The 431,972-nt window shown below is 41.6% G+C and overlaps 1 protein-coding gene and 1 non-coding gene across 5 annotated transcripts; both read right to left on the bottom strand.

The window, feature by feature from the left end:
- Window positions 1-7,021: 7,021 nt before the first annotated feature.
- Window positions 7,022-381,715, bottom strand: AOPEP (aminopeptidase O (putative)). Of its 4 annotated transcripts, none has more exons than XM_060014998.1 (17): window positions 381,628-381,715; window positions 325,418-326,330; window positions 312,852-313,018; window positions 294,747-294,900; window positions 278,336-278,581; window positions 158,380-158,569; window positions 153,826-153,932; window positions 131,454-131,556; window positions 130,694-130,801; window positions 120,580-120,623; window positions 113,252-113,312; window positions 90,763-90,825; window positions 90,285-90,359; window positions 38,363-38,479; window positions 12,345-12,431; window positions 10,329-10,473; window positions 7,022-7,219 (listed from the first exon to the last, which is right to left on the bottom strand). In XM_060014998.1, exons 2-16 carry the CDS (start codon window positions 326,191-326,193, stop codon window positions 10,333-10,335), a joined length of 2,439 nt encoding a protein of 812 aa, XP_059870981.1. In that variant the 5' UTR covers window positions 326,194-326,330; window positions 381,628-381,715; the 3' UTR covers window positions 7,022-7,219; window positions 10,329-10,332. The 4 variants fall into 4 exon arrangements, with proteins under 4 accessions (XP_059870981.1, XP_059870983.1, XP_059870982.1 ...); XM_060014999.1 differs by lacking the exon at window positions 7,022-7,219 and adding an exon at window positions 7,226-7,924; XM_060015000.1 differs by lacking the exon at window positions 38,363-38,479.
- On the bottom strand, window positions 354,664-354,736 carry TRNAR-UCU (transfer RNA arginine (anticodon UCU)). The gene has a single exon. It is a non-coding gene; the product is annotated as a tRNA-Arg (tRNA).
- Window positions 381,716-431,972: the final 50,257 nt, after the last annotated feature.

The raw sequence follows: 431,972 nt of genomic DNA, 5'->3' as shown, positions 1-431,972 counted from the left end.
GGCCTGAGGCAGAATCCAAGAATCCTGTTTTCAGCCCTCAGGCCAGAAAGGGAACCCTTTCTATGCAAGATGCAAACCCAGACCCCACAGCAGGCGTGGATAGAACTGTCCATCGACAGGTGAGTGGATAAGCAAAATGTGGCATATCCATACGATGGAATATTAGTCACCCTTAAAAAAGAATGAAGTTCTGACACACGCTACAACAGGGATGAACCTTGAGAATATTTTGCTACGTGAAATAAGTCAGACAAAAAAAGACACCATTGTATGATTTCGCTCATATGAGGTACCTAGAACCATCAAATTTGGAGAGACAGAACATAGGACGGTGGACATTTCTACCTTTTGGCTATTGTGAATAATACTGCTATGAACATCGGTGGACCAATACCTCTTTGAGTCTCTGCTTTCAGTTATTTTGGGGATACATGTGGAAGTAGAATTGCTGGATCATATGGTAATTCTGTTACCGTACAGGTGCCATGGGCTGCAGGAGAGAATTCCATTCTCTTCCAGGTTATTGTTTAACAGGTGAGAGTCTCACTTTGGGGTGATAAAAAAGTTCTGGAGATGGACGGACGGTGGTGATGGCCGCACAGCAATGTGAATGTGCCTAATGCCCTGAGCTGTGCACTTGGAAATGGTTAAAATGGTAAATTTTATGCGTTACCACGGTAGAGCATTGAATAAAAAAATTTAAACTATGTATCCTTTTATCTAGTAACAAAAAGCCAGTTCTTCAGAGCTGCCTTCCCCCACTTCAGGTTGCGTGGGCCCACCATGAGCAAGTCTAGACATTATCCCACAGACACACTGGTGCCCGGGCACATGCGAAATGCCCAGGGCTTTATCGCAGTGCAGCGCCACATCGCTGCCCACTGGAAACCACTCACAGGTTCATCAGTAGAGGGCTCGTTGAATAAAGTAAACCAGCCATCAAAGGGTAACACATACCTTTATAGCTGATGCCAGGCCCTGTTATCAGAGTTTTGCATAAATTAATTCATTTAATTCTCACAACCACCTAACGAAGTTGTCCATGGTTTATAGATGAGGAAACCAAAGCCCAGAGAGGTTACACACAGGTGACAGCTAGCAGGGCTGGGATCTGAACAAAAGGACCTAAGGAGACTGTGACCACTGCCTCTTGAGCTGTGTGATGTCCAGACAATGGAGCCACTGAAAGAACGGTGTACACCCTGCCGCGCGTGTGCTGCGGCACCGCCTCAGTCTCTGCCGCCACGCTCCTCACAGCGGTGGCCTTGGAGGAGGGGCAGGACGAGGTGGGGCAGCGCGCGCTTTCTGTTGATATACTGTTTATATCTGTGATGTGTGCAAAAAGAATTTATAATCATCAGTGTGTGAAGGAAGATTTGTATTTGTCTGTTCCAAGAGAGACTCATTGTTAAATGACGCTGCAGAGAAAAGGAGGCCTCCATCCCCACCTGTAACTCAGAAAGGAGACCCCTGCGCTGGCGCCCCTGCTCTGCCACCAGCACGGTGGCATCTTTACAGCCGATTTATAGGACTTATGTTCTAGTATTGGACAGAGAGTTTTCTAGAAAAAGAGGAGGTACCCCGACCTAGAGGGAGGGTGGCCTGAGGACCGGGGCTTTGGTCCCCCCAGTTGGGGCAGTCTGTGGGCCATGACCCAACTCCCCTGATGTCAATCTGTCCATCTGCCCAGCTTCTGCCATCACTAATAATCACTCTCTTGCTCTACAAAACGCCTTCTCCACCCCCAGCTGCGCTGAAGCCACGATTTCTGCAGTTCTCTCTCCCTCAACGTTATCATTTAATTTATTAAAGCAGATAAAATCATAAAGCTACAATTCCTTTCCCTTACGTCTTTTCTTTACAACCCAACATAAGGGCACCATTGTACCTGTACTGTCTCATCGGCAAACTCTAAAATTGGCTCCTATCTAATCGCTGATTTATCCCCATAATTCACATTGTCTTGAGCCTCCCTCCTTAGACGTAACTGATGTCAAAGTCCTGGGAGACTTAAATCTTGCAGTCAGAACGTGAAAACCGGAGGCATCACTCCTGCCTTTCTAATCTTACCAAGAACGTCCTCACCAGTCTTAGGACACACGTTTCTGCTTCCAAGGCCTGTCCTGCCAGACCTCATGTGACAAGGACAGCCTATTAGAGCGGAAATGAACTTTCCGAACTTGGGACTCCAGGCAGTGTAGTTAGGGCCCAAACGGCATGCAGTTTCAGCACCTCCTCCACCCCACAGGTAAGAACACCTTCTGGGCCAGGTTTTCAGTGGTGGAACCATCCCCAAAGGCCGGAGCTGGAGGAAATTACAGGCAGAAAGAGCACGAAGAAGGCTTAAGAAAACAGAATCCGCAACGTGTGCCCAGTCCCCTCTGCTTCCCAGACAAAGCCACAGAGGAGCTGTTTGGGAAGCAGGCGCAAGGCTCCCCGGCGGGGCAGAGCTCTGCCCCCCAAGGTGGGCATCCTGCGAGGGAGGCCCAGCCGGCCCCCCTCAGCCACCCGGGCGGTGCTGAGCAGCCAGAAAAGGCTGGGGGCCTAGGCGGGTGACACAGGAGGCCGCGGACAGGTCTCTGGAGCAGTTCGTCCCATTTCGGTCCTTGGGGCTGAGAAGCCAAATCCCTGAACTCGTTTCATCTCAAACGACACTTGGCAGGGCCGATTGGTTTTATGGGAGCTGTGTCTGGACCAGGGAAAACGTGTGGTCAGAGAGGCCTTTACCTGCATTTCTGCACTCACTCGCATTCCCAGACACGCACACGCAGACCAGCGCGGGGTTCTGGTACCGTCACCAGCCCCCTTTCTCAGGCCCAGCCCCCAAGAGCGGGCTCCTCTGGCTGGCCTTCCCACCAGCGCTGGGTCTGCCTCTGCTCTGATGCTCCGATGCCAGGGTGCCCGGATGCCCACCCACCATCCAGGCAGGAGGCTCTCTCAGCAGACTGTGCTAGTCCTGGGAACCACTGGGAACGTTTGTAGTTTTATGGTAACTTCCTTCCGCCCCCAGGCTTGGCTGACAGCCTCCTCCCTCTTTTTTTCTCACACCCTCTCTAGTCATCAGACTGGAACAGAAATACCTCATTAGCCAATCAATCTCCCAGACAGCACCAAAGGATGGGAAAAGATCTATAAAACCTTGCCCGTGAATGGCCCCAACCAGCTTCTCCTCCCTTCCACCTTGTAAACCCCCAGGGCCCAGCCAGGGAGGGCGAGGGGGACAGTGGCCTAGGGGGTTAAGAGCTCTCCTCACTGAGCTTGGCCTCTGGGCACCGCCCTGGGAGGTCCAGGCAGCCCTTTAAACGCCCAGGTCCCTTGGGCTTTAGACCCCCAGTGCTCCAGCCCTCCTTGGACAGAGGCAGCTCCGGGAGGTCTAGGCCTGGGCTCACCACTGTCCTGGCACCTTGTATAGAGTCTTTGCCGTGGCTGGGCCCTGCACAGAGGGCTCCCCACCCTCTCTCTGCACCCTGAGGTGGTCCAGTCCAAGGTGCCCTGGGGAAGGGATGCTGTAAAGAATCATCTAGCAAAGCCCTGTCACCTGCTGGCACTTGTAACCTGGTGGCCAAGTGCCGGGGGAGCATCTCCCTCGCTGACTTCTCAGGAATGGGGTGTGGCCGGCCTGCCGCCCCAGGGAGGCCACAGGCTTGGGACACCCGGAGTTCTGTTTGGCAGGAGATGGTGGGACACTGTGCTTACTTGCAGGGCAGGTCGGCCGTGCACAAGTTCTGGGCAGACTCCTTCTCCCACGCCTCACCCTCCCATCCAGCCGGCTCCATCCACAGAAATGAGGAGGTGGCTGGCCAAGAGCAATCACGCTCTGAAACAACCAGCCCTTGATGAGTCACTCAGCTTCTGCTTTCCAGCTGCCTTTGGTGAGGCCGGCTGTGGCCGAGGCAACCCTTTGCGAGCAGACCGCCCCGCACGGCAGCCTAGCCGCCTCCACGGCACTGCTTGGGGCTTTGCTGAGTGTCCGTGCGGTCAGGCCAGTTGCAGGAAACCCAGAATGCACTGGAAGTACCTGCCTGAAACCTTTTAGAGGTCTTCATTTGAAAGCGATGGGTTAACGTTAGGGATGAGGTTTGCTATTTCTGGTTGCTGCCACTGGGGCACTGGGTTCTGCCTAACACGACATCTCTGTACCTCGCTTGGGATGGAGACTGTAATTTCGATGTTTTGACGTGAAATTCCAATAAAGCTAAGTGCCTGAAACCCTTTAATCCTAAAATAGAGGCCAAGAGAGAGACCTGAACCCCTTCTCTTGACTTCTTTCCCATCTCCTCCCCAACCTCGGGTTCCGACAGCCAGGCACGTGGGGACGGGTAGGAGAGCATCTCCATTTGTGGAGTCCTTTGTTCTCCGGGGAGAGGACAGTCGCTTGACAATTAACCCCTTAACTCGCTCAGGGAACAAGATCTCCTCTTCTCACCCGGGTTTCACAAGCCCGCGAACCAGGCCGAGTTACCCCACCAACAGCTCTGGACCGACCATGGCGCTGAAAGAGCAAGCCGTCCTCTCCCACGACTGGCCCCTGCCGGCCACAAATGCCGCCGGCGGTCTGGAGCCCGACGGACGCAACGGCAGAAGGGGCACGGGCTGGGGCTTCCTCGCTTCCACCAGACCAGGGCACCGACGGAAGCTCACGCTGGGCGCCTCCTGTGCTCTGGCCCCCCCTCCGGATGGAGGCATCACCTGGTTAGTGACCAGACCGGCTCCTGTCGGCTCATCTCCTCTACTCTGCCTGGAGGGCAGAGCTCATGCCGTCCCGTCCGCTCACCCTGGGAACGTGACAGGGGGAACACTGAGGCTGGAAAGGTATACTTCCTGGGGCAGCAAAGATCAGAAGTTGTGCCCCTGAGAAAGTGAGTGCCAGACTTCCCCGCGGGGACATAACTGTTCCAGATTCAAGTTGACGTGCTCCCTGGGCCCCAGCCAGGCCCCCTCACAGCAAACTGGGTGAGGAGCGCAGGTGTCTCAAGTCTCTTCTGGCTGAAGGACAAGGCCAGGAATCCCTGAGGAGTTTATTACCGAAGAGACAGTCTACACCCTGAAAGGGACTCGGGGGAGGAGAATCCCGAGCCAGGTGGACACACTGAAATCCCGCCTGTCGCTTAGTATATGACCTTGGGGATAGCACTGTGCAGGCCTGACCCACAGGGGGAACTTGGGGAGGGCAGGCTCCCGCACCCTTGCCTCTCCGAGACAGCCAGCCTCTGTCCCCGGGGCTCCTGGCCCCTCGGCAAACACTCCCGCCTGGACTGAGGCATCCCTCAGGAGGTGCCCGCGTCGTGCTGATAAAGCAGCCTAAGTTCCATGACGTGCCCTGGGGAACCTGCCCATCACCCACATGAAACTTTTTTCAAAACAAATGAATCGTGTAAGAATGCAGAGTGCTAGCTTTACACACCTGTCTTCTGACTGACTGGTGGCCACTCTGGAACCCGGCAGCGCCTGCCAGGCCCTGGCCTCAGGCTCCTCCGCAGCACGCCCTCCACAGCCCTAGCGGGAGGTACGGAGGGCCAGCTCGGAGAACCCGCCCCAGGAGTCCCGGAGCCTGAACGGAGCAGGTGCGGGGTGAAGCTGGAGGGAGGCCGCTCGCCCCTCCCTCACCACAGGCACAGCCCCTCCCGCAAGAGCGCCAGCCTACAGGCGGGAAGGCAAGCTACCCACAGCCGGCGAGGCGGCGCTCGGGTCCCGACGGCCCCTCCAGGACCGGCCGCCTGCGGGCCGGACCCGAGCTCGGAGCCAGCGCGGGACCCCCGGCCACAGGGCTACGGGACCAGCCGTCTTAGCGCGAAGCCACTCATGCGGCCACTCACCCTGGCCTCAGCGGTTTCTAAAGATGACAAAGCGTGGCTTTAATTTTTCGGAAAAACAAGACCAAAGCAAACTACCAGGCTGGTTGGTCACCCGCAGCCCCTGTGGTGCACAGAGCAGCAGGCTGTGCCCGGGCTTCCTGCTCCGCCGCACAAAGGACCAGACTCACGCCGACCAGAGGGAGAAAGAGTCATTTATTCGAAGTCTTCACAGAGAACAGCGTCCTGACATTTCTTCATATTTAAAAACCGAATTTTTATTCTTCCACCAACATGGTGAACAAAGCACATACAACCATAGGCAGAGCACACGTAACGGCAAAGAACCAACCCGTAGGAACCCTTCCGGAATGACGGTCACTGTTAAGTAACTCCGAAGGTCAGGAGCTCCTAACGAAGGGCTGTGTGGAGCCGCACGTCCCCCCACCGGCGGGTCCGCGGCCCCGTGAGCACAGCCCCTGCAGGCGGGTCAGTTCCCCCCCGCTCCGCTCAGCCTCTTGCCATCACGTGACCGCACCAACCACTATGGCTTCTGGAGCGTTTTAAAGCCATCCTTCCCTTTGGACAGTCCTGAGAAGCTTATTTTTATTTTATTTTTTTAACTTCAAACATTTGTGGGAAACGAGGCAACATCACCACAGACCCCACGGTGCCCGATGGTACCTCCATCAGGAGCAGGGGGCCCACTGTCCTCCCAGGAACAGCAGCACCACCTTGAAAACTACAGAGAAAACCAGTAAGGTGAGAGAAGAATGACACCAGAAGGAGGAGACTACCCTCTTCTTCCACGTTTTTTTTTTTTTCCTTTTCAAAAACAGTATTCAATTAGGAAGCAAACAGGAAGAAAAAAAAAAAACGAATCCATTACATTTTATTATTAATACATCTTCGAGTGTTATCCTGTACTTCTACCAAAAGGTACTAAAATTTTGGAAAATCTAAATACAGGACCTATCAATCAAAGTAATCCCGCAGAGGTGGTCCCAGTACGCAGAAACCCTGACCTTCTGGAAGCACAGAAACAAACATCCACATGCTGAGGGACGGATGGAGGAGGTTCAGCAGGTCTTCCGACGGGCCTCAGGTATCTTCCATCTTTGTGTGAAAACTGCATTGAACTCACAGGGGAGACTCAATTCAGATTCAGGATCTTGAGGTGGCACAGCCAGGGTGGGCACAGAGGCATCACACAGCCCCGTGGAGACCGTTTACAAGGATGTGCCTTTGACACGGGCTCCACCGTGAGGGCCACGGCCTCTGGGAAGGTCGCCCCAGTGTGCACACTGCTGCCGGCTGATGGCTTTAGCAGCCCCATAATCCTTCCTTTGATGTCCAGGGTCAATGTGATCCTGGTCCCACCAGGGCTACGAGTAGATGCATGAAAAAGAATCTCGCTGTGATCTTTCCTGCAAAGGAAACAGCAATAAAATTTACTGCCCAGTCACAACGGAGGAATTCTTGTAAACAAGTACCTTTGTGTGTGCCTTTGCTCTCGGCTCTGGAGAGAGGGCCGTGAGCGGAGGACAGGAGGAGGCCAGGGCACATCTCACAGCCCCGAGAGGGGCTTTACAGCTGCGCCATGTGCCACTCGCTTTGCTCACACAGGGCTGTGAAAGCCGGCGGCTATAACTTGGGCTCCGTTCACAGGACAGATACTAGAAAGGCAGCCTGTTTCAGTCCCGCACTCACTCCGACTGCTTTCGGGCCGTCCTACACCGTGACAGAGGTATGCACTGCCTGCGTGGCAGGCGTGGCGCCAATGGGTGGAAGTTCGTTCCTGTCATGTCAGCAGAGCTCTAGCAACACCCACACACAGGGCACATACGCAGGGGCCTCCGCCGCCGGTCAGCTCTGCTGCGGACGCTCGGGCCTGTCTTCGTGCGGCTGCAGCCCCAGCTCCCGAGCCGCCGGGCACTCACGACAGGAAGGCTTTGCTCTAGGGCTCGACTCCTGTTCCTGCTGAACTGAGCCAGTGTGTAAAATGAGAACTGATATCAGCTCAGTAGGCACCGGAGGGCGGGTCCAATTGACAGCCCGGAGAAGCAGTGCCTCAGCTGGGAGCTCGCTCAGCCTCGTCCCGCGGGCGGCTGCAGGAGACACAGAAACCTGGACTGCAAATACAAGAGAGAGTTCACCGTGCTCGGAAATCACAACAGGGAGTCTCCTTTGAAAGTACCCAGCTCTACTCACACGCCATCGACTGCTGACGTGGGCTTACTCGACTTTCGTGGTTCACCGGGTTTTATTTAGATTTTTAAAAGAATAATTTTGCAGCTTTCCATACATTTGAACTTTCAGACACCGGTGTCTAATTAGCGGATTTATATTTCCGTAGACTTTTGGTATGTTCCTTGCATTCGTAACAAGACAAAGTGCATCCTCGCTGGGGCCAGGCAGGCTCTCGTCCTCCAGAATCGTGCTCGGTCCCCGAGCTGACCGCTCAGCAGCGGCCTCTGCCCCAGCAGGTCCAACTTAACTGTCCCCATCTCACCTTCTCTTCAGGTGCAGAACTTAGCCACTGTGAACAAAGCGGAAACCAGTCACTGTTCACCAATCAGCTAAGCTCTGCACCTCGTCAGAGAGGTCGTCGGCTGGGCATAATGAAAGGGCTGGAGAGCATCTTCCACGGCTGTTGGCTTCTTCTGTTTCCAGAGAGGAGCTATGAGATGTATCTGTTCCCCGAACTGCAGAGAGAGAGTAACTACGGCTTCTGGAGGAGCAGTCAGGGTCGTGGTTGCGTGGTAATCCCTGGCAATGTGATTTTAATCTTAAGTCACAAATCAGCATGCCAGGAACCCAAGCAGCCAGAGCACTTGGGGGCAGCGCCGCAGGGCTGCCCACACCGCACGCACCAGCTTCCTCGGGCACCAGGTGACAGCACCACCTCCAGGCCTGCTACACTACCAAATGGGTTTTATTTCTGTTCACTATTCATTTACTGGGCGTCCTAGGGGTACAATGTTTTAAAATCAAAGGACTCACAGATGACCATCCACATGCCAGTGCAGCTTTGGAAGATGAAATGAAAAATGCACTGACCAGCTGTTCTGGGGTAGCAGGGGGAAAGGGTGTGCACATGACCCTGTGTTCATCCAGAAGGGCAGGGACAGAGGGGCGGTGAGAAAAGAGCAGGCTTGTGACCGGGACTACTCCTTTGCCTGCTTGGGGCAAAAACATCACAATGAAGAACTGCCAAAGCTGTGTAGCCCGCGGTGGTTTCTCCACAATTTGGAACCCAGGGAACATCAAAGGCATAGCCTGCACCACTGCAGTTTCACACACTTCAAGAAACACAAACTCTCCGTGAAATTAAAAATCTGAAGAGAAATACGATTTATCCTGATTACTATATGAGGCTGGCAACACCTAACTGTGTAACTGTTCTGTGTTTTAAACTGGCCCGTCGTTGAACAGGCTCTGAAGCTGCCCCAGGGGAGCTCTGGGGAAGCCTGCACATAGCTGCTCTGCTACGAGATATACAATCGTGGCCATTATTCCCACCACTTCCTCTCCTGGCCAACATGGCTCCTTGACTCTTCTGGAAGAACAGAACCAGACTTTAGAAAACCTTTCCTCTCTTTAGTATTAGAGTTCTTTCAGATAAATAAGACAGTAAAACATATTAGACAGAAATGGTTTTTTATAAGAGCAAAACATTAGAAGCAAACTAAATATCCCACAATAGGTTAAGAATATCAACATAAAATCTTAAATATCCATTAAAATTATAGAGAAGCTATATGACATGAAAAATGCTTGAAATTTGATGCTGCTTTTAAAAAACACAAAATTAGACATACCCTATAATATCATGTAAAACCTTAAAGCAAACCAGAGAGTCAGAGAAATGACGTTAGACCAAAAAAACCCACTTATAATCCCACAGTTCTACTTACAAACCTTTATGTACCATTGCTAAATCACTTTTAGAATGCAGAAATCCACAGTTAAAAACTGCTAAAACGTGAACGTAACAGGTCAGTGCCAAGCACATTTAAGAGAGGAAGCAGTTTAAATATTTAGGACTCCCACTCGAGGTAACCTGCCCGCCTGCCAGCAGACACGCAATGTGGAGAAATTCAGGACACCGGGGAGGAAGGACCTGCCAGCCTCGCCCACCAGGCGGGGACAGCCCGAGGGACCGCGAGTTCTCACATGGCTGCTCACAGCTCAAGGTGTGGGGAACCCACCACACACCCCCGCGCCGGCCTTCCCCTTGAAGACGCGGCTCACGGTTACACGAGGCTCTCCAGCGCACCTTCTAACCAGCTCAGGATGTTCTCCTGCGAACTCCCTCCCCACAAATAACAAAACCGGAAGTGGCCGAAACGGCGCCGAGGAAGAATGTTCCGCCGGGGTGGGCGGCACGGGCTTTCCAGTGGCCGCTCGGCCAGACGAGGTGCCCCCGCACCCTAAGGGAAGCGGCCCTCAGCTCACCACCCGGCTTACTGGCTCACTCAGCTCTTAAGAGGAATCTCAGAGCCGAGCAACGAGAAAGGAAAGAGAGAGAATCACCTCTTTAATATAACATCTCGGCCACCACCTCTGCTGAGGATCTGTCCATCTGCTCCTTGCTCAGCTCGAAGCACCTGCGGGCGAGACGCTGCTGCCGGGCATCCTCACTCACCATCAGCTCCCCGTAGAGGTAGATGCCCATGGCCTGCGGAAGGCACAGAGGCCAGAGAGCTGAAGAAAAGGCAATCGTGTGTCCCCACGCGCTCGAGTGCACAGTCTGTGCTTGTTCCGCACGGACTTGCTGGTCTGGAAGTTAACAAAGACCCTAGAAAAGACAGACGGCTGAACAGCTGTACTTCAGGAACCTGCAGTTTTCAATCCCCTTCTCTTTCTTGTTCTTCTCGCTGCAACCCCCAAGGAATTCTCGGCTATCAGTTCCGTCAACAGACCCTGGTGGTTGAACTGACGACACTGCGAGCATTTCTCTAGTGATGGCTGACGAGGACAGGGAGGTTCCCATGGTGACTGACCCCCGTGGAAACCCCCGCAGCTGAAAGGAGCACCCGAGGCGCCGTGTGTATGTCACACAGACACAGGCCATCTTCCTAGGAAAGTGTGTGCCTAGCACAGCTGGGGAACGAAGACCACCCCGTCACATGGCGCCATGGGTGGGGAGAGCCATCGGGCCGCCCTGGAAGATGCCTGCTGCTCCAGCCCAGCCTGCCAGCTCCCTTCAACGGGCCCCACAACCGCGGCAAACACTGGCTCTTCTGTTTCGAGAACAATGACTCACATCTGCATTTTTCCTACAGTTTTAAAAACAGCCAGTTATGTTCTGGAAAACCAAAAGATCCACTTGGTTCCGCCTTCTCTCTTGTTCTAAGCTTAGTTATGCTACAGATTACGTTCTCCTGGAGCAAATTAAAAGAAGGATCTCAAATACAGCGCAAAAATGAAAACTCGGTGGTTAGGGGTTCAAAAATTCTTTCCTGAAAAAGCCGATGGTAATCCTTATTTGGCAAAGATCATGGTTCCAAATATACTGCAGTTGATTTTGGTTTTCAGAACAGGCCTTAAGTTGCTCTTACATTTTGTCCTTATGCTCCCCTCTCTGTTTCCAAACACCTCTCGCTTCACTGTGCAAATGTGACATTTCTTCTGGTACAAAGTCGTGTATTTTTCTTTGCGGGAATAACGAGCCCTCACTTGCTGGCTGCCCCCTGTACTCAGGCCCTCTCAAAAGTCCCTTTGTTGCCCCTACCCCAGCTCTCCACCCCAACCGAAACATGGCTCCATGCTGTCAGCCCACAGCGCCCGGCAGAACGCTCACTCAGAGGCACGCACTGGTCACGCCAACAGGAACGAGCTGCAGCCAACTTCCCGCAGCCGACAGAAGCCACGGCACATGCACCACCACGGACAGCCACGCCGGGGGACACGGTGTGGCGGGGTGCTGACCCCCATAGACTGCGGCCCAGCAGAGGCGGCAAGGAAAACGTCTTCCAACGGGTTCGTGCACGCACGTGCTTCCTGTGGGCTCCTTGCAAGGTGATCGCTTTCCCTGGTGAACAGTGAGGAAAGTTCTCACGGGAAGGAATCTCAGCACAGGGTTCCACTTGGTGTGGCACGTGCAGATACAGACCAGACTGTCCCAGCCAGCTGGGGCTCTCCCAGTCTACTCTTCATACATACTTTAAGCGAGGGCCACTGAAGGCACAGGTACACACCATGGCATCACTAAGCCACAACCTTGACCTAATGAATCTGAGGTTCAAAGATGAAGAAAGCTCACGAGGTCTGCCCATGCTTCATTTGGTAACGGCAGTGGGCCACAGTTACGTCAAACCAAGGGAGCTTCTAAGGGACATGATTCAATGGGATACAAAGACAGAGGAAAAAAATCAGCTCAGAAGTTTGGTAGGTAAGCACCTAACAACTCTTTAAAATCCTTGAAAAATGTTTAAATATTTGTTATTTAAATAGAGATGTCAACAACTTGGGTGCCCGTGTTACGTCTACTGCATAGTAAGGGAACAGCATGTGAAGAATCCCCATCTGCTGAAAACTGAAACTTACCTGATCCTCCTGAAGGAACCTCTCCACGTGTCTGTACGCTTCTGTGTATTTGTGCTTAACAACAAGTTCACACCATCGATGGCGAACCTTAAGAAAGGAGAAGATCCAGTAAGCAAAAAACTGGTAGGTTTCCTTGGCCTAACAAGTTTAATGATGGAGAGCCTTTCCTGTTAGAAAAAGTTAGTCTCTGAAGTATATTAACGTTGTTGACGCTTTTAAATTTCATTTTAATTTCATCTCTTTTACAAAGGAAGGAACCATGAGGTTCCTTCATGAGGAGGGCCTGCCAGTCAACTTTAGGGGAAGACGATGCATGTTTCACTTAGGTATTTTGATGTTTTTAAAGACAATTTTGCAAGATAATAGATAAATGCAAAACGTTAACTGGGAAATTAAACACACATCCCCAGGCAGCCAGGCTGGTGCTCTGCCCTGCAGGATGCTGTCAACGAAGGTTTCCTTTATAAACCACAACTACTTAATTTCCTGCAATAACCGATTTGGTTCAGTGCTGGTGATTGCAACAATAAACACAGTAAAGGGAGGAAGACACTGCTCTCCACATTCCTGAGAGGCAAAGCGCACCCTCTGAGGAGCTCAGGGTGCCTGCCGGAGGGGAAGGAAGGGGAGCAGCCCACCCTGACGCAGGCAGATCCTGCCACACGCCCACGAGTGTGTGCTGCAGGCCTGCACGACCTACTGAAAACAGACAAGCTAAATGTGGGTGCCCTTTAGTAAAGATACGTGACACAAGGTTTACAAGCAGGAATTTGCCAGGAAACCCTCCCCCAAACCCTACAGACAACAGGGGAGCTGGATCCCAGCACTGGCTGCGTCTGCGGTTAAGAGGCAGTCTCGCACCACCCCCCATCTCCAGGCACTTCAGACACATTCTTTACGTGGAGATGCTACCTACATTTGGTTTAAGAATTCAGTCCTGGGCCGTCTTCTACTGCATTAAAGCCGTCGCAATTAAATCCGGTGAGCAGTCCACCATTTTATATTCCATTATTGGTTCAACACTAGCCATACATGGAAGTGATTATGTGCATTTGAAAAATAAAAAAGCCTCCTTCCATCACTCTTTGTTTTTACTGCCTTTGAAAGAGGGAGACCCTTTCTAGTAATCCATTTGTGGCAATAGTAGAATGTAAGCAATTTCAACATTCTGGCCGGGGCCCCTGTAAATTATACCATTACCCACTGATGGCCGGATCGCTTCTTTAATCCACCATAAATGCATTTACACACAAACAATTAGGAATGAAGAAAAAATCTTTTGGGAAGAATCCTTCCCCTAAGCTACAGTGCACTCTGAGACACGAGGGGGTTCTGGTGGTGGGCCCTTTGCTTACAGGCAGCCAGGCCCTTTGAACTTCTAAGAAAAGGATGCCAACACACTTTTTACATTCATGAAGGAATTTCAGAGGCACATGGAAATGAGCTAATAGCCTTGGATCATCACAGCAAAAGGGAAGCAGGTTGGGCTGGACAGGTCTTGGAAATCTTTCTACCTTCAACAAAATGTTCTCTTCCCTATATAGCCAATAGAAATTAACACCATAAAAGGGAAAGGGTAGCCCTTAAAATATCTGGAGCAGAAGAACAATTGAACAGAGCTCAGATACTGCACCAACCAGAGAAGAAGCTACCAGAACAACCAAATCCCCGCTCTCATGCTTTGGTTTGAGTACCAAAGGCTGAGCACTGGACAGAACCCAAATGGGGCCCTTGGATGCCTCCATTTCTCGTTTCTGTCCCAACTCACAGAAACCACCAGTCCCATCCGTGCACCAGTGGATGTGCTGTGTCTTTTTGTTTGCGAGCTCTGTGAAAGGAGAAGGCCCCGGCAAGTCAGTGTGGCCCGGTGGGATGTCCGCCATGCGGCCTGAGAGTCAGGGGACTGGGGCCACCTGCTCTCACTTCTCACCACTGCACAGGGGGACAGCTGTACCAGCTTTTAGGAGAGCCAAGTATAAGAGAACTCTTGTCAGCCTGACAGTGATCTAACGACTTAGATTTTGCAACCTGATCACACCAAGCCTTTGACAAGGACAGTTGTTTATCGCTCCAAAACTTGGGGACACTATATTTTTTTAGACCTGATTTTGAGAATGGAGGTATTACTGGCCTCCCATTGTTCTTCTCCCTGTGCTCTCCTTCATCTTATTTACACATACAGAAATAACAAAGCATAAATTGGGGTCTGTTTCCTAGGAGGATAAGGTCCACAGAGGGGCAAAAGGCAGGGTCGGTCCCACTACAACGATTGGAAGAAGATCCAGGAGCTGAGCTGCGTGAAAGAGGCTCTTTCACAACCAATATGAAGTCAGCATTTCTACTTCTCTTACTGTTAAAAATAGTTAGTTGTCACAATTAATAAGATCTAGTCTTCTGACCCCTGAAGGCTAACATGGCATCCAGGAAATACAGACCAACCCCTCTCTCTACCCCACAAAGAGCAGAAAAAACAACAAGCCTTTTCATTAAAAAAGAATTAAACATAATTCAAAGTTTCAATGACAGGATGTTTAAAAGACATCACAGAGATGCTGTGTGAGGCCGAAGGCCCAACAGATACCTCTTGCTTGTGTCCAGGGTTTTTACTTCTCTTCGCATTTCTTTGAGAAACAAAGAAAATTTTTATCTTTTATCCTCTGAACTGTCCAGGACCCACAATTCGCAAGGCCAGTTGTCACACCTGGAACGGGGCTCTTCCTGAAAAGCTAGCAGCAAAGTGACATGTGTCACAATTTCTCCCGGCAATATTTCCACGGTGGGCACTGACGGAATACCTCCTTTCTCCAGATCACTGAGAAACTTAAAAAAAAAAAATTCCTGACAGAGGTCACCACACTTGTATCTGGCTCCTTCCTCTGTTAATAATGGAGGAAAGTGAAGTTCCCGGTGCTGGGGAGCACCAGAGAATTCAGAAGCAGAGGCAGGTCTCTAAGAAGAAGGCTGTCTGTTCCGCAGATCTGCTCTTCTTTATTTTCTAATTAATTAATTAGTTAATGGTGGTAGTGGTCACCTTGTCTTTTAACTTCCTCAGTGAGGTGAAAAGTAAACAAACACCACCACATAAATACATCTGTGGGAACAGCTGGGCCCGGAAGGCCTTCCACAAGCGTCTATGGCCTCTTGACTCCGTTCGTTTAGCGTCAGCATTTCACGGGTGTATACATTACGCTACCACCAATCAATACTTACACTTTGAATATTCACATTATTCTGCAATGTCTCAAGAGAGAGAAAAAAATTTAATGACTTTTTCAATGGTGACTCAGGTTCATAAAGTCATTCCAAACTCACGCTAGGAATCACCTGAAAGCCTCGAGCCAGCAAACCTCAGCTCTGAATTCCAGCAATGCGGTCACGCCACCGACAGGTAAGGGGCAAGGGCGAGGGAAGGGGGAGCGGGCAGAAAAAGAATAAGAAATCTCGAGAAAATCAGAAAAGGGACGTTTCAGGAGTGGGAAGAGGCGGAGCTGCCCGTGGCGGCGAACAGCAGGGTCGGAGGACCTGGAGCACAGCACCCTCGTTCCAGCCGCCCCAGAGCGTGTGGTGTCGCAGGGCACTGGAAGCCTTGCCTCTGGAGCACGGGCCCATCTTTTCCTCACTGAGTCTTCAGTGCAGACAGCAGATGGTCTGGCCCACCTCCTGCCAGGACAGGAGCACATCCACCACCCACAGCACGCTGAAGGTTCCGTAACACAAGCAAAGCATTTAGCAGTCCCTGGCACAGGAATGAGGGGGGATGATGATGATGGAGAAAGGGAACGTGGGTCCCCGACTCTTGCCACAATGAAGATGTGCACACACAGGTGTGCACCCATTATACTCTGGTCCAACAAGAATTAGTTGGACTAATTCGAACACTTTTCAAAGTGTTCTGCTTAAGGGACATTGAACAGAAAAATGATATGGGTGGTTCCCTCAGTGCGCGGGTAGGTTTTAAATTGGCAGTGCTAATTTACACCTTTGGAAATGAATTCCAGAAGTTTCCAGGTTTCCAAAGCCTCCATGAACAGAGGGTGAGGAGCACACAAATATCAATGCTCTCCCAGGAGTGCCCACTAATGCAATGGTTCTTTGGGGCTGGGTGCACATGGGAGGGTCTCAGAACTGGGGGCAGGAAGGAGGAAGGGTAAGTCTGCAGAAGCCCATTCATGTCAGACCCACGTTTGGTGATAGGACATTCAAACCCTCCTATAATTCATGTAACTGTAACTGCTCCAGGATGGGGGACCCCCGACCCACAGCAGGGACTCCACCGGGAGGATGGAGTGCATCCGTGGTAGCAGGCCCGAGCCACCTGGGAGACCTGAGCAGACCTGTGTCCTGGGTATACAAGACATTTCACATGATATGTATACATGTGTATGTGCACACACACACACACATCGAAACAAAAGTTTCTTTTTTAATACTTTCCTTCACTATATGCAACTGCTGATAGTTATTGTTCTTCTTTCTTTATGCTGGCTGGCAACCTACTAAAGTGATTTCATGACCCACTGGGTCCTGATCCAGAGCTGTCTCCCCAGGGCGGGGGCTAGGAGAGCCTCTGCCCCTGGGCTGCTGTGGGAACTGCCCCAGGTCGCTGCAGCAAGCGTTAGGATTGTGACTCCCACACAGTAAGTGCTTGTCTTCTTAGCAGGTGTAGCATGTTTCTGGCTTTCATTTCCACTTCAAAAGTTCTATTTCTTGAATTTATAAAAACTTGATAGTATCAACTCCAAGGAAAAGTTTGTTAACTGGTGAAAACCGAAGGAGCAAGGTGCCTGTCAGGTGGGTGTCCAGGAGGGAAGGCACTGGCAGGGAGTGGGAAGTGGGAGGGAGAGGATGGGACAACACAGCCCAGGAAGAAGAGCCGGCCCGCCCTGCGCCTAGCCTCAGGACTCTGAGACACCAGCGCCAGCGGGAACCCGCAGAGGAAGCAGGGCCTCCTTCAGGGAGGGGCCTCCTCGAGGCCTGGGCCAGCCGGTACTTACCACCCACCCTCGGGGAAGTATACCCAGGGGCCAGGCGCCTGGGAATTTTCCAAGCCCGTCTGTAAAGACAGGCTTGCCCCAGCGTCAGCTCCAGGCACATGGCACTTCTACCATTTCAAGAACGTTATCACTACCCAAGAGGCCCAGGTGAACTGAACGACTTCTGGCCGGCCGCTCTGACTTCCAGCAGTGCTGGAAAAGTGGGACCTGCCTTGTAGGGTCAAACCACAGCTCAGATTCAGGGACAAGTCCCACGATCCTCTGGGCACCTCTGTGATATAACCACACGTACCTCTCATTTATTAATTGTTCCCTCCTGGAAAAGGAAAGAAAAACTGCTAAAAGACCAGCCCCCCAATCTCTTCAATCTGAGAATTTTAATGCATCCAGAACCAACTCCTATTAAACTCTAGAACAAGGGGTTGCCAATTTTTTTCTGTCAAGGGCTATACACAGTGAGCATTTATGGCTTCTCACCCCATTTGCCCTTGTATCACAAGAGCAGCCCTAGATAGCGTGGCTATCTTCAGATAAAACTTTATTTACCACAAAAAGGGCAGTGGGCTGGACCAGCCAGCTCTAGTCTGCTGACCCTTGATCTGCAAAGGAAGCCCACGCCTTAGGCTGCCCGAGTGATGTGCTAACCCCCCAAATCCACCAGCACGACGCCAGAGAACACAGAGCTGGGAGGCCCTCCCCAGCTGGCTCCGGCGAGCTTCTGCCCGTTCTGTCAGGAAATCTCGGGTGTTCTTGAATGTGGGGACTTTGCTTTCCTCCGTGGACTGCACTCCTCTGTGCCGAAAAACCTGCTCTGGCATTCGTTCGGAAACAGAGCACCTCTTGGCCTACAGCCCAGCATGAATGCAAGGCGCCACTTGTGGGTAGGGGACCCAACACTGAGGAAACACGAACTTTAAGAAGAATAATCCCCTCCACCAGGTCACTCCCAATCTCCCTCGCTGACCAGACGCTTCCTCTGCAAATCACTATACACCCCAGACCCTGCGTTCATTAACACTTTACAATTCTCAGTGCTCTTTTTATACCTTTTATCTCGTTTCTTTTTTTTTTTTTTTTGGTCTTCAATTTTAGTGTGTTCTCCGTGAAGCTACTTCAAAGAAATAATTCTTACATGAGAACGCTCCCCCACAAGCTGCTTATTATCTTATGGACTAATTTTCCAAAGGAGTCTTCAGACTTTCCTTAAACATAATTCTTCTTTTAATAAAAATGTAATCTGTAATTCCAGTACATATAAGGACACATTAGGGAGAAAAACATACGTGGGTTATTCAAGCAGTTTAAATCAGTCTGGGAGAACACATCTTAAACACTAAACTCCCTTGGTTGGGGGGTGTGCGGGGCTGGGTTCCTTCGAGGTGGAGTCTGCAAAGCAGGGTCTCACAGAAGCCTCACTGTGCCTGAGGAGTAAGTGGAGTCACAGAGGCTGAGCAGACGCGCTGCAGGGTTAGACAGAACCAGCTCAGCGTTAACAGCCTGGCCCACACCCCAAGCTTGGTTCTGCTAGCCACTGTGCCGTCAACAAAGCACACTACACAGTCAAGGTCGGACTCAGAAAATCAGCTGGGTTGCTTCTGTCACTGCAAGCCTGGAGCACACTCACTGCCACGCCTGAAAAAGCACCTGTGGCTCCTGCACACAGCTGCTTCCCTTGCTTTATTTTTGAATAGTAAAAGTTATAAACGGATAGCTTTACATATAAACAACATGGATATATTATTTTGTGTTTTTCCTTATTCTCCATTTGCTGCCGTTGGATTTACTAGCTTAGTGTGGCCCATATACTTTAACGTGGTAACAACTGCAGGGCATCCCCTTATTAATACACTACAGTTCCATTAGTCCTTCAATCCTCTGACGATGCCAGAAAAGTCCATTTCAATCAACTATGAACTGTGTCCCAGAAAGTCCCAAAGAGTGTTAATGGCCTTTAGCTTTTTACCAGGAAGGCTATGAGGGGTCAAGTCAACAGAGGTCAAGGACATCTGCTGTGACACTAGATGGCACTGCTGTGGCCCCACCTCATCCAGCACACCCTAGGTTAGTGGAATGACCTGATATTGATATGTCCACATCCCTGAACTCACCTCTTGGGCCCAGAATTCCTCAGCTCCACCCGCTTCCCCATGGGTCACTCTCTCAGAGCTGTGTCTTACATCCTCTCCAGCCCAATGTTCTTTGAAACTGCTGTCTCCTTGTTCAGTAGTTTATGTCTTTACTAACAATAAAGTCCAAACTCAGTGAGAGCGTGGGCCTGGGAGCCTTCAGGCTACCTCCAGGCCCTGTCTCAATGCCTGGCACATAAGTAGCTGCTTAATAAATGTTTCTGAATAAACGTACCATTTAAAAAAACTCAGAATGCTTTTCAGCTACTTTGAAATTATAATGCACAGTTGGAAGCTGTAAAATGCTTTGAAGAATGCCATCCATCCCATTTATGACAGGAAGCACTCCTCTTTTTAAGTCCTTTTGATTTCAGAATTTACTGTTGAAGGGGAAAAAAAATCTGTCCAGGGAACACGATCTGGGAAGCCCATTAAACCTCATTTTGAGTTCCATTTTATAATCTGTAAACAGAAAGACCAAGGCTCATGGCTTTTGTGAGTTAATAAGTCTAACGCTGCAATAAACAAACCTCCTTTTTAATTTGCGTCCTTAAATTAGACTTAACGTTGCTTTAAAGTGGGTTTACTGCTGGTGAGGGAAGCCTGCCTGGCAGCCTGGGCGTGGGGAGGCCTTCCTAGAGCAGCTCCAGAACAGACAGCCTTTCCAGCAGGTATTTCGTTTAGGGGCATCTGTAACGGTCCAGGATGTCTCATCTACTCATTCTCATGAGAAAAGATGAGAGCACAGTTGAGTGTACAGCCGTCACATAAAGATTTCCAACACTTCTCTTCTCCTTCTCTCTCTCACCTTACAGCTCCTTACTCTCAAAGGGCTGAGATCTTAACACTGTTTTAACCAAAGGGAACGAAAAGTTGCTCTGTGTACTGCCACAAAGCCAGGCTAGTAAACCCCCTTCGCCCTGAAGTTAAGACAACAAACGAGGCAGCGGAGGCTCTCAGCTCTTTTGCAAGGGCTCTTGCTAACCTTGCTTGAGTCAGACCCTAAAACTCTCCGCTCTATGTTAACTGGTCATAGCCGGTAATAACGGGTTTTACCAGTTATAACTAGAGCTGTGGCAACGTGCAAAACATGGATCGTCCAAACCTGCTATCGGGATCATCACACCAAGCGTGCACATGGAGTGACGGTGAGGATCAAAGGTGATGACAAACATCAAGTTTCATACGTTCTCTCAGGCAAATCCCAACCTTTCTTCCTTCTCCTATGTATATACTATTTCAATTAATGACAGTAATGCTATGCAAGGCAGCTGGCTCCAGAAAGTAGAACTCAGTAGCCCATGTTGAGTCCACCCTGAAATACAGCACAGTGAGCCTTCCCTCCCTATCAGAACGGCACACTAAATGGTAAAACATTCCAATATGGAATTCCACCTCCTCTCCTCATTTCATTAACATACGACACGTGGCCTTTGCTAAAAAAAGGACTTTTACTGTTGGCAGAAAACTGACCATGGGTTACTTCCTCTGAGAAGCTCTGAAGGGGCACTCGTGCTTTCTCTCCATTTCCTCAGGGGCAGACGTGACTGACTCCGGAGGGCCTCACCAAGTCTGCCAGAAAGGTTCGCTCCCTCCTGAAGGGGTTTCCCTATAGCTTTAGTTATCCAATCACCTTATCCTGTCATATACTAGTCACTCTATTCCAGAATACCTGGAGATCCAGGAAACGTCATTCTCCAAAAAAATAAGTACTGGGTATTAAGGATGAAGTGGTGAAAAAAACAGACAAGATCCTGCCCTCTTTGAGCTTATAGTTCAGTAGAAAGTCTAAGAAAAATCCAGTGAACAGGCAGAAGCAGACTCATGTTTGTGACAAACGCCCTGACAGGAGATAACAGGGTGCAATGAGGGCAATGGGAGTGACCCAGGGATGCAGTCAGGAGACTCCCTGAGAAAGGGCCACTCAAACTAAGAGACAAAGGAAGAAAAGACACCAACTGCTGAACGGGGCAGCCTAAGCTCAGTCGATTTCCAGCCTTACCACGTGTTCCATGAAAAAATTCAACCCTGCCTTTCCCGTTTCTTCTTAGTGGCTATTTCTTCCAATACCTTCCTTACAGAAGCTAGAGAAATGAACTTTAAAAATTAAACCCGAAGACTTAAATGTAAGAGCTAAAACTATAAAACTCTTGGAAGAAAACACAGACATAAATCTTCTAGACATTGGATTAGGCACTGGTTTCCTAGATCTGACACCAAAAGCACAAGCAAAATAAGAAAATACAGGTGAATCGGATGGCTTCAAAATTAAAACGTCTGTGCTTCAAAGGACACTTTCAAGAACGTGAAAAGACAACCTAAGAAAATGAGAGAATATTTTTGCAAATCATATACCTGATAAGGATCTTGTATCTAAAATATACAAACTATTATAATTCAATAATAAAAAGAAAAACCTGTTTAAAAATGAGCAAAAGATCTGACTAGGTATTTTTCCAAAGATGTATAAGTGGCCAATAAACAGATGGAAAGATGCTGACCATAATTAGTTAATAGGGAAATGAAAATCAAAACCACAACGAGAGGGGCCCCGTGGGGCGTCGACGCCTGGAAGAGGATGCTCTAGAGGCAGGGGTCCCTGTGGGAAGTTGCCACCCCCCTAGGGCACTGCTCCACGCCTCAGCCACCTCCTACCCTGGCTTTCTTTCACCGCCACCCACTGTACTTTGTGTCTTGTCACTCCCGAGTCATCTTACCTCCAGTTTTCCAGAAAATAATTCGGATTTTCCTGTTAACTCCTGTGCATTTCCAGTACTGCCGACAGAAGTAAACGCATGGATGAACAGGCTGAACAAAAATTCTGGAGGTTGGGAAGTTATGATCAAGGCTAAGACCCAGCTCCACCCAATGGCCAGCAAGCTCCAGTGCTGGATGCCCCATGCCAAAGAACTAGCAGGACAGGAACACAACCCCATCCGTTAGCAGAGAGGCTGCCCCAAATCATACTAAGTCCACAGACACCCCACAACACACCACCGGATGCAGCCCTGCCCACCAGAAAGACGAGATCCAGCCCCACCCTCCAGAACACAGGCACCAGTCCACTCCACCAGGAAGCCTATACAAACCACTGAAACAACCTTAACCACTGAGGGCAGACACCAAAAGCAACGGGAACTACGAACCTGCACCCTGCAAAAAGGAGACCCCAAACATGGTTAAGTTAAGCAAAATGAGAAGACAGAGAAATGTGCAGCAGATGAAGGAGCAAGGTAAAAACCCACCAGACCAAACAAATGAAAAGGAAATAGGGAGTCTACCTGAAAAAGAACTGAGTAATGATAGTAAAGATGATGCAAAACCTTGGAAGTAGAATGCAGGAAATACAAGAAACGTTTAACAAGGACCTAGAAAAACTAAAGAGCAATCAATGATGAACAACACAATAAATGAAATTTAAAATTCTCTAGAAGGAATCAATAGCAGAATAACTGAGGCAGAAGAACGGATAAGTGACCTGGAAGATAAAATAGTGGAAATAACTACCACAGAGTAGAATAAAGAAAAAAGAATGAAAAGAACTGAGGACAGTCTCAGAGACCTCCGGGACAACACTAAACGCACCAACTTTCGAATTATAGGGGGGCCCATTAGAAGAGAAAAAGAAAGAGTCTGAGAAAATATTTGACGATATTATAGTTGAAAACTTCCCTAACATGGGAAAGGAAACAGTCAATCAAGTCCAGGAAGCTCAGAGAGTCCCGTGCAGGATAAATCCAAGGAGAAACACGCCAAGAGTCATGTTAATCAAACTATCAAAACTTAAATACAAAGAAAACATATTAAAAGCAGCAAGGGAAAAGCAACAAATAACATACAAAGGAATCCCCATAAGGTTAACAGCTGATCTTTCAGCAGAAACTCTGCAAGCCAGAAGGCAGTGGCAGGACATATTTAAAGTGATGGAAGGGAAAAACCTACAACCAAGATTACTCTACCCAGCAAGGATCTCATTCAGATTCGATGGAGAAATTAAAACCTTTACAGACAAGCAAAAGTTAAGAGAATTCAGCACCACCAAACCAGCTTTACAACAAATGCTAAAGGAACTTCTCTAGGCAGGAAACACAAGAGATGGAAAAGAGCTGCAAAAACAAACCCAAAACAATTAAGAAAATGGTAATACAAACATACATATCAATAATTACCTTAAATGTAAATGGATTAGCATTTGGTCTTATCTTCAACCAAAAGACACAGACTGGCTGAATGGATACAAAAACAAGACCCATATATATGCTGTCTACAAGAGACCCACTTCAGACCTAGGGGCACATACAGACTGAAAGTGAGGGCATGGAAAAAGATATTCCATGCAAATGGAAATCAAAAGAAAGCTGGAGGAGCAATTCTCATATCAGACAAAATAGACTTTAAAATAAAGACTGTTACAAGAGACAAAGAAGGACACTACATAACGATCAAAGGATCAAACCAAGAAGAGGAGATAACACTTGTAAATATTTATGCACCCAACAAAGAAGAATCACAATACATAAGGCAGATGCTAACAGGCATAAAAGGGGAAACTGACAGAGTAACACATTCATAGTAGGGGACTTTAACACCCCACTTTCACCAATGCACAGATCATCCAAAATGAAAATAAATAAGGAAACACAAGCTTTAAATGACACATTAGATAAGATGGACTTAACTGATATTTATAGGACACTCCATCCAAAAACAACAGAATACACTTTCTTCTCAAGTGCTCATGGAACACTCTCCAGGATAGATCATATCTTGGGTCACAAATCAAGCCTTGGTAAATTTAAGAAAACTGAAATCATATCAAGTATCTTTTCTGACCACAACGCTATGAAACTAGATATCAAGTACAGGAAAAAAACTGTAAAAAACACAGAAGCATGGAGGCTAAACAATATGCTCCTAAATAACCAAGAGATCACTGAAGAAATCAAAGAGGAAATCAAAAAATACCTAGGAACAAATGACAATGAAAACACGATGGCCCAAAACCTATGGGATGCAGCAAAAGCAGTTCTAAGAGGGAAGTTTATAGCAATACAATCCTACCTCAAGAAACAAGAAAAATCTCAAATAGACAACCTTACCTTACACCTAAAGCAATTAGAGAAAGAAGAACAAAACCACCCCCCCGAAGTTAGCAGAAGGAAAGAAATCATAAAGATCAGATCAGAAATGAAGGAAACAATAGCAAAGATCAATGAAACTAAAAGCTGGTTCTTTGAGAAGATAAACAAAACTGATAAACCATTAGCCAGACTCATCAAGAAAAAAAGGGAGAAGACTCAAATCAACAGAATTAGAAATGAAAAAGGAGAAGCAACAACTGACACTGCAGAAATACAAAGGATCATGAGATTACTACAAGCAACTCTATGCCAATAAAATGGACAACCTGGAAGAAATGGACACATTCTTAGAAAAGCACAAGCTTCCTAGACTGAACCAGGAAGAAACAGAAAATGTAAACAGACCAATCACAAGCACTGAAATTGAAACTGTGATTAAAAATCTTCCAACAAACAAAAGCCCAGGACCAGATGGCTTCACAGGCACATTCTATCACACATTTAGAGAAGAGCTAACACCTATCCTTCTCAAACTCTTCCAAAATATAGCACGGTGAGGAACACTCCCAAACTCATTCTACGAGGCCACCATCAACCTGATACCAAAACCAGACGAAGATGTCACACAAAAAAGTAAGCTATAGGCCAATATCACTGATGAACATAGATGCAAAAATCCTCAACAAAATACTAGGAAACAGAATCCAACAGCACATTAAAAGGCTCATACACCATGATCAAGTGTGGTTTATCCCAGGAATGCAAGGAATCTTCAATATATGCAAATCAATCAATGTGATAAATGGTATTAACAGACTGAAGGAGAAAAACCATATGATCATCTCAACAGATGCAGAAAAGGTTTTCGACAAATATCCACACCCATTTATGATAAAAACCCTCCAGAAAGTAGGCAGAGAGGGAACCTGCCGCAACATAATAAAGGCCATATGTGACAAACCCACAGCCCACATCGTCCTCAATGGTGAGAAACTGAAACCATTTCCTCTAAGATCAGGAACAAGACAAGGGTGCCCACTCTCACCACTATTATTCAACATACTTTTGGAAGTTTTAGCCACAGAACTCACAGAAGAAAAAGAAATAAAAGGAATCCAAATCGGAAAAGGAGAAGTAAAACTGTCACTGTTTGCAGATGACATGATACTATACATAGAGAATCCTAAAGATGCTACCAGAAAACTAGTAGAGCTAATCAATGAATTTGGTAAAGTAGCAGGATACAAAATTAATGCACAGTAATCTCTGGTATTCCTATACACTAATGATGAAAAATCTGAAAGAGAAATTAAGGAAACACTCCCATTTACCATGGCAACAAAAAGAACAGAATACCCAGGAATAAACCTACCTAAGGAGACAAAAGATCTGTATGCAGAAAACTATAAAACACTGATGAAAGAAATTAACGATGATACAAACAGATGGAGAGATATACCACATTCTTAGATTGGAAGAATCAACACTGTGAAAATGACTATACTACCCAAAGCAATCTATGGATTCAATGCAATCCCTATGAAACTACCAATGGTATTTTTCACAGACCAAAAAATTTCACAATTTGTATGGAAACACAAAAGACCCTGAATAGCCTAAGCGATCCTGAAAAAAGAAAAGCGGAGCTGGAGGAATCAGGCTCCCAGGCTTCAGACTACATTACAAAGCTACAGTAATCAAGACAGTATGGTACTGGCACAAAAACAGAAATATAAATCAATGGAACAGGACAGAAAGCCCAGAGATAAACCCACACACATATGGTCACCTTATCTTTGATAAAGGAGGCAAGAATATACAATGGAGAAAAGACAGCCTCTTCAATAAGTGGTGCTGGGAAAACTGGACAGCTACATGTAAAAGAATGAAATTAGAACACTCCCTAACACCATACACAAAAATAAACTCAAAGTGGATTAAAGACCTAAATGTAAGGCCAGACACTATAAACTCTTAGAGGAAAACATAGGCAGAACACTCTATGACGTAAATCACGGCAAGATCCTTTCTGACCCACCTCCTAGAGAAATGGAAATAAAAATAAACAAATGTGACCTAATGAAACTTCAAAGCTTTTGCACAGCAAAGGAAACCATAAGCAAGATGAAAAGACAACCCTCAGAATGGGAGAAAATATCTGCAAATGAAGCAACTGACAAAGGATTAATCTCCAAAATAGACAAGCAGCTCACACAGCTCAATATCAAAAAAACAAACCACCCAATCCAAAAATGGGCAGAAGACCTAAATAGACATTTCTCCCAAGAAGAAATACAGATTGCCAACAAACACATGAAAGGATGCTCAACATCACTAATCATTAGAGAAATGCAAATCAAAACTACAAAGAGGTTTCACCTCACACCGGTCAGAATGGCCATCATCAAAAAATCTACAAACAATAAATGCCGGAGAGGGTGTGGAGAAAAGGGAACACTCCTGCACTGTTGGTGGTGGGAATGTAAATTGATACAGCCACTATGGAGAACAGTATGGAGGTTCCTTAAAAAACTAAAAACAGGACTACCATATGACCCAGCAATCCCACTACTGGGCATATACCCGGAGAAAACCATGATTCAAGGAGTCATGTACCACAGTGTTCACTGCAGCACTATTTGCCATAGCCAGGACATGGAAGCAACCTAAGTGTCCATCGACAGATGAATGGATAAAGAAGATGTGGCACATATATACAATGGAATATTTCTCAGCCATAAAAAGAAAGGAAGTTGAGTTATTTGTAGTGTGGTGGATGGACCTAGATAGTCTGTTATACTCAGTGAAGTCAGTTAGAAAGAGGAAAACAAATACCATATCCTAATACATATATATGGAATCTTAAAAAAAAAAAAGGTTCTCATGAACCTCGGGGCAGGACAGGAATAAAGACGCAGACGTGGAGAATGGACTTGAGGACGTGGGGAGGGGGAAGGGTAAGCTGGGACGAAGTGAGAGAGTGGCATGGACATATATACACTAGCAAATGTAAAATAGATAGCTAGTGGGAAGCAGCTGCATAGCAGAGGGAGATCAGCTCGGTGCTTTGTGACCACCTAGAGCGGTGGGATAGGGAGGGTGGGAGGGAGGGAGACGCAAGAGGGAGGGGATATGGGGATACATGTATACATATAGCTGATTCACTTTGTTATACAGCAGAAACTAACAGAACATTGTAAAGCAATTATACTCCAATAAAGGTGTTTAAGGGCTTCCCTGGTGGCACAGTGGTTGAGAGTCCGCCTGCCGATGCAGGGGACGCGGGTTCGTGCCCCCGGTCCGGGAGGATCCCACATGCTGCGGAGCGGCTGGGCCCGTGAGCCATGGCCGCTGAGCCTGCACGTCCGGAGCCTGTGCTCCACAACGGGAGAGGCCACAGCAGTGAGAGGCCCGCGTACCGCCAAAAAAAAAAAAAAAAAAAAAAGATGTTTAAAAACAAAAAACCACAATGAGATAGGTCTTCACACCCAGTAGGATGGCTAAAATGAAAGCCAGACAATAACAAATATTGACAAGGATGAAGAAACACTGGAACCCTCACACACTGCTGGTAAAGATGTAAAATGGTGCTCTGAAAAACAGCCTGGCAGTTCCTTAAAAAGTTAAATAAACTAACCATATAAGCCAGCAATTCTACTCCTTAGGTATAAGTCCGAAAAGAAGTGATAATTTACATCCACACAAAACACTGCACCCAAATGTTCACAGCAGCGTTACACATACAGCCACAAAATCCAAATGTCTATCAACTGATGAACAGTTAAACAAATGGGGTTTACTCATACCATCACAAGTATTTGGAAATAAAAAGCAAAGAAGTATTGATACGTGCAAAACATGGATGATTCCTGAAGACAGTATGCTACGTGAAAAGAAGCCATTCACAAAAGGTGTATGTGATCCCATTTACATGAAAGCCCAGAGTAAGCAAATCTGTAGACACAGGAAGAGTAGTCTGGTTGCCAGGGACTGGAGTGGGGGGAGATGGGAATGACAACTAAAGGGTACAGGGTTTCTTTGCGATCGGATGACGAACACATTCTATAATTGACTGTGGTGATGGTTACACAGCTCTGTGAATACATACTAAAAACTACTGTTGTGCACTTCGAAATGGGTGAATTACATGGTATATGAATTATTTCTCAAAAAAAGTTGGTATTAAAAACAAGCCTAGAGTCCAGCTGGGGAAGGCTGTTTCAGGAAATGGTACTACTCTACGCAGTCAATTCCTGAGAAGACCACCTGCTGTCCTGACAGTAGAGCCAGGCGGACAAGCCTGCTCTGGGCTGCTGCTGGCTGGCTGGCTGCTCTCCCCAGTGCCTGTAGATTTCCACGCTCGGCGTGGTCATCTGCTCCTACCCACAGATCAGTTGGTCTATGGAACACAATTCCATGTGGTTCAAAGCTGCAGCAACATGTAGACTAAGTAGCTTTAAAAATCATTTTTAGGGCTTCCCTGGTGGCACAGTGGTTGAGAGTCCGCCTGCCGATGCAGGGGACAGGGGTTCGTGCCCCGGTCTGGGAAGATCCCACATGCCGCGGAGCGGCTGGGCCCGTGAGCCATGGCCGCTGAGCCTGTGCGTCCGGAGCTTGTGCTCCGCAACAGGAGAGGCCACAACAGTGAGAGGCCCGCATACCATTAAAATAATAATAATAATAATAATAATAATAATTAATAGTAATAATATTAAAAAAATCATTTTTAGTGCCACCCCATAAAGTCTGCTGATCTTTAAATTTCGTGCCCTGACAAACACAAAATACCATCATTTGCACATAAACAGGGGTCCTTTCATTTTTTAAAACAATTTGAATTCAATACAATTGTTTTCTCTTTGCTATCTGGTACCAGCACAAACATTCGCCCCTAAGAGGCATTAAGCTGCCAGGGAATCCTGTAGGATCTATGGAGCACCGCCTCCTCCCTAAAGGGCAGGTTCAGGGACCATACTTAGGCCGCTGACGCTGTGGGAGCCTCCCACAGACTACAGGAAGAGCTCATTTTATCTACAGCCTGAAGGTTCCACAGCTTGAAGGCCAGAGAGAGCGAACTCTCAAATCCTGGTGTACCATGGAACTAGAGAGCAAAGGAGGGTGCACCGGAAAGGCACCAGAGGGAAGAAGAGCAATCTGGAAAGGTATTTTGGCAAAAGTGAGTCCTCTATTTTAGGGCACTGAAGGCAAACTTTACATGGGAATGAGACTCTATAATTGTGAAAGAAAATGGCAGTGGCTCACTGACAACTGTGTGCTTTTTTTGGGTGTGGATTTCAGTACAGAAATCTAATACAAAAATATATAAACTACTGATGGAGGTATAAAGAACCTAGAAACACCAATAAAACCCCACATGTTGATTTTACTCACAACAGCATTAAAGACAAAAGGAACAGGAGATGTAGCTGGGTTTGGGGCACTATTGAAAGAAGAGTGTCAGGGCAATGTTATTTATTAACCCAGAAAATGTGTACATCTCCACATCTTTCTGAGAAAATCTGTACAGACTTGGCGGCGGGGGGGACCATACACAGATGGCAAGAGGTGATAATGCCCCTTAAATCTCCAAATATCTATACAGTAGGACGTGCTGCTAAGTACATGGAAGAAAGAATGGCAAAGAATAAGCAACCAGGGACTTTTCTAACCTGTAGCTAAAAGCCCGCCGTTAAATGCTCTTTTCCTCTTTAATTTAACAGATAAATTCTAACTGCTTTGACTGATTATAATTGTTTACTTAAAAGGTCTTTTCAGAAAAATTAGGCAGATTATGCCACCAGTGGTTCATTTTTTCTTTAAACAAACATCTGATCAGCCACAATGTCCTGTAACAATTCAAGGTGAATAAAACGCAGGCCCTGGCCTCAGGAACAAGAGAAGAAAACTCATCTAAAAACAAAGTCCTTTGTCATTTTAGATCAGTTTTCAAAAATCATTGTATCACTGCATAAAGCAATGGAGACTTTTTTGGTCTCCAAAGGTTTCCACAGAAAAATTCTAGGGGCACTGAACTGAATAACAGAGAAAGAAAACGCCAAGAAGAAATATCTAGAGATATCTTCCTGACTTTGAAGAAATGTTCTAAAGCAGTAAGTGTTTCATAAACCAAATACAACAAAGAAAAAAAATACACAAATATAACCAAAGAATTATATAAGAGCTTTTTATCCCACATTATAAAACGCACATGCTTTAAAATCCCAATATGTCTAAGCAACCAAAGAAAATCACCCCAACCCTTTTATCAATCCATACCCTGCCCAGCTTTCCAAACTCTACAAATTACAACGCTGTATCAAAATGACAGCTGCGTCCCTCACCAGGACTGTTTTAGCTTTTTAAAAAATGGATATTAAGTCACACTACTTATAGGTCACATCCTCAAGTTCAGATCCATCAATGTTTGACCCTCTGATTTGCAACCTGAGCTTGACCATGTCAAGGAGCCAAGGAGCCAGACCCCTTGTCCCTGGGAAGAAACGGTGACAAACCTGCCCAATGTTGGATATGGCAGGTGTCAAACTGCCTTTCTGGAAGCTCCCATTCCATCGGGCTCCTTGTATTTTACCCTGGAAAACCACTTTGCTAATTGCACCACACCGTTCCAACCCTCCACAACGGTCTCCTTTTTTTTTTTTTTTTTTGTCTGCATTGGGTCCTTGTTGCTGCACAAGGACTTTCTCTAGTTGAGGCAAGCGGGGGCTGCTCTTTGTTGCAGTGCACGGGCTTCTCATTGCGGTGACTTCTCCTGTTGTGGAGCATGGGCTCTAGGCACGCAGGCTTCAGTAGTTGTGGCACGCGGGCTTCAGTAGTTGCGGCTCGCGGGCTCTAGAGCGCAAGCTCAGTAGTTGTGGCGCACAGGCTTAGCTGCTTCCCGGACCAGGGCTCGAACCTGTGTCCCCTGCACTGGCAGGCGTATTCTTAACCACTGTGCCACCAGGCCCCAACAGTCTCCTTTTTATGTTCAATCTGAAAACCTGCCTCCTGGCGCACTGTTCCACAATGGTGCCTCCTGACACTGCTGGGCAGTGACCTGGGGAAGCCTGGGGATATGCATTCCCCCAAGACAGACTCCAAAAGGGAAGGAGGGGAGGAAGAGGCGCCCACCAAGGGGGCTGGGGCCGGCGCTCTGGCACTGCTCCTACGCTTGGGCCCTGGCGACCCTGCACAGCTCTGCAGTCCTGCAGGGGCTGTGGCGCCAGCCCGGCAGGCTGCCCTCACACACAGCCGTGATGACAGGACCTGACGTCAGCAAGGCTGGTTTCTGCCTTTGTGCTACTTAGATTCTGCATCGAGGTGTATCAAAGGGGAAGGAGGCACCAAGTTCAGCACACCGCGGTTTACTAAATATAAACTGTTGAGCACCCTGAAGTGGCAACAGAGCCCACTGAGATTACATCTAACCTCTCCTCTAAACTCTTCCTGTGAGGAGCACAAAATAGAAATGTTTTCTTTATTTTGTAGCCAGAATACTACAGAAAAGCAGCCAGGGGAGAAAAGGGGAGTGCTGAGCCCCTGAACGGACGGCAGGGAACAGACCCTGAACACTGTGCAGAAGACGACGGTCATCATGACCAGAAGGAGTTTTAGCATAAAGGGAATGGGCAGAATCACAGCTACAGATCAGTCTTACATTTTAAACATATGATAACCTGACTAAACCTTTATTCTCTGCCCTTTCAGTATGCCTCTCCAGAGGTCGGTTGATAATGGAATGTTCTCAGTTCACAGAAACTATGCTTTTGGCTCAAATGAAATTTCAGAAATGAGCATCGGAGCTGTCAGACTTTTGTGGGCCTGCAATCGTGCCTTCCACTTGTGGACTTCAAATAAATGCTGTGGTATTTTCTTTTCAAATAAACAATGAGTTCTCTTACTGACCAGTATTAAAATCTACCCCCTCCCTGCATAGGTAAAACCCACCAAGGGAGGTGGCCAGTTTACACGGTTTTCAAGGGCTCTTCCACCTGCGCCAGAGGAAAGGCAGTGGTGAGGGAAAGGCCTGCAACGTTGGATGTTCTTCCATTTGCAATCAACCTTGAAAGTGTCCTTTTCAGAGCAGAATGCAGACAGATACTGGCATGGCTTTCTCTGGGCACTAGTGGTAAAACAGATTTGTCCTCACTCACTCACCTGTTTCCTTAGATTTACTTGCTACTACTACTTTATTTTGCAATTCCTTCTTTTTCTTCCATGTGAAACATTTTGTTTTCACCTGACCCAGGGTTACATTCTTCGGAGCGCTGAGAGAATACAGCCGGCTCAGGGTGGCCCCTAAATGTAGTTAACCATGTTCTAGCTATTCCACTCTGTATTGTAACCATCAGGCACTTCATTAGATGAGATGAAAAAATTGCCTTTTGTGGTCAGTTGCTGCTTTAGAGCAGTGGTTCTTAACCAAGATGACTTTATCCCCCAGAAGATATTTGGCAATGTCTGGAGACACTTCTGACTGCCCAAACGGGTGGGGTGGGGAAGGGAGAGAACTGCTATTGGCATCGCAGGGAAAAAAACCGGGGGTGTGATACATCACCCAAGGCACAGGACACCCCACAGCGGAGAATTATCCACTCCAAAATATCTGTAATGCTAAGGTAGAGAAACCTCGGTTTAGAGCAAACCACCCTGGACCCGACCCCACCGAAAAAGCTGCCAAGACCCCAGATTAAGAATTCTGTGACCAGGTGCTCAGGGGCTCCTAACAGCTGGTAGCTTGTACTTCTTGTCTCTCTTTCTCATTGCCAGTCCTGACAGATTAAAGAGACAATACAAAGGTTGTCTGAGCTAAATAAAATTTGACCGTTTCACACCAAACGAGAGAATGTGAATCTTATATGACAAGAAATTATGCTAAAACTTCTCCTCATGGTGTTAACAATCCCATGAAGAGGGGGTTTATGGCTCCATTTTAATCTTGAGGAGACAGAGGCTCAGGGACCTTGGCCACAAGTCTGAAGGCAGGAAGCTGGTGAGGACTGTGAGATCGTCCTGTTCCACGTTTTCCAAACTGTGGGCTGCGACTCGTTAGTGGGTCACAAAATCAATTTGCTGCATCACAATGCACATTTTTAACGCAAATAAAATAGGAAATAATAGCGAATATAAGAGTACAAACAGTTTCGTAAAGACGTTTCTGCCAGTCGGCCGTGGTCAAAAAGGCTGATAGCCAGCAGTCTAGTCCCGGTACTGCTGTGCAGACGAAGAAAAAGGGGCCCGGGAGGGTGGGCAACTTGTAAGCGGCCACCAGCCATTTGGGGACCTGGGACCAAGTCCAGCTTTTTGCTAAGTTGATGCCTCTGCCAGTACCAGGTGCACGGCCTGGGTGTCTAGATGGGATGGAGACCTGGAAGAGCAGTACCCCTGAACAAAGACTGGGACGTGGAGCCAGGGCAAGATGGAGACACTGTGCCCACCCCTTCCCACCCCAACCTAACCCAGGAGGCCTCTTCCTTTCAACCAACAGCACTTTCCCAAATACAGTGAGGGGGAGACCTGGCTGGTAGTGGCCTCACCCAGAAAACTAAATTTCTGGCTCACCCTACCAAATGAAACATCAGAGCAGAGCATGGTACCGTGGGGACCATTTTGACTAACATCCACCACTCCCATCTGAGCCAGATGAGACAGGGAGTGGGCTGCTTCCACATTTTCTGAAATTCACCTGAGGGGTGCCCCAATTTTGAAGTGTTCAACTGTAGTCTGTAGATAGAAATAGCTGCTTCGAGGTCAGTCATGGGGCTTTTGGGGAAAAAGGTCACAGAGCCAAGTGGAGTGGAGCCTCTCTTCATTAACACAGGAAAGCTGTTTTTGAGGCTTAGGAGACCTGATAAAGCGGGCTGGGAATTCATTATTTTAAAAAAGGATCTCAGAAAATACCTCTTGTTTGAAGAATCAGTTGTTTAACATGTTTTAAAACCTTTTGGGTCTTTCTTGGAACCAATATGCTCGGAAACTGTAGACAATGTATTCCTATGAACTAAGTTTCCCTTTCAGTTCATTTTCTGACCTGGTTAAAGCAGCCCAGCAACATGGCCAGAGGCTTCTTTGATTCAGGAGGTAAAAGATGGTAACTACTCCTGTAGTCAGTGTTACTTTCCAGGCTAAGGAATACAAACGTTCCTCCTCCGAAGCCCCACTTCTCACATGGTGGCGACACGAGTGGCCAGGCAAGGCATAAAATGGCCTAAGATGACATGCATTACTGTACCTAGCTTACTACATCTGTCCTCATGCACTTTTCCTTTAAGATTCTGAACACAAGGTGTCCCTCCGTGCAGGGCAGACTTGTGTATTCACACCACATGTGATGCAGGCACCCGGAGGACAAGGGGCGCCTAACATGGAACAGCGTTCCCCTGACACGCAAACAGCTGGCAAAGAACACCATCCACCTGGTCGCCATGCTCGGAAATCCTGACCAACAGATCGGACATTCTGTGAATACAACCGGAAACACAGAAGCAACACAACTAATACAAATATTGAGCTACACGAAGAGCATCATTAAAATAAACTTCCCAGTGAGACAGCACCAGCCCACCCACAGACACAGAAGGAAGGAGGGAAGGGACAAGTGGGCACGACAGCAAAGAAGCTAAAGCAACTACTGAACAGAGGGAGCTGATTCATGGTAGCACAGGCTTCTTACACAGTTGAGACTTCTGGTACATCAAGAACACGCTGCTCTGCCAACGAGAGAGCTCTGCAGTGCGCTGGGCAATTAGGAGCTTAAACGAGCTACGGAAATAGCAGGCTCACCTTCTCAAAAAGTGACTTCACATCTGTGCTTGCTTTCAGGAGAAATGCTAGTCCAAGGAAGACTAGGGGGAGCCTTTCTTTACCTCCTGGAAATATGAGGAAGTAGCCCCCCGCCCCACCACTGTCCTGAGCACTCCCTGCTGCTGTGCTAGAGACCACCCCCCCCGCCCCCCGTCCTGGGACTGAAGTCCTTCTGCACAGACACCTAACCCAACACCATGGTCCCAGGGCCTGTGACAGCACCCTGAACAGAGAGTATCAGCAGAGTCACGCACATTGCTCCTTGTCAGGAAAATACCTCTAGAGCCATTTCCCACAGGGACGCTCCACATCCAAGCTGCCCCTCTCCAGCACCTTCAGCCATGTTTTAAATGACTGCTATTTATTACACGTTACACGTTTAAAAGCCCTGATAATAACTGAAAGGGACTATCCTTGTATGTTTGGTCAAGGAGAAGCACCAAGAGTAAAGTCAGAATCTTCATTTTCCCAGCAAATAACAATTCTTTCTCCCATGAAATGTTCTGTCACTTAAAATAAAGGCAGATGGTTAGTCAACGAAATTCCTGCTAATCAGTGTCACAATAAATCACACTTAACTAATAAAGTTTCTAGAACATACCCTGGTTGGCCAAAATCCTGTTGCTTTTCTGGTTCTGAGTGACCTTTCAAGGAAACCTCACAGTGAGATAAGCTGTCAATGTAACTGACTATGTGCCAAGGCCTAGGAGGGCCTGGGAAGGGGGCAAGGCAGTGGCACGTTAGGCCTCAGGGCCTTAAGGCCCTGATCTGGGCCCTACCCACCCCTGACCTCAACCCTGCAGGCCCCATAGCAGGGGTCAACAAACTCAGAAGGGGGCAGGCCAAACCAGCCCACAGCTAGAAGTGGTGTGGACGTTTTAGAGGAAGGAACAACAACAAAAAGAATTATCTTGAGATGTGATAATTATATGAAATTCAAGTTTCAGGGTCCATAAACAGCTTTACTGAAACACAGGCACGTCTGTTCGTTTACATACTGCCTATGGCAGCTACAACAGCAAAGTTGAATAGTTAGTTGTGACAGAAACCGTATGGCCTGAAATACTAAAATCTGCTCCTTTACAGAAAAGCCTGCTGACCCGTATCCTAGAACATGCCATGCTCACACCTTTGCACTTGCTGTCACCTCTGTATGGAAATCACTCCTGGCCCCTTGGCTTTGTATGGCCAACTCCTTCTTGCCCTTAGGTCCTGGCTCAAATGTCACTTTCTCTTGTGGCCTTTCCTGAACTCTACCTAGAGACACCTAGCTCACTTTCACCTGCAATCTCCTTTGTAGCTCTTAGCTGAAACTATCCTGCTCATTTCCTTATGAGCTGTCGTTCTAGAAGAATCCAAACTTCCTGAGGGTGACCCTTGCCACTGCTGTATCCCTAGTGACTGGCAGAGTATTTGTGAACTGCATGGACGCTGACCACGCTAGTTACTTAAACCAGTCAAGCCTCCCTCAGGCCCCAGTCTCTCATAACCAAAGAGCCAAGCCTGAAGAGACTGCTCTGGCTTTGGGCATCATGATGCAGTCTGAGATGCAAAGAAGCAGCCAAAATAAAACCTGTTATATTTCCCGAAGGTTTAAGAAGTTACGTATAACAACTAAGTTGAGCTGTAAGTTAAGAACACAGTGTGCTTTATGTTTATGCCAACAGGAAAGGGGTGGGGGGACCAGGGTCTACCACCTCCCAGCTTCTGGCAAAAAGTGGAGGAGTGACAGGTGCCCAGCACCTGCTTTGATCCTCCCGCCTTCGTCGGCCCACTGCCTGTCACTGGGGCCTGGCATTTCAGTGGTATTCAGCTCTGATTAAAGCATAACCTCATGCCTATAAATAGAGACCTCTATAAAACACTAATTAAAAATAACAAGCTGGCATTTGGAAACTCCTATAAACAAAAATATAAGAGCTGAAATAAACAGCAACAGTTGCACGTTTGATCTATGCTGAGATGGGTAAAAAGCTACATATGTCTTCTCTGGAGTTTTTCAATTAACTCCTGAATTTACATAAGGGTTTTAACATGTATAACAGTGCCCATCTTACCTTTTAATCTAATAATGAGCTGGCTTTTCTCCATTTACTCCATTTTAAGAATTGTGAAGTTAATTTTTAATAATATTTTATTTAACCCAACATGTCCAAACTATCATTTTGAGAAGACATTACTGAGACATTTTGCTTCCTCTTTTTATACTATGTCTCCAGTATCTGCTACGCATAGTTCACACTTACAGCACACCTCAATTCAGAACAGCCACATGTGCCTAATGGCTGCCTTACTGGACTGTACAGTTTTTAAACGTTCATTTATTCTCAACTGAACACATATCAAACCTACTTGCCTTTAAGGAGTTTTATATAAGAGAGACCGTGTGCTTTTTTACTTTAGATGACTAAATAATTTATTATTTTATATATTTAGAAAACTCTGGAACTCATCCTAGGGTTCACATTGCATTCTTCACAATAAGCTAAAAGATATTAAGGACCCCATCATATTGCTTTCCCACAAGCATCCAAGTTTGCTTTTCAAACCATGGCTGTTAGATTTAGTTTTCATTTCCTTGACACATGGCTCCTTTCCTGTCCTAACTGAATACAACTAAGAAGCTCTGGCACATCTCAGCCCAGTTTTCTTAATGTGCAACAGGACGGCACCACCATCATGCACAAGATGACCCACCCAAGTTTATAATTCAAAAACATTCCACCCGCCTGCTCATTCCTTTAGGAGACTTATGTCCATCTTAATGATTTAAGAAGAAAGAGGGAAAAACTTAGGACCTCAAAATACCCTGGTAATGACCAGGATCAGAGGTCCCCTGCTGGAGCAAGCGCAACCAGGGAAGCAGTTTACTCTTTGCTCGAAGTGCTGCTTTTCACTCGTAAGACACAGCATGGGATGCTGCTTACAGAGAGTTCCAACAGCTGGGGACGCAATGGGATCATACTTCACCAACAGTGAGGACCCACAGTGTAAATCCTGAGGGTGTTCCTGGTTACCTCTGCATCCTGCTCCGAGAGGTGGTACGTCCTCTCGAGTCTTTGCAGAGTTCGGGGATTCAGAGTCCTCTGCTCCAAGAGATGCTCCAGAAGCAAGACCAGCTGGTCTGGAAGAAGCTGAGGACAAAACCAAACAGCCTGTGAAAATGCCATTCAGCTTACAAGAAATTAAACCCAAACGTTTAGACCAAAGACAGCAAATCCAGGGTAACCCTGGGGACTCCCAGCAGCTGCTGAAACATTGGAAGACTGTAGACTTTACTATGGTAAAACCTCAAGGTTTACCTTGTATCCCCAAAGACACTGCATTCTGGGGTCTGATTAAGCCCTATTCTCCATGGCTTCTCATGTCAGTTCTATATTTAAGAGCAGATCAAAAACTGAGTCTACCTTGTTTATTTTTTTAGGTTGTACACCATGAATTTTTTTTTAAGGTGTACAACATGATGACTTAAATGTATACATACACTGTGAATGATAAAAACTGTGCTTATCTTAGGGCTTCCCTGGTGGCACAGCGGTTGAGAGTCCGCCTGCCGATGCAGGGGACACGGGTTCGTGCCCCGGTCCGGGAAGATCCCACATGCCGCGGAGTAGCTGGGCCTGTGAGCCATGGCCGCTGAGCCTGCGCGTCCGGAGCCTGTGCTCCACAACGGGAGAGGCCACAACAGTGAGAGGCCCACGTACCGCAAAAAACAAACAAACAAACAAACAAAAACCTGTGCTTATCTTAATAAAACATTATCATGGTTTTATTAGATCTTTTTCTCTACAGCATGCATATGCCAAAAAAGGTCATTTAGCCTAGACAAATACTCAAGAAACCGTCTGATCTTAGGTAAACACATGGAAGTTTAACAGAAATAAGCAACTTTCAAATTTCCTTCTTTAGCGTGTGACTTGCAAATGTACACCAAGAAATAAAAAGCATGTCATGAAACTAGAACCATGTTTCACAATCCCTGTATTACAAAATCTGTAAGTTTATTATCCCATTAAAAAGAAGGTTGTATGTATGATCACACACACACACACACACACACACACACACACACACACGCCCAACCACACAAGGTCACTCAGATCCCTGAGTTTTCATACAGGATAAGTAAAAATGGTATTACCAATTAAGGGCAAAGAGAGCAAGACGTTTTTATATGGTTCAAAAATAACATAAACTAATCTGTGAACGAACAATACTTGTGAAATCCAAGAACTTAAAATATCTGTCTTATTCACTCTTGTACCACAGTGCCTATATCAGCCTCTAGCACAGAGCAGCACACAAACGGTTAACAGAAGAAAAAAATTCAATTTAAGACACATCTTGTAGGAACCAAAATGTATTTATTCTAAAATGAAGGTTTTAAAATAACTACTATGAATTCCACTGTTCTCGACATTTAGCTTTTCTCCATTCCTGATTATGCCCAGGCAATCCTGTCAACTAACTCAAATTTACAGTTCTGGAAGTCAATACTAGAGCAACAGGATATTCACAAGAACACCTGGATTTTAATCCCCATTTTGTTACTCTAAAAGAAATTTCAAAAATTATTGGCTTCTCCCCTACCTCTCTTTACCTTTCAGCCCCCAAGTGTGCACTGCACCTCTGCCTCCCTCTCCATTCACACACACACTCTTCCAAAATGCACTTGCAGGAAAACCCAGCAGAGACGGCATGCATGAAATGTACTACATGATTCCACAAAGAAAGCATTTCTTATCTTTCCTCACCTCACCTTTCTAAGGTCTAATTAAACCGCCACTTCCCTCTAGACAGACAGACACAAATGCACACCACTTGATTCTTGGTTATTTTCATTTCATAACATCACTCCATCCACCACAGTCATGCTGTGGCTCCTCTCTCAGGCTGAGAGGAGAAACAAGGTGCTTCAGCAAAACCAGAGGGTTACGATTCAGCACTGACCTGTGAGGTTATATATGAGAACACTTAATTTCCTTCCATTAGAACTACTGTGTCTGTAAGATGCTTTAAAGATATCAAATTACTATATACTAGTACAAAAATGCCATTTTTCCATTTTCTACAGTTTTAGACACATGAGGCTACTCGTATGATATTAAAACAAACTTGCTGTTTTATAAAACAGACCAAATTCAGAACCACCAGCTTCTGGGGAGCATGCATACCCTTGTATACCACGGGCACCATGAGCACTTGGCAGGCAGGCACTCATGGCCGCCGGCGGAGGGAGGAGTCTTACCCAGCCTCTGGCACTCCCGACCCGGCAGCAGAGCTGACACTTTGTTCTCAGCCTTTCTTGTGGCCCCTCTTATTGTAGTTCCATCTTCTCAGCTCGGCCCAGCTGGGCCTGGCACCCAGGCTCCCTCTGCCCTCCTTCCCATCCATCTCACCCTGCAGCCTCCCTCTCTGGATCTTCCTTCCCTATGTTCCAAGAGGGGCCCCTTCTCTGGTGGAGGCTAAGCCTTCAGCCCCAGCCATGAGTGTGCCCCTCATTCCCCCCTAAGGCCACTCTCCCTGACTGCCCTCCTGCATTTGAACCCTTCTCATGGAGTCTACCCTTTCTCCCCAAAATGGTCTCTCCCCACCTGCCCCACTACATCCCTTTCCAAAGTGTGCTCCAGGTGGCTCCCACCCTGCGGCGGGCCTAGGTGCCCGTCCAGCAGCAGCCCATCTGTCTGTACAGGGGCAGGGGAGGGGAGGGTCCCAGATTGGGTCAGAATGGCTAGCCAGTCCTGCATCCCCACGCGCACGCTCAAAACCGGTCAGCAGTGCTTCTACAGGCAGCCAATCCAGGGCAGCAACAGCTACTCAAGAAGACCGCTTCTGGGGAAGGGCCCAGCCTGATACAGCACAGAACACCCATGGGCTGCGGGTGGCGGCCTCATTCGCTAACTAAGTGCAGCAGGAACAAGCCCGGCCAACTTTCAGAACTGCAGAAAAGGGAAGAGTAGAAAGAAAAGCATCTCCCTATTACGTGCCTGCGCTTACAAAGAGGCCTATTGTTAGAACCCAAGCTTAGGATTTGGTTTAAGCTAGAGAGACCCAGAGAGGAAAGAAACCCTGAGTAAGACAACTAGCTTGGTCCTCAACTTACCCCAGCTGGGTTTGACCAACAAACTCCTGTTTAATATCAGAGAATTACTAACATGGGAACCTATCAAAATATCTGGATTCACACTTTTGTATCTCTCGCAGTTTTCTTCTAAGCAAAAAGTTCATACACACCTGCACAGAGAAACAGAACCAGAAGGATCACTGACAGCTTTCGTCTTCTCATTTTATGCAATGGAAAAATATCTAAAGCCAAGCCCCCTGACTTAAGATGGGCAGCCGAGATGGAAGGGAGGGAGTCAAGCCTTTGCGGTTCTTTGTTCAGTTTAATTTACTTTAATTGGAGAAAGGCAAAGAACAAGCATGCACACACCCCACCAGCTCTCCCTCCTCCTTCACTAAGGTGCCTGCTTGCTCAGAGGTGGGCAGGGGCACCAAGGACCAACACAGAGGCTGAGAACATTCCTCCATGATGCTGAGAGGTCTTCAGAACGGACTTGTGTAAGTGACTCTCCTTAGTAAAACCACCTGTAGCCATCTGGCTTTCAACTGTCATTCCTCCAATTCGGAGGGGGGAAGGGGAGGCTTGTATTTCAAATCGGTGATCAAATGCTATTTTAGTACATAGGCAAAATTCAGTCTCTCTCACTCACAAATGAGTACGTGAACATTACATAATTTTTACATGAGATTACAGACCCTGAAAAGAGAATACTGAAGCAAAAATGTGGCAAGCAGCTTGCTTTAGTACAGCATATTTCTCTTTGTAAAATAAACACTCCCTATAAAGCCACCCTATAATGAAAAAGAAGTACTAAGTAATAAACCAAAATGTTCGCAAAGTAACTGAGAGAGATCATACACCAGCAAACCTGTTCAGACGCAGTGCTGGGTGCCACCCGCCCTGGCAGCAAGCACAGGGGTGTTAGGAAATGCCGTGTGGGTCACTCCACTCCCACCCATGTAGAAATCAAATTAAATTTCACATGACTTCTAGGCCCACTGTGTTTAATACAGCAGTGTGGGGCGGTGGGGTGGAGACAGACACGGCTTTAGTCACAGCATGGAGTGATTAAGAAAAATAAAGCACATGCTTCAGAGCATTATCTCCTGAGAAAGCAGCTCGTTCAAACATTAGAAAAAGAAACTGCCTTTACTGCTGAGGGTCTAGGAGTGCTCACACCCACAGTTCAACAGCGAGAGGAAGAGCAAGTTCTTTCCTTTGCACAAACTAGGAACTCACGATGAGGTTATTATTTTTTCCGTATTGAAACCAGCTCGGTATTTTTTAAATGCATCTGCCTCAGAAACTTAGACAAAATAAGAGTGGGGTGCCAAAGTCATGTGGGCACTTGAAATAGAGGACTTCACAACACTGGAACACTTACTCGAACGCAAACAATAAAACACCAAAGGAGGTCAATACATTGAGATTTGTTAAGAATTCTGGAAGTCTGTGTTCTTGCTCTAAACATGGAGGATTCCATGGCTGCTAATTACCCAGAAACGCACAAAGAGAAAAAAAGTCTACCTCATAATTTTTCCCAGTCAGCCTAAGGGTTGAGGCAAGTTGCACAAGTTTGAACAGTTCTAAAGAGTTCTTACACAGGCTCTTGGAAAGAAAATATGGATTTTCCAAACGCACCCTCCTAGTCTACAAGCAGCACAAAGAAAACGAACCTTGACTCTTCCAGAAGCCTAGAAACCTCTTTCTACTGTCACGGGGGCATCACTCACTCCTGGCTCCCTGAAGACCAACCACACAACCGAGGTCCTCCACCATTTCTTCTATAAACAGGACTCCGAAAGGGCCAGCTAGGCTCCTAGATCAGAAAGTGCCCCATACGCATCTCACTACTGACCTTCCACAGGCAGGACCAACACAGGGAACCCGGGGCCCGCGAACATCCACGTCCACTGCCCGTGCCCCTCCAAAAGCAAAGGAGGGCACCTCCCCTCACAGCCCAGCTGGCGCGCTGCAGCCACACACGAAGGAAGTCTCAGACTCCCAGACGGGGAATGAGCCTAGGACTAATGCAGCCACCGACGGACAGTGGCGTGAGTTCTATTATTACCTCACTATCACTCTGGGATCTGCGCCTAAATGAAGCATGCTTCCTCCCTGATGCCATTTCCTTTTATCCTGGCTGGAGACTAAATGCAGATCAATGGGGGCAAAATACATATGATGTCACTTCAATTTATAGCAATGGCCTCCCTCTCTTTCGGTCTGCCTGAAATACACAGAAAGATCAATTCTTCCCAAAAATGGTTAAAAAATGCTTAGGGAGCATTCTTCTTCCAGAAAAGCATTCTCTGCTATATTTGTCTATGTTACTACGGCAGGAACTGTTTACACTGAACAAAAACAGAAAAAATGGGGGAGGGAGGAAAAAAATCTCAAATTCTCCTGTACGCTGGCTGAGATTCAACACAAGCAGGGTCCAAACCAGAATTGGGGAGGCTGACCTTTGAAAGTCACATGTATTCTGGCATAGAGGCACAAAAGAGACAGCAGTTCTCCTTTGCCCCTTGGATTAAAAAGGTAATCCCACAGATATAAAAGGTCTTTTTAATAACATTTCCCCCAAAGTCTAACAAATTCCTTTCTACTCTTCCCAGAAAACACATCCACCACACTACCCACCCTCAGGTGCCCTGAAGAGTATCAGAACTCTGGTGAAGTTGACCTTGCCTACTCCAAACACTGGCCAGGACCATGGTTCTCACTTCATTGTTTGTATAGGATCTTTCATCTGGCACTTTCTTAATGATAAACATTTTTAAGTGACAAAAATGAACTATTTGATAATATATACATAGGAGAGTGTCTGGCCAAGAGCTGTTGTCAACAAGGATATCATGATATAATTAAAATGGTTTGAGTCTAAAACAGTAACTTATATAGAAGAAAAACACAATTGTTCTGAACTGCTTCTAGAAACAAAACTTACAGAAGAAAAACCATCCTTTCCATGTTGAAGAAAAACAATACATTTTAAAGAACTGACGAATTTAAGAATTAAAGTCTCTGGTTCACATTATTTGGGGGACATAAATTTGATTTGCCAACCAATGAAAGTCACTAAATAAAATTAAAAGTGAAAATAATTTTCTTCAAAAATAAGGAAATCATTGAATAGATGTATTTATCCAGCATAATCAGTATTTCTGATTATCAAACATCTTTAGGGAGTATGCCTATGGACAAATTTTAGGAAAATTCAAGCAGAAGAAAATATTTATATAATTCAGTTCACATAGAAAAAAAGCATATTTACTATACTTTGGGGAAAACAATTCTAACAGCTACAGTTGAAAAAGACTACCGAACTTTTGAGCCATAGTTTGGTTGTGGTGCTTCCAAAAGTGACACCACAGTGACCAAAACAGACACCATCATTAGCAAAGAGTACCTGAAATAATTCATTGGCATAAATCATTCTCATATCTCACTCATGTCAGATTATAAGGGTCAAATTTTCATGTGCTAACACTTCCCTAACTTTTGTAAAAAACATTACCCAAACTATATGCAATTTGATACAAAGCGTATTATTTAAACTACATTAAATGCAGTCCTCCTGTCAACTCTTATAATCACGTGTACACTTATGGTTTATATTATAACACAGTTTGAAAATAAATCTTTGTACACACTCAAATTGAAAATTCCCAAGTATTTTATAAGAGATTCTTGGTATCTTTGCGTCTGCCTTCCCTATTCAGGAACTTGCCAGACCAATAACCAAAGGGGCCAAAGGGAGACCATTCCTGATCTGAATTTTATGCTTCTCAAGAAAAACATCGCGCATGAAGAAGAAACTATAAATTCCTAAGTGATTCAGTCCATTCACCCTGCCATAATAACACTTATGCTCCAGGCAGGGCTTGTTTAAGGCTTTCTAAAGAATTTGGAACACTTGAAAGGCTCAGAGAATACGTCTAATTTTTCTCGTATTCACAGGTTTTTGGTTTGTTTTTACTTTTAATAGAAATCTGCTTCTTTTCCTTTCTTTAGAACTAATGCTCTTATCTAAGTTAATATTGTATTTAATAATTGATTTATTTATCTTAAGAGTATACATTTTATGAATCTGAGTTCCTAAGTTGTAAAGTGATATTTTCTAATTCAAAATTCTGGTTGCATACCAACTGATTTATGAACCTCCAAAAGTCCACCATATGAATATACCTTTACCGTGAAAACTGTCAGTCAAAATCTGTGTGTCAAAATCGTGGCTATGGTATATAACCATCACACAACAGAATATCACACAGCTATTAAAAAGAATGAGATGTTAACTGTTTCTGTAATATGCTGAGATGGAGAGAAATATTATTAAGTGGGGGGAAAAGTTAAGAACAGAACATAGACTATGGCTGAATTTGCGTGAAAAATTTTCTAAAGATACACAAAAAGGAATTAAGCAACTCTTCACATCAACTTTTCTCTGAGTAACCTACATGAGCAGCTAGCTGCCTGGCCTTTTTCTCTTTCCTGCCTCCAGATCAAGCTGAACTATTTTTCTTAAAACATGTTAAAAATTTCCCAATAATTTACTTAAAGAAGAGAAGATCCACTTTATGAAGAAATTTAATACTGCAATCTAAGCACTGAAATGCATAAATGATTAAAGCACATGCTCTAACAAAATACTGAGCTAGCAACCTGGAAACCAGGGGCTTCTATAAAGCAGTTAGAAGCAGATCCCCTAGCAGGAGTGTGCACCAAGAAATCTATCAGAGCCTCTCTATTCTTAGTCATAACAACAGTATTTCAAAGCAACATAGGTCTCAAAAGTTCTGATGTCAATACTTCTCTGCGTAGAGATGAATACCATTAAATATAAGACATAAGTTCTGTGCGAGCAATGCGCGAATACTGAAAGAATTTTAGAGCAGCTCCCTCACTGTGATCTGTTGAAAGTCAGCCTTCGGCATAAGGGTTTATAAGAAATAAAGAATAAAAAAAAAGAAACATTGAAAGAATTTAAAATTTTCCAAAGGCTTTGCAAATATACATGAAGCACTGCATCAGTCACGTGCTCAGATTTTTATGCTGTCATTTATAATATAAATGAACCATCAAATATTTTCAGAGTTTTTTCCAAGGGAAAAACCAGTAACTGTAATTTCATTCAAACCAGAATTTTTTCCTATCTTTCTTCAACTTCTGCTATTACTCCCAATATATCAAAATCAGATCATCTGCGAGGGATTATTTGTTACAAATTTAACACTCCTAGAAAATAACTGCATCAACGTTAGATTCTTCTGGGCAACATTCAGTTGAGTTTATTTTCTATAGCTAGCCCTATGTTCCTGGCAAAAAGTGATAATATGCACAAAATTAAGGTGTTCATATGCACAAATACAAAATTCTTAGGAATATTCAGTATGAAAACAGTTTTCCTCTATAAATTACAGGTGATTAGCAAATGGGGGGGGTGGAACCTAAGCATTTACCGAAATTAAGCTCCTTAAAATTTTACAGACAAAAATAGGATCCTCCTCTTTTAAGTTTAAACAAGAATAACTAAGTTCAAATAAAACCATATTTCAACTTCTATAAAAAGAATGTACCTTTTTAAGGCAACTCCCTAAGGGATGGAACCCTATCATTTCATGTGCCACCTACCTCATGCCAGATACTCAAATGTTTATCAAATTTAAATAAAGGACTTAATGTCCAATCCGGTAAGATGGAGTAATACAGAAAAATGACTGCAAGAACAGCTGTCAAGCAACCATTCAGTGATTTAAATAAAACTATACTGAAAGAAAATTTATATAGCGACACATGAAAATTCAAGCCAGAAGTGATTCTCACTTCTAAACGAAAACGAATCCAAAAATACACAACTTAAATATATCAATTTTAAAAGTTTTGTAAACCTTCTGTATAATAGATTCTTACTCTAAAAGCGAATGGTAAAATAACGGAAATGCCTCCTCAATTATAATCGACTGTAATCAACAAAATGATGGTTCTGCGATGTTTTTAAAGAACTAATCTAATGAATAAGCTAGACTGTAGTGTTTGTAACCATCCATTTTGCGCTAAATGCAATGACTCAATAGTATGTCTTACAAAGACCTGTCCCTTTGCTTTCCACAGCCTCCTTGTTAAAACCTGTTATTAGATTAATTTTTAAAAATTATCAAAACTAACATCTATAAAAAAGTAAGCCACAAAAGCATTTTAGAGATAATGACACTAACAAGAGTTGCAAGGTGAGAAAAAGACAAGAAACAGAAGGAAGGAGAAACGAAGTCACACGCTGGCGCTTGGCTCAGACAAACGACTTGGGAATGGACACACACATATACTCAACAAATTTTTAAGGAGAGAGCGTAATTTACAAGCAAATTTCACTCTTGGGTATTTATTCTGGTGTAAAATACTAACATTCCATTACTCCTAGTTCCTGTCCTTTCTTCTTCATAGGTTCATAGTCAAAACAACATAAATACCTTTTTGATTAGATTTTAATTTCTACTGTTCTTCTTACATTTTCTACCAAACCCAAACTACGCATAAATATTAGCCACACGTCCACAATTTGTTGTGGTTTCTGTCATAAAGTAGACAAAGAAACATATCCTTAGGGATATGTATAGTCAACCACAACTAAAGAAAAATTGGGGGGGGGGGGGTGAGGTGGAAGAGGGTAGGAGTCCAACTACAAGAATTACTGCTGGAAGAATAAAGGAATAAAGTTGTTTTTACTTAATAAAAATGTGTTGAGAGTATCGCACAATTTACTATCCAACGTCTCAGTTTCTTTCACAGAATGATTTAATGTATATAAAGCACAGGGGTCAGATTTCACTCAAATTCTGTACACTTCTGGATTCTAGTCCAGACATTTTATATCCCGGATTAACTCTGAAAAGTTTTATGAGGAATAGAGCAAAGAATTAACTTCTTAAGGGTCACTGAGAAACTTACGGAAATTCATATTATTGAAAAAAACATGGACTTAAGAGCTTCAGGAAAAAGAAAGGCAAAGAACAAGTTTCACATACTTTCAAGAAATGTTTCCTTCATGTTTAACTCTTCCTTTTCTCTCCTCCACCTCAATACCAGTGCAGCTGAAGGGAATAAAAGCTCTTAATGGGTCAGCATTTTGTATGGAAGAGAAATGGCTGTCTTACAGATGCACATCATGTGAGAAAGTGAAACAAACAGGTGAATGGGAAACAGAACAATAAACTACATGCACATGAATGGTGCCAGGTTTGTTTACCCCCAAGTTGCAGGCTACGTACCAAGGGCTGAAAAATTCATAAATTAATGTACTTTCCATCACGATAAGAACTATTCCCAACTAAACAAGAGACTGGAATAGTGTTATAAAAATGTTCTTTTAAAGCTAAACACACTCTTTACAGCTATCAGAATTCAGACATTAAAATCTTAAGTCTACTGTGAGCTTCAGCTTGGACTCATGGCCCGGAGCAGCTGGAAGCTGGTACAGGAGCAGGAAATCTGAAATTCGGCCTTGTTTGCTGCCATAGAAAAATCCTCTCATGTGAATTCAAATACTTCAAAGTCAATCAACAGAAGTAAGTCTTCAAAGATGAAAAATAGATACATACCTAAAATCCTAGTAGGTCTGAGACCTACCAAAACCTTTTCATAGGTGTTGGTTGACATAAAGCTGATTAAACCTAAGATACATTTTCTGGTAACAATCTAAAATCTCAAGTATTGCAAGTTATTCCTAATAGACTCCTAAAGAAATGTCATACAAATTGTGGTTAAGTTCTAGCATTTCTATTCTGTTTATATCTGCCTTCATGTATATATAATATGCTTATATAAGAAAAATTCGGTATTATCTTATCAGCGTAATACATTTTAATAGCACAGAACTTTTGGAAATTACAGGAAATGTTAAGACACTTCTCAGTTTTTGAATTGCTTATTCAATTTTAATGAAAAACAGTCAGTCTGCGAAAAACCAAACTTTCCCTCCCCTGAGTATCCAAGCTTATCTGTTTTATGAATTAACTTAGAATTCATGTTAAAAATAAAAAAGGGAGCAATCAGTTTTCTTTGTGTAGGTTTTAAGAAATTTTTCTTATATAATTAAAACTAAAAAAAGAGAAACTTTAAAAAATGTTTACTCTCCACATTTTTAACAGAATTTCTGCAACTGTGCTTTTATCGAAGTTACAACATACCAATTATAATCTACACATTCTATTCCGAAGTGAAGCTTGACTTGCTTATAACAAATCAACCTGAAGAACCAGTGATCACAGATTTCTGCCCCCCACCACCACCAAAAGGAAAAGTAGACACAAAGATTTTTAGATTTACTAAATGCAACCTCACAGGTTGAGAACCACTTTTCTGCTGACTTCACAATGTAGGGTGTCTCATCTCAGAACTTTACAAGTAATAGTTACCTTTGAGACAGAAATAAAACATGAACAGGCTGCTCCCTCCAGGGCAACGCTCACAAACTTTTCCTCAAAGTTTAAAACCTGGTCTACGTTTCCATCTAAGAATGTTTTCTAGGAATTGAGACCAAAGACCAGAACCCCTCTAAGTTAGCACACACCCCTTAACAAAGAGGAAAGAGAACAGTAAGTTAACCTGCAGAACATTTCTAAAGAAGGCTCTAGTCTGAAGCAGTAATTTGTTACTCTTCCTGCTGGATTTGTCCTTCAAGTAAGCTTTCTTGAGCACTTCAGAATGTATCTGTTTACCTGATGTGTCTTCCTGGAAGGCTTGGTAAATAAAATACACAAAAAATTACAATACCGACACCCATGCCCTTGAATGCACTCAAAGTTTAAAACGTTTACAAGTACAACGGCGTGAAAACAAAGGCAAGAGCCCGTCAGAAGCACCCCACAGTATTTTTGAAGGCAACGAGAACTCCCATTCACATCAAATGATACCACCATGGTAGTGGGAATGCAAACTCCACAGAATGGGCTGCTCGCTATAAGCAGATAAGGACAGGATTATGAAGCAGAACGAATACGAGTGAACCAAACTTGGCTTTCTTTCCTGCTAAAGCTCATTTGCTGGAAAGACTGAGGTTATTTAAAAGGAGGAAAATGAGAAGGGATTTGGTAGACGGAGAAGAAACCACCTTAATTCTCCTAACGAACACCAGCTGACGGCCCCGGGCCCCCGCAGCTGTCAGACGGGCCCGGCTGCGGCGGGTGGGCCCGACTTGGAAAGAAGAAAACGGCTTACTTACTGCGGCTCCCGTCGGGGCGCAGGCCAGAGCCTAGAGTCCTCCCGGCTCCTTCCCGGGCGCCGGCTGATATCTGCAGCGCCCGCCGCGCGCGCCGCCTCCTCCTCCCGGGCCAATCCCCGGAGAGGCCGCCGCCGCGCCTGCCCGCCCCGCCCCGCGCAGCCAGCCGGGCCGGGTTCCCACCGCGCGGCGCCCCTTCCCAGCCACACCCCTGGCCCCCACCCCGCCCCCGCCAGTCAGCTCCCACCCAGTAATTACTCTAATTAGAAGTTTTAGTCTCAGCAGTTAAACAATGTACGAACCAGTCCCAACACAGCCTGCAATTCAAATGGCTTTGAGAACAAAGGCAATCATAGCTGTAGCAATTTTTCCTCTAATTTATAGAATGTGAAGACTTTCTCTCGTTGCTCACTGTACTTAAAACAAATTTAACCTCTAGTGTACATGCCACTTCACTTTCCATTTGAATGGAAAAACACCGTTACAACAAAGAAAAAAAACACTGTTTTCAAAAAATGAATATTGAACTGATGAGTTTAGTCCCTCCTGCGGAACATTCACAAATGTTCCTGGATCACCTGGTAGAAACGTAAAAGATGTACAAAGATGCGGGAGGGCTGTTTTGTTTACAGATTATGTGAATAAAAGGGAAACAAACTACCCAGGGCATCTTTCTAGTAAACAATCTGCATAATTCTTAATTAGTACTGATGGAAGTGATCAGGCCTATTTTCCCCAGAAATTTATTAACCGTCCATTCACAGTTCTGAGTATTAATCTCTTCAGCCTAGTTTGAGATGTACAGGAGATATTTCAGGATGAGGAAAACTATACCCATAAAATATGTGCTTAGAAAAATAAAACCAAACACCAAAAACAAAAAAGCCTTTCTGTACTTTCTTTTCCAGTACTGGTTTGATCTTTAGAGCAATCTGCATCCATTTTAGAACTACTGAACAATTTAGAAATTAAGTTCATGTGAAAGATTTTTTAAAAATAGGCAATGAACTACTGGAGTAGAAATAATAATAAAACAACCACTACAAAAACGCTGCATGAAACAGGTTGTATGACTCATATGTCTTCCCCTTTCAATCTGTATATTTCAAAAACATTTTCATTTTTTTCAAAATTTCAGGTAACTATAGTTTTCAGTCCCACTCCATGCATTTACTAGATATGCTCTAAAATTTCTCCATTTTTAAATGAAGGAAATCTTAACTGCCACATTATGAAAAATTAATTTAGTACCTTATTTTACTACAAAATGCTATTTTTGTTTAGCAGTTAAATTTGGCTCTCTAAATATTAATATGACAGATATCTGAACACAATGTAACGTTTCACTGCAGTAACCACTTTGAAAGTTAATCTCTTTTAAGAAGAAAAGCAACTAATTTCAAGTTAAAACAAGTAGAAAATAAGAAACAAAACCAAATGCAAACACTTTTAAATGCTAATGTGTCTACCTCACCTAAAACTTTAATGTCCTGAAAGTAAGATGACATTCTTCAATGCTTAAACTAAGAAAACCAGGTGTCTGGGAAATAAAAACTTTAAAAGGACTCCCAAACACTTGTTCTGCAGGTGAAATAAACATGATGAGCAACTGAGGACATAGGTAGAAAGTGCCTGCAAGGAAAATGTAATATTCCCCCAAACTTATTTTTCCAAGATTCCCCAATGAGTCAAGATCAAAATCTTTAAATTAAATAGATTTAAAAGTTCTCTTCGCTAAGTTTATCTCGTGTGCAAGACAGGACACCACGCTTTAAATGTTAAGAACATTAATAAGGTTTATGCATATTTTCAAATGTATCAGAACATTTCAAATTTTTTAATGAATTTTTTCAGTTTGAAAAATGCATGATATCTACCTTCAGATAATTAACAAATATTCTTCAGTGAGAGACAAGAATACAAAAATTTTACAAAATATACCAAAATGTTCTTGTAAAAGTAAACATCTAACGGCCAAGCACCATGCTGCTATCAGCCTGACAAAATTATTTTAGAATTTACTATTAAACGCAAAAAGCTGTTGCTGATTAAGCTGTTGATCAAATCTGGAATTCTGCTTTAAACTGAAAGGTAAAGCAAGACTTAAGATAAAAACCACATACCACATACTGTCCGGAGAGTATCTCCACCTAAGATAGAGTTCTCATCATCACCACAGACTTCATTTCTCACTGACTCCAATACTATTTGTTCAAGCTCTTTCTATAATTACCATTTCCCATTTTGCAAGTCAAATCAGTAGCCCTATCCCATAAAATTATTATTGTTTTTGAAAGAAACCCTATCTCGGAAACGTTTTACCCTCTTTTTTCTAAGCAGAGCACAGTCGTTTGCTGGCCAACAGTGCTTGGAGCCACCTGTGCATCACCCAGCTCCCCCCGCCCTTCAAAGCGGGGGTGGGTGACTCCTTTGCAAAGCAAGTCCCCAAACTGCACTACCAACTCTGGCGGGCCCGCTGGGCAATGCTGTCCTAAATCGCTGCACATCGAGCTCCCCGCTCTCGACTAACTTCATCTAAGTTTAATTACGGGGGCTGACATCTGTCCCCGGAGCACGTTCGTCTCTCAAAGCAAAGAATGACCCAAATTAGAAGCACGAGGACAATGGAATTATGAATGGAAGAGACCAAAATTACAGTGCCCAGCTCTTAGTGGAGCTGCGGCTGTGGTGCAGCAATCGATCTGAGCAACTCTCTTGGTTCCACAGCCGAGGTCCTGGTGAACACGCGGGATCCCTCATTGCGGACAGAAACCCTTAGCTCTTCGCCAGAGGACCGAGCCACCAGCGTCCACCAGGAAGGCGCACTCGGTCTCCGCAGGGAGGATGGGGGGAGGGGCGGTTTAGGGGATCTCATGTGAATCCAGCCCAAAAGCCGGGCTCCAAAGCCGGGAGCACACCTAAACAACAAGGGTTTAGGTGTGCTAAACCTAAACCAAGCAAGCGGTTCTTCCTCCATGCCCTGGACCCTCACCCGACACCGACCGCGAGGCCCCAGCTAAAGTCTGCCGCCCACACCACTGCCCAGGGCGGCCTCATAGTCTGCGTGTCAGCCCACCGCGCGTGCGGAGGCACTGTCGGCGCGAGACGGAAGGGGGGTGGGGCAGGGACGCAAGGCCACCCACGGAGCGGCATCCTGGCCCTGGCCCTGCCCCCGCCCCCCACAAGCTGCGGCCCCCCTCCCCGCACCACGTACTGCGTGGTCCGATGCGGGCCCTGCCTGCTGCAGGGGAATGAAACTACCCCTAATTAAACACTAGCGTCCTTTCCTCCGAACACATAAATAGTAGGCACTAGGAGCACCTTTCCGCTGACGAGTCACCTACAACCCGGGTCTAATCCTGCCGGGCTACTCACCTAGTGACCTTGGGCACAAGCTTTGCGACTTTCCTTCTCTCATCCATTAAAAACTCGACCCAACTCTTGAGAGTTGTCAGGAAATCAGGAAACACTCTTGGCGCCCACTTTGCTCGCTCCTGGGCGTGAATTAACAATGGCCCACCCTCCTCCTCAAAGTTCCTTAAAAGACCAACTGTGCAGACAAGTAGCAGAGGGTGAGGAATACAACCGGTGACCCTACCAAAATAACCAGCAAATGTAAACCAGTTGCCCAAAAAACTCCTTTCTCATCCCTGATTTCCAGCGCCCCCCTTTAGTGAATCAGACCTGCCCTGCTGCAAAAACGTGGATTTATATTAAACCCATTTTGCCCACCACTGCCAAGCCGGGCGAGTTTCACTAAGGCACAGCTCTGACCCCGGCCTTCCCATCTTTCCGTCCTGACTAAAACAATGACATGTATGCCCCCATGTGTGTTGTTCAATATGCTCATTTCCAGTTTCAATCCCAATATGAACTGATATCCCCATGCCTGGACTTCTCTTGCTCTCCCTCTCTGTGAATCACTTTCCAAGGGCTACCTTTTTCAAGAACCCTTCCAGAAACAATTTTTGCTTTCTGGGTTTTGTTCTCTCATTCATTCCCACGTAGGCAGTTCTATTCCGCCATGTAACAGAATCATTAGAGTGCTACTGTGCATATGCTCAAATTTCTGAGCTCCTTGCAGGCCTGGGATGTCTTCTCTGAATCTCCCCACCTGCCAGGACCCACCACAGTCAATTTTGTATTAACGTAACCGTCTGTAGCAAGATCAAAGTTTCGATCTTGTGCCCATTAGCACTAATTTTTAGCAACTAAATGATGAAAATTTGTTAAAATAGGTTCAACCTTAGAAAAATTTTAAGATAATAACTTTTTTAAAAGCCTTACACTATTAATTTCACAGGCAAAGAAAGCCATTACAGGTAAATGTCATATCTATTTCAGGGACATTTTCTACTAGGAAGCTGTTGACAGCTTAACCACTGCAGCTCTGCTTTATGCAAATGCATGTGGCGCTTTTCTCCCAGGGAACTTAACAAATCTATTATCTCAGCTGACTTTGCCATGACCTTGAGGGGGGCAGGACTGGCAACACAGTACCCAAAACCTTAAATGACTGGGGAAAAGGAACCAGAAAAGTCTAGCCACTTAACACACAAGAACATGTACAAGAGCGGTTAAAACTACATAAAATTTTTACAGATGTGCACACCGAAAAGAATTTTATAGTGTTTAAAATAGAGTATCATTTTTATTGGAGGTTCTCCTATGCAGTTGTGTTAATAAAAACAAATTACAGCACAAAAATGTTCACAAGACAAAACATGACTAATTCTAAAGTTAATAAAACTATAATAGTTGGATCATTCTTTTGAATAGAGAAATGCCAATTTCCCCCAAACTAAAATTATAAATTATTTGGATGTCACACTTAAAATTCAGCAGTTGACATTGGATATAACAGTAAGACCCCACTTAAGCTAAAAATATGAATGACTTTTTCCACTGTTATAGCATATATGTGTGTGTAAATATACATATATCAATATATGTATTTTTCCTGATGGTAGCTATGAGAAACTGTAGTAAAAGAAGCTGTAAAAACCCACTTCTAATACCACACCCTGTATTTGTCTTCTATCCAACCCTCTGAACTCCCCAATTCACTTACCCTTTACATTATCAACATTCTCTGGTGTGGTGAGCAGGATAACAGCCACGTCCTAATCCCTGGAACCTACGACTATGCTCGGTTACATGGCAAAGGGGAATTAAGGTTGTCAATCAACTGACCTAAAGATGGGGAGATGATCCTGGATGATCCAGGAGGGCCCAATACAACCACAAGATCCTTGTAAGTGAGGAAGGAAGGCAGGAAAGAGAGAAACCAGAGAGGTAGCAGCATGAGAAGGACTCAGCCTAACCTTGCTGGTTTTGAAGATGGAGGAAGGGGTCATGCGCCAAGGAATGCAGGGACCTCTGAAAGGTGAAAAGGCAAGGACATGGATTTTCTCCTAGCACCTCCAGAAAGAAACAAAGGCCTGCTGACATCCTGACATTAGCCGAGTGAAGGTGATTTTGGACGTCTGACCTCCAGATACCATATGATAATAAATCTGTGTTGTTTGAAGTCACTGGATTTGTTACAGCAGAAATAGGACACTAATACATCTGGGTTCCAAGTTCCTCTCATAATCAACCTCACCGCTTCTTAATGTTTGGCTCAACATGTGAGGAAAATAAAAGCATTCTTTAAAATCTCTTAGCTAGGGCTTCCGTGGTGGCGCAGTGGTTAAGAATCCTCCTGCCAATGCTGGGGACATGGGTTCGAGCCCTGGTCCGGGAAGCTCCCACATGCCGTGGAGCAACTAAGCCCGTGTGCCACAACTACTGAGCCTGCACTCTAGAGCCTGTGAGCCACAACTACTGAACCCACGCACCACAACTACTGAAGCCCGCACGCCTAGAGCCCGTGCTCCGCAACCAGAGAAGCCACCGCACTGAGAAGCCCGTGCACCACAATGAAGAGTAGCCCCCGCTCACCGCAACCAGAGAAAGCCCCTGCACAGCAACGAAGACCCAATGCAGCCAATAAATAGATAAATAAATTTATTGTAAAAAAAAATCTCTTCACTACACCTGAACTCTAATCTTTTCCTTCTAAAAGGAGATTTCTTCGAGGTCCCTCTTCTCACCTCCCTCCAAGTACACACCTTTATGGGGGGATTTCAGGTTCATTTCTAGGGGTTGAAAAGTTTGCTGGGGTTGCTGGAGAGGTTTGAGAAGAAAGCTGGATAGGGGTCTAAAAGCCCTTTTGGGTCTGGTTCCTAACTGCCTGGCTGCTCTTATAGTGCCACAGAGGACTGGGCAGAGCACGTCAATGAAACAAAGGACAAACATGAAACAAAACGCCATAAGCAACCACGTCTTGATCAAATCTAAGAGCGATTCAAGTTAATAAGTAACATAACCCTACCACCTTTTTCATGGCTTTAATTATTACAGCCAGTAAAAAATATTCAGGCCATCCCTGTTTAGGGATGTTTTATTTACCCCTAAAGGCTAAAGTCTTCATTAAATGCAGAAGAGTTGTGTTCAATTCATCACATATGGTGAGATCACAGCCCAGTTTAATGTAATTTTTAAAGTGTCATTCCTCCTTCCCCCAAACACAGACCCACACACACATACACATGGACTCTGAACACACAGCACTGCAATTACAATCTGGCTATATCAGATCTTACATTATTACATAACTGGTTTAAAAGACAGTCTTATTTCTGAATAGTTTCCCTTATTTTCTATTTTTCCAGCATGAATCAATCCTTCCATGAGGCCATTTCCTACAATGTTCAGAGGGCATGTTACTGCTGTTAACAGGGTAGGGTCTTCCTTTGCCCCCAAGTGTTTCATTCACATAGGTTAAACCTGGCTAAGTCTGAATGGCACAGGACCTTTTGGTCTGAGAAGTTTGACAAAGTGTCTATGTAGTAAAAGGAACGGGTAAGAGGCTGGAACAACCCACATGTCCACAAGATCAACACCATTATCTTCTTTTTTCATTGTGTAGAGACTTTGCCAGGGAACTGCCTGATTATGTTTTACAGAGTTCACAGTTATATTTTCCAAAGGGAAACAAACAGCCATATCTTTCCAGATAAACTCTTCACTGAGGAATGAAGTACAATTCTTTACCATGTCTTACATTAGAAAAGCCATTTTTTCCGATCATTCCTCACTTAGATATGTTTTTTTATATCTTTGGCTCTCATTTGGCATTACTGTCCATGGAGCCGAAATGGCATGAGGAGATGGGATCACTCACAATTAAGTCCCTGAACCCCTGCAAGAGAAGGAGGCTGAGCTGCAGGGGGTTCTATTGTGCATGGCTTCCACCTCCATGAACATGCAAGCAGGAGAGGATGATATAGCCTGCAGCACCAACAGGCGGCTCCTGGAGCACGTGGTCAGAAATAAGTGAAGGAGAGGAGCGGGAAGAAGACACCTCCCTGCTCTCCCATTTAATCTCAGGGATGGAGACAGGATCTGGGGAAGAACTGGAAAACGTGCCGCTTCAGGCAATGGGTAGTAACCCAAGATGAAACACACCCGGGCCTGGGCCTCTGCCCTTTTTCCTTTGGAAAAAGGTGCTTATCATGTGGCTTTACAATGGTCTAAGGCTAAAGGCTAACTTGGCTTTGTATTTGATCGCCAATTTTATTAGCAGAATTGCACATCATGATATACAGCCCTCCTTGTTCTCTAGTTCTCGGAAAACCATTCCTGGTAGCTATATAATTCTAAAGGGGGAAAATAAAATGCAGAATAAAAAGGCTTGGGCATTAAATTTTACAAAGCACAGGAAAGTAATGGCTGTTTGATTTCGTACGTTCCTATCAATGTAGGTGCAAGCCTGTGGGAAGGGGCTTGGGGAAGCAGAACCCTCTGGTGAAGCTGTCTCCTCAAAGTCTCCTGACCCTGTGCTCCTCTCTCCCCTACTGAGGTCCTATGCTCTCCTCTTCTAGTTCCTCTTACATGCCCCTAATGCTATTCTTATTATATTCCCAGAATTAAATTAAACTAAAATAGCATCTCTAACATGCTTTAGTTCTGTGGGAAAAGGAAATTATCAATCATGCAATAACTATAAAAAATTAACATCCTGAAAACTGTTTTTACAAAATCTGAAGAATAAAAAAAAGTCAGCAATCTTATTTAGTCTGCCATCACAAATCATTGCTCTTGACGATAATGTCAGTGGCTATTGAAAAGATTTCTTAAAATCGGTAACATAAGAAATGAATGAACGACTGAATAAATAAAAAAGCATGATGCCCATAGCAGGGATAAACAAATTAGCAAACTCATAAGCTGTTTGTTTGTACAGCTTGCCCTAAAGCTTTTGAGAGAAGTATTTCTTAAGTAAAATGTTGTTGTTTTGCTGGTAAGATAGGACTTGCTTAAAACTGTGATCCTGTTTTTGGTGAAGCCATGAAACATTAGCATTGAGGATAACCATGTAAAAATACATGAATTTGTTCATTGTTTCTATGCATAGCACAGTATATTATTGACTTATTATTCACAAAAATATCATTCTTAAACCCTGACAATGTAATTTAGGTCACTTAATTTTTGTGCTATGAAAATAAAGAATAGCTTGTGATCACCTCCTTTGAATACAAGAATAAAGGTAAAGATGGCAGGGTGTCTGGCTTCCTCATTACATGAGAGTTTTAAGCCCAGAGGCACCCAATGACTTGTCTGCGGCACAAAGGTTAGAACCCTGGTGCCAGCTCATCCCCAGAGCCCTGAACACTGTTATTACTAGATGGAACAAATCCAATTTTTAAAATCTTATCTCATAGGTCTTATTTTTTATCCCCATAATATATATATTTTTTAATTTGGACCTGTCTCAACTGATCCACATTGTTCAAGATGCAGACTCCAAAAGCATATAAAGTGGCCTGGCTGATCCCCTCCTAACCCTTCCTGCCATCACATTACTCAATATTTAAAGGCATTGAACACATACCCACAGGTGTTCCATTTGACTTCTGTCCATCCACCGGACCACAATAACCGTTTTTTCAAACCTAGAGCTGGTCAGTTTTCCACGTGAATCTAAACAGTGCCTAGTTTAACAAGATCACTTAGACTGCCAAATTTACAGGCAACCATATTCAATCCACCTCGTTTATAAACTCAAACTCACCAAGGTTACCTTCAAGTCCAAATCTCCAATAGCAATATTAAGCCACCCTGATGGTGGGACCGCTCCTATCATCTCCCTTCTTGTGGCAGGGGAGTCACTGATGAGCGCCTGCCCACCCAGAACTTGGACACTTAAATATTTGAGTCCAAAGAGCTTCTATAGGAAAAAATGACTGGCGGAGACCAACAAAGCCAGTATTCATCTAGTACCCCTTCATGCACTGAGCGCTCTGCTGACAATAACAAGATCTACAACTTCTAAGAATTTTAATGCAGGACTAATTAAAAGTACAGGAAAAGAAATCTCTTCTCTTGCAGGGGACGCTGGAGGTAGAGTACCCATGATTTGCCTGTACTGTAAAAAGAGTCAGCATTTCACAACAAACGGAGTTATTTAAGCTGCTTTGTCTTCATTTTCTAGGTTTAACTACCAGAATCTTTAAATAGTCAGGTAGTTGCCTGGATTTGTTTGCTGTAGTTACTGAGGGCTGTGGCAAACAGAGGTTGTATCATTAAGCTTTCTATAATTTTATTTGTTTTTTTAATTTTGGGGGGAGGGGTATATGTTTATATTCAGATTTAAAAATTGTGCAAGTTACCTGGAAACCAAAGCACAGAAGCATTCACAGCCTGATGCATGCTAGATGGAAGCTGCTGGAAATAGTATGTTTCCCCAACTGCACTCCAGGGTGGGCTCATTCCTATCTAGCCTGTCATTCAAGCTTGATGGTATCTAGTTTTCCAGAGAGTCTGGTTTAGTTATACCATCACCATGGATAAAATGGGAGAGAAATCACTGTGGTTTTTTGTCCTGCTTGAACGCACTTTATTCTTCAAGAAACTTGTGTCCCTCCTCCTGTATCAGGACAGTGTGTGTAGCTTCAGATTTGGGAGATACAAGCCCAAGTGACATAGAACTTGCTTTGCATGCAGCGTGGATGGATAAATAGATGGAAGCTTTCTCACTCTCAAAGCATCTCCCACACTGAGAAACCTTCATCCAAGGAGTGCCATGTATTTCGTACAGGTCTGAGGTGCCAACATTCCCCACCATGTCATCACACTCACGGTCACATTTTGTAAATGGGGGCTCAGTCAGAAAGCCAGTCAGGATCACTGTATATCCGAAAGTGAAGCCAGATATTAACCCTTAGGAATTTCTTAGCTTGTCCTGCCAGGTACTAGGCTACACTATTTAAATAAATCACTTATAACGTTGCCATAGTTTTCAGGACTGATCACTTCCCTTCTCCAAGAGTGTCTAAAAGCACTCGGCTTTCAGCTGAAGAGGAATGAATAGAGCTTGTGAAGTTTCCTTTTTAGTTTAGCAAACTGGATAGCTAACTACTCCTAAAACGGTCTTTCCTCAGTCCTCCAGCAACCTCTTAGAAGAAACTGTGCCCAGAACAAAGGTTATGCTTTATTTACTCCACAAAATTAGGAGTGGAAAAGAAATGCGACTATACCAGGGGAAAACTGCAAGTTAAACTACTTGGTAAAACACCTGAATTCATCAAGCTCTGGTGCCCAAGACACTGCGTTTTTTTATATCATTATCTCAAACAATAAAACCCTACACACCCTTTATAATCAAATGAGGCAATACTCTGACAACGACTTTAGGTGCCAAGGACAAAGATATTTTTCATGGTTATTTGTACAGACTATGATTTTCTATCAGCGAGCTCTAATCAGCTTTCTGGTTAAAATAACAAAGAATGACTTCTGGTTAAAATAAACAAATAATTCTTAAAATGGTTAAAGGTTGTTAAAGAAAAATTTCCCCTCTTTAAGTCACAATAAAGGCTAAAAGGTGGACAAAAAATATGTTACTCCTGAAACTTCATAAAACAGTCACCTATAACTAAACTACCAACAACGTGCTCTGAGGTCTTTTCGGTAAAAAACTTCAGAAGCCTCTACGTGTTCTCCTACAGTTTTCATGCCCACTCTTAGGCTGAAGACACCTCATACTTCGGTGATGTTCAAACTAAAAAGAAGCGTATCTGCTTCGAATGAAAAGCCTAACATATGTCACCACTTTCTGCAAGTGGCACACTGAGAACGCCTATCTTGCCAAATCACAGTGAGCATCTGATCCCCTAACAGTTGAACGGGCAAGAGAAGACACTCGGGGCACTGACTGCTAGGACAAGCTTGTGGTCAGGCTGGAAGAACAAGATCACAGGGCTCCCAAACCCAGAGCCTCCACCAGGCTGACTTCAAGCCTAGCAACTCGAGGTCACATGTGGAACTCATGGCGACAGCTTTCTTCCATCTCAGTTATATCATGCCTGGTGACATTTGGAACAAAATACAATGTTTTCCCCACATTGCAAAAAAATTCCCTACCATTCTGACATCCTGCTGAAAGGAGTGCAATGCCAGATTTTTGTTTTTTAAGAGCAAGTAAATACATATTTTATTTTATGGCCAATATTTAAGATAATTAAGGAGTAAGGAAAGCTTTTTTAAAAAAAAGATTAAACACCTTTATAAGGGATGAAAGACCTTCCCCCACCTTCCATTATGATTCTTGTCATTTTAAGGGTTGCTACTCTAAGGAATTTACCTAAAATTTAGAATTTTCTTTCCATAGGCAAAGATTAAAAGAAAGTAGGACCAACTTCAAAAATAAAATCAAAAGATTTTATTTCCATATTTTCAAATAGCTAAATACTTTAAAGTGTCTTGAGAAATCAGTGGTAAGATCTTGAAAAAGCAAGCAAGGTCACTGGAAGATTGCAACTGGGCTCAACCTTAGGCTTAGAGAGATGTGCTCACACAGGATCATACATATGTACATCCTCATAAAGGAACCCTTAAACACAGCAGAAATTCTTAAAGACATCTCAATCACTAGACAGAAAACATCTAGGAAGATTTAAAACACAAATATTTGTATAACCCTTTGTATTCAAGAAAACTCAGTGCGACCAGTGTCACAGGAGCCTCTCCTTGAGGTCTACAATCAGAACTCTCATGCTCATTTTCTAGGTGAAGCATCTGAAAGCACAAGGTAGGAGGCACGTCTGGGAGAATGAATTAAGAGGGGGTGGGTGCCTGCTTTTACTGACAGACAAGCTATGTCACAAGCAATTGCTTTAAAAAATATTACCTGAATCTGGTGTCAAAGGAATTCCTATAAAAAATACCCGCAAATCACCAATACAAAGGAAATTCCTTAGAGTTTTACTACTGCTTAGATATTCAAGATATTCCAACTGGTCCTCAACTTGAGTCACACTGCTATCTCTGGTTAATGACTGTCCCTATGGGATGTCGAACAGGAGCAGATTTTTCAAATATGCCAACAATTAATGTCCAGTTTCAGGAGAAAATTGGTATGTGATTACTGTTAAAAATGTTTTCCTTCCAAGTTATTAAATGAAATGCTATGTTAGTATAGGATGTCTTCCCACTTCAATCCCAGGTTCATAATAACAAAACCAAATTGTATCAATCAATCCAATCCAGCCATTGGAGAGAATCACAGCAAGGCCTAGTTGTCAAGCTCCTCTTTCCAGAGGTCCATATTACAACACTGAAACAGTATCTGCTTTATCTGTGTGGCCCATGTCAAATCAAAGACAGTCAGCTGATCAGAACTGAAAGCATGATTGTTCCAACATTTCTCCATTAAAAACATGAGGATATTTACATCTTCCAAACAAGTGCCTTTAGCCCTTGGCTCATAAAAACTGATGAGCCAAAGGAAGGCTCACAGGCCCCCAGTGTGTGGCTTAAGGACAAAATTATTAATACCCACGTAGACTTTCAAGACTAGCTCACCTTTACTTTCAAACTGTTTCAACCTCGCTCCTCATGCCATTTCCACCCCATTTACAATTCCCAAGTTATGAGGAGCATGGTCTCAAATTCTCTCATCTCTATGATCTGTGTCAGAACTCAATTTGCATTTACCAGTTTTGTCCTTTGATACCCTGCTGCTATTCTATCAAATCTACCTATTGTAAGGAAGGAGAAAATGGAGGGAAAAGGTATGTTTTAGTGCATATCTAAATCTATTTTCCTTTGTCAAGGATCCCCTTTATGAAGACACCTGTCTAAGCTATTATCCAAAAGTATAGTTAAGAATAAAGTTAAAATAATTGCTGCTTACATCTTGGCTTTCAGCATGAAATGAGAATACTGATTATGGGGGCTTCTCTGGTGGTTCAGTGGTTGGGAGTCCACCTGCCGATGCAGGGGACGCGGGTTCGTGCCCCGGTCCGGGAAGATCTCACGTGCCGCAGAGCGGCTGGGCCCGTGAGCCACGGCCGCTGAGCCTGCACGTCCGGAGCCTGTGCTCCGCAACGGGAGAGGCCACAACAGTGAGAGGCCCGCGTACCACAAAAAAAAAAAAAAAAAAAAAAAAAAAAAGAATACTGATTATGTTTCACATATATCTGAAAAATATAGCTTTCAAATATGTACCCTGAGAACAAAGTAACACGAACGTCAGGACTCAAAACCAAACTTCTAATAGAGGACAAAGTGGGGACATGGCCTCAACATGTCATTCAGAAAGCAATTCTCTCATTTTTGATGGCTTCACTACCCTGATACAGCTGACAGCAAAACAGGGGCAGAGAACAGCACACAAAAATTTGAAGTCTCCATTTGGTTAAGCACATAATGTAATCTGATATTATAAATTTCTATTTACAGTACACTACATTTAATTGCTCACACATGGGATTCTGGGCATTTAACTTCTGGCTACACGATATTCCCATTTCTGAAATGTCACAAAATAAATACAAAAGAAACAGTATTGTGATTTGCTGCATCTTGCCAAAGACTCAATGTAAAGCTCATGTTTTTAAATGTCAAAAATTTCCCATGTGATATTTTTGGTGAAAGGCATATTAACTAGGTTAAATTTATTATTAGTTATAGTGTCATATAATTAACCTAATATTTCATTTTCAAGAAGGAGGGCACTTTAAGTTATGGAATTGTACCTTCAGTAAATCTTTTTTTTTTTTTTTTTTTCTGCGGTAAACGGGCCTCTCACAACAGTTGTGGCCTCTCCCGTTGCAGAGCACAGGCTCCAGACGCGCAGGCTCAGCGGCCATGGCTCACGGGCCCAGCCGCTCCGCGGCATGTGGGATCTTCCCGGACCGGGGCACGAACCCGCGTCCCCTGCATCGGCAGGTGGACTCTCAACCACTGCGCCACCAGGGAAGCCCCAGTAAATCTCTTTTAATATGAAGAATCACTGACCAGTGGGGAGAGGACCACACACACGTAAGCCCATCAATTCTCCTGGTTTATCATAGCACCTATGGAAGAAAGTCAAGCTAAGGGAACACGATGGGGTGGAAGGAGAGGAAAACTGGACGAAGAGGTTCTGCAGGAGGGAAGGAGCCACCATGTGAGCTGCTGCAGGAACAAAAGATGAGAATGGAGACACACACTGGGCACTTGGAGGGTATGAGCACCTGAACTGACAGGCGGGAGGAGAGACTAGCATTGGAAGAACAAAGGTATCAAAAGAAGAGGTGAAATGAGGACACACTAGGCTGGCACCTCAACCGTGCCAACCATTGGCCTCCATGACCCCAGCAGGAAAACACTGCCTCTGAGACTAACAGCACCCAGTCGTGGGGCTATTCTTAGCTATCTGTGTTGGCTGAAGGCAACCACGTCAGGTGTGCCTCCAGCTGCACTGTTTCCAATCTCATTGGAAGTTACATGGGTACCCTAAAAATAGCCATTCTAAAATGAACTCAAGTGTTCTAGCACTTGGCCCAATATTAGAAAACCCTTATCCCCATTACACACACAAGCACACACACACCCCCAGTCAGTAAAGACCTACGGGGAACCTATCAGGGCAGCACATCCTACAAAATCAGCAATAAGGCACGGAAGTGGGAATAACTACAAATCACCCTGCCCTAACTTTATTCAGTTGTGTATTTACTGACCCGCTTCAGTGAATGTGCATTTATTCCTAACTATCATTTACTAGTTATAAATAACTAGCCTCTGGTACGACTGAAATGTGCCAAAATGTGAAATGTGCCAAACCTGGGCCTCAAGAGTGACCTACAGAGCAGCGATATGCTGAGAGAACATCAGTTCTTCTGACTAGTCCCACTGGGCACCTAAGGTGAAGGTGAACATCGCCATCTTTCACTGGCCCTCCCAAACGACAGAGGAAAACATCTCTCAATTTCACCCTGCAGCTTGTGTCAATGGAAACACCTTTGAACAACAACTCATTTAAATGAGAACATACCTGAGAGGCACGTTTTAAAAACAGTGCTGCAGGGCCCGCCTCATCTCCCCAGAGGCCAAGTCCACTCTGGTCCTGAAGGGACAGGCCTTCTGAGGGCCACTCAAGGCCTAACAGACCGTCAGGCCCAGGATGGCTACCCTGCACCTGCAGAACACCTGGCCAGCCCCAGCACTGTGAGAGGGCCAGGGGGTGTACCTACAGCTCTAGGAGGGGTGACCTGACAGGAAAGCACACTACCAGCAGTTGGCCTCGGCCAGTCAGGGCCAATGGTGTTTTCCTGGACACACAGGACAAAGCATGTCTCCAGGCCTACTCAAGTCACACCAGAGGTTTCCAGCCACCTCACATTAGTTTGATATCCTGGGACATATGACTTCTGATCAGGCCCCTTTCCATGTTATGCTTAATACAACAAGATGAGAGAAACCACAAATTACAAAAAACTACAGGGGACTGAGCAACTTATTCATGCCCCCTATAAACACTGGAAAAAGATGTCTTTAGCAGAAACATGTAATCAAAAGAAGGGGTGGAGTCAGTGGAACATCAAAGCCCCTCAGCTGTGGCGCACAGTCGACAAACTGGAGAATCCTCCAGATATATGGGACAGGTTGAAAGACGGGGCAGACAGCGTTCACTTGTCTGAATTGAGATACATTTGGAAAAGCGAACCTAAGATGACACGATCCAGCGAGCGCTGAGGAAATGTATGTTCTAATTCTCCCACCCTCCAGCATTCCAGCTGAAAGAGGATGCACAGCTGAGCTTTAGCAGCTCTCTGGTGCCTTGTGGGAGTAAAACCCAAAAGTCCCTTTTGGTCTTCAGGAGCATGCAGTTCCAACCTCAAGCTCCACCTGTCGGCCACTGTCAGGGCATCAGCACAGAGCTGTGCTCCCGGTCTTTGATGGATGGTGAGGTTTCAATCAGGTACCAGTTCCTACAAAAAGCTGCTCTAAGGAACTTACTTCCTCCTCACATTAAAATGGAGACCTACCTGACATCACGTTCCGGTTCTCTGGGAACACGTGGCGCACGCCCAACACGTTCTGCTACTGGATGTTGTGAGGGAAGGCGGCCTACTTAAGTTTCATGACATTCTTTTTAAACTAAAAAGAGCAGATGCGTGAAGAACAAATACAGAGAGAAGCACCGACTCCATTTCACTTAAGTAAATACAGGTAAATGAAGAGAAATCTATTAATTGCCAAAATAATTAATTCTCTTCACCCACACAAATGTGCATTTGACATGCACTTTTATGTGCTAACACTACTGGGCTTGTGGGGTGCATGTGTGCCTGCACATCCCAGAGCTGAGCCAGGCACTGCAAACACCAGACCTTCCACTAGCCTGGGACCACACCTCGCCAGGAGGGGTTTTCACCAATGTAGAGAGCAAGATGGTCAGAAAAGCCAGCCAGGCTGGAAGGTAAAACAAAAATACCAAAGAAGTAGCAAAGCATCAGAGTAATAACCCCTTTCAGGATTCAATTATGTTACTTTGAAGTTAAGACTATTTGCATTTTAATAAAAGCCAGAAAGCAGGAGATGGTTGTGTGACTGCATATTCCTTAGAAATAAGTTGAGAGTATCGATTTCAGCATAACTCTTAAAGTAGAACAGAAAGAGCCTCACAGTTAATTGCTGAACAGAGGCTCATCTTCCATAATTTCCATATTGTGACTACAAGCTCAACACACAAGTCACAAGGTGAGCTGGTAGCATACCCTCAGATCTTGAAATGGATGTCAGTTTGATTCCCATTGAGAGAAGAAGAGGAAAAACAGCACAGCTGCTGCCACTTTTTACATCGACTGTCACAGAAAGTCAAAGGTAAAAGGAGTCATCCACAAGCCCTCATTTACCCAGTCCAACCATCCATTCATGAGACAGTGGTATCAGATTGCAGTCTGTATTTACAAAAGTTTACTCCAGTATACTGGGGATTGTTTTCAAACAGATTTGGTTAAGGTATACAAGTCCTGGGGAAAGCCAGGACTACAGCTGCAGTTAAATGCTGAATTCCAGTACATGTCAGTCAAGTTACCTTTTAGGAAAAGTACAGATCTTTCCAAAAAGGCAGAATTTCAAAATTGCTGAATTAAATAAACAGTAACCTGAATGAACCACCTTTGAAGTCGCAAAGTAGAAGTGACAAATAAAAACATGCTCTCGCTCTTTTTCAATAATTATTTTCACCAAAAGATTTAAATGACAAATACCAAAATATTCAGAGTAAGTAGCTCTCTGGATAACTGGATTACTGGTAGTTTTCAATTTTCTTCTTTCCACCTTCTTAGATTTCCTAGATTTTCTCTAATCGACAGTATCACTTTTATAATGAGAAAAAAATGTTAATTTCCTTGGCTCATGGTTTGTTTGAAACTGGAAGGCGGGGACTAAATATGCTGAACTGAAATAAAAAGACAGGAAAGGTGCCACAACAGAAAACAAAACTTAGTTACCCTGTGCAGAAACTGGAACATACCACGGCTGCAACAGTCAACTTGGCATTCGATCTAGATTTTAACAATTTGAGCAACATGAACTGGTGTCCCCAGGGAGCCTACCCAATCAGCCCAATTGGGCCTGCTGTAGCCTATGCTGCCCTGTGGTAGCACTCAGATTTAATCAAGGCACTCTCAAAGGTATATGCTAATAAGGCTTAGTGGAAACTCAAGTTTTTATGTTAACAGTGGCTTGGTTATCACAAATGAAACCAAATTAAAATTAATTCCAACCTCCTGCCCCTGAGTAAACCTTTCTCAGGAGTTTTCATGATATGGCTGAATTAACTTCTTTCCTCTTCACCGTGTCCCTGATAAGCTGCTGGAGAAGGTGCTTATAATCACTGTAACGTCCAAAATATCAATAACAAATACAAGAAGGAGGAGAACGTTATTAGAAAATCTACAAACTTTGATCAGTGCTAAAACAGTCAGTAAAATGCCACGTCTCTCAAACGTGGCATGACACGTGTTTGGCATGACACCAAGTGGCCTGGAGTGATGAACGGACGGCAGGTGTCCACAAGCTCAGGAGGGCATTGAGAGCCCAGGTGGGCGAAATGCAGCACGCAGGGAGAAGGGAGCTTACACCTGAGGGCTCCGACTAACTCTACGCTGCTAAGAAAACACAGGCTGTGGAAGGGGCTGCTCTGATATGTAACAGGGCATGGCTCCTTGTCAGGCGCACACACCGACCGACAAAAAGGCAAAGGCCAGGAAAGTTGAGACTGGTAAAGCGATTTAATGTCTACATCTATGCAACACCCCTAAGGAATTCAGTAATGTTATCATGAGGCCCAAGAGCTTAATTCTTCACTCTCATCTCTGCTCTATACCTCTCAACCACATCCCTTCTCAAAAGTACGTGGCTGGCCTCTTGACACTACTGTTTCCCTACTGAGAGGGCACATGGTGACAGGGATGATTCTGCATTGGTGAAGGCAGCCAAGTCCAGACGGTTGCATCCTAGGGAATGTTACAGAACCCATTAGAGAATCGGTTTACAGAAAATGAGCACAGATCAATGACATGTAGCCCTCCACCCAATTACCAGATGTTTTGCGCCATCTGCATCACCTGAGAGCTGCTACTGCCTCCTGTCACCTCTGTCGCATCCCTACTCACACACACACACACAACATTTCGGTAATATGAACCAAAAACCTACTGTATCTTGGAGCCCATGGCTCTCATGATAATACAAACAATGCCCCACTTTTAATACTATCTTGAAATGAAATTTTTTTAAATTAATTAATTAATTTTTGGCTGCATTGGGTCTTCGTTGCTGTGCGCGGGCTTTCTCTAGTTGCAGTGAGTGGGGGCTACTCTTCGTTGTGGTGCGCGGGCTTATTGCGGTGGCTTCTCTTGTTGCAGAGCTAGGCGCTCTAGGCATGCTGGCTTCAGCAGTTGTGGCACACAGGCTCAGTAGTTGTGGCGCACAGGTTTAGCTGCTCCGCAGCATGTGGGATCTTCCCGGACCAGGGCTTGAACCCATGTCCCCTGCATTGGCAGGTGGTTTCTTAACCACTGTGCCACCAGGGAAGTCCTTGAAATGAAATTCTTAAATACCGTAACTCACATAACACATATGATGCGGGGACCTTAATAGAATGCCTCATCTCTAACATAAAGGAAAATTAAAAGGAAAGTGGGTCAGAATGCATTAATACGGATTTCAGTATTATCAAGCCTGAATACCCTATAAGACATAATGAAGCAATGAGAGGCCTAGGGAATCCCCATAAACACACAGCTATTAACACAAACTGAAGTAGGTGTGAGGTATAGTTACTCATACACAAAAGCATTCCCACTGATGACAAGATTTTCCAAAATGGCAAACAACTCTCGGGAAAATTCAACAAAATACAATCTTCCCAGATTTATCTGGCACTCACATTCCTAGATAATTCAGTAAATATTAAAACTGTGCATATAAAAGAGCTTAAAGGTTAAACATTAGACACAGGTTTTTCACCTGTGTAACTCTCTAGCAGACACCTGAAGACTGTGTGGAAGACAGAATAATTCCTCGCCATGCTGGAAACTGCTGCGCATTGCAGGCATAATGTTCCTGGACTGAGGCTGAGGCCACTAAACGCCAGGAGCACCCCCAATCACTGCAACACCCACATCACCCCCATGGGGGTGATTCTGACCCGGGAGAACCACCTTTTCACCAAACTGCCCCCACAATGACAAAGTGCCTATGGAAGCCCGACTAATTCATGCAAATTGTATCCAGTTGAGGCTCTCTCTTCAGCTATCAATCAGATCATAAGAAAATCACCTCGGCCACTATTTCCCTCCCAGACTTCTGTCACTTGGTGCTTGAGTGCCTCTCATCCTTTCCTCTCGTTAGGTCACGTGCCCTCCCTGAAGGGTATCATCTTTAAGCTGGTCATTGCTAAAATCCACTTTGAACAATCACAAACTCAAAAGACAAATGGGCCTGTAACGAGTGTTCTGAGACTCACGCTTCGGCTCATACCCAAAGAGCGGTCATGAACCTCACCCATGATGAAATGTCTACTTTACCAGAATGCTCGGTCATGACTGAGTGTATGACTTACTTAGAAAAATAAGTTTATTTGATAAGCTCACGCCAAAATAAAACATATCTGCAAATCCTAGAATAAACAAAATAATGAGCTATTTTCACCACTTGGTCTTGAACGTGCACAGTAATCCCTGCCATGTCAAGTGATGTGATAAATTCTTCCTGTAAAACTTTTGTGAGATCTTTGGAAATAGCCCAGATTCATATAAACATCCCTAGTTGCATTTTTAATAAAGAACCCTTAAAAGCTACCTAATTCTGTAAGCTAGAAACTTTACCATTTAATTATTTAAAGCACCATAAAACATGGTTCTATAGATACATGTGTCTATACTAAAACAGTGTATATAATCAGAAACATAAACTTACAACCTTTGATTTGAAAAACAAGAGAAACTAAAAACAGAAAAGTGCAAACAATAAATCCCTTCTAAAAGTAAACCAATGTTTAGATAATTAACGGCATATTAATTATGATTAATTAACACACATACCTACACACACACCCCTCCATACTTTATATTAAGTTTATAAAATTAAATGGAAAGTTGTCAAACTATTGCAAGCATGCCTGGTGGCAGAACCAAGAGATTAGACAGAATACAGTACCAAGGACTATAATGTTAGTTAACATGTGTTAACGATGCTTGAAAAATTGCAAATACTTAAAATTGTTCCTAGTCAAAGGTTCCGAGTCAAAGGTTAAGATTATTCCTTAAATATGGCCTGTGATAGGGATGTGGAGAAACTGGAACCCTCATACATCACTGGTGGGAAGGTAATATGGTGTAGCCATTTTGGAAAACAATCTGGCAGGTTCTCAAAAAGTTAGACATAAATTTACTATATGACTTCTAGGTATCTACCCAAGAGAACTAAAAGCATATGTCCACACACACACAGAAAAAAAATACACCCCAAAACACAATTAAAAAAACTCCACACATGTCCATACAAAAACTTGTGTGAGTCTTTAAAGATAGCCCCAAACCAGAAACAACCCCAATGTCCACCAACTGTGAATAGACAGACAAAAATGTGGTACAACCGGGCTTCCCTGGTGGCGCAGTGGTTGAGAGTCCGCCTGCCGATGCAGGGGACATGGGTTCGTGCCCCGGTCCGGGAAGATCCCACATGCCGTGGAGCAGATGGGCCCATGAGCCATGGCCAGTAAGCCTGCGCATCTGGAGCCTGTGCTCCGCAACGGGAGAGGCCACAACAGTGAGAGGCCCGTGAACTGCCAAAAAAAAAAAAAAAATGTGGTACAACCACACAATGGAATACTGCTCAGGAATAGAAAGGAACAAACTACTGATACACACTACAATGTGGATGAACTTCAAAAACATTAAGCTAAGTGAAAGAAGGCAAACACGTAAAACCACATATTGAGTTATTCCACTGACATGAAATCCAGAAAAGGCAAACCTATAGTATAGAAAGAGGAAGTAGATTACTGGTTATCTAGGGACTGGGGAGGGGGTGAAACGGGGAGTGACTGCTAATTGTCACCAGGGATCTTTCTGGGATGACGGAAATGTTCTAAAACTGGATTCTGGGGATGACTGAACAACTTGGCAAATTTACTAAAAACCAGTGAATTGTACACTGACTTATATGGTATGTACACTACACCTTACACAAGCAGTTTAAAACATATATATACACACACAGAGCCTACAGCTGAAGCCCTGCACAGCTACAAAGTGTTAAATCTGTGTTTTGGTTGTCCCTCTTACTTTCTTGACTCCAGAGTGGAAAAGATGACATCAGGCTATTAACATTATGAGAATGCAGAATTTTGCTATTCAATTTCCTCTTAAAGATAATAAAGGAGGATGAGGGGAGGGAATCATGCAGGGGGAGCAAATAAATCTGCTCTTTCCTCATTATGGAGTTCAAACCGGGTCACGGCCCTATTAGCTGGTAACCACGAGTAGCTTACTTATTACTGTGCACTGCCGGCTGGGGCAGTGCTGGGGTCTGGGAACAGAGTCCACCACCCTGTGAACACAAGACCTTTGTAATGGGCAAAGCCAGGCCAGGCATTAGGCTACACACGATAATGGACACGCTAAACAATTAGGAAATGAGAAACTACAGAAATTCTTATGTTTAGTTCCCATATTGAAATCTAGCAAGAGGGAGGGTATATGGGGATATATGTATACATGTAGCTGATTCACTTTGTTATACAGGAGAAACTAACACAACATTGTAAAGCAATTAGACTCCAATAAAGATGTTAAAAAGAAAAAAAAAAATCTAATACAAGCCACTTACCTCCCAAACCTCAAACTGAGGTTTTATTTGTTAAAATCAGTATCAACTTAATAATTTTACATAATCAAAAACCTTAATCTGGTAAAACAGGCACACCATGTATGATACCCTAAGACAACCTACGTTGCCTCCCCTCTCCCATCTCTTAAAGAGCCAACTTGCCAAGCATGTATTAAATAAACTCACTGCTTTACTCAGTCGGGCCTTACAGCCCATGTGCTAGCTCTGCTTTGCAGACTCATGACGGGTCTCTTCGCAGCAGAACAAGGGACCGGACGGTACCATCACTGTAGACAAGGAGCGGGCTCTCTGGGGCCACGTCTGAGTGCTGTGAGCTGACAGTACTCACTGATGGAAGGCTGGAAGGGGCAGGGTGACAAGCATATGGAACAGCCCCTGCTGGAAAAAGGGTCATGAAAGAGCTAAGTGCAAGGATAAGCTAGTCAGAGTCTCTGTAGTTTTCTGACCATCCACAGCCAGGACACCAAGACTGCCCCTGCCACCTACTCACAGAAGTTCCCAGCTGGAAGCTGCAGCACATGTGCCATGTCCAGAAGACATGCATTTTAGGCCCATCTCATACGTCCCTGTACAAAAGTTTCTGAATAGGGGAAAAAAAAATAGTAAGTACATAAGTGATGAGAGGACCAATCTGATAGAAACGGCATGGAATTATTTTTAGTTGAAGTGGATAGGATCTCATGAAAATGAAATGTTGTGGAAAAGAGTATTCAGGCAGGAAAAAGGAAATACTATATTTATCCCCTTCTCTCCCACCACTCTTGAGCATTTCCTCTACTTTGAGAAGAAAGCAGTAAAACTGTTTTCCCTCTGCTCAGAGACACAGTGACTCAATGGCATGGGGAACCCCACACTTGGGCCCGGAGTACAGAAAAACACCACCTGACAGGGGTCACACATATTATACGGCTGCACTTGGGTGAGTGGCACCCCCCTGGCCTATGAAATCCTTCCAGTGGCTCTCACTGTTCTGCCTGGGAGAAAATGGGGAGAATGTTCCAGCGGCCTCCTCAGGGGCCCACACTGTCCCTGACTGCTTGTGAGCCTGCAGCTGAACTACTGCTCTCTGTCAACAGAGGTAAGAATATTCCAAGAATGCCAAGGACTAACAAAATGACCAGCACTGTTTGCTCATGATTCATTCCCCTCGTCCACATCCCACTTTCTCTCTCATTCCTTAACCTCTATTTAAAATAAACTTCACAGGGGAAAACTAGGGATCAGGTGAGTAAAAGCAGTTACCTGCATAATCTGATAGAGCTAGCTGGCTAATATAACATTTGACATGAAAATTATCCTGCATAAAAAAAGACTTCCCTTCTCATAAAAAATTCAAGCATGCTCATAATGTAGAGGGCATGTGGAACTTCAATCCTTAGCAACTAAAAAGCCAGTGTCAGTCTATAAGGTTTTGTCCAATGACCCTTTTAACTACTTGAAAATTATATCTAATTATCAAATAATGTTATGGCTTATCAATAAAGACTTCTTCCTGAAAAAATATTGATCCCGGATTTACATAAGCAAGGACATTCTGAGAAGCCTTTTTAAAATCACGCACAACCCATTACTCATAGTTGAGACAAACACTGGGCCCATTTCTTCTGTGTCTGGGTGGGTTTCTATTAGTAAGTCAGCATCTGGGGAAACTTACTAACTATTCCAAGCCAGTTCTACATAAGAATAATAGTTATTGTAAACTCAGACCTCTATAGTTACAGGGTGTGTGTATGGGGATATCTCAACACTTGTCTTTAAAAGCTTCCTGGAATTACATAGGGCTCAGGACACCAGCAAACACTGTATTTCGTGATAGCCAGACTTTTTGCAAATTGAGATCACTTTAACTAAGACCTGAACCCAAATCAATATAACTGCTCTGATGATTTCAACTACAATTCTCTTTGGAGGATCCCTGTGGAAACTTCCAACAGAATGTGAGGCAGTTTTTCCCTGAGGCAGAGTGGCCCCAAACAGCAGATTCATGTGTCAGCTTGGGAAACAGGTGCACCTCTAGGCATGGCTGGGACCTGCCAGAGAAGTAATGGGGCTGCCTCCCCGGTCTTAACTCTGGGGATACTTCAGCTGGCCCATAGACACCAGGCTGATGTTCCAACTCATGCCCTTAGGGCCATTCTTCCCGTGGCCAGATTTCTTGGTCTATCCTGTTGGTTCTCAGGGTTACTTCTGTTCTCATTAATATACCACGGATGACAAATGACTTTAAACCCTGATAACAGCATTGTAAAAGCCCATCACCACCAACAGTAATAACTACTGTTGGTGAGCAATGACGCAGTGGCAGCTCTTTGCTAAATGCGTTACAGTAATTATTTTACAGGTGAGGAAACTGAGGCTTACACAGGCTAGTTTATTCAAGATTAAAAAGCTAGCAAGGGGTGAATATGGGATTTCAACCCATCTGTCTGACTATGAATTCCATATCATGAAGGCCTCTGGGGGAAGGAAATGTACTTTACGATTTCAATTTACTTCTAAGAGCGCAGATGACCCACAAGGCATTAGCTGCGGCCATCTCCAAAGTTCTGTGGAGAGAGAAGTTAATGGAAACCACACATGTTCTGGGAAAGGAGAAAAAAAGTGTCTATCCACAACAGATTAACGTTTCTCTTGCCAAGAAAACTAGAGTCGGGAAACTGCCTGGGAAGTAAATGCTCTTGACAAATGAACTCTTTATACTGAGCTATTGTTAAAACTGAACTATTGTTGAAATAGTATTTTATTGTTCACTTATTTTAATTTTGAATTATTTCTGATATTACAATTTACTATAATGAGCTGTCTTTTTAAAAAAGGAAGGTTTTTGTTTTTGTTTTTTTTCTTTTTTTTTTGTGGTACACGGGCCTCTCACTGCTGTGGCCTCTCGCGTTGCAGAGCACAGGCTCCAGACGCGCAGGCTCAGCGGCCATGGCTCACGGGCCCAGCCGCTCCGCGGCATGTGGGATCTTCCCGGACCGGGGCACGAACCCGCGTCCCCTGCATCGGCAGGCAGACTCTCAACCACTGCGCCACCAGGGAAGCCCAAAAGGAAGTATTTTTAAATATGCTGTTAACAGTTTTTCACAGGAAAAAGTGCCACCAAGAATACAACAGATATACTTCTTTATTTTTAACCCTCATTTAAACGATGTGTCTCACCCTCCAAGATTATTGGACGATCACTTTAAAGACAAGTAATAAGAATACTGCAGGTCAAATATATTTATAATACATTCCCCTCCCCTTCTCTGTAACAGTGTATGATTGCAAAACAGGTCTGATACAAAAAAATTAAAAACCGAGCAACTATGAATACATGTTCAAGAACTACAACAATCACTTAGGGTTATTTTACTCTCTTCTCCTTGTCCTGTTCAAGAATTTGAACACCAGAGCAAGGAGTCTTGTAGCAACAAGTCAGATTTCCTCTTCTATTATCTTGAACTTCATCAGGATTATAGCACTTCCCAAAAACATCGAATGTGAAGTTAAGCAAAAGTAAACAAAAACGTATCTTTCACCTTCTGTTCTGGAGCCAGGTTTGCTCCACCTTCACTTTTTCCACTGAGCCTCTCCCTAGGAAGGCTCAGGATGACAATGACTTTGCATTATGCCCAGGGCAGTTCTAGGGAAGCATGAGTCAGAGGCAGACACAGACGCAAACAGCGCCAGTTCTGGAAATAGCGGCTGCAGCTTTCCTCCAAGATGGGAGATAGTGGTCACAGTCTCAGCCCAAAACCTCCCCGGCTCAGAGGTAAAAGGCCAATGAAATGGTTAAAGAATGCACACGCACCCAAGCTATACATGCACAGTGGTACATCAGTGATCCTTTGATGGAAGGTAGTTCAGCATCATTTAGATTCATCTTATGATAACCTGGTGCTCTACGATTAGGTAATGCTACTGCTGGCCATGCCAGTGACTTAATCTCTAATACAGACTCAAAGTATGCCAGGGTTGGCAATACGGGAGTATCATCCAGTGCCTTCTCTCCAGCAGCGTTCATTTTGATGGGAACGAAGGGAAGGGCGCCTTCGACAAGTCTGAAGCAGCTCAGTACCTACCTTTTCTTTTCACCTGCCCACCTGAGACACTATCTGCCCGCTGTATCGCAGAAAACACACAAGCAGTTTCTTCCGCAAACCATAATATTCCTATTCACTTTGTCCTGCCAATAGTACATAGAGATCTGGGGGACTAAACCTTTTATAACCCAAGTTCAGCATTTATTAATACTGTTTTGGGGGTAGAGTTGGTTTCATTTGGCCTATAAGCAAATAGCCAATTCAGAAAGATTACAGAAAAACTTCACTTCACTTTAAATTTGCAATACATCAAGGTATGAATATATTTAAACATGGAAAGCAGCCATGCATTTTAGAAAAAAATTATAATGTATATATTAAAAAATATCTGCACAGACTGAAGAAAAGGCATTTGTGAGAGTACCTTTACTGCATTCCAAAATAAAATGGCTTGTTATCTGGTCACACTATTGTTTGACTAAAAACAGCAAAAACATTTTCATGTCAAAGTTGTTTGGTCCGTGACAAATATCACAAAAACCTCAAATAACCTATGCCCTGTAAAGTTTACTAACTTAATATGAAAAGCAAAATTTCACACCAACCCTTGAAGACACCTGTCTCACCACGTAGTCTTACCCACTCTTTGGAAGGCCTGAGCCTTCAAGATCTGACCCAGTCCACACCTAACCAAGCCAGGATGGGAGAGTCCTCCATAAACCATGAAAAGGCCCTCACTCTGGACGAGTTTCTAGGCCACAAGGGGTGGCCTTGGAGGGGCAGCCTGAGTCTCCCAGACCTTGCTTCCTGCCACCCCCAGGTGTCTGTGCCCCAGAACACGACAAAGACCAGCTGCACACGTTTCTCCTGGCCCAGCATCCAAAGCTGCTCCCCACCTCCTACTTCGAGGAGCTGCCCTGGCAGACAGCTGAAAAGAGCACGGGGGGACAGAGCCGGGCCTGGTCCCAGGCCAGCACTGCGGACCCCCATGTTCTCACATGTAAAACAAGGGTTGGAGTCAGAGAAGCAATAAGGCCTTTCCCCCAGTCTAACAACTCCAGTCCTGTACAGCATTCCAAATAAAGCGCTGAAGTGAAGCATGAGTTGTTGAATTCTCCACGAGATGCTCTCCCCGCTGTTCACTCTTGTGGCCAAGCACACCCAAGTGTCAAGGACTTCAAGTAGCTTTCGTAACATTTTATTCACTAGCACACTCCTCCAGGTGCTTGATTTATCATTTTTCCAGGTATTTTAGACAGCTCCTAGCTGGCAATTTTATTTTAAGTTACCTGAACTTTTTAGTTCTTTCTAATGTTCTGTGCAGCTGCACTACATAACGATGATTATTTCCACAGATCCAAAAACTATGTTCTAAACTATGTTAGAAACTCAAGATGACCAAGAACTATTTTAGAGAATATAATCATTTCAAGACAACTACCTGTACTAGAATTCACTTTTTGTCAGGAAATAAACTGAATGCAACCCTGCCTAGTGAAAGGTAACAGAGGTAGTCTTCCCCTTAGACCAGAAATATACTGCAAAATGATAACAGAGGAGGAGGTATGCCCAATACTCAGTGCCATTCATTAGCGCATATTTGTATAAGCTCCACCAGCCTTTAAAGGAACTTCAAATCATAACAGTTTGGGGAAAAGAAATAAAAGCAATGACTTGAGTACAAAAAATGATTATAGACTGATTTTAAAATGGAGCTTTATTAGAATAGAAATCTTATCAACCTGAAGAGCACTTTGAGAGCTTCCTGTTTGGAACAACAACAATGACAATTTACTATACTGTAGTAGACAAACTGAAGAGAGATGCAAATGAAACTGTTAGAGTAGTGCGGAGAAATAGGACCCGTCTTCTTGAATAAAGTCAAACGATAGAGACAAAACATACAGACTTGTATGAGTACTACCGCTATATGTGCTGCCAACCAAAGAACAATTACAGGAAGAAATCAAGGCTGGTTTGCGGGGTGGGGGGGTTGTTTTTGTTTTTGGGGGTTTTTTGGTCTATAAATAAATTTAAGAATGTTTTCCTATCTCACTACTGTGGAGAAGGAAAAAAAAAAAAACGAATGGTGTCTATCCGCATGCTATTAGGTAGTCAGTCTTCCACCATCTTATTTGAAGAGGTGCTCCAAAATGTACTGAATGCTTCGTTAGTGCCAGCTGTTCTAGATAAGACACCTCACTTAACTCCCACAAGGCTCTGGCAAGACGAGTATCCAGCCTCTTTGACAGGATGACACATGGTGGTACAGTCATCAGGGGTCCACCTTGGGAGCCAGGCCCAAGCCACCCAAGGTCTGCAAGCCACCCAAGATCTGCATACTTCAGGAAAGGTCACCTCTCCAAGACATTAGCACCCCTCTGCAGAAAACAACTGGATTTCATCAGACAAAATTCCAGAGACAAGAATGGATCATTCTACAAAGATCAAAAGAAAGGCACACCTAACAAGGCTATGTGGACAAGGAGGACCAGAGTCACAGGGAGACAAGAGTCGGAACAAAAGTAGGTCACGGCGACTCCCACTGACACATGAGGACTCTAGGCTCAGTGACTCATTTGGGGATCTTGGGGGAGACATTCAGATTTTCCATTTACTGCACTACTGCCTTCTGATCTGCAAAATGGAGGACAAAAGTTTATTAGGATTACCTAGATACTTACAGATCCTCACAAGAAATAAAAGCCTTAAGTATAAAAAACATGGTTTAATACCCATGAGAATGGCTAATGTAAAGAAATCTGACAAAAAAAAAAAAAAAAAAGAAATCTGACAATACCGAGTGCTGATGAGGAGGCACAGAAACTGTAACCTTAAACATTGCTGGTGGCAATTTTTAGTAGTTTCTTAAAAATTAAACATACAACTACCAAAAGGCCAAGCCATGCCAGTCCTAGGTAACTACCCAAGAGGAATAGGTCTACACTGAAGATAGTTAAACCACTATGCTAACAGCCAGACACTGCAAAAAATCCAAACATCTATCAACCAATAATAGATAAACAAAATGTAGTCCATCCACACAACAGAATACTTCACAATAAAAAAGAACAGGGATTTCCCTGGCGATCCAGTGATAAAGACTCTGCGCCCCACTGCAGGGGGCACGCAGTTTGATCCCCGGTCGGGGTAAGATCCCACATGCCGTGGGGCAACTAAGCCCACATGCCACAACTACAGAGCCCTCGCACCGCAACGAAAGATCCTGCATGCTGCAACTAAGACCCAATACAGCCAACAAATAAATATTAAAAATAAATATGGTATTCCTTATTTAAAAAAATGCTTGTTTGATTTATAGAAAGATACATAAAATGATCAATGATTTGGTTATACACTTAATGCCATTTTTGTGGCCTACCTCACAAGTTCATTTGTTCTCATCACCAAAAAATAAAAGGGGTATATAACTGTTCTTTAAAATACTGTTAAAAAAAAAAAAAGAGGTCATCTGTGGTGTTGAAAACACGTGGAATACTTTTTGAATAAGAGAACACAACATCCAAAAATCACAAGAGGGGGCAACTCTGAAGAGCTCTGGAACTTGAAGTCACCACCCCTAACTCTGAAACATTCTCATTTCTCATTTTGCCTTGAAACCAAATATTTAGAGGGAAGGAAAAAACCCAAAACTGAAAGACGCAAATAAAAGGAAAAAAAATAGAGAAATAGAATGAAAAATTTACATCCTCAAGTTCAGAGGTAGCCTAAACTTGCTGCAGCACTTTGATTTCACGTTAGTGAGCCAAAGAGAAATACAGCTTACCCTTGAGCAATGTGAGTTTAAACTGCATGTGTCTACTTACACGTGGATGTTTTTCGTTAGTAAATACTACAGTACTACATGATCCGTAGTTGACTGAATCCAGGGATGTGGAGGAACCTCAGATATGGAGGACTCACTGTAAGCTAGTTATACCTGGATTAACCTCCAAGTTGTTCAAGGGTCAACTATACCAACTTCACAGTTTCAGTATGTTCTTATGAAGACAATCTGAATTTTGAGAACAGAAATTACGGCATCCTCAATTCTACAAAATAACAGAAGTTGAATGAACTGGAGCAAGTATTTGTCTCCTGCTATTAGCCTGGACAAGGCTTGTGGATAATGCAAATAGCCCAAAGTGATATGGCTTCCTTTCCTTATGAGATCCAAATTGCTCTGTATGCATACCTAATGTACCTCTGATACAGGTTTCATTCAATTCTGTTTTCTTTTGTTTCTAGTTTTTTACATCTCAACTGTAAACTCTCTGAGGACTGTTTTCCATTCATCTTTGTACTCCCTACTCCTTACTCATTTATGTTTTATGTGTTGTGGATATGCAATGAAGTTAGTAAATAAATACTTTAAGTAAATATAGAATTTAATAAGGAATGCATTACACAGAATCATAAACAGTATTACATTTCTAGCCTTGGGTTTCCAAATCATTCTGATTCATAAGTGTCAGAAGAATTTTTATGATGGGTTCCAGCCTTACTTGCAAAACATGGATGGATTTATTTTTTAAAATCATATATTCAATAAAGACACTAACACTATTTATATGTATGTCAATCAAACCCCTATCTGTGCTTACAAATCAGGTAAAAGCATTAAAATGGATTCAGTTAATTCAATTACTCCATTTCCCACCATAACTTCCAGCCTGCATGTGTAAAGGGCTGCTTTATCAAAACAAGGTCCAGGAATGGAAACTCTAGTCCAGGGTAGCCTCAGGTAAAATGCATCATATGCTCATATCCTTAGTTTGTGCTACATTGGTTTAGATTTATTTATCACATGCTAGCTTGTAGTAAATGATCTTTGATATGTTGTGTGTTTTATCTCCCATGGCCAGAAATGACATCTCCTGTTTCTTTGGCATTTTCCAGCAGCTTCTTACACAGGGCCTTATATACAACAAATCTAAGAAAATATGTTGACTGATTAGACTGATTTAGGTTTTCAGCTCTCCTCATTATCTGAAAAAATAGAGTCCTTTAACTTTTTTTCCTCTGCCTTGTTTTATGCACATATAAACTAAAATCACATAACCCCAGAGTTTTGTGTGGGAAACTAACATATGACAGGAAAGAGTATGAGAAGAATACAATGGAGGTGGAGTTTTCTAGATGAGATACTTTCAAAAAGCACCAGTGCTTTTAGGCCAGCAATTCTACCCAAGTGGATCAGGGTGAGTTTATTCACTGCCAGAATACAGACAGAAGACTTCAGGGTATCCACTTTAGATTTCTCACAAATATAAAGCCAACTCAAATCCGACTGACTATAGAATGAAGTACTGTAAATTTTAAAGTTCCTGACAACAAGGCATCTTAAAGGGTAACAAGAAAGTAAAATAAACGTAAAGCACTTTATATACGGCATCTCATTTGGTCTTCAAATCCACTCCCTGAGCAGGCAAAAACAGTTATCATTATTCTCATTTTACAGATGAAGAAAATAAAGCTCAAAAGCAAGTGACAATTGGGAAAACGGACCCACAATGAGTTATATTAAAGAAAAATTTGGGGAATTTACAGAAAAAAATCTGGGCATCCAGGAGAAAAAACCAGGTCACTGAGGAAAAGAAATGAGGCCACTGTCAAACTTTATGCAAGACAATGGAGGAACATATCTAGGATACTTAAAGAAAATATGAGCCAAGGATTTTATGTCTAGTTGAACTGACCCTCGTGTATAAAGAACAAAAACTTATAAACATACAAGAACTCAGGAACTACTGCTGCCCCAAGCTCTTCCTGAGAAACCCACTATAAAACTAGCTTCAAAAAACCAAACTGACTGAAGATCAATACAAGGGTAGGTGATGAGCATTAAATATAGATGGACTTGCAGAATTAAAACTAAGTGATTTTATAAAGGATACAGTATAATATGTAATGGTTACATCCTCTGACATTGGAGGTACAACTATCAAAAAGGGGAGAGGGGACGGGAAGATTATATGAAAAATACTATTAGTTTGTGTCATAGGTATTTACCTGGAAGCTAAAAGGTAACACCTCAAGTCACAGGATGGAAGACAGAGTGGGGTGGGGCGAGAAAAGGTTAGTATCTAATTTTACTATTGCTCACAGCAGGAAATCAATACACATGAGCAAAAAAAAGTGGACAAGAGGCAGAAATGTGTTATCATGTCAAAGTAACCATTAGAACAAAAATACAAGCCTTCCTAAATGCCAAAAAATGGACAAAAGAGAAAAAAATGTATCATAAAACTGTAAATATTAATTTTATAATTAATACAAATTGGCTTAACTGGCCTATTAAATGAAAGAATTTTCAGATGAAAGCAAAAGTCAAGCGACAAACTTAAGGAACATAATTAGGTGGCAGAGTTGGGATCAGTGTCAGTCTTCCTGGCTCTGAGCTCTCTTTGTAGAAGAGATGAAAAAGATGACCCACGACAGCCAGGAAAGCTCTACCAAATGTGCTTTAATGGAAACCTCCGTCATTAGAGAACAAAATAAAAACCTGGACATTAAATTTTTTTTAAATGCAAAAGCCAGGTATAACTTTATAGAAAGGTACCATTTGTGAGATTCACTCATCTAATTCATTCCACAAATATTTATTGAGGCTGTATGTGATCAGGTCCTTTTCTAAGTACTGGAAACACAAGGCTTGAGTGTCATTTTTCCTTTGTGCAGAGACCCAGAAATATAAATGAAATACATGTTGGCTAGACTTAAAGACACATGCTAGTGTCGGCCTCCTAAAATAGAAGATTAATGGAAACAATGACAGGCCCTAAACTACACTGACACCAGTAGGTGCTACTAAAATAATGCATCTTATTAGTGCCACATGATACCAGGCACAAAACAGCAGCTCATTAAAATGCCTGAGATGAGAATGATTGCCAAGTAAAGCATTCTGTCACAGGAATGTAACTAATGCTTCCTATAAAACTAAAAGTCACAAAAATTTCCTCTGCCCGCCTCCCTTTTCTAGCCAAACTCTTATGTTTTATATTAAAATGGCTTTCATCTCTCACGGCACATAAGAGTTGATGGCTGCTGGCATCAAATCTGCTAAAATCAACAATGGTGTAATTATCTGCACACTTTCAAGTGTTTCCAAAATACATGCTGGTTGAGATTTTCCTAACTTAGAAACGTATGCTTTATGTTGGTGGTCTAGGAATGTCAATAGCCTGGGTTAAAGAGAATTTTTAAGTCTTGCCCAAAGCATTCTTTTCTACAACAATTATTCGATTTGTTTATAACTCATCTACCTCCACAAAGCATCTGACATATCATATTGCTATTCTGTGAAACTACTTTAATGGTACAGTTACATGAGTTGATACATGTAAAGCACTGAGAAGAGTGTCTGACACATGATAAGTGTCAGCTATTATTACAGTAATAGTTCCATTCAAAGATTCTTTTTAAAATATGTGAATAAGTGCATGAGGGTAAGTGGATGACTTAAATTTTCCCCATCATGCCAGCTGAAAATGGGAAGAAATTTTAGTACACTCAAAATTCTCACTTTTCTTTAAAGAACTGCAGATTCTTAAGAAAAATCTACAAAATCGATGAAAATTTAATCCTATAAAATTATACAGATCAGACCTCCTTCCTGAGGCTACCAAAAATACATTTTATCAGCAATTCTTCCTTGGTCCAGCTAAGGGGAAAAAAAAAAAAACAACCAAGATCTTGTGAAACCAGATCTAACCTGAGACCTGGTACAGAAAATTTAATAAGTTATGTATTTGTTAGGGATTTACAAGGAAAAGAGGGAGACGCACAAAAAAGACTGAGTTCCAAATATTTCAGCAATAAAATAATGAATTGCATATTAACAGTGCTATAATTCCCCCTTTTGTTTGGTTTCTTTGTAATTATTTTTAATAAATTATTCTGCCTCCTCCTATCACTCAAGTAAGTCGTCATCCAAAGGCACAATCAGTACAACAGAGGACACAAAGCCACTCACTGATAGGGAAGGCGTAAGAGAGGGCGGCTGGTGCCTCAAGAGCTGTGACTCATTAGAATCCATAAAGCTTTTCTACGAGATCAAGTATCAATGAAGCTATTGTAAGAGGTTACAGCTATATAAATGTAGACTAGTTATGAATTCTCACATGGCAAGAGCATTTTCGAAAAGAGGAAAGGGCACCAGTGCCTGGGAAACCACTCAACACGAATGCTGCCTCAGTTACAGAAGAGTGGCTGCCCACACCTACCATTTTGCTAAATGCAGGTAGTGCCTATAAAGAGAAGGGACCCTTTGGTTCAGCACTCCCTAAATTCATCTTGTGCCGTTTTGCCAAGCTTTGAATCCTAAGAGCTGCAGAGTCAAGCCTAACACCGTTGCCGACTGCTGTTAGAGATCCAAGAAAAAAAACAGAAAATTTTTATTAGTCTTAAACACTGTTTTCCAGAAATCATAAACCAAATAGAAAACAGATCTTTGTCACAAAAGACAAATAGCAGTAAAGCACTTTATTAAATAGTTTAAAATTTGTACCTACCTTTATCATTTTGAATATTTCAATATCAGAATTGTAATAAAAACATTCTCCTAGAATGTGTAAAATTTTAAAAGGCGCAATAAATGTGGCAAAATGCATAAGCCAAGTTGGATTTAAAAAATCTTCTGTGAATTATTATCAAGGTTATCAATGATTTCAGTTCAGAATCAAGCGTGTGGAAAGAACAAATGAAAAAGCTGAGTGAAAATGGTCCAGAATTTAGGAAGGATACTGTCACAAAGAAAATAGTTCCAGTATTTTCTCTCTAAGACTCAGAAAATAGAATTTACCATTTAGATCCCACTAAAATGGCCGCTAAATGCTATGAATCCAGTTTCACAACCATCTTTCTAGATTTTCATGTTTCGCTCAATATTTCAAGGAAAACTTCACCAAATTTTAAACAATTTTATGCTTACGGGTATTATTTTTCAGGTTCTGGCAGAAAAGAATAATTAAGGTAACCTTAAAGGGTGCTTTTCTTGGAGACCATTTGCACCTAGCGTTTCTTATGACTAATCGTAACAGAGGCCAATCTTACCCTCAGCAAGACACTTGCTTGTAAACAGACACACATGAAGGAGCTCTTGTTAATAATAACAGCAAACCTTAGTATTGTTGAAGTTTCAATGTTTTGAAAGTATGCCAATGAGTACTTCTGACATCATATTACTTACTGATGACTAGAAATTAGTATTTTTAAAATTTGTTCTATTTTCAGATGTGCATAAAGTAGAAAAGGTACTTCTTTCAAATATGAAAACTGGAATTTTCTTCCTCTAAAAAAATCATAATGCCAGTCAGATATTTTCTTCAAATATATGACTTCATAAATTATTATATAATCCTTAGAATACTGATTAAAGAATTATCGAAAATGCTGTGTTATCAAGTATATATTTATAAGAACATTATATTAGTCCTTAATCTTTCAATATGATAGATAATTTGTATTTATCTTTGAACCAGTTAAAAATAAAAGCAGGAAAAAAAAAATGTGTGTTCTTCCAAAACCAGTAGTCATTTAGTAAAATCTATTAACATTATTTTTTAAAATATACATTATACAATCCACTGTGGCAATCGCCATTGTTTGACCCGCCCCTTGCAGAGCAGGCTGACCCATTCATCCTAGTTGTTCTTTGTATAGTTGTTCACATTCCCCTTGCCTTTCTGTTGCATAAATTATTCAAACTAAATAAAAGGAACTCGAAATAGTGAAAAAGGAAGAATATCAGAATGTAAGGAGAAAATACCTGAGGACCAGAAGCAAAAGAGAGGTGAGTTTTGTAACTAAAGTTGAAGAAAAAAAAACCAACAATGTAAAGGAATTCAGTTACACCAGTGGAAAAAGGGCTAAAACATAAAGTAAAATGGAAATAAGTGTCAGAGAAAATAGGAGAAAATGCAGACAAAAGAATGACGCATCTACAGAAAAGACAAGAAATGAAAATCCGTAAGACAGCACAGAGAGACAGTAGAGCTATCTGGTGGGTGGGTGGGAATGACACAACACAGCAGTAGGCCAGGAAAGGCCAGGAGAGCATCTTAAATCACTTTACCGGTGGTACCTCTCATTCACCCAGTTTACTTTATTTCATTATTCGTTATTTTAACCCACAGCTGAGCACAGTATAAGTTTGTTTTGCTTCTCCTTCTGAGTTCACTGAAAACCTCAACTAGTATTTCAAGTTACACCAGGTTATGCCTACCACTTAGCGCCTTCAAGATTTTAAGGGGGGGAAATAATCATTCCTGTAAGATTCCATTCTTTAACGTTTAACTCCTCACCAAACGCCCCTCTTCAGACTCTGGCCTTGCACCACTGCTTTCTGTTTTCCTTCCTCGAGCAGGTCAGTAAAAATCAGAGAAAAAATGTTATGACCCTTGCATAGTTAAATACAGACCAGTCATCCCACAAGTTCACCCATCAGGGATGAATTCTGCCTGAGGCCTGAAGGTGCAAATACAGACTTACGGGATGGAGGAAAGGGCAGCAGGAGGGAGAGAAAGGGGCAAAGACAAAGTAGGCAAATAAAAGCAATGGCTAGATTTTAAATGTACAACCAACCAGAAACGACTAAAACTCATATTCTTATTTTACAGTTACATCAAATGAATAAAAGCAGAAAACACCATAGTTTTATTCTAACGTTGCAGAGAAACAGTAAACGCATGAAAAAAGAAAAATTGACTTCTGCTATGGCAAACATTTAAAAAAACTTACTAAACTCAATAGTAAGTTAACTACCTACATTCCTACGAATAACAGGTTCAAATCCCAGCAAAAAGTTAACAAATGACCTATCTGAATACCCATAAGCACAGAATTTGATCTGCGTTTTGGAATAGACACTCGGGCAATCAGACGACACACCTCGGCTACCAGCTGCAGGGTAGCTTCTGTGCCTTTCAGAACTTGTTCTCATGCCCCTGGCAGCTGATCGCTCCCCCTTTCTAAACCCTGCCCTTGAAAATATTGCATGTGCTTTGCCTCAGTGAGCTCCAAACTCTCTCCCAGGTGCGGCAGAGGCAAAACAGTGGGCAAAGGGCTCAGCCGCTGTGCAGAACCAGAAGGAGAGACGGGAGACGCTGATAATTAATATTGTCTGATACAATTCTGAAATCTCCCACCTTCTTGCCCTGCCCACCTCCACCCTCAAAGCTAGTCAGCTTTAAGCTCCATTCCTGGAAAGGAAGCTCAGCATGATGGTCTCAACCCAGTTCATTTTCACGTCCTCCTCAAAACTGCTGCCCACAATTTCTAAGAAAAGTCAAAAGTGCGTCCTCCCCATAAGCTCCAACACAACAGCCTCTCTCAGGAGAAATGGCTCAATGAAGAACTCCAGTTTTCCTGGAAGGCAAAATCCTCAGTCCCTACCCTTCTCATTCTCAGAAGGCAGTGGTCAGGTCTTGGGTGTCACAGATAACGGTTACTTCAAATTCAGATTTTGGTAGTGATGGTAGCTGGTAATCCACAAAGATAAGGGCTTCCACTTCTTTTATGCATGATACATTGTGTGCTTGGGTAATCTTACTTTGGGTTTAAAAAAATAACAGCTAAAAACTATTTTTTAAAATACTAAATAAGCCGTAACTCTTTTTCCTTCTTTGGACATTTTATGATCTCATCTATCCATCACCTCACAAACATTTTTAAGAACACCTAGACCATGAAAGTTAAACAAACACGACCTACCATGGCATGTCAAGGTATGGTCAGAAAACTCAAGCCCATTCAAAATGACAACTTTTTCTATTACTGTTTAACTGAAGTGACATATGTGACTCTTGGTTTAAAGAGTCACACTCTTCACACACTGGATGACTCCTTACAAATGACTGTACTCCTAGGCCAGTTCTTTTTGTAATTCTCTCAGAAGCTGCCCTTGGTATCCTTAAATGCACTCTGAAACTTTGGTATCACCTTCATTACGATGTGCTCTGTGCACATTCTCGGACGCTGCAATGCCCATACTAAGGCAACACATCACAGAAGTTGGCAGCAATGCTATCAGCAAGAATTTGGCTTCAGAATCAGAAGTGATTCATCATACATTCTAGCAGCAGAAAAACAACACACTGCTATTTTAATCCCTTGGTGCTTTCAAGAATCAAAAAACAGTAAAATAATTAAAGCAACAAAAATCATATCTGCTGTAAGGTTTGTAAAAACGTTATTCACTTTTGAGAGTTTTCAATGAAATCACTCAGGAAACGACAGACTACTTACCTTATTTCGTATTACTTATTACAATGACAAATCAAGTTTTGACTTAACCCAATTTCAGGAGAAAACAGGTAGTCCAAACTTCTGCAAAGTAGCATACTGAAATTCTAAGTGTAGAAAAACAAACTTCTCATTTGCATTAGTAAATAAAATCTCTCCTAGTGTTTCAAAAGTAATACACTTCTTTCATTTTCTCTCTCCATTTTTCAGAGTACTCTAAAGTCTAAATGAATGAGTGTGCTACTGTCTCTGTCACGACCAAGCAGAGAAACCTGATACTGTGGGTGACTTATTCAGAACAACCCCCTTTTTTAGAGATAGTTATATGATAATATAATACCATAATAAATACTACTGGTCTAATGTAATAATGGAACTCGCTTATGTCCTAACGCTCTATTTAATAAACATGAAAGAAATCTCTATCCTGGGTCATTCTAACTTCCTGAGAACACAGTACGTTGATAAGTCACTAGAATTATCAACCAGCGTTTCTATAGAACTATCCAGGTATATCTAAGGTTTACTGCAAACTTTAAAAAAAAAAAAAAAGCTACTCTGTCGTTGCGACCAAGTATTCAGGGCCAGACGGGGAGACTGATCAAGAACTCCATCCAGTGCTCTCTTTCGGGGACCCCTACCTTTTCCAACACTTCTTCTGTCTCCTTTCGTTTCCGTTTTCGGGGTCTCCTGTTCACTCGGACCCATTTGGCGACCTGAAGTTCAAAAACCACAGGGCATTTTAAACACAGAACGACGGGTCCTGCGGGCCGCCCCTCAGCGTGAGAAACAAACGATCGACAGCCTCGCGACATAGCCTTCCTCGGCTTCACCTGGGGGAGCCACAGGCACCCTTCGGGGCTCGCGGGGCCGCCTCAGCGCAGGGGGCCCTCGGGTCTGCGGCGAGCCGAGGCCGCGACCTTCGCCCCGGCCGCTCCCTCCGTTATCGGCCCGATTTGCCGCCCCCGCGCCGGTGGGAGCCAGAGCCCCCGAACGAGGGCCATCTTACCCACCGCTGCCACGCGACGCAGCCGACCGGGGTCTCCGCGCCAGGGATGCAACGCGCGACCCACCGCCCGGGGAGGGAGGGAGCCCAAGGACCGCGCCGCCCGCACTCACCTCGGCGCTCACTTGCCGCACGAGCCCGCACTCCGCCCCGGCCAGGCGCTCCCTCTGCAGCGGCTGCGGGGGAAGGGGACAGAGTCAAGTTTTTCCCGAGAGCCGCCCCAGCCTCCCTCCCCCGCGCCCCACCAACTCGGCGCGCCAACCCCGTACCTCGCCCGCGGTAGGTGAAGGTGGGAGCCTGGCGCCGGAACCCGCGCCCAGGGCCGTCCGCCCCGCCGGCCCGCCGGAGAGCGGGGAACGCTCGAGGCCCGCAACACCTAAGGCACAGCGCGGGCGGCGGGCGAGCGCGGGGCCCGGGCGGCGGCGCGGGCGGCGGGCGGGCGCTGGGCGGGGGCGGGGCCTGCCTTAAAGGTATAGGCGGCCGCGCCGCCCTCCCCGCAGGTCGCCTCCGCCCCCACCCCCGCCGGCGCTCCGCCTGTGTTATTGTTCTCTTCGCAAACATCTTTCTTCCCCTCCCTGCGTCCTGCCCGCGCCCTCCCACGCGCGGGCCGATCCCCGGCGCGCGCACTTACCTTTCCAGCCCACAAGCCTGCGGGACCCCGGGTACCGCGAAAGGGCTTCTTGACCGCGGTGGGAGCAGAATTGCTGCCCGCCGGCAGGCGAAAAGGCTTAGCGGCAAAAGCTCCCTCAACCCCGCGGCCAGCCTGAACTCGCCCTTCGGGTCAGAAACCTAAGTGTCCAGATGGCCTTCGCGGAGGGAAAGGAACTTTCCTAATGGAGTTTTCTCTGGGAATGGATTAGACGCCATTGAGTTGATCTTTTTCAGTGGCCCCTCCGGATTCCGGGGCGGTGGCAGGTGACCTCCTGGGGGAGAAGCCGCGAGCGCGTGAAAGGCGAACCCGGGGCTCCGCCCGCGCGTCGCGGGAGCTAACGCGCTCTGGGTGAGCCCGGCCGGCGCCGCGCTTGCCCGGCCTGTGGACCCCTCCAAAGCGACTAGCAGAATTTAAGAAAGGGTCAATACGTCTTCATAAATAGGGGTAAACTTTCCACTCAGTTTATAAAAGTGTGAGATACCCTCAGTCTTTTCCGCCGACCCCCAAAAGGCTTTCTTTCCATCCTCATCAGAAGTGGGCTGAACCAGCCTGGGGGGTGAGTGCTTTGGGAGAAGAGTCGGGTCGCACTCGCGTTTGCTGATGTTGACCATTCCTTTAACTTTATCGCATTTCTTTAAAGAAAATCTGTCTTGCCCTCTCTTTATTGCTACTCCATCCTTCTTTCAAGATCAAAAGCTTTAGATCAAAGCCAAGATCAAACTCACTACTTTAAATAGAAGCAACTTTGCCATGGAGTATTTTACACAAAGGGGAGCTTCTTAATGGAGACATCAGAGTGGAAAACTTTATTTTATCCCTTCATCCCAGATTCATAACTGGACTAACTTAAAATTACATTGATGATGCACTTCTGTTTCCTAAAACAAACAACAGGACTGCTCAAACGGGAGATTCTTGACTTGGTGTTTGTGTTAACAGGAATTAAAAAAAAAAAAAAACCCTATGTAGAGTTAAATCAACATATTAACCGGTATTAGCTAAGTGCTATGAAATGCATGCTCGTTTGCTAAAGATTTTTTCTAGGTGTTATCGAATCTTTTTATATATAATGTACAACCATCGCATACAATTTTTTTACTGTAAACGAAATGCACAAAAATAGATAGTCTTTCAAGCCTCAAATGCACATCAATATAGGCAGGTTAAAATTACAAATGATGAAGTGGATTATGTAATTGCAGAGCTGCTTAATTTTAAATGGAAATAAAACTTTGAACTATTTAAGCTTCCCTGCTACTAATAACAGTTCCAGAATCAATAGAAATCTATCACTGACTGACATTTCCCTTTACCCACTAGAATTTTTTTTCTTGGGAATTCACCATGTCTAAGATTCCCTGATACAAACAGTTCAATATTGATGTACAGTGCCATGCCTAAATGTACCTCTCTTAAGTGTCCTCTTTGTTGATTTAGCAACAATTTAAAAACATGTCTTAGAAGAAACAAAAACCAAAGTAAATTCCAACAATCCAGCAGCAGGAAGAAAGATAACTATTGCAAATTAAACCTTACACAGACTTCTATGAAAATCTGCTGTTACAGCTGGGTAGTTAGTACTTGAAAGCTTTTTCCCCTTATAATTTTCATCTGGTTGTGGTCTCAAATACACACACACACACACACACACACACACACACACAAGATTGTTCCTCATTCTAAAAATCCCTTTGAGCCAGTGGAAAGATCTTAAGAACTGAGACCTGGGAACACCATCTCGGTGCCATTGACAGTCTCCTTTCTTGCTAGCACCCAGTTCACAGAGAATCTAACGGTTTCTGGCACAAGCTGAGCAAGAAAACATCCTACTGTTACTCTGCTCTTCTAGGACTCTGAGTGGGTAGCAAAAGCTGTGGTCCATTCTAAGTGCCTACTAACTTGTCTCCTTGTTTGTCCTCTTGCCCCCCAAACCCACCCCCTCAATCTTTCTTCTCCACAAAGAAACCAGAATGGTATTTACAAAGGTAGTTCAAATGGTATCACTTTGCTTTACTGAGAATGCATTTCCTTCTCTTTTTTGCCTGGCTGGCTCCTACTTATTCTCTAGTGCTGGGCTTAAACAACACTTCCCCAGAAAGGTCTTCCTCACTCCCCAATCCAAATTATGTCATCCCACTGTGTTTTCCTGTTTATTTCCTTGAAAGTAATTATCTTTTATAGATATTTAAATTTTTTATTTTTATTATTTTTAAAATAATTTTTAAAATAATTATTTATTTTTGGCTGCGTTGGGTCCATTGCTGCAAGCGGGCTTTCTCTAGTTGCAGGGAGCGGGGCCTACTCTTTGTTGTGGTGCGCGGGCTTCTCATTGCACTGGCCTCTCTCGTTGTGGAGCACTGGCTCTAGGGAGCGCGGGCTTCAGTAGTTGTGGCTCGTGGACTCTAGAGCACAGGCTCAGTAGTTGTGGCATGCGGGCTTAATTGCTTCGCGGCATGTGGGATCTTCCCGGACCAGGGCTCGAACCCGTGTCCCCTGCATTGGCAGACAGATTCTTAACCACTGCGCCACCAGGGAAGCCCTAAAATGTTTTATTTTTATTGAGACATTATTTTTTAGAAAAATTTGTGCAGATAGCACAGAATTCCCATGTGCCAACATAACCCACAGTTTCCTTTATTATTAATTTCTTGCATCAGTGCCAGGAATTTGTTACAATTAATGAACCAATATTTGATACATTATTAAGTAAAGTCCATAGTTTACATTCGGGTTCACTCTTGTGTTATACAGTTCTATTATAACTATTTTTTATTAATTTATCAAATATCTATTTCCCCAACTGGATTTTAAGGTCCAGGAAGAAAGAGATCCTGTCCCTTCTGTTCCTGATTTTTGTCCAGTCACTAAAAACACTGCCTGGCACATAGTAGATGCTCAATAAATGTGTTAAGTAAGTGAATGGAAGGATAGAGGAATAAATGACTGAATAAATGGCATATGAAATTTCATGGGGGAAAATCTTAAGAAGAAGATCTTTCTAATTAACTCCTGCTCTACTAAAATATCTTAATTTGTAAAGAGCACAGAATTATACATTTTTAAAAAGGAGACACCATGGGTTTTCAGTTACATTGCCAGGGTACTTCTAAAATGACCTTTTTTAAAAAATAAAATAGAAATGGGAAATAAAAGTTCCTAATTCCCTCATATATTATTCACTAAAATTGTATCCCAAAGTGGTGGTAGGAGCTGAATTTAATCTGGAATGAAATATTAACATATTTCATGACCCTGGAAAAGTATTAATTCTCTTTGAGCATGTTCAATATAACCTCAACACGTTTCTCCTTTTGTCCACCTAAATCTACCTTTCTTCATCAGGGGACCCCAGTGAAGGACCCCAGTGAAACTTGAAGAAGACGACTTTTTAAAAAATTGAATTCTGTAGCTGGGGATGAATACTCTAATAACTGTCTTTGAAAATGTGGTGAAAGCACTTTAAAGCTATCTTTTAAAAACAGATGTCTTCTATTTTAATTATATCTTTAAAAATGGCTTGTCTAGTAGAGATGCAAGTTTTTTTTAAAAAAAAATGTTTTAAGAAACTTTCTTGTCAAAGCAGTTTATAACAGCTGAAGACAATTTCAGAAGCTGAGGGAAATGCCATTGCTTTTAAAATAAAAGCATTACTTAACCTAGTGGCTGGAGATTACTTTTGGAGGGAAAATCCTTTTTCTGTTTTCTTTTTTTAGTCGAGAGGAAGTAACTCCTTGAAATGACTCCTTTCACTGGAAAATGACAGTGATACAAATTTCATATTGTTAATATGGATGTGTGCCTCTGCTTGGTGATGAGGTACAGTCCAGAGGAATGAGAAGCAGCAGCATGCCTTCCTAGGCAACCAGAAGGCTGAAAGGGCTAATGAGGGAAGCCCTTTAATTAGACTGAACAGCTTCAGATGGCAAATTATACTCCCTTATGCACAGCAGAGGGAAAACTATCCACTATAAGAAGTCAAAAGACTGTTTAATACCAAACAAGGTAGAAAGGTCCAGAAGCTTTTGCTGGCTTCAGAAGGGCTCTATAGCCAACATATATTCAGGGTAAATTAGAAGGTAAGAGTCTACACATGTCTGGAAATAAAATCAAGGTTAGTTCAGGTTGCAAATAATAACAAGCAAGGAGTAGGGGCAAAGTTAGCCAATGTTTATGTCTTTAAATTTTGCTCTTTCATTTTAAAATGTAACATTCCTTTATGATATCTTTATATTTGACTTATTTGACTTTAGAAAAATTATAATTTGTATTATTGCCCATTTTGTCTGTATGTTAGAATGAATGCCTGATTTCTTTCTGAAGAAGATTTTGGCCCTGCCAAATGAACTTCTCAGTGGAAGTCCTTATAAAGCATAGTTTTCAAAAAAGGAAATCCATCCCACACTTGCTTCGCAGTGACCTGGCTGACAGAATCTCTCCTCTTAGTAACCATAACCCTGAACTCACTGTTGCTCAAAAACTTTTACAGAGCTTGCCTGAGGTAGCGTGCTCAGTTCTTCCATTTCTTGATCCCCTCTGAAAATCTGATGAAGCATTTGCTATCAACTACTGGCTCCCCAGAGAAAAATACACCAAGGTGCACAGCCACCCAACACACCAATTGTCAGGAGGTTCACAGAGTTTGCGGATACCAAAACTCCTGCCCAGGAAAGTCTAAGATTTTCTTGGGTTAAGGCAGACCACCTCACAGCTGGTGCAGGATGCATCTTACTGGTGCTCCGGGACATTCCTTTTATCGCATTACATTCTGGGAAGAAGCCATCAACCTTTATTGAGGTGCATTATGAAAAACAACCCATAAAATCCATCACCGTGTTTACTGTAAGGATGGTTTTAGATGGTTGTTTATTATATTAAATAGTAATTTTCTGTGAGGACCCATAGGAAAAACTTCCCCGTAGTATCAACATCAGGAATAGCTGGACTTAGGCAACTGGTTTGTTTTACCTCATGAACACTGCAAATTGATCCTTTTTCCTTCTTCTAGAAAGCTCTGTGACCCTACATCAAGCCAAGTATAGGAACTTCAGGGGGTACATATTGTATGCTAATGTAATTCCTGGCCCCATCTTATTTTCCTAACGTTATTTTCACATTGCTTCAGTTTTCTTATTTTAATTTACTTTTATCATGCTATATTTTGCTTTCTAAGAGTTTGCTTAACTCTCTTTTGAACAAGGAGGAGTATAAATAAATAAAAATATTCTGGGTTTATTTTTTCTTTCTTTAAATTTCTTTTTCTCTTTTGGAGGGAGGAAGGGGGTCTGAAAAAAATTTTATGGTTCTAGTATTTCGCTCCATTAACACTTAGAAGTGAAGTATAGAAGGTAAGGACTTATGATTATACCCTATTTATAAAATTTGAGGAAAAGAACTGTTAAAAAAATAAAGCCCAAAAGAAATATAATACTATACAAACATCACAGAGGACTAATATAAAAATGTTAACCAACCAAGTATTTTATCACTTTTGATATCAAAACCAGAGGAACATATAGACGGGTTATTCACTTAACAAACACATTGAGTTTGCCTACTGCAAAACAGAGCACTAGACTTTGTGAACACAAAGATGAATAAGACACCATCCCTGTCCTCAGGAGACTAGTATGACCAGGCGGTAAGGCAGCATGGTATAAAGAGTGCGCAGACAGCCTGTCTGGGTTTGAATCCAGGCTCTGCCACATATTAGCTGTCTGACCTCTTTAAGCCTCTTTCTCATAGAGTTGTGAAGATCAAATGACACATGCGATGTGCTTACAAGAGAAGGCAGTTGTTACTTATCAAAAGTGTAGACTACCGGAACTAAGAAGCAACACAACGTCACTAGAAGCTGGAGGAAAGTGACCTGAAGACAAAAAAAAGTGCTGAAGTACTACATATATCAGAGACCGTGGAACCTCAGAACTGGTAGAAAGAACCAGAGTGGCCAGTTTTGTACAAGATTAAGTTTACAAAGCACTTCCACATATAGACTGTTCTGTTTGTTTCTCATACTGTCCCATCTTCAGGATGAAGAGACTGAGTCTCAGGGAAGTATAGTGCTTTTAATATCTCATACTGTGTGGCCCTTAGACCTCCTGGCTGGAAATGTAGTGTTCTTCCTACTCTAGCATGAGAGCTTAGGGAACATCTAGCCCGACTGTCTCGCTTTAAGATATTTGCTTATTATGTGGATCAGATCAACCATACATTAAAACACAGCCCGTAAAATATAATCCCATACCATAAAGGTCTATTGAAACAGACATTTTAGAAAACAGGTATAAGTATATCCTCCTCAATCCCCATATGACTGCAGTTCTTTACAGGCACTTAACATTCTTGGACACTATAATCTTAAAGAGTTTCACAGGTGAAATACAAAATTATGGAGGTATGGTTTTAGATCAGTTGTTGCCAACCCCTGACTGCTCATTAGAATCACCAGGAGGGTTTACAAATCCTAGTGCCCAGGAGGCACTCCAGACCACTTAGATTCACATCTTCGAAAGTGGGCCCCAGGCATCAGTCAGTTTACAAGTCCCCCCTTCCCCGACCAGGGATTCCAATGGGCAGCCTGTGTTGAGAACCACTGGTTTGGATCATTTTAATGATGACCCATCTCTAATAGGTTACTATGAAGAAATTCCAGGTGTCTGAGAGACATCTAAATTTCAAGGTCAATGCCACAGAGGACAGCCACCTATTGTGTTCTATTACAATAAGTCCCTTTGGGCAGATGGCAGACACAAAGCTGGACAGGATGGGCTGTCAGGCTGACCTAGGGTAGCATTTCCTATAGCTTACTCTTAGGGATAAACTTCAGGGCAAGATTCCTTAAGCGTGCCTGTGTGCACGCGCACACACACACACACACACAACACACACACACAAGAATTAAAAAGAAGTGGAAATGGAAGATCTCAACACTACCCAGAAGGAAGGCAAGAATGGATGGATATTTGACTGTCTAGAGTTTTTTCCAGGTTCCTGGTTAATATGATTCTGGATCCTGACTGAAAGAGCATAGATCCTCGTCTTCAGGGCCCCTGATTTTAGTGCTGACCTGGAATTCTGTATACATGAGGTGGTATTTCCCACTCCTCCCCCGTGAACAATGCTCTAATTATGTTGATGGCTGCCACACATTCCCTGGAAACAAGCATTTTGCATTTGGAAGATTGCTGGCTAGGATTAGGGGACAGTGGCTACCAATGGAAAAGGCCCTTTGCTGCGTGCAAAAGCTACTGTTTCACGCAGAAGGCAACCCGGGTAGCTTGAGTCTTGGGTACCGTGCTCTAACCAAATGGGCTTCCTTGTTCAGGAAAGACACACTACATCAATGCTACAGGGAAACTACTCTGGCAAAATGCCTTATATTATTTATTTATTATTAATTATTATTAATCCCAATCAGGGATTGAACCCGGGCTCCGGCAGTGAAAGTGCCAAGTCCTAACCAGTGGACCACCAGGGGATTCCCGTGATATTAGTCACTAATTTAAAACACAAACCTATATGTTAACATTTCACTAGCTTGAAAAGCAAATACTCACGTCTGGGTCCCTTTGGTTATTCCCTAAACTGGAATGGGTGTGGTATCTGTAAGTGTGTGCACATGGAGTGCCCGTGCTCCCTGGAGTCTGTGGCCCTCGGCATGTCTATTTTTCTTTTTCCAACATTTCTATCTTTAAAAATCTTGGCACTCAGACTCTGTTGCCTATCATCTGGTCTCCCAAAGGAACCCCATGAAGTCACAATTTGCAAAGTCACAAGAGGAATGGGCCTAAGTCATCCTACCTCTGTAGAGAAATAGGATCACACACGTACATACGTATACACACACAGTGTAGGAAGAACAAAATCCATCACAACTGGGGGGAGATGGCTGTCCCAAATGTAAATAATATACGAAAAAAGCTACTTTCCAGAATGTGTGTTCACCAAACATTTAGATCCATATAAGAGATGTTCCAGAAGAACAACGGGAAGGGCCAGAATTAATTGGCTGCTAATCTCTACTTTCTGTAGGATGTTTCCTCCAGCGGTGGATTAAATCAGTGTTTAATGCTACACAGGCCCAGCTGTGTCCATATTAGGAAATCCTGAGCTCACATCTCTCTCTCTCTCTCTCTCTCTCCCCATGAAAAGAGGAGGTATCCTCCCTCCCTTTGCTCTGCTTCCACCCCCTGCATGTGTAGGTGGGAGAGTAGGAGCCCGGGAATGTGAACTTGATCCACCATTGGTCAGCCAGGCAGTAAACTCTCATTGTTCTTTAGATACCAAACATAACTTCTTTCTAGTAGGGATAAACCCAGCCATTCTGCACACAACACAGCTTTTGTGCTCAGTAGCATGAGATGGAAAAGAACCACAAAGAACATTAGAGCTTCATTAGACTCATAAACATCTCTTAATATGCAGAATTTAAGAATCCACCCAGTTAATTCATATTCATACTAATATTAGGTACATTAGAATCTCAAACCTAACAATCTTCTGGTCACTTGATTGTTTTTATAATTATGGATTTCAATTTACAGTTTAAATACTGTGGTCTGTTTTAGCTTTGCCTTCTATTTGAGCACTTCCTATTTCACTACCTTGCTCTCAGGTTCAAGGGCACTGGAAATCATGCTAATGTACAACCAAATATGCTGTTGCTGTTTTCGGCGCTGGCTTGTGAATGTGGCTTAAGTACCTCTGTACAAAGCCATGTGTAATGGGAAATACACACCTGAGAGCTTAGACCTAGGCACCCTCCATTCTTGCCATCTAGAAGCTATGTAACCCTGAGCATGTCACACAACCCTTCGGAAACCTGCCTCGCAGAGCTGTGCTGAGGACGAAATGAGATGGTGCATAAAGGGAGAGGCACCAAGTAGACCAGTAAATGCTAATTCCCTTCCTCTTTCCCCTCAGAAGCAAACGCCGGTCTCGTATTATGAACCTAAGTAATCTTTGAAAGGTCTCAAAATAATCGAGTTGTGACGTCCTAATAAAAACCCACCACACAGACACGATGCCACTGGACAGAGCCTGCAGAGATATGACACGTCTGAGGCGCTGCAAACCACTGCCTGTCCCTTCCCAAAGGACTGGTGGACAAAATGGAGCACGTTGTCTTCCTCGTATGCCTGATTATAAAGGAGATCGTGCTGTTTCTGACCCCACCTCGCTCAAAACAATAAGCCCACTGTTGTTACAGAAAGACCGTAAAATGAAATTTGATATTTCTACGTTCTTCTCTGAAGATACCAGCACGATCTGGTGCTAGATGCAGAAACATCTAAAATCCTAATAGTAGCTACATGCATTTAAAACCAATATAATAATTAAGAACTTGGGCTTTCTAGTTAGACAGATTTGCTTTTCCTCATCTATAAAATGGGTATAATAATGATGTCAGTCTTAGAGAGCTGTGACTAGAAAAAGTATATAGCAATTACGTATAATGTACTGAGCACCGTACTCAATAAAATGCACCTACTCAGTAAAATGATAGCCCTTTTTTCATTCTGGATATTCTAACAGGCAAAATAGTATACCCCAGTGCACTGTGGGGAGGGGAGAAGGATTAAATAAAAAATACAATTCTGTAGGGAGTTACACTACCTCTATATTCTTGGATTTAACCATTTACAGTTTAATTCACTGTAAGTATTTATGCCAAACCCAGGCAGACATCCCTCAATTACAAAATCAATGACAGTGTTGAAGAAATACAAGTTGAGAAGCAGAGAACCAGTGAGAACTCAGGAGAAGCCAACTTTGTAATAAATACAACCGAGAAGAGTCTTAAAGAGAATGTGTCTTTGGTTGGCCGCACAAAATATGAAGTTTCAGCACGCATAGCTGAGGGAAAAGGGAGAGAGCACAGAGGGAAAAGGAGGTGGAGTGCTTGGAGCAAAGGCCAAAGGAGCCACTGGACCTGGGGGGTGACTTCTCCCCAGGGCAACAGGCCACAGGGATGAAGGGGGCTCTCTCCAGTCTAGTCGCATTGTCACTTGTGCCCCTAGAGTCTCAGTCCTCCATTCTGATGTATTGACTCTGGCCTAGCTCCCATGCATTTTCATGCCAATAAAGTTGCTGAAATTAAGAACCGAACTGTGACTCTTCGGGGCATAAATACTATCATATTGTAAAGTCTGGGCTGATAACAACCAGGATGCCCTTAACACTCTTAAGAAAAACCATCTGATCTATGATGCCCTCGATGTGGTTTGAAATTTCCCTCGGCCTACAAAGGAAAATATTTTTAGCATGTAGCACAGTTTGTAACAGACATATAAATGCACTGAAAATATAATTTTAGGAAAGCATCTGGGTTTAATCATTTCTTGTTATACCTCAACACCTAATAGGTTCTACTTTCTCAGTATAAGGAGCACTGCAACATTCTGCTACTAACTATGCAGCAATCACTGTAGCAATTTCTCATAAATATTTCATTATTGGCTCTGTTTTTATTTTTAAAGTGGCAAATACTCTGATTTAACTATAAAAGCAGCATAAAAAGGAAGTGCTCCTTCTGGAGCATTTGCCCCCAATGTTTTCCCCTCCTTCAAAAAGCAACCTAGAATTCACTGGACGATGTTTCCCAAGGTCATTTGGACAACAGACATATACCAGTACTTACTTTTATGTCTCAAAATGTATCCTAGCAATAGTTGCCACGGCCCAAGGTAAAACTCACCTGCAGTTTTTATTGATATGCAGGAATTTTAAGACATTAACAACCCTACCAAAATTTTTTTCATCTCCTGAGGGTCAAACAGGTTAATATCTGTGAATAATTGATTTTAATCAGTAGCAAGTGCCTATCCTTCAATGATCAACCAGCATAAATGCTCTGGCAGATTGATTATTACTTAAGATTTCTCCCAATAACCTTTCATATAGCAATTTTCCAGTGGAAGAGAAAAGAAAGGCATGAACAGGGTTTTTTTTTTTTTGATAGTGTACGTTTGTAAAACACCACTCAGGACAAAACATATGAAAACTCTCCCGATATCACTCCTAACTAAGGGCAAGTTTTCAGTCTGAGGGCAATTCAACAGATTCCTGGAGAGGAAAGGAAGACACTCAGAGGAAAAGTAAATTCCAACTTCCTCCTTTCAGAGGTAACCAGGAGCTGAGGCCTCAGCGAGGTACTGGGCACAGCATACGGTGACATGAGGCTCAAAGTGGCTGTGACTTTCACCTAGGCCTGTTCCCCTCATTCCCCAAAGAAGCAGTGAGGACTCAGAGAAGACGAGTGGCTCGCCCACAGGCACACAGCTTAGTGGTGCAGGGCTCTCTCCAAAGCTGCATCTAATGTATCAGTTATCTCCTTCCTCCAACATAGACGATTGCAGAACAAAACTTCACTACCGCATGCTTTGTGAAGACAGCACATTGCATATAACACGCTTGACTCTGCTCCTCCATCCAGCCTCCACTCTTGTTCACTAACCTCAGAATAATGCAGCTTTGCGTTTTATCCATCAGATTGTCTGAATCCCACTCAGAGTGTGATGGTAGCAATTATAACTAGACAGGATCAGAAGCAGAAAATACTGAGCTTGTAAAGGCCCAAAGCGGAGGATTGACCTGGAAGGATGGGGTCTTCTGCTGAATGAGCTGAACACGCTCGTTACCAAGCACCAATAAATCCTGGAGAACTGCCATTCGGAGATATGTGTGACACGAACGCTGCCCTGTTTTAAACACACATTTGGACAGTCTGACAATCATTGACTGTTACCCTGACCCCTGATACACTTGCTGGTTGGCTGCCACCGGGCTGTGCCACTGACACTCTCCTCCTCTGGGTCAGCAGAGGGGACAAACGAGGGCAAAAGCCAGGGACTCCAGTTGGCATTTGCTTTTGAAAGCAAATAAGCAGATACGGGAACCATCCCTTGAATGCTTTAGAAGGTACATAAAGACACTTTTTTGTTCAACCAATTGCTTTTTCTCACTTGTTGTTTTGGCCACCTGGTATTTATTATTTAATTTGGTTTCCAACTCAAGAGAGGAATAGTTGTATCTATCTTTCCAAAGACAATAGACCTAATCTCTACACACACTTGCATTCATTCACTCCAAAAAAGATACCAGCTCTTCAGTACAATAATGCCCCGTACTTTCTATTTTTTTTTTTTTTTTTTTTTTTTTGCGGTATGTGGGCCTCTCACTGTTGTGGCCTCTCCCGTTGCGGAGCACAGGCTCCGGACGCGCAGGCTCAGCGGCCATGGCTCAGGGGCCTAGCCAGTCCGCGGCATGTGGGATCCTCCCGGACTGGGGCACAAACCCGCGTCCCCTGCATCGGCAGGTGGACTCTCAACCACTGCGTCACCAGGGAAGCCCTGAATGCCCCATACTTTCTATGCAAAATATTTTGTCAGACATACAGGGCTACCATCTAGATATATATAAATGGAAGAGGGTCGTGTATACCTGTGACACATATGAAAAGCCCTGGAATGTGAGATTCACATTACTGTACACACAAAGCACATTTTTTTTTTTTGGCCCTGTAAAGAATAGAAATGAACATATTCAGGAAAAATAACAGTCATTAATTAAATTCAAAATCATCCCTGCTCAGGCTTTCTGCTGTATTCATTTATTATCTCTTTATATGTCTTGTAAAAACTAAGTCAAGAATGGGACCAAGCTAATTTGGATTAAAAGCAACTCTGCTAAAAATATAAAATGTCTTAGGTAGACTGAGGACTCAGGGTCCTAGAGCGAAGCCCTGGCTCTGCCATTAACTAGGGCTATGAGCTTGGGCACAGCTACCCCACGGATGAACAGAGTGGCTCTTCTCCAAGCCTTGCTCCTACCAAGGATTCTAAAGCAGACTGAAAGTCCTGCAACACCAGAAAAGCCTAAAATTTAACCATGAAGCAATAGAGGCCACACCCAAGAGATAGGCACCACGCAGATATTAAATGTATACCTATTTTATATGACATGATGGCTCTCCACAAAAGAGGAGAAAAGAGCCCCATGTTCTAAAAGCAGCCAAGTGTTCCTAATAGCTTTTGTTGTCAGCAGGTGCTCTGGCAGCAGAGATGGGCAGAAATCCCGTGAGCACTGTGAACGGCCACAGTAGGAGCTGATGCCCCCAGGCCTGGGATGCAGATCTGAACACCAGCATGTACAATGATGCCGCGCGATGTCAAAGAGTCAAGGAGGCCTGCGTGTGTGTGCACCCATGTACACAACTCACTGCACTGCTAGGTCTCAGGGCTTTCCCCCAGATGTGGGAAGAGCACGATGCAAATATAGAATAACGTGCCTTTGATGAAGAGTCTACCAGAGTACGTCTTCAGCCTAATAGAAGAGAGAATGGGGGCAGTTCTTAAAAGGCAGAACTGGATGTCTTTTCTATTGACAAAAGGTTTGTAATCCGAAGTTGATATCCTTGCCGTAGTTCTTTGAGTTTACCTTGTTCCTTCTTTCTAAAGATCTCTCTCTATGAAACAGATAAAGCAATGCTCAGGGAAATCCTGTTAAACAGAATCACTCTTTGCAAGAGCTACAGTGTCCTTATTTAAGTGAATCTTTCTGTGGGTGCACAATATGCATGAACCTGAAGAACAGGTAATGCCTGTGTGTTCAAACATGACCCACCAGTCACTGCACCTTGAGGACCATCACATGGGCTCCCTTGCACAATAAGCTGGCCAACTTGTGACCAAGAGGGGGCAGGGGGGATGGGGGTGGTACAGCCGAGTCTCCAGCCTCCAAGCATGTTGTCTTCTAATGGACTTGGCCTCCTGGCTGAACTTGGCAAATACAGAAGTCAACCTCTACGGTTCCCCATGGGTCTCAAACTCAGAGCAGAGGCCCCCTGAGTACACCTTGAACAATGGTTGGTTTGCAGATGCTCCCACAAACCATGGGCTCCTGGGCAGGGGCTGTGCCCTTTCAGCTTTGTTATGTCCACGGCCCAGCGCAAGGCTAGGCATATTGGTTGAATGAATAAACTAAACCACAAAGCCAAATATTTGGATTGCTCAGGAAGAACATAAACGTGAAGGCCTCTAAGAGTTTAGATTGTACTCGGCAAAGAAGGAGAACCCTTTTCACAGAATATATTTCAGAAGATGACATAATTATGGATTCTATCAGTTGGTCTCAGCCCTCCTTATGGCGATCCTCATTCAGAGGGTGTGGCCTGAGTCTGGGACCTGTAGTTTTTTTGGGTTTTTTTTGCGGTACGCAGGCCTCTCACTGTTGTGGCCTCTCCCGTTGCGGAGCACAGGCTCCGGACGCGCAGGCTCAGCGGCCACGGCTCACGGGCCCCGCCGCTCCGCGGCATGTGGGATCTTCCCGGACCGGGGCACTGAACCCCTGTCCCCTCCATCGGCAGGCGGACTCTCAACCACTGCGCCCCCAGGGAAGCCCCTAATGATGCTTTTTTAAAGTATCCATGTAAATGAATAGCTTCTAGACATAAAATTTCAAAAGTTGAAAACTAAGGAGCAAAAGTCTCTCTAACTGTGCCTCTCACTCCACGAGACTCCCTAGTACCTGCGTGGAGGGGAAAGACTTGGCCCTTCATCCAGGGAGTTTTCTTTCCAGCAAGGCTGCTGGCCCACCTGTCCAGGTATCTAACTGCCACTCAAGCACTAGCACTCTTTCTACGAGCCTTCGGTGCATTTTGTGAGAACTCTTCATCATCACACTCAGCCCTGTGCAGTCTGGCTGTGTCCTGCCTTACTAATCAATCCGCTTCGCAGATCCTGCTCTCCATGCAAAGTGGGCAACAATAAACTACTTCCTAAGAAGGAAAATGGAGAGGGAGAGATCGCTGTTCCAAATGATAGTCAAAATGCATTCAGCTGATGTATTTTATCACTATGAGTTGCATTCACCTGTCTATTTTGGGGGGTGGAATCGCCTTGGTTAGAGTGTGGCAGGGGCCGGGGCTGGGGCAAGTGAGCTGAGAGTGAGAGTAAGGCTCACTTAGGAGGGTGGGTCCTTTCCTCCGCTCCCCCCACCCCACCGGGGAAGTTGCCTCCATTCCCCTTGTCCTGAGGCACTACCCACAGAGCCTTAATCATGCTATGACAGGCTAGTTAGTCAACACCTCCCCTCACCCCCATCACTGAGATCTGACTCTGCCCCATGCTGCTCAAACATGCACACTTAGTTTCCACCACTAGACGCTGAACATGTCACTCCCCCTGCCTGAAATGACCTTCTCCCCTACCTGTCCTTCAAGACTGAACTTTAAATGGTACCTCAATCCTTTCTGCTTCCACAAATGCAAAATGACCTCTTTCTTCCCAACCCTAAAAGTGAGTTAGTTTTACACCGCTCACGGCTCTCTGCCTTAGGTCGGTTATTTGCGTATCTATTTTTCCCACTGAATTATTAAGCATCCTGAGGGTGAAGCCTGTGTTTCTCTCATCTTTGAGTCATGCACAGTCCCTGGTAAAGGATAGATATACGGGCAACATTCACAGAAAGAAGGGAAGGGGCAGGGAAGGAAGGCACCTGGCTGGGAGGTATGATTTCAGATCCTGGAAGAAGTGTCCCCTAGCAAATCCCATCCATCTGGTCTGGGATGCTTGACAGTTTTGTCGAAGCCTAAGATCTGACACAGTTACAAAGGAAATCTTCAAGGGAGAGGAGACACTTTTAATCCTTACTATTCACTTGGTGTCTAGTCGTAGATTACTGTGAATGAGATTCACATTCTTTCTGGAAATCAGGTTTTGAAAGGTAGAGGAAAGAAGGAAAGATACAGTGCTTTCTTTGGGGCACCAAAGGAAAATGTCTCCTGTTTCACAGTGTCTTACACTGTGAAGAGGTCAATACATTTGGACAGTGTCAAATGGGATGTCCCCCAATAATACACAACGCCTGGCACAGACCTTCGATTACCTACTTCTCCCTGGGAGAATGGACTCTTCCTTCCCACATTTGTCTCTCATTTCATCAGAGACTTTAAATTTTTGTGGACAGGATGCTAATGTCATTTGGGACCAAAAAAGTTATATCCAAAGCATATTCATTTATAAGGGAATAAAATACAGTATGGTTGACTTGAGTGATTTTTATAGGTCACTTTGAAAGGATTCACAAGAAATGTGGAACTAATCAGAGAAATATTGGGAATCAGCATTATTGTGGGCTAAACTTGTACCCTCCAAATTGACATGTTGAAGTCCTAGCCCCCAGTTCCACAGAATGTGACTGTGTTGGAGACAGGGCCCATAAAGAGGTGATTAAAGGAAAATGAGATCACATGGGTGGGGCCTCATCCAATCGGACCGGTGTCCTTATAAGAATAGGAGATTAAGACAGAGCTCTCTACACACACAGAAGAAAGACCGTGTGAGGACACAGCAAGAAGGTGGCCATCGGCAAGCCAAGGAGAAAGGTCTTGGGAGAAACCAAACCTGCCCGCACCTTGATCTTGGACTTCCATCCTCCAAAACTCTGAGACAATAAATGTCCGTTGTTTAAGCCACCTAGTTTGGTATTTTGTCATGGCAGCCTGAGCTAACTAATATGCGCACAAAGCCACAGATGCCAGAAATAAAGAAAATTAGGCTAAAAATGAAAGTATTTCAGTAAAATCTCTCCTCGTCTCTTGTGACTGCCAAGCAGTATATCACTCTGTGGAGCTTGTGGGAAGAGGGGCCGTCACTTCGATGAACGCTAAGTGACAGTGGTGACTCATCGACAATGCAGGCCCTGCCCCAAGTGAGGACAGAGAACGTATCTCCAAGGATCCCTGACAAGATGTTTAGTCACTTAGAAATTGTTAATCTAACCACTGAACAAGAATGACAGCAAAATTACTAGGAGCCCAAAACCCACACCACATTATGGCCACGGCTATTATTGATATAAAAGAACCAAGGATCTCATAACACATATAATTTGAAAAATATGATTTCTCTGGAATTTGCAAAATAACCAGTCTCAGTTTTCTTGAATGACCATTAAATGGAGAATTTTTATAGACACCACTAAGACTAAGCATCCTAATGGGCCTTTATGCTGATAATAGTACATAATCTGTGCTGAAAGAAGCCTACGAGTTACTCCTCTAACAAACCACCTGGCTTGCTCTGTGCCAAAAGCACATCACGGCCCCAACGACATGCAGCCTCTTGCGTCATGTCTTATCAAGTTTCCTCGATTTTGTGACTGCAGCATTTTTCCCTACAAGACTTCACTTTTGCATCATTTGCTTGTGTGGCCTTTGGCAACTTGCAGGTGTTTGTTTAGAAAGGAGAGGCATTTTCCAAGATGACACAATAACCTGATGTTCTAAATCCTGGGAGCTTAACTCCTGCCTATTTCTAGGACGCTTTATGTGATTGGCCATTACCCACCCTCTCTATCCCCATTGCTGCCACTGCTGCCCGTGACTTTGCCATTGAAGGCTGCTGAGCGCTTTCCCCAAAGAGGAGCCCAAGCCATAGAAGGGCTGTGAGGTTCACCGGCGTTATTGTGTTACTTGTTGGCACCTTGGGAAATGGGTCACTTGGGAGTTGACATTAAGAACTGAAGAGAGGCTGGTAATTCGTTCATACCCTTATGAACGCCTGCTGTGAAAGCAGCGTCCGACCCCTCACCCGTGCATTATGATCACCCATGCCATCAGAGCAGATTGAAGGGCGCCTACGGATTGGCCAGCTCCATCTTTATCCATACATGTGACCAAAATACAGATGATTTCAATGATATCTATTCGGTGAGGGATTTTAAGGCATTATGCACTCAGATTTTAACTCAACTAATAGCTTCAGAGCATCACTATTCAATACGAATATATGCCAGCCACATTTGTCATTTAAAATGTTCTAATTGCCACATATAAAATGTAAGCTGTAAGAGCTAAAATTCATTTTAATAATATATTTTCTTGGGTATGTATACATTGGGTTATAATGTATCCGAAGTATAATCATTTCAACATGTAGCCAATATTTTAAAAACTTTAATGATATATTTTACCTTCGCTTTTTTGTATAAGTCGTCTAAATCTGATGTGTTTTCATAGTCTGTCTCAATTGGATGCTAAATTTGATTCAGAAATGCTTGGTCTGAATTTAGATTTCATAGAATTGACAGTTGAAAAAGTGGATTCATTCACACACCCATGTTGTTCCAAACCATGACAGTATTATTAGATTTTCAATTTAAATTTAGATTATATTAAAATTAAACTTCAGCTCATAACTATTTGGAGACTGATAATTATGATTGGGCATATGCCTAGCAGTGGTGGAAAATAAAGTTTAAAAAGGTAGCTTGGGGCAGTTCTGCTGACAGCCTCAAACAGCAAGCCAAAGAGATTGTTCTAAATGGGGAAAAAGTTTCTGGTGAGGAGGGATGTAAGCTGTGTTTGGGGGAAGATTCACTTAGCATTGATGTAGATGATGGATGGAAAGGGTGACAGCTTGGTGGCTAAAAGAGCAACTAGCTACTGCGCAAGTCCAAGCAAAATATAATGAAAAAGTGGGGGAGGTGCTAGGAAAGGAAAGAAAATTATAAATTTACATAAGGATATCAGGTAATGTGGGCAGGAAATCAAAGAAAGGGAGGAGTCAGAGAGTTCTGTAACAACTAAAATAAAGAAGTAAAGAGGAAGGGCTGGAGGGAGAAAAGTTATTTCTAACGTATTTGCATAGAAATGTTTAAAAAAAAGATTGGAATATATGTACATATGGGCCGGTGCTGGGAGGAGATCTTTGGGCAAACATGAAAAGAAATAAAAATCTATTTATAGAACTGTCGAATTAGCAGAATGGGCAACTTTCTTAGAAATAATGTATACTATTCCAACAGTCGGGAGGGTCTGAGTAAATTAAATTATGGTACCACTTATTAGAAAGCTATGCAGCTGTTAAAAATCATTGCTCTTGAATTATATCAAGGGATATGGGAAATTGCTTAAGATATATTTTTAAATGAAAACCTTAAGTTTGGATGATAAGATTCCATTTTTTTTTTAAAGGATATACATTTACATAGTGTATAGCACAGAAAATGTGTGGAAGGACACATACCAGACGTAGATTATCTCTGCAGAGTAAGACTGAAAGGGGCAAGAGCTTTTATGTTTTATACTTCGGTAGTGCTTGAACTTGCTACAGAGAACATATCATTTTTATTTTTGAAAAGGGAGACCGGTAAAATGACTGAAAGGATTTCTATCAAAAAATTATCTCTGGGTCATTTTAATTTTCTTATTACAAACTTTTTATATTTCAATATGTAATACTTCTATAGTCAGAAAAAAGTCATAAAAGAAATAATCTATAATTCCAACGACACAATCAATTTTAAGTCTGTTTGCAAAGTCAAAGTTTATAGAGTTGGGTGTTTCTTTAAAGAGGTTTGGATCCAATTTCTTTTACTTCTTTGGGGCTCATGCTTACTTTTATAGCTGCTGAAGCTATTTCCACATTAAAAAAAAATGATTTCCATTCATGTGGGCAGAAAGGAAAATGGAGGCCAACCCCAAGGCAAGCCTTCCTGAGAGAAGACAAAAAGCCTCTGTAACCTGTAGAATGAAAACTTCACCAGTAGAACGTGACTCTTTTGTCGTGAATGACTTCAATTGCTGGTGAACAGAAATTTTCAATGAGAACAAAGAGCATCAGAACGATTTCAGTGCTCTGGTTGTCATTCCAGGCCAAACACACCAGTAACTTTATATTATAATGATGGGGACAAAGAACAAGGTGTTCCATTCACCGTGAGGCTCCTGCAACAAGAGGGCGCAGAGTCTTTCACTGAAGTGGAAACGAGAAGGAACTCTCAAGGAAAGCGAAAAGGGCTGCGAGCAGGTAAATCACCATCAACTGCATAAATAATGGCAGAAAATGGGTGAAGAGATGAAAAGATGCCGTCTGATCATTCACCAATGGAGAGATGTGCACTAAATCAGGGTCTTTTCTGTCTGACGCTGTTGTTTTTACCGAACAGTTAAGCACCCAAGGAAATACCAGTTGGGTCTTAAATACAATTTATAGCCGGGTTGGCCTCATTGCACCTGGCTGTGTTTTGACAGCAGGTTTCGTCAGTTTATAGCGGAGATGCTTGTCTATGCTATAAGCTGTCACTAATGCAACTAGACCTTTGGAAAAAACGTACCGCTCAGAGGCAAATCTCTCCCTTCCACGCACCCCTCCCCCTTTTAATGAAAAGCAAAAGCCTCCTGCTGGTGGCAAAGCCTCTTCTTCTTCAGGGGAAATTAGAGCCTCCTGGGAGCAAGCGGGTCAGCCCCAGTGCTGCAGCCCGAGTGGGGTGCGCCTGCTTCTGGGCACTCGATTAAGGACTCTTTCTTTTCTCTTCCCTCGGGGCTAACTGTTGAACACAGTGGCCTTGTTGTTCTGGGCCAGGAAATGTGGGATTCTGCTCTTTGAGCTCCCAACTCTTCCCAGCTTCCAGGCCCTGCTAAGAATGTCTGGAAGCCTTGCAACAGCCTGGCCTAGGAACACAAGGCAGACGGCTTCGCGGGATACCCAGCCCTCACCTCAGCCCCGTCGGAGACAAGAAGAGCAAGGCTTGGCTATTTAGGTTCAGACAAACCTTAACTTTGTTTCCCGGGAGTTTTGTACTCAGCTAGTGGCCTGGTTTGGAAGCCACTGACGTAGAAATCACAGGAGCTCATTATAATATACACGAGTTGAAAGCACTGCCTCCCAGGACCAGGTGCTGCCTTATTCCACCCATTTTGTTTTGCGTGTTTATTCTTCTTCACTGCCAGAAGGACTGGGCCAAAACACAAACAAGTTTTAACAGGTGACATGCATTCCCGAACCGAAGGCAATGCGTCCTTTTTAGGAATGAGCTCATGGTGGCTGGTGGCCGACATTTCCCCCCGTGTGGTAGGACAGGACAAAGATGTGAGTAGAGGGATGAAAAGGTAATGGAGAACAGCCCCTTCTGTTCCTTAATTTCATGGTTCACAGACCTTCATTGACATTCAGACACTCCCAAGGGGAAGCTCATATAACCGGTCATGAAACCAGAAACGAACAGGCTAACAGCGCTGCTTGCCTGGGCCCGGGGCAGAGTTTCTCACCACCTTGGGGGTCCACTCCCAGACGCTAGGGCCCACTATGATGGGTCTGCAGCTGCTCCGGGGGCCAGCCCAGGCTGGGAGAGTTGCAGGCCTACAGGGTCCTTTGACCAGCCGCATCCAGGACGCCACCCTTGGACTTCTCAGGGCCCAGGTTTCAGCTAGGGTCGGCCCTCGGGGCTGCCCTTCAGGCTCCGCGAAGCACAAGACCCGGGGAGCACGGAAGGGAGAGAAGGCTCCAGGCCGGGTGATCCCCTCGCAGCGAGGGAGGCCTGGGAACCGTCTCTCCCTCAGAGCTGCCCATGGGCTGAAAGGGAGGGAGAGAAGGAAAGCTGAAGGAGGGATGGGTCCCGGTCCCTAAGGCAGAGAAATGAATCTAAACTGCTCCCTCAGATGAGAAGAGCAGCCGGAGGTAGAGATGCACAGCCAGGGGAGGAAGTCGAGGGCAGCCGCACAGGGGTGACGACGGAGAAACTACGGGTACGCCCGGTCCGAGGGACGCGGCAGGCAAGCAAGCTCACGCGTATGTGGCTGCATCCAAATGGCAGAGCTCGAGGCCCGATGGCAGCATTGACCTGCTGCCGGGTGACGCCGCCCAAAGTGTACGCCACGCTTTGCAAGACCTCATTTAACACTCAGTTCAGGGTCAACCAGAACGTCCACCCACAGCACCACGCTCACTAGGGGCAGAGGCCTGAGGCACACATCACCGTGCAGGCCTAAGCGGGTGGGAGACCATCATTTTCCTGACTCAGGGATATTCCAACTCAGCAAGAGGATTACTTTTGTAAGTATATACAGATAAATCACTGTCATGATGGATACACCAAATATGAAAAGCAAAGTACACAAGCCTTACTGTCCTCCACAGACTCTCGGGAAGCAGTTATCTTAAGCACACCTGTGGTATTCCGGAACTCTCCAGCCAGTCTTGGAAGATGTTTTCAACAGACAACTCAAGCCTTTAAAAATAAAACAACAACAACAAAAAGTAAAGGACTGAAAAAGTTACAGAGCACTCATTACACAGAATGGTTCTAACTGTTCGGGCACATCACCGCATCAATCTTCCAGAGAAATCGGGAGAAAGCGCAATGCTGTCGCAGGTTAAAGTGAGGAGGGGGACCCGGTCACGTTCAGTACAGCTCCTCTCCAGTCAAAGAGAGTGCACACAATGAAATCTAAGAATCAAAGGCACACCACAATAGGTGCTTTTAATGTCTTGAGAGGAACTTCGTGGTTGGGAGTGGCATTCAAGGAGGATAGGGCATGTTCATGGGACACAGCAGGCGTGACTGCTTCCTGGAAAGAGGTGGAGTAAAGTGAAATCTGAACACTATAGCACTTAGCACACCAAAATGAAATTCCAACTTTATGGTGACCATGGGCTACAGCAAGCAAAAATGATACAAATCATTACTGGAGCCCTGAGAGGCTCACAGCCATGGAGCACACATGGCTTCTGCTGCTTGTTTTCAAGCAGGCCTTCTTTCTGCTTTATCTGAAATATTATGATTGCTTGTTACGTCTGATCCAAAGGAAGCTGAAATCTTTTGGTTTCATGCCCTGCTGATTTAAATACTCCTTAAATGTACTAAGTGTCCAATATTTTTAGGCTCAGCAGACTGTCTTCCTGAAGTTTAAGCCATTCCTCCCTGGCTTCTAGATAATTCTTGCTCATGCCTAGTCTCTCTGACCACAGAGGCCTTCCTGGAGCCTCTCCCAGGCTGTGTGTGTCATACCCACCATGCTTCCTGTCTTCTGTGGCACAGCGTCCGTCAACAGTTTGTGACTGCAATTGATTTGGTTACTTGACTTTTAACTCTCTCCTCACTGGCTCAAAGCTCTCTGAGACCAGGGTCCAAGTCTGTTTTACTCACTTCCCTAAACCCAGCACTTAAAACAGTTCTTGGCATAAGAGAGGATCCCCATAGATACTTTTTATTTGCATGAATGAAAACACATTTCATTGTTGACTCAATAAAGATTATTCCTTTTTAAGTTACTAATCACCTTTCCCAGTAGGATATTCCCAAGTTGTTACGCTCTGTATTTTTTTTAAATTTTATATACTATATTACATATATGTAATATTCCCTCCTCCCTCCCTTTGGAATTGTAAAGAAGTTGTGCAAAGATACAATGCTGTCTGCATTAGTTAAGGTGCTGAAGGCCAAGTACTCCCCTCACACCTGTGCTGGTTGGGCTTTGGGCTGGACCACAGTGAGAAGGGAGGGAGGGAAGGAGGGGGGTGGGCTTGGGGAATACGGGGCTGACTGATACTGTCCCTTCCTTTGCTTCTCCACTGAGAAGCAAGTCACCTGTGTGCCTCTGTCTTCCCTGCCCAGGGCAAAAGCAAAGATTGCCGAAGGAGGCAACTGTTGCTATTTCAAAACAGAGAAAATACGAAGAGGGAAAGAAACCAGTTTGGATTCATTTTCAAGATGATGCCCACCTGTGGGACGACCAGGCAGGGAAGAGGCCAGAAGTGAATAAGGGGAAGGTGACCACCTCCCTAGGCTGTCTGCCCAGTTCCCAGGTCAGCGGAATTACTGGCTGTGCCTCTATGAAAGGCCAGGTACCACCATCCCTGGGCTTTTCCCCACTATTTCTTGTCATCTAACATCACCACCCTCAGTGCAGATGGCCAAGTCCCCTCTGTAGGCTGTGAGAGTGTGGAAGTGTGTGAGTGTGCTCACGTGCGTGCATGCGTGTGTGCCCTCAGGTGTCTGTGTGTGAGTGTGTGTGCACATGCACGTGGGCCGGGGATGGGGGCGACGAGAAGAGAGGAGGCATCTCTCAGAGCACCTTAAATCAAGATCATGATTCTTTCTTGGTTTCTTGGGCTTGATTTATTTGCTTGGCCATGGAAAGAGGCACTGGAAATGCCCTCAACTGGCATGACTGATCTGCTAGGAGGAGGAAAGTGGGGCAGAAGGGCCACTTAGAGAAGTGTCCAAGGAGACCTGAGGTTGTTTTATTTTCTAGTGACATTGGTGAGGCTGGAAGGTAAGACAAATCTTGTAATTTCCACTGAAGACTATGCTCAGTGGAAGGCCTGTTCTTGTTTGGAACGAATGCAAACCTTCTGCACCTTTGCCTGGCACCCGGGTGGGAAGGGTTGCTGCCCCGGGGTTTGAGCGGCTGTGCAGGCCCTGCTGGCAGTCTAAGTTGTTTGCCCTGATTCAGAAGCAAGGGTCCATTTTCTTCCCTGTCCTTCCTTCACTGGTGCTTCTGTCTAAGCAGCTCATTCATCTACTTCCTTTCCAGCCAAAGAGAGACACTCCTGTGTCCAGGGCCCTGGGGCCAAAAGCTCCCGTCACCCATCCTTCAGGTGATACCCAAGAAGGCAGCAGCAAGTGTCCGACTCGGAACTGAGCTTCATTGTGCCGCGGATTCTAGGAAAACGGGCATTCTTAAACCTGCCACAACTTAAGACAGAGAATTTAGAAAGGATTTAGAAAAAAGCAGTAGTGATGATCAAAGGGCTAAGCACATTGGACCCACAGGGGAGGTCAAGGGAACTGGGATTAAATATCCTGAAGAAGAGAAGTCTGGGGAGTGACTTCAGAGCCATTTTCAAGCGATTTTTACAAAAGATGGTGAACAGCTGTTGTGCATGTCCACGGAGGAGTGAGTAAGAGGACAGGGACATAAATTTCCTTCAGGGAATTTTAGCTTAAAGACACTTCTTTAGCGGTGGCATGGCGGGGGGATGGCATGGAGGAGGGCGGGGGCTGGGGAGTTGAGTCCCGGCATGTTACTAACTGAGGTTCAAGTCTTCACCGGAGAAGACTGAGAACAGGCAAAAGCTTCTCTCTGCGGCAAACATTCGGTGGATGTCTATCAGGCGTGAGGTTCTGTACAAGACCAATATTATTATCCCCATCTTAGAGTTGAGCAAATAAAGGTCCAAGAGACTGAGGGCCTTATGCAGGGCCTCCTAGATGGTGCTTGAAGAGCTGGGATTCAAACTTGTGTTGCCTGGCTGCAAAGCCCTCGCTTTTCTTTCTGCGTTTAATTCAGGAAATTAATCCACAATACATTGGTTCACGATTTATCATGCAGATAAGCCTGCAGGAGGAGAAGGCCTGCGCTGGCTCTCACCAACGCTGACTTCTTGTTCACATCTCTCCTGCTGAAGGTAACCTGGCCGCTGCTGCGGTTGCCCTGCGTGTCCATCCCTCAATTACAGTTCCAAAGAGATAGGGAGACTCTTGGGAGGGGCAGAAGCATGAGGACAGGAGAGTTCATTGTTTAGCTGCATCCAGGAGCAAAAGACACTCTCCTGTGAATGAAGAGAACCTGTGTTTCCAGATCGCTTTCCCCTGGAAAGGTTCAATACATCTTATAACCATTATCACTTCATTCCTCATAATATCCTCGTGAAGTGGGTGTCAATGGTTGTGCGGCTTTTTAGCAGATGGAGAAACTGCAGTATAAGAAGACCAGTCAAAGTCAGCCCAGGCTAAAGAAAGGATCTCAGTTTCTAGACTCCCAGTATCAGCACAGACATCAAACTGCACTGATGCCTGTTTACAGATTCCTAACGTGGAATGAGATGTTAAACTATGAGAGGAAGATCAAAGCACTAACTCCATCTGCCAGAAACAATTTTTTAAGGTAGTATAAGTAGCCTTACCTCCCAAGGAAATTATGGGAGACTGTTTGAAAATGCTGAACTTTCAGGAAAGAAATGGGCTGTATGTTTTATGAAAAAATATGTACAGAATTTTGGCTGTTTTGATCATAATTACTGAGATGACAGTACAGGTGAATTTTTAGGTCTGAGCTTGGATATATAGCAGTGGTAAAGCTGAAAGCTGACTTTTTCAAATCAAGACACTCAGAGTCAGAGCCAAGGGTGAATTTTTCCCCTCTGAGATCATGTGGCTTAAATAATCACAACAGACAAGCAGAAGCATTTCCACTTCGCTGGGATCCAGAACTTACAGGAAATTACTCTTCTGCATGTCTGATCACTATGGAAATTGATTTTATACAGATAGCTAAAAGTACACAGACCCACGACTGCACGCCCTCCATCTCTGTACTAGTGAGCGGTACTTCTGCCTCATTACTGAGACCTCCTGGGTATCTGGAACAGCAAGTTGTTTTACCCTCTGGCAGGAGAGTTCCCTTGCTGTACGCCTACGTCCTGAAAGGCAGCTCTGAGTTTTAGGAGTGGGGTCTCCGGACCCTGTGAGCTCTAAATGTGGTCACGTGTAGTTAATGCTGCAAGGGAGAGAATATGCTGGCCACCCTGCACGACGCTGGCTAGAGAAATAATCTGTGTTTAAGGCTGCGAAAGTGACCAGTTGCTCCTCTCTTCGTAATATTACAGTACATAGAAACAGACCCGGGCGTGCGAGAAAGCAGTATTGCCTGTGGTGTATTGCTTCTTTGGTTGATCTCTGGGGTGGAGTGGCAAGGATGGGGAACTGACTATTAACCAGATCTGCTGCTTGTGCCTATCAACTTGTTGCTGATCAGGAGAAAGGTCTTTATCACTCTTGGCTCCGTCTTCGGCCTCTTGAGATTCTAAAGATCACATTCTATCTGCGCCTCTGAAGGAAAGCGCAAGGCCCGATAATGTTCCCAGGAACTGAGAGAAGATGGAAAGAATTGGGGAAGTACAGTTCTAGATGGATGAAGGCTTTAGGAGCTTCCATGCTCAGGGTCTGAGACAGAAAATGCTCTTGTTCTGGAATGCAACTTACGTTCTGTATGGGTTTTTAAATTTTAGTAATTTACGTTTATAAGTTCCCTCCCTATGTGGCGGGATGCAAATAGTGTATGCCTCAAAGCTTTACACGTGGTTACTTCTTTTCTTGATCAGAGCAAGTCATTTGTACTTGGGTAGATAATGAAAATTGCTGAGGTAACAGTTACAAACGAGTGCTCCCTAGCTTCGTGGGGGAGGAAAAGTACTGAATTAAAACAAACACGTGAATGCACACACACAAACAACAATAGCTGATGAGCAAAGAGAGAACCCGCAGCTGTTGGTACCGCTGGAATATCAGATGGGCAAGGCATGTTGGATATGGTGCTGTTCTACCAGGGCAGACAGGCACCCAGGATTTGTTTGAATCTCCTTCTAAGCACTTCTAGCTTTTTCTTTCCTTGGTCTCATCAGCATTTAAACTGAAACCTCACACTGAAGATGTCTAAAACATGACTTCTCATCTCCGCTCTTCCACTGCAAATACCCTCCCTTCCTTCCCTCTGCCCCATACTGACTCCTGAGACCAAACAACTACCAGCTGGATTTCCAGGGCTTCTACACTCAGCATGTAACTAAGTGGCCAAGAGAGAAAGGTCAGGTCACGCTGGACTCCTCTTTTCAGCTTTCACAACCAATCAACCAAGTCTTAACTGTGGCACCTCCGGAATATTCCTGAGACCTGTTCATACTCTCAAAGCCCACTGCCACCATCCCACCCACGGCTCCAGCTCTGGATCTCTTGAGTGAACTACTGTACCGGTCTCTAATTGGTCTCCTGACGTCTAGTTCTCCCCACCCCCATCTATCTTCCCTGCTGCCTCCCCCGAGTATCTTTCCAACCTGCTGACGGCACTTCCCTACCTAAAACCTTCAGTAGTACCTCTGGCCTGAAGGCTCGAGGCTAGGACTGCTGAACTGTATCTCCATGCACCCAGGACTCTGAAGCTCACCAGAGAACCTCCTACCCTGAGTCATGCCCTGTGTCACGTACATCTTCGTCTTCAGAAGTTGACCAGGAGCTCCCTGAGGGCTAGGCATAGAATTGATTCCTTTCTGTTACCTAGTGTCCAGCCTAAAGTCTGGTAAGGGAGGTGCTCAGTAGAGAATGCTAAAATTCATCGAAGCAAGAGAACAATGGAAACGCAGTATGACACAGACGTGCCAGCCCCAGGACCCTAACTGGCTGGTCTAAAGTGAAAGACTGTCCTGTTCGGAACAGCTCACGTGCTTAACAGATGTGCCTGAGGATCGGTTTGCAATGGAGCCAAAGGTTGGAAGCTCCAGGGGTAGGTGTGGGGCCTTTGGAGACCTGGATGAAATTGGTACAACATGCCGCACAGGCAAAAGGGTGAACAGTCTGCTTTAATAGCTGGATTCGATTCTGAGATTAGTTGGCAGGAAAGAAGATGTTTCAGTTTCAAAATATACTCTAGTATACTTGCTGAACTACATTCATTGTAGCAATGAAATCTCCTTAACGCTTCAGGAGAATTTTAAAAAGAAGCTTAAGCCTGCTAGCTAAAAAGTGATCCTAACTGGGCGAGGCGTCCTCTCAAGGGTGAAGGTTGGTGGTTGTGGCCACCATTCAATGGAGATGCTGCTCTTAACTTCCACAATCACAACAAACGTCTCTTTGTGGGTCCACAAAAGATATTCGCAATGATAAAATCCAGGTCCCCCAGAGCCAGAGGGCTTGGGGCCATCCAAATGAACTCCATAACCTTATTAGGAAGAGGATGAAAAGAAAGAAGACCTCCAAAACTAAAAATGCACTTTGTGGCTTCCACGAAAATTGCTGTATTTGTGTCCTGAGAAGTTCTTCTTAAAGAATGCATAGTCGTCATTCAGAAACAGACTTTCGTAACAGCCTAAGGAGGCAATATACAATTTCTATTCATTTTCTCTTTCCTTTTTCTCTATTAGTTCCTAAGGAAACTGCTCCATTCTATTAGAGGACCTGAAAAGTTATTTCAGGGCAAGTACAAAAGAAAAGAAAAATTCTCACAGGTAAACTGTTGTTCTTGACCTTAGGAATAATGGCTACATCTGATGTGATTTTTTACATGAAGAAAACCCATGTGTTTACTTAAAAAAAAGAAGGATGGTAAATCTGAAACATTTCAGACATTTCAAAACAAGCCACCCTAACTGTTAGAACTTTTCTGCCCTCCATTCTTTTCCACAGCAGCTGAGGCCACAGAGTGTCCTTGGCTTGCCTCCTCGACCACTTTCAGGACTCCTGACTCTGGGGCTCCCCTGCTGCGTGTGCTGGCTCCCAGAATCCACACTCCCAATATTTCTAGACCTAGTTGATCATCCCAGGACTCCTGCTGTCTGCGGAGGTCCCTCCTCTATTGAGAGACGAAGATTCAACTTTCTAGGTTGCAACTTGCCAAACAATGGCAGAGTCATTTTTAACATTAAAAATAAAACTGGGCTCCAATAAAGATGTTAAAATAAATAAATAAAACTGGGCCCTTAAATCCTAAATCGGTCCTCACCTTCTTTCTTCTGGGATGCTCTCCAACAGCATTTGAAGGAAATCCTGGAATAAGAAAAAGACAAATCATTAAAGATGCCATCAGTAAATAACCCTGCCCAGAGTCACGCCAGGGACTGAGCGTTCCCAGCTGCTGACAGCTCACCTGCTAGGGAAGGTAGGCCGATACTGAATTATTAGGCTATATACTCAATTTATTAATTTACCAGGGCTTCAATCCAATCAGTTACAACCACAAACAAATTGAAAAAGGTAACGTTTGTTATTTTGACCTAACCCAACAGTTTATTTCATTTCATGTTTCACTATTTTCAAAAGGCTGGCCAGAGCATAAAGCCCTATCCCTCTCTACTTAACCATGCTCTACTCTCTGTGAGCTCTCCCTGGATATCCTATTACACACTGAATAATCTCAACTCTGGGAGGCTAGTAACCAACAGCTTTTTTGCATTGCTGTATAGACAATAAAGACGAAAATCAAGGCAATTAATATCCCAGCGGAGGAACAAAGATGTCACAATTCCAGAAATCGTTCACGGACCCTTGCCTCCATCTGCAGCCTCTTCTGGTGCCACTGTGCAAGTCCTCAATTGTTTGACATTTAAGATGTTTCAAGAATAGATTTTTTTTTTTTTAATCTAAAGGCATGACTTACACACAAACCCATTTTATCCTTTATTATGGAAAATTTCAAACACATTCAAAAGTAGTAAAAAAGCATAATTACCTTCACGTACCCATTATCCCACAGCCAATCTGCCCCATCCACTTACCTACCTCCTGTATTATTTAGAAGTTAATCGCAAACATTACATAATTTCACCAGTCAATGTTTCAGTAAATATCTCTAAAAGATAAGGCGTCTTTTAAAACATAACCACAATACCAGAAGACCTAAAAACTATTCACACACGAATGTTCAAAATCACATTTGTATTTAATTTGCAACTTGTGTGTTGTGACCAATCTTTTTACCCCATCTAACTCTGGAATCTTGATTCGGTCTCAACTAGGTTTGTCAGATAAAATATAGGATGCTCAGCTAAATTGGGGGCATATTTACACTAAAAAGTTATTTGTTCTTTATCTGTTATGGGGGTTGTACATTTTTATTTGCTAAATGGGTAAGTCTAGTGTCAACCCTCCCTCATCTGAAGGTTTGATAAGATACATTTTGGATAAATACAGAACACGAAACAAACAAGAACAATGTTTAACTTTCTAGAGGCTTGATATTGAGCAATAAATAAGACCTATACATGAAGGTTTTCTTTCAATAAATTGAAAATAACCCTTCAAACTGGTCCTTTAAAGAGGGCACATGTGTAAGCCCAGATGACCAAATATGACACTGCTGAATGAGCATCCCTCCAGACTGAAACGCCCACCCCAATCAAGTCTGCAGATCCAGGGTCAGCACAGGGCTCTGATGAGATCCATTTAACTCAGAACGTGAGGTGCCAGCAGCAGTGCAGACCGTCGTATTACAAACAGATGGAATTACACAGGAATAGAAATCTGCAAACAATTTGTATGACAAGGGTGTTCTTTTACTATCATGGCGTTAAGCACAGCCGTCACTACATTGGTGAAGCCAGCCATCACTTCCTATGTGTTTATGGGTGGCTAGGTCCATCTCTTCCAGAGGCAAAAATCTTTCTATTAAGAGCAGTAGTGAAAGATTTATTTCTTGCAACTTCTGTTCTTCTAAGACTCTACTTGCCTATTGCTGCTTCACCCAAAATAGACAATACAAATACAACAAAACTAATATTAAAAACATGTAACAGTCCATGCACCCCAATGTTCATAGCAGCACTATTTACAATAGCCAAGATATGGAAGCGACCTAAGTGACCACCAACAGATGGATAAAGTATTACTCAGCCATAAAAAAGAATAAAATAATGCCATTTGCAGCAACATGGATGGACCTAGAGATTATCATACTAAGTGAAGTAAGTCATACAGAGACAAATACCATATGATATCACTTACATGTGGAATCTAAAAAAATAATACAAATGAAATTATTTACAAAACAGAAACAGACACAGAAAACAAACTTATGGTTACCAAAGGGGACGTGGGGGAGGGATAAATTAGGAGTGGGATTATCAGATACATACTACTACGTTACACACTACTATATATAAAATAGATAAACAACAAGGCTCTACTATATGGCACAGGGAACTATATTCAATATCTTGTAGTAATTTATGATGTTAAAGAATCTGAAAAAGAATATCTGAATCACTTTGCAGTACACACCAGAAACTAATACAACATTGTAAATAAACCATAGTTCAATTAAAAAACAAAACAAAACATGTATCAGTCAAAATGGAAGGGGACAACCCCAAATAGAATAATGCACCTGCAGTGGGTATATTGGGAAAAATAGCAAGGGAAACAAAAGCAATATTTAGAATGCAAAAAAGTATTTTTGACTGAGGTTCTTAGAGTCATTATTTTTATTATTTTAATAATTATTTTGTAAATAAAAGTTGAATTAGAAATTAATTTTTCATAATCTATTATTAGATTACTTTGCAGATATTTCATTGGCTTAATGACAGAATTCTTGCTTCTTAAAAATCCAAGTACTGTATTTATAATTTCTTATAATTTTACTTCATTATCTTCTTATAGTCCATATCAACTTATCCCACATTTGTCCAGTAATTTATGCCCAATTATGTGGGGGGAAAATTACATTAACTCAATGGCAAGGGGGAGAATTTAATTGCATGAGAAGCAGGAAATCCAGAGTTAACCTTAATTCTGCCCTTTTGCATTTTCCAATTACAATTGGATCTTTCTTTACAAAACTGCAGGGCGCAATGTTTCAGATTTTGTGTGAATACAAGAAAACTGCAGGAAGTCCCCAAGAAACCCTGCTTCATTTTTTAAGAAAGATAACTGTCCCACTTCTTAGCAGGTGGCCATCTGCCTCTTCCTGTCTCAGAGCTGAGACCTGCAGGACACACAGCAGCTAGCTGAAGGCTGCCAACCAATGCTGAGGATGATGGGTCTAAGGGATCACCCTAGGTCACAAAAAACCAATACCTCAAGCATCTCTAAGACACGATGCCTGTATTTCCACAGGCTATGGGAATGTTTGTCTACAGTGCTAGACATTCTCTGTCCTATGCTCCATCCAATGCAAGAAGACACTTGGTCTCATCCAGGCGGTCTTTGTATCATCAGTGGAATCAACTCAACTGGCCCTTTGTATTCCTTTCATAGACATAATCTTAACCACAAAACGCTAGTTCTCCTGGTTCTAGTCATAAATTGGCATATACTCCTGGAGTGGATTCATCATAGAAGCCTTTCCCCGTTCTCCACAACAGAATGTTATAAAAAGAAAGATGTCTCTTATGATTATTCCTTCCCTTACCACCTCTTTTCAATTTTCATCTGTCTTCACTCTTCCCTTCAGCATGTTGGCACTTTTATAAAAACAACTTACAAATATCAATTGGACAAGGAGGGTTTTCTTTCAAGGCTGATTCTAGGATCACTGACAGGATCTAAGACACTGACTTGATCTAGGATCACTGACAAAGTCAGCTAGCAACAAATACTAGGGGTCCCAGTTTCTCACCACCAGAGTATGCCTGAAAAAAATTAAAGCCAAAGACAAAACCAACAACAACAACAATCCTGCCGTTTTGACAGTGGGTCGGGGTGAAATTTTATCTGGATCCCTGACAATTATTACAAGCCCACACTCTGGTCGAAAAACACATTCCTTGGGAATTTTTTTTTCATTTTTTATTCTCCTAATAATCTATATACTAATCAGGTCAGTCCCAGACAGCTTATTTTGATTATCACCTAACAACACTAAATAAAGCATTACAATTAAAAAAAAACGACACCGATTTTGGCACATGACGAATTTGGTAATTATTTTTTAGTCCTGGTGAAAGTATTCAACAAAAAGCAGGCGCATGTGGAGTCTACTGGATAAACTGACACTGGCTTGATAATTACCCAGGATTAGGGATTTCTGTCAGACGTTTTATGAGTAATTACTATGGTCATAGGGAAGGGGGAGGTAGGAGAGGCAAAACAAACAATCAAAATGTTGAAATAAGGACAGTGTTGGCAGCATAAGAACTGAAAAGGAACGAAATGGTCAGGAATAAGTTATTGTTAAACTCAAGAGAGCAATTTTAGTTGGGAGGTAGAAAGATGATAATTCTGAAATACTGGGCAGATGGGGTATTCGGAAAGAAAAGGATTCAAAAGTAAATTGGAAAAAGAAGAAACTGAGGAACTTCTGAGTAAAGAAACTGAATCATGGTCTTCCTCATCAATAACTAACTAGCAATATAAACAAAAACACAATCTATTAAAAAAAGTTAGCCAAAACTTCACCAGCAGCGTCCAAACACAGAGAGAATACAGCTTGTGGCATAAACTTCAAAGAGACAACTAAAGAAGAAACATAAGATTCCAACACAGCCTCCAACCTTCCCTCTGTACCACCCCCTCCCTCAAGCTTAGCAGGAGTGGTACTGGTGAATTGCCCAAACCCCACAAATTCTCACAAATACCCACACATTTGGAAAGAAACAGGAATATCTTTATTTTTCCTCTCTTTTTGACTGTGAAGGGACTGAAAAATGTTTGCTCAAGTGAGATGAGCAAAACCTGGGAAATAAACAACCGAGGATGACACTCTCATGAACTGTATAGGTTCTAGGGCTCCGAGCTGAATTGGAAGAACAATATTAATTGAGAGAGTACCTGCAATGGAAAAAAGTGGCACCCAAATTAGGTGAAGAGAATCTTGGCTGGGGACCTTTAACAAAATTTCAAGAGTTAGTGGAGCCAAATTCTTACAACAAAGGCTGTATACAGCTCCAGAGGAGCTCTTCCCCTCCACCCTCTCCATGCATAATATCCAAACTTCAAACCGTAGCTCAGAGGGGAAGAAAAACACTCCTAAGAGAAGTTGCAAAAGAAATCAAGGATAACGTTCCAATACATATGAGAATAAACAGAAGGTCAGGACAGTGCAACTCATGCTGAGAATGAGCCAGAAAAAAAGTATGGCAACTATGCAAACTAATACAACAAAAACCCACCAAAAGAGAGAGACAGAAACAAGAAGCATAGCATAAAAGACAAAGAATCCAGTCTTGAAGAAAACATAATCCACGGCACAGAAGAAAATTCTCCACGAATGCTTTACACTAAAATATAAATTAAAAGAAAATAATAGGAACATAAATTCAGTAAAATGAAAGCTCAGACAAGATGACAAAACAACTAAATGAGAGGAAGAGATTTCAAAGCAAAGGGAATAAATTAGGAACCAAAATAATACCACTATACAAGCATTAATAAAACAGAAACATCAAGAAAAAGAACAGCTATTAAAGAAAAAAATTAATAATTTTATAATAATAACATTAATAAAAAATAATATTGCTTGAGATAGACATATACTATAAAGACAAAAGCGACTAGAAAATAACAAGTACGGAGGACAAAGATGACATAACATACAGATAACCAGTAACCTTGAAATTCAGAATCCCGCAAGGGAAAAAAAAAAATGAATGTGTTCAAACATACAATTAAGACAATTTTACTGAAAGAAGGAAGAATAGATTCTGAGTCTAAAAATGCACAGTGTTTTCCAGGAAAAAAAACTGATGCAGACTCACGGACACCAAGCCACTCTTGATTAAATTACTAAACATCAATGGTAAAGAATTCTTCTGTCATCTGAGTGGTAGAAAGAGAAAAAAATAGACTGACTTCGAACGTTTCAACAGCAGTATTTAATGCCAGAAGGCAGCTGAGCAATAGCCACAAAGTTCCGAGGAAATGAAAGCATGACCCAAGAATATTATACCCAGACAGTTTGTAATTCAAATATAAAGGCAACAGGCAAACATTCTCAAGCAACTTGAACATCAATTTGCCAACTAAATTTAGCCAAAGAAGAGTTGAACCAAAATAAAGCATTCATGAATACAGAAGCGTGGTAAAATGACTGTTAGTGAATACCGAAATCCTTTACGTACAGAGCTAGGACTATGCAATGTGAAAACTACATTGTAGTAACAGCACACACCATAAATGATATAAACCTCTTAACTATGTAAAAATATGAATTAAGAACAATCTAGAATTGGGGGAAAAGTAGTTGAAGTACATAACTACTGGTTTCCTCATCTTATACATAAGAGAAAAAACTGATGCTTTCTAAAAATAAGGTATATATCTAAAGAGAAAAAAAACTAACAATTTCAATCTCTTAAAGATTTTCTGTAATTGAAGAATCTTTTAGGAAGTGATCTCTCTTATATTTATCTGAAGTTCAAGAAAGTCTTTTATATTCATCTTAGTTTCTTTTTCATGTGTTAAATCCAAGTAAAATAAAATTTAAAACATTTCATTAAAAAGCACATATAATATAATCATATTTTTAGAAAATTATTTCTAAATATGTCTTTGTAACTATACATGTGTGTACAATCATACACAAACACACATACATATGTACTATATACCCATATACACATAGGTACATGTATACATATCATACATAATATATAGAAAGAAGAAAGAAACGGAGTGCAATTTCTAGAATGGTGTTCACCTAATATTAATTATAGGTAATTATGGATGGTGAGATTTTGAATGATATTTTATATTCTTCTTTGTACTTTTCTGTACTGCTTATTACATTTTTTTATAATGAGTAGGTGTCAGTCGGAAAAGCAATAATTTCCAAACTTACTATGGGACTGGCAGAAGGACGACTGGATATTCACATGCAAAAGAATGGAGCTGAACCATCTACCTCACACTATATACAAAAATTAACTCAAAATGGGTAAGAGACCTAAATATAAGAGGGAAAATACAAAGTCCTTAGAACAAAACATAGGAGTAACTTTTAATTAGGCAAGAAGATATTTGCAAATCATATATCTGATAAGGGACTTGAATCTAGAATATATAAAGTACTCTTATAACTCAATAAAAGACAACCCAAATAAAAAATCAGCAAAGGATCTCAATAGACGTTTCTTCAAAAAATATATACAAATGTCCAATAAGTCCATGAAAAAATCCTCAGCATAGTTACCAGAAAAATGCAAATTAACACCACAATGAGGGCTTCCCTGGTGGCGCAGTGGTTGAGAGTCCGCCTGTTGATGCAGGGGACACGGGTTCATGCCCCGGTCCAGAAAGATCCCACATGCTGCGGAGCGGCTGGGCCCGTGAGCCATGGCCGCTGAGCTTGCGCGTCCGGAGCCTGTGCTCCGCAACGGGAGAGGCCACAACAGTGAGAGGCCCGCGTACCGCAAAAAAAAGACAAAAAAAAAAAAAAAACCCACAGTGAGATACCACTCACACTCACTATGATGGCTATTATCAAAAAAACCAGAAAAAAAAAAAAAAAAAAACCAAAACAACAAGTGTTGGTGAGGATGTGGAGAAACTGGAACCCTTGTGCATTGCTGGTGAGAATGTAAAATGGTGCAGCCCGTGTGGAAAACAATATGGCAGTTGCTCAAAAAATTGAATACCACATAATCTAGCAATTCCACTTCTAGGTATATATTCAAAAGAATTGAAAGCAGGGACTCAAACAGATGTTTGTACACTAATGTTCACAGCAACATTACTCACAAGGGCCAAGAGGTGTAAATAACCCAAGTGCTCATTAATGGATGAATCGATAAACCAAATGTGGAATACGCATACAAAGAAATATTGATAGGAAGGAAGGAAGGGAATTCCCTGGTGGTCCAGTGGTTAGGACTCTGCACTTTCAGTGCTGAGGGTTCAATCCCTGGTCGGGGAACTAAGATCCCACAAGCTGTGTGGTGCAGCCAAAATAAATAAAAATAAAAAGGAAGGAAATTCTGATACATGCTATAACATGGATGAACCTTGAAGACATTTCGCTAAGTGAAACAAACCAGATACCAAAGGACAAATATTGTATTGTTCCATTTGCGGGAGGTACCTAGAGTAGTCAAACTCAGAGACAGAAAATAGAATGGTGGTTGCCAGGGGCTGAAGGGAGGAAAGAATGTGGAGTTATTGTTTAATGGATACAAGTTTCATCTGGGGAAGATTGAAATGTTCTGGAGATGCATGGTGGTGACAGTTGCACAACAATGTCAATGTATTGATACTTAAGGCACTAACTATACACTTAAAAATGGTTAAAATGGTCAATTTTCTTATGTGTATTTCATCACAATTTAAAAGGTTAAAAAGTAAAATTAAAAAAGAGAAATGAGGTACTGATACATGCTACAACATGAACCTTGAAGACATTATGCGAAGTGAAAGAAGCCAGTCCCCAAAGGCCGCGTATCATATGACTCCATTTATACGGAATGTCCAGCATAGGCAAATCCATAGAAAGTAGGTTAGTGGTTGCCTACGGCCGGTGGGAGGTGGAAATGGAGCAGTGACTGCTAATGGGTGTGGGGTTTCTTTGGGGGGTGATGAAAATGTTCTGGAATTAGAGAGCAGTCACGGCTGCACAACTTTGTGAATACACTAAAAACCACTGACTTGTACACTTTAAAAGGGTGAAATTTATGGTGTGTGAATTATATGTCAATAAAACTGTTATGAAAAAACAATAAAGCTATAATTCAGAAGAGTTTAACAAAAGTAAAATTGAACGATTTGGTGGAGGGAGCACTGAGTGTTCCATGGGAAGCGGGTATCAGAGCCTCGGAAGTCACAGTAAACCCAACACTCCTTCCGTGCGGCAGTATCTTGGCGAGAAGTGGTTTGGGCTATTCAGTCAACTGATCATATAAGACTCCTGAGCCAGTTTTCAAGCTGCCTTTCCAAATACAGGTTTAGGAATACCGCCCCTCCCCTCAACCAAAGAATAAGAAGAGGGTAGAGACACGGAACGGGTATCTAGTTTTGTCACACTCATGCTATTCCTTGCACATATGTTCGATTATACATGTACATCCTTTACATCTAACATTGTGCACAGTTTGACTTCAAAACTGTATATGAGCACAACTGTCAAAAATCAGAAATACACATCAGTCCAATCTGCGCTGGGACTGCATCCTTTATTCTCTATCAGCTACGAGCACTGTTTTCAGAGCCTCTCCCTCTTTGTTAACTTTCTTGTTATGTGCAGCTTGGCCTCACGCCCGTATAAACTGACAGAGTCTCTCTCCGACAGTTTTGTGGCCAGACTGTCTGAATATTTCAGTGTATCTTGTCTTTAATCTATTTGTATATCAAATATATATGGTGTATGTACTGTGTGCGAATCATATACTAAGTACTGGTGAAATAAAGTACTAGTACTTCGTACTGGTGTGGCCTTGTTGAGTTTATACACAGAATGGAGGAGAGGGAAAAGAAACAAATGGACCCGTAAAGGAAAATATAATTGTGAAGAACGGTGATGGCAAGGAAGGCAATGAAAAAGGCAAAGGTTAGAGAAGAACTGGGTGAATGTATATCTGCTCAGCTGGAGTGACTCTGAGATTGTGGCAATGACACTGAGACAAAGGACAAGCAGCCAACCTTGGAAAGCTCATTCCAGGTGGAGGGGAGAGCAGGATTGTTTCGTTTTTGTTTTCCAGGTCACTTAAGGTGCAACTACCCACATCACTGTGCACAGGACAGCTTTGGGTTACAGTCTGTCCTAAACTATGGGGAGATCATCCTCCCGGAAACAACACTTCCCTGTGTCCACTTCATTAACTTCCTATCTTTCCTATTGTATTAAAACAGCAATCTTTTCCCTGCTTTTTTTTTTTTTTTTTTTTTTTTTTTTTTTTTTTTTGGCGGTGCGCGGGCCTCTCACTGTTGCACTGTTGTGGCCTCTCCCGTTGCGGAGCACAGGCTCCGGACGCGCAGGCTCAGCGGCCATGACTCACGGGCCCAGCCGCTCCGCGGCACGTGGGATCTTCCCGGACCGGGGCACGAACCCGTGTCCCCTGCATCGGCAGGCGGACTCTCAACCACTGCGCCACCAGGGAAGCCCTCCCTACTTTTAAACATTCACATCATCTAGTCGCCACAAGCTACACCTCCTCCAATTGTATATCGTGGACTCACAAGGACTTATAAATTACCTGGGAAAGAATCAGCTGCCCATGAAATTTGTGCACAAACTTTCTTAAAAATGAAAAATAGGTGTCATCTCCAAGTCTTCTGGCAAGGAACCGGAGAAGGAAATAGCCCTAAAAGAAAGGAAGAAGAAAAAAAAGATACTTATCATGTGTTCGTCAGAAAAATGCTTACAAAGTCAACTCTAACCTACCCCGCAGCACCTTATGCTCATCTAGAAAGTTTGGCCTGACCTGTCCCAGGCAGCCCTTTATATTCTTACCAGTAAGGTCGAGTCTGGTACTTGAGGATCAACTACTCTGCTTTCAACTGATCTACTAATGGTATCACCATCTTGTTTATCCTTGGCTTACGTGAAGCCTGGAGGTCCATCATGGACCAAAAGGGAAGAGAGACCCAGCTCCTCTCTCCCTCAGCTATCAGGAAAGGCCTTTACAACTTAGAATACTTTTTAAAATCACTCCTATCTTCTAGGTGGAACCTGACAGCAATTTTAAGAGTCTGCTCTTCAAAGCTGACATGAAGCAGGGAGAAGGGAGGTACAGGGAAGGGAGCAGTTCGGCTTCCTTTGATTCGTGCCTCATTATTCGGGTATGAAATGCTTTAACTATTGGACAATCAGAATCTGCTCAGTCAAATGTCATTACAATGTTGATGATTTTTTTTGTTTTGCCCCAACCACGTTACTAACCTTCACTGTTTATATGTAAGATCTAAAAAGTGCTGCAGCATAATAACTGGCTTCTGCCACGCAGATATGCTTACCTTTAAATAATGAACCTGCATGAAGACCTTATCCGGATTGAGCCCGTGTTTGATGACAGAAGATCCTGAGTCACTCACATGGCCAGTTTTCTCTTTATTGGGTCTAAAATGATGCAGTAAAATTTTCTTTAAGTATAGCATATTCTTAACTAATTAGACCATAATATCGCCTTATTTCTTATTTTCAGAGTTGCCCAACAGCGTCTTAATTCTATTCAATAGTACCAGGTATAATTTAAGACGGTTTACATTATAAATGCGTATACTGAACAGGGAGGGATTTATATCTGGGTTGGCAACCTGAGGTTGGCTACTGGCAGTATTCTGCATCATCTTATCCAAGATTAAATCTTGCCAGACCCTCAAGGAATCTCAGCTCCAACATGAATTATTTAAGAAACTATACACTTTTCTTTTGGTGGGAATGTTGGACTGGGAAATGCAATGGAAAATGTAGCTTTACTTGGAAGAGTAAAGAACTTATATCTTTTCCAAAAAATTCTGAAAGCCCCAATGTTATCTACTTCTCTTGATTTGCATTTAGTAATTAAGGATCCTTTAAGAAATATTCATACTCTAAAGCCATTTTAGAGCCACAGAAACAGAACAAGAAAAGTCACAGAGGCCTATGTTTTTAGAACAGGTAGAGACATTAGTAATCACATACTTCAACCTCCTCATTTCACAAATGAGGGAAACAGGCACACAGAAATTAAGTCTGTACCCAAGGTCTCACAGCTTGTTTTGATTCATGGCGACATTAAGGATTGAAACCAATGATGTCTCCTTATTATCTATCAGTGGTTTCCATTATGCTCTATGGTTTTAAATATTTTCAAAAATTCCCTTAATAAAATATAATTGTGCTACAGTGACAATTCAACAACTAACTAAATTCAAAGTAAGTGACAAGGTATTTACAGCTTTTAGCTGTTCGAAAACCAGTCACTTATTGGACAAACATTGAAGAGCATGTGCTGGGGTGAGGGGAAGGACAGGGTTGACAGAAGGGCTGGCACATCAGAAAGGCAAGGGGTTATTTTTATTTTTATATATATATATATATATATATATATATATATATATTTAAAGATTTTTTTGATGTGGACCATCTTTAAAGTCTTTATTGAATTCGTTACAATATTGCTTCTGTTTTATGTTTTGGTTTTTTGGCCGCTTGGCATGTGGGGATCTTAGCTCCCCAACCAGGGATCGAACCCGTACCCGCTACACTGGAAGATGAAGTCTTAACCACTGGACCACCAGGGAAGTCCCCATTTTTATTTATATATTTATTTTTTGTTGCTGCTGTTTTTAAACTTATTTGAGGTATAGTTGATTTACAATGTTGTGTTAATTTCTGCTGTACAGAAAGTGATTCAGTTATACACATATATACATTCTTTTTCATATTCTTTTCCACTATGGTTTATTACAGTATATTGAATATAGCCCCCAATGCTATACAGTAGGACCTTGTTGTTTATCCATTCTATATATAATAGTTTGCATCTGCTAACCCCAAACTCCCAATCCATTTGTTCCCCACCCCCCTCCCCCTTGGCAACCACAAGTCTGTTCTCTACATCTGTGAGTCTGTTTCTGTTTCGTAGACAAGTTCACTTGTGTCATATTTTAGATTCTGCATATAAGTGATATCATATGGTATTTGTCTTTCTTTCTGACTTACTTCACTTAGTATGGTAATCTCTAGATCCATCCATGCTGCTGGAAATGGCATTATTTCATTCTTTTTTATGGCCGAGTAGTATTTCATTGTATGTATAGCGAGGGGTTATTTTTAAAAGGTAGTTAGTGTTACAAAGTACACAGCATTTGGAATCAGAGAGGCCTAGTGTTGACTCTCAATCCTACTCTTTACTACCTGTTACTTAGTAGCAGTTTACTTAAATTCTCTAATCCTCAATTTACTCACTTGCAAAAATGGGGATAACCTTACCTCTCTCCCCAGGTCACCCAGGGAATAACTGAATTAATATAGGCAAAGCCCTTAGCGAGGGCTGGGGATACAGAAATGACTCAATAAACTTAATAAAATTTTCTAAAGTTAGCAGTAAATATTGCTAAATTCAAGGTTGGTCATCTGATGTTAGAGGCAATAGATTTCAATGGTTCATCCCCCTAATCCTATATGCCTGCAGACACAAACGTGGAAGGGTGCTGGACCTGAACGGCAGTGCCTGAAGATGACCCAGCTTGCCAAATCAGTCCCTTTGCAGTGTGCTGTAGCTGCCAAGCAAAGAACCCCTGATTAAGTCCCTGCTGAATATTCTAGTACGTTATCTCAGCAGACACAGGCTCAGAACCAGCAGATACCTAAAGGAGAGACGATGACGACCAGCCACTAGAGCTAACTGCATAGTTTGAATTTTTCTAGTTGATCCCTGACTTACAGACGTGACCATACTTGCAGGAATAACTAGTTAGTCCCTTTCATCTTGATTTAAGGCTCCATTGAAAAGCATCAGCTTTAGTCCTGCTCTCAAGTTTGTCCTGGAGTTGAGTGTTTTTATAAAGAAAGCCATGCTGGTTTTGATAGGAAAGCCTGCCAGACACCTTGGGGGGAGGAAGACTTCTCAGTGTCAACCTGAATTCAAACCAGTTTTCCCAGCCCCAAGACAGACAGAGTTGCTGTGAGTTTCTTTTGCCCTTGAGCTCTGAATGGAGACTGTTAGAAGGGGAGGAACACAGAAGACCAACCTAAATCTCTGCTCCAAAGGCTGGCTTCCAGGCTCAAGTTTCAGATGACGACTTCAGTTGGTGCTTTTTTCCTCTGACTAAAAATGTCCTTCCAGAAAGTATCTCTCTCTTACTCTCCTCTTCCACCCTCTCCAAGCATTCAAGAAAATTCTTTTACGCTGACAGCATCCAAGGCAAATGTACAAGTCCCTAAGAGATTCCTTTTAAAGTAGACATGGTACGGGAGAGGGCAGTGCCCAGGCGAGCTTCGTGAGAAATCGAAGGGGGCGGTTTTTATGAGGAAAAGATACTCCACAAGTGGAAAAAGGGTGGCTTCCATTTCGGTGCTATTCTGGTTCTCGTGATACCACTTACTCCATGTCTGTGCAGGGAGACAAAGCGCAGAGAGAAAGCAGGAAACAAATGAACTACCACTACCTACGATAATAGATGACTCTCACAGGTGAATGAAAGAAGTCACACCCAAAAAGACTACATACAAATGTATGACTCCAGTTAAATGAAGCCAAAGAACACGCAAAACAGATCTAGGAGGATACAGATCAGAATAATGGTTACCTTTGGGAGAGAGTGTTAACAGAGTGGGGAAAAAAGAGGAAAGTTTCTGGGATGGTGGGATTAACTCTATGTTAATCTGAGTGGTGCTTTCGTGAGGATAAATAGTAGAAATCTACTGAGCCATCTAGAAATATCTGTGCACTATAGTGTATATATGTTTCCATTAAAAAGTTAAGAAAAAATAGATGCACATGAAACAGTACACATTTTGTGAGAATAAAATGGAATCAGTCTAGAAAAGGGGCTTTGCTGTTCATGTGCCATGAACACATGACTAGGGTTAACTAAGCTCTCTACACCTGAGGACCAATGAAATAAAAAACTTTTTAAGGACACTGTAAGAGGCAGGTAGAACTGTGGCAAATACAATTGGCTCAGTCTACTCCCATTCTCATCCACCTTCTTTCTTGCCACTTGTACAATTAAGTCTAAAAAGGTAAACACTCACTTTCCAGGTGTCCTTGAAGCTACAGAGAGTCAGAAGACATAGTCCAGGCCGATGAGACAAAAACAGATGTCTGCTGTAGTTGGGAGTGGGGTTCTGGGAAAGCTTTTGCTTTCTTTACAAAAGGGGAAATATGACTAGTACTATTCCTCTTTCCCCCAAACATGGTGGATGGAGCTGCAGCAGCCACTTTGCAATCATGAGGCAGCAAATCAACATGCTATGGAGACCCGGATGGAATGAAAGAAGATAAACAGTCTTTGATAGTCTTTGATTCAGTCTTTGATTCAGCTGCTGGCCAGCCCAAGACTGCCTGCCTTCACACTCACTGTATGAGAAAAGTAACCCCTATTTGTTTAAGTCAACGTTGCTTTACTATTCTATTAGTTGAAGCCAGATTCATTCCTAATGGATGGAGAATTGAACCAATACTAATAGCTACCATTCCTGTTATCTCCCTGTGCCAGGTACTCTGCCAAGCTTTTTATGTATCATGTCCTTCTACCTTCACAAGAACCTGTGGGGCAGGTACTGTGATGATGCCCATTTAAAAGTGGAGGAAAAGTGGAGACGACCACAAAGCTAGTTAGTGGCAGAAATGAGGCTAGAACCCGGGTCCGTGGAACACCAAAGTCCTTGCTGCATTCTGGGGCTTCCCCAAGATCCAGGCCCCCATCTCGGTTTTGCCAAAAACTAAGTGGAGAACCTCAGACAACATGTTTACTCCCCCTTACGCTCAACTTCCTCACCTGTAAGGAGTGTGATGAGGCTCAGATAACATAAAAGCACTTTGTAACGTAAAAGTGTTAAGTATCTCTTCAACATTTTACACCAGTGTTTATTTCCTTGGCTGGAATACATGGAATGTGAGAGATCAAGTTACCAAGGTCGTTTGGGCTTAAATGCCCTTGGTTTCTGTTGTACCTGGCACCAAATGTAACAACCGAGATTAGCGTGACCTTTCCCTGCCCACCTCCTTGCTTTTCCACTGCGCTCACAGAAGCAATATGGACATTTAAAAAGCTGTCAGATGGCAGTGATATTTGATCCACATGATTTGATTTGGAATCAAACCTGCTGAAGAAAGAACCGATTCTGCAGGGCTATCGCCAAGGGTGGGATCTGAGAAAAGGCCTCTGAAAGGTGCTCAGGCATGTCAGCCTGGGTCTGAACACCTACTGCTCTGCCACAGCCCAGACGGGCCGTCTGCCAGCATTCTCTGTCTTGTACTCCTTGGCAGTAAAAGTGAGAGCCACGAGACAGCTTCATCTATAAACTTGCCGCTGCAGTGCTTGAGCCGGGGATGAAGCATCCCAGAAATGAGACAGAAAGGGATTAATCAGCATTCTCACATCCCTGCTCTATCAGTGGCAGCTGCCCTGCAAGGTTTCAGGGTCCGGGAGCAGGGCCTCACTCACCCCGAAGTAACAGACGAAGTTAAATACTACCTTTGTGGAGACCCCTGGAGACCTCTGAGCTCCAAATGCACAAGTGAGATCTCCTGGGGAAGCAGCATAACATACTGGGTTAAGAATCTTGACTCTGCCACTTAAGTGCCACGTAATCTTGAGTGAGTCAGGCAACCCATAAAGGCCAGTTTTCATCTGTAAAAAGGGGACAATGATAGTGACCGTGGCACCTCATTAGGCTGTTGCAGTGTCTAAAAGTGCTTAGCCAGAGTGCCTGTTGGCATTTTGTAAGCACAATATAAATGATGCTAATCTCACATAATGAATACTGATTGGGGTCAGGGAGTACCAGCTAAGCCTTCCTCTGACAGGCAAAGATGTTAGAAAAACATCACCCTATAGTTACATGTGTACGATGTTATCGTTGGGGGAAGCAAGGGGAAGGGTACACAGGAACTCTATGATTTTAGCAACTACTTGCGAGTCTAAAATTATTCCAAAATAAAAAGCATTTTTTAAAAAGACTAGGCACATAAATGTGGCCGTACACCTTCTCTTTCCGAGACCCCCGATTTGGAGCATAAACCTTTCAGGGGCTGGTCTGTAAGCCTGCTCCTTGTGGCATCATCATCAGAAAACAAATACAAAGAAACAACAAATTTCAGGTGTTGCTTAAAATTCTAGAAAGCTAGGTATGGGTGTATTCCTGACACCCCCCGCCCCCCAGTCTATACCACTCTGTGAAAAGATTACTAAAATTTTGGGTGAAAAATGGAGGCAGAATGATTGAAAGTACAGGAATTTTATGTCCTCCATTTGTTTTCGCAACAATTTTTCCATCTATAAAATGTGTATAATGAACACCCGCCACTGCCTTGCCTTTGGACGGTGCTACCAAAGAGAACTGGACAAAAGGCTGTGCACACCTTTAACTGATAAAGCTGTATCGTGTCAAAGCTACTGGTGTTTGGCAAGTTTGATTATCTGTGTGCTTTTCACAATGGATTTAACAGCTACCCAGCATGAAGGTTTTTCCCATCGGGGACCATTATCCTATAGCAAACACAGCAAGATGTCACTCCAGTGCTGAAAAAGGCAATTGATAAAATGATTTAAGACAGAAAGAGACATCTCTCCAAGGAGCCACAGGAAAGTGAAGAAGGTATAATCTGTCCCCTGATGGTGAAAGGAGAAGTCAGCTGCTGACGGAGGGTGACATGAAAAGACCATAGTTAGAACTGCGGACAACACAAAAAACTCCTCAAATTTTGCTAAGCAGGGCCGGGAAACGAATGGTGAAACTTAGAAAAGCAGGAAGTAATGAGCATTAATAAAAAAACCAAAATAGTCCTCAGGTTTTGAACGGCCATAAATCAGAAATTCCTTTCTAAGAAATGAAATCTCCCAAAAAGAAAAAAACATGGAACACACTAATACAATAGTCTGAGCAGTATATCATCATATTCAACACACCAAGAGGTCATTTGCACATGTTTTCAAAGGAGACGAAGAAGAAAACAGAGAGCAAGGAGTGCCCCGGAGGTTTCTGATAAGGTGGGTTGTCAGAGGACATGCACGAAAGAGGAAAGGGGGGGGGGTGCTGGAGAAAGCTCACTACAAGAGCTGGGAAGCAGGAAAATCATTGCCAGGAAGGCAGAAATTCAGAACGAGCCGGTGCTAAGGGAGAGTGCCCAGGACAACAAAAAGGGCTTTTGAAGTGATGTTTGGAGCCTAAAGAAGACCAGGTGTTAAGAGGTGACAGAACGAAGAGAACTACTTGACTCCACTTTGCTTCAACTTTCCTGCCAAGGAGAATACTTTTCAAACTATACATGGTAGAACAAGCACTGTTATGTGGGAACTGACGTTTCATACTTGGGAACTGATCCTTGGTACCGGTGGAGAGGGCGCCTTCATCCTTTAAAGGAGCTCTGACTCCAGGCCCAGGTGAGGGACATGCCACAGCTTGGAAAACTTCCATCTGCAATATCACAGGCCTCTGGAGGCATCAAATCATGGAGACGATGGGAAGGGGGCTGATGGAGATAGACAAATGTCATTCTGATTGCAAAGGAAGAGGGAATAAGAGGAGGGGAGGCAGAATTTGTGATTAGGTATTGAACAGATAGTTTGTGAGCACTTAGAAAATGATGGACTGCAAGGAGGTCGCATGGGATCTTGAGGGCCACTTCCAGAAATTCACTGTGGGTATCAGGCATCCTGACTTCCGGCAGCTGGCAGAATGGATGTGGTGGTTAGCATATGGTGGCTGTTTCATGGCTTTCTGGAAGGTTCAGAAACAGAACCCCAAGGCTGTTGATTAATTACTTGCTATAACCAGGAGGGAGTCCTTAGGGCTGTGCCCAAGGAATGAAGACTTAACAGATTTGCAAATAAGTCGAGTCTGGAAGTCTAGCTGACAGCATCTACAGTCAAGAAGAGCAACCACAGGCTGGGATGAGGATCCAAAATTAATAAAAACAATAGTTAGTAAGGACAAAGGGGCTTTTAAAAGTTAGTATTTACCTATGAAAAAGATTTGGTGTATTCAATTGTCTGTAAACTCAACATGTAGCAAGAGGTGAATGATGTGGCTTCCAAAACAATAAACACAATAGTAGGGGGATCGACAGCAGCAATGAGATGTAACGGGAAGTCCTGCTGGGAACGGGGCAGACATCATGGAAGCTGGGCTCTGGAGCCAGACTTGCCTCCGCTTGCACCCTGGCTCTGCCACTCCCTAGCGGTAGAAAGGTGGTCAATTGCTATACGCATCTGTTTCCTCATCTATGAAATGCGGAGGAAGCTGGTACTATTATCTATCTCACAGGGCCATTTTGAGGATTAAATGAGATAAATGTACATCGAGTGCTTCGAATAATGTTTGGCGCATCGGAAGCACTCAATGAATGTAACTAAGGAGAAAAAAATGCATGGGAGTTGAAATGCTCAGACTGCCCTGGGAAGGTGTATGATACTAGGTTTAAAAATGAAATATGGTGTATATGTGAGCGCTTTCAACTAATCCTATTAATGCTTGTCCTTTCTTTTCTGGATTATCCAGATCAAGGGAAGCAATAATAGTGACACTCTTCACAGGTGTAACCTCAAACAGAGTGCTATATTCAGTTCAGGTGTCACATCTGGAGAAGGCCATTGTCAACAAAGAGAACAACAGGGAACCAAGCCCGAGAAGGGAACCGTTCTCCCAACCCTGTGACCTAGTGACTAGAAAAGGAAAGACAACGGTCTTCAGACATGTGGACTGTTTGTGTGAGAACAAGGCGAATCCTGGGCAACTCTGGAGGTAAGGGCTAAGAGGACAGGGCAGACTTCATAGGGAGGCAGCTTCCAGCCCAATCCAAGGAAGCCCATTCTGAGATAAGCCGTTCCCATGGGGAAGCTGCCGCTTGCTGAGGCAGTGAGATCTGGATGCTGGGAATACTCAGGAAGGAGCTAGGTGGCTGTCTGTCAGGGATACGGAAGGCTAGGCAAAGTCACTTTTAAGGCCCTTTCTGACCCTAATAGTCTATGATTGAATGAGATAAGAGAGCCCAGAGTATATTTAAGCTGCAGCATTTAGAAGTAAAACATCATTCATCCACTGCAGGGGAGTCAATAAGTTTGCCCTGCAGCCTTGGGTTTGCTAAATCCACCAAGGGTGATTTTCATTAAAAAAAAAAAAAAAAACCTAAATGAATTAGAGGAACCATAACTGAATTTTATTCAACCACATATATTCAGGGATAGACTTAGCTAAAGAGTATAGAATCCAAGCGATACAAGGCTCTCGTTATCTTTTTTACAGGGTTGCGTCTGAGAGGTGCCTATGCAATATACCTGAACTAGTATCCTCATAAGCCAGGTTAAAAAGCGCTAAGGTGATCAAAATGAACCACAGACTGTCAGTCTGCTCCAGACATTCAGAACACAGGAACATACAGAACCTGAAAGTTACAGGAAGCAAAAGGAGAAAGGGTAAAAATGGAAAACTTTTCTTGTGATGTGTCAAAAAAAACTCCATGACTTTATCTTGGAAAGAGGCGAATGAGACAAATGCTGACTTCATTTTACAAGGGGAGATTAGAAGCACGTTTTGAACACTAACAGCATGTGTGGTGCTGTGTGCTGAGATAATGGGGAGGATCGTCTCATCTTATGACTCAAAGAGGAGCAGATGGTCTGTGGGAGCTGGAGAAGGACTTTTCCCTCCTCGGTGGAGGATGGCACAGTGCTGGGGACTTAGAGGTGGCAGCGGGTGGAGGGCCTGCGTGAGTTTGAAGCCCAACACGCACCAGGATGTAAAACAGGACGAATAGTTGGAAGAGCAGCTCTGTTCTCAGTCTTGTGGGCAACTGTGTACTATATTTAGGTCTTACATTTAACATTCATACATTAACTCTTCAACACAGTATGGTTTGTAAAAGCAAAAAACTGGAAATTACCAACATGTCCAATGGTTAACAAATGGTTAGTCAGTCATGGAGTGTTCATACCCTGGAATATTCTGGAGCAGTTAAAAAAAAGGACCTGCATGCATCGATAACAGAACAATAGTCAGGATTACAGGGGGTGGAAAAAACTAACACACACACTGGTGCATATACACTTGTACTTGAGGGATGCTTTCTTGGAAGTGAATCATCTCTCTGAGGGGTTGTTATACCACAGACACTATGGAGACATCTTCCTGGCATGCAGCACTGGAAATGGCTCCTTAAGTCTCATCCAATGCCCTGAGGACAGCAGTTGCCTGCTGCCATACTTTCTTCTTCCATCTCTCCTTGGACAATTGCTGGTCAACCCCGCTACGGCTACAGTGATGTTATAAAACATCCAATGATTTCTATCAATCCCTCTCTTTTTCAAACAATTGAGATATAACTTACATATCATAAAATTCACCTTTTTAAACATGTAAACTTAGGTGGTTTTTAGTATATTCACAAGGTTGTGCAACCATCACCAGTACCTAATTCCAGAACATTTTCATCACCCCCAAAAGAAACCCTATAAGCAGTTACTTTCCATTTTCTCCTCCTCCCCCAGCCCCTGGTAACCATTAATCTACTTCTTTTCTCTGTAGATTTGCCTATTCTGGATGTTTCAGATAAATGGAATCATACAACACGTTGCCTTTTGTGTCTAGCTTCTTTCAGATAGCAAAGTGTTTCCAAGATTCATCCATTTTTGTAGCACATATCAGTAGTTCAATTCCTTCTTATGGCTGATTAATATTCCATTGTATGAATATAACACATTTTGTTTACCAATTCATCCCTTACTGGATGTGGGTTGTTTCCACTTTTTGGCTATTAAAGATAATGCTTCTGTGAACATTCATGTACATGTTTTTGTATGGACTTACGTTTCCAGGTCTCATATATACCTAGAAGTGGAATTGCTGGTTTGTACGGTAACTCTACGTTTAACCTTCTGAGGATCTGCTGGACTGCTTTCCAAAGGAGCTGCCTCATTTTACATTCCTGCCAACAGCGTATAAGGGTTCTAATTTCTCCAAATCCTCACTAACATTTGTTCTTATCTGTCTTTTTCATTATAGCTCTTCTAGTAGGTATGAAGTGGTATTTCAATGAGGCTTTGATTTGCATTTCTCTGATGGCTAATAATGTCAAGCATTTTATGTACTTATTGGCCATTTGTTTATCTTCTATGGAGAAATGTCTATTTAGATCCTTTAACCATTTTTAAATTGGGTTATTTGTCTTTTCATTGTTGAGTTGTAAGTGTTCTTTATATATCCTGGATACAAGTCCCTCAGATATATGATTTGCAAATATTTTCTCCCACTCTGTGTTGTCTTTTCACTTTCTTGATAGAGTCCTTTGAAGCACAAAAGTTTGAAATTTTGATAAAGTTCAATTTATTGATATTTTTCCCTTTGATTTTTGACCCTTTTTAGGTGTCATATCTAAGAAACTGTTACCTAAACCAAGTTCATGTAGACTTATAGCTATGGCTTTTTTCCTAATAGTTTTATAGTTTTAGCTCTTACATTTAGGTCTTTGATCTATGTTGAGTCAATTTTTGTATGTGGTATGAAGCAGAGGGTCTAACTTCATTCTTCTGCATGCGTATCCAGTTGTCCCATGAACATTTGTAGAAAAGAATATTCTTTCTCCCATTGAATAGTTCTGGCACCCTTGTCAAAAACCAACTGACCATAAATGAAAGGGTTTGTTTTTAGACTCTCAGTTTTATTCCATTGATCTATATGTCTGTCCTTATGCCAGTACCACGTTGTCCTGAGTACAGGAGCTTTGCAGTAAGTATTCAAACTGAGAAGTATGAGTACGCCACCTTTGTTCTTCTTCTTCAAGATTGTTTTGACTATTCTGGGTCCCTTGAATTTCCATGTGAATCTTAGGATCAGCTTGTCCATTTTTGCAAAAAAAACAAGGCCACTGAAATTGTAACAGGGATTATACTGGATCTGTAGATCAGTGTAGGGAGGATTGCATCTTAAGGACCCTAAGTCTTCCATTTTGTGAACACAAGATGCTCTTCCAATTATTTAGTTCTTCTTTAATTTCTTTCAACAGTGTTTCGTAGTTTCCAGTATACATTTTGCACTTCTTTTGTTAAATGTATTCCTAGGTATTTTATCAGTTTTGATGTTATTATAAATGAATTTATTTTTTAATCTCCTTTTCAGATTATTTATAGCTAGTGTATAGAAACACAACTGTCTTGATGAATAAAGAAGGTGTGGTACACACAATGGAACATTACTCAGCCATAACAAAGAATGAATTAATGCCATTTGCAGCAACATGGATGGACCTAGAGATTATCATACTAAGTGAAGTAAGTCAGATAAAGACAAACATCATATGATATTACTTATATGTGGAATCTTAAAAATAGTACAAATGAACTTATTTACAGAACAGAAGGAGACTCACAGACACAGAAAACAAACTTATGGTTACCAAAGGGGAAGTTGGGGAGAGGGATAGATTGGGAATTCAGGATTAGCAGATACACACTACCATATAAAAAATAGATAAACAAGAGGATTTATTGTACAGCACAGGGAACTATATTCAATATCTTGTAATTAACCAAAATGGCAGACAATAGAAAAAAAGAATATAGATGTATATATGTGTGTGTGTGTGTGTGTGTGTGTGTGTGTATAACTGAATCACTTTGCTGTACACCTGAAACTAACACCATATTCAATTAAAAAAAAGAAGCACAACTGTCTTTTGTATGTTGCTCTTGTATCTTGCAATCTTACTGAACTTGTTTATTAGTTTTAACAGTGTTTGGGGGAGGATGCCTTCCTTCGGATTTTCTATATATAAGATTATGTCATCTGCAAAAAGATAGTTTTACTTCTTCCTTTCCAACGTGGATGTCTTTTATTTCACTGTCTTGCCTAATTGCCTTGGCTAGACCCTCCAGTACAATGTTTAACAGAAATACAATTCCTCTTTTTTATCCCTTCTCTCCTCAACCACTGACTTGAAAGGGGGAGGAGTCCCTATAAAACTGGATTTTAATATGTAGCAAGAAGTTTTTCTTACTACATATTAAAGACGTTATGTATCTTTGAAGCAGGTTCAGTCAAATAGTTGCACAATTTTTGTCAGCTGTTCTTGGTCAAAACTATTGGCCAAAACACAGTAGTTTTGGGGAGCATGGGGGAGACCTACAGGGAGTAAGCAAATAATTTGTAGAACAGAGTCAATTTAGGATTACATGAGAAAGTACTCACTGGTTGAGACTTTTTCTGAATGGGAAACTAACACTCATTAGCCAAGAATGTAATATACATAGTGCTAGGATTGGCTGAGGGCATGAGATATCCTCCAAGGATGAGCAAAATAGGAGTGAACTATTATAGGTTGGTTTATGGAGATGAATTATTTTTTAAGAAAATATTTCACGGGCAAATACTGTTATAATGAATCAGTGCCCCACAGGGCAGCAATACAGAAAAACTATGCACATATACTTATAAAATTTATTTTCTGAAGGATTCACAAGAAAATGCTAGCAGTGATTACCTTAGGGTGAGGACTACGGTGGTGGGGATGGAATTTTATACTTTTCTAAACTGAAATTTCCCATGATATACTTGTATTTTTTAAAAAATGGCTAACTAAATAGTGATTATGAACAACTTTATTCCTTCTTTATGTTTTTCTATATTAAAAAAACTCTACCAAGTGTTATTGCAAAAAATGAAACACCATGTACAGTAAGTATGTTATTAGGGGCCTATAAAAGAGAATTCTACCCCTCCCTTAGAAATACCTGAGTGATGAGTAACCAGAGAATGGTCTAGAAAAATGAATAAGGAAGGGTTATTTGAGTTCAACTATTCAGGACATGTCTGTCATCTTTGCTGGGTAAAAGAAGTGAGAGCTGAGGGTGTCCCTCCAACAGGAAACAGGAACTGAGTGGGCAGCTCAAGGGGGTGGAGCTGGCCTTTGAGACAGGAAAGGACAGAGTCTGTTTCTGGCTGGCTGAGAGCCCTCAAGTTTTTCAGAAAATGCTGGCACAGGTACAGAAGCCTCCAGTCACAAAAGGGTAGAAACAGACTACACAGCCTAGCATGTGTGGTTCAAATTAAAAAAGCAAAACAAACAGCAAAAAAGAATGGACAGGGAGAATGGGGTGGAGGGGACCCCGAGCCTGAGTGATGGAGGGTAGAGGGCAGAAGTTCCAGGATACAGAGGTAGAGATTTAGGAAACTCACAGGCCAGTGCCAGCGGTCTGAGCTCAGGTTAGAACTCTTGAAGGCCATAGAGACAAGAACGTTTTTCTTCTCAGGGCGGTAGTCAGATTCTGTATAGGGGCCAGGGAAGTGGAGCCAGAGGGGACACCAGGGTGGCCCTTATGTAGAGATTAGACCAGAAGTAGGTTCCAGGAAGGTATGAGGATCCCATTAGTCTTAGAAGGATTGCCAAGTTAATTCTTCCCTCAAGCTATTCATCTGAGCATCTTTGTTTAACGTTCAGATTTTTTTGGGGGGGGGGGGATGGTTTGCTTTTAACCCTATCCTTTTCATTTGTAACCAGGCATTCTCTTGCACTTTTAAAAAAATATTCTCTTAACTTCTTAGCAAAATTAACTTTTTGAACATTCCAGCCAATTGTAAGTTTGTGAGGAGGAAAAGCAGGTGTTTCCAGGCTCTGGTTGTTAAAGAGAGACGAGCAGGATGCCTCTGTGGTTGCCATCCGGAGGGTGGCAGCAGTGAAAGAAGAGACAGAAACCAGAATGAACCAGGAGGCAGAGTGAGGCTGTCTGTGGGGGCTGTGTCCTGTGCCTCTGTCACTTGTTGGGCAAACTTTTATCAGGTGCCGGAGGGTCTAGATGACAGTATCTAACATGTGCTGAGTATTTACTATAGGTTGAACCACAGGAAATTGCCAATAATCGGTTATTTTAGATCCATCAGAATGGCAATTTCCTGTGATTCAACCTAACACATGTGTTCTAAATGATTTGCACGTACTCATGGCATCTATTCCTCACACTCACCTATAAAGTGGAAACTGTCGTGTTATTATTCCCATTCCATTCGAGGAGTCTAAAGCTCAGTATGGTCGTGTAACTCTCAGAGTCACATAGCAAGTAGTGGAGTCAGCACTGAACTCAAATCCAGGCAGTTTGTCTTCCAGGCTTGCTTAACCCTATACTACTTTCCCTGCGTTGAGAACTGAACACTGACAAGCCCTGGAGAGAGTTCAGTTCTGCATCCTCAGTTGATGTTTCTCTAAAATGAGGCAGAATAGACCAGGTCTTGGCCAAGAAGGCACTGGGACTGTTGCCCTTCACTCTGTTCAAAGTCATAACGAACTTCACAAAGCTCACATATTCAACCAGTTCCTTTATTGGGTCGATCCTTATCTGCGATCAGGGATAGCTTTACATCATATTATTAGAAGACTTCTTGAAGCTGTATTGACATTTCAATCAGTTTTGAATAACTCCAAAGTGACTCATTCAAAGCCTTATTAGGCCATCCAAGAAGAGGATTCCAAGTTCTTCTAATCTCAGGTCTGGGTTCCTGAAACAGCCATCTAATTCTATCTGACCTCTCCACTTTGTCTATCTGATCATGTGTTATCCCGAAGGCTGGGTAATCTTCCCAGAACTCCGTTTGCATTACATCATTCTTGGAACTGAAAATAGCTCCCCACCGCCTGGATGGTCACACGCAAACTCTTGAATTTGGCATCTAAGGAACTCCATTACTTAGCCTGGTCCACCTTCAGTCTCATAGGTTCTTAACGGCTCTCCTCTTCAGTAAACCCATTCTCACTTAATGGACATTTCCACAGTCGATTCACTGTTTATGCCTGCCAGGCTTTGCTCATTGAGTTCCTCTCTCTTCACTGCTTTACCAGCCTCAGTGAAATTCTTTCTCACCATCCCAGCTCAAGCCTCACATCTTTCCAATGGCCCTTTCTAACTAAGCTTACCAATATTCAACTCTCAGCTCTTTGAATTCTGAGGGTGCAGCCTAGAATTTGTCTATCTATTGTCTCGTGACCAATATTTCAACTCTCTGAATAATATACAAAGAAACTCAGGGACAGAGATCATGCTGTCTACAGCATTCACTTCTTCAATATTTATCAAGCACCCACTCAGTGCCAAGCACTGTGGTATACAGAAGCAAAGAAGACATAGTCCCTAGGTTCAGAAGGTTGACGGGTCAGAAGAGAGATGTATCAAGCTGGGCAATGTGAAAACGCTGTTTTTATAGGTTAAAAATAGTCAAATATTGGGAATTTAACACGGCTCATTCTAAATATAATTATAAAATAATGTAGTAAGGTCATGGGTGGAGATACAAGCAGAGCATTTAGTGGGTAGAGAGGAGGGTCACCAGCTTATCCTGTCAGGGTAGGACCTGAGACTTATGGAAGGCAGTTGTACCTGTGCTGAGTCAGAATCATCTGGAGTCATGCAACAAAGGAAGGATGTTCTAAATAGAGGCAATATGAAAAAAAGGCAAGGAGATAAGAAGGAACAGGCAGACAGTAGATGTTATGGGCTGAATTACATCTCTCCAAAATTTTTATGTTGAAGCCCTAATCCTCAGTACCTCAGGATGTGACTGCATTTGGAGATAAGGCCTGTAAGAAGGAGTTAAGCTAAAATGAAGCCATTAGGTTGGACCTTTATCCAATCTGGTTGGTGTCTTTATAAGGAGAGATTAGGACATACAAAGAGATGGCGGGAGTGCAGACACACAGAGAAAAGACCAAGTGAGGACCCAAAGAGAAGGCAGCCATCGGCAAGCCAAGGAGAAACACCTCAGAAGATACCTTGATCTTGGACCTCTAGCCTCTATAACTGCAAGAAAATTAATTTCTGCTGTTTAAGCCACATACCAGTCTGTAGAATTTTGTTATGGCAGCCCTGGCAAACTAATACGGTAGGGTTCTATGAACTATTCGGGGTGGCTAGAGAGTGAAGCAAAGAATGGTAAGAGAAGAGACCAGAAGAATGGGAGTGATGGTGTGCCGGGCTTCGCCTGCTGTGGAAGTTTTTCCTGGAGACAAGGGGAAACTTTTGAAGAGTTTTAAGCAAGGAGGTGGCGGAATCATAATGGGTTTTAAGTAGAGCTCCTCAGTGGCAGTGAGGAAGATGGATTTGATGGGGTTAGACTACAGGTAGAAAAAACAAGTCACAGGATATTAGATTGGTGCCAGCAAGCCATTAAGCTCTAAACAGAGAGAGACAGTGGTATTAGGGGTGGAGAAGCGTCGAATTGAGAAAGACTTATGAGGTAAGTTCATAGCGAAGGCTTAAACCCTCCCAGGGAGAGGGAGGAATTGGACAAGTTTCCCAGGTTTCTACCTTGGATGAGTGTGTGAACTTGTGCTACCAGGGATGAGTTCAGTGCTATTGGAGGTGAGCAGATGGGAGTGGGAGAGGGGATTACCACTGTGAGATGTAGGGCAACCAGGAAGAGATGATGTCAAATGGAAAAAGTTTCCCTAGACTTGTGACCCCAGTTCACGTCCAAAGTCATGAGAGCTTCATCCTCCCTTGGTGTACAGCTCCTCCTTCCCTTCTCCCTCGTGGGCAGAGGGTTCCAAAACTCACTTATATATGTAGCTCTATGATCTGCATCAAGGCACATTCATTTCTAGTTCTGTTTCTGGAACCAGAAAAGTGTCTTTAGCTGTACTGAGACCGACAAGTTGGCACTCAGGCATCTGAGAGGTCAGGGTAGATTTGCATGCTGATGTGCTTACAGAATCAAAGGGAGAATAGGCTGGTGGCCTCCACCTTCCCTGTGGGACAGGAGGCAAGAGAAGGAAGAGAGCGTGGGGAAGGTCTGGAATAAATACCGTAGGCAAGGAGAAGGGAGCTGCCCAAGGAGGAGTGAAGGGATTTATTTATGCCTGCAGGGCCAGTGGAGACTGAAGAAGAATTCTGGGGAGTGTTCAGGCCCAGCAGTGAAGCTCTGGGCTGGAGCTTTTCCATGAGGCAGGCTTGTGCGGCTGAGAATGGACACGTTCCCACATGTGGGTGGGAAAGATTGCTATGTTCTTCAAGGACTAGAAATAAAAATTTTGGAAAAAAACTTTAAAGGTGAAAACTTCATGAATACTAGAGAAGGTTTACACATAGGCTTTTAATGGAAAAAAGTCTCACCGGTTAAATGGAATACACAGTGCTTAGGCATCGTGCAAACTCACAGAACTTGTGGCATGCACATTTCATTTTGGCTGTAGATAGAGTTACATACTTGGGGGGGGGGGTTCCCTATTATTATTATTATGGGATGTCTTTGGAACCAGGGGGCTGAGGGATTCATGAGGAAGATGGGAAAAGAGTCTGCATTTCTCTAGAATTGTATCAACTGTGGAGGCAGCAGCTAGAAAGAGCCACGTCAGACTCCGGGCTTGTCAGCGCCTACTCAACGTGATATATTTTAACGTTTTTCTCAGCACGAGCTTGACTTTAACAATGAATCCAGAAAAAGGGGGAAGTGATAATAAATCACAAACTATAAAAACCAACAGATTTCTTCTGACCCCGCCACCGTAGCTCTTCCATCCCGCCGGCCTGTCATGATACACTAACTGAAAACACTTAGAGGGAAGATGCTGACGCAGCTATACCCTAGAGACCAAAGGCACGGGAGCCTTTCAGAAGCCCCCTGGCATCTTCCTTGTCAAGAGTCATGGCTGCTGCACTGGACAAGAGTGGGGGGATTGGGGGAACGAATAGGGGAGAGCGAAGTGGTGGCAGCCAGGCGGGGCAGAGTGGAAGAGCAGTCACATCAGGCTTTGAAGGGCAAACGGTTCTGCCCAGGCCTGGCGGAGGGAGAGGTGAGGGAAAGTCTGGAGAGAGCCACTGGGGTCTCATCTACGGGAAAGGCATTTTAATAATTAACAAATGGGAAAAGGCATGGAGCCAGTAATGTGACCCTAGCATTTTGAAACTATGCCTCGGGAGCCTGCAGCCACATTACAGGCTCCCCAGCCAGGGAAGGCTGAGAAACCTCGGAAAACACAAGGAACTGTTTTAACCAAATGAAACTTACAAGCAGGTCAATTTAAGACACATTTGATGAGAGCCATGATTCAACACTGGATGTATGGGAGGTACAAATGGAAAGCAGTCTTATAAATTACTGAAATTAGCAAGTCAGAGACAAACATCATTTTAATTTTTCTCTTCTCACTTTATCAATACCCCTCCAATAGCTATCATCAACACAATATTGAGTTTTCCTGTTTCCCTATATTGACTGAAATAATCAGACACACACTCTCATGTGTAAAAAGACAAAGATACTCTGCCCAAGGATACTTTTTCCAACCCGACCTTCATGTCCTTCCACAGTTCAAGATACCTGGAGTATTTTTTTTTTTAATGCAACTAAATGCTATATCAAGTTCTTTGGAGGCAGGGAGGTGGTGTAAGGAAAAGAGGATTGTTTCCATCCCCACTCTGCTCTTTATTGGCTGTATCATGTTGGACACCTTAACTGGTCTTTCGAAGCCATGAGTCACCTAAGTGAAGATGTTAAACAGCCAGCAGGAGAGGTGGGGAAGGACCAGCAGTGAGGTAGAAGGAAATCAAGGAGAGTGTGACACAGAAGCCAAGGGAAGAAAGTGTGTTTAGAAAGAGAGAGTGGTCAACCATGTTGCAAGTTGCTGCAAAGGTGGGTAGGAGAAGTTTCCATTGCCTCTGGCAACGTGAAACCAAGACTGCTAAATTGTTCTTGGTCCATCATCTGAAGACCACGGGGTATCTTAAAAGCAAGAAAGAAAAAAGATAGCATCTTTGACTACTGTATTGTTTTAAGAGACTTCTTTCCCAAGGTCTTATTTGTGTACTAAAACAAAAATCCGAGAACAAATTTTTACAACTCTGGTTCTTCCTTTCACTGTCAGCCATTTCTAGGTTCTCTGAGCCCATTTAAGGGAGAATTCTAAGGGATGGGAATAAACTAAACCTAGACTATATAATTTGGGGCAGGTTCAGAAACATTTCCTCTTCATTGTAAGTGCATCTGATAACAATATTTTCCATACTGATGGGCAACAAATCTTTCAAATGCACTCATTTCATGGTTAGCCTAAATTTAGGCAAACACAATTTCTGAATACTAAGAAAAAGAAAAACAAATGCCATAATAAGCCTTTTAGCACAAGGTTCTAAAAATAGCGTATTCCTTCTCCCGGCTCCACACACAAAGGAAAAGCTCTTGGACATCAGAAGCTCCACGAACCCCAGAGACAAGGCTCTCCACTCATGTGCACTGACTTCCCAGGGTCCATCTGACTGCTTATAAGTTGGGAACACGTTTCACCAACTGCTGTTAATTATAGTGTCCTTACCCGAACCGACGGTCTATGGTCATACAGAACTGGGGGCATCAAAGGGACTTAGAGACTTGGAGAGTGGGGAAACTGAGTCTTGAGAGCTGGCAGGATTGGCCCAGTTATACAGCTCACACATAAGCTTGTTCCTGCATCAGCCACCTTAAAACAAACCTCCCTGATCCTCATTTCCCTCCCCTCCCGGCACAACATCTCTCACAAAGTCCACACTCAATGTCTCTGCTTCCAGACCTCCCATTCACCCCTCTACCCACTTCAGTCGGGCTCCCTTCTCCACAGCTCATGAATTAATGCCTGCATGTCAAGGTCACCAACACCTTTCATGCAGTCCACCCGAAGGTCACTTCTCTCCCCGCCTTTTACACACCCCTCAGCAGCAGCCAGCATTTCCTTTCCTGACTCCCATGACTCCCGGCATCGGGGTTTTCTCCGCACTGATTTCCACAGCTCCTCCACGTGCCCCTCATCTTCCTCTCAATCTCTTCTCTCACTTTCCTCTCTAGCTGGTCATTTCAACGTGCTCAGAATTTTAAGTCTCCATAGGCTGAACGTTCCAGTCTCTCCAATGAGCTCCTAACTTGTAAACCTCACTGAGTTTTCAATATTGAATATCTATTTGGCATGTCAAACTTGACACATGCAAAACTGAAATCTTTATTCTTCCCTCCAAAGCCTGCCCCTCCCAAAGTCTTTACCGTCTCCCCGAATGGCATCACCACCTGTCTACTCAGCTGCTCTGGTCAAAAGCCTCGAAGTCATTCTGGACACTTTCAATTTTCTTTTCTCCACATTCAACAGACCAAAGATCTGCCAACACATGTCTTAAATAGGTCTGCTTCTTGTGTCCGCCCTGCCACAACCAGGACCTCGAACGTGGACTACTACAACCTTCTAACCCTTCTCCTGGCTTTCTGTCTGCTGCCTGCAAGCACAAGACAGATAAGGATCCTTCCGTGCTGAAGGCCCTGGGGCAGCTTCCATCGCGCTCAGGGTAAGCCTGGATGATCGAGCTCCTGCCCGCCACTCCCCACCCTTCTAACCACACTGCCTTCCTTTCTGCCCCTCGAGCACCAGCATGGCAAGCAAGCCCTTTCCCGCCTCAGGCCTTGATGCTCTTCAGAGAGGCATTCCCCAGCCTCTTTACTGTAAACCTCGGCGTTCCCTTCACAGAACTTCTCACCACCTGTAACTAGCTGTGCCTACAAGAGAGTCCCTGCTACGTGTAAGTTCCATGAGAGCAGGGACCCTGTCCACGTTGGCGGTGGGTGTAGCCATCCCACTGGCTGAGTGAACGGATGCTTGCACAGTGGCGCTGGGTGGGGAAGACAGGACTCCCGGCTCCGGCTTTCCTAAACAATGGATGAGTCAGCAGACGCCAGCGCTTAGCGTGCGAGAGAGGACTTCTCCGTGGGAAGAGCGGCCACACCCTGCGCTGCCGTGCCGCACAAAGGACTGGCGAGCCTCGCTGGGGTCAGGCTGGGCTCGGCATTCCCCTCAGACTTTGGCCTCAGTGGGCAGTCCTGCAGAGAGGGGTGTTTATTTAAAAACAAACAACAACAGGACGGGTCCAGGCAGGCTTCTACCCAGGCGGTAGACTGGCCTTCAGAGCTGCCATCTAAAATGAGGGGTGATTCCCGGATGGCTGCCTTCCCACCTGTCTGATGGCAGATTCCAAAGGCTTGGCTCCAGTCAAGAGGGGACAGGATGAAAGCATCTGTTGCCATAGCAATCACAGTGCTCCTGGGGCCGCGGCTCAAGCTTTCAGATCAACAACTATTTACGGAAGTGGAGAAAAAACAAGCAAACACAGAGGGACAAAAAAAATGGGAAAATGGCAAGAAGTAATCCTACCCGTGCTGCAAGAAACGCTCTGAAAATACAACACAGGAGCTGAGAGTAGAATCCTCCCACCAGCACAGGAGTGGCCTCCTGCCGGGACACATCAGGAACAAAAGGCCCCATTGACACAAACATCTGTTACTACTAAACACTTAGGAATCAATATTTTCTTAAAGGTTTTTTTTTTTCCTTTTGGCTTTAAAGAGGTACTGTCTGCCAGGCTACCAGACCCTAACCTTCTCCAAGTCCACAGCCACCACATAAAGTAACTATTAGAACTTCAAATGAAGAATTTGGTCCCGGAAATGGCCTTGTGCTAGTTTTTTCCTGAACAGAGACACCAGGAAAATGTCAGAAGGCAAATCCAAACCCACACCCTGAAAGACTTAAAACATAACAATCACATCCCTGGGAAGATGAGTAATCTAGCCCAATTTAATTTAAAAAGGAAACACAGCAGATTTAAGAGATGGCCTGGACGTGCCTTGCAGGAAAGGAGGAGCGTGATGGGGAGGACCGGAAGGTAACGGGATCACGTAGTGCTTTACCTCAACACCTGCATATCCTCCGGGGAGTTCCGCACCTCGTCCTGGAGGCGACGCCAGCGCAGGCAAGCCCTCAGCTCCCGCTGCTCCCGGGCCTCGTGGGGGGCCAGCTGCTTGGAGCACAGACACACAAACACAAATGCTCAGGACACAGTCACTGTCGTCTTCCCGCGGAGTCGGAGCCACCACTGGAGCAGCTGGCTTTGTTTCAGGGGGGATGGCACAGACAGTCCCCGCCGCACCTTGCGCTCCATCAGAAAGGGCCTCTTAGGTCCTCAAACAAAGAACCAGCCCTCACTCCTGCGCTGCCTGTTTGGGAGGTGCCTCCTGGCCCCGGAACCTCCCCCTGCCCCCTCACCTCCACCCCTGGCCTGGAAAGAGCAGACCTCCCTAGGGAGCCATTTCCACTCTGATCCCATCCAGCCTTTTCCTACTTTGTCTTCTTGCACAGGGTGGGAAAGGTCCCCTCCATTTACCTCCTACTTTTTCCAGCCCTCAGTTTTGTTAAGGGCTGTTTACAGTGCAGCCAGCTAATGCAACCCAGATGATTCTGTTTGCATATAACCAGGAAGAGTGCACTGCCTGGACTCACTCTTGGGGAGGGGAAGGCCATCACACCCTGCCCTACTGGTCAGAATTGGCTCCCGTCACTCGATGTGCTCACAAGGCCCCATGGCTGTAATCCCACAAGGGAGGGCAGCAGAGCATCCACTGTGGAGGGAACTGTCAGTGTCTACAGGAATTTCTGGGAATTAAAGGTCCCTAATAGTTCCCTCAACAGATATTTACTGATTCTCTGCTAGGCCCTGAGGACATAATGGACACAGCTCTGAATGTGAGGAGTCCAGGGAGACAGATAAGCACAGTAACCATCAGAATTCAGTGATGGCAGGGGTTAAGGAAGAACCCAGATGCCACCTGGCCAACCAGGGTGGTCAGAAGGCTTTCCTGAAGAGGTGTTCCCCAGGGAAAGCAGGAGCCAGCCAGGGGAGGAGGAATTTCAGGAAGATGGAAAGCATGTACAAAGCTCGTGGGGCCTGGCAGGAGTGTGAAATGTTTTAAAAATGGTGAGGGTTAGGGTCAGGCAGGGAGCAGGATGCCAGCCAGGGAGGGACAGAGGTGCCAAGTAGCTGGCAGAGGCCAGGTGATCAAGACACTGTGTGTGTCCTGTTGTCGTGGACTGAGTTGTGTTGTCCCCTTCCCCAACAAAAATCATGTGCTGAAGCCCTAATCACAGCTGTGACTGTTTTTGGAGATAGGGCCTTTAAGGAGGTAATTAAGGTTAAATGAGTTCAAAAGGATGGGGCCCTAATCTAATAGGGTTGGTGTCTTTATAGTAAGAGGAAGAGACACTAAAACTCTCTCTCCATGTGTGCGCTGAGGAAAGGCCATGTGAGGACACAGTGAGAAGATGGCCCTTCCCAAGCCAGGGAAGAGAGGCCTCACCAGAAACCAAGCCTGTCAGCACCTTGGTCTTGGATTTCCAACCTCCCAAACTGCGAGAAAAACAAGTGTCTGTTGTTTAAGTCTCCTGGTCTGTGGTACTTTGTTATGGCAGACCAAGCTGACTATGACAGCTGTGAAGGAGTTTAGACTTTCTCCAAGTTGATGACAAGTTATACGATTCAACTTGCCACTAACTCAATTCACCTCTCCCTACAGAAAGCCACTCTGAGAGGAATGTGGGTTTCTATCTCCTAGTTCAAAGATTTCTCACTCCCCTTTGCTGTACTTGCTAATGCTCGGTGCTGCACAATGCAGTCTCCTGGGCAGCAAAGCAACACGGCACCCTCACGCCCTGTTCAGTGATGAAATGACCTGCTGACTGGGAGTCCCGTGAGGTGGCCCACCCTTTCCTGCCCCAAGGAGCACTCCTCTCCTGCTTGGGAGCCTTGCTGTGAACACTTGTCAGGGACCATCAGCCGCTCAGTCTAACTCAACCTTCAAGGAAGGGGCCAGAGCAATGGATGTACTCTGGAAATGTTTCCCAACTTTGTGCTGGTTCTAGAATGGCCACTTCACTTCAGGGGTGTCCATGTTTTCACATATTGAAGACTTACTGCGTGTACCTTAAAGGACGATGAGGTGGATTGCCCCCTTCTCCAGGTTAAGGGAAAAGGAGGGGTAGAGAAACTTCAACTCCTACTTTCCCTTTGAGACCCACAAGAAGTCACCTCCTCCAAGAAGGCTTTCTGGATTTTCTCATACCCAGCCTCTTCCACCTGTGAACTCCCACAATATTTGGTGTTTACCTCTCTTTTGTAACTTATTTTCTTCTTCCTTCTACTGTGTGCTTTCCTTATCTTCAAAATTAGACTCTGACCTCTTTCAGAGCAGCGTTGTAGTCTTATCCTTTTATCCCTACAGATCTAGCACAGAATGGACACATGGAAGTTGTGCAGTTGTGAGATGCAGCCAGGCCAGCATCGTGCCTTTTTTGGTAGAGACAGATGTAAGGTAGGGCAGCTGGAGGGAGGACACAAGCAAAGAGATTCCAGGAGGTACAGGCAAGGGGAAGGATAAAGGGGGAGCGTTCTTTGGGGATTCAGGAGATAAAGGACAGAGAGATGATCAGCAGATGCCTGACATACACTCAGGATTATGAAGAATAGCATAAATCTGATTGTCTCAGGATGGAAGTACCTCAGGGAAGTGATGGTGAAAGAGGCACATTTACACTAAACCTATTTAATCCTGGCTGAATGCCTACTGTGTGCAACGTGGTGGCAAAATCAAAGAGGAAGAGAACAAGAAAGGAGAACTGGTATTTCTTGGACACCCTCCACGTGTCAGGCACTGTGTTAAGCTCATTCACACACTATCCCTTTCACTCTGCAAGGTTAAGCATTCCTATACCCATTTTATAAATGAGGAAACTGAGGCTCAGGGAGGCTACATAACCTACTGTAAACAGCAAAGCTGGGATTCCAAGTCCGGTCCGACTCCAAACCCAGCCCCTTTGCTCGAGAACCTTCCAGGTGGCCTCTCTCCACAGGATTCTGTGTGGAGGGGGACACAGCTATGCACACTGCTAGCTCTACAGCCAAGGTGTGAAAGGGGGAGGATGAGTAAGACACAGTGCCACTTTGAAAGGAGTCACAGTCTAGTCGTGACGATAGAAAGAAGAAGAAAAAAGTGAGAAAAAACAGGTGGAAATCCAAAGTTTCTACAAGAGTATTATTGAACTGTGAGTGAGATGAACAGTCTGGGCTATCAAGGGAAGGTGACCTTGAGCTGCTAGTGAAAGATAAATAGGATTTCAACAGGCAGAAGGAACTTGGACAAAATCATGCAGATATGCACAAACTTGGGAATTTCAGAAAAAGTCAAGTAGTCCAGTGTGTAGAGACGGTAGGGAACAGAAGTAGCCAAATATTAGAAGTTAGAAAATAAGCAGGAAGCCGGTTAGCTGCCATATCTTCCTTATTGCCGGTGGCTAATTCTTTAAAGTTGAGGTTGTAAAAAACAAAGCCCACAGATCCATAGAACAGACTGGTGGTTGCCAGAGACAGGGGTCAGAAAGTGGGAGAAGTGGGTGAAGGGGTCAAAACGTACAATCTTCCAGATTTAAAATAAACAAGTCTTGGGGATGTAATATACAGAAAGGTGACTATAGTTAATAACACAGTATTGCATTTTTGGAAGTGTTGAGAGTAGATCTTAAAGTTTTCATCACAAGAAAAAGAACTGTAACTATGTAAGGTGACTAATGTTAACTAGACTTGTTATAATTTCACAATGTATACAAACATAGAATTATTATGTTGGACACCCAAAACTAGTGAAAGGTTATAGGTCAATTTTACCTAAATTTAAAATTTTTTTTAAATAAAAATAAAGTTAAAAAAAAAAGTTGAGGTTGCAAACTGGGAGTGTGTTGACTAGGTTTGGCCTCAGTGTATGTTTGGTTTGCATAGTTTTTAAATGAGTAAATTTCACATAAAAATCCAGAGTCATAATTTCCTTTAAAAAACTAGAAGTCCAGGTTGTATTGAGCCCTCCTTTCAGCATGACAGCAATCGGTTAGAGCTGAGGAGAAGCTTCCGGTTTGCCACAGTCCTTACTATTCCCGAATCTATAACACCAACTGCTTCATTCTTTATTACTTGCCAGCAGACATCTGAGATCATGACTCTTGATTTAAAATTTCATCTCATTATTTAATAAAACAAAACACACCACAACCATCCCACAAAGGAGTGCTTGAGTATGCACAGTACCACCTTTTCTTCAAGTCTTTGCTCAGATGTCCCCTCATCAGAGAGCTTCTCTGACAAGCACCTTCTAAAACAGCACTAAACCCACCTCTCTCTATCCGGCTTCATTTTCTTGACAGTACTCATCACTACATGTTAAAGATGTAGTCGTGTATCTGTTCTCTCTCTCATCGCTAGACCATGAACGCTGTGAGGAGCAAGGACTCTCCTCCCATTTACAAAGCAAATAGAACAAGTGCCTAAGTGCATAATGAGCACTCAATACCTATCTGTTGAATAGGAAGACTCTGAGTTGAACTTGACTCTGGGTAGTGAAATGCTTAGTGCACTTGAAACCTACCTGCTGCGCCTTGGCCCAGAATACATCTTCCAAGTGAGTGGCGAACCCTTCACTGAGCCACTCTTCCGTCCAGTCACGGGCCCCGATAGCCAGGCCAAACCAGGCGTGAGCAATTTCATGGCAGAGACGGGTCCCACAGAACTGGCTCATTCCAGTCAAGGTGCTCTGAGAGAGGAAGACGAGGTGTGGGCTGTGGATCATGGGGGAGAAAACACACACAGTCTTATCAGGGCCTGTCCTCACAGCCGCCCCCAGGGCTGGCTTTCTCAGCCCTGCCAGCCTGTTATTATCGTGTGCATGCTAGATCACGACCAATGGGCTCGCAGCTTAGGTGCTTTTAGAAATAAATAAAGTGTCAGCTTAAGTTCCTGGCAGAGGTTCAGGTTGCCTTTTCTGCCAAGCAGTCGTCTCCGTCATCAAGCAGCTATTACCTGTAATAAGCAACCTGCACCGAGGTTTCACACTGAAGAAATTACAAGGCGATGGAAGCACTTACCCTGAAATCTGGACTGTAAAAGAAGAGCAGGTGTGAGAATGTGAAGCCCATGCCTTCGAGACAGTGATCAAAGAAGAGCCTTCAGCCAAACAATCCGAGCAGCTTACAAACAAAGTGAGAAGTCATGCAGAAGGACGGGGAAAGCCGAGAAGAATGGAACCAAACATTTCCTAGTTCAGACTGAGGGTGGTTACAGAGGCAGCAAACTCCTAGGTGCCATGGGTGGGTGAGGTTTCAAGAGACTCTGATAAAGGCTGAGTCTCTGTGAGGCCGAGGTTTTCAAAGGTATCTTCTATCTATAGATGCTTATACGTTCCCATGACATAAAACTAAGCAGAGAGAGAAAGAAGGGAATTAACTCACTCAGGTGTGCAAATGGTTCCAGGGCTGGCACCAGCCTGGGAGATTTATCTAATCTCATTTCCCACACCTTCTTTTAAAACCCCAAATACCATGATTAGAATTGCATTGATGGAATGGGAAGAAGGGAGGCTGAAGAGAGAAGAGGCAAAGGAAATACCTCCTGTGCTTCCACCTTCGGTATTTCTCATTTATACAGGACTCGTTTACCGTCTTATGAATGAAGAATTTGCTCTTTAAAAAAAAGCACTCTCGGGCTTCCCTGGTGGCGCAGTGGTTGAGAGTCCGCCTGCCGATGCGGGGGACCCGGGTTCGTGCCCCGGTCTGGGAAGATCCCACATGCCGCGGAGCGGCTGGGCCCGTGAGCCATGGCCGCTGGGGCTGCGCGTCCGGAGCCTGTGCTCCGCAACGGGAGAGGCCACAACAGTGAGAGGCCCGCGTACCGGGGGGAAAAAAAAAAAAAAAAAAAAAAAAAGCACTCTCCTCCATCGATGGAACAAAAGCAGTCGTGAAACCTTCCAAATTAAGAAGCTGTACACACTGGTTCGTTCCTTTAAAAGCCATGCATTTGCCATCGTGTGGGCTCTGCGCAAGCCAGGACGGCTTGCGGTTTTGTCCTCTGCCCCCACGGCGGCCAGTAGAGAAAACCCCACCTGTACTTGCCTTGCACAGCATCGCCCGTTCAGCTCAGAGAGCTCAACTGAAAGCGCGGGAGTCATGTGTGCCAAAATAGACAGCTTTCATGTGAAATAATAACAAGGCAGGCGCGCAAATGAGAAGGTGTCAGCCAGGATCCCGGCAGAGTCCACCAGAAACGCCAGGAATTAAAAGTGTAGTTGGGGCATTTAGGATACAAAGGTGCGATGCAGGACGCAAACAACAGAAGTTCAGAGCACTAACTCAGGAAAAAAAAAAAAAGGAAGGAAGGAAGGCAGACAGGAAGGAAAGGGAAAAGGGTGAGAGGGAGGGAAGGAGGGAGGGAGGAAACAGAGGCCCAGGAGCTAAACTTCCTCTTCTTGAGAAAGTGGCCCCACGGAGAAGACAAACTGCAAAACCTGGCATTTTCAAGTAAATAACCCTTTGCTCTGGCATGTGCAGCACTGCAAAGAAAAGCCACAGAAATGTACCAAGTAAATAACATTCCAGACATACTGCTGGCAGCACTTCACCCTTTTGGCTAAAGCAAAACAGAAGCAACTCCGGGCTTTGTAAACAGGCTCACAGACAGCCTGCGCTGGAAAGGTCTTCTGGCCAGAGACCCAGACGGTGCACACGCAGTTACAGAGACGGTACAGCTGAGCAGACCCCGCAGCCCAGGAAGTGTACACACGCTGATGACCGTGACATGGCAGCGAGACTGTTCACGAAGAAAAAGGCTGCCCTGTCCACGGCGACCTGCTCGCTGCTTTGTCCCAGCGTGGAAGCCGAGCCAGGCTCTTTTATGCAAATATCAAAGTCCGCAAGGGCCTGAAGGAAGGCACAAAACCAGCTGTGTGTGGGGGGGATGGCATTTAATTTTCCTGTCCTGTAGTTTTTCCCCTTCAACAGTCTTTGTTGTCTCCACCAGATCTCCTTCCCCACCTGTCAGTACTCTGGAGATACCACTCTGGCCTTGGCTGGGCTCAGGACAGACCCTGGCATTGCTGGAATGGTGCCTGAATTCCCACTTCCCATCCTCAATACTTTCTTCCTAGCCAGGGAGAAATGTATTTCCTCCTGTCTTCTGAGAAAGACCAAAGCTTAAACTTCCTCCTAGGTCGGAGGATGTGCGTTTCACTTGATATAAATGACCCTGTTATCAGTGGAAAACATGACCTTCTCCCTGAAAAGCAATTTTCCAGTTGAGAACCAGACCCCAAATCCTCCTGCAGCGGAGTTTGTCGTCTAAGGTTGGGTTTTACCTGTGGGTCATAGCTTCTATGAGCGAAATAGGTTCTTTCTTAAACTGAATTAAAAACACAGAGTAAGGTTTTGAGAACCTTTCTCAAGGGTTGTTAACAAAATTCTGGCATAAAAGGACCCATAGAATTTTTTTTTTCTAGGAGAATTTCTTCCTCTCCTTTTGAACCTAAGTGTCAGGATTTTTCATGTTAAGTAGAATTTTTAAACTGCTTTTTCCAACAATGAATGAAGAAAGGTATAATGCTCTTAAACTCACTTCAAGGAATAATATTAAATATTTCTCTACCAGCAGATAATCTCCTTCATGCCCACCTTCAAAACAAAATGAATGTTTAGAATTTTCTACTCCTACCTTACACTTGATTTATAAGTTTTACCCCTGGGTTCCTCACACTTTCTGAGTTCTCAGAATCTTATTCATGGTCCTAATCAGGCAGCGGGACACCAGCCTTCATTCTGACAGGCCCTATTTGAAAACAGGTTTTCTTTTTTCTTTTCCCTTTTTCCCCTGAAAGGGCCTGTGTCAACTGCCTCTACAAATGCCAAATTGTTGATTCATCATCGTTACAGAGGACGGAAGATAATCACTTCAATGACATCTTCATCCTAAAGAAGGTTTTTGGTTTGGGTTTTGATTTTTTTTTTTTTTTAAATCACAGAGTTGATCATTTTTCCCAAATAAGAGATGGGTGGGAAAGTAATATTTTCAACTCTCAAAAAGTACAAGCCCTCTTGTTTTGTATTCTCCATCATAAATTCTCTTTCACTGCAAGTGATCTAGGAGGCCAGCAGGGCAGAGCAGGGGGGTGGGCAGAGCGACAGCAGGACACGTGTTCTCCTTCTTTCCCAGGAGACCACCAGCAGCGGGGCTGCCTCCCGACAAAGGCCACGTGGTACTGTCTGTCTGCCGCCTTGCCCCTCAAGATTAAAAATATCATTTCTGGTCTGAAAACAGTTTCTCAAGATTGTTCCTAAAAGCTACCTCCCCAACCAGATTAGAAGGCTGTGTCAGTTCATTTAAAACATGCTTCTAGCAGAGGAGGAAGGAGTGCCTTCATTACACGGGAGCTGCTCCAATCCTTCGGGAGGAATTCAATTTGGAGCGGAAATGGGGAATTTCATCAGATCTTAAGCAGGGGCTGGAGTGTGATTTATTTCTCCTTTGTCCAGGGAGACGTGACCAGCGTGGCCCACCTTGCTGCTCAGGGAGAGGTACAGCACTGGGGGCTCCAGCCCTGCAGGCTGCAGGGGGACCAGGAGGACAGGAAATTGCTTTTGGTTAAGGACAAGAAGAGCTCCAGGCCACCCCTCCATTACACTGGAGTAGATCCCAACTCCCCTCAGGGGGAGCAGATTCACTTTTTGTACAGATTCTTGGAGGTTTGTCCAGGAAACAGACACATATTCTTCAAGCTTGAACTTCTTATGGGTTCAAAGTTTTTCACAGTCTCAACATGTGGAGCCCAATAGCCCATTAGAGAGAGGAAAGAAGAACAAAGAAAGAGGGGAACTCAGGCTCCTGTACTTTCAGACTTAAACTGGAGAGTTCTAAGGGCCTCATAATCATGTGAAAGCAACTTTTACTTGCATGACTTAATTACTTGCAAATTTAATTTGGATGACTGAAAGGCAGACTCATAGTACTCTGGGGCAATCTGAAAGGGAGGACAAATCGTAGTTAGCTGTCCCTTAGACTCAGGACGTGCTTTCCCTTCCTCAGGAAGGTGTGATGTGATTTGTGCCAGTACCTCACTCGGTGCATTTACAAACCAAACGCTCGGCTCCGGCCCCTTCACCCGTGCAATGAAATCCCTTAGCCCCGCTCCCCGATGCAGTCTAAGGTAGGGGACGTGTCTGTTGTCCCAAAGGCAAAGGGATGGCCCAGACGACCTGGAGGGCCTCTGCTCCCCTCTGGCTCTGAGACTGCTCAGCGGAGACTAGTAACCTTCCCTTTGCTCCATCAGGCATCCCGCGCTGTGGCCACATGTTGTAGTCTTAAACTGGTGCCTTAGGAGATATGGGGATATGGGCCTTTCGGTAGCCTGAGGGGGAAACCAGATCTAAAAACTGGAAGAAAACTTACTACGGCGGATCAACACAAGGATCTAGGTTTGAGAGAAAAAGCTAATGTTAGTTAGTGTATGTTTTCCTTTAAAAATTCTAAATAGCGGGACTTCCCTGGCGATCCAGTGGTTAGGACTCCGCGCTTCCAACTGCAGGGGGCCCAGGTCGGATCCCTGGTCAGGGAACTAAGATCCTGCAGACCATGCAGCGTGGCCAAAAAATAAAAATTCTAAATAGCAAAGAGGCAGTAAAACATCTACTCACTTATCTAAATGAATTTTGGCTAAAACTGCCAACATGACTATAGCAGAGAGTGACTGAGGGGAAGCCCCAGGGCCAGAGACTTCTACCAGAAACATATACTCCTTTGAAAGACTCAAATGCTTGAGTATCTGCTGTGTGCTAGGCACTATATTTTACATACATCATCTCAGGAGATAGATTTTATTATCAGCCCCATTTTACAGATGATGAAAGTGAAGCACAGAGAGGTAAAAGGACTAGCTCAAGGTCACACAGCTGGTAAATAATGGAGCTGGTATTTCCATTCACGCAATCTTGACCCTGAAGTCCTACTCTGACCCACTCTGCCCAGGGTCGCTGGGTTTAGACCTGTGGCTTCAGGGCTCCCATTCCTCTGTGCCAGCTCAAGCCGGTGGTACAATGTTCACTGTTCTCCCTGGTGTTCCATCTTCAGAGTCCACCCAAGGGGAGCGACCAGCCACACCCCAGGACCCAGCTAGAACTGACCGGAGGTTATCAGACCTTGTGATCAGCAAAGCTTTGGCCTCTTTCTGGTGAGATGGAAGGTAGGGAAGGAAGGGAGAGGGGGAAAGAGAGGGGAGCATCACTACTCCTCTGGTGAAGCCCCCCCAAGAGCCTAAATTCCTGAATGCAACACCATTCTTCCTAACCCTGTCCTATGCCAGGTCCCTTGTGGGCCACTGCACGGGGATGCTTAGACAAGCAGGTGCAAGGGTGCAAGGGTCAGTCCCTAGGGTACGATTTCAGGAGCCCAGGAAGGACAACATGCCAGACTGCCTACTGCCTCTCCCCAGCCTCTACCTCCCACCCCCTTTTGTTAAAGCCTAACTTTTCTTTTTCCTGAAGAGACATTATTTTTTATAGCACTTTTGGGTTCACAGCAAAACTGAGCAGAAAGTACAGAGACTTGCCATATGCCCTGCCGCCACACACACAGCCTCCTCCTCTATCAACCTCCCCCGTCAGAGTGGTGCATTTGTTATTGCAGATGACAAATCTGCACTGATGTATCATTACCCAGGGTCCGTAGCTTACATTAGGGCTCACTCTTGGTGTGGTACAGTCTGTAGATTTGGACAAACGTATAATGACATGTATCCACCAGTAGAGTATCATACAGAGTAGTTTCACTGCCCTAAAAATCCTCTGATTTTTTTTTTTTTTTTAAGAAGAGATGGTTCAAAGCGATCACAAACTCAAAGGACTACAGGAGCCAAGAAGATAACAAAATGAGGGAGGTGGATAACTCAGTGGAGAGAGTAGAAAAAAGATGAGAAAGTAGACAAAGAGGTGGGGGGAGTAGACAGGAGATGGGAAAGTAGATGATGAGATGAAGGAAGTAGATAAGATGGGGGAAGCTGGTAACAAAAGTTGGGAAGTAGGTAACAATAGAGGGAAGTGGGTAAGGAGATGGGGAAATAGGTAATGAGAGGTGGGGAGACAGATAAAATGAGGAAAGCACGTAACAAAAGGTAGGAAGTAGATGACAAGATGGAAGTAGAGAACAAGATGAGGGAAGTAGATAACGAGATCAGGGGAGTGATAACAATATAAGGAAATAGGTAACTACGGGAGGAAAGTAGGAAACAATAGGGGGAAGTAGATAACACATTTAAAAAACGTTTTGCCAAAGCAAACCAACCTATGGACAGGAGCTACAAGTTTATCATCTCAGGTCTGAAGCAGTTATCTTAGGAGGAGAAGCGCACGGCCTCATGGCACGTTGTGGTGTAACATCTGGATCCCACCAGGTTCCGCATGGCTGCTCACAGAAAAGAGGGAAAGGCCCCAAAGCTGAGCACGGATGACAGCTGGGAGGAGAGAGGGGGCTCCTCCTGAGGTATAAGGAGGGGGAAAGTGGTGCCGCTGGGGACACCGAAATATTTTTGCCAGCTTCATAATTTTGTTTAGTGCCGGTCTTGGCCTACTGCTAAGAGTAAAAATTAATAGCATGGCCATGACAAAACATGGAGACCACCTCTGACTCTAGACAACAGAGACCGCCTTTGGTGGACTGCTCAGCTGGCGATCAGCAGAGCCATAAGCAGAGCGGACACTTCACTTCTGTGTGCAGGCATCGTCCCTAGAGCTGGATTTCTAGATCTCAGTCCTGCGTGCTAAGTGAAGGCAGCCCCGGCAGTCGATGATTAGTAGTTGGCTACACCTAACTCAGGCTACCCTGCCTGAGGAAGGTGGCAGGGTTGGCATCTCACGGTTATGCTCACCTAAAAAGCTAAATGAAGTTTCAAGTGGATGTCTCGGGTTTTAAAGCTAAAGATTCAGAGACAAAAACCAGTATTGGACTGAATTTTCCAACTCTAGATTCAGACTCCTTTCTTTCGGAATCTTAAGGTACATGTTCAACCTAAGGAGTCTCTGGATGCTCCCGGGGAGAAGAAAGAATTAACTTTTTTTTTTTTTAAGTTACTGAACACTCTGGTGTTTGGGATACCAGGGGCACACCCATACCCAACTATATAAACAATATTTATTGGAGCTGAAGAGGTCTTCTGAATCATCTCTAAATGAGTTATGCACTGAGAGCTGTGCATTTTCTGCAGGATCTGGAGAACTCTTCTGGTAAGTAATTACCAATTAAAACGTGTTGGCAGCCTCCACTGGAGCACATGGATGACAAAATGTGATTCTCTCTGCTCCCTCACCCCCGCCCCCCCTCCTGGCCTCCCCAACCGGGGTGATGATGTTTGTTCCCATAAAGAGAGCTAATAAAATTAGCCTCTACCATGATACAGGGAAAATCTTTATTTAATAAAATAATGCATTTTGCTTCATTCCCAGAACAGCAATAATATGGTGCAACTGAGAACCATAATAGCTCATCCAGTTGGTTTTCGCTGTGTGTATAAGTCTGTCATTTGTGGCCATGTGGAAGCTTGGAAAGCTGCTTCATGAAGGGAGACGTTTGGGCAGCTTGCACCACCCGCAGTAAGAGCAGTGCGGTTATGGGTTTCCTTTGAAATACAGTGCAAGCACTCTCTGGGTCCACAAATCAAGTCTAAAGAAAGAAATGGTGGGGAATTCCCAAAGTGTACTCAGAACTTTAATTGGTGAGGGGGCCATCAGTTGCTTCCACAACCGAGAGCAAGCACCTGTGGCCCAGTCAGGCAATCTGGGCGTCTGAAAACTCAAGATGTAGTCAGAAATGTGTTTAAGTGTTGTGCTGGGGGCTGGCGGAGGCACACATGAAGCACAAAGGCTGCTCGTTACAGCCACAGGCCTGGATACCGCAGGGCACTGCAGGCTGAGAGGATGAGCCCTGAAAGCAGATGCTGGTGTGGAAGGACACACGCGTTTCCTCTGCCAGACAGCCACACCGTCAACTAGCTTTCAAAGCAGGAGGTTACTTTGGGTAGGAACGAGCACCAGAGCTACCTTAGGGCTTAGGGTGTCAGAATCAGCTCTATCACGAAATCAAAGTTGGATCTAGGATAAGAGAATTGAAGGAAGCTGAGTTCAAGTATTCCCTGACAGTTGCAATGATGGTGGTGGAGAAAAAGAAAAGGAAAAATAAAGTACTGATGACAGTAAACTCTTAGACGTCGCTTACCCTCTCTCAGGCACAGTTCTAAGGACTTTATGTTCACTAACTCATCCAATTCTAACAATAACGCTGTGAGGGAGATATTATTATCCCCGTTTTACACACAAGTAAACTAAGCCACAGAGAAGTTATACTGCTTGTCCAAGATCCCATAGTTGGTATGTGCCAAAGCTGATCACATACAGGCAGCCTGGCTCGCGCACATGTTTTGCTTGATCCACATCAGCGTGTTTCAGAATCACCTAAAGGTAGGTTGTTAGACAAATACTAGACACTCAGTTAAATCTGAATTTCATAGAAATAACTAAAAGTTTTTAGTGTGTGTCCCATGCAATATCGCCAAACCTGGCAACCCACCTGGAGGGCTTGTTAAAATAAATCATGGGGCCCACACCTCCCAAGAGTCTGATTCATGGGTCTGGGTGGAGCCTGAGATCTGCATTTTCTATGAAGTTTCCAGGTGATGCTGGTGTTACTGATCCAGGGACCTCACCCTGAGAGCCGCTGATCTACACTTTGACAGACGCGTTTTTAACTTAAAGACAAAGAAATCCATTGCCAAAATTTATAAATAGGAAGATTTCACCTAGAAATCCAGATTTTCTAATTTTATTTAAAATTTGAAAGATACTACACTAGGCTCACATTCCTATGTAGTAACTGCAGCTAAACAGCAGCTGACCCTTTCAGAGGGGGCTTGGGCTCCCCAGCTCCCCCTCACTCTCCCCTATCTCCCCACCACTGGCTGACTCCACTTGTCATTTTTAATCATATGTGATTATACGTGCTTCCCTCCACCCCTTTCCTATAGCAGGATTAAGAGAAAAGTGAAATATTTCTTCTATCTACATCTCCATCAAAAGTAGGCAGAGAAGACCAAGTATATCTTAAAGGATGCTGTGCCCATGCACTCATTTATATTTGCTGCCTGACTCCTTACAGACATGTGGATTTAACCTCTTGTTTAGTTTTTCTTTTGAAAAATTCTACTATAAAACTTGTTCATGGGGCTTCCCTGGTGGAGCAGTGGTTGAGAGTCTGCCTGCCGATGCAGGGGACACGGGTTCGTGCCCCGGTCCGGGAAGATCCCACATGCCGCGGAGCGGCTGGGCCCGTGAGCCATGGCCGCTGAGCCTGCGCGTCCGGAGCCTGTGCTCCGCAACGGGAGAGGCCACAACAGTGAGAGGCCCGCGTACCGCAAAAAAAAAAAAAAAAAAAAGCAAAACAACTTGTTCATGGCTATAAAATAGTTTAGCAACTCTTGCTTCATGGAGAGAGCAAAGATACAAACTTTAGCCTAGTTCAAGTCAGTTACTACCAATTCCATATCACTAAGGGTGGAATTTATTGGATTTTTTGTATTTTTAAAATCCAAACACAGTTTCAATTATTACTAGCCACTAATGGCTTATAATGAAGGCAGAGCTTGTTAGCTAAGCAGACAACTGGTATGTTTGTTTAAAGTGTAAATAAAGGGAAATTCATGAGTTAAATGAATGAATTCATCGATTGTTCTCCCTGGGCTGTAAAGGAGTATTCAGCTGCCATAATATATATCACCACCTTTTTGCTCGAGTTGTCTTTAGCTGGCCAGAGATCTTTCTTAGAGGTTGCTTACAAAGTCAATGTCTCTCTGAGTTTTTGAAAGTACTCGTCCACACCAGTAAGTGCCATTAAGGATAAGGGATCACCTGGCTCCTGGGGGTTCATAAATAACTGAGCTTTTAAGAACAATAGCCAGATTTCCGAATCTCAGTCTGTGACTCCACAAATAGACCAAAGCAGCACACTTGGGGAGATAAAGGGACAATATGCCTCATATTTTCCAGGGTGGTCCTAGAAAGTATGGGACAGATGGTCATTCTCAGAGGTCCTGAACTTAACAGCATTTCTCTTTAAAAGGTAATAAACCTCACCAGAAACAAAAATAAACAAATAAAGGGTTTTGCTCTCCAAAGTCTCCTAGCTCTAACTAACCTTTTCATTTAAAACTACGAGCACTGCACTTCTTCTCTCCAAATGCAATGCATCAGGTTTACTGGATATCTATAGTTAAATGCCATTCTCCTGGGATGGCTCCCCTGGAGGTGCTCACCATGGTGATAGTGTGTGTGTGTGTGTGTGTGTGTGTGTGTGTGTGTGTGTGTGTGTGTGTGTCTGGTGGGGGGATCAGAGGAATTTCTCTCCTTCTTAGTGCCCATGTCCCTATTTCTGGGTAGTTGCCTTATTTATAGCGAGCTGAAAGGCACCTCAATCCATTCGGAACGTATTCGGCTTCGAGTAACAGAAAAGACAACTAGCGTTGGCACGCACAAGGCGAGGTTTTTTCCTTTCCTGTAACAAGACCCCTGGAGGAGGGTAGTTGCTGGGGTTGGTTCAGTGACTCAGTGATGTGGTCAGAGCTCTAGGTCTTTCTAGCTTCCCACTCTGCCATCCTTACCATGTTCACTTTCATCCTCATGCTTGCCATCTCATGGTCACAAGTTGGCCACCACAGCTGCAGGCATCACTTTCATGTTCAACAGAGGGAAAAGGGGGGGGGGGGGCGGGGCTGCAGATGAGGGGAGCCGTGCCAGCAACATCTATCCCTTTCATCAGGAAAGCAAAACTTTTCCTAGAAAGCCCATATTATATTTCCACTCATTGGTAACCCAAGCTACAAGGCAGCGTGGGAAAGGGGATCTTTGGCTTTTTCTGATTCTATGGTAGAGGTAGACAGGAAGAAGGGAATTGCTTATGGGTTGCTGGGTTCATCAACCCACAGGGTCAGCTGCAGTACCCTAGTGTAGCCGTCTTTCTCATAAATATGAGAGAGTCATTCCTTGGGTCTTTTAGAATGCAAATACTTTAGGAAGGGATAATATACTAAAATAATCCACATTGAAGTGTTAGTAACATACTATCATATTACATTTTTCTAGACAGGAGGCATTCTGAACATGGGGACTGTGGGATGGGCAAGTCAGCATACTTCGAAGACACATTCTACCTACTTCCCAACTTAACCTGATGCTGGATGACGTTTGCACTTTTATTTTACCTTCTGATCCTCCACAAAGGCCAAAAACCTACTAAAGCTGAAGGCAGTATTATATATTATGGTGGTTTTTAAGAACTCAGGCTTCGGAGACAGAGCCCTGACTTTGACTTGTGGCTCTCCCATCTACCAGCTGCATCACTGTATCAGTTTTCTATGGCTGCTGTGACAAATAAGCACAAACGGAGGGGCTTAAAACAACACAGATTTATCATTTTACAGTTCTGTAGGTCAGAAGTCTGACATGGGTCTCACTGGGCAAAAATCTATGCTATTAGAAGTCAGGACACTGGTCCCTGTGTGTATCAGGTGGGAGGTGACTGGAAGGGGGCACAGGGGTCTTCTGTGGCGTTGGTCACATTCTGCTGGTTTTTTTAAAATATTGACTTATTTATTTTCCTTTTTTTTTGGCTGCATCGGGTCTTAGCTGCGGCACACGGGATCTTTGTTGAGGCACGCGGGATCTCTTCATTATGGCGTGCAGTCTGCTCAGGTTTCTCTCTAATTGCGGCACGCGGGCTTCTCTCTAGCTGTGGAGTGTGGGTTTTCTCTCCCTAGTTGTGGCGCGTGCGCTCCAGGGTGCGTGGGCTCTGTATTTGCAGCACGCGGGCTCTCTAGTTGAGGTGCACGGGCTCAGTAGTTGTGGCACGCAGGCTTAGTTGCCCCGCGGCACGTGGGATCTTAGCTTCTGACCAGGGATCAAACCCGCATCCCCTGCATTGGAAGGTGGGTTCTTTACTACTCGTCCACCAGAGAAGTCCCACATTCTGTTTCTTGATCAAGGTGCTAGTTACAGAGGTGTGCTCAGTTTGTGAACTTTCGATGAGCTGTACACTTAAGATGTACACTTTTCTGCATGTATTGTAATTCAATGAAAATTTAAAAGAAACACACAAACATAGAAACAAGTATCTTGGGAGGTCTCCCTCTGGAGAATCAAGGCAAAGATTAAGCCAGAGTCTTGTCAGTAGGGGCAGAAACGAGACCAGAGACTGGCTGCCTGCCCCTAGTCCGTCCAGGTGAATGTACTCCAGGCCAGTTCCCAACACTAATTGTACATATATTTTAAGTCTCTTGAGGAAAAGGTTTTTTTCTTTTCTTTAAATTTGCTTTTGCCATAGAGTCACATTTCTATTGCAAGTGAAAGGTATCTTGTATCCTTCAGACACACCTGTAAAAACAGAACTGATACTGTCATATATCCATGCCTGCTTCATTTTCTTCCAGACACAGTGGAAAATATGACACAATAATAAACCCCTTTTCTATCCTCACCAGCTGGAAAATTACGTTATGACTGAAATGACATCATTCAGCTACGACACTGAGCCAGCGGCTGCTCTGAGAAATCAGGGTGAGGCAGTGACAGCATGGATGTGAACGCCACTCAACAATGAATCCCACCCTTTCTACTAGCAAATGGCTTTTTTATTGCCATGGCATTTTGAAAATGAAACTGCAGCAGCTATATCCTCTGAGGCCATTGATCACCCAACATTCCTTATCTCTGAAACTAACCACATTGGCCAAAACAACCATGGGAGTAGAAAGAGAGCAATTTTAAATAACTAGTTCCAAAGGCGGGAGACCAGGGGCCAAGGTCAAGGCTCTTAGCTCCCAGGGGGTGACTTAGTGTTCCCTCTATCTCTATCAATTGTTGCTAAAGTGACCTCAAGTAGTAGTGGTAATAACTATATCTATACAATAATACTCTTTGATATAGAATATTAACGTTCTTCTGTAATATAATATTCTAGGCAAATATAACATCAGGACACAGCCTTGACCCTCCTTCATCTTTTCAACTTTTAGGATGAACCCTATGAAACTGCTGACATTTGACCATTTCAACCTCCCAAAATGAGCAGCTTCACGGGGCTCATCCTATAGACTGTCCCTCCCTCATCCAGGACACTTCACTGCAGAAACGGCAAGATCTAAGGAAATTCCCATACTTTTCAAGCAACAGAATTAGAAACACCACTGCATCCCACTGTGGAAAAGTACAGATGAGAGGTCCCTGGCGAATGACACTGTGCTGTCCTTAGAAAGAGCCGGACCCTAGTCACTGCCCCAGATCAGTGCCACCTCCGTCCTTTGCCTGCTCAGTGTGAAGCCAGGTGCCTTAGGGTAGAAGTAGATCTTCAAGTCAACAGCAGAAACGGGAGTGGTCAAAGCAGGGAGACTGGAACAGCAGTGGCCCCCAAGGCTTGGGGGAGGCTGAGTGGATGTGCAGCTGATGTGCCGCACGCTACAAGGCCACCCAAGACCCACGTCTGCACCTGCACACCGGGGTGAACGGGTTGGGCCATTACTGCAGCGAAGCTGGAATCCCAACTGGAGAATGTGATTTCAGTCGACCAGCCTGCCGCAGATGCCTGAGCCAACCCCAGTGGATTAGGTATCACACGGTCCCAGGGCCCAGTGGAGAAAGCACGCTGCTTCAAAGCCACTTCCCCCAAGGCGAACACGTGTGCCATGTTCGGTTCCAGCTGCCAGGAAGGGCTCCGGGAAAGAGAACAAGTTCATTTTGATGGAGGACTGGAGGTGAGGCGGAAAGGTGAGAGTATAGGGAGAACTATCAAAGGGAAGGAATTAGTCCATAGGGGGCTGGGGCTGGGGAGGGGAGTGGGAAGAAGAGCACATCTGGGGCAGGGACACGTGGATTCAAAGGCCGGTGCAGAATCCGGCTCATAGGTGGGATAGGGTCTGCAGCGGAGAGACAAGCTAACAGTGAAGTCGGCGAAGGTGTGAGACTGGCTCAGGAATGCCTGGACACTCAATCCAAAAGGCATCTTAGAGACCTACCCCTCCCCATCCTACATAGGAGAGAACAGAGATCCAGAGAGCCAGCTTGTTCACGCCACATGGTTGGAGCTGCCCGCGTGCCACAGTTAAGCCATATCAGACCTAAATCCGCCCGATGGTTTATTCAAAACTGTTTTACAAAATCTTGGTCATGGGCTTCCCTGGTGGTGCAGTGGTTGAGAGTCCGCCTGCCGATGCAGGGGACGCGGGTTCGTGCCCCGGTCCGGGAAGATCCTACGTGCCGCGGAGCGGCTGGGCCCGTGAGACATGGCCGCTGAGCCTGCGAATCCGGAGCCCGTGCTCCGCAACGGGAGAGGCCACAACGGTGAGAGGCCCGCGTACCGCAAAAAAAAAAAAAAAAAAAATCTTAGTCATAGCAGAACCAAAGGAGACCCCTTGCCTGAAACTGGTGACTCACTCAAGGCTAGAAGCTCACGACGACTGAAGGCAGAAACCTGTGCTTGCCGCCCTCTGTAGCCACCTTCACAAAAGGCTTCTGAGACGGGTATGACACCGAGTACCAGCAGCTGCGCACTAAGATGTTTACTCAGGCAAGACTTGGCCTTTTCCTCTGCTGACAAAGAGCTACCTTTAAGGAAAGTTTCAACAACCTCAGATACCACGTTGGTTTGTTGTTCACCAGTTTCACTTGGGAGGAGAATGACAACAGACAAGAGAAAAAAACATTTCACACTATCTTCTAAGTATAACAAGTGTCATATTTTTCACAGTTGTGTTATTATAATGGTTTACCTAATTGTTTTCAAATTTTCTTTCTTGTTCTTTCATTTTTTTTAAAGCTCTGAATATTCACCTTTGGGTTGAACACATTTGTGGAAAGAAAGCCTGGCCTAAAGAAAAACCAGACCATGCTGGGGCATCAATGCACGTAACCTTAACTACAGTGTTCGCTCCTGCAAAGACAATAATGTATGAAATAAAATATTAATAGCCATTACCTCAGTTCTTCTGAGAACAGACCTGAGTCACAGTTTTCACGTGGCATGATTTCCACACATGCACCTCGCCGTGAACACTGCTCACATTACCAGACGAGGGAAGCCTCAAAGTGGGCGAGACCAAGAGGAGCGTGTGTTTTTATTCCATAATGTCATGGGCAATGTTGCTTATTTTGGTGACCAAGTTCAATTCTCCTGAATTTCCCATCTATTACACATTATAAGACGAATCACCTAAACGTGTACTAGGAGGGTTGGCAAAATTATGTTTCACTCAGAAAGGAAAATATTGGAATAAGATTAACATCTCTATTATTCATCAGCAGCTAAATTAGCAATCACTCAGCTGAACTCTCTGACATTTGCAAGCATCAAGAGGGCAAAATATTTGTGTGAATGGATGTCTTTCCAACGCCTCGTATTTGTGCGTTGCAAATGGGCATAATTAGATTTTTAAACTCTGTGTGGATGCTATTAAGAATGCTAAAGACATTCAGCTCCCCAGGGGCTTATGTTATGGTAGGTCTGGTTTCCCCTTCTCTCCCTCTGCTTGTCCATTGTCTTCTTGATAAGCTTTGGGGTCTTAGTGGCCTAAAAACCAACTGTTTGACAGTTTTGTGTCTGATGATTATACAGCTGAGTTAAACAAAGAATGAAAGTCAAGTGCCCACCCTAGTACCCGGCACACAGTAAACATGCCACAAATGGTAGTGCCTCCCCCTTACACGCTCTCGTAGATTGCTAAGTGCTTTCAAGTCTGTGTTTATAAATGATTCTTCAAATCCCCCATGCGATAGTGTAAAGTGAACGTTCCGCTTTTATTGGCGGGAGGCCGGGAAGGGGAGGATGGCTAATTTACTCCTTGAGATGGGATCCTGACATAGTCCGAGGCTGGACGGCCGCAGCTTAGCGGTGGGGCTCCTGGGCTAAATTGCTTCTTTAGGTGGCCTGCCACACTGAGGTGTGTTTTTTAAATCTGTGCAATAAAATTTCGTGTGGTTGGAGAGGCGGCGGAAGGGAACCCACCCACAGGCAAATGACGTCAAAAAGCTAAAGGGAAACATTGGGCTTCTCTGTTCTCAAGAAGCTTCTGCTGTGTTAAGCAACCTCAGAAGGAAGCTGGCTTTCCATTAAAAAAACAGCCACTTTGGCAGTTGTCACAGACAGCCTGGGGTCTATACTTCCCCTCTTAGGAAAAGTGGGGAAAATAATTTTCATAAGTTGGAAAGGAAGAAACCTGGAGTTCAAAGAGTCTTAGAGCTGGACAGGCACTTGATGGCCATTTGATGTAACCTCTACGTCCAAACAAGGAAACTGAGGCTCAGAGCAGGTTGGAGACTGAGCCTCGGCCCTTGGATCTCCAGGGCAACCCACTCTCTATACCACACTGTCGTCACAGAGCCAACAGTCTGCACCTTTACCGCTGCTCGGGGGAGAAATTACCTTGCATTTCGTTTACAAAGGGGTTGCTTCAGCAGAAGTTCATGGGTGGCTGAAGAGAGAATCATCCTGTCCCACCGGCCCCCTGAGGCCAGAGCTTTTGCTTGGGAAGAAGCTCTGGAGAGGCTCTGCCTATGTATAAGGGGCACACATACAAGCAGACCCTTCCCTCTTATACCTCTGCCCCCAGAAAACAACCTGATATGTGGGGTTAAGCACACTTTGCAGGGGAGCCCGTACCCTGGAACCCTGGGGAGCCCCACTGCTCGGGGACTGGGGCCAACCACTGGATCTCTCAGTTCTTCAGATTTCTCCTCATAGGATGGACCCCGACGTGACTGCTAAGGGACAGCTGAGAAGCCGTGTGCACAAGTCACAAAGCAGGGTTGTCCACTTGTTCCACACATAGCTGTAGGTTCAGCTCTTCCGTGCGTCTTTGGGAGAACAATAAAGCCTGATATTAAAATACCATTAAGTCGCTTATCATTTATTTATTATTATTTATTATAATATTTATCATTTATTATATTATTTATTATTTTCCTTCATAAATTAACTCTCCTGTCGGTGACCTCCCGGAGAAAAATCCTTCAGTTAATAAAGTAAACAGTAATACCCTTATCATTTTAAAAGCCCTTCACTTCCGTATTTTCTTTCTCTTTTTAATTGAACCTCAACAGCTTTGTGATGGTTGTGGATTTTTTTCTCTTCAGGTGAGGAAATGGAGGCTCAGCATGTGGAAAAGACTGCCCTGGAACACCAAGCTTGAGCCTGGCAGAGCAGGAACTCAAGTCCAGGGCTTCTTTCTAACACCACTCTGAACACATGCTCAGTGGGACCAGCTTTGGTTCCTGGACCACAAAGTGATTTCATTCAAAGAACAGAAACTCTTGGTCCAAGACTAGGTTGGACAAACAGGACACAGAAGGCAGACAGTGATGCTGAACCATTCATTCATTCAGCAAATATTTACTGAAAGCCTACAGACTGCCAGGCCCTGTGCTCGGTGCTTGGGATACACTAACGAACAAAAGGGACAGGGATGGGGTCTCATGGAGATCACAGTCTAACCGTGGGGACGGGGGGGAATTCAATAAACGAGATTATTTCTTTATTGAGCCATTCACTTCTCTTCCTCTGTTAGCTCCTGTGTTTTCACCTAGAGACTTTGGGTCGTGTTTGGATAGCACCACCTTGGTTTGTGTTCTGCTCACTACTGGCCTCTGCAGCAGCCCTCCCTTTCCCCTCCCTGCGCAAGGCCCTGCTCTCCACTGCCCGCTGAAATGACAGGGGTGACGGATGGTTCCACACACTGTCTGACTGCTTCAGTCTTGAGTGTTGGCAGTTGTTAGTGATGGGTGTTATTATCTGATCATTGATAGATTTCATTCACTGTACCTTTCTATCATGGCTTTTACCGAAAGAGTGTGTGTGTGTATGTGTGTGTGTGTGTGTGTGTGAGTGTGCACGCACGTGTGTGTGTGTGTGTGTCACAGAGCATATTTTATGATAGGTTTTAACAGCACTGGGGCAAAAGTGTGAGGTGAGCAGCTTTCCAATATAACTCAATGATATGAACAGGGAAGGTATATTTGGATGGCAAGGCTGTTCCCCTAAATACAACTACAGAAAAGAAATGACAGAAGAACGTGCATTTTTACCATTTTGATTAAACTAGAATTTTAAATTTTTCTTTACTATATGTAACTCTTCATTTCTTGATCCACAGGCTGACTCCTCCGTGTTACCCCTCTGTTATCTGGGGATTCAGAACAGTTATTGAATGCAAGCCCTACACAATAACTGCTTTTATAATGTTTTTAAACTTTCTTTCTTAAACAATATGTAAATGGAGTAGAAAGGAACCAATATTTTAAGTTTCCTAAAAGACCACTGATTGCTCTTGAGTATGTTATTGAGATGAGTGAAACATATTCTTTAATCAGGAAAAAAGAGAGGAAGAAATCACATAAAAGCATAAGCAGCAGCTCAAAAATTATTTTCTTGGTTTATTTTATGTTGCAGCTACACAAGCCAAGCCATCCCTTTTTGTGCGTCCATCAATAAGATATCTGTTGTGCTTTTGTACAAAGAACAAAGATGCTTTTATCAATTCTCAAAAGTCTGTAGGACAAACCATTCATGCTGTCAAACCCCCTAAAACCCTTTCAGCAAATAATGAAATCCATCAGTGACAAATGTCAACATACTAATTTGTTAAATACAAAACAAAAGCAACATTCAGACAAGGCGCTTCATTTCATGTTATATCAGCACTCCAATTTGTACCAAGTTTATGGCAACCCACAGATCATGCAATATTAAACAGGACTGTATTATAATGAAAACTGGAACAATAAACTCCCCTTAGCTAGAATGCTAATAGTGCAGCTGAAATACATGCTATGATTCTGGAACGTTCAACTTCTCCCAAACTACTAGAAATTCTATGAAGATACCTATTTCTAATAGTGATGGTATAACCCAAATATACGGATTTCAGGTAGATGAGAAAAGAACCTTGAGAAATAAAATTTCTTCTTCCTAGAGAGGACCTTAAAACTCACTTAGTTCAGCAAGACCAATCAGAACAAAATGAAATTCTTAAAGGTATGAAAGAAATATATAATGAGAGGATCTTCCTGATTTTTGTTGTTGATCTTGATAAAAAGGATATTTTAACTGAGACTATCACATTCCACATTGTAGCAGACTTTTAAAAAAAAAACCCTACAGGAAACAAGAGGGTGTGTGACGCTGAAGCACAGGGCTCTGCTGGAGTGTGAGAGGGAGAGCCTCTGAATAATGTTTCACTGTGATTTAAAAAAAAAAAAAAAAAGCTTCAAATGGCACCGAGTGCCCTAGAGGACTCGCAGTACATTGTCAGGGACCTACTGGGTCTGGCACAGGCTTTGAGGCCAGACATACTTGAGTTCAAATCCTGACTCAAGTGCATGGCTCAAGTGTGACTTCAGACCAAGCTCTCCACCTCTCTGGGTCTCAGTTTCCTTTCTCTAAAATGAACATCACAACCACTTGGCAGGGAAGCTATCAGGATTTCCAGTGCCATGTAAAGTTTTTTTTTTTTGCAGTACGCGGGCCTCTCACTGTTGTGGCCTCTCCCATTGCGGAGCACAGGCTCCGGACGCGCAGGCTCAGTGGCCATGGCTCACGGGCCCAGCCGCTCCGCGGCATGTGGGATCTTCCTGGACTGGGGCATGAATCCGTGTCCCCTGCATAGGCAGGCGGACTCTCAACCACTGCGCCACCAGAGAAGCCCCTAGAACACTTTATAAAATAGGGAATTTAGCTCCTTATTTGTCATATGCTGTAAATGTTTCCCCTCTTCCATTTGTTTTATTTTTTTGGTATTGTTTATGGCATTTCTTCAATAAAGAAGTTTAAAATTTTGATGTGAACATGTTTCTTACTATTTCTCTTTATGGCTTCAGGTTTTACTGTCTGAGTATAGAAGGTTTCCCACATTTTAAGAGCATAAATAAATTTATCCATGTTTGTTTACTACTATGGTTTGATTTTTTAAACATTTAATGTTTGATCTGGATTTTTGTGAAAGAAATAACAGTATGCAGCTAAATTTCAAAATTGCTTATCAGTTATATCAATAACATTTATTGATCAATCCATCTTTTCCTCATTGATGTGAAATGCCACCTTTATCATATAAAAAGTCCTGAATGCATTTGAATCTGTTTCTGAGTTTTCTTCTATCACATTCCAAGTGCTTAGTTCCTTCCCAGCAAAAAATTATTCTAATATATCTTTGTAACATTTATAATGTTTGATAGAACTAGAACATTTTATTAATTTTGATTTTTTCCCATTTATACTCACGTTTATTTTTTATTTATTTATTTATTTGGTTGCACTGGGTCTTAGTTGTGGCAGGTAGGCTCCTCAGTTGCGGCATATGAACTCTTAGCTGCGGCATGCATGTGGAATCTAGTTCCCTGACCATGGATCGAACCCAGTTCCCCTGCATTGGGAGCACAGAGTCTTAACCACTGTGCCACCAGGGAAGTCTCATTCACATGTTTATTTTTTCAGATGACCTTTAGTATCTTTTTTCTTTTCTTTCTTTCTTTCTTTTTTACTTTTCTAAAATATGTATTTATATGTTTGTGATCTGGGAAATTTATTGAGGCCAGTCTATACAATATATTTTACCTTTTTTAAAATTCTTTTTTATTTAAATGATTTTAGAATAGTTTTAGATTTATGGAAAAGTTGTGAAGATAGTATACCCCCCCATCCAATTTCCCCTATTGTTAACATCTTACAATAGTATGATACATTTGTCAAAAATGTGTACCGTACTAGTAACATAATGAACCAATATTAATACATTATTAAATTCCACAGTTTATTCAGATTTCCTTAGTTTTGACCTATTACCCCTTTTCTGTCCCAGGATCCTATTCAGAACCACATTACATTCAGTCTTTATGTCTTACTCATGAAGACATGAAGTAAGCTCCCTGGGCTGCACAGCAGGAGGTGAGCGGCAGGCGAGCAAGCGAAGTTTCATCGGTATTTACAGTTGTTCCCCATCACTTGCATTACCGCCTGAGCTCCGCCTCCTATCAGATCAGCAGTGGCATTAGATTCTCATAGGAACGCAAACCCTACTGTGAACTGTGCATGCGAGGAATCTAGGTGTGCGCTCCTTATGAGAACCTAATGCCTGATGATCTGAGGTGGAGCTGAGGTGGTGATGCTAGCGCTGGCGAGTGGCTGCAAATACAGATTATCATTAGCAGAGAGGTTTGACCGCACAGAGAGCATAATTGCTAAGCATAAAATCAATTGCTTGCAGACTCGTATCAAAACCCAACAGTGGGGCTTCCCTGGTGGTGCAGTGGTTAAGAATCCGCCTGCCAATGCAGGGGACACGGGTTCGATCCCTGGCCTGGGAAGATCCCATATGCCGCAGAGCAACTAAGCCCGTGCGCCACAACTACTGACCCTGCGCTCTAGAGCCCGTGAACCATAACTACTGAGCCTGCATGCCACAACTACTGAACCTGTGTGCCTAGAGCCCATGTTCCTCAACAAGAGAAGCCACCGCAATGAGAAGCCCACGCACCACAAGAAAAATTAGCCCCTGCTCAACGCAACTAAAGAAAGCCCGCGTGCAGCAACGAAGACCTAATGCAGCCAAAAAGAAAGAAAGAAAGAAAGAAAGAACAAAACCAAAAACCCTATCAGTGAGTGGCACATGACAATTAAGCTGCATCTGGTGGCAGGCTTTAAGTCAGAATCCAACACTTATTTTAGTCTGCGCGTGGCTCGCCCATTATTTTATTTACCACTTCCGTCCATGCCTCTTTTCCGCACTGTGCACTTGTCTCAGTCACAGTTTTGTTAAGCCCACAAGCTAACCTGGCCAAAATGAGTAAAAATCAAATGTTGCTGGAGAGCTTCTTTGAAAGGGGGAAAGACCCAATGATGAGACAGCAGAAGACTCTAAGACTGCCAACGAAAAGAAAGCTGCATTTAAAAGAAAATACCAAGAGTCCTACTTCAATTACAGGTTCATTGCCACAGGTGATTCATATTCTCCAAGACTGCTTTGTATAATATGTGGCGACCAGCTATCCAATGAAGCCATGAAACCTTCAAAACTGCTTTGCCACATGGAGACCAAGCAACCTGCATTAAAAGACAAGCCTTTGGAGTTTTTCAAAATAAAAAAAACGTGAACACGAAGAACAGAAGCAATTCCCAAAGGCCACCACTTCATCAAATGTTTCTGCACTGAGAGCATGATTCTTAGTGGCTAACTGTATTGCTAAAGCTAAGAAGCCCTTTATTATTGGTGAAGAGTTGATCCTGCCTGCTGCTAAAGACATTTGTCGTGAACTTTTAGGAAAGGCTGCTGTTCACAAGGTGGCACGTGTTGCTCTTTCGGCTACCGCCATAACTAGATGAATTGATGAAACAGCAGAGGATACTGAGGTACAATTGTTAGAGAGGATTAATGAGTCGCCGTGGTAAGCAATCCACGTTGACAAGTCTACCGATGTTAACAACAAGGAAACAATGTTTGCTTTTTTGCGATATATTTTTCAGGAGGATGTGCATGAGGTTATATGTTATGTGCACATTTGCTGCCAACCAACACCACAGCTACAGAATTATTCAAGTCTTTGAATGATTACATATCAGGAAAACTGAATTGGTCATTTTCTGTCGGTATATGCACAGATGGAGTGGCCGCCATGACTGGACGGCTTTCTGGTTTCACTACTCAGGTCAAAGAGGTCGCTTCTGAATGTGAGTCTATGCACTGTGTCATCCATAGAGAAATGCCGGCTAGACGAAAAATGTCACCTGAACTTAACGTTTTGCAGGAGGTGATTAAAATGATCAACCACATTAAAGTACATTCCCTTAACTCACATCTGGTCAAGCAGCTCTGTGAGGAGAGGGATGCAGAGCACACACGTCTTCTCTTATACACAGGAGTGAGATGGCTTCTCTAAAGGTAGATCACTGGCCAGAGTTTCTGAGTTACGAGAGCCACTCCAGAGATTTCTTTTAGAAAAACAGTCACCACTGGCAGCACATTTCAGTGACACAGAATGGGTTGCAAAACTTGCTTACTTGTGTGACATATTCAACCTGCTCAATGGACTCAATCTGTCACTTCAGGGGAGAACGACAACTGTGTTCAAGTCGGCAGATAAAGTGGCTGCATTCAAAGCCAAACTGGAATTATGGGGGTGACAAGTGAACTTTGGGATTTTTGACATGTTTCAAACATTAGCAGAGATTTTGAAAGAGACTGAGCCGGGGCCTTCTTTCTCCCAGCTGGGGCATGATCACCTATCTCAGCTTTCATAAGAGTGTGGGCATTACTTTCCAACCACAAAACACTCCCAAACTGGGAAGGAATGGATCCGCGGCCCATCTGTGAATAAGCCAGGTGAATCGACTTTGTCCGTGCTAGAAGAGGATTAACTGCTTGAGAAGGCAAATGACGGTGGCCTTAAAAGTATGTTTGAGACAACTTCAAATCTCCATATGTTCTGAATTAAAGTCAAAGCGGAATATCCTGAGATGGCCACAGAAGCACTGAGAAGCCTGCTTCCATTTCCAACATCCTGTCTTTGTGAAGCCGGTTTTCTGCAGTGACAGCAACCGAAACAAGATTACGGAGTAGACTGGACATAAGCAACACACTTCGGTGTCACTGTCCCCCATCGCCCCCAGGTGGGACCATCTAGGTGCAAGAAAACAAGCTCAGGGCTCCCACTGATTCTGCATTATCGTGAGTTATATGATTATTTCATTATATATTACAATGTAATAATAATAGAAATAAAGTGCACAATAAATGTAATGCGCTTGAATCATCCCCAAAGCATTTCTCCCCCCACCCCCACTCCCAGCCCCGGTCCATGGAAAAACTGTCTTCTACAAAACTGGTCCCTGGTGCCAAAAAGGTTGGTGACCACTGTCTTAGCCTCCTCTTTGTTGTGACAGTTTCTCAAACATTCCCTCTTTTTGATGAACTCGAAGGTTTTGTGGACTGGTCAGGTATTTTAGAGAATGTCTTTCAGTTTGTGTTTGTGTTACGTTTTTCTCATAGTTAGACAAGGGTTACAGGTTTGGGGGAGGAAGACCATAACATAAAGGGCCATTCTCATCACATCACATCAAAGGACATGCGATGAACAAGACTATGCATTACTGTTGATGTTGGGGCTGAGGTGGTAGTAATGTTTGTCAGGTTTCTCCACTGTAAGGTTACTCTTTTTCTCCCTTTCCATACTGTACCCTTTAGAAGGAATTCACCATGCACAGCCCACACTTAAGGTGTGTGGCATTATGATCCATCTCCTTAAGTGAGGGAGTCTCTACATAGAGTATCTGGAATTCTGCACAGGAGATTTTTCTATTCTTGCCCATTTATTTATTTATACAATCATTTATTTATATCTGTATAAAGTCACAGGTATTTATTTTATACTTTGGGTTATAGTCTAACATTGCATTAGTTTATTGGTCAATTTGTTCCAGGTTTTGTCATTGGGAACTCTTTCAGTTGGGAACTCCTTCAGTTGCATCCTTTTGACATATCCACATCATTGTCAGGGGGTTTTGTTGTTTTTTAGAACTTAACTTTCTGGCATTACAGGGTACTATAGACTTATCTTGTATATTCCTGCCCTGGTCCTAGAATCAGCCATTTCCCCAAGGAATTCTGATTCGTTTTATTGGAAAATGTTAGAAACCAAGATCTTGATACCAGGTGCGATCTTTGCTGTTGCGGTTTCTTTGCTTCTAGGTCATTTGAGTGGACAGAACAATGAAACATATGTGCATATACAAACTCATGTTTATACACACATTTATACATATTTTTATATGCATCCAACTGTATCTATATTATTTAGTATCTTTTTTTTTTTTTGCGGTACGCGGGCCTCTCACTGCTGTGGCCTCTCCCGTCGCGGAGCACAGGCTCCGGACGCACAGGCTCAGCGGCCATGGCTCACGGGCCCAGCCGCTCTGCGGCATGTGGGATCTTCCCGGACCGGGGCACGAACCCATCTCCCCCGCATCGGCAGGCGGACTCTCAACCACTGCGCCACCAGGGAAGTCCCTATTTAGTATCATTTTTAAGTCCCCTTTCCCCCACCAATTCAACCCATTTCCTACTGATATTTTAATTGGCATCACGTTGAATTTACAGAGTATTTGAAGTTGTTTCTTTTTTGTAAGAGCTTACTGTAAAATAAGTGATAGATATATTTTTATAAGTCTATCATTTTCCTTCCCTTATGATCCTCAAGAAAGTGTAGGTTTTTCTTCATATGTTTCTAGACACATTTCTTAGGTTTATCCCGAGAAATGTTTTTTTGTGTGTGTTTTTCTAAACGAGAGTTCTTCTTCTACTATAATTTTTTATTGTTCATAAAATAGAAAATTAATGATTTTTAAAGAAATTTATTTTGCAGCCATCCATCTTGTTGAATTCTCCTATTGTTTGCGTTTTCTGTTCAATTGATTATCTTGGGTTTTCGATGTATCTTCTGCAACTAATGATAATTTCACTTCTTCCTTTTAATAATTATGTATTTTATTCTTTACCTTGTCTACTTGTACTGTCTAGAACAGAGATGGTCAAACTTTTTCTATAAAGGGCCAGACAGTAAATACTGTGGACTTTATCACATATGTCCTGTGTCACAACTACTCCATTCTGCAACTGTAGCATGAAAGCAGACATAGACAATATGAAAATAAATGGTCAATACTGTGTTCCATAAAACTTATTCACAAAAACAGGCAGTTGGTCCACAGGTGGTAGTTTACTGACCACTGGTCTAGAATCCAAATTAGGTTACATAATGATGGTGATGGTGGGTACCTTGTCTTGTTTTAATCTTCACTTTAAACAGAATGGTTTCTGTGTTTCACTATTAAGCATAATGCTGGCTTTCGATTACAAATATACACACACACATACACATAGTTTAAATAATGTTAAAGAAATATTAACCTTGTCCTATTTTCTCTAAAAGTGTTTATTAGGAATATTGTTGAATTTTGTTAACTGCTTTTTTTTTTTTGTACCTATCGAGCGTTGACTCTTTGTCCTCTATTAAGCTATGTTAATACATTTCTTAAGGTGAAGCCATTCTTATACTTTTGGTATAAAACTCACCAGGTTTTGTTTTATCATGTTTTTGATATGTTATATACTACTGAATTATTTTTAATAGTCTATGTACGATTTTTACATTGATATCACAAATAAGAGTAGTTTGTAGTATGTTATTATTCTAACTTGTCAGGTTATGGTATAAGTAGTTTGCTGGCTTCATAAATATAACTTGAAAACCTCACTTTCTATGAAAATATTTTTATGGTTAGGACTTGCCTGTTTATTGAAATGCTGGGCAAATTCACCTATATAACCCCCTGGGTCTGATGTTTTTCCAGGGAAAACTCTTTGATAACTTTCTCAATTTCTTCCATGGTTATTGTTTATTTGGTTGTTTAGGAATAGTTCTTCCGGTATCAATTTTTGGTGATTCATATGTTCTTAGAAAATCATTTATTTCACCCAGATTGTCAAAACTATTTGCTGAAAACCTTATGAAGTACTATTTACGATTCTTTTAATTTCCTCCACATCTGTTGTTGTTTGCCATTTTTCGTTTCTAATCTTCTGTATTAGCAAGTTCTTCCTTTTTCCCTCTTAATTAAGCTAGCCAATAGTTATTTCTGTTTTATTGGTTTTGGCAAAATATCAACTTTTGGATTATTAATTCTGGCTTTCTTTTTCATGTTTTCTAATTACTTCATGTTTGCTTTGATCTCTATTTCTTCTGTGTTCTTTAGGTTGATTTCATTGTTGTTTTCCAACCTCCTGAGAAACGATGTTGAGCTATGAATTTGTCATCAAAAACAATTTCAGTGTCACCCTATAGATTGAGCTATAGGGTGTTTTCATTTATGTTTTTCTCTAGATATGCTGCAGTTTAGGTCTAATTTCTTCTTTGATGCAAAGGCTAAGAGAGAAGAGTTTTTTGGGGGGAGGTATTGTTTCTCCTTTAATATTTCTTAACTTTATTATTTTATTGCATTGGGATCAGAGATAGTCTTATTTCTATTTTTGAGGAACTGAATGACATTTTTAGTAAGTCCTCAGACATGATTAATTTCTGTAAATGTTCCACGATCTATATCTATATATATATTTATAAATTTATTTTTGGCTGCGTTGGGTTTTTGTTGCGCACATGGGCTTCCTCTAGTTGCAGCAAGCAGGAGCTACTCTTTGTTACAGTGCGTGGGCTTTTCACTGCAGTGGCTTCCCTTGTTGCGGAGCACGGGCTCTTAGGCGTGTGGGCTTCAGTAATTGTGGCTCACGGACTCTAGAGCGCAGGCTCAGTAGTTGTGGCACATGGGCTTAGTTGCTCTGCGGCATGTGGGATCTTCCCAGACCAGTGCTCGAACCCGTGTCCCCTGCATTGTCAGGCAGATTCTTAACCACTGCGCCACCAGGGAAGCCCGTGATCTAATTTTTAAAAGCAATTACACACTTTACATGTTTCTTTCTAAGAACCATGTAAAGTTGTTTCTGCATTATTGTTTTCTTAAGAGCAAGAGACCTATGTTATTCGTGTTTGTATCTCTAATATCTGGTACTGTGCTTAGTACACAATTGTTGTTCAGTCAGTGGTTGATGAATGAATGAATGAACGAATGCTGCCTGTATTCAATGAGTTTATTTTTCTGAGGATAACTGGCTCTGGACAGTCTCTCCTCACAGCGGCACAAGACTGATGGACTACTAAGCCACTCATTTCATAGGGTCTATGATGAAATGGGTCAATGACAAAGTTAAAACAGGATTTTATATGTAGGTTGTTAAAATCCTGGTTTATATTCTGTGTTCTTAAATGTCTCCTCATCTGCTCATTTTATACTCATTTTAAGGCTGAAGACCTGACTCACCCATGAAATCAGGCTGAGTTCACTGACTTTCTCCTTTCTCTACTCTTGTAACCTTCACTCACTAGACTCATTTTAGCATGTGATCTAAAGGGCCTTGCACTGTAATCCTGCAAGGATAGATTGGGTAGATATTGCTTTGATCCTTACTTTTGAGATGAGAAAACTAAGGCTCAGAGAGGTTAAATACCCTGCCCATGGTAGCAGTGCTATTAGATAGTGGAGCTGAGGCCTAGAACCCAGGTCTCTCTCACACTAAAGATACTTGGTGAAAGTTTTCTTTCTTAGTTGAATTAAATTTAATTTACATACAACAGAATGAACAGATCTTAAGGGTTCTTGACAACTGAATACACACAAGTAACCACCACTGAAATCAAGAGATAGGACATTTCCATTACCCAGAAAGTTCCCTCATGCCTTATTCCAGTCAATCCCCATCCTCGCCCCAAAGAGAGCTACTTTTCCAGAACATACATTAATTTTGCCTATTCTTGAATTTCATAAAAATGGAGTCATATAGTATATATTCTTTTGTACCTGGCTTCTTTTGCTAAACACAATGTTTTTGACATCCATGTTGCTGTGTCATTGAGTAGTTTATTCCTTCTTATTGCTGGGTAGTATTTCATTATACTAATATATTACAATTAATTTATTCTCCTGTTAGTAGGCATTTGGGTTGCTTAAAGTTTGACAATATTAAGAATTAGGCTGCTATAAATATATTTTTAAAATAAATTTATTTATTTATTTATGGCTGTGTTGGGTCTTCGTTGCTGCACGTGGGCCTTCTCTAGTTGTGGCGAGCGGGGGCTACGTTTCATTGCAGTGTGTGGGCTTCTCATTGTGGTGGCTTCTCTTGTTGCGGAGCATGGGCTCTAGAGTGCAGGCTCAGTAGTTGTGGAGCACAGGCTTAGTTGCTCCACGGCATGTGGGATCTTCCTGGACCGGGGCTCAAACCCCCGTTCCCTGCATTGGCAGGCAGATTCTCAACCACTGTGCCAACAGGGAAGCCCTGTTATAAATATTTTTGTACAAGCCTTTTGGTGGATAACTTCTTTTGAATAAATTCTTCAGAGTGAGATTCCTAGGTCATACGGTGGGTGTATTTTTAACTTTATAAGAAACTATAAAAACGTTTTTCAAAGTGGCTATACCATTTTACAGTTACACCAGCAATAGATGAGCGTTCCAGATGTTGTATATACTTGTTAACATTTGGTAAAACAAAATAATATTTTATTTTAGCCAATCTTACCCATTAGAAATTCTTGTAGACATATAAGTGGTATCTCAGAGTGCTTTGAATATTTGCAATCTCCTGATGACTGATGATTTTGTATACTTTTTTATGTGCTATTGACCATCTGTAAATCATTTTAGATTGGGTTATTTGTCTTCTTTATATATTTGAAACGTAAGCCCTTTATAATGTGAATATTTTGTCCCGGTCTATGGCTAACCTATTCATTTTCAAAAATTTATAATAAAAATTTAAATTGTATTAATTTTTATCATTTATGGTTAGTGCTTTTTATGTACTAAGAAATCTATGTGTACTCCAAAGTCATAAAAGTATTTTATATTTTCTTCTAGAAGAGTTACAGGGAATTCCCTGGGGGTCCAGTGGTTAGGACTCTGAGATATCTCTGCCGGGGCCTGGGTTCAGTCTCTGGTCAGGGAACTGAGAAAGCACAAGCCACATGTGGTGCGACCACAAAAAAAAAAAAAAAATAGAAGAGTTATAGTTCTAGAGAGTTCTAACAGTCTTCTGTTACACACAGCAGAAGCAAGAAGAACTACAGTCCTGCATCCTGTGGAACAAAAACCACATTCACAGAAAGACAGACAAGATGAAAAGGCAGAGGGCTATGTACCAGATGAAGGAACAAGATAAAACCCCAGAAAAACAACTAAATGAAGTGGAGATAGGCAACTTTCCAGAAAAAGAATTCAGAATAATGACAGTGAAGATGATCCAGGACCTCGGAAAAAGAATGGAGGCAAAGATCAAGAAGATGCAAGAAATGTTTAACAAAGATCTAGAAGAATTAAAGAACAAACAAACAGAGATGAACAATACAATAACTGAAATGAAAAATACGCTAGAAGGAATCAATAGCAGAATAACTGAGGCAGAAGAACGGATAAGTGACCTGGAAGACAGAATGGTGGAATTCACTGCTGTGGAACAGAATAAAGAAAAAAGAATGAAAAGAAATGAATACAGCCTAAGAGACCTCTGGGACAACATTAAACGCAACAACATTCGCATTATAGGGGTCCCAGAAGGAGAAGAGAGAGAGAAAGGACCCAAGGAAATATTTGAAGAGATTATAGTTGAAAACTTCCCTAACATGGGAAAGGAAGTAGCCATCCAAGACCAAGAAGTGCAGAGAGTTCCAGGCAACATAAACCCAAGGAGAAACACACCGAGACACATAGAAATCAAATTGGCAAAAATTAAAGGCAGAGAAAAATTATTGAAAGCAGCAAGGGAAAAACGACAAAAAACATACAAGGGAATTCCCATAAGGTTAACAGCTGATTTCTCAGCAGAAACTCTACAAGCCAGAAGGGAGTAGCATGATATACTTAAAGTGATGAAAGGGAAGAACCTACAACCAAGATCACGCTACCCAGCAAGGATCTCATTCAGATTCGATGGAGAAATCAAAAGCTTTATAGACAAGCAAAAGCTAAGAGAATTCAGCACCACCAAACCAGCTCTACAACAAATGCAAAAGGAACTTCTCTAAGTGGCAAACACAAGAGAAGAAAAGAACCTACAAAACCAAACCCAAAACAATTAAGAAAATGGTAATAGGAACCTACATATCAATAATTACCTTAAACGTGAATGGATTACATGCTCCAACCAAAAGACACAGGCTTGCTGAATGGATACAAAAACAAAACCCATCTATATGCTGTCTACAAGAGACCCACTTCAAACCTAGGGACACATACAGACTGAAAGTGAGGGGATGGAAAAAGATAGTCCATGCAAATGGAAATCAAAAGAAAGCTGGAGGCAATGGTGGAGACTTCCGGGAAGATGGCGGAAGAGTAAGACGCGGAGATCACCTTCCTCTCCACAGATACACCAGAAATGCATCTACGCGTGGAACAACTCCTACAGAACACCTACTGAACGCTGGCAGAAGACCTCAGACCTCCCAAAAGGCAAGGAACCCCCCACGTACCTGGTTAGGGCAAAAGAAAAAACTAAACAGAGACAAAAGGATAGGGACGGGTCCTGCACCAGCGGGAGAGAGCTGTGAAGGAGGAAAAGTGTCCACACACTAGGAAGCCCCTTCGCGGGTGGAGACTTCGGGAGGCGGAGTGGGGGAGCTTGGGAGCCGCGGAGGAGAGCACAGCAACAGGGGTGCGGAGGGCAAAGCGGACAGATTCCAGCGCAGAGGATCGGGCCGACCGGCACTCACCAGCCGAGAGGCTTGTCTGCTCGCCCGCCGGGGCGGGCGGGACTGGGAGCTGAGGCTCCGGCTTTTGTCGGAGCACCGGGAGAGGACTGAGGTTGGCGGCGTGAACACAGCCTGCAGGGCGTTGGTGCGCCGCGGCTGGCCGGGAGAGAGTCCGGGGAGGGGTCTGGACCTGCCGAAGAGGCAAGAGACTTTTACGTCCCTCTTTGTTTCCTGGTGCACGAGGAGAGGGGATTAAGAACGCTGCTTGAGAGAGCTCCAGGGACGGGCGCGAGCCGCGGCTAAGAGTGCGGAGCCCAGAGACGGACATGGGACGCTAAGGCCGCTGCTGCCGCCGCCAGGAGGCCTGTGTGCGAACACAGGTCACTAGCCACACGCCCTTCCGGGGAGCCTGTGCAGCCCGCCACTGCCAGGGTCCCGGGATCCAGGGACGGCTCCCCGGGAGAGCGCATGGCGCGCCTCAGGCTGCAGCGTCACGCCGGCCTCTGCCGCTGCAGGCCCGCCCCGCACTCCGTGACCCTCCCTACCCCCCGGCCTGGGTGAGCCAGAGCCTCCGAATCAGCGGCTCCTTTAACCTCGTCCTGTCTGAGCAAAGAACAGACGCCCTCCAGCGACCTACACGCACAGGCGGGGCCAAATCCAAAGCTGAGCCCCTGGGAACTGTCAGAACAAAGAAGAGAAAGGGAAATCTCTCCCAGCAGCCTCAGAAGCAGTGGATTAAAGCTCCACAATCAACTTGATATACCCTGCATCTGTGGAATACCTGAATAGACAACGAATCATCCCAAATTAAGGAGCCCTGTGGATGAAAGGCTCTTGGTGCTGCAGCCAGGACTCAGTGCTGTGCCTCTGAGGTGGGAGAGCCAACTTCAGGACACTGGTCCACAAGAGGCCTCCCAGCTGCACATAATATCAAACAGCAAAAATCTCCGAGAGATCTCCATCTCAACGCCAGCACCCAGCTTCACTCAACGACCAGCAAGCTACAGTGCTGGACATCCTATGCCAAACAACTAGCAAGACAGGAACACAACCCCACCCATCAGCAGAGAGGCTGCCCAAAATCATAGTAAGTCTACAGACACCCCAAAACACACCACCAGACGTGGACCTGCCCACCAGAAAGACAAGATCCAGCCTCATACATCAGAACACAGGCACTAGTACCCTCCACCAGGAAGCCTACACAACCCACTGAACCAACCTTAGCCACTGGGGACAGACACAAAAAACAACAGGAACTACGAACCTTCAGCCTGCAAAAAAGGAGACCCCAAACACAGTAAGATAAGCAAAATGAAAAGACAGAAAAACACACAGCAGATGAAGGAGCAAGATAAAAACCCACCAGACCTAACAAATGAAGAGGAAATAGGCAGTCTACCTGAAAAAGAATTCAGAATAATGATAGTAAGGTTGATCCGAAATCTTGGAGATAGAATGGACAATAGAATGGACAAATTGCAAGAATCAGTTAACAAGGACCTAGAAGAACTAAAGATGAAGCAAGCAACGATGAACAACACAATAAATGAAATTAAAAGTACTCTAGATGGGATCAATAGCAGAATAACTGAGGCAGAAGAACGGATAAGTGACCTGGAAGATAAAATAGTGGAAATAACTACTGCAGAGCAGAATAAAGAAAAAAGAATGAAAAGGACTGAGGACAGTCTCAGAGACCTCTGGGACAACATTAAACGCACCAACATTCGAATTATAGAGGTTCCAGAAGAAGAAGAGAAAAAGAAAGGGACTGAGAAAATATTTGAAGAGATTATAGTTGAAAACTTCCCTAATATGGGAAAAGAAATCGTTAATCAAGTCCAGGAAGCACAGAGAGTCCCATACAGGATAAATCCAAGGAGAAATACGCCAAGACACATATTAATCAAATTGTCAAAAATTAAATACAAAGAAAACATATTAAAAGCAGCAAGGGAAAAACAACAAATAACACATAAGGGAATCCCCATAAGGTTAACAGCTGATCTTTCAGCAGAAACTCTGCAAGCCAGAAGGGAGTGGCAGGACATATTGAAAGTGTTGAAGGAGAAAAACCTGCAACCAAGATTACTCTACCCAGCAAGGATCTCATTCAGATTTGATGGAGAAATTAAAACCTTTACAGACAAGCAAAAGCTGAGAGAGTTCAGCACCACCAAACCAGCTTTACAACAACTGCTAAAGGAACTTCTCTAGGCAAGAAACACAAAAGAAGGAAAGGACCTACAATAACGAACCCAAAACAATTAAGAAAATGGGAATAGGAACACACATATCGATAATTACCTTAAATGTAAATGGACTAAATGCTCCCACCAAAAGACACAGATTGGCTGAATGGATACAAAAACAAGACCCATATATTTGCTGTCTACAAGAGACCCACTTCAGACCTAGAGACACATACAGACTGAAAGTAAGGGGATGGAAAAAGGTATTTCATGCAAATGGAAACCAAAAGAAAGCTGGAGTAGCAATTCTCATATCAGACAAAATAGACTTTAAAACAAAGACTATTAGAAGAGACAAAGAAGGACACTACATAATGATCAAGGGATCGATCCAAGAGGAAGATATAACAATTGTAAATATTTATGCACCCAACATAGGTGCACCTCAATACATAAGGCAAATACTGACAACCATAAAAGGGGAAATCGACAGTAACACATTCATAGTAGGGGACTTTAACACCCCACTTTCACCAATGGACAGATCATCCAAAATGAAAATAAATAAGGAAACACAAGCTTTAAATGATACATTAAACGAGATGGAGTTAATTGATATTTATAGGACATTCCATCCAAAAACAACAGAATATACATTTTTCTCAAGTGCTCATGGAACATTCTCCAGGATAGATCATATCTTGGGTCACAAATCAAGCCTTGGTAAATTTAAGAAAATTGAAATTGTATCAAGTATCTTTTCCGACCACAACGCCATGAGACTAGATATCAATTACAGGAAAAGATCTGTAAAAAATACAAACACATGGAGGCTAAACAATACACTACTTAATAATGAAGTGATCACTGAAGAAATCAAAGAGGAAATCAAAAAATACCTAGAAACAAATGACAATGGAGACACAACGACCCAAAACCTGTGGGATGCAGCAAAAGCAGTTCTAAGGGGGAAGTTTATAGCAATACAAGCCCACCTTAAGAAGCAGGAAACATCTCGAATAAACAACCTAACCTTGCACCTCAAGCAATTAGAGAAAGAAGAACAAGAAAACCCCAAAGCTAGCAGAAGGAAAGAAATCATAAGAATCAGATCAGAAATAAATGAAAAAGAAATGAAGGAAACAATAGCAAAGATCAATAAAACTAAAAGCTGGTTCTTTGAGAAGATAAACAAAATAGATAAACCACTAGCCAATCTCATTAAGAAAAAAAGGGAGAAGACTCAAATCAATAGAATTAGAAATGAAAAAGGAGAGGTAACAACTGACACTGCAGAAATAAAAGAGATCATGAGAGATTACTACAAGCAACTCTATGCCAATAAAATGGACAATCTGGAAGAAATGGACAAATTCTTAGAAATGCACAACCTGCCAAGACTGAATCAGGAAGAAATAGAAAATATGAACAGACCAATCACAAGCACTGAAATTGAAACTGTGATTAAAAATCTTCCAACAAAGAAAAGCCCAGGACCAGATGGCTTCACAGGCGAATTCTATCAAACATTTACAGAAGAGCTAACACCTATCCTTCTCAAACTCTTCCAAAATATAGCAGAGGGAGGAACACTCCCAAACTCCTTCTACGAGGCCACCATCACCTTGATACCAAAACCAGACAAGGATGTCACAAAGAAAGAAAACTACAGGCCAATATCACTGATGAACATAGATGCAAAAATCCTCAACAAAATACTAGCAAATAGAATCCAACAGCACATTAAAAGGATCATACACCATGATCAAGTGGGGTTTATTCCAGGAATGCAAGGATTCTTCAATATACGCAAATCTATCAATGTGATAAACCATATTAACAAACTGAAGGAGAAAAACCATATGATCATCTCAATAGATGCAGAGAAAGCTTTTGACAAAATTCAACACCCATTTATGATAAAAACCCTGCAGAAAGTAGGCATAGAGGGAACTTTCCTCAACATAATAAAGGCCATACATGACAAGCCCACAGCAAACATCATCCTCAATGGTGAAAAACTGAAAGCATTTCCACTAAGATCAGGAACAAGACAAGGTTGCCCACTCTCACCACTCTTATTCAACATAGTTTTGGAAGTTTTAGCCACAGCAATCAGAGAAGAAAAGGAAATAAAAGGAATCCAAATCGGAAAAGAAGAAGTAAAGCTGTCACTGTTTGCAGATGACATGATCCTATACATAGAGAACCCTAAAGATGCTACCAGAAAACTACTAGAGCTAATCAATGAATTTGGTAAAGTGGCAGGATACAAAATTAATGCACAGAAATCTCTGGCATTCCTATATACTAATGATGAAAAATCTGAAAGTGAAATCAAGAAAACACTCCCATTTACCATTGCAACAAAAAGAATAAAATATCTAGGAATAAACCTACCTAAGGAGACAAAAGATCTGTATGCAGAAAATTATAAGACACTGATGAAAGAAATTAAAGATGATACAAATAGATGGAGAGATATACCATGTTCTTGGATTGGAAGAATCAACATTGTGAAAATGACTCTACTACCCAAAGCAATCTATAGATTCAATGCAATCCCTATCAAACTACCACTGGCATTTTTCACAGAACTAGAACAAAAAATTTTGCAATTTGTATGGAAACACAAAAGACCCCGGATAGCCAAAGCAATCTTGAGAACGAAAGAAGGAACTGGAGGAATCAGGCTCCCAGACTTCAGACTATACTACAAAGCTACAGTTATCAAAACGGTATGGTACTGGCACAAAAACAGAAAGATAGATCAATGGAACAGGATAGAAAGCCCAGAGATAAACCCACGCACATATGGTCACCTTATCTTTGACAAAGGAGGCAGAAATGCACCGTGGAGAAAGGACAGCCTATTCAATAAGTGGTGCTGGGAAAACTGGACAGCTACATGTAAAAGTATGAAGTTAGATCACTCCCTAACACCATACACAAAAATAAGCTCAAAATGGATTAAAGACCTAAATGTAAGGCCAGAAACTATCAAACTCTTAGAGGAAAACATAGGCAGAACACTCTATGACATAAATCACAGCAAAATTCTTTCTGACCCACCTCCTAGAGTAATGGAAATAAAAACAAGAGTAAACAAATGGGACCTAATGAAACTTAAAAGCTTTTGCGCAGCAAAGGAAACCATAAAGAAGACCAAAAGACAACCCTCAGAATGGGAGAAAATATTTGCAAATGAAGCAACTGACAAAGGATTGATCTCCAAAATTTATAAGCAGCTCATGCAGCTTAATAACAAAAAAACAAACAACCCAATCCAAAAATGGGCAGAAGACCTAAATAGACATTTCTCCAAAGAAGATATACAGAGTGCCAACAAACACATGAAAGAATGCTCAACATCACTAATCATGAGAGAAATGCAAATCAAAACTACAATGAGATATCATCTCACACCAGTCAGAATGGCTATCATCAAAAAATCTAGAAACAATAAATGCTGGAGAGGGTGTGGAGAAAAGGGAACCCTCTTACACTGTTGGTGGAAATGTAAATTGATACAGCCACTGTGGAGAACAGTATGGAGGTTCCTTAAAAAGCTACAAATAGAACTACCATATGACCCAGCAATCCCACTACTGGGCATATACCCTGAGAAAACCATAATTCAAAAAGAGTCATGTACCAAAATGTTCATTGCAGCTCTATTTACAATAGCCCAGAGATGGAAACAACCTAAGTGTCCATCATCGGATGAATGGATAAAGAAGATGTGGCACATATATACAATGGAATATTACTCAGCCATAAAAAGAGACGAAATTGAGCTATTTGTAATGAGGTGGGTAGACCTAGAGTCTGTCATACAGAGTGAAGTAAGTCAGAAAGAGAGAGACAAATACCGTATGCTAACACATATATATGGAATTTAAAAAAAAAAAAATGTCATGAAAAACCTAGGGGTGAAACAGGAATAAAGACACAGACCTACTAGAGAATGGACTTGAGGCTATGGGGAGGGGGAAGTGTAAACGGTGACAAAGTGATAAAGAGGCATGGACATATATACACTACCAAACGTAAGGTAGATAGCTAGTGGGAAGCAGCCGCATAGCACAGGGAGATCAGCTCGGTGCTTTGTGACCGCCTGGAGGGGTGGGATAGGGAGGGTGGGAGGGAGGGAGACGCAAGCGGGAAGAGATATGGGAATATATGTATATATATAACTGATTCATTTTGTTGTGAAGCTGAAACTAACATACCATTGTAAAGCAATTATACTCCAATAAAGATGTTAAAAAAAAAAAAAAAGAAAGCTGGAGCAGAGTACTCATGTCAGATAAAATAGACTTTAAAATAAAGAATGTTACAAGAGACAAGGAAGAACTCTACATAATGATCAAGGGATCAATCCAAGAAGAAGATATAACAATTATAAATATATATACACCCAACATAGGAGCATCTCAATACATAAGGCAGCTGCTAACAGTTATAAAAGAGGAAATCAACAGTAACACAATAATAGTGGGGGACTTTAACACCTCACACCAATGGACAGATCATCCAAACAGAAAATTAATAAGGAAACATAAACTTTAAATGACACAACAGACCAGATAGATTTAATTGATATTTATAGGACATTCCATCCAAAATCAGCAGATTACACTTTCTTCTCAAGTGCGCATGGAACATTCTTCAGGATAGATCACAACTTGGGTCACAAATCAAGCCTCAGTAAATTTAAGAAAACTTTAATCATATCAAGCATCTTTTCTGACTACAATGCTATGAGATTAGAAATCAATTACAGGGAAAAAAACGTAAAAAACACAAACACATGGAGGCTAAACAATACGTTACTAAATAACCAAGAGATCACTGAATAAATCAAAGAGGGAATCAAAAAAATACCTAGAGACAAAGGACAATGAAAACACGACGATCCAAAACCTATGGGATGCAGCAAAAGCAGTTCTAAGAGGGAAGTTTATAGCTATACAAGCCTACCTCAAGAAACAAGAAAAATCTCAAATAAACAATCTAACTTTACACTTAAAGGAACTAGAGAAAGAAGAACAAACAAAACCCAAAGTTAGCAGAAGGAGAGAAATCATAAAGATCAGAGGGGCTTCCCTGGTGGCGCAGTGGTTCAGAGTTCACCTGACGATGCAGGGGATGCAGGTTCGTGCCCCGGTCTGGGAGGATCCCACATGCCGCGGAGCGGTTGGGCCCGTGAGCCATGGCCGCTGAGCCTGCACGTCTGGAGCCTGTGCTCCGCAACGGGAGAGGCCACAACAGTGAAAGGCCCGCGTACCGCAAAAAAAAAAAAAAAAAAAAAAAAATCAGAGCAGAAATAAATGAAATAGAAACAAATAAAATAATAGCAAAGATCAATAAAATGAAAAGCTGGTTCTTTGAGTACATAAACAAAATTGATAAACCCATTAGCCAGACTCATCAAGAAAAAGAGGGAGAGGACTCAAATCAGTAAAACTAGAAATGAAAAAGGAGAAGTTACAACAGACACCGCAGAAATACAAAGCATCCTAAGAGACTACTACAAGCAGCTCTATGCCAATAAAATGGACAACCTGGAAGAAATAGACAAATTCTTAGAAAGATATAACCATCCAAGACTGAACCAGGAAGAAATAGAAAATATGAACAGACCAATCACAAGTAATGAAATTGAAACTGTGATTAAAAATCCTCCAACAAACAAAAGTCCAGGACCAGATGGCTTCACAGGTGAATTCTTTCAAACATTTAGAGAAGAGCTAACACCCATCCTTCACAAACTCTTCCAAATTATTGTAGAGGAAGGAACACTCCCAAACTCATTCTATGAGGCCACCATCACCCTGATACCAAAACCAGACAAAGGTACCAGAAAAAAAGAAAATTACAGACCAATGTCACTGATGAATATAGATGCAAAAATCCTCAACAAAATACTAGCAAACGGAATCCAACAACACATTAAAAGGATCATACACCATGATAAAGTGGGATTTATCCCAGGGATGCAAAGATTCTTCAATATGCGCAAATCAATGTGATACACCATATTAACAAACTGAAGAATAAAAACCATATGATCATCTCAATAGATGCAGAAAAAGATTTTGACAAAATTCAACACCGATTTATGATAAAAACTCTCCAGAAAGTGGGCATCGAGGGAATCTACCTCAACATAATGAAGGCCATATATGACAAACCCACAGCAAACATCATTCTCAATGGTGAAAAACTGAAAGCATTTCCCCTAAGATCAGGAACAAGACAAGGATGTCCACTCTCACCACTATTATTCAACATAGTTTTGGAAGTCCTAGCCACGGCAATTGGAGGACAAAAAGAAATAAAAGGAAAACAAACTGGAAAAGAAGAAGTAAAACTGTCACTGTTTGCAGATGACATGATACTATACATAGAGAATCCTGAAGATGCTACCAGAAAACTACTGGAGTTAATCAATGAATTTGGTAAAGTTGCAGGATACAAAATTAATGCACAGAAATTTCTTGCATTCCTATACACTAATGATGAAAAATCTGAAAGAGAAATTAAGGAAACACTCCCATTTACCACTGCAACAAAAAGAATAAAATACCTAGGAATAAACCTACCTAGGGAGACAAAAGACCTGTATGCAGAAAACTATAAGACACTGATGAAAGAAATTAAAGATGATACCAACAGATGGAGAGATATACCATGTTCTTGGATTGGAAGAATCAATATTGTGAAAATGACTATACTACCCAAAGCAATGTACAGATTCAATGCAATCCCTATCAAATTACCAATGGCATTTTTTATGGAAGTAGAACAAAAAATCTTAAAATTTCTATGGAGACACAAAAGACCCCGAATAGCCAAAGCAGTCTTGAGGGAAAAAATCGGAGCTGGAGGAATCAGACTCCCTGACTTCAGACTATACTACAAAGCTACAGTAATCAAGACAATATGGTACTGGCACAAAAACAGAAATATAGATCAATGCAACAAGATAGAAAGTCCAGAGATAAACCCACACACCTATGTTCAACTAATCTATGACAAAGGAGGCAAGCATATACAAGAGAGAAAAGACAGCCTCTTCAATAAGTGGTGCTGGGAAAAGTGGACAACTATATGTAAAAGAATAAAATTAGAACACTCCCTAACACCATACACAAAAATAAACTCAAAATGGATTAAAGACCTAAATGTAAGACCGGACACTATAAAACTCTTACAGGAAAACATAGGAAGAACACTCTTTGACATAAATCACAGCAAGATCTTTTTTGATCCACCTCCTAGAGAAATGGAAATAAAAACAAAAATAAACAAATGGGACTTAATGAAACTTAAAAGCTTTTGCACAGCAAAGGAAACCATAAACAAGACGAAAAGACAATCCTCAGAATGGGAGAAAACATTTGCAAACGAATCAACAAAGGATTAATCTCCAAAATATATAAACAGCTCATGCAGCTCAGTATTAAAAAAACAAACAACCTAATCCAAAAATGGGAAGAAGACCGAAATAGACTTTTCTCTAAAGAAGACAGACAGATGGCTAAGAAGCACATGAAAAGCTGCTCAGCATCACTAATTATTAGAAAAATGCAAATCAAAACTACAATGAAGTATCACCTCACACCAGTCAGAATGGGCATCATCAGAAAATCTACAAACGACTAATGCTGGAGAGGGTGTGGAGAAAAGGGAAGCCTCTTGCACTGTTGGTGGGAATGTAAATTGATACAGCCACTATGGAGAACAGTTGGAGGTTCCTTAAAAAACTAAGAATTACCAAATGACCCAGCAATCCCACTGCTGGGCATATACCCAGACAAAACCATAATTCAAAAAGACACATGCACCCCAATGTTCATTGCAGCAGTATTTACAATAGCCAGGTCATGAAAGCAACCTAAATGCCCATCGACAGATGAATGGATAAAGAAGATGTGGTACATATATACAATGGAATATTACTCAGCCACAAAAAGGAACGAAATTGGGTCATTTGTAGAGACGTGGATGGATCCAGAGACTGTCATACAGAGTGAAGTAAGTCAGAAAGAGAAAAACAAATATCGTATATTAACGCATGTATGTGGAACCTAGAAAAATGGTACAGATGAACCAGTTTGCAGGGCAAAAATTGAGACACAGATGTAGAGAACAAACGTATAGACACCAAGGGGAGAAAGCTGCAGGGTGGGTGGTGGTGGTGGTGGTGTGATGAATTGTGTGATTGGGATTGACATGTATACACTGATGTGTATAAAACTGATGACTAATAAGAACCTGCTGTATAAAAAAATAAATAAAATAAAAAAAAGAAGAGTTACAGTTCTAGTTTTCGTATCTAGAGCTACAATTCATCTCAAATTAATTTTTCCTTATGGAGTAAGGTAGGGGCTGAGGTTCACTCGTGTTCATAGTGATATATAGTTTTTTCAGCCCCATCTCCCCCCACTGATTTCCCTTGACATCTTTGTGAAAAACCAGTTGACCATGTATGTATGGATCAATTTCTAGATACCCTATTCTGCTGTAGTGATCTTTTCTACCCTGTGTTCAGCTTCCATTATTTCTGAGGAAATGCCTGCCGACGTTTCTAATGTTGTTTCCCTGAATGTAATGTGTCTTTTTAATTTGGCTGCACTTTAGATTTTCTATTTATCTTTGATATTTAGCATTTGACATGACCTTCATAGGTGTCATTTTGTTTTAAGTTCGTTATTCTGCTTGGGGTTTGCTGATCATGTTAGATTTGTGGGTCAATTTCTCTGACAGATTTTGTAAAATTATTGGCCATTATCTCTTCAAATATTTTGTTTCTGCATTCTCTCTCATCTCCCTCTGGGACCACAACTACTTACGTGTCAGACCATTTGATAATATTCTATAGTTCCGAGATGCTCTGTTCAGTGTTCTCATTAGTTTTTCTCTTCATTTTATTTTATTTCAGAGAAATATGCTTCACTTTATTTCAGATAAATTCTATTGACTTGTCTTCAGGTTCATTGATCCTTTCTTCTCTGTGTCTAGTCTACTCTTTATCCCATTATATAAATGTGTCATTTAATATCTTTTTTCTTTTTTTTTTGACTTTCCATTTAGTTCTTTTTTAGCATTTCCTTTTTTCCTCCTGATATTCCCCATCTATTGTCTACCTTTTCTATTAGATCCTTTAACATATTTATCATAGTTATTTTAAAGTCCTTGTCTGCTAATTCCAACATCTGGGTTTTTGGTGGTCTGCTTCTAGTGACTAATTTTTTCCTTGATTTTGGGTCACATGTTCCTATTTCTTCACCTTTCTTTCTTTCATGTTTGTTTTTCTGCTTACTCAGCTGAGGGTAAAAAAAAAGACTAAAATAGATAATATTTACCCCAGGAAAAGGTATGCTCTTTCCTTTGTCAGGCTAAGTCAATATAACCTGTAGTCAAACAGTGGCTTGTTTTTGTTGCAGCTGTAGTTCAATCAGTTCACCACTGGCTTCAAAAAGTTTTGAGGTTTGGATCATTAATTTTCCTCCAGAAGAGCCAATTCCAGGAAGAGTCAGATACTGGAATTATCTCACAAGGTTTTTAAAGCAGCTGTAATCAAAAAATGCTTAAACAATCAATTAAACAGTATCTTTAAATAAATAAGAAAATAGAAAATTTGAGCAAAGAAAAAGATGTTATCAAAAAGAACCAAGTGGAAATTATAGAGTTGAAAAATACAATCATTAAAATAAAAACTCAGTGGATGAGCCTGATGAATAGAGTAGAGATAATGGAAAATAGAATCAGTGAACTTGAAGGCAGATCAATAAACTTAACTCAGTTTTAACAACAGCAAGAATATAGATTGGAAAAAATAAGCAGAGCTTCAGGGTTCTGTGGGAAAATAACAGAAGATCTGACGTTTATATCATTACAGTCTCAGAACAAGAGGAGGAAGAATGTGGAACTGAAAAAGTATTCAAAGAAATAATGACTGAGAACTCCCCAAATTTTGCAAAAGACATAAACCTACAGTTTCAAGAAGTTGAGCAAATCCCATATAGGAAAAACCCAAAGAAATCCACACCAAGACCCAGCACTGCTAAACTTCTGAAAATCAAAGAGAAGGAAAAAGTCTTGAAAACAATCAGAAAGAAGTGTCACATTATCCATAAAGGAACATCCATTCAAATGACAGTGGTTTTTTCATCTGAAAATATGGAGGCCAAAAGGAAGTGGCACAATATTTTTCAAGTATTGAAAGAGATATCAACTCTGAATGCTGTATATAGTGAAACTCTCTTTCAGAAGTAAAGAGAATATAAAGACGTTCTCAAGTGAAGGAAAATTAAGAGAATTTGTTGCTAGCAGATCTACTCTTAAAGGATGGCTAAAGGAAGCTCCTGCAACAAAAAGAAAATTATATCAGAAGAAGGTTGGGAGATTCATAAAGGAAATAAGAACAGAATGGGTAAAAATAGAAGTAAATGTAATGGACTATTCTTCACCTCACAGGTTTCTTTAATCATATTTTATGGTTGGAGCCAAAGTTATAATACCATGTGATGTGGTACTCAAAGTATGTAGATGAAATATTTAAGACAAAATATATCTTAAAAATGGGAAGGGTAAAGGGACCTAAATGTAAGGTTTCTGCACTGCAGTTGAAGGAATAAAATGTCAACAACAGTAGGCTGTGATAAGTGACATATGTAAATGGTATCACCTAGAGAAACCACTACGAAACCTAGAAAAAACAATATACTTAAAAACATTATAAATAATCAGAATGGAAGGAAAAAACAGAAGAATGACAAACACAGAAGAGCAAACATAAAACAAATAAAATGTCAGATTTAAGCCCTGTTATGTCAATACTTAACTGTAAATGGTCTAAATATGTCAATTAAAAGACAAAACCCAATTCAACTACAAAAGCAACTGTCTACAAAAACTCACTTCAAACATAACATTGGTAGGTTGAAAGTAAAAGAGTAGAAAAACGATATATCATGCAAACATGAATTTAAAGAGTAGGAGTGACTATATTAATATCAAATAAAGTAGACTTCAGAGCAAAGAAAAGTACGAGAGAAAGAGTATTAATTCTAAAAGAAGTTATAGCCATCCTAAATGTGTATGCACCAAACAACAGAGCTTAAAAATAAAAGTACATGCAGCAAAATCTGATAAAGCTGAAAGGAGAAATAGGCAAATCCGTAATTGCAGTTGGTTTCTTTAACACCCCACTTGCAGCAATTGATAGAACTACTAGACAGAAAATCAGCAAGGATCGAGAAGAACTGAACAAACACCATCAACCGACAAGATCTAATCTGATATTTATAGAACACTTTACCTAACAACAGCAGAATACATATTCTTTTCAAGCACCCGGGGAACATTTACCACAATGGATCCTAGGTCACAAAACAAATATTAACAAATTTAAAAGAACTGAAAATCATACATAATGGCACAAAACTAGAAAAATCTCCAAACACTTGGAAATTATACAACATCCTTCTGAACAGTCAAAAAAAAAGTCTCAAAGGATATTTTTTTTAAATATAAGAATGAAAATGCATATATCAAAGTTTGTGGGATACAGCTAAAACAGTGGCAGAGGTAAATTTGTAACACTCTTTATATTCAAAAAGAGGAAAGACCTCAAATCAATGATCTAAGTTCCTAACTCAAGAAACTAGAAAAAGAAGAGCAAAATAAACCCACTGCAAGGAGAAAGAAAAAAATAATAAAGATTATAAATCAATGAAACAGAAAACTGTCAAAACTCAACATTAAAAATCAAATAATCCAATTAGACAATGGGCAAAAGACATGCACAGACATTTCACTGAAGAGGATATACATATGGCAAATAAGCACATGAAACGATACCATTAAGCATTAGAGAAATGCAAATTAAAACCATAATGCAATATCACTACATACCTATCCAATTGGCTAAAATAAAAAAGTGATGACACTAAATGCTGGAGACAATATGGGAAAACTAGATCACTTATATATTGCTGGCAGGAATGTAAAATGGTAACCCTCACTGGGAAGTAGTTTGGCAGTTCCTTTTAAAACTAAAAATGGACTTACCATGTGATTCAGCAATTGTACTGCCTTATACATTTATCCAAAGAAATGAAAACTTATTTTCGGGACTTTCCTGGTGGTTCAGTGGTTAAGAATCCGCCTGCCAAAGCAGGGGTCATGGGTTTGAGCCCTGATCCAGGAAGATCCCAGCAGGGGACATGGGTTTGAGCCTTGATCCAGGAAGATCCCACACGCCGAGAAGCAACTAAGCCCGTGCACCGCAACTACTGAGCCTGCGTGCCACTACTACTGAAGCCTGCATGCCTAGAGTCCATGCTCTGCAACAAAGAGAAGCCACTGCAATGAGAAGCCAGTGCACTGCAACAAAGAGTAGCCCCTGCTCGCCGCAACTAGAGAAAGCCCACATGTCGCAACAAAGACCCAACGCAGCCAAAAAATAAATAAATTTATACTAAAAAAAAAAAGAGAAAACTTATTTTCACACAGAAATTTGACATGCATGTTCACAGAAGCTTTATTTGTAATAGCCAAGTAGTGGAAACTATTCAAGTGTCTGTCAGTGGTGACCGGTTAAACAAACATCCATACCATAGAATTCTACTCAGCCATAAAAATGAATAAACTATTGATACACACAACAACTTGGATGAACCTCAAGGAAATTATGCTGAGTGTAAACAGCTAATTTCAAAATGATACATATTGTATAATACAATTTATATAACTTTTGTGAAATAATTATAGAAAGAATATATTAGTGGTTGCCAGAGGTTAAGGATGGGGGAAGGGGTAGGTACAGCTGAAAAAGGACAGTATGAGGGAGCCTTGTGGTGATGGTATACTTAAGTATCTTGATTGTGGTGGTGGTTACATGTCATGTACCATGATACATACATGATAAAATTGCATAGAGCTATACACACACACACAGACACACACACACAGAAATGGATTCATGTATAGCTGGTGAAATCTGAATAAACTCTGTGGATTGTACCAATGTCAATTTCCTGGTTTTCACATCATGCTATAGTTATGCAAGATGTTAACACTCGGGAAGGCTGGGTAATAGGTACATGGGACCTCCCTGTACATTTCTTTGCAACTTCCTGGACTCTGTAATTATTTTGAAATAAACCCACACATACAACACGTGCATGGTCTCAATTTATTCTATGAGAGGTTAACATTATATGAGCACTATGGCCAAAAATGTTTAAAGTCTCATCTTATGGAGAAGGGAGTAAAATTCTAATTGGTTGACACGTCACCTGTTATGGATAGATTTTCTTGCTCTTTTTCATTTTTACTCCTTTCCTTGTCATTTAAGTTAGTTATATGCTACTGTAATTAACATAATGCTCTTTCTAAGATGTACTATTAGGAAGAAGATGAAAGTTTGGTGAACAGACATATTTTCAATAGTCAGTTAAAGCAAACAGTGGCCTTATAATTAGAAAACTTAACAGCGTGATGAATCTGTTCCCAATAAAACCCACTGCTCTCTGCCTACTGAGGGAAACTTCCAGTGTTTACACTGGATTTCTCGATGGGCTTATTTCACGTAAACATGCACAGCCTAGCTTCTCTCTGTACAGGCTGAAGTTCAAGAAAAGAGCCCAATTTGCCTTCATTACATCAGATACATTAACAGTGCCTTGTGCATAGGTCCATCTGAGTGTATTTGCCACGAGGGCAGGGAACACAGGACTGAACTATCTCACTGATTTGGTCATCCAACGTAACTTCCGGCAGAAACTTATGAAGATTCAATAGCAATAAGACTGACATGGTGCCAGCCCTCCAGACACTGGTGGGGTCAACCTAGTGGGGACCTCTTAATATGTTTAGTACGTTAGAGTTTACATCATTTCATTTGCTCTTTATAGAACTTATGAGGTAAGTAGTATAAGCCTCATCTTACAGGTAACAGAGGTAAAGCCTGGAAAGATCAAATGACTTGACCAAGATCATAAAATGCCAGGACTTCCAACTCAATCAAGTCTAGTGCTTGTTGCTCTGTATCACAGAATTTCATCTTGCATGGATATAACTTTCATGAACTAAGCCATACCCACTCATAATAAAAAAAAAAACTAATAATAATTTAAGTAGTACCATGAGACAACACTTGCATGTACATTTCATCATTGATTATACATTAGTCTATATTACATATTCATATTACATAATAGATTTATATAAACAAATCCACATACAGTATATTTTGTGGGTGCTTTAAGGGATTCTAAAGATAATTGCAGCTACTGGGATTTTAGACTCATGAACTTAATTTAAAATGTTACATAAACCCTTTACAAAACTGTCTCCACTGTCCCCTAATAATTCAACAGTGCTAAGAAACAAAGAGCAATCCTACTGTAGGAAATCAGTCTAAACCCCTTTCCTAAGAAAATCTTGCATGATACCATCTTCTTTTTACTTTTCTTAATTATAAAAGTAACATATTTTTTATAGAAAACTTGAAAAAAATTTTCTATTTTGGATTTTTTAAATTATCACGTTTGCTTTCTTAAATAGGTAATGTGAACTGGTAGGATAATCTACATCAAGAAAATTAGTAAATGTTTATAGACCACATGAATATAACAGAATTTTAACCTTTTCTGTATGGCTCAGTTACACAGGTATCTTTTCTAAAGCATTAAAATTGGATTTTTACAAATTTAGTTTGTGGACGTCTTCTCAGAAGTGTTTACACATTAAGCAAAGAGCATCTGGCCCTTGGCTATGTTTTATTTGTGTACTTTAAAAAGTGCCAAGGAAATTCCATGGCCCACCACCTGTCAGATGCACATGACTTCTCCCTCTCCTTTGGGGTAGCTTTTTCATCAGACAATAGAAAATTTAAATTGCTGTGACCCCTGTGTTCCATCCAGACCTCTCAATTTCCTCCAATGCTTTGTGGTTTTAATTTTCACTAACACTTTGGGATTTCAAGTGTACTAACCTCAGGTTGTACTGACACTGACCCTGGCTGCTGAGCCAATAGAGTGAATGTGGATTTTACAACGATGGGTCAGTTGTTTGTTACTGAATGGAGAATGTGTTTCAGAACTTCTGGCACTGTCCTGATTTTGCACAATGATACCCTGTTAAATAAAAGTAACTCTTTAAATATACAACCAGGCTTCCCTGGTGGCGCAGTGGTTAAGAATCCACCTGCCAATGCAGGCGACATGGGTTCGATCCCTGGCCTGGGAAGATCCCACATGCCGCGGAGCAACTAAGCCCGTGCACCACAACTACTGAGCCTGCGCTCTAGAGCCCACGAGCCACAACTACTGAGCCCACGTGCCACAACTACTGAATCCCGTGTGCCTAGCACCCGTGCTCCGCAACAAGACAAGCCACAGCAATGAGAAGCCTGCCCACTGCAACAAAGAGTAGCCTCTGCTCGCCGCAACTAGAGAAAGCCTGTGCACAGCAACGAAGACCCAACACAGCCAAAAATAAAAACAAATTTATAATAAATAAATAAATATACAACCAAATGAATTTAATATTTATGATTTTGTAAGACTTTTCATAGAAAAAGCTTGCACTAATCAGAAAAAAAAATTTTCAGGCCACATATAAAATGTTCAGTAAGCAAAAATATGATCACTGCACATGTATTTTACCCACATGATATCGTAAAAGAGAGAAACAGCTAGGAAATTCTCGATGGGTTTTAGGGCTGTGACAGAGACTTTTGCTCAGCAAAATCTACATTCTCCTCTTGTTCCTGGACTCCCAGTGTTAGGCTGTATTTTCCAGCTTCCTTTGCGGTTAGATGTGGCCATGTGACTGAGTTCTAGCCAGTGGAATGTGAGTAGGAGTAATGTTAGCCAGGACCAGGCCCAGCTCATAAAACCTTCCTATGTGTACTCCTCCATGTTTTTTCCCCTTCACCCATTTGAATGTCAGCAGGTAACTAAATACAAAGTATTTTTACATTTTTTAGTACAAAATCATCATCATCATCATCACAGCAGTTATTACTATAATATCCACTTTGTGCCAGTCCCTGATTTAAGAGCTATCCGTGCATTAACTCATTTCACCTTAACAATCCTGTGAGATAGGTACCATAGTAATATTGTTTTCACTTTTCAGACGAGGAAACTGAAGTGCAGGGATGTTAAGCAACTTCCCCAAGGTCACACAGCAAACAAGTGGCAAGGTTGGGTGAGCGTGCTGCAGTCCAGGTTCCAGTGTCTGTGCTAGACATTACTCTCTGCTAGACATTACTCTAATTCTCTACCGATTAGTAACATGTGTTTCATGTTTTGTGATAACTCTAAGTTAACCTAAATATGTGTTCAGTCAGAAAGTCCCTACTAGCTAACAGAATTTCATCTTCAGCTCTCCCAGCAGTTGAGTTGGTTTGGCACACCCAATTCCTTATAAATTCATTCTTTAGCTAGTAGAACAGCTATCTTGCCTTTGGATTTCAAAGCCTTACTTAGGCATCCTTAATTGTCTTTCGTTAACAATTTTACCTGCTAGTACTTGGAGGGAATTTGAGACAAAGGAAGACGTAAACAGCATTATTAAAAGGTATTTCATGGTTTCTTCCTCTCTCCATCTCTCTCTGTAACCAGAGGAGAAAGACTTCTCCCCAGGCTTATGGTTTGCTTGGTGCTGATGAAGACAGAGGGTCATAGGGAAGATTCAGTCAACTCTTTGCATTCCAAAGCAGTTGAGCATGAGTTAGGGATGCGTCTCGTGCAATTCCATGTGGGGGCATTCCATGAAGCGACTCCATCTTAGAGTGTAGTCCTGAGGAGTGAAGTAGCCAGAAGCCTGCCCTGAGTCCCAGCTTTTAGAAACTCTTTCCGGCATAGAGGCCCCACAGTACCATCATTCTGTGGGGTCTCCTCTCGCAGCCTCTCCATATCGTCTTTACTATGTCACACAGTATTTCTCTGATTTCTGTTTCAAACTTAACTCCTGTTTAACATTTTAAACTGATGTCTTCTGCTATCAACTGAAACTGTTTCAGAGAGATAGACAGATGAAAGAAACATATTTTTCTGATACTTAGAAGTATCTTACTCCTATAACTTTATTATTCTCATACATAAAGGTCCATACTCAGAAACAGTATTCTCACGCCATTCTTGAACTGGAGTAATTAAAAAACATGTGGGTGAAAAAATACGGCTCTTGAGTTGAAAAATATCCCCCAACCCCGCTCTCCACCTTAACAACTTGAAGAATATCTAGAAAGGCCACTGAATGGTACCTACCAAAGGAAATTAGCCTATTTATTGTCTAAAAATGGCTAAGTCTTGAGACTTTTAATCAACAAAATCTTAATGGATACTTCATAGAACTTCGAATTACTGGCAGCCTATTTTCCTATCCTTGGCCTGGGAAATATTTATAGATTAATTCTGCAGCCAAGAATCCATCTTTGGGACTTCCCTGGTGGCGCAGTGGTTAAGAATCAGTCTGCCAATGCAGGGGACATGGGTTCGAGCCCTGGTCCGGGAAGATCCCACATGCCATGGAGCAACTAAGCCTGTGTGCCACAACTACTGAGCCTGTGCTCTAGAGCCCATGAGCCACAACTACTGAGCCCACGTGCCTCAACTACTGAAGCATGCCTAGAGCCTGTGCTCTGTGACAAGAGAAGCCACCACAATGAGAAGCCTGTGTACCACAGCAAAGAGTAGCCCCCACTCACCACAACTAGAGAAAGCCCGTGCACAGCAATGAAGACCCAATGCAGCCAAAAATAAATAAATTTATTAAAAAAAAAAAAAGAATCCATCCTTAATCTTCCTTCCCTACACAGATAAAAGGCATCAATTCACCTTTGGAAGAAATATTATAAGTAACATAGTTGTCCTGTTGAAAAATACTGATTAAAATGTCAGTTCAGCAAAGCAAGTCTGCCTCTGTATCTTGGAATAATTTAGGACTCGGAGTCTACTGAGTACCTTTGTGGACACTTCAAAATATGTAGAGATTTCTGTCTCTGGTTTTTAAGTTGTAGCATGTGTTATTGGGAATTTGAAGACCTTTCCATGGCTCCTTCCTTCATCACACTGAGTTCCTAGTGGGTTGGGACCAAGCCATATTTCTTCTGGCCTTTAACAAAGAAAAAAAAAAAAAAGAAGAGGAAAAAAAGAAGAAGTAAAAAAGGAAAAAGAAAAAAGGAGAGTCCACATGTCTTTGGACCTTAGGACACAGTGAGTGCTTTGAAATCAAACAGAAGCAGAATTACTGCCCAATCTTCTAAGTGTGTTATGGATTGATGAGTCGACACTTGAAAAGTGCTTGAAAGTTCTTAGATGAAAGACCACAGATCTGTATAAAGTATTATCATTATAAAAGTAACTCAATTTTCCTGTGGTTATTCTTTTTTTAAAAAGGAATATTCATTTGGTTGCTGTTTTAATCAATTAAAAAAAAATTAAAACCACCAAAAGTAGGATATTCTTGTAAAAGAATGTGAAATAATCAGGACTTTTCTGGGATTAAAAGAAGGGAGTAGGTAGCTGAGCAATGCCTTTAAGAATGCTCAAGGTGCTGCCTGGATGGTAATATTGGAGAACTGTATTAATACAATTAAAATGTTTTTTATAATTGTATTTAATGACCTATAACAGGAAAATTTCTAATCACCATTTTTCACTTTTTTTCTATCTAGTTTTACAGGGAAACCACATTTCTCCAGGATCACAAAATAAAATATAAGCCTCATATTCTTTACATGCCCATTCCTTCTTCTTTTTTTTTTTTTTTTTTTTTTTTTTTTTGCGGTACGCAAGCCTCTCACTGTTGTGGCCTCTCCCATTGCGGAGCACAGGCTCTGGACGCGCAGGCTCAGCCGCCATGGTTCACGGGCCTAGCTGCTCCGCGGCATGTGGGATCTTCCCAGACCGGGTCACGATCCCGTGTCCCCTGCATCAGCAGGCGGACTCGCAACCACTGCGCCACCAGGGAAGCCCCATTCCTTCTCTTTTTGAAGAGAAGCTGTATTCTACATCCAGGCTGCACACAAGAAGGAATGTAGTCAATCAACTACTAATAGTTTATGTATCCTCCATTGAGAGTAGGACCTATAATCTCACTTCACCGAGCACAGTGGCTATAACTGTCACAGTGGCTGTGACCTGAATTATGTTGGGAATATATCATATACTGGACTTCCCTGGCAGTCCAGTGGTTAAGACTCCATGCTCCCAATGCAGGGGGCACGGGTTCGATCCCTGGTTGGGGAAGATCCCACATGCTGCGTGGCTCAGCCAAAAAAAAAGGAAAAAAGAAAGAGAAAAAATATATATATCATGTACTACCTAAATCTTTTTATAGCATGCTGATGAAACAGAGAATAATATATTACTGTTTCAAAGATGTTGTTTGAAAAAAATTATACTCAGCATTTTCTCATTTTTATTAAGTCAATAAATATGTATTAAATATGTGAGTATAATAAACAGAATAAAGAAAATGAAATTTTTTCTTTATGGTCCACAGATAACTGCTCAGCTTCTCCAGGTTGATAAATTCTTATGTACAAACCAGACACGGAAGGAGAGAAAAGTGAAATGCAGAGCAGAGATTTCTCCTCTTCTTTGTTCTTTCTTCCAACTTGGCCCAAGTCCGAACTTGTTTTCAGAGTTATCTCCTAACCACCCAGGCAACTGTAATTTATTAAGTTATATACTCTGGCTCCAAAGATGTCAAGTGTTTCCCAAGGTGATGAACTAAAGACCACACCTCACATATGTTAATTCCAAAAAACTCAAGAATCAGAACTTTAAAATTATATTCTTGGTCAAAAGGTATAACACTTTCTTTTATATTCTTTCAAATAAGAGAAATAAAAGTAGAGGTTTGGGGAAAGCATTCAAGTATTTCAGTAGGGAGTTTTCTCCTAAGTTTCCTTTGGACACCAAGCCAAAGCATTTTTGACAGATAATTGGACTAGAAATAGTGCCCTTGGAAACCATCAGCCAGCATTCCCACCCATTAATTAGGTGATTCATTTTCATCTTTTTTCCTCCCCATTTCACCCTCCACCCCCAGTTCCTTTTCCCACCCTTTCCTTGTTGGTTTTTCTTTGGATCATCTATACCTCTGCTCTCCTCCTCTATTTATTTGTGCTATAACTCACTGCCTCTGGATATATTTCCTGTTCTTATTGTCTCTCCTGGCCTCTGGGTACCTCTCTGACAGATCCTCCTGTCTTACTACTTTGTAAAAAACCTTAACCATGTTGCAAGTGAGAAACCTCTCTAGAAGCCTCTCTGGACTGCTCCAACTTCCAGTGATTTTTATTTCCCTTAAAGTTCTGCGGCACCAATGACTGGTACCACACAATTAGTACTTTATTGCTGTTTGTTCATCTTTCACGTCTTTTCTTTCCAATTGAGTAGGCAGCTACTCAAGGACGTGGAACATCACATCTAAGTCTTGAAAAACATACTGTATAAACTTAACAAATAGTTACTGATGGAGTAGGATGGTCGACATATCTCATGGAAGTAAGTTAGAGCCTCATTTGGGGATAACAGGATTTGAGGTAAATGAGTTTTAGATAGTTAAGCTCTTTTACTCAAGAATATAGGAGACACATGGGTTATAAGAAGCTAACTAATGGAATATAGAACTTTTGCCTCAAAGAGGCATTTCTATTGCTTCATCAGTTAGTGACCCAATATTATGTGGAAGTAAGGTTTCAGAATTCCTCCTAGAGGTTCTGAGTATACGAACTCATGAGCCGTGGGTCTGAGACCACTTCTGTCATAAATTAGCTTAGTAATCATGAGTAGGTCAACCTTTTTTGGCTTCAGTTTACTCCTCTGTCAAATGAGGGAGTTGAATAGATGCCCTTTAAAAACCAAATAAACAAAAACAAAACTAAAGAATGATTAGTACCCTCATTTAGACCTTATCAGGAAGTGTTATTGTTTATCCTGCCATAAATCTATTTTAAACACATGCCCTACTTAGAGGATCACTCATTCAAATATCCAGAGAAATGTCATCCAGATGAGACCCAGAGAAGAAAAGAAGAAAAATGAAATGGAAATTCTAGGTACTACTTTTATTGTCATCAGAACCATTTACTTCCTATAGATAGGTATCTTGTTGGACAATAGAAAACTAGTAGGAAAAATCTTCAACCTGTCATATTTCTTATTACTCTATGAGATACAAGACAAGGAAAAAAACCAACTGATCTTCAGTACCAGCAAATATCAGATAGGTGAAATACTTTTAAGTCCGGAATGATGAGGTTAATAAAAGGTTACAGAAATCCAAGTGTGCTGGAATGCCAATTTGACACTCCAATGTTAGTAAAACAGTGCATGCCAGAGCTACTTTCTTAAATCAAGCAATCTCTGTGGTAAAGGAAAATGGATCAAAATATCAAGGCAAGCATGCCATTGGCTTGAGGTATGCGTCAGATTTATTGTGGCCGAGAAGATTAAAATCAGCCAGCATTAAGGAGGGTGTGTATGTGCCGCATTCAGATGTCAGGAAGTCTGAAAATTACGCCATCAACCCAAAGAGTTTCCTGGGTTGATGATAAATAAAGGACACACTTAAAACAGAAAGGCTGAAAAGCAGCCGAGACCTGAAGATAAAGTGATCACTTGAGTCGTGGCATTACCTGTGCCTACGGTTAAGAGAGCAAACCTAAAGATAGCAAGATGAATCAAGGTCATATGAAAAGACTATAATGAGAGTGAGGAGAAAGGTTGCTGACACAGGCTCAAAAATATGGTGTCAGGGTGGGGCGCCAGAATGCACTCCAGGGTACAGACCTTTTCAGAGAATGGAATTGGGAGTTACGCCCATGTTTCAGAAGAGTAGGAGTGGAAGGTTGAGAGAAGGCTGGAGAGAAAGGAATGACCGACCTCGTGCATTGAGAAAAAACACTATTTAACTGCTGGAGGAGTGTACTCTGGCCTAGCCCGGGAGAGCAGAGAGAGGCGGGTGATGGTCCCACCACCCTTCAGAAGGCCAGCCAGCCACAGACAGACCTCAAATAGGGCAGTGATCCTTTGAGGCCAAAGGCGGATCTGTAAAATCCCAAATCATAGTGACTTTTTAGTTTTTTTGGCTCTTCCTTAGAAACCACATAACCACTAACATTCTACTTCTTTTCCCACTGAGCTGACCCACATCCAATTTATATATTCCCTATCCACAAAAGTCACAGCATACATCCAGTCATCACCCTGTGCCAGGCACCAGTGATGATTCCTGTCTATGGCAAAGCTGAGTTGCTGCTAAACTGTGGCATCAGCAAGCTTGGTTTGCTGGAGTGTGTAAAGAACCCTGCCTCTATGGCCACGTTGGGGTCCAATCCCAGCCCTTCCGTTACCAATTCTGGGACCTTGAGGGAACTGTTTTAATGTCTTTGAATTTTTCTCATCTACAAAATGATAAAACAAACATCTATTTTGCAGGGCTGCTGTGAGAACTGAATGGTATTTGAATATATGTAAAGCACTTGGCATGTGCTGAGCAGTATTCTAGAAATGGAAGCGATTATTATTAATTCTCTGTACTCTTCTCCTTTAAAAAAAATCATGTTTTGATCATTCCTTCCCCTTTTTCAAAAAAATCCATGGCTTTAATCCCCTCCCCTGCCCAAGCACCAAGTACCCTTACGTTGCCCCATCTTTCCTGTTAGAGAAATCAATTTGATCATGTCACTCATATCAAAGGGTGACTCTAAAAAGCAATGCATATAATGGGATTGGGCAATGATTATATAAAAGAATAATTTGTGGAGAGATATTCACAGCAGATAGGCTGTCCTCAAATGACTTTTCTATAGATGAGTAATCATTCATTCTGCTTCTGGGTAAGACAAGCCTTATCTGGCTTGGATTCTACATCTCTACCATGCTTCCTTTTATACTAATTCAATCTAATATGAAGGTAAACAGTGTAACCAAAAAAAACATTACCCACTTCATTCTACATGGCTATGCCACCGCACAGCAAATGATTGCCAAGAGACACTAGTAAACTTTTCCAACACATATTTTGCCCAGACAATGGCTGAATGGAAACCCAGTGAAACAGATAAGGGTTGATGACTCAAGTCTCCAAACAAGTTTTCAGTTAAATAAAGCTTCAAAGGCTAATCACCATATAAAACCCACCCTAGCTAGAAATAAGGCATTCAATAATAATCAACAACTCCCTACAAGATCAAAAACTTGGAACTTCGGAAACAGAAAATTAAACTGGACACCAAGGCTAGTGCCATAACAACATGGACAAATTTGAAAAACATACAGTTGAGAGTAAAAAACAAGCTGCTGGATGTGTACCAAATGATACTGTGCACAGTTAAGTTTTAAAAAACGACAAGCAGTACTAAATACATGTTTTAAGAGTACATACATATGAAGTAACAAAATAAAGATATGCAGGAGAATAAAAAATAATAGTAGTTGCTGGAGGGAGGGGCAGGAAGAGGAATGAAGTTGGGGAAGGTAACACAGGGAACCGCCACTGTATTTGTAATATTTTAGGTCTTATTTGGATGATGGGTACCCAGATAATATGTAATTCTCTAAATCTCTTTATTTTTCTGTGATATTTCATATAAAAAAATATTAAAAATAAGAACAGTTCTATGACACAAAATTGTTGACTTATGAGAGAGAAGTCTGTTCGATAATATTGGTAAGTTGTTAGTAATAATGAAATGGATCCTAGCAACCCTCATTTCCATTTCACTGGGTTGAGTGGGGAGAGATTAGGGGAGGGTTAGATAAGAGGGAGCTGAGCTAAAGGGGAGAAGGCCTGCCTTGAGACAACTCTTTGATAGGGGCTGAGCAAGGGCAATCTGGGTCAAGGTGGAAGCATCAGCCTCTGGCTCATTCCTGCTCTCAAGACCTTCCCAGCAGGCAAAACTAGATAAGGCAGGTGAAGCATGAAGCCCTATCCCTTTTAGGATCTTAGTCTACATAGGAGGTCAGCTATCTTAGTCTACATAGGAGGTACAGAGTACTCAGGGCCAGCTTCATGAGCATGTGACCTGTGTAGTCAGTCACACAAGTGTTCCTCGTGGTTGGTTTAATGTCACTGTCTTGAAATTCTTAGTAGTGTTGTCTTTGAACCCGTGTTGTGTAAGTGAAGACCGATGGAACAACGGAGTGTGTGCATAAACAGAGGAGCTACAAGCATTATGTGTGTCTGCCACTGTTCCTTCCCACCCTGTCCACATACAGCAGTCGCAGTGCCCGTGAACAAAGACTTCTGGTAGACCCACAACGTGTGGGAGGTTCAGTGAGACCCAAAGTGAGTACAAGGTAGCTGTGTTATGTCTAAGACTGAGTAAGTGGAATTGCTGACAGCCTGACAGGCTCTGCTTTCCATTTGAACCAGAATTTTCTTCAAATGCAGAAAGAAAGCAGTAGTGTTCTAAGAAACACTAACAACCAAAAAACCCTATCACATCATTTCTTATTCCTGCTACTTCTCCATATTAGCCAACCACGTATGTTGAAAAAAGGCATAAAGGAAAAGGAAAGATAGGGCAACCTATAGTTCATTTCCTTTTAGTTTTCCTTTACTCATCAGTAAGACAAAAGTAGAAAGTGCATGTATCAAGAAGTTAAATAAAAACAGTGAGTTAGTTTTGTGCAGGCTTTCCACTGTGCTGGTAAGAAAGAAAGAATACACGTGTGTACAATCTACGAAGAATTGTCTCATTTCAATGACTCTGCATATGAGTTAGATATTCTTACATTTGCATTTAAAATTGACTTTGATAATATAGAGATGTGTTGTAAAATTCATGCTAATAATTTAATCTTTAAATTTTTTCTTTACTTAAAATTAATAAATGATAAATAAAACATACCATAAGAAGTTGAGAGAGAGACTGAGGAAAAAAGGAAAAATCTCTCTATGTTACTACCTTTTTCCCTGCCTTTGAATAAAGGGCCCCACATTTCATTTTGCACAGAGCCCCACCAATTATGTAGCCAGTCCAGAGAACACTTAACTACCAAGTTCTCCCCCAAAGGAAGCATGCTTCTAACAGTCTGAAACGAGTGTTCATTTAATTGATAGTATCTGTATTTAGGTGTATCTCCTGAACAGCATTTTAGGAAGTGTAAGTTTCAAAGACACACTTTGAAGAAAAGAAAAATTATTAAGTCTGTGCTATTCTGAAGAGAAAGAGGAAATTTAATTGGAATATATACCTCCTAATGTTATGTGGCAATGTTAATCACATTCTCTTCTGAAACCACCTTTTCCCCAAATATCAGTAAGTAGATATGGTTATACATTTTGGTGAAGGTACCTTGAATACTCTTTTGAGAAAGAGAGAGAGGAAGAGAGAGACAGGTTGAGAGCACAGCATGTCTGTGTGTGTGTGTGTATGTGTGTGTGTGTATGTGTCTGCTCAGCAGTGCACACTCAACACAGGGGAGCACAGAATCCTAGCTCTGGGCTGTCAGTAACTCCCTGGGGCTCCTCCTCGAATTCCAGTTAGGAACTGGTTTTACCTTTATTTATCATACTTAAAACATTTCACAGAGGCTTCCCTGGTGGCGCAGTGGTTGAGAGTCCACCTGCCGATGTAGGGGACACGGGTTCGTGCCCCGGTCCGGGAAGATCCCACATGCCACGGAGCTGCTGGGCCCGTGAGCCATGGCCGCTGAGCCTGCGCGTCCGGAGCCTGTGCTCCGCAACGGGAAAGGCCACAACAGTGAGAGGCCTGCATACCGCAAAAAAACAAAAACAAAAACAAAAACATTTCACAAACATTACTCAAGTGGCTCAAAAGCTTAGGAGACACGTGATGTGTAACTATAACAACTGAAAAAAATCAATGTTTTGAAACAGGTTTTCTCCAAGGTCAGAAAGCTCGTCCTCAAGATCAAGGGACCCACAGGTATTCTTAGCCCCGGCTAACTGTCCTCCCCACACTGGTGAATTGGAGTACATCTGAGCTATCTGGATCTGGAAAGAAGAAGTAGTCATCTGCAGCCTCTAGACTGCTTTCCTGGGAAATGAGTGACCCAAGGCCTGTCTATCCTGGTTGTTATAATAATTAATGCTAATGGATCTTGGGAATGACTGATTTGGGTCCACTGTTTTACCCAGCAGTGGGCTCATTTATTTGAGCTTTGTAATTTTCCTTAATAAATAACCAACAAATCCTTAATTTGGTGGCCACTGTCTGTAGGCAAATCTCCAGAGTTTTCTGACTGTAGAACGTAAAACAGCCATGGGGCAAGGGCTGAGAAAACAGGAAGGATTTATATTATAAACATGTTACTGTCCAGGCTCTCATTTTCCTGGCTGGTCTGATGTTATAGCTTTATTTGATACTTTGACATGGTTGCAATGAAAGGCAAGTGACTTAAATTACCCAGCTACAGGGAAGTCAATGCACTGGTACATAAGAAGCAAGGTTCATTCATCAAGAGAATGTTCCTTGATGTTCTGAGTCAGAACAGATCCTCTCAGAGCTGGGAGGACTCTGGTAAGGATGATAAGGGGTGCTGACCTAGTGCCATTCCTTTCTTTGGGATGAGGTGGTGGGAAGGGGAGCATTCAGCCATCATGGTTAAAAGGCCAGGTGCCTTCCACGACTGGAAAAGAGTCAGACAGAACAGGAAATCAGACAGAAAAATAAACCCATTCTTCAGAATATGAGGTGAATGCCATTACTCTTTTAAGGTAGAGTCAAAGAATGTAGACCCAGAAAAGAAAGTAGGGAGGATGCCTTGGATAAAATATTTTCTTTTCCTTCGCCAGTCGTGTGGAACAGGCAGACTTATGTGTGGACTGCCGAGGTTGATGTTGAAGTGACCTCTGAAAGCAGACCCCCCAGTGAAACTGTTCTGTAAATCGAAATGACTAGACATTCCAGGCCACCGCAGCATGGGGCAGACTGTGCTGATGACAGTTCACCACCTGTAAGTAGCAAGTATTACTGAACAGAAATGGATGGATGCAAATATCCTGTCTGATTTTACAGTAGAGATAAAATTTTACACTGGATAAAGTTGTGTAAGTAATGGAGATCTAAACAGTTCAAAATTTTAGAGAAAGGCTTTATAAACTTGATAGGTTGTAATAGGAAGACTTTGCTGTTTCGAATCTGAATGGTAGGAACTAAATCTAATCAAAACAGCAGGCCGCAGACTGAAAAGTATATAATATAATATGGACTAATGTGTTATTGGCTCATGTTCACTACAATGAGATTAACTCCCATCAGCACCATAACTTTGCTGGTTAGATCTATGTCCAAAGGACATATGGCCAGAAATAAGGTTAATGCATTTCACATTAAAATTTTGACTTATTTAAGTTGCTTTTAAGAAATCTTCACATTGTATAAACCGATTGTGAAGCAACAAACCCTTCAAAAACCCCTTACATAAACAGTCTTAAAAAATCCGTTTCGAACAGTGGTTATATTGATTTTGCTTATATTTTTAATCAATCAATGAACTTTATTTGTAAAGCCAAATGTTTGGTTTTAAAAAGCCATATATTTGATGTGCTTCACACCAAAAATCTGCATATTCAAGTGAGCTGCTTTAAAAAACAATCCTAAAATTCTAAAAACTGATTGAAGTCATTCATCTCTTCGAAGGGCTTTTCTTAAAGTAAACAATTGGAAATATTCTTTTTGAAAAGTGGCTTCACTGATGCTTGTTCTATTTTTCATCAACCAATAAGCTTTATTTGTAAAATTCAAGACTTGGTTTACAAACGCCAGGAGGCCTGGGCAGAATCATCAGAGAGGAGCCCTGCATGTCCTTTGTGCATGAGAGGCAATAGGATTAAGGCTTGAAGAATCGAATAAAAACCCTGAGCTGGTTAAGATGGGTGTGTCACATTTCAGGGCTCCCATTTCATAACCGGCATGCCCCACTTTTCATAAAGTAAAACATGCTGGTGAGCTTATTTAAATGGTTCTTCAGGAATACGTCGATTCCAGAAACTTTAAAAGGAGACGAGTGTCCATTTCCTCGAGCCATGTGGCTTTTTGTGTACTCGGCCTGCCCGGTTTTTGGCTTGCTCCTGCTTCACAGTCAGCGATTCTCTGCTATGGCCCAGTTACATGGAGAAGAGAGGACAAATTTCTGTGCTAAGAGAATTTCTGTATAAGACCCAATACTTTCTAATTTTCACAATGATGCAATTTGCACTGGAATTAATCATCCGTAAATAAAGCAAATCTAAGGTAAAATGCCAAAGACCTGTTATCTTCCTCCAGATCATGTAATGGAACTGGGGGTCTGCTGCTTTCTGCTATTAAGGTGGTTATTATCAAGTATAATTTGTGGTTGGAAATGTTTGGCATTCCTGTCTAGCAGTAGCCCAGAGTGTTTAGAATAGATTTTTACATAGGAGTTCAAACATCTGTCCATTTTAGGTCAGATTTCTGTGAGAATTTAAGCATATAGTATCTAAACAAATGCAGCTGTCCCGGATTAAATGGGAATGGTTTCTTGCATTACGATGGCAACAAAGGGTCAAGTTTAAAATTAAGAATATAAGAATAAGCCTAAGAATGGTAAGCAAAAGGTATTCTCATTCTACAAAATGCCAGATAATGTTACCAATTAAAAGTTGGACTAGAAGGCTGTTTAAGTATTATCCTGGCAAAAGACTCATTAATTAGAAAATTTATAACACCAGTTTGCCTATGGATTAATATGCAGCATTACAATTTCATTATAGATTCCTTTCATTTGCAATTCCTCTATTACAGGAATCCAGTTTGAAGTGAAAAGTGCTTATTAAATGAAAGCTGTATATAAAACTGCAAAGAAATATAACATCGAATTTTGGAAAGGAAGTTGACAAAGAATTAAAACAAGCTGTGATAATCTTAACAAAGACACATAAAACCTGTTACTAGGAAGAGTTGTTTGGTCCAATTTCCTGTTTTTTCCTAAGTTCTGGTTTGTTTTCAACATGTCGTCAGCACACAGTTTATTGCTGTTGATTAACGTTTCTATGTGTAAAATCAAGAACTGTTCTCTGGGACTTCTTATTTAAAGATATTCTAAACAATATGGATTTTATCTTTCTTATCCAGATTGTGCTCTTCACCATAATTAAGAGATGACAGGCCATGGATCAAAATAGCTAAAAACTAATATGATAAACTAGAAAGTTACTCAAGCACGGGTTAATGAAAGGATCATAAAATGAAAATTTCATAAAATACCCCTTTATCCTGAAGCAATTTTACTACAAGATTCCAGGAATCAACTTGGACTGCTATAAAACACATCAAATCAAAGCCACACGAGTGTCACTGATGGCTCTTTGTTCTGTTCACTTAAAAACAAACAAACAAACAAAAACTCCTCTGTAAAGACATATCTGACTCTAACGGCAACATATTATAAAATTTTAAAAACTGAATCATACTGTTGTGTGTGAAATGTAGGGAAATAAAAATTCCTCCCCTGGGAAAAGAGTATAAAACATTAACATTTTTCTAAGTATTTTATAAATTATGCAGCTTTATTAAACACATACCATTAGAAATCTCTTCTATTACTGACAACACTTTTCTTAATGGTCTTTACATGTTTAAATAAATGGCTCCTGAAAAATGTGCATTTACATTATATAAATAAAACCTTAATTAATATAAATATACACCAGATATAAACTTTTTAGAAATGTAGGCTTAAAACTTTCCAGTCTAAATAAATCCTCTTATAAACGGTCCAGCAAAGCAATCTTTAATGCATTTTTCCCCCTAAAAAGCTCATAGATTTACAGGCACAATCCAAAAGAGAAACCAAAATAGCTTTGAAGGAGACTGAATGTTTCATTCATGTAATTAATAACTCTACGCATATTCAATAGATGGATAGTTTTTTAAACCAACTAAGGCGAGTGATTTTCTTTTCTTTTCAGTACTCACTCTTATCTCATATTATCTTGTACACTTATTTGTTCTTCTGTTTATTGTCGTCTCCCTCACTTGAATTGTAAGCTTTCTGAGAGTAAAGTCATCTGTCTTGTTCTCTGCTCTATCTCTAACACTTAGAATAGTGTCAGACACATAATAGATGCAAAGAGTGGCTCTCTGAAGAATTCATGAATGGTTTGATGAGATAAAGCTAAAAAGATGCAGTTATTTCAATGTACTTCACTTTATCCAATTGATCCTATGTGTTAGAGTCTCTAGCTGTTTTCCCTTTTCTTTTTTAGTATCCCTAAGTTTCCACTGAATACATGGCCCCCTGGAATAAAGACTACATCTTCCAGCCTCCCTTGCAGCTAGGTGTACTAGATGTGAACTAATAAGATGTAAACAAAAACATTTAACAACAGCTTTTTGGAAAGCTCCTCGAAAGACAGCCTGTGTGAGGGGCTCCTTTGCCCCTTCTTCTTCCTCCCTCTCTCCTTCCTGCTGCCTAGAATGTGCATGTAATGGCTGGAGCTCAAACAGCCATTATGGACTATCAGTTGACCTTGAAAATCTAGGAGTTGACCTTGAGAATGAAAATCATATGTTAGGATCATAGAGCAGCAAGAGAGAAGGCTGGGTTCCTGCCCTGTGGAGTCCCGCTCCACCGTGGACTCTACCTCTGCCTTTTTTTTTTTTTAACATGGAGAAAGAAATAAACTTCTGCCTTAATTAAGGCATTATTATTTTGAGCTTTCTCTCACATGCAGCCAAATCAAATAGTGATATGATTTTGAAAATAATTTGAAAAACAGGCACAGGTAGACTTTACATATGCCTTTTTGAAATCTATTGTTTGATAAACATACTGAGAACTCTTTTCAATGAGTAGGCAAGTACAGTCACACTCCAATATCTGTGGGCAATTGGTTCCAGGATGCTCACCAATTCCAAAATCCATGGATGTTCAAGTCCCTTATATAACATGGCGTAGTAAGGTTGGCCCTCCTCATCCACAGATAAGGATGGCCGACTGTATTTGTGGGCACATATTTTGTCTTCAGAATTAAGCCTGATACTATAAGAAAATATAAAGAAATTCAAGACCAGGTTTTTATCCTTAACAAGTTAGTGATTTAGCCGATGGAAAAGAACATTCATGGACTGCCAATACCTGCATCCCCAAGACACCCACCAAGAGGAAACAATGAGGAAACAGCACACAGCAGCAAAGAACAAAAAGTGAAACTGAAGTGAGATGGCAATTATGGAAGGAATTCGGAAACCAAAGGGGCAATGGGGACTGGGGTTCTTGTGGAAGGCTGCAGGGAGGAGCTGGCCCTTGAGGTGAGCCCTTCAGGAGGGGCAGAACCTGGAGAGTCATTGGAAACTAGCTGGGTGTCCCCAGGGTGGGGACCAACAGCAGGGAAACCACTGTTTCAGTAATGAGCACAGCATGTTCAAGGAGCCTGGAAGGAGGTCAACCAGATGTGTGGCCTCTAGAAACAGAGCCCTTCCTTTTCCCAGAATGTGGTCTCTCAGTCCTCGTAAAGGATGGCTTACCTCATCATTCACCCCATGTTTAGGAGATGAATCTCTGCTGCACATTCTCCCTGCCTTGCATATCACACACACCTGATGTTGCTTATGGCTCCCCCAGGGCCGACTACGTAGGCCCTCAGCCCAAGGCCCTTGCTTTTCTTTAGAGATCCTGCTCAGATCTCAGCCCAGTAGTGACTTCTAGAGCAATGTGCTTCCTACTCTGCAACAGGCACGTACGGAGTCTAGCTTGCACCCTCTGATGGGGCTTTTAAAATTAAACTGTTAGGTAGAGGTAGTGTGATCCGCCTCCTACGTTGCTGAAATAACAATAAAGCCGTAGACGGACCAGTCATTGCTTCCAAAGAAGAGGCCAGGGAATTCGATTACTCACAAGCTAACCACAATCACAGGATGAAGCAGCATCTTTCCCAATAAGTTTCCTTTCAGCTGCTCCTCATAAACAAAGTCGTTCAGTTTTGTTTTCTTTTTTTATTTTTTTTATTTTTTTTTTTATTATTTTTTTTGTGTGTGGTACGCGGGCCTCTCACTGCTGTGGCCTCTCCCTCTGCGGAGCACAGGCCCCAGACGCGCAGGCTTAGCGGCCATGGCTCACGGGCCCAGCCGCTCCGCGGCATGTGGGATCTTCCCGGACCGGGGCATGAACCCGTGTCCCCTGCATCGGCAGGCGGACTCTCAACCACTGCGCCACCAGGGAAGCCCTGTTTTGTTTTTTTTTAAATCAACCAACACCTTTGGGGAAAAGGGCACTGTCTAATCTAATGAAAGACTCGGGCAGAGCCTTCAATCACAGAACATGCTTCGGGAGAGTAAGCATTCCGAAACTGCGGAGCCCAGATGAGGTCAGTAAAATAGAAGGACCCCTATGGATCAAGGCCCAGCCAGGTTTATTAGTGACTAATAAAGCACTGACTGAGGAGAGGGCCCAAATCGTAACGAGTTGCAGAAAGTGTTTTTCTATCTGGAGGTTAGGAGGAGTGAATAATCTCTCTGGGGTCTCGACTAAGGCAAATGAAACCAAACCTGACCCCTTTTCCACACTTGGGCCTCAAATGGCTCGCAGGAGTCACTGCTGGCAGCCCAGTGGGGCAGGAAAGTGCGGAGCAGCTTTGACTGCTGGTCCGGCTCTGCCACCGTGGCGATTGTTGTTGACCTTGGTTTCTTTCTCTGTAAATGAAGGGAGTTGGCCTGGAGATGATCTACCCCTAACCCACTCTGGCTCCAGCCATGACTCTATGCTAACTACAGAGGAGTGCACAGGAAAGAAGGAAATATGATTTTTCACTCATCTTCTTTTCTGCCCATCACCATTTCTCCATATGCCCCAAATCACAATAATTTGCCAATGAACAGGCAGCCATCCTTGGCTGCAGTCTCCTCCTCCAAAGCTTAGTGAATTTCATGCTTATTCGGTGACAGCAGCAGCTGCTGCTCTCCTCAAACCACATCCTTCCCTTCGTCATGAGGCCTCCTCACTAGCCACAGTTTGCCTTGGCCAGACCTCCCTCTGCGTCAGCTTCCCCCAGAAACTGCCACCCATACGCAGAGTTCTAGTTCATCAGCCTCTCTGAAGGGGATCCAACTGGCCAGAGTAGCATTCCAGGTGGTCAGGACCAAAGAATTTCACGGCACTGCAGGCATATTAAAGCTGAAAGGGAGCAAAAAACGCATCTAATTCAACTCCGATTTATAGATGAGGGCACTGATGCCCAGAGAGTTTTATGTATCTAAAGTGGCCTAGTCAGAGCTAGAACCTAAGTCTATTGACTCAAAGGCCAGTTATGATTTTGAAATGACTGACTGAAATAGAAGCTATTATTTATGGTGTGCTCTGTGCCAGGCACTGTGCCAAGTGACATCTTAAAGGTTAACATATACAAAGTTGAACTCAGAGTCTTTCCTCCAAGTGTGCTCTTCCTGTCCTCCCACCTTCATCAGTGGTACCCTCACCCATCTCACTGCTTAAGCCAGGGACTTGGGAGTCATCCTTAACACCTCCCTCTCCTCACAACTCCCCCACATAAAACTTTCAAGTTCTGCCATTTCTGCAGAGCATATCTTGAATCTCTCCAATTTTCCCCACAATCACTATCTCCACCCTGGTCCAAGCCACCTTTGCCTCTTGCCTGGACTATGGCCAAACCTCTGCTCTCACATCCCACTGCCACCACTCCTGTCTCTGTCAGTCCCTTCTCTAACCAAAAGCCAGAGTAATTCTGTAAAAACACAAACCAGATCATGTCATGCCCATCCCTATTCCCACCCTGCCACTGCATTAAACCCATAATCTTCCCAATACACTTAGGATGAAGCTCAGATTTCTAGAAGGCCCTGCCTAGTCTGACCCCTTGTCTCACCCCAATCCTCCCACAGCTCCCTAAGTCCTACCAACACTTCTTTCAGGTCCTCCAGAGTTCCAAGTTCCTTCCAGCCACAGGCTGTCCCTCCCTGCATGAAATGCTCTTCTTTCTACTCCTAGCCATGCTCACTTCTCACCATCCTTCAGATCTCAGCTTAAACACTACTTCCTCAGATGGACCTTCCCTAAGACCTTGTCAGGAGCCACTCCTTCTGCATAGCATTGACCAGTTTGTGGTATTATATTTTTCAGAGTATTGGTTTAATTTCCATTTCCCGAACAAGACTATAAACCCCATGAGGACAGGGACCATATCTATTTGTTCATTATTGTAGCCACAGAATTTAGTGGCAGGCATATAGGAGGTCCTAAATAAATTAGTGTTGAATTAATATGTTTATGCTCTTAACACTTAGATTACGTCAGGAGAAAAAGAAGATACAGGAGATATGGAAGATATAGGAGCCATGATGTTTAGTGGATTCATTTGGAAAAAACGGAGCCTGTGATAGGCTGAAAAATGACCCCCCAAAAGATATCTACATCCTAATTCCTGATACCTGTGAATGTTACCTCATATAGCAATAAATAAATACATAAGGAAGAAAGGGAGGTCTTTTGAGAGGTGATTAAGTTAAGAATCTTGAGGTGGGGAGATTATCCTGGATTATCCACCCGTGCAGGCCCTAAATTCAATCACAAGTGTCCTAAAAGAGAGGCAGAGGGAGTTTGACACACAGAGGAAATGCGGATATGAGAAGAGAACAGAGAGGGATTTGAAGATGCTGGCCTTGAATACTGGAGTGATGCAGCCACAAGTCAAGAAGTGTTGGCCACCAACAGAAGAGGCAAGGAACAGATTCTCTCCTACAGCCTAGGGAGGGAGTGTGACTCTGCCAACACCTTGACTTCAGCCCAGTCACTCTGATTTCAGACTTCTGGCCTCCAGAACTGAGAGAGAAGCAACTTCTATCGTTTTAAACCAACAAGTTTGTGGTGATTTGTTATAGTAGCTATAGGAACCTAATACAGAGTCCATCACATTGCCCTGCTACAACACAGTGGTTTATACCTGGGGAAGTTCTACTCCTTCCCTATGTCCCCCATCTGCATTGCACTATTCAGCCACAGATAAACATAGCACCTCCATTCTCAGCACCATCTCTACTATACATTCCCAAAGACAAGAATGAGTAATGAGGAAAGAAAAAGAAAAGAAACGACTGACCACCAAGGGTAAAACTGCTTCAAAGCTCAGGACTTATGTCCAAACTAATGCAAACAATGTCTTAATATTGCCTCCAAAATGTTTTTGGACCCACAGAGATCTTCTGTTTTCACTTATACAATACAGTAAATTATTTATAATATATAAACAACTGCTTTCAAATAGCTAAAGAATCATATTCCATGAAACTAAAGGCCGTGTACTTTCCAATCCATCTTTCGGCCTACCTTTGAGTCATGGTTTCATATAGTAAAGGTCTGGATTTGGCAGAGTGATAACATACTCTGCTTTAAGACAATCTATAATTTTATAAGACAAGGTGCTGAGAAACATAGTTTTCAATGACTAATTTCAACATCATAAGTCAAATGCTATTTATGAGGTGAGACATACTGTGAAGAAATACATTTTAACATTCTCTCAATATTCCCACCCAGAGTACAGGGATGATAACCCTGTTGCCAGAGCAGCCATCTTGCTATTATTCCATTTAGAGCTTCCAGATGGGAAAAGGATATTAAGTCGTTGGAAATTAATCCTGCCAAAGGAAATCGGAAATTTTCAAAGCTGTTGTCAATATGGCTCTGCAGTTTAAGATGACATACATGAGGTGAATTCACAGTAGTTAAAATCTGGCTGAAGAAATGACTATCATAAGAGCCGTGTAAGAGAGCACAAAGAGAACTCTAGAGGATGAGGGGGAGAGAGAAAATATGGTTGAGGGAATTCGGTAACTCGAGGTTGCTGAGTTTTGACAGAGGCAAGGCAGGAAGGTGAGCATATTTCAATGCAAGAAAATCTCCTGAGCAAAGGTGCTTCTCAGACAGTCCAGGGCACAATTGGAAAGCAGTTAAAACTCTTAAAAAGTATTTCATTTATCATAATATTTAGAGAGTAGGAAAGACTTTTGGAGATCATAGCTCAACTGCCCCATTTTATAGATGAGAAACTGAAGCAGACATGGGTTAGGTCACCCTCCTAAGGACAAACAGCTGTCAAGTGGCCAAGCTGGGCTGCAAACTCAGGTCAGGTAGACCCTCCTCTAGCACTCTGTGTGCTCTGCCTCTCCACATTCCTTTCAGACGTTAGAGGTGTATCTACTGGCTTAAACAATGACAAATTACCTTTTATTTCTTAGAGGCAAACTAATTTTTAAGCACTGTCAATCTACTCTATAATGAGCTATTTCAAACTGATTGCTTTTTACCAATTCTTTTCAATAGGACATTTGAACAGATGTAGCACCCCCTGCTCCTCTTTTACCCTTTGCCTCCCCTTAATCTCCTTGGTGGTAGATATAGTTACTTGATCAAATAGTTTTTTTTCATTGAGATTGCACTGGTTTTACAGCTGAGTCATTACCAGCCACCCTGAAGACCGCAGCCTGTGGTGACACTGCACCTTTGCTGAGCGCAGGTGCCGGGTGAGTGCGTGTGTGCACACTGGTCCATGGCTACAGTGCCTAAGGCACACATACCAGATGTGATGCGTGCCTAGCCATCACACTCAGGGGCTCTAACCTCTCTGCTGCTGCACCCCCAGCCCAGAGCTGGTGCCCAGAGGTATTGGCCTCCCCAGTGACAGCTTGCTTCTTGGCTTTTAGATTCAACTTAGGATGTGAGTAACTCTAAGGCATGAACCCTGCGTATGTGTCCCTTTGCTGGGTTCTTATGCTAACGCTTCCTCAGTGGTGACTCATGCACATCTGAGGACGGGAGTACGCCTCTCCTTCATCATATATTCTTTGAGTCTCACCCCAGAATCCAAGAAGAGGACACCTGTGACTTTGTATAATGGAGTTTTTATAAGAATAATTTGCAAATATGTTTTGTCTATCTCTAGGCTATTATTTATCAAACCCAATGGGAATCTGACCCACATGCCAACCACCAGTTCTAGGCAAATTAAAAACAAGATTCCTCACAATGTTTAAAGGATAAACTAAGACACAGTATTAAAACATCATTATTTTAGGGCTTCCCTGGTGGCGCAGTGGTTGAGAGTCTGCCTGCCGATGCAGGGGACACGGGTTCGTGCCCCGGTCCGGGAAGATCCTACATGCCGCGGAGCAGCTGGGCCCGTGAGCCATGGCCGCTGAGCCTGCGCGTCCGGAGCCTGGCCTCCGCAACGGGAGAGGCCACAACAGTGAGAGGCCCGTGTACCGCAAAAAAAAAACAAAAAAAAAATTATTTTAAATAAGTTCATATCAGCAAAAGGGATGATATGGTTTATAGCATTTAGTTAATGTGTGTGACATGTCTATAATAACAAGTTATTTTGTTATTATACATATAATGAGAAATAGTTTGAGCTGTCTTCTAGGTAGCTTCTTTTCTTATTTTTTATTTCTGCTAAAATAGAATCCTTACATGTAAAGATTGTCAGAAAGGGCCACAAGTGTTTGATGGCTCTGTTGTATATATTTGGATGTTCACATTCAGCATAGTCCTAGAAATCATGGGATGATTTCTCACCAAGGACTTCTTTTGGTGCTGGTAAATATAAATTGATGAGCACATTAGATTCAAGAGCCAGAAGACTGGGCTGAATATTCCAAGAGGATTAAAGCAACAAACAGATGCTTACGCTACTTTTTGGTTGTATTTGGCAAGCATGTTGCAGCATTTGGATGTGGTTTTAAAACATAACCTATACTATACCATCAGTTCTTTCTCTGACTAATGACTGAACATCCATTCATTCAGCAAATATCTATTGAGCTACTGCAGACATTGCTAGGCACTAGGGATACAGTAAGAAACAAGACTGGGTCTCTGTCCTCACAGACCCACAAGATAACAGGATTTCTCATACTTAAACGTTAAATATCTTAATGTTCAGGTCCAAAATAGTATACCACTTGAAAAAGCTACCTAAATAATAGAAATGGCTTTTATAGATACTAATCAGAATCACAAAGATATGTTTTTAACTCATACTGCATTCTAAAATCTTCTCCTCCTCTATGCTATTTGCTGCCCATTTTCTTCATATTGCAAGAAATTGACACACTTTTCACTATTTCTTTCAACTACAATCAGGATGAAGAGGCACAGTACAGATCACCCACTGTTCTCTGAGAATAAAATAATGTTATTCACATTCTAGTGCAATTTATTTTATTCATGTAGCAATGTCCTTTCTCCTTCTTTACCTATCACTACTGATTCCAACTTAACTTTTTCATTCCCCTTCATGGCACACAATATAATCATTGACCAAAACAAAACAAAACATTCTTCTCTATGACAAGGGTTTTCACTGAACAGAAACTCATCAAGCAATTCTCTTTCTTGTAAGTACTGCACATAGGTCAAGAGTTGACTCATAATCTGCACATCACTGGTTTTGCCCAAATGTAAAGTAAAAGATCTGCTGGCATATACTATTATATGACACTAACTGCTTTTCCATACTTATATCATGGATATTATGCAGTATCCACTTGATAAAAGCGTTTTGCCAAATACCCTATTCTGCTTTCTCTGAGAAATACACTTGTCATTAACTCTGGAGACAATCTTAATGCGCTTCTCAACGTGGTGCAATTTGTGCCTGGTTTTCTCTATGTGGAGTATAGCACTGAGTAGTGTCTCAGTCATTTTGATGCCTCTGATTTCATTATAGAATTCAACAATCTCATTCTGAAAATCACTATTTTGGATATGTTCTGGAAAAACTTAATGGATTTACCTCTGTTGTGTTAAAAGTAACAGAGAAGCTTCAGTGACTTCATGGCACTCTTTGAGAAAAGGGGACTGTGAAATGTTGTTGAATGGACTACTGGCTCAATAAAATCTAACTTCAGATATTCATCAGTATCCTTTCTTCCTTTGCTGGCTGCTTATGTCGAATCATGCTACTCAAGTAGTCATTTGTCCCATCAGCTTGCAAATACACATTCTATCTTTGTACTGGTACCCTGCTCACTATTTACAGTTCTAACAGTATTATGAGTGCTAGTATTTACCTGACTCATTCCATTCTTTTGCCCTTCACCATTGAGGCTTTTTTTTAAATTGGTGTATAATAACTGTAAAAAAATGAAAATTTATGGGAACAGTAATGGCAGATAATGTAAAGCTATGTCCGCTAAGATGAACTTCACTTAGCTGAACAACAAATAGCCAAGACAAAGTGAATGACAGTCTTTCTAGCACATACACAATCTTTGAGTATAAAGATTATTAGGAATAGGATTACTGTGAAAACAATAATGTTAATGTTATTTCCAATCGATAAAAGTGCGTGAATATAATGACTTCATTGATCTCTTCTCTGAAACTGTCAAAGCACCTGTGGATCACCCGACCGGATGGGGTAGGGGGGAATCCATTTGGGCCACACTGAGAAATTGCTCTCAGCTTTCCAGCTTGACTTAGGTTTGTGTAACAATCAGTCATATAATTGTCATGGATTTCAGACTCCACTGTCCACTCAAACTGAACCTCAAGAAGAAGCGTTTATCTTCTCCCCTCATTCCTTACCCTATGTCCAATTTCCAGCCAGCCCTCCCGTCACCCCTGGTCTATGCAAGCTTCTCCTCAACATCACAAGTCAGGAAGCTTGGGATAATCTGTTTGATTTCTAATATAAAAGTAGGGTCAAATTCTACTGCTATTCTTATAAGGCAGTCGTTCTCAATCTCATTAGAATCACTTGGAGAGTTTTAACAAAATTAAAACGGACCATTGCCTAGACTCCACCACAGAGCAATTTAATCAGAATCTCTGGGTGGGGTTCAAGTACTTTATGTTTTTAGAAAGCTTCCCCAGTGATTCTAACAGGTAAGCAGGATGAGAATCATTGCCACAAGGTAGTACTGCCATAAGTTATCTCCCATAGTAGTCCCTCAATTATTATGCCCGATGACCCCACTCACCTGCTGAGGTCATTATCTCTCATCAGGGCTACTGTGACAAGCTCCCTGCTGGATTCTCTGGATCCAGTGGATCTACTGATGCTGGTGCCTTTTACATCTACTGTCAACACAGTTCTCAAAATAGCCTTCATCATCTTTCCCTCTGGCTATGTTATTCTCTCCCTCCAGGACAATGGTCTCAATTGACTGAACTCCGCAATCCACTAAGGCCTTTAAAATACCAACATCCAGGCTGCACCCCGCACTAAATAAATCATCACCTCTGGGGATGGGAACCAGGCATGAGTGTTGCTAAAAATCAGCCAAGATTGAGAATCAATACTCTGGGATTGCATTATCTTTCTATGAGTACCACATCTAGGTTCATCTAGGTACCACGATTGAGCTGGCTCTGGGCTTCCGGACAGCCATTCTCAGTAAAGAACTTTTTTCACTCAAGAGCTTACAGTCCACGGGCAGAGATGAACTTGAAAACCCAATCTTTAAATCACAGTGATGTAAGTGCCATAACAGAAATATTAAAAATATTTTATAGGACACAGGAGAGAGCAATTAACAACCTATGAGATCGGGGAAGGCTTCTCAGAAGAAATTATACTTGAATGGGATCTTGAGGGTCATCAGGCTCAAAGAGAATGGGGCGTCAGATGTTTTCTTAGAAACATACATTTACCCTTTCAAATATTTTTATTAAATATTTTTATTACTGACACACACTGATACATAATTTTTCTCTTATGTGTTTTTGATCAGTTAGTACAGTGTTTGCCAATCTTTTTTTTCATCAGTATATTTAGTTGTCACAACCATAGGTACATTTTCATCTTGTATTTTTTTGTGTTTACTTTGTTTATTTAATAGAAAATTTTTTTCTGATTTTTAGTAGGAAAAAAATTTTAAGCAGTTTTAGGTTCAGAGCAACACTGATCAGAAGGTACAGAGATTTCCCACATATGCCCTACCACCACACATGCATGGCCTCCCCATCAACAACCCCTGCGCCACAGTGATACATTTGTTACAATTGATGAACCTACCTAAACACATCATTATTTCCCAAGGTCCATAGTTTATATCAAAGTTCACTCATCCCACTTTGTCCAAACTCACAGAATGTTCAAATTCTCTCAAAGTTGTACATTTTGTGAGTTTAGACAAAGTATATCGACATGTATCTACCAATATAGTATCATACAGAGTAGTTTCACTGCCCTAAAGATCCTCTGTGCTCTGCCTATTCTGGGTATCGGCTACCTCTTTAGGCTGGTGGAAAGATGGCTGCCACATTGCTAGGCATCACATCCAGATGTGATAAGATCAGGGAAAGAAGAGAGGTGTCCTTCCTTATGTGTCTATTTCTCTCAGCGAAGAAATCATTCTCAGAAGCCCTTGGAAAGTTACTCCCTCAGCCAGAATCTTGTCAAATACCCTGGCTTAACCAGATTCTTGGCAAGGGGAAATGGGTCACCATGATCGATTTAGATGAACCAGGATTGACTCATGGAAATGTGGACAGGACTCACCTTCTTTGAGACACATAGGGAGAAGTAAACAACCAAACAAAATCAAGTCTCTTTCAGCAAGGAAGAAAGTGGCACTAGGTTTTCGACAGGCAACAACAGGTCAGTTCAGGTTTACATCATATTAGAAACAGGCTGTAGAGCATAGTGGTGAAGAGCATACACTCTGGAGTCGCAGGCAGTGGGCTCAAATTCCACTGTACCAATTACTAACTGGTTCTGTGGGCTTCAGTTTTCTTCTTTCTGAAAAAGGGATAATTAAATTTCCTAGCTCAGAGTGTTGCTGAGAGGATCTATAGTGCTTCAAATAGACTTGGGCCCATATTAGGGCTTAATAAATGTTACTGGCCATCTCCACAGTCTCAGTCATAGGCTATAATAGCTAACAAGCAGGGACTACATCCATAGGGGAGAAGGGAAACAGAAGCAATCAACATGGAATGCCCTAACTCTTCCACTACCAAATCTACCATCCTACCTGCACCCACCTCCACGTGTGCCTCTTCTTCTTTGACAGTGGGAGAATGTTTTGTGTGCCCATCAAAGACTCACTCTACTCTCATTCTAGTCCTCTCTGACTAGTACTGAGTACAGTGTCATGCTCAATTAGGCATTTAATAAGTTCATTTGGTTTTTTGCATATTAATAACTAAAAGGACCATTTCTTATTGCTAGCAAAAAGATGTTACTGACCAAAAGTAATTACAGTTTGAAATACTTCAAAAATATATTGCTCCCCGGAAAATATATTCAGAGAAATACAGTAATTATTATTATTTATAATGAACATTTATTGAGCCTTTATATACTATGTGCTGGAGCCTGCTATAAATGTCTTATATGCCTTATCTCATTTAATCCTAAAGCTAATCTATGGAGTCAGGTTTATCAGTAAAACATTCTTAAAGCTAACCTTAAACAAAACATAGGTTTATCTTTTTTTTTAAATAAATTTATTTATTTTATTTATTTATATTTGGCTGCGTTGGGTCTTCGTTGCTGTGCATGGGCTTTCTCTAGTTGTGGTGAGCGGGGGCTATTCTGTTGTGGTGAGCAGGCTTCTGGTTGCGGTGGTTTCTCTTGTTGCGGAGCACAGGCTCTAGAGTGCAGGCTCAGTAGTTGTGGCACAGGGGTTTAGTTGCTCCACGGCATGTGGGATCTTCCCGGGCCAGGGCTCGAACCCGTGTCCCCCACATTGGCAGGCGGATTCTTAACCACTGTGCCACCAGGGGAGCCCCGAAACATAGGTTTATCTTTAAAGAATAAATGTTTCCACAGTATAATGTCAAATGAAAATTTTAGCAGCCTAATTTCCAGTTCTAAGATATGTTTTCTCCCCTTCCTATGACCTCTACCCCTATTTTAACATTGCTAAAATCAGGATGCATCTTATATTCAGTGTTTATGCTTACTATAATAATGTGTGTGTGTCCCACTGTTATTTACTTGGTGAGGCATTCGCAAAAGGGAGGAAGCTCAGCAGTTCCAGCCATCAGGGAGTCAGGTTCCATGGTTTACTGATTAACCCTCATTAACCAAATATATGCTGCTTAGATGCTCTCTTCCACAAAGGGCCTTAAAATGGGAACTGAATGACTAATTGCAGTATTACATTTCCCCTGGAGCCAGTAGCCAAATAATTCCCACTTTAAATTGTAGAAATTATGTGAAGCAGTTAGGGCCTGAAAGTTAAAGACTAAGTGGTATGCCTCAATCCTGCAGGTGGTTCATAGTCAGGATTTACCGCTTTGCTTCAGTCCAGGGACCAAGTAAAGCACTAGAAATTCAAGGATACTATTTAAATTCTGGATCTATCATTAATTTGCTGGGTGCTACAGGCAGTTACAGAAACACTCTGGGCTCTCATTCTTCATCTGTTAAAGGATATCAACTGTCCCTACAGAATGTCTAAGGATATTAAGAGTAACTAATGAGATTGTTTTGGTTCCACCAGAACTCAGATATTCTCCCACTCATATCTGTTTCCTCTTTTACCACACACGAAGGCCCCAATCTCCCACCCCTTGAATGATTCAACCTATTAAGGAAATCAGCTGCTCGCCTGCAGCTAACATAGTTCTGCTTCATTACTTCTTGAATGAATTTTATTTTCTCTCAATCTTCTATAAGAATCTATTCGGTCTCGAAAAGGTAGGTGTTAACAAGAAATCAAAAGCATAAAGAACCAAAGAGAGATGTCACCTGGTCCATGGCAACAGCCTCTGACTGTGGCTTCTGTGGGAAACAGAAGCAATCAACATGGAATGCCCTAACTCTTCCACTACCAAGTCTACCATCCTACCTGCACCCACCTCCACACGTGCCTCTTCTTCTTTGACAGTGGGAGAATGTTTTGTGTGCCCATCAAAGACTCACTCTACTCTCATTCTAGACCCCCCATCCTTCGCACCACAATGATGCATACGGTTGCTGCCAACATCACCTGTCTTCTCATTCTCTCCTATCTCATCAGTGTCTTCCTCTTTACTCATATCATTCTCATCAATGTACAAACATGCTCTGATAAAGTCTGTCCTTAAAACATCCCCACTTGACATCATATCCTTAGCCAGCAACCTCCCTATTCCTCTGCTCCTTTAGAGTAGGACTCCTTCAAAGAGCTTCCTTACTAGATATCTCAACTTTCTTGCCCCCCCCCATTCTCTCCTTAACTCACTCCAATTAAGCTTTCTTTCCCACAATGCTGTCACCATTGTTCTCTATAAGGTCACCTCCACTGGACCAAATCCCATAGTCCATTCTCAGGCCATGTATATTTCACTTCCAGTGGCTGACACACTTGGCCACCACATCTCAGTCCCCATACCTCATCTTTTCTTTCTATCTCCTTCCATGATGTGCTTCTTGGTCCCATGACTTTAAATACCACCTGTATCCTAAAGAACCCCTCCAAATTCATATCTCCAACCATGAGCTTCCCTTTGAATTCCAGCTACATTTCCACTTAGACATTTCAAACACAACAAATTTAAAATCAATCCTGATCTTTCCCAACAACCTTATTCTTTCCCTGCCGTTTCCATCTCAATAAAATAGCACCAACATTTTGTTCAGGCCCTAAATCTTGAAGTTGTCCCCAATTCCTCTTTCTCTCACATCTTACATACAATCCACTCTAAAATGTCATCAATTCGATCTTCAAAATATCCCAAATTTGAACTTTTTTTTTTTTTTTTCTGTACGCGGGCCACTCACTGTTGTGGTCTCTCCCGTTGCGGAGCACAGGCTCCGGACGCGCAGGCTCAGCGGCCATGGCTCACGGGCCCAGCCGCTCCGCGGCATGTGGGATCTTCCCGGACCGGGGCACAAACCCGTGTCCCCTGCATCGGCAGGCGGACTCTCAACCACTGCGCCACCAGGGAAGCCCATGAACACTTCTTACCTCATTCACTGTTACCACCCTAGTCTAAGCTACCATTATCTCTCATATAGATTTCTCTGTTAGCTTTCTAATTTGTATACCTGCTCTGCTCTTACCTGCCCCTATCCCCCAACCCCAAATATCAGGCATGCATCCAGAATCACATTTTCAAGGTATAAATCAAATCATGTTACTCACTACACAAAACCTTCAGGTGGTTCCCCCATATCACTCAGAATAAAAGACCTAGAAGGCCCTACAAAACTGGATCATCCACAGCTTCTCCAACTCCACTCTCTGTCACTCTTTCCCTTGTTCATTCAACACCAGCTACCTGGCCTTCTTTCAAATTGCTAAGTATATTCCTACCTCAGGGGCTCTGTCTCCCTGGCCTTCTCCCTTGCTTCATTCAGATCTGTGCTCAAATACCACATCATCAGAAAGTTCCACCTGAACTCGCCATAAAAAAATAGCAAGTTTCCTCACTCTCAGTTCCCTTACCCTGCTTTATCCTACAGAGCACTTCCATTACCTGGCTACATATTACGTGTTCATTTGTTTGTTTATGTCTTCCTCAACAGAACTTAAGCTCCATGATGGAATGGACTTTGTCTGTTCTGAGTCCCTGGAATAGTACTTGGCACATAGTAAGTGTTCAATAAACATTTGTTAATTGACAGGTTGAGTAAATGATTAAATTCTTAGGCTTCTTCACTTTTTTCTGAAATGGACACATTTTTATTACCATGTAGACTGGCTCAGGTAACTTACTCCCTGGCCTAAAAGGCTTCACACCATCCCACCTGAACTCCACTCCCACAGAGAGCCCCTACCTGGCTTGCTCTGGCTTCACAGGCAGCCCTCAGAGAAGGTCCATCAGCCCCCTGAGACCATTAGTTCTTCCAGGGCACAGATTTTGGATTTATCTTTCACCCCCAGTGCTAGGGGTTTCTGGCACAAAGTAGCTATTGACTATGTGTTTTGGGATTTAAATAATATGCTAGATATGACTGAGCAACTCCATGGAGAAAAATAAATAGCCCAGATATAGTTAGATGAAGCAATAATTGTACCTAGGTTTACTCAAGAATTATTTTCATAGCATAGATCTTTTCCATAGCATAGGGCCCAACAATCAGATAGTAACAATCGAAAAAAAAAAAAATAACACCAAGACATATATAAAAAGACAGGAAGGTGTGTTGAAGGGAAACAAAAAGCCAAGTGCAAACAGTATAGCTCAGGCTATAAGAGAAAAATCTATGAGACAGTATAATCTTTTCCTTTCTGAAGAGTAATAGAGTGTTCAAGAGCCATAATCATTACAGTAATACCTGACAAGACAAAAAAGAGAGTCCTGGTCAAATTGAATGTTTTATCCGTAAGTTCCATTAAAGAAACTTGGTTCAAAGGTTCATGGGCATTCTATGCCCAGTACCCAACCTACCCAGTAGGCTAAAGGAGCAAGAATGATGATAATATAAACTAGACATTCATTCACTGGTTGAGCCTCTTCTAAATGCCAGAATGTGCCAGGCACTGAGAACATAAGTACGAATAAGACACAGTAGACCACGAGGTCCTTGAGAACTGAGGCTAAGAGAAGGAGGCATGGACACAGACCATCGTAACAGAGTACAAAAAGTGTAATAATAAAAACACATGGAATGTACAATGGGAAAGAAGAAGGCTAAAATGAACTCACTCTGGAGGATCAGAGATGGATCATCAAGGATGAAAGTCCTGAAATGGGTTTTCTAGGATGAGTAGAAGCTTGTCAGACAGCAAGGGAGGGGCGTGGGGAAACAGGGAGGGCAAGTTAGGCAAAGGAACAAGATGTGAAAAGGTGCAGAGGCACAAAAACCTCAAATTGTGAAGGAATCTGGACAGAGTTCTGTGTTGAGACATGGGCAGAGGCAGGCAGGGAAGGACCTCGTGTATGATGCCAAGGGGATAAGCAGCCAATTCGAGTTACTTTTCAGGCGGGTTGGATAACCAGGTTTGCATTTTAGAAGGATGATTCTGACAGCAGTGCAGAGAATGGATTTGAGGGGAGCAGGCCCAGAGGCACGAGTGCCCAAGAGAAGGCTTCCTCAAAAGCTCAAGTGAGATGATAGGGGCTCTAATCAGGAAGCACCTGCAGAAGGGAGAGAAGGTGGTCGATTTCATAGGTACTTTGGAGGAAAAACAGGTAGTGCTTGGTGACTGGTAGATGTAGCGAATGTGAGGTCAGCAAGAGTTCAGGCTAACTTGAAGGTTTGCGTCTTAAGTCACTGAATGGATGTCCCACTACCCAAGAATGAAGAGGGGAAGAGGGGAGGGAGGAAGATGAGAGCTGTTAAAGAGATGGCTGTGTCTGCCTGCTCAACTCTGCCCGGGCGCGGCAGCGGGGCCTCCATTACACTCAGCTTGTTCTCCAGAGCTTCCAGAGCTGGCCTGAGGAGAAAATAGGTGCGAGTGCCCCGGACTCCGGCCTCTCTGAAGAGATGTGGTGTCACAGGGCTGGGGACACTGCTTCCCTGGCATTGTGCCCTCACACTTGTTGCACCATACGAAGGCCACATTAAATAAAGCAGAGGTGACACGGTCAACCCCATCTGCTGACAGAAACTGAAAAACCACAGGACTTGGCATCCTATAGCCTTCAAACAATACCGTAAGTTTATTGGCACATGAATAAGCTTTTGGAGGGTGAGCATGGAATTTTTGGAGACTTCAACGTTTTCTTCTGTTTGTTCCTTCTTATGTATTATTACTTCCATGTAAGATAAACATTCCAGTTATAGTCTGAAAATATTTTTGAATTTTATTCAGTTTTGGTAAATAAAAATGGATTAATAAGTGTTTATTTTCTGAACTATCACTACCATAATCAATGTCAATAAGCTTTTATTAGTATCATTATAATACAGACTACAAGAAAAAATGAAAGTACCATAAAGTCCTTTGAGAAAAACTCTTGGTTCATGCAGGATAACCAAATGTTAACTAAAAGAATATAGGTCCAGCGGAGTTCTGGTTTCAAGTTGTATGGAATAAGCCCACTTCACCCTCTCTCTCCCAATGAATGCAAATCTGAAACATCGACAGAATGCATGGAACAACTATTGGAAGACTCTGAAAAATAAATTGTAGCAGGAGATTTGTACATGAAGACCAGAATTCAAAATACTATTGAACCAGTGGTGAAATCCCCATTTTTCCTACAGCATTCCCCAGAGGAAACTCAAAAGCAATCTGAAAACCAATGAAAAGCACCAAGGCAAGGACAGATAGCGCTCCAGGAGAAATCCTCTAATTCAAAGGGGGAATAGGATGGAGAGGAAGAACACTTAAAGCTCAGAGGGAGGGCAGGGGAGACACATGGAAAGAAATCCCCTACTTCCTCTTCTTTTTTCTTTCTTTCTCCCTTCCTCCCTCCCTTCCTTCCTCCCTTCCTCCCTCCCTCCCTTTTTCCCTTTCTCTCTTTCTTTCTTCCTCTTTCTTCCTCTCTTTCTTTCTTTCTTTTCTTTCTTTCTTTTCTTTCTTTTCTTTCTTTCTTTCTTCCTTTCTTCCTTCCTTCCTTTCTTTCTTTCTCTCTCTCTCTCTCTTTTTCTTTCTTTCTTTCTTTCTTTCTTTCCTCTCTCTCTCTCTCTCTTTCTTTTCTGCATGTGGGATCTTACTTCCCCAACCAGGGATAGAACACACGCCTCCTACAGGGAAGCATGGAGTCTTAACCATTGGACCGCCAGGGAAGTCCCATTCCTCTTCTTTTCTTTCCTCTCTTTGCTCACATCCTACCCCCAGGCAATCTTGAGTGGCTGTGGTGACTGGAAGTAGAGACTTTGGGGTGGAAAACACCTAAAACTGAGGGTGGGAACCTTCCTTTACTTTTGGAGAAGCTGTGATCCCAAGAGGCTGGGGAAAACACCTATTGCTTTTTTTTTTTCTTTTCTTTTCCTATGTCTATACTCTTGCTGCTTGGCCCTGAACAAGGGCAGAGTTGTGGGCAGTATGTGAAAGAGGAGGGTAACTAAAGCCCCAGCTTTTTGGCCAGAGCACCAAAAAAAAGAGGCCCAGGTAACCAGACAGTACTAAAGAGAATGCAGAGAGAGAGGGGCTCAGGACCCCACAACATTGTTTATAAATTCCTAAGCTTACTCTCAAGCTGTGCAAGTAGGGATCTGATCATAAAAGGCATACCAAAGACATTGAGAGCTGCACTAAGGGAAAGACCATCTCCCAGTGCCCACTGGGTGGTACACATGAGGGACAGGTCCAAACAGCACTGCACAGACTTTTACAACAGAGCAGACGTTGAAACCATAACCTTACAGAAGGCTGGTCAGAACCTCTTGTCTAAACCCAATTGTATCAACTACCTGCTCTTAAAAAAAGAAATCAACATAATCCATAGGTTTAAACAAGACCCAAAATTTCATAATATTCAAAATGTCCAAGATACAATCCAAAATTACTTTGCATATGAAGAATCAAGAAAATTTCAATTACGTGGGAAAAGACAGTCAATGTGGAGATGACAGAGATGTTGAAATTACCCAACAAATACTATAACATAGTAATTGTAAAAATGCTCAGCAAAGTGAGGCTGAACACACTTGAAATGAATAAAAAAAATAGAAAGTCTCAGCAAAGAAACAGAAGTCATATGTAGCATTACTTACTATAGCTAAATTATAGAAACAATCTAAGTGTCCATCAATGACTGAATGGATAAAGAAATGTGATACACACACACTCACACACACCACAATGGAATATTATTCAGCCATAAAAAAGAAGGAAATGCTGCCATTTGTGACAACATGGATGGACCTTGACATCATTATGCTAAGTCAGACACAGAAAGACAAAAATACAAACAACTTATGATCTCACTTATATATGGAATCTTAAAATAAAATCTCATAGATACAGAGAATAGATTGGAAGTTGCCAGAGGTGGGGGGTGAAGAAGGTCGAAAGGTACAAACTTCCAGTTATAAAAGAACTAAATCCTAGGATGTAAGGTTCAGCATGGTGACTATAGGTGATAATACTGTATAGTACATTTGAAAGCTGCTAAGAGAGATCTTAAAAATTCTCATCACAAGAAAAAATTATAACTATGTGCAGTGACGGATGTTAACTAGACTTATTGTGGTGATAATTTCACAATATATACAGATAACTAATCATTATGTTGTACACCTGAAACTAATACAATGTTACATGTCAATCATATCCCAATTTAAAAAAAGAAAGAAAGAAAAGATATAAAGCAGAGCCAAATGAAAATTTTAAAACTGAAAAATATAGTAACCAATATTTTAAAAAGCCACTTCATTGAATAGGCTCTATAGCAGATTAGAGGTGACAGAGAAAAGAGTCAGTAAACTTGAAGATATAGTGATAGAATACAAGCTGAATAACAGAGAGAAAAAAAAATTTTTTTAATGCTCAAAGCCTCAGGGACCTGCAGCCACTAAAAGGGCTAATATTTGTTTCATTAAAGTCCCATAGAGGAATATTACTTAGCCATGAAAAGAATGAAATATTTCCATTTGCGGCAACTTGGATGGATCTAAAGAATATTATGCTTAGTGAAATAAGTCAGACAGAGAAAAACAAATACTATATAATATCACTTATAGGTGGAATCTAAAAAATAATACAAATGAATCTATATACAAAACAGAAACAGACTCATAGACATAGAAAACATATGGAAAATTAGGAGTATGGAATTAACATATACAAACTACTATACATAAAATAGATAAGCAATAAGGATTTACTGTATAGCACAAGTAATTATATTCAGCATCTTGTAATAACCTATAATGGAATATAATCTGAAAGGAAGACCTTGATCACTATGCTGTACACCTGAAACTAACATAACATTATAAATCAATTGTACTTCAATTAAAAAAAAATCCAGAGAGAAGAGAAAAACTGCAGTATAGAAAAAAAATTTGAGGATATAACATCTGACAACTACACAAATTTGGCAAAAGACATAAACTTACAGATTTAAAAAGATGAGCGAAGCTTAAACAAAATAGAAATCAATTCCAAGACAAATCATAACCAAACTGCTGAAAACTAAGGACAAAGAAAAAAAATCTCGAAAGCAGCCAGAGAAATCACTTATAAGAGAACCTGTGTAATTCTCATCAGAAACTATGGAGGCCAGAAGAAAGTAACAACATTTTAAAAGTGTCAAAAGAAAAGAACTATCTACCCAGAATTCTATGTCAAAATATCCTTCAAGAATGAAGGTGAAATGACATTCTCAAATGAAGGTAAATTAAGATAATTTCTTGTCAGCATATCTGCTCTAAAACAATTGCTTAAGGAAGTTCTTCAAACACAAGAAAAATAAAACTAGAAAAGAAAAAAAAAACTTGGAACATTGGGAATGAAGGAAAGCAAGAGAAAGGGTAAATATCTGTGTACATATAATAGACTAATCTTCTCTCACTGAACTCTTTAAAATTGCTTAACAATTGAAAGTAAATATAATATTGTATGATGAGATTAAAAACCTTAAAAAAAGAATTAATATCACAAAAGATGTGGTCTCTGAAAATAGCAGAATTAACTGGAAATCAATAATAGAAAGATAGGGACTTCCCTGGAGGCCCAGTGGTTAAAACTTCGTGCTTCAAACAGGGGGTGCGGGTTTGATCTCTGGCTGGGGAACTAGAATCCCACGTGTCACATGGCATGGCCAAAAGAATAATAATAAAAATAATAGAAAGATAATAGGAGAATTTGTAGACAACTGGAAATCAAATAGCACACTTCTTAACAGCCCATTGGTCAAAGAGAAAATCTAAAAGGAAATTAGAAAATATTGACTTGAACAAAAATGAAAAAATATCAAGACGTGGAATACAGCTAAAACAGTACTAAAGGAAAATTTATGCTATTAAATGTTTAGGTAAAAAAGAAGAAAGGTCTCAAATCAATAAGCTGAGCTTCTACCTTAAGAAACTGGAAAAAAAAAAGAAGAGTAAAATAAATTCACAGCAAGCAGAGGCAGGAAATAATAAAAATAAGAGCAGAAACCTATTAAATTGTCAATAGAAAAAGCAAAAAACAACAGAGAAAACTCAAAGATGCCAAAAGTTGGTTTTACAGAAGATCAATAAAAGTGATAAATCTCTAGCCAGATGACAAAGAAACAAAGAAAAGAAGCAAATTACCAATATCAGGGATGAAATTATATCTACAGAGTCTGAAGACATTAAAAGGATAACAAGGGGATACTATAAACAACTCTATGTACACAAATTTGACAACTTAGATAAAAGAAAACAATTGCATGAAAACTACAAACTACCAAAACTCTGCCAAGATGAAACAGATAACCTTAATAGTACTACAACTTTAATGAAATTGAATTTGTAGTTAGAAACCTTCTGATAAGGAAATTCTCCAGGCCCAGATAGTTTCACTGGTGATTTCTACCAAACATTTAAAGAATAAACAACACCAATTCTATACAATCTCTTCCAGAAAAAGAAGAGGAGGTAATACTTGCCAACTCAGTTTATGAAGCCAGAATTACCCTGACATCAAAACTAATCAGAGAGTATAAAAAAAGAAAAATGTAGGTCAGTATCCCTCATGAACATAGATGCAAAAATCCTCAACAAAATATTAGAATATTGCATCCAGCAATATATAAAAAGAATAATACACCACAACCAAGTGTGGTTTATCTGGAAATGCAAAGCTGGGTCAATATTTGAAAATTAATCAATGTAATCCATCATATTGACAGTCTAAAGAAGAAAACCCACATAATTATACCAATCAATACAGAACAAGCATCTGACAAAGTTCAACATCCATTCATGTTAAAATCTCTCAGCAAACTAGGAATAAAAGAGAGTGTATTCAACCTGGAAAAGACATGTACAAAAAGCTACAGCTAACATCATATTTAATGGTGAAAGACTGAATGCTTTTTCCTTAAGGCAAGGATATGTACTTTTACCACTCCTTTTCAACATCATACTGGAAGTCCTAAGAGTGCAACAAGGCAAGAAAAAGAAATAAAAGTTATACAATTTAGAAAAGAGGAAATAAAACTATTCCATTTGTTGACTTCTAGAACTAAGAAATGAGAAGTAAGATCACAACATAGAAGGTCAACCCACAAAAATGAATCATATGGCTATATACTAGCTATGAAAATTGGAAATCAAAGAATACCAGTTATATAGTAACTTCAAAACAGTAAACACTTAGGTCTTGATCTAGTAAGACTGTATAGGGTCTTTATATTGTAAACTACAAAACACTGCTGAAAGAAATCAAAGACTTAAACAAATGGAGAGACATACTATGTTCATGAACTGGAAGACTCAAAGTAAAGACTCAGTAAATATCAACGCTTTCCATATTTACCTCTAGATTTAAGGAAAATCTAATCCAACTCCCAGCATAATATTTTTGTAGATATAGATAAATTAATTCTAAAATTTATATGACCTAGCCAAACAATTTTTTCAATGAGGAAAGCTGGAGGAATTACAATACTTAATTTTAAGAATTATTATAAATCTTCAGTAATCAAGACAGGTACACTATTGGAGAAGAGAGAAAACACAGAAATCAATGGAAAAGATTAGAAAGTCCAGAAATAAACCCACACAAAAATGGTCAGAAATTTTTTGCAAAGGCAATTCAATGGAGAAAGAGTAGTATTTCAACAAATGATGTTAAAACATCATTGGCCATACGAAGACAAAAAAATGAATGTTGACTTAAACTTCACACCTTATCAAAAAGTTATCTCAAATTAATCGTAGACCAAAATACAAAGCATAAAATTATAACATTTTTAAAAAATGTAGACAATCTCCAAGACATGGAAAGAATTCCTAGACATAACACCAAATACAAAATCTATAAAAGAAAAGACTGATAAATTGGACTCCATAAAAATGAAAATAGTTTGTTTTGTAAAAGATACTGTTAAGGGAATAAAAAGACAAACTACAGATTGGGAGAAAATATTTGCAAATCACATATCTGACAAAGGACTTGTATCCAAAATAAATAACAAACTTTCAAAACTCATTGTTAAGAAGACAAATAACCCAATTAATAATAGGCAAAATGGACTTCCCTGGTGGCACAGTGGTTAAGAGCCCGCCTGCCAATGCAGGGGACACAGGTTCGAGCTCTGGTCCAGGAAGATCCCATCATGCTGCGGAGCAACTAAGCCCGTGCGCCACAACTACTGAGCCTGCATGCCACAACTACTGAAGCCCACATGCCTAGAGCCCATGCTCCGCAACAAGAGAAGCCACAGCAATGAGAAGCCCGTGCACCGCCATGAAGAGTAGCCCCCGCTCGACACAACTAGAGAAAGGCCGCGTGCAGCAACAAAGACCCAACACAGCCAAAAATAAATACATAAAAATAAATAAAAATTAAATAAAATAATAATAGGCAAAATATCTGAACAGATACTACACCAAAGAAAATAAGCATATGAAAAAATGTTCAACATCATGAACTATAGGGAAATGCAATGAGAAACCGTTACATGCTAATAGAATGACTAAAATTTTAACAACTGACAATACCAAGTGTTGCCCAGTATGAACAGCAAGAGGTGTCTTGTTCATTGCTGATCAGAATGTAATAGTGAAAAACCACTTCGCAAAATAGGACGTTTTTTATAAAATTAAACATACACTTACCATATGACCCAGCAATCCTCTCTTAGGTATTTACCACAGAGAAATGAAAACTTATGCTCACACAAAAACCTGTACATGAATGTTTACAGGAGTTCTGTGCATGTCTTAAGTTACATGGAAATTACATTTTCCTTGAAAAGGGTGTGTGTGCCTCTGTGCCTTTGGGCACACGCACCAACACACACATGCACACACAAACTAGCAGGAAGAAAAGTGAACCAAATGCACGTAATCTCATCAAGGCTCTTTCTCCTATAAACATACACAGCTCCATGCCCCCACCCTGCACCACTGCATCTCTGACCTCAAGATCCCCTGCTCTGGGATTGACTGATTTTCTAGGGGAAAAGAGATAGACAAAGAATGGTAGAAGAATCCAGAAAAAGCCCGCTGAAACCTCAATCAGTTGATCAAAGGAGTCTCTGAACTCACTGCCTGGAAGAGACACTGGGAGTAGCCATAAATAAAGAATTGCCTTGGCCCTCTACTCTCTCCACTCATCTACTCTTTGGAATTTTCAGATACTATTTTGACTGAAGCAAAAAGGAAATAAGTTCAAGCAGTCACCTATAAACTCTGTGTTAAAGTCTTTCCTCTCACCTGCTTTAAAGAGAAAGAAATATAACAAAATTTTAGTAGAATCAGAAGTCTCAATACCTTTCCTAGAGAGGCCTTTCATCTCTAACTCAAGTCACTGGGAAATGTAGGAAACCAAGTTAGAGACGTGACAGCAAGTCAGACTTACTTTAAAGGAGAAAAAAGAGGCTTATTTGATGATAGAAAATTTTCCATACCCTCTTCCATCAGTCACCAGATTCTCCCCAGTGCCCTGGTGGTTTCTAGTAATGTAATGAAGGAAAACACTGGTCAACGTAAGGAAGGAACAGATCAAGGGTGATCACAGAGCACGCAACAGTTGAGCCAAAGCAAAACCCTGACTACAGCAACCCTTAGTAAAGAGTTAAAGTATATATTGTTGCGGAAGAAAATCACTGCTGTATGTCCTGTGGTGGCACTCCCCTAGCTGGATTCCTGTCCATCTAATCTATTCTGCTCACTCATTTACATATAATAAAATGCACTGGTTTAAAGGGTATATTTTGAGGAGTTTTAACAAATCTGTACACCCAAGTAACCAATAGTGAAGATATAGAATATCTTCACTATAGTGAAGATATAGAATATTTTCCATCTTGCCACTTAATGCCCCATCCCAGCTAATCTGATCTGCTGCCTATCACTAAAGATTTATCTTTTCTAGAGTTTCATATGAATGGAATTATACCATGCACTCTTTCATATCTGGCTTCTTTTAGCATAATGCTTTTGAGATTCAACTATGTTGCTGGGTGTGTCACTTCTTTTAATTGCACTTCACTTTATGGCGCTTTGCAGGTATTGTATTGTTTACAAATTGAAGGTTTGTAGCAAGCCTGCATTGTCAGATAATGGTTAGCATTTTGTAGCAATAAAGCATTTTTTAATTAAGGTATGTGGAGTGTTTTTTAGATATAATGATATTGCACAGTTAATAGAGTACAGTATAGTTTAAACATAACTTCTATATGTACTGGGAAACCAAAAACTTCATGTGACTTGCTTTATTGTGATATTTGTTTCTATTGCAGTGATCCAGAATGGAACCCGAACTATCTCCAAGGTTGCCTGTAATGTTGAGTAGGATTCCATTATATGGACAGTACGGATCTACCACAACTTGTTTACCCATTCTCCTAATGGTGGACATCTGGTTATTTCTGGTTTAAGTGGCAATGAACATTGGTATATAAATCTTTGTGTGGACATACACACAATTTTTATTTAGTTTTAATTTCTCTTGGGGAACTATCTAGAAATGGAATTGATAAGTCATTTGGTAAATGTATGTTTAACTTAAAAACGGCCAAACTGTTTTCCAAAGTGTTTGTACCATTTTGCATTCCCACCAGAAATGTATGAGTGGTTTAGTTGCTCCATGTCCTTGTCAACGCTTGCTACTATCAGTCAGTCTTTTCAATTTTATCCATTCTAATGTGCAGAGGTCAACTGAGGTGTCTTTGAGGTGCAGTTTGCATTTCTCTGATGGCCAGTGATATTGAGCACATTTTCAATTGTTTGTTAACAATTTATATATCTAATTCTCTGAAGTATCTGTTAAAAAATCTTTTTAAAATTAAAGTATAGTTGATTTATAATATTATATTAGTTTCAGATATAGAACATAGTGATTCTAAAAAAATCTTTCATCAATTATTTATTGAATTATCTTCCTATTATTGAATTGCAAGAGTTATTTATTTATTATGGATAAAAGTCCTTTGTCAGAAACATATATTGTGAATATTTTCTCCCAGTCTGTTGGCGTGCCTTTTCAGTTTCTTAACTATGTCTTCCAAATAGCAGAAATTTAAAATTCTGATGAGGTCCAATTGAACCTGCTCCCCCTGCAGTGGAAGCCCAGAGGCCTAACCACTGGACTGCCAGGGAAGTCCGCTTATGCTTTTTTATGGAAGTTTTATGTTACTTTTTACTTTAGGTTTATGATTCATTTTGAGTAAATTTTTGTGTATTGCATAAGGTAAGCATCAATATTCGTTTCTAATATGGCTATCTAGTTGTTCCAGAACTATTTGTTGAAAAGACTGTCCTTTTCCACCATGAACTAACCTGGCATCTCTGCTGAAAATGAACTGACCATATACGTATGGGTCGACTTTCATATTTCCTACCCTTTATTGTGCCTCTTCCTTTCTCAAGAATCTATAATGACTCCACACTGCCCATCATATCAAGTATAAATTTCCCATTCTGACATCAAAGTGTTTAAATCCAGCAACTTTCTGGTTCAGCTAGACCTACCTCAACCTCCACCACCATTTCCTGAATACTGTACACCATTCTCACTGCTGCCCTATCACCCCATTCATGCCATTTTTCTTCATCAGCCTGGGATGCTTTCCTACCATCCTCAAAACACTTCCTATCCTTTCGCATTCCTTGATAGTTGTATGCAACAAAGATCTCTTCTCTCACTGCCTATAGTTCTTACGATGCTTACAATACATGCAAATATCATACTCTTTCATCTTTAAATGTGATTCAATAGGTAGGCACTGGGTAAACAGAAGTGAAAATAAAGGATCATCACCCAGAAAGTCATAGACTAGTGAGGAAAGAATCAAGTAAACAGGCAAAAGTAATTCAATATACTCTCTTATACTGTTCACTACATCATGTTATAACTGTTTCATAATGTACATCTTGTATCCTTCAAATATTTCAGTATGTAGCTCTAAAAGGACTCTTTTTTAAACAAAACAATACCAATATTATACCTTAATACTGTAATAATTCCTTAATATTAACTATCCAGTCAGTTTTCAAATTTTCTCAATAGTCTCATAAATGTTCATTTACAGCTGGTTTGTCCAAACTGTTATCCAAATAAGGTCCATATATTGGAATTGGTTGGTATTTCTCTAAGTTTCTTTCAGGTTCCTCTCTCTCTCTCTCTCTCTCCTTGCAATTTATTTGTTGAATAAACCAGGCTGTCTGTCTTATGAGTTTAAGATTGCCTAGAATTTGCTCATTGTATTCTTGTAGTGTTATTTAATTTGTTACGCTGTCATCTGTATTTCCTGTAAATTGGTGATCAGATCCAGAGGCTGGATCAAATTCAGGCTGATTTTAGCTGGGAAAGAATATTTCAATGAAAGTGTGTTGTATATCACCGTGAGAAGACACAAATGACCATTGCCTAGATCCATTAAGTAGGTGTTGCAAATCGGTAATATCACATTCTACCATTACTGTTTTTAACTAAAATATTGAACAGTTTATTTTCTGCTTTTGCATAAATCAGGTGACAAACATTTTTTTTTTTTTTTTTTTTTTTGCAGTACGCGGGCCTCTCACTGTTGTGGCCTCTCCCGTTGCAGAGCACAGGCTTCGGACGTGCAGGCTCAGAGGCCATGGCTCACGGGCCCAGCCGCTCCACGGCATGTGGGATCTTCCCGGACCGGGGCACGAACCCGTGTCCCCTGCATCGGCAGGCGGACTCTCAACCACTGTGCCACCAGGGAAGCCCAACAAACATTTTTAAGTTTGCCAAATACTGTCATCTTTTGGCAATGTTAACATCACTGGCTTGATCTATTTTCTTTGTGTGTGTGTGTGTGTACTCTGTTCTTTATTATTTTGATTTATTATCATTATTATTTATAGTTTTTTTTAAAAACTTAGTTTTTTATTGAAGTATAATTGATTTACAATATTATATGAGTTTCAGGTGTACAGCATAGTGATTCAGTATCTTTACAGATTATACTCCATTAAAAGTTATTACAGGATAATGGCTATAATTCCCTGTGCTACAATATATCTTTGATGCTTTTCTGTTTTACGTATGGTAGCTTATATCTCTTAATCCCATACCACTAATGTGCCTCTCCCCCGTTCCCTCTCCCCACTGGTAACCACTAGTTTGTTTTCTATGAGTCTGTTTCTGTTTTGCTTTATAGATTCATTTGTATTATTTTTCAGATTCTACATATAGGTGATATGTACAGTATTTGTCTTTCTCTGTCTGACTTACTTCACTAAGCATAATATTCTCTAGGTCCATCCATGTTGGACCATGTCACATCTTCTTTAACCATTAATCTGTTGATGGACACTTGGGTTGTTTCAATATCTTGACTGTCGTAAATAATGCTTCTATGAATAGTACATGTATCTTTTCAAATTAGTGTTTTCACTCTTTCCAGATATATACCCAGGAGTAGAACTGCTGGATCATATGGTAGTTCTATTTTTAGTTTTTTGAGGAATCTCCATACTGTTTTCCACAGTGGCTGCACGAATTTACATTCCTACCAACAGTGTACAAGGATTCCCTTTTCTCCACAACCTCGCTAACATTTGTTTCTTGTAGACTTATTGATGATAGTCATTCTGACAGGTATGAAGCAATATCTCATTGTGATGATTAATGATGTTGAACTAATGATTTCTCTAATGATTAGTGATGTTGAACATCTTTTCATGCGCCTATTAGCCATCTGTATATATTCTTTGGGAAAATGTCTATTCAAGTCTTCTGCCCATTTTTTGACTGGGTTGTTTACTTTTTTTGATATTGAGTTGTATGAGCTATTTATATATTTTGGATATTAACCCCTTGTCAGTCATATCATTTGCAAGTATTTTCTCCCATTCTGTCAGTTGCCTTTTTGTTTTGTTGATGTAAACAATGAGATTAGAACATTTCCTCACACCATATACAAAAATAAACTCAAAATAGATTAAAGACCTAAATGTAAGACCTGAAACCATAAAACTCCTAGAAGAGAATATAGAACACTCTTTGACACAAATCGTAGCAATATTTTTTTTGGATCTGTCTCCTGAGGCAAAAAAAATAAAAGTAAAAATAAACAAATGGGACCTAATTAAACTTAAAAGCTTTTGCACAGCAAAGGAAACCATTACTTCTTAATTTATTAGCTGAAATTCTTCTGTAAAGAGAAACTCACTTTCTCAACAATTTGATTATGCTGTATGCAAGAAAGACAGGATAAATGCTTGATTCTTTTTCTTTATCTCTTTTTAAAATACTGAGTTAATTCTCTGGCATCCTTAAAAGGCAACCAATTATGTGAATTTATTTTTATTATTATGAACTTGTGGATTTAAACATGCTTGCTGTGTTTTAAACCACTGCAGTTTTTACCCTTTTGATGCTCAAGTCGTCCCAGTAGGAACCTCTTCAGTTTGGTTCCTGAGTCTTTTGGCAATGGCTCTAGTTGTCTTTGATAGTTTCTGTGCTTTGCGGTATGACAAGAAACTCCAGGCACAAGTTATAAATTTCCTGCCCTTAATTGGGAAATAATCGTTTCTATAAAGAGTCCTAGTTCCTTTTAGCAAGAAAAGGTACTTAACATCCACACACTATGTGCTAGGGATACTCACTGCTACTGTGTTAGACACTATTCCTCAGCCTTTCAGCTGACAAGAGCTGGGAAATATTTTTTCTCATGATGAGTTCATACAAACACTTCCAACTCAAATTCATGACTGTAAAGTTTTTACTTAACCTCATCAATTTTACATCTGGATCTTATTTCTCCCATGCCTTAAATCTCAGTTATTAAAGATACCAACATAATTATTCATTTGCTTTACCCTACAATAGACAACAATTTCAAAATAACAATACCATCACTACAAATCATGCTAGATAGACCAGAGTAATCTCACTAGGAGTATACAATCAAATTACTGCATTTTAAAGTCACTTGGAAGAGTTATTCTGCGCAGTTATGCTATCAACCCCAAAACATAGATATGTTCATTCGTTTCATTTTGCTTTTAATCTTTAGAGATTGCTTAAAAATAACTAGTTTTGTAATTATATACAATACTTACTTAGTTCCAAAGTCAAATCTACAAAGCAAGTATAGTCAGTAGAAATCTAGCTCCTATCCTTGTCCCTGCCACATTGTTCCCTTCCTTCTACCATAGGTAACCCCTTTTTTAAGATTACCATTTATATTTCCATTGTTTTTGTTAAATACAAATGGAAATGATATTTAACATACCATACACATTTTCTCCATCTTGTTCTTTCCACTTAAAATGTACCTAAAGATTACCGTATAGCTTTAAAGATAGTCCTCATTCCTTTATATAGCCATATCGTGCTCCACTGTGTGGATGTACCATAGTTCCTTTAAAAAGGCCCAAATTAATGGGCATGTGGGTTGTTTTTAGTCTTTTGCTTTGCCAATAAATAACCACATATATGAGTATTTTCATATTTTTGCCAGTGCATCTTTAGTATAATTTCCTAGAAATTGGAGTGTTGAATCAAAAGCCTATCTAATTTTGCTAGATATTGTAAATTCCCCTCTATGGAAGTTAAACCGGTTTGTATTTCTATCAGCAAATTAGACAGCCTGTTTCCCTGTGCTCCACCAACAGAGTATGTTGTCAAATTCTTGTATCTTTGCCAGTCTGATAGGTAAGAAATGACAACTCAGTGCAGTTTTAATTTGCATTTCTCCTATGATGAGCAAAGTTGGGCATCTTTTTATAGGTTTCAGATACTTGCATTTGTTTTCTGTGAACTCTTTGTTTATATCTCTAGCTCATTTTTCTATATGGCTGTGGGTTTTTTTTCTTATTCTGTTTTTAGAAGCTCATTATTTATTTGTGGCATAAACTCCAGATATTTTTTCTCAAGGAATCATTTGCTTTGCTTTTTTCTTTACATGCAAACATATTTTGTTTTCATGTCTAATTTATCAGTCTTTTGTTTTATTGGTTCTGGATTTTGAAACCAGGATTTTTTTCCACTTTCTGGTTAAAAAAGGAATTCATTCATGTTTTCTTCTAGGACTCAACATAACGTTTTTACTTATCATCACCTTTTCCCCTTCCGTTCCTTAGAAAATGTACAAAAGCAGTCTTATACTCAGTCAGTTCATATGTTGGAAGTAGTTCACTTACCATTTTAAAAGTCAAAACCTCGATGCGGCTCATGCCATCATTTTCCTAACACTGCTCTTTCACACACATGAACACTTAAGATTGTGCAGACAATGTAAAGGGATGCCTGTGAATGCGTCATTGTGTTTCCCTTTTACAGAGCTCCCCTGTGCCACCTGCAGTCATGAAGTCAGATAGTATCCAAACCACCAAATGCCCCAAAAGCCAAGGGAGAGCTAGCGCCAAGGCATTCTGTTCCTTCTCCATTCAGGGAATGAACAGCAAAGGAAATCTAGGTGCGAGAGGAGAACAGATTCTCCCTGGGGCCAGTGGCCAGGGCGAGTAAGGGGTATTCACACAGATGTTTTGTGGGTGTTTTTATGCAAGAGAGAACAATTTTGGTAGAAAGAGCAGCTGCGGCCAGCTGCTTAGGGAAATTCTGCCCAGTGCCCTGGCATCAATGGGTATGGCCTGTGTGGTGAAGTGCATCCAATTTAGGAATGGGGGGAATAGTTTCTTACTTCTCTTTCCAGAGATATATCATGTTTCCCATCTAAAATATTTCTTCGTCAATAGGCTTTTGGAAGAATGACTTCCACAACTGCAGTCTGGTATGTGGTTTGACAATGGCCTCACTTCTTTGGATCTCAAAATAAGGCCACAGAAAAGGCTGACTTTTTTCATGTTGAAAAATACAAATCAATGATATTCAGATATTTGATAATAATCTAAAAGGAAATAATATCCAGGCCTAGCTAGCTTTCAATATATAAAGCAGTGATTCTTACACTTGAGTTATGTAAGAGTTTTATATATATATATATGCATATGTAGATATATATAGAAACTCTTTATATATATCTACATATACATATATATGTGTGTGTGTATATAAAATCAGTCTGTTTGCTTTCTTAACAAGCAATCCAGGTAATTCTAATGCATGTTTCCTTGTATTATATTTAAAAAAAAAACTCTGCTCAAAAGTCTAGATAGATCCTCTAAAAGTCTACCTTACCTCCCAAATTTCTTGAATTGCTTTTTTTGTCCCCAGGTTCTGAAACCATTCTGATACCACTATTTTGTTGACAGTTCTATCCCTGGCATCCAATACAATGCCTGGCACACAATGTGTATGTCATACATATTTGCTGAATTAAGGAATGAAAACCTGGGACAAGTAGATATCCTCAAGCAAAAGGATGAAGTTCTCATACCATAAACAAAAATCAACTCAAAATAGATTAAAGACCTAAATGAAAGAGCTAAAACTATAAAATTCTTAGAAGAACACATAGGTATAAATCTTCATGACCTTGGATCAGGCAATGGATTCTTAGATATGACACCAGAAGCACAAGCAACCAAAGGAAAAAATAGATAAACTGGACTTTATTGAAAATAAAAACTTTTGTGCTTCGAAGGACACTATCAAGAAATTGAGAAGACAGGGACTTCCCTGGTGGTCCAATGGCTAAGACTCCACACTCCCAATGCAGGGGGCCAGGGTTTGATCCCTGGTTAGGTAACTAGATCCCACATGCCACAACTAAGAGTTCGCATGCCACAACTAAAGATCCCACATGCTGCAACTAAAGACCCCACATGCCACAACTAAAGATCCCACATGCTGCAACTAAAGACCCCACATGCCACAACTAAAGATCCTGCATGCCACAACTAAAAAAAAAGTTCCTGCATGACACAATGAAGATCCCACACGGGGCAATGAAGATGCTGTGTGCCACAGCTAAGACCTGGCACAGCCAAATAAATAAAATATTTAAAAGGAAAGAAAAGAAATTGAGAACACAACTCACAGAATAGGAAGAATAAACATCTATTATAGCATCTGCCACCATGCTTCCTATAGAAATATTTCCCTGTACCAACTCTAGAACTGCTGCTCTTCATCCCTCTTTTTCTTGCTATCTGTCTCTGGTCCTTTCTTTTTCCCTTCTCATCTTTTATCTTTTCTTTTTGTTCCTACTCTGTTTCTCCATCTTTTTCTTATTCTGTGCCTAGGGAATGCAATTTAAATTTTTATTTTTATAAATTGGATTCTGTTTTTTGTTTTGCTTTTTTCCCCCCAGTGTCACTAGGGAATTAGTTTGAGGGTTAAAGACCCTGGGTACCACAGGGCCTTCACTACACTGCCAGTCGCCTGCTTCTGTATACTTATCCAAGGCTCACGAACAGATACACACAAAGTAGGCCTTTGATCCTGAAAACCTAGGGATCCCACTGGGATGACGATAAATATTTATCTCTATTTGCTTTTTTCTGTTGGGGCCTGGTTTCTGGCTTGCTCAATGTCCTATTTGGCCAAAGACCAGCCAGGTCAGGAAAAGATCACACCACAGATCCAGTCCTGAAAACATGCGGGAAGAGCCTCCAAACAGTTCCCATATGAATTTTAAAAGGGTCATTTGAGTACACTATGAGTGTAAGGAAATATGTAGGAAGAAAAGACATTCTTTGCCCTCATGCTAAGTTAGAGAAGAAAACCAAATACAGAATGTTCTCTTATGAATTTCTTCTCATACCCTTCCCTAAGTAAAGACAACAGGCATTCTAGAATGCTCTATGAGGGCTGAAATAGTTCTCTGGTGGCTGCAATGCAGGAAGAAGTAAAGGGTTTGGGGTCACATAGACCATGGTTTTCAAATCCTAATTTTGCTACCTATGAGCCAAGCCTCACTTTCCTAAACCTGTAAAACCAAGAAAAGCCTACTTTACAGAGTTGTTGAAAGGATGTATAGATAATCATGTAGGTAACACACAGGGCATGGTTCCTGAGACACAGTAGCAATCCAATTTTGGTAGAATTACTAGATACGTCCCACTCTCTACTAATGGCTCTGGTTCCAGAGCTTCAGGTCACCATGTTCCTTGATCCTAAACTGGAAACCATAAAAGAAGATAGGCTGGGGCTTCCCTGGTGGCGCAGTGATTGAGAGTCTGCCTGCCGATGCAGGGGACATGGGTTTGTGCCCCGGTCCGGGAAGATCCCACATGCCACGGAGCGGCTAGGCCTGTGAGCCATGGCCGCTGAGCCTGCGCGTCCGGAGCCTGTGCTCCGCAACAGGAGAGGCCACAACAGTGAAAGGCCCGCGTACCGCAAAAAAAAAAAAAGAAGATAGGCTGTTCTCTGACTCTAAAATGGAGACCTGCCTCTGAAAAAGGGCATGTACCCATCTCACCCACAAACAAACCTCACTATTCAGTGGAAGGCAAGATCTACCAAAAGCCAGTTGTTAGCTCCACTGGGCATACTGTGTGTAGCAAAGGGACAACAAGCAGATTCCCTAAGCCAATGTATCTGCAAAGATGAAGAATGGCTTCTGGAGGCAGAAGTCTGTAGCCCCCAGTGCTGCCACCACCACCATCTCTACCCACCACCACTGTTACTTCCCCCATTGCCACTGCTGCTATTGCCATTGACTACTGCCATGGCCATCACCACCTCCACTAGTAACATTATCAGCACCATCACCATGACCGATACTACCTTTTCTTCTTCCCCCATCACAACCACCACTACCATCATTATCATCACCTTGCATCAGTCAAGGCCCCGGTTGCTAGAAAAAGAATGGTTAAAAGTAAACCTGCTTAGCATGATGACTTAAAGGTGGTTCTATTTAGAGAACTTTTGAATCACCTGGAAAAACTCTGCCACATCCATCTCTCAGCATGTACAAAAATGGCCACACCTAAAGCCACTTGCTACAACAAATACCTCTAAATTGAAAAGAGACTCCTGGAGAGGCACACTCCTTCCTCCCCTTCCCCACCCTTGTGGGGCGCAGAGCAAGGACTGAGAGAAGGCTCCCCAGGCCCCCAAGTGGGTCTCTAATCTGGCTTTGTACCTGGGCTATTCACTGTGTCCCAACATACAGAGCCCAGAAGGTTAGGGTTGAGTGGAATAAGTGAGTAGCCATGGACTCATAACCGGAAGGGCTGGCCATATTTCCATCTGCCAGGAAGAGGCTGGCCAGGAGTTCTGTAACAACGAACTTGGAGCTCACTGACAAAACAGCTTTGCCAGTAGTCCTATGGGAGGCTCATGTCTTGGGAGAACAAGAACGCCCTGCTTGTCACCGTAAGGAAAACTGAAACAATACCTTTTTAAAATATCTTTCACAGAGATTTTGCTGTTTTTTTCTTTGAAGACCTAAAAAATATGTAACAACTCTGTCCACATTTAAAAAATAGGTCACAAGTTTCTGCTTAAACAAAAAAAAAAAAGGAAGCTATTTTTATTTCCTTACATCCTTGTAACTTAACAGTAATAAACAGCTAAACTGAATTTTTAATTATCTTTTTAAAAAGACTTTTTTTAAAAAAATAAAGGTTATTCCTAGGCTGACACTGAATATGCCAGGTCTGTAGCGAGAAGCAAATTTTTATAGCTGGTTATAAAGCCCTGAATATGAGTTTATATTGGAAAAGCTGAAGCAATCTTAACTTCAACCATGCCGATGGGCGCCACTTTAATTACAGTCCCAGAATCAAATAAAATACAGTCTCTCTTCTATAGTAGCATCACAAAGAAGCCCATTAACCCTCCAATTACTAAATGAGGAAACAACATTCTCTAGAACCCAAGCCAAGGAAAGAAGAGCACTGCGTGTTCCAACTTAAAACCTTAAAACTGGGCTTCAAAGTTACAGTCTACATAAGAAGACTATCCCCTGCACATTAATGTTTACTTCACTTATTTAAAATAAGTGAGTGTCCTAGCCAAGGTTCACATAAGACTATTTGTTTAACAAATAAAGATGTGTGTTTCCTGGAGTGTTTCTCATTGGGATCTGAGATCCCATCTCCTAAGAAATCTGGGCTTGGATACCTCCCGCAGGATGGCTTTGACAATGTGGGTATCCCCTATTGAGGGGAGTACAGGGTCTGGTGTTCATAAGGAAGCACGCACATGGAAAAAACTATAGAACAAATGGTTTGTCTCCCACCAACGCATCCATCACGCTTTCAGCAGGAAAGAAAAGTGGAGAAGGTCAAACGGTGTCCAGTAGGATTTGTAAATTGAGCTATTCAGTAGGCAAGCGAACTTTAAAAATAGTGATTTGGGGGAGGCCAGTTTCCCTCATCTCCCCCATTCTCTCACTCCTCCCTCCCCGATCTGCCATGCTCCCCCTGCTGTCTTTGCAACAGCAGTTAAACAGCCCTGTTTTCAAAGCCATGCTAACATCTTGGGAAACACCAGGGCAAAATCAAAGATTCTTTGGCTGGGCGTGTAATATAAAACTTGAAGTTGTTCCTGTTAAATAAAAACAGCCATGTTAATTTCGGTGCCATTGAAAACACAGGAAAATGCTGTTGCCAAATGGAAAAGGGAAAAAAAAAAATAGCTTACCAAAAGGGAAGCAGTTGTATTTTCAAGACTTGAGGACGGTATTATAAAAACTGGAGAGCAAAATTGAAAGAGGAAAAAGAGATGTAAAAGAACGGTTGTTTTTTCTATTTAATTCTTTTCCTCCATCAAGGTAAAGGAATGCACCCATAATTCCCTGGAGGAGACGTGGAATTCAAGCCTCAGGGGTTTCATTCCCTCGTACTGTAAATAAGGAACCATTTTCTTGCTGGGTCTCGAGCTCCTGGTTCCACCCTTCTGCAAATGCACTCAATAACACTCCCGTGGTTTACAGATTAACTGAGCTACGCAGCAACCAGAAAAAATATTCTGTACTCAAGATCTTGTTTTGAGCTGAGTTTGACAATTGATTGGAAGAGCATAATCGTAGAGGTAGAAATTGTTTATTTTCTGTTTCCACCTGTAAGTTAGGAACTATTCCCAGCAGTGTTTCCAAGTGCCTCTGAGTCCTGAAATAGAGTAGACAGCAAGCTACACTTGTAATGATGAGTATAATTGCAAGGGATTCGCAGGAGACCATCCTTGGCTGATTTTAACATCTTTGGGAAAGAAACCAGAAAAGGGGAGATGGAAAGAAATGCCAAAGACCAGAGACTCTTGAGATCCTCTTTTGAGGGGCTTGAGGAGATTCTGGAACATTGATTTTGTTGTTGTTTGTTGTTATTCCTAAAAAAATGTGTTATGAGAGATACTTTTCACTTTAATTTTAATTTCAAGTATTACTGTAATGGTGATTCCTGTCTTACTCTCCCCTGTTGAAACTGATGTCCATACACTGGGGAAGTCACACCAGCTTTGGCAGAAAGTAAAATTGCTTTCATCACCACTGCTACTCCTATATGCCTTCTTTCCCTCACTTTATAAATAGTAACTGAATGTCATCTACATGCCCGGTACTGTGTAGTATGCTGGTTGTGACACAATTCAGCATCAGGTGAATATTTTTCATAGACAGTGTTTTTTCATTCCGAAGACATGACTTCCACAAACTGGCATCTCGGCAGCGCCCCGCATTCTCAGTAAGAGCAATGAGTATACAGTAGCCCTGGCCTTGAAACAAAATCCTAGTTGGATTTCCTAGTTCTGAAGTTATTGTGAAATTCTGGTGGATCCTCCAAATAGATAGTACTTAAAAATTCACTGCCACTGGACAGCCAACATTGTTGCTCACTCTACACCTCTTTCCATTCAGTCTGCTATGGAAACCAGGGGAGGGCCAGGGTAAGTGTGGGGAATGACATCAGGAAGGGCACTGGACACCCAAGACTCCCCAAGGGGAGCACCAGTTAAGAGACCTCATTAGATCCTCCAGGGAATCAAGCTTAGAGGAGTTAACAGCCTGTTGAAGGGCTGAATTAGAATGCAGAGAGAATCAAAGGACTTGGAAAAGTGGTTAAATAAAATGAATTTCCAGGAACGCATGCCCATCAGTCTGAAGTAAGGAATGACTGATCGTGTTGTTAATAAAGTAGTGAAAGGGAGCTATAATGATATCAATGGAAAGCAAGTCAGCTGCTCAGCGAAGTTGTTAGAGTTAAATATAAGATTCTGGGATTGGTGAATGAAATCATGGCACCAGGGAGAAGTGGTTTAGACTGCAGGCTCCACAGTCAGAGACTGGGGTTGAATTTCGGCTGTCACTTGGGTGATGGGAAAGACAGAGAACTACTCTTTTCTCAGTTTCTTCATCTACAAAATGCCAGTAATAACAGCCTCTACCCTGTAGAGGCTGTGAGGCTTAAACAGGATAACGCACGCAATGTCCTCAGCACAGTGCTGGGCCTAGAGTTAAGAGCTCCATAAATGGATCCCATTTTCACCGCGGAGACACCTTTGCAGCTTCCCGTGCCTGGTTTTGGACTTTTCAACTTCTGAGTAATGATGAGAACTAGAAAGTGATCCAGAAGAAAGCCACTGAAATGATTAAAGAAAAGGAAACTAGAAACCATAAAAAGGAACTCAAATCTGTTGGGACTATCTAGCCTAGAAAAGCAAAAGGCGGAAGGTTAAGTAGCAAAGCAAATAAGCAATAAAGCACCCCTTATTCAGAACGGGGTGACCAGCTGTTCTGCTGCTGGAGTTAGGCTATGAGGGAAGATATGCTATTGCAGCAAGAGGAGCAAGGGTTAGCTATAAGAAAGAACTTCCTCACAATTTTCTTTTTATGAAGTGTCATTTCCCTTGGCCTTAGAGACCAGACAAGCACAAGTCTATTTCCCATCAGATGAGGCATCCATTTCAAAATCTAAGAAAAATGAGCCTCCGGTTCCTGCTTTAGCTTCTAACAAGATCACCACATCCCTAAAGGGGTCCAGGGTCCTGCCAGGTGGCGGAGGTGACACAGATGACCAGCAGCTCCAATTACTGCGCTTTCTGAGCCTCTGAGCCCTTCTGTAACAATTCTTTGTCTGTTCCCCCTAAGTGATGACTGTCCTGCCAAGCCAGTGCGGGGATCGCTATATTCTGTGTGTGTGTCTATAGGAAATAACTACCAGGGAGGTCAATAGGCTGAATGCTTGTGGTGTGTGTTTACATATAGTGCAAAGGCCTATAGCTTATATTAATTTTGTATCCACTAAAGTGGTTGCCCTTTAGAGATTTAAAAAAAAAAAAAATTGCCATGCTGGTAAAACATTTTCCAAATTTGTTCTTTCGTGTCATGCCTTATTAAGGCTGAAATAAATCATGTCCATTGCTTTCCTCCCATTGATGTTACGGAAAAAAATTAGATTATTCTGGCCAACATGAAACCATAATGGAGTAGCAGGCTAGGCCCTGCCAACTATTTAAAATTGAGTTTTGAGTGATATGCTCTAGAATTATGTGGCATATGGATATTCAACTGAGCTTTAAAAAATGTTTCAGCAACACTGCCACAATTCAACCTATTCCTTGAAGAGCCTGGAAATTCGGACACATTTGGTTGTTTCCGTAACTCACTACTTTCCACTTCCCTTTCTGGCATTTCATTCTATGTTTTCTGTATTCAGATCATGCTTGGCCTTCTGCCTAAGTCTGAAGATTAAAACCATTAAAAATCTGTCTCCTCAACATCCTCCTATTTAAAAAAAAGATAGCATTAGCTTTCTCCTTCATTTTCTTCTCACTGTGGTTGAAGACTATTTTCCCTTTTCCTCCTTCAAATTTTCTGACTTGAAACCTACACAAAGGCATTATTTTATAAGACTGGTTGCTGGCCTTTTGGTGTGAGCTGAGTGCAGCCTCTTGCTGGCCTACCTCTGGAGTAAACGCTCTGCTCTTAGAAGCCCAGCTACAGGTCCCTACACCAGCTAGTACTGCTCATTCAACACCAGGGCGCAACCCAAATAAATATAACCGACAGCTCAAATTGTGTAAATAATATCCAGTTCTCTTTACCAGAAAAATAAATGGTACTTCTTAATGCTATTTAAAAATAGCAAATAGATGGGTTCATTTTTTTAAAAAAAAGGTTCTTTAAACTTCCAAAGTTACTGAGAATAGAATGAACACAATTTTACGGTTGATCAAATTAATGAAATCTGAAGAACAAGGTCATTACAAAACTAGTGAAAAGGGGATCATCATGGCTTCCACTTGGTTTATTAGATGAGGACTTGGGCCTATATAAGCAAGGGCTTCACAATGATACTTTAGGTTTATTAATCTTACTTCCATCCCTACTTTACTGCATGGAGGTTCCTCCAAGTCTTAGTGAGCCACACAAAAGTGCTGATATTCCATTGCGTTGGAAATTTCCCAGAACAGAAATTTCATGTGTTTCCACCTACAGTTATAGCACTGGTGGGGGAGAAATCAGATGCAGGCACATCCCTACTTCCCACAAGATGGCAGGTACATCAGCAGAATGACGGAATCTTTGTGCAATTTATCGACTCTAAAATGCACCAAGAGCTCCATGCAGCATTGTTTACAACAGTAAAATAGTCAAAGATCCCTAATCTGGCAAAATGAACTGAGAACATCCATAGAATAGAATACCATGCAGCTAGATAAAAACAGAATGAGAAAACTCTCTAAGGCCTAATAATAGAAAGAAATCCAGGATATAATGCGAAGCGATAAAAGCACAGTATAAGCAGGGTGTGTGCTCTGCCCTCTTTTGTATAAGAAAAAGGAGCAGGGATAATAATCTGTATAGTTTTATTGGCTATTTATTATTGCATCTGCATGAAGAGACTCCTTAAAAAAAGAAACAACCAGTCCAAAATGAAGTCACTCGTGCTTAAGCCCCACGTCAGCAAACCAAAACCTAATACCCAGCACAACTGCAGTTTCAGCCTCTCCCAGGAGCAGGATTTTCAACCAATCAGTCTGGAATTTCCTAATCAAAATCAGTGAGGTAATCTGCATGACAGATGCACCTTTCCTCCAAAGGAAGGTGACTTTGCCTGAAACAACCCTTTCTTTTGTTTTTGACTTCCTTGTTCACCCACTTTCTGCCTTTAAAAATCTTCCATTTTGTACAGCCTCCCAGAGCACATTTCTGCTTGCTGTCCGATTCATGAATCACTGAATAAACCCAATTTATTGGGATCTTCAAATTTACTCAGTTGAATTTTGTTTTTTAACTAGACACAGAAGGTTATACAAAAAGCTACTAAAAGTATATAAGGAATGAGAGGAATGGGGTAGATGGAAACAGAGGTGGGGAACAGAAGTAGAAAACAATTTTACTAAAGAACTTACTATTCAAATGCCTTTTAAGATTGATTCCTTTGCAAAAGCGCCTTGAGCCATTCTGGGCTACAGGATTATCTCAACCAACATAGGCAGTACTATTTACAAAATGCTGTGTGTGCTTCTGGGAGAGGGACCTTGCAAAGGCTGTAGAGTGGGACTGGTATTCAAAGGAGAGCAGTGAGAGTCACCCCACCCTGCTGCTGCTTGCCCCCTCCATCCTGGCCTTGTTTCTGACTCTGAGCCTCTCTCGCTCCATTTGGAAGCAGCAGATGTGGCAACACTGGGTTCTTTCGGAAGTTTCCATCATGTAGTCCTTTCAAGCACAGGTCAGATAATGCCTCTGATACCAAGAGCAGACCAGAGACAGATCAGAGACAGCTGCTTCAGGAGTGGACAGGGCTCAATCTCTGACCCAAAAGTGAGGGGAAAAGAGGTCACTGTCCAACTGGTGGACCCAAAGCCCCAGAGGAGCTGGGACAGTTCAGTCGAGTCCAGGTGGGATCCCAAATCCCAGGAAGATCAGGATTTCTTTTAATTTGTTATTAGATACGGAAAAGGAACTAAGAAATGCATTCGACCTAAACCAGAAATGCCCAGTGGTTTTATTCTGCTGCCCTCTTCAACTTTCTTTTGAGGGGAAGAAAAGTTAATATGTACGTTTAAACTACTAAAGTTCAAGCTACATCCCTAAAGGAAGACCTGAGAAGAATATAGGTGCTACTCTAAAATGCTCCCTCAGTGAATTAAGAAATTCCATTTGTACAATCTAAGTAATCTGGACTCAATAACTCTTTGAAACAAACCGTTCATGTCTTCATACTACCATGGTTACTTATCACACCTATTTTCTTCTTCTCACTGCAGCTATTGTTTCAGAGAATCTTGGACATTCTGGGTTGGTAGGGACCTTAAAGTTTGTGATTCACAGTCATAAGCAATGAATCATAGGTGTTTTCTGACCCAGAAAACTATCAAATTTCTCCAAGCCTACTGAAACAAAGGGACCCATGCCGAGGACGTTTTACACATGATCTTATCTAATGTGCCAAGAGTTCTGGAGGTGAGTAGTGCTTTCACAAACGTGTAACTGGGCTAGGTTTCACAGCACTCAACAGCACAGTTGCATTGCCACCTGGTCTTCTGACTGCAAAATCAGGACTCTCTTTCCACCGTCTCACATGGTGTCCCGAGGGTCGGACGGACGAGCACGGGCTCTGAAGAAGCGTGAAGTAACATCACAGCAGTTCTACAGGCTAACTGAGGAGAAATAAATGAAATGAGAAGACAGTAGGTGCACTTGGTTGCCTGGGGCTCACCCTTCCTTAGCTCACAAGCCAGGCGTGGGCCTGCAGGTTTCTACCGCTCAGCTCAGGCCCACAACCATCATAGGCTCCACTTGCCCTATGCCTCAGAGGCTGAGAGTCACAGAAGCCTAGGCCCTGATCCCAGCTGTCAGCACCTGCTGGGACTCATCACGCCACGAGATAAACTTCTCGGCTGAGCAGAAAGCAGGAGAATCATGGGAGGGGCTAGGCAGAGAGGCCTTACTCAGTAACAGGGATTCCAGATCTCAGACACACTGGGCAGAGCTGCCACAACAGGGCTGGTCTTGAGGGAAGCCGTGGTGGGGAGCCTGTGACAGCCGGGCCATGGAAGCAGGCTGAGAGCTTGTTTGGGAGGATCAAATGGGAGAATGTATATATATGTTATATATGGTGTGTGTGTGTGTGTGTGTGTGTGTGTGTGTGTGTGTGTGTGTGTATTCTCTCATTTGATCCTCACAAACATATATGTATATGGAGACACTCTACAACCTATAAAGCGTCAGGCGGTATCACCATTGAAGAATGAAGGCTGGAGGGGAAAGGATCCAGAGTTGCTCAAAGCCACTGACTTCCTTTTTTAATCCTAAAGACTAATGATGCTTTTGTTTGTACAGGCAAAAAAGAAGTAGCCCTTGTAAATTAGTCAGGGCCCTGGGTTGTAAATGTCAGAAACACAGCTCAACTAGCTTGGGCCGAAAAAAAGGGCAGGGGCACACAAGTGAATGCCATTTCTCACCCATATTTCTGCTTCTCTTACATTCTCTGAGACCAGGTCCCCCTGGTGATTGGAAACATAGTCCAGTTGCCCTCACACCACACACTTCGCAGCCTCCTCTACTCTTCATTCCAACCAGGAAATCCCAGGGAAGGACTTGTGCCGAAAGTTAAATAATAAGATCCCTACACAGAGGTGCCCCTAGGGCAGGGGTTATGAAGAGTAAGTGGCTTGCATCCCCTGGAGGGAGATAGTGTGATGTCCAGCCATGGCTTGGGAGGGTTCCTGAGAGCTGAGGGGGATGCGTTGACTAGCACTGATCTTACTCTCAGATCCTCAGTCAGATCTCAGGGAGGTGTCTAGAGGACCAGCAGAGACTCTCTCCTCCAGGCACCTCTGGGAGCCCACTGAATGCAAGAACACATGGTTGGTGGTGGCAACGTCAGAAAGGTAAATATCTAGATCTGGGCCTATTTCCCTTCAGATGTTGGAGGGAGTATTACAGAATAATAAGATGGACATTCATTTGTTCTTGAGAACAAGCACCCTCTCTCTCACCTCTACCTTTAGAAATATAGTACAGATTACCTTCAACAACTTTGGGCCTTACACATGGAAGTCAAAGAAGAGGGGTTCCTGGAATAAAGAGCCATCATCTGTATCCTCAAATAACTTGAAACTATCCAAGCATTTGTAGGCATGAGGCTGAATCCAAGGGGTTTCCTTCATCTGTCCATTCACTCTCCTCACCCCAGCTTCCGGACACCAGCTTGTATGGTCTCAGAAGGCAGGAGAAAAGCTCAAAGTTTAAAAGGACAAAATTCAAACAGAGATGACCCTGGACCACATAGGAAAGGTCAGAATTATTCCCGAAGAGGTCTGTTCCCCGAGACACCACTTAAGCTGAGGAAGTACCTCACCCCCCAACCCCGGGGATCTGGTTACCAGAACAGGCACAGGGGCCAGGGTGGAGGGTCTGGAGGCTGGCAGATTTTCTGGGTCCCATTTCCTGTGGTGGCCTGGGGACCGGGGCCTGAGCCCCCTACCAGGCATTGTGCCTTGCTGAGCTCTGGGGTCCATAATCTCCTGATTGCTTGCAGCTCTGCTAGGAGATATCAAAGACAGGAAGAAATGGTTTGAAGCCAAGCAGAGGGGGTGAAAGAGCAGGGAAGGCTGACTGGGGGTGGAGGGAGACTGGAGGGGGTAGCGGGGAGAGCCTAGGGGCGGGGAGGGTTAGGCCAAGGGAGAAGAGAAATCAGAATTAAATGAAAACAGCATTGTAGCTGGGCCCCTCTCAGTAAAGTCCTGCCATGCATGCATTAACCCTCCATCGATGAAAACAAAATCCAGGGGCCTGGTGCCTGCCTGCTGGGGCACATAAAGCGTAGGGGATATAATATCTTCCAGGTGGGTGTGCCCAGAAGCACACAAAGGTGCTTGACAGGTCGTTTAAAGCTGACTGTCAAGGTCAAAACAACACCACCTGCAGGTTAAACTGAAATGTCTTCATCCATCCCCCACCCGGGGTTGTCTGCTGTTGTTTGTTTTAAACCAAAGCACAGTTTGAGCAGCAGAGAAGCCTGACAACTGTTCAAACATATGTACGTGCAACTTATTGGCTTGCAAATGGAGATATCTGGAGGCTAAAAACAAGTGGGGCGGGGGGCAAGGGGGACTGACAAATTAGCTGCTAACTTTGAGGAGATGTGGGGAGGGGGTCTGAGTGGTAATTTGCCAGGCTGAAGGAAGAAGGTCTTTTTCCACGCAGCATACTCCTGATGTAGTATTTGGAAATGCTGTTTTGCATTGATGGTGCACAGAGCAGAGGGGGCTATTATGAAAGGAAGGGGCCCCTGACCTTGAGATCTGTTTATTTTGCAATTGAGTAGGGGTAAGAGAGGCCCCTTCTGAACCTCCTGCTTGCAGGCCTAACAGTTAAATGCCTACTGCTGCCCAGGTGCCCAAGTACAAGGAAATCGCAGGCTTGTGATGTAACTAGCCCTTACATCAAAAAGAAAATAGGGCTTCCCTGGTGGCGCAGTGGTTGAGAGTCCGCCTGCCGATGCAGGGGACGCGGGTTCGTGCCCCGGTCTGGGAGGATCCCGCATCCCGCATGCTGCATGACACAGAGCGGCTGAGCCCGTGAGCCATGGCCGCTGAGCCTGAGCGTCCAGAGCCTGTGCTCCACAACGGGAGAGGCCACAACAGTGAGAGGCCCGCGTACCGCAAGAAAAAAAAAAAAGAAAATATACCTGTGGTAAATCACTGAATGAAACTGAGTCACCCCCACTCGTGTTCAAAATAAAACTCAAACCTAATCAAATCAAAGAATGTTAAGGCTCTAAGACACTCTGCAGGCGATTCTAAATCAGCCTCTTACTTTTCCAGAGAAGAAAACTGGGCCAGGGAGGCCCAGTGACTTGCCAGGGATTCTGGCCAGTCACTGGGCCCAGCTCCTGGGGAACACATTCCTTATGAATAACAGACAAGCAGACAGCACACCAAGGAGCTTCCCCACCATCCTCTTTCCTCAGTCTAACATGCTCTCCTGAGAGAAGACGGCAGGGTGTAGAGTCTGTGAAAACTACCCAAGAGACACTTCCCTGTCCAGAGACGCCCTCACAGTCCCCACAAAATAACACCTGCAGCAGAATCACCTGGGCAGAAGTGTTAACATACCAGATGCCAAGACGGCACCTCAAACCCACTGAATCAGAGTCTCCGTGGTGGGACCCAGGTAGCTTCAGAGACCCTAGGGCACTAGCCAACCCAATGATGTGCAGGGAGAAATGTTAGAACTTCCTTTCATAATTGTTTTCTTCTTATGGAAACTTTTAAGTTTCCATTTTTGTGTGTATTTTATAATATACCTAATATATTAACACCGTACTAAATGTATACAACTAATAAATAAATATAAATATGTGGAAGGGGTGATTGTTCAAAAATTGATATATAGTCAGAAAAGTGTGGGACCTCCTGCACTAAATGGTGACCCCATCTTCTTCACGGCTGTAAAGCAAGGCCTTTGAGCAGTGCCTGACACACGGCAGGTCCGCAACTGCTACCGACAGCATGAAAGCTGGATTCCGCAGCCAGCTATGCAATGGGCTCCAAGATATTTCTTCCCCAAGAATCACTTCCTAAAGTGTGTTTTGAGGAGGTGGTTTTCTTGAGACCACAACGGCCCAGCAGCCACAACAAAGGATTAAAATTTTACAGGAAAAAAAGAAGGTACGAGCTGCTTTCTAGGATTCACACCCGCCTGTTTGTAAAAACAGAAAAGAGTTATAGAGGAAAATGAGCATGGTAAAGGGGGATCCCTGGGCACAAGATTTGGGGGAATCCTGCATATTATGGCCCTGTCTTTGAGAGGCACATATATGACAGGATATTCAATCAGGATAATAAGGATATTAAAGGCTTTCTTAGAAGCCCTCCAGTAAAGACTCCCTTTTAACTTTGTGGGTTAACTAATTAACTCACAGTTCCTTTCCCCACGTTATAAACATTCCACAAGACTAGTCTTCTTGGAACCTAGGTAGGAAATCCTGATTTAGGCTAAAGATTTCATATTTCCTTGGAGCCAGAGAATCATCAGCATTCAGCATACCTGTCCACTGATATGAGTCTACTGAACGAATCCTTGGCTTTGCCCATCCATCCTCTCCAACTGCCGAATTGCACATGTATGATAAAAGCTAGAAACTGCAGCGGACTCATTCTCAGAGTAGGTTCTCAGGGTCTCCTCTTAGGGGAGACTAACTCAAAAACTAGGATCCGCCGACCATAGTCCGCATCTCTCAGCAAGCGGGCCTCTAAGGAACAGGGGCCTGGTGGTGTGTCTCCAGGCTCACAAGAGCACTCCGACTTCCTTGGCCAACCTAAGTTTTGGCTGGGGAGCCCGAGTGTCATCCACACTCTCATGAAATGGAATTCCAAGATTTCCATTTTAATGGTGAAAAGGGGACGTGATCATTTTCAGCAAGCTGACTGGGAACATAAAGGGCAGATTTGGCATTCTTTGTTCTTCTCATTGTTCTTTCCAGAACAATGTCTAGACTCTCTGAGGAGGCACCTCGATAAACAGCATGGTTAGTTAACCAAGAAATATAATATTTCTATTTCAAGCTTCTTCACGCTCCACTCTGGGGTTAAATCAGAGTGGACCTTTTCAGTGTACCCACAGATCCCACAAGTTAATCAATTTTTTAAAAAGTAGCACACTTTTAAAGGAGTGTTTCCTCACATCTTTGGCCTTTTAAAGTTAATGCTTCTTTTTAAGAAAAGTAGCTGGGATACTCTTCCAATTACATTCTAGGGGTGGGTAAAGTGACAAGGCAATCTCTTACCCACTTTATGCAAACAGGCTTCTGGGGCTCAGACGGTGGTGGGTTCCAGATGCACAATGGCTATCATAAAACAGAGGCAATGTTCCCTTGAGCAGAGCTATTCATAGATTGTGCCTTGCTTGTTTCCGGAGTTGGTGTTTTCCCTAAAAGGAGTCTAGCCCTAAGAGAAATACATACACCGCTCCATGGCCACATGCACACACAACACAGTCCAGAAGCCAGGAGCATTCGCTCACTCTGTGAAGTGCTTCAAGGAGTGAGAATGCACAAGATTGGTAATATTCCAACTCAGACAACTTTGCACATTCAATTCCATGGTACTTTTTCACCCAAGGAATGTATGTTCTATTCAGTAATGGTGCTTCTGTAGAGAAATAACTGAGAGGAGAAAAAAATACAAGGCTTTTCTTTGCAATGGAAAGATGGAAAAGTAGGGCCAACTGGCCATCTCAGGCTCGAGGGCTGGAAAAGATTAGGGGCGTATGATGACATTAATAGAGAGAGAAGATTACAAATGTAGGTAGATGGATGATTGCTTCAGGAAGGCCTTTCAAAGGCCTGACAACTTCTCTTGAAGAATGGCCCCGGCAGTGTCCTCTGAAGGTAGGACTGTTCAGTCTATGTGTGTGGAGAACAGTTCAAAGAAGACAAAACACTTAAGCGTAATCTTTCAGAGGGGGAGGAATCGTAGTAAAATGGTGATAAAATGCTACTTCGGGATCTGACAAGCAGCACAGCTGTTTGATGGCAAGAAGAAGATTCTGGCTAAGCCAAAAGCTGTGAGTTCACTCTGCCTGCTGTTCCTCTATATAGAGAATCTGGCCCCAACATACTCATGTGATCCAGGAATTTGCCCGGTACCCAGATTCTATGGTTGCCTCAAAGCGAGCCCATAGTGAACACTGATCTTCAACTAGACTCCATGACACTATGATTCTACAGGGGGACCTTGAAGCAAATATATATACCCCAGAGAGGGTTACAGATAAGTCTTGCCTAAGTCTGAACCCCAGGCTCTGACAGCCGTCCCAGGATGAGGCCCTTTTACTTCTGTCTCTGACTTCCCAGCTCTAAGTGACCTGGGGACATCATATATTCTCCTGTACCTGCGCTGTAAAGAATGTAGCATACGCACACCTCTTCACTCCTGTCTCAATCACTACAGACTGATATTGTCAAAACTAACCAAATAATCACAGTCAAGGGCTTCCAGAGTCCCAGAAGAACATCGCCTTATGAATACCTGTTTCTATTTCAAGAGAGAAAAATGAAAGAACCAGAGCACGTTAGCGGGGGAAAGTCCTTCTCTATAAGATAGGAGGAAAATAAAGTCAGGTAATTTTCTTAAGAAGAAAAATAGAAAACAGAGTGGAGAAATAAACACAAAGAAAGCAACAAAGGGGAAGCATCTGAGGGGGTCTGAGGCCCCTCGTGTGGACCTGTGGACCTTGCTACTCACAACGTATCCTATGTGCTCATTGCTCCAGCAATGGCAGGGGTGCCAGTAAACAAAGGATTAAAATTTTACAGGAAAAAAAGAAGGGATGAGCTGCTTTCTATCATTCACACCCCCTGTTTGTAAAAACAGAAAAGAGTTATAGAGGAAAACAGGGAAAGAAGCGCTCCTTCAAAATACTTTTTAAAACAATCCATGCGGAAAGAAGAATTTATTAAAGTCTGGGAAACAAACAGCAACAATAACAAAGAACTTAAACCCACACATAGACCCCGAAATCCACAGCACATCAGAGAGAGCAGAGGAGCTGGCAACCTTGGTGAACCGAAAGGTACACTAATTTCTGGCTCAAAATCAGTTTCCCCAAGGAAAGAATCCCTATGGTTGCATCCTGCCTTGAAATCAAGGGGTCACAGCCCCTGACATTTACAAGAGGGTTGTCGAAATGTATAGCAGTTTTTGGTTTAGGGGAGCCAAAACTTCAAGTAGAAGCTAACAAAGAACAAGTAAAGAAAAATTCCCAAAACTGTGAAACCTTGCTACTTAAGATAATGACAAAAATTTACGACCGCTTCCTTCCCCAACAGAAAGGAGCACAATTAGAAGGCTGAAAACAACAGGCCCTTTGTACCAGCACGTTATGTTTTGCTTATTCTATTACACACTGGCTGGGAGATAAGAGTAAACGGGGCAATACCCTGTCTAACCCCAGGAGGAGGAGGTGGAAGGAGAGCTCGTTACATTCATTCTTGGGCATGTATGTGCACACCGCTTATTTGCAAATTGAGGCACTTAAGAAAATTGGGCATGCAACAGTCAGCAACTCTTACAAGCATTCAGAAGCCTTTTATTGCACAATCCAATCTTTTAAGAACAAGTCATGTGTAATTGGGAGCTTTATAGTTTTGCTCCACTGTGAAGTGCACTGAAGATGTTTCAGTAATTGATAATTATTTCTCTACGTTCTTTATCCATCAGTCCTATTTTTGCTCAGTCTTTAAAAACCTTAAAGATTAGGCTGAGCAAACATATAAATAATGCCTCCCTCCTTGTGACCTGTTGTGTTAAAAAAAAAAACTTGCAAGGAATCAACCAGCAGCCACTGGGGAGAGTTGCCAGTCTGGGTACCAAGTGCTCTGATGCCCCCTCAGTGGAGAACTCTGCTCCAGCACAGTAGATGCTAAGCCAAGTCAGGCTCCAGTCAGTCAGTCACAAGATGCTATGGCACCACTGGTCCCCAGAAAGCCGAGAAACGATTTGACCTCTCTGACTACTCTCTCCATATACACAGGACTGCGTGGAACCATCAATCTCTGCTCAACCTCTGCCCTTTCTTAGCGGCTCTCCCTCACTTTCCTCAAACGGGTGTACGGGTGGCTCAGGTGACCCAAGCCCTGCAGGACCATGGCATTTCCTGGTGCCCAAAATGAGTCTAAGGAAAGCCATTCTAAAAGCTCATTGCCCTCTAGTCATGCCGGCCTTCTTTCTGCCCCTCCAGCCATTACAACGGTTCCCTTGGGGCCTTTGGACTTGAACCTCCCTCAGCCTGAGTTGCTTTCCCACCAGATTACCACAAGACTGGCTCCTTCCTGTTCTTCAGTCTCACTGCAAAAGTCCCTCTTTAAGGAAGCCTTTGCCTCTTCACCCTAACGATGCTACTGGTCCCCAGTTACTCTGTCACTTAATGTGGCTATATTTTCTTCATAGCACACATCTCAGTTGTTTGTTTTCATGTATACTATTTTCTCCCCTGACTGGAATGTAAGTTCCGTAATGACAGAGATTTCATCAACCTTGTTCACCCTTGTAGACTCAGCATCTTAAATCCTACCTGGCACACAGTATGCGCTTAATAGAACTTTAAGAATGAATAAATGAATAAATAAACAAACAAATGAACTGACGAACGAGACAATCTGGTACAGAACCAGAGGGAAAAAGATCAAAGCAGAATTGGTCACCTATCATCAACCACACTGCTACCTTTTTTTTTTTTTGTCCCCAGTTTTCCAAGAAGGACTGGGGTGAAACTACACATGAATGGTAGAGGGGAGAAGCACAGCCATAGAGGACATGGCTTTTTTATTCAATGCTCTATACATAAAACCACTCTGAAATGATTTGCAGAAGATTCTTCCAATTCAAATAGAGGAGGAAAAAAAACAAGAACGTATTTCGATGTCAGCAAGGTAGTTCTGCCAACCTAATTACACCCCGTGACATGTAATTGTGAACCGCTGAAAGACAAATGGTGGAGCAAAGCACTTATTACAAATATACACAGAGGTAAGACTGAGGTGTTAATTTTGAGACAACTGTCATAAATCTGATTCCAGGATATTATTCCATTAACATTATTATTATTATAACAAAGAGTGTAAGGAGGATGACGAACTCCTTTCATGAATTTCGCAATACCTGGGAAATTAGGCTTACTAGTCAATGCCTGGCTGAGACATTTGAGAAAATAAGAGGACACAATGAAAATGACAGGATGCTAATTACACCAACAAGAAGAGAGTTGTTCTATACATTAGAGACTCATTTAAAATGCATTTTTATCTTTGTTTAGATAACATGTTACTCAATCCAAGAAATGTACACTCCACAGCTCCTCATATGGCAGATTCAGCCTTTATAGAAGGCAAACTTAACGTGAAACAAAAACAAAGCCCACATTTACAAAATGAGAAAAGGATGGGAATGCAACTGTGAATAGTGCCTTAGAGGCAAACTAGTCATTTTTCTTAAAATCAGAATAGAATGAAAGTATCTCTCCCCTGGAGGGGTTGATAAGTAACAGTTCCTAGTATATTAAAAGGCGACAAAAATCATGAAGTGCAGTATTGATAAATGTTCTACTTACTGCTATTTGGAGTGAAAAACACTCCAAATTCTAAACAGTTGTCGTTTTATTATTTACTTTGTTATAAATTGCTTTGTCATTATCATACATTCAAATTGTACAAATGTTTTTTTCTTGCTTTACTGAAATATCAGAATCAGGCTCAAAAACAGACTCAGAGCGGAGAGTTTTAAGGTTATTCATGTGAACTATGATATGTAATATGTAAAATACAGTGAAATCATTATGGATATTATCCCCAAAGTTTTTAAAACTTTTATTAACAATTCACCCATTTTAGTTCATGTGGGATTGCTTAATGTCATCTACTAAAAAAGAATACTAAGTTTATGTAAAATGTTATTCATTATGATTAAGACCTAGTCACTAAAGAAATCCAGAGGTATGGAATTTATGATCTTACATACATGTTTATAAAATGTGGACTCAGGAAAGAAGCATTTAATTTACCAAGGAATCCTTTGATCTCCAGTGCATTACAACTAATAGGACAATGGCAAATTTCAGAGTAGATGTCTTTTTTTTTTTAATAGATCTTTATTGGAGTATAACTGCTTCACAATACTGTGTTAGTTTCTGTTGTACACCAAAGTGAATCAGCCATATGCATACACATGTCCCCATATCCCCTCCCTCTTGAGCCTCCCTCCCACCCTCCCTATCCCACCCCTCTAGGTGGTTGCAGAGCACCGAGCTGATCTCCCTGTGCTATGCGGCTGCTTCCCACTAGCTAACTATTTTACATTCGGTAGTGTATATATGTCGACACTACTCTCACTTCGCCCCAGCTTTCCCCTCCCCAGCCCGTGTCCTCAAGTCCATTCTCTATGTCTATGACTTTATTCCTGCCCTGCCACTAGGTTCATCAGTACCATTTTTTTTTTTTTTTAAGATTCCATATATATGTGTTAGCATACTGTATTTGTTTTTCTCTTAGACGTCTTCTTGAGTGGCTCCTACTAGACTTGGGGTTTCTCTACTCCTCTTTAGGGTACAGAATTGACCTACAAGACTGTCATTTTTGTTTCAGTTTGCTTTATAGAGCCCCAAGCAAAGATCTGACCATAAATAAGGCAACAGGGCCCCAGGAGCCAGCTGAGTCATAAACCTCACTCAGTTGCATGTGGCTCAAGGTGTGGGGATCCCGAGAGAGTCAAGCCAAGCAAGTGGAATCAATTTAGGTCAGAGTTAGGAAAAACAGTGCCTCCGTACCCCCAACTGGCAGTGGAAGATACCACAATCCCCCCTCCACTGTTCAAATACAGGGAGAGGTAACTAAGCCCAGGAAAACATCTAGACCAGGGCAGACTATTTCTACAGTCTAAAAAGAAGGAAAAAAAATGGTATTTGACAACCAACCACAAATTTTTAAATGTACGGTTCTCCTGTTTTTACGCATAAAAGCAGTCTTGTTCCTGCTAAGTTATTATCACCATCACAGTTTTTGACATTTGTGCCCAGTACCATTTGGCCGTAGGGTACTTAGGCTTACTACGTTAAAAAAACAGATTTAGGCATGTTTAAATCAATTTAAATATCTCAAAAAGAAGCAAACACACAGCTTGGGCACACAAACTTAAAAAGAAAAGCTTTATAGATTGGCCTACAGGTCAACAAATTCTGGTTTTGGCAGACTGATACCAGAAAGGAGCTACAGAAAATAAATAAGTTTCTCTGTATGAAAAATACTATGCCTCTGGTTCCCTCAGGTCAGAACATGGAACTGTTAGCAAACATGCCCTGAAAAACTGCAACTCTCATAAAGTGCTAAAAACTCCCAAATAAACACGGTCCCTCAAAACGGTGTACAAATCAGACACATTTAACAAACGACCCTTCCTTTGCCAGTAATTCCACTCAAATTAAGTCCAGCAGTCTCTTCAAAGGGACCAAAGAAGACCCCTTGTTAAGACAAATTCTATATATAGACAGCCAAGACAATTACATGAGGCACATAACCAAATATATATAATGATCCTAGTTTTTACATTCCCATTATCTTCATGAATATAGGATACACGTCAGTCTAAATGACCTTCTCAGACCTCCTCAAGGATTAAAACTACCAGCCAGCTTTTAAAAAGTATACGTATATAGTAAAGATCAAAAGCAAATGTTCTGGTCAGTTCTTATCTACTCATGGGTTTCACTAAGAATGTGTGCAGCTTTCAGGGAAAACACCACGAATGACAGCTGTTCAAAAGCATAGAAATTAATTGGCAGCAGGAATTTCCTTGACTAATAGGGAAAAACTTAAAGTCACATGTTTTGATGAGCTTATTTTTCCCATCCTTAGTCGAGCATATTCACTGTTAATGATTAAGATTTTCGAACAGAAATAGAACCAAGAAAATCCTGAGTACATAACCAAGTAAAACACTGAGTGAAACGCAGTTACCTATTACTGAATGAACAACAGCATTAATGAATGAATTTTAGGCATAAATTACATATAGGAAAAGGTTCAACTTTCAGGTCTTGATTTTCCATAGGAACTAAACTGGGATGACAGTAAGAATAATACATTTATTATATTAAAAAATAGTAGCAAGACAAGTGACCCCCCCCAACCTTCCCTAGTGAGCCATCTGCTTTGAGCTGTTTTTCTAGCAGCTGTGATAGATTTACACTGATTCATCCACAGTCTCTCTGACACAGGGGCTCTCAAGTCGTTGCCCTTGTGACCAGTGGTGAGAATGCATGAGACAGCTGGTCGGGATTACGCGAGCAGCCTGTGCTCTAGAACCAAGCTGTGTTACTCTGTCCAGAGCTATGACCGTTGGGCTCGTTAGCATCATGCTCTCACCACCTGAGCTAACTAGCCCCTGATTAGCCACAATCCAACATACACCATTCTGGGGGCACAGTGTGTTCTCAATCCCAGCAACAATGTGAGTGTTCACTCTCAAGGCAACTGAATTGAGCCCATGACACCCAAAGGCTCATGCATGGTGGAGTATACACATGCCGTCCCTCAAGGCAGCAGTGAGATGGCCCTTCCAACCTAATCAAACAATTGCTCTGACAGAGCTCAGGGAAAGCAAGAAGTAGTCAAAAAACTTCCCCAGAGCCACAACAGAACAACGTACCTGGCCATCCCCAGACTCGGAAAGTTGGCAGGAACAATGAGTACATCCAGCCTGGAGAACGGGTGTGTTCCCAGGACAGAGTGTGCTGCTGAGAGGCAAGGAGGGATCAGCGGCAGAAGGGTCTCTTGGCAGGCACCCTTCAGGCACACTGGAGCGAATACCCGATGAGGAATTATCTCCTGGGTGGTGGCAGAAGCATTCTGGAAGCGGCAGGGGTATTCCATGTGACCACAAACACCAACATACCTGGGAACAACATGAAATAAGTAGATGCGTTTTATTGGTAAATCAGGTTTATTCCCCTTGCCATGGAGATGAGGAACTCTCACAGACACAGACAACTTCTGGGAGACAGTGGCTCTGATGGGCTTATAAGCAAAGCAGTTCATTTTGGTTCCTGGCTTGTCTGTTTCTGCACAGTGGTGAAAAATGACAGGTCAAAATACTTATCAATGTGCTGAATCGACTATTTTCAATCTAAGCTAAGTAAAAGTAGTAAAATCTTCTTTTAGAATAAATAGGGGGAACCTCCAAGATTCAAAATAACAAAACAACCCTCCCACCAAAATAAAAAGCAATTTCCTGCCCTCAGAAACGTGCCTTTCAGATCTGAGGGGAAGATGGCGGAAGAGTAAGACGCGGAGATCACCTTCCTCTCCACAGATACACCAGAAATACATCTACACGTGGAACAACTCCTGCAGAACACCTACTGAAGGCTGGCAGAAGACCTCAGACCTCCCAAAAGGCAAGAAACTCCCCACGTACCTGGGTAGGGCAAAAGAAAAAAAGAAAAAACAGAGACAAAAGAATAGGGACGGCACCTGCACCAGTGGGAGGGAGCTGTGAAGGAGGAAAAGTTTCCACACACTAGGAAGCCCCTTCGCGGGCGGAGACTGCGGGAGGCGGAGGGGGGAGCTTCGAAGCCGCGGAGGAGTGCACAGCAACGGGTGCGGAGGGCAAAGCGGGGAGATTCCCGCACAGAGGATCGGTGCCGACCGGCACTCACCAGCCCGAGAGGCTTGTCTGCTCACCCGCCGGGACGGGCGGGGCTGCGAGCTGAGGCTCTGAGGCTAGGGTTTCGGTTTCGGACGGAGCGCAGGGAGAGGACTGGGGTTGGCGGCTTGAACATAGCCTGAAGGGGTTAGTGCACCACAGCTAGCCGGGAGGGAGTCCGGGGAAAAGCCGGCACCTGCCGAAGAGGCAAGAGACTTTTTCTTCCCTCTTTGTTTCCTGGTGCGTGAGGAGAGGGGTTTAAGAACGCTGCTTAAAGGAACTCCAGAGATGGGCGCGAGCCGCGGCTAAAAGCGCGAACCCCAGTGACGGGCGCGAGCCGCGGCTGAAAGCGCGGACCCCAGAGACGGGCGCGAGCCGCGGCTGAAAGCGCGGACCCCAGAGACGGGCGCGAGCCGCGGCTGAAAGCGCGGACCCCAGAGACGGGCGCGAGCCGCGGCTGAGGGCGCGGACCCCAGAGACGGGCGCGAGCCGCGGCTGAGGGCGCGGACCCCAGAGACGGGCGCGAGCCGCGGCTGGGGGCGCGGACCCCAGAGACGGGCGCGAGCCGCGGCTGGAGGCGCGGACCCCAAGGCGGGCGGGAGACGTTGGGGCTGCTGCTGCCGCCACCAAGGGGCCTGTGCGCGAGCGCAGGTCGCTCTCCACTCCCCTCTTCCGCGGAGCCTGTGCAGCCCGCCACTGCCGGGTTCCCGGGATCCGGAGACGACTTCCCCGGGAGAGCGCACGGCGGGCCTCGGGCTGGTGCAGAGTCACGCCGGACTTTGCCGCCGCAGGCCCGCCCCGCATTCCGTGCCCCTCCCTCCCCGCCGCCGGCCTCCGTACGCCAGAACCCCCGAATCAGCGGCTCCTTTAACCCCGTCCTGTCTGAGCAAAAAACAGACGCCCTCCAGCGACCTACACGCAGAGGCAGGGCCAAATCCAAAGCTGAGCCCCTGGGAGCTGTGAGAACAAAGAAGAGAAAGGGAAATCTCTCCCAGCAGCCTCAGAAGCAGCGGATTAAAGCTCCACAATCAACTTGATGTACCCTGCATCTGTGGAATACATGAATAGACAGCCAATCATCCCAAATTAAGGAGGTGGACTTTGGGAGCAAGATCTATGATTTTTCTCCCTATTCCTCTTTTTGTGAATGTGTATGTGTATGCTTCTGTGTGAGATCTTGTCTGTATAGTCTTGCTTCCACCATTTGTCCTAGGTTCTATCCGTCCATGTTTTTTTCTTAAAATTTTTTTTCTTAATAATCAATTTTAATTTTAAGAACGTTATTATACTTTACCTTCGTCCTTTCTTTCTTTCTTTCTTTCTTTCCTTCCTTCCTTCCCTCCTTTAGACAACGAATCATCCCAAATTGAGGAGGTGGTCTCTGACAGCAAGATTTATGATTTTTCCCCCTTTACCTCTTTTTGTGAGGGTGTATGTGTACGCTTCTGTGTAAGACTTTGTCTGTATAGCTTTGCTTCCAACATTTGTCCTAAGGTTCTATCCGTCCCTTTTTTTTTTTTCTAATTAAGAATTTTTTAATTCAATAACTTTATTATACTCTATTTTATTTTTACTGTATCTTCTTTCTGTTTTCCCTTCTTTCCCTCCTTCCTTCCTTCCTCCCTCCCTCCTTTCGTTCCTTCTTGCCTTCTTTCCTTCCTTGCTTCTTTCTTTCTTCCTTCCTTTCTTCCTTCCTTCCCTCCTTTAGACAACGAATCATCCCAAATTGAGGAGGTGGTCTCTGACAGCAAGATTTATGATTTTTCCCCCTTTACCTCTTTTTGTGAGGGTGTATGTGTACGCTTCTGTGTAAGACTTTGTCTGTACAGCTTTGCTTCCAACATTTGTCCTAAGGTTCTATCCGTCCTTTTTTTTTTTCTAATTAAGAATTTTTTAATTCAATAACTTTATTATACTTTATTTTATTTTTACTGTATCTTCTTTCTTTTTGTTTTTCCTTCTTTCCCTCCTTCCTTCCTCCCTCCCTCCCTCCGTCCTTTCGTTCCTTCTTGCCTTCTTTCCTTCTTTGCTTCTTTCTTTCTTTCTTCCTTCCTTCCTTCCTTCCTTCCCTCCTTCCTTCCCTCCTTTCCTTCTTTCTTTCCTCATACGTCTACTAATTCCCTCTACTTTTTCTCCCTTTTATTCTGAGCCGTGTGGATGAAAGGCTCTTGGTGCTCCAGCCAGGAGGCAGGGCTCTCCCTCTGAGGTAGGAGAGCCAACTTCAAGACACTGGTTCACAAGAGACCTCCCAGCTCCAGATAATATCAAACGGTGAAAATCTCCCAGAGACCTCCATCTTAACACCAGCACCCAGCTTCACTCAACGACCAGCAAGCCACAGTGCTGGACAACCTGTGCCAAACAACTAGCAAAACAGGAACACAACCCCACCCATTAGCAGAGAGGCTGCCTAAAATCATAATAAGGCCACAGACACCCCAAAACACACCACCAGACGTGAACCTGCCCACTAGAGAGACAAGATCCAGCCTCTTCCACCACAACACAGGCACTAGTCCCCTCCACCAGGAAGCCTACACAACCCACTGAACCAACCTTAGCCACTGGAGACAGACATCAAAAACAGGAGGAACTACGAACCTGCAGCCTGCAAAAAGGAGACCCCAAACACAGTAAGATAAGCAAAATGAGAAAACAGAAAAACACACAGCAGATAAAGGAGCAAGATAAAAATGCACCAGACCTAACAAATGAAGAGGAAATAGGCAGTCTACCTGAAAGAGAATTCAGAATAATGATAGTAAGGTTGATCCGAAATCTTGGAGATAGAATGGACAATAGAATGGACAAAATGCAAGAATCAGTTAACAAGGACCTAGAAGAACTAAAGATGAAACAAGCAATGATGAACAACACAATAAATGAAATTAAAAATACTCTAGATGGGATCAATAGCAGAATAACTGAGGCAGAAGAACGGATAAGTGACCTGGAAGATAAAATAGTGGAAATAACTACTGCAGAGCAGAATAAAGAAAAAAGAATGAAAAGAACTGAGGACAGTCTCAGAGACCTCTGGGACAACATTAAACGCACCAACATTCGCATTATAGGGGTTCCAGAAGAAGAAGAGAAAAAGAAAGGGACTGAGAAAATATTTGAAGAGATTATAGTTGAAAACTTCCCTAATATGGGAAAGGAAATAGTTAATCAAGTCCAGGAAGCACAGAGAGTCCCATACAGGATAAATACAAGGAGAAATACGCCAAGACACATATTAATCAAACTGTCAAAAATTAAATACAAAGAAAGCATATTAAAAGCAGCAAGGGAAAAACAACAAATAACACATAAGGGAATCCCCATAAGGTTAACAGCTGATCTTTCAGCAGAAACCCTACAAGCCAGAAGGGAGTGGCAGGACATACTGAAAGTGACGAAGGAGAAAAACCTGCAACCAAGACTACTCTACCCAGCAAGGATCTCATTCAGATTTGATGGAGAAATTAAAACCTTTACAGACAAGCAAAAGCTGAGAGAGTTCAGCACCACCAAACCAGCTTTACAACAAACGCTAAAGGATCTTCTCTAGGCAAGAAACACAAGAGAAGGAAAAGACCTATAATAACGAACCCAAAACAATATAGAAAATGGGAATAGGAACATACATATCGATAATTACCTTAAATGTAAATGGACTAAATGCTCCCACCAAAAGACACAGATTAGCTGAATGGATACAAAAACAAGACCCTTACATATGCTGTCTACAAGAGACCCACTTCAGACCTAGAGACACATACAGACTAAAAGTAAGGGGATGGAAAAAGATATTCCATGCAAATGGAAACCAAAAGAAAGCTGGAGTAGCAATTCTCATATCAGACAAAATAGACTTTAAAATAAGGACTATTAAAAGAGACAAAGAAGGACACTACATAATGATCAAGGGATCGATCCAAGAAGAAGATATAACAATTGTAAATATTTATGCACCCAACATAGGAGCACCTCAATACATAAGGCAAATACTAACAGCCATAAAAGGGGAAATTGACAGTGACACATTCATAGTAGGGGACTTAAACACCCCACTTTCACCCATGGACAGATCATCCAAAATGAAAATAAATAAGGAAACACAAGCTTTAAATGATACATTAAACAAGATGGACTTAATTGATATTTATAGGACACTCCATCCAAAAACAACAGAATACACATTTTTCTCAAGTGCTCACGGAACATTCTCCAGGATAGATCATATCTTGGGTCACAAATCAAGCCTTGGCAAATTTAAGAAAATTGAAATTGTATCAAGTATCTTTTCTGACCACAACGCCATGAGACTAGATATCAATTACAGGAAAAGATCTGTAAAAAATACAAACACATGGAGGCTAAACAATACACTACTTAATAATGAAGTGATCACTGAAGAAATCAAAGAGGAAATCAAAAAATACCTAGAAACAAATGACAATGGAGACACAACGACCCAAAACCTGTGGGATGCAGCAAAAGCAGTTCTAAGGGGGAAGTTTATAGCAATACAAGCCCACCTTAAGAAGCAGGAAACATCTAGAATAAACAACCTAACCTTGCACCTCAAGCAATTAGAGAAAGAAGAACAAAAAAACCCCAAAGCTAGCAGAAGGAAAGAAATCATAAAAATCAGATCAGAAATAAATGAAAAAGAAACGAAGGAAACAATAGCAAAGATCAATGAAACTAAAAGCTGGTTCTTTGAGAAGATAAACAAAATAGATAAACCACTAGCCAGACTTATCAAGAAAAAAAGGGAGAAGACTCAAATCAATAGAATTAGAAATGAAAAAGGAGAGGTAACAACTGACACTGCAGAAATAAAAGAGATCATGAGAGATTACTACAAGCAACTCTATGCCAATAAAATGGACAATCTGGAAGAAATGGACAAATTCTTAGAAATGCACAACCTGCCAAGACTGAATCAGGAAGAAATAGAAAATATGAACAGACCAATCACAAGCACTGAAATTGAAACTGTGATTAAAAATCTTCCAACAAAGAAAAGCCCAGGACCAGATGGCTTCACAGGCGAATTCTATCAAACATTTACAGAAGAGCTAACACCTATCCTTCTCAAACTCTTCCAAAATATAGCAGAGGGAGGAACACTCCCAAACTCATTCTACGAGGCCACCATCACCTTGATACCAAAACCAGGCAAGGATGTCACAAAGAAAGAAAACTACAGACCAATATCACTGATGAACATAGATGCAAAAATCCTCAACAAAATACTAGCAAACAGAACCCAACAGCACATTAAAAGGATCATACACCATGATCAGGTGGGGTTTGTTCCAGGAATGCAAGGATTCTTCAATATACGCAAATCTATCAATGTGATAAACCATATTAACAAACTGGAGGAGAAAAACCATATGATCATCTCAATAGATGCAGAGAAAGCTTTTGACAAAATTCAACACCCATTTATGATAAAAACCCTGCAGAAAGTAGGCATAGAGGGAACTTTCCTCAACATAATAAAGGCCATATACGACAAGCCCACAGCAAACATCATCCTCAATGGTGAAAAACTGAAAGCATTTCCACTAAGATCAGGAACAAGACAAGGGTGCCCACTCTCACCACTCTTATTCAACATAGTTTTGGAAGTTTTAGCCACAGCAATCAGAGAAGAGAAGGAAATAAAAGGAATACAAATCGGAAAAGAAGAAGTAAAGCTGTCACTGTTTGCAGATGACATGATCCTATACATAGAGAATCCTAAAGATGCTACCAGAAAACTACTAGAGCTAATCAATGAATTTGGTAAAGTAGCAGGATACAAAATTAATGCACAGAAATCTCTGGCATTCCTATATACTAATGATGAAAAATCTGAAAGTGAAATCAAGAAAACACTCCCATTTACCATTGCAACAAAAAGAATAAAATATCTAGGAATAAACCTACCTAAGGAGACAAAAGACCTGTATGCAGAAAACTATAAGACACTGATGAAAGAAATTAAAGATGATACAAATAGATGGAGACATATACCATGTTCTTGGATTGGAAGAATCAACATTGTGAAAATGACTCTACTACCCAAAGCAATCTATAGATTCAATGCAATCCCTATCAAACTACCACTGGCATTTTTCACAGAACTAGAACAAAAAATCTCGCAATTTGTATGGAAACACAAAAGACCCCGAATAGCCAAAGCAATCTTGAGAACAAAAAAAGGAACTGGAGGAATCAGGCTCCCTGACTTCAGACTATACTACAAAGCTACAGTTATCAAGACAGTATGGTACTGGCACAAAAACAGACAGATAGATCAATGGAACAGGATAGAAAGCCCAGAGATAAACCCATGCACATATGGACACCTTATCTTTGATAAAGGTGGCAGGAATGTACAGTGGAAAAAGGACAGCCTCTTCAATAAATGGTGCTGGGAAAACTGGACAGGTACATGTAAAAGAATGAAATTAGAACACTCCCTAACACCATACACAAAAATAAGCTCAAAATGGATTAAAGACCTAAATATAAGGCCAGAAACTATCAAACTATTAGAGGAAAACATAGGCAGAACACTCTATGACATAAATCACAGCAAGATTCTTTCTGACCCACCCCCTAGAGTAATGGAAATAAAAACAAAAATAAACAAATGGGACCTAATGAAACTTCAAAGCTTTTGCACAGCAAAGGAAACCATAAACAAGACCAAAAGACAACCCTCAGAATGGGAGAAAATATTTGCAAATGAAGCAACTGACAAAGGATTAATCTCCAAAATTTACAAGCAGCTCATGCAGCTCAACAACAAAAAAACAAACAACCCAATCCAAAAATGGGCAGAAGACCTAAATAGACATTTCTCCAAAGAAGATATACAGACTGCCAACAAACACATGAAAGAATGCTCAACATCATTAATCATTAGAGAAATGCAAATCAAAACTACAATGAGATATCATCTCACACCAGTCAGAATGGCCATCATCAATAAATCTAGAAACAATAAATGCTGGAGAGGGTGTGGAGAAAAGGGAACCCTCTTGCACTGCTGGTGGGAATGTGAATTGGTTCAGCCACTATGGAGAACAGTATGGAGGTTCCTTAAAAAACTACAAATAGAACTACCATATGACCCAGCAATCCCACTACTGGGCATATACCCTGAGAAAACCGAAATTCAAAAAGAGTCATGTACCAAAATGTTCATCGCAGCTCTATTTACAATAGCCCGGAGATGGAAACAACCTAAGTGCCCATCATCGGATGAATGGATAAAGAAGATGTGGCACATATATACAATGGAATATTACTCAGCCATAAAAAGAAACGAAATTGAGCTATTTGTAATGAGGTGGATAGACCTAGAGTCTGTCATACACAGTGAAGTAAGTCAGAACGAAAAAGACAAATACAGTATGCTAACACATATATATGGAATTTAAGAAAAAAAAAAATGTCATGAAGAACCTAGGGGTAAGGCAGGAATAAAGACGCAGACCTCCTAGAGAACGGACTTGAGGTTATGGGGAGGGGGAAGGGTGAGCTGTGACGGGGCGAGAGAGAGTCATGGACATATACACACTAACAAACGTAGTAAGGTAGATAGCTAGAGGGAAGCAGCCGCATGGCACGGGGATATTGGCTCGGTGCTCTGTGACAGCCTGGAGGGGTGGGATAGGGAGGGTGGGAGGGAGGGAGACGCAAGAGGGAAGAGATATGGGAACATATGTATATGTATAACTGATTCACTTTGTTATAAAGCAGAAACTAACACACCATTGTAAAGTAATTATACCCCAATAAAGATGTTAAAAAAAAAAAAAAAAAAAAAAAAAGAAACGTGCCTTTCAAATGTCACTACGGGGAAAATCTTCTCCAATTCAGGGACAATTTGCAACTCAGAAAGGAAGGGACAGTGCCACCAAGTTAAAGATCTCACTCTGAAATGTTCTACAATAAAAGATACAGACTCGGGCTTCCCTGGTGGCGCAGTTGTTGAGAGTCCGCCTGCCGAGGCAGGGGACACGGGTTCAAGCCCCGGTCCGGGAAGATCCCACATGCCGCGGAGCGGCTGGGCCCGTAGCCATGGCCGCTGAGCCTGAGCGTCCAGAGCCTGTGCTCTGCAAAGGGAGAGGCCACAACAGGGAGAGGCCCGCATAAAAAAAAAAAAAAAAAAAAAAAAGATACAGACCCAGTGATGTATCATGCGAACCAAATGACAAAGCTTTTCAAAAGAATACAATCCATTTTACTGAAAAGTAACCTAGCTGTTCTTTACAAAGGCCATCAAAAGTTGTGCTGTTAAGGAATACAGAGGCACTTTGATACAGTATTTCCCCCAATCCACTTTCAATACAAATTTAACTGAATCAACCTTTTAAGGAAACAGACCAGAGCCCAGCCCATACCATCTGACCACTGCCAGTTATTCTGTCAAAGGTGGAGCTGAAAAAGAATTCCTAGAACCTGACTCAGAGGCCTCAAGAGAACTTATCTACCCAAAGAAACCAACATCAAAGGAAACTCTATTTTTCCACCGGTTAACACATCCTTTATTCAAACAGAATGGAAAGCCTCTCTAATTTAAATTTACAAATTATAATTCTAACCATAGGAGCTTATTAGATTCATACTGAATACTGAAAAACCTGAAAATTCTGGCACATCCCAATAAGGGCAGACTGCAACAATAATTCCTCTCCACGTTTCTGAAGTGCCTTTCACCCATCCAAGGCCAGCACTGCCCAAGGAGATCCACACAGCTATGGAGATAAGCCTTGCTCTCCACCAGCCTGGGACATAGAACACAGCTTCCAGCACTGATGACATTTCACAACAGTTTAGGGTGAGAGAAATGGGTGGAGACCCATAAAAACTTCTGCCAGGATAAAGTGACAGGAAGAATATCATTACTGACATTGAACGCTAGCCAAAGTCCCTGGATTGATAACCTTGCCTTACAGAGAGTGAGTATAGGTGCCTATTGGTAAACATCTAACTGAAAAGGCTGCAACTGTCCACCTAATGACAAGTACTGTGCTGGTGCATCAATTCAACCAAAGGTTAGAGAATAGTTTGGGGTAGCCAAAGGTACACCCAGAAAAGCCACTTCGCTCAAATGAAAAGGTGAGTTAAATTGTCTCTGGACAGGAATGGCATTAGCCAGGGTAATGAAGGTCATTCCGGTTGTGTGAATCAGCACCATTTTTCATAATCAAAGCCTGGGAGAACATGCAGGACTTTAAGGCAATCTAGCTATAATCAAGCTATGTGAGACCATTAAGGCTCCCAACAAAAAGGGAAATGGCATCTGGGAAGCCACACGTGTGTTCCTAATGTGGGGATCAGGAAACCTAGGCTTCAGAGTCTGTTCTCAGACTGGCTAGCTGTGACCTGAGGCAAGCAACTCAGTATCTGGGGCCTCTTTTTTCCTCATCTCTTAACATGGTCTCACAAAAGTGGCTGCTGCGGGGAGGGGAGGAATTGATTGGAAGGGGGTGTGAGGGAACTCACGGGGGTGATGGAAGGTTCTCTGTCTGGTTTAGGGTACATACAATCATCAAAAGCTCATCAAGCCAAACACTTAAGATCCATGCATTCTGTTGTATGTTAATTATGCTTTAATTAAAACCAAACAAACAGAAAACCTAAAATGGTTTCTAAGATTTCTTCTGGCTCTGTGATTCCATGACAACCCACCACAGAAGCCCCTCTTCATACAACAGCCATGTTCCTGAAGCAGTGAGGCAACACTGTACTTGCATAGAGTCAAGAATAGTCTTCCACAGAACCAGTATTAACTCAAAGGTGCTGTACCTTCCTTTCACACTAACCTTCAGTTATTAATCTCTGTGTATGTGCCCGCTCCAATATACTCTCAATACCAACAAATCAAGCATTTGTAAATACCTCTTCCTTGTGCCCAGACTTGTAACCAGAGTCAATATATTAACAGTACAGATTATTAATAATATTCGATTGTTAATTAATGATCTGTAATACTAACTATAATAAGAATAAACAATAACTCCTACCACAACTGCTACTGAACATTTACTGTGTGCCAAGCACTGTTCTGAACACTTTATGTACATTATCCCAATTAATCCACACAACATTCCTAAAGAGTAAGAACTATTCTTTTCATCACATTGTGAATCATCATAAGCTCCTCACTGCTGACCCTCCTTCTCTACATACTTCATGATGCTTCTTTTTTTTTTTTTTTTTTTTTTTGCGGTACGTGGGCCTCTCACTGCTGTGGCCTCTCCCGTTGCGGAGCATAGGCTCCGGACGCGCAGGCTCAGCGGCCATGGCTCACGGGCCCTGCAGCTCCGCGGCATGTGGGATCTTCCCGGACCGGGGCATGAACCCGCGTCCCGTGCATCGGCAGGCGGACTCTCAACCACTGCGCCACCAGGGAAGCCCCATGATGCTTCTTGAGTTAACTGGAACCCTGGATTTTTTTCGAAGCTGAGCTCAGCTGGTATGTGGTTCTCTGGCTTCCTGCTCCTCTTTTTTTTTTTTTTTTTTTTTTGCGGTACGCAGGCCTCTCACTCTTGTGGCCTCTCACTGTTGTGGCCTCTCCCGTTGCGGAGCACAGGCTCCGGACGCGCAGGCTCAGCGGCCATGGTTCACGGGCCCAGCCGCTCCGTGGCATGTGGGATCTTCCCGGACCGGGGCACAAACCCGTGTCCCCTGCATCGGCAGGCGGACTCTCAACCACTGCGCCACCAGGGAAGCCCTTCCTGCTCCTTTTTGTAGTTATTGCCCATTAATGGGCAAGAGTGGGAAGAACTGGTGAAATATATGTTAGGCTAGTAAATGATGGGAACCTGGTCACTGGTTCCCTCTCATACAATTTCTAGGCTGAAATTATTTTATAAGAGGTCCTTCCAAGGAGCAAGAGTGACCGTGTTTTACTCATAATCCCAAGATTGAAAACTGTCAGGAAGTTCTCCTTCAGCCATCCTCTTGTTTCAAGAAGGTTCTGAACTAGAACCACTTGACACAAACGTTTCCCTGTCATAGGTTCAAAAGGAATGGCTGGAAAAGTCTCCCTTGGGAATGCATAGCCTTTACTCAAAAACTCCTTCCTCGGTTCAACCTGACAATTTAGTAAATATTTCCAGCATCCTTGCTCTATTCAAGGCACCTCAGAGGATGCTGCTGTGTACACATGTATGAATAAATCTCCAACCCTATCTTTTTTTAAATTTTTTTTGCAGTACGCGGGCCTCTCACTGCTGTGCCCTCTCCCGTTGCGGAGCACAGGCTCCGGACGCGCAGGCTCAGTGGCCATGGCTCACGGGTCCAGCCGCTCCGCGGCATGTGGGATCCTCCCGGACCAGGGCACGAACCCGCGTCCCCTGCATCAGCAGGTGGACTCTCAACCACTGCGCCACCAGGGAAGCCCTCCAACCCTATCTTTGAGGAGCTTTTTCTCTTGGGAGAAAAAATTTTAAATTCTGAAAGGTACAGTGACACAGTTTACACAATTTATTAACATATTTCAGCAAGCGGATTAGATGTTTGCTTACCGTAAAAATCACGAGTGTTCAAAATCCCAGCACCAGCCCCCAATGAATTGTTGACAATGATGTCGATATATACAGTGATGTAGTAGTGTCTGGAAGCTGGATGCATTTTCTCAGGGCATTCAGTACATTGCAAAGCAAATTGAGATGGGTGCAGTAAGAGACGGAAAGCCGAAATACCTTGAGGGAGCAAGAGCTGGAGAGCTCAAACCAAGCCAGAAAGATATGGAAAGGCTTCTCTCATTGTGAAGGGTGTACTGGAAATTGGCATTTTTTCCTATGATTTATATATATGTATAATATGTTATATATATATTATTCCTTCTTTTCCAGACTCTCAAAGAGAGAGAAACAGCATTTATCCTCCAAGGTCCACAAGGGAATTTTTCATCGCCTTTACAACTCTAAAGAAGACCTCTTCCCCTACCAAGTCTTCCCTTCTTTAGAATGAACAACCTCAAAGACTTTTCTTCTTTGGGTTGCCTGCTTTCCATGCTTTCAATCATTTTTCCTGAGTCCTCTGAACTTCATCCAAGTTTCCGTGTCGTGCTTAAACTGTATGGCCCCCAAGTGAAGACAATGCTTTAACAAAGGCCTTTTGAGAGGTTAAACATAACACAAAGATTCCCCTGTGGCTGGAGAAGGTTATACTGCAGCCAAAGAAAGTTGATAAACTTTCAAAAGTTTACCTAAGTGCCTGTTAACTAATGTATTTGCTCACCCAGAATGGGCTAGAGCACGTGTGGAACTGGAGCTGGAAGAGAGAATGTTCTTCCGGTAATTTAGGCCACATGAACAGTGATCAAAAGTTCAGTGACCAATACTTTGGTCAAATTTCTGGGACCCAGATGAACACTTCAGTCAAACGCAAGCCTGTGGTATATAAGGCCCCTGCATACGTTACATTTACATGAATTGAACTGGCGGTCTTAGGAAGGTTTGAAGTAGAAAAGGGCAGCGGGGCGGGGGGGGTACTGGGGGGGGAGCCAAGGGGACCAGATGTGAACATAACCAAAAACACCACTGCGGTTGGCACTTCAGAGCACCTCTGTTGGCAAACTTAGCATGGAGCCAAAGATTTAATGGATAAAAACACAAAGCCACCCTTTGATGGCTAAAGACAGCACACATGAAGCACGCAGCCAGGGAAGGATTAAGCAAATGTAAGCTACTAATTTATCAGCAGTACATTTTTGATGAACGGAGGGAAAACTTAGTCATAGCATGTCAGACGTGGAAGGGCGTGCGGGAGGGACTCCATTCTGCAGGCCCTTGTTTCCATACAAGGACATGTTTCCCCGGAGTGGTACTCTTGACCTCTCTCCACAGCTGATCAGACTGGCTTGCCACTCTGGGCTTTCTCTTGTTTAATCCGCTTGCCCACAGAGGGATTACTTTTGGCTGTTGGGCAGTCTGTGTGCATCTGTGGAGGCTGGCAGAGGTCCAGCTGAGTGGGTCACTGGGTGGGTGGGTAAGTTTGTCTAATTTGGCAATGAAGTACTAGAAAGCCCACTGAAACTGTGCACCTGAACACTCCCTCCGCCCAGCTTCTGTCAACCAAAAAAACCCTTTATTTTGCTCTCCTTCTGTCTGTTTCTCAATTGGTTCTGACTCAGGAGGACAACACAGGAAACAGATTTACCCCTTCCCCTAAACCCCATTAGGAATTTCAGATACCATCTCTTCCCAGAATCCCCACTCAATCTGTCCATATCCTGCTCCCATCACAATTATGGGTGCAAGAAGAGTGAAAAGCCACTGCAGTTACTTCTGGGCAGCAAAGAGCACACACGAGAAATGGCTGCTGCCCACTCCCCGACCTCGTGTCTCTGGGAATATGGCTAGAAGGACAAAATAACAAATTTCTATCTTTGCTTTTGCCTCTCTTCCTAAGGCACACATTTTTCAATGCACACCTCCCCTAAGAGTCAATGAGTCCTGAGGGTGTAGATGAAGAGCACAGTGCTTCTTCACCACAAAGAATCTGAGAACCCCGAACAAAGTCTTTATTCTACAGAGAAGGGAAGTATGGCTTGCCCAGAGACATATCCAATCAGTAGAAATGGCACCTTCGGCCTCAAAGGCAATGCTCTCAACTTCTGCTTTCTATTCCAACATGACAGGTTCCAATCAACAACCGTGGCTCAGTCATGGTGCTGACTCTCCAGGTGGGAAGGTAGATCAGACTCCAGGTGAGGTGTGGATGTGACATAGAGTTTTTAAAAGTCCCCAGGCAAGATTCTGAATCACCTGTCTAGGGGGTCAAGCCCAGATGTGAATCTGGGCATTGTAACTCAGTAGGGTTATGAACATGAACAAGTTGCTGTCTGAAGCTTCAGTATCTTTATGTGAAAAATGGAGCTAATAAAGCCTATCTAACTTACAGGCATATCCTCAGAACTAACTGAGATGACATTTAGATCAAGACTTTCCCTGACTGCCACATCCAGTGGCTTCTGTATCAATTCAGGATGGGCTAGGATATGCTGCAGTAAGAAATAGCCCCACTTTTTCAGTGGCTTAACAGAAAAAAAGGTTATTTCTCACTCATACCAAGTGCACTGTGAATCCAAGGGACTCTCCAGGGCACCTGTCCTCCCCACTCAGAAGTCTAGGCTGTCTGCAACGGCAAAGTGAGGCCTACTCTGTGATCTCAGTAACAAGGGAAGAGAGGATCGGAGGGTTGCACGTGCAATTAAACGTTCCCATGTGAAAGCAGCATGTCACTTCTGTCCACAATTCTCTTCTTCCCTCAAGAGTGCATAAGTAAAATCCAATAAGCAGTCTAGGATCCTCTATATAGCTCAGGGCTGACAGTCCAAAATAGGCAAGTTACTGAGTAGCAAGTAGAAATTACTTCCCTTCCTCCAAAAAGTAAATGCGGGCAATAAGCCGTGCCTATGTTAAGAGAGGCCTCAATGGCTTTATCTCCTAAGGATACCAACCGCTGTTGTCACTGTGGTAAGAATGAAAGCAACGTAGCAAAATAAAACAAAAGGAATTTGCACTAAGGGCGTATCTTAGTTGGTTTTCAAGGATGAACTAAGCATCTGTATCATTACTCTCCACCAAAAGGTACTGACTTAGTGACTTTCTGTAAACAGGAAAAAAGATTAAACCGAGGTGGCTGTCAAAGTCCTAGGGATAAAGCATGATGCAACAGCGCACAGTGAGCACACTTCTGTGCCTCATATGTGCATTCTCCTCCCTAGTGTCTCTGAAAACTACAAATAGGTGAATGCCTTGGGAGGCTGCAAGTAAATATCCTAAGGCCTATACTAATTTAAAAAAAAATTTTTTTATTTTCTCTGATCGACCCTGAAAAAGAAGACATTGCTGTTGAAGTTAACAGAGCCCTGACCCGGCAGGATTCTTATAACCCAATGGCCGTCTGACAGCTTCCTCATGTCCTGTGCTCCTAAGGAGGCTGACTCCCCCCACGTTTGTAGGGCTGCCCCTACAAACGCACTGCTAATAGCAGTCTCGGAACCAGAACAGCAGAGTGGTCTACAAGGTAATCCATCAGACAAGCAACTTCTTTCTATTAAGTTGTGTTTTTGAACGAGTACTGAAAACCAAAGTTAAAAGGTGTAGAAGGAAAGTATTGAATCTGAAGATTCTGTTGACTTAATGAAACACATAAAAATATTTCACCTGACTACACAGAGGGTTTCATATATATTTCTTTTCTCTTTCTTTCTGCATAAACAATATGCCCACATGTCTGCCTCTCAACTCTCTTTCTCTCCCAGCAGGGCTTTTCCTGCTTTGATTAATCATATTTTGGTTTAATTTCTCAGCAGGAATGACTCACATTCCCAGTGCTTGGAATAAATGCATCATACTGCTCCCTCAAGTGTTTGTTTTTCATCAAGTTCCCAAGTACAAACCTGAAGTCAGCCTCGAAAGGTGAGAAGGATTTCTCTGTTGCCAGATCATCTGATGAGCAGATCTCTGGCTTCGTTTCTGTCCAGGATCCTACTGCAATTGTGAAGGTGGAGGCTGGCATTGGCATGGTTACGTAGTAATGCCAACTTGAGCATCCTATAAACAGAGAGAGGAACACATAATGAGGCCAATGTATGGTCCTAGACCTTACTCTGTAATTTTTCTCTTTAGTCAGTTGAAGAGCTTGTGTGCTAAGCTGGGATGAGCTAATTCTTGGAGATGGGTCATGTCAACTGTGGGGGCGTTATTCTAGGTCTCAGGGAAAGCAAAACAGGGATGATGGATTCAAGACAGCCAAGGAGATCTGGATCTCTTCCAGGGATCAGTTTGAAGCCCTTCAAGTGAGGCTATAAATGAAGGGTGGTCAGGGTGGCCACTAATAGCTGCAAATGTGTAAGGACAGAGGTTGTATGCTGCTACGGAGTCAAGGACATGGCTCATCTGTATTGCCTAGCACGGTACTTGGCGTAAAAAAGAAGATGCTGTGTTGAATGAATGAATGAGTGAGTGAATGAACAAATGAATGATTGCTTCTGTGCTGCCAAACTACTTTGTCTAAATTCAGTTCAAGTCAATCTAAAATGCATACAGTAAAAAACAATGAGACTAGGGAAGGAAAGTATCTGGATTTTAGTCCCAACCCTGAAACTACTTATCTATGGAAGTTCAGTCTTATCCCTCACCCTTTTTATCTGTTAATGTATTGGGGCGGTCCCAATTCCTCATTAAGCAGATGAAAAACAGGTCTACAGAGGTTCAGGGGAGCCAAGGACTCCCAGCTAGTTTGTAACAGGGCTGGAATTCATAGCTGGGGCTCCCTACCACAGCCAAAGGTATACCCTCCATGTAGTCCAAACCATAAAGAAGGTTTTTTAACCAAAGGAACAAATGACTAAACTTATAACACTATGCTTCCTTTCTTCTAAGATGGGAAAATGATTTTAATGTTACTGAAATAGATCTCAGTGTATCACGCAACCTGATTTAATATATTATTTTTTCTGAGCATCTGCTATAAATTAATGGTGTGTCTTCAGGGATTTGGTATCACCTCACATTATAGAACACAGTTCTCCACTCTTCATGTTCCCATGGGGGGAACTTCCACTAGAGTAACACCCCTAGCCTCTCTTTCCACCCCTTACTGACTCCCTTTGAGGAGCTATTCTTTTCTTTCTTGTTTTAAGTTTTTGAGGGTTAAACACTTATAGAGTGGCCTGTGCTCATCCAATTTGGTCAATGAGTGAATAAGATGTCAAATTCGGGGTAGAAATATTACCATGCCTATATTGACCAGCAGACCTCTAATGACATTTTTTAAAGTGCTTTACCAGTAAAAATCAGTAATAGGTTAGATTTTGCTCTCCATATGCTTGGATTTTTGTCTCTCAACTAATTCTGAACTTCGGAAGGTTAGTGGGGTCATTATTTATTACCCTCTGAAACTCTACCAACTTAGATCCAAAGAAATACATGACAGAACTTCTCTGATAAAAAACAAAATTTTAAAGAGGAAACAATGACAAAATAAACGTGATATCAAGTTTGAATAAATATGATATGATATCACGTTTGGAAGTTATTAGAGGAGATACTTGAAGAAGAAATGTAGAAGGGCATGCTGCTGGAAACCCATTACAGAGGCAGCCATTCTCTCAAACTTGCTTGTAAGTTTGATCCTGGTTCTAGAATCAGAATGGCCACTCTTGAGATCACTTCCTCCACAGCTGACTAAGAAGCTGAAGGGATGCTTCTCTTTAAAGAGACAACCAAATCCAGTGATGCTGGAGACAACCTGATGACGTGCGTAGCTTCTTCTGGGCTTGAAGGAAAACCACAGCTTTAAAGAAAATGGCTGCTGTGATCCCAAGCCAGTAAGAAGAAGGCAGAGACAATCCCAGCAGTCTTGATAAAAACCTGACATGGATCTGACGTGGCATGCTGTACTGCACCCACCTCCCTAATGTTTCTACTTTCTTATAACTACCTCACTCGCAGCCTGATGTCTCCCTGTAGCAGCTCCATGAAGAACTTCAATTTGGACTGAGCAACACAGTAAGAGCTGGCACAAGTTGGGTGGGGGGAGGTGGAGATAGAAGAAGAGAAAAGAACGTATGGGTAAAGAACTAAATGTTTTGAATATCCTAGGTTTAAAAGAGAAATTTTAAATAACAAGACTCTCTTGGTCAAAGGGCTGTGGTCTGGTCATTCTTTCTCTGAAACATATCTTGGAGTGTTTAACATGGGCCACTGAACCTTCCTTTTAAAACTTCAGACTCTTGGGGCTTCCCTGGTGGCGCAGTGGTTGAGAGTCCGCCTGCCGATGCGGGGGACACGGGTTCGTGCCCCGGTCCGGGAGGATCCCACGTGCCGCGGAGCGGCTAGGCCCGTGAGCCATGGCCGCTGGGCCGGCGCGTCCGGAGCCTGTGCTCCGCAACGGGAGAGGCCACAACAGTGAGAGGCCCGCGTACCGGGAAAAAAAAAAAAAAAAAAACTTCAGATTCTTGGGGGTTCAGTAAATAAACAGCAATAGTGAGGATTTCAGGAAAAAATGGAAGATTGAACACTTATCTGATAAGGAGTTAATATCCAAAATATATAAGGAACTCATACAACTCAATAGCAAGAAAACATACAATCCTAGTTAAAAAATGGGTAAAGGACCTAAATTGCTTTCTCCCAAAACCCAATTAAAGGACAGTAAAGGGATTGTTTTAAAGGCTTAAACCAAAAGGAACAAGGAGAAAGTATAGGAGACAATTACCGCAAAATATTGGAAGCCACAATGCAGGTGGGAAGAGTGGCGAATGACATGGCAGCCCTGAATCCTAAGTTAGCTGTGGGAAAGACAAGATTCACCTCATTTTATCCCCCAGATGCCCCCAAAAGGCTGGGAGTAGAAGAAGTACTAAACTAAGCAGGACAGGCTGGATGACTAAGAAGGGCAAAGATCCCTGGATGGCTTCCCCTACTCCCCACACCTGGACTATCTGCCCATCCCCCCCCCACACACACACACCAGCAAATAACTGGAGGTTTATTTTCTAGAGAAAAAAGAGAGGGCCTCTAGGGGGAGAATGGCATAGTTGAAGGCAAACTGAATGGGATTAGATGAACATATGCATATCAGATACTGAGACCATCAGCTATTTCCCCTTATTTGGTTCCCAAAATGCTGACAACCAGGTTTTTACCTCCAGGCAGGAAAATGAAAAAACCTGACCAACCCAAGAGAAGGATATTGACATTGGAGGTTCCCTATGGTCAGCCTATGATGAAACTTACAGATGACAAACCTTATGTGTTCACTCAGTGCTCCAATCAGCATTTTAGTCCCCTACCCTCAAACACCTACAGAGAAATCAAGGACCTTCAGGCATCTTTAGAAAGCCCCTAATGCAAAACTGAGAGACCCAAACAAAGAGAAACAAGCAACTTGGAGGACAGTGACCATGCAAGAAGAAGAAAACTTCAAAAAACACCAAACAGATACACACTGAAAGTTCAGAGAATTTATTGCAGTGCTGAAACAAAAACAGTATAAGATTTAAAAAGAGGACTTGAAAGGAAAGAGAATTAAGGATAGAAGGAAAGAAAAAAATTAAAAGGAGTAAGATGGGATATAAAGCTGAGGAAATCTCCCTACAAAGAAAAAAAAGACAAAAACATGAGGGAAAAATAGAAGAGCAGTTCAGAAGGTCCAGTATCCAAGTAACAGAAGCTCCAGAAAAAAGACAACGGAGGAAATAGAAGGGAGAAAATCGTCAGCTAAGAAATTAGAGAAAATTTCCCCAAAGTTAAGGGACCATGAGTTTTCAGATTGAAAGGGCACACAATACCCAGGACACTGGATACAAATCCAGCCACATCATGATGCATCATTATGAAATTTAGAAACCTGAGGATAAAGACAAGATCCTACAAGCTTCCAAAAAGAGAGAGAAAACAAAATTCACATACAATAAGGACATTTTCAGACACGTAATGTTTCAAAAACAATTCACCTCCCACACATTCTATTCTCTGGAAGCTACTAGAGTATGTAAAATAGGCTTCAGGGCTTCCCTGGTGGCGCAGTGGTTGGGAGTCCGCCTGCCGATGCAGGGGACACGGGTTCGTGCCCCGGTCTGGGAAGATCCCACATGCCGCGGAGTGGCTGGGCCCGTGAGCCGTGGCCGCTGAGCCTGCGCGTCCGGAGCCTGTGCTCCGCAACGGGAGAGGCCACAACAGTGAGAGGCACGCGTACCGCAAAAAAAAATAAAAAAATAAAAAAATAAAATGCTTCAAAAGGAGGTAGTAAACCAAGTAAGAGGAAGACAGATGATCCAACACAGGTTCAAAGGGAATCTGTAGAATAAAGTCTACTTCTGGGTATATACCTGAAGGAAATGAAATCACTTATCTCAAAGATAGACGCACCCCATGTTCATTGCAGAATTATTCATAATAGCCAAGACATGGAAACAACCTAAGCCCCAAATGACAGAGGAATGGATAGAGAAAATGTGATACACACATGCACTCACAGAGGAATATTATTCATTCATAAAAAAAGAAGAAAATCCTGCCATTTGCAACAACATGGATGTACCTTGACGGCATTATGCTAAGTGAAATAAATCAGACCGAAAAAGACAAATACTGTATGACCTCACTTACATGTGGAATCTAACAGAAAAAAAAAAAACAATCATAGAGAAAGTAGATTGGTGGCTGCCGAGGGTGGTAGGTAGAGGGCAGTTGGGGAGGAAATGGGTGAACGCGTTCAAAGAGTACTAACCTCCAGTTATGAGATGAATCAGTTCTGAGGATGTAATGTACAGCATGGTGACTACAGTTAACAATATTGTACATTTGAAAGTTGCTAAGAGAGTAGATCTTAAAGGTCCTCACCACACATGCACACACACACACACACACACACACATATATATATATATATAGAGAGAGAGAGAGAGAGAGAGAGAGAGAGATACATAGAGAGAGAGATTCTTATTGAGGTCATTTTGCAATATATACATATATCAAATCATCACATTGAACATCTTAAACTTACATGTTACATGTCAATTATATCTCAATAAAGCTTAGGGGGGAAAAAGAATGAAACACTATGCACAATAGGCTTTCTCCCTACGTTCTGCTTTGAACTTTTGAGCTGTTTTTTTGCTGCCCCTCTAGTTCTTGTACCATCCATCTAGCACAGGGACAAGATGAAACTTGTGGAAATAGCAGGAATTGAAACTACTTTCAAGAAAGAACACTGCTAATGGAATAAGAGGTACCTGTTAGATGCCTGCACATGGCCATGGAGAATCCACACAGAGTGCCCAATCACATCATGTCCCAGCACCTTTATCAGAATGTCTGTACCCTCAAGGTGATGTGGGGAGGGCACTGAAAGCCACAGAGCGGTGTGGCAGGGGACTGGAATGAGATTAGCAATTAAAAAAGTCAGAAACCTTAAAATGACCTAGAGTTTGGGAGTGAGATAGCAAAAGTGATAACAGAACCTGAGTCAAGTCCAGCAAAAGTATTTTAGAACTGCCGTGCTCTCTCCTCAGTCTTCTCAGGAAGTTAAATAATAGAAAGAAAAGGATTTGAGGGGGAAATGTATTGAAAACATCCCCCAAACCCATATTCTAAATGTTCAAAATGATTTTCTCCTATACAGCCCTCAAGACTTTTTATTTTTTTAGATTTCTCTACTTAGTGGAGCTCATATGGAAGAAACTGTTTCATACTTCAGGCTTTTGAAGTAAAAGAGTTTTCCAGGCTACCAAGCAAGTCAAAGAGGGGCAGATCATCACTAGGCTGGGCCACATAAGAACTGGCCAGGAACCCACTTCCCAAAGACCCTAGCTGGACTCTTCTCAGAAGCTTCTCAAAGGTCCAGTCCAGTGGGCTTCTTGCCTGACCCTGGGTAAATCTGGAGCCAGTGCTGGGACAACTGAATGCTTCCAGGGCTCTGGGGAGGCTCTTGCTAGTTGATTACTATGAGGACCTGTCTAGTATCCTCATTTGGTAGCAAAGTCTCTTTTCGGTTGTCTGTTCACGGATTATTCCACTGAGTCCAATCTTGCATGAAGAAAGCCCACTGCTACAGGGAGGTAGCTGCTCAGGAAACAGCTGACCTCACCTCAAACCAGACTGCAAAAAAATGCAAATAACAAGGTGGGAATACTGCCCCCAGAAAGCAGAGCGTGCATTCCAAAGACAAAGAGAAATAATTTCTGGATTATCTATTGTTTGGGATAAGTCGACCTTGCGAGGAGAATTGACAAGAGTTTATTTCTCTTGAATATATCCACTGACTGAGTTCCAGCTCTGGAATCTGATTGCAAGGGTTCAATTCCCTGATCCACGCTTACCAGTCTGGGCACACTGCTTAATCTCTCCATGCATCAGATTCCTCATCTATAACAAGGGAATAATCACAGTCTCTACCTCACAGCATTATGTGAGGATTAAGTTAGATAACATATATATTGATAGAAATCTCTAGGCATAGTAATTGGCACATAGTAAGTGGTGAAGAAATGTTAACTGCCGTCATCTTTACAGCTGCCTCCCCCTGTTGCTTGGGCTGACTTTCTGGAGGCAGAGACTAAGAATGTCGAAGGTATGGCTGCCACATGTGCACTGAAGCCTGTGGCCCGATGAGGCCCACATATGGGGTTTAAGGTTGAATGGCATTAAAACACTGTGCACACAAAGCGATCCATTTAAAGGAGAATGACAGCCCAAAGGGGGCATCCTGTATGACTTCATATAGAATGGGCCATTTGGAGACTATTTAAATGGTGTTTACTTTAAATGAGCCATCCTCGATGAAATAGACAGTGAATGCCTTCATTTTCCTTTTTGATTTAATCCACTTGCCCTAGACTCCCTTGCTACACCAGCTGCAAAGCAAAGAGAACATCCTGTGCTTGAATTAACCCAGAGTTTTTCCTCTGCACATGATTTCACGGCCAGGCCAGGCCAGGATTCATTAGCAAGATGCACGGGGAGAGGGGCGGTAGGAAGGGGCCCAGAGGAAGAGGCGCTCCCTAACCGTGCAGGCTTGAGCAGCCACCAGTTCGCCTCCCTTCTGGGCCTCCTCATAAAGGTCCTGAAAGCCTCTATGCCACCTCCTCTCATTGGAACGTGTTTAGGAGAGAAAATTCTTACACTTCAATAGTCTCACTAGTAAGACAGATATAACAAATATTGTTCTTATAATTGTGCTAGCAGCCGCTACAAGATCCAAATAGACATTTTCGTCTTCAAAACAGGACTGAAGGGCTTCCCTGGTGGCGCAGTGGTTGAGAGTCCGCCTGCCGATGCAGGGGACATGGGTTCATGCCCCGGTCCGGGAGGATCCCACATGCCACGGAGCGGCTGGGCCCGTGAGCCGTGGCCGCTGAGCCTGCACGTCCGGAGCCTGTGCTCCGCAACGGGAGAGGCCACAACAGTGAGAGGCCCACGTACCGCAAAAAAAAAACAAAAACAAAACAGGACTGAAATTTTCCTTAAAGATGACTGTGTGTTTTGCAAGTACGATAAGAATTTGAGATGGGTAATTTTTCAAATTGTAAGTTTTGAAAATCCTTATAACTAGAGAGTGTTAAAACAATTACCTTAATTATTTTCTTCATATACTGTTCTAAAAAACTGTCTTATGAATTGTCTTGAAGATTCTATCTTTCAGGGGAGGAAAAGTGGAGAGGAAAAAAGGAAGAACATGATGGAGTATTCCGTTCATGGGAAGAGAGAGAACTTTTTATTCTCAACCTGTGAAAAACTTTGCTAATTATTTGAGGAAATTGTTCCTACAAAAAGAAAAAAAAAATTAAGGAAAAAAAAATCAAGATACCGTAGTTATTTCTACACATCGATCATGCCTGCTAATAGTAAATTAAATACAAAATTCATGGAACGTCATCGTACTATTCTTAGGGGAGTCTTGGACATACTCACTCAACTCACTCTAAAGGCACAGCCACAACACACAACAACACTCTGCTTCCACAGAGGCAAAAGCAGATGACTTATCTTTGCAAAGTTAAGCATCTCACAAAATTTCTTGTTTTTAAAGAGTTATTGTTTCACTGAAAATTAAAACAGGCACTTAAATTCTCCCTAGTTAAAGCATCCACTTTATCTTTTAAACTCTTCCACCGTAGGTTAGACAAACAGCATGAAGCAAATGGAAACACCAAAATGATACGTGCTTTTATTTACATATATTTCTTTACTCAATTCTTCTGTAGTGCCTGCTTCTTTCCTACCTCAAGCTTGTTTCTTTCTCTAGCCACTATTCTTAATTTCAGAACTTCCTGCCCAAACTAGTCCATATGTCAAGCTATTTCATTATTTTGGAACATCTTTGTACTACAAACTTAAAATGCTTGATGGTATATATAAGAGCATGTATATATAGGGATATGAATTTATAAGTGTATATAGACACACTATATATAATGTTTTTATTATATATTTTTATATATTTATTATAATAAATATAATAGATACATAACAAGATAGGCAAAGCTCCCAGTTTGGGTTGCTCTTCCTCTTTTGGCTTCTTTCTCTAGTGCTTGGGGCTTTCAGCAAACCCCAGCTTTTTTGTTTCACTACTTTTTGGATGCTGAGTCTACACGTTCTGGTTTTATGAGCTAGTACCACCCTCGTGAATACCCATGGCATGTCTGCCTTTTGTTAGTCCTTTTCCGCTGTTGCTCAAGGGCAAGAACTGGCACCACAACAAAGGAGACGACAGTAAGACGCCCTGGGCTGGTATGCACCAGCACTGCCTGACCGGGGCCATGTGCCAGATCATGCCACCACTTCCCAGGCACTGATGCCACCTGGCAAGGCTTCAGGTTTCCTTTCCTGGCAACATGGTACTGCTTATGGCACAGGAGACCCAGGAGGGAATGGCCTTCAAGATAATTCTCGTGAACCAGGTAGAAGAGTGCCACCTACTGAACCCAGAACACAAGCACCTCCACAGGTTTTGAGGTTTTCCCTCGTGGCTGATGGAATACCTAAAGGAATACATTTCACCAGGCTTGTTATGCCAAGTCTCACCTGCACTCTGCCCTACGCTGTGGATAACCTAGTTCCCCTTAAACTTAAATACAAAGTGGATCAGCAAACTGGACACCAAATCATTCTGTGCCAGATGGTCACAAATGTGCTTTAGTACTTTACTCACTTGAGAAAATTCATGAATGTCAAGCCTAAAACAAAAATCCAGGGGCCTTCCCTGGTGGCTCAGTGGTTGAGAATCCACCTGCCAATGCAGGGGACACAGGTTCAAGCCCTGGTCCGGGAAGATCCCACATGCCATGGAGCAACTAAGCCCGTGCACCACAACTACTGAGCCTGTGCTCTAGAGCCCGTGAGTCACAACTACTGAGCCCGCATGCCGCAACTACTGAAGCCTGCACGCCTAGAGCCCGCACGTACTCCGCAATAAGAAGCCACCGCAATGAGAAGCCCGCGCACTGCAACGAAGAGTAGCCCCCGCTCGCCGCAACTAGAGAAAGCCCATACACAGCAGCGAAGACCCAACACAGCCAAAAAAAAAAATCCATAGCAACAAGAATGCGTATACACACGCCTGCCAGAATCATCACTACCCAAAAGAAAGCACGATGACTTCCCCGTTTGCCAAATATGGTAAGTGCAACTCTAGGAGGGCAAGCAAGAACTAGACAAAAAGCAAATCACAAACAAAAGAATGAACTGACAAAGATTTAGAAAGTGCAAGGCATTATGTGAGACCTTATGAGGGATGTAACAGAGCAGAACACAGTCTTCAATCAACAGTAGCTTTCTAAAGAGAAAAGATGCATTCACTCTGTACTCCTACCCCTTGAAACACATGTATGTATACTAGCCCAGTATAAAGTTTCCTCAGTTCAAGAAACAAGGAGCTCTCTCTACTTTGCATTCTCTCTTTGTGAAAACACTTAATCATAACCATTCCTAATGTCTTTTAATTTACCATTTCCTTATACGTAATTCCTGGTCTCATACTGTGGAAGCAGTCTAAATAGTAGTATTGCTCATTTTGAGCCATCAAGAGGAAAGAAAAGTTGGCTTTCAATTGCACACAGGAGGGTCCGAACCCTGAAATCTTGGCTTTTCCCTGGAATTTCCCACACGAAATCAAGAGAGAGAACGTCAGGGAGCTGGTCAGTTGGGCAGGCCAGAGAGTAGCATTTTGCTCAGGATGAGGTAATGTCTACAGTCTCCTACTTTTGCATAGAAAAATGAAATCAGATCCTAAGCAAAGGAACAAATAGTTTTTAACACCTTTCACTTGTTCATATGCTTTTTCTCCTATATTTGGAAGGAGCTTAAATTAGTCAGTCTTGTTCATTTACTTGAGGCTTCCCATGAAAAACATAAGTGGAATGTTTTAATTTTCTAGGAAGTAGACACTAAATTAGACTCTGTGAAAATAAAACAAAATTAAACAACAACCACAAAATTACCAAATTGGGGGAAATAAGCATGTACTACACCAATTTTTTCCTTTCAAAATATACTGAGACTGGAGAAAAGGCATAAACTCTAATCAGAAGCAAAACTAAAGGAATGACCCTGAAATCACTTTTGTTACTATCAGTAGTGATTTTAAATGCTTCTTCCATGAACCTATTACTTCTGTCTGATTACAGAGAACACATTTATTCAACAAATAGGTATTGAGCACCTGTTATATACAAAACACTGTACTGGACATTGGGTCTCTGTGCTTAAGAGTTTAGCTACATTTTGGCAGGGAATATAGGCTGACAATAACACACAGGCTAACATTTCGGTCTGCCCAAATGACATGATGCTGGGGAAGTTATATAATAAAGGAGCTAAATAAGTCGATCTAAATCTATGGCCTTGACTAAGCCTTATTGAGAAAAAGGATAGTGATTTCTCAGCTACTAAGATGCTTACGATGGTCATCACACTACCGTCTAAACCATTAGCCTTCTTCTTAAAAACAGGCAGGAGGGGTCTTCCCTGGTGGCGCAGTGGTTGAGAGTCCGCCTGCCGATGCAGGGGACGCGAGTTCGTGCCCTGGTCCGGGAGGATCCCACGTGCCGCGGAGCGGCTGGGCCCGTGAACCATGGCCGCTGAGCCTGCGCGTCCGGAGCCTGTGCTCCGCAACAGGAGAGGCCACGACAGTGAGAGGCCCGCGTAAAAAAAAAAAAAGTAGCCAGGAGGAATGATTTCCCTCATGTAGTGAGAACTCGGAGGTCCATCGTCTGATTTCCATCCCCTGCCCAAGGGTTGTTATCATTTCTGTCGCTATTATCTGCCTCATTACATTATGCTGCTCCCAGGTGCTTTTCTTCTTTCGGGAAATCAGCTGGTGCCTGGCAAATGTACTAATCAGGTTGACGTGTCACTGTGATGGAAACTGTGACTTGCGGGTTGGGTTTTGCTGCTCATGTTTTCAATGATAGCTCTTCGTTTTAAAGGGCACTGTGCACAACAGAGTGGAGGTCCTATGAGACCAATCTACCAGTCTAGAAAACATGACTTGGAAAGGAAGTAGTAGCATCTTGTATCCACATACCCTTTTTCTCTAAGGAGTGCAGACACATTTGGAGATATTACTCCATCCTCAGAACAGCCATTTTGGGCCTGGCAAAGAGCGTTGTTAATACTCTTGCCTGACTGTATTCTGATAAACCCCAGCTGTGGGCTGCAGGAGGCGTGCAGTATTAGCATAAAGTTCTTTCTGCTGGTGTAGCTCTCTCCTCTCTCAGTTTGAATTGGTAAAGTCTGCTCTATGGTATCATATAAAGTTGTATATAAGCAAATCCCAATTATTATCTACTTTATTATAACTATGCCCTGAATTGGAAATTCGGAGAAAAAAATCCACAGACACACTGTTGGAGGTATGAACATTTTCCATGCAAATGTTAAAGTCAATTCTTGTTTTAATTTTTGATGGTAATCTTCAAATAGATAGGTAAACAGACAGATGTTGAAAGGATCAGAAGACTTTTTTTCTGTAAAGGGTTAGTTAGTAAATATTTTAGCCTTTGTAGGCTATGCAGTCTTTGTTGCAACTGTTTAACTCTGCCATTGCAGCACCAAATCAGCCATAGACAATGGTTGTATTTCGATAAAACTTTATCTACAAAAACAGGCAGTAGACTGGATTTGGCCAAAGCGCTGGATTATCCAGATACAAATGAGTCCTGACAGACAATTTCAGAGTTCACATCTGCAGCAGTGTATATGATTGCACAGGGACATGTAGCACTGCTTTAATTATTGAGAGATTATGAGAAAAGAACATAAGAATGATGCTTTTGGTGAGTAAAGGCTAAATGACATCACGGCATGATTTGTAAGCAAAAGCTTTACAGCATATGGAAGAAAAGTGGTGGAGAATAAGATCATCATGTGGCTCAGGGTAGAACAGGCACAACGACCTCAAGAGAACCTTCATGGAGCTGTCAGCACCACATTCATATTGTAAGGGGCAGCTTCATTTCAGGAAAATAATAATCTTTTACAATAAACTGAAGTTGTCCATTTGAATTTCATTGATTTAATGGTTTGGTCTGCATTTAATTTAAACTTTTTTTGGTGTTTTAGATGTGTAAGAGTATAGGAATACAAAATTGTTTGGCAGGATTTATTTATATCTGGATAATCCAGCCCCCTGGCCAAATCCAGTCTACCGCCTGTTTTTGTAAATAAGCATACATTTATAGTTTTAAAGATATCATTCTAATACAAATAACTTCAGTCAACCCTGGTGAATCATGAGGGTTTTTTCCCTCTGACAAGAAAAGTAATGCTCAAGTTTGAGCAACACTGCCAAACACAAGCTTTGACATCTGAACTGCGGGACCAAACCATGAATGAGAAAGTATGTCGGCTTGGTGAGGTGGGGGTAGGGAGTGCCACATCGCATCTTGGGAAGCGTAGTTATCATCAGAAGTAAACCAGAAATGGAGGCTGGAGGAGTCCAGCTATCAGTGCCTGCTTGAGACTGCAGTGTTTCATTTACTCAATCAATTCAGCGTGTCAGGGAAACAAGCAGGGAGGGTAAAAAAGATGCTGTGTGGGTCCCAGAGAAGCTCACCAGACAATTCATGAGACACCAAAACCTGGATAGAGGAGCTGTGTGCCTCAGTAACCCTTCATCTGTTGAACAGAGAGGGGATTTCAGGCAGCACACAAGTGGACAGTGAATGGAGCTAAGGGAAATCCTCAGACTTTATCCTGTCTGTTGAAACACCAGAGAGGAAAGCCATGAGCATGACAGGAAAAAATACTGCAGGATAAAGGTAAAAGAAAACATTGTTCTAAGGACTCAGAGGAAGAACAAGCCTCGGAAATAAATTTACTACAGAAACCAAAACAAGTTTAGAAAAATGGCACTCCCATTATGATACAAGAAGATATAACTTCTGTGAAAAAATGGTAAAAAGCCATGAGAGGACAACAGGCTGAAACAGTGTAACAGATTGAGATCAAAAGACAACAAGGTAACAAAAAAGATAAGGAAGAATTGCAAGGGTTGTTACAATAACAATCTATAATGGAATTACTAAAGAATAAAATGTCTCCATGGAAACTCAGTGGTATAAAGTGTAAATAAAAAATGAAAAGGCAAGCCATACAGTCGGGGAGAATATATCTGTGACACATATCTGGCAAAAGGCTAGCATCTAGAGTATGTAAAGTATTCTTACAGTCTAACAAAAAAACAACCAAAAAAACCATATTAAATAAATGGCAAATGACTTGAAGAGACACTTTTCAAAGGCAGACATAAGAACGTACAATAAGGGCATGAAAGTTGCTCACCTTCATTAGTTATCAGAGAAATGCAAATTAAAACCACAAGATAGTATTTCACCCCAGTTGGAGGGCTAAAATTAAAAGGACTGACAACATCACATGTTTCCAAGGATGCAAAGCTACTGGACTCTCATACACTGCTGGTGGAATATAAAATGATTGAATCACTTTGTAAATAGTTTGCCAGATACAAAGTTAACTTCTCTGAGCCAGCAATTCCACTCTTAGGTATTTACCCAAGTGAAATTAAAACCTTTGTCCACAAAAAGGCTTACACATGAATGTTCACAGAATATTTTTTGTAATGCCCCCTGAAAATTCAAATGTCCATCAACAGATGAGTGGATAAACAAACTAGTTTACTCACATAATGGATTACTATTCATCAACTTTTTAAAAAAGAATAAACTATTGACATCCATAACAATATGGGTAAGTCTCATGCTGAGCAAAAGAAGCCAGACACAAAAGAGTACACACGAATGATGCCATTTACATGAATGTTTAGGAGAGGTAAAACTAATCTATAGATATGGAAATCAGATCAGTGGTTGACTGGAGTGGGGTTAGGGAAGACTCACTTAAGGAGGGATGGCAAAGGCACAAGGGAATTTCTAGGGTAATAGAAATGTTCTACATCTTCATAGGGGTGCTGATTAATTACTTAGATGCATTTTTTTGTCGAACACCATTGAACAAGATGAACTGTGTGCGTTTCATTATACATAAATTATACTGTAATTAAGTTGATTAAAAACCAAGGTACCCACAACCAGCTCCATTCTAGAAAGTTTTGAATTACATAAATAATTTTTTCAAATTCTATGAGCCTAGGCAGAATAATCAGGCTACTTTCAAAGAATTTTTTAAAATGATATCAGATTTCTCCTCTGAAATACTAAGTAAGATATGGTAATGAAAACATTTATAGTCGTTTAAGAGGGAAAAGAAGTAAGAATTTAATACCTAGCCAAGGATTGTTCATAAGTAAACACAACAAAAAGCTCACCTAAAAATGGGAGGACTAAGAAAATATACCACATACCCATCCTTCTAGGAAGAAAAAAAAAATAGTGAAGCCATTTCCCAGCTGACTAGGAGATGACACAGACTTAAGAGATCAAGAGTAAAGAAAGTCTAAATACTTATTGCAAATATAAAAATATAATTTGAAACCGGATGAAAATGTAAAACAACGATTATAATTCCTAGAAAATAAGATATAATACAAAAACAAAATATAGAGATAGTATGAGTCACAAATCCCAAACTGTATTTATTAAAACTGGAGAATGTGGGTGAGGGAAGTTGACAGAAGTAAATGCCCATTAAATTCCTTATTTGATATAGAATAAAGTCAAGAGCTATTGGTTAACTAAATTGTGAAACATCCATTTATGGAATACTCTATAGTCATAAAAATATTGAGGAAGCTCTTCATGGTCAGATACGAAATTATCTATAAGATAAACTTATTCTAAAGAGGGAAGCACAATACAAAAAAGTGTATAGCATGTTATGATTTGTGCAACAAAAGAGGAAAAAATATACTATACAAAGGAAACTGGTGACCTTGGTTGCCTTGGGGAAGGGTTACTGGGTAGCTGGGAATTAGGAGTAAAAAGGAGACATTGTAAATTTTTTTGTCCTTTGCTCATTTGTAAATGAACCATGTAAATATGGCTTATTTTTAGAAATGAAATTTTAAAATGTATGATTTGTTTTGTTTTGACTTTCAGAATCAAATAAACATTCATTGAAGACTTTATCACATGTGTAAATCTAGTTTTTTTATGAAGAAGGCATCACAAATCAGAAAAGATTCAATAAATGATCTTGGATAACTGGTTTCCTATTCGAAGACAAAAATGTTTAGTCCTCATTTCACAACCCTGACCAGAATAAACTACAAACAGATTAAAGAGTGAAATTACAAAAATAAATAAATAAATAAAAATTAAATAAAAATATTAGAACAAAACAGGTGAATCGTAGAGCAAAGAAAGACTTCCCAAGAGAAACCTAACATATTTTATTACATAAAATTTAAAATCTCCTATAGATTAGAAATATTATATAAAATTAAAAGGTATACTAAAAACTGAGAAAAATACTTTTCACAAATATAAGAGATTAATATCTTTATTATATATATATATATATATATATATATATTTTTTTTTTTTTTTTTTTTTTTTTTTTTTGCGGTATGTGGGCCTCTCACCGTTGTGGCCTCTCCCACCGCAGAGCACAGGCTCCGGACGCGCAGGCTCAACAGCCATGGCTCACGGGCCCAGCCGCTCCGCGGCATGTGGGATCTTCCCAGACCGGGGCACGAACCCGGGTACCCTGCATCGGCAGGCAGACTCTCAACCACTGCGCCACCAGGGAAGCCCTATTTTGTACATTTTTTATACAGGAGAATAGCTTACAGATTTATGTAACGTAAGTCTTATGTGACACGGGAGCCTCCACAGGAAATGAAGGCCCGAAGAAACAGACCTGCATACTTTTCTGCTGGGTTTGATGACGAGTGGACACTCAACTCAGGAACAGCCAGATGGAAGAGATGCACGGGGCAAGGTACGTGAGAAAGAGCACGGAACTTCCATGCCCTCTCCAGGTACACAATTCTCCCCACATCTCCACGTGTTCACTAACCTGGAAGTTCCAGTATCTTTATTTTTTAAAGATCCAATCAAATTAGAAGACAAAACAAACTTTTTGAAACCTCACTAACACCTCGATATAAAAATGAGCAAAGGAAATTAACAAACAGGAAATGAAAACGGTTAAGAAACATATAAGGATGTATGAAACCTCATTGATAATTGTAGTAATCCAAATTAAAGAGAGGCCTTCTCTTGCCTATCAGATGGCTGAAACTCCAAGGGAAAGAAGACCTTCATAAACTACTGATGGATATGTAAATTGGTACAACCTTTCTGAAAAACAACTTGAGATATGTACCCAGCCTTAAACAGGTTCAAAACTTTTGACTCAATAATTCTAATTTTATACAAACTGTCTCCCCAGGAATTTAATGCAACTTTATTTATAATAAGAAAAAACTTTGGAAACAATAAAAATGTCTAATAATGTGGAAATGTTAAGTAAAATCTGATACATTCATACAATAAAATATTATGCAGACATTAAAATTATCAACTTGGGGCTCTCCCGGTGGCACAGTGGTTGAGAGTCCAAGGAGAAACCATATTTTAAATAAAGAAATATTACAATTACAGAAATTTTACCTGGCATCAACATGCCCAGGATCTCAACTGAAAGTGTTAATTATTGCAATAAGCAAGAAATTCGCAGACAAAACCTTGATGATGCATTAGCACTTGCCTTCCATCTTTCTTATACACCTTTGGTTCAAAACTTCATGGCCAGGGCTTCCCTGGTGGCGCAGTGGTTAGGAATCCGCCTGTCAGTGCAGGGGACACGGGTTTGATCCCTGGTCCGGGAAGATCCCACATGCCGTGGAGCAACTAAGCCAGGGGGCCACAACTACTGAAGCATGCACTCTAGAGCCTGCTTGCCACCACTACTGAGCCCGTGCTCCACAGCTACTGAAGCCGTTGTGCCTAGAGCCCATGCTCTGCAACAAGAGAAGCCACCGCAATGAGAAGCCTGCACACTGCAACGAAGAGTGGTCCCTGCGCACTGCAACTAAAAGAAAGCCCACGCACAGCAACGAGGACCCAACACAGCCAAAAATAAAATTAATTAAAAAAAAAAAAAAAAACTTCATGGCCAAATAGTGTACAGAACAGATGCAATACTAGGATGACTCCAGCGGGCCAGCCCACAGGAGCACTGTCGCTCAGAATAATGAATAACCCTGTACAGGCTCCATGACCAAACCACAGATAACTCTACTATAATGGTGTTTCCATGGCACACTTGCCTGCCCAGAAAGTCTTCAACCAAGAGCACCCACTTATGGCCCACAAACCATCAGCTGAAAGCAGCTGCCTTAATAATCTAGGAATTGATAACTCTGGCATGAAGAACCCCACATGCCATGCCTAGGCTTCCAAGTGCCTCTCCCCATCCCGGGCTGTTTTCTCTGACAGGATGTTTTATAGTATGTTCAGTCCAACCCAGCTAATAAAGGAGCTCTTTTAAAGTGGAGAAAAACACTGTGTGTTGGGTTGCTGGGTCCAGCATGTGTGCAATACATAAAGAAGCACAGAACACATGTACAGTACCTTCCCGAAGCTGTGTTGGCTTGGCAGAATTTTCCCCACTCATTAAAACAACAAAAGATGCAGCTGCTCGAACCGTAGCCTGCCATGTTGACATGGCAACGGGTGGCTCCTGGCATGGAAAAAGGGCCCTGTTGTTTATGGGCGATCCCATAGTATAAACACATGGCCTGCAGAAGAAAGACAAAGAAACAAAGGGGGAGAATCTTTAAAATGAGTTGTCACTTTTCTCACCACCATGGTAGCGAAGGTTAAGTTGAGCTTTCAAAGAGAAAATATCTCAGACTTTGTAGCTGGCTGGTTTCAGAGCATCTTGAACTGAAACTACCAAGGGCTGTGTGAATAGCTGAGTGGTAATTTCTCCCAAATGAATTACTTAAACATGTAAAGAGAGTTTTTTGTTTGTTTGTGTGTTTGTTTTTTAAGGGGAAAAATATTTTTTTGGATAAAGTTTTAAATACTAGTCTGCCAAGTTAAAGTTTACATTAACCTTGCCCCTCCCTTTAGGCCCTTAGGCCTTCGAAAGAAAAAAGTTTGAGAGACATTCTTAAAAAATTGTGGAAAATATTCTGGAAAAGAAAATATGTTTAGCGATCACTGAGATATTAATACTTAGAACAAACAAGCCGGTGGTCTCAAATCCAGTGCTGGCGGACAGATACCCCCAATCTTGGAAACCACCACCTCAAAATGGAACCCTTGTGGGAATCCTTGTGTGGAGGCCAAGAACAGGGGTTGGCATATCAACAGGACTGCAGGTCACAACAACCAGGCTTGTGACGGGAAGGCCAAGTGCAGAGCTGTTACCAAAGCAAGTGTAGGAAACCAACGGCATCACATTAGGGCTCATTCTGCTACAGTTAAAAAACACAAACCCACACATACCAAGAACAATCCCTTCCATGATTAAGTCACAGACAGAAATGGAAAAAAAAATCTATGAGATCAAAGAAATCTATTCTTTTAACACCACAGAGGAGAAGGTACAGACTGACCCTCAGGAAGATGTCTTAGGAAAATGTTTCTACTTTTTGCTTTTCAGGAGTTATGGCAAATATGATATAGTTTTAATCAGCTTGATTTATAGAGTAAATAATAGAGCAGAGCACTACCTCTCTCGCATAAACTGGTTTTCCTTTTTAGTTAACATTGTTATGACCGAACATTTATTGTGTTCTTACAATAAGCAAGAACACACAGAATGATGGCCCCACTCCATCAGTCAGGGTCCAGGAAGGAAAAAGAAACCAGTCTAGGACTTAATAAACAGAGGTAATTTAATATAGGGAATTGGTCATACAAGTAATAGAAGTGCTGAGAAGCCAAACAGGGGAGAGTGAGGCAACTCAGAGATTAGCCACAGTGGTAAGGAGCTGTGACTCTGCAGGTTGGAGGAGCTACTGTTACTGGGTGTTGCAGGGTCATTTGACAGAAGCCAGAGTCACAGTGGGGAATGTCCAATGGGTGCTGGGACCAGGGAGACTCAGTCATTGATGGAGATGCCAAAAGAAGCAGAAAGAGGGGAGTAAATATCTTGTTTCTCGCCAACTCTCAAAACGTTCCATCAATGCCCCGCATTGGCCAAACCTGACAGGAAGCCAGAAGACGAGGCAGCCTGAGAAATGAGGTTCCTTGTCATTCAGAGATCATAATAAGAGCAGAAAATGGACCTTAGAGCAAACAGGCAGTCTACCTCCTAGAAGTGTCTATGCTGTGATAACTCATAGAATTGACATGAGGCAGAGAAAGAAGATTAGAAATTCAGAAGACTTTAGTCCTGGCTGGGTTACCAACTCATTAAATGGCTATGGAAAAGTCCCTTGACCTCTCTGAGTCATATGCAAAATGGGGATGGGGGGCAGGTATGTGACTTCTATTGTCTGTTCTGGTCCATAAACCTATGATTATGTCCCAGAAACATAGATACAAGAACAAAGGCAAATTTTCATGGAAGGCCCAGAATCCCCCATCGATTTCAGTGAGTGATGAGCTCCCACCCTGGTCCCCTTGGATCCCTGGTTAATTGACTTAGCCTTAGTTAACTGCCCAACTTCAGGTTGTTTGAGAACCTAATGACAAAGTTGCCTAAAGCCACCTCCTCCTAGGCGGGGCTGCTGGTTGTGGTTGCCTGGGGTCGGGGGGGGGGGGGGGGAATGCTTTAGCAGCTCAAGTTCTGAAAATTCCACCTGTTTTTTCCCAAAAGCCCCATCTTAGGGAAGGATCCCAAGAGGAAACGCATGGTCAGTGGAAAGGGAGTATATTGCCACTGGCCAGATGGCAGGTATAACTCCTCTTCCTCTGACCATGGCAGCCATTGAGAATCAAGGCTTTCTTTCTCACTGAAGCAGAATGGATCCCACAATTTTGCTCAGCTCATGAGCTTTAGGAATCCACTTCCAATCTAAGTAGACTTGTGGAGATAAACCTATTTGTGATGCTCACAGGAAGTGGGAGGCCCTTGCCTAGAGATCGCCTAAGACTTTCTCTGCCTTGTGCACAGGGGAAGCTGACCCCATATTATGGTCCTAAGTCCTAGGGTATTTAGGCCAAGTCTGAAAGTATCTGTGCTCTCTTGCCTTTGCACGCAGCACCTCATTTCCCTCGGGTGACTCTGGTGCTACAGGTCTTCCCTTCCCTGCACAGGGAGCAAATCCTCCCCCAAAAGACTGGCTTGCCCAGATGTTTGCTCTCCTTCTCCCGATAAGCTTGGGTTGGAGGTCATGCTGGTATATTATTATGCATTCCACCTGTGCCCTTAGGTATGTGGTCTCCAAGGCTTCCTCCATCAGCCTCCCTACCTCTTTCCAGAAGAAACAATCAGAGTTGAGATGAGGTCATATGTGAGAAACACTGCAGAGGAAGAATCAGAAGGACATAATGATTTGCTGCAGGAAAAGGAACAGAGGCCTCTCTGAGGTAACCAACTTTCAAGATGGACCCCAATGACCCCTGTCCCTGGTATTCACACCCCTGTGTAGCCCCCTCCCACATTGTATCAGGTTGGCCTGTGTGACCGATGGCTATGGCAGAAGTGATGTCACTTGTGAGATCAGATTATTTAAAAATCTGTGACTTTTGTTTTAGGGGTTTTCCTCTGTGTCTCCTCACTTCCTCGGGACAGGGCAGGGGGGGCCATGTCATGAGGACACTCAGGCAGTCTATGGAGGAGCCCACGTGGTAGGAACGAAGGCCTCTAGCCCACAGTCAGTGAGGATCTGAGGCCCGTCAACAACCTTGCACGTGAGTTTGGAAGAGGATCCTCCAGCTCCAGCCAAGCCTTGAGATGTCTGTGGCCCCGGCAGACAGCTGACTGCTACACTGTAAGAGATCCTGGGCCAGAACAACCCAGTTAAGCTGCTCCTGGATTTCTGACTCTCAGAAACTGTGTTTAAGTTTTGTTCTTTTAAGCTGTTTAGTTTTGAGGTAATTTGTTATGCAGCAATAGATAACAGAATTTTCTCAGGTTTCTGCCTCAGGGGAGAAGATGGATCATGAAGCTATTAAACAAGAGAAGAAACTAAGGGTACCAAGCAGGTCACAGGAAGGGACAAGGGAGAAGGAGAGTTCCTACCTGTTTAATTTGCATAGAAAGGGCTTTACACACCATATGGCAAAGGACACTTGTACGGACACAGAGACCTCAATTTCCTAACCCCAAACAGTATAGTGTCCAACAATGGGACTGAGTGTCTGAAATTAGATCTATCTCAGAAATTTAGAAATGATGATGTTATGAAGTAGTAAGTTACTGAGGCTGCAGGCAGATCTGAGTCTGGGAGGTGGGGAGGGAATCCTTCCATTGACTGGATTTAAAAAAGCATGTTATCACCATCATTTCCTCCCCAGTTCTCTATTATTTCCCCCTCTAAACAGCCTAGTTCTAGATATTTTGTTCTGGAGTTTTGTCCTGATCCCCTGTCATCCTCTTGAAGGCTCATTTTGCATTGGCGCCTGAAGTTTCCCACCAAGGGGATTAGATGCCTGGCCAGATCCCAGGAAGCTCTCACCTCCAATCCTCCCACTGTCCCCACAAGTCTCTTTCTCTCCCCTCTTTATATGGCTGGGGCATCCTTTCTGCCAAAGTCTATATGTTTTCTTTCTAGCTTTCCACTTGGTCTCTAGAGCTATAACTCTGAAAGTATAGATCCATTCATCTGTCTAAAAGCCACACCCATAAATATACCCTTGTCTGATATGACTGAATCACTTTCTTATTGGAATGTTTTCAGAAATAGGAAAACAATCCTAGGCAAAATTTCTTGAAAATGTAGATTCCCTTCATGTTCCCAGTCTACTCCCTTCTTGGCCTTTTCTTCTTTCTCAGCTGCAGCTTCACTCCTCCCTCCTCAACACACTCAAACAGAGTGCCAGTGACTTCATAACCGATGGCGTTTTCAGCTTTCACAATCTGATATTCTTATGCATGTCATACGTCATGGTGCAAATGTCTAAAACAATCTAAAGTTAAGTAACTACATTTTAACAGGGATGAAAGCTTTAATCCCTGGATAAAGGTCTAGTGGCGGAATTTTGGGCATCCGACAGAAAGTGGAGAACTGGTCGACATAAGGTCTTCACGGAGTTAAACCCTCCTGAAAATCATACTCTCTACGTGGTGACTCCTACCACACACACATTCCCCACCCCTCCCTCCCCCTGCCCCTGTGTCCCAAGAGGGGAGGAAAATCTATGTGCATTTATAAACATGCTCTGCAGTTATCTGGGTATGTAATCACTGAAAGAAATGCAGCTGTGTTTATTCAACATGCACAGCCTTACACCTCGGCCATGTTGCTAAAATGCTTATGGGATAGATGTTTAGGCGCCAGCCTGCAATTCTGATGTTTATAACTTCATTATTTCCCAACTGAACAATTTCTTCCAACATGAAAAGGAAAACTCTCTTTCACCAGGGCTCGTTCTACATGCCCTGGGATACCCACCCGCATGGAAGACCCCCCTGGAGAGCCCAGACTAACTGCACAGGAGTTGTGGGAATGGGAGGAGGCCACTGAAAATCAGAAAGAAAACAGGGTAAGATGGGGGTCACAGGCAGGCCCGTGGCTTGTTGCGTTGAAAGAACTTCTAAATTGAGGAAGAACCTGTCAGAGTTACAATTACTTCAGCTTCTTGTGTGTAGGCGGAATAGTCAAATGAGGATAAGAGACACTATGCTGCTATGGTCTGAATGTGTCCGTCCAAATTCATATGGGAAATCTTAATGCCCAAAGTGATGGTATTAGGAGGTGGGGTCTTTGGGAAGTGCTTAGGTCATAAGGGCACAACCCTCATGAATGAGATTAATGCCTTTATAAGAGGCCAGACCGAGCTTCCTAGCCCCTTCCACCATGTGAGGCCGCAGCCAGAAGTCGGCAGTCTGCAACACAAAAGAGGGCCTTAACCAGGACCTAACCATGCTGGCATCCTGATTTCCAACTTCTAGCCTCCGGAACTGTGAGAAATAATTTTCTCTTGTTTATAAACCATTCGCTCTGCAGTATTTTGTTGTAGCAGCCCAAATCGACTAAGACATCAACTAAACTAACATGTTTGCTTGTCTTTTTGGGAGGAGCCATCTTTAAAGCCATCTATAAAACTTGTAGGGAATAGATTCAAACCATATATTTTCTTTATTTTCAGTTTACTATATGCATGTCTTTTTGCGGTCGGAGTGAAAGGGGGTTATTTTTAGTTTAAAAAAATGTTTCAAGTTTCACCACTTTCCATAAAAATCACCCATTTTCAGAGACTTGATTATCACAGATCAACAACTGGGGAGAGGGCTGCTTCAACAGACTCGGGTAGGAGGTGATGAGCCCCCTGTTGCTGTGGGTGTGGCTTGATGGGATGTTTTCCCACACTGATCTGGTCACTGGAAGCCAGGGGACCACAGATGTGACAGCTCAGTGGGTCAGATTCTTTTATAAACTCCCCAGAGTTACAAAGTCTTCAGGCCTCCTCTAATTCCTTTCCGTCTGTACTCCTTCCTGCACCCGATCTTTTTTATGGCTCCATGTTCTCATTAAACCTAAGTTACAATTTCCATTGTAGGTAAGAAACCCTCTTGCTTTCTTGTTACACAAAAACCAAGAGCAGACTACTAAAACAGGAAGTGTCAACCACAACTCTCTCTCACCCCTATACACACACACACACACACACACATTCTCACACACACCCCTTCTTTATTATCATTCTTCTTCATGGCACAGTCACCAAAACTGTGACTCACCAATCATAATAAACATATATGGCAAGTTCAAGGAGAATGCTGCTTTGACTTGGATAGATTTTGTGTATGGTCAAAATGGACTGGACTGAAAGTGGCTTTGAGTCAGAAAGTCACCTCTCCTTTAACAGAGGTGTTTGGGGTGCAAAATAAGCAAGCTGTTTGTACAGGCAAAGATAGTACTTTTCATCTGGAAGTCCCTTGTGAGTGTAGGATTTCATGTATGGAAAACATTTGGAGGTCCTCTCACGGAATTTTCTCATTTTACACACGAGGAAATTAAGCTCCAGAGATGTAAAATGACTTATCTGAAGTCACATAGCTAGTTGGCAGCCCAGCTCTGAGTACTCAGTTCTCTTGGCTCTCACTTTTTAGATTCTTTTCAACACTCCAGGCTTTTGGTTATAGGTCATTTTGATTTGTTATCTTCTGTTGATGTTTGGTGATTCATGTTTTTTTTTTTTGTTGTTGTTTGGTTGGTCATTTTTGTTACTTGTTTAAATTAAGACAGTCCATCATTGCCTTTTCTCGCAAGACTCAACTGGGATTCTGAGAAATAGAGATCCATCTAGACAGTGCAGCAAGGGGATAAGGAGGCTGAAAAGGAACACTTCCAAACATTTTCATGTTTGGGATTATCAATTCCTCCTTTGCAGTTATACTATGATATTATAGAATTAATGGGTATTTCCCCTCCAGTTCTCATGAATTTTACATTGGTTTCTTGATGCAAGTAGGGGGGAAAAAAGGTATTAATTACAGAAATGTTCATTTTAGACCTGAAATCTCTTCTAAAATATCTTCTGCTCATTCTTTTAATTTTAAAACTTAATAGTAAGATACAAAACAATGAAACTATTTTCGTGTTTGTGTGTGTGTATGTGTGGTGGGGGGACATGTTTTAACATCTGGTTTCGATATCAAACTAAAAATACTCCAAAGGTCTACATCGTCCTTGGTCCAACAGCTGAACAATAAATATAATTTAAAAAAATCATTCCCTCCTTAGTATTTTGCCAACATCATTCTGGCTTTGTCTAAAACAAAGAAACATCATACTGATCTAGGAAATTTTAAATTTTAATATCACTTTAAGTTATAATGTATTTTCCTAGTCAGCTACCTTTAACAATGACCCAAATAATTATAGTTTTTAAAATAAATTTCCTATGTTTAACTGAATTTCCCCTCCATTCAACTCATATTCAGTGATGTCATCAGCTTAAGCAAGATCTCCTAGACCACTTGGCTGGTTCCACAACTATTATAATGATCCAAAGGGAAAAAGGAATGGGTTAACAGAAAAAAATGCTTTGGTTTTAAATAACATTTTATTCACTGGAATGGAAAAAAGGCAGGAAAATGCAGAAAGTACATAAACTTTGAATAAAGATTTCCATTTTTTTAAAGATTTTTTTTCTTAAGTATGTTGAGGCTCTAGAATCAAAAAGATATTAAGGCCTCTTCCTGTCTAGCTTAGCAAGTACACCATTACACATTCTTGACTGTTCCAGGTCTCACCAAAATATTTTCAAAGGGCACACATACTCACACACCACAAAAAAGAAAACATTTTTTCCAAGAAGCATGTATCATATTGTTAAGTATGTGGTTATTTCATCAGTCAGTTTTAAAGGTCACCTAAAATCCAGTATCTGAATGATGGAGGCAAGAAAGAGCACTTAGGTTCAAGAGAAGCCAGAACCCCACAATGGCTAAAACAAAGTAAGAAAATGTAGTTTTGTTTGTTTGTTTGTTTTGCGGTACGCGGGCCTCTCACTGTCGTGGCCTCTCCCGTTGCGGAGCACAGGCTCCGGACGCGCAGGCTCAGCGGCCATGGCTCACGGGCCCAGCCGCTCCGCGGCATGTGAGATCTTCCCAGACCGGGGCACGAACCCGCGTCCCCTGCATCAGCAGACGGACTCTCAACCACTGCGCCACCAGGGAAGCCCAGAAAATGTAAAAACAAAGTAAGAAAATGTAGTTTTTATATTTCCAGCTATTTCATTTTAGAACTAGAATAACAATGAGGAAGAAGAAATGATTAACAGTGATTGAAAGAAATACTCTTTTATAGCTGCAAGTACATTTTCAGTTCTTGTCCAGAGAACACTGCTACTTGGTAAAAATGGGATGAGAGCTCTTATGCAAGAGGAATTTCAGGATGGAAAGATGATGATTTTTTTTCAAATTTGAAGTTTATTCTTTAATGAGTTTTTTATTTTATCAGTTTTAGATTTATTTTTAAAAGTACAAAGATAAAACACAGTCCCCATATATCCCATACCCAGTTTGCCCTACAGCTTACATTAGTATATTTGTCACAGTTGACACATTATTATTAACTAAAGTCCAGACATTAACTAAACTACTCAGATTTCATTAGTTTTCCTCTAAAGTCCCTTTTCTATACCAGGTTACTACATTAATTTTAATCATCATCCTAGGCTTCTCTTGGCTGTGACAGTTTCTGAAGACTTTATTTATGTTGGCCTTCAGAGTTTTGAGGAGTACTGGTCAGGTATTTTGTTGAAAGTCTGATTTATCTCATGTTTTTCTCTTGGTTAGACTGGGGTTATGGGTTTGGGGGAAGAAGGTCACAAAGATGCCATTTGCATCACACCATACGAAGGGTGCATAGTATCAATGTGACTCATCACTGTTGATGTTAACTTTGACCTCCTTGCCGAGGTCACGTTTGTCAGATTTCTCCAATGGAAATTTACTTTTTCCCCCTTTCCACGCTGTCATCTTTGGAAGGAAGTCACTATGAATAGCTCACACTTAAGGAGTGAGGAGTTATGCTCTACCACGATAAGGGCAGAGTATCTATATAACTTGGACTTCTTTTGCACCATGGATTTGGCTATTCTCCTCCATTTGTTTATTTAAGTCAATCACTGTTTTATATTAGTATGGACTCATGGATATTTATTTTATACTTTGGGTTATCATCCAAAACTATTTTTTGTTTTGTTTTGTTACTTTTTTTTAACATCTTTATTGGAGTATAATTGCTTTACAATGGTGTATTACTTTCTGCTTTATTAAAACTATTTTATTTTGTTGCTCAGTTTGAGTCATTAGGACTTCTTTCAGATGGCTCCTTGGACTTTGACAGACACACGTAATTCCGGGTTCTTGTTGCTGCTATTTGAGCATTTCCTTATTTTCTGGCACTATAGATGCTCCAGCTTCATCTTGCATGTTGCCTGCCCCAGTCCCAGCCGTTTCTCCAAGAAGCCCTGGTTCCTTTACTGGAGAATGTATTAGAAGCCAAGATCCAGGCGCTAGGGTACACTCACTGCTTCTAAACCCACTCAGCTGACAAACAAGGAAATATATGTGTGTATGCTATCACTTGCAAACAACCATATCTATAATTATTTCTATATGCAACCATCTGTATCTATAGTATGCTAAACATGAGTTCATAGTGATGTCTCCAATTCTAATCCATTTCCACATGGATCATTCTAGCCTCCTCCCCTTGCTCATCTGTAATCTCCCACTTCAGCAGTGAGAAACCTGGCTCCCATCACTTGCACCCATTTACTAAATTGCTCAATTCCAGGATACATGTACAGTGGTACCAGTATTGTTAACCTGTACCCCCATGGGAAACAACTCTATCAACTACAGTACAGTATTTATGTACAGTTCCTTTTGCCTTTAGCCTTACAGATTCAACTCATTTCCAAAGTTACTTAGGTCAGTATCTTTTTCCTCTACTCCCTTCAGTGAGGTTGTTTCATACATTTTTAATATAGCTAGATTGTTCTGTCACATTTTACATTTCATCCTAGGATCCTCTGACCTCTTGTTTATTTACATATTATCAAACAAAATAACAAGTTTTATTCTCAACAAAGGGTAGGATAAGAGTGGGAAGGGGAGAAGCCACTGATGGAACTTGAAAGGAAAAGTACCAGTTTAGAGCTTTTCTTAAGTTTCTGTCTAGTATCTGCTTAAAAATAGAAGTTTATTGAAAGCTAATATAATTTGTTTTTTTAAATGTATTGAAATCTTTGCATACAATAAAGGACATGGTAAAAATCAAAAGTAAGAAACATAGCTCCCTTTCACAATTAACACATGGATTTTTGTAGGAGCTTTCAGTAACTTTATTCAATTTTCCTACTTGTAAAATGGGAATAAAAAGTTTCTCATCCAGACTAAGAATTTATAGTAGGCATATGGATAGTATTCTGCCATTCAAGGATAAAAATGTAACCACTACTTTAGTTTAATAAATGTAGACTCTATGCCTTGAAGGAAGTAAGCTCTACCCAGTTATATTTTTCACACAATTGTGAAATTTTACATTTTCACACAATTATATTCATAAAGCATTGTAACCCTGATGATTACTATTTGCTCATATCACTAAGCAATTATTTCTGTCTAGTAACCTGGGATCCTTGGGCATTTTAAGTCCTTACAGTATCCAAACAGTTACCAGTATATATCTAGATTTATTCTTAAGCATGTGGGAAAATTTATATAGAGAGATTTGGTGGTCATTCATGGAAGATTATCTTGACTATAATAAAATTCCCCAAAAAAAAAGAAAAGAAAAAGGAGAAAAAAAATCTTTGAGGATTAAAAAAATTTTTTATCCCTGTAAGACTGCATAAATGCCATTTATTTACTAACATATAATCACAAACTTCCAAAAATACACCTTAAACTCCTGCTGTGATCATGTGTTTTACTGAATTTTCAGAAAAGGAGACATCAAGAGTAAATTCAAGTCAACCTTTCAGGAGCAAAATGTGCCCACGGACCTTCTGAGTTTCTTTAAGGAAACCAGCATTTATCAATAACTCATTCCGACTCAACACTTTACATGCAGTGTAATTCACAAGTCTAATCTCTTTCTTTGTAGTAAGCACTGAGAAGAAAGCCATGTTTGAGGCCATTACTGAGAATTTCTTCTAAATACTGTCGATAGTTTCTTCTTCCCCGTTATTCTAATTCAAAAATGAAATATCTGAGAGTATAAAATCTAGAATTTCCCAGTTAAATATTCAGAGACAGTATATTGTCAAATCTTACTGAAAAGCCCATCTTCAATAATTTCAAAAAATTCTGAAGATACAGTAGGAACACCTATTTCTTTCCCTCACAGACTCCCAAGAATATCAAACAAGTTATTCTACAGATAAGTCACTATGCTTTTGTACTGATGTAAATTTGCACCACCCCTGCACTATCCCAAAGGCCACCTCAGACTCCAGCAGAAATGACAGGAAGCAAACTCATTCTGAGCAGGGAGGGAGACCAGAGCAGGAGGTAAGATTAGAGGCAAAGAACGGGATAATGAGAGCTCAAAGTCAAAGTGATGGCTTTCAAAATATGATCTAGAAGGTTTTTTGGGGGGTGAGTTGGGGGAGAGATGTAAGCAATTTACCGAGACCACTGCCTCCATTAAGGGAGTCCAACGCTATAAAAGAAGACGCTGAAAACAAGCTCACAGAGATGAACGCTCCTCCAACCAAGATCTGCTATAATTATTGTATTGCTTTGCAGTACATTAGCACAAAGAAATAGGTAGAATAATGAGGAATCAATAAAGTTTGATTTGAAAATTCTCAAATTCTAAAAACCCTGAACAACTGTTAGAGGACAGGCAAGAAGAAAAGAACAAATGACTGCCTAAATACCCACCCTCTGAACATCGATGCCTCATCAATTCCTTCTCCCCACACAAAAAATCAGCAGTCTCCTTGGTGTCAGATACCCAGAATCATGGCCAAAGAGGCAAGTGTGGACTCAGCAGGACTGACTGTCACCCTCAGAACCAAATCCTTCCAGTGTTTGAGGGTTCATATTACATAATAACTGACAAAGTCCAGGGAGGCATTGTTGCCAAGAGACAGGTACAGTAAGAAAGCCACAAAGCGGAGCTGGCTTTATTTGGAAGCACTTTGCCAGGCTTCACACCAACCCAACTTGGCAGCCATGTAATCCCTCAGGGGGAATATGAAGGAACTTTGAGAAAGTATTTGCTCAAAGATACATATCGTTTCCATCTACAGTACTGGAAGCTGCCAGCAGAGATCTCAACAGAGAGCTAGGCTCGGCATTTAACCATTAAACCTGATTTTCAGTCTCCTAACTCAGAAATACGGGGGCTTAATAAAGTAATCTTTTCATCCTGACTTAAGGGAAGTAATCCTATTAAGAGTTCAGCATGCCTGGGAATTTACCTGCTTCACTGTGGGTCGAAGGATTTAAGGTTAGATGGGTAATGCCACAATAAAGAGGAGTGTCTTTACACACCTCCCGGTGTGTAAGATTAATGGGCAGGGGACTGCAGAGTGCCCAGATAACCTACCTGCCACTCTGGTCTGAGGTCCACGTAACTGATCGCCCCTGGGGTTTGGTTGTGTACTGTATCCTTATGGCATGAGGAAAGTCAGTAGCTGTCTGAACCCCTGTCTTCCTGATCTGTAAGCTCCAAGTGTCAATGTCAAACAGGAGTTCCCCACAACCAGGAGCCTGGCTGCAGCGAGCATAATAGTCTAACTGCTCCCTCCAACGATCTGCAGGCAGAGCCACGAGTTCACATACAATCTGATTCCTGAGCTTGGGAGACCTTGTAAATTTTTCAATACCTGGCACAGCAGCAACATCCACCTCCTCAACCTTTAACACAGATAAATCACAGCAGTCCAACACTAGCAAAAAATCCTCACTCCCATGATTCCCTGCGTCACAGCAGTACTTTGAGCTAGAAATCCCAGAAGCCTGTTCCTGGTTGTCATGGTTACCATCTTTACCAGACGTATCTTTTTCACCTTTACCACAGATTACAAAATCATTATATCCCATTTTAGATGAGACGGTCCTTGTATTTGTTACAGGAATATGGCAGGGTTCAGGCGTCCTAAATTTGCAGGCTTTGTTTGACTCTGATGGGTAGGTTTCCTCGGTGGAACTACTCTGTTTCTTGAATTTATTTCCAGACTCGAAGAAAAGCACTATGGTGCCCTCAATGATTTGACTTTCGAAATCCACATCTAAATCCAGTACATAGTGCTTCACAAGTATGTGGCTGGTGTTGGCCATGAGAGGCAGGTCATCTCGGGAAGGATCCAGCTTTATGTCCATGGTATAGGTGTTGTTCGAGAACTTTGTTTAAATCTCAGAAGGGGCTTCCTGTCAGTCCCAATCTTCCAGAGTCATAAATGGCTGCTTACCAAAAAACACCCGATGTCACAAATTAGGGTTCCACAACTTTCAGTCCCCTGGTAAAGAAGAAAAACACAATCACATAAAATTCCAAACAAGACCCTTTGCTCCTGCAACTGCTGCTTCTGCAAGTTGACTACCTCCTTAAATAATTCCCCAATGTAGTAGAAGCTCAAGGCTAGAAGGCAGACTAATCTTTTTGACTGACATCAAAGAAAATTACATTATGGGTTTCTAAAAATATTTCAATTATCAATGGAATGAAAGGGGCCTCCACAAAACCAGAAGAATCATGTTCCTAACTAGAACAGTCCTTGTTCCAGAAAACAGCAATTGTTAGGCAAAAGTGTAACATCACTGTACCTCTTGTTTTAAAAGATATTAAATGTATCGTTTCTAATTTTGTGCACCAAAAGAAAAGGGATTGTTTCTCTACTGTGATTCTAAGTAACAAATGTGAATGAAGGCTAAATGGTCTCATATGTTTTATTCTTTGAGAGTAATCATTTAATACGTACAATGTAACTCCAGGGATTATTGTACTTTTCACATTAGGACTGCTCTCATATCAGCACTTCCAGTAAATTACAGGAAAATGAGCCAATTTACCAAGAGTGCATTCTAAGTATTCCTTTGAGATTGTTCATGGAGATTTTTCAAATTTATAGTTAAATACTCAAGGTATATCATTACATCTTAATAGCTGAAAGCCCATTAACATTCTGGATAATAGCCTTCTTGTGGCAAACGAAAAGGTCTTCTCATCTGAAAAAAAAAAAAAGGTATGCAAATGCCTATAAAAGGAAGGAGAGAAATTAAAACGTGGAAACAGATGTTGTAATAAAATGCCCAAGTTCTTCATAAAAGTTCTGATCAAAATGTAGTCCTATTTTATAACAGCAATCCAGCTAAAAGAAAAATTATTTGAAATTATTTCAGTCCCTGTTGTGTACCTAATTTCTTTCAGCATATTTTTTTTTAACCAAAAGTGGGGAAAAAAATGGCAGGGAAAAAGAAACAAAAACTCTGACAGAGTAGATTTATTTAAAATCACTTTTGTATTTCTAAATATCAAGAGGTATTCTTTTATCAACAGCAAAACATTACTTGCTTGACTTTTCAAGTAAAATTGAGCCCTCCATTTTTATTGTTTAACTCCTCCTCACTTCCCTTCTAACTTTTTCGGCCAATCTACTAGACTCTTATTTCCTTTCCTTCTAGAATCTCATTCCAACAATCAAAACTATTGAACTTTCATTTTCTACCTCTCTACAGGCTATTTCCTCATCAAAATCTCACCTATCCTTAAAAGAAGCTGGCTTCCTGCAGCCTTGTACAATCTGGTTTCAGGCTATTTTTTCCAGTCATGGAGACCACACTCCCTTTGAATCCTTGTCCTCTAGTCAAAGGGCCTGCTCAGCACACTGCTCCCTAAAGATGACCTGACATCTTGCCTCCATGCTTTTTGGAGGCAAGTAGTGTGCCACACCTGGAGTGCTCCTGGCTCCCACCTCCCATATCCACCTGCCAAATTCTCTTCTCCCTCCACACAGTTCAAGTCCAATTGCCTCCTGAAATCCTTCCCTGCTCCCTACTCTCCCTCCCCCATCCCCACCAAACTGTATGTGGTAATACACACTTTGACTTTAAGAATGATAGGAATTGAGAGAAATCAGGGATGTAAAAGAATAGTCTGAGATTACCTTAAGGAGAAGCTGGCACTCACTTTAATCCTAGAAAAGTCAATGGACAAAGGGAATAAGCCAGGGTATTTTCTTTTCTGCATGAGAACAATTGAACTTGTCACATAATGAATAATAAACTACAATAAAGCTACTGGCTATATCTATGTAATCAGAAACAATGGATGCTAAAACTTCATCCTGCTGGTGTTTGGAGCTGCTGTAATGCAGTATTTTGTTGACTGGGCTATTAAAATTTTTTTTAATTAAAAAAAAAACTGAATACACACACGAGGAAAAGCCTGAATCAATTAAGACAAGGCTTAACTTTGTGGCTGTCTAAACTATCAAATTTGAAAAAGAATACTTTAGTATTTCTAATAATATAGATAAAACCATTTATTGTCTAACCCTAATAGATTCCTTCATTTACTTGTGAAAGTTAATATCATTTCATAAAATATATTCTATAGAGTAGTTTTCATCACTTCTGTCCCTCGTGGCTGTCCCTAGGCTGCCTTAGAGCCCTGCCCATCCAAGACTGTTAATGTCACTTTGTTTGTCAACCTAACTGGAAATCCTTTTGTCCTCTTCAGTAAATTCTTTTTTTTTTTTAATTGAAGTCTAGTTGATGAACAATATTATATAAGCTACAGGTATACAATTAATTCAGTGATTCACAACTTTTAAAGGTTACACTCCATTTATAGTTATTATAAAATATTGGCTATATTCCCTGTGTTGTACAATATATCATTGTAGCTTATTTTATACATAATTGTTCATACCTCTTAATCCCCTACCCTTATGTTGCCCCTCCTCCTTCCCTCTCCCCACTGATAATCACTAATTTGTTCTCTATATCTGTGAGCCTGCTTCTTTTTTGTTATATTCACTCGTTTGTAGAATTTTTCAGATTCTACATATAAGTGATCTCATACAGTATTTGTCTTTCTCTGTCTGACTTATTTCACTTAGAATAATACCGTCGAAGTCCACCCACATTGTTACAAAAGGCAAGATTTTCATTCCTTTCTATGGCTGCATAGTATTCCATTGTATATGTATACCACATCTTCTTTATCTGTTCATGGACATTTACGTGGCTTCTGTATCTTGGTAAGTGTAAGTAATGCTGCTAAGAACACTGGGGTGCGTGAATCTTTTCCAATTAGCGTTGTTGTTGTTGTTGTTTGAATATATACCCAGGAGTGGAATTGCTGGGTCATATGGTAGTTTTATTTTCAGTTTTTTGAGAAACTTACATACTGTTTTCCACAGTGGCTGCAACAATTTACATTCCCACAACAGTGTACAAGGGTTTCCTTTTCTTCACATCCCCTCCAACATTTGTTATTTGTGTTCTTTTTGATGACAGCCATTCTGACAGGTGTGAGGTGATATCTCATTGTGGTTTTGATTTGCATTTCCCTGACGATGAGTGATGTTGAGCATCTTTTCATGTGCCTGTTGGCCATCTGCATTTCCTCTTTGGATAAATGTCTATTCAGGTCTTCTCTGCCCATTTTTTAATCAGGTTGTTTGTTTGGTTTTTTGTTGTTGTTGTTGTTTTGATTTTGGTTTTTTTTTTTTTTTTGATGTTGAACTGTATGAGCTGTTTATATATTTTGGATATTAACCCCTTATCAGTCACATCATTTGCAAATATTTTCTCCCATTTAGTAGGTTTAGTAGGTTATCTTTTGTTTTTGTTTTTTTTTCCTTTGCTGTACAGAAGCTTTTAAGTTTAATTAGATCCCATTTATTATTTGTGCTTTTATTTCCTTTGTTTAGGAGATAGAGCCAAAAGAACATTGCTGTGATTTATGTCAGAGTGTTCTGCCTGTGTTTTCCTCTGGGAGTTTTATGGTTTTGGGTCTTACATTTATGTCCTTAATCCATTTTGAGTTTATTTTTGTGTACACTGTTAGAGAACGTTCTGATTTCATTCTTTCACATGTAGCTGTCCAGTTTTCCCAGAACCACTTATTTAAGAAACTTTCTTTTCTCCCTTGTATATTCTTGCCTCTTTTGTTGTAGACTAGTGACTTTATTCCTGGGCATTCTATCCTGCTCCATTTGTCTATATTCTGTTTTTGTGCCAATACCATTCTGTTTTGATTACTGTAGCTTTGTAGTATAGTCTGATGTCAGAGAATGTGATTCCTCCAGCTCTACTCTTCTTTCTCAAGATTGTTTTGGCTATTTGGGGTCTTTTGTGTTTCCATACAAATTAAAATTTTTTTTGTTCTAGGTCTGTGAAAAATACCATTGGTATTTTGATAGGGATTGCATTGAATCTGTAGATTGCCTTGGATAGTATGGTCATTTTAACAATACTGATTCTTCCAATCCAAGAACATGGTATAGCTTTCCATCTGTTTGTGTCATCTTCAGTTTCTTTTGTCAGCGTCTTATAGTTTTCAGAGTACAGGTCTTCTGCCTCCTGTGGTAAGTTTATTCCTAGGTATTTTATTATTTTTGATGTTATGGTAAAGGGGATTGTTTCTTTAATTTCTATTTCTGATAGCTGTTGGTGTACAGAAATGCAACAGATTTCTGTATATTAATTTTATATCCTGCAACTTTACTGAATTCATTGATGAGTTGTAGTAGTTTTCTGGCATCTTTAGGATTTTCTACAAATAGTATCATGTCATCTGCAAATATCATGTCATCTGCAAATAGTGACAGTTTTACTTCTTCTTTTCCAATTTGGATTCTGTTTATATCTTTTTCTTCTCTGATTGCTGGGGCTAGGGCTTCCAGTAATATGATGAATAAAACAAGACAAGGGCATCCTTGTCTTGTTCCTGATCTCAGAGGAAATGCTTTCAGCTTTTCACTGTTGAGTATGATGTTAGCTGTGGGTAGGTCCTATATGGTCTTTATTATGTTGAGATATGTTCCCTCTATGCCCACTTTCTGGAAAGTTTTTATCATAAATGGATGTTGAATTTTGTCAAAAGCTTTTCTGCATCTATCAAGATGATCATCTGGTTTTTATTCTTCAATTTGTTAATGTGATGTATCACATTGATTGATTTGCAGATATAGAAAAATCCTTGCATCTCTGGGATAGATCCCACTTCATCACTGTGTATGATCCTTTTAGTGTATTGTTGGATTCAGTTTGCAAATATTTTGTTGAGGATTTCTGCATCTAGGTTCATCAGTGATATTGTTCTGTAATTTTCTTTTTTTGTGATATCTTTATCTGGTATTAGGGTAATGCTGGTCCCATAGAATGCATTTGGAAGTGTTCCTTCCTCCACAATATTTTGGAATATTTGGAGAAGGATAGGTGTTAACTCTTCTCTAAATGTTTGGTAGAATTCACCTGTGAAGCCATCTGGTCCTGGACTTTTGCTTGTTGGAATTTTTTAAATTACTGACTCAATTTAATTATTGGTAATTGGTCTGTTCATATTTTCTGTTTCTTCCAGTTCAATCTTGGGAGATTATACATTTCTAAGAATTTGTCCATTTCTTCTAGGTAGTCCAGTTTTCACAGTAGAGTTGTTCACAGTAGTCTCTCATGATCCTTCATATTTCTGTGGTGTTGGTTGTAACTTCTTTTGCATTTCTGGTTTTATTGATCTGGGCCCTCTTCCTTCTTTCTTGATGAGTCTAGCTAAAGGTTTATCAATTTTGTTTATCTTTTCAAAGAACCAGCTTTTACTTTCATTGATCTTTTCTATTGTTTTAGTTTCTATTTCCTTTATTTCTGCTCTCATCTTCATGATTTCTTTCCTTCTACTATCTTTGGGTTTTGTCTATTCTTCTTTCCCTAGTTCCTTTAGGTATAGGGTTAGGGGCTTTTTGGCTTTTTTTTTTTCCTATAAGTTATGATAATGTTTTATTTTATTTCTTTTTTCCCAGCTTCATTGTGATATAATTCACCTATATTTTATTTTTTTCCATTCTTTTTTTTATTGAAGTATAATTGATTTACAATGTTGTGTTAATTTCTGCCATACAGCAAAGTGATTCAGTTATACATACATACACATTTTTATATTCTTTTCTATTATGTTGTATCATAGGATATTGAATACAGTTCTCTTGAACTATATTGAATACAGTGTTACACAGTAAGATCTTGTTGTTTATCCGTTCTATATATAAGAGCTTTCATCTGCTATAGGGTTAGGTTGTTTATTTGAGATTTTTCTTGTTTCCTGAGGTAAGCCTGTTATCGCTATAAACTTCCCTTTTAGAACTGCTTTTGCTGCATCCCATAGGTTTTGGATAGTCATGTATTCATTCTCATTTGTCTCCAGGTACTTTCTGATTTCCTCTTTGATTTTTTCAGTGAGCCACTGGTTGTTTAGCAGCATATATATATAATTGCTTTAAGTTGTTGATCTGTTAATTTCAAATGCATTTTAACAACCCAACAGTTGTACTCTCCTCCCCTCATGATTACTATTTTTGATATCATATTTTACATCTAATTGTTTTGTGTCTCCCTTAACTGCTTATTGTGGATATAGATTATTTTACTACTTTTGTCTTCTGACCTTCCTACTAGCTTTGTGCATGGATGATTTCCTACCTTTATGTTTGCCTTTATTGATGAGCTTTTTCATTTTGTAATTTTACTTGTTTCTAGCTGTGGCCTTTTCTTTCTCACCTAGAGAAGTTCCTTTAACATTTGTTGTAAAGCTGGTTTGGTGGTGCTGAATCCTTTTAGATTCTGCTTGTCTGTAAATCTTTTGATCTCTCCATCAAATGTGAATGAGAGCCTTGCTGCACAGAGTATTCTTGGTTGTAGGTTTTTACCTTTCATCACTTTAAATATATCATGCCACTCTCTTCTGGCCTGCAGAGTTTCTGCTGAAAAGTCAGCTGATATCCTCATGGGAGTCCCCTTGTATGCTATTTGTTGCTTCTCCCTTGCTACTTTTAATATTCTCTTTATCTTTAATTTTTGTCATTTTAATGACTGTGTGTCTTGGTGTGTTCCCCTTTGGGTTAATCCTGTAGGGGACTCTCTGCACTTCCTGGACTTGGATGACTGTTTCCTTTCTCAGGGTAGGGAAGTCTCCAGCTATTATGTCTTCAAATATGTTCTCAGCCTCTTTCTCTCTCTTTTTTCCTTCTGATACCCCTATAATGCAAATATTAGTGCACTTGATGTTGTCCCAGAGGTCTCTTAAACTGTCTTCATTTCTATTTTTTTCTTTTTTCTTTTGTCTGTTCAATGTCAGTGGTTTCCTCTACTCTGTTTTCCATCTTGCTGATCCCTTCCTCTGTATCATTTAGCCTACTGTTGACTCCTTCTGGTATATTTTTCATTTCAGTTATTGTATTCTTCATCTCTGTTTGGTTGTTCTTTGTAACTCTTTGTTAAAAACTTCTAACTTCTTGCTCTGTGCATACATTCTTCTCCCAAGTTCTTTGATCATTTTTATGATCATTACCCTGAGCTCTTTCTCAGGTAGATTGTCTATCTCCACTTCACTTAGTTCTTCTTCTGGGGTTTTATCTTGTTCCTTCATCTGGAACATGCTCCTCTGATGCCTCATTTTGCCTGAGTTGCTATCTGTATTTTTATTTATCTGGTAGGTTAATTATGTTTCCTGACCCCAAAGAAGTGGCCTTCTGTAGGAGAAGTCCTATGTGTCCCAGCAGTGCACCCCCGTCTCATCATCCAAGCTATATGTTCTAGGGGTTTCCCCTATGAGGGCTGTGTGGGTCCTTCTGTTGCAGGAGGCTGACTCTGTGGGTGGTCTGGTAGTCTTGGTTGGCCCCTAATCCACTTGGTTGCCAAGCCCTGCCTTGTGCGGAGCCTTCTGGCTGCTGGTTGGCTGGGCCTGGTCATGAAGCAGCTGACTGCTGAACCCCAGGGGGCCTCTAGGCTAGTGCTGGCTCACTGGTGGGCAGACTCAGGGTCCAGTAGACCCCAGGGCTGTTGTCTACCCACTGGTGGGTGAAGCCAGGTTCTGGGGTTAGTGCTGGACTACTGGCTTACAGAGCTGGGTCCTGGAGTCTGGCTACAGGGCCCAGGGATCCCACAGCTTGTGTCAGATCACTGGTGGGGAGGGGCTGGTTCCTGACACAGTTGGGTACAGTATCCGGGATATCCCAGAGCTTGTGTTTGTCTGACAATGGGCAGGAACAGGGCCCAGCTGGCCCCAGGGCAGGATCTGGCCTGCTGTAGGCAGGCTGGGTACATAGGCTGTAGGATCATAGTTTTCTTATACCTGGTGACTGCCCCCTGGAGTGTGGACCTGGGTCCTGGCCCTCTGGTGGGCAGGATCATGCCTAGAAGCATGTCTAGAGGTGGCTGTGGGCTCAGGAAGTCTTTAGGCAGCCCATCTGCTGAGGGGTGGGGCTTGTTCCTACCCAGTTCATTTCTTGGCCTGAGGCATCCCTACACAGGTGCTAACGAACAGTTGGGTGCAGCCAGGTCTTAGAACTGAGCTAGAGGGAGGGTTCCACAAAGGCACCTACCAGCACCAGTGTCCACATAGTAGCAGCTCCCCAGAATGGCTGTCACCAGTGTCTATGTCCCTACGGTGAGCCACAGCTGACCCCCGCCTCACTGAGAGACTCTCCAAGACCACAGGTAGGTCTGGTCCAGGTTCCTATCAAATTACTACTTTTGTCCTGGGTCCCAGAGCATATGAGATTTTGTGTGTGTGCTTTAAGAATAAAGTCTCTGTTTCCCACTAGTCCTTTGGGACTCCCGAAATTAAGTCCCACTGGCCTTCAAAGCCAAATGCTCTGGTGGCTTGTCTTCCTGGTGCAGGACCCCCAAGCTGGGGAGCCCAACGTGGGGGTCAGAACACTCACTCCTGTGGAAGCACTATAATTATTCTCCAGTTTGTGGGTATGGGAGTTGATTATATTGTGAATCCGCCCCTCCTACCCATTTCATTGTGGGTCCTTCTTTATGTCTTTAGTTGTAGAAGATCTTTTCTGGTAGGTCCTGGTCTTGTTCACTGATGGCTGTTCTTAAAATTGTTGTGATTTTGGTGTGGTTGTGAGAGGAGGTGAGCTCAGGGTCCTTCTACTCTGCCATCTTGGTCCCCACCTCTAAACCTCTTTCAGTGGATTCTTGAGTATACTCCATATAGAGGCAATTATAAATCTTTTCTCCTTTTAACTTTCCAAGTCCATGCCTGATGACTCATTCTTAGCTGATTATTTGGCCTCCTACCTGACTGAGATGATTTTTGAATCCCTGAAACTCCACCATACCTCAAGGATTTCTAGTTCTTCACAATTAGTGCCATCTCCTGATTCAGAGGAAACATATCGCCTTATCCAGATTCAGAGGAACCAATAATTCCTTCTCACCAAAGCCAATTTTTTCCCCCTGCATCCCAGCTTTTGGAGTCTGAGAGAGCCAAATGAACAGCACTCTTCTTGCACATTCAAATTCTGAACATACTGGGAAATAAGATGAGGATATGGCAAAGGGAGACCAAAATATCACATTATTGATGAAGACTAAACTGGAGAATATGACTTAGTGTGGGAGCCATATATATCTCAAAGCATTACGTTGTACACCTTAAAGTAATACAATATTATGTGTTAATTATATCTCAATGAAACTGGAAAGAAAACAAACAAGCAAAAACTACGTTTGGTCCTATTGTCCATTTTAACTAGTCTACTTTACTGAATTCTAAAGCTGAAAAATTCCTTAGGGCTCACTTCTAACACTCTAGTTTTACCAATGAAGACAATGAGGTCCAGAGAGGTAAAGCAATTTGCCCAAGGTCAATTTCTGAGGCTCTTCCACTTGCTGGTACTTTTCCTTGAAATTCTCATCCTCATGACCATTTCCTTCATATTGTCCAAGTCATAAATCAAATGCTAAGAATCTCTTCCATACCCCACTCTACCTTTTTTATCTTCTTTCAGTTGTGTGGACTAGAATCAATTCAGAGTATAATAGCTTTGGAGAAAAAAGGAGAATTTTTTAGCAAGCCCAGAAGACTCAAAAGATCACCATCACCTTCGCATGGTTTCTATCCTAAGTTATGTTTAATGTGTAACTCTATTAAAACTTGTTTCTTATTACACCTATTTCCTTTTTGCCTTGCATTCATGGATGATCTAAACATTTTTCTCTGCAAGTACATAACTCTCACTGACATCAATCAGGGTCACAGTCCCATGTTTAGGGAAGAACTGAACTGACTGTGGTTGCAAACGCATATATCTGGCCACCTTGAAAGGCCTCTCTCAGCAAATAGTAACCATATTTCTAAGCAGTTCGTTGACTTCAGCACTTTTTGCTATTATTGTGCTCCAATTTTAAATGACAGCTCATCTCACTAAAGCATTTTTCCATTCTCTGTCATAAGCCATAATATAAAATTCCTCCCTTTATCAAACCCAATGATTAGTTTCCAGTGGCTAACCACTGCTACCTCTAAAATAAGTGTGCTATGTGGTGTGTGTTTTAAATGCTTAAATGATTGTTTCAGCAACACCATTAAAGGCTTTGAAAGATTTAATGTACAGAAATACTTTTCTTAAGAAAGGCTGGGGGGGGGTGCGGGGGTTAGTGGAAGAGGATTAAATACTAAACAGAGCTATGGCACAGCAAAGAAACTGCCTTGTCACCTTTAATCATCCAAACAGAAGTGAGCACATTTACAAATGGGGAAACAGCTTCCATTCTGGAACCCTCCAAAGAAAATAATTTCTCTCCTTTCAAGCTACAAAGCCCTCTGTATCACTCTCATGGCCCTTAACTTATCCTGCCTCGTTTTATAGTTACCTTCATCTTCCAAAGGTCTATAAAGAACTTGGGACTCCTAACTCATCTCTGTGTTCATGACCATGTTAAGTAGAATACCCTGTACACAGTAGGTTCTCAATAAATATCTGTGGAATTTGACATCTGAGGGCATTTGTGATTTCAATGTCTAGTTATTTACAGCACAGGGATTCTGGTCTGCATAGGTTCTAGAAGAAAGTTATTGCTTAAACACCTTCTTCCAGACAGCTCTCATTTCTTCTTCTCATCATACACCTGTACTTCTTTCTGCCACATCTCTTTTCTTGTAAGCAACTCAAGGGAAAAGGAGAGAGTTTTGCATATATGCTTATTACATAGCATTGAGCATACTGGGAACAGTTACAAAATATTTAATTCTACAGATTACTTGTTCAGAGGAAGACAGTTGTCTTCTATTGCAAGTGTGTTCATTCTTTAGGATACAGTGATTGCTCTTAATGACAGTAATTAGGTTACTGAAGTATACTGTTTCTGGGCATACTTCCTCAGATAGTCAAATGCATATTGTCATAGAAATATAGCTTATTGATGTGAAATTTGATGATTTCAGAATTAGAAGGAATCTTAGAAGTGCAAATGTATTATGTTTAGAAATGTCACACTAACATGTTATTTTGTAACTTATTTCTCTCACTCAAATAGATGCAAAATATAGCCATGAAAATGCAAATAAATCTAGCTTATTTAATTGCTATACGTTGTCCTGATATGAATTTCCACAATTTTTTTTTAAATTTACTTGGTTGCACCAGGTCTTAGTTGCAGTAGGCGGGCTCCTTAGTTGCGTGCGGTTCATGGGCTCCTTAGTTGTGGCATGCGAACTCTTAGTTGCAGCATGCATGTGGAATCTAGTTCTCTGACCAGGGATCAAACCCAGGCCCCCTGCATTGGGAATGAAGAGTCTTAACCACTGTGCCACCAGGGAAGTCCCTGAATATTCCACAATTTAGCCATACATTTCCCTACTGATAGAAATTTCAGTTCTTTCAAATTTTTCATTATTACAATATTGCAATGAACATCCTTGTACATGTCTCCTGGTACACATGTGCAAGTGTTTCCTGGGTAAAACACCTAGAATTCCATTTTGCCTAATATTAATATTGTCACACCTGCTTTCTTTTTTTTTTTTTTTTTTTCCTGATATACTGATATATCTTCTCTATCCATTTATTTTTAACTTCTTTGGGTTGTTTTGCCTTGGGTATCTTTTTAAAGCAACATTGGGCTGTATTTTTTTTAATATATAGTCATTTAGATAACTGAAATTAATTTTATTTCCATTTATCATGATTATGTTATAAGAGCACTAGTCTCAACCAACTTATTTTGTGCTTTCTATTTACCATGAATTTCTTTGCTTCTTAGCTTTTACTTTTCTACTTTTTGTTGAATTTTTCTGAATTCTCTTTTTTCCCTCTACTGTTTCATACCTTATACAATCTATTTCTTTTCTTGACTATGCCTACTTAAAGTCAATCTCTGAAAAATACAAGGACCATAGAAAGTCTTATCATGAGTCCTTCCTCTTCCCTACTCTATACCAGCTTCCATATTATTGTTGCTAATATCTTAGCATCACATTGTTTTCAACAACCTTCATCCAACTTAGGAAAAAGTCAGTACTTATTTGTTCACAAGCTTCCTTGCTCATGATGGATACATTTCACTCCTTCATACATTTCACTCCTTCTTTCGGGGTTCAATTTTATTACAGTTACTACTGCTACATAACAAATTAACCCAAAATTTTATAGCTTCAAACAGCAAGATTTTATTATATTCTTTATAAATATAAAATATATTTATTATACGCCTTATATATATTACTCAGATAGGGCATTCTTCTGAATCTTATGAATTTGACTACGGCACTCGGTGGAGAATGGGCATGTCTGGGAGGTCTGATGATCAGAGTGGCTACACAAAACCTCTCTAACATGGAAATCTCAGAATAGTCAGAAAACTTATACGGTACCTGGCAGCCTCCAGAGCAAGTGTCCCAAAGAACCAGTTGAACGCTGAATGACCTTTTCTGATCTAGCCTCAAAGGTCAAGGCTTTGTGGAAGTGGTATCACTTCCACCAGATGCTACTGGTTTCAAAAGAGAGTCATATGGCCAGTCCAGATTCAAGAAGAGGGAATTCAACTCCACCTCTGGTTAGGTAACATTGGAGAAGAGCATGTGAGATGGTAGATATTGTTATGACCCCTTTTGGAAAATACAATTTGCCACAATTTCCTTTTTACTTAAGTATATCTTTAGTAACTCTTTCAGGAGGAATCTGGGGGTAGTAAACTCTTTCAACACTTGCATGTTTGAAAATGTCTTTAATACATCCTCACTATTAAGTGATCATTTAAGTGTAGACTTTTAGGCTGACAGTTATTTTCACTTAGCACTTTGAATATATATTACTCTACTATATTCTGACATCTTTTTGCTGATAAGAAGTTTGTAATCAATTTGCATTTCTTGATATTTATTGTTTTTTCTCCCTAGTAGCTTTTATATTCTTTCATTATCTTTGAGTTTCTACAGTTTCATTCAATGTGACTAAATGTGGATTTATTTTTATTTGGCTTGCTCAAGATACAGTGTGCTCCTTCAGTTGAAGGACTTGGGAATTCTTTCCATGTCTAGCCCTGAGAAGACAGCAGATTTCCTTGCCTCTCTGTTGGGACAGTGTAACAGAATTTTCTTTCTCCACTGAATGTAGGGATCTCCCCCTTATGGCTTCTGGCTTTACACAAATAATTCAGTTTTAGTTCTCCACATGTACTGAGTCCATGGCTGGGTACCCCTTCCTTGGTGGAGATCAAGTCTCCCTTACCCACCCCTGCCACACCCAGCTATTAAGGCCTATACCTATTCCTCTGTGAGAGCCTCTTAGATTAGACTCCTATTCATCATACTAACTTTACATTCCCTCTCCATTTTGGTCAACTAAGATAAGCCTTTTTTGGTTTTGAATTTGCGTGTATGTGTGTCTGTGTGTGTGTAGCCATGTGTATGTTGTTATATTTTACCCAGCATTTCTAAATACCTGATATTGGGAGGGGGATTTCCTTTTAACTCAGTTGATCATATGGACCCTGCTATACCACTTAAATAGTCCATACCCACAAGTCCTTTGGCTCAAGAAATTTTCATGAAGGACATGCTTCACTGAATAATTTTATAAGAACCATAGCTATAGATACCCATTCATCATCACAGAAGCCTGGAGAGATGATTAAAGATTAAGAGGATAAGAATATGTGCAAAGAAAGAAGCCAAGATGCAGAGAAAGCTGGATTATATTATTCATTCATTCAACAAATACATGGAATCATCTTCAATTTTCCCTTTGTCTAGTAACTCTCTTGCTCTCCCCACCATGTCCCCAAGGAAAGCTTTCCTGACCTCACTGATTAAGTCAAATTACCCTATTATGATATCTCACAGCACTGTGTACTTTGCAGCACAAAAAAAGTTTTAGCTTTACATCTGTTTTTATAATTATTTAATTAATATTATTCTTCCTCTAAAATGAAGGGGAGTGCCCCTTCTGGTAGTAGTGGAATAGCTTATATCAGACCAATCCTCCCATTGACAACACTTATAAACTCTAGACAACAACAAAAAAAATCTGAAGGCATATGGGAATAAGCAAAAAGCTCACAGAAACTGTAGGTAGTTGACACCTGGGAGAAGAGAATGGCACTGAGCTTCCTGTTTTACAGTTTTTCATCTAACAGTAGGCCCTACTTGGTGCTAGGCAGAGCAGCTAAAATTCAGACTGAAATCTGCAATTTCAATGGTTGAAGAATCGGAGGACAGAGTTCAGAACTGACTCAGCAGCTAGAAAGTAAAGAAGGAAAACTTCAGGAAGGACGAGAGCCTCATATTCTACATATAAACTGCCCAATTTTCTAACTGACCCCATGTTCGGGGCAAACCAAACAGTCCTCTTATGCTAAATGAACAGAACTAAACTGAGATTTTTACTGCTGCCTAATGCAGGGAAGGTAAAGTCAGAAGTTTGAGTTCAGCCAAGTTAACTGCCTGATAAAATAAAACATTTAGTACTGCTTAGAGGAACATAAGGAACCCAGAGTTTCTATAAAATATCAGCACAATGTCCAAGATAAAACTCAAAATTATTAGGCATAAAAGAAACAAGAACATAGGACCCGTATTCAAAGAAAAAGCAATCAAGGGAAACTGACTTGAGTGGACCAAAATATTAGAATTAGCAGGCAAGGACCTTAAAGCAGCTATTAGTATTATAATTAAGGACATAAATGCTGTAATAAATGAACTAAAAGGAAAACTGAGCAGAGATAAACAAAACTAGACTCACCAAGAAAAAAAGACAGTAAGTTCAAATAAATAAAATCAGAAATGAAAGAGGAAAAGTTACAACTGATACCACAGAAATACAAAAGAACATAGGAGACTACTATGAACAATTATATGCCAACAAACTGGACAACATAGAAAAAAATAAATTCCTAGAAACATACAGTCTTCCAACACTGAATCATAAAGAAATAAAAAATCTTGAATAGATCAATTACTAGTAAGGCAACTGAATCAGTATCAAAAACTTCCCAACAAACGGAAGTCCAGGACCAGATGGCTTCAGTGGTGAATTCTACCAAACACTCAAAGAAGATTTAATCATATCCTTCTCAAACTGTTCCAAAAAACTGAAGAGAAGGGAACACTTCCAAATTCATTTTTTGAGGCCATCATTACCCTCATACCAAAACCAGACAAGGACACCACAAAAAGAAAAGAAAACAAAAGAAAAGAAGAGAAAATTACAGGCCAATATCCCCAATGAACAAAGATGCAAAAATCCTCAACAAAGTATTAGTAACCTAATTACAGCAATACATTAAAAAGATCCTGCACTATGATCAAGTGGGATTTATTCCAGTGATCCAAGGATGGTTCAACACAGCAAATCATCATAGGGATACATTACATTAACAAAATTAAAGATAAAAATCATATGCGCATCTCAATAGATGCAGAAAAAGCATCTGACAAAATTGAACATCCATTTAGGATAAAAACTCTCAACAAAATGAGAATAGAGGGAACATACCTCAACATAATAAAGGCCATATAGGACAAACCCACACCTAACAACATACTTAACAATGAAAAGCTGAAAGCTGTTTTTCTAAGATCAGGAACAATACAAGGATGCCTACTCTTACAACTTTTATTCAACTTAGTATTGGAAGTCCTAGCCATGGCAATTAAGCAAGAAAATAATAAAAGGCATCCAAATAAGAAAGGAAGAAGTAAAACCATCACTATTTGCAGATGATATACTCTATGTAGAGAAAACTCAAAGGACTCCAGCAAAAAACTCTTAGAAGTACAAATGAATTTGATAAAGTTGCAGGATACAAAATTAATATACAGAAATCTGTGGCATTTCTATACAGCAGTAACAAAATATCAGAAAGAGAAGTTAAGAACACAATCCCATTTACAACTGCATCAAAAAGAAAAAAATATCTTGGAATAAATTTAACCAAGAAGATGAAAAACCTAAACACTGGAAACTATAGGACACTGATTAAAGAAATTGAAGACATAAACAAATGGAAAGATTTGTCCACGCTCATGGACTGAAATAATTAATACTGTTAAAATGCCCATACCACCCAAAGCAATCTAAAAATTCAATGCAATCCCTATCTAAATTACACTTTTCACAGAACTAGAACAAATAATTCTAAAATTTGTATGGAACCACAAAAGACCCTTAATAGCCAAAGCAATCTTGAGGAAAAAAAAAACAAAGCTGGATGTATCATGCTCCCTATTTCAAACTATACTACAAAGCTATAGTAATCAAAATAGTATAATACTGGCATAAAAAGAGACACATAGATCAATGGAACAGAATAGAGAGCCCAGAAATAAACCCACACGTATACTAATTTATAACAAAGGAGCCAAGAATATACAACATACATACAATACAAAAGTATTGAAAATACTTTTCAATAAATGGTATTGGGAAAACTGGACAGCCACATGCAAAAGAATGAAACTGGACCACTACCTTATACCACACACAAAAATTAACTTGAAGCAGATTATAGACTTGAATGTAAACTGAGAAACCATAGAACTCCTAAAAGAATCACAGGTGGTAAGCTCCTTCACATCACTCTTCTATATGTGTGTGTGTGTATGTGTGTGTGTGTGCGTGTGCACGCGCACACACGTGTGTGTGTGTGTGTATTTGGATCTGACTCCAAAGGCAATGGCAACAAAAGCAAAAATAAACAAATGGGACTATACCAAACTAAAAAGCTCTGCACAGCAAAGGAAACCATCAGCAAAACAAAAAGGCAACCTACTGAATGGAAGAAGTTATTTGCAAATCATATATCCAATAAATGGCTAATATCCAAAATATATAAAGAACTCATCTAACTCAATAACAACAAAAAAGGTGATTAAAAACTGGACAGAGCATCTAAATAGACATTTTTCCAAAGAAGACATACAGATGGCCAACAGGCACATGGAAAGATGCTCAACATCAATCCTCAGGGAAATCCAAATCAAAACCACAATGAGATATCATCTTACACCTGTCAGAATGACTATTATCAAAAAGACAGGAAATAAGTGTTGGTGAGGTTGTGGAGAGGTGGGATCCCTCCTACACTGTTGGGGGGGATGTAAATTAGTACAGCCACTATGGAAAACAGTATGCAAGTTCTTCAAAAACTTAAAAATAGAACTACCATATGATCAGGTACTCCATTTCTGGGTATAGCAAAGAAAACAAAAACACTAATTTGAAGAGATATACGCACCCACTACGTTCACTGCAACATTACATACATTAGCCAAGATACGGAAACAACCTAAGCGCCCACTGATGGATAAATGGATAGAGAAGATGTGAGTTACATATACATAATGTAATACTACTCAGCCATAAAAGAGAAGGAAATTTTGTCATTTTCAACAATATGGATGGACCTTGAGGGTATTATGCTAAGTGAAACAAGTCAGTCAGAGAAAGACCAATACTGTATGATTTCACTTATTTGTGGAATCTAAAAACCAAAACGAATGAACAAACAAAACTACACTAAACTAATAGATACAAAGAACAGATTGGTAGTTTATCAGTGGGCAAGGGGTTTGGGGGTGGATGAAAAGGGGATTAATTGTATGGTGAGAGATGGTAACCAGAATTTTTGTGATGATCACTTTGTAGTGTATACAAATATCAAATTATTATAGTGTATACCTGAAACTAATATACAGTTGACCCTTGAACAAAGCAGGGTTAGGGGTGCCAACCCCCTGTGCAGTTGAAAATCTGTGCATAACTTAAAATCAGCACTTCATATACATGGTTCTGCACCAGCACATAACAACCATGGATCATGTAGTACTGTAGTTCGTATTTATTGAAAAAAATCTGCATGTAAGTGGACCTGCAGTTCAAACCCATGTTGTTTAAGGGTCAACTGTAATATTACATACCAATTTTACCTCAATAAAATATTTAAAAAATAATGAAGAGTGAGAACAAGCAGCACCCAGATCGTGGTTTCTAAATACCTTTTCCAATAACAGGAACCAGGCCTCCTTGGAGAAAGGGCTGACTCTAGTACTGGGACAGGGAAAACATAAGATGAGCCTGGAGCATCATATAGGCCCCAAAGTAAGGAAGTTTAAAAAAAAAAAAAGGAAGGGGCATCCAAAAAGGACATAGGAACCAACTGAAAGAGCTTCCAATGGCCAAAGCTGGAACAATCTGAGTAAGATCATAAACAGTGATAGTACTGGATTAGAACCCAAAGAATAAAATAAATACCTATGACGACTATATTTTAATATAAACAAATGATTGATAAATGGGCAGAGGGGAGGTAGGGTAGGATACATCTTCCTTACAGAAGAATTCCAAATATTAGATGTAGGTACTACCTCTTCCAAGAAGCAGAGTTTAATTTCCCTCCTCTTGAGTATAAGCTGCATTTAGTGACTTGCTTCCAAAGAATAGAGAATGGAAAAGGAAAAATACTAAGTTTACAGTAGAGGAACCTGCAGACATAAACTTGACCACATTATCAAAGTTATTAAGTCATATCAATATCATTATTGCCTGATTTGATTTGATAAGAAGGGCGCTTTACCTCTGTAGTATTCTTCCCAAAACCAATAACCTAAGCATAAGAAAACACCAGACAAACTTGACATTAAGGGACATTCTAAAAAATACTTGACCAGTACTCTTCAAAAATGTCAAGGCATGGGGACTTCCCTGGCGATCCAGTGGTTAGGATGCCATACTTCCACTGCAGGGGGTGCAGGTTCCATCCCTTGTCCGGGAACTAAGATCCCACACGCCACGCGGCGTGGCCAAAAATAAAAATAAAAAAAAATTAAAATTCAAGGCATGAAAAGCAAGTAAAATCTAAGAAACTGTTACAGATTGGAGGAGACTTGGGGATATGAAAATGGAATGTAATGCGGTATCCTACATTGGATCCTAAAACAGGAAAGAAAAAAAAAAGGACATTCGTGGAAAACTGTAGTTCATATCACTGTACCGATGTTACTTTTATCATTTAACAAAGACATCATGGTTATATGTATATTATGTATACCATTAGGGGAAGCTGGATGATGTATGTGAGAGTTCTATACTATCTTCACAACTTTTTTAGTAAATCTAAAAGTGTTCTGAAAGAAACCATTTATTTTTAAAAGAATAGTTAAAATTTTACAAATTTGGTGAGATATGTAAATCTAAAGATTCAAGAATCTGAACAAACCCAAACAAGACAAATGCAAAGGAAACCACACCTAAGCATATCATAGTCAAACTGCTGAGACTCAAAAACTTTAAAACTTGAAAGCAGCCAGAACAAAACATTACATTGGGGGACAGTAACACAAATGATAGCTGGCCTCTCATCAGATTGTCACTTGACTTATCAGAAACAATGGAGGCCCAGAAGACAATGGAATTATATTTTAAGTGCTCAGTGAACTGGGAGCAAAGTACATTTGCCTCAACTATATTAGTCCTAAAATCTTATAATTTGTTAGGAAGTCCTTATTTTTATACCTAGCAAAATGGCAGCCCATTTCTGGTTAAAATTATCCAAAATTCTGAATGAGTTGAGATTGAATTAATTTCTACTTTATTCAAAATTGGTATCTCCTCTCATTTATCTGTCTTTTTTAAAATTCTATTTCAAAACAAATATATTCTAATATACTAACCCTCCCTCCAAAATATCTAGCTCTTTCCTTCTTCAAGTATAAATTCTTACGAATATTGGACAAACGGACATAGCATGGAACAGGTTTTCTACTCAAAGGTTTGAGCAGCTATTAAACTCTCAAGTCCCTCAGAACTTTTCTTTCAGATCCTCATTTTCATATAGCCTCAATTTAACAGAAATCATTTGCTCTTAAACAGTTAATAAACTTTTAAAGTTGAAGTAATTTTTAAACAGCAGAAACAAGCCAATCAAAAGATCACCATTATCTCTGGTACAATTTTAATCTTTGAGTTTGGGACATGCTGACATGCTTTCAGTCACTGTATTTGGTTTCTGGCATTTTAACTTTAAGTTTTTCCCCTTTGTTCATTCCTTTTAATTTTTCTTTTACTTCAAGTAAAAACACAGTGTTAAAACAACATTAAGCTATATGTTTTAACTGAATAAGTACCAGGATATTCGGAGTTTAAATTCCCTTGGGAACCATAACTCTAACAACCTTCCCCCTCCCCCATATAAATACATGCTACAATAGGGTCTTTCATCGCAAAACTCATACCCACGAGGCAACGTCATTTATCACTGAGTAAATAATGCAAGATAACATAATGAAAAGGGGATTTTGCTTTATACCCTTAACTATAAATAAAAATATATAGCACTTTGCAGGATTACCACATGTGGTAGGATAGTAACTTAAATACCAACCTTTAAGCCAAACTATAAATAAGATAAACTATGCTCTCTGGTCTCAAGTTTTAAATAGTATCTCTTTTCTTTAAACTAACTGCTTTCATGAAGCATATAAGAGTGACTGCATATAATTTGTGATCATTGTGATCATGTAATGAAAGATCCTATTGTGATATGTATATGCAAAAAACAAAAAACAACTAGAGTTAAGGTTGTTGCAGGAATTACAAAAAGTGCTTGTGATGAAGATAATGCAGTGAAGCCAAGTCAGAATCAGAGCCAAAGACCTTTTCCTGGATAAAGAAAGCAAATCACCGTCAGCTGTGGCTTGATTTATATATTATAACAAACCAGTCAAGGGGTGAGGGAGAAAGAGGTCGAAAATGTGAACGCTGAAAACAAAAACTGATTCTACTCGCATCAGTATCAGTACACTGAATTATGCTTCAACATGATGTGGTATGATGGAATTCAGATTCCCTCACGGCAGCTTGTGTTTATTCTGGCTGTTCTGATCACATCTTAGCATCCAGATGCCATTCCTCTTTGGTGCCTAATGTGTTTATGCTCACATTATCATCAGGCATTGCAAAGATCATATTAGAAGTGATTTCACTCCATTTTCAAAGAGGAAGGAATTTATCCCTTTGATTGCTACTTGCTCACAAAATACACCTTGTTTCAGTTTTCTAAAAAAGTGCCACTTAAACTAAATTATAGCAGAGTGATCGGAAAAGGACTCCTGGGAGAACTCATTACAGTTATACAGAAAAGGAGATTTTGCTCTTCTACGCCTTTTTCAAGAAGTCATACTTGCCCATGGAGGCCGCCAGTGAAGGCACTGGAAAGGTTACTTACCTTCTTAACTTCGATATCTGATTCCTCCTTAGGAGATGTGTCTTCATCAACACTGACTTATTTGTTTTGGGAACTACCAACAATTAAAGATTTAAAATGAAATACCTAAATTAGAAAATAACCTTTCTGTGTCAAAACTATTAAAGACATATCAATAGAACACAACAAAGAATGAATCAATCAGAACATTGTCTGTTGTAGCTACACCTCTCCCATCAAGTTTGACCATGTCCTCCTATAATCCTTTATCCTTCCCTCTTCCCTTGGCCTTTGTCATCTTGCTCAAGGAACAGGACTTTATATATCCAGACAACTTTCCACTATCCAGGGGCAAATAACCTGATTTGTCAGGTTTTTTTTTAAAAGTGCACTTATGAAAAACTTAAAACTAGTGAAAGGTAGTGAAAACACCTATAAGAGAGTATCTACTTAGAAGAATTTATTATTTATTCAGTGCTTACTATGTAGCCGCCACTCTCCTACTCTCTTGAAATCCTTTTTATTCTTACTATCCCCTTTTACAGATGAGGAAATTATCCCCAGACAGGCTAAGTGCCCAAGATTACCAACACGTGAACTCATGCAGCTGGACTCCAGAGTGTTCTTAATCACTATATACATGGCCTCTAGTGCATGGCAATCCTACAGAGTAACCAGGCCATGCCACCTCGTATCAATGTCATTTGGAAACCAAAAAAAAAGGCCCATCACAGACAACAGCCAAGGTGAGGGGACTCCTGAGGGCTGAGTTCAGGACGGTGAAGGGAGAATAATTAGGTCAGGGAAGGGAGAAGTGGGTACAAACAATAGACACTGCATCTCTGCCCAGCTCTTGCCCCACTCTAACACTTAAAAGAAGAGACAGTTCAATGAAAATGAGAGATCAGTAACATAGTTCTCTGACAGGTAGGAATTTTGAGGCGCTTTTCAAACTTTATAATGTTTAGTGCACCTAACTTCACACATTTATTCTTTTCTTACTTTTGAAGAATAATGACTGTGTTTCTAAATATTAGCTATAAATAATTTTATCCTATATCCATTTTATACCATATTTTTATTCTTCTTTTAATCATGACTGGGGATTAAGTAACCCCACTCCATTCCTCCTTCCATTACATTATTATTCAATACTCCTATTTACTGAGCATTGACTAGAGTAAGAAGTTGAATTTCCTAAGCTGAACCCATAATCACAATTTCAAGCCATTTCATGGATACTCTCACAAGGGCTTCTGAGTCCCTGCTTACTTAACTGTGACCACATCCACCGCATTAATGCTTGACCCCAGTAAAGTGCCCCCTTGTATTTTCCCATCTGAGTCAGCTGAGATTTGCAAGTTCCCATGTTTGCCCCCTGACCACACTCGATTTGCCACCTCCCAGTAGTTATCTGGGTTCTGCACCATTCCTCTTCAATCCACCCTCATCTCCACCCCCAGGTTCACTGCCATGGCTTCTGCTTTCCACTCCTGCTCCTGGCCACAGACCACTGCCACCTCCTTCCTTCTTCCCACATCTACTTTCCCACCTCTCAGCTGACAGGAGCCTTTAAAGTTGCTCAGGCTTTCATGCTGGAAAGAAACAAGGATAACATAAATGTGTCTTCCCTTCTTTGGCCCAATAACTACCATTCTAGTCTTTGCTTTCATTTTGCTATCAAAGTTTTTCAACTGGTAATTTATACCTCTTCCATTGTATGATCACACATTTCTTATAACTGTTGAAATCTGGCAACTGACCAAACCACTTCACTGAAAGTTTACTTTTAAACATTCACAATGACTTACTTCTTACCACATCTAGCTTGACCTCAGTCCTCATTTTTCTTGACTCTCTGTGGCATCTGACACTACTACCTTCCGATGATTCCTAAGACATTGTACTACCTATCTTTCCTCTTACATCTCTGACTCCAGAACACTGGGTGTTCCCCAAGGCTCAGTCCTGGGCCCTCTTCCATTCTGGAGTCTTCCTTTTGCTCACATATCAGATACTCAACTAATCATTCTATGGAAAGGACTCAACACCTTATCAACAGCTCTGATCGTTAAGTCCCTGTCACCTATCTCCAAAGCAATGCTGCTCAAACTATCTGTGGTAAGGGGCTAGTCATTTTTTCCCGTTACAGTTCAATACTTTTGTAAAATATAATAAAAACAAATCACAAAAAAAGAAAAAAGCCATACAAAATACAAGCCCCTATTTTAAAATTATTAGATTTAATATAAACACAATCAGAACAAACAACAGCATAGGAAAAAAAGACGAAAATTACTATAACAGTTTCTAAATTATTACTCTTTATTTCTGCACTTCTCTTCTTGCAGACCAACTAGTTTGTGGGTAGACACTGGCCATGGACTACATTTCAAGGAGCACAGCTCTAGAGGCCTGTAGGGCATCCAGCTACCATCCTGCCACTCCCTTAACAGACAACAACTTCCATATTTCCGTCTGTTATGGCAGCGTCACCTTCCACTGGGCCCAGAAGTTTTGCCTCATCCTGACTCCTCTTTCCTTTGTAACTCTATCCAATCAATTACCAACCTTTAAATTTTCTTCCTTCAAATTGTCTTCCATCCAACTCTTCTCCACATTGACTGCAACAACCCTAATTCAGAAGCTAAGATCTCCTACTTGAACTATCATACAACAACCTTCTAAACGAGTCTCCTTGTATGGTGAGCAGTCATTAGTGCTATTTACGAATATTTCCAGTTTCACCTCCCTGGCCCCTCCTCTCAAACACAGAAAACTACAGTTTCTGGAACCCTTGTAGTTGGTTACTGCCATGTGACTAGTTGTACCCAATGAGTTGTAAATGGAAGTGTGAGTGTCATTTCCAGGCCTCGTATTTAATTGCTGGTGCCTGACCCTCTAGAGCGTTCTTTTCCCTCTCTTAAGGCAAACAAAATATGAGATATTGGCTATTCTATCAGTCTGGGTCTCTGAAGGACTATGATAAAGGAGAGCCTCCAACTGAGCTGTGATGAACATGCAGCATGAGCAAGAGACATATCTCTATTTTTTTTAAACCACAAAGATTTTAAAGATGCTTGTTTCTATTGCTATCTCACAGCTTGTACACTCTGACCCAAGCCTCTCCTCTCTCCAAAACCACACCACCAAGACGAAGGTCCCTGAAGCACTAATTTATCATCATGTCCCCACTTTTAAAAAATAAAATAAAATGGCATGCCTCAAATGAATTTCTGTGGTTTAAAGAAAAAAAAAACAAAAAACGCAAACTCCTTAGTATCAAAGCTCTCACCAACCTATTTTTTCAAACATCCTACCAGATCAACCTCTTTTACCTGAATCTGCCAGACTCACCACCCCATACCATCCCCTGCCCAAACAAAGGAACAATTCCTCTCTCTCCTCCTTAAAGGAAAGGTCAGTTCTATCCATTCCACTAAACTTCCTCCACAGTCCTAAAATCAGCCAACACTTCATGAATACTTACTAAGTGCTAGGCTTTGTTCTAAAGTTAGTACTTTCAATGTACTAACTCACTTAGTCTCATAATGACTCTATGAGGTAGGTATCATTAAACTAATTTTACAGATGAGGAGACTGAAACACAAGGATTAAACAACTTGCTGAAGGTTATACGACTAATAAATTATGAAGCCAGATGAACCCAGCAGTCTGACTCCAAAGACTGTCCTTTTAATCACTGCCCTGTATTGTTTCTAGGACACTCTGATCTCCCTTTCACTGAACTTCCATTACACTGTGTGGATCTTCCTAGCACATAAAGTTGTGCCTTGCACGACTAGTCACAATTTCATGTGTGCAGCCTTTACCTATCAATACTAAGCTAGACTGTAAACTTTGGGGATATACCTTACCACTCTTTGTATCATTCAATAAGAAAATATCCCCAAAGGAATCACTCTGCGATAAGTATGCTTCTACTGACAAGGATAGATATTAGTCATGTTTTTTTTTATTTTCTGTATTTTATAACACTTGAGATCTTGAGGCCTTGCTGATGCTGGAGAGACAACCCCTTCCAGGGCTAGCTAATATGCAAACCAGCCAATCCACAGTCCATACCCCCAGCCACCTCCTTTATCTAACTCACACATCAAGCCAATATTTCCCCTACCCTAAATCACCCAAGGCAAGATACCAGACAACTAGGGACCACCCTTGTAGCCCAGAGCCTCTGAAATTATTCAAACTAGCCAATCCTAAGTCTGCTGACTCTGTCCTGCCTTGCCTTTTCCCCAGAAACCACAATAAAGGCTCATGTCCATGCTTCCCCCTTACTCCTCCTGCCTCCTATCAACCCCGGTGCCTCCAGTGTGACCCTGCATAGCCAGCTCCCTTCTCCTGGGAACTGTAAATAATAAACTCTTCTTTCAAAGGCATTTGTCTCCATGTCTGTCATCCTATCATACCTGATTAAAACAAAACCCCGGGTATATTTTAAAACAGATCATCACATCTGGAGGTCCTTGGAAATGCAAACTGCACACTTGAGACCAGGCAGGATTCTATCTCCATTGGTGCTGGAAGGAAGGATTTTCAGTGGGCATAGAGGAGACAGAGGAGTGGTACATGGAACAGAATTGGTTTGGTGGTCTTCCTGCTTAGCATAAAGAAGACAGAAGCCCATCTTGTCTTCCAATTCCAATTTTAGCAGTTACTATCTCAGCACTGAATTGGTAATTGTAATTGTAGAATCTCCAAATCTTTAAACAACCCTACATATGTTAGTTGTTTTCTATTTTTTCCATAAGGATTAGCAAGAAAATCCCTAAGAGTCTGAAGACAACCATAGGGGCAACAAGGAAAGGCAAAAGCTAAGGAAAGTGTGGCTTATCTGTAGACAGTCTTAGGAAAAACAAAATCCAAGGAGAGGAGTGGGTGCAGGCAGTTCTGAGAAGAGAGAACACCAGCTTGAGCCTCTGCAACCTGCCACCAGGAAAAGAGTATAAAGATCCCAACCTGGATTTGAGAAGCAGTCTTAGTAATGAAACCCAAGGGGTTTCCTAACACACTCTCTCCTAGACAAAGCTAAGCAGTGTCCATAAATGCTTAATAGACACTTGTTGAATGGATACCTCAATCATATAAAATTGAATAGTTTTAAGATACTCACGGAGACTTAGATATAGTCCACTTCGTCCCCCCCGTGCCGGTATAAAACCTTTTTTCTTGCCCCTTTCTATATCTCCCCTGAGACAAAGGTACTTCTTTTCTCCTACAGGATAAAATGGTGCAATTTTTCACAGTGCTCTGAGGTTCCAGTGTTCCTATGGAATATCTGCACATTCAGCCATTGCTCCTCTGAAAAAATGCCAGAGGACTCCCACTCCACAAACACTCCACGTTTCAGAGGTTCAGGAAACAAGGCGGGGAACAGATCTGGACTATGGCAGGCCAGGAGAATACTATTCACCCAAAAACTTCCCTAGAACATATTGGTCCCAAGCTAGCAACATGAATCTAGAATGCCTTAGAGAAATCAGGTAGACCAGAGTCTTTAGCCTATGGGGAGTCAGTCAATTCAGAACTCCTCCGGACTACTCAGAAATCTTTGAGAAGGCACCTGACCTTTGCATAGCAATATTAACGACAATTAGCAACTCCATCTAACAACTGCTTGCTATAAGGCTAGGCGTATTAAGTACATCATTGCATCTATTTACCTCTATCTACCCAGTGAGGTAGGTTTTTCATCCTTTCTACAGATGAGTAATTTGAGGCCCAGATAGGTGAAGATACTTCCTTAAATTCAGTTATTAGATGGCAGAGTTGAAATTTAGATTCATATGGTCTGATTTCAGATCGTAGACTCTTAAAACTACGCTTTGCCTGAAGCACAGACCAAGTCTAGATCAAAAATGTCCATTTAAAGCACAGGAAGTGCATTAGATCCTAAATCCATGAGTTGAAAGAGAATGGCGACACTGAAACAGGTAAAAAACTACTCCCGTATTCCCATACAAACATGGCTATCCACCATCACCAGTCTTCCCACCATTCACAAACACCATATTCTACTGCTTACTGGCAAGGCAATTTATACTATGTCACAGGTCCTGCAATTTATATTATGCTACAGGCCCTGCCTTTTAAGGAGTAATAAAATCTTACACATACACACCAAGTGAAAGGTATATTTTAATCCTGACCTAATAAAAGTTAACTATATAAAATTGCATAATACCAAACAACACTTTACATGTTGATATCCTATTTGTTAAAGCTAAAATCATGTATTAATGATGATGCAATAATATAACATTCTATATATCCCTGAATAGGCAACACTCTTACCATGAGACACTGGACTAGACATTCTAGGGGTTGGAAGATGACGGAAAGGTAAATAAGGATGGGATATTAGAACACAAACTCATGTTTTAGGTCTACTTCTAGGCTTCCAGGGATACCAGCCTTGTTGATATATGCTCCTTTCCCTCAAATTTCTTCCCACCATTCTCCAGAAGAAAAGACTCCTATAGACAAGCTCTGAATGGCTTCATCTCTTCAAAAATGGAATATCAGTTCTTTCACCTGATTTTCACATGACAGTTTCTAAAACCCTCATAAAAATCCCAGGTCACACTTGAGGTCACTCACTGTCCTCAATGCAGTACAACAGTTGAAATAAGGTTTGACCATAGCAGATTCAAAAGGAAGGGGTATTATTTCACCAAGTGCTTTGCATACCACAGGGCCAAGATAAGTAACTATTGAACACTTTTGTGGATATAATTCAACTAATATAGCCTTTAAAAATAAAAAGAACTGGCTTAATATCTAATATTTAATGATGAAAGCATTATCAAACTACCCAGGAATTTTTGTTATGCTATGATAAAAATTAACAAAACTTTTAAAACTCTATTAGGAGAAGTAATAGAATTTATTATGTCCATAAATATTCATATACTGGAAACAGGATCTAGATTAATAGAGCTGGGTTACAGGGTTCAGTAGGGTAAAAATAAAGAAATTGGAAAAGAAAATATAGAGAAAAATATCAGCTTTTTAAGTAAGATTTCCTCTTCTAGAAATGTTGAAAACCACTGGGTTTTTTTGTTTGTTTTTACTTTTTGAAGCCACACCACATGGCATGCAGGATCTTAGTTCCCCAACCAGGGATTGAACCTGTGCCCCCTGCAGTAGAAGCACAGAGTCTTAACCACTGGACCACCAGGGAAGTCCCTGAAAACCACTGTTTTTAATAGAAGCTATTTTTGATATTTTGGCCTTAAAGAAATAATCTGAAAGTAGTTTATTAGTAACAAATGTTCTACCATGGAGAAAAAGTTACTGCTCTAGCTCGTAGGAGAATATATTTTATTAGCATAAAGAGATTACAGGTGCAGACTCCTCGAATCTATGATCACAAAGGACTAGAAATCCAGTTCCCACTCACAGCATGAATCCCCTCTAGAACACACCTGCAGAGTCATCCAATGACTATTTCAAAAGCCTCAGGTATTTTTAATATTGTTTAAAAACAGCAGAACAATCCAAATGCCCATCAAGTGATGAATGGAAAAACAAAATGTGGTATATCCATACAATGGAATATTACTCAGCCATAGAGAGGAAAGACATACTGATATATACTAAACATGGATGAGGCTTGAAAAAATTATGCTAAGTGAGAGAAAGACACAAAAGGCCAAATATTATATGATTCTATTTATATGAAATGTCCAAAACAGGCATATCCGCAGAGACAGACAGTATATTAGTGGTTGCCGGGGGCTGGGGAAAGGCAAAATGGGGACTGACTACTAATGGATAAAAGGATTCCTTGTGGAGTGATGAAGATCTCCTAAAATTAAACTGTGGTGATGGCTACGCAACTGTGTGAATATACTAAAAAGCACTGAACTGTACACTTTTAAAGGGTGAATTTTATGGTGTCTGAGTTACATCTAAATAAAGCTGTTATTTTAAAAATTGGGGAAAAAAGAAAAGCAAACCATTTAAACAAAGTTTTACAGTGATTTTCTCACAAGTGTCCTATGGAAGATAGAAAATCTTACATAATTTAGAACAAAAGACTCAATAGAAACATATAAATGATATTAGCAAGGATTATTAGGGATATTAGGGTTGACATATATACATTACCATGTGTAAAACAGATAGCTAGAGGGAACCTGCTGTATAGCACAGGGAGCTCAGCTCGGTGCTCTGTGATGACCTAGACGGGAGGGATGGGGTGGGCAGTGGGAGGGAGGTCCCAGAGGGAGGGGATATATGTATACATCTAGCTGAGTCACTTCACTGTACAGCAGAAACTAACACAACATTGTAAAGTAACTATACTCCAATAAAAAAAAATAAGCTTAGTACTTTAAAGGGACTATTTTAAAAAGATACATATTGATTTCAACAGGAACTTACAGTTAAAGAATTATGCTAAGTACACATCTCCTTCCAACATGGCACAGCATTTCAATCTTAGAACTTATTTTGATATTATTTTGAAGACTATTTCAAAAAGTGTTAGCCTTGAGTATTTGTTTAAAACAGTATTTCCCAAGCTTTAGTCACGTATGTACCGTCTTCAGTATTTTTGCCATCCTCACACCATCTGTATTATTATTTTTTAAATATTTTCCTTCAATCCACTTCACCATTGACTCACCTTTTGTAATAACCATGAAATCGTGGGTTTGAAGTGCTAATACACACTTTTCCCCCATATATTAAAATTCAAAATATGCTTATCCATGTACCACTTTAAATCATCTTGTATACAACTCAAGAAAACACTGGTTAAAAAAACCAGCTTTGCCTGGTAACATATCTATACTTTAAAAAGTGACAGGGAAATTAGAATGGTCAGAAAAACACTGTTAGGACTTTTCTATAAAGTAAGGCACATGTTCAACGGGAGCAACAGGGCTTGCACTTGGCCAAGAGAAAGTCTTTGAGAACAGTACTGGCGTGGATGGTAGAGGAAAATGGCGGGCAGTAGGCCTCCATGAGGGAAGCAGCTGAAAGAACAGGGATGTTAGGTCTTTTCTACAAGTTCTTGGATACAGTATGATACAGTCCGGGTGCTACTGCCATGTTCAGCTTGTCAAACAGAGCTGAATTTGGCAGAAGGAAGGCTGTCTGATGATCAGATGGGGCAGGGCTTTTTTTTTTTTTTTTTTTTTTTGCGGTACGCGGGCCTCTCACTGTTGTGGCCTCTCCCATTGCGGAGCACAGGCTCCGGACGCGCAGGCTCAGCGGCCATGGTTCACGGGCGCAGCCGCTCCGTGGCATGTGGGATCTTCCCGGACCGGGGCACGAACCCGCGTCCCCTGCATCGGCAGGCGGACTCTCAACCACTGCGCCACCAGGGAAGCCCAGGGGAAGGGCTTTCTACTGACTCTGCTTCTTCCTTCCTGTTGACACCAGTCCTAAAAGCCTGCAGAGGGGCCCACTGCTAAAGTAGTGACTCCAGGGCAGAGAAAGTCTGGGCTCTATTACATCTGTTCCTCTTGTGTAAAGGAAACATGAGTTAGATTTCATTTTGAAATATTAGTATGAAGGGTGGTTTGAAACAGATTCCTTAGAGAAGCTTATTCCCATTCCTGATGGGAGATGTCATCATACAACCCCTCCTCAAAAAAACTCACATTGAAGACCCTGGAATAATTGATCATCCCCTTTTTTACTCCCTTTTCCCACTGCAGAGGGAACAACTACTGTTGTTGACAATTATCCATCCTAAGTAGGTGAATCAAGAACATGCCACTGTCTTTACTCTTATCCATTTAAGAAGCCCTAACTGAATTCTGGAATAGCGAGGAATACAGAAAGATAGTAACTGAAGGCTCTCTCCAAAGAGAACAGAAAAAAAAAAAGGAAAAAGAAAAAAAAAAAAAAGCTTCCTTCCCTATTCTTATTCATTAATCATTTTCCTGAGAGCTAGATATAACAACTTTTAAAAGAAATCTATGTAAGAAAAAAATCGTAAATCATTTTTTAAAATTTATTTATGTATTTATTTTTAGCTGCGTTGGGTCTTCATTGCTGCGTGCAGCCTTTCTCTAGTTGTGGCGAGCGGGGGCTACTCTTCAATGCGGTGTGCAGGCTTCTCACTGTGGTGGCTTCTCTTGTTGCAGAGCATGGGCTCTAGGCACATGGGCTTCAGTAGTTGTGGCACATGGGCTCAGTAATTGTGGCTCACAATCTCTAGAGCGCAGGATGAATAGTTGTGGTGCCTGGGCTTAGTTGCTCCACAGCATGTGGGATCTTCCCGGAGCAGGGCTCCAACCCATGTCCCCTGCATTGGCAGGCAGATTCTTAACCACTGCGCCACCAGGGAAGCCCCATAACTCATTTTAGATAAAACTACTCCTGCCCCTGAAAGTGATCTTAGGGTTCTGGTCAATAGGCTCACTGACGTATTTTCTTAACACTCTTGATGCCTTTTAGGCTTCTGGCACATGGCTTGGAGACTGTGGAAAGATATACTTTCCTAGTATTTTCTCAAGTTAATTTATTCTTTGTGTGAAGTTTTGATATATAGCCCCATAACTGTAAAGATAGGCTTCCTAAAGACTGTTCAGAAAATATAAATTATAGAACTACAAAACCTTTAAGTCTGATTGGTTTTGTGTTATATTATACTGTCAAAATGGTCTTTGGGAGCATTTTAACCTAGGAAGACTACTGATGATTTCTCAAAGAATTTCATCCCAAGCATCAATTTCCATTGAACATTACACATTCAGGTAGCTTCATTACAAGCAATTCAGATTCACATCTGTAAATATCCTCAGAAACTCATGAAAACATTTGTTTTATAACCAGATAAATCGCAACTCTTCTCAGAGATCTACCACAGCGTGTCTCAAAGTGTGGTCTGAGGATCACACGCACTAGAGTCAAATGGGGAGGGTGTTTGTTAAAAATACAGATTCTTCTAAAATATGACACAAATGAACTTATTTATGAAACAGAAAAAGACTCACAGACACAGAAAACAAACTTACGGCTGCCAAAGGGGAAAGGAGGTGAGGGAGGGATAAATTAGGAGTTTGGCATTGGTAAACAACAAGGTCCTACTGTATAGCACAGGGAACTATATTCAGTGTCCTGTAATAAACCATAATGGGAAAGAATATGAAAAATTATATATATATATATGAACTAACTGTGCTATACACCAGAAACTAACACAACATTGTAAATCAACTATACTTCAATTAAAAAGATTCCTAGAAACTATGTCAGAGCTATTAAATCAAAATCTCCAGGGATGGGGCCACTAACCCACATTTTATATAAGATGGCCAGGGAATTCTTATGTACCTCAATGCTTCTGAACCACTTAGCTACTTGAACCAACTCTTGCCATCACAAAAACACAAAAACAGGATTCTCACAAGTCATTGCATATATAAAGTATACATTAAAAAAAGAATCAAGGAATAAATATTTGAAATGGAAAAGAAGGCAAAGTGAAAAGTTCTCTTCTATTACAGTCTGGAAGAATTTAGATTCTAGTGTGAACTGCAGCCATGAACAGGAAGTATTCTCTACCTGTAAGACAAGTGTTATTTGTTACTATATTTATAGTAAAGATACCAATATCTCTTCTGTCACTCAGTGTGAAACACAGGATACTCTGTAAGAGGAATGCCATACTTACACAATGATTAAAGGATGCTCCAGCATGCAATAAAGTCTGCACTCATTCTTTCTCAACACTGTGACTTTGCCACCACAATTTGGCAAAGTGGTTCTCAACCACTTTGAATTTCCTGGGCCAGTGGTTTTCAAACTAGACATACATTTAAAATCATCTGAAGATCTTGTTAAGACACAGACTACTACTTGCATTTACAAGTTCCAGGTGATTACTGATGCTGTTGGTCCAGAGACCAGACTTGAGAAGCAAGTGATGCTTGCTTTAGCATCAGTGATGCTAAAAAAAAAAACTACTCCAACTGGCAAAGACTCTAACCACCGGTTGCAGGGCTTCTTGTGTAGGACCCTTGCTGTTCAGTATCTTCAGGAAGTTCCCATCATTCAAAACTTGTAAGGGTGATAAGCTTGTCCTTTCTTGGCAGCTCCAGGGATAAACACCCTTCCTATCCCTCCCCCAATTCCTAGCCTCTGTCTGACCCTACAGCCTCACTTCCTACCCTGAAACTATACTTCCTATGCAGGAAAGCTATTGGAAAGTCAAGAGGTCCATCTGTTCCTGTCTTAGGGAACTACACTTCCTTTAGCTGGAAATCAAGGCAGGCTCCCTCCAGTTAGTGATTTATTTGATGACTGTCACAGGACTACAGCTGTACAAACGAACTCAGCAAGGAGTACACGTCTGGAGGCACAATTAGGTCAAGTATAAACTCAAAAGACTGTCCAGAAATAGAAGCATTCAGCTCTCAACATTTACATACTGGTCCTTCGTGGGAATAAATATATAACACAGATTTCTCCATTCAGAGATAGATCCAGAATTTACAGACCACAAATGGGTGCCCCATGCTCTCTAAACAGCTTTCAAATTCATCTCATCAAGGTTTAAAATATATTCCCAGCATCAGGTTCTAAGTGGTGAATTGCGTATATATTCAGTTCATCCTTCCCAAGAAAAGATATTTCAATAAATTCTTAGAAATTGAAAAACATGTCGGAGCAAGGTAAGAAAACGCATTGGATAAAGCTTAAATATCTTTAGAGGATCTTCAGGAGCTCAATCATCTTTTCAATTTGAACATATAACTAACAATTTGGGGACCATGTTAAAATTAATTAGGAAGTTTAACAGGTAAGGCTAAACAGTTTATTTTTCTTTTTTCTATCCTTAAGAAAAAAGTAAACCTGGAGAACAAATACAGAACTACACCAATAGGGAAGGATGTTTTTAAAATGTTGGCCATAAGCTAGTTAAATGTCGCAAATACTGCATAACATTAATAATTTACTATGTATGGTAAAAATATATGACTTCCTTAAACCATTGTAAGAAAATGATTAAATACAACATACACTATAACCATGGTATTTCCAAAACCTAGAACACTTGTTTAACAAGAAAATATGTTAAGCCATGTTCTGAATCAAAAAAATTTGTTATAAAAAACAGTCCAAATCCTTGGGCATCCACTTGCTCTAGTGTGACCACTGAAGAGTCTTAGGTTTTGTCCAACTACCGAATATGGGTGCAAACTGAGCACACAAATCATTTAATGTCATCTGCTACTGGAGACCAACTGATGGATGTAATGCTGCTGCTTTTTACCACACAACTTCTTTGACAAAATGTTGTTTTCTGGCATGTTGTCGTATTTAGCATAAACATCCATTTTCATGGTTTGGAGAGAGCAACCCATTTCTCCTTTGAGGTGCTAGATCCTAAACACCAAAACAAATCAGATCCATATGGTATAAAAAACTGGTCATGCGCTTCCCTGGCGGCGCAGTGGTTGAGAGTCCGCCTGCCGATGCAGGGGATGCAGGTTCGTGCCCCGGTCCGGGAGGATCCCACATGCCACGGAGCAATTAAGCCCGTGCACTACAACTACTGAGCCTGTGCTCTACAGCCTGTGAACCACAACTACTGAGCCCGCATGCTGCAACTACTGAAGCCTATGCTCCACAACAAGAGAAGCCACCGCAATGAGAAGCCCGCGCACCACAATGAAGAGTAGCCCCTGCTCACCGTAACTAGAGAAAGCCCTCCCACAGCAACAAAGACCCAACACAGCCAAAAATAAATAAATAAAAATAAATAAATTTATAAAAAATATTGTTAATCACCAGTAGAGGATTTAGCTATTATAGGATATTCCTTGACAGAAGCTGATTTTTTATACTACATCAAATAGATTGGCTTCCATGAAAAATAATTTGTATTACATTCCCCTGCCCTGCATATAGCCACCTGAGGACCTGGTCCTGCTCTCCAGCAGGCCAGCAGCAGACCCACACCACCCCCCACCTCTGAGCAGCCAACCACACCAGAAGCCTACCCCACCCTCCAGCAGACCTGCAGCCACCACAGGAGGCAGCCCTGCCTACCAGCATGCCCACAGCAGTCTGCCTCACCACAACAGAAGGGCACACACAGCCCACATAGGGACACCTCTAGAGCATATAATTCTGATGACCAGAGGGGAGTGCACTGCTGGATACCACAGGATGTCTCCTACATTAAGGCCACTTCTCCAAGATCAGGAGACGTAACTGAACTGCCTAATACACAGACATAAACAAGAGAATTGGCAAAATAAGAAGGCAGAGGAATATGTTCCAAGTAAAGAAACAAGACATAACCTCAGAAAAAGAACTAAACAAAGTGGAGATAAACAATCTACTCAAAATGAGTTCAAGGTAATGATCATAAAGATGCTCAATGAACTTGGGAGAAGAATGAACACAGTGAGAATTTCAACAGAGTTAGAGGATATAAGGAAGAACCAAACAAAGCTGAAGAATACAACAACTGAAGGAAAAAATACATTAGAAGCAATCAACAGTATATTAGATGATACAGAGGAATGGATCAGCAATCTAGAAGACGAGTAGTAAAAATAAGCCATGCTGAACAGAAAAAAGAATTTTTAAAAAGAAGGACAGTTTAAGAGACCTCCAGGAAAACATCAAGCATACTAACATTCATATTATAGGGGTCCCAGAAGAAGAGAGAGAGAAAGGGGCAGAGAACTTATTTGAAGAAGTAATAGCTGAAAATTCCCCTAACTTGGGGAAGGAAATAGACAAGAGAGTCTTAAACAAGATGAACCCAAAGAGGTCCACAGCAAGACACATTATATATACAATGGCAAAAATTAAACATAGAGAGAGAATCTTAAAAGCAGCAATAAAAAAGTAACAAGTTATGTACAAGGGAACTCCTATAAGGTTATCAGCTGACTTTTCAGAAGAAACTTTGGAAGCCAGAAGAGAGTGGCAAGGTATATTCAAAGTGACAAAAGGGAAAAAACCTACAACGAAGAATACTCTACCCAGCAAGGTTATCATTCAGATTTGAAGGAGAGATAGAGTTTTACAGATAAGTAAAAGCTGAAAGAGTTCAGCACCCCTAAACCACCTTTACAAGAAAAGTTAAAGGGTCTTCTCTAAATGGAAAAGAAAAGGCCACAACTAGAAATATGAAAATTATGAAAGGAAAAAATCTCATGAGTAAAGGGAAACATACAGCAAAGGTAGTAGATCAACCACATATAACACAAGTAGAAAAGGTTAAAAGACAAAAGTAGTAAAATCACCTGTATCCAAAATAAGTAGTTAGGGAATACACAAAACAAAAAGATATAAAAATATGACATCAGGGCTGCCCTGGTGGCGCAGTGGTTGAGAGTCCGCCTGCCGATGCAGGGGACGCAGGTTCGTGCCCCGGTCCGGGAAGATCCCACATGCCGCGGAGCGGCTGGGCCCGTGAGCCATGGCCGCTGAGGCTGCGCGTCCGGAGCCTGTGCTCCGCGACGGGAGAGGCCACAGCAGTGAGAGGCCCGTGTACCGCAAAAAAAAAAAAAAAAAAAGAGACATCAAAAACACTTGGGGGGTGGTGTGAGTAAAAATGTAGGGTGGTTAAAATGCATCTGAACTTAAGAGATCATCAACTTAATCACATATATATAGGTTGTTATATATGAACCTCAAGGTAACCACAAATCAAAAACCTCTGATATATACACACACAAAAAAGAGAAAAGAATCCAAACATGGGATTTCCCTGGCGGTCCAGTGGTTAAGAATCTGCCTTCCAGTGCAGGGGACGTGGGTTCAATCCCTGGTTGGGGAACTAAGATCCCACATGCCGCAGGGCAGCTAAGCCCATGCACCACAACTACTGACCTGCATGCTCTAGAGCACACATGCCACAACTAGAGAGCCCACGTGCCGCAACTACTGAGCCTACACATTCTGAAGCCTGCACGCCACAACTAGAGAGAAGCTAACGTGCCACAACGAAGAGCCTGCGCACTGCCACAAAAGACCCCGCATGCCTCAACGAAGATCCCACGTGCTGCAACTAAGACCCGACACAGCCAATAAATAAATAAATAAATAAAAGTTAAAAAAAAAAGGATCCAAACATAATCTTAAAAATAGATATAAAATCACAAGGGAAGAGAGCAAAAGAAGAAAGGAACAACAACAAAACTACAAAAGCAAGGAGAAAACAATTAACAAAATGCCAATAAGCACATACCTATCAATAATTACTTTTGAACACAGAGGCAAAGGTCCTCAACAAGATACTGACAAACTGACTCCAACAATAAATAAATTAAAAGGATCATATACCATGATCAACTGGGACTTATCCCAGGGATGCAAGGATTTTTCAATATCTGCAAATCAATCAACATGATATACCACATTAACAAATTGAAGAATAAAAACCATGTGATCATCTCAATAGATGCAGAAAAGGCTTTTGATAAAATTCAACGTCCATTTATGATAAAACCTCTTCAGAAAGTGGGCACAGAGGGAACAAACCTCAACATAATAAAGGCCATATAGGACAAACCCACAGCTAACATCATACTCAACAGTGAAAAGCTGAAAGCATTTCCTCTAAGATCAGGAACAAGACAAGGATGTCCACTCCTGCAACTTTTATTCAACATAGTTTTGGGGGACTTCCCAGGCGATCTAGTGGTTAAGACTCCACACTTCCAATGCAGCGGACGTGGGTTCAATCCCCGGTCAGGGAACTAAGATCCCACATGCCATGTGGCGCAGCTAAATAAATAAATAAACAAACAAACAACATAGTATTGCAAGTCCTAGCCACAGCAGTCAGAAAAGAAAAAGAAATAAAAGTAATCCAAACTGGAAAAGAAGAAGTAAAACTGTCACTGTTTTCAGATGACATGATACTATTAATAGAGAATCCTAAGGATGCCACCAGAAAACTACTACAGCTAGCTCATCAATGAATTCAGTGAAGTTGCAGGATACAAAACTAATATACAGAAATCTGTTGCATTTCTATACACTAACAAGAAAATATTAGAAAGAGAAATTAAGGAAACAATCCCATCTATGACTGCAACAAAAAGAATAAAATACTTAGGAATAACCTACCTAATAAGGCAAAAGACCTATACTCTGAAAACTATAAGACACTGATGAAAGAAACTGAAGAGACACAAACAGATAGAAAGGTATACCGTGTTCTTGGATTGGAAGAATCAATATTGTTAAAATGACCATACTATCCAAGGCAATCTACAGACTCACTGCAATCCCTATCAAATTACCAATGGCATTTTTCACAGAACTGGAACAAAAAATTTTTTAATTTGTATGGGAACACAAAAGACCCCAAATAGCCAAAACAATCTTGAGAAAAAAGCACGGAGCTGGAGGAATCAGACTCCCTGACTTCAGACTATGCTACAAAGCTACAGTAATCAAAGCAGAATGGTACTGGCACAAAAAAACAGACATATAGATCAATGGAACAAGACAGAAAGCCCAGAAAGAAACCCACACACTTATGGTCAATTAATCTATGGTCAATTATTAGGAGGCAAGAATATACAAGGGAAAAAAGACAGTCTCTTCAATAAGTGATGCTGGGAAAACTGGACAGCAACATGAAAAAGAATGAAATCAGAACATTCTTTAATACCATACATAAAAATAAACTCAAAATGGATTAAAGACCGAAATGTAAGACTGGATACTATAAAACTCCTAGAGGAAAACATAGGCAGAACACTCTTTGACACACGTTGCAGCAATATTTTGGGGGAACCATCTCCTAGAGTAATGGAAATAAAAATAAACAAATGGGACTTAATTAAACTGAAAAACACCAGTCAGATGGCCATCAATAAAAAGTCCAGAGAGGGTGTAGAGAAAAAGGAATCCTCCTACACTGTTGGTGGGAATGTAAATTGGTGTAACCACTATGGAAAACAGTATGGAGGTTCCTTAAAAAACTAAAAATAGAATTACCATATGATCCTGCAATCCCACTCCAGGACATATATCCAAAGAAAACTCTAATTTGAAACGATACATGCACCCCAATATGTATTGTTCATAGCAGCACTATTTACAATAGCCAAGACATGGAAGCAACCTAAATGTCCATCAACAGATGAATGGATAAAGATGTGGTATAGATAGATAGATAGATATAGATATAGATAGATATAGTGGAATATTAGTCATAAAAAAGAATCACTTTGCTGTACACTTGAAACTAACACAACATTGTAAATTAACTATACTTCAATAAAATAAATAAATAAAAATAAAATTACTTTAAATGCAAATGGACTAAATGTTCCAATCAAAAGGTCAAGGCTTTTAATGTCACCTACTTATTTCCTAGCTTGCAATGACAATACTTGTGATATAATAACAAAAACTAGGTCAGCTTGTATCTGTTGATAATATATATAATTTTTAACTCTTTGTAAAAGAGGTACAAGTTAGTACCCATTCTTGATGAATAATGCAGGGTAAGTTCATTAAGATAAGGCAAAAAAACAACTTCCACTGAAGTCTGGATTAATCAAACATAGAATAAAGCATATTTATAGGCGTATTCTACTAGTAGTTTATGTCCTGCTTACTGAGTCCATTGTAATTACCTGTCAATTAAAATTGTACAAACATAATTATATGTTCCAAATAAATATGAAACAATAAAGAGCAGGTGGGAGAAGGCAAGGGAAAAGAATACTTCTAAGAGGTTGTAAGAGTTAATGATAAGTTGACATTACTTCAGCCAATGACTGAGATGCCCAAACACAAAAGAAATGTTCTGAAATTAGGTCACATAGCACAGAACCAGGGCCTTTTGAAAAGCAGAATATTTAGAGGTAAAGGATCACAAAATCAGATCAGGAAATATTGAAAAAGAAACAAAAAACAACTACTCACCTAAAAAAACACTGCAAGAAAACCAAACTGGATGAATTCCATGACTTTTTAAAACACTGCAGGAGGGAAGTACAAGTTCAGGGAATTGACAGTGTTAGAAAAAGAGTTGACTAACACTTACTGGATAGAGTAAGAAAACAAACATCCAGAAAGTCTTAGTTCTTGTCTTATTTCAGAATCTCTTAGGATGGCCCATGACTGCTTTTCCAACTTGCTCTGGCTACTTTCTCTCTCTCCCAAAATTACCTACTCAGTGCCAACAACCTTCATCTTCACTCCACTCAGCAAACCAATGGTCCATTCTTGACATTTTTATTACTTGGAATAGATCTACATCTAAAATATGTAATTTTCAAAATAAAATAAAATAAAATATGTAATTTCCATAATCTAATCTCAGAACACGACCTCTTATTCTCCCCACTCTTTCTCTGGCTTACTTGCCAACTCTTTTACTTACTGCATTGAGACCCCAGTCCCTCACCCTTCCTCTTATGTCCAATCGATCTGCTTCTTCTGACTCTAAGGCAGTGGTTCCAATCAGAAGTGATTTTGCCCCTCAGAGGGCAGTTGACAATGTCTGGAGACATTTTTGATTGTTACAACTGGAGGGGGCTGTTACTGGCGTCTAGTAGGTAGAGGCCAGGGATGTTAAACACCCTACAATGCATAGGACAGCCCCTACAACAGAAAATTATAAATGTTTCTAAAGTTGAGAATACCTGCTCTATGGTCCTCTTTAGATAATGTGGTCTATTTCTTCAATCACTCTTAGGACATTTTAACCTAAATTCTCTTGCCCTTTCATCCTTCTGACACACCTGTTCTATAAAACATAACTCTCAACCAATTGAATCATTCCAATTTTCTACTTCTAAACTTGGTGTACAGAGCTCAACAAAAGCAAAACAAACAAATAAATATCACGTAATCACAAAAATAGCTGACAGTACATATTCACAGATTCCAACCTCAGCAAAACCCTCAGCATAATCAGGCAGGCAACTCTTCTTGTCTCTTGCTAGTCACCCCTTGACTCCTATCTTTTTCCCTCAGTGACTATTCTAAACACTACCTGTCCCCTCAATTCCCCACTCTCCCCCAAATCAAACACTCAATGTCAGCAACTTTAGCTGCTTCACAAAAGGCATTTTGCTACCACTAGACAAGAACTTCCACATATTCCTTCCCCATCCTATGGGAGAATTTTTTACATCTATCCCCACCTTTCTCCCTAGGAGAATGGAAGAAATGTCCCTCCTGTCCCAGCAAACTCTGATCATGGCCTACGCTCTGGATATCATCACTTGCTGGTCTCCTCCTGGACCCTGCTTCATCAATTATCCAACCCCCTAAATCATCTACCTCAACTTCTTCCTCTTTTCCAGCCCTTTTATTTTTAGGAGAAAAAAAGTACAAATGAACGAATGAACAAAAACCTTTCCTTCCACATCTCTCTCATCATAGCAAAATTCCTTAAAAGAACTGCCTTTACTCTGTTGTCATTACTCCATCTCCCTGCTCACATCCCTACTATGCCACCAAGACTCCACAGTGGAGGCAAATGACTTCCTAGTTATCAACTTCGGTGGGTTCTTTCAGCCCTTAATTTTGGAGCATTAACACAAATTACCGTGCCCTCCTTAAAATTTTCTCCTCTTTTGGTGCTTGCAACACCATTCTCTCCTCCATACATACCTCTTTGGCCTTTCCTTCTCCCACCTCTTAGATGTCTGTGTGTCCTGTAGTTCTAGCTTCAATCTTTCTCACTTGTTTGTGCAATCCATGCTCTAGTCACTTCAAATCATACATCCGGCCCTGATTTCTTCTAAGTTTTCCTAGTGAATGACATCACCATCTACCCAGTTACCCACAGTAGAATCCTAAGGATCATCCTAGATTTCTTACTCTCACCTACACATAAACAATTGCAAAGTCCTATCAATTTAATCTAAGTATCTCTTGGATCCATCATATTCATTCTCTCTGCAACCTGTCTAATTCAGGTCATTATTTCTCACCCAGACATATTATTCTAAGAAGAATCATAATTAAGGGTATACAGGTAAAAAACTTGGAAGTCCCTTCTTACCAGTAAGAATGCTACACAAATACAATGAGGTATGATTCAAAAGAACACAGAACACTGGTACTCTTTTTTTAAAAAAATGGATTCTAATACTGTATAAATACAGGCAAATCATTTCATCTCAAGCTTCAGATTCCCAAATGCTGAATGAAGGGTAAAAGAGATATATCTAAGGACCTTTGAACCCTTAACATTCATTCTATAATTCTATTTCTACCAGACAATACTCTGAGAGTTCCTACCTCCAAATATGCACCATACTTGCTACATATGCAAGATATTATTGGTGCCAAAAGAAACAGGCTGATATGTCCCCTTTGCTGCCAAAATATAGCCAGCATATCCTGATTACCATCAGTTTCAAAAAACTAAACCTTCGATTACAAGTGTCAAAGAAATAAAATGTAAGCAAAAGAAAAAGCCAAGAAAAAAGTGTAATGAAGCTGACTATATATATAGAAAAATGCTATTTCAAAATAATTTCTTCAGGAATCAAGCAACATAGAATGAGTTAGATATAAAATGAGTGCACTATAAACCACTGTGACAGTCAATAACAACATTATGAACAGAAAGCTTTCTCTACCCACAAAACAGTAGTGTAGGAATTGTACAATATCTAAAGTCAAACACCAACACAATATATATGCAATATGAGATCATAAAAAGTTTTAGGATCTACTTTTCAAAGACAAGGAGATAATACAAACTAAGCTGTGAAAATGCAGTCTGAATCCCATTAAAATGCTGTCACCCCACTCAAATGAGAAGCACCTGTTACTCTTTTGACCGTTTGGGTTCAGTTGCTCTTCTGTTGTCTACTAAGCTCAGAAGTAATGTCCTGTTTTGAAGATCATATAGAAGAAGAGGGTAGAGAAAGAGTGTGTTAGACAAAACAATTTACATTGTAAAGTTGATAATGACCTAATGGTTGGTCAACTCAAAATTTAGGATAAATCAACTAGAGCCAGTTGAGCTAGAGCCAATAGAGCCACACAGACTGGGTAAACTCCCAATGTCACCACCTACCAGCCTCGTAATCTTAAAAATTCATTTAATTTCTCTGTGCCTCAGTTTCTTCACCTGTAAAACAGAACAATGATATTACCTACTTCATAGGTAAAGTGCTTGGAACAATGCCTAGCATACTGTAAATGCTATAGAAATATTGGGTAAAGTTATCATTATTATTATTTTCCTTCTTATTTTTTGACTAAATATTAGGTGAGAAGAAAAACAACACTATAATGTATGCTCAAGCTCCAGTTTAACACTGTTACCAGGTATTTTGTTCACAGTTCAATAACAATGTTATTTCAGTTGATATCTCCAATCCTGATCCTCTAGGCACTCACAGTCAAATCAAATCTGACTCAAATCAAATCTGACTCAAATCAAATCTGGTATGAGTGTTAAGTTCATACCACATGAAATGAGAAGTATAAACAGGCATAATTCACACACACACACACACACACACACACACACATATACACACAAAACAAGACACATAATTAACTGAACAGAATAGTTAACCTAGGAATAAACCTATGCATGTATGGTCAATTAACTTATGACAAAGGAGCCAAGAATATACAATGAGGAAAGGACAATCTCTTCAATAAATGGTGTTGGGAAAGTTGGACAGTCACATACAAAAGAATGAAACTGGACCACTATCTTACATCACATACAAAATCAACTCAAAACAGATTAAAGACTTGAATGTAAGATCTGAAACCATAAAACTCCTAGAAGAAAATATAGGTTGTAAGCTCCTTGATATCAGTCTTTGCGATGAGTTTTTGCGTCTGATACCAAAAGCAAAAGCAACAAAAGCAAAAATAAAGTGGGGCTACAACAAACTAAAGTTTCTGCAGAGTGAAGGAAACCATCAACAAAATAAAAAGGCAACCTACTGAATGGGAGAAAATAATTGCAAATCATATATCTGATAAAGGGCTGATATCCAAAATATATAAAGAATTCATACAACTCAATAACAACAACAATAAAATCCAATTTAAAAATGGGCAAAGTACCTGAATACCCATTTATCTAAAAAAGACGTTACACACGGCCAACAGGTATATGAAAAGGTGCTCGACATCACTAATTATCAGGGAAATGCAAATCAAAACCACAATGAGATATCACCTCACACCTGTTAGAATGCTTATTTTCAAAAAGACTAAAAATAACAAGTGTTGGCCAGGATGTAGTGAAAAGGGAACCCTTGTATACTGTTGGTGGGAATGTAAATTGGTGCAGCCACTATGGAAAACAGTAGAGAGGTTCCTCAAAAATTAAAAGTAAAACTACCATATGATCCAGCTATTTCATTTCTGGGTATTTATCCAAATAAAACAAAAACACTAACTCAAAAAGATATATGCACCCCATGTTCACTGCAGCATTATTTACAATAGCCAAGATAAGGAAACAGCCTAAGTGTTCATCCATGAACAAATAGATAAAGTGTGGTATATACGCACAACAGAATATTATTCAGACATAAAAAAGAATGAAGTCCTGCCATTTGTGACAACATGGATGAACCACAAGGGCATTGTGCTAAGTGAAATAAGGCAGAGAGAAAAAAATAAATACCATATTATGTTCTCTAACATGTGGAATCAATCAATCAATCAATAACCAGGCTCACAGATACAGAGAACAGATTGGTGGTTGCCAGTGGCAAGAGGTGGGCGGTGGGAGAAATTGGTGAACTGTTTTTGGTTTTTTTAGTATGTATGGTCAATTAACTTATGACAAAGGAGCCAAGAATATACAATGAGGAGAGGACAATCTCTTCAATAAATGGAGTTGGGAAAATTGGACAGCCACATACAAAAGAATGAAACTGGACCACTATCTTACATCATAAACAAAATTAAATCAAAGCAGATTAAAGACTTCAAATCAAATTTATTTTTTTAATTTTATTTTAAAATCAATTTTTTTAAATAAATTAAAAAAACAGAAAATTTTAAAAGTTTTTAAATAAGCAAAATTAAATATGCATCAGAAGTACAGCATACGGTAGATAATACAATGGAATGCTATTCAGCCATAAAAGGAATGAAAGTCCGATACATGCTACAACTTGGGTGAACCTTGCAAACATGCCAATTGAACTAAACCAGACACAAAGGATAAATGGTGTCTGATTCCACCCACATGAGGAACGTAGAATAGGCAAATTCATAGAGACAAAAAGTAGAATAGAGGTTAACAGGGGCTGGGGCAGGATGGTACAGGGAGTGAGGGGAATGAGTTGTTGTTGTTTAATGGGTACAGAGTTTCTGTATGGGAAGATAAAAAAATTCTGAAAATGGACAGTGGTGATAATTAAATAACACTGTGAATGTGCTTAATGCCAATGAGCTGTACACATAAAAATACTCAATTTTATATTATGTAAATACATTTTACCATCTTAGAAAAACTTTTAAAACTATAGCCTATATTTTCAACAAGAAGATTTAACATGATTATCAGCCTTAATAGTATTAAAATAAAGGATAGATCATTTATTCTCAAGTTCCTAACTAGGGACATCAAAGGAGTCAACATCAACTCTTAGCTGGTCTTGGATTAAAGTACACACCTGAAAATGGGTATATACCTTGCAAATTTCATACGGAACATTATTTCACCTTGTTGATAGAGTCAATTTGTTTTTTACTTCCATGAGGGAGATAGAAGGAAAGAGAACTATACTGAGGAGATAACGTTATATGAGGCCAATGCATAATGGTGGTTTTATAAAGAAGTACTTATCCACAAAGAAGCAAGATAACATGAGTGCAATAGTATAACTGCCCAGGGCACCATAAAGGGTTGTGTAAATCAACTGACATTCAATTCAGACGTAGAGAGGGTTCCCATGTATTGGTAAACCATAATTTAAAACACTGAACTATCCCCCAAAATTCAAACAGACGTTGAAAGTCCATTATTTTAATACATATAATAAAAGAAAATATTTGAAAGCTCTACTGCAAACACTCTAAGAAAAACGCATATTGCATTACAAAGACACAATGAAAGTGAATTTAATAAATTAACATACGGGTAGAAGAACTGAGCCTCTGGCCAACAGCCAGCCAGAAACTGAAACCTGCCAACATGAAACTGAAACCTGCTAACAACACGAGTGAGCTTGGAAGCAGAATTTCCAGCCCCAGCTGGGCTTGAGATTTCTGCAACCCCAGACTTCAGTTTGTCTACACTTCCTAAGAAACCATGAACTACCCAGGGCCTGGTGCTCCAGCCGGGTGACAGGCCTGTGCCTCTGAGGTGGGAGAGCCGAGTTCAGGACATTGGTCCACCAGAGACCTCCTGGCTCCACATAATATCAAACGGCGAAAGCTCTCCCAGAGATCTCCATCTCAACGCTAAGACCCAGCTCCACTCAATGACCAGCAAGCTACAGTGCTGGACACCCTATGTGAAACAACTACCAAGACAGGAACACAACATCACCCATTAGCAGAGAGGCTGCCTAAAATCATAATAAGGTCACAGACACCCCAAAACACACCACCGGACACAGTCCTGCCCACGAGAAAGACAAGATCCAGCCTCATCCGCCAGAACACAGGCACTGGTCCCCTCCACCAGGAAGCCTACACAACCCAATGAACCAACCTTACCACTGGAGGCAGACAGCAAAAACAACGGGAACTACAAACCTGCAGCCTGCAAAAAGGAGACCCCAAACACAGTAAGTTAGGCCAAATGAGAAGACAGAGAAACACAGCAGGTGAAGAAGCAAGGTAAAATCCCTGCAGACCAAACAAATGAAGAGGAAACAGGCAGTATACCTGAAAAAGAATTCAGAGTAAAGATAGGAAAGATGATGCAAAATCCTGGAAATAGAATGGAAAAAATACAAGAAACGTTTAACAAGGAACTTGAAGAACTAAAGAGCAAACAAACAATCATGAACAACACAATAAATGAAGTTAAAAATTCTCTAGAAGGAATCAATAGCAGAGTAACTGAGGCAGAAGAATAGATAAGTGACCTGGAAGATAAAATAGTGGAAATAACTACTGCAGAGCAGAATAAAGAAAAAAGAATGAAAAGAATTGAGGACAGTCTCAGAAACCACTAGGACAACATTAAACGCACCAACATTCAAATTATACGGGTCCGAGAAGAAGAAGAGAAAAAGAAAGGGACTGAGGAAATATTTGAAGAGATTATAGTTGAAAACTTCCCTAATATGGGAAAGGAAATAGTTAATCAAGTCCAGGAAGCACAGAGAGTCCCATACATGATAAACCCAAGGAGAATCACTCCAAGATACATATTAATCAAACTATCAAAAATTAAATACAAAGAAAAAATATTAAAAGCAGCGAGGGAAAAGCAGCTATTAACATACGAGGGAATCCCCAAAAGGTTAACAGCTGATCTTTCAGCAGAAACTCTGCAAGCCAGAGGGAGTGGCAGGACATACTTAAAGTGATGAAACGGAAAAACCTACAACCAAGATTACTCTACCCAGCAAGGATCTCATTCAGATTTGAGGAGAAATTAAAACATTTACAGACAGGCAAAAGCTAAGAGAATTCAGCACCCCCAAACCAGCTTTACAACAAATGCTGAAGGAACTTCTCTAGGCAGGAAACACAAGAGAAAGAAAAGACCTACAATAACAAACCCAAAACAATTAAGAAAATGGTAATAGGAACATACACATCTATAAGTACCTTACATGTAAATGGATTAAACGCTCCAACCAAAAGACACAGACTGGCTGAATGGATACAATAACAAGACCCGTATATTTGCTGTCTACAAGAGACCCACTTCAGACCTAGGGACACATACGGACAGAAAGTGAGAGAATGGAAAAAGATATTCCATGCAAATGGAAGTCAAAAAAAGCTGGAGTAGCAATTTTCATAACAGACAAAATAGACTTTATATAAAGACTATTACAAGAGACAAAGAAGGACACTACATAATGATCAAGGGATCAATCCAAGAAGATATAAAAATTATAAATATTCATGCACCCAACATAGGAGCACCTCAATACATAAGGCAAATGCTAACAGCCATAAAAGGGGATATTGACAGTAACACAATAATAGTAGGGGACTTTAACACCCCACTTTCACCAATGGGCAAACCATCCAAAATGAAAATAAATAAGGAGACACAAGTTTTAAATGATACATTAAACAAGAAGGACTTAATTGATATTTACAGGACATTCCATTCATCAAAAACAGAATACACTTTCTTCTCAAGTGCTCATGGAACATTCTCCAGGAAAGATCATGTTGGGCCGCAATTCAAGCCTTCATAAACTTAAGAAAACTGAAATCGTATCAAGTATCTTTTCCAACCACAACACCATAAGACTAGATATCAATTAGAGGAAAAAATCTGTAAAAAATACAAATACATGGAGGCTAAACAATACACTACTTAATAAGCAAGAGATCACTGAAGAAATCAAAGAGGAAATCAAAAAATACCTAGAAACAAATGACAATGAAAACACAATGACCCAAAACCTATGGGATGCAGCAAAAGCAGTTCTAAGAGGGAAGTTTGTAGCAATACAACCCTACCTCAAGAAACAAGAAACACCTCAAAAAAACAACCTAACCTTACAGCTAAAGCAATTAGAGAAAGAACAACAAAAAACCCCCAAAGTTAGCAGAAGGAAAGAAATCATAAAGATCAGATCAGAAATAAATGAAAAAGAAATGAAGGAAACGATAGCAAAAATCAATAAAACTAAAAGCTGGTTCTTTGAGAAGATAAACAAAATTGATAAACCATTAGCCAGACTCATCAAGAAAAACAGGGAGAAGACTCAAATGAATAGAATTAGAAATGAAAAAGGAGAAATAACAACTGACACTGCAGAAATACAAAGGATCATGAGAGATTACTACAAGCAACTATATGCCAATAAAATTGACAACCTGCAAAAATGGAAAAATTCTTAGAAAAGCACAACCTCCTGAGACTGAACCAGGAGGAAATAGAAAATACGAACAGACCAATCACAAGCACTGAAATTGAGACTGTGATTAAAAGTCTTCCAACAAACAAAAGCCCAGGACCAGATGGCTTCACAGGCACATTCTATCAAACATTTAGAGAAGAGCTAACACCTATCCTTCTCAAACTCTTCCAAAATATATCACAGGGAGGAACACTCCCAAACTCATTCTCCGAGGCCACCAACACCCTATACCAAAACCAGGCAAAGATGTCACAAAGAAAGAAAACTACAGGCCAATACCACTGATGAACATAGATTCAAAAATCCTCAATAAAATACTAGCAAACAGAATCCAAAAGCACATTAAAAGGATCATACACCATGATCAAGTGGGGTTTATCCCAGGAACGCAAGGATTCTTCAATATATGAAAATCAATCAATGTGATACACCATATTAACAAACTGGAGGAGAAAAACCATATGACCATCTCAATAGATGCAGAAAAAGCTGTGGACAAAATTCAACACCCATTTATGATAAAAACCCTCCATAAAGTAGGAATAGAGGGAGGGTATTAGGTATTAGGTATTAGGTATTAGGTATACCTAATAGAGGGTAACCCTCAACATAATAAGGGCCATATAGGACAAACAAACAGCCAACATCGTTCTCAATGGTGAAAAACTGAAACCATTTCCACTAAGATCAGGAACAAAACAAGGTTGCCCACTGTCACCACTAGTATTCAACATAGTTTTGGAAGTTTTAGCCACAGCAATCAGAGAAGAAGAAATAAAAGGAATCCAAATTGGAAAAAAAGAAGTAAAGCTGTCACTGTTTGCAGATGACATGATACTATACACAGAGAATCCTAAAGACACTACCAGAAAATTACCAGAGCTAATCAATGAATTTGGTAAAGTAGCAGGATACAAAATTAATGCACAGAAATCTCTTGCATTCCTATATGCGAATGATGGAAAATCTGAAAGAGAAATTAAGGAAACACTCCCATTTACCACTGCAACAAAAAGAATAAAATACCTAGGAATAAACCTGCCTAAGAAGACAAAAGACCTGTATGCAGAAAACTATAAGACACTGATGAAAGAAATTAAAGATGATACCAACAGATGGAGAGACATACCATGTTCCTGGATTGGAAGAATCAACATTGTGAAAATGACTATACTACCCAAAGCAATCTACGGATTCAGTGCAATCCCAATCAAACTACCAATGGAATTTTTCACAGAACTAGAACAAAAAATTTCACAATTTGTATGGAAACACAAAAGACCCCGAATAGCCAAAGCAATCTTGAGAAAGAAAAACAAAACTGGAGGAATCAGGCTCCCCAACTTTGGACTATACTACAAAGCTACGGTAATCATGACAGTATGGTACTGGCACAAAAACAGAAATATAGATCAATGGAACAGGATGGAAAGCCCACAGATACACCCATGCATATATGGTCACCTTATTTTTGATAAAGGAGGCAAGAATATACAGTGGAGAAAAGACAGCCTCTTCAATAAGTGATGCTGGGAAAACTGGACAGCTACATGTAAAAGAATAAAATTAGAACACTACCTAACACCATACACAAAAATAAACTCAAAATGGGTTAAAGACCTAAATGTAAGGCCAGACACTATCAAACTCTTAGAGGAAAACATAGGCAGAACACTGTATGACATAAATCACAGCAAGATCCTTTTTGTCCCACCTCCTAGAGAAATGGAAATCAAAACAAAAATAAACACATGGGACCTAATGAAACTTAAAAGCTTTTGCACAGCAACAGAAACCATAAACAAGACGAAAGGACAACCCTCAGAATGGGAGAAAATATTTGCAAATGAAGCAACTGACAAAGGACTAATCTCCAAAATTTACAAGCAACTCATGAAGCTCAATATCAAAAAAACAACCCAATCCAAAAATGGGCAGAAGACCTAAATAGATATTTCTCCAAAGAAGATATACAGATAGCTAACAAACACATGAAAGAATGCTCAACATCACTAATCATTAGAGAAATGCAAATCAAAAGTACAATGAGGTATCACCTCACAGCAGTCAGAATGGCCATCATCAAAAAATCTACAAACATAAATTCTGGACAGGGTGTTGAGAAAAGCGAACCCTCTTGCAATGTTGATGGCAATGTAAATTGATACAGCCACTATGGAGAACAGTATGGAGGTTCCTTAAAAAGTAAAAACAGAACTACCATATGACCCAGCAATCCCCATACTGGGTGTATACCCTGAGAAAACTATAATTCAAAAAGAGTCATGTACCACAATGTTCACTGCAGCACTGTTTACAATAGCCAGGACATGGAAGCAATCTAAGTGTCCATCGACAGATGAATGGATAAAGAAGATGTGGCACATATATACAATGGAATATTACTCAGCCATAAAAAGAAACGAAATTGAGTTATTTGTAGTGAGGTGGATGGACCTAGAGTCTGTCATACAGAGTGAAGTAAGTCAGAAATAGAAGAACAAATACCGTATGCTAACACATATATATCGAATCTAGAAAATAAAAAAAAAAGGTTCTGAAGAACCTAGAGGCAGGACAGGAATAAAGATGCAGACATAGAGAATGGACTTGAGGACACAGGGAGGGGGAAGGGTAAGCTGGGATGAAGTGATAGAGTGGCATGGACATATATACACTACCAAATGTAAGACAGATAGCTAGTGGGAAGCAGCTGTATAGCACAGGGAGATCAGCTCAGTGCTTTGTGACCACCTAGAGGGGTGGGATAGGGAGGGTGGGAGGGAGACGCAAGATGGAGAAGATATGGGGATATATGTATGCGTATAGCTGATTCACTTTGTTATAAAGCAGAAACTAACACACCATTGAAGGCAATTATATTCCAATAAGGATGTTAAAAAGTAAGAAAATAAAGCAGAGATCAGCAAACTAGAAAGAAATTAATTAATTAACATACAGGTTAGGATACAGGATTCTAGTTAGTATAATTTAATTTTCTTGTAATTACCACATATCAAATACTATTCAAAGAATAACAATTTTCATAGAGAAATGCAAATCAAAACTACAGTGAGGTATCACCTCACACCAGTCAGAATGGCCATCATTAAATTGTCTACAAATAATAAATGCTGGAGAGGGTGTGGAGAAAAAGGAACCCTCCTACCCTGTTGGTAGGAATATAAACTGGTGCAGCCACTATAGAGAACGGTATGGAGGTTCCCTAAAAAACTAAAATTAGAATTACCATATGATCCTGCAATCCCACTCCTGGGCATATATTCAGAAAAGACAAAAACTCTAATTGAAAAAGATATATGCACCCCAATGTTCACAGCAGCACTATTTACAATAGCCAAGGTATGGAAGCAAACTAAAGGTCCATCAACAGATGAATGGATAAAGAAGATGTGGTATATATGTACAATGGAATATTACTCAGTCATAAAAAGAATGAAATCATGCCATGTGCAGCAATATGGATGGCAATATGGATGGACCTAGAGATTACCATACTAAGTGAAGTAGGTCAGACAGAGAAAGACAAATACCATATGATATCACTTATATGTGGAATCTAAAAAAAGGATACAAACAAACTTATTTACAAAACAGAAATAGACTCATAGACACAGAAAACAAACTTATGGTTACCAAAGTTGAAAGAGGCAGGAGGGATAAATTAGGAGTTTGGGATTAACAGATACATACTACTACATATAAAATAGATTAACAACAAGGACCTACTGTGTAGCACAGGGAACTATATTCAATGTTTTGTAATAATCTATAATGGAAAAGAATATATATATGTATGTATAACTGAATCACCTTGCTGTACACTTGAAAATAACAGAACATTGTAAATCAACTATACGTCAATTAAAAAAATAAAAATAAATTAGAAAAAAATTTTTCAAAGAACTAGAATATAATATTCAAAGAACAAAAAGCCAAAACCAGACTAATAATAATATTAGAAACACTTACATGGCTCTTAGAATATGCGTGGTTTGTTATAACCTCTTTACATATACTACTAACTCACATCCCTCACAGCAACCTCAGACAACAAGTATCCTTATTATTCCCATTTTACAAATGAGGAAACTGAGGTGTAGAGGGGTCAACCACGTTGTCTGGGCTCACTGTCCTACTAGTAAGTGGCAGAGTAAGGACTGGAATCCTGCAAGTGTGCTTTCCCGGTCCTTAATTTTAATTGCTATGGTTTACAATCTCTTGGTGATATTAAGGAGTACACTACATAAAGTCTAGGAAAACTCAAAATGCAAAGCAGTTTGGGGGCCAAATATAACAAATGTCCTGAGGAAATCACCAAATCACAACACAACAATAAATGAGATTCATAATGACTGCTCTGAGACATAAGGGAAAGTTAAAATATGTTCAGTATACTTACTGTTTTAGAAGGCAAAGAATTATTTAGTGCATTTAAATTTTTTCCATCCAAAACTGTCAATATGATTTTCATTTCTAAAGGGGTAAAACTTTCAACTGTCCAAAATTACTCATTCCCTGAGAGCTCTAAACAGAAAGTTACTGAGCAATCTTATTTGCCAATTATCTCATTCTTAATGAAATATGGTATGTGTGTGGTGTGTGTGTGTGTGTGTGTGTGGTGTGTGTGGGGGATCATAAATAAATTAAGGTTTCCACGTGTTTTGATTCTAGGTATATAAGAACTTAATACTAAAGATATTAGAAAGTGTCAAATCATTTGGATAGATGAGTGAATAAACTCAGAATTGTGTCATTATTGTAAAAAGCCTAGAATCTGATCACTCATAGTGAGTTATAAAAAAAAAAAAAGTACAGGCTTTCAACTCATACATAGAACTGAACTTCAAGCTTGTCTCCACCAGTATAGTTACCATGAATTTTTGGCAAGTTAATTTCACATACCTGAACCAAAGTTTCCTTCCCTGTAAGTTGAGGATACTAATTCCTAACTCACAAGGTTCTTGTGTGAGCTAAGGAAAAAACACATGCAAAGTGCTGAACACAGTCCCTGGGATATAGCAGATGGTCAACAAACAGCGACTACTATTATTCCCTAACCTTTTTCTACTTTGTCCCCCAAATGTAAGAGCCTAATCTTACCAATTAGCAAGTCATTCGTAGGCTTCTCAGAATTACAGTAAGTACAGTACCATATGCCCTATTCAAAAATGGAGCATATGAAAGTACAAGAAAATACAAAACCAAATCATCAAATGAGACAAAAACGTCGGAATCCTGTTTCCCCACCCATATCTTTTCTGGTTGGTTTTGTAATAACCCGCATTCCTTTATCAACAATACGAATCCTATCATTTTTTGGCGGTCTAAACATTCCTAGTTGGGTACTGTTGCTTATTTATTTTGACGGCTACTTTTGCGAGGATAATTGTAATCATTGCTTGAAAACAAAAAAGAAATACAGGACAGGAGCATTTTAATGAAATGCTGTAACTGTTTCATCTATCTCGACGGTTGACTGGATGCCATGTGGATCATTTATTATAGCAATATATTTTCACATTACTGCGCCACCCCCTTACCCAACAAACATGCCTTAATGAGCAAAACTCCAGACTGACAGTGAACGAATGCTCTTTAGGGACACAATAACTCAAAACTTGGTGCTCTCAGTAAGGATCCTCGGGGAGGAGGGAAGGTGGCCGGGTGTCACTGCAAGTGGAAATGAACAGAATCGGAAACTGTTCTGTCTCCTTAAACAAGATTGGAGATGAGCCCTGTGGGGCTAGGAGCGGAGAGAGGCGGGTTAGGTGGGCCTTGGAGGCAACAGAGGAAGGAGGCGGCAACTGCAGTCTGGGAAATGTCTGTGCCACCGGGGAGAGGAGCGTCAGAGCCCATCACCACCCAGGGTGGAGGCGGAAAGAAGTGGCAGGCTCAGCCCAGTCCCCAGAACTGGTTCAGCTTCAGAAGCCTGGAAGGACTGAGAGGGAATGGGAACCCAGGTGATCAAGAAAGATGAGGGTAGGGGTGGGCTCCTGGCTGCCTTCAAAACGGGACGCTGCTGACCCCGCCGCCATCCAGGTGCCGCTGGAGAGGAAGGCAGGGACCCAACAGGGAGCGCTCAGGTTACCTGTGTCAGCCGCCTGCCCGCTCGTCTCCACTTCCGCAGACTAGGTGTTACCACGGGCTACCCGGGCACGCGCCGAGTGACGTCATCCTCGCGCGCCCGAGCCGCCGTCCGCCTGGCCCCGCCCCTTGAGTGCAGGGGGTGGGCAGTGGAGGTCTGCGCAGGCGCGGAGCTGCCTGGGGCTTGGGAAGGCGTGAAAAAGGCTTGTTTTGGATTTTGTAGGGTTGCCGTCTTACCCTCCTACTCCTAGTTGCAAAATCTTATAGGGACTTAATAAAAAAAATGTTATTGAAATACAGACATGGACTTTTTATTCTTTATTTTGCTCTTCCTCTTCCGTATATAACTCTTGTTTGTATACTCGTTCGTTCCAGCACTGTTTATTTAAGTCCTATTGTGTTCCAGGCAAGCACTGTTACAGAATCTGGGATACAGCGATGACAAAACAGACACAATGCTTCCTCATGGAGAAAGCAAACATTGAATAATTCACCAAAGATATTTTAGGCGCATCTCATTTTATTGCCCTTCACTTTATGCCACTGGGCAACCCTGCCATTGTCAGATAATAGCATTTTTTAGCAATAAAGTATTTTTAATTAAGGTAAGTTTTTTTTTTACTTAATGCTATTGCACACTTAATAGACTACAGTATAGTGTAAACATAACTTTTATTTTCACTTAAAAACCAAAAAAAATCATGTGAGTTACTCAAAAACTAAAGGAGGATGTCAGAGAAGTGCCCTATGAAGAGGCTCATTAAGCTGAGAAGGGAAGAAGCCAGCTCTATGAAGATCTGGAGCAAGAACAACCAAGAGAATGATGGAAAGCTATGGGGAGGGGACTGAATGTAGTGGTGCCCTTGAGAAAGTGAGAAAATAGGCTAGGGGAAGAATAGAAGATGAGATTAACAAGGCAAGGAGAGTTCTGATCTCGCAAAGTTTCTTTGCAGGAGGCATGGATTTTATTTTAACTATAATGGGAAGCCAGTGAAGAGTTTTAAACATGCAAGTGACAGGATCTGGTTTTATAAGATCACCCTGCCTGCTGTGTATAAGAATAAACGATTTAGAGTCCGAGAAAGGGTTCAAAGAGAACAGTTGCTTTTGCAATGATCAGGTAAGAAATGATGGAGAGAAGTGAACAAATTTAAGGAATAATTTGGAGTTAGATATGACAGACTTGGAGATAGATTAGATAAGGCCATAGGGAAAGAAAGGTGTCAAAATGACTTCTAAATTTTGGGCTTTTGCAAATAGCTGGATAACACAGCTAAGACAATTTCTAATACTTCACAAGATTTTCTCCTCCTCCTTTCAACCCTGATCCCTTTGCTTCTTTGTTACCAAGCCCTCTCAGTTCTCCTCTTACCTTTGTGATCATCTCCCCTCAGTTTCCATCAAGGGGCTCCTTTTTCCTTTCCTTTTCCTTAACTCTTCACCCCTTGATCTTCTTATGCTACATCAGGGGCTGCAAGCCCAAAAGCCTACAGTGCCCAGGCAGTGAACACAAAGGAATGAACCTCGTGGATAGACACTATGAAGAACTGGAGCTCATGGTCCCTACTCAGCTCTAATTGATTTTTGCCAACCAGCAATCTTTCCTAGTGATAGATCCTCCCATTTTTAAAGAGAAATCAATATGCAGATACATGAAATCTCTCAAATTTCAAATGTTGGTAACTAATTCAAATTTTGTTGAACTCTTTTTTGGATCAAACAAAATGCATCTGCAGGCCAGATGAGGCCTGCAAGCTACAACTTTGCCTCCTTGATGGATATCTTCCCAGGATGGTGATTTTTGTCTACTTTCATGTGACTATCACCTGTAAGCTGATAACTCCCAAGCCTATCTCACCACCCAAGCCTTTCAAAATTTCTTATTGAAGTACTCAGATTCCACTGAGATATCCAGTTGGCATCTCAAACTGGACATTTAAAACTGAACTCATTATCTACCCTGGCCCCCAAACCTAACCTACTCAAGTATTCTGTCTCAGTTAACAGCATCAATGTCGACCCACTCACCAAAGCCTGAAATCCAGCATCATCCCAGACTTGTTCCTCTCCTTGTCCTGATCTTGATCTCTTCAATATTTATCACATCTGCCCATCACCTCCATTCTAACTAATCACTGCCTTTGCTCAAGCCTTTCTAACCTCTCTCTGGCAAGTCATGTGACCTCTCTACGCCTGTTTTTTCACTTGTTAAATGAAAGGATTGAACTAGGTGATTCCTAGGATCTGTTCCATTGTCAAATTCTGTTTCATAGGGCTTCCCTGGTGGCGCAGTGGTTGAGAATCTGCCTGCTAATGCAGGGGACACGGGTTCGAGCCCCGGTCTGGGAGGATCCCACATGCCGCGGAGCAACTAGGCCCGTGAGCCACAACTACTGAGCCTGTGCATCTGGAGCCTGTGCTCCGCAACAAGAGAGGCCACGATAGTGAGAGGCCCGTGCACCACGATGAAGAGTGGCTCCTGCTTGCCACAACTAGAGAAAGCCCTCGCACAGAAATGAAGACCCAACACAGCAAAACTAAATAAAATTAATAAACTCCTACCCCCAACATCTTCTTAAAAAAAAAATTCTGTTTCATAAAGCCACCAAATTTGTCAGAGTAGTTACTTATCACTTTTTTGTTGGTTTTTGGCCTGGCTTTTTTTTTTCTTTTTCTTTTTTTTTGTGCAGCTCCACACTGCTTGCCAGATCTTAGTTCCCCGACCAGGGATTGAACCCTGGCCCTCAGCAGTGAAAGCGCAGAGTCCTACCCACTGGACCGCCAAAGAACTCCCTGGCCTGGCTATCTGAATACCAAGAATACTGTGGCTAGATTGACAGGAAAAACTGGACTTGATAAAAATAATCAATACAAAATGAAATTAACATTGACTAAAACTGGACACAATTTTATTGTAGAATAAACACTGGCTGAAAAAGAACTACTGATTGGTAACATTGAAAACTGAAAAAGCCGAGAAATACAGACAAGGTAAAATTTGTCGTTTAGTAAAAGTTGATGTAAAAATCAAATATTCAGGGATTCCCTGGTGGCGCAGTGGTTGAGAGTCCGCCTGCCGATGCAGGGGACGCGGGTTCGTGCCCCGGTGCGGGAAGATCCCACATGCCGTGGAGCCGCTGGGCCCGTGAGCCGTGGCCGCTGAGCCTGCGCGTCCGGATCCTGTGCTCCGCAACGGGAGAGGCCACAAGAGTGAGAGGCCCGCGTATCGCGGAAAAAAAAAAAAATCAAATATTCATGTCAAAATTTAGATCTACAAAGTTTGTGCAGAAAAAAAAATTGGCCTTGGTTAATTATCCACAAAAGAAAGTTCATGATGTCAGAAGCTCCAATGGCTAGTATATTTCATGAAGAGAAAAAATAATACTGAATTATAACTTCAAATGTAAAAGAACTGGAATTGATTCCAGCTAAAATGATTTTAGTAAAAATGGAAAAACAAGACAGTTTAACTATAATATAAAGTTGATCATGGCATTAAATTGGCATAATGAAATTTGCTCCAGAAAGTACTATGTTTTATATTAAAGATTTCAAATAGAATTTTAAAACTTGGATTGCAGTCACGAGCATGGTCATTTCTGATATTAACAAGTTATAAAAAGTTGGTTTAGATGTAGAAGTTTTCTCATTTTGATGATTCGGGCTAAAAAGAACTCAGAAAACTAGAAAAGTGTGCAGTTAAAACTCTGTATGTGGCAGTTAAACAACTAGAGCCAAGACAGCAAATCACTTGATATGAGCTATTTTGTTTTTCTGAGTCATTCATATAGTACCAATCACCACCATGTCTTTGTTATATTTTGTTGACACTTTGTTTGTTGACACTTTGTTATATTTGTACTCATAAAAATAAAGACCCCCTTCCATTGTCTTTTTTCTTTCTACCTGTTTCTCATGGTTATGTAGGAAAAGTCAGCTTTTACAGAATAAATTATTATGAAAAAATGTAATTTTTTTTAAAGAAATCAATTTCTAAGACTCTGGTTTATGTAAAATATGGTGTGTGTTCTTGAAGGTTATTTGCACAACACTTGAAATTATAATTATGTAAGTGCCACCTTTCCTACAGAGGAGATCCTTTGGTTTTAATTTGAAAGATTATAAAAACCCTGATACTTTAATGTCAGTTTCTTATACCTCAAAATACGTAGAAAAAGGTAAATCAAGTCAGTTTATATACTTGATACATAAACACAGCAATAAATGTTTCATTTTCAAACATGAAAAATAAATAAATAAATAAAGGTTATCTTGGAAAAAAATGAAAATTTAAAGAATTGAAACTCACTGTCTTTTTTTAATTCTCTATCTCTAGTTTTGCTTTTGTAGCTTCAGTCTTCAGATATTTTTAAATATAGTATTTATCTTTAGATGGAGAAGAACCCATCAAACTTGTAAAATACCCAGGCCAGCAACTGAAGGGAAAATATACCCCCAGCCCCACTTTGGCTTACCTTACTTTGCATATTACTTCTTAAAGCTAAATCTCAAAAGTCTATCAAAAAATTTCTCATGAATTTCTCACAAAAGAGAAGTATTTTTGATTGGGTCCAAGAGTGTTCAGGGACTTCTATTTATAATGCTTTAATGATCCATTTAAAAATAGTTTTCTAGAAAATACTTTTTTTATGAAAATTATTGGTGTAAGTATAATTTTGATTTCATGTTAATATACACAAAATCAATGCTTCACAGAATCAAAGTTAACATCTTGCATTCATTCAATAGCTCCTGAAAATCTTTAGTCTTTCAGTTCTAAAACTCCTATTTTTGAGTATTTATTCATGCCACAAGCTGTTGTATTTTCATAAGGTCTGCATAATTGGAGTGCATATAGCCTGGTTTCAGATATGCTTTTCATCAATGACTATTTTTCCCTCTGATGCTATCAGCTCCATGAAATCTGTTAATATTCCCACTGAGATTTAGTGCATTGGATTTAATTTCAAGAGAATTTCTGACTTGGCCCAGGTGAACTAAATACAATAAAGGAGGAGAAGGCAGAGACTGCTGGCTATCCCTCAATATCCAGGCTGTTTTCCTCACAGAAATAGAATCCCTCACATTTTAGATAACAGAATATCCTATCTTAGCTGGACACATGACCACTCAGAAAAAAGACAATATTTTCCAGCCTCCCTTGCAGCTAGATGTGGCCCTGTGACTAAGTGCTGGTTAATTGACAGTAAGAGTAAGTATAATGTAGCATCCCTTATAAAGTAGATAGAACATGAGTTTGTTTTCTTCCCATCCTCCTTCCTGTTGACTGGAACGCAGATGTGTTGACTACTCCTAGAGTAGCCAACTTGGTTTATAATTTAACCTTCAGAGGCTTATGGGAAAGCAATGAGATAGAAGGAGCCTATAACCCTGAGGACTTTGTGGACAGAGCCACAATACCAGCTCCGAACTATCTACCTCTGCACTTGTGCCAAGAGAGATAAGCCACTCTCTTTTTTAAAATTTTATTGAAGTATAGTTGATTTACAATGTTGTGTTAATTTCTGCTATACAGCAAAGTGACTGAGTTATACATATATATATTCTTGTCCATTATGGTTTATCACAGGATATTGAATATAGTTCCCTGTGCTACACATTAGGACCATGTTGTTTTTCCATCCTGTATATAATAGTTTGTGTCTGCTAATCCCAAACTCCCAATCCTTCCCTACCCCCATGTCACCTCCCCCTTGGTGACCACAAGCCTGTTCTCTATGTCTGTGAGTCTGCTTCTATTTCATAGATTATGTTCATTTGTGTCATATTTTAGCTTCCACATATAAGTGATATCATATGGTATTTGTCTTTCTCTTTCTGACTTACTTCGTTTTGTATGATAATATCTGGGTCCATCCATATTGCTGCAAATGGCATTATTTCTTTCTTTTCTATGGCTGAGTAATATTCCATAATATACCACATCTTCTTTATCCATTCATCTGTCGATGGATATTTAGGTTGTTTCTAGGTCTTAGCTATTGTAAATAGTGCTGGTATGAACAGAGGATTGCATGTATCTTTTCGTATTATAGTTTTCTCTGGATATATGTCCAGGAGTGGGATTGCTGGGTCATATGGCAGCTCTATATTTAGTTTGTTGAGGAACCTCTGTACTGTTTTCCATAGCGGCTGCCCCAATTTACATTCCTACCAAGAGAAGCCACTCTCTTTTTAAAGTCACTTTATTTTGGGTCTATTTCTTCCACCTTACCTAACTGATATATAAGGACTAGGATTCAAAAGAAAAATATACAGTTAAGCCATTTTCAGACTTCATGCAGACCTGAATAGCAAAAAGAAAAAGCCTCCTGAAGGAAGCGCAGGCTTGCTTCAGTAACCCCAAGGCCTGAAGACCAGAAGACAAAGGCCTGTAAGAGATATTGTCTAATGGCAGTAACTCCTAAATTCAGTTTCTTCGTAAAGCAAGTACTTCATGTTTATAGCCTTACTCATTGTATCCTACCTAATATCCTGTCTTTCCCTTACTAACAGAGCCCTGATTTTGTGGAAGAAAATCCATCGACCTCAGAGAAATTAGGCCTCTTCACCACCCCAACAGATGAAAGATTATAAATCTAAGCCAGTTATGGAATCCCATTCCTTTCTGTCCCTTATTCATGGGCCCAGCTTTCCTTACAGCCAAGTGTAGCCATGTTGCCCAGTCTAGCCAATGAAATGGATAGGTAGCTGCTAAGAGCTCCTGGGACAGATTTTACCTCCTTATAAAAAGATAGCCGTAAAAGGAGAGCTAGCTGCATTGTACTGCCCTTTTCTTTATTACTTGTGACGCCAACGTAAGGGAAAAGATGGTTGGACCACCATGTTGACCATAGGTGGTCACAGGATGGAGTCAACATGCTGAGGAACGAGGGGGAGAAAAAGTGTAAGAGCCTGAGTCATTGCTGACATCGTTGAGCTGCTGACCATCCCTTGATATCTTCCTCTGGTCTCTTAGTAAACAATGCTGCATCCGGTTTTAGCCTTTAGTACAGGTTTTGTTGTTTTTGTTGTTGTTGCTTCTTGCAATTTTTTTATTTTTTCTGCAATTTAAAAAGAAAAAGAAAGAGTCTCAGCCTTTTTTTCTGTTACAGATTTCTCTCTTGACTCTTTTCCATAAAGACTTGTTTTCCATGCTTGCATAGTACTCAGTGCTGTCGCTTCTGCCGTTACTCTTGTGCTTCTTGCTTCTGTTGCTACTATCGTCTTTCACTTTTAAATGTGCTAAAGAAACCCTTTTACATAATTTTCTCTACCAATTATGGATTTAAACTGGATTTAAACTATATTTACAATAGCCTATCTGCATAGCTCTAATATCAATCCAGTTTTTGGTATGTCATTCCCACTGCTTTAGGCTGAACTGTGAAGAGTCCACAGAAAGGAAATGGGTCTTTGTGTTCAATAGAAGATATAGTTGTGCCTTGCTTGTTATAAGAGGCCCCAGGAATTCTGGGTATTTGTGTCCCACTAAATCCCCAATTTACTAAAGGAAAATCCATAATTATTACTGATCCTGTCACTATCTACTCATTCGACTTCTCTGAGCTTGCTTTGTTCTCATCTGTATATTAGAGAATGTCACTAAATGATTTTATGAGCTTTTTTTAATTTCAAAATTCTTCTTTTCCAACTTCACCTAGATACCAAATATATAAGCCTGTAAGTTCTTGATAAAATTTCCTTAAGAATAAGGAAGTTAGCCTAAAGCCTGTCTGCCATGCCTCTGGCCTATTTAATGCCACCAATAGTCCACCCACACGTCACACCAAAGGAATACGTGTGACAGACCCAGCTTGGGTTTGCATGTCATCATTTCCTAAGGCAGGAACTGTGGCAAAAAGATTCTGTCTAAAACTCACTGTGGGTTGATGAGAGACAGGTGGGATGAATGTGTCAAAATATAAATGCAGGATCTGAAATATTTGCAAGTTTCCAGGAGAAAAATCATACTAGAGAGGGACGGCTGGTAAATGAAAGTTGAATATAATGATTGACCTGGCAGCCATGAGCTGAAAGTCATCTCAGTGACTTGGTCAGTATGAGTTGAAGAGATTACTGTAGAATTTACATATATAGCTGTTTGGGCCACAGATCCTATCACTACAGAGAGCACTGGTGGCTGATGCCAGAAGTAAACAGAGAGAAGAGTCTGTGGCTTGAAGGGACAGGGTCACTTCCAAGGGCACTGAGTCTGACAATGATGCTCTTTTTACTAAAAATAAAAAATAAGAGGCTCAGGGAGGAATCAAGGTAGTGTTGTCAAAGAGGATGATTCCTAAAAAAGAAAGAAAGTGGAATTCATGGTGAAATTTCATTTTTACTGGAGAAGGAGACAACAGTTTTCAAAGAATTCCAATGAAAGTAAACACATCAGCATGGATGGCACAGAGCCTCTGACTTCTAGAAAAGAAAGTCCCTCTACCCCCAGCTCTGGTCTCTTTTTTTTCTCTAATGATGGAGCACAGTCAGTGGGAAAGGGTGTGTGTGAGACTTGGCATTGATACATTGCTGCTAATTGAATGTGTCATATAGCCACATTCATTTTTTTTTCTTCCAGCCATATTTCCAGATGCTACCATGTATCAGGTACATTTCTGGGCTCTGAGGACACAAAGAGGAAAAAATACATCCCTGACATCAAAGAACTTCCAGGCTACTCTGGAGAAAAAAAGTGGTTTATTACATTAGAGGCCAGAGCCCTAGACTTGTGTCCTATATGGGTTCCAAATAGCAAAAGCAGTATGGCAAGAAAAGACAGACCAAGAAATGGGGGTAAAATTGGGTAGGGGAGTGGGATATTGAGAAACCAAGAAAGCTGAAGACAAGGTAGAATGGAGAGGTCAGAAAGAGCTAGCCTGGGCTTCCCTGGTGGCGCAGTGGTTGAGAGTCCGCCTGCCGATGCAGGGGACGCGGGTTTGTGCCCCGGTCCGGGAAGATCCCACATGCCGCGGAGCGGCTGGGTCCGTGAGCCATGGCCGCTGAACCTGCGCGTTCGGAGCCTGTGCTCCGCAATGGGAGGGGCCACAACAGTGAGAGGCCCGCGTACTGCAAAAAAAAAAAAAAAAACAAAATTCTGGTTGACAGAATGGGAGAAGTTAAGCAGTTTGTCAGCCTCAGGCTAACAAGGGCCGGCAGTTGCAACGCCAAGTAACATTGTCCTTGGGAAGGGGCTCAGTGCATATTTATTTATTTATTTATTTACTAAAAGAATGGGTGAATGGTAGATAAGACTCTTTCATGATTTTTGTGCCCATGTTTTTGGTAGGTGGGAAAGCAGACACATGAAAATATAAACATTCTCTATGAATGGGACTGGGGGGAGGCATATTCTGTCTACAGCCAGGCACTGAGCCAACACAGCCCAAGTAATACTTCATCCAAGCACAAACCCAAAGGTATAGCTTTGGAAAGATGCCAGCAAAGCTCTCTTTGGTGGGCCCCTCACAGGGACTGGGTCCTGGCAACCCAGGCAATCACCCCCATAGGAGGGCTCCTCCCACCAGTCCTGCTTATGCAGATGGAAGCAAGTTGCACTGATCACCAATGACACTGTTGGAAACAGCCAGAATTGGGGTCCATTTGCCCAGCAAAAAGCAATGATTTTAAAAGCAATAGCAAAAACTTGCTATTTGTCCCAACCTAGAGAGATACATTCTTAAGAACCTATGGGATTCAACTTGATTGAAGCTCTTTCAAAAGTCACTGAATTGGGACTGCCCTGGTTGTGCAGGGTTAAGAATCCGCCTGCCAATGCAGGGGACACGGGTTCGATCCCTGGTCCAGGAAGATCCCACACGCCGCAGAGCAACTAAGCCCGGGCACCACAACTACTGAGCTTGCGTGCTGCAACTACTGAAGACCGCATGCCTAGAGCCCGCGCTCCGCAACAAGAGAAGCCACAACAATGAGAAGCCCGCTCACCGCAATGAAGAGTAGCCCTCGCTCACCACAACTAGAGAAAGCCCGCGTGCAACAGCAAAGACCCAACTCAGCCAAAAATAAATTAATTTTTTAAAAAGTCACTGAATTTCTCTAATTCCATCACTGCCAATAATAACAATGTTTTAAAGATTCTGATTTTAAAACCCACTTAGGGCTTCCCTGGTGGCGCAGTGGTTAAGAATTCGCCTGCCAATGCAGGGGACACAGGTTTGAGCCCTGGTCCGGGAAGGTCCCACACGCCATGGAACAATTAAGCACTTGTGCCACAACTACTGAGCCTGCTCTCTAGAGCCCATGAACCACAACTACTGAGCCAGTGCGCCACAACTACTGAAGCCAGCGCACCTAGAGCCTGTGCTCCACAACAAGAGAAGCCACCTCAATGAGAAGCCTGTGTACTGCAATGAAGAGTAACCCTCACTCGCCGTAACTAGAAAAAGCCCATGCGCAGCAATGAAGACCCAACACAGTCAAAAATAAATAAATATAAATAAATAAATAATAAAGTAGCCCAGTCCCTGCCAGCACAAAAAAATAAAATAAAACCCACTTAAAACACAAACAGTTCCATAAAAGGATTGATAAACACTAATCTTTAGCCTTTTCAGATGAAGGAGCGCTGTGATAAAGTTACTGTGGGGCAGCACAAACATTCCTCAACATTTTAATAATTTTAATCAGTATTTATATGTATTATTTCTTTTAAAAATCACATAGCTCATTGTTGCCAACTGAGTTTTAGCAGGAAGCCAGCAGTGATGTCACACTGCAGAGGCTCTCGGGAGATTCTTTTGAACACAGAAAAAAAAGTTAATGTGTCAGCCATAATGTCTCCTGTTTTCCATCAGTATTTATTTCCATCCTTCAGAAAAACTGATAGTTCAATATTTTTTTCTGGATGAATTGAAAGAAGAACAGATATTAGCAAATAGTTTCATTGATTGAAATGTACTCAGAAAAGGCCCATGGTCAATGAACTGTGAAATATTTCACAAAATATTACTATTACTGAACAATAGTAATAATTTGCAAAGATGAAACATATATAGGAGGAATTTTACGCATTACACAATTTTTTCCTACATTAGTAATGAATGAATACAAGTAAGAAATGAAACTAGCTTTTGATGAGATAATTTTGGCAGGATATTAATTTGTGTTTGTTCTTAGTGCTGTCGGAGTGAATAAGGAGGCGTTGTCTTTTCCCATCTCAAGAAGCCTTTGTGTTCTGAGTTTTACACCCTGAGCCTAGGAATGGCTTTTGTGTTGGGAAGCTGAAGTTTAAGGCACCTGGAAATCAACTCCCTGCTACCCAGGGAGGATAACGGGTGATGGGAGAGTGGGGGTAGTTGTGGGGTGGAGGCAGAGCTGGCCAAGTGATGAGAAGAGTGGGAACCTTACCCTAAAGGCGGGGTCCCAGTGGTAGAAGGTCAGGTCATCCTGCGGATGTGAGGGCTGAGGAACATTCCAGAAGGAACAGCATATGCAAAGATCCTGTGACAAACAGATACACAGTACATCCAAGGAACTTAAAGAAGAGAGGAGGAGCAAAGTAGGAAAGCATGTCTGAGAGATAGGGAGGGGCCAGCTTTTACAGGGTCTTGTATCTTGTGTTAAGAGATTTTGGTCTTTTTCTTGAAAGCAGTGGGAAACCATTGAAGAGTTTTAAGCAGGGGAGTAATGTAATCACATTTGCTTTACCGGCATTTTATCTTTACAGTAGTTCTATAAGGTAAGCATAATGGCAGGCTCACGCAGCTAGCTTGGGGAAAGTTTAGCAACCCTGTATTCTCCATCAACCACCCCACATAAACATGCATTCTTATCAGACAAAAAACAAAACAAAACAAAAAAACAGTGTGCTGACTATGGAAATGCAACTTCTAGACAGTCCTTAAGCACTCCTTCCTAGCACCTCTAGACCTGGAACTGCCACTACTTGTGTGCTATTATTATTATTTTCTGAGATAAAGAAATCAAAGCGCAGAGAGATTAACTAACTTGTCCAAGATCAAACAGCTAGCCAGTTTCAGAGAGAGGATGTGAATCAAATCTGATGAGAGTTCTTGCAGCAGATGTGGTTAGTACCCCTCTCATATCCCCTTGGCCCACCTAGGAGAACACCTGCAGATAGTCCCCCCAACATGCCCACCTGGAAGGTCCCCTACAGATATTTTCCCAACATGCCTATGGGCTTCTTGCATATCTCTGCATGGGGGCCTTCTCCTGCCACTGGAATTCATTTGACCTGTGCACAGGAATTTAACCTCATAGAAGTGACACTCAGTCAATGAGGACAGATGTTAGGAAACAAAGAGCCCCACTTGCTTGCTCCTCCCGCAAATGCTTCTGAGGTATGCTCCACAAGTATCTCAGAGGGTTCCCAGCAGGAATGTGTCTCAGCTGCTCACACAGGTAACTGGGTCATTAATTTACCCTTTATTGGCTCTCCTCCCTTCTCTAACTCCCTTCCCTAACTCTCCCTCAGTGCCTCCTGGAATCAACTTCTATACAAATTACTTGCACCTAAATCCTTGTCTCAGGGTCTGCTTTTGGGGGAACCCAAACTAAAACAGCTTTTAACCAGTACAGTCTACTGCATCTCTTAGTAGTGGCTGGAGAATTTCCCCCAAATTCCCTTATTATGAGATCAATTTAGTGAGCATTTAATGGGTACATGACCCTGTACCAGCAGGTACAAAGGAGACATTATGACACTTATTTTGTTTATTACTTTGGGCAGAAGGTGACAACTCCAAAGAGGGAATGAATAAATGATAGAAAGAGAAAGATGACAATATTGTGTGTAGGTGGCTCTGTATGGGGGTATGATAGAGCAATAGCACTTATTTTCTAATATATTACTTTACGCTCTGATTCCAGGATATTAAATGTCTCCATCAGGGAAACTAATGTCATGCTATTAATAATTAATAATATACACTCTTGGACAACATTACCCTATTAATTCTAGTTCTATATCAGTTGAATACAAATGCTGTTCAGTGTTTGGATGATTTATCAAGATATGAAATAAAGCTTGCCAAATCTTTAGCTGTAGTCATAAGTAATTTCACCATATTTTATTTCATATTTTCTGTTTAAAAGGCCATATATTGGCAAACTTGTCATGGATGCACTTTACTCCTCAAATTGTCTTTTGAGCATGAACTCTAATCTTTAAAAGTGGCATACGTTTCATGACTTTTCTAAAAGTATAAGTCCAATGACATGGTACAGAATCCTACATGAATATTTCATAAGATTTGCAAATCTACTTTACTTTTCTAGTCGTCCTAAGAGGAAACACCAGATGGCTTGGCGTTAGCCATGCCAGCTTCTAGAAAGGAGTAGAGTTTACTTCACAGTTGACTGAAGACACTGACTATTCCAGTCCTGGATTTCCACTGATTTCTGAGCGTCGTTAAAACAAGCCTCATGGCTTTAATTAAAACAGCATTTGTGTAATTCTGTGTATGAACACACAGAACTCTAGAATGTCCCAGCATATTATCACCATTCCTAGAGTGCTGAGGTCTTAGGGTTCCGAGGGGTTGACATGCAAGCCAAGGAGTTCAACTTACTAGAATTCTCTGGACATGGGGGCAGGTTTTTGGAGGTACCCAGAAGTGGAGGAAAACTGTTGTCAACTCAAACTGCCCCCAAATAGCAATGGTGAGAGAGTCTTTGGAATATTTAGCGTCCCATGAACATCGGATTTCTTGCATTCATGCTGGGGGGACTTCTTCTGTAATCATGTTATACTCTAGCAGACCTAGGGTTAAACTATTCTGGAGTCATGACAAAGGCATGGCGTGAAATGTGGGGTGAGAAAAAGGCACAAAGTCACAGGTTCAGTGATTGGGAGTCAGTCTATCTAACCTCTCCTAGATATGCCAAAACATTTGAGCTAAGAGGTAATGATAGGAAAGAAGAGAGACAGAGACAATTCATGCAGATGCTTGAGAGATAGAAGCACTGAGAGGAAGAATTGTCTGTTGACATCATATTCCACTGATTGACATTTCCAAGAAAGAAACTATAGCTGATCGTGGCTCAAATTTCAAAACAACTGAAAAAGAATGAAAAGCTGTACTGGGTGATGAAAAACCGTGTAGGTGACAACATGCACCAACAAATTAATATGAAAGGAGGAGTGAAACAGGGCCTGGATAGGCAACAAAGATGTCACCTCCAACCGAACATACAAATAGCTCACAGCATTATTTTTCTATCTTGATGAAAAATTTGCAATTTTTACATTGGTGCAGACCAAAGAAATTAGCAACGAACACATCTCAACTTGCATTACCCTTTCCGTGAACTTTTTTTGGTATTTTTTTTTACAATATCATCATGCTTACAATAGTTACAAAAATAACCTCGGGCTTCCCTGGTGGCACAGTGGTTGAGAGTCCACCTGTTCGTGCCCCGGTCCGGGAAGATCCCACATGCCGCGGAGTGGCTGGGCCCATGAGCCGTGGCCGCTGAGCCTGCGCGTCTGGAGCCTGTGTTCCACAACGGAAGAGGCCACAAAAGTGAGAGGCCCGCGTACCGCAAGATAAATAATAAATAAATAAATAAAAATAAACTCCCCTCCCTTGTGAAGCTGCCTAAGAGAAGCACCCCTCACCTTTCCCCTCAACCTACATGACATCCCAATTATCATTCGCTATTTTTTAAACAGCTTTATCAAGGGATAATTGACATACAATAAACTGCACATATTTGAAGTGTAAAATTGGACATTTTTTTGACATTGTGTCCACCTGTGACATCATAAAATTACCCTGGAAACTGTTTTCTTTTCCTCTGTAATCCTCCTCTCACATTCCTCCCCCTCCCTAGGTACCACTGATCTTTTTCTGTCACTATAGATTAGTGTGCATTTTCTAGAATTTCATGTAGGTGGAATCCTACAATATGTACATTGCCTGGCTTCCGTGACCACATAATTACTTTGAGATTCATCCATGTTGCACTGTGTATCAGTAGTTCATTACTTTTAATTGCTCAGTAGAATTCCACTGTACGCATATACCGTAATCTGTTTATCTATTCACCTGTTAATGGACATTTGTATTGTTTCCAGTTTTCATTACTACACATAAATTTGTTACAAATATTCATGTGCAAGTCTTTGTATGCACATATGCTTTCATTTCTCTTGGGGAAATACCCAAGGAATGGAATGCCAGGATAGTATGTTTAACTTTTTAAGGAATTGCCAAACTGTTCTCCAAAGTGGTTATACCATTTTAAATGTCACCAACAGTGCATGAGAGTTCCAGTTCCTCCACACATTTGCCAACATTTGGTATGGTCAGTCTTTCTAATTTTAGTAGTTTTAGCAAATTAGCAGTGGAATCATGCTGTGATTTTAATTTGCATGTCCCTAACGACTAATGATATTGAACATCTTTTCATGTGCTTATTTGCTATCCATATATCTTCATTGGCGAAGTATCTGTTGAAATCTTTTGCCCATTTTCTATTTGGTTGTTTTCTTATTACTGAGTTTTGAGAATTCTTTCTATATTCTGTGTATGTTTTTATCTTATGTATGTTTTGAAAATATTTCTCCAGTGTGACTTATCTTTTCATTATTTCAAAGTATTTTTCAAACAGCATAAGTTCTTAATTTTGGTAAAGTCCAATTTGTCATTTTTTTTCTTTTATTGATCATTCTTTTGAGGTTGTATCTAAGAAATCTTTGTCTAGCCCGTGTTCACAGAGATTTTTTCTGATGTCTTCTTCTGGAAGCTCTATAGCTTTAGGTTTTACATTTAGGTCTAGGATACATTTGAAGTTAATTTTTGTACAAGGTGTGAGATATGAATGGAAATTTGAAATTCTTTTTTTTTTTTTTTTTTGCATGTGGATATCCAATTGTTCCAGCATTTTAAATAAGTTCCTGGGTGATGTTGATATTGTTGGTCTGTGGGGGCCATACTTTGAATTGCACTGTAATAAAAGATATGCAAGTGAAAAACTAAGGAAATTCTTAATTTTAAAAAATGATTAAAAGAAAGGAATTGCAATCATAATGCATTACTTGGCTCTGCAGTTAGTACATGTATAGTTGTATTAGTCTACTGGGGTGCTACTGGGTGGCTTACACAACAGTTCTGCAGGCTGGCAAATCCAAGATCAAGATTGTTCCTGGTGAGGACTCTCTTCCTGGCTTGTAGATAGCTGCTTTCTTGCTGTGTCCCCACATGGAGGAAGGCAGTGAGAACTCTGGTCTCTCTTCCTCTTCTTATAAGGGCACTAATCTCATCATGGGGACCCCACCCTCATGACTTCAGCTAAACCTAATTACTTCCCCAAAGTCCCATTTTCAAATACCATCACACTGAAGGTTAGGGTATTAACATATGAATTTGCAAGGTGCAGGGGAGATGCAATTCAGTCCATAACAATGGTCATAATGATGAAAGCATTTGATTATTGATTTCTCTAAAAGTATTAATAAAACTAAAAAGGGAGAATGAGAATGGTGGGAAACAAACTAAATCTCCATCTATCAAAAGAAACTCTATACATAATGCCAAAAATTGATAACTCAAGAAATAACAGTGTAATGCTATTCTTTAGTGATATGAAGGCAGCTACAGAGCTGGTGGTCTCTATTTACTATTGGTTCTAAAGAGTGAATAGATCTAGGGTTCAGGAGAGTGTGTGGCAGGAGCCTGCTGTTTTTAATTATCAGTCTTTTAGTATTATTTGATTTTAACAGTGTATGTTATTTTGCTTAAAATAAAAATTAATTAAAAAAATTAATTAGATTTGAAAATACAGGCATTCTATACAGAGTTTGGTGTTTTTGAGTAAACTTAGGCCTTTTTTAGTTCAATGTTCTAGTGAAGGGCAGAGCTGAATAAGGCTTTTCAGGATAATTAAGCCAAATAAATATGGAAAATAGGCCTTTAATTAATTAATCAACTAATCTACCTGTTGGAATTATAAGCACCACATAGACCCAAGAATAAGGTTGCCAGATTTAGCAAATAAAAATAAGTATGTCCCATGCAGTATTTGAGACATACTTATGCTAAAGTATTATTTGTTGTTTATCTGAAATTCAAATTTAACTTGGCTTTCTGCATTTTATCTAAAAACTCTATCCAAGAGGTAGGTGATTCATGAAAATTGCTAGAATGGAACACAGTGGAGGTGGGAAGTGGGAGATTTTTCATTTACTCATCCTGCACTGAGGTGCGCCAGGGTTGATCTCAGGGTATTTCTGGGGTGACATCCTGGTGTTGCAGCACTTTTTTTTGTTGGTCCACTCCAGTCCTACCAGTCTGCCATTAACAGTTAGAGCACATGCACTTATAACAGGAAATGGTCAAGTTGCAATCCTTGAAAATGAATCTTGGCCCCCAGAAAGATAATTTCTGAGGGCTAAGAAAGAAAGTGGTCAGAAATGAAGCGAGTGTACATTTCTGTTACTTTTTACTTCATCCAAAATGTGGCATTTGAAGCAGGAGAAACTTAGGTCTATGGTTTCCTATTTATAGTTCAATTGTGATGCTACACCAGATTCTCCTCTTCTGTAAATGTAAAAACTTAGAAATTATTATGGAAAATTTTAAACATATACAAAAGTAAAGAGAATAATTTAAGGAACCTCCGTGTATTCATCACCCCAACAACCATCAACTCATGGCTGGTCTTCCTTTGTCTCAATTCCTATTCTTTATCCCTCCCCAGTTATTGTGAAGCAAATTCCAGACATCATCTAATTTCATCTCTAAATATTTCAGTATGTATTTCTGACATACAAGCACTCTCCCTTTTAAACATAACCACAATACCCTCATCACAAACACTCCAAAATCAACGATAATTCTAAAAAGGCATTTTAAAAAATACTTGCTAGATGAAACAGAAATGCTCTCCTAGGATTTTAGCCAACACAAAACTTTCTGGTATTAATTAAACGATGTGAACAAGTTTAAATACCATTCTGGTACCACTTCAGAGGAGGTAAATTCAAACACTCCAACTGGGTATTAAAATAGCTTGCTGTTTTAATATTGAAAGAAATAGACTACTGTTCAATCACTCCTTGATCCGACAGATATTTATTGAATACTTATCTTGCTAAGCACAGGATACAAAGATCAACACCTTTGCCTTTGAGGCATTGTGGAACACACAGGTTTATATCCAAGTACATGTGATACAAAGCAGAAGGAATTAGCCACAAATAAGGGTACAAGGCAGAACTAGCAACTTAAAAGAGTTCTAAAGGATGTGTGCTCATTCTGAAGTAGCAGAGGAGGACTTTTCACTGGAGAAATCATCATGAACAAAGGTATGAAGAACACAAAATCTCCTAAATTATTCATTCTTCAAGAACAAAGATCAGGTCTTTCACATCTTTGCAAATCTCCTGCCCTGGCCAGTGACACCTAGCACAGTGCCTGACAGGCATGGACATTTACTGAAGAAATGAATATTAAATTCACTTTTTACCTTAGTGATTATTAATATTAATTCTCAGCCAGTCCTAAAAGCCTATGTTATACTGTATTGTTTTCATGCACGAAGACCATGCCACAGAGCCCCTTCAACCCCCATGAGGAAGAGGCAAGCGTTAAGCTATTTTACAACGAGGGATCGATAGATCGCCCTGAACGTTTTCAGGAAGATGCCGCTTCCCTTTATGCGCTAGTTTCTTTCATATGCTCAAGCATTTTGGTGGTGAATTTTTGCTGATCTCCTTTATTAGTTTAAAAGATGATCGAACCATCTGTGGTTCCCCCCCGCCCCCGCTCTGCTATCGTGACCTGCCCATTCGCTTTCTAATGAGCAGATATGAAATTTGCTTTACTGACCATTTTCTCTGAAAATAAAAGCCAGAGTGAAGCTTTGCTAACCATATGATTGAAATTTATTGCCACTGAAAGGACTGTGTGTGTGTGTGTGTGTGTGTGTGTGTGTGTGTGTGTGTGTGTGTTTAGGGTTTGGATGGGGCTCTAGATTAAAACTTCAATAGCTCTCTGTAATCATTACATGGACTGTACTGTCCTGAGTAAGATTTAATCCTATCTGTTCCATAGGAGAGAAGGTCTGCATATTTACCAGCTGGCCAGCAGTGCAGTAAATTTATATTAAGTTATTTTCCATATCATTTTATTTATTTATACAGGCCCGATTAGACCCTTTCAAAGGCTTAACTTAGTGTGGCAGTTGCAGACAGCTAGTTTACACCAAGCCTTTCTTGGCAAGACTTGAAAGCGAACGGTAAATGGTGTAAACAATTGTACGTGATTATACACTGCCAAATAATGTGCATCTGGGAAGGCAAACAAAACTTATTAAACAGACAACAAATAGCTGAGGTAAATATCAAATATGTTAACTCTACAAAACACAGGGCTGTATCTCGTCAAAGTCTTATTAACTCGGCGCAGCTGGATTAAAATAAAAAGCACCATTTAGACTTAAAAGCAAGGGATCCCCAAGTTAAAAAGTCTGGATTCTGTTCCTGTCTCCATCACTAATTCACTGAGTGACATTGATTATTACTTTGATTTTTGTTTGAGTTTTCCCATCAATGGCAAAAGAATTTCAGGGCTCCTCCTGAGAGCATAGGAGAATGGTCACCATATGCCTTCCCTGGAAGGGAACACAAGAGAATTGCTGTCTGGTTACCTCCCAATTTATCCTGCAATCTTCGAGAGTCTGATGTCCTCCGGAAAATGAGTCGGCCTAAGTAAAACTTGGTGAAGGAGATGACGTTCTTAAGTCAGGTCACCACCGCGGCCGTGGCAGGCTTCGGAGGTAGGCAACAGTATGGGGACATAGGTAGTAATGACCAATTCTGCTTCTGAGTCATATGGGAGAGGGAAGCATAAAAAGGGGGAGACCATGACAGCCCCAAAGTAGATAGTCATGCAGGACCCTTGTCAAACCGCTCTACAGCCAGAGAGGCGTTTGGAACCACACATGGTTATGGCCATCTTTGAGTGTTTTTAATAGAACTTGCTTTAAAAGCAAAGCGTTGTCAGTGAATTCTTGTACCTCGTTTTACCTGCTCTTGTTCCTTTCCTGCCTCGTGCCCTGAAATGTCATCTACCTCACAACCTAGGGTTCCCACTATTCTCTAGATCAGAAATGTTCAACTCGGCTGCACATAAGAATCATCTAAAGAGATTTTTTTAAAATCCTGATGTCCAGGCTTGCACTCCTAGGATCTCTGAGAGTGGGACAGACACATCAGTATTTTGTTAAGTCCCCTGGGTGCACCCACACGGAGAAGCCCTGAACTAATGGTCCAAATGGCTGATCATAATTTAAAGTACTCGTGCTCCTTGATCTTGGAGATTCACTTGAGTTACGTGTGGTGATTTTAAGTCTCACGTTTGCCTGGGCCACACAATCTGAATATATCCCAGATGCAACTGTTGCATTCTCTACTGCTTCTATCTTAATTCATGCCACTGGCATCTCTATCCTCTACTTCTGCAACAATATCTCTGTTTCCATGGCACCTAGCGTGAGCCTCTGAAGCATAAATCTGATCATTTATCATGCTGCTCAAAATCCTTCAAACTTAGAATAAAATCCAAGGTTCTGACTATGGCCAGTTGGCCCTAAGTGACTAACCCCTGCCTCTTTCTCTCCAGCCTCATCGCCTCCTACTGTGTGATTTACTCTCCAGCCTCTGTACTGTGCCTCCGACATACCCAGCTGGGTCTTATCTCTGGGCCTACGCACTTGCTCTTCTTTCTGCCTAGCATACTTCCTCCCAGATGTACACATGGCTTTGCTCTCTTCATGCAGGATTTTATTCCTCACAGAATAACTTCCCTTAACTATATCTATCTCAACTATATCTATCTAACACTTCCTTTCATTTTGTCCCCTTACCCTGCCTGCTATATTCTCTTTCATAGTTTTTGCCACTACCAGAAACTAGCAAGGTAAACTACTTGCTAGTTTATCTATCTAGTGCCCATTTTCTCCTAGAAAATAAAAACTCTATGAGAGCTAGGACTTTGTTTGGGTGTAACCCAATATCTGGAACAGTGCCTAGAACATAGTAGGCACTCAATACATAGTGAATGAATGAATGAGTAAATGTCCCTTACTTTCGTTTCACTCTTCTTGTCAAATATATCACAATTATGAGGCTATCGCAGAACGAGCTATTTAGATCAACCAAGTTTCTCAAACAAAGCAACATGTAGATGCATTTTTGCTCTCATTTATTTGGCTTCCTTTAATTTGAAACCTGAGTTTCCCTAGATCTCACCAGCTCATAAATATATTGAGTCACGTAAATAATCAGTAAAAATTAATTTTCATAGGAAAAGGTGACTGCTGCAAGTTAGGGCTGTCAGATTTAACAAATAAAAATATAAACTGTCAAGTTAAATTTGAATTTCAGATAAACAACAGATAACTTTCTAGTATCAGTATGTCCCATGCAATTGGGACATAACACTACAAAATTACTCATCGCTTATCAGAAATTTTAATTTGGGTGCCCTGTATTTTTATCTGACAACATAAATCCAAAATGCAGTGGAATTTGTTTTAATACAGGAACCAGTATGAAGTCAGATGAACTGGTTTTGAATCTTAGCTCAGCCACTTATTGGGTATGTGAACTCGGGGAAGTTATTTAAATTTGTCGAGCTGTAGTTTTCCCATCTCTAAAGTGGTGATAATAATACCTGCTTTGTGTGATTATTGTGAAGATTACATTTTAAAACTATCTAAATCACTTAGTTTAGCACCTGGCCTATTACGATCACAAATAACATTACTATCATCATTGTGACCATACGTACAGTGATCAGTTATCCGAGATTTGTCCAGGACTGAGGGGTTTCCTTGGTTGCAGGACTTTCGGTGCTAAAACTGGGAAAGTTCCAGGCAAACGGGGACAGTCGCTCATCTTGGTAGCTACTTAGAAAAAGTTTAGTACTGCTACACTACTGCTCTTACTTTAAGCTTTAAGTAATATATGAGGATTGTTTTCTATCCATTACCAAGAAATGTCTGGTTGCACTGGAAAGTTTTCCAGCTTCTATTTCAAAAAGCAAATCTATTCTTTTAACCTTAGACACATTTAGATCTGCATTACCGGAAAGACGTGTGTTTGAGTTGTGTATACTTAGAAAACCATTCAAGTGGTGCTGTTAAGGGTTGATTAATACACTTTAAACCATTAACTCTCAAAATGGGGAATTTGACTGCCAAACAGTTCTGTGTATTTATAGTTCAGCCTTTTGTTCTCTGCACTGAAAAAGGCTGTTAAGAAAAAACTTGTTTCACAGATGAAATGGTGCTAATTTATGCAAATACAATGATTGAGGCATCAGGGCTCAAAGAGGTTATATCTTAAATCTCTTAGGTAGGGAAATGACTAGGATGCTATCCAAAACCCTCTGTAATGATAAAATCTCTCAGATAGGTGCTTTCTGTGAGCTGGTACTTGCTAATATGGTTGAATTTGGAGAAAAATACATCCCTTCGGCAGTGACCAACAGTAACTGAGCGGTTACACAGCCTCTGTGTACTGGATTTCCACCTTTAGAGTTAGTTTCAGTAGACAAAGCACAGAAGACTTGGTTGAGGATTAGGTAGCATCTTCCTGATGTAATGGTGTTTTACCAACAGAAGGTGGGGAACAGGAAGAGGGGGAGAAAGGAGGAGACAAGCCCCAACTAGGCAACATCCTCATTTTATAGTGGGGGGAGTTGCTGGAAGAGAAACTAGAGATTCAAGCATATTATTTATTATATTATAATAATATTTGCATATAGTATATTCTTTATAGTTACAAAGATCATCATAGAAGAGCTAATAATTATCATTTAACTCTTGAACACTAGAAGAAGTGGGAGGAAGAGATGGGCTGGACAAAAGCAAACTAAAACATCATCTTTCTTTTTTATTATAAATTTATTTATTTATTTATTATTTATTTTTGGCTGCATTGGGTCTTTGTTGCTGCACGCGGGCTTTCTCTAGTTGCGGCGAGCGGGGGCTACTCTTCATTGCAGTGCGTTGGTTTCTCGTTGCGGTGGCTTCTCTTGTTGCAGAACACGGGCTCTAGGCACAAGGCCTTCAGTAGTTGAAGCACACGGGCTCAGGAGTTGTGGTTCACGGGCTCGAGAGCGCAAGTTCAGTAGTTGTGGCGCATGGGCTTAGTTGTTCCGGGACATGTGGGATCTTCCCGGGTGAGGGATCGAACCCGCGTCCCCTGCATTGGCAGGCGGATTCTTAACCACTGTGCCATCAGGGAAGTCCCAAAGCATCCTCTTTCTTACCAGAGTCAGTAAATAGTCCAGAATTAAGTCAAGAAACTGAGAAATAGGCATAAAATATAGAGATGAGATGGAAGCCACCAGAAGAACTAAACACAGAAATCTTTTTTGATTTTTTTAATGATAGAACTGAGTGGGGAGAGCTGAGGTGAAGACAACTGATTTCATCCGGAGCTGCCCTGCTTGACTTACCGTCATGTGCACAGATTACTTAGATTTAAAAAATCAATATAAGATGGTAGTATTGTGGTACAAAGATGTGGTTATACTGTTCTCCTTAGGCAAAAGTGTGCACTATTCTCAGTATTGTTGTTTGGTGAGCTTTCAGGAAATGGAATTAGAGTTGTTCACACTTTCTTTGTGGTTCAGGGGCCTTAGAAACTACTTGGCAAAATTCAAAATATTAGGCAAAGAGATATTTTAGAAGAGGGAATAAGAAGAAGAGCGAGAAGAAAGGAAAAGAAATCCAAGATCACTTCCTTTATGCCATCAGTAGTGGACATAGCACCTACCAGCTTTAAATGCCAAGAACCTTAGTGCAGTTGAACCTTGAACAACACAGGTTTGAACTGCATGGGCCACTTACATGCAGATTTTTTTTTCACTGTACTACAAAATTCAAGGTTGGTTCAATCCAGGGATGTGGAACTAGGATACTGAGGAAACGTGTGTACTATATATGGAGGGCCGACTATAATTTATATGCAGATTTCCAGCTGCACAGAGGGTTGGTGCACTGTTCTGCCCTAAGTACTAGTTATATATGGAGAGGAGCATCTTATCGCCTCTCACGCCCATGCCGGTCCCCCTGGCTTCCTCTTGTTCTCTGCCTCTCTCTATCTTTAATGCTAAACAATTTTTCATTTTTCATTTCTCCTCACTTTCCATTTGTTTTAAATTTTTTCAGACACGCGATATTATCTTCATTTATCGGCTGCTGCATTTAAGAAGTGTATGCCATCTGCACAGGGCAGAGGATTTTTTTAAAACCCGGAGTCTTCAGTCTTAGCAACAAACCAACCTTCCTCATTTCGAGCAAGTTTGCTGCCAGAGAGGATAAGAGTAAATCCCTGTCGGTCCAGCTGTTCATGGAGTACAAATAAACACAGTCTGAGAGTGGAAGACTGCCGCTTTGCTCTTTATTTTTCTTTCTGACTTGAACTTGCATTTTCTTTCCCAATCAAGGGCTGTTATGGCCCAACCTGCTTGTGTGAATTAAAAGCCTTCCAAGCATAAAGGAATCCTTCTTAGAGAATCATGTCAAGCTCAGATGCACTTTATAAGGGTCACGTCTCCAATCACTATCAAATTGTCTCCTTTTGAATTCGCTGTCTTTCCTCCAGCCACCCCTTCTTATTCAAGGATTTCCTCCCATCTTTGCCTGGTTTCACACCATCCAGGCTGCATTCATTTGCAAAGGCTCTGGCCCAGGGACAGAGAAGTAAGTGTTGGGGGGGAGAATGTGAGCCTCTGATGTAGGAAGCCAGGTGGGGGACACCTCTCTCCCCAAACCCCAGAAACTTTGAGCAATACAGACACTAAGCCCTCACAATTGTTGCTGTGGCATTGAACTGTGGTGGCAACGACAGTTGTGACTTCATTGAAGAAAGCAGAACAGCTGGCGAGGCCTGGTGGGTGTGCTCCTAATTTGTGCACAGATAGCTTTGCTGTTGCTCACAATGGGTTCCGGCCGTCAGTGACTGGAGCCAGACAAAAAAGTGCCCTTCTATTGAAAACGTGGCTTCCTCCACCCCATTGAAGTCAATGTCAAAATTTGCTCTTGTGAGGGCCAAAGGGTTGAGCCCAACAGTTTTTAAAAAGCAACACGCACACACAAAAAGGCTGTTTTCAAGGCTGACCACACTTTTCTCATGAATCCTGAATGCCTACTGCCTTCTCTTGGCTGGCCATTGTGCAGAATAAAGCTACGGATGAGATTTCTGGAAAATGCTGCCATCTCTAAAAACATGATTCCTTTATTTCCAATTATACATTTAAGAATTCTCTGCATTTGAGAACTCACTCTTGGGTCTACGTGAAGCAAGATGATGCCTTTCTAAGACTCGCTGAAGTGAAAGGAGCAAGGCATGTGCACACAGGGCCAGGTGGAAGTGGGGGAGATACCTAGGTAGTTAGCTCACACCTCGTCAATTTCATTGGTCTTGACTACCCTATAACCCTTCTTTTATCATGTTTTTCTTCTAGTGGACATTTGTCACTTCTTGGCCACCCAGCGGCCATTTTCCCTTCTTAGCAGTACTTGGTGATTCCTTCAGGAAATCTCTCTTCCTTCTCAGCACTGTGGCTTGGGAGGGATTAGACCTCATTTCCCACTCTTAGGCATAAACGCTGCTGGGTTTAAACCAGTGAACTTTTCCCATTTACCTACTCAACTCCTCCACTGGTCCTCAGATAAGCCAGTAACACAGTCAAATCCATCAAGACACAAAGAGACATTTGAGACCTCTGAGAAAGACTAACTTTCTCTTTCTTCCACAGGTACTACCAGAAAAGATGCTCATTGTTCCTCTGGAAGATGTGGGAGGAGATCTGAAGTCTGGAGTTGCTGCAGCCATTTTGTTGCCACAAGTGGAGACCCTGAAACTGCCTGTGAGGAGAAGGGGATGGGAAGGAAGGACAATATGGTGTCTGAGGATGAAGCAGAGACAAAAAAGAACCAGCCCCCTAGTGTCCTTGTTCGCATTGCTAGATGAAGCCTTAACTGAGGCCAGTATCACCTGTGGACATTTTCATTGTATAAGCCAAGAAACTCACTTTATTATTTAAACCAGGTCAAGGTGGCTTCTCTGTTGCTCATGATAAAATAGTTCCAAATGATATAAGTCCCTTGTTAAGAATCCTCTATATCTCCCCATTGTCTATAAAAATGAGCTTAAATTTCTTAGCTCAGCATTTGAGATAGTCCACAGGTGGAACAGAGCCAGCGTTTTTGTTCTGGTCAAATTAGTCTTATATCAGTTCCCATCATGCTCATTTTCTCTGCTTATTCCTCCTTAAAGGTCACTGCCCTTACATTTTACATCTTCTGTGGTCTTCCCAGGCTATACTTATCTCTCTTGATCTATGTTTCCCCTCACACTCTTCCAATTATTACTTAAACTGCTATATTTTCTTTGCCCTTTCTGTAGGCTCTCTTATGTTGTTAACCATTTTAATGTGTGTTTAGCTTATCTCCTTGTGAGCAGATATGATAGCTTTCTGATCGATGTCTATCTCCTTGCAGTTGGAACCATACCCTACACATAGTTGGTACTAGTTACTAGCTACATGCTGGATAGTTAGTAATAGTCATGTTTTTTGATCAGCATCGACACAAAGGGTTATGTCTGGGTAAGGTTAAGGGCTCAAATACTACTTAGATACATGAGAACAGTGAAACCAGGGGAGTCTGGCTAAATAATGTTCACCTGAGAATAAAATGGGGCTACTCCATTTTAAGAAAACCATTTAGAGGAGACGAACTTGGTTAGTGGAGTATAACCTAACTCTTAACTTTTCAAATCACAGAGCTCGTGGAAACAAATGAGGTAAACTGATTTGCCTAATACATCTCTGTTATGAAAACCCACCGGAGCTTACTCAATTAGAAGCAGGTATCAAGTGCCCATATAATATAGCCCTATAACTCGAGAGCTCCCTGTGGTCAAATACATCTGCCAGGAAGGCATGCAATTTTGTGGTCCCAGTTCCCAGCTCTATGCAGAGCCTCTGTGCGATGACCAGCCAGTCAAGAGACCCCCCCACCCAAAAGCCTGAAGAGTGGCTGTGTAATGCTGTTCATTTCATCATTTCCTGCCTCGTTTTCCACCTACGGTCCCTCTGGCTTCATGGAGTCTGTTTACAAAGAGAAGTAAAGGTCCGTATTCTGTTTGGCCTCCATGTAGGTTTTATTGTAACCCTTTAAAGCTTTACGACGTTCTAAGGTATATTCCCCTGGCATTCCAGCATGATCCACAGTGCAGTGGAAACAGGCTGTGCTTAGCATTTCACAACCTGAACATTTAATGACGTCACTCTGTGAGATGAAGGGAAAGCTATAAGAAAAATCCAATTTGGGCTGCTCTAGCCACAGTTGCCTTCATTAGCCTCCATTTTTAATGTAATGAAAGGAATAAACCTAAAGATGGCCAGCTAGGAAAGTATGAGCTTTCAGGTGTGCTGGGTTACTGTAATTTTTCTGCTAGCAGAAAACATGGTTAAGCCAGGGAATTGCTCTCTATCCTGAGAACACAGGCCAGAATGAGAAAAAAAGGTACACACATAAATTTTTTAAAAGGCATTAAGTATGCTATCTGGTACTATCACCGTCTTGGCATCTCATTCTTTCCAGAAAGCTTCAGCACTCTCTCTCTGTATCGGTTCCTCCCTCTTGCTGCGAGCCTTACAATTTTGGGAAACATAAATATGCAATATTGAGCTGGATTGCATCCCCCCTTCACTCTAAAGCTGCATTGTCTAATGTTGGCATCCCTTTGGAGTAATCTTTAAGCAAAGACGCATTTGGAACAACAGATAGAAGAAGGCACTTTTTCTCCTGAGTGTGGGCTTTCTTCTTCTGAGTAAATAGATGCTACAAAAGCAGCCGAGTCTCCATTTGGTGTATCTGAGTAGGTGTTTGATATTTGCGCTGAGAAATATTGAATTCCTAGAACACCAAGAAGTAATTCAAGAATTTTCTCACAAGTCACTTAGACTTTAAATCAATTATTTGCAATATTTATGAGCAGAAAAGAGCACCAACCATCAACTCTACCTTTTCTATGGGCATGTCTTATGATACACAAAAATCTTAGGTGATACAGTTAAAAAAAAAAAAAGGCAGAAGGCCCTCAGGGTGATTAACTACCCAAACCTGTAATATCTGTGGAATTAAAACAGTCACAGCCTTTCTAAGGTCTCTGCTACGTTGTGATCTGAGAGTTTGAATCATATGCCGTAAGTCAGCAAGTTACTTGCTGGCTGGTGGGCCTAGCCAGTCTCCAGCATCCACTCCCGAAGCAACTTTATTGCCCTCTTCCTTAGGTAGGATATGCAGTAATTCTGATGACTTGTTAAAAGTGTCTTTCTAGGAAAAGGGCAACTTCTGTCCTCTCTCACCTCCCTGCTCCGTAAAGACAGGGAATGCTGCTGACAGATATGAAAAGTGAAGAGATTTAACAAAGGGGTGGTGTTTACGATCAATCGCTCTTGAATGTCAAGGTCACTGTGGTTGTGTGACCTGGGGCACTTTGACCGATATGAGCCTTATTCTTTCCTTCCTTCCCTTATTCCTTCAGCTCCTTATTTATTCAACATTTATTTACTATGCGTCAGGCACTGGTCTATAATGGTGCCTGACGCATAATTACTATGCGTCAGGCAGCAGGGATATAATGGTGAACTAAACCAAGTCACTGCCCTCACAGAGCTTATATTCTGATGGGAGAAGGCAGGAGAAGACAGACAATAGGCCATAACACCTGATTGTTTTTAGTCAGTTTGCTGGGACAAATGAAGCCACTTTATTCTCATTCTGTGGACAAGACTTTATATTTAATTATTTTAAAATAGGGACTCTGCCTTTTAATTAACCTTTATAACATCGTCTGAAGGGCTTATTCTGCAGCTTTCCTTGGGGCAACATTCAATATGAACCGGAGGTAGCAGAGAGGCAGGGCTTCCTGCACTTCCTAAGCACATTACTTGCCGAATTCATTTAACCTCTTAGAGGCTTCAGTGTGGCAAGAATGCCCTCCCGTGTTAATCTAAGAACCAAATTGGGGTGAGGTCTGGGACACAGCACTAAGAAATATAAAGGCTAATCCCGGGGATGCTGATTAAGGTGCAGTAATGTCACAGAGACAAGAAACAAGAGGGGAAGTAGAAGGTCATTTCTCTCTGAGTTTCTCTTCGGCTTCTAAGGGGGTCCAGATGCAATCTAACATGGCACCATTGACAGTTACAGAAAATGCGTCAGACACTCGCCTAACCATATATCTAAACCCACAGACTGGTGACAGACACTGTTCCCTCTGGGCTCATTCATTTCCTTGTGGGTCCCGTCGCTTCCAGCAACGGGCATTACCAAACCATTACCTGAAGAAACCCCACCTCGCCTGCACCTCCACAGGAATCCTTGTTCCGTTTGGGCTCTGAACATTGAATTGTCTTGTGTTCTTTAGTGTCAACGTTAATATTTAAAGATACATAAATGATTGCTCTTAGTGGAAATTGAACGGACTATTGGTGAAATAAAACTGCTGGTAGAATATATCTTTCTCGATTTTCAATCTGTTTTGGACTGAAGTCAAGAGAAGACCGCAAAAGACCGCAAAAGCAAAAGACAACTTTGCCTAAATGTGAGAACAGTTGGCTTTAAAATATATATATATTGTTAAGTATTCACGGAGTGGCAAGGAGCCAGGAAAGCACTCAGTGGAGTTTTCCATTCCACTCCCCACATCTTGTTTGCAGAGTGTGTACTTTTTTGTCTTAAAGCACCCTGCTCCCAAGTTGAGAGAGGTATTCTGTCTTTCTTATTTCTAAGTAAATAAAACAATTAAAGAAGAAACAAGCAGGATCTTGATTTGAAGAACAGATAAGTAGATTAAGACATGTTAAGCTAACAGAACCTTTTCCCCTCGAAGACCTTGTCGTTGTTAGGGATGACAGTCTGGTCCTAACCCAACGCAGATGAAAGTTAATTGACTATAATTCCCCAAGCGTGGGAGTGAGGCTGGGAAAGTCCAGGAACAGAACTCAGGCTAGAGATGGAATGATTCTATGTTGCTTCTGCAATAAGTGTGAGATAAACTACTGATACAAGCAACAACACGGCTGAATCTCTGATTCCATTTACATGAAGTTCAAGAATAGGCCAAACTAATCTATGGAGTGTTCAGAACAGTGGTTGCCTCTGGGAGGCGGTTATTGACTGGAAAGGGGAATGAGGGAACTTTCTGGGGTGATGGGAACATCTTAACGTCCTCAGCTGGGTGGTAGTTAGACAGATGTGTACACATATGGAAAAGTCACTAAGCTGTACCTTAAGATTTGGGTACTTCACTGCATGTAAGTTATATCTCACTTACTTTTTTTTTTTTTTTTTGCGGTACGCGGGCCTCTCACTGTTGCGGCCTCTCCCACTGTGGAGCACAGGCTCCGGACGCGCAGGCTCAGCAGCCATGGCTCACGGCTGCAGCCGCTCCGCGGCATGTGGGATCTTCCCGGACCGGGGCACGAACCCGCATCCCCTGCATCGGCAGGCGGACTCTCAATCACTGCGCCACCAGGGAAGCCCCTCACTTATTTTTAAAAAGGGCATCACCCTTAGGAGCCACCCGAGGACAACGATATATTTATAACATTTGCCAGTCTACAAAGGACTTTCGTATGCATTATCTCTTTTGTTGTTGTTGTTGTTGTTGTTGTTTTTTTTTGCGTTACGCGGGCCTCTCACTGCTATGGCCTCTCCCGTTGCGGAGCACAGGCTCCGGACGCGCAGGCTCAGCGGCCATGGCTCAGGGGTCCAGCCGCTCCGCGGCATATGGGATCTTCCCGGACCGGGGCACGAACCCGTATCCCCTGCATCGGCAGGCGGACTCTCAACCACTGCGCCACCAGGGAAGCCCTGCATTATCTCTTGATTCTTGCAATCACCTCTGAGATTAGATGAGGAAGGTGAGGTGCATCAGAGTTAAAGGTTACAAGGATGTCCCAGGGACACCAGTGTGTCTTAGTCACAGTGCTTCTCATTGGGGCGCTGATGGCATTTGGGTCAGGACATGTCTCACTGTGTGTGTCTGTTCCATGGATTGCAGAACCTGTGCCGTCTCTGGCAAACGCTCTTCCCTGAAGATGAATGGGCTGAGCAGAACCTGGTAGGAGCACACTACCAATCCTGGTAGAGAGCCCCTGTGCTCACAGCATCCCTGGATAACCAGGCCTGAGTGCCAGTTAATTACTAAGTCACAGAGGAACCGGAACCCTGATGATGAGAGGACTTTTGTTTGGGCACTGATGCAGGAAGGGATGCTGGGCTACGTCTTCTGCTTGAGCCCCTGTTTCTGCATTGGCTTGAGGCCCATCACACAGGTCCCTTCACTTTATCATGGGCCCAGCATTGCACATCCATCAGTGTGCTATTGGGATGGGGCTCGAGCTCACAGTCTGTTCCCTGGAGGGCCTGTCCTGTGACCATGTTCCTTTCCTCTGCTGCTCCACTAGAATCAAGTATCTGCAACTCCCTTTGGTCCTGGAACATAGGAGGTTAGCCAGGATCCCTAACTTTGTCGCTCCCACCCCACCCCACCCCGCTCAGAAGTGAAGCCTCCGCCATTGGCAGAACCTCCAGCAGGGCCTTCTGCCTTAGATGTGACTGCTCAAGATCACGTGATTATAAGTGATGGTGCAAGGGCTTGAACCCAGCTCTCCTTACCTCAGATCTTGCTTTTAATCAGCTACACCCTGGGTTGGCAAACTATGGCCCATGATCCAAATCTGGCCCACTGCCTGCCAACTCAAGGATGTTTAAATGCTTCAATGGCTATGTTTAAAATGGTTATATATGGACTTCCCTGCGGTCCAATGGCTGAGACTCCATGCTTCCACTGCAGGAGGCGCAGTTTCGATCCCTGGTCCGGGAAGTAAGTTGCTGCTTGCCTCGCGGTGTGGCCAAAAAAAATAAAGCGGGGGGGGGGTGGTGGTTATATATATATACAATTTTGCCTCTTGGCTCACAAAGTCTAAAATATTTACTATCTGTCTCTTTACAGAAAAGTTTTACCGAGCCTTTTCACTGTCATAATGCTTTTTTCCAGGGTAGGACTCTGACAGGGTTTATGAACAAATCTCCCCTCTTGGGAGCGGTTGTCACTTCTCTTATACTGAGAGAACAGGACAAGGGACAAGAAAGAGATCAACTTTATTAGATATCCACCAAGCCTATTAGGGAACAAGGAGGGTTAGATGTTAAAGGAGGGGGTAGGAACAATCAGTTGCGTACACGGTTCCATCATTTTAAATCAAATAGCTGCATTTGATCTTCTCACCTGGGCTCCTCTCCCCATGACGGCTTGATGACCAGCTTCCACACTGAGCTGGTTGACATTAAAAAAAATCACTCAAGAAATGGTAGAAGAACCCCAATGTAAAACGTTAGTAATCTGACTAATTTATTGGATTTTTGCCTTGCGGTTCTTAGGACCACAGACCATTCATCCATCAACAGACATGAGAATAGAGAAGAGGAGAGAAGAGTCCCCTCTCCCAAGGAACTTCCCGAAAAGTAAACAGATCTCTACCTTGCAGCTGAGGCAGGAACAAGAGGAGAGACGTGTGCTCTTGCCGGAATGGAGAATGTGAAGCCCAGGCTAGGTCTGGGTTCACCTGCCAGGTGAGCAAAAGCGAGGGGGAAGGGCATTCTAGGCAGAGAAGAGCATGGACGTCTATTGTGTAGCATCTATTGTGTACTTTTTTTTTACGGTGTACATAAAATATAAAGTAAATAAAGGCATGGAAGCAAGGTGAAGCATGGGGTGTTAGAAAACAGTGAAGAGCCTAGTAGAGCAGGCACCAAAGCTGAATGTGAGGGCAAGAGGTGCCCTTCGAGGTCAGCAGGGCCAGACCCTGAAGGCTCCTGTAGGTCGTTGTCTCAGGTGGGGCTCCCCCAGAGGCAGCCCCTGAGACAAGGCGAGGTAGAGTCAGGACGGCCACAACCCCTTGCTACTTCTCCCACTGAGAAGTGGAGTCTTATTCACGACCCCTTGAAACTGGGCTGAACTTAGTGACCTGCTGACCAAAAGAATGTGGCAGAAGTGACATTCTGAGACTTCTGAAACTAAGTCACAAGAAGCCTTGTAGCATCTGCCTGGGTCTCTTGGAGCACCCTCTCTGGGAGCCCTGACCTGCCACGTAAGAACTCCAATGACCCTCCCACTGTCATGTTAGAGAGACCGTGTGTAGACCCTCCCAGACAAGTCTAGCCTTTCAGCCATCCCTGAAATCCCTGCCAGAGAGCCCGGCACATGAACAAAGCTGTCCTGGATGCTTTGGACTTTCCTGCTTGTAAGTTGAACACGTATGAGTAACCTCCGTTGACACCACGTGGGACAGAAGATGTGCCCTGCTGAGCCCTGCCCGAATTCCTCACCCAGAAAGTGGTGAGAGAAGAGAAAATGGCTGTTGTTTTTGTCCCTAAATTTTGAGGCAGCTGTTACGCCTAGCAATAGATAACCGCTTTCATTGCCCAGGGCCGCTGTAACAAAGCACCACAAACTAGGTGGCTTAAAACAACAGAAATTTATTGTCTCACAGTCCTAGAGGCCAGAAGTCCAAAACCAAGGTGTTGGCAGGGCCAGGCTCTCTCTGAAGTTTCGAAGGGAGAACACTTAGAAATGCTGGAAATCCTTGGAATTACTTGGCTTGTAGACATATCACTCCCACCTCTGCCTCTGTTGTCACGTGACGCTCTCCCATGTGTCTCTGTCTTCACACGGCATTCTCCGCCCTGTATGTGTCTCCCCCCTCCTCTTATAAGACACAAATCTTATTGATGAGGGCCCATCCCTCATCTCAACTTAATTACATCTGTAAAAACCTTTCCAAATAAGGTCACGTATACAGGTACCTGGGGGTCAGGAATTCAACATATCTTTGGTGGGGACACAGTTCAATCTAAAACCATAACCAAAACACAAAGATTTGAGTACAAGTCGTTCATCTGGGGGATGATTCTAGGAAGCATTGGTAGAGGAGTGGGAGAGAAAGACAGAGAAGAAAAGGAAGCCAAAATAATGTGCATTATGGAGGGGTCGCTGCTGTGGGCAACTGAAGTCAGTCCCACTGGGAGCATCTGGGAGATAGTACGGAAAATACTTCAAAGTTCTTCTCTCTCTTCCTCTCCACTCCCCTGCCCCAGGGGCCAGGAAGATGGAGAATTTATCCTTCAATTCCCATCCATCACTGGCTGAGGGCTGCTCCCCAGGAGCATTAATTTCCTGACACTTATCGCTCACAACTAAGAGAAATCCCTCAAGTGAAGAGTAGCAGGCGCTTACAATAGGATGCTGTGGGCATATCCTGGAACAGCGAGTGCTAGGGGATATGAGTGCGGCACTGACCACCTTTGCTACAGCCATGCTGAGGAGGTGGAATTTTATTCTTGAGGTTATGGAAGCTGGAGGGAGTGGTGAATTGAACTATTTAATACAGCAGAGCAGAGAATTTGATTTATAATTCAAATTCAGATTTGAATTATAAATCACTCCGACGGGAGCTGCAGGGGGCTGGACTCTCCAGTTAGGAAGCTGTATCTGTAATCCAGGGGGAAAGTCACAAATGCACAAACAAGTGCAATGGTAGGTCAGATGGAGAAGAAGGGATCCAATCAAGATATGGATAGAAGAGGTAGAACCAACAGGAAATACAAAAAGAAGGTAAAGATAAATTTGAGGAAGTTCTGGGACCCTAAAGGAACTCTTCACATTGAGCTAAACTAAAGGTGAAATCTTATCTTTCATTCAGATGGAATACAGATGTGATAGCACCTTGCCTCAGGGCCCTTGCACGGCTGTTTCTCTGCCTGCAACATCTTCCCCCACAGTCACGTGACCCACTCCCAGGCATATTGCAAGTCTTTGCTACCATGACCCCTTTTCAAGAAGACCTTCCCTGACTCCTTAATTTAAAATCGCAGGCTACCTCCCCCCTGTCATTTCTCCCTATTGCCCTATCCTGCTTTATCTTTCTCTGCTCGGCACACTCTGACGTATGTTCATTTTAATTATGCATTTGCTTATTGTCTGTTTCCTCCTACTCAAATATGAGCTCCACAATGGTGGGATTTTTGTCTGTTGTGGCTGCATCGCAGCATCTAGAATAGGACCTGGCACACTGAAGGATGTCAGTACTTGTTGAATGAATGAACAATTTAAAAAAATGTTGTTAAACACAAACAGACTGTAGCTGCTTCTGTCTTCTAAGGGGGAGGGATGAGGGTGACACAATTTATAGTCCAGGAGAAATAAAATTCTATATCACTCCCTTTCCCCTGCAAAGATGAAGGGATAAAGAAGGGGAGATGCCTGGGCAGAGTGCAGGGAACATTTTAAAATATACATGGGGAAGGCCTGTGGTTAGCCGGGGTATAGCAAGAGAAGAGGGAGAGTGTAGGCATTGTTGTTTCGAGAAGGAAATAGATCAAAGAAAGCAGCCAGTGAAGCAGCCACTTCACTCAGTGTGGTAGAATGGGTAGAATAGCCAAAGGGAGTCTCAGACTCAGTTTTATGGTATTTGGAGTTTCTGCCATGTAAACCTACTCTGTCTCCTCAAAAACATTAGTAAAGTCTGCTACAAGCACAGGCCTTGTGTGAAGTTTCGGGAGGAAACGAGGAAAGGGCTGGAATTCTATATCTGGATTGACACATTATGAAGCAGGGACAGCAAGCAGAGAACCTGAGATGGTACAAAAATGGGATTCAGAGGAGGCGGAAGAATGGAGCCAGGCATGACCTTGAGATTATGGGGCCCCGAGAATTTGTGGAAAATTTGGGAAATGCTTTGGAGTGAAGACAATCACTAATCAGACCAGTCACTTGGACTGCCGTAGTACAGTACATTCATACGGTGCTTTATAATTCAGAAAACATTTTGCAGACATTATGTCATTTTTATCTTCACCCTGCACAACAGAGAGTTTGGGTAATTTGGCCAAGACCACTTGAGTGTCAAAGCTAGAGATGAACTTCAGCTCTTTGCACTGGAAGTCAAATGCATGACTACATTACTCCTAGCTTTTGTAGATTCAATATTTCCGCTTTCAGCTGTTTGAGAAGTTCAAGTGATGCAGTACCTTGATACTTTTGCTGTGGCACAGCTCGAATCTGTTCCGGGAGGCTGGTCTGCAGGAGGGAGGCCCTGAGCTAGTGAGTGAGTCTGGCCACTTGCCTGGTAACCTCGACCCTCCTCAGCTCTGTTGCTCCAGCCTGTGGTACATGGTGGAGGGTTTGTAGGGTTGGAAGGTCTTGGGATCTATCTATGGCAAAGAGCAAAGGGCTAAAACTTTTCTCTTCTAACATGTTTTCAGGAGGGGAACTTAGAAGTTGCTTTTAAAGAAAAGAAAAAAAAAAAGATGTCAATTTCTTATGCTGTATTTGGGTCTTCCATGGTTAAAAGCATGAATGGAGCATAAGTCTGGGTTTGGAAAATTTGGGAAGATATATTTCCACAATCCTTTCTCAGTTTAAGCTGTTGCTATGATATCTTACCCAAAGTATCCTGACTCTTTTCCCAAGAGATTGCTCTTCTTGGAAAAAATGCAACGATACTCAAGTCAAAAATGGAGTATGGGGCTTCCCTGGTGGCGCAGTGGTTGAGAGTCCGCCTGCCGATTCAGGGGACACGGGTTCGTGCCCCGGTCTGGGAAGATCCCACATGCCGCGGAGCAGCTGGGCCCGTGAGCCATGGCCGCTGAGCCTTGCTGTCCAGAGCCTGTGCTCCGCAACGGGAGAGGCCCCAGCAGTGAGAGGCCCACGTACCGCAAGAAAAAGAGAAAAAAAAAAAAAAAAACATGGAGCATGATACAAATTACTCTTAACACTGCTTCTTTTGGTGGAGGAAGGGAGGCATTTGTAGTTCTGATTAAAACTGGAGCAAAAATATGTTATATGGACCCTAACTGAAATGAGGGAGAAATGCCACTTAAAATTTTCTTTAACATATATGCTTATGAAGCAGGTTTGTGGAATGAGAAATAAGCACACCTATTTTTTAATCCAGAAAGTAATCCATGAATAGAACCCAGTGTGGCAGTGGCATAAAATTTAATTATTTACTCAGATCCATTACACCTGTTTCCCCTCCTTTCTGTGAATGACGTTGATGTGCCCTGAACCACAAAGGTAAATTTGTAGAAAATTAGCACTAAATCTATTTCTGGTTAGTGAGACTGAGTAAGTGATTCCTTGCTTTCTTCCTTGTACTTTATTGCTCAACTTTTAAAGTTATGAGTGTGTAGTATTAAATTTCAGAACAACAGAGCTATTACAAATTAAAATGTTATCATTTCATCAGGGTACAACCGGGAAGGCAGAATCGCTATGAGTTACAGAACTCAGGATCGATTACAAAAAGTAGACGTTACACCATGGCGAGAGGTGTTGGGGAGAGAAAAACCTGAAAGGAGGACTGGGGATCGGAGGACTCAGGTTCCAGTCAATCCTAGAAGCCGATAATATCCCATCCCTGACCACCAAGAAGCAGCTGTGGGAGAAGATGTCTTTGGGGCTCCAGAGCCAAGCATCTGGTGATGGGCCAGAGGTCAGGAAGCAGATCAAGATACAGAGCACAGGAGACAGAACAAGCTGGAAACCTCCAGCACCTCCAGGAATGCCTGTCCAACTGCGATGACCATTCAAGTTGCGGCTGTTGCTTCCCTTCCTCATGCAAATTCCTCTTTGGACATTAACCTGGAACCACACAGGGAGGAGATTCTGGGAAACAAGTTTCCATCTTAACCAAGCTGACATCCAACCCCACAGATACCATGAAGCATCGTATTTATTTGATTCTGAGCAAGGTCCTTCATTAAATGAAGCTGGGCATAAGAAATCCCACATATAATCCGTTAACCCCATCCTTTATAAACTGAAACCTCTGGCACAGCCTGTGGTGTACCTACATCTTGTCACAACTTGTCTTATCACAACTGCAAGAAGCTAGTTATTGGAGAGGGGCTGTTTGGACTGTGGAAATAGCAGTATTTTCCATGCATTGTGTGTAGACAAGGAAAATCTAAACTGACATGCTCATGTTTTTACCCTCTTAGTGCTGTAGAATCAAAATCTCATGAACTACAAAGCTGCTTCTGTTCTGTTCATACATCATCTACTAATCAGTGTCAGATCACAGAAATTGCATCGTAAGATGTACAGTGTGAGCAGCCAGAAAAATGTCTAAATACTGCTTTATTTTCATCCCAGTGTTTAGCACAGTGGTTACCCAACTGTCTGATAAAATGATACAAAGACTTTGGTCTTTCAATATCACTTATTTTCCCCATATTTATTAAGCTTCTACTAGGTTGCATCCAAGTGTGTGCATTTAGGATTAAACAACGCATGATAAGGGAAAACTTTTAACAATGGTACCAGAGCACCAAAGAAGAGAAACCCCCAAATATTCAAATTGGTTGTGTGTAAAAGTCATTCCCATCACTGTCACTTGAGAATCACCAACCTTTAAGACTATATCACTCTATGATATTATTGGAAGTGTAATTAATATGTGCCAGATTAATTTTGATCATGTTTTGTTTACTCCCCCACATATACCTACTTTGTGCTTTATACACTCATGCTCTAGAAAGCATTGCCACACGCTTAGGACTTTTTAAAAAATGTAAGGGATCCTGTATGCTTCCACAGGAGGGACTGCCTTTTGTTCATCACTCTATCAAGAGTCGTATTTTATAATCACATAATGAGTTCTTGGAACATTCTATCTAAAAGGATAAATGCAGGATTGCAACAAAATAATGTTATTAAAATTTGATAACCTGAAAACATCCATTTGTGGTTTTTTAGTACTTAAGTCTCCTTCAAGATAGTACTTGCAGTTGTCCTAAAGTGCATTATTTATGACTCTAGAGGAAGAGTAAAGAATTATAAGTTATTAAAAGAAATGTTGACCAGTACAATACAAACAGTGTGATTGCTTATGGCTTTCGCTTAGCTTAACCTTCTTTTTAGCCCCATAATATAGTAGAAAGGGCATGGGATTTGGAGTCCACCAGATTTGGGTTCAAAATTTTCTATTCCTTGATTTTTTAGCCAAATGACTGATGGCAGTATATTTATCCACTCTGAGGCTCAGATTCTTTACCTATGATATGGGAATAATAATTTTTAGTTTGAGCCAAATGATATTGCTGCTAGTCAACCATTTTTGACTTATAAAAATGACAATTGAATGTGGTTCAGCCTAGAATATACATTACAGGTTGGTGGGGAATTAAATATTCCTGAAGGTGAGGCACTTGGCTCACCACCAGCAACACTGTCAGCATTCACTGCATGCTAATTCTCTATTTTTTAATTTTATTTATTTATTTTTGGCTGCGTTGTGTCTTCATTGCTGCACGCGGGCTTTCTCTAGTTGAAGCGAGCAGGGGCTACTCTTTGTTGCAGTACGCGGGCTTCTCACTGCGGTGGCTTCTCTTGTTGCGGAGCACGGTCTCTAGGTGTGTGAGCTTCAGTAGTTGTAGCATGTGGGCTCAGTAGTTGTGGCTCTGGGGCTCTAGAGTGCAGGCTCAGTAGTTGTGGTACAAGGGCTTATTTGCTCCGCGGCATGTGGGATCTTCCCGGGCCAGGGCTTGAACCTGTGTTCCCTGCATCGGCAGGTGGATTCCTAACCACTGTGCCACAAGGGAAGTCCCAATGCTAATTCTCTTAATGCTAGGAGGATGTCATCGCGGGGTTCACTTCCCAGGTGTCCGACAGAAACCCAAGGCAGAAATTCTGGTCTAGGAGAGGAGACCTGGGCCCTCCCTGGCCACCTGCTCCTCAGCCAGCTGTGGGAAGGGACCTTCTAATTCCTCATCTATAAAGTACTGGGAGTTAAAGAATTGCTTAGCCCTCCTCAGTGCTAACTTTTTTGGTTCTGTAATTCCATGTTCATTGACATTGGTTAACTCCTGATTGAATTATGTGAGTTTTGATTGTTTTAATACATGAGCAAGTATTTGGGTACTCTCCTTAAATACCTGGGTTTTAGAGTTCGTTATGGTTAGTGTGTGTTTTGCTTAAACAACGCAGCCATTCTCACAGTCATTCTGGAAGGTGACTGTAGAGTCAAAGTCTACAGTAGATTTTGACTGTTGGCTCAAATGTGCTTTGTGGAATCATAAGTAGTTGGGAGAGGCAGGGCACTGTCAGCATTTATCCATTCATTCCACGAAATATTTGTGTCTGCTATTTGCCAGCCACTGTTTTGGGGATGTATGAAAGTGAACAAAACTCCCTGATCTTTGTAGAGAGAAAGATAGATGGTAAGCAAGAAATCAACCTAATAATGAGGGGAAAATATATTAGAAGGTGTTGGGACAGTGGTGAAAATAGAGTAGGGTAAGGTGCTAGGAGGCCAGCAGTGACCCAAACACTTTCAACCCCTTTTTGTAGTTCTCAAGATAGAGATTGGTCCTCTCTGAGCTTCCCTTCTGGCCTTTGAGGGAACCCTGCAGGCCACATTGATTCCACTGTGCCTTCAGCAGCTACCAGCTCCTGGTGGCAGCCACGGGGAATGGACTATTACAGACAGACCCCATGAGGCAGAAAACACTCACTCCTGCAAACTATACACCCACTGGAAATGACACGATCCATAATTTAGTTACATGTTCAGCTACATCTAGCCATTGAGCACACACATACACAGGATAAAGACTAGGACAGATTTCCTAATTTTTTGAAAACAGTTTCCTTAATTTTATGTGAAAAAGTAGCCTAGGAAATTCCAAGAAAGGTAGAAGGCCTCAGAGTACCAAATTCTCTTACCCTTGCTCTAGCCAGTGGCTTTCCAAGTGTCCTCCTAACAAGTAACATCAGTATCATCTGGGAATTTGTTTGGGCTGCAAATCCTCTGGACCAGAAACACTGGAGTAAGGCCCAGCAATTCGTGGTTTAATAAGCCCTCCAGGTGATTCTGATCCAAGATCATGTTTGAGAATCACTGCTAGACCATACTTATGAAAATAATTGATAATAAAAATAATGTTTTATAGTTTTAATAGTCATTTTCTCACTTGAGCTGTGCTACAACAGTACAGAATCAGCATAGCAGACACGCACATGAAAAAAGCAAAACAAAACAAAACAAATGAGGATACTTAGACTCAGAGAGTTTAAGTGAGTAACCCAGGATCACACAGCTAGTGAGCACTGAAGTAATGTCTTGGTGTTCTGTTTCCTTGTTCCTTCCGAGCTCTCTCCATTTCATTCTCAGCTCTCTCTTCTTTATCCACAATTTATATATACTGGAACTGAGATGCCTGCCTTATACCCTCATATCAGTAGGAGACAGAAAATAGAGATCCTAGTTGATATGGCAAAATATTGTTGACAAAAATCAGTGTCTGAACTGTAAGCTTCTTCAAGTGAAGGGCTTAGAGTTGCAGTTCAGTGTTTCTCTCTTTAATAAGAATAAAAGACCTTGCAAAGTTGGAAAATATTCACTCCAAGTAGCCTCTCGGGCTAGTTAGTGGTCTGACTGCTGTTTCCAGGATCCTTTGCAAAGGCCCCTAAGCCCAACGCACGCCATTGTACCAGAAGGATTCGCTGGCTGGTGGTGAAGTGTCTGTGTGGATGGTGTGGTTTTATGAACCACACTGCCATCTTCTGGGGATCTCACCTATAGCCAGCTGTTCCACTTTTAGTGCCAATGTTCCAAGTCAAAGATGGGTCCACTTATCTCAACTGGACCTACCTATTTCAATGAGCGGAAAAGATGACAATGATAATGATGATGATGATGATAAAATACAGAGGATACTGTGGTTTACAGCTGTTCTCACTGTTTTAAAAGCACATCCCATAAAGAGTACAGCTGAGCAAACAAAAAAAAGAGAAGAAAATACACAAGAGAGTTGCTGCTATTTTTAAAAGGTGGAAGTGGATGGAATGGCCAGGGGGAGGAAGTGAAGAAAACTTGAAAATATATGATCTTCAGTGATTGGCTCTGGAACACGGGAACATGGGCACTTTGTAAATTTTCTTCTTTGTTTTCCAAAATTTCTACGGTAAATGGTTTGTAGGGTATATTGTGGACTCTATTAGTTTGCTAGGGCTACTGTAACGAAGTACCACATAATGGGTGCCTGAAAACAACAGAAGTTTATCCTCTAACATTCTGGAGGACAGAAGTCTGGAAGCAAGGTGTCAGTAGGGCCATGCTCTCTCAGAGGCTCTAGGGGAGAGAATCTGTTCTGTGTCCTTCTCTCAGTTTCTGGTGTCATCGGCAATCCTCATCATCCCAAACTCTGCCTCTTCCGTCCTCATGTGGTGTTCTCTCTGTGCTTCTGGGTCTCTTCTCCTCTTATAAGGACACCAGTCATGTTGGATTAGGGTCCGCCTTACTCTGCCATGACCTCCTTTTAACTAATTACATTTACAGTGACCCTGTTTCCAAAGTCACATTCTGAGGTTCTGGGAAGTGCAGGAATTTGGGAGACAGTATCCAGCCCAGTACATGGTCATTGGGTTCAGACATCAGCTGAGCCACTAATGAGCTGTTTCACCCTGAGCAAGCTGCTGACTCTTTCTGAGCATCCGTTTTCTCATCTATAAAGTGAAGCCAAGAATATCAACCCCACAGGCCCTTTGAAGGGATGAATGTAAAGGGCTTAGCATATGCCTGGAGCAGAGTAAGTTCTCAGCAGGAGACAGCTATTTCACTCTCAGGAGGAAAAAAAAAAAAAGCTTAACAAATTTAAAGAGGGGAGAGAAAAGGGACACAATCTCTAGACCAAAACACGCCATTTAAATCCAGAGAACTTGGGGGAAAACAATTTCTACCTTTCTCTCTCACGTTATATTTAGTACTTAGTTAAAAAAAAAAAGAAAGAAATTTAGCCCAGGAGATACTGGGTTGTGGTTAACTGATTGTTTCCACTGCAAGAGGTAGTATTTGGGTCTGTTTCAGTCTCATGTGAGAGGCTCAGAAGAGAGACACTATTTTAAAATCTAAGAGTACCTGCAGCTCCCTTTCCCGTTCCCCCCACCCCCCTCCAGCTCTGTGCAAGCCTGACTCTCCAGGATTAGGTTCATTCTAACTTAACTTTATGGAAGTTTAGTTAGAATGTCCAAGACCTTTAGTGTTAATAGAAGGGACTTGTCAGAAAGTAGCCCCTTGTCAACCTGATCAAACTTCTCTTCATTAAGGCTGGGGACTGGGGACTTAGAGATATGTTATCTGGGAAGACCATGATATTGGCTTATTAGAAATCATTACCACTTTAGAATGCATCTGCTTTCCAGTAAATTAGAAGCTCAAGAGACTAGGACATTCTCAGGGGAGGAAAAAAGTTGAGAAATTTCCAGAGGCTGACTTGCTGCAGGGTACATGTTTACCTGAGAAAAGGTGGTAACTGAAAAAAGACCCTGGGGCATCAACTGTGGTATTTACATGTGCAAAATGTTTCATGTCTCCTCTAAAAATGTCCATGTGGCTCTGTGTATGCATATGTTTACAGAATGTGTAAATAAATATGAGTAGAATATGAAACACATGTGCCTGTGTTTATAAAATATGCATCCACTTATGTTAATGGAATTACTTCCATCTGAGAATAAATGGTCATTGTCTGCAGAAGCACTAGGAATTAGGGAGATTCCTGGAATTTTTATCCTTACGCTTGGAGAAACTGAGTCACTAAAGTAATGTTTTTGTCATGAAAGGCAGGAAATGTGGCTTATGCCAACATTGAAAACTTTATTACTTAAAGAGAATATAAGTTAGAAAGAAAGCTACTCTCAGAAATCCTACTTTCACAACAGAGGAACTTTTAAACTCAAATTCACATGCAGTGTTCGTTGCAGTAAGCATCCCATGTATTCGCATGTCCAGTTTTAGCAAACTTCTCCAGGCCTCCCAACAATTTAATGTGCAAAAAAATCCCAGGAGACCTTGTTTAAAATGCATATTTTTGTTAATTATATTAATCATGTAGCACAACACATCGCTAGTAATTATCTTATAACTGAAAGTGTGTATCTTTTTTTTTTTTTTACGGGCTCTAGGCACACAGGCTTCAGCAGTTGTGGCATGTGGGTTCAGCAGTTGTAGCTCGTGGGCTCCAGAGCACAGTCTTGGCAGTTGTGGTGCACGGGCTTCATTGCTCCATGGCACGTGGGCTCTTCCCGGACCAGGGCTCCAACCTGTGTCCCCTGCATTGGCAGGCAGATACCCAACCACTGTGCCACCAGGGAAGTCCCGAAAGTGTGTACCTTTTGACAATCTTCATCCAATATATATACTGGATATATCCAATATATAATTAACACTGCTGTATATTATATATGAAAGTTGTTAACAGAATAAATTCCAAGAGTTCTCATCATAAGGAAAAAAAATTTTTTTCTTTTTCTTTTATTTTGAAGCTACATGAGACAATGGATGTTCACTAAAATTATTGTGGTAATCATTTCATGATATATGTAAGTCAAATAATTATGATGTACACCTTAAACTCATACTGTGCTACATGTCAATTATATCTCAATAAAACTGGAAGGAAAAATGAAATTAATTAATTTAAAAAATAAAATGCATATTTCTGAACCCCACTTCCAAAAAGTCTAATTAATTAAGCCTGGGGACCACACTTTAAGAAACACGGCTCTAATGTTTGAGTGGTGGAATGAGGATCAGTTTTTTTAATGGGATGTGGGTAGGGAGGAACGTTTATATAGAAGATGACATGCAAACAAAAGGGAACAAAAGTCTGTCTACTCAATGCAACCCCAAAACCAATTCCACTGGCTGGCTAATAGGAGTTAAAGTTGTAGCTCAGCTGCTCAAACACAGGTCTGCAGAGACTGAGGTCCTTCTTCAGACAAATCAGTTCATGTAACCACAGCTGTATGCTAATCCAATGTCCACCTTTGGAGAAATAGGGCTTAATTTTAAAATTATGGGTTGCAACCTCATGATATCAATCTAATGGGTCTTGAGCAACATTTTTAAAAACTTTTGTTTTGAAATAGAGATACACAAGAAGTAGCAAAAATAGTTCAGAGAGGTCCCATGTATCCATCACCTAGTCTCCTTAAAGGCAGCATCTTATCGTCTATAGCACCTCATCAAAAGCAGGAAATTGACATTGGCAGAATACATTCACTATTACAGATTACTGACCTCACTCAGATTTCACCACTTTTTACGTGTACACCTTTATGTGTGTATGTATAATTCTATCACATGTACAGATTTGTATAACCACCGCCACTGTAATCAAGATACAGAACTCTCCCTCTCAATGAAAGTTGATGTTACCCCTTTATGGTTACCCTCTCTCCTATTCATAACTCCTGGAAACCACTGATCTGTTCTCCATTTGAGCAGTATTTTAAAAAATGAAATAGAATAGAACAAATGGAAAATAAGAGAAGAGAATAGAAATAAGAATGGAAACTAGGAGAAGAAATAGCTGAGTGCATTTCAAAGGGGAAGAGGAAGTTTTGATTTGGGAGACTTTTGTTTCTGTTATATGTATGTATGTATGTACTGGGCTGTGTTAGAAAATATATTTCTTAGGGAGAGTAACAGGCAAGAAAAAAAATTGAGAAATGCTATGATATTAGACAGCCTGCATCATCAGCAAAAGCTTCCTGCTTCCTGGGCTCACAGTCAATGAGTAGAGGCCTTTTCTGTTGGGTGATATCTGCTGTTGTCCTCCAGGTCCTTAGTTAATGACTGTCTGTTTCACATTTGGATGCAAATCCACCATCTGGACCCTAAGTGTTTGGATATTTCTGCTCAGACCTGCAGACCAGGAGACAAAGTGAACCAGAAGCAGGTAAAGGACCATGAGGGACTCAAGGACCATACAAGTTCCAGGCTTCCCTGCCCCCCTAGGCTCCCTTGGGGTCTAGAAGCTAACAGAAGCCAGCAGATAAACTCAACTCTACTGCCACCCCAAAGACTGTTCCAGTGAGCAGCTAAGGGTGTTCCTGGAACATTTGTTTCATTTATAAACCAATTTGTGGTGTGTGGTTCATACTCAGGCAATTTCAGGAAAACTTAAAAGGTTCATCACAATTTTAAATAAAAATATTTGTTAACGTTTTAAGTAATATATTTCATATTATTGACAGGGATAATATTTTGGTACTATTTGGTAATATTTCACCAAAATATATATATATATGGCTAGAAAGTAAATGGATTGATGCAGAGGTGAGGTTCCCCACTTTTTTCTTTTCTTGTTCCTTATTCCTAATGAATTAGAGCTTATTGTGAATGGTGCGTGTTTAGTGACTTTGTCAAACATGTTCAGAAACCACAGGGTTATTTCTCTGTAGGATGCCTGTTAGCGCCCTGCAGTTGTGATGTGGATGGGCTTCTTCTGCCCAAAAGCTGGAATATGGAATGTTTCAGCTCGGGAGACAGTGGTGAATGGTTGCGTGCCTAATCCATTCTTTGGCTGCATATATCCCTGGAAATAATTCCTTCACATTCTGTTGCAACATTTGGGCTTGAGTTTTTAAGTATATCCAACCTTATGCCATCGAGCTATTTCACCAACGAGCAAAGGAAAACACCTAGAGTTGGGGAGAGTCCAACTCTCAGGGACTGAGCCGCTTACAATAGAGCTTTGTCACCTTACAAAGTCCGGATAGCCTACTCTCAATGCTAAGAATTTTTACAGCCTGAAGTGACTGAATCAGGTACTGCAAGGTACTGAAAATTTCGCTGCCAGATGTCACTTGAACAAACTTTATGAAGTCACAGAAACAATCTTTACTAAAGTTATCATTCTTTACTTTAGAACCTCACGTGAGCATTCTTTACTTTGACAGCTGTTATATTGATTTTGGAAGAGCAATGTCACACGTTTACTGTCATTTTTTGCCACAGCTTTTTCTTTTTCAGTACATGCATTTGGATCACAGGTGCAATTTTCTCCGTTTTCTTAAATACTGACTCAGGATCAGAAGCATGCTATCGACCATTGGCTGTTCTCTGGGGATAACCCTGAGTGTGGATTGACATTCGATGTAGCCTCTTTTCTTTACCTGGCAATGTCCCTTCTTGTGGACACAGAGCCGATACCCCATCAGAACTGACCCCATGGCAGCTTTTCCAGGTCACATCACATCTCCCAGGTTATTTAACCAAACAGCCACACACACCATTTTTCCATAGCATGGGTTCTCATTGGTAATCAGCAACAACAAAGTCATTAATTCTTCTCCCTCATACAAACACTATGGCAGGGACCATGGTTTGTTGTCCCCACACTGTTTCCTCCTGGCTTTTCCCAGTGTGTCATTTCCAGGCTAACGTATTTAAGAGCTGATGTGCCTCCTCCGTCTCTTTCCATGCTGCAGTGATCTTGGAAGACCTTGTTCTACATGGCCCAGCTACAATACAGTAGGGGGTCACCCAGCTGCGTCAGACTTTATAAAGGCACAGTTTCAGGGTTTATTTGTTGTTACATGTAGTCTAGCCCTACTTGACTTTACACAGACCAAAAGTTGATTCATACTTTGGACACGAACACTTTTATCTAGCTTTAAAGTAAACTATCTGCTCATACGCATATGATAGCAATGGCTTTTCCACATTTTTACACCATTGAATTTTATGTGATGTCCACAGAGATGTTTTATATAGGAATTTACCCTGCTGTTTCTCCTGGCATGACATTTACAAATTTGGGACTGATTTTACAAGATTCTTGGCAGCAAAGCAAACTACTTGTTTTTATTAAAAGAAGTAGGAATTTGAATGGTGTCTCTATGGTTTTGGTCTCTTCTTTGGCCTTAGCAACAAAATTGAATACTGCAAAACATTACTTTGTGCTTATCCTAGAAAAACTCAATTGTTCTACTAGAGAGTTCAGAGTGTTTTATATAAAAATAAAGCAAGAGTTTGACAAAGTTTCATAGAAGACAGTACATGCTCAATTTGACTTTTCTTTTTCTGTTTCTTTTGTGAAACAATCACGTGTTTGATCCACATGGACTCATATTCCATATATACAAGAAATTCCTTACCCACTGCTTATATTTGGGAAGCTTTTCTGAATTGTAGTTTATGTTACCATGCTCATTACTCTGTTCATGCCTCAGTGAACCATTTGAAAACCAGTAACCCAGTTTCATAAATTGGGAATATAAAATAATTGTTTTAACCCAGGTCCTCAAGAAAGCAGAGCCTGAGACAAGGATTAAAGTTCTGGTAATTTATTTGGGAGCTGCAAACCTAGGGCAGTGAGGGTGAGGGAAGAGGGGGTCTGTGAAGCAAGGAAAGATATAAATCAATGTGAGGTAACACATTACTGCACTGGCCATGGCATCACAATGAGTCACAAAGAAAAAGAGCTACTGTACAGCAGGTGTGGTCACTTCCCAAGGGGGCTTCTCTGGAAGGGTTATAACTCTATGGAAGAGGGGGAATCTATCCGCCCAGCTCCTTCCTGTCTCCTGTATCCCAGTGGTCAGTGTATACCCCTAGATGGCCAAATGCCTGTCACTTCTGGGTTGTGCCATCTAGACCCTTGGTGGCTTCTAAGTCTCTTTTTTGTCCTCTGTCAAATGAAGACAATTACATGATCTCCTTGTGAGGTGTTTGGAGGGTTAAACAGGACAAAGAATTTAAAAGCTTAACAATTGCAGGTATTCAAATAAATGACTGCTAAAGGAAAAGATGATAGGAACTCCTAGGTGCTCAGCCTTTGACCAGAGTGCCTATTCATCTGTGAAATGATGAGGAACTTGCAACCAGCCAGACAGAAAGGAAGAGTGGAGACAGCTCGGTGTGGTGACAGACTTGGAACCTGGTCCAATAGTGATGTACAGCTATTTTGACCATATTCATGAGAGTGGACAGAAAGGATGGGTTCCAAAACTGTTTCAGCAGGAATAATAATAAGCAAAAATTAAATAACTTTGGAAGGAAAAGACCTGCTCGGCAGTGGCCAAACACAATACCTTATAATGGCTTCTTCAGAAAAATGTCTATTTCAACATTGTTCCGGGAATTCAGAGAATGCTGGAAATCACTTATTTGACCCTGTTTCTGCCTTTTTTTTTTTTTTTTTTGTAAATATCATATAGACCAAGAGCAAAAGTTTACATCTCCATCTGTTGTCTCACTGGGGCAGAGCTGTTCCTTTAAATCTGGGAGGTAAGAACATCAAAGTTCCCAGAGCTGTCTCTATTCCTCCACACAGAATTCTCTTATTTTGAATGGCATAGTCACAGGTTTCACTACAGAGTGGCAACCCCATTGCATTTCAGCCAAGAAACTCACACTTAGAAAAAATATTTCCAAGCCCTGATGAAAACAGATCCAGTGGTAACACAGCCAAATTAAACACTGAAGTCAAGACATTTAAAAATCGGTATCCTCATGTTGCATGCTACTTCTTTACATGGCATGCAACTGAATACCTTAAATCTCTGTTGAGTTCGTTAAGAACATGACTTTTCATTCAGCAAATACTCCTTGAGATTTCGTGTAGTGCTATGGACATTAACAGGCAAGCATTGCATATCATTTGAACTTTCTATTATTGAGTGAAAAATATGTGACAGTTAACTAATACAGTAGTGAAAAGGATGTTATAAGGCAGTATGCGATTCTGGACTACTGAGTGGTAAAGATAGCTAATTCCAATGCCAAAAACTCGGTCTCTGTGCAGCGGTGCCAAATCGAGTCACCGAGACAGACTTTTGGGTGAAGTAGAAAAGAATAGCTTTATTGCTTTGCCTCAAAACTGTGTGTCCCAACACAGGAGGATTCGGTAAGGAGTTTTATAGCAATGGTTCAAGGGCAGGGTTGCTGATAAAGATGAGGGTGTGTGCAGGGTCTGCACTCCTTTAATCTCGTCTCAGGTGGTCTCCTAATCTTGATGAGCTTCTCTGATTTCTTTAACCTTGCCTCAGGTGGTTTCTTGGCTGCTCCTCCCTTGATTAAAAGCAAGGATGTAGGGCTTCGCTGGTGGTGCAGCGGTTGAGAGTCCGCCTGCGAGTGCAGGGGACTTGGGTTCGTGCCCCGGTCCAGGAGCGGCTGGGCCCGTGAGCCATGGCCACTGAGCCTGCGCGTCCGGAGCCTGTGCTCCGCAATCGGAGAGGCCAAAACAGTGAGAGGCCCGCGTACTGCAAAAAAAAAAAAAAAAAAAAAGCAAGGATGTGATTGCCATAAAAGTCAAGATAATGATTATCTCTGGAGTAGGGAGGTGGAAGGGAATTATGATGAAAAAAGGATACAAGATGACATTCTGAGGCATTGGTGATGTTCTTTAAACAGTACATTTGTGTTTTATAAACTTCTACGTATGCTTCACAATTAAAAGTTAAAAAAAAAAACCCCA

The sequence above is a fragment of the Delphinus delphis genome, chromosome 6 (genome assembly GCF_949987515.2).
Source record: "Delphinus delphis chromosome 6, mDelDel1.2, whole genome shotgun sequence".
In the NCBI taxonomy this organism is placed as follows: domain Eukaryota; kingdom Metazoa; phylum Chordata; class Mammalia; order Artiodactyla; family Delphinidae; genus Delphinus; species Delphinus delphis.
Note: the sequence above shows the minus strand (reverse complement) of the source record. Positions and strands in the feature narration are given on the sequence as shown.

Excerpts from the sequence above, each read along its gene's own strand:
- AOPEP (XM_060014998.1), bottom strand. The coding sequence starts at position 326,193 with ATGGACATAAAGCTGGATCCTTCCCGAGATGACCTGCCTCTCATGGCC. Across the intron at positions 153,933-158,379 it reads TCTGGGCCAAGGCGCAGCAG|CTGGCCCCCCACGAGGCCCG; the intron begins GTAGGTTTCAAG and ends TGCTCCAAGCAG. Across the intron at positions 12,432-38,362 it reads TCTCGGAGCAGGATGCAGAG|GTTCGCCATCGATGGTGTGA; the intron begins GTAACCAGGAAC and ends TCCTTTCTTAAG.